General features: G+C 43.7%; 5 protein-coding genes, 1 long non-coding RNA gene and 1 pseudogene across 31 annotated transcripts, besides 39 other annotated features; 5 read left to right on the top strand and 2 right to left on the bottom strand.

Moving 5' to 3' along the window:
* Positions 72053-72352: an enhancer, noted in NCBI's record as "active region_19975". NCBI's record gives its function as "activates an Ori minimal core promoter by ATAC-STARR-seq in GM12878 lymphoblastoid cells {active_cell/tissue: GM12878}" and the evidence as "EXISTENCE:reporter gene assay evidence [ECO:0000049][PMID:35858748]".
* Positions 72053-73143: a biological region, named in NCBI's record as "H3K27ac hESC enhancer GRCh37_chr3:53925074-53925974".
* Positions 72243-73143: an enhancer, noted in NCBI's record as "H3K27ac hESC enhancer chr3:53925074-53925974 (GRCh37/hg19 assembly coordinates)". NCBI's record gives its function as "activates a minimal SCP1, AML or CMV promoter by ChIP-STARR-seq in naive H9 embryonic stem cells {active_cell/tissue: H9 hESC(naive)}" and the evidence as "EXISTENCE:reporter gene assay evidence [ECO:0000049][PMID:30033119]".
* SELENOK (selenoprotein K) lies at positions 72331-79773 on the top strand. Its single transcript, NM_021237.5, has 5 exons — positions 72331-72420; positions 75707-75797; positions 77256-77339; positions 78278-78364; positions 78629-79773. Exons 1-5 carry the CDS (start codon positions 72402-72404, stop codon positions 78630-78632), a joined length of 285 nt encoding a protein of 94 aa, NP_067060.2. The 5' UTR covers positions 72331-72401; the 3' UTR covers positions 78633-79773.
* Positions 81822-81911: a silencer, noted in NCBI's record as "silent region_14469". NCBI's record gives its function as "represses an Ori minimal core promoter by ATAC-STARR-seq in GM12878 lymphoblastoid cells {active_cell/tissue: GM12878}" and the evidence as "EXISTENCE:reporter gene assay evidence [ECO:0000049][PMID:35858748]".
* On the top strand, positions 82038-105198 carry ACTR8 (actin related protein 8). 5 transcript variants are annotated; one of them, XM_005265587.6, is made up of 14 exons: positions 82038-82211; positions 84081-84251; positions 85723-85833; positions 86439-86543; positions 86803-86976; positions 87477-87570; positions 88110-88242; positions 89826-89979; positions 91063-91158; positions 91666-91806; positions 92694-92958; positions 94045-94208; positions 95328-95516; positions 99171-105198. In XM_005265587.6, the coding sequence occupies exons 1-13, from the start codon at positions 82089-82091 to the stop codon at positions 95469-95471; spliced, it is 1875 nt and encodes a 624-aa protein (XP_005265644.1). In that variant the 5' UTR covers positions 82038-82088; the 3' UTR covers positions 95472-95516; positions 99171-105198. The 5 variants fall into 5 exon arrangements, with proteins under 5 accessions (XP_005265644.1, NP_075050.3, XP_047305195.1 ...); NM_022899.5 differs by lacking the exon at positions 99171-105198 and having other exon boundaries at positions 95328-97124; NM_001410774.1 differs by lacking the exons at positions 82038-82211; positions 99171-105198 and adding an exon at positions 82351-82524 and having other exon boundaries at positions 95328-97124.
* Positions 82072-82151: an enhancer, noted in NCBI's record as "active region_19974". NCBI's record gives its function as "activates an Ori minimal core promoter by ATAC-STARR-seq in GM12878 lymphoblastoid cells {active_cell/tissue: GM12878}" and the evidence as "EXISTENCE:reporter gene assay evidence [ECO:0000049][PMID:35858748]".
* Positions 82302-82411: a silencer, noted in NCBI's record as "silent region_14468". NCBI's record gives its function as "represses an Ori minimal core promoter by ATAC-STARR-seq in GM12878 lymphoblastoid cells {active_cell/tissue: GM12878}" and the evidence as "EXISTENCE:reporter gene assay evidence [ECO:0000049][PMID:35858748]".
* On the bottom strand, positions 98396-117622 carry IL17RB (interleukin 17 receptor B). The gene is made up of 11 exons (NM_018725.4): positions 117542-117622; positions 115502-115526; positions 114395-114535; positions 112064-112191; positions 111193-111319; positions 108849-108896; positions 107204-107346; positions 106500-106574; positions 105372-105471; positions 103962-104060; positions 98396-99444 (listed from the first exon to the last, which is right to left on the bottom strand). Exons 1-11 carry the CDS (start codon positions 117599-117601, stop codon positions 98882-98884), a joined length of 1509 nt encoding a protein of 502 aa, NP_061195.2. The 5' UTR covers positions 117602-117622; the 3' UTR covers positions 98396-98881.
* Positions 117574-117868: an enhancer, noted in NCBI's record as "tiled region #239; K562 Activating DNase unmatched - State 4:PromP". NCBI's record gives its function as "activates a minimal TATA promoter and a strong SV40 promoter by Sharpr-MPRA in K562 cells {active_cell/tissue: K562}" and the evidence as "EXISTENCE:reporter gene assay evidence [ECO:0000049][PMID:27701403]".
* Positions 117574-118223: a silencer, noted in NCBI's record as "silent region_14467". NCBI's record gives its function as "represses an Ori minimal core promoter by ATAC-STARR-seq in GM12878 lymphoblastoid cells {active_cell/tissue: GM12878}" and the evidence as "EXISTENCE:reporter gene assay evidence [ECO:0000049][PMID:35858748]".
* Positions 117574-118655: a biological region, named in NCBI's record as "Sharpr-MPRA regulatory region 239".
* CHDH (choline dehydrogenase) lies at positions 117771-151855 on the top strand. Its single transcript, NM_018397.5, has 9 exons — positions 117771-118107; positions 123191-123261; positions 140123-140884; positions 141548-141699; positions 142414-142543; positions 143582-143716; positions 144516-144658; positions 145150-145252; positions 145995-151855. Exons 3-9 carry the CDS (start codon positions 140182-140184, stop codon positions 146411-146413), a joined length of 1785 nt encoding a protein of 594 aa, NP_060867.2. The 5' UTR covers positions 117771-118107; positions 123191-123261; positions 140123-140181; the 3' UTR covers positions 146414-151855.
* Positions 117815-118655: an enhancer, noted in NCBI's record as "H3K27ac-H3K4me1 hESC enhancer chr3:53879562-53880402 (GRCh37/hg19 assembly coordinates)". NCBI's record gives its function as "activates a minimal SCP1, AML or CMV promoter by ChIP-STARR-seq in naive H9 embryonic stem cells {active_cell/tissue: H9 hESC(naive)}" and the evidence as "EXISTENCE:reporter gene assay evidence [ECO:0000049][PMID:30033119]".
* Positions 118656-119496: an enhancer, noted in NCBI's record as "H3K4me1 hESC enhancer chr3:53878721-53879561 (GRCh37/hg19 assembly coordinates)". NCBI's record gives its function as "activates a minimal SCP1, AML or CMV promoter by ChIP-STARR-seq in naive H9 embryonic stem cells {active_cell/tissue: H9 hESC(naive)}" and the evidence as "EXISTENCE:reporter gene assay evidence [ECO:0000049][PMID:30033119]".
* Positions 140294-140893: an enhancer, noted in NCBI's record as "H3K4me1 hESC enhancer chr3:53857324-53857923 (GRCh37/hg19 assembly coordinates)". NCBI's record gives its function as "activates a minimal SCP1, AML or CMV promoter by ChIP-STARR-seq in naive H9 embryonic stem cells {active_cell/tissue: H9 hESC(naive)}" and the evidence as "EXISTENCE:reporter gene assay evidence [ECO:0000049][PMID:30033119]".
* Positions 150457-469579, bottom strand: CACNA1D (calcium voltage-gated channel subunit alpha1 D). Of its 22 annotated transcripts, none has more exons than XM_011534094.3 (50): positions 468183-468375; positions 466729-467038; positions 462470-462575; positions 313272-313411; positions 303915-304057; positions 298378-298530; positions 297655-297851; positions 291064-291167; positions 261380-261549; positions 245802-245889; positions 245449-245508; positions 244409-244435; positions 241716-241876; positions 240531-240756; positions 240191-240398; positions 237191-237311; positions 233634-233748; positions 233044-233113; positions 232108-232174; positions 231228-231375; positions 228687-228816; positions 223851-223910; positions 221073-221179; positions 219363-219450; positions 218459-218566; positions 218315-218367; positions 216742-216888; positions 214721-214922; positions 212283-212441; positions 210508-210618; positions 202109-202192; positions 201556-201639; positions 194173-194217; positions 193638-193766; positions 191292-191357; positions 189512-189603; positions 188145-188304; positions 187460-187587; positions 187234-187330; positions 184062-184164; positions 182523-182624; positions 177238-177368; positions 163825-163941; positions 162765-163132; positions 162017-162043; positions 160618-160767; positions 159044-159207; positions 155420-155541; positions 153892-154212; positions 150457-153077 (listed from the first exon to the last, which is right to left on the bottom strand). In XM_011534094.3, the coding sequence occupies exons 1-50, from the start codon at positions 468358-468360 to the stop codon at positions 152784-152786; spliced, it is 6741 nt and encodes a 2246-aa protein (XP_011532396.1). In that variant the 5' UTR covers positions 468361-468375; the 3' UTR covers positions 150457-152783. The 22 variants fall into 22 exon arrangements, with proteins under 22 accessions (XP_011532396.1, XP_016862626.1, XP_016862627.1 ...); XM_017007137.2 differs by lacking the exon at positions 291064-291167 and adding an exon at positions 290374-290477; XM_017007138.2 differs by lacking the exon at positions 291064-291167 and adding an exon at positions 290374-290477 and having other exon boundaries at positions 231228-231372.
* Positions 156285-156784: an enhancer, noted in NCBI's record as "H3K4me1 hESC enhancer chr3:53841433-53841932 (GRCh37/hg19 assembly coordinates)". NCBI's record gives its function as "activates a minimal SCP1, AML or CMV promoter by ChIP-STARR-seq in naive H9 embryonic stem cells {active_cell/tissue: H9 hESC(naive)}" and the evidence as "EXISTENCE:reporter gene assay evidence [ECO:0000049][PMID:30033119]".
* Positions 156785-157286: an enhancer, noted in NCBI's record as "H3K4me1 hESC enhancer chr3:53840931-53841432 (GRCh37/hg19 assembly coordinates)". NCBI's record gives its function as "activates a minimal SCP1, AML or CMV promoter by ChIP-STARR-seq in naive H9 embryonic stem cells {active_cell/tissue: H9 hESC(naive)}" and the evidence as "EXISTENCE:reporter gene assay evidence [ECO:0000049][PMID:30033119]".
* Positions 158631-158680: a silencer, noted in NCBI's record as "silent region_14466". NCBI's record gives its function as "represses an Ori minimal core promoter by ATAC-STARR-seq in GM12878 lymphoblastoid cells {active_cell/tissue: GM12878}" and the evidence as "EXISTENCE:reporter gene assay evidence [ECO:0000049][PMID:35858748]".
* Positions 158897-159698: an enhancer, noted in NCBI's record as "H3K27ac-H3K4me1 hESC enhancer chr3:53838519-53839320 (GRCh37/hg19 assembly coordinates)". NCBI's record gives its function as "activates a minimal SCP1, AML or CMV promoter by ChIP-STARR-seq in naive H9 embryonic stem cells {active_cell/tissue: H9 hESC(naive)}" and the evidence as "EXISTENCE:reporter gene assay evidence [ECO:0000049][PMID:30033119]".
* Positions 190041-190170: an enhancer, noted in NCBI's record as "active region_19973". NCBI's record gives its function as "activates an Ori minimal core promoter by ATAC-STARR-seq in GM12878 lymphoblastoid cells {active_cell/tissue: GM12878}" and the evidence as "EXISTENCE:reporter gene assay evidence [ECO:0000049][PMID:35858748]".
* Positions 194783-195284: an enhancer, noted in NCBI's record as "H3K4me1 hESC enhancer chr3:53802933-53803434 (GRCh37/hg19 assembly coordinates)". NCBI's record gives its function as "activates a minimal SCP1, AML or CMV promoter by ChIP-STARR-seq in primed H9 embryonic stem cells {active_cell/tissue: H9 hESC(primed)}" and the evidence as "EXISTENCE:reporter gene assay evidence [ECO:0000049][PMID:30033119]".
* Positions 199568-200084: an enhancer, noted in NCBI's record as "H3K4me1 hESC enhancer chr3:53798133-53798649 (GRCh37/hg19 assembly coordinates)". NCBI's record gives its function as "activates a minimal SCP1, AML or CMV promoter by ChIP-STARR-seq in naive H9 embryonic stem cells {active_cell/tissue: H9 hESC(naive)}" and the evidence as "EXISTENCE:reporter gene assay evidence [ECO:0000049][PMID:30033119]".
* Positions 209979-210078: an enhancer, noted in NCBI's record as "active region_19972". NCBI's record gives its function as "activates an Ori minimal core promoter by ATAC-STARR-seq in GM12878 lymphoblastoid cells {active_cell/tissue: GM12878}" and the evidence as "EXISTENCE:reporter gene assay evidence [ECO:0000049][PMID:35858748]".
* Positions 210169-210458: an enhancer, noted in NCBI's record as "active region_19971". NCBI's record gives its function as "activates an Ori minimal core promoter by ATAC-STARR-seq in GM12878 lymphoblastoid cells {active_cell/tissue: GM12878}" and the evidence as "EXISTENCE:reporter gene assay evidence [ECO:0000049][PMID:35858748]".
* Positions 210169-210778: a biological region, named in NCBI's record as "H3K4me1 hESC enhancer GRCh37_chr3:53787515-53788014".
* Positions 210203-210702: an enhancer, noted in NCBI's record as "H3K4me1 hESC enhancer chr3:53787515-53788014 (GRCh37/hg19 assembly coordinates)". NCBI's record gives its function as "activates a minimal SCP1, AML or CMV promoter by ChIP-STARR-seq in primed H9 embryonic stem cells {active_cell/tissue: H9 hESC(primed)}" and the evidence as "EXISTENCE:reporter gene assay evidence [ECO:0000049][PMID:30033119]".
* Positions 210509-210778: an enhancer, noted in NCBI's record as "active region_19970". NCBI's record gives its function as "activates an Ori minimal core promoter by ATAC-STARR-seq in GM12878 lymphoblastoid cells {active_cell/tissue: GM12878}" and the evidence as "EXISTENCE:reporter gene assay evidence [ECO:0000049][PMID:35858748]".
* Positions 214718-214917: an enhancer, noted in NCBI's record as "active region_19969". NCBI's record gives its function as "activates an Ori minimal core promoter by ATAC-STARR-seq in GM12878 lymphoblastoid cells {active_cell/tissue: GM12878}" and the evidence as "EXISTENCE:reporter gene assay evidence [ECO:0000049][PMID:35858748]".
* Positions 231456-231994: an enhancer, noted in NCBI's record as "H3K4me1 hESC enhancer chr3:53766223-53766761 (GRCh37/hg19 assembly coordinates)". NCBI's record gives its function as "activates a minimal SCP1, AML or CMV promoter by ChIP-STARR-seq in naive H9 embryonic stem cells {active_cell/tissue: H9 hESC(naive)}" and the evidence as "EXISTENCE:reporter gene assay evidence [ECO:0000049][PMID:30033119]".
* Positions 231995-232535: an enhancer, noted in NCBI's record as "H3K4me1 hESC enhancer chr3:53765682-53766222 (GRCh37/hg19 assembly coordinates)". NCBI's record gives its function as "activates a minimal SCP1, AML or CMV promoter by ChIP-STARR-seq in naive H9 embryonic stem cells {active_cell/tissue: H9 hESC(naive)}" and the evidence as "EXISTENCE:reporter gene assay evidence [ECO:0000049][PMID:30033119]".
* Positions 244751-245331: an enhancer, noted in NCBI's record as "H3K4me1 hESC enhancer chr3:53752886-53753466 (GRCh37/hg19 assembly coordinates)". NCBI's record gives its function as "activates a minimal SCP1, AML or CMV promoter by ChIP-STARR-seq in naive H9 embryonic stem cells {active_cell/tissue: H9 hESC(naive)}" and the evidence as "EXISTENCE:reporter gene assay evidence [ECO:0000049][PMID:30033119]".
* Positions 245332-245912: an enhancer, noted in NCBI's record as "H3K4me1 hESC enhancer chr3:53752305-53752885 (GRCh37/hg19 assembly coordinates)". NCBI's record gives its function as "activates a minimal SCP1, AML or CMV promoter by ChIP-STARR-seq in naive H9 embryonic stem cells {active_cell/tissue: H9 hESC(naive)}" and the evidence as "EXISTENCE:reporter gene assay evidence [ECO:0000049][PMID:30033119]".
* Positions 246876-248075: an enhancer, noted in NCBI's record as "CDK7 strongly-dependent group 2 enhancer chr3:53750142-53751341 (GRCh37/hg19 assembly coordinates)". NCBI's record gives its function as "activates an origin of replication core promoter dependent on BRD2, BRD4, P300/CBP, MED14 and CDK7 cofactors, with strong dependence on CDK7, by STARR-seq in HCT116 cells {active_cell/tissue: HCT116}" and the evidence as "EXISTENCE:reporter gene assay evidence [ECO:0000049][PMID:35650434]".
* Positions 317359-324793, top strand: LOC124906242 (uncharacterized). Its single transcript, XR_007095913.1, has 3 exons — positions 317359-317474; positions 320235-320395; positions 320542-324793. It is a non-coding gene; the product is annotated as an uncharacterized LOC124906242 (long non-coding RNA).
* Positions 418102-418603: an enhancer, noted in NCBI's record as "NANOG hESC enhancer chr3:53579614-53580115 (GRCh37/hg19 assembly coordinates)". NCBI's record gives its function as "activates a minimal SCP1, AML or CMV promoter by ChIP-STARR-seq in primed H9 embryonic stem cells {active_cell/tissue: H9 hESC(primed)}" and the evidence as "EXISTENCE:reporter gene assay evidence [ECO:0000049][PMID:30033119]".
* Positions 431964-432465: an enhancer, noted in NCBI's record as "NANOG hESC enhancer chr3:53565752-53566253 (GRCh37/hg19 assembly coordinates)". NCBI's record gives its function as "activates a minimal SCP1, AML or CMV promoter by ChIP-STARR-seq in primed H9 embryonic stem cells {active_cell/tissue: H9 hESC(primed)}" and the evidence as "EXISTENCE:reporter gene assay evidence [ECO:0000049][PMID:30033119]".
* Positions 437161-438360: an enhancer, noted in NCBI's record as "BRD4-independent group 4 enhancer chr3:53559857-53561056 (GRCh37/hg19 assembly coordinates)". NCBI's record gives its function as "activates an origin of replication core promoter dependent on BRD2, P300/CBP, MED14 and CDK7 cofactors, and independent of BRD4, by STARR-seq in HCT116 cells {active_cell/tissue: HCT116}" and the evidence as "EXISTENCE:reporter gene assay evidence [ECO:0000049][PMID:35650434]".
* Positions 451846-452347: an enhancer, noted in NCBI's record as "NANOG hESC enhancer chr3:53545870-53546371 (GRCh37/hg19 assembly coordinates)". NCBI's record gives its function as "activates a minimal SCP1, AML or CMV promoter by ChIP-STARR-seq in primed H9 embryonic stem cells {active_cell/tissue: H9 hESC(primed)}" and the evidence as "EXISTENCE:reporter gene assay evidence [ECO:0000049][PMID:30033119]".
* Positions 467730-468514: an enhancer, noted in NCBI's record as "H3K4me1 hESC enhancer chr3:53529703-53530487 (GRCh37/hg19 assembly coordinates)". NCBI's record gives its function as "activates a minimal SCP1, AML or CMV promoter by ChIP-STARR-seq in naive H9 embryonic stem cells {active_cell/tissue: H9 hESC(naive)}" and the evidence as "EXISTENCE:reporter gene assay evidence [ECO:0000049][PMID:30033119]".
* Positions 468515-469300: an enhancer, noted in NCBI's record as "H3K4me1 hESC enhancer chr3:53528917-53529702 (GRCh37/hg19 assembly coordinates)". NCBI's record gives its function as "activates a minimal SCP1, AML or CMV promoter by ChIP-STARR-seq in primed H9 embryonic stem cells {active_cell/tissue: H9 hESC(primed)}" and the evidence as "EXISTENCE:reporter gene assay evidence [ECO:0000049][PMID:30033119]".
* Positions 469631-470130: an enhancer, noted in NCBI's record as "H3K4me1 hESC enhancer chr3:53528087-53528586 (GRCh37/hg19 assembly coordinates)". NCBI's record gives its function as "activates a minimal SCP1, AML or CMV promoter by ChIP-STARR-seq in naive H9 embryonic stem cells {active_cell/tissue: H9 hESC(naive)}" and the evidence as "EXISTENCE:reporter gene assay evidence [ECO:0000049][PMID:30033119]".
* Positions 485074-485368: a silencer, noted in NCBI's record as "tiled region #2578; K562 Repressive non-DNase unmatched - State 24:Quies". NCBI's record gives its function as "represses a minimal TATA promoter and a strong SV40 promoter by Sharpr-MPRA in K562 cells {active_cell/tissue: K562}" and the evidence as "EXISTENCE:reporter gene assay evidence [ECO:0000049][PMID:27701403]".
* Positions 489042-489532, top strand: RPS25P4 (ribosomal protein S25 pseudogene 4; annotated as a pseudogene).
* Positions 490470-490973: an enhancer, noted in NCBI's record as "H3K27ac-H3K4me1 hESC enhancer chr3:53507244-53507747 (GRCh37/hg19 assembly coordinates)". NCBI's record gives its function as "activates a minimal SCP1, AML or CMV promoter by ChIP-STARR-seq in naive H9 embryonic stem cells {active_cell/tissue: H9 hESC(naive)}" and the evidence as "EXISTENCE:reporter gene assay evidence [ECO:0000049][PMID:30033119]".

The following is a 532689-nucleotide window of genomic DNA, read 5'->3' as shown; positions in this document are numbered from 1 at the left end:
TAGGCCGGCCTAATGGATGAAAGGGTAAAAAGCAGTTTTCCAAGAAGAAAGAATAGCCTGTGCCTGGGCCTGGGGAAAGAAAGAGGAAAATGGGAAGCTCAAGAAACTGAAAAGTGTGGCCAGTTGTACAGCCCAGTGGTGAGGGGAATTGAGGGGAGAGAAAGAAGAGAACCAGGGAGGAATGAGGCTGCGGAGATGGCCTAGGGCCTTGTCAACCATGCTACAGCCCTGCAGCTCTACCCTGGGGATCCTGGGAAGCTGCAGATGGGTTTTCATCAGGGAAATGACACAATAAAATTGATGTTTTAGAAAGATCACGGCGACTGCCATGTGGAGAATAAATTGGAATATTCTTGGAAGAAAACATGTTCATTATTTCCTCTTCCTGCCAAAAGTGTAGGAGGACAAGGCCACTGAAACAATGTGAGTGGCCGATTGCTGGAGCCTGGAGGGATTCCCAAACCCCACTGTGGCCTCAGGACTTTGGGGGACAGAGTGCTGGGCTGCTGGAGGGCAGTGTGAGTGATCTTTGTTTACAACATGTCAGGATGCCAGGTGAACATGTGGGGCCTCGAGGGGGCCTGCCCGTGGGAGGGAGCCTGAGATGGAGACCTCCAATCCTCACTGAAGGCTGAAGGACCCCAGCCAACCTAGCTCAAGGGGCCTCCATCAAGATCCTCAGCACACAAAAGGGAAACTCCTCTGCCCACTGACTCACCTGACACCCGCCCCCTTGAAGGCAACAGCACTGAACAACTGCAGTGCTCATGATGCTGGGAGAAGATTTCCCACCCGGCCGCCACCTGAGAACCACAACCACCACCCTGCCATTCCTGGCATATACTCAGGCCCCCTTCCTTCCTCCAGCCTCTTCTGCTGGGCCTGGCACAGTCTCCTTTTAGAGCTCCCAAATCCCAAAAGGGTGAGTGAAGCTCTTTCGCAGACCTGAATCTTAACTGCAAATGTCATCCACCTTTCTAGTACCCTTTCACTAAAGTGTAGAGAAGCACAAACATACAAGTTTAACTTCCGCAGGGGCACAGCTGAGAGGGAAAAATGTATGTGGAGGATTCTTCATCCATCCTTTCCTGTAGAAACTCTTAAGCTATCCCCTAGTTAAACTAGCAACACATAGAGAAACTGAAATGCATCTTTCTGATCCCCTGTAGAGTACCTTAGCTGAATTCCACTGGGAGGTGATGTCACAGGCCTATACTAAAGGATGTGACAAAACATAGCTCTGAGGAATTTGTCATATCTTCGGGGATGCTCTTGAAGCCACTGCTCTCTGAATTACACAGGGGGTCCTCTTTACAGAGACCCATGGGAGAAATTTCTCTCTGGTCTAAATCCCAGAATTTATTGTGCTGCTTCTGACCAACTGCTATGTGACTCATGGGACTGACCACACTACCCCCGACCACACCGTTTTGAGATGGTTTTAGAAAGTGAGGGCCAAGTGTGTGGTCCACCCTGGCTAGGACTCAGAGCCTGGTGGGACACATTTTGTACTCCCAGTTTCTTATTTTTCCCTCCCTCATTCTCCTCTTGTTCTAATTTCCTCACTTGCTGATTTTGGTTTCATCTTGTTGGATTGCATGTTTTTTGCAGCCCACCTTAAATCCTTTTTGGAACAAGGTGGGAGTGAAAATAAATAAATAATAGAACTATTAGCCATCTCTTGCCATCATTATTGTAAAGCAGCTACTAATGATCAAAATACATGACACTCTCAAGCAGAACATGGTTCCTGGTAACGAGGATAGGAAGGGAGAGGAGGATAATGACAAGTGGCATAGGTTAGCCCAAACAGAAAGGATTTTTAGGGATATTTTCTAATTCTGTTCAATGCAGAATTTTAGCAAATAAAACAGAAAAGGATCCTCGTCTATTGGGAATTGGTAAAATATAAATAATTGTTGCCACTAGTCTAGTTGGGTGTCTGCCATTGGTGATCCTTGGGAGCTTTCATTGAACAGAGCCTTCAACACTTCTTTATTCTGAGCCAAATTCTTGCTTCTCTGTATGTGTTACAACTGCTGGTTATTCTAAATAACCATTTTGAGAGAAAGAGATGCATTAATGAAAAGATATTTTTGTAACAGTACACAGTCTTCACTGAAAACTAGAGCTTTGCTATTGGCCTTGGCTACACACTAGATTCAAGACAGACAGGTTGTCCACATTATCCATAATCCTAACCTTTTTTCTAACCAAATAGATCACATACAAAGCCATTTCCTAATATACCAACCCCAGCCCTCACCTGCCCCAAAGCCATTCATAAGTCACTCTTCTGAATACTTGCTGCGTTTTAGCCACAAAGTCTTAGTTCTTTTAATGCCTGAAATTAGAAATTCTAATAAAATTGAATTTCTAATAAAATTCTGATAAAATTGAAACTTTGCATTTTCCTCTTCTTCCATTACTCTGCATAAGTGTCTCAAAAGATTGACAAGCCTACTTATGAGTAGAATTAAAAAGATGCATTTTATAGCTTTCCCAGAAAATTGTGCCTTTCCAGTTTTCTCTCCTTCCTCCAGAAACTTTGCAGGCTGTTTGGAGGGATATTGACAAGAAGAGAATATAATTTCCTATTAGAGAAGTCATGGGAAATGTATCAGTCTCCTACAGCTGCTGAAACACATTACCACAAATTTGCTGGCTTAAAACAACACAAGTTTCTGATCTTACAGTTCTAGAGGTGAGTAACCCTAAATGAGTCCCACTGGGCTAATTCAAGGTGTCAGCAGGGCTGTGTTCCTTCTGGGGGCTCCAGAGGAGAAACCATGTCTTTGTCTTTTCCAGCTTCTAGAGGACTCTCACATTCCTTGGCTTGTGGTCTCTTCCTCCAATTTCAAATCTAGCGATACCAGGCCAAGTATTTCTCATTGCAGTCATATTTCTGCTTTTGATCTCCTCTTCCACTTTCAAAGACCCTTGTGATTATATCAGACCCATCCAGATAATCCAGGATCTTATTTTAAGGTCAGCTGATTCAGTTCTAGCTGCAACCTTAGCTCCTCCTTGCCATGTAAGACAACATATTCACAAGTTTTGGGGATTAGGACTTGGACATCTTCAGGGGGGCCATCATTCTGCCAACTACAGCACATGAGTCCTCAAAGAGGGAGTGCAAAGATAGTCTCCCTTAACCAGGTCATACTTCTGAAGCTACCAAAATATATAGATTATCTTTACTTTTAATTTTTATGGCACAACCTTTTCCATAATCTGGAAGCATTTCCCACATTTATTTAATCACCATCAAACTAAAGAAAATGTCATTCAGAGACATTTATTCATTTTTTTCCAATTCATTAATCAAAGGAGGGACAAACGTTCTCCTGGATTTTCTAATAGTCTGACATAGGCCAACAGACAAGCATCTTGTTCATCAATGCCCAGGTATCCTTTACTTCCAGGTTCATTCATAAGAATGGCATCTTACTCCTTTCAAGTTGAACATAGCCAAGTGACTTGCAGTCCTTCTTGTGAGCTGGAAAGTACACACGTCTCCTCTGCTACATCTCATTATTAGAAGCATTTAACTGTCATTGCCCCACTTTCCAGCCCTGTCTCCCACTGCTGCAGTGATCACAGAAGAGTATGTTAGCATGGATATGGCATATGATTGACACATCCTGGAATGCTGAGTCAGTATATGCAGGGTAGGTGCTTTGGAGAGTTTGTCTGACTTGCAACAGACTTTGTATAAGTGAGAAACTTTTGCTGTACTAAGCCACTAAAATTTGGGGCTATTTGTTATCATAACATAATATTGCCTGCCTTGATTAATACATGGCCCATCTATGAACTAGAATTATCCTCTTCAACACCACCGCCAAAAGAAGGGAAATCATAACTACATCATTTTACTGGCACAAAACCCAAGCTGGAGTTTATCTGACATACTTTCTAAGCCATCACATTCTACTCTTAAAATATTTATGAGGCCGGGAGTGGTGGCTCATGCCTGTAATCCCAGCACTTTGGGAGGCCGAAGTGGGTGGATCACGAGGTCAGGAGATGGAGACCGTCTTGGCTAACACAGTGAGACCCCGTCTCTACTAAAAAAAATACAAAAACTTAGCTGGGTGTGGTGGCAGGGGCCTGTAGTCCCAGCTACTCAGGAGGCTGAGGCAGGAGAATGGCGTGAACCCGGAAGGTGGAGCTTGCAGTGAGCTGAAATCGCGCCACTGCACTCCAGCCTGGGCGACAGAGCGAGACTCTGTCTCAAAAAAAAAATTTATGAAGGTCCACTATAATACGGTAAGTAACAAAGTTAATCTTTGTATTCTGATATTAATAAAAATGAGCTTCGGAACCCATTATATAACAAAATATTCTTTGCTTATTAGCAGAGTATTGATGATGAACTTAATCATAGTTGATGGTGAACCAAAGATTCAGGAAAAAGGCCTTTTGGTTATATGGCTCATGCTGACAAGTGTCAAGCGACCACGGGACTTCAGAGCACTGACATGGTCTGTGCTTGGAATCCAGAGACCAATTCCATACTAAAGCAGAGTTAAATTTCTGTTTTCTTTATTGCATTTCTAATAACCATTATAAGCACCTAACACAGCTGCTCTGGGCACAGTGGTATGTACACAGTAGGAATCTAATAAATATTCATTGAATGATCTTCATGGCATCTGATATTCAAAATAAGTTTGCTATTGCAAAGACACCACCAAAAAAATGGAAATTTTGCTCATGTTGTATGCCTCCAGGACTGGCCATCAGAGCATTAAAGTACTGACACTGACTCAAAAGTATATTCCATTGCAACCCAAACTTCTGCTCAAATCAGCATGCCTCCTCCTGTTGGTTTCGGCCTACATGATCAGACCGACCATATGGAATATTAATTTCATATGCAAATGAGGCATTAGCAATCACCGACTAGTGGATGCAACACTTTTGGTGAGCAGTGAGCCATTCATTATTTATCAAACACAAGATTAAGAGACACTTTAGATCAAAAGTCCTGTTGTAAAAATTTTACTTTAATAAAAACTTCTCTAATATTCAAAATAAAAGAGAATGAATTAGTCAGTCATTACACGACCTCCATTGCCAGAGGAATTGAGCAGTCCTGCAAACTGCAAATTGGGGTGTCTGCTTCAAGCCTCGGGCTGCCAGGGCACTTTATGGGGCAACAAACAAGAGAGAAGGAGCTGGCAGCTCTTGCAGAAGGACACAGACAGCATACTGAGTGTGCTCACACACACCTGCTCATCTGGATTTACACCTGCAATGTGTCTCAAGTTCACAAATAGGCAGGGCATGCACATTCACACAGAAGCCAATCAGAGGCCTAGCCAGGAGCTTACTCAGACGTGCCCAAGCCTGGGGTAGGGCCTGACAGGGCCAGGGCCCTGGTGGTTGGCAAGGCAGCACACATCTAAAACAGAACCCCTTTTTGACATCTCTCTGCACTTCATGCTTGATTTTTTAAAACTTTATTTTTATTTATTTATTTATTTATTTTTGAGACAGGGGCTCACTCTGTCCCTAAGGCTGGAGCACAGTGCTGTGATCATGGCTTACTGCAGCGATCACGGTTCACTGCAGCCTCAACCTCCTGGGCTCAAGCAATCCTCCCACCTCAGCCTCCCAACAAGTGCTGTGATTACAGATGTGAGCTGCCATGCCTGGCCTCCTGTGTTGATTTTATACTATCTCTTTTCATGTGTTTTCCTCATAGTCTAAATAATATCATATCAACAATATTGCAGTGACAACTGTCACCACATTTCAAGTCTTAGAGAACGTGTTTGGGGAAAGGAGTGTCAACCACTGCTCCTCCCAGCTTGTTTCTGTACCTGTTGAAGAAGACTGAGGAGGGATTGGTTAAGGAGAGCCCAAGGGGGACCTGCATCCCTAGGGGTCCAGTCTAGAGGACTGCCAGTTGTTGCAAATTCTGGAAAAATGGCAACAGAGAAGGAAACACATTCCATAGCTCTCCGAGGCCTTTTACCTCGACCACACCGCTAGAGATGGATCGGGGGTATTTTGATGCCTGCGACTGGTATATGACATGAAGGTAAGGTGTAGTTTCTCTTCTGTACTACACGAACCCAAGTCGTGAAACTACTCGGCAGTAGTGAATAGGCGGGGAAGGCCTCCAAAACGATGCCAGCCACAGATCTCTCCATCTGCCACAATGCTGAGATATGGTGATGAATTTTCATGGGGTAGAAAACAACTATACTATATGCAGGGGGGATGGCAAAGAATGAAATGAAGGTCAGGGAGAAATCTGTCTCAAAGCAAGAGAAGTTTTGGGCACATTCACACATAGCTGATATGATCCTGCATTAAGTGTCAGCTATTTCACAAATGAACTTCATGCGATGCTACTTGTACACTGTATTTAATTATGGAGTTAGTTTTTCCAACTTTGCCAACATTATGCTGAAACAATGGTTTGAAAAGTAAAAATCTTTCCCCCAAATTAGCTATTTTTATTTACAGCATATCAAAAGATAATGTGGCTGATTTTTAAAAACTGAACCAACTTATTTGGGAGGTGAATCGCCTACACTGGCTAGATATGTTGTTAATATATTGATAAATTCTAGAATTTTGATAGATTTCTTTCTCTACAGCAGTTAACTGGAAGTAGCTATCTGGAGCTCAGTATTTAAAGGTGTTCTGAGGTCACACTCAGGCTCAGTGACAAAACATTTGCTAAATGATTGGTGATGCTGGTCGGGCATGGTAGTAATCCCAGCACTTTGGGAAACCAAGGCAGGGAGATCACATGAGCCCAGGAGTTTGAGACCAGCCTGGACAACATAGAGAGACCCCATTTCTACACACAAAAAAGATTGTTTTTAAATCAGTACGGTGTGTTGGCACACACCTATGGTCCCAGCTACTCAGAAGGCTGAAGTTGGAGGATCACTTGAGCCTGATAAGTTGAGGCTGCAGTGAGCCATGATCACACTACTGTGTCCCAGCCTGGGTGACAGGGTCTCAAAAAAAAATAATAATAATAATGAATATGACTAGTTGTACTCATCAGGGATGTGGGAGAGGGGAGAGAGAGAGGAAGAGAGCAGGTGGCCAGGAGGAGTAGGGGTTGTGAGGGGGTGAGGAGCACCACTTGTGCCATGTACGGTATCATATTTCCCTCTTATGGGCATGGAACCACTGATAATGCCTCTGAGGCTCATAATATTGTAGAGTGGGTACTGAATTATTCTTGCACTTAAGGGAATCCTTGGTCCTTTGTAAAAAAAAAATTGTTTCAAAAAAGCAAATGTACTATTTACATTTCTCCACTGAAGGACAATTTTTCCTAAGTACATAGTTTCGTCAGTTATTAGACTAAACTATTAAATAAATATGACAAGGAACACAACAGCCTCATTCCTGCTACGCAATGCTAACCATGTGCAAATGCTGCCTGGCCGTCCTGATTGCTACAGCTGAACTGGCGGTTTGTGGAACACGACCTTTTTCTTCCGACAAGCTGGTGAAGCTGAAGCATTAAGAAACTAGCAAAATTCATAAAAATTGCAAGGCAGAATCACTCTTTTTTTTTTGAGAGGGCAACACATTTAAAAAGCATCACTTGTAATTATGAAGCTATTATAAAAACATTTTAAGAATGTGGAAGTACATTAAATTCTAGAGAACAGACACAAGAACATGGCCTAATGTCACCTCTCAGAATAAATCTAATGTACCGAAAGTTGTTTCATTTAAAAATAATAAAAATGTCTAAAAATTATATAAGCCTCTTTAAAATTAAAAGTCTACACTCAGGAAATGAAAAGATACATTTGGGGGGCTGCCTTGATGACTGATATAAAATGCCAGCTAAGTAATTGAGCAGTGGTGAGAGGGAAGTCAAAAATGAACAAAAGATTCTTCTTCACAATAGATTTAGAACACAAGCTGTGATGACATAGCAAGAAATCTTAGGGAACTTTGTCTACTTCCAATTCCATGGATCAAACTGCTTTCTATGCTATAAGGGTTGGAAGCATGAACAAGAAAATGAGGGCCAAGAAAAATGGGAATGTGATCCTGAACTTCTCCAAAAAATTAATAACAATAGTGGCTGCCATTTATGAATCCTACCATGTGCCAGGCACTGGGCTATGTATTTTATACATCTTCCTACACTTAATACTCAAAATAATCCTTTATGGAAAGGAGTATTGTTATCACCAAATTATAGAAGAGGCAGTCTCCTGTCCTTCCAAGGCTCACCCCAAATCCCACAAATGTAATGAAAATTATCTATTAATGTCAAGAATAGAATTACATAGGTCTGAGCTCTGCTGGTGTCTATTAGAAATGGGAAACAGAAAGTCACAGGCTTGACCCAGCCCTAAAGTGAATTTTGTCTGGGCACCTACTAGAACTCAGAGAACAATTCCATCCCAATTGTGAAATTTCTTCTCAATACATTCAAACACATTATTCTCTCATTTTCATCTTCTCAAAAACTAATTAATATCTGTGTAACAATTCAAACTTTCCCATCCAAAACTGTTAAGAGTTTAATATGTACCTATCTGGACTTTTTTCTATATACATACATATACACATATATATACACACATACACTTTCTGTTTTTACAAAATTGAAATCAAATATAATGTTCTGCAACATGCTTTTTTCACTTAATCAAATATATGTATATTTTTCCACATCAGTATGCCTAACTCTACCTTATTCTTTTGTTTCTTGTTTTTTGGTTTTTGGTTTTCTTGAGACAGGGTCTCACTCTGTCACCCAGACTGGAGTGCAGTGGTGCTATCTCAGCTCACCTCAACCTCTGCCTCCCAGGCTCAAGCAATTCTTCTGCCTCAGCCTCTCCAGTAGCTGGGATTACAGGCGCAGGCCACCATCGCCTGGCTAATTTTTGTATTTTTGGTAGAGACGGGGTTTCACCATGTTGGCCAGGCTGGTCTCGAACTCCTAACCTCAAATGATCCACCTGTCTCGGCCTCCCAAAGTGCTGAGATTATGGGTGTCAGCCACTGTGCCTGGCCCTACCTTATTCTTTTGAATGTCTGCCTACAATTCTACTGAATGAATATACTTTTATTCACGTAACCATTTTCCTCCTGTTATTTAAATTGTCTATAGTTTTTTGCTCTTACAAATATGCTGCAGTAAATATCCTTGCATGCCTATGTGACTATTTCTGTAGTAAAGATACCCAGAAGTAATACTGCTGGGTTAAAGAGTTAGGGAACTTGTATTTTTTGATAGATACTATCAAATTGCTAAAACAACTTTCCTAACCAGCCTCTTTTTGTCTTTATGTGTTCCTCTTCCGCTTTGGGGTATAGTCTTTAAACTCTGTCTCCTGCCTCTGGCCTTTCTTATCTGTCTTCTTCACTTTTCCTTTCTCCTTTCAGTTCTGTCTCCTTCCCTCTTCCCTGCCCTTCTCTCCACTTCTGTTTACCTCTACCCCCCATCCCTCTACTGCCCTGTTTACCTGATTATAACATGACACAAAGACATATTTCAAATTTCATTTTATTTATTTATTATTTATTTACTTTGAGACAGGGTCTCACTCCATCACCCAGACTGGAGTGCAGTGTCGTGATCACAGCTCACTGCAGCCTCGACCTCCCCAAACTCAAGTAATCCTCCCACCTCAGCCTCCCAAGTAGTTGGGACTACAGACACGCGCCACCATACCAGGCTAATTTTTGTATTTTTTGTAGAAACAGGGTTTCACCATGTTACCTAGACTGGTCTCGAACTCCTGAGCTCAAGCAATGTGCCTGCCTCAGCCTCCCAAAGTGCCAAGATTACAGGTAGAAGCCACCACACTCAGCCATATTTCAAACTTTAACTTGTTATGAGCAAAGTTTTCTGTTTTTGTCAAATACATAATTAGATAGTTTCATCTTTCATACCTCTCTCTATAAACATACAATAAAACACAGTAATAAGTAACTTTCATGTGGCCCTTAATTCCAATGACCCATGGCAGGAAAAAATGTCCCCCTTCCACCCTAGATACACAAGACTAGTGTCCAAAACATCAAAATCTATCCACAAAAAAAGTAAAAAACTCAGGTCATTACCAGGAATTTTGGGGGGGGTACTGTATGCTGAATCATCTAAATATTTAATCTTTTCCATTTTTAATTAGATATTCAGTGTTAGTAGTTAGAATAAGATGTAGGCAACCATGATCACAGAAAGTACTTGCAAGAATTTTTCCCCCACAAACCTTTTCATAGCAGAACAATGATCATGAAAAATCTGCTTGACTTCAATTTCTGCATAACCAATCACTCCAAGAATAGATCTCTCTCTGGACTTTTATACTAATCTCCCTATAGGAATCAATAAAATGTCCCTAGGCAAACACACAGTGGGTAGTTCATGGGCTTAGAAGACTATGGAAAACAAATTACAGGGGCTTTCAATTTACTTATCCATGTATTTTTTTTCAATGTATTTATCAGCGTATTTTTCTTTTTTATGAAGAAAAAGAAAATGTGATTTTCTATTTCTAAAGTAAACACTTCAAGAAATATGAAGAGCTAACTTTGATGAAGAAACAGGAAAAAAGCATCTATATGCTATGCTAGGAAAACAGCAAAGTGGCCGGGCACAGTGGCTCACGCCTGTAATCCCAGCCTTTGGGAGGCCGAGGTGGGTAGATCACTTGAGGTCAGGAGATCAAGACCATCCTGGCCGACATGGTGAAACCCCGTCTCTACTAAAAATACAAAAATTGGCTGGGTGTGGTGGCACATGCCTGTTATCCCAGCTACTTGGGAGGCTGAGGCAAGAGAATCACTTGGACCCGGGAGGCGGATGTTGCAGTGAGCCAAGATCGCGCCCATGCACTCCAGCCTGGCGATAGAGCAAGACTCTGTCTCAGGAAAAAAAAAAAAAAAGCAAAGTTAAAGGATAAAACCTAATTTAAAAAAAGATGAAATTTCCTTTGAACTATATATGGGAATAAGAGATAAAGAAATTAGATGTGCATGGGTATTGGAGAAGAAGGGAGCCATTTATGTTCATTGAAAAAGTCTAGAAAAATATGTACCCAAATGCTAATATTTGTTATCTCTGGGGATTGGAATTACAGGGACTTATTTTTCTGTTTGTCTGAACTCCTTAATTTTTCTCCAGTGAACACAGATAATGTGTAAAAAGCAATCAAAGTTGAAAACTATAAATGTTTGTAAAAGTGTCAAGACATTTAAAAGTCTTCACAAAATATATCTAGGGCTTTGTCAGACTCTAAATACTTGACATTTGACTTGATAAATTTTGTTGATCCCAAATTTCCCACAATTTCCCTGCTTCAATACATGAAACAAGTTCACAGAGTTGATGCCTAGTACAACAAAACAGAAAGTCCTGAAATACTAATTAAAGATGGTCAAACAATTTGGTAATAGATATTAAACAATTCAATATTTACATAACATAGTTAATAAGAAATGGTATTTACTATCAGGGATTTGTTTCCAAAACATTCTAGTAGCTTAGAAAAATGAATAATTCCAAGGTGATTCAAACCAACAAGTGCTCCAAATGGAATCTCTTCACAAACAGTGCTGCATCAATTATATAAACAGTAGCTAACTTGGCTTACTAAGGAACAAACTTTTTCAGATGCCAAGGAATGTTCATAGTTTGCACCTTAAATTTGCTGCAACTTCAAGGCTATGCATTGCAGCATTACGTATAATAGAGACTGGAAGCAATCCAAATGATCATCACCAAGAATCTAGCTGAATAAACCATGGTGCTGTGCAATGGAGTACTATGTCACTCAAAAAAAGGAATGGGAAAGATCTCTACTGCCATGGCATAATGACTAGGATATATTGTTAAACGAAAAAAGCAAGAAGCATGGGGACAAGGTTGATAGTAAGGTACCTTTCTTTTGGTAAGAAACGGGGAGGGGAGAAACATATCTATGGCTCTGTCAAACTCCAAGTAACCTGGCATTTGACTTGATACACTACATGTTATTAATTAATTGATAAAAATACATGTTTGCCTTTGGGAGGCGAAGGCAGGAGGATTACTTGAGGCCGGGAGTTCAAGATCAGCCTGGGCAATAAAGCAAGACCTTGTCTTTATGAGAAATAAAAAATATAATTAGCCAGGCATGGTGGCATGAGCCTGTAGTCCCAGCTGCTTGGAAGGCTGATGCAGGAAAATCATTTGAGCCCAGGAGTTTGAGGCTGCAGTGAGCCATTACTGCACAATTGCACTACAGCCTGGGCAACAAATCAAGATGCTCTCTCTAAAAATAAATAAATTTATCCTGGTCAACTGGTTGAAAGGCCATATATGTGTGTATATGTTTGCTTTTATTTTCATATATATTTACATATATGTATATATATATACACACACACATATGTATATGTTTGCTTTTATTTTCAAAAAAGTAAAAAGCAAGGGATAATCCAAAAACTTAAAAAAAAAAGTTACCTGTGAGGGAAGAAGGGGACAAGTTAGAAGGAATTGGGAAAGAAGCTAGACTTCTTTATGTATTTTATTGTGTAGTTTTGACTTTGAAACTGTATAAATGTTTTATATACTTAAAATTTTTAAATAAAAAAGAAAAACATTTACTGCATCTTGATTGAAGTTTATTTTGGCTAATAATATCTTTCACTTCTACTAAGTTGGAATTTAATAAGTAGAAATGATAAATCGTTCTAGTTTCATTATCCCTGAAACTTAATTCTTTGTCTATTTGACCTGTTAAGCCAAATTTTATCAGTTTCCCACAAATATTTTTTTCTTTCCTACCAGTTTTTCTATGCCACTGATACAGAGTTTAGTGTCAAATAAGAGGTAAGTGTTTTTTAACATGCTAGTATCTTCCCATAAAAGAAACAAACTTCTTATTCCTTCAAACCTGTGTTCCAATGTTTCAGAATAATCATTCCGAAGTGATTTCAGAATAATCATTTCATTGAGTGACTACTACATGTCAGGCACTCTAATTTTAAACATTATGTATATGCTATCTCACTCACTCTGCCCAATGACCCTATGAGGCGAACACGCTCAGTATCTCTATTGTACAGGTGAAAAAGCTAAAGCAGAGAGAGATTAAGTCACCTGCCCAAAGTCACCTGCTTTTTCTTTATAACAACTTCACAATTTTTTTGCATATCATAAAATTCACCCAGTTCAAGTGTACAATTCATTATTTTTAGTAAGTTTACCAAGTGGTGCAACCATACCATACATCCGTTCCGGAACATTTTCATCCCTCCAATAAGATCCCTCATGCCCATTTACAGTTACTTCTTACTAATACTCTGAGCCCCATGCAACAACTAATCCACCTTGTCTGTATAAATTTGCCTTTTCTGGACATTTCATATATATGGGATCATGTATATATAGTCTCTTGTGTCTTGCTTCTCACACTTAGCATAATATTTTTGAGCTTCATCTGTGATGTGGTGTCAGTAGTTCATTGCTTTTCATTGCTGAATAGTATTCCATTGTATGGTTATACCCCATTTTGTCTATCGGTTCACCAGTTGATGAACATTTGGGTTGTTACAGGTTTGGCCTATATGGATAACACTGTTATGAATAGCTGTATGCAAGCCTTACATGTGGATTTATGTTTTCATTTTTCTTTCATCTCTCTCTACCTAGGAGTAGAATTGTAGTGTCCTATGGTAGTTTTATGTTTAATTTTTTGAGAAACTGCCGAAGTGTTTTCAAAGTGGCAGCATCATTTTACATTCCTACCAGCAGCGTATAAAAATTCCTGTCTCTCCACATCCTAACCAACATTTGTTATTGTCTTATTTATGATAGGCATTCTAGTGAGTGTGAAATGCTGTCTCACTGTGATTTTAATTTGCATTTCAAAATGACTAATAGCATTGAACATCTTTCCATGTACTTATTAGCCATACATACATACACCACACACACATACACACACACACACACACACACATTTTGCTGGTGAAAAGTCTATTTATATCTTCTGCCAATTTTTTAATTGGATTTTTGTCTTCTTATAATTGAATTGTAAGTGTTCTTTGTAAATGGTGGATATAAGTCCTTTATTGGATATATGTTTTGAAAATATTTTCTCCCAGTCTGTTTCCTGTCCTTTCATTTTCTTAATAGTGTTTTTTGAAGTTCAAAAGTTTTGAATTTTGATGAGGCCCAATTTAACAATTTTTTTCTTTTACTGATGTGCTTTTTTTATTGTTGTATCTAATACATTTTTTCTTAACTCATGGTCTAGAAAATTATATGTTTTCTTCTACGAGTTTTACTGTTTTAACTCTTACATTTAAATTATGATTCGTTTTGAGTTAATGTTTGTATATTGTATGAAGCAAGGATGTAAGTTTATCTCTTTACATATAGATATCTAATTATCCCAGCACCATTTGTTGAATAGACTATCCATTCCCCCAGAGAATTGCCTTGGCATCTTGCCAAAAACCAACTGACTACAGAAGCAAGGATTTATTCCTGGACTGTTAATTCTCTTCCTTTGATTTATGTATCTGTCCTTATGCCAGTACCACACTATCTTGATAACTGTAGTTTAACAGTGAATTTTGACATTGGGAGATGAAAATCCTCCAATTTTACTCTTCTTTTTCAAAATTGTTTTGGCTATTTTAGGTGTTTGCATTTTTCTATAAATTTTAGGATCTGCTTTTCAATTTCTGCCAAAAAAAAAATCCCGCCGGAATTTTGATAGGGATTGCGTTTATCTATAGATCAATTTGGGAGGAACTGGCATCTTAATAATACTGGGTCTTTCAAACACTAGACATGGAATGTCTCTCCATTTACTTAAATCCTCTCTAATTTCCCTCAGCAAAGCTTTGAAATTTTCAGTGTATAGCCTTACACTTCTTTTAAAAATTTTATTCCTAAGTATTTTTGATACTACCGTGAACGGAATTATATTCTTTTTTCTTTTTTTTCTTTTCTTTTTTTTTTTTTTTTTGGCAGGGGCTTGCTCTGTCACCCAGGCTGGAGTGCAGTGGTGCAATCACGGCTTACTGCAGCCTTGACCTCCTGAGCTCAAGTGATACCCTTACTTCAGTCTCCCAAGTAGGTGAGACCATACAGGTGCACCATGACACCTGGCTAATTTTTTTTCTACTTTTGGTAAAGACAAGGTCTCCTTCTGTTGTCCAGGCTGGTTTCAAACTCCTGGGCTCAAGTGATCCTCCCACCTTAGCCTCCTAATGTGCTGGAATTACAAGCATAAACCACCATGCCCAGCCTGAAATTATAACCTTAATTTCATTTTTGGACTGTTCATTGCTCATACAAATACAGCTGGTTTCTGTATAGTGATCTTGTATCCTGTGACCTTACTATATTTGTTTATTAGTTCTAACAGGGTGTGTGTGTGTGTATTCCTTATAGTATTCTACATATAGAATCATGAATTCTATATATAGGATCCTCTGTGAACAAAAACAATTTTACTTTTTCCTTTCTAATCTGGATGCCTTTTATTTCTTTTTCATTCCTGATTTCACTGTCTAGAACCACCAGTACAATTCTGAATAAAAGAGGTGGCAGCAAGGACAGCAAGGCAACCAAGTTGCCTTGGTCCTAATGTCAGGGGGAAAGCATTCAGTCTTTTACCATTAAGTATATTGTTCATCATGGGTTTTTTCATAGATGCTGTTTACCAGGTTATGGAAATGTCCTTCTAGTTTAATAACTTTTTTAAAATCATGAATGGGTGTTAGATACTGGTATATGGTTTTTCTCTATCTATTGAGACGATTATGTTGTATTTGGTGTATTACATTAGTTGATATTTGGATGTTAAACCAACCTTGCATTCCTAGGTTAAATCCTACTTGGTCAAGGTGTATAATTTTTGGAGTATATTACTGGATTCAGTTGGCTAATTTTTTTGAGAATTTTTACATCTATATTCATAAGGGATACAGGTCTATAGTTTTCCTTTCTTATGATGTCTTCTCCTGGTTTTGGCATCAGGGTAACACTGGCCTGATAGAATGCATGGGGAAGTATTTCACTCTGTATTTTCAGAAAAAAAAATTTGCAGTACTGGTATAATCTCTTATTTAAATGTTTGATAAAATTCACCAGTGAAATCACCAGACCCTGGGCTTTTCTTTGTGTGAAGATTGTTAAGTATTAATTTATTATCTTTGCTTTTGAAAGGTCTATCAGATTTTTAATTTCTTCTTGAGTAAATTTCAGTTGCTTGTGTCTTTCTAGAAATTTGCCCCTTTCATGTGAGTTATCCAATTTGTTGGCATAAAGTTGTTCATCAAAGTCACAATGCTTTTAAGGAGTGAATCTGTATTTGAACAAAAGGGGGTCTAATTCAAGCTCCCACCCTTTACTGTTATGCATACCACCTTCCATTTATTTTTTACTCAATATACTATTTCAGAAACTAGGCATAAAATGGCAGGCATAGAGAGGATAATTCAGTCCATTCTCAGAAGGAGTAGCAATGACAAAACCCATCAATCAGGGACACAATTTTCAAAATAAACTGGAACATGTACTTTACAACTATATCCTCCTGGCTTTAAAACACCGTAGATGTTTCCAGATGTGACTTCTTGACTGCTTGTATTCTGAGGTCAAGAAGCCCAAACATCATTAGAATCTTTGCAACAGGAGCAGACTGCAAACATAATATGTGCAATAGTGAGCATTCTCTGTATTGGTAGCTTTACAAGCAAAGTAAGTGTTGTTTTTTAGCAATTTTGTTCATTCTCATAAATCTAAATGGAAAATTATGTTTGTGAATAAACAGAAAAATATGAATTCCAGAATTTTATGGCTAAGACTTTAGAGATCACCTAACCTAATCTCTTCCAGGTTTTTTTTGGTGTGTTTGTTTGTTTTTGAAACAGGGTCTCCCTCTGTCACTCAGGCTGCAGTGCAGTGGCATGATCTTGGCTCACTGCAACCTCCGTCTTTGGGGCCCAAGTGATCCTCCCACCTCAACCTCCCAAGGAGCTGGGACCATAGGCATAGACCACCACACTCAGCTAATTTTTGTATTTTTTGTTGAGTCAGGGTTTCACCATGTTGCCTAGGCTGGTCTTGAAGTCCTGGGCTCAAGCAATCCACCAGCCTCAGCCTCCCAAAGTGCTGGGACTATAGGTGTGAGCCACCACACCAGGCCCATCCAATTTTCATAGGTAAAGAAAACACAAACCCTGGCTGGATGTGGTGGCTCATGCCTGCAATCCCAGCACTTTGGGAGGCTGAGGTGGGCGGATCAAGAGGTCAGGAGATCGAGACCATCCTGGCTAACACGGTGAAACCCCTTCTCTACTAAAAAAATTATGAAAAATTAGCTGAGCATGGTGGCAGGCACCTGTAGTCCCAGCTACTCAGGAGGCTGAGACAGGAGAACGGCATGACCCCGGGAGGCGGAGCTTGCAGTGAGCCAAGATGGCGCCACTGCACTCCAGCCTGGGAAACAGAGCGAGGCTCCATCTCAAAAAAGAAAGAAAAGAAAAGAGAGAAGAGAAGAAGAGAAGAGAAGAGAAAAAAAGAAAAGGAAAGAGAAAGAAAGGAAGGCAGGCAAGAAAGCAGAAACCCTAAGAGAGCAACTTTAATTGAATTCACAAGGGCAGTAAGAGAGCAACTTTAATTGAATTCACAGGGGCAGTTGGTGGCAACTGAGATGTAGTCAGGTTGGTTGGGGAGCAAACATATAAAGGAAAAAAGAAAAGATGAGGAAGATTGTCCAGGATAGCATGGTTATTTCTTGGTGCATCAGCATCTTTTAATTCCAGGCTGGTTTAAAAATCAACATAGAAATGTTTAAGAATCTCAAATTATTAGTGAAACACCAGGGGTTTGATCTAGGTCCTGCTGCTCACCACACAGAAAGCCAATCACTGAAACAACAAATATTGCCAGGGAAGAAGGCTTTAATCAGGAGCTGCAGCCAAGGGGATGGGAGATCAGTCTTAAATCTGTCTCCCTGACTGACTAAAATAGCAGGGAGAAAATGTAACCATGTGGGAAAACAGGAATTAGGGAGAGGTAAGGAAGAGGAATTGGTCAACAGGAAGCAGGTGGTGGGCTAGGCAATCATGACAGGTGAGGGGTCTGGCCTCTCATTGTCCAGATGTGGTAATCTGGTAAGTTTCAGTTCCTTGATGTTATCTGGGAGGCCTGATGGTTGGTTTTCTGAGAAAGGAACTCAGATAAGACAAATGTAACTTTTGCAAGTTTCAAAAGTGGGAGGGTCAATTTCTATGTTTATTCAAAAGAAACCACAAACATCAGTTCTATGGGACAATTGGGTGGTTTCAAAATATGTAGCATTAATATTTTCAGGTGAAGAACTCTATGCATGTTTGGTGATGTTTTATGTACTTATATAATGTTTAAGAGAATTGAGCCTAATGGAATAAGAGGTTATTCTTTTGATTCTAATTTTAAATATGTAATTGATGTAGACTTGTGATGTTAAGTTCAGATTTAATAGGTTTATTACAGAATTGAATACGTTAAAAGAACTAAAAGTTTACCATATTTCTAAGTCTAATATATTAGATTTATAAGTTATTTAAGTGTTCGGGAAGGTTTTGTTAAGTCAGACAATTATAGTACCTAAAAGGAAATTGAATATATTAAATTTATAAAAGCAGTTTAAAAGTAGTTTAACCAAGTTTTTAAATGGGACCAAACATTAATCAAAGCCTCCTTAGAAGTGACTTATAACTTGCTAGGCTTATAAATAAAATAATAAGATTTGTAATCTAAACTTAAAAGCTTAAAAATACAAAAGATTTTCTTTAAATTCTAACTAATAAATCAAAGACCAATTTAAAAATCAAAGGTACTTCTGAATAATCTCTCCTGTGCACAAAAACTATCATCAACGACCTTGAAAATCATATTCAACAACTCAGAGAGAATGTGTCTTTGGTAAGATGCTGTCATTAGACAGGCGGAGTGCCAGTGCCAAACACTAAGGGGCCCACAGGCCCCTCATGGTGCCCACACAGGAGTCTAAAACAGCCAACCTGTACAGATATTAGCCAGGCAACCAAAGATATGGAGTTGCTTAGCATTTTCCACAAAATAAAGCCATGCCACGGTGGCAGGATACTATTTTAAAATAGAGCACAATAAATAGAGGGGTCAATGACTAGCTTTTTAATTACAAAAGCTTCTCCTTGCATTAATTAGAAGATTTGCAAGAATGTACAGTAGGGGATAGCTTTCCTGTCCAACAGCTGTCCCTTCTCCATCCCAGGCTAGATAAAAATTTCATGGGCTTCATGGAAAAAAGGCAGTGGGAAACAGGGGGAAAAAAATCATAGATATTGATCCATCCCTGCGAAGGGGCCCTGAACCTTCCCTTTCTGGACCAAATTCCTGGTGAAGGGGAGGATTAACTTCTCACACAGACAATTTTTTGGCATTTGAAAAAGGGAGAGCTATTTCCCTGTTCCTGCCCCCTGCCCCACCCTCCTGGGAGCCCGGTAGGAGCCCAGTACGTGGTAAGACCCAGAGTTCCCAAGGCCCTGTGTGCTGAGGCATGTCTAGAAACAGCTCCAAGGTAGCCTCACCATATGACTTGGGAAAAGCAACATGACTCCATGAGGCCCCAAGAGAACAAACACAGAATTCCCCACAGCCTTGTATGGGGCCAGTGTTAGGCACTGTGCTAAGCAACTTCCGTGCCTATCTCATTGCACCTTGACAACAGTCGTATGAGGGAAGCAGTCTCAGAATCTGTATTTACAGAGGAAGAAACCAAGGCTCTGAATTAAATAATATGCTCAAGGACACACAGCTCAACAATGTTGGAGCCAGGACTTGAACGCATTCTCCTAACCCACATGCTGTATTATGACCCATCAAAATATACACAGCCTCTATCACCTTTTGTGAGAGATAGATGAGGTGGAGACCTGTCTTCATGCCTTGTAGCACACAGAGAATGGCAGCAAGCCAAAGGCAAGAACCCAGGCAGAGAAAAAGATAATTCACGTCCTGACTCAGCATTGTTCTTGATGACAGTTTAGCTAATGGAAGCTACACAACACAGCCAAGAAAATTCTGGTCTTTTTCTCCTTTTGCTGAAGAGGATCTGGCTCTTTGGGGGTCATTTAAAGGCCCTGGCACTTTAAGTATTTTTAACAGTGAGCCCAGGCCGCCTTTGTGTACCTCCTAGCATCTCATCCCTCAGTCTGCCTAGCCCTGCAGGGAGAATGCAGCAACAGGGAACGAAGAGGCTTCCCCTTAAAAATGAAGATAAACTTTAGAGCATATTGTTAAGAGAAAAAAACTACCAAATAGTACAAGTCGTAGAATCCAATTTTTGCTTTCTCCATGCATATGAATGTATTTGCAGAGAGAATGGCCTCTCTCTGAGCAGTATAAGGATGGGTAGTTCTATTTGCATCAGGACTGTTGAGCTAAGTGGTGATGGTGCAAGGTCTTAAGCCAAGGTGGCCTGGGTTTGAATCTTCACTTTGCCACTTACTGGCTTTGGGGCCTTTGGATGAAGTGATCAAACTTCTCAGAGTCTCAGAGTTCTCATGTGTTATTAGTTGTTGGTGTGCTTGACACATGGTAGGCACTCAGTCCTCATATGTGGAGAAGAGCTCCACCTTTGCCAGGGGCCACAATCTAGCTTCGTTGTCTCTGAATGAAGACCCAGTTGTCTTCATTCTACAGATACAGAATCCCAGAGCCAGCAAATGGCCAAACTCAGTCTGGAAATGAGAGGTCCAACCACCCCTCCAAGCTCTCTCCATCCCGTCAGCACCAATAACTCAGATGATAAGGAACTACAGACATAATTGTGTTGTTATAGGAATCATGCCCAAGTGCATATTCTTTTTTTTTTTTTCAAGAGACAGGGCCTCACTATGTTGCCCAGGGTGGTCTCAAACTCCTGGCCTCAAGAGAGCCTCCCTCCTTGGCCTCTCAAAGCATTGGTACTATAGCCATGAGCCACCACACCCCACCCACAAATGCATATTCTAATGAGAAATATTTTATCAGATAGAGAGAAAGTAGATAGAATTTAGATACAGAGAGACAGAGATTTATCTCATCTTAATGTGAAAGTGTTTTTTATTTTGAGTTACATGGGTATTTGACCAGGAGAAACAGAATCCATGAGACCACTTTTGAGGCCCTTGCATAGAACTTCCTTTCAACTCATGCCCCAGCAGGGGGAGTTGAGAAAGAAATAAGAAAAGGTTCTGAAGAGACATTCTTATAGAACTACAGGTCTGAGCCCCACGGAAGTAGACAGACCTGGGCTTAAATGCCTTCTTTCTTCCTCACTTGTTGTGTGACCTTGAGCAAGTTACCTAACTTCTCTGAGTCTTGGTTTCTTACCTGAAGGATGAGGACAATCCCTAACTCAGAGAGTTAATGTAAGAATTATTTTAAGACAATGCTTATAAGGACCCTAACATATATTAACATGAAACAAACTACAGTCGCTTCCTCAATTGGAAAACTGTATCATAAAATCAATTAGCAATTTCTGTTTAAGGCTTATAAATTTGGTTTTGTAATGATCTGCCTCAGAGAAGATGATAGATATATATACAAAACTTGGGGCCTGAAATTATCCAGGTTTGGATTTCAATCCCATCTGTGCCATTTACTACCTTGTAACCTTGGGCAACTTGCCTGCTTCCGTGTGTAAACGGGAGCTGATCATGATAACTCACACAAAGAGTTAAAGCTAAGGCTTGTAAAGTGTTTGGCAAGACCCCTAACATGCTAAAAATGTTGGCAATTAATTTTTTGTTTTGTTTCTGTATTTATAAGAATTATTCATATAATTGCCTCATGCCTTTCCTTAATTTATGCCTGAAGTCATAGCGACAAGTTTCGCATTTCACATCACGATGCATTTCCACTGCAACAATTTAATCCATAAAAAATGTGGACCAAAATATATGAAAATGTTTACTTAGACAAACCTAAGAAACCGACATGAAAATAACGGAGCCAAACAGATTCTTCATTTTAAAAGCACCCTGACCCAGTCTAAGACAGCTCAAAGGGTCCACCTGCAGACTGAAATGTAGAGATCACAAATACACTCAGTAGCAAATTAGTTTCTAGTCTGCTCAGAAAGGGTCTATGAAGCCCTGACAGCCCAATTAAGTATGAGTGGGGAGGGAGTTAATGTTTATTAAGTGCCTACTGTGTGTCAAAGGCTATACTTATATTCTCTTACTTATCAATCATACTGCTGTAGCCCATGTGCACCACAATTAATGCCAGGGCTCAGCGGGGGTTTTGTTCTGTTGTGTTCTTTTTAAACATTTCAACTTAACAGGTACTAACTCATCCAGTCTTGTCAATAACCTTTTGAAGTAGGATTTATCATCATTTACTGAAAAGAGAACTGAGGCACAGAGAAGTTAAGTAAATTTGCCCTAGGTCACACAGCCAATAAGTATGACACTGTCTTAGCCGTAGTGAGCTGATCCTGGTATGTAGCTGCAACACCAAAGGAAATTAGCCATGGGCCAGCTACACCGTGAGTATTTCGTATTTTAGATTGCTACCGTGATTTTCATCTGTTCAGGATGGTTTTTCTTTTTGGTGGGGGGATCTGGTTATTAATTTTTATCATTATTATTATTACAGTAGTCCCTCCTTATCTGAGGTTTCACTTTCCATGGTTTCAGCTATTCATGGTTAACCATGGTCTGAAAATATTAAATGGAAAATTCCAGAAATAATTCATAAGTTTTAAATTGCAGGCCATTCTGAGTAGTGGGATGAAATCCATCTCACTTCCTCCCTCCCAGGATGTGAATCATCGCTTTTTGTCCAGCACATCCTCACTGAATATGTTCCCTGCCCATTAGTCACTTAGTAGCTGCCTCGATTATCAGATTAAAAAAAAAAAAAGTGTAAGTCGGGTTCGGTACTATGCCGGGTCTCGGGCATCCACTGGGGGACTTGAAACATATCCCCCTCAGAGAAGTGGAGACTACCATATTATTATTGTTATTTGGATAGATAATATATTCATGTGATTCAAAATTCAAAAGGTACAAAAGATATCTTATCCAATAAGTGTCCCCTGTCCTTGACCATACCAGTCGGTATCTCGTCCTGGAAGCAAGCAGTGCTATTAGTTTCTTGGGTATCTGTCCAGAGGTTTCTTATGCATTTGCAAACAGATAGATCAATATACACACCACCCCCCTACACATACACTCAAGGTGTGCATATTATTCACACATTTCTGCACCTTGCTCTGTTCATGGAGCCCAGGGTCTGGAGACCATTTCATATTAACAATAGAGAGCTTTCTCTTTCCTATGAGAACTGCCAAGTATTCCATTGTGTAATCTGTCCTCTATCGGACATTTAGGTTGTTTCCAGTATTTTGCTGCACAAACAATGCAGCAATAAATAACTCAGTCTACAGATCATTTTTCATAGTTGAGAATAGATCTGATAACATCATAGAGGTAGAATTGCTGGGTTAAACAGAATGTGCATTTGATAGATATTGCCTTCTTCCCCTCCACAAAGACTATCCCATTTCTAAACTGTGCATTTATGAGTGTCTGGATCTGTTTGATTAAAGTGTTCCTAAGCCAGCCACAGTGGCTCACACCTGTAATCCCAGCACTTTGGGAGGATGAGGCCGGCAGATCACTTGAGCCCAGGAGTTCAAGACCAGCCTGGCCAATATGGTGAAACGCCATCTCTACTAAAAATACAAAAATTAGCCAGGCATGGTGGCGCATGCCTGTAATCCCAGCTATTCGGGGAGTTGAGGCACAAGAATCACTTGAAACCAGGAGGTGGAGGTGGCAGTGAGCTGAAATCACACCTCTGCACTCCAGCCTGGGCAACAGAGCAAGAATCTGTCTCCAGAAAAAAAAAAGAAAAAAGAAAAAAGAGTGTTCCTAAGATTCCACTTGCTTAACTGCATAATCTCAGATGCAAACACTGATAAAAGGGCAACTTTCAACGATAACTCATGATTTCAAATTTTTATTTTCACCAAAAAGGTATTTCCCTTGATTGGCTGTTAAATAAAATTTCAAAATTGGAATGTACATTTTTATGTTAACAGAACGCTGCTTTTATCTGGTTTATATGTTGGAGTGCTACCCAGGCACTGCCTATGGTTCTGTGGGCAATTATATAAATGGCACCTCCTAGTGTTGTACACAACTGTATGCAGCAAGCCTGGTTGATTTCATTTAGAGGTATGTAGGGAGGTGTTCTATGTAGGGTAAAAAAAATGTGAGACCCACCCTGAGTTGGATGCAGAGGATTAATTTATAAATCCTGCTTGATGCTAATGATGGTGGCTAACTTCCAATTCTCTCTCTGAGAGCTTACAAACTCTCAGGACAGTTTTACAGCCATCTCTGCTGACCTATCTGAAATGAAACTTTAAACCTTGCACCAAAAGGAAGGCCAGATGTCAGTGGCATCTTGTCTTTGTCAAAGAACAGAACACAAGAGGGGATCCTGAGCCACCAGCTTCCTGACTCCCAGATGTAACTATTATCCACAGGAAGTTAGACGGTGGCACACTGGGGGTCTGTCATGAAGATGGAAAGGATCAGCGCCGTGGAGCTGCGCATCATTGGATTTAGATACTATCCACAAGTGCACATCACTCACCCTGTGTGATACGTCAGATTAGCTGTGCTTCGCCTTCCACCAAGCATCCCTAAATCCTAAATTAGATTTGAGATGGAGTTGATATACAGAGGCCTGGCCCCCGGAGGCTGGATGTTCAGAGAATAAGGATCTTTTTCACTGCTGATGGGACAGCTTGTCAACTGGGGTGTTGGAAATGAGATGCTGGAAAGGCTGCCACATTCCCTCCTTCGTTATCTCCGGCATCTTATCTTCACCTTCACAGAAGAGTGACCACAAAGGGGCCTGTGGGAGGAAGGATGCTAAAGTGGTGTGGATGGAGGAGGATCATGTCTAATCCTCAGCAGCCGCGAGAGCTCAGCTCTGGTGATAAAGAGATCTAGCAGTAATCCGACCTCTCAACAAAGAGATTTACTATCCTGAGGGGTGAGATCCACTCAGCTGTGCAGGGTCATCAGCTGATTTAATCCAGCCGCGTGTTTTACAGATAGGGCAAATGACTTTAAGCTCCTCTCTGTTTGGGTTCCAGGACTGATAGCATTTTAAGAGAGTGAATGAATGAGGTGATTTACTTTCTAGCCTGATTATATGAGATTTTCATATCTTAAAGATACAGTTTATTAAATAAACTAATTATGCCCAATTTGCTGCTAACCTAAACGCAACCATTTCTCTAGTCTAGAAGCTTTTCAGATGCAGCCTTTCATTTCCCTTCTTTACTGTGTACTGTGGTGACACCTAGTGGGAGAAGAAGCATAGCACCCAGGCAGGCACCTGAAAAAATGGTATGTTGGGTGATTCTACTTCCCTGAAGATAACCTTCACTTTTGAGTGGGTAGAGCCACCAGTTCCAGTGTAAAAGCTCCTTCATGTCTCCACCATTGCTGATAATAAGTTTAGCTTTGTTTCCTTTTAAAACCGTTGTGACCTGAATGTGGCGGAGAGGTAAGAAATTAATAAACCCTGTTCTATCCAAAACACTTCCTCTATATCGATGACATTTGTTTTCAGTCCTGAGAGAAGCCTGAAGATGACCATTCAAGTCTTAAATGACTATGTCCCTTAAGGCAAGTAGTAGCAGGGTTGTCCAGGGTGGCTTAAGGATGTGCAGGATAGGGAACAGCCTAGTCTGACACTAAGGAAAGTGAAAAGACTTTTCTACCCCACAAATGTTTCCTTTCTTGTCTGTATCAATGCCCAGATTTTCGCCATTTTGTAGCTCATTCCTTTGGAACTTGACAACTTTCGGCAACCCTTAATGATATAAACTAAGTGCAAATGACCCTCACCTGGGTAATGTTTAGGCCTTGCTAACATTCTAAGGAAGGAAGGTGAATTAAAGCTGAGATCAACTGACTATTTATTAAGGAATCCAGATGGTGAAGTTGTATACTGGATCAAGTTACATGACTCTAGAGTTTCTTGTATGGCTGCAGCAACTAGCTGAGATCTAGACCCTGATGAAAATGGATCAAACGCAGTTGCAGAGAGAAGATTAGGGCCTGAGAGAAGAGAGATGGGAATTAAATGCAAAGAAAGGTAGGAAGAATTCAAGACACCTTTGTCACCCTTCCAACTGTTTACATTGACAACACTTCTGACACCAAATGCATGATGTCTTTTCCAACACCACTTCTCCAACCTTCCACCATCAGCTGGGTGCCTACAACTCAATTCAATTCTGACACTCTCTACTGGAGTTAGCATCAGATCCCACAAGTTAAGAGCTCCATCCCACAACACTGCCCCCACTTCAAATTCCAGTTGCACTGGTACTTCTGACTGACCGACTATAAATTCAAGGGAATTCTACAACTCCCTCCTTATGTTTGATAATCTGCTACAATGACTCACAGAACTCAAGAGAGTGCTCTACTCACTATTGCTGGCTTATTATAAAGGATACAAACGAACAGCAAGATGAAAAGGTATATAAGGAAAGATTCAGGAGGGTCCCGAGCACAAGAGTTCTGTCTCACAGAGTTGGCGTGTGCCAACCTCCCATACTAGATGTACTCATCAACCTGGAAGCTCTCTGACCCCCATTGTTTAGGGGCTTTATGAAGGTTCCATTATTTGGCATGATTGATTAAGTCATTAGCCATTGGTGATTGAACTCAATCTCCAGCTGCCTTCCCCTGCCTGGAGATCTGGGGCTGGGGCTGAAAAAGTTCCAACCCTCTAATCACACTTTGGTGTTTCTGGTGGCCAGCCTTCGTCCTGCAGTTATCTAGGGACCCCCAGCCACCAGTAATCTCATCACCAAGAAAAATACACTCTTATCACTGCAGAGAGTCCAAGGATTTTAGGAGCTGTGTACCAGGAACCCAGGGACAAAGGCCAAATATTTATTTATTGTTGTGTCACATACCCCTATAGTCTTGCTCAGGTTCTGGCTTTAAGTACGCCGGGGTAATTTTTAAAAAATCTTCCTCAGTACATTTTGCCATGTCCAAACTACTCAACTGAGCCCTTTTTTAATAAAATCAAATCAGAAAAGCCCGCCCCCTCCTACTTTAGGCGACTGAGGAATAGACATGATGGTCTCACAAACAGATGTCTCACAAGTCTTCCTGGAGAAGGTTCCCAGGACATTTGACAAGAAAGCCAGAAAACTCAAGAACTTAAATCATCTGCACTTAGCAACCATTTCATAACATGTTTGAACCCAGACCTAAAAGAGGCAAAATGGGCTGGGTGCGGTGGCTCATACCTATAATCCCAGCACTTTGCGAGGCCAAGACAGGAGGATTACTTGAGCCCAGGAGTTAAGAGACTAGCCTAGGCAACATAGTGAGACTGTGTCGCTACAAAAAAAAAAAAAAAAAAAAAAAAAAAAATTTAAATGAGCTAGGTATGTTGGTGTACACCTATAGTCCAGCTACTTGAGAGGCTGAGATAGGAGAATCACTTGAGCCCAGGAGGTAAAGGCTGCAGTAAGCCATGATTGCACCATTAAACTCCAGCCTGGGTGGAGACCTTGTCTCAATAAATAAATAAATAAAGCAAGTAAAGACTTGAAATATAATTACATGCTTGGGCTTATCCTCTTTTCTCACTGTCATGGGCATGAAAAGAGCTTTCGCTGAGTAGTAACTGCCCCCTTATCCTGGGCCTCAGAATGAACACATATGGAACAGATCTGAGATTAACCCATAGTGAGGAGCTAAGCCCAGCTCAGCCCAGAGCCTGAAAAGAACAATCTTGATGTGACCCAGATATTGGAGTTAGCAGAGAAAGATTTTAAAGCAGCTATTATAACTTCATTCAAGGAAGAAAAAAAATACGCTTCAAATCAAAGATAAATGGAGGATCTCAGCAGAGAAGCAAAAATCATTAAAAAATAATCAAACAGAAATTCTAGAAGTAAAAATATCTGAAGTAAAAAAAAATTCATTGTGTTTAACAGCAGAATGAATTTTTTTATTAATTATTTTTTAGACGGACTCTTGCTCTGTTGCCCAGGCTGGAGTGCAGTGGCACAATCTTGGCTCACTGCAGCCTCCACCTCTCAGGTTCAAGCAATTCTCCCACCTCAGCCTCCTGAGTAGCTAGGACTATAGGCGTGTGCCAACATGCCCAGCTGATTTTTGTATTTTTAGTAGAGACAGGGTTTCACCATGTTACCCAGGCTGGTCTCGAACTCCTGAATTCAAGTGATCTGCCCACCTCAACCTCCCGAAGTGCTGGGATTACAGGCATGAGCCACCATGCCCAGCCACAGAATGAATTTTTTTAAAGTTTAAGTGAAAAGGATGAGAGAATAAAAGAAATATCTAACCTAAATAACAGAGAGATAAAGATTTAAAAAAGTACTCAGAGTCACAAGGAACTGTGTGATAATATCAAAAGGTCTAACATATGTGTAATTGGAGTTTTAGAAGATGAGGAAAGAGAATAGGGCAGAAAAAAAAACATTTGAAGAAGTAACAGTCAAAATTTCCTCAAATTTGGTGAATGAAATAAGTGTATAGGTTCAAGAAGATCCTGCAAACTCCAAGCAGGAACAAATATTTTTTTGAAAACACCACACCTACATACATTTACTCACACTGCTGAAAATCAAGGATACAGAAAATCTTAAAGCAGTAAGACAAAGCAACAATTTATGATCATGGACTTCTCATCACAAATAATGGAGGTTGGAACATGATAGAACATAATTTAAATGCTGTAAGAAAAAACCCTGTCAACCCAGAAATCTATATCCAGTAAAAATATCCTTTAAAAATGAAGGCAAAATAAAGACATTATTAGATAAATGAAACCTGAGACAATTCATTGCTAGTAGACATGTACTTCAAGAAATGCTAAAGGAGGCCAGGCGCAGTGACTCACGCCTGTAATCCCAGCACTTTGGGAGGCCAAGGTGGGCGGATCATGAGGTCAGGAGATCGAGACCATACTGGCTAACACGGTGAGACCCCATCTCTACTAAAAATACAAAAAATTAGCCAGGCGTAGTGGCGGGCACCTGTAGTCCCAGCTGCTCGGGAGGCTGAGGCAGGAGAATGGTGTGAACCTGGGAGGAGGAGCTTGCAGTGAGCTGAGATCACACCACTGCACTCCAGCCTGGGCGACAGAGCAAGACTCCATCTCAAAAAAAAAAAAAAAAAGAAATGCTAAAGGAAATTCTTCAGGCTGAGGGGAAATGATACCATATGAAATGTGAAGTGCAGGAAGAAATAAATGACCAAAAAATGGTAGACATGTAGATGATATAAAAGACTTTTTTCCCTCTTTCTTAAAAGTGACTAAAACAAAAATCATAAAATTTTACAGTGGAATATGTAACATATATAGACTTATACAGTTGCAGGTTTCTATATTTTAAGAGAAGTGGCACAATATTAACTCAAAGTAGACTTCAAAGTTAGGGATGTATACTGTAATCCCTAGAACAAACAGTAAAATATAATAATAATGCAGAGAGATAAAGCTATAAAGCGAATGAAAATTAAATTGGCATTATAAAAAGTATCCAGATAATTTTTAAAAGGTAAGAAAGGGCCAGGCGCGGTGGCTTATACCTGTAATCCCAGCACTTTGGGAGGCCAAGGCAGTTGGATCATCTGAGGTCAGGAGTTCAAGAACAGCCTGCGCAACATGGTGAACCCCCCGCCTCCACCAGTCTCTACTAGAAACACAAAAAACTAGCCAGCATGGTGGTGCATGCCTGTAATCCCAGCTACTCAGGAGGCTGAGGCAGGAGAATTGTTTGAACCCGGGAGGTGGAGGTTGCAGTGAGCTGAGATGGCGCCATTGCACTCCAGCCTGGGCAAAGCAGCGAAACTCCATCTCACAAACAAACAAACAAAAAAGTAAGAAAGGAGAACCAGAGGAATAAAAAACAGGGGGAACCAAAAGAAAACAAATAGCAAAATAGTAGACATACATTCAACCATAATAAAAGTTGCATTAAATGTTAATGACCTAAACCTTCACTATCCAAAATGGTAGCTACTAGCCACTTGTGGCTCCATAAATTTAATTAAAAGTAACTATAATTAAATAAGATTAAGACTTCAGTTCCTCAGTCACACTAGCCACATTCTAATTGTTCAATAGTTACGTGTGACTAATAGCTGCCCTATTGCAGAGTACAGATATAGAATATTTCTATCAGTATAGAAAGTTCTGTTAGTTAGTGCTGGCCTAAACACACCAATTAAAAGGCAGAGATGTCAGAATGCATAAAAATGCAATTCTCAACTATATGCTGTCTACAAGAGAAGCACTTTAAATGTAAAGATGCAGATACATTGAAAGTACAGGAATAGAAAAAGATATACCATGCAATAGTAAGTACAAGAAGGCAAAAAGAAAAAGAAATAAAGAGGGCTACAATAGATACTAGATTAATACTAGATAAAATAGACTTTGAGAAAAAAAGTATTATCAGAGATTAAAAAGTGAACTTTTGTAATGCTAAAAAGGTTAATACATCAGAATGACATAATCATAAATATGTATATGCCTAATAATATATTTTCAAAATACATGAAGCTAAAAATTACAGAATTAAAGGGAGAAATATACAATTCCAGAATCATAGTTCAAGAATTTCCCAGGCTGGTCGTGGTGGCTCATGCCTGTAATCCCAGCACTTTGGGAGGCTGAGGCAGGTGGATCACTTCAGGTCAGGGGTTCGAGACAAGCCTGGCCAACATGGTGAGACCTCATCTCTACTAAAAATACAAAAACTGGCCGTGTGTGGTGGCGCATGCCTGTAATCCCAGCTACTTGGGAGGCTGAGGCAGGAGAATCACTTGAACTTAGAAGACAGAGGTTGCAGTGAGCCAGGAACACACCGCTGCACTCCAACCTGGGTGACAGAGCAAGACTTCATCTCAAAAACAAAACAAAACAAAACAAAAATCAAGAATTTAACAACTCAATCTTAGCAATTTATAGAGTAACGGGACAAAAAAAAATCAGTAAAGGCATAGAAGATTTCACCAACATTCTCTTCTGTTGATATTTAAAAGACACTAAACCCAACAACTACAGAGTACATATTCTTTATAAATGCACCTGATACCTTCATCAAGATAGAACATATATAGGGCCATAAAGAAGTCTCAACACATTTAAAATTATTTAAATCGTACAGAATTTTTTTTTTTTTTAGACAGAGTCTCACTCTGTCACCCAGGCTGGAGTGCAATGGCATGGTCTCAGCTCACTACAACCTCTGCCTCCCGGGTTCAAGCGGTTCTCCCACCTCAGCCTCCTGAGTAGCTGGGACTACAGACGCGCATCACCACACCCAGCTAATTTTTGTATTTTTAGTAGAGATGGGGTTTCACTGTGTTGGCCAGGCTGGTCTCAAACTCCTGACCTTGCGATCTGCCTGCCTCGGCCTCCCAAAGTGCTGGGATTACAGGCGTAAGCCACCGTGCCCAGCCTCAGAATTTACTATTTAATTCCAATGGAATTAATTCAATGCTAGAGGGAAACATAGCTTTAAATGCTTATATTAGAGAGTAATAAAAATCTAAAACTCAAAGTTTCCAACTTAAGAAACTAGGAAAGAAGAGTAAATAGAAAATAACAGAGAGAAAGGCAAATATTGTTGAAACAGAAAACAGATAAACAGTGGAGAAAACTAACAAAGGAGGAATATGGTTCTTTGAGAAGATCAACAAAATGGATAAACCTATAGCCAGACTAATCAAAAGAAAATAAAAAATGCCAAGCACTAATATTAAGAAGACGTTAAAATATGATAAGAAAAAGTTATGAACAAATTTATGCTAATTTGACAACTTAGATGAAATAAAATTCCCTTAAAAATGCAACTTTTCAAAATGGTCAAAAAATATAACAGAAATTATTAAATAGCTTTATGTTTCCTAAAGAAGTTGAGTTTATTTCCAAAAACTTTCCCATAAAGAAAATTCAAGGCTCAGATGGTTTCGCTTGTGAGGTGTATGAAATGTTTAAGTAAGAAATAATATAAATGTTACACAACCTTTTAAAAAAACTAGACAGAGAGGAATAACTTTCCAACTTGTTTTCTGATAACTCCGATTTAATATATACATACTTGCCCCCTCTCATTACATCTTTTCACCAATGTACTGGAGGCCTTAGTCAGTGCAATGAGGCAAAGAAAAAGAAATAGAAAGGCAAAAGCTACAACTGTCTCTATTTAGAGATGACATGCTTGTTTACATAGGAAATCCTATGAAATCTACAGAATGACTGCTAGCACTAAGTGAATTTAGCAAAGTTATAGTATGCAAGGTTAGTATACAAAAATTAATTGTATATATAGAGAGATACATAAACAAACAGGGCAGGGCACGGTGGCTTGCACCTGTGATCCCAACATTTTGGGAGGCAAAGGTGGGAGGATTTCTTGAACCCAGGAGTTCAAGATCAGCCTGGGCAACAAAGTGAGACCCCATCTCTACAAACAATTTTTTTTTTTTAATTAGCCAGGTATGGTGGCATGTGCCTGTAATCCCAGCTAGTTGGGAGGCTGAGGCAGGAGGATTGTTTGAGCCCAGGAAGTTGAGGTTTCAGAGAGCCATGATCACACCACTGTACTTCAGCCAGCCTGGGCGACAGATTGAGACCTTGTCGCAACAAACAAACAAACAAAACAAACAAACAAACAAACAAAAAACACCTTCTTGCTGACAGGTCTGGAAAAAAATTTGAAAAAAAATTAAAAACAATTTCATTTGCAATACTTTTCTAAAAACCAAGATACTTAGGGGTAAAATTAACAAAAAACATGTAAGATCTCTATGCTGAAAACTATAAAACATTCTGAGAGAATTTAAAGACAATCTTAACAAACAAAGATGCATTCATCCAGTAATACTGGATGTCTCTATCTTACTAGCATGTTAATTCTCCCCAAATCGATCTACAGATTTAAAGCCATTTCAATAGAAATTTCAGCAAGCTTTTTGGGTAGAAACTAACAAGCTGATTCTAAAATTTATTTAGAAATGGAAAGGACCTAGATTATCCATAGAAATCTTGAAAAAGAATAAAGTTGGAAAGTTAAAATGAATTTTAAAAATTAAATATTGATGGATGAGTGTAGAGATGTATTGATGGAGATATAAATCAAGTATAATAAAATGTTAACAGTAGAAACTAGAGGGTAGATAAATGGGACTGGCTATAAAATCATTTCAATGTCTCTTATGCTTGAAAAATTACATAATAAAGTGTTGAGGAAAACATATGAATCTTTATTGAAGGTCTTTTGAAAAGGATAGGTTAGATCACAAAACACAAACCAAAACCTCCTGAAAATTCTCTACTCGTCTATGTCCTCAAAGTCCCATATCTAGCTTATCAGTAAGAATATCCATTGTTCTTCTGTTCTAGAACGAAAGGAAATGTACGTAACTGATTGATTGATTGATTGATTATTTTGAGACAGAGTCTCGCTCTGTCGCCCAGGCTGGAGTGCAGTGGTGCGGTCTCCACCCACTGCAGCCTCCACTTCCTGGATTCAAGTGATTCTCCTGCCTCAACCTGCTGAGTAGCTGGGACCACAGGTGCATGCTACCACACCTGGCTAATTTTTTGTATTTTTAGTTGAGATGGGGTTTCACCGTGTTAGCCAGGATAGTCTTAACCTCCTGATCTCGTGATCTGCCCACCTTGGCCTCCCAAAGTGCTGGGATTACAGGTGTGAGCCACCGCGCCCAACCAAATGTACCTAATTTTTTTTTATATGAAGGGACATCTCAAATATAGATATCAAAAGCAGAGCCAAGTGCAAATACAAAAGCCAAGGGCAAGTGATAAATTACTTTCCTTACTTAATAATCACATGTTGTTTCTGATCTCAGATAGTAAGTCCATGGATACCTATGTATCTATATTAGTCTTGGTTCCAAGTAACTACAATGTATTTCCAAAAACCAAATTTACACTAAAAAAATGAGATAGTTTCATCACTAAGGAAATCTGAACTAATATGTCTAAGGCTAAGCAGGACATTTGTAAGGAACAGTTCCAAATATGTTGTACACAGTCACAGCATTTTTAGAATAGCATAAAACCACATAAGACAACTATTTTGAAGAGAACCATTTCCAATAGGAAGTACACTTTAAACGAGCCTTCTAAATCAATCACATTATTTCACATTCTAGCACAAAACAGTAATGGATGTTTGTAATAATAAACCTGTGTTATCAAGGTGAAATTACAAGTAGCATACCATGTATCGTGAGGCATGATGTACAATTTTGAAAGATTTCCAATAGAAAGAGCAAATCTTTAAAAACTCTGATGCTTAGACATCACTTATCTGAAGAATTTGCCATGTGGGAGATAGCTCAGTCTATTTCAGAATACCATATGTTACTAAATTCACTTCTGGATACACCTTGACAGTTTGTTTCTTCTAGCCTGGCATATAATCTTCAAGCCGAGATTCCAAAACTGGCTATCTCTGAAGGTATATTGAGATACATCACAACGTAACCATCAGAGATTTAATTTCTAGCAGTAACAAAATGACTAAAAGAGGTCAATTCTGTTTCTTTCTACTTGAACAGTTCATCATTTTGACGGAAATCTAATGAAAAAAATAGTAACTCCAAGGGGTGTTTTGTGAAGTTCAGAATTTACAATGCATTCCCCACAATAATGTATTTGATACAATAGCTGTAGATGATACCTAGGTGGTTAGCTCCCTAAGATTCACACTTTTTCCCCCTTAACATTGTGGTGAGGATTTAAGATGAAGACAGTGTAACACACTTGACACAGTGCCCGATACATTAGGTAGATGTTCAACAAATGCAGGCTACTTTATTTTTTGTGGATTGTGAAAACAGCTTTTTTTTAAAGTGCCACATGAGGGTCAGAAAGGAAAAAACAAGAAAATTATGTTTTTATTCATCACTGCACTCCCACATAGCATTTTCCAAAAACATCCAAAACATTTGGTGTTAATTACCTAAGTATTTTCAGGTTTGTTTTCACTTTAGTTCAGGGTTTACATTTTTATCTTCACTGATTTTAAATTACATTGCACAAATATTCCGCTTTTCAAAAAAAAGCAAACCACATTGAAGCATATAGGCTAAAATGTGAAGGCTCTCCATTTGCCTCCTAGGCCAGCTCCACATCCTCCTAAGAGATATCAACCTGTATCTGTGTCCCTACAGTCATCCATCCACATGTAAAACAGAATCCACATTTCCTGTTCCTCAGCTGCAATAAAGCCTCCTAGAAACCTCATCCAACGTAAGATTTCATTTTCTTAGTTATTGCATAGAAACTGCAAGTCCTCCCACAAGTTTCCTTTGCACTTTGATAATAATCTCAATAAATTTGAAAGAATTTGACAAGCTCACCCACTCCCATCTCCACAAATACAGAGAGTACCTCTGAGTTAAAGAATGCAAGACACTCAGATATACCAAAAGATTGCACAGCCTAATTCCACTAAAGAACCTGGAAATAGGAGAATTGAAAGCTCACTACAACAGCGGACCATGTGAGCCTTCCAATTAGTGGGAACTGGCTGATTTCTTCTAGGCTGTGTGTCTATTCTGCTCAGATAAATATAATAAAATATGGGCCACAATTTGGTAAAAGTATCATACCACAAGGGTGGCAGGCTTCTCTGTCTATGCAAATTCCCACACAGGCCTTGATGTAAAAAGAGGCTTTCAAAAGCAAGTGATTCCATAGCAAACATGCCAAATAGATTATTAAACTTCAGAGTTACAGGTACTGCCACTCTACAGGTGATTTTCTAGGCAGTCATTATTTTTTTGTGAGCTTTCTATCCTATAGTTCTTAATATTCTAGAAGGATTGATGACATCTATTTCCTTTCAAATGGGGCAGTTTTCAATTTAGCCACATTCAGCAACCTACAAATCAGTCTGCAAGGCACTGTGAGTAAGATGACTTTTAGACCTCGGCTATGTTGTAGGTGGTTCTGCAGAGAATCCTGAAATACAGATGCCCTGAAACCTTTGATGAGTCCTAAGTAGAATAACATCAAAAGTGAGCTTTCTTTTCAACAAGATACATGAAAGTGAAAACCTAGCTGAGAGCATAACATTGCAGGGCTCATTTTAAATAATAGGAAGAAATGAGGCAAGTCCAATATTTATTTCCTCATTCCATGAAATTGGAACTCCATTAATAAAAGATGCATGACATGGACATAATATATAAATTCTTAAGAAATTTAACACTGCTAAAATAAAAAAAAATCACTAGATATTCACATTTCTATACCTTTGTTAAAGAGTTGGTTTACCGATGGAGGGAGGAGCCAAGATGGCCGAATAGGAACAGCTCCAGTCTACAGCTCCCAGCGTGAGCGACGGAGAAGACGGGTGATTTCTGCATTTCCATCTGAGGTACCGGGTTCATCTCACTAGGGAGTGCCAGAGAGTGGGCGCAGGTCAGTGGGTGTGCGCACCGTGCGCAAGCCGAAGCAGGGCGAGGCATTGCCTCACTTGGGAAGCGCAAGGGGTCAGGGAGTTCCCTTTCTGAGTCAAAGAAAGGGGTGACGGACGCTCCTGGAAAATCGGGTCACTCCCACCCAAATACTGCGCTTTTCCGACCGGCTTAAAAAACGGTGCACCACGAGATTATATCCTGCACCTGGCTCGGAGGGTCCTACGCCCACGGAGTCTCGCTGATTGCTAGCACAGCAGTCTGAGATCAAACTGCAAGACGGCAACAAGGCTGGGGGAGGGGCGCCCGCCATTGCCCAGGCTTGCTTAGGTAAACAAAGCAGCCTGGAAGCTCGAACTGGGTGGAGCCCACCACAGCTCAAGGAGGCCTGCCTGCCTCTGTAGGCTCCACCTCTGGGGGCAGGGCACAGACAAACAAAAAGACAGCAGTAACCTCTGCAGACTTAAATGTCCCTGTCTGACAGCTTGCAGACTTAAATGTCCCTGTCTGACAGCTTTGAAGAGAGCAATGGTTCTCCCAGCACGCAGCTGGAGATCTGAGAAGGGGCAGACTGCCTCCTCAAGTGGGTCCCTGACCCCTGACCCCCAAGCAGCCTAACTGGGAGGCACCCCCCAGCAGGGGCACACTGACACCTCACACGGCAGGGTATTCCAACAGACCTACAGCTGAGGGTCCTGTCTGTTAGAAGGAAAACTAACAAACAGAAAGGACATCCACACCAAAAACCCATCTGTACATCACCATCATCAAAGACCAAAAGTAGATAAAACCACAAAGATGGGGAAAAAACAGAACAGAAAAACTGGAAACTCTAAAAAGCAGAGCGCCTCTCCTCCTCCAAAGGAACGCAGTTCCTCACCAGCAATGGAACAAAGCTGGATGGAGAATGACTTTGACGAGCTGAGAGAAGAAGGCTTCAGACAATCAAATTACTCTGAGCTATGGGAGGACATTCAAACCAAAGGCAAAGAAGTTGAAAACTTTGAAAAAAATTTAGAAGAATGTATAACTAGAATAACCAATACAGAGAAGTGCTTAAAGGAGCTGATGGAGCTGAAAACCAAGGCTCGAGAACTATGTGAAGAATGCAGAAGCCTCAGGAGCCGATGCGATCAACTGGAAGAAAGGGTATCAGCAATGGAAGATGAAATGAATGAAATGAAGCAAGAAGGGAAGTTCAGAGAAAAAAGAATAAAAAGAAATGAGCAAAGCCTCCAAGAAATATGGGACTATGTGAAAAGACCAAATCTACATCTGATCGGTGTACCTGAAAGTGATGGGGAGAATGGAACCAAGTTGGAAAACACTCTGCAGGATATTATCCAGGAGAACTTCCCCAATCTAGCAAGGCAGGCCAACGTTCAGATTCAGGAAATACAGAGAACGCCACAAAGATACTCCTCGAGAAGAGCAACTCCAAGACACATAATTGTCAGATTCACCAAAGTTGAAATGAAGGAAAAAATGTTAAGGGCAGCCAGAGAGAAAGGTCGGGTTACCCTCAAAGGGAAGCCCATCAGACTAACAGCGGATCTCTCGGCAGAAACCCTACAAGCCAGAAGAGAGTGGGGGCCAATATTCAACATTCTTAAAGAAAAGAATTTTCAACCCAGAATTTCATATCCAGCCAAACTAAGCTTCATAAGCGAAGGAGAAATAAAATACTTTACAGACAAGCAAATGCTGAGAGATTTTGTCACCACCAGGCCTGCCCCAAAAGAGCTCCTGAAGGAAGCGCTAAACATGGAAAGGAAAAACGGGTACCAGCCACTGCAAAATCATGCTAAAATGTAAAGAACATCGAGACTAGGAAGAAACTGCATCAACTAATGAGCAAAATAACCAGCTAACATCATAATGACAGGATCAAATTCACACATAACAATATTAACTTTAAATGTAAATGGACTAAATGCTCCAATTAAAAGACACAGACTGGCAAATTGGATAAGAGTCAAGACCCATCAATGTGCTGTATTCAGGAAACCCATCTCACGTGCAGAGACACACATAGGCTCAAAATAAAAGGACGGACGAAGATCTACCAAGCAAATGGAAAACAAAAAAAGGCAGGGGTTGCAATCCTAGTCTCTGATAAAACAGACTTTAAACCAACAAAGATCAAAAGAGACAAAGAAGGCCATTACATAATGGTAAAGGGATCAATTCAACAAGAAGAGCTAACTATCCTAAATATATATGCACCCAATACAGGAGCACCCAGATTCATAAAGCAAGTCCTGAGTGACCTACAAAGAGACTTAGACTCCCACACATTAATAATGGGAGACTTTAACACCCCACTGTCAACATTAGACAGATCAACGAGACAGAAAGTCAACAAGGATACCCAGGAATTGAACTCAGCTCTGCACCAAGCAGACCTAATAGACATCTACAGAACTCTCCACCCCAAATCAACAGAATATACATTTTTTTCAGCACCACACCACACCTATTCCAAAATTGACCACATACTTGGAAGTAAAGCTCTCCTCAGCAAATGTAAAAGAACAGAAATTATAACAAACTATCTCTCAGACCACAGTGCAATCAAACTAGAACTCAGGATTAAGAATCTCACTCAGAACCGCTCAACTACATGGAAACTGAACAACCTGCTCCTGAATGACTACTGGGTACAGAACGAAATGAAGGCAGAAATAAAGATGTTCTTTGAAACCAATGAGAACAAAGACACAACATACCAGAATCTCTGGGACGCATTCAAAGCAGTGTGTAGAGGGAAATTTATAGCACTAAATGCCCACAAGAGAAAGCAGGAAAGATCCAAAATTGACACCCTAACATCACAATTAAAAGAACTAGAAAAGCAAGAGGAAACACATTCAAAAGCTAGCAGAAGGCAAGAAATAACTAAGATCAGAGCAGAACTGAAGGAAATAGAGACACAAAAAACCCTTCAAAAAATTAATCAATCCAGGAGCTGGTTTTTTGAAAGGATCAACAAAATTGATAGACCGCTAGCAAGACTAATAAAGAAGAAAAGAGAGAAGAATCAGATAGACGCAATAAAAAATGATAAAGGGGATATCACCACTGATCCCACAGAAATATAAACTACCATCAGAAAATACTACAAACACCTCTACGCAAATAAACTAGAAAATCTAGAAGAAATGGATAAATTCCTCGACACATACACCCTCCCAAGACTAAACCAGGAAGAAGTTGAATCTCTGAATAGACCAATAACAGGATCTGAAATTGTGGCAATAATCAATAGCTTACCAACCAAAAAGAGTCCAGGACCAGATGGATTCACAGCCAAATTCTACCAGAGCTACAAGGAGGAACTGGTACCATTCCTTCTGAAACTATTCCAATCAATAGAAAAAGAGGGAATCCTCCCTAACTCATTTTATGAGGCCAGCATCATTCTGATACCAAAGCCAGGCAGAGACACAACCAAAAAAGAGAATTTTAGACCAATATCCTTGATGAACATTGATGCAAATTCCTCAATCAAATACTGGCAAAACGAATCCAGCAGCACATCAAAAAGCTTATCCACCATGATCAAGTGGGCTTCATCCCTGGGATGCAAGGCTGGTTCAATATACGCAAATCAATAAATGTAATCCAGCATATAAACAGAGCCAAAGACAAAAACCACATGATTATCTCAATAGATGCAGAAAAAGCCTTTGACAAAATTCAACAACCCTTCATGCTAAAAACTCTCAATAAATTAGGTATTGATGGGACATATTTCAAAATAATAAGAGCTATCTATGACAAACCCACAGCCAATATCATACTGAATGGGCAAAAACTGGAAGCATTCCCTTTGAAAACTGGCACAAGACAGGGATGCCCTCTCTCACCACTCCTATTCAACATAGTGTTGGAAGTTCTGGCCAGGGCAATTAGGCAGGAGAAGGAAATAAAGGGTATTCAATTAGGAAAAGAGGAAATCAAATTGTCCCTGTTTGCAGACGACATGATTGTATATCTAGAAAACCCCATTGTCTCAGCCCAAAATCTCCTTCAGCTGATAAGCAACTTCAGCAAAGTCTCAGGATACAAAATCAATGTACAAAAATCACAAGCTTTCTTATACACCAACAACAGACAAACAGAGAGCCAAATCATGAGTGAACTCCCATTCACAATTGCTTCAAAGAGAATAAAATACCTAGGAATCCAACTTACAAGGGATGTGAAGGACCTCTTCAAGGAGAACTACAAACCACTGCTCAAGGAAATAAAGAGGATACAAACAAATGGAAGAACATTCCATGCTCATGGGTAGGAAGAATCAATATCGTGAGAATGGCCATACTGCCCAAGGTAATTTAAAGATTCAATGCCATCCCCATCAAGCTACCAATGCCTTTCTTCACAGAATTGGAAAAAACTACTTTAAAGTTCATATGGAACCAAAAAAGAGCCCGCATCGCCAAGTCAATCCTAAGCCAAAAGAACAAAGCTGGAGGCATCACACTACCTAACTTCAAACTATACCAGAAGGCTACAGTAACCAAAACAGCATGGTACTGGTACCAAAACAGAGATATAGATCAATGGAACAGAACAGAGCCCTCAGAAATAGCGCCGCATATCTACAACTATCTGATCTTTGACAAACCTGAGAAAAACAAGCAATGGGGAAAGGATTCCCTACTTAATAAATGGTGCTGGGAAAACTGGCTAGCCATATGGAGAAAGCTGAAACTGGATCCCTTCCTTACACCTTATACAAAAATCAATTCAAGATGGATTAAAGACTTAAACGTTAGACCTAAAACCATAAAAACCCTAGAAGAAAACCTAGGCATTACCATTCAGGACATAGGCACGGGCAAGGTCTTCATGTCTAAAACACCAAAAGCAATGGCAACAAAAGACAAAATTGACAAATGGGATCTAATTAAACTAAAGAGCTTCTGCACAGCAAAAGAAACTACCATCAGAGTGAACAGGCAACCTACAAAATGGGAGAAAATTTTCGCAACCTACTCATCTGACAAAGGGCTAATATCCAGAATCTACAATGAACTCAAACAAATTTACAAGAGAAAAACAAACAACCCCATCAAAAAGTGGGCGAAGGACATGAACAGACACTTCTCAAAAGAAGACATTTATGCAGCCAAAAAACACATGAAAAAATGCTCATCATCACTGGCCATCAGAGAAATGCAAATCAAAACCACAATGAGATACCACCTCACACTAGTTAGAATGGCAATCATTAAAAAGTCAGGAAACAACAGGTGCTGGTGAGGATGTGGAGAAACAGGAACACTTTGACACTGTTGGTGGGACTGTAAACTAGTTCAACCATCGTGGAAGTCAGTGTGGGGATTCCTCAGGGATCTAGAACTAGAAATACCATTTGACCCAGCCATCCCATTACTGGGTATATACCCAAAGGACTATAAATCATGCTGCTATAAAGACACATGCACACGTATGTTTATTGCGGCATTATTCACAATAGCAAAGACTTGGAACCAACCCAAATGTCCAACAATGATAGACTGGATTAAGAAAATGTGGCACATATACACCATGGAATACTATGCAGCCATAAAAATTGATGAGTTCATGTCCTTTGTAGGGACATGGATGAAATTGGACATCATCATTCTCAGTAAACTATCACAAGAACAAAAAACCAAACACTGCATATTCTCACTCATAGATGGGAATTGAACAATGAGATCACATGGACACAGGAAGGGGAATATCACACTCTGGGGACTGTTGTGGGGTGGGGGGAGGGGGGAGGGATAGCATTGGGAGATATACCTAATGCTAGATGACCAGTTAGTGGGTGCAGCGCACCAGCATGGCACATGTATACATATGTAACTAACCTGCACAATGTGCACATGTACCCTAAAACTTAAAGTATAATAAAAAAAAAAAAGCTATCAAAAAAAAAGAGTTGGTTTACCTAAAAAATTACACAATTAATATATTTTTAAAAAACAAGAAAAATAAATAAATAAAATTATACAATAATATATTAGTTTGCTAGAGCACACATTGGGTGGCTTAAATAACAAAAATTAATTGTCTCAGTTCTAGACAGAGGAAGTCAAAAGTCAAAATATTGGCAGAGTTGGTTCCTTCTAAGGGCTGTGAATGAACAGTCTGTTCCAGGCCTCTCTTCGTTTGGCCTGTAGATGGCTGTCTTCTCCCTGTGTCTCTTCACATCATCTTCTCTTTATTTATGCATGTCTCTGTGCCCAAAATTTCCCTTTTCATCAAGACACCAATTATACTGGGTTAGGGCCCACCCTAATGACTTCACATTAACTAATTAATTTTGTAAAGACCCTCTCTTTTATGTATTTATTTATTTATTTGCTTATTTTTTGAGACAGGGTTTCACTCACTCCTGTCACCCAGGCGGGAGTGCAGTGGCACAATCTCAGCTCACTGCAGCCTCAACCACCTGGGCTCAAGGGATCCTCCTGCCTCAGCCTCCCAAGTAGCTGGCCAGCCACTGCAGGAGCCACTGGGCCTGGCTCATTTTTTGTATTTCTGGTAGAGACAGGGTTCCACCATTTTGCCCAGGCTGGTCTTGAACTCCTGGACTCAAGTGATCTGCTGGCCTTGGCCTCCAAAAGTGCTGGGATTACAGGTGTGAGCCACCATACCCAGCTGTAAAGACCCTCTCATTAAATATGGCAACATTCTGAGGTACTAGGGGTTAGCACTTCAACATATGAATTGAAGGGGACAAGAGGGAAACAGTGGACAGAATTCAACCCATAACAAGTAATTTTAAAACTGTCGAAACTTGATCAGGCATGGTGGCTCATGACTATAATCCTAGTACTTTGGGGGGCCAACATGGGCAGATCACATGAGCCCAGGAGTTCAAGACCAGCCTGGCCAACATGGTGAAACTCTGTCTCTATTGAAAATACAAAAATTAGTTGGGTATGGTGGTGGATGCCTATAATCCCAGCTACTCAGGAGGCTGCGGCAGGAGAATTGCTTCAACCCGGGAGGCAGAGGTTGCAGTGAGCCGAGTGCCACTGCACTCCAGCCTGGGCAACAGAGTGAGACTCTGTCTCAGAAACAACAACAACAAACTATTGAAACTTTCTTTAGTGAAATAATACATTTCAAGATAAGACATTCCAAATTTTTCTTTTACTCTTTTCTCTTTGGCGCCTACTTACAAACATAATTAGGTTCAGCAAAATCAGTTTTGAGCTAGCTATAGTGCCTCACATAACAGTAGATGTGCAATAAATGTGCTAATTTGAATTTTATTCTATCAGAGCCTTAATAATGAATCTGCTCAATAGTGATTACATCCCATGGAATCAAGCAAGTTCCAAATGACTACAAGACACTTTATGTCTCCAACACAACATGAATCATCTGAATGCAATGGCCTATTGAATCTTTATTTTGTAGAGCCTTGAGGGTGAAATATAGCCAAAATATTTTCTACAGGCTATTTAAATGAGACCAGATGACAGATAGATTTCTTCCTTTAATCACCACTTAAGAGGCATGGTGCCACTTAAGCCATGAAACATAAGCTACAAATAAAACAAAAACTTGCAAAAAAAAATTGGTAACAAAGGAGTTTTTGGCCATTGGCCATCAATAAAGGAAAGGAGGGAAGGAAAGAAGAAGGAGAAACTAATTAATTTAGCCACAAACATTTGTGCAGACCAAAAAATTTCCAAATTTGATGAAAGACATGAATGTAAATATCCAAGCTCAATAAACTCCAAATAGGATGAACGCAAAGAGACCCATACCAAGACATATTATAATCAAACTGTCCAAAGCCAAAACAAAAAGAGAATCTTGAAAGCAGTGAGAGAGAAGCAACTTGTCTCATACAAGGGATTCCTAATAAGATTAAAATCAATTTTTTTTTCTTTTTCTGGAGTGCAGTGGCACGATCTTGGCTCACTGCAACTTCTGCTTCCCGGGTTTAAGCAATTTTCCTGCTTCAGCCTCCCAAGTAGCTGGGATTACAGGCATGTGTCACAACACCCGGCTAATTTTTTTTTTTTTTTTTTTTTTTGTATTTTTAGTAGAGACAGGGTTTTGCCATGTTCGCCAGGCTGGTCTCAAACTCCTGACCTCAAGTGATCTGCCCTACTCAGCTACCCAAAGTGCTGGGATTACAGGTGTGAACCATCATGCCCAGCCAACATCAGATTTCTTTTCAGAAGCTTTGGAAGCCAGAAGACAGTGGGTTGATATATTCAAGGGCTATAAGCAAAAATAAACAAAAAACAACAACAAAAACCTGTCAACCAAGAATCCTACATGTGGCAAAACTGTCCTTCAGAAGTAAGGGAGAAATTATGACATTCCCTACAAATAAAAACTGAAGGAGTTTGTTATCACTAAAACTTCCCTGCACGAAATCCTAAAGGTACTGACCTAAGGAGTGAAAAAAAGAAAAGAAAAGAAATGTTAAAGGGTGTTCTGCAGGTTGAAAAGAAAAGGCAGTAACTTAAAGCCATATTGAAAAAAAAAAAAAGATATCAGTAAAGGCAAATAAACAGGCAATTACAAAAGCTAGTATTATTGTAACAATGGTGTGTAACACTACTTTTTGTTTTCCAGGTAATTTATGAGAGTTTTTAAAATACATTTTTAAAAAATTATTAGTCTAAAAGCTAGTATTGTTGTAACTTTAGTTTGTAACTGTACATTTTGTTTTCTATATAATTTAAGATATGAATGCATTAAAAATTATTAGCTGAAGGTTTTCAACACATAAAGTATAAAGATGGATTCCTGTAACATGAACAGCTGAAAATGATGGGAACAGAGCTTCTAAAGGAGCAGAGTTTATATATGTTATTAAATTTAACCAGATGTAAATTCAACTTTTGGATATTAAATGTAATCTCCATGGTAATCACAAAGAAAAAAATAGCTAAAGCATATACACAAAAGGAAATGAAAAAGGAATTTAAACATTTTGCTACAAAAAAAATCAACTAAGCACAAAAGAGAGCAGTAATGCAGGAAATGAGACACAAAAAAACCTATTATATGGCATATGGAAAACAAATAGCAAAATAACAGAAGTAAGTTATTTCTTATCAGTAATTACTTTAAATGTAAATAGATTAAATCTTCCAGTCGAAAGACAGAGATTGACAGAATGGATTAAAAAATGGTTTAACTATATGCTGTCTACAAGAGGCTCATTGGTTCCAAAGACACAATTAGGTTGATGAAAAAGGATATTCCATGCAAATAATAACCTAAAGAAAGTAGATGTGGTGAATATGCTAATATCAGACAAAATAGACTATAAATCAAAAAAAGATTACAAGAGAGATAAAGAAGGATATTATATATTAATAAAAGGCTCAATATGGAAAGAAGATATAACAGTTATAAACTTTTGCAAAACAAATAACAGACCATCAAAATACATAAATTAAAAACTGACCGAATTGAAAGGAGAAATAGACAGTTCTACAATAATAGTTGGAGACTTCAATACCTCACTCTCAATGACGGATAAAACCGACAGAAAATAAGTAATAGAAGACTTGAACAACATAATCAATCAACTATGTCTAACAGACATATACAGAACACTTTATTCAACAACAACAGAATATACATTCTTCTCAAGTGCAAAAACATTTTCCCAAAATACCTTATGTTTGGCCACAAATTAAGTCTCAATAGATTTTAAAACACAGATACCATACAAAGTGTCTTCTCTGAGCACAATGGGATGAAGTTAAAAATCAATAATGGAAGGAAAATTGGAAAACAGACAAATTTGTGGAAATTAAATACCATCATATTGGCGATTAGGATTTCAACATATGAATTTTGGGGGAACTACAAACATTCAGTCTGTAGCACTACTTCAACATGATAAAAACTGTGTATGAAAAACCCACAGCTGGCTGGGCGCAGTGGCTCACGCCTGTAATCCCAGCACTTTGGGAGGCTGAGTTAGGCGGATCACAAGGTCAGGAGATGGAGACCAGCCTGGCTAACATGGTGAAACCCCGTCTCTACTAAAAACACAAAAAAATTAGCTGGGCGTGGTGGCGGGCGCCTGTAGTCCCAGCTACTTGGGAGGCTGAGGCAGGAGAACGGTGTGAACCTGGGAGGTGGAGCTTGCAGTGAGCCAAGATCGTGCCACTGCACTCCAGCCTGGACAACAGAGTGAGACTCTGTCTCAAAAAAGAAAAAAGAAAAACCCACAGCTAACATCATACTAAATGGTGAAAGATTGAAATCTTTTCCTCTAAGATCAAGAACAAGGCAAGATGCTCACTTTTTGCCACTTTTATTTAATATATACTGCAGTACTGGAAATCCTAGCCAATGCAACTAGGAAAAAAATAAGCATGCAATTTGGAAAGGAAGAAGTAAAATTTTATCTGTTTGGAGATGACATGATCTTGTATGTAGAAACCCCTAAAGATTTCACAGTTATACACCAAAAAAAACCCCGTTAGAACTAATAAGTAAATTCAGCAAAGTAGCAGGATACAAAGTCAACACAAATCAGTAATATTTCTATACATTAACAATAAATAATATCAAAAGGAAATTAAGAAAACAACTTCATTTATAATAGCATCAAAAAGGATGAAATACTTAAGAATTAACTGAGGAGGTGAAAGAATTGTACAATGAAAACTACAAAAGATTGCTGAAAGACATTAAAGAAGACATAAAGATATGGAAAGACATCCTATGTTCATAAATTGAAATACTTCATATTGTTAGGATGCCAATACTAGCCAGAGGAATCTGCAGATTCAATGCAATCCCTATCAAAATACCAATTTTTCTGCAGAAATAGAAAAAAATTCTAAAATTTGTATGGAATCGAAAGGGATCATAGATAGCCAAAAATAATCTTGAAAATAGATTCACGAAAGTGGAATACTTACATTTTCTGATTTCAAAACTTAACTACACAAACTGTGCACTTAAAAATGGTTAAGATGGTAAATTTTATGTTACATGTATTTTACCATAACAAAAAAATTGAGAAAAAAACTTACTCCAAATCTAAAGTAATCAAAACAGTGTGGTACTGTCATAAAAACAAATACAGACCAACAGTATAGAATAGAATAGACAGTCCCCAAAAAAACCCTTGCAATATAGTCAAATGATTTTCAACAAGGATGCCAAGACCATTTCGTGGGAAGGGGCAGTCTTTTCAACAAATGTTGCTGGGAAAATTGTTGTATATCCACGTGGAAAAAATTGAAGTTAGACTCTTACCTAATATCATATACAAAAATGAACTCAAAATGAATCAAAGACCTAAACATAAGATCTAAAACTATAAAACTCTTAGAAGAAAATATAGGGGAAAATCTCCATAGAAATGGATTTGGCAATGATTTCTCAGAGATGATATAAAGGCATAGGGAACAAAAGAAAAATAGACAAACTGGACTTCATGAAAATTTAAAACTTTCGTACATTAAAAGACACTATCAGCAGAGTGAGAAAGTATTCTACAGAATGAGATAAAATATTTGTAAGTTATATATCTGATAAGAGATTTATATCCAGAATGTAAAGAGAATTCCTAGAGCTCAACAACAACAAAACAGTCAGGTTCATAAATGGGCAAATGACTTGAATTAGACATTTCGCCAAAGATATGTGACTGGCAATAAGCACATAAAAAGATGCTCAACCTCACTAATCATTAGGGAAATGCAAATCAAAAGAAAAATGAGATATCAATTCACAACCATTAGGATGGCTATTATCAAAAATGTTTAAAGCAGAAATTAAACAAGTGTTGGCAACAATTCAGAGAAATGTGAACATCTGTGCACTGTTGGTAAGATGGTATAGCCACTATAGAAAACAGTATGGTGCAGTTTCTCAAAAAATTAAAATATAATTACTATATGATCCAGCAATTTTGCTTCTGAGTATATACAGTAATTCTCCCTTATCCATGGAGGACACCTTCCAAGACACCCAGTGGATGCCTGAAACTGTGGAGAGTACTGATCCCTGTATGTACTATGTTTTTTTCATATACAAATGTACCTACCATAAAGTTGAATTTCTAAATTAGGCACAGTAATAGATTAACAACAATAACTGACAATAAAATAGAACAAGTATAACATTATACTACGATTAAAGTTATGTGAATGTGGTCTCTTGCTCTCTCTCAAAATATCTTATTGTGCTATACCATAATTAATGGAAACTGTGGAGAGAAAACCATGGATAAAGGGGAACTACTGTACCCAAAAGAACTGAAAACAGGATCTTGAAGACATATTTGCACCTCTACATTTATAGCAGCATTATTCACAATAATGGACAGCATTGGACACTTGGGAAGCAACCCGTGTCCATCAGATGAATGGATAAGCAAAGTGTGATATATACATATAATGGAATCTTATTCAGCTTTAAAAAGGAAGGAAACTCTAACATGTGCTAGTACATGGATGAAATTTGAGGACATTATACTGAAGTAAAATAAGCCAGTCATGAAAATACAAATATTGTATATGATTCCACTTATGTGAAGTACCTAGGGTAGTCCAAATTACAGAGACAGAAAGTAGAATGGTGGTTTGTAGTGGTTGGGGAGAGGGGAGACTGAGTAGTTATTATTTAATGGGTACAGAGTTTAGTTTTGCAAGATGAAAAGAGTTCTGGAGATCAATGGTGGCGATGGCTGTACAACAATATGAATATACTTAATATCAATGAGCTGTATATTTTAAAATGGTTAAGATAGTAAGATTTATGTTTATGTATTTTACCACAATAAAACAAATGAACAAAGTTTATGTAGTGGCTGTCTAGACATGGCCTTAGTAGTAAATGGTAAGTTTGCCCCATGACATATTGTCATGTTATACAATAAGAATACTTCTCACATTTTTCAAAATTTCTCTAGTTGACGTATTACTTTCTTTTCACTTCCCCATCACAGAATCTTTATTTTACACTTTTCCATCACAGCAATAAAATTAATCCCATACATCACCCTGACCTGCATCCCTGACCCATCATGTTTACATCAATATCCTTTAATGATCATTACTGATAAACAACAACAAACTGAAAACTTCTCCTGCCTTCCAATCTAAAATGAAAAGTAAAATAATACTTATGTAAACCAACAGTATCTGAGACAGGTCTCGATCAATTAGAGTTTATTCTGCCAGAGACCTGCATGCCCAGGAGGCAGGTCTGTGCCTCTCTCTAAAGATGATTTTGAGGGTTTCAATATTTAAGAAGGAAAGGGTGGATATTGTGGAAGAGGAAGAAATTGTTTTAATGTGTGGGTAGATAAGAGACAAACAGTTGCATCCTTTTGAGTCTTTGATCAGCCTTTCACTGAATACACAATTTAAATATGGGGGTGGGGGGTAGAAGAACAGTCACTCACGCCTTCACGTTGCTCCCTGAATCTGTATTTTTACATAAGATCATGTAAACAGAGATCATGTAAACAATAGGGCAGAGGAGGCAATCAGACATGCATTTGTCTCAGGTGAGCAGTGATGACTTTGAGTTCTAATCTTTGTCCCATATCTGTGAAGAGAAGCTATTAATTTACATTGCCAGAGTGAAATTAAACAGAACTGTTTTAGGGTAAAGATCTTGGAGCCCACAAGGAATTGCCTTGCGGAAAAATTATGAGAAATGTATTTAGCTTTTCTAATATCTGTAGCTATCTTATTTAGGAATAAAATGGGAGGCAGGTTTGCCTGACACAGTTCCCAGCTTGACTTTTCCCTTTGGCTTAGTGGTTTTGGGGTCCTGAGATTCATTTTCCTTTCACACTTACAAATCTTCAAAATTTCCCCAAATTAAACTTGTTACAGGTAGTTAGGCATGAGCGGGGCAGGAGAGGGCTCTCCCCACCCACTAGGAATGTTGGGTGATGGTTTGGCAATTATCACACTGCCTCTCTGAAAGTGATAAATTGGCAGCCAGTGCCAGGGAGAGGCCATTTCCTGATGATGCACACCTGCTGTGCTCAAGTGTTAATTGAATGCACATGCCAGAGAGAAGCAACTGCCTAGGCATGTGCAGTAAGAGACAAAATGGTGGACTATGACCTTCCAGGACCACGTCACCGGAAAAGGGAAGAAAGCCTCAGACTGGCATGTGTACAACTTCCTAAACACATTGCACGTGCTCACCTCCCAAGGGTATGAAGGGCCCTGCTTGGGAGGCCGAGGCGGGCGGATCACGAGGTCATGAGATTGAGACCATCCTGGCCAACACTGTGAAACCCCATCTCTACTAAAAAAAAAAAAAAAAAAAAAAAACACAAAAAATTATCCAGGCGTGGTGGTGGGCACCTGTAGTCCCAGCTTCTCGGGAGGCTGAAGCAGGAGAATGGCGTGAACCCGGAAGGCGGAGCTTGCAGTGAGCCGAGGTCGTGCCACTGCTCTCCAGCCTGGGCAACAGAGCAAGACTTTCTCAAAAAAAAAAAAAAGGGGGGGGCCCTGCACACGCAGGCAGCCTGCCCTAAGGGAAGAATCATGGGAAAGGGGTGCAAGATGCTAGAAGTGGGCCAGCCTATAAAAATCCTAGGATCACAGTTAAACACCACACTTAACATTCACGTGCCTACTTGGGTGTCTTCCAAATGTACTTTTCCTTTATTTCCTGTTCTAAAGCCTTTTAAAATAAACTTCCACTCCTGCTCTGAAACTTGCCTCGGTCTCTTTTTCTGCCTTATGCCCCTCAGTCAAATTCTTTCTTCTGAGGAGGCAAGAATTGAGGTTGCTGAGACTCGTACAGATTCAACACAGGTAACTCAGATACCTTCCACCGGTAACAAACTTATTTCTAGATTAAATACATCTGACTTTTGAAGTTATATGAATAGGCAAACCCTATTTACAGTCTTCAAAAGCTGCATAAGGGGTCATAAAGAAGCTCCCCTGAGCAGACAAGATTTTTGTATTTTTTTAATAACACTGTCTTTAATGTTTTACATTTTTAAAAAACATATGTCAGGTAGCATAAAAGTAACACTTTAAAGTGTACAATTCAGTGGTTTTTATTACATTCACAAAGGACAACCATCACCACAATGTAATTCTAGAACATTTTTACTGCTCTGAAAAGAAACCCTGTATCAATTTTCACTGCTCCAAAAAGGAGCTCTGAATCAGTCCCTATTTTCTCCTCCCCCAAGCCTTTGGCACTTCGTAATCTACTTTCTGTCACTGTGCATTTGCTTATTCTGGACGTTTCTTGTAGATGTAATCATACAATATTTGGTTCTTTGTGTCTGGCTTCTTTTACTTAACGAAGTTTTTGAGTTCATCCATGTCATAGTATACATATCAGTATTTCATTTCTTTTTATGGATACATAATATTCACTTATATGGCTATACCACATTACTTATCCATTCAGCAGGTGATAGACATTTGGGTTGTTTCTATATTTTGGATATTGTAAATAATGCTGCAATAAACATTAAAGTGCAAGTTTTTGTATGGACACATATTTTCATTTCTCTTGGGTACATACCTAGGAGTGAAATTGCTGGGTCATATGGTAACTATGTTAAACTGTTTGAGAAACTGCCAAACTGTTCTCCAAAGTGAATGCATCATTTTATATTCCTGCTAGCAACATATGAGGGTTCCAATTTCTCCACATCCTTGTCAACACTTGTTATTGTCTTTCTTTATTATAGCCTTCTCATTGTATGAGAAGTGGTATCTTCTTGTTTTGATTTGCATCTCCCTAATGACTAATAATATGCATTCTTTCATGTACTTATTGGCTATTTGCATGTCTTCTTTGAAGAAATGTCTATTTAGATCATTTGCCCATTTTAAATTGGGGTACTTGTCTTTATTGTTGAGTTCTTTACATATTCTGGACACTAGACCCTCATCAAATACATGATTTGCAAAAATTTTCTCCCATTCTGTGGGTTAACTTTTTATTTTCTTCATACTTTCCTTTGATACATGAAAGTTTTTAATTTTTATGAACTCTAATTTACCTTTTTTGTTTACCTGTTCTTTAGGTGTCACAAAGAAACCGTTGCCAAATTCCTGATCGTGAAGATGTACACCTACGTTTTATTCTAAGAGTTTTATAGTTTTAGCTCTTACATTTAGGTCTTTGATTCGAGTTAATTTTTTTATATGACATAAGTTAGGGGTCCAATTTATTCTTTTGCATGTGAATATATAACACCATTATTGAAAAGACAATTCTGTCATTGGATTGTTTGACACGCTTGTCAAAATCAATTGATCACAGATACATGAGTTTATTTTTTACTCTCAATTCGATTCCATTGATCTATATGTTTATCCTTATGCCAGTACTACACTATTTTGATTGCTCTTGCCTTGTAATAAATTTTGAAACTGAGACATGTGAGCCCCCCAACCTTGTTCTTTTTCAAGATTATGTTGGAATGGGTGCAGTGGCTCATGCCTGTAATCCCAACACATTGGGAGGCCAAGGTGGGAAGATCACTTGAGGCCAGGATTTCGAGACCAGCCTGGGTAACAAAGAGCCTGTCTCTCCAAAAAATAGAAAAATATTAGCTGGGCATGATGGTGTATACATATAGTCCCAGCTACTTGAGAGGCCAAGGTGGGAGGATCACTTAAACCAGTGAGGTTGAGACTGCAGTGGGCTGTGATCACACCCTTGCACTCCAGCCTGGGTGACAGAGCAAGACTCTGTCTCAAAAAACAAAGATTATTTTGGGTTCTTTGAATTTCCATATGAAGTTTAAGGATTAGGTTATCAATTTCTGCCAAAAAGCCAACTGAGATTTAATAGGGATTGTGTTGAATCTGCAGATCAATTGGAGAAGTATTGCCAGCTTAATATTAAGTCTTAAAGATACTTATGAACATTGGATGTCTTTCCATTTATTTAGGTTTTCTTTAATTTTTTTCAACAATATCTTAAAGTTTCCAGATTACAAGTCTTACTCTTATTTTGTTAACTATTATTATTATTATTATTATTACTAGATAGGGGCTCACTCTGTCACCCAGACTGGAACACAGTGTCAGGATCTTGATTCACTGCAGCCTTGACCTCCTGGGCTCAAATGATCCTCCCACCTCAGCCTCCTGGGTAGCTGGGACTACAGGCATGCCATGTGCCACCACACCTGGATAATTTTTGTACTTTTTTGTAGAGATGGGGTTTTGCCATGTTGCCATGTTCAGGCTGATCATGAACTCCTAAGCTCATGTGATCCACCCACCTCAGCCTCCCAAAGTGCTGGGATTACAGGCATGAACCACTGTGCCTGGCACCTATTTTATTATTTTTGATACTATTGTAAGTGAAATTGGGTTTTTTTGGTTTTCTGGGTTTGTTTTTTTTTTTTTTTTTTTTTGAGACGGAGTCTCGCTCTGTCGCCAGGCTGGAGTGCAGTGGCGTGATCTCAGCTCACTGCAACTTCTGCCTCCCAGGTTCAGGCAATTCTCCTGCCTCAGCCTCCCGAGTAGCTGGGACTACAGGCATGTGCCACCACGCCCAGCTAATTTTGTATTTTTAGTAGAGATGGGGTTTCTCCGTGTTGGTCAGGCTGGTCTCGAACTCCCGACCTCAGGTGATCCACCTGCCTCAGCCTCTCAAAGTGCTGTGATTACAGGCATGAGCCACCATGCCCGGCCATGAAATTGTTTTAATTTCAATTTTGGGTGGTTAAATGCTAGGGTATAAAAAGTACAGTGAATTTTGTATATTTATCTTGCATTCTGCAACCTTTCTAAACTCATTTACTATCTCTAATAGTGTGTGTTTGTGGTGCTGGGAGAAGGATCTTAGGATTTTCTACATATAAGATGTCATCTGCAAATAGAGGTAGTTTTACTTCTTCCTTTCAGTTCTGGATGCCTTTTATTTATTTATCTTGCCTAATTACCCTGAATAGATCTTCCAGTACAATGTTCAATAGAAGTGGTGGGAATGAACATCTTTGCCTGCTTCTAATCTTAAGGGGAAAGCATTCAGTTTTCTACCCATTAAGTATGATGTTAGCTGTGGGTGTTTTGTAGATGCCCTTTATCAAGTTGAGGAAGTTCACATCTACCCTTCACTTGTTGACTGCTCTATTTTAATTATGAAAGGTGTTAGATTTTGTCAAAAGCATTTTCTGCAATTATTCAGATGATCATGTGGTTTTATCCTTTATACTACATTTATTAACTTTAGATGTTAAATCAAACTTGTATTCCTGGGATAAAATCTGAACTGGTTATGGTGTGTGATCCTTTTTATATGTTCTAGATTCCATTTGCTAGTAATTTTGTTAAAATAAGATTTTTGAATCTGGATTATACTGGTCTCATAGAATGAGCTATGTTTTTTCTCCTATTCTCTTTTCTGAAAGAGTTTGTAAAGAATTGGTATCAATTCTTTAAATGTTTGGCAGAATAGATCAGTGAAGCCATCTAATTCTGAGCTTTTAATTGTAAGAAGATTTTCAACTGCTAATTCAATCTCTTTCCTTTTTATAGATTTATTCCAATTTTCTTCGTCTTGAGTCAGTTTTGGTAGTTTGTATCTTTGTAAGGATTGGTTTATTTCATCTAGGTTATCTAATTTGTTGGCGTAAAGTTGTTCATAGTTTTTTCTTGTAATCCATATTTTCTCGGTAAATTTAACTAAAAGTTTAAGAATTGCATTAATCTTTTCAAAAAACCTAGTTTTAGCTTTATTTTTATTTTTTTGTCCTCTGTTTCGTTTATTTCCATGCTTATCTTTGCTACTTCCTTTTTTCTCCTTGCTTTGGATTTAGTTTGCTCTGCTGCTTTTAGTGTCTCAAGGTGGAAGATTAGGTTATTGATTTGACATTTTTCTTCTTTTTAAGAAGTGGGGTCTCACTGTGTTGCCCAGGCTAGAGTGCAGTGGCTATTCACAGGCATGAAAATAGTGCACTATGGCCTCTCACTCCTGGGCTCAAATGATTCTCTTGCTTCAGCCTCTCAAGTAGCTGGGACTACAGGAATGTACCACTCCCCCTGGCTTCTTCCCTTCTTTTTAAGGCATTTGAAGCTGTAAATCTCCCTCTAAGCATTGCTTTCACTGCATGCCATATGTTTTAATTTGTCATGTTTTGTTTTCATTGATCTTGAATTATTTTCTCATTTTCTCTGTGATTTCTTCTTTGACTCATTGGTACTTGGAAATATGTTGTTTAATTTTGACAAATTTGTGAATTCCCTACATTTCTGTTATTGATTTCTAATTTCATTCCATTGTAGTTACAAAAAATACTTCGAATGATTCCAATCTTTTAAAAGGTATTAATACTTGCTTTATGGCCTAACATATGTCTATACTGGAGAATGTTCCATGTGTGCTTGAAAAGATATGTGCTCTGCTGTTTTGGCATGGTGTATTCTAGAGAGGTTCGTTAGGTCTAGTTGGTTTAGTGCTGTTCAAGTCTTTCATTCTCTTGTTTATCTCTGTGTATGTCTTCTTGCCAGTATTGAAAGTGGGATGTTGAATTATCCAACTATTATTGTTGTTGAAATGTCTATTTCTTTCCTCACTTTTATCAGTATTTGCTTAATACACTTTTAAAGTCTATTTTGGGGTACATATATGTTTATAATTTTTATACCTTTTTGGTGTATTGATTTATAATACTTATCAAATATCCTTGTTTTCTACTGATAATTTTTGTCTTAAGGTTTATTGTATCTGATATTGGTATAGTGGTTCCAGTTTTCTTTTGGTTACTGTTTGCATGGTATATCTTTTTCCATCCTTTTACTGCCAACTTATTTGTGTACTTAAATCTAAATGTGTCTTTTGTAAGAAACACAGAAATCATTTTTAAAAATGTCTTCTGCCAATCTCTGCCTCTTAATTGAAGTGTTTATTTACATTTAATGTAATTACTGATAAGGCAGAGCTTATTTCTACCATTCTGCTATTTGTTTTCTATATGTCTTATGCCTTTTTGATTTCTACTCCTCCATTACTGACTTCTTTTAATTCCCCTGTTGCTTATTTTATCATATTTTAAAACTTATTTTCTTAGTAGTAGCCCTGGGGATTACAATTAACACCTTAACTTTTAAAACTCTAGTTTAAATTAATGCTAACTTAATTCAAAAATATACAAAAACTTTGCTCCTGTATGGTTCCGTTTCTTCTCCCCCCTTGTGCTGTTACTGTCATATAAATTACACCTTTTTTTACATTGTTTGCCTATCATTACAGATTTTATAATTATTGTTTAATGCACTTATCTTTTAAATTAGTTAAGAGGAAAAAGTTACAAAAATATACTTACACTGTGTTTTTTATTTACCTATGTAGTTACCTTTACTGATTGTAGAGGGGCAAATGGTGGCCGCCTACAAATATGTCCATGTCTCAAACCCCAAAACCTATGAAAATGTTACCTTATTTGAAAAAGAAAAAACAAAAGATCTTTGAAGATGTAAGACAGTTAAGGATTTTGAGATGAGATCATCCAGGTGGGCCCTAAATCTAACAAGTGTCCTTATAATACACACACACAGGAGAAGACAGACGCAGAGGAAAGGGTGATGTGAAGACAAGGCAGAGATTGGATTGATGTAACTATAAGCCCAGGAATTCTGGGCAAGCCATAAGAAACTGGAAGAGGCAAGGAATGGGTTCTTCCCTTGAGCCCTGGAAAAAATGTGTCCCTGCCAGATTTTGAATTTCTAGCCTCTAGAACTGTGAGAGAATAAATCTCTGTTGTTTTAAGCCACCCAGTTTGTAGTAATTTGTTACAGCAGCCCTCAGAAACTAACACACCAGTGCTTTTTATTTTTCATGTGGATTTGAGTTATTGCTTACTGTCCTCTCATTTCAGTCTGCATTAATCCCTTTAGTATTTTTTTGTAGGGCAGATTTTAAAGCAATGAATTCTCTCAGGATATGTTTATACAGGAATGTCTTATTTTCTCATTCATTTTTGAAGGATAGTTTTTCTAGATATGGAATTCTTGATTCACAATCTTTTTCTCTCAGCACTTTGAATATATCATCCCACTGCCTTCTGGCCTCCGTGATTTCTGGTGAGAAATCACGTGTTAATCTTATTTAGAATTCCTTGTGTGTGATGAGTCACTTCTCTTTTGCTGCTTTAAAGATTCAACACAGTTTGATTATCATGTATCTAGGTATGGATTTCTTTGGTTTTATTTTATTTGGAGTTATTTTAGGTCTTGGGTGCATAGACAAATATTTTTCATCAAACTTGAACTGTTTTTGGCCATTATTTCTTCAAATATTCTTTATCCCTCTTTCCCACCTCTCTTTTGAGACTCCCATTATGCATATGTTTGTATGACTGATGGTGTCCTACAGGTCTCTAAAAACTGTTCACTTTTCTTCATTCTTTTTTCTTTATGTTCCTTAGATTGGATAATCTCAATCTATCAAGTTCACTGATTGTTTCATCTGCCTGCTCAAGTTTGCTGTTGAGCCACTCTAGTGGATTTTTATTTCAGTTTCTATATTTTCAACTCTAGAATTTCTATTTGGTTCTCTCTTCTTAAACAAAATTTGATCTCTTTATTGATATTTCTATTTGTCAAAACATCAGTCAATCAGTCATACTTTCTTTCTTTTTTTTTTCTTTTTTTTCTTTTTCTTAAACAGCATCTCATTCTGTCGTCAGGCTGGAGTACGGTGGTGTGATCTCAGCTCACTGCAATCTCCACCTCCCAAATTAAAGTGATTCTCCTGCCTCAGCCTCCCAAGTAGCTGGGATTACAGGTGTGCACCACCACACCCAGCTAATTTTTGTATTTTTAGTAGAGACAGGGTTTCACCATATTGGCCCAGATGGTCTCAATCTCCTGACCTCGTGATCCACCTGCCTCAGCCTCCCAAAGTGCTGGGATTACAGACATGAGCCACCATGTCTGGCCTTTTTCATTCTTTAGACATTGCTTGCTTTGCTTCTTTGCTTTGCTTTGCTTCTTTGCCCATAAATCTTTTTTTTCTTTTTTTTTTTTTTTTTTGAGGCAGAGTCTCAATCTGTTATCCAGGCTGGAGTGCAGTGGTACAATCACAGCTCACTGCAGCCTTGACCTCCCAGGCTCAAGTGATCCTCCCACCTTAGCCTCTTGAATAACTGGGACCACAGGCACATACCACCACATCCAGCTAATTAAAACAAATTTTTTTTTGTAGAGATGGGATCTCACTATATTGCTTAGGCTGGTCTCAAACTGGAACTCCAGGGCCCAAGTTATCCTCCTGCCTTGGCCTTCCACATTTCTGGGATTACAGGCATGAGCCACCATGCCCAGTCTTAAAATCTTTATCTACTAAGTCCAACATCCAGGCTTCCTTGGGAACAGTTTCTATTGGAGTTATTTTTATTTTCCTCTCTATGGTCCATGTATTCTTCTTTGCATATCTCATAACTTTTTATTGAAAAATTGACATTTTAAATAATATAATGTGGCAATTCTGAAAATGAGATTCTTCTTCCTTCTCCAAGTTGTTTAGTGACTTTTTAAAACCAATGCTGTAAAGGCTGTATTCTTTGTCATATATAGCTACTGATGTCTCTGCTCAGTTAGCTTAGTAGTCAGCTAATGACTAGACAGAGATTTAAAGCTCTGGAACCAATAAGTCTGCCACTTTTTGCAGAAGGGATCTGGGTGTGTGTTGGGGCATGCCTTCAACATTCAATTGGGTAATTGGCAATTCTGCCTTATCCTTCACTTCCTGCTTGTTCCATCTCAAAACTGGCCAGATGTGAGAGCTTGGGACCTACTCAGTTTGCTTATTATTTTTTTAATCTCACCATCTAGAAGTAATATCAAGTTTTTCTTCAGCATGTACACAGCCCTATTCATGCAGGTGGCCTTGTAGATTCCTAAGAATATGTCAGGGCTTTTCAAAGGCCCTGTGGATATCTCATTGCCCAGTTTTCCTTTTAAGCTTTCTGTTTAGCCTATTGTCTACCCCAACTGTTACTGACTGCCTGAGGCAGTCACAAAGTCAATCAATTGCTTTTAATTGTTTTCAACAAATGCCCCTGTGATAAGTATTTTTCTACACTTGAGTTCCTGATTCAGATTTTAAAAAAGCCATGCAAATAGAAACTTCCAGGGACTCTTCAGACAGGTAAAATAATGACAATTCTCTGTGAAGGGGGCTTTAATAGTTCACCAACCCCCTTCTGCTCTTTTATTGACTGCCAGGCTGCTGGTTTGTATGACTAAGGGCTGATGGTTTTCAAAGCTTCTGCAGAAATGAAGAAGGGGGAATGGGAATAGGGCAAATGAAAATGGCACCATGATTGCTATTTTTACCCGATTCAGCCATCTTTTTAGAATTAATGCTCTCCTTGTGGTAGGCCAGGTCTCACTAATGCAGGCCTCCATAACAACTGTTTCAGTACTGAGTGGTTAAGTTAAATATTAAAAGCTAGTGCCCTTATACAAAGGCTGGGATGTAACAAAAGCCCATCAAGAGTTTTGCCTAGACCTTTCCTGGGCCTTAAAGCATAACAAAATAACAAAGGAATTCTTAACAGGACCCATTTAAGAACAAGTTTTATTGGGGGTCTGAAGAAACTGCCCAGGCCTCCACAAACAAGTTTATTGGGGGTCTGAAGGAATCCCCAAACTTCCATGATTTAGCAGGAGACAAGATAAGGGTAATCACTCCAGTACCTGGACCCATTTAGATTAAGTAAATTTACTGAGGCTCCAGAGGAAGGTATTCAGGACTTAGACCTTAGTTATATGTTAAAAAAGTTAATCACTTAAGTCTTTAGATGAATGCACACTTACACATAGACATATAGCTTAGGAGGTATATAAGCTCTGGAAAACTTTGTAATTTTGGGTTGGTCTGGTGATAATTTCCAGGCCTTCTCCCTATAACCAGTTGCAGAAATAAAAACTCTCTTCCTCCCCCAGTTCATCTGCATCTCGTTATTGGGCCACAAGAAATAGCAGCCTGACCTTCAGTTTGGTCCGAGAACACTCCTGATTGCTGCAAGCCTTTGGTTAATTTCACAGTTCTAAAAAAATTGATTGAGACCATTTTTGCAAATTTGCTCATTGTTTTTATACAGAAGATAATTTTTGGAGATTCTTACTCCATCATTTTTGCTGATGTCTTCCTAATGTATCATTTTTATGATTTTTTTACTTGAAAAATATTACTCCTTAAAGAGTACTCAGATAGGCTGGGTGCAGTGGCTCATGCCTGTAACCCCAGCACTTTGGGAGGCCAAGGCGGGCGGATCACGAGGTCAGGAGATCGAGACCATCCTGGCTAACATGGTGAAACCCTGTCTCTACTAAAAAAAAAAAAAAATACAAAAAATTAGCTGGGTGTGGTGGCAGGCACCTGTAGTCCCAGCTACTCAGGAGGCTGAGGCAGGAAAATGGCATGAACCTGAGAGGTGGAGCATGCGGTGAGCTGAGATTGTGCCACTGCACTCCAGCCTGGGCAACAGAGCGAGACTCCGTCTCAAAAAAAAAAAAAAAAAAAAAAAAAAGAAGAGTACTCAGAGTACTCAGATAATAGGGTAATGGAGTCAGTATCTACATGATATTTGGTACTTACCTAGTTCCTGGAAAACATATCACACTAGTCACCAAATCATCAGAACACTGGGTTTCCTCCTATGGACAGAAGTTTGTTAGTTTTCTCTTCTTTATTAGAAATTTTTATTTTTATTAAAATACATGGTTGTCAGAAGCATTCATTTGAACCAGAGTGACTTCATCTTGAGTGAGGGCTAGAAAAAATGAGGCTAAGACTTGTTGGGCTGCATTCCCCGGAAGTTAGGTATTCCTAGCCTCTAGATGTTTACGGTTAAGGAAACAGATTGATAACGTTTACTAAACAGACCCAGACTCAGGAATGGTCCTAACATCCCGTTATCTCTAGCACAGAAGCATTCCTAATTTTGCTTTAATAATATCGATTCTTGAAAAATATAGTAATTAAGAAAATTAATCCTTTATCACAAACCCTTGTAGTAGAGTGCATCTCCCCATGATTTTGTTGTTGTTGTTGTTATCCTATATATAAACAAGCATTTATATATATATCCTATATATAAACAAGCATTTATATATGTATCCTATATATAAACAAGCATTTATATATATATCCTATATATAAACAAGCATTTATATATATATCCTATATATAAACAAGCATTTATATATATATCCTATATATAAACAAGCATTTATATATATATCCTATATATAAACAAGCATTTATATATATATCCTATATATAAACAAGGTGGGTGCTTTTCTCCTCTTTCAGAAATGCCCTACTCTGTCTATGGAGTAGCTATTCTTTCACCACTTTATTTTCTTAACAAACTTGCTTTCATGTTGCACTGTGGACTTGTTCCAAATTCTTTCTTGCACGAGATCCAAGAACACTCTCTTCAGGTCTGGATCAGGTCCCCTTTCCAGTAACATGGTCATTCACACATGACAAGGGATTTATCAAGACATTTCAACCACTGCAATGTATTTTGATACTTATTAGACAAATGAAAATGGAAAAAAATTGTGATAATTAGCAGGGGGTTTTGGAACATTGAATATTTAATGACATTAAGAAATTATTGTTAATTTTTGTTGGTGGGAAAGTAGCATAGCAATTATATATTTTAAGGAGTCCTTGTGTTTTAGAGATGCATGCTGAAATATTTACAGATGAAACTATATGACATCTAGGATTTGCTTAAAAATAATCTGAGTAAATGGGGGAAGTGGGTGGGATGAAACAAGACTAGCTATGAGTTGATAATTGTCTAAACTGGTTGGTATGTACAAAGGGGTTCATTATAATATTCTAGCTTTTGTCAACCTAAAAGAATCAAAATGGTCAGAATCTAATTTACGGAGAGTGCAAAGCGTGAGGATGGCCCACCTGAAAACACCAACTCCAAAGGAATGGAGTCAGTGTTCTGAAGTAGGGAAGTTAAGGTGTCAGTTATACAGGCAGAGACAGAGGAATTTTTAGCAGGATTACAACATTTTTCATACAAGACTGGCACATAGTTACAGCAATTTGATTGGTTATAGGGAATGTTTCTTTTTGGGAAGGGTACATTTAACACTTTTTACAGAATGTAATAGTCATGGGTTTTCTGTCACCTGATCTAAGCAAAGCAGGACAACAAAGAGGAAGAAGTTAATCTATCATAAGGGTCATTAATTAAGAAGGCAAGAAGTTTTTGTCCTTGACTTGGTTTAATTCTTTCTAGTCATTGTACTGAACAAGAAAATTAAGAAAGCAAGTTAGTCTATAATCTGAAAAACAAGTTGGAACCATATGTGACTCAGATCACAGTCATATGTATCTCAGTCCTTAAAGGGTTTTTTGGGAGATCCAATAGCTTTTAAATTATGTTTATTTTCTTATTTTCAGTGTTTGAAATATTCCATAATAAAAGGTTTAGGGGTATTGTTTGTAATGTTATCTTTCTTTATGCCTGGGCCTGTGAGGAATTTTCGTAATTTCTAGTGAGTATGTCTTAAAGTAAAGGTTGCAAACAGGTGGCTGTTGCACTGTTCATATCCTATAGGCAGGTTTTATTTGACCAGCACCATGTTTTTTGAAAATATGAATTAGTTACCAACATTTAAAAATAGAGAAATTTCAGATAATCATCCAGATTTTACATTTCTCTTAAAACCATTGGAAACTCTGGCTACACTGGCCCCCGATCCCTCATGGTGACAGCTGGCTAGAGCTGAAAAGTTTCTGTCCCCTGCAAAGAAGGAAGGCACTCTCTATTTGCCATAGTTCCCAGCTGCCTAGCCCTCACAGGCACCAAAGCATGCCACTCCTGCTTTATTGCACTTCCAAGGCTTGTTGACAATAGGAGATAACAATGAACAATAATAAAAAAAAGTGTGCCTGACTTTAACCAATGTAAACTATTACTTACATCTGAAGATCAAAAATGATTTAAGAGGTAACATTTCACCCATCTACAAGGCATTCAGAAGTGACAGGAAAATATCTTATGCAAGACTTGATGCTAATTAGAACATTTCTGGGGTGACAGTGAACCAGCTAGGCTTTATTAGGTACACAACAAATCTAAGTCAATGACAAACAATTTTCTTTCATATAAGCTATGGAAATAGAATGCTTTTAAAAAATCAGTCAATTCAAATTAATTCCATCATAAATCGTATTAGGTTTAAGGTATGTGATCATTTGAAAATTCAGGTGAAAGGATTCCTGAAAGACAGATGAAGTCTCATTATAATCCTTCATTTCATTTCTAGCTTCTTAATCCGGTTAAAACAAACAAACAAATAAAAACTTTATCTTACAAGATATACTTCAGCTGTCATTTCTCAGGAATCCTTCTCTGATTCCCTCCAGGTATCACATGCTATCCTTCCTCCTCATTTTGTGTGGGATTCTCTTATGGCACCTGACCTTCTTCTGTCTTATATTAGTCATCTGTGCATTTATCAATCCCCTTCCTTCTTGTGGAGAATGAAATTTCTTAATGGCAGAGAATCTGCAGCCATACTCCCTGGGCCTATATCGCATAACAACCAGGCAAGCTCTTAAGTACACCTCACATCACTCAGATGGTCAAAGGAGGCCATTTCCTTCTCTACTTTTAGATTTCAAAAGCAGTTTATTTATCCCTAAAGCTGAAATACCACTTATTTTGGAGTGAGAGTTAAAGAAAACAAGCTGCTCACAGAGGATATTCCAGAGCATGCTTGGTAGGCACCACGTGGGCAGCCTCCCAAATCCTCTTGACCCTGTAGAGGCTTAGGAAAAATCAGAGTCTCTGCAGCCCTTGTTCACTCTCATACAGAAGGCAGCTCAAGTTTTGTATTTTACTGTATGAGTACTTAAAAGAAATCACTTATTTTCAGCATTGATTCCCTGCCTATTTCCAGAAAGTGCCTTCCAGCTGGAGGGCAAAAATCATTGATTTGGACTCTAATTTCTTTCCCTAAAAATAAGACTCAGTTGCCACAGTGTACTATACTATACCCTCTAAGTTATTTTATAGGGATGCAGATAGAACTCTCACAAAGCAACATCTGGGTTTGTTTGTTTTCAGAATTTAACGGTTTTTGCCATAATATCAAATTCCACAGATTTTTCTGATTCACAGGTCATTTTTTCAGTATGGTCAAAATACTGGTAAGATGATTCTAGTATCTATCAACAATCAGTTTACTACCAAAACGAAAGGCTAAAAACCTAAAAACTCTTTTTTTTAAAAAAATTAATAATATGATAACATGTTAGAACTCAGAAAAAGCATGTGTTTAAAATGAATGTTTTTAATTACTAGCCTTACCAATAGATCATTCACAAAATTTGAATGTATAATGTTTCACTTTAATCAGAAGCAAAGGCTTTTTTGAGCTAACCAGCAAGGAATTTGAAACTGTGCTTCCTTGCTTCTTACTAGAGTCTATTCATACTTAGAAAAAAAAAAACATTGACTTGACTAATTCACTTGAGTGGGGTGCATATATATATATATATATATATATATATATACACACACACACACACAATTAGATATATATATATACACAATTAGGTATATATATATATATATACACACACACACACAATTAGGTATATATATATATATACCTAATTACAATTAGTATACAATTAGGTATATATATATATATATACACACATACACACACAATTAGGTATATATATATATATACCTAATTACAATTAGTATACAATTAGGTATATATATATATACATACACACACAATTAGGCAGAGCTGATGATAATCTTATGAAATAAAATTGGCAAAAGTTAACAACTACCCGAGTAGTTAATTTTCTATCATTTCTATCATATCAAGAAAAAAACTTTTAAATTTTTAAAAGAATTATGCAAACCATTAAACTAGAAATAAACCGCATTTCTAACAAGTATAACTTTTTTTTTTTTTTTTTTTTTTTTGGAGACAGAGTCTTACTCTGTTGCCTAGGCTGAAGTGCAGTGGCGTGATCTCAGCTCCCTGCAACCTCTGCCTCCTGGGTTCAAGCGATCCTCCTGCCTCAGCCTCCTGAGTAGCTGGGACTATAGGCACGTGCCACCATGCCCAGCTAATTTTTTTGTATTTTTAGAAGAGATAGGGTTTCGTCATGTTTGGCCAGGCTGGTCTCCAACTCCTGACCTCGGGTGATCCACCTGCCTCAGCCTCCCAAAGTGCTGGGATTACAGGTGTGAGTCACCATGCCTGGCCCAACTTTTAGAAAGTATTGATATTTATTTATAGTTATAAGAGGAATGCATGTTTATTGTAGAAAATTTGGAAACTATAGAAAAGCTTAAGGGAAAGAAAAAAATTACAGCTCCCATAATGTCATATTAGTATATTTCCATATAAATACATTTCTTTTTTACATTGATATCATAGTGAACATATTGTCTTGTAATCTGGTTTTTCACTTAATATATCATGGTTTCTCATTATTTTAATGTACAGTATGATGTTGTATTCCAACACTTAGCCAGTTCCCCATTGTTGCACAGTTACATGGCTTCCATTCTTTTTCATTCCAAATAACACTGTGATAAATATCCTTTCACATAAATCTGTTTGAACATCTCATTGTTTCTTCAGAATAAATTCTAGAAATGGAAATGCTGGGTTAAGGATATGAACTTTTTTTAAGACTTATGATGGAAAATGTAATTTAGTAGGGTTTCTTTGGAATTTTACGCTTCTAAAAACAGTAACTCTGTTGAAATGACTAGAGTTATATTCTGGGTGGCTTTCCCATGTGGTAACAGTCCCAACACTGAGCTCCTGAGTACCCAGTTAGCCTACTAAATCTGGGTGTGAACTGCTCATGCTGCCACTGCTGCTGCAGCAGTAAGCCTAAGCGATGGCTCTCTGTCGTGTCCTAGCCCTGTTTGCATCCCCTACATCTGCTCCCCACCCTTGCTAGCCAGCTGAGTCCAGTGCAGGAACAGGTCAGCACCCAGGGTGGCTGTATATCCATTTCTACTTGCTTCTCCACTTTTCTGCACATATGGTCTCCACCATACTTGTGAAACATCTCAATCTGAAAAGACTGGGTGCCACTAAGGAGTAGCTAAATACATTCAAAAGGAATGAAAAAATAATATCAAGCAACACGTCTTCAGTTGCCAGGTTCCATTTTCAGAGGCTCTGTTTCATACTTCCCATCAAAAACAAGTTACAGTTTCACAGCGAAGACGTGAATTACTGATAATTGTGAAAGATGATTTTTTGAGATCCATATTTGACCTTGGGTAATATTATCCAAGCTGCTGGTGTTATACAATTAGTAAGAAAAATAAAGTGCTCTTGAACTATTAGCAACAGCTTCCCTAGCCACCAGCTGAGGTCACAGCAACCTCCCTAATAGCATCCTCTCAAGCCTAACTAACAATTTTTCCCACAAACAGTAATCACTGGGCCATAAAGAAAGAACTCTTCCCTAAGAGACTATAAAATAAAACTATTTTCATTGAACCTTCCATTAAAAGGACAGAAAGTGTCAAGCCAAATCAACGTTTTATTCATCTGTTTGGTTTTGGAAAGATTAAAAGTGGGATGTTTATTGGCAAAATAAATGTTTTTAAATCATTCACACATTTCGGATTACTAGTAATGATTCTTCCTGTTTATAAGTAATAATGTGTTTTGACAATACCAGGAAAACAGCAATTGTTCTGGAAAATTTGTACATAAATAACAGAATTTTTACAGTTAAAAGCAAAACAGCATTTAATCTAAGACCTAAATTGTCATGTTGATTTGATTAAATACATGTATGAACTTCCACTTCTGCCGTGAAAGATTAAGTAATTTGTACTAACTTTCCTCCTCAGGAAAACTAAAAAAAAAAAAAAAAAAAAAAAAACCTAGACAAAATAATGAGAAAAAAATAACATTTTAAAGGCATTAAAAGAGCTAAAAATGAGTGAGGAATTGCTTGGCCAAGATTCAGAAGATGGAAATTCAGAGAGGTGAATCTGTCATCAAGGCTTCTATTGCCCAAGAGGAATTTGCCAAGCAGTGCTTATGACAGTATCACTAAGCCAGGGAATCAACACTGAGAATCCTGGGTTACAGGAGAAGAAAGGAGACTTGCTCTTCATGGGATATCCCTTTGCATCTTTTGATTTTAATATTATGTACAGGTACCACATTCAAACAAAGGAAGATTCAAGAATCATCAATAATATGCACCAAACCAGTTAGTGAATAAGAATAATAAATTACACATTCCTTAATGTCACATGGCACATATCTATACTCTATTTTTTCAAAATCTAAAGGCTGATGTTATCTTGAGATCTATAATAATAAAATGCACATACTGTTATACTTTGTATACTCCATATTTAGGAATCTAAAGATAGGGCTTAGAAAGTAACACATATTTTGGTACTATGGAATACAATTCTAAAAATATTAAAAATTTGCTTTTAGTGATCAGTCAATGCCCCTAGAAGGCAACTAACACCTAAATCTCTGATGGTTTAACTTTAAAATTCTGGACCAGTATTCCATTCCATCTACCACTATAATGGTTTACATTACAGTTACCAGGGTTGCCAAAAATGGATTATGAGTTAAAAAGTAAGAAATTATCATTGGAATAGTATTTTTCATCCTGTAATAGAACCACAGGTTGAGTCTAGATATTCCTTATTCATTTAAAAATAGGCTATGTGTGTGTGTGTGTGTGTGTGTGTGTGTGTGTGTGTGTGTGTGTACATATACATATATATATATATAATCATACAGGCTCACTAGTGAAACTGATAATGTAATTAACTCAGTGAAATACTTTAGAGACTACAGAGGAAATTTTTAAACTTTTAAGCCAATCAAATTCTCCAAGGATGACTGCAATGTGAATTTTTATAAACATTTTCTCATTTTGATACAGAAAATAAGTTCAGGTAGTTTAAGAAAGTGACTTGTAGAGTTGTACAACCATCACTTCAGCTGAAGTGATGAGGTGATTACTGGTTCAAAAATTGCTGATTTGCACAGCAGGTCCAGTCTGGCTACACAGTTTTACAAAAATTGAAAATTAAAAAGAAAAAGTTGCTGTGAATAGCAACAATAAAGAGTATAAGGTAGAAAAATGAGGCAATTAAAGAGTTAAGGATTCTGAGTCCAGATGAAATAAAGAATGCAAAGGCAATAACTCTAAGAACAAACACATAAAAGGTCAATAAAGAATATAAATGCCATCTGTTTTCATGTTTCCTAACAGTAATATTGAGGACATCTTATTGTTTCTATGTAACCCAGTGTTCCTTCATTATCTCGTGGTAACCACCACCCCTCTCCAACTCTCAAGCCCTCTAGCTTAAGTGGGATTGAGTCAAGCTCCAGCTCCAGAGGTAGCTGTCATTCAGAATGGCCCATCCCACTGGCCAAGGGTTTAGTGCAGAGATATGAAGGTCATCCACTTAGAGATGCTCAGGGAATTTTGCTGGGGAATCTAGAAAAGAAAAACTGGGCAGCTATTTTGCAACTTTGAGAAAGCTGAGATACAGTCAAACAGTCTCCAGAAATCACCTCTCATTCTATACTACAAATACCGTGGTGGATTGTACACTATTTCAATACTTCTGTTATGTGTGGAGATGCAGCATAGCACAGGGGTTAAGAGCACAAACTATAGAGCCTGGCTCTTGATCTTAACCTCAATTCTGCTTCTTATTAACTGTGTGATCTTGGGCAAGACACTTGAGCTCTCTCTCAGTTTCCTCATCTGTAAAATGGGAATAACAGAACTCAGTAGGGTTGAAGTTTAAATGAATGAATACATGAAAAGCAATCAGAACGTTCCCTGGCACAGGGTAAGCACTATACAAATGTTAGCTATTATTATCGTCGTTGTTATGAGGATTAAATGAATAAATGGAAAGTGTTTAGAACAGTGCCTGACACATAGTAACCCTGTATACATATTATCCATTATTAAAACTACCAATTCTTTCATTCACTCAACAAGTATTTATTGAATACCTCTTCTTTGCCAGGCCAATGTCTTCATTCTAGACAAGCAGTATCCAACAGAAATGTAATGTAAACCATGTATGTGAGCCAAGTATGTAATTTTAAATTTTCTAGTAGTCACATAAAAATAAATGAAATTAACAAATAAAATTACTTTTAGTAACATATGTTCTTTAATCTCCAAAATATCATTTCAACATATCAATATTAAAAACAAGATATTTTACAGTCTTCATTTCATTCTAAATCTTTGTGATCTGGTATTTTGTACAGTACATTTCAATTCAGACTAGCCACATTTCAAATATTCAACAGCTACATGTGGCTAGTGGCTAATGCTTAGTTTCAGACATTAAAGGTTAGGGAAAGAGGGGAAATGCTATCTTTGTCCTCTACCACTAACTATATAATTGTAACTAACTATAATTGTAACTAACTATATAATTTTTTTCAATTTTCAAAGTCCTTTCACCTTTGTTATTCGAGAGGAACATGCCTTGCCTTGAAGGATTGATTAGATTTTAGCAGGTGGAGAAAGTTCCTTTCAAGAGGAAACACATGAGCAGAGGCAACAAGGCAGGAAAACAAAGGGTCTACTAGGGAAGTAGAAATCAGAGAGCAAAATCTAAGATGTATCAGGAAAGCCCTTAATGCCAGACCAGGGAGGCTGAATTATGTTTGTCAGGTGGTGGGAAGAAACGGAAGGTCTGTGAATGGGAGAGGCAAGATTGGATTAAACTAACAGGTGAAGATAGCATGAAATGGAGTACGGAGAAACTAGAGGTAGCTCATTAGGAAATCACTGCATTAAATCTCAGGCAAAAATGATCTAGATAAAGGAATGGAAAGGAAGAGATAGCCTCACAATGTCCGATACTCAGGAGATCCCAATGTTAGTTTCTTTCCTCTTTTGGCAATTGGAGAGATTTTAAGCAATTGTCAAAAAATTGTCTAAAAAAATCTCATTCAACCAACCAACAAATATCTGAGCACCTACTACTTGCCAAGAACTATGACAGACCTTGAAGATATAAAAGACAATAAGGCAGACAGGATTCCTGACCTCTTACGTCTTATATTTTCTTGAAGACAAGAGACAAATCAATTATCAGACAGTTTCACAATGTGAATTACTATGAAGAAAATAAACACGGAGATGAGTGGCCAGGGAAGGGCACCCAGAAGTGGTGACAACTAAGCAGAGGGCTAAAGGATAAAATGAGCTGGATGTGCAAGGAGTCCGAGGAAGAGGGTTCCAGGTAGAGGGACAAGTATGGGCAGAGTCCTGGAGGTATCAGTAAAACCCGGGGTGTTCACAAACTAAAACAACAATGTTGCCAGAGCATAATCTGGGTGGGGGTGTTCATAAACTAAAACAACAATGTTGCCAGAGCATAATCTGGGTGGGGAGATGTGGCTGGAAGTACAGTGAGAGGAGCAATCAAGAGGACAAGTCACCTTGGGCCTGCAGGCCATGACAAGGAACTGGATTTTAAGAGCAATAGGAAGTCACTAAATTTTAGTGTCCAAAAGGTTTTAGGCAAGGGAACGAGATGATCTCCGTTTTAAGATCGATCTTGCTACAGTTTGTAAAACTGCCTAAGGATGGTAAAAGACTGAACCTGAGATTTCATTTAGAAGGAAACTAGCGTAGAGCAGGTGAGAGATGATGGTGGCATGGTCTAGATTAAGAAAGGCCCTTGGGAAAATTAACGGCCCTGCCCTAATATTTTTGCAGAAATGATCCTTTATGATTGTGCTGCACAAATCCCAAATGAGGTGAAGGATGTTGTCTTGTCCTATTATGAACTTTTCTGGGGAAAATGCTCTCTCCAAAATCAACATAAAATTAGATCTTTGTCAGTTCTAAGTATTAGAACATAAAATCTTAACCAAAGTTGTTAAACTCAAAATAGATTTTCAGCATGTAATTTTCATTTTCTGGAAGGTGATTAGGAATCTTTCCAAAGAGATGACACATGGCTTGAGAACTGGGGGCGGGAAGTCAAAGGAAGCAGCCATTAGGTCTCCACGCTGAAAGAATAGCTAAGTGCAGAGGCCTTGAGAAGGGAATGAAATGGCCACGTTCAAGGAACAGAGGCAGCCCACTGGCTGTAGCAGAGTAAATATCCATGGTATGTGGTCCACATTTACTGAATGTCCAAGACATGTCTTCTAATTCGTCTGTCACCAAAGTGGTCATAAGCAGTCGCCATCAATAAGAAACAAGCAGAGAAAGGGCCTACAGTTCAATTTATTTTTCAGTTGCCTCACAAAAGGCTAAGAAAAACTTAGTTTCTGGTGAACCCAGGTAGACATGCTCATTTTAAAGAGAATGAATATATCTAGGAAGAGCCTGGCAGTATATTCCCAAAGGCGTGACAATAAAGTTCCTTAACGTGTAGTCAGCACCCTCAAACGTCAACACGTCTGGAAAATTCGGAAGCGTTTCCTCCTGTCAGCGGCCCTTCAAGCTACCTCATACAGGGCAGCCTCTCCTACCCAGACCCGGAGCCTATCAATCGACGAGAAAACAGCTTCCCCTCACTGGGCGGTGCGAACCAACTCTGCACGATCAAGTCGGATAGAGGACTGGCAACCGCGGGCACTACAGGGCAGTCCTTAACGTCATATCCGGTTGTCAGCTCGGCCGCCTCCGCCTAACCAGAAGTCGCAGATGTGACGATGCAAAAACGCCCGTCGGGGGCGCGTCTCTTTCAGCAGCCAATGGGCTCTGCCCACCTTCGTCCTCGTCAGCATTTTGTCTAATCGCGGCCTGTGACGCTCGAAGGGCGGGGAGCAGAGGGAGATACAGAAACCGACAGGGGCCAGGCGCCCGGTGGCTCCGAAGCGGGGAAGTGGGACAAGATGGTTTACATCTCGAACGGTAAGTTGAGAGCGGGCTGTGGCTTCGACCGGTGACTTGTAAGATCGGACTCCAGGTTCCTTTCATCGTCGCTCGCTGAGTCTTGAGCCCGGTGCGGCTTCCCCGGGCTTAGCGCCCCGCGGCCGGGCGGAGCTGGACCGAAGTCGCCTCGGCTTGCGGCGCGTCAGCCGATGGTCTCTGAGCCGGCAGTCGGGGGCCGAGGTCCCGCCGGCCTCACGTTGAGTACTGGGAGCCCTGCAACCCCGCCTTCGTGCAGCAAGCGCTTGATTGTGGATTTGCGAGGGTGGTCTTTCCTCTCTCGGGTGTCGGTATCCTTAAAACTAGTAAGGACAATGATGCCGACGCTGTACACGTAGCGCTTGTGCCCTGGACAGTGTTTCAGTTATTTGCTTATCGTCACATTCAATCCTGTTTTACGGGTGGAAACTCTGAGGCTCAGATAGATTAAATAGCTTGCCTGGGCTATTTAAGTCACAGAGGTAACTTAATGGCTGAGTCGGGATTCGATCACAGGTAGGCTGACGTCAGCGTCCTTGTTATCTGTTATGCTGCCTCTGTCTACAACGTGTAAAAAGACCGAGCCGACCTAGGATGATAATTAGATGAAAGCTTTGCATAGGCTTTTTCCCCAGGAAAGGGTAGCTAGTCAAACATGGAATTTTTTGCTCGAATTTCAAGGGGCATGGGAAGAAGTACTATCTTCCCCTAGGAGCAAGTTAATTATTACCGGAATGGAGAATCCGAGAGACTTAATTCTGCGAACCCACAAAGAAGATGACCGGAAAGGAAGGACATGACTGTGTCAGATCAGTGCTAGAGCTGCCTGCCCACCTGTTTGACTCAGGTGAAATTCTTTGGTACAGTCTTAACAAGGAGTTGTGGATCATTGGAACTAGGTCTTGGTTCTATTTGAGTCATCTGTTTTTCTCCAGAGACGAGTAAGGTAGTCAGTGAGGAGCCTTCTGGCTGACTGCACTTTTGCATTTCTTGACTTTTAAAAATCTCCCCTTCTCATCTCCCACTTAAAAATCTTTGAAACAAGTAGATTGATGGACACTACAGAAAAGCATCAAAATTTCATCTTAGTTTTGGGCGCTTTCAGACTTTAGTCTGTTTTATAGCCTGTTTTATAGCCTTTGTGATATAAGCTTAAGGCTGGAAGCTTCTGTATGAATTATTGAATAATTCCTTGTATTTGTTGTGTCTTACTGTGTTCGCATTATTTCATTTGGTCCACATAAGTAGCCGATTAGGACTCTTTATCGTACTTTAAAAGTTGAGAAACACAACTGCATTCAAACACCTTACTTCTCTCTGGGGATATTGGTGGAAGGGACATTCTGCCTTAAGAAAGGGAAAGTGGAAAAGCAAGATAGAATCACAGAGGAAGAAATGACAGGTTCCAATTAGATCCACCTTCTTAGGACTGTATTATCAGCACTTGACAAAATCTTTCTCTTGCTGTCAGATGACTTTTTTTTTTCCAAAAATCTTATGTGATGGCTAGCCCTGGAATACTTTTTGTTGGAGAAAGAAAATGTCACATCAGCCAACGAAGCAGAGCTAGTAAGAGGCAGAGAACTAAGCCTGTCACCCACCCTCTAAACTTTTGTAGCCCCTTGCTCTCAGTAGCACAGTGAGAGCTTAGATCCAAGTGGGTATCTGAAATTAAGCTGGTCAAGAAAAGAGGAAAAGTAAACCCTCATGGAGTGGGTAGAGGTGAGTGGGGTTAACTCTTGGGATAATGGAAAGGAGAGGTAGTTGACAGTTACTCTTCCCCGAAAATATTCTGACATCTTGATTTGCAAGGCTGAAATATAGTGTACCAACTTATGTTGTAGCTTCTATTAAAGTGGTTTGAAAAATAGATCCAGTTTTGCTTAAGATAAAGCTAGAGTCTATTAGAATTAAGAGTATGCTGTTATAGAAAACAGTAGTTATTTTAATGAAGAACAAGCCAAATTCTCTTTAGTACTTAGAGCATACACACTCTTTATAAGAATTTTATAAAAATAACTGATTCCAAAGACTTGTAAGAGTATGAATACGCAATCTTTTTATACAGGCAAGAGACTTTGCAAATGAAAAGAAATACTCAGCATGTTTAGGAATATGGAAGTGGTGTGAGCATTCCTTTATATTCACCCGTCCCATTTGTTTCTTCAAAGTACTTGAATAAAGAGGTATTTTTACACCCATGTTGATAGCAGCATTATTCACAGTAGTCAGAAGGTGGAAGCAACTCAAGTGTCCATCAACAGATATGAGTGGGTAAACAAAATGTAGTATATACATACAAGGATATATTATTCAACCTTCAGGAAGGAGATTTTGACACATACTGCAACATGGATGAACTTTGAAGACATGCCAAGTGAAAAGCTGGTCACTAAAGGATAGAAATTGTATTATTCTTCTTTTATGAGGTTCCTAGAGTAGTCAAATTTGTCGGGACAGAAAGTAGAATGGTGGTTGCCAGGGGCTGGGCGGAGAAGGTAATGGGAATCAGGGTTTAATGGGTATAGAGTTTCAGCTGGAGAAGATGAAAAACTTCTAGAGGTGGATGGTGGTGATGGTTGTGCATCAATGTAGAATGTACTTAATATCACAGAACTGTACTCTTTAAAATGGTTAACCATTGGTAACCATTGTTACATTTTTAAACCATGATAAATTTTTGTTTTATATATATGTGTTTTTTTGTTGTTTTTTGTTTTTTTTTTCTTGCTCTGTCGCCCAGGCTGGAGTGCAGTGGCGCCATCTGGGCTCACTGCAACCTCTGCTTCCTGGGTTCAAGCAATTCTCCTGCCTCAGCCTCCTGAGTAGCTGGGACTACAGGTGTGTGCCACCATGCCTAGCTAATTTTTTGTAGTTTTTAGTAGAGACGGGGTTTCACCGTGTTAGCCAGGATGGTCTCAATCTCCTGACCTCATGATCCGCCTGCCTCGGCCTCCCAAAGTGCTGGGATTACAGGCATGAGCCACCGCGCCCAGCCTTTGTTATATATTTATAGAAAGAGAGAAAGTAGTTGAATAGAATGAAGTCACCCACCAAGTTTATAAACCAGTAGGCTTTTGACATACTGGAGGAATGTCCCTAGATAATGGAACATTACTTCTCCGAACCTTTCCTTGGAATGATGCTCACAGATTTCTTCTGGTGTTGGCCATTTGGAATAATGGGCAAGTTAAAACCCCAATCATTGTTACCTCAATAATTAAATGTGATGCCTCTTGGGTTAGGGATTTGTAGCACTCACTAAAGTTTCTTTAATTCTTATCTGTAGGACAAGTGTTGGACAGCCGGAGTCAGTCTCCATGGAGATTATCTTTGATAACAGATTTCTTCTGGGGAATAGCTGAGTTTGTGGTTTTGTTGTAAGTATAGAAGAGCTCTTAATTGCCCTGATATTTAAGTTGACAGGTATACATCATGTGCATTATGTTAGGGATCTTAAATAAGCTCAACTTTCCTGAAACAGTTTTCTATTGCAATTTAAAAAATAGCTTTACACAGGGAAATAGATGTTAGTGATAAAGTTGCTACCACCAGATAGCTTATGATTATGAGTATATGTTAGTTGGATTGGTAAACTTGACCACATCTTAACCTTGGTGGTAACTACTTCAACCTATGGCTGGGTCCGTCAATTCTGATGCTAAATGACTGGACCTCACTTTCTCTCTACTATTCTTGTTTTGTTTTTTTCTTTGTGCATGCAACTTTCATTCCATATTATATAACAAGTAAATAAAAGGTTTTATATCCTGGTTTAAAAAAAATTCCAAAGAAGTAAACTTTTTTATAATGAAGGGTTAGAATTGGTAAAGGAGACAAAAATTTAAATGTCTTCATAATTGTAAGCAGTTACTAGTTAAATGCATGTTTTGGTCTTTTACATGCTGTTTGTTAGAATTGTTCATCAATAATTAAGAAGTCTTACCTATTCCTAAATTTGAATATATATTTGAGTGTCTCATGATCAGGGAACTGTAGGGATGCAAAGATGTGGGAGACCCTTTTTTCATTGAGTTTACTGTCAGTAAATATCTTCATATTGCAAGGGTGGGCATGACTGGGAGGTGAACATCAGAGGAAGTTATCCCAGATAAAGGAAACCACATGAAGGATGGCATAGAAGTTTGAGTATCAGGCTGTGGTCTTTATGCTTAATTTGATCTTAGCTGTGGTTTAGAAAGTTTAATTTTATGGCTATATATAGCATAAACTAGATGGTGTAGAATGTAAAATGGAAGAGATGGTTTCATAGAAAAATACAACAGGGCACAAGAGAGGCCCTAAGTTACCCAATCCAAAACTTAACTCTTTTACAAATTTCACCTACTCCATGTTGTTTATAAAAGTACTTTTTAAACTCAGTTAAATCCTTCCATATAATTTTACATATCATTTTTAAAAATTCCATTTCAATGGATTCCCAGAAGCCCTGTGCCTTTGCCACACCACCCTTGGCCCCTCCTTCCCTAAGATGTTAGGTAGACTTTTGCAGGGGAAATGAGCATGAGACACTGTAAAAACCCGATGGCTGATTTAAAGTGGAGGTCAGGGATGACTCTGGTTTCATGCTCTGTCTAGGGGAGTTATTAGCAAATAAGAAATACAAGGAAGGGTAGATTTGGTGTACAACATAGCACATTCAGTTTAGACACATGCTTAAGTTAGATGGTGGTGTCCAGCTGGCTGCAAGAAATGTGGGTTAGGAGCTAAGTGGGTTTAGTAATCCTCTCACAGAGATGATGGTTAAAAAACATGGAAATATATTTTAGAATGTTGTCAAAAGTGATACCTTTGTTGTTTTCTGCCCCTTGTTTCAGTTTCAAAACTCTGCTTCAGCAAGATGTGAAAAAAAGAAGAAGCTATGGAAACTCATCTGATTCCAGATATGATGATGGAAGAGGGTACAGCTTTTTAAATTGATAATAGTTGTTTTTATGTCTTTGTATACCTTTATTAGATATTTTAGGTAGATAGAGTTAGACTTTTGGAAATTAAAAGTTTAAATCCTATTTTACAAAATTAATGCATTACTGTAAATTAAAAGTCAAATTGCTTCTGATTTGATAATAATCAGTTAATCTGACAAAGCTAAAATATACATGAAATATCCCATGGAAAAAGTCTAAATTAGAGGGTGAAAACTGATGGCCACCATTAAAATCTAAAGATTTCATTTTAACATCTGGATTTCTAGTTGCTAATTAAAAACTTAGAAGATCGCCAGGCACGGTGGCTTGAGCCTGTAATCCCAGCACTTTGGGAGGCTGAGGCGGGTGGATCACGAGGTCAAGAGATCGAGACCATCCTGACCAACATGATGAAACCCCGTCTCTACTAAAATACAAAAATTAGCTGGGTGTGGTGGTATGCGCCTGTAGTCCCAGCTACTCAGGAGGCTGAGGCAGGAGAATTGTTTGAACCCAGGAGGTAGAGGTTGCAGTGAGCTGAGATCGTGCCACTGCACTCCAGCCTGGAGACAGAGTGGGACTCCATCTCAAAAAAAAAGCCGTAAAGATCAAGATCAAGTAGCACTGGGCTAGGCTTATGTTTCTACCTGGCAAAAATCAGCTGGAGCTGGGTTTCAGTGGGGCATTACTGGAGGTGCTATTCAGTTCATCACAGTCCTTTCTTGACTCAGTTCCTTGTGTGCATTATGTGTCTGGTCCCTTTAAGTGTTTTAATTTTTGCCTCCTGACCTAAAATGGTAGTTTCTATTTTAAATTGTGTTTTAGGGTCATGTGGGTGCTGAAAAAGAAAAGGGTCTAGTTGAGTGCTTTTAAAAGGAGACAATTCAAGTTGTGTCTATCAAACAGTAGATACTAACTTTTTATTTTATTAGGCCACCAGGAAACCCTCCCCGAAGAATGGGTAGAATCAATCATCTGCGTGGCCCTAGTCCCCCTCCAATGGCTGGTGGATGAGGAAGGTAACTTCAGATCTGAAATTCTTTTGTAGGATTTTGTTTTGAAAACACTTCTGTAGTAATGTTTTCTTTAAGAAGTTGCCCAGCAGCTTATAATTACTCAGACATTATTTGGAAATATATTTGTTATCTTAACCCTTGAAAAATTCACTGGCCTTGTTATCAAAATGTCTTTTGAGAAAGATTTTATAACATGTAATATGTTGAGGTTTTCACACAGATCCAAATTAATAACCAGTAACTAATTATTGTAACATTTTCTTTCAGGTAAATGTCTGCTCTAAGAAGCAGACAACCGGACATGCGCATTCATAGCAGAAGGAAACCATCAAGAAGTGGAAGGCTGACCATGATGAGCAGTAGATGAATGTGTATGTCTAAACAAGGACTGCTCTGTGTCCTCACAGATGAATGAGGTCATGCTGGGAATTCCCTCTGCAGGGAACTGGCCTGACTGACATGCAGTTCCATAAATGCAGATGTTTGTCTCATTACCTTTTTGTATAGTTTATTAAAGTATTAATATAGTTTTAATAAGTAAATATTTTTAGGTTGCAGAATGGACTCCTCATCTTTATATTCACGAAAAAGCAATCTGAAGAAAACAAATAAAAGCCTGTGTATTTAGCACTGTTAGTGTCACCTTTTCAACTTCTGAAACACTGTTCATTGTTAACTTTTTCTCATTTATAAATCACTGTATTTATTTTAGTAGTATGCATAGCATATCTGTGCTCTTGAATTAATTTTTATCTTTAACATATTTGTCTCATCAATCTTTAATACACTGTGTCTAATTTGCTACCAAATGTAATTATCAGGGTATTTATAAAACCATAGCTAACAAAACTGAGCTACAAAATGAAAATTTACTAAATAGTTTTTAAAATCATGGACTTCAGCCTGGCGCGGTGGCTCATGCCTGTAATCCCAGCACTGTGGGAGGCTGAGGCGGGCAGATCGCCTAAGTTCACGAGTTTGAGACCAGCCTGCAGCATGACGAAACCTAAAATAACAAAAATTAGCCAGGCGTGGTAGAGTGCACCTGTAATCCCTGCTACTCAGGAGGCGGAGGCAGGAGAATCGCTTCAACCCGGGAGGCGGAGGTTGCTGTGAGCATGCCACTGCACTCCTGCCTAGGCAACAGAGTGAGACCCTGTCTCAAAAAAATAAATAAAACCATGGGCTTCCATGCTATCTTGACAAATTTGCACTCTATAGCATCACTCAAAATACTGCCTATTGGCTTTAAACTCCATCTGAATACTGATAACTTTCACATTCTTTCACTAGAGTGGAAGCTCTGAGACTAGGAATTTTGTTGTCTTTACCCCAGTCCTTTGAATAGTGACTACATGTAAGATAGTCATGTAGTATTTATTGGAAATAAATATTTATTGGAAAAACGAAAACAGATAATTCCTCTTCTGGTGTTTAACAGGCTTTGAAACCAAGTGTTCAGGTGAAAGCCTTTTTATATTGATTTATCAGCATTTATTCAACCCCGTTTGTCGGGAAATGGGATGTTGTGGCATAAGATACCAATATTCAGGATAAAGAAGCAATTACAATGCAGGTTTCAGGATAAGGATAACAGTTTGCTGGCCACCTCAATTATGTGTCAGATTTTATTTATTTTTTAATTTTTATTTTATTTTTATTTTTTATTTTTATTTTTGAGACAGGGTCTCACTCTTATCCAGGCTGGAGTACAGTGGCTGCTCACTGCAGCCTTGACCTTTTGGGCTAAAGTGATCTCCCACTATGGCCTCCCTAAACGCTGGGATTACACGTGTGAGCCACAATGCCCAGCCTGTAAATTTTTACACATTTTAAATTCTGACAAAGTGAGGGATATGTATAATGTATACATATATACAAAGTGAGGTAAATGTATAATGACATTTGCATTATACAGATACATGCAAGGGTTCAGTAAAGTTTGGCAGCTTCCTAGATTGTATTGCCAGTGAATGGCAGAGGCATTATTAAACCTCCACCTTACCCTATAGCGGGGAGACCATGGCAGAGTCTCAGTAGGTGGTTGATTGTTGTTACTGATGGCTCTTCCTGAGCATGTGAACCATGGTCCTCTTCTGCCTCCTAGCACTGCTGCTGCAGGACTTGTTCCTCGGGTCTTATCCCAGAGTTCTGGCTGCATTTGACATTCAGGTATTCTTCTTTGCACTTCAGATAGAATGTAAAACACAGGTTCTTGAGTACTTTATGCTTAACTCTTGTCTTTGCTACTCAATAGCTTATGATCTTGAGTGAATTATGCCATTTTATCCCACTTCACTCACCTGTAAAACGGGGATTAAATTTTTACCTCCAAGAGTTCTTTATTTAGTATTTAGTCATCACATGCTTATTGGGCACCTACCATGTGCTGAAGATAACTGGCAAAGTCTCACGGAGCTTACATTCTAGTGTGGGAGACAGTGAGCAGGCATGATAATTACAGACTAATGCTTCATGCTTCAAAGGGAATAGGATGATGAGAGAATAACTGCGGAAGGCCTGAGGTGACATTTGAGTTCAGACGTGAGAATGAGACAGCTGAGGGAAGAGCATCCAAGGCAAAATGAACAGCAAGTGCAACAGCCCGATGACGGGAAGGGCTTGGCATGTCTGAGAAAGATAAAACAGGTGTAGCTGGAAATGCCAAGGAATGGGGAGAGTGTTGTGAGGTGAACTTAGAAATGTAGCAATAACTAGATATGGTCTTTAGGTGGTGGTTAGTTTAGATTCTGTTCTTTGAGCAAAGGGAAACCATTAGAGTTTAAAGCATGAGTGACATCTAATTTTTGAGGTAAGTCTTAGTGGAGTGCTGGGTACATAGTAGTATTAACTACGTAATATTTTAAAACAACGTGGGCAACTATATAAGAACAGATCATAGGGGGACAGGACAAGGAGTTCGAGTTAAGAGGCTGTTGTAGTCATCCAGGTGAGATGATAGTGGCTTGGGCTAGGTAGTGGCATGGGAATGGAGAAGTGGATGAATTCAAGATCTATTTTAGAGACTGCAGGATTTACTGATGGATTGGATGTAGAAGCTGTCAACAAGTGAAGAATCAAAATGACATTTACTGAGATGGTGAAAGTGAGAGGGGAGGGAATCAAGAGTTAAATTTTGGACATATTTAAGTTTGCAGTGCCTTGTAGACAATCCAGATGGAGAGACCAAGTAGGCACTGGTTATCAGTACGGATCTCTCTGAGCGGTTCATCCTGGATATATATATTTGGGAATCGTATTCATTGCTAAAGCCAGGAAACTGGATAGTCACCCAAGGAGTGTGCCTGGAAAAGACCTAACCCCAACATCAGAGGCTGGACTGAACATGAAGACATATGAGAAAAACTAAGAGTACATATGGTATCTGGGAAGCCAGGAGAAGAGATGCCTGTGAGGACGAAATAAGATGCGGGTTATCAGCCGACCCCCACTAGGCGCTCGAAAAGCTATGTGTACTATGTTGCTGGCATCTACACAGTCAGGACTAATCACAGCAACACCCACCCAATCAATCCGCATGCACACCCCGCCCCCAGCCCCTGCGCCGGGCAGCCCCACCCCCGCCTTTTCGGAGCCCTCTGGGGCGACTCCGCGGCGGCCATCTTGACTGTGGGCAGCCGGCCGTGCGCCTGCGCGGTGGCCCTTCCATCCCGGCAGTCGTGGCTGCAGCGCTGAGGCGAGAGGTTGGTGGGTGTCTCCGGCCATAATGACCCAGGCTGAGAAGGGTGATACGGAGAACGGAAAGGAGAAGGGCGGCGAGAAGGAGAAGGAGCAGCGCGGCGTGAAGCGGCCCATCGTGCCCGCGCTGGTGCCGGAGTCGCTGCAAGAGGTGCGGCTCTGGCTGGGTTGGAACTCTTTGCCCTTGCTTGGGTCCTCCGCTGCCAGGCAAGGGGCGGGAGGCGGCGGGAGGCTTCGAGTCCCCCTTGCAGGCCCCAGCCCCTGGTGGGGGGAGTGCGGAAGCGGTCGTTCTTTTCCGGGTGGTGGCGCGCCGGGACGCCGAGGGCTGGGAGGTGCGGAGCGCCAGGAGCCAGGCGGAGCCCCCGCAGGGACACCGCTCCGATCTCCCGCACGCCCCACCGTCTGGTTGTGTGCGCTCCTGCCCGGGCTCTGGCCTCAGCTTCCCCGACCATAAAACGACCACGGTGATAACCAGCCGCCTCGCAAGTTGCCGTGAGGGTTAAATGGTGGCAGATAGAGTTTAGGACCAGGCTGGCTCACTGGGAGCGTCAGCCTGTGCTTGTTAAGGGATAGTTTGGGGTCCAGGCTTTTTCCTTTGTTAAGGAAATCTCAGATAATGGAAGTCATTTCAAGCTTAAAAGCAAGGAAATGGTGGACATTTGTCTAAATATATATTAAGAGCTTGTGTATCAAAAACAACACTATTAGACCAAACTAAACTAACCAGAAAAAATTATTTGCAGTAGCGTGCCTGGCAGAGGACCTTAGATGTATACACATACACAAAACCTTACTGATCAGTAACTAAAACAGCATTCACGTAGGAAAACGGGCACAGGCAGTGTACAATTCACAGAAGAAATGAGGCATAAACTGCTCAGAAATTCATGTAGGACATCTCTGATCCAGCTTCCTTACCGGTAGATGGGTTAAGGATAATACCTAACTAGTAGGGCAGCTACTAGTTAGTTATCACTAGTATGACAGTGCCTGGCACACCGTAAGCCCAGAGTGGCCATTACTGTTGCACAGGCCTGGTTTCTCCATCTGTCTAGTTGAGAAGGCTGACTGGATGGTCTGTAAGGGCCTTGCCAGATCCTTCCCTCTAGGATTCTCCCACTCTGTGGGGGGTGATTAGGAGGAGAGAGGTCACACTTGGAGATAGGACAACAGGTATCAGAGCATGGCATGGAATGGGCTTGTGCAGAGGGCAGTATTGGGCACTCAAGCAAGTACCTCCTCCATCCCCGACAGTCAGGGAGGGTTTCTTCAAAGGAGGTGAGGTGACATCTGTTTAGAGTCCTGAAGGTGATTAGGAGCTAACCAGAGGGAGGAGGGAATCTCAGGGAAGAAGAACAGTGTGGAAGACACTTGTGCCAACAGAGGATGTGAAGTGTTGGAGGCCCAGCCAGTAGATTAGGATGTCTGGAGTTAAGGAAGGGGACTGAAGATCTTAGCAGGGGCCATATCATGAGGGTCGTGTAAGCCACAGAGTCTGACCTCTTGTGAAGGCAGTGGATCACGTTGAAAGGCTTTACTATAGTAAGAGCCAACATTCCTCGAATGCTTCCTGTGGCCCAGCTCTGAGTTACATGTATAACTCATTTAATTCTCACAGTAACTGTGAGTTAGGAGCTTCATTCAGAGCAAGGAAGTGGCAGTCTGAATTTGCAGACAGATCCGTGAATTCAGAGCCTGGGCCCGGATTCTATAGCAACATTTCTTCAGTCACATAAATGCTCAATAACTGTATGTTAATTTGTAGTGGACAATTTTTGTTTCATTTATTTAAACAAATATTTGTTGAGCTATGTACTATAACTCAGGTCAAGGGAACATAATAAACAATGAGTTTGTGTTTAGGTAGAGAGCGGTAATTGGATACTTCTCAAAGAACTTTATTGAATTATTTTGATACCTTTGAGTCAGCTTCTTAGTTTAGCTTGTTATGTGTATGTTGTTTAACTTTGTTACCTGCATATTATTTACAAAGTCACACATCTATGTTTTATATCTGCAGCAAATCCAGAGCAACTTCATCATTGTCATACATCCAGGTTCAACAACTTTAAGGATTGGTCGAGCCACAGACACTCTTCCTGCCAGCATTCCTCACGTCATTGCCCGAAGACACAAACAACAAGGGCAGCCCCTATACAAGGACAGTTGGCTCCTAAGGGAGGGACTAAATGTAAGTCAAAAACGACCTGGAGAGAAAGCCTAAGGTTGTTTCCCTGGGAGGGCTTAGACACAAGTACACCAGAATCTTAAAGAAACATCTTCATAGCTTTGCTGTGTTTTAAAACATTAATAATGTCACTAATTTTTCATCAGAGCTAGTGACTTTAGATGTAAAGAATTAGTTACAACAAAAGTAAGTCTTTCAGGGTGAATTGAGTGTGGATGAAGGTGATCTATAATGGAAGACACAAAATCATCACTCACAGTAATACATTCAGGTCCTTGTTAACAGGCTTAAACTTATGGATTAAGCCATATTTAAACTGTAAATATCTCTTTCAGATACTTACAGTTTAAGTCAATAAGTCAAACTCTTATTTTCAATCCATTAGCAAATTAGATTGTTACAATAAGCACTTATTATGGTCTTAGATTAACCATAATTTCAAGGCAAAAAAAAAATTTTCTTGCAGTAAGCATCTACTTTATCCTATGTTGCAGATGGTAATTATCAGGAAAATTCTTTGTGATCAATGATAAATCTATATATTACATCATAATCCACATTTTACTTTGAAGTTTTAAGTCAAGGATAGTTTTGGGAATGTAAAGTTTCTTTAATTCTGATAGTAGGCCTTAGGGTTCCATTTTTTAGTGTAACAAGCAGACTCTACGTAAGTCTAGTTGTAAGTTTAAATATAACTTGCTGATATAAGAGTCCGCACTTCATTATTTATCTTTGGATCTTATAATTCTACTTTAGGGAGTACGTTTAAGAAATAAAAATCAAAAGAAAACATTTCTGTAAAGATATTTATGGGCATTTTCTTTATACTATAATAACGAGAACCAGTAAGTTTATGGCTTAACCAAAAAGTTTAAGCCTTGCTGATCAACATATGAAGGAATGTGTCATTGTCAAAACTGTAAACATAAGAATTATATAATTGTATGGAAGAGTCTCTGAAATATTTTTTAAACATGAAGTAGGTATGCTTTGATTAGTGCTGTGAGAAATTTTATGAAAAATCACTTGAAAATTTTGCATATAGTTGTTTTATAGTGAGGGCTGCTTTTGACTTATTTATAATAAAAGATTCCTGGGAATTCTTTTTTTCTTTTCTTGAGACAGGGTCTTGCTCTCTTCTTCAGGCTGGAGTACAGTGGTGCGATCTCGGCTCATTGCACCTTCCACCTCCTGGGCTCAAGCAATCTTTCCACCTTAGTCTCCCAAGTAGCTGGGACCACAGGCCTGTGCCACCACACCCAGCTAATTTCTTGTATTTTTTGTAGAGATGGTGTTTTGCCATGTTGCCCAGGCTAGAGGGAATTCTTAAGAGCAGTACATGTGATAAAGATTAAGGAAACGCTACTTGTTGATGAAGGAGCATTTCCAAAGATTGGATTAAATTAGTAGTTTTTGAATTGCTTTGTCTTCTCATTAAATCCTTTGTACTGCTCATCTTTCATTTTTTCCCCAGAAACCAGAAAGTAATGAACAAAGACAAAATGGCCTTAAAATGGTGGATCAAGCAATATGGTCTAAAAAGATGTCCAATGGTACAAGACGCATTCCTGTGTCCCCTGAACAGGTTCGATTAACTCTTCAGATTTATTCTTTTATCACCACTATTGGTATCATAATACCATTCACATGTTCTTCCTATACCACTATGCAAATACAAGATGGGAGTTCCTTAAAAAGGAAGAAAACCCCTCATAACCACTTAAAGAATACCCGAGTCAGTGTTACAAATGCTTAGGCAAGCCACATAATTTATAAGGTGGTGGTAGGCAAGTTGATGGAAGTTTATACTTTACCTGAGAAGGTGTGATTCCAGGATCTTGGTGGGAAACTGTTCTTACTACATTCTTCAATTTCATATGATAAACCAATATGATAGGAATGGACAGGAGTCTGTATTACATATAAATTTGAATTCAGCTTTAAGCAGCGTTTAGTGTTAATTTTGGACTGGCTGTGAATCACAGCCTAGGTGTTAAAATTGGGGGAAAAAGAACCCCAAGATTGTAAAAAGGACAAGAGAATCCTTTTGCAGCCAGTCAATATTTTGCCAAATATTTGTGATTAAAATTTGCCAATGTGTCTAGTATGTGAGAGAGAAGAAAAGGAGACCCTTATGTTGCCCCCGCCTTGAATAAATTGAGATAATTTTCTGATGGTTTTTCTTTTCAGGCACGCTCCTACAATAAGCAGATGCGACCTGCAATTTTAGATCACTGTTCGGGAAATAAGTGGACAAACACATCTCATCACCCTGAGTATTTAGTAGGAGAAGAGGTAAGAAACTTCTTTACAATAGAATGAAAGAAGGGGAAGCTGATCCTCCTCCTAAAATTCATTTACGTTGCCACCCAGTCCTAGTTGTTTCCTAGCGTTCTATAACCCTGCTTTGAGTACCAGATAGTCACACCGACTCCTACTTCACTCTCAACATTTCTCACATTCAGCAAACGTTAGTTAGATTTTTGGATATGAATCCAGAAAACCTTGAGAGAAAAGTTTTAACAAAGTACTCATCTCCCTCCTCCTTTTCTAGGCCTTGTATGTTAATCCACTGGACTGTTACAATATTCACTGGCCTATCAGAAGAGGTCAGTTAAATATTCACCCAGGCCCTGGGGGCTCTCTTACAGCTGTTCTGGCAGATATTGAAGTAATATGGTCTCATGCGATACAAAAATACTTGGAAATCCCACTGAAAGATTTAAAGGTGAGCTAAAATCCTCAGTTATTTGGATTGTTTTTAAGATTCTTGGTCAATGAAAGTACACGTTACCGAGTTGTTTGTAATATAGTGTCCTTCTTGAAACATTCTTGACCTTCAGGGTGAGGATTCTTGGTGGCATGAGGATGTCTTTTCTTCTTCACTTAATTCCCTTCTGGTGCTTTTTTTCTTTCTCTGTTTCTTTGGTGTCTCTATTACTCGAATCAGCAAGCTTGCTCATTTTTGTCTTCTCTTTGGACCTTACTGACACATCAGTTGTCTTATTTTTGATTTTACAAGTTTTTAAAAATTTCAAGGAAAAAAAAACACTTGAGCATTTTTTTTTTCCTTATAAAACCCAAAGGATAGTACAGAGGTTTGAGCTTTAATCTGGGTGTGTAACCGTAGCTGCTACTCCTTTGGAGGGAAGTCTCTCTAAAAAGGAGTGTGAATTTGACCTGACTAGACTTGAGTGCTAACCCTTTTATCTTTGTTCTTCTTTTTAGTATTATAGATGTATCTTGTTAATTCCTGATATCTATAATAAGCAGCATGTGAAAGAACTAGTGAATATGATACTAATGAAGATGGGTTTTTCAGGTATGTCTGATATCCCAGTGAAACCTATTTTAAATGGAATTTTCTTTCTTTAATGACAGAGTTAATCTTATTTACTGACTTATTTATTTATTTATTTATTTGAGACAGAGTCTCTCTCTGTCGCCCAGGCTGGAGTGCAGTGGCGCTATCTCAGCTCACTGCAAGCTCCACCTCCCGGGTTCACGCCACTCTCCTGCCTCAGCCTCCTGATTGGCTGGGACTACAGGCACCCGCCACCATGCCCAGCTAATTTTTTGTATTTTTTAGTAGATACAGGGTTTCACTGTGTTAGCCAGGATCGTCTCCATCTCCTGACCTCGTGATCCTCCCACCTTGGCCTCCCAAAGTGCTGGGATTACAGACGTGAGCCACCGCGCCGGGCCTACTGACTTATTTAAATGCTTATTCTGAAAGGATCAGTGTTCCTCAGATGCCCTGCCCAGAGGTCCCTAGGCTCCCCGCTTCAGCTGATTATCTGTTTTGGGATCTTTACCGTGCTACAGCTAATGACTACTCTGCCTTTTCTTTTCCCCCCCCAGGGATTGTGGTCCATCAGGAGTCTGTGTGTGCCACCTATGGAAGTGGCTTAAGCAGCACGTGTATTGTAGACGTTGGGGACCAGAAGACAAGTGTATGCTGTGTGGAGGATGGGGTGTCTCATCGGAATACTCGGTAAGGAACTTGGAAGGTGGCATTCCCTGTTTCCTCTTCCCTCATAATCTGTTCAACCGTAAATAATAAGAAATCACAGGTTAAAAATTATAAGATAACCATAAATTCAAAAGTCTGCATGGTAAACCAGCAAGATTATGGAAGTGCATATTCTAGCAAGGCTAAAACTAAAACGAATCATTTTACCCTTCCCATTGGAACTTCTTAATAGGAATTTACATCAGCAGCCCCTGAAAGTCCTGGGATGTTTTATGCGCTTTCCCATAGGGGAAACGTAAACAGTAGCTTCGTGTCTTTAGCTGTGGTTTGGCATAGAGCTACTAATCACATCCTTATAGCAGAGCTTTATTTAGGCAAGTCATGTAGGAGAAAATCGACCTTTTCAATCTGAATTCTCTGGCCAGTGTTTTGAATATCTGCATTTTTTGTCATAGTGGTGTTCTGCGGGTGAGTAACTTTATGATGATAGACAGGTAAAGAAAATAACTATCAGGACCAGATTTGCAGCTTGTCCTTCTTCAGGCAAGCCTAACATATGTAAGCACACTCAGGTAATGCAGGTATGGGCTCTCTGAAGCATTTTGTGCTCCAGAGATGGCTTCTTGCTGCCCCTCAGGATGCTTTCATTCTTCCCGTCCTCCACATTAGGTAGTTTGAGTCTTTAAAAGAGGGCTTAAATCGTCCATGAGAAAGGGTCATCTGCTGCCTCCCGCCCCAAGTTCTAGTACATTCTAAAATCCATTTTGAGTTATTTGGCTCATCCATTGTTAGAATATCCAATGCCACTTGTTCTCAAAGTGTGGAGAAAATGCTGGACCCAGGTTTCCTACCAATAAAATAATATAGCAGCTGTCTTCCCAAATTGTAGAAACCTTCAGTTAGTAGACAGCTTTCTCTAAGCTATTCTCCCATAAGTTTGTCTTATATTGTCATTGCTGCCTTACATGCTAGTGAGTGTAGACCACCAAACAACTGTCATATGATAAACACATATTGACTGGGAAGTAAGCTGGATTTAATGGGTGAGTATTGGGTTTCTCAGATACATTTTGCAAACATCATGACTACTGTAGGTGTTCCCCACTGGTTTTTGCTGAAGTTCCTTTTCTCCCTTCTTCCATCCATTCATTCTGGCCTTTCAACATACATTTCTTGAAACTTGCTATATATCACTGTGTTTAATGGACATTTTTGTTTGTTTTTTGTGTTTCTTTTTTTTTTTTAGATAGAATCTTACTCTGTCACCCAGGCTGCAGTGCAGTGGCGTGACCTCTTGGCTCACTGCAACCTCTTCCTCCTGGGTTCAAGCAATTCTCGTGCCTCAGCCTCCCGAGTAGCTGGGATTACAGGTGTGCACCACCATGCCTGGCTAATTTTTGTATTTTTAGTAGAGACAGGGTTTCGCCATATTGGCCAGCTGGTCTTGAACTCCTGGCCTCAAGTGATCTGCTCATCTCAGCCTCCCAAAGTGCTGGGATTACAGGCAGGAACCACCATGCCCAGCCATTAATGGATTTCTTCAAACACCTTTTGCACCTTCTTAACCAACAGATTAACCATCTACCCTTTTCTCTTAACTTTAGGCTTTGTCTGGCATACGGAGGATCTGATGTGTCAAGATGTTTTTACTGGCTAATGCAGCGAGCTGGGTTCCCTTACAGAGAATGCCAGTTAACAAATAAAATGGATTGTCTTCTTCTGCAACACCTTAAAGAAACTTTTTGTCATTTAGATCAGGTGGGAGCAGAATCAATATTGCTGATTATTTTTGTTTCTAGGAAAAATTTAAGAGATTTAAAAGATACTTAAAAATGTAACAGCATTGGCTGGGCACGGTGGCTCATGCCTGTAATCCCAGCACTTTGGGAGGCCGAGGTGGGTGGATCATGAGGTCAGGAGATCAAGACCATCCTGGCTAACACGGTGAAACTCCGTCTCTAATAAAAATACAAAAAATTAGCCGGGCGTGGTGGCGGGCACCTGTAGTCCCAGCTACTCGGGAGGCTGAGGCGGGAGAATGGCGTGAACCTGGAAGGTGGAGCTTGCAGTGAGCCGAGATTGCACCACTGCACTCCAGCCTCGGCGACAAAGCGAGACTCCATCTCAAAATAAATAAATAAATAAATAAAATGAAGTAACAGCATTATAATGCCTTTTTCAACCCACGATAAAGCCTGCAGGTGAAAGCCCTTAAGGAGTGAGAGTTTTTTGCTAAAGTCCGAGCAGTGAGGGTGTGTCTTAGGCTCAGGAAAAGTTTGATTTTTTTAGGGAACAAGTTTAGCAAATTTCTCTGTCTCATCCTGATAAAAGATGAAGATAAACCTTTAGGTGTAAGGAAGATAGTAGGTAAATATGTAAGAACAGACATTTTGTTAAATGTTATAATTTGAAGCACTTTCTTAATATTGCAAACAATCAATGTTTAATCATTGCTATATATGGATTGGTATCCTTTTTTTGTTTGAGACTTGTTTTTACTTTTTTCAGGTAATCTAAATATTAAAAAATTGGGGAAACAAAAATACTGTAAATTTCCCAGTTACTGAGGGAATTTGCTTATTGATTTGGGTCATTGTTGTACTAATGTATGTTGATAATGGAGAAAACAAATAATGCAAACAGTGGAAATTCCAGAAATGTTAAATAGGGGAACAAAGTACAACTTAATTCCTATTTTACTAAATTATAGTGTGAGTGGTACAAAGCTGTAGGTTGGCCTTTTTATAGGTGATATTTAGATGATGGTGAGGCTGAAGCATAATTTGAAGAGTTTACATGCATTCTTACTGATTCACTGACAGCATCTTTTCCTGGAATCAGGACATCTCTGGGCTTCAGGACCATGAGTTTCAGATTCGACATCCTGATTCTCCTGCCCTGCTTTACCAGTTTCGATTAGGAGATGAAAAACTGCAGGTAACTTATAGGTATCTGTTTCCATGGGTAGAAAGAAAGTTATCCAGGTTCAATCAAACTGAGAGAATATGCCCTTGCTGGAAACATTGTGAGATCAGAATGTCAACTGATTGTAGATTATCCACTAAACCAACATTTAAGCCACTGGTATAGACTAGAATGGATCTGAAGAATATCTTTCTATTTAGCCCCTATATGATGAGGTGTTAATTAGAAAGAAAGGTATCATTCTTACTAGGAAATTATGAAGTAGATTTTGAGGTACTTGATATTTGCTTTGAGATTTCTCTCATATGGTGTCATATCACCCATCTGGTTGGATGATGAGTGAGTTTTCTGGCCTATGGTGCACCAGAGAAATAATGCCACTCCCGAAAGAGAACATTGCCCAGTCTAACTTAGGGAATCTGATCTGCCAGTTTTGTTTTTAGAAGAACAGAATTTAGTGGATCAGTTTTTTTCAGGATGCAGTATCTTTTGTTGATCACTCTTTTTCTTCATGTACAGGCTCCAATGGCTTTGTTTTACCCCGCAACTTTTGGAATCGTTGGACAGAAAATGACGACTTTGCAGCACAGATCTCAGGGCGATCCTGAGGATCCTCACGATGAACATTACCTGCTGGCCACACAGAGCAAACAAGAACAGGTCCGTAGCAATTCTGGTAGGAGAAGAGAGAGTTTTGTCCCTGAAGGAGAAATTTGTCCAGAGTTAATAGGCCATTGTAATCAGTTCTATCTTCCAGCATAATAACACTGATATAGCTTTTAGAATTGTAGATGAACTGAAGTCTGAGTTTAAAATCTGGAAGACATATTTCTCTATTCAGCAAACATTAATTTTCTGAATGCTAGTCCATACATTTAAAAGTTAATGACACTTTCCTTTTGGTGTATATCATTTACTTACATTATCTACTTCTGAATATTTTTTCAGTAGTATTTTCATTAAAATCTCACCTGTTACTTAATTTTGTGAAAGATGTGTGGCATAGCCAAAGAGCTGAATTCCTTTGTTGAAAGTGGATCCCCATAATATGATGTCTGGTACAGGGGCACAAATTGAAGGTCTTGTCTGCTAATGAAACAGTACCAGCTCATGATGGAGACTAGATTTTCTAGTCTTTGTTCCTCCCCAGAGGCAGGCATGAGGTGGACTCATAGGATCTGAAAGTAAGAATTCCTTAACAGTCATGGCCCATGAATCCCACTGGAATACTCCATTTAAAAACTCAGGGCACGGGGAAGAAAGTCTGTCTGCACTGGTATTTCACTTTTAAAATCTAACCAGTGATGATAAGGTTCTGAGAGCTACCCTGCCTACCAGCAGCTACCTTGCTTTGGAATGGTCAAAGCATCTTCATCTGTGCACCGTCTCTCATTCCTAAGTTACCTGGGAATGGGTGCTGGGCAGTTGTTGTATTGCTGTGTGGCTTTTGTTTTATAGTAGTAGGGTAGGGAGGGATCTAGCTAGACAACATCAATAGTGTTCTGTTGTTGTAATACCACATACTTGATTGTCCTTTTGATTTAAAGTCTGCAAAAGCTACTGCTGACCGAAAGTCTGCATCCAAACCTATTGGATTTGAAGGGGATCTTCGTGGCCAGTCCTCTGATCTTCCAGAAAGACTCCATTCCCAGGAGGTAGATTTGGGGTCTGCACAGGGAGATGGCCTGATGGCCGGCAACGATTCCGAGGAGGCCCTCACTGCACTGATGTCCAGGAAGACTGCCATCTCGCTGTTTGAAGGAAAAGCCCTGGGCCTGGATAAAGCCATCCTCCATAGCATAGACTGCTGTTGTAAGCACATCTGGGGAGACCGGGAGATAGCAGTGAAACAAGATAGCAGTTAAATAAATTGGTTCAGTCTAGGATATACTTGTGCAGTATAACATATTCATTGAAAAGTGATTAAGCGCCTACTTGGCTTGCATTGCCAGGTGTTGGGAATACATTAACGAAGTAGGATGGGTTTATAGCCTAGTGGAAGAGGCCAAAATAAGTCAGATTATTACACAAATGTGAAATTACCACTGGCAGGCCACTACTAAGCAGTCAGTACCCTTTAGATAAACTTTGTAGCACCTGCCAGTGGTACTTTCACATTTGTGTAATAATTTGAGGAATTTCACATAGAATCTTTACTCACTAGGGGATGGTATGGAAGGTGGGAGGCAGGGAAAGCTTCCTTGAGGAAGGCAGACCTTGAGAGAGATGTAAAGGATGAAAGGGGTCAGTTAGCAGTCACAGATGGGGTAGAGGAAGAAGCCTGTGAAGACCTGTGTGGCTGGGAAGCAGGGTGTGAGGATGAGGCTAGAGAAGCAGGGGACGACCACCCGTAGTGGATCTTGTGGGTCCCTTTAAAGATTTTATTTATTTATTTTTCAGAGTCTCACTCCATTGCCCAGGCTAGAGTGCAATGGCGTGATTGCGGCTCACCACAACCTCTGCCTCCTGGGTTCAAGTGATTCTCCTGCCTCAGCCTCCCGAGTAGCTGGGACTACAGGCGCACGCTACCATGCCCGGCTACTTTTTGTATTTTTAGTAGAGACAGGGTTTCACTATGTTGGCCAGGCTGGTTTCGAACTCCTGACCTCGTGATCTGCCTGCCTTGGCCTCCCAAAGTGCTGGGATTACAGGCGTGAGCCACCATGCTCGGCCTCCTTTAAAGATTTTGATCCTAATCCTGCAAGTAGGATTGCGGTGGCGTGGCAACATGCCTACATTTGTGTTTCGTAGGGTTCCCCTGGCTGCAGTGTGGAGGGTGGGCTGGAGGGAAATCTTTGAGAAGGCTATTGCACTTGCTCAAGCAAGAGGTGTTGGTGGCTTGGCCTAGAATTATGGATGTGGAGAAAAAAGCATGGAGGATGTCAACTGTCTTTTCAGCATCTGACGACACCAAAAAGAAGATGTACAGCTCCATCCTAGTGGTGGGAGGTGGTTTGATGTTTCATAAAGCTCAAGAATTTCTGCAGCACAGAATTCTCAACAAAATGCCACCATCCTTCAGGCGAATTATTGAAAATGTGGATGTGATCACAAGGCCTAAGGTAGGTTGTTTCATTGTGCAAGTTGGACTGTATGCAAATGAAACCAGCCTTGTATGTGGACAGATCAAATCCTGGGAGGCATGGGCTTGTGTCTGAGGAGTTCTTGAGGGCTTAGGGCAAGTGGAAAAGTTAATTTCAGCAAGCCATAGATGTGGTGGAAGGTGCTCTGGCCTAAGGTACTGGATTTCTGCTGCTTTCCCCTGCCGTGCTCCCCAAACTAGCATGACTGAATTCCACCTTTGTTAAAGGATCAGGTGGGGCAAGGGGAGGACCAACTGCTCTCAAGCCCTGCCAGCCAGAACAGCTCCATTTTAATCTCTTTTTTATATTAAGGATCTCCTTCTGCTCCCTGGACCAGATGATCTTTAAGGATCTTTTTGGTTTGAACTATCTTGAAAAGAAAGATAAACCCAGGAATTTAGAAATAGATTTTGTGTGTTTTATTAAATCTCACTGACAATTCCTGGAAATGTTCCTATTTCTTTTTAATCCTGAGGGAGGGATTGTGGGGATCTATTTATTCCACTCAAACTGCGAAATAAGTAAGTCATTTATTTATATATGTTCCTGTGTACAGGGTAAATAGGGTATTTGTGCAATAGTAGTAAATAGTAGCATCTTCAGTTATAAAAATTTAAAAGTTTTCTTGGCTATTGAAACAGAAAGATGCCTGTAGTTCATAAGTCCTACTGTCTTTTTTTGAGACGGAGTCTCACTCTGTCACCCAGGCTGGAGTGCAGTGGCGCGATCTTGGCTCACTGCAACCTCTGCCTCCCGGGTTCACGCCATTCTCCTGCCTCAGCCTCCTGAGTAGCTGGGACTACAGGTGCCTGCCACCACGCCTGGCTAATTTTTTGTATTTTTAGTAGAGGCGGCATTCCACCGTGTTAGCCAGGATGGTCTTGATCTCCTGATCTCGTGATCTGCCCGCCTCGGCCTCCCAAAGTGCTGGGGTTACAGGCGTGAGCCTGTATTTAATCCTGCTGTCTTTAATACAGGGTGAAAGCCTGGCTTACTAGGTATTGACTCAGCAGGGATTTTTCTCGGCCCCATATTCAAGTAAATGATTGAGTATATGTCTTATGTGATTAGGCTGAAATGCCTTCATCCCTTCTGTAGGACATGGACCCCCGGCTGATTGCATGGAAAGGAGGGGCAGTGTTGGCTTGTTTGGATACAACACAGGAACTGTGGATTTATCAGCGAGAGTGGCAGCGCTTTGGTGTCCGCATGTTACGAGAGCGGGCTGCGTTTGTGTGGTGAATGGGGAGGAAATGTCACTGCCGAAGACCAAAAACAAGCTTCTTGGTATAAAAGACTCTTACAGAATATGTGTATTGTAATTTATTGATCTGGATGCTTAAGTGTCATGGACAGTAAATGAATTTGAACTTTATGTTGAGGACATGACATTGGTTTGAAAATATAAACTGCTTTTGAGCAGTTTAGTCAGGGCATTTGAGAATAAATAGGAACTTTCTCTTCAGTTGTAAACTCTCTTGCCCTCTCTCAGGGTCTCATAAACTCCCCAGTGATGTAAACGTTGCTATTGAAGGTTCTCATGTGGTGAAGCCCTTCATTTAAGTTGGCTTGAATCTCATCAGCAGGCAGCCTCATGCAACCATGAGGGATAGTATGTGACGAGGGAGAACTGTCCACTCATGCCATTTTCTCTCTTGTCTAGTATTTCATTAGGATCTAAAGTTGTCTGAGTTAAATGCACTTATGTGACTCATGTGTCCTCTTAGAATCCCAAATAGGGGGAAAAAGTTTTGGTGGTTTTTGTTTTTTTTTTCATTTTCTGTTGGATTACAGAAAAAGAATGGGACCCATTCAGGTCTCGATTTCCAAAGGTAAAGATGGAAGGCTGGGCAGACTGGCTTTTGTTACCTGACATGCCGTAGGGTGAGCTTAGAGGAAGAAAGAAAACAATTTTTATTTGGCCAAAACAGAACAAATGCTGAAAAGGAAATCTTGTTTTTTTCCTAAAGCCAAATAGAAATGATTTGGGTATAATTTAAGAGTCCTTGTGTTGTACAGATATGGTGACTGATGTAGTTATTAATACTACCAACTTAGTCATCAAGCCTCAATTTTCCTTTACCTGAAGGATTAAGTGAAAGCTTTTGGAGTTCATGATGTTCAGTATGATCAGTTAACCTTAACCTCTGAGCATCCTGAAGCAAAATCTAAATAATGCAGCTATTACCACTGGTGGTCCAGGCTCTGGTGAAGCCCTCTGAGCCCAGGAGGAAGAGAAAGCATTGTCCAGAGGTAGGAACACAGTCTGGGAGCCCAGAGCTCTGGGAGGAGTGGGAAAATGCTGCTTCCTGCTGCTTGCTTCTAGGCACCTGCTTCCGCCATCTCACTTACCATGGCTAGAGATGGGGGTGAGACTGGGGAAGGACAAAAGCAGGGAACAGATAAGTGATGGAAATCAGAAGGGAATATAGAAAGAACTCTGGATGTGGAGAAATGCCGGTACCTGAGCATTTTGTATCAATGGGAGTACCCTCTGTAACTGCTCAGTAGGTTACAAATGAAGAGTCCACCAGTATTAGAAACAATTTAAACTTGCCAGTACCAACTGGGATGTGTGCCTTCAATTTGAAAATTGTATGTTTTATTTTTTAAATTTGTTAACAGCATTAATTTATAGAGTATTGATGTCATTTATGTTTCTGAGGTGTTTCAACACAATTTTGGATCAGCTGCCTGTTTGCAAAAACATAATATATTTCTGTTAAACAGTTCTTCACCTAACAGCATATTGCTCTTATAACTGGTAGAGCTGTTTCAAAGGAAGTTGGTTTCTGGTCCAAGTTTTGACCTAAACCATGTCCATCTTCTATTACCAGCACTTACAAGCACTGTGAAAACTGATCATGACAAATAAGTAAAATTTGCTACATTAAACATATTGCCTCAGCCATTACTAAGCGTCCACTTGTAAAGCTGGACACAGTTTTTACTTTATGCTTCATTTTGATTTTTTATCCGTAAGACATAAATTAGAAGGCATGAGGTGGCCCTTTAAGGATAATCTGCAAATATACACATTTTAATAGTCATCCATCTGAAATCGATCCACATTCCAGAGAAGATTCAGTATTGTGCTGTGTGAAATAAGCATTCCCAGAAAAAAAACATTTATGCTAATAATACAACATAACCTCTGCATTAAAGAAAAAGATGCTTTTAGGCCAGGCGCCGTGGCTCACACCTGTAATCCCTGCACTTTGAGAGGCTGAGGTGGGTGGATCATGAGGTCAGGAGATCAAGACCATCCTGGCTAACAGGGTGAAACCCCGTCTCTACTAAAAATATAAAAAGTTAGCTGGGTGTGGTGGTGGGTGCCTGTAGTCCCAGCTACTCAGGAGGCTGAGGCAGGAGAATGGCGTGAACCCGGAAGGCAGAGGTTGTAGTGAGCCGAGGTCACGCCACTGCACTCCAGCCTGGGTGACAGAGTGAAACTCTGTCTCAAAAAAAAAAAATTTAAAAAATTTAAAAAAGATGCTTTTAGAAGAGTAAAAAGTTGGAAGACAAAATGTGCATCTTTTATGTTCTGTCATTCTGTGGGGGTTTTTTCGTTTGTTTGTTTTAGACAGGGTCTGCTCTCACCCAGGATGGAGTGCAGTGGCACAATCACCGTTTACTGCACCCTTGACCTCCAGGGCTCAAGTGATCCTCCCATCTCAGCCTCCCTAGTAGCTGGGACCACAGGCTTACACCATCACACTCAGCTAATTTTTTAAATCTTTTGTAGAGATGGAGGTCTCGCTTTGTGACGTAGCCTGGTCTTGAGCGATCCTTTTGCCTTGGCCTTGCCAAAGTGCTGGGATTGGAGGCATGAGCCACTGCACCCACCCCTGTTTTTTATTTAAGTAAACCATTATAATAACTCATTTATAAAAAGGTTACTTCAAGAGGGCTTTCAACTTAAGAATTATTTTCATTTTGAACATGAAAAGTTAAATAGTAACTAAGAAACTGAGAACTCTGACAGTGACCTCTAATAGGTAACTTTAGGCAAAAGTAGACAAGTTTGTGGGTATTTTGTTGTTCATGTTAAAAGGCACCTGTACAAGAATCAAGATATGAATCTAGTTTGTAGAGGGAAGGTCTTATGCAAATACCAAATCATACAAGTGGTTACACATATAATAGATCATTTGGTCCAGTAAAAGTGGGTTCAGCTTGTTTATTCCCTACTTTTGTTATCTTAAAAACAATGATTTTTTGCATGTAATAGAAGGTTTTTCACTTAAGATGCTATTGAGTGAATCAGTGAGGGGTTCTTAGAGTTAGTATTCATTAATTAAACATAGAATATTAGCTAAACAGTTCTGGGTACACTGCAATGCATGGTCTATGGAAGACTAGATGTTTGGCTGAAGATGCTTTATTGTTGCATTATCAAAATGGTTATAGTTTTCAATTAAAACTGTAATTGATTTCTATGTATAAAACAGCTTTGAAGTTGTAAATGTAGTTTCCAATCGTTAGTTAATGCTACATTAGTTAGCAATATTTGAAAATTTTATTGGTATAAAATGTTTTAATTACTAAGGCTGTTTGTAGGCTGCATAGTAAGCTTCAGGATCATCACACGTTTTTTCCCTGTAATTGGTGGGATAGGAAGCCTTTAAGGTCTCTTGCTTCTCATGGGTGGGCTACAAGGAGCAGCAGCCATCGTGGCAGGCTTGTGATCTTTTTCCTGCTGACACCTGCTGCTTGACATGGAGAAGTTCTGCACAGAAAGCAGTGGCATCCTTCATGAGGTGGTACTTGGGGCAGACACTGAGAGCATTGTAATCGTCTTTTGTATCAATCTCTCTAAAGTAGACCACCACGTATTTGTGCAGATGAATCTGGCTTCTTAGATCACTGCAGAAAAGGTTAAAGGCAAGGGGGAAGAGGTCTTGAGAGTTCTCACTGGGACTGCCCTCGCTCTTGCCACAGGTACCATCGCACACACTGTTGACGTCATTGGAAAGAAGGAAGACGACTTTGTCTGCTGCCTTCTTTTGAGTGGCAAGCCACTGCACTGGACCCATCTCTGCTATTTTCTTTTTCTGCCACTTTTCAAGGATGACCTCACTTCTGCAATGGTTTTGAAGAAATTCAGTGAAGTAACAAATTGTGTGATGGAAACATATTTCAGATGGGTAAACCACAAGAACCTTAATGGGGGGCAGTAGTGTGGTGGTAGAAAAGGAAGTCTTCTTGATCCTTTCTGTGAGAGGAGAAAAGCATTTGTTATCTGTGAACAGCAAACAGCAGGCTTTCACTCTGTAAACCATCCCTGACAAATGATCCCTTGCTAGAGAATGTCAGCTGAGCACCAAGGGCCTTGTTAGTGACAGCAAGGAAAAACATCCTGATGTTCCTTTTGAACACATCACCTGAAACACACTGATGCTTAAACCTTAACTTTTTTTTTTTTGGAGACATAGTCTCACTCTGTCGCCCAGGCTGGAGTGCAGTGGCGTGACCTCGGCTGACTACAACCTCCGCCTCCTGGGTTCACGCCATTCTCCTGCCTCAGCCTCCCGAGTAGCTGGGACTACAGGCGCCCGCCACCACGCCTGGCTAATTTTTGTACTTTTAGTAGAGACGGGGTTTCACCCTGTTAGCCAGGATGGTCTCGATCTCCTGACCTCGTGTTCCGCCCGCCTGGGCCTCCCAGAGTGCTGGGATTACAGGCGTGAGCCACCGCACCCTGCCTTAAACCTTAACTTTTTAAACCTTATTTTAAAAGCAGTATTTTCTAAGTCCCTCTCACTAAAACAATCCTCTCAACCAAGCCTTCTCTTTTCAGATAAATTCATAGAAACTTTAGGTTTAAGATACTTTGTTGGCCAGGTGTGGTGGCTTACACCAGGAATCCCAGCACTTTGGGAGGCCAAGGCTGGTAGATCACTTGAGTCCAGGAGTTCCAGACCAGCCAGGGCAACATGGCGAAACCCCATCTCAACAAAAAGTACAAATATTAGCTGGGCTTGATGGCATGCATCTGTGGTCCCAGCTACTCAGGCGGCTAAGGTGGGAGGTTCACTTGAGCTCAGGAGGCAGAGGTTGCAGTGAGCCAAGATCACACCATTCCACTCCAGCCTGGGCAACAGAGTGAGACCCTGTCTCAAAAAAAAAAAAAAAAAAATACTTTGAGGTGTGTGATTGTAACCTCAGTACTTTTAGTGCTGTATATGAACAGGGACACTTGACCTCTGCACTTCACATTTTGAGTCGGGTCAATTAGGTAGTTGCTTGTACTGTCTTCTACCTGCAGGTGGTAGAGTTTCTTTATAGTTCCCAAAGTTAAGTGGCACCCCTTTTCAGCCCCTGGAACTTAACCTGGAATTCTGCCCTATACGGTGCTGTAAAACAAACCATGTTTGAAACTACTGTAACGAATACAGGTCAGACAGCATCCCTAAATGTAAGAATTCCTGAGGTCCAGGTGCCCCTGTGGCTTTCTTAGCTTAGAACATGGAGTTAATCTCATTTTATTTACAACATCACAAATGACTCAAAGGATGCATTTGTATTTCCTTTCCTACATATGGAGAAGAGGAGTTTTTTTAATAGCTCTGCCTTGAGCTGAGTATGTAAATGCTCTGGTTTCTGTATTCAAATACTCCATGTTTTGAAGTTAGCAAAGCCCTTAGAGAGTACAGCTGACCCTTGAACAACACAGTGGGGAGGGGCACCGGCCCTGCATGCAGTTGAAAATCTCCTATAACCTTTGATTTTCCCACAACTTAACTTCTAATAGCCTACTGTTGACTGGAAGTCTTACCAATAACATAAACAGCCAATTAACACATATTTTGCATGTTATGTGTATTATGTGCTGTATTATAATAAAGTAAGCTAGAGAAAAAAATGTAATTAAAATCATGAGAAAATATATTTACTAATTCATTAAATGGAAGTGGACCATCAGAAAGGTCTTTATTCTTGTCATCATCTTGTTGAGTAGGCTGACGAGGAAGAGGAGGAAGGGGTTAGTCTTGCTGACTTAGGGGTGGCAGAGGCAGAAGCGGTGGAAGAGGAGGCAGGAGAGGTGGGCGCCTCAGTGTAACTTTACAGAAAGACATCATAATTTCTGGCTTTTTTGCTTTTTCATTTTTCTAAAAATATTTGTATATGGTACCAATCCTTCCTCCACCACTTGCTTTAGGTTTAATGCTTGTATCATAGAAGGGTCTGTGTTACAAAAGAAGTGAAAAGCAGTCTTGACTAATCAGAAACCTGCCAGATTGTTTAATGTCGATTTGTTTTCTGATGCTGCTGCTTCTGTGTCGTCTTCATCATCACCTCACACTGATGGGGAAGCACTCGTCTCCAGCAGGTTGTCTTCTCTTTGTTCCTCTAGTGTGGTTATCTGTTAGCTCTTGAATTTCTCCAAGATCCGTATCTTGAAACCCTTCACCCCCCACCTTTTTTGCCACATCTACAATCTCTTTCCTTGATTGGCTCTGTTGTAAATCCTGTGAAGTCATGCACATCATCTGGACAGTTTTCTCCTGCAGGAATTTATTGTTTCAGGCTTGATGGCTTTCATGGCTTGCTCTGTCACAATGATGGCATCTTCAGTGATGTAATTCTTCCAGACTTCCATGTTGTTCTCTCTGTTGGTGTTCTCGTCCATAGTGTTGACAATCCTTTCCATAAAGTACTGTGTGTAATGAGCCTTGAAGGTCCTTATGGCCTCCCAATCTAGAGGCCAAATTATGATGTGTTTGGGGGCAAGGAGACCACTCTGAGGACTTTAGTGTTGAACTCATGGGGCTCTGGGTGGCTGGGGGCATTGTCCAATATCAAAAGAACTTTAAAAGGCAGTCGCTTCCTGGGAAGGTACTTCTGACTTCAGGGACAAAGCATCAGTGGAACCAATCCAGAAAAGTTTTCTCAGTGTCCAGGCCTTCTTATTGTACAACCAAAAGATTGGCAGCTGGTGTTTATCTTTTCCCTTCAAGGCCAGGGGGTTAGCAGCTTTATAGATAAGGCCAGTCCTGATCATAAACCCAATTGCATTTGTACAAAGCAGTCCAGTTAGCCTGTCCCTTCCTGCCTTAAATCCTGATGCATGCTTCTCTTCCTTACTAATCAATGTCCTTTGTAGCATTTTTTTCCCAGAAGAGGACACTTTCATCTGCACTGAAAACCTGTTCAGGCAGGTATCCTTTCTCCTCAGTGATTTTCTTAATGGCATCCGGGAACTCACCTGCTGCCTCTTGGTCAGCAGAAGCTGCTTCTCCTGTTATCTTGACAGTTTTTAAGCCAAACCACTTTTAAAAATTATCAAACCATCCTTTACTGGCATTAAATTCTCCAGCTTTAGATGCTTCACCTTCCTTTTGCTTTAAGTTGTCATATAATGACTTTGCTTTTTCTCAAATCATATTAGAGTCTACAGATATGCCTTTCTTACAGCAATCCTGCACCCACATAAAAGCTACATTTTCAATACAAGATTAAAAGGTATTCTGCAAAATGTGCAAGGTTTTCATGTCTGCTGGTGTAGCTGTAGTGATGGCTTCATGAATTTTTTTCTTTTTTGACTATGGTCCTTACGCTGGATTCATTTATCTTGAAATGGTGAACAATCACAGCTGCAGACCCTCAATTTATGGTACATATCAAGCAATTTGGCTTTTTTTCTTGTAATGAAAAAAAAAAGTTTTTTTTGCTTTTTTTCATGACACTGCTTCTTGGGAGCACTGCCAGCATTACTAGTGGCACTTCGTATGGGTCCTAAGGTGTTATTGAAGGTTTACGATATTGCACTAAACACGAAAAATACCAGAGAACCACTGGAGATACTTTTTACTGTGATATGTAATTTACTGGAGACAGGAACTGCTCGTTTGGAGATGGTTAGCATCACAGGGTGTTTTAAGTCGATACTTGCAACCCTTGAGCTCACCACAGTAGCAACAGGAGGTGGCTAGGAAATTATTCACAGCAGGACAGTACGCACTGCAATTAATTGTATGCAGTTATGATTTAATACCACATCTTTATGCTCACGTTTCTCTCAACTGTGAATGGTGCCATGTACAGTTGGTATGTGTGTGTTTAAGTTTTGATAAATTTTTAACTTTTAATAGTTAAAATAGTTAACTATTGGTATGGTAGGAAATGATAAAGTAGACTAGTATCTGTATACATTTTCTGCATTTATGACATACCTTTTTCTTCATTTTTTTCAATATTTTAATTGAAAAGTTCATCCGAGTTTCATCTAAGTTTTTTCAAAGTGATACAAATCTCCAAAAAATTTTCCAATATATGTATTGAAAAAATCCAGGTGTAAGTGGCTCTGCGCAGTCCAAACCTGTGTTGTTCAAGGGTCAACTGTGTATGAATCCAAGCGAAAGCTTTTCTTAACACCTCATAAGAACTATTTTTTAAAAAACAGGAACTAGCATAGAGTAACCATCACAGGTAAAGTGTAATTTGTTATCAGCCATCTTTTGCCCATTTCAGTACTGGTAGAAGGCTCAATGGTAAAAATAAAAACGGGACAGTCAGAAGATCTGGAAGTCCTGACCCTGCTTTCACCTGGCATGTGTAATCCAGTCATGCTCGTATCAGTCTCTGTAGGAGCACTTGAAGGTATTACATAAATGCTATCTAACTCTGGGAAACGCCAACATGTGATTGCCTCCAGAGGAATCTTCTTTAAAAAAAAATTCAAAATGTTATTTCCTTACTAGGATGTCTTTAAAGAATTATAACCCTTACCGTGCCTCCACATTAGATAGATCCCTGCCACCAGCACCCATGTGGCCACCAGCAGAGACAGCAGGAGGAGAGGCAGCCAGCCTCCCGGCTTGCTTTTGTCTGGAAAAAACAAAGCTTATTCACCTTTGGAAAACAAATCCACACTTATCTCTTAATTTAAAAACTAAGACTTGGTATACTTTATAGAGGTTTATTTATTTTTTATTATTTTTTAGTTTTGAGACAGAGTCTCGCTTTGTTGCCTAGGCTGGAGTGCAGTGGCGCAATCTCGGTTCACTGCAGCCTCCGTCTCCCGGGTTCAAGCAATGCTGCCTCAGCCTCCTGAGTAGCTGGGATTACAGGCATGTGTCACCGCGCCCAGCCACTTTGTAGAGATTTAGATCCCTTTAAAACCATCAGTCAGAAGCTCTTTAGAGAGTCTGCCAATCATATCTTTTTCCCTAGAGTGTGCAGGTCTTGCATTAGATTCTCAAAAGGGATATGGGACCCAGGAAGTTAAGAACAGTCCTAAAATCTCTTTGGCTTCTTTGTCCTGATATGCACCGGCATTTTCACAGTAGGAACTAGGGTTTCTGTCCAGTTTTTTTGGTTCTTTAAGGAATTAATGTTATTCTGGGTACAACTGCTTACATACATAGCACATATAGATGACATTTTTACAGGCCGTCTTGTTAGACTGACATACATGGAGGATAGTGCCACCCGCCTCACAAGAACATCAGGTAAGCTCAGGCACAGAGTGCCCAGGAATCTGTAAGGCTTCGCCCACGCACAAGTCAGGGCTGCCAGTCACCTGGGTTGTCTTCACTTTATTTGGCTGCGTCTAATGACACCTTCCAACTTTTGACCCCACCCCTGGACTGTTGTGTAAACATTGTATTTCTCCATCTGTAATGAAAAAGCTAACACATCTCTAACTCCAGAGACATTTTCCAGAACATGCTGTTCTCAGGCACTAGTGAGGCGGTACCATTATTCCTCATTTGTTATCCAAATGTTGGCCATGTGACCACACCAAAAGCTCATCCTGGGCCACTGAGACTGGTAATTGAATCAGAATATAGTGAAATATTCATTCTCATATATACCCAGCCATCTTACATCTTTGGCTTTTTTCAGCAGATCCTTGTGGCACTCAGAACATCCATTTTGCACTGTGTATTTTTTTCCCTTCTGTGTATCCTGCTTTGTAAAGAGTCACGAGTGGTTTTACAAATAAAGCCTGTTCTTACTCAGATTCTAGGTTCTCTGGGACAGCACTGTTGGCTTTCTCTGCACCCCAGTTCAGTGTACACAGGCAGCGACCCCTTGCACTGCCCACATACACACAACCCTTCCACATACTGAGTGGGGGGCAGTGACTGTGTGTGAGCCACTTTGATCATCTGGTTGAAGTTACTGGGCACTTACTGTTATCCAGAGGGAAAGGGACGCCTGTTTGTGGGCAGAGCACAACTGTTCCTTTATGTCGGATGCAGTCGCTGCCACAAGTAGGAAAATATGGAGTCAGCTGAGGAAAAACAAGAGGCTCAGAAAGTTCACACCATGCATCAGAGCAAAATCTCACCAAGACTCCTACTTCAGCCAAAACTTCCCTTCTTTCTGGCTTCGCCCATACCTCTAGTGTTGTCATGCACATTTTCCCCTTGGTCACACATCTGTAACAAAGCCCTAAAGTCAAAACCAGTGACCCGAGACCCACGTGCCCAAGACTCCCGGGGTCTGAACCTAAACTTTGTACACGTTACTAACATACCAGTTCGCTTACCTAAAAGGGCTAGGTCATATCTTACCACGTAGACAAACATTTCCTCTAGAAAAAAGGAGCAGCAGTGATCCTCTTGGCTTCCTTCAGCCAGTGCTTTAGGACATGCAAGTCCCTGTAGTAAGGGAAGTCTATGGTTCTCCAGAAAAGGGTAGTAGCCATCATACCCTGGCTGGTGCCTGCCCCCTCTGGTGTGTTTGAGCACTTTTTATGCCAGGGAATGAAGCATGGAAGCTCCTTACTCTTTGGGGAGTGGCTGTGTCCCACTGGACCTCCTGTGTCCCCACCTCAAAAACTAGAGTTGAAAGAGACATACTGAGAGGTGAAGGAGCACCTACTGCTCCAACTTCCTGTGTTCCAGCTGGGTCCGCTGCGGCCCAGAGAGGACTGGCAGCCCCTCTCCAGAGTTCATACGCTGCCTGGAACTCAAACCTTCCCATTTCAAACCCTTTGCAGCTTCATCTTGCAGTTAAAGGCTTGCGGAAGTAAAATGGTACTGCTATCCCTGAGTGTCTGTGACAGAAAATGAAAATAAAAAGTGCTTTGGAAGGTCAGCAGCCATTAATACAAGCAAAAGGGACCACAACTGCCACGTCGGCCTCCTGACCTCAGCACGGTGGAGGCTGCAGCGAAAGAGCCCCCATGAACGCCACTTAACTGGTGTCTGCTGGCAGAAGTGCATTTGACAAGAGAGAACTCATCCTTAAAAGCAATGAATGATGGAACAGTCTTCTATGTCCCTTCCCTCCCCAGAGCAGCTCACTGAACTTTACCTGCACCGTAGCACCTTCACTATCCCCAGTCACTGGAATCACCACTGAAGCTCGCGTTTGTTTCTTCTGGTGTGGCTTAAGAGAGAGAGAGTCAAGAATTATGAGGTGCCAGGTGCACTGGCTCACCCCTGTAATCCCAACACTTTGGGAGGCCAAGGCAGGCAGATGGCTTGAGCCCAGTATTTTGAGACCAGCCTGGGCAACATGGCGAAACCGTCTCTACTAAAGATGAAAAAATTAGCTCGGCATGGTGGCACATGCCTGTAATCCCAGCTATCTGGGGAGGCTGAGGTGGGAGGATCACTTGAGCCCGGGAGGTGGAGGCTGCACTAAGCTGTGATTGTGCCACTGCATTCCAGCCTGGATGACAGAGTGAGACCCTGTGTCAACCTCCGCCCCCCAAAAATTATGAGGCACAGGAGTGAGCAGATTTCGAGGCTTCCAGCAAAGCAGCTTTGCTTCCCAAAAGGACTCCTTTCACTAGACCATGTGTAAAGAAGGGCTCATTTCCTGCTTCGGAGACTTCCTTCTTTCTATGGTTTGAGGTTCACAGTGACACCTCTCAGGATGCCCACAGGGACTTGTTTTTATCTGTTGAATTCATCAAAGTAGCCCAGCACGTTTGGACAACACTGTCCCCATTTTCCTTCAACACACTAAGGAAAGCTGGAGGACGAGGTGAAGGGGACGAAGAGAAAAAGTACCTCAAACACCTGAGAAAACCCGATGATAGTGCTGTGTTGGATAAGAGCCATGTATCTGTTTCCCAGGGGAGTGGTTGTGAAGTTCACTTCTACTGTCTCCTCATTCTTCTTACAAGCAGTGATGTTCGGATCCCACAGGCTTCCTGTGAGTTGAGAGAGAACCATGTAGATGAACTTGCTAACTCTTCCCTCATTTAAGTTCCCCACAGGGCTTTATGGAAACAAACCCAAGTTCTCAGGAACAATGTCCAAGAGATAGGGACGCTGCTACATAGTGAACTTTTTATCATTGTTTCCAAAGTCTCAAAGTACTTGCTGCCCAAGACAGTTTGGGGATCCGTACATCGCTGCTTTGCTAAAAACAGCTTCCCTGGGCTGAGTATGGTGGGAGGCACGGATTGGTTCTGCTACTCACTGCTGTTTTCAACCTCTCTTTTGAGTTAAGGGATAGGGTCAGTATTTTCTACTTCCCAGGATGGGGAGAAAGAGCTACAGGTTGGAAAACATGTCTAAGATTATAGAGCAAGTGAACTCACAATCAGGACTACAACCACTAGAATATTTTGTGTTCCAGGAGCTTCATCCATCAGACCATTCTGCCAGCTTCACTAGATGCAAAGAAAGAAGGAAATGGCTCGTAGCTTAGAGGATATACCCTGATAGGTCTGCTCTGGCAGAAAAAGTCAGTCGTTTCATTCATGTGACTTGCAAATAAGGACTGGACTGATTTCCAGGAACAACAATGTATAACAGCAGAAATTATCTTCTCCACCGAGGAGACCATTTGAGGCCCTGGCTCAGAACTGTCTTTAGGAGTTCAGGTTCAGGACTGACTTCAAGGCCCTCTGACCTCCTCACACCTGCAGTGTTCTCTGTACCCTTGGTGGGAAGCTCAGCGTCCAAATCTGCCTTCTAGCAAGGACAGCATGGACGGCTGTCTGAAAGGGTACCAGGGATGCCTTGTGCAGTGAAGGGTGCCTAAGAGTTCTGGGCTGATCCAAATACCACTAGCCTCATTAGCATTCCAACACTATATTACTCAGAAATTTACACAAACCCTTGGAAACTGGGCACTAGGGACTAATAATCCTAAAGGGGATTACTACAAAATTCAAGGGGTAAAATTCACTAGCCTGTGAAAAGTGATCCTCTTTGAGGACACAAATTGAGAGCGTAATTGTGGGCCAGTCCTTTAGCGAACTCACACTCCCACCTCGAATGTTTGCTAATCCAAACAGAAGGTTCTTAGGATCCCCATGGCCACAGGTGGGTGGTGCTAGCATCTGAGCAGGTGGAAGGGCTCGTAGGACTCCCATCAATCAGGAAGAGCCTTTGATTGGCACTGCTGAGCCATTTGGGCTAAAATGTTGTTAACCAAGTGGATGGGGGTGGTTCTTTGTGACTGTTGCTCCACTATATAAATGTACTGAGGGTCTACCCCTTTCTGGACAGGCTGCTGCACTCAGTGGGCAAAGTACTGGCTGGAGATCAGGAGCCATAGGTGCTTCTGCCACCACCATCGGGGGTGCTTGGATATTCAACTCTCCCCTAGGGCTCAGTTCTTCTGTGCAAAGATGAAGAGAGCTATGCTGCCTCAAGTTACAAGTTTCTTCAAATAATAAAAGCAAATGCCGTATTTACTTACCGGCCTTGACACACTTTTTTTTATATTTCATTATGTGGTCTAGGCAGCCTGGAAATTTGAATGAAAGTTTTTACATTTTAGAAAAAGGTATCTCTGCCCCACCCCCTTTGCCAAGTGCACACACACATACGCATACCACACCTGTAACAAATTGCCAAAACATTCCAGATGTAAGATGGCAAATTCAAATGGGGCTCTAATTTTTTTTTTTTTTTTTTTTTTTTTGAGCCGGAGTCTTGCTCTGTCGCCTAGGCTGGAGTGCAGTGGCGCAATCTCAGCTCACTGCTAGCTCTGCCACCCAGGTTCACGCCATTCTCCTGCCTCAGGCTCCTGAGTAGCTGGGACTACAGGCGCCCGCCACCACGCCCGGCTAATTTTTTGTGGGGCTCTAACATTTTACTGCTAAACAGAGAACATCTGCCCATTACGTGATAACCAGAGTCTAATTTAAATACAGCCTTTATCAAAACAGTATCTTTGATCCCTAAGAGAGGACTCGAAAACCATCCATCATTTGAAAAGGACATTTGGTAATATCTGTAGATGCTGCCCCTTCAAGGACATGAAGCCTAACACTCCCCTATCCTCACCCCAGGGTGGGGTAGAATTAGTGACTTGTTTCCAAAAACGAGAGTTGGGAAAAACAGTAGATTTACATGGAGAAGTCTGGCAGTCCCCACATTAATCTAGTGTTGATGGTGACCCCCAGCCTGGTGTCATGTGGGTGCCATGGACCCCTGATGGGATAAGAAGGGCCCGGCACCTCTGTGGTATGAATTCCCTGTCTAATCATGAGACAAACATCAGACAAACCCACACTGGGGGACATTCTACAGGATGCCTGGTCAGAACTCAAGACTGTCAACGTTCTGAAAAACAAAGACTAAGAAACTGTTACAGACCAGAGGAGAGACACACAGGGACTAAATGCAACTGGAACAGAAAGAGGACATTCATGAAAAAGCAGGTGAAGTCCAAATAAAGTCTGGAGTTTAGTTAACAGACACGTACTAATGTTGGTTTCTTAGTTTTGACAAATGTATCATGGTAATACAAGACGTTAATAGGAGAAGCTGGGTGAGAGGTATATGGAAACTGTACTATCTTTGCAACTTTTCTGTAAATCTAAAATTATTCCAAAATAAGGCTGGGTACGGTGGCTCACTCCTGTAATCCCAGCACTTTGGGAGGCCAAGGTAGGCAGATCACCCGAGGTTAGGAGTTTGAGACTAGCCTAGCCATCATAGTGAAACCCCGTCTCTACTAAAAATACAAAAATTAGCTGGGTGTGGTGGCTCATGACTGTAATCCTAGCTTCTTGGGAGGCTGAGGCAGGAGAATCACTTAAATCCAAGAGGCGGAGGTTGCAGTGAGCTGAGATGGTGCCACTGCACTCCAGCCAGGGCAACAAGAGCAAAACCCCGTCTAAAAAATAAATAAATAAATAAATAATAAAATAAAAGAATTCCAAAATAAAAAAGCTTATTTGAAAACAAAATGAGGTTTGCTCTCATCAAGAAAGTTGGAAACCACGTGTAGTAAATGGTGCAGCACCAAAAACACCCTGGACCACAATCTCCAAGACCAGCAGTGAATTGGAAATTACCGTTTGGCTTTGATGCCTTGCCTGTGACAGATGACAGGATGGTGGTATGGGATGGGTGACTCGGCTCAGATAGACCCTTCACACACACCATCCTGTCTCATCCTCATCACAGCCCTGTGTGTGACATTGCAGCTGTGGTACCAGAGAACTGGTCCTGTGTCACAAAGCTGGGGCAAGGGCCCAGCATCCAACTCAGGACCACCCTGCCTCTCATGGACAGCTTGGGGACAAGCCAACTGGAGTCTGTAGATTCTCAGAGGCCCAGCCATATGCAGCCCACTCTAGAAAGCTGAGATAGGAACGAACAAACATTTTGCATCAGTGATATAAAGAGTGGCTCAGGTGCATTGCTCTAGAAGGACCAAAGTGTGAATGTCAGCTTCACTTTTATGTGTGTATAACCCAGGGAAAGTGACTTAACCTCTCAGTTTCTTCATCTGTAAAATGCAGCTATCCCAACCTTGGGGTTGCTGAGATGCTTAAGTGAGATGATGCATATCAAGTATTCAGCACAGTGCCTGGCATACAGGAACAGACTTTTTCCTACATTTTACCTGACTTTATTCTCTCTGCTCTGTGGGTAAAGTATGGTTACTACTGTGTCCATGCTTTAGATAAGGGAACTGAGATTTAGCAAGGCCAAAAGCCTTATCCAGGGTTCCCTGGGCTCTCTCTGTGCATATCGCAAAGCAGGCATCCCAGCAAGACAAAGAATAATAAACAAATGAGGAAGTTTACCTGGTGAGGTGAAATTCACAGACATGGAAGGGCCATCTTCATTCATATTTGCATTAGGAATATTATGGGCCCCAATGAAATAGACTGTGTTCAGCTCTACAGGGAAGCCGATGTAGGAAAATGTCCACTGAAAGGCAAAGCAAGGAACTCTCAATTCCCAAAACACTGCAGTACAGAAACAGTATACCTTAGTGTGTTGCCCTTTTAGTTTGTATTTCATTACTCACTCTGTGAAAACTTAGGTCTCCAACCAATGTCTACTTAGGGAATGGGCACTAAACAATTTACAGAATCAGAGAAGTATAAAGTTTTAAAGCCAGGATATAATTTAAGTCCAATTCTCTTCCATTGGCTGGTAGGGAAAAACTGAGGCCCAGAGATGCTGACTTACAAAAGGCACAAAACAGAGAAGTAGCCGAAAATGGGATTTGAACCAAGGGATCTTGCTCTAAGCTCTGAGTCATAGCTATTTACCAGCCCGTGTGAGCAGCACATCATCCATGCTCCCCAAACAAAGGGCATAGCTTTCAGCAACAATTAGCCAAATACATAAAAGTGTCTATGCCCGGATACAGTGGCTCATACCTGTAATCCCAGCACTTTGGGAAGCTGAGGCAGGCAGATCGCTTGAGCACTGGAATTCAAGACCAGCAACACGGTGAAACCCCCCTCTACAAAAACTACAAAAATTAGCCAGGTCTGGTGGCTCATGCCTGTAGTCCCAGCTGCTTGGGAGGCTGAAGTAGAACGATCGCTTGAGCCCAGAAGATTGAGGTCGCAGTGAGCCATGATCGCACCACTGCACTCCAGCCTGGGTGACAGAACAAGATGCTATCTCAAAAAACAAAACAAAAAACAAAAAAGTGCTTACTTTACCACCAGAGGGTCTGGTCTGAGTCTGGAAGGCCTCTGTGTAATTGCACCTCACACAGCTGTAGGACTGGAAGTTGCTTTTGCCCGTCACACAAATCTTGGTGGCCTTCAACAAGCGGATGCTGGCTGCCGAGATAGGCAAGAGGACATTGGTTTATTTAGCACTTGCTGTGTGGCTGACTTGATGCTAGATGCTTTACTAGCATGCTTTATTTTATGTCTCGGTTCATATTCACAATAGTACTGAAAGGTAGGCACCACTGTCTCCAGTTTACAGATGGGGTTCGTGAGGCTTAGGAAGTTTCAGGGAGCTCTGCTTAAACTTAGAAAACTCATCAGCAAGTAGCAGATACGAATTCAGATTCCAAAGCCCAAGCTCCCTCCTCCTCATAGGTCAGCTTGAATTTCATAGGATGCCTGCAAAGGTGGCTATAGCTCTGCACTATTCTGGGTCTCTTTTAAGAGGAAGAGGCTGGCCTCAGGGAGACCCACAAAGACCCTCCAAGACTGTCATCACCAAACCACACCTGTTCCGATTGCACCTTTATCCATGCTGATTCTTCTCCCTGAAGGTCCTTTCCTCCCATTATCTACCTCTTCAAGTTTCACTCTTTTAAAGCCCAACTCACTCATGCACCACAGCCCATAACCACAGCTGACAAAGAGCTCACTCTGTGCCAGGTAAGGGCCCAAACCCTTATGGCCACATCTCACCTAAAGCAACCTCACCAGAGACCCTTTCCAGCTCCTCTCGCCCTATCCCACTCAGATGAAGCACAGCTCCCTTCTGGGACTCCCCTGACATTGTGCCTGTGTCTGCCTCCCCTACCCCTCTGAATCCTCCTGGGTGGAGACTGTAGGTGACTCCTCTCTCTGTGCCTGGCACTCATGGATTCTTGACCAGGTAGACTTTTTTCCGATCTGAATTTAGCAGATGGAAACCAAAAGGATGGGCATTAGGATCCCAGGAGTAGCTCACTGAAAGAACTCATATGGTGCCTTGCAGCACAATCTTGGGGAAATGCCAAAAGCTTCGTGACGTCATCTGGGAAGTGGAAAAGTAATCTATCTAAGCCAGTGCTTTCCCTAAACTGAAGTGGGGTGGGGAAAATCATCTCTCGCCTTACCTTATCTTCTTCCATGAAGTACATACACAGAAAAGTACACACATAAGTGTACCACTTGATGCATCGGGACACTCATGCAACCAGTATGCAGGTTAAGAAACTCCCTCAGGTGTGCTCCTCATACTTCCTTACAGTTATTCCTACCCCAGCAGGAACCACTACCCTGACTTTTATTTTATTTTATTTTATTTTATTTTGAGACAGTCTCTCTGTCACCCAGGCAGGAGTGCAATGGCACAGTCTCAACTCACTGCAACCTCCACCTCCTGGGTTCAAGTTATTCTCCTGCCTCAGCCTCCCAAGTAGCTGGGATTACAGGCATGTGCCACCATGCCTGGCTAATTTTTTGTATTTTTAGGAGAGATGGAGTTTCACCATGTTGGCCAGGCTGGTCTTGAACTCCTGACCTCAAGTAATCTACCCGCCTTGGCCTCCCAAAGTGCTGGGATTACAGGCATGCGCCACCACGCCTGGTCTTTTGCTTTTTTTTTTTTTTTTGAGACGGAGTTTCACTCTGTTGCCCAGGCTGCTGGAGTGCAGTGGTGCGATCACAGCTCACTGCAAGCTCCGCCTCCTGGGTTCAAGCGATTCTCGTGCCTCAGCCTCCCGAGTAGCTGGGATTACAGGTGTGCAACACCACATCTGGCTAATTTTTGTATTCTTAGTAGAGATGGGGTTTTGCCATGTTGGCCAGGCTGGTCTCGAACTCCTGGCCTCAAGTGATCCACCCACCTCGGCCTCCCAAAGTGCTGGGATTACAGGCGTTAGCCACCGCTCCTGGCTACTATCCTGACTTCTAAACACTAGATTGGTTTTGTTTGCTTGGCACTTTCTGTAAATGGGATCATATGGCATGTATGCCTGCAGGCATGCACACAGATATAAATGTACAAACTCTTTTGAATCTGCCTTATGTTTGTGACATTCATCCATATTGTTGTACGTAGTTACAGATCATTCATTCTTGTTGCTGTGACGGAATTTATCTGGTGATTCCTTTCTACTGTTGGGCATTTGAGTGCTTTCTAATGTTGCCTGTTGTAAGTAGTGCTACTGCGATCACCCTAGTATGTGGCTTTTGGTGCGTGTATGCATGTATTTCTGTTGGTTATGCGTAGAAGGGGAATTAATGGTTCATATAGTCTGCACATTTCTGATTTAGTAGACACTTTGGGCCTTATCTCTGATGGATGCAAACTTACCATCTGCCCGGAGTACCCAGCTTACATTCATCAAAATTGAATAGTCCCCTGTTGCAACACTAGTTGTAACAGGTTCTACTCGGAGGTCCCTCAAGTCTCCGGGGATTAGATCATGTTGTAGCATCCACTCTGGAGATGGCCCTGGGAAAAAGCAAGACTTCCATGACACTGTCTTTCCCAGCCCAGTCTGATGCCATGCCATCTCCTCTCAGTGACTCACACCAAACCTTCCCCCATTCACAATTCCTCACTTCTTTTTTTTTTAATTAAAAAAATGTTTTTTGTAGAGATGGGGTCTCACTCTGTTGCCTAAGATGATCTCAAACTCCTGGCCTCAAATGATCCTCCCACCTCAGCCTCCCAAAGTGCTTGGATTATAGGTATAAGCCACCACGCCTGACCCAATTCCTCAGTTCTTCCTGCTAAGGCCAAATGTTTCTTAGCGCTGGCTGATTTATAGCCCAGATAATTTTGATCTAACAGAAGTACTCTCAACCTCCTGGCTTTCACCTACAGAGCACGTGGGACCACTCCAGGTACCTGTGTATGTACACATGTATATATTTAGTGTATTTGACATGTTTATTAGAGTCAGGCCTGCCTTCCTCAGGCTTTGGCCCTGGATTCCAGCCAGCTGGCCCACACAGCCCCCACTTTCCCACCTCCTAACCTTTGCTGGTGCCATCTCTCCTCCAGCTCACTCTTCCTACCCACATTTTTTGGGCAGAAGCCTACCCATTCTTCAAATGCCACCATCTCAAACACCCGCTCTCCTATGAAACATTTGCTTCTCGGTCCCAACTCTAAGTGACCTTCCTTCCACGGCCTTGATCTCCCTCTGCAGAGTGGCAGGCATCACTTTCCACCTTGTATGGCAAGTCCCATCTTGACTGGCCAAGAGGCTAGCCTGTCTGAAACACGGCCTCATTCCCACAGAGCCCCAGAGTTCTGCTTCGAGCAGACAGAGACTTCATCTGCATCAGCCAATAAAGCAATGGGTCACCCTGTGTCTGGTCTTCGATGACCTATTGCCTATATTAGGCTTCCTAAAAGTCCAACTGTGCTTTCAATGTAAAGCCCCAAATACCCATTCTCTAATGCACCTACCAGTTTCAGAGCCACATTGAACGGTCTGTGGGAGAGAAAAAACCAAGCGTCACGTTGAAGCCGGCAAACCACAAGCTTTCCTTTGCCAAATTAGGCAGAACACCATTTTCCCCTTAAATGCATATACAAGTGACAAACTTTCAAAGAAAAGATGAACTGGTTCTGCTTCACAGCTTAGGGGGGAACTAAGCTGTCCCACTGTAGGCTATGACGGACCATGGATTAGCCATCAGTATACCTGATCCTCAAGCCAGTGCATAACCTCACTTGAAGACCACAGGTGGGTCTCCATCTGTCTCTGGATGTCATCCTTCCCTGCTGCAAGCAGGGGATGACTTGGGACCGATGTGAGGCCCCTTCACACTCTAATGTTTAACTCTAGGTTTTTAGGACGGCCTAGAGTATTTACTGGGCTACCCCAGGTTAAGGAGTAGCTATGCTAAGGAGATAAACAAAAGAAAGCTCTGAATGCAGTCCATGGTACTTTCCTCAGGTTCTTTAAAATGTTCCCCTTCTAACACAAAAGGACTCACTGAGCAATTCACGAAACCATAAGCAATTATTAGTGTTCAAGAAAGGCTGGTACTAAATCGTTTGAAGTTAGCTGCTCGTGTTTTTTCATAAGAAAAAATAATTTGTGCTTTGGTTCTGGAATAAAATACTGAACCTAAAATATTGGGGCTTTAGGCAGCAGCAAGCTCAAATGACAAGACTCAATGTGATACGTCCAGCAGCTCTGGAATATGCTGCTGAGCATCCACATTTCCAAACACCTTCTAAGATCTCCTTTTGATGGTTTGAATGATTTGAGTTTGGGCAAAATTGTCAATCATTTATTTGTCTTTTAAAAAATGAACTCTAAGGGATATCATCAGATTTTTTTTTCCTTTTTCTGAGACAGAGTCTCACTTTGTCACCCAGGCTGGAGTACAGTGGCGCAGATCTCGGCTCACTGCAACCTCTGGCTCCCGGGTTCAAGTGATTCTCCTGCCTCAGCCTCCGGAGTAGCTGGGATTACAGGCGCCTGCCACCATGCCCGGCTACTTTTTGTATTTTTAGTAGAGACGGGGTTTCACCATGTTAGCCAGGCTGTTCCCAAACTCCTGACCTCAGGCAATCCGGCCGCCTCAGCCTCCCAAAGTGCTGGGATTACAGGCGTGAGCCACCGAGCCCGGCCAGACTTGACTTTTTTTTTTTTTTTTTAACAAATGAGCCATCATACCAGGAGCTGAGTTCTTATCAAACGGCCGGTGAGAGGCCAAGCAACAACCCTAAATGCTACCAAGCTCAAATTGTTGGCCTTGCAGCAACTACAGCAAAAGGGATGAATTCTTCCCTTTAGTGCAAAGAGCCAAGAGGGCTTCTGAACTGACACAGAGGGGAAGGATAGGAGCTGAAGACATCAGGAAACAGTGAATGGGGTTTGTCCACCAGCAGGTGACTACGGAGCTTGATGCTATATGCTATTCTAAGAGGGCAGCGGTATCATTTCAAAGGTTATTTGGGGGATGAGCTATTTTCTCTTCAGTGACCCAGAAGATTCCCTCGATCATTCAGGGTACTGGGGAAGAAAGGCAACTGCCTTCACGAGTGAACATGGCAATCAATATGGCCAAAAAGGGAGGGGGTACTAATGGAGAAACAGTTCTTGTGCCCCAACAGGTGAGCAGACCCCAAGTAACAATAACTACGTGCCAGGCCCTTCGCCGCTAATTGCAGGCCATGTCGTTATACCTTAAGAGACCCTGGTGGGTTCGGTACTGCCCTTCGTTTTACCGTTCGGGACTTGGAACTTGGTGAGCATAAATGACAGAACCAACAGTACAGGGTGGCATCTGAGACCGGGTCTGTCTGATTCCCACGCCCCTGACTCAAGCAACCTGACGCCGATGTCCGGGGCTGCCCTGAGGGTGCAGGCATGCCCCTTGAGCCGGCAGTCCGCGCACGCCTTCGGGGCAGCCTGGACTGGCGGATCAGACGACGTCAGGATCTGGGCTCGAGGGCCGGGAGATGAGGGAAGAGGTGCTGGCGGGGGCTTACCGGCTCTCGGGGTACGGCGCTCCTGCACAGCGCGGCCAGGCTTAGCAGCACGAGCGACATCGCCGGGCCACTGCGCGGGATCCAGGCCACCCGCACGCTGCGCTTTTATCCCGGCGCCGCCGGGCCGCCCCTTCTCGGCTCCGCCTCTCGCAGCGCCGACCCATTCCCGCCACCCGAACAGAGGGCGGGCCCGCTGGCCCCCTCCCAGGCTGGGGCAGGTCGCAGCGCCCTCGCCTGCTGGGGCTCGGAGGGATGGGCCGTGTCCGAGCGCTGGCGGAGCACGGGCCGCCGCGGCGCGCGCCTACCCCCGCGCACACGTGCATGCAGTGAGCCAGGTGCATCAGCTGCACCCGCCCTCGGGCTTCGCGCGCCTCCGCTGGAGCCCAGCTAGCCTCGCGGCTCCGGGGCCGACCGGGTCGGAACTGCTGCGTCCCCATTCCGGACGCAGAGAGCGCGCGGGGCGCCGGCGCCGCCGGTTAAAGTGCCGCGGGGCAGGGGCCGGGCCGCGGCCACCCGCTCCTCCCGCTCCGGTCCCGACTGTCGGGCTCTCGGCCGAGTCGCCCCGGGTGAGTAGCCGCGGAGGCGCCCCGACCACCCCGCAGCAGCGCCGCCCGGCCGCTAGCCCGGAGAGGCCTGGGGGCCGGAGGTTTGGGGCCGGGCTGGACGCCGAGACCCGGGCCCGCTTTACACAATCGCCCCGCCGCGCGAAGCGAAACGGGTGGAACGCAGACTGCCGAAGCTCACTGACTCCTTTGAGGGAGCGAATTCTTTCAGCTACGCGGGGTTAGAGCGGTAGGAGTGCCCGCTGCCCGACCCCAGGCTTTCTGGTAAATGTCTGTTTCCACCAAGTGAGTTCGGACAGCAACACCTGGGGCTCCCAAAGCGGAAGCCGTCAGCACTGGCGATTTGGAGCTGCGGTTCTCAAGTTTCCCTGGCCCGGGATCTCTAGCGCCGCCTAAAATGAGATCCAGACGGCAGGTCCGGGTCAGGCCCGGGATCTGCATTTAACGAGCCTCCACCCACGCCCCCGTAATTCGTGGGTGGGTGGCCCAGGGACCATCCTTTGAGACACAGTGGGTTTGGGGGAAAGTTCACAAAAATCAGCTGGGCTAACAGTGGAGTCACAGAGGCTGGAACTGCTGCTTCAGCCCCCTCGGTTTGCAAACGACAGGGTTGTGGTGACCAACTCAGGGCCATTTAAACTTGTAGGCAGAATTAGCTCCATTCTACAGATGAGAAGACGGAGGCCTAGAGAGGGGTATGGAACTTAGGGGTGTGTTGTCAGCTGGTGAGAGGCTGTACTAAGTCAAGCAGCTGTTTTAGCTGAGGCCCTACTTGTGTGCCAGGCCTGGCCCACCTGCCAGCTTGATTAAGGCTTGCATGGACTGGGGATCAGCCAGGGGTTTGGGCTCTGGCATGCATACGTGTGGAGTTGCAGGTAGCATTTTCAGAGAATTGCTCTGTTTCCTGACCAAGGAACTCAGTTGAGGTTGTGGCCGCACCCCTGCCTGGGACTGGGCCACCCTGAGCCCCTCATTCCACCTCTCTGAGTTGCTTTGGGCCCTGTGGCCCTTGAGAACATTTTCAGCTCTAATAGTCATCTTCCTGTTCAGCAAATACCTGCTGGGTGCAAAGGTGAACCACACATGGGTGCTGGCTGATGGGTACTCCTGGAGTGAGGATGAGTGCAGTGAGAATTATTTTCAAGGACACAAGTACCCGCCTTGCTGCGGAAGCCCAGATGAAAACAGCCTCGTCTGCAAGCTCAAGATTGTGAACTTTGTCCCATGGTGCTGAGGAACAATGGTACAGGCTTAAATGGTCATCCATTTTTGGTTTTAGAAAGGCCACCTGGTTGGCTCTGCAGGGCAAAATAGAGGGCTAGTCCCTCTGAGACGAGCGAGCAGGCAGCCATTCACTAACATGCGTTCATTCCGTGAGTATCTGATTCTGTGCTGTGGGCCAGGCTCTGGGCTGTGCTGGCTTTTCAGTTGTGTGCCAGGGCAGGCCCTGCTGTGAGCTTGGTGTTGTTCGGCACACAGGCTTTGAGACAACCAGGGTGCGGAGGTTAGGCCTGGAGACAGGGTTCATGAGTCAGACTTTCTCAGGGGGCAGTGGAGAGGAGAGGAGGATAGAGCCCTGGGGAGGAGAGCTTGCCTGAGGAGGTGGGGAGGTCTAAGGGGCTGCAGCAGGAAAGCCCAGTAGTGAGGGAGGAGCTCATGGGGTCAGATGGGGCAGAGAGACCAAGGGCACTGAGGCTGGTTGGTGGCAGTCACAGGAAGCCTTGGCAAAAGGATAGGGGAGGGGGTTTTGTAAAAAGAGAAGGGCTGAGGTTCTTTCTCCCCCCAGGGGAAGAAGTGTCAGGTGAGGGTGGTCTGGAGGTGGCTGAGCTGTAAGAAGGAGGAGTACTCAGGCAGGGGCTGCCAGGCAGAGACCCAAGACCCAGGCCAAGTGGCTTTCCTGCTGTTCTGGGTTCAGAATGACACTGCCCTGGCCCCCTGGGGCTTAGGGATGGGGTGATACCTGGTTCAGTTTCGTAGTTGGGGCTGTGGAGTGGAGGAGAGGGTGTGAAGGGCCCTGTAGCCACAACTGGAGGTTGAGGTGGGCAAACAGGTGTGTCTGCCTGTCCCCTCGGGGGTTTTCCCCCCTAGCTCAGAAGGCCATGCCTCAAGTGGCCCTGCATGAGAGGTCCCAGGTGGCCTGCCGGAAGGCACACAATTTATTTGGCTGCCTAAGCCTGATGACTTTGTGGCTTTTTGAACTGGAGGCTCTGGCAAGTCACTGCTCTTCTCAGAGCAGTTTCCTTTTCTGTAAAATGGGGTGGTGATAGGGGCGATGAAGTGATTTGAGTCTATGAGAGAAGCGACCTTTGGACATTTTCTGACCTTCTCCCTTCAGTCATAAATTCTGCTAGGTCTGGGTTTCTGAAAGAGCTACCAGCCAGTGTGCCTTCCTGTCCGGGGGGGCTTTGTAGGGGGTGCTCATTAAATGCTTGAATGGATGAATAAATTAACACCTACCTTCATCCAAGGCCAGTGCCTGAGCCTGCCCACCCAGGGGAGCTGGTTTGAACTTCCTCCTCTTTCTTCACAAGCAGAGCAAAGGTCAGGGCCTCTGCCAGAGCCTGGAAGATCACTGGGTCAAGTACCTATGGCCCTGACCCAGACCCTAGGGTCTGCACAGACTCTGTGCAGCCACAGCGCGGTGAGATGCCTGGCTTCCAGACCACCTGGTTCTGCGGCTCATTCACCATCTGTTGGCCTTGAGTGAGGCTCTTAGTCTTTTGGAACCTGTTTCTCCATCTGTAACATGGGGCTGACATCAGTTCTGCCTCCCCAGCAGGGCTGTTAGGAAACGCAGAAGAAACAGCAAAACAGCAGATAGGAAAGCAAGTTGAAGGATTTAAGAGTGCTGTGTAAATTTAGGGGCAGGAGAGGCAGAACCAAAAAAAAAAAAAAAAGGTGGGGGGGGAAATTCCCTAGGACCCAAGAGTCACGGTAATCCCCAGATTCTGTCATTGTTATTCCGACCTTTGCTTCTTTGCCTGATCCATCCCTGGGAGAACAAGGCCATCAGGGTTGTTGACAAGTCCTGCGGGTCCAGCCTCCACCCACACAGGTGGAATTTTCCAGTTCGTTCTTTTGCAAATATTAATCAAGGCCCTGGCTGGTCAACAGTGGATTCATTGTCTCGTGAAGAGTGAGCCGTTTCTGGCACATACTGGCTGTCTCCCAGGGCCCCTGGTGGTGAGCCGGAGCTGGGAGAGGAACTGTTGGGAGCACTCCTGGCCTCGGTGCTCCCTCAACCCCATGTTCTGCTCCAGCTGGTTAAGCTTGGCAGGGTCAATTTTAATGCCTGCTTTGAGGGAAAGACCCTGAAGCCACACTGAGGGCTTGCACCCCACTGTTCCCAGCAGGGCTACAAAACACATTTTCTCTGCTCTAGTAGGAGGGGCTGGCCCAGGAAAGCCCGCAGACTCAGGCTAGGTGTTAACTCAGCGTTAATCCCACTCCTCCTGGTTCCTAGGAGAAACCCCTTGAGGTCACATACATGTGTTCTGTTCATGGCTGTGGTCCCTGTGCCTTGTCTCCTGGGTACTTGCATTGATTTTTACATTGTTGTTATCACACTGGGGTCTCAAAGAAAGCCTCGGATGCAGAGGAGACAGGTACTGTTGTCGTTCTCTCAAAGCTCCATCTGTAAACAGGGGTGATGAAGTTAGCCTCATAGGGCTGCAGGGAGGATCACCCTGTCACCCTACGTTGGGCCGTATGTTGGGCACATGCAACAGGATCGGTGGTATATTTTTTGATCCATGATACTTGAATTTATTTGTTATTAATAATATATGGGTCGTAGATGTAGCATCACATTCCACACTTTATGGAGGAAGAAACAAGATGAGTGAGGCTATGTAAGAAGAGGGAGGATGAAACTCAGGCCAGCTGTGAACTTGATAAAATCACTATGTGGTTTGGTTTTAGCTTTGCGCTTTTCTTTTTTTCTTTTTTCTTTTTTTTTTTTGAGACAGAGTGTTGTCCTGTTGCCAAGGCTGGAGTGCAGTGGTGCAATCCGCTCACTGGGCTCAAGCAACCCTCTGAAGTAGCTGGGACTACAGGTGCACACCACCATGCCTGACTAATTTTTTCTTTCTTTTTTTATTGTTTAGAAATGGGGTCTTGCTATGTTACTGAGGCTGATATTGAACTTCTGGCCTCAAGCAATCCTCCTGCCTTGGCCTCCCAAAGTGCTGGGATTACAGGCGTGAGCCACTGCGCCCAGCCTGTGAGTTTATTTTATAACTTTATATTTGTGATTTGTGTGTGTGTGTGTATCATAGTTAGAACAGCGATACCATTTTCAGGAGCACACTAGAAACCTAGGGCCATGGGTGCAGGTTGATGTCTTACACTAGTCCCAGCTCCTGATTAATTTCAGTACTTTAGTGATAGAGTGATTTCCAGTTGATACAAAGAAGCAGTCAGTTTTTCAAACACTCACCTTGCAATCTTAGGACCCTCTGCGGTTAAACCCACCCAGAAGTCTGAAGAGGAAACAGCAGTGGGCATGTGTGTGAAAATTGGCTGGCTAACCTTGGCTGGCCAAGGTGCTTTGACCAGCAGGGGCACCCAGCACACAACCTGGACCTTGCAGTGAGCTGTGAAGCTGCCACTGCACTCCAGCCTGGGTGACAGAGGTGTCTGCTGGAAGTGGCTCTGCTTGTACTGGTGTGGAAGTGTGCCAATGAGCGCAGAAAATCAAACAGGCTTTGCAGCGCCTGTGATGTGTTTATAGGAAGTACTGGAGTCGGCGCAGCAGACAGTGGGAAGGGAAGATTTGTCCTGGCATCTGTGGCCAACCTCCTAAGCTGGTGGATTTGGGGTCTGCAGGGGTTCCATGTCTGGTCCATAACAGTGCTTCTCAAGCTCTCCATGGTGAAAGACTAGATGACTGTTTTTAAAATTTTAATCTTTCATGGGCCAATTTTTAAAATATGATGAAAATTGTTATAATAAAATGGAAGATATATAAAAAAGATAAGCCCACTATCTGCTTATTAGACTCAACAGACATAGGTTGCTGTGTCAAATGATAAAACTGTAAAAGTTTCTACCCTCTGACTTTTGATTCTGTACTTATCTCTCTCAGACAATCACAAAGAGTGTGTAGGCCAGCCCCGGTCACAGAGTGCACCGTATCCTGTCACTTCTGGATGTGAGGTGGGTATTTTTTAACTGAGATTTCAAAAAGATGGGTTAAAAGTTTACTTGAAAAAGGAAGCTGGCAATGAGCATTTGCAGAACACCCCAAACTTCTGGGGAATCGTTGGAAATCCCTCGCTGTCGGCCAGGCCCTGTGCCACAGAGATGTTCCCACCTTTCTGCTTTCCTTCACTCCTCTGGTGGGATCTGAGATTTCAAACAAACAACAACTACAAAAATCCTTTTTATCATGGAAGATTTGAAACCTGTATAAAATTAGCCAGAAGAGATGATGGAGATGGGAATTTTGTGTTCTCTTCACATAACTTTGTTAGCCTCACCTCGTGGGGGTCCTGTTTTGTATGTCCCCCTAATCCCTAGGGTGATTGTAAGCCAAATCCTAGATAACTTTTTTTTTTTGAGACAAGGTCTTTCTCTGTCATCCAGGCTGGAGTACAGTGGCAAGATCATAGCTCACGTAACCTTGAACTCCTGGGCTCAAGCAATCCTCCCACCTCAGCCTTCTAAGGAGCTGGGACTACAGGTGTCTGCTACCATGTCCAGCTAATAAAAAAATTTTTTTGTAGACATGGGGTTTCACAATGTTTCCCAAGCTGGTCTTGAACTCCTGGCCTCAAGCAGTCCTCCCACCTCCACCTCTGCCTCCCAAGGTGCTGAGATTACAGGTGTGAGCCACCCTTAAATATTTACCGTTAGAAATAGTTGAATTATTCTCTTCTAGTTATTTTGAAATGTATAACAGGTTGTTAACTACAGTCACCATACTGACCTGTCAAATACTAGATCTCATTTCTTCTATCTAACTGTATATTAGATAATTCTTCTATCTAACTGTCTATCTTTAACCCTCCATCCTCCCTTCCCTTCCTGAACTCTGATAACTACCCATCTACTCCCTATCTTCCTGAGATCCACTTTTTTAGCCTCCGCACCATGAGTGAGAATGTGATTTTTGACTTTCTGTGCTTGGCTTATTTCACTTAACATAACGACCTCCATTTCCATCAGTGTTGCTGCAAATGACAGGAACTCATTCTTTGTGATGGTTGAATAGTACTCCATTGTGTATATGGATCACATTTTTAAAAAATCTGTTTGTCCATTAATGGGTACTTAGGTTGATTCCATGTCTTGGCTATTGGGAATAGTGCTGCAGTAAACATGAATGTGCAGATATCTCTTTGATATATTGACTTCCTTTCTTCTATATACCCAGCCCAGTAGTGGGATTGTTGGATTATATGATATTTCTATTTTTAGTGTTTTGAGGCATCTCCATATTGTTTTCCACAGTGGCTGTACTAATTTGCATTCCCACAAACAATGTACAAAGGTTCCTGAAAGGGTGAGTTTAAACAACATAACTGCAGAATCATAGTCATGTCTGACAAATAATGATATCTTGACATCCTCACATACGCACTCAGTGTTCAGATGAGCAGGGTCCAGTGAAGAGCAGCACATTCTCATGGTTGGATCTTGTTCCTCTCACAGCCTGTAGGCTTCCCTTCCTCTCTCTCATCTCTCTCTCATTTATCCATTCTATACTTGGATTTATTGTTGAAGAACTGTGTGGGGTTTCCCTGCACTTGGATTCTGCTGATGATGGACCTTTGCAAGTTGCTCTGACCTTTGCGTTTCTTGTGAGTCGGTGGATTGATCTAGAAGTGTGATCAGATTCAGGTTTGAACTTTTGGGCAAGGATGTTTTATAGGTGGTATTGCATTCTCCCGTTCAGACCCCTGCCTGGACTATACAGAGAAGTCGGTCTTTTAATTGCCTCATGTGTGTGAAGTCACCTTGGTGAGTCCCCAGCTGACCCTCGCCCATATCTTTTTCTCCTTCTGCTGGTCCGGGCTCCCCGCTTGTTCTGACATCACCCTGGCTACTCTGTGGAGAGTTGGTTCTGGGGTAGCCTGAGGAGGCAGCACTAGTAGCAGGGACACTGCTAGTATGTTGTGAGGAGGGTCCCAGTGGAGATGATGGGGCCTGATCCAGGTGGTGTCCAAGGGGTGGACAAAAGTGGGCAGATTCTGCAGCACCAGCCTCATCCTTATGAGAGAAGCTACTACCCCCTAGGCCTCTGCTTCTGTGTCTGCTTTTCCTCCCCGGATAGTGCATTTTTATATACCAGTCACATGACAAGCGTTTATTGAGTGCCTGCTGTGTACGTGGCTCTGGGAGCTTCTAGCTCTCCCCCACTGCTGTCTGTAAGTGAATGCACATGGCAGGAAGAGCAGCTCCATGATGGGCTCTGCCAGGTGGGAGCTTGGTAACTCCTGGCCTCTGAAGCCTGCCCATGAGGAGAGCCTTCATCTCCCCTGGAGAGGGAACAGCAGTTGTCTTTCTTTTGCTGCTATGTGACTGCATAAGAGCTGGGACACCAGCGCCTTCTATCCCCTCGGTCTGCCTCTGGCTGTGCTCCGGGTTACCCATACCCACCTCCCTACTTTCACCCGAGGCCCTCTGTGCTGCAGATGCCACTCACCCAGGCACAGTGCAGCCCAGAGTGCAGGGAGTACACATCTGGAGCACAGTGGCCAGTCTTCCTCAGGGGCCAGCCTGAGGCACTGTATCCCCCATCCCCTAGTCTATCAGGTGCTTGACTCTGGGAGGGGCCCCTAAGGGATTCGGGTCTCCCCAGCAGCGACCTCTGTTGTACCCTGCCTCCTACCCATGGCTGGGCGCCCGCAGCACCTGCACAGACTGGATCCACAGACACGCCTGCAAGGGAGAAGAAATAGTAGGTTACCCTGAGGAGCCATCCGTGGAGGTTGAGCGGCCTGGGCCCCCCACCCTTGCCTGGGTGTTAGAACTCCAGGTTTCCAATCTTACAGTCTCTTTTTTTTTTTTTTTTTTTTTTTTTTTTGAGACAGAGTCTCACTCTGTCGCCCAGGTTGGAGTGCAGTGATACGATCTTGGCTCATGGCAACCTGTGCCTCCCAGGTTCAAGCGATTCTTTTGCCTAAGCCTCGAGTAGCTGGGACTACAAGGCGTGTGCCACCACACCCGGCTAATTTTTGTATTTTTAGTAGAGATGAGGTTTTGCCATGTTGGCCAGGCTGGTCTTGAACTCCTGACCTTAGGTGATCTGCCCACCTCAGCCTCCCAAAGTGCTGGGATTACAGATGTGAGCCACCGCGCCCGGCCTCCCACCTTACATACACTCTGCTTTTGGTATAGACCACCGTGAAGGTTTTAGAAAGTGGTGAAGCAGCTAGAGAGTGGAGGGATGTGTGCAGAGGGCAGAGGCCTGGAATGTGGAGCACAAGGTTCCCAGGCTGAGGAAGCACCCACAGTGGGGCAGCAGAGGGGAGGCAGGAGGGCAGACTTACTTCAGAGGAGCCACAGGCATCGGAGGTGCCCGCAGAGGCCAGCGCCCACGCCTTACCAACAGGAAACCCTGCCCTGGGTCACACGGTGCGGCCTGGCAGAGCTCTGATGCGATGTCAGACTTCAGGGCTCCACCTCGGGTTTTGTTGGCAGCCTGTAGCCTCAGCCCAGTCCCATCTGCCCCTTTTTACCAAGAGGATCCAGAGGGCAGGTGGGCTACGCCCGAGCAGCCAGGGCACAAGGGGCCAAGTGGTATGGCCTCGTCCACACTGTCCAGAATCATCTCCCAGGTAGCAGTTTCCAATTCAGTTGTTAATTATGTATCAATATGTGGGAGATGAGATTCCTGGAAAGAGAAACTTGACACTAAAGAAAATGCCCTTTTTTTTTTTTCTTTTAGAGACAGGGTCTTGCTCTATTGCCCATGCTGGAGTACAGTGGAACAGTGCTAGCTCACTGCAGCCTTGAACTCCTGGGCTGAAGTGATTCTCCTGCCTCAGCCTTCTGAGTAGCTAGGACTATAGGTACACACCACCGTGCCTGGCTAATTAAAAAACAAGTTTTTTTTTAGAAAAAATTTCTGGGTTTTGCTATGTTGCCCAGGCTGGTCTTCAACTCCTCAACTGCATCAAGCAATCCTGCCTCAGCCCAGAAAATGCTTTCAAAAAATTGTTTTAAACATTTTAATTGAGGTGCAACAGACATACGAAGTGTCCATCATGTTGGTTTTGATCTGTGTGTATGCCTGGGTAACCATCACCAGGTCTGGATCTAGAACATTCCCAGGGGGTGCCTTCTGTTGGTCCTGGCACAGGTGTATGAGCTCAGCATCCACATCTCAGACTGCGCAGGTTGGGTTTGCTGTAGGCCACGTGCAGCCTCATCCCCTGCATGTGTCCCCTTGGCCAGCATGACGCAGCGCCAGCCTCAGGCCAAGCTCAGCACATGGTGGGAGGCAAGGGCGTGGAGCCCTCAGCCAGGGATGTGGGCTTTCCACAGCTCATCTCACTATTAGCCTGTTGAGGTCCCAGTAAGTGGCACAGAGAAGTCCCAGGATGGATGTGGTCAGTGGTGAGGAGGGCAATCCATGCCTGAGGGAAGGTGAGGAGTGAGTAGGTGAAAGGAGGTTAGCACCTGTACCTGGAGGAGAGAACAGCATGTGCAAAGGCCCTGGGGAGGAAGGGAAGGTGGACCATGCACCTGGATCCCAGGGAGCGATGCTCACAGTGGGATGATGGCTACAGAGGCCGGGGCCTGGCCTGGTCGGGCTTAGGACAAGAGGGCCTGGGGGGCCATGAGGAAGCTTGTCCCACTGTCTTAGGGAGATGGAGGCCTGGGTTGGGGGTGGCATGAGATTCCTGAGAGAGGAGGAGCAGCTGCCCAGGGTTACTCCCTGGACCACCACCGCCTCTGGGCCCAGCCAGGTCTCATTCTCAAACTGGGATCCTTCCCACCCTGGGCCACTGCACTGCACTCCCCTCAGCCCACCACAGGGCTGGGTATTCAGACGGTTGTGCTCCTGGGAGGCTCTGCTGGGCTGTAGGAAAGCAGCCAAGCCTTCTTGGCTTGAGACCCCTGGCATGGGAACTTGGTGTCTTGCACCTTTTTGCATGCTGACTATGACCTTTTGGCTTCTGTGATGTGGCTTTGTTGGCTGGGCCTGTGGTGGAGGGGGTCCCAGCCTTTGGCTTGACATGGGGCAGGGGCTCGACCTCTTCAGGCTCGTTTCCCTCTCTGTGACATGGGGCTGATGGTGACGGAGTGATGATGAAGACCCTCCACCCCACCCAGCATCTTTGGTGACTTAAATGTGATAACCCATGTGACGTGCTCAGCAGGGGTAGCTGCTCCTGTTAATATAACTCAGTTTGGTCCCATGGTTTAATGGAGCTGTATGATCAGATAAAGGCAGCCACAGAGCAGTGTGTTCTTACCCACACAAAGCCCAGCCTAGCATGTAGGGAATCTTGTTCGAGGTCTCACAGAGATTGCAGGTCAAAGCCAGTACTAGAAGGCCAGATGGAAAAAAGCAGGTGACCTGCCCTGAATCCTCCTTTGGCAAATGACCCCCAGATGGGCACAGGTGGCCATGGCCCTTACCACATGTTTTGCAGTTTCCCCAAAAGACTGTCATCATCAGCCTGGCCTGTGGGCACAGTGACAGGTGTGAAGGTCAAGTGCAAGCCTGGGGCAGTGCTGACTTCAGGGTGCCAAGATTCAGGGCTGTAAAGTAACTTTCTGGGCTTTGAAGCTCATGAGTAGCTGAGCTTTGTGCTAGGCCTACCTGAGCCTTGTCCACAATGGGCTATGGTGGCCACTTTTTAAATGTGTTAACAGGGTCCTTTCATGTGGATGGACTCACTTTTTAATGGGCAGTACCCTATTAGGGGAGTGTTAGGTTGTTTATAATTCTTTGCCACTGTAAACAACACAGGGACAGGGCCCTTGTGCTTGTTTTTCTATGGTTGTGCAGAGCACTCTCTTGATTAAATTCCTGTAAGCAGGATTGCTGAGACAAAGGGCTATACCTTTAAATTGCATCTGTTTTTCTGGAAATGTTGACATGCTCCCAGGTTGTCCCCAAAGTGGAATCATTATTTATCATTGGCCTTGTCCAGCCTGAGCTCCTCAAAGGCTGAGCAAGTTTGAGGCATCATTTTGCATGCAGGACTAGGCTGGTGTGGCTCGGCCTCTCTCCAGAGTTCTGTCTTCTCCTCTTGGGTGACCAGTGAAAGCTAGGACTGTAATGGCCAAAGGATCTAATCCTACAGGGCACAGTACACTGCACTGGCCAAGAGCTAGAAAGAAAACATGTGTGCACACCAAGATGTGGTGAGGAAGAAAGTGCTGCTGGGAGGCCTGTGCGAAGGGCCCTTTCAGGAAGCTTCCTCAGTACTCTAGCTGTGCGACTCTGCAGGCAGACATGTTGCAAGTATGGGTACTCCTGGAATGGTGCGTAAGCATCTTCTTCTGGGCATGATCCTTTTGCAACTTCACTCTACCAAAGTTATAAAATGTCTTGTGCAATTGGCCACATGCTCAAAATTACATGGAAATCTGTCTTGTCGTATAAAGCAATCCGTTTTCTGACCACAAAATGTAGCAAACTTGTCAATAGCAGTCTTTGGCTCCTTTTTTTTGTTTTTTTGAAAGAGTCTCACTGTGTCCCTGCAGGCTGGAGTGCAGTGGTGCAATCTGGGCTCACTGCAACCTCTGCCTCCTGGGTTCAAGAGATTCTTCTGCCTCAGCCTCCAGAGTAGCTGGGATTACAGATGCCTTATTATGCCTGGCTAATTTTTTTGTATTTTTAGTAGAGACAGGGTTCACCATGTTGGCCAGGCTGGTTTTGAACTTCTGACCTCAAGTGATCCACCCACCTCGGCCTCCCAAAGTGCTGGGATTACAGGCCTGAGCCACTGCACCTGGCCAATTTTTGACTACTGATTTGAGAATTTGAAATGAGAATTGTTAGCTGATGCAACAAAGGGCTATGGCAATGAAAGCCACCAGCCATAACCAGTAGGACGTGGTGGCCCCCATGTTTGTTACTCCTCTCTCTGCTTGATCCACCCACTGTGGCCATCACTGGCATTGGGGGTGGGGGTTTCAAGTTGACCAAAGCCTTGCCTCCCACACAGTGGTGCTACAGGGACCAGGTGTCCAGCACCAAGGCCAGCCGGCCAGATGGAAGGTGTGGCTTGGTGGGGCTGCCCAGTGCCGCGGGAGGACTCATGTCACATGAGTCTTTTCCTCTTGACTGGAAGGTAGAGCAGGCAAAAGTCTGTTCTTCCTCGTGCTTGTCAGTTGGCAAAGCCACATCTTCCTCTTCTGGTCCAGGCACTAGACTGGGCCTGGACATGGTTGGTTTCAGGAAACAGAGTGGGCTGGGAGTGCAGGCACCCAGAGTCAAAAGGGAAGCCTTGGATGCTACCTCACCAACTTCAGACCCCACCCATGGCAGGGAGGACTCCGACCCCAACACATGGAAATGAACACGCATGCTATCCTGTTTTTCCCTGCTCCCATTCCTGCCCACCTTCCATCCTGCCAATGCCAGGCAGCTCCTTCCCTGCCCAGGCAGCCCAGGGAAGTGGAAGGGGCTGCTTCCCTGGAACTCCTACCTCACACCAGTCAGTCTGCCCACCCACCCAGCCTGCGGGCCTGAGAGGGCACTACGCTAGCAGCTTAGGAGTCCCTGTCCTCAAGGAGTTCCCTTTGGGTAGCAGGCCCCTCCCTTGTGTGGGGAGGGTGGGAGTATCAAGGGGAGGTGTTGGAGCAGAGTTGTGATACGGGGTGGGGTTTTCAAATGATTGGGACCCGGAAGAGTAAATGACCTGCCGCCACCTCAGGAAGAAGGCGTCTGTCTTCACTCCTGCAGGGTAGGCTTGCTGCCCCCTGGCGAAGCTCCTGTTTTGCCTCTTGATCTTGTCAATTTTAATTATTGTCATTTACTGCAGACCTTCTGTAAAACTACACAACAACAAACACACATGTGCCTGTCATCTAGATCAAGAAATAAAATGTGATTGGTGCAAATGAAAACCCCCAGGAATGCCTCCCTGCTCAGAGGTTACTACTACCCTCAAGTTTCTTTATACCTTTCCCCTTCATAGATTTGATTTACTTAACAAGATCCAGAATTCAGTCGCATGTAGGATTTTGTTGGTGATTTAACCATTGTAAGCGTAATTCAGTGGCATTAAGTATATTCACAATGTTGTACACCCATCACCACTATCCGTTTCCAATTTTTTTTGCATCACCTCAAACAGAAGCTCTGTTCCCCCAAACAATAACTCCTTGTTTCCCTTCCCCTCGTCTCCTAGTAACCTCTAATCTATTTTCTGTTTCTATGGATTTGCCTATTCCATAGAATCATACAATATTTGTCCTTTGGTGTCTGGCTTATTTCACTTAGCATAATGCTTTCAAGGTCCAGCCAAGCTGTAGCATGTGCCAGAATTTCATTCCTTTCTAAGGCTGAATAATATACCATTATATGTACATACCACATTTTATCTACTCACCTGTTTTTTTTTGTTTTATTATTATTATTTTTTTGAGATGGAGTCTCGCTCTGTCGCCCAGGCTGGAGTGCAGTGGTACGATCTCGGCTCACTGCAAGCTCCGCCTCCTGGGTTCACACCATTCTCCTGCCTCAGCCTCCCAAGTAGCTGGGATTATAGGCACCCACCACCATGCCTGGCTAATTTTTTTGTATTTTTAGTAGAGATGGGGTTTCACCATGTTATCCAGGATGGTCTTAATCTCCTGACCTCATGATCCGCCTACCTTGGCCTCCCAAAGTGCTGGGATTACAGGCGTGAGCCACCATGCCCGGCCCTACTCACCTGTTGATAGACATTTGAGTTGTTGCCACCTTTTTGCTGTTGTGAATAATGATGCTGTAAACATTGGTGTAAGAATATCTGTTCAAGTTTCTGCTTTCAGGTTTTTGGAGTATATACCTAGGAGTGGAATTACTGAATCACATGGTCTGTGTTAGCTTTTTGAGGAACTGCTAACCTGTCTTCTACAGAATTTGCAACATTTTACATTCCTACCAGCAATGTGCAAAGGTTCCCATTTCTCCATATCCTCATTAACACTTGTTACTTTTCTTTCTTTTTTTTTTTTTTTGAGATGGAGTCTGGCTCTGTTGCCAGGCTGGAGTGCAGTGGTGCCATCTCGGCTCACTGCAGCCTTTATTATAGCCATCCTGATGGGTGTGATAGCCATCAGGATGGGTGTGAAGTGGCAATTCACTGTGATTTTGATTTATAGTTTCATAATGATTAGTGATGTTGAGCATCTTTTCATGTGTTTATTGGCCATTTGTGTTTCTTTCTTAGAGAAATGTCTATTCAAGTCCTTTGGCCATTTTCTATTTGAGTTGTTTGTTGTTGAGTTATAGTTTTAAACACATTCTAGATATTAACCTCTTATCAGATATATGGTTTGCAAATATTTTCTCCTATGGATTGTCATTTCATTCTTGAGAATGTCCTTTGATGCAGTAAAGTGTTTGATTTTGATGAAATATAACTTTCCTACAGGTAGGGTGACACAAGCACCCCTGTGGCCACCAACACTGGGACTGTGCTGGGTCAGACCTGAAGTCAGCACAGGACTGGGTCTTGCCCAAGGCCTGCTGTAACCACTATGTGGCTACCGCCTGTATTCACACAAGGCCCCAGGGCTCTACAGTTAGCCAGCGGTGAAGCCAGCCAGGCTTGTGGCCTTCCCTTTGGGGCGGCAAGTTTCCCCAGGCCCCGGGCAGATAGAGATGCTTTCCGGGAGCCAGGTACTGGAGTCAAAAACATTAGAAAGCTACCTCGTGTTCTATTCTACTGTAGCTGAGCTGGCACTCACACCATGTGACACAGTCCTTCCCACTTTTCCCTTTTCACAGGCAGAGGAGCCTCACACCATGGCGACCACCACAGGCCCACAGGGAGGACTGCCAGGATACCACCAGCATTCACTTAAGGCCCAAGGGCTCTTCAGTCAGCTTGTGGTGAATGCTGCCAGGCCTGAGACTCACCCTTCAGGGCAGTGGGCTCCCCTCTGGCCCAGGGTTGGTCCGGAAAGGCCACTTAAGAGCCAAGGCCTGGAATCAGGGAACCCAAGAGCCCTCTTGGTGCTCTCCTCCACTGTGGCCAAGCTGGTGCCTGATTTTTGGTTGCTATGAAATTGCTCCCTTTGTGCAGATAGTTGTCAAACTTGGTGTTCCTGTGGGGGTGGGGGGCGAGGGGGATGATTGATGGAGCAAATAGAGATTTGCCATCTTGCTCTTCTCCTCCCTGATTTCAGTCTTTTAAGATGTATTAAGATTTGTTTTGTTGCCTAACATATGGTCTCTCCTGGAGAATGTTCCATGTGCACTTGGAAAAAATGTATATTCTCTTGTTGTAGTGAATGTTTTGTATATATCTGTTAGGTCTCCAACTGGTTTATAGTGTTATTCAAATCCTCTGTTTCCTTACTGATCTTCTGTCTAGCTTCTGTCCATTATTGAAATCTGAGTATTGAAGTCTCCAGTTATTGTTGTAGGACTGTTTATTTCTCCCTTCAAATCTGTCATTGTTTGCTTCATTTTGGGGCCCTGATATTTGGTGCATATATGAATTGCATGTTTTAAAACTTCACATATATACAAATATATGTGAAGATATATATATATATATATAATCTCATTTAGGCCACAGCCTCTTATAATATTCTTTTTGTGTGCTGAATATATTTTTAGGATTCATCCATGTTGATGTGAGGTGCTATGTGTCCTTCATTTTCACTGCTGTCTGGGGTTTCTTTGACCAACTGAACTATACCTTTTTCTATGTCCTTTATATTTCCACATACATTTTGAAATCAGCATTTCAATTTCCACCAAAAAAAAAAATGCCTGCTGGGATTGGCATTGCATCGAATCTATAAATCAATTTGGGGAAAACTGACATCATAAAAATATTGGGTCTTCCTATTCGTAGTATTTATTTAGGTCATCTTTAACTTCTGTCAATGTTTTGTAGTTTTCAGTATATAGGTCCTGTATATATTTTAAGTTTATTACTAAGTATGTCATGTTTCCTGGTGCTCTTGTAAGTGTTATTGTTTTGTCTTGTGGTTGCCCATGGAGGGTGGGATCAACCCCCCACCACCCAAAGTTGGTTTGAATGTTGAGACTAATGACATCACACACACACCAAGTGGCTACCATAAGGTTTATTGCTCACATAATGGAGCTTTATAGGGTGAGGAGGGCAAGCACCCAGGCTTGTCTGTGAAGGAAGAGGTGAGTGTTCCTGGTTATTATTATAGTTAGGGAGTGGAGTCAAGGTGAGAATCCCACACGTGAATTGGATTTGCATGACTTGAACCTCCCTGTTGATACTCCAGGCAGGAATGCCAGAGCTTTTTTATTCACTTGCCCAGGTGTGGGGCAAGAGGGGAAGAGGGAGGGATGGAGCTTGAAAGCTATCGGTAGTCAAACATCAAAAATGGAGTCAGGCTCTATTATAGTTTTAAAATACTGTTTAAAAAGGCAGTTTCAGGCTCACAGCAAAATCGAGAGGAGGGTGAAGAGATTTCCCATATAACCTTTGCCCCTACACGTGCATAATCCTCCCATTAACAACATCCTCGCACTAAAGTGGTACATTTATTACAAATAATAAACCTATATTAGCACATCATTATCACCTAAAGCCCATAGTTTACATTAGGGTTCACTCTTGGTATTGCACATTCTATAGGTTTGGACAAAAATGACCTGTATCCACCACTGTACAGAAAACAGATTAGTTCCCCGCCCTAAAAATCCTTTGTGGCCTGCCTGTTTATCCCTCTCCCAACTCCTGGTAACCACTGATCGTTTTACTGTCTCCATAGTTTTGCCTTTTTCAGGATGTAATATCGTTGAACTCATACGGTTTGTAGCCTTTTCTGATTGGCTTCTTTCGTTTAGTAATTATGCATTTAAGTTTCCTCCTTGTTTTTTCATGGCTTTCTGGCTCATTTCTTTTTAGCACTAAATGATATTCCATTGTCAGGATGTACCACAGTTTATTTATCCATTCACCTACTGAAGGATATCTTGGTTCCTTCCAGCTTTGGGCAGTTATGAATAAAACTGCCATAAATATTTATTTCCTGGTTTTTGTTTGGACATAGTTTTCAGTTCCTTTGGGTAAATACCAAGGAGCACAATTGCTGGATCATGTGGTAAGAGTGTGTTGATTTTTACAAGAAATCACCAAACTGTCTTCCAAAGTGGCTGTACCATTTAGCACTCCCACCAGCTATGAATGAAAGTTCCTGTTGCCTCACATCCTTGTCAGCATGTGATGTTGTCAGTGTCTGGATTTTGGCCATTCTAATATGTGTATAGTAGTGTCTCACTCTTGTTTTAATTTGCATTTTCCTGATGACATATGATGTGGACGATCTTCTCATATGCATCTTTGCCATCTGTCTGTCTTCTTTAGTGAGGTGTCTGTTAAGGTCTTTGGGCCATTCTTTAATCGGGTTATCTGTTATTGAGTTTTAAGAATATATTTATTTGTGTATTTACATAGTAGTCCTTTATAAGGTGTATCTTTTGCAAAGATTTACTTCTCGTCTGTGACTTGTCTATTAATTCTCTTGGTAGTGTCTTTAGCAAAGTAGAAAACTCACATTTGATTGAAGTCCAGCTTATCAATTATTTCTTTCATGGACTGTGCCTTTGGTGTCATAATATATAAAGTCATCGTCAAGCCCAAGGTCATCTAGAGGTTCTTTCTCCTGTGTTATCTTCTAGGAGTTTTATAGTTTTATATTTTACATTTAGGTCTGTGATCCATTTTGAGTTAATTTTTGTGCAGGGTATAAGGTCTTTGTCTATATTTACTCTGTGTGTGTGTGTGTGTGTGTGTGTGTGTGTGTGTGTCTAGTTATTCCAGCTCCCTTTGTTGAAAAGACTTTCTTGCTCTATTGTGCTGCCTTTGATGACTTGTCAAAGATCAGTTGGCTACATTTATATGGGTCTATTTCTGGGCTCTCTGTTCTGTTCCATTGATCTATTCACCAATATGACACTGTTTTGATTACTGTAGCTTTATAGTAAATCTTGAAGTTGGTTAGTGTCAGTCCTCCAATTTTGCGCTTCACTTTCAGTATTTTGTTGGCCATTCTGTGTCTTTTGCCTCTCCATATATACTTTGAACCAGTCTGTTAATATCTACAAAATAACTTGCTGTGGTTTTGACTGGGACTGCATTGAATTTGTAGATGAAGTTGAGAAGAACTGACATCTTGACAATATTGAGCCTTCCAATTTGCGAACATGAAATATCTCTCCATTTATTTAGTTTTTAAATTTCATCAGGGTTTCATAGTTTTCCTCATATAGATCTTGCACATATTTTGTTAGATTTATACCTAAGTATTTCTTTGTGATGCTTATTTATTTATTTAGGGGCAGGGTCTTGCTGTCACTTAGGCTGAGGTGCAGTAGTCCAGGCTGGAGTGCAGTGGCTCAATCATACCTCTCTGCAGCCTCAAGCTAGGACTACAGGTATGCACCACCACACCCAGTTACTTTATTTTTTACTAGTTATTTTTTTTTAGAGATGGTATATTTAGTCTTTTCTCTCATTGCTATAAAGAACTACCTGAGACTAGGTAATTTATAAGAAAAGAGGTTTAATTGGCTCATGGTTCCACAGGCTTTACAGGAAACATGGCTTGGGAGGCCTCAGGAAACTTACAATCATGGCAGAAGGTGAAGGGGAAGCAGGCATGTCTTACATGGCTGGAGCAGTAGGAAGAGAGAGAGGAGGGGAGGTGCCACACGCTTATAAACAACCAGATCTCATAATTCACTATCATGAGAACAGCAAGAGGGAAGCCTGCCCCTATAATCCAGTCACCTCTTCCAACATTGGTGATTACAATTCGACAAGAGATTTGGGTGGAGGCACAAATCCAAACCATATCAGATGGGGTATTTCTATGTTGCCCAGGCTGGTCTCAAACTCCTGGCCTCAAATGATCCTCTGACCTTAGCCTCCCAAAGTGTTGGGGTTATATGGGCCACTGCACCCAGCCTGGGGTGCTAATTTAAATGATATTGTGTTTTTAATTTCAAATTCCACTTGTTTGTTGCTGGTATATAGGCAAGCAATTGGCTTTTATATATTAACCTTATATCCTGAAACCTTGCTATAATTGCTTATTAGTTCCAGGAATTTTTGTTGATTCTTTTAGATTTTCTATATGGACAATCATGTCATTAGCAAACGAAGTTTCATTTCTTCCTTCCCAATCTGTACCTTTTCCTTTTCTTGTCTTACTGCATTAGATAGGACTTCCAGTACAATACTAAAAAGGAGTGGTTCAAAGGGACATCCTTGCTTCGTTCCTGGTTAGTGAGAAAGCTTTGAATTTTTTACCGTCAGGTATGATGTTAGTTGTAGGGTTTTTGTAGATATTCTTTACCAAGTTGGGGAAGTTTCCTTCTACTCTTGGTTTACTGAGAGTTTCTATCATTTAATGGATGTTAAATTTTGTCAAATGCTTTTTCTGCATCTGTTAATATGATCATGTGAGTTTTCTTTTTCAGCCTGTTGATTATTTTTGAATGTTGAACCAGTCTTGCATACTTGAGATAAAGCCCACTTGGTTGTGGTATATAATTCTTTCTATACATACTTTGATTCAATTTTCTAGTATTTTTGTTGAGTGTTTTTATCTATGTTCATGAAAGATATTGGTCTGTAGTGGTTTTTTTTTTTTATTGTAATGTCTTTGTCTGGTTTTGTTATTAGGGTGATGTTAGCCTCACAGAATGAGTCAGGAAGTAATCGTCTGTTTCTATCTTCTAGAAGAGACTGTAGAGTACTGGTATAATTTCTTCCTTAAATGGTTGATAGAAATCACCAGTGAGCTTAGTCAAGCTTGGTGCTGTTTTGGAAGGTTATCAATTATTGATTCAATTTCTTTAATAGATATAGGCTTATCTGGAGTGTCTTTCTGCTTGTGTGAGTTTTGGCAGCTTGTATCTTTCAAGGAATTAGTCCATTTCATCTAAATTATCATCTAATTTATTTTTAAAGATGTATTCCCTGGGTATAATTTTTCAATTTCAGTAAACTAGGACTAGAGGTTTTTTTTTCTTTCAATATTTAAAGTTGTCACTCCATTATCTTCTGGATTGCATGTTTTCTGAGAATTTTACTGTCATTGTTATATTTATTCCTCTGCATATGTTTTTTGTCTGGCTACAGTGATGATTTTCTCTTTATTTTGAAGTTTCAGCAGCTTAACTATGATGTACTTAGATGTGTTTTTCTTTGTACTAATCCTGCTTGGGATGCTCTAAGCTTCTTGAATCCATAGTGTTTTGTCTTGCACTACGTTTGGGAAAGTCTCAGCAATTATCTCTTCAAATATTTCTCCTCCCTTGTTCTCTGTCTCTTCTTTCCGCCTTGCCCTCCTTCCCCACTATTTCCCCCTCAGACTCCAGTTATCTGTACTTTAGTTTGATATTGTCCCAGAGTTGTTGGTTGTTTTTTCTCTCTTCCCCTCTTTATATTTCCAGATTCTTTTCTGTGCTATATCCAATTAAAAATTGTTCTTCTCTAACATTGTATTTTTTTCTTGCATTTATGTTTTTTTCTATAGTTTTCATTGTTTGGCTGAAGTTTCCTATCTGTCCACCTTTTCAACTATATCTTTTATAATGCTCACCTTGGTTAAAGTCCCTGTTTGATGGGTTCTAACATCTGGGTGCATTACTCCTTGGTCTGTTTCTGTTGACTACTTTATCTCTTGATAAGGAGTCATTATTTGCCTTGCTTTTTGGTATGTATCCTAATTTTTTATTGAATGCTAGACCTTGTGTGTAATGGGATAGTGGAGACTGAGGTAAACAGTATACCTAGCAAAGGACCTGTCTTTCATTCTGTTGGGTTGTTAGTGTGGAGTGTTGTCAGTCTGGTGGGGAGTGGTGTGGGGCCTGGAGCTCTGAAGAGTTCTTCTCAGTGTTCCAGCAGCCTCAGACATACCATTCAGGAGGCCCCGCCACCTCTGTCTCCTATGCCTGTGCAACGGTGGACGGGAGGAGGAGAAAGAGCCTCTGCACTCCAGTGGTAGGCTGCTGTTACTTGGTGCAGGGCTTGTGGAAGGGGTGGTGAGATTTATCAGGGTTTCCTTTTGTTTCAGCCTGTCTTGGGCAGGCCTTGTTGGTCTGAGCCTCACGGGTGGGGTGTTCTCAGGTGTTCTTTTCAATGGAGGTTTTCATGACATATCCTGTTTCTTTTCTACCTCTGTGCACTATGCTGGGATTGATTTGAACATTGTTAGGAAAGGGCCCTTTCAAAGCTATTGCCATTTTTCTGTTAAAACGCTAGCATTCTACAGAGTGATCTTTGAAGAGTGTAGCTCTGATCTTGAACCTGCTTCAAATCCCTCTAGTGCTCCCCATGGCCCCTCGGGTCAAAGGCTTTGAGCTCTACAGTCTCGTGCCTCTCATGCTGATCTTCCTTCAGTTATTTAAGTCTTGTCCTTTTCCCAGGCCCTAAACCATCCGTTTTGAGAGCAGATGTCTTTCTGTGTATTGCTGCAGGAACTGGGTGGGGCAGGGAACAGTGCCTAGCACATGGTAGGGGCTGAGCCCACTGTCTTGAAGGGATGAGTACAAATACTCTGTTTTCTTTCTCCCTTGGAAAGCCCTTTGCCCCCCTGCCTTCCAGCAGGCAGACTCCAGCCCAGTCTCCAGGTTCATACACAGGGCACAGGGAAGCATTTTACCCCTCAGTTGGGGGAGGGGCCTTTCTGCTGCCCCATCCCCTGGCCTGTGCCTGTCCATCCTGGCACATACAAAACAGTTCTGAAATTCCTGTGTGTCCCTCACTTCCTCCTCCTAGTTCCTTTGAGCAGCCACATCAGGCTGGGCCTGCTGCACCCTGTCCCGGCAGGCCGTTGGTGAGCATACCCTGGATATGCGGAGTTAAGATTTTTAAAGCCCCTCTTCCTGTTTTAGGGAGAAGTGAGTCATCTCATTCCCCTCCGTGGATCAGAGGACTTGGACTAGATAGAAGCATGTGGTGTCTCCTACGAGGCCTGGGCCGGCCTGGAGCCCTGGCACGGGGAGCCCTGGGGCAGCAGCAATCCCTGGGTGCCCGGGCCCTGGCCAGCGCAGGCTCTGAGAGCCGGGACGAGTACAGCTATGTGGTGGTGGGCGCGGGCTCGGCGGGCTGCGTGCTGGCTGGGAGGCTCACGGAGGACCCCGCCGAGCGCGTGCTGCTGCTGGAGGCCGGGCCCAAGGACGTGCTCGCGGGGAGCAAGCGGCTCTCGTGGAAGATCCACATGCCCGCGGCCCTGGTGGCCAACCTGTGCGACGACAGGTACAACTGGTGCTACCACACAGAGGTGCAGCGGGGCCTGGACGGCCGCGTGCTGTACTGGCCACGCGGCCGCGTCTGGGGTGGCTCCTCATCCCTCAATGCCATGGTCTACGTCCGTGGGCACGCCGAGGACTACGAGCGCTGGCAGCGCCAGGGCGCCCGCGGCTGGGACTACGCGCACTGCCTGCCCTACTTCCGCAAGGCGCAGGGCCACGAGCTGGGCGCCAGCCGGTACCGGGGCGCCGATGGCCCGCTGCGGGTGTCCCGGGGCAAGACCAACCACCCGCTGCACTGCGCATTCCTGGAGGCCACGCAGCAGGCCGGCTACCCGCTCACCGAGGACATGAATGGCTTCCAGCAGGAGGGCTTCGGCTGGATGGACATGACCATCCATGAAGGTAGTGGTCTCCCTTCTCTTTTTAAAAAAGCACTACCCCCTACCCCAGCCCCCACCCATCTTGGCCCGTGGCTCCAGGCTCCTGGCTCCAGCATGGTCAGGAGGCATGGGCAGACTGAGGCTGGCACGACCGGGAAGAGATCTGGCTTAGTATACCCCTCCAAGAGTACAACCCGGAGCCCTGAGAGTGACCCAGGATGGTGACCCTGGGCGTTCTCTGCACCTCTGGCCCCTGTTGGTGTGGATAACAGAGAATCAGCTCTCTGGACAGAGAGCCTAACTCCTCTAGGGACTTGCACATGGGGAAACTGAGGCACAGAGTGGTGAAGGGCCTTGCTCACAGCAGGACAGAGGCGAGCCAGGGCTGACCCGGGGCTTCTGCCTGCCTCTTGAAGGCTCTCACCCCTCTGGCTGTGCTCCTGGTCTCTGTGTCCTCCTGTTTGAGGGTGAAGGGTACTTTTCCACCTGCCTCCAGGGGACCCCAGGCAGATGTGGACTCAGTAGGGCAGGGTCTTGCAGGGTCTTTCCGTCTCAGCTTTACTTTGAAGGCGGGACTTGCAGTCAGAGCTGGGCATATCCACTCTTTCTTTCTCCAGCTCCTTCCTCCTGCCCAGGTGCCAGGGGAGGGCGGAGCCATGCCTGACCACCTCACTCCATCCTGCAGGCAAACGGTGGAGCGCGGCCTGTGCCTACCTGCACCCAGCACTGAGCCGCACCAACCTCAAGGCCGAGGCCGAGACGCTTGTGAGCAGGGTGCTATTTGAGGGCACCCGTGCAGTGGGCGTGGAGTATGTCAAGAATGGCCAGAGCCACAGGGTGAGTGGACTGCAGCTGGGGTCCTGGAAGAAGGGGGTGGGCAGTGACCCTGGTGGTCCAGCTCAGAGTGGGCAGGAGTCACGCCCTCACCCCCAGACCCACGTGCTCATCCCTGTGATGGCGGGGGGAGGGGCGAGTAGCTGATGGCAGTGGGCTGGTGGAGGTGAAGAAGCCCCTAGTCCTGCCACCGAGAAAGGGCCTATGGTGTCAGTGCCCCTGTGTGCCATGCCTAATTCAGAGCTCTCCCCCAGTACCTTCCACACCATTTCAAGGCACCGATGTCACAGAAAGCTATAGGTTTAAAGCTATAGGTTTACACTAGAGGTTTTAAAACCCATAAATGTGATTGTACTCTATTTCTGTGTTGTTGGCAGGGGGTCTGATTGTTTTGCAGCTTCATGTGTAGATCTGGTTCACCGCTTGCTCTCTCTAAACCACCCACTTGAATGCCTGCTTTCATTTATCTCGTGTAAGCCCTCCCCTCCTGTTTCTAAGGCTGTCACTACTGTCCAGCTGTAGTTGCACCTGCTGGTTGCTTTCAAGTAGTGACTCAGTGAGTTTCCTCTCCTTAGCTCTGGGGCCTGTCCCGGGTGTGCCACAGGATTCTACATCCCAAGGCTGTGTTCTCATGGTGCTGGCTAGAGTAGGGCGCTGGTCTGTGAGTCAGGAGAACAGCTGGCTTTTCAGGGAGTGACCTGGCTGGACCTCTTCCAGGCTTATGCCAGCAAGGAGGTGATTCTGAGTGGAGGTGCCATCAACTCTCCACAGCTGCTCATGCTCTCTGGCATCGGGAATGCTGATGACCTCAAGAAACTGGGCATCCCTGTGGTGTGCCACCTACCTGGTGAGTCCCCTTCTTTACTGCTCCCCAGAGGCTGTCTCTGCTCAACAAAAGGCTTAGTGTATGTATCTTATTAGCATGAAGTGGGGAGGTGGTGGCAGTCAGTGATCCTTGGAACTATCACATTGTCCCCGAGAGCCCGAAGGTTTCCCAGGCCTCACTGGACACTGTCATCCCTGGGCCCCGAGTCTTGCATTGTTTTCCTTCTCCCTCCTCCGGCTGCCCTATTTCATTTGGAGAAGGGCACCCTGCAGCAGGGAGTATCTGCCCTGAAGCCCCACTGGGTCGGGCATGGGCGTGTCACCAGGGCAGCTCTATGGCGAGAGGGGTCCAGGCCTCGTCCTTCCATCCACAGGACTCGCTGGCTGCCCTGAGCATGAATGAGGTCAGCTCCGTGCTCCAGAGCCTGCTCTTCATGTTAAGATGTAAACTTTGTTTTATAAACTGTCTCTGATGCTCTTGAGGGTCGGGCTCTGTCTCTTGCCCTCCTTGATAACCCCACTCCGGGAGGGCTAGGCCTTTGTGCCTTTAGGCTTCATCATGAGGGGCCCGGGGAAGTGCTGCTTCATGATGTTGACCTGCCCAGTGTCCCAGTAGGCTTGGATGAATTCATGCAAGGACGGTGTAGCACGACAGGGCTGCTTCCTCCTTCCCCACGCTGGCGTGAGGGTGGGGCTGCTGTCTGCCCCTCTGGCCATCACCATCCAGCAACCGCTCACCAAGCAGTGCCTGCTGAAGGCGTAGGCCCTGCCCTCACAGAGGGGGCTGCTGAGCAGGGCTGACAAGGGGCACCCAGAGGCTGCCGTAGGAGTGAGTGACAAGGACAGGTGGCCTTGGCAGCATCCGAGGCAGGCCAGACTTGGCCAGGAGTGCACACATAGTGTCTCTGGGAGGCAGCCTTTAAGCTGAGACCAGGGAACTGAGCAGGAGCTGGTCCAGAAGATAAGGGAATAGGAAAGAATTTTTCAAAACCGGGGGGATATTGAGAAGCAGCTGAGCCCCCTTGGTAGCCATTTTCTAAACCACTCCTTCCCGTATCAGGGGTTGGCCAGAACCTGCAAGACCACCTGGAGATCTACATTCAGCAGGCATGCACCCGCCCTATCACCCTCCATTCAGCACAGAAGCCCCTGCGGAAGGTCTGCATTGGTCTGGAGTGGCTCTGGAAATTCACAGGTGAGCACGCTTACCAGTAACCTGGGAGGAGACTGCCTATAAGCATTGAGACCTCCTTCCTGAGGAGCTGAACAGGGGTTCTGGCCACTGGGTTTGATGCGGAACTATGCCATTTACCTTAGCCCTGAGCCTCAGTTTTTCCATCTTCAAAATGGGGATGCACAGTTTCAACCTGACAGGTTGAAGCGAGGACCAGAAACAATAGCACATGCCAAGGAGCTTGGCCCAGGGCCTGCTGGAGGTGAGACTCCTCGGGGCTTAGGGGCTGCTCCTCCTTACGGATGAGCAGGGATGGCCTTGTGCTGGACAGCAGGTGAGGTCCAAGGAGCCAGGAGAAAAGGTGGAGAGAGGAGACTTTGGGGCTAGACTGCAGAATCAGCATTCATCTTTCAACCTTTTCCATTTGATTTCTAGCTGTGCCTGGGCCAGGAAATGGTAGTTTAAAATCCTACCCATCCACTCAGTCTGTATTTCTCACACACCTAGTATGTGCTGTGTGCTGTGCTAGGTAGTGGGAAGAGCCGGTAAGGCAGGTGGCATGGGCAGTGGCAGAATTGGCCCTGGTAGAGAGCAGAGCTGATGCCATCCTTTTGGCAAATAGCTGACATTTTATGGTGTGGTGCTGGGTGAGCCCCCTGTGAGGGGTGAACAGATGTGGACAGGACTTGGGTCCAGGCACTAGAGTGGAGTCCGGGAAAAGGAAGAGGAGCGGCCAGGAGAAAGGAGGGAAACCAGGAGCAGCCGGCCCACCTGCCACGGCCTGACTGGCTCTTCTGCCTCATCCTCTTCTGCTTCTCAGGGGAGGGAGCCACTGCCCATCTGGAAACAGGTGGGTTCATCCGCAGCCAGCCTGGGGTCCCCCACCCGGACATCCAGTTCCATTTCCTGCCATCCCAAGTGATTGACCACGGGCGGGTCCCCACCCAGCAGGAGGCTTACCAGGTGAGCAGGTGGAAGAGCCTCGGCTTCCCAGGATGTCTCCTTCCCACCAGGAAGGAAGATGCTCCCATCTTCCAAGGCAGCATTCTCCCTGGTGCCATATGGCTGCAGAGTGGGGGACACAGAGGCCTGTCCCCTGCCTTCCAGCTGCCCAGCGTGTCAGTCTGCGTGGTGCATGCCAATGGTATGACTGTTTCATGCAGGCTAGGTACCGAGCACCAGAAATGGGACAAACAGAGGGGCTGACTTGGCTCTGGGATCACCACCTCTGAAAGCTTTGAGCCATGGAGTATGAGGCCAGGATGAAAGAGTGATTCCTTGAGGTGGTCTGTAATCACTCGTGGAGGTGGGTACCATGCGGGCAAATGCTAACATGCATCTGTTCCCCACTGATTCTGGAAGCAGAGGCCCACCCTACAGGTAAACCAGGGTTGACAGAGGTCACTGTGGATGTCTATGGAGGGACCGTCACTGCTTCCTCTGTGTTCTTCTAGGTACATGTGGGGCCCATGCGGGGCACGAGTGTGGGCTGGCTCAAACTGAGAAGTGCCAATCCCCAAGACCACCCTGTGATCCAGCCCAACTACTTGTCAACAGGTACTTCACCCACCTGTGTCTTCCTGGGCTTGAACAAACGAATGCCTTTGTGGGGTTCCTGTTTATCCCTGAATCATACCCTTGGACTACACTTTCTAGGACACAAGTGACCCTCTGTCGTCCCCCACCGTGTCACTTTAGGCTGTAAACTTGCATAGGCAGCCCCGTAGTGTCCTGGGACACATGAGATAAATGAAGTCCCAGGGTTTAGACAGTAGGGGAGATTTTCAGCTTTCAGAACAATCTGCCATGATGTGCAGGGAGACCACGCCATGCAGGTGCCAGGTCTGTAGGTAGAGCATTTTTCCTGTTGTCACTCTGAGCAGTCTCTAAAAGCAAATTCCATTCCTGGGCCTGCCTCTTTGCATGCAGCAAAAACGAGCACTACCCACTGGGCAGGTTTTGCCCAGCAGTGGCTGCAGGGTGCTCACAGCCCCACTGTAGCAGGGGCAGGGTGTGTGTACTTATCCCTGCCCTACAGATAAGTCAGATCCCTGATTTAAACCTGGGCCTCTGGGTGGGCTGTGTCCGTGTAGGATGCTACCTTTGAGCTACACGGTACAGTCTAACCCGCTGTGGGCAGGGACAAGCAGCCTGCTGGCTCAGTCCCCCATGGCCCTGAACTTTGTCCCCAAACACCATCCCCTCAGACAGCTTACAGAGCCTCTCCATGCCGTGAATCTTCCAGTGAGGCCAGCACGGGCAAAAGGAGGGGTCCTCACCTGTTTCTTCTCCTCGACAGAAACTGATATTGAGGATTTCCGTCTGTGTGTGAAGCTCACCAGAGAAATTTTTGCACAGGAAGCCCTGGCTCCGTTCCGAGGGAAAGAGCTCCAGCCAGGAAGCCACATTCAGTCAGATAAAGAGATAGATGCCTTTGTGCGGGCAAAAGCCGACAGCGCCTACCACCCCTCGTGCACCTGTAAGATGGGCCAGCCCTCCGATCCCACTGCCGTGGTGGATCCGCAGACAAGGGTCCTCGGGGTGGAAAACCTCAGGGTCGTCGATGCCTCCATCATGCCTAGCATGGTCAGCGGCAACCTGAACGCCCCCACAATCATGATCGCAGAGAAGGCAGCTGACATTATCAAGGGGCAGCCTGCACTCTGGGACAAAGATGTCCCTGTCTACAAGCCCAGGACGCTGGCCACCCAGCGCTAAGACAGTTGCTGCTGGAGGATGACCAGGGAAGCCCCCTGATAAGCCAAGAGGGCCAGCACAGCCCTTGCTCCCAGGCTCCTGCCTGAAACTATCTAGCACACTAGGACCCAGGTGGTACCCTACTCAGTGGCTGAGAATTGGATAAAGTCTTGGGAAATGAGACAAGTACTGGGCAGTGAATCCAGCTCCTTTTCCCCAGCCTTTCCCTGTGGGCCATTTGGGGAAGGCCAGCATTCAGCCTGAGATGTTCCTCCCTGCCTCCTGGAGGGACAGAAGGGGAGGATGGTTAACTCCTGCCGCATCCTTTTTCTTGTGTTCACGTGGCATTCTCTAACCCAGGGCAGTGGTTCCTTCCCAGGCCATGCACAGAGGCTGGGTGCCTGCCAGACCCACGGAGGGTTCGCGAAGGAAGGGGCATCCTCCTTCTTGAGCTGCAAGCTTTAGCTGAGGCAGTAAGTCACACAGTAGTTAGTTCAGCCTGGGCTGGCACATAAGTCCCCAGTGTCCCTGTTGAGAGGGGAAAGTTGCCTGCTGGTTGAAAAACTGGCTTTTCCTTTCTCGCTGCCTAATTTCACTCTCAGAGTGAGGCAGGTAACTGGGGCTCCACTGGGTCACTCTGAGAGGGTTGTGGCTCTGGTTCTTATTAAACCAGGGCCAGGTGCAGGGCTCACACCTGTAATCCCAGCACTTTGGGAAGGTCACTTGAGCTCAGGAGTTCAAGACCAGCCTGGGCAACATAGTGAGACCTTGTCTCTGGAAAACAATTAGCTGGGCATGGTGGTACACACCTGTAGTCCCAGCTACTTGGGAGGCTGAGGCGGGAGGATGGCTTTAGCCCAGGAGGTTGAGGCTCCTGTGAACCCTGATGGCACCACTGCACTCCAGCCTGGGTGACAGGGTGAGACCCTGTCTCAAAAAAAAAAAAAAAAAAAAAAACCTGAGATTTTTTTGGACCTTATTCAAGGGGAGAGGAGTCTGGAGGGAATGCCGCTTGGCTTCACTACCAAAGGTTTTATGACTTAGCATTTTAAAAGGTTTTCCTTTTACCAAGAAATGCAGAAACCAAGAGCAAACCCCACGTACCAGATCACTGATTCCTACTGAAGCAGCTAGCCCGAGAAAGGACTCTCTCATACTGGTCTTGGGAAATGACTTGGCAGCCTGAGCCATCCCAGCAGTGGACAAGGATGGTTAATTCTTATTCTGTAGACGTCCACAGGAACAGACTAGGATGGAAAACACAGTTAAGCACAGCCATGCACCCTGTGGCTGTAGAAATGCCCCTGTGTGAAAGAAAAATAAATTCAAGACTGGAGTTTTGGAGGAAAAAAAATACAAGTAGCATTTACAACAGCTCTTTGCTCTTTAAATTTCTTACCATTCAATAAAGTGATCCAGTCACTCACATTTGAACTGAGATGCCTTCTCCAGACTGTTCTGACAAGGTAATGAAAATAAAATGCACTTGGATTTTTCCAGACATCCACATCCACCGTCAAGGGCTGGGAAGAAAAGCATTGTTGCGTGGAAACCTGCAGCTATACTAGGCCCAGAATAAGGACGGGAGGAAATTGGGGGATTCCAGGCTTTGCTCGGATCTGAGAGGATTGGGGCGGCTTACAGACTGGGGCGGGGGGGGGGGGCGTCCGACAGCCACAAGTTAGTTTTCTGAGAAAAACCTTCGAGAGAGGCAGCAGGAAGAAACCCATCACACCTCTCCTTTTAAAAATCTTAAGCAGCTCTTGTTTAATCTTACCTGTATTTTTTAAAATTTTTGTTCGAAGAGAGGGTCAAGAAAGAAAATTCTAAACCGGCCAAGAGACTTATTTCTCCTACGGAGGGTCCCCACCTGCCCCACAGCAGCAGTCCATGGCCATCAGTCACCTGGGTCTCGGGGCTGCCTGCAAGAGTGCAGAAACAGGAGTTCAGGTGCCAGCCCCGTAACTTGGAGGGCCTCGTGCAGCTTTCCTGCTGGAGCGTGTGTGGATTCAGGGGCAGGGGATAGTCCTGGACCAACCATGACTGTGCTGACCCTTCTTCTCTGGAACAGGTATGGATATGGCAGGGTGACAGTCACTTAGTTCTACCATCTCTGTGTCCCATGGGTGTGTCAGTGTCTGAGACCATGGTGGGTTCAGTCTGGTGGCTGTATTTTAAAATAAGCAAAACGTCATATGGTAAGAGGAGCCCATTGGTGATGCTGCTCAATTGCACCCAGGCCCTTCTTTCACTCTCAAATACTTAGCCATGTTCTACACAATCGCACAATTTGGCCATAAACAGGAATGAGGTTTAAAAGAAAAGATGGTAAGTGTCACATGTCCAGAACCTGAGCGTTCCCCTGCCATGAAGGGAGTCTTTCATTCACCCCAGGAGGAGAGGCTGTCACCTGAGGAAGCCAGCATGGGGGAGAAAGGCACTTGCTACAAAGTGGGGTGCACAGAGGGTACCCCCCCATCTTCAGTCTCATAGGGAATTGGGCCCCTTGGCCAAAAGCTTGCAGTACCTAAAAACAGAGAAACGTGCTTTGCAAAAATGGCTCAAAGAGCACAACAGAATGCGCTGTCCATGTGCCCAGTGCTCTCAGGAGCCCTGACCTATTGCAGAAGCCTGTGTTGAAGCCGCTGCACTAGTAGAAGGCAGCTCCTGATGGAATAGGGGATAGGGGTGGGCTGTGTGGGAGCCAAGAGCATCTGGCAGCCTGACTGGAGATGGTGAGTTCCTGAAGCAGGAGTTGTAGGCACCCAAACATCTAGTCTTTCTGCTTGTAGCGAAGGTTGCAGGCATCATCTCCACGAATTCAAATAGATTCTTCTTGGCTAGGCATGGTGGCTCACGCCTGTAATCCCAGCACTTTGCAAGGCTGAGGTGGGTGGATCACTTGAGGCCAGGAGTTTGAGACCAGCCTGGCCAACATGGTGAAACCCCGTCTCTACTAAAAATACAAAAATTAGCTGGGCATGGTGGTGCACGCCTGTAGTCCCAGCTACTTGGGAGGCCGATACAGGAGAATCGCTTGAACCTGGGTGGCGCAGGCTGCAGTGAGCCAAGATTGCACCACTGCACTCCACCCTGGGTGACAGAGTGAGACTGTCTCAAAAAAAAACAACAAAAAAACAGATTCTTCTCCACCCAACCATGTCCCGCCACTCAGAAGTGGTTTCATGCTTCTACTGATAAGCCAACTTAACATCAGATCCAATACAGATTTTTTAAAGATAAAATACCATCTCTACTGGACCTGTTTAGTGGCTCAGGCTGCCCTCACAGGACATCCCTGAGACCACCCTGTCACTCTTGATGTTGGAACCAGGGCCCAGGCCTGCTCCTCATTGTCTCCTGCCCTCCTAGTCCCCAGGAGAGGAAAAGAAATACTGTTTTAGAGAAATAACATTTTCAACAAAACATCCCTGGAGTCAGATTTTGAGTTGGGGTGGGCTAATCAGGGAGTCGGGGCTCTCTGCGTGATGTCAGTTCTATGGCTAACTGGTTTTTCTAAACCAGCCAGCTGCCTATCAAAACAGTACAACTTTTCTAGGAAATGCAATTGGCAAAGACACTTACGATGCTGAGAAGTACACAAGGTGAAACTGCTCCAGTTTTTCTCATAGCAGGGTCAGCAGGAAAGCAAGTGGTGCCCCTGGTCCCATCTCACACAGGTGAGACTGCACCGAGAGGTAACGTGGCCCTCACAGCCCACCACGCCTGGCCTTCGCCCAATTCTGAAACTTCGTAGGATAGAGCTGGAAAGTGCCACATGGTGAAGCGAGATCCAGCTGTCTGGGTGGATGTCGGAGTCCATAGGCTGAGCAGAGATGGTTCTTAGTGAGGTTCTCGCTGCCAGTTGACGGTGAAATCATAGCTGCCATTTACATTTTGTGAGATTATGAAAAACATAAGACTAAAGAAACTAAATGTGTTATTCCTGTGGACACAAAAATGTGTGTTTTTCAGATGGGGAGGGGACCAAAAAGGAAAAACATTTCATCTTAAAACTTTCCTAAGACAAGGGAAAACAAAAAACCATGCTCTACAACTTCAAATTTTTCTTACAAAGAAAAATTTAATATTCGATGAGAGGTTGAACCAGGCTTAAAGCAGACATACTAGGAAATGGTGCAGCCTGTAAGAATGCCAGTTTGTAAGTACTGACTTTGGAAAAGATCATCGCCTCTATCAGACACTTAGGGTCCTGGTCTGGCAATTTTGGCCTGATGTGATGCCACAAGACCCAACAGAGAGAGACACAGAGTCCAGGATAATGTTGACAGTGGTGTAGCCCTTTAGGAGAAATGGCGCTCCCTGCGGCTGGTATTAGGTTACCATTGGCACCGAAGGAACCAGGAGGATAAGAATATCCATAATTTCAGAGCTGCCCTGGCACAGTACCTGCCCTGTCGGAGGCTCTCACTGGCAAATGACAGCTCTGTGCAAGGAGCACTCCCAAGTATAAAAATTATTACACAGTTTTATTCTGAAGAACATTTTGCATTTTAATAAAAAAGGATTTATGTCAGGAAAGAGTCATTTACAAACCTTGAAGTGTTTTTGCCTGGATCAGAGTAAGAATGTCTTAAGAAGAGGTTTGTAAGGTCTTCATAACAAAGTGGTGTTTGTTATTTACAAAAAAAAAAAAAAAAAAAAAAATTAACAGGTTGTCTGTATACTATTAAAAATTTTGGACCAAAATTGCTACCTATCATCTATCTTTTTGATTGCAGGGAATCCCTGCCAAGGTAACCTGACAGTCGGCCTAATTCTGTTGACAGAAAATGAAGCCTTGACGGTTCTAATTATCCAAAAGTGGGTTTTCATCAGGACGTACAGTCAGAGTGTGAGTGCATTCTAATGAAAACTTCAGCCCTCATTCAATTGCATATAAAAGCCCTCAAAGAGAACATACAGTACAGCAGTTTTGTAAAAGGCAACAATACGATTTGTACAGACCCCGACACTCCAATCCTATAGATCACCACGTTGCTCCTCTGTCCCCAGCACCCCTTATTTCTTAAGCAGCACCACCAGTCCCCAGAGGACAAGAGCAGCTATATCTCATCCACCTATGCATTTCTGCACCAGCGATGCAAAAAACACCCTGGGTGGGCCACAGAGAAAACCGTAACTATGGATACCCAAGGGGCAGAGCAGCCAGCTGGACCTGCTCTGTAATTCACTTACTTACTTACCAGAGGGTGGTTCAAGTCAAACAAACAAAACCAAAGACAGTTGCAACCCATGGTGGATCCAAAGGTACAGTATCAAAATCATGGAACTCTTGCCCAAAGAAAAGACTGCAAATAGTCATCTGGTATATCTTGTGGAAAGATGATAGGTTTATAGTGACTCAAAATATTTTAGAAAAATTTCTGTAGTGTCAAGTTCTTTCAAACTTAAAATTTTAACCCCAGAGGATTTTCGCTGAATAAATGAGAATTGGCTCTATTTCTTCTACTTCTGGATAGCCCGAGTAAAAATACTAATAATTTCTAGATTTTAGTGGGGAACTACAATTATTAGGACCCATGGATATTGCTGCAGTTCAAATACAATACAGTAATTACAAAATATAGACCATCTCTTTACAAATACAAATTATAGTATATTACAAGTCATGTACAGTAAATCTATAATTTTAAACAAACTAGTGTATCTAAGTTTACCTGGTTGCGAGTGCATTATTATTCCAGTTTACAGTTGCCCTTAGCGTGACAGTCAGAAACCGACCATCGGAGTGATATTCTCTTATGTAAACTGGCGTCACATCACAGAAAACCTTATTTATGAGGTCCCATTGCCCTCGCAATAATCACTGGTAGCTGGGTTCTGACTTACTTACACACCGTATTTCAGAACAGCTAAACAGGAACCAGGACGCAGTGTATTTGGGGGAAAGGGTTTAAAAATGGATATGTTGGGCCCAGTGACTGATATGCTAGACCGATGGCTGAGGTAACGACACAGGTGTGATGATCGTCATCACCTTTAACTTTCCCCTGCACCCCGCCGCCATGCCTTCAGTTGGGTGGGCCTGGTGCCCTGGTACATGGGAGAAGCAGACTCCACAGCAGTGCCCATCTGGACAATGGGGCAGGGCAGGTCTGGCCTCCTCACCCATCCTCTGTGAGAGGGCGGGGCCTGCTGTTTCCTGCAGCTGGGGCCGAGCGCATGGTACTCTGCCAGGCTCAACCGCTTGGGACCTGTTCCTACCAGGTTTATGGCTTTCTTGAGGCATGACATCTCTTATACAAAAGTCTAATTAATTGAATATTACTCCCAACTAGTGCCTAAACTTTCCTAACTATGAGGCACTTTTCCCCTGGCTCTCCTGCGCCCCACCTGAGGCCAGAGCCAGTCTGCCCCTCGCTGGGGGCTACAAGGTGGTGATGCATATCATTTCATCCGCCAGGTCCTCCTCATCCCTCCCAGGGTCTGGCTCTTCGTCGCTGTAGCCAGGACCAAAGTCCTGTAGCTCATAGTCCTGCCGGTGTGAGAGGGGGCCCACATCCCCGTTGGCTCGGGGACGCACGTTCCCATTAAGCAGGGTGCTGGCTGCACTCTCCATCTCGTCGATGGTGAGGTCACAGGCATCAGCGATTTCGTGTTTTGTTGCTGACACAAATTTTGGGTCCCTTGCATAGCGTCCCAAGCCTTCGGATATCAGGACCTGTACAGAAAAGAGGGATGGATGGCATGGGGGTGTTATAAGGCTTTGCAGGGCAGGGGGACGACAGAAAAATCAACTCCAGTGCTAACTTAACTGCACCGTGTGCTTTGGGGATGCAGCTCAATCATGTTTTCTAGACCTCATACATAATAACTAGTGTAAATGGCTTTGAAAATGTCCTGGAGCTAAAAAACTACACATGGCCCAACAAGAGTGAAACCCACTGGGGAAAGACATTTAGTATAAACTAGAAACATATGCCGGAACAGCACCCATAATGCCAGCACAGCTCATTTATGAGAATTGACGGTGGTGACCAGTTTTTGTTTTTTTTTTTTTTTTTTTTTTTTTTTTGAGACAAGAGTCTCGCTCTGTGGCCCAGGCTGGAGTGCAGTGGTGTGATCTCGGCTCACTGCAGCCTCCACCTCCCGGGTTCAAGCAGTTCTCCTGCTGCAGCCTCCTGAGTAGCTGGGATTACAGGCATACACCACCACGCCCGGCTAATTTTTGTATTTTTAGTAGAGACGGGGTTTCACCATGTTGGCAAGGCTGGTCTTTGAGCCGCTGACCTCAGGTGATCCACCCGCCTCGGCCTCCCAAAGTGCTGAGATTACAGACGTAAGCCACTGCAGCCAGTGGTGGTGACCAGTTTTTACTCATGCTTCAGGTACATTCCTGCTGCTCAGAAGTGTCTGATTGAGGCAGCCTAGCTCACAGCCTGGCCGCCCTCCCACCACTGCCCTTCCTGCTGTTACAGTTGCACCTCTGCTGCTCCTGGTGCTTCCTGCCCACCACGGCCAAGAACCGTACTCACTGCCTCCACCAAGCTGTCCGCACTCCTCTGCTTGTCGCTGTTTTTGTTCCGGAAGCTGCTGGGGACAGTCAGGCTGGCTGGTGTGAAAGTCCGGTAGGAGATGTCGGGCTCGTCTGTGTACCAGGAGCTGCGGTGCAGGGACGGCAGGCTGCCGTTCACCTGGTCCAGGGCCTCTGACTGCTCCACTTGGATCAGGGGGGTGTAGCACGGTGTCCAGTCCCGGTAGGGAGGGGTTGCTGGAGGGGTGGCCCACGACCGGGTCGAGTGACTCGGTGAGTACTTCTGGGCTTTACTTGAATCTAGGCCGGCAACTGCCATGATCTGAGGAAAGAGGGGACTGTTGGGAGACCAGAGGTTCTCAGAGGTCCGGGCCTCAAACCTTCTGCGCACAGACCAAGCACCGGCGCTGCGCTCGCCAGGGGCAGTCCAGGCAAGGACTTGGAAAGGACATGGGCACACTGAAGTACGCTGAATGAATGGGCGGTGATGACTTTGTTTTCTAGCAGACTGTGCTTTCTTTTACCCCGAATCCATAATGCATTTCCTTTGGCTTTTCCCAAGGAGGTATCAGTTGCTAATTCATGAAATTGCTTCAGAATGAAGAATCAGGGAAGCCCAACAAGCTGTGGGTGTGAACACACCACCCAGTTCATGCTGGGTTTAAATACCGAAGTACATTCAGGGGAAACTACCACTTCCCAGCACTTATAGGAAAACAGCTGGTTCTCTTTGCTCTGGAGTAATGCATCCTAGAGCCGGCATTTGGCATGTGCTAAAGCACTGGGTACAAGCCCCGGTCTTACAATCCCACCACGGCAGATGCACCTTGGGGTTCACACTCTGCAGAGAGGGACGGGGAACGCTGTCTGTAAACAGCACAGGTCCATGCCCACCACCCTGTCGTGCACGAATGAATGGCATCTCTGATGTGATATTTTCAGAAAGAAAAAGCGCCATATTGTTATCCTTGAGGGAAAGCCCTAGTGAGTGGGCTCCGGCCCCACCCTCTTGCCTGTGCAGCCGCCCTCAACGTGGGCAAACTGTTCTCCCCAGACTGCTCCCTTTGTAGGCAGGGGAGGTTAACCCTGCATAGTACCCACAGGGCCCTGCCCATGGAGGGACCCATAAACTTAATGAAGGAACCACTTCTTAGAGAAAATGAAGGGCTGCACCGCTTGTTCAGAATCAGCCAAGTGGCCCCCACTCCCTGAGCTCAGATCACATCAGGCTCTGTATTCAATGCCAGGAAGAGGTGGTGGGGATCGCAGGGAGGCACCTGGGCAGTGAGGCCAGCTTTGGCAGCTGGCTCCCTGGATTCAAATGCCAGCAGTCACTTGTGTGAGCTTGGGCAGCATGGGACTCATGGCCATAGCTATTTGACAGGATTGTTACAAAGATTAACTAGACTGTAGGTGAAGATTCTCTCCTTCCCTCCTGGTGCTTAAGGCCAAGGAGAAGGGAGTGACCTGATGGGGGTCCTATGTGGGGTGCCCCTAGGTGTGGGGGCAAGGCCAGGTGGGCCGCTCACCTGTTGCTGCATTAGATGCAGAGGCAGGGCCGTGCGATGGGGGAAGATGGGAGACGACGGGACCTCTTCCTGGCTGCTCTGCCGGCGCAGGCACTCAAAGTTGAAGGAGGATCTCCGGTGGGCTGGGAAAGCAAAGGGCATCACACAGCTGTGAAGCAAGTTCTCTGCCGGGACACCGTCTTTCAGAGTCAGGGTGGCCCCGGATGCTCAGCAACGAGCCCAGGAAGAAGCATGCGGTTTGTCCAAGAGAAAGATTAGGTAGTGAGGTCTCCAAACTTTAGTAGGAGAGGATGAAGGCAGAAGCCCCAGTGAGGGATGTTTTTTAAAGTACAAACTTACTACTTTTTTTTTTTTTTTGAGATGGAGTCTGGCTCTGTCGCCCAGGCTGGAGTGCAGTGGCGCAATCTCAGCTCACTGCAAGCTCCACCTCCCGGGTTCACGCCATTCTCCTGCCTCAGCCTCCCGAGTAGCTGGGACTACAGGCGCCCGCCACCACGCCCGGCTACTATTTTGTATTTTCAGTAGAGACAGGGTTTCACCGTGTTAGCCAGGATGGTCTCGATCTCCTGACCTCGTGATCCACCCGCCTCAGCCTCCCAAAGAGAACTTACTACTTTTAAACGTTCGCCTGTTCTCAGGAGGAGGAGTGAAGGCAGCCCATAGGGCAACTGATCCGAGTCAGAAGCCCTGGCGCTGCATACTGTGGGGAGCGCACAGCACTTCAGTGCAAGAACACAAGTCCTGCCAGAACCCCACGACACTTCCCACTGTCACCTTCCAGATACCCTAAGTGTCCCCAGCAGCTGACATATCTTGCTGGGGCTCCTGTGTTTACACCTGTTTTAAAGGGAGGGACTTTACCTGCACTGATCAGCTTGACCAGGTAATAAGCAAATTATTTTTGTTGGGAAAGATTCAGCTTCTCTAGCACTGAATACAAACAAAGGACACCTCTAATTTTAAGAAAATGCTTGTCCTGCTAACAGCTCTTCCAACAGAGGCTCACACAGAGGTTAACAAGACAATCCACAGCTCCCAGCTTCACAGGGCACCAGGCCCGGGAGATCAGTCTGAATTCTGGGGCCCTAAGACACAGCCAGCAGCCTCCTCCCAGAAACCTCCTACCCCTTGCAGGGGCCTCTGTCGAGAGCACACCTATCGTTTACAAGGCATTTCTATGGCTCCTATCTTGACCGCTGCTTTTCTCGGATCACAGGGCCTCCTTTCTCAGCCCTGGCAAAACTCCACATGCCCCTCATTCCGCTATTGGAAAGCCCAGGGCCTAGCCAGGGGAGGACTCCCAGGCACACTGGGGCTGCACACAAGAGACCGGGCTGAGTCCTTGGCTAGGCACTGCCCAGCAGAGAGGAACGAGACAGCCAGTCCTGGTCTCTCGTGCCCAGTGCGCACTGTGGGGCCTCCTGGTTCAGTTGCCTACATGGGACACACACGGCTGCCTCATCAGAAAGCCTTCCCTCCACGCACCACCCAGGGGCCAACTGTGCTGTGGAGCATAGGTTTCCAGATCGAATGGCCGGGCTGGGGGCTGGGAAAGGAGAGCAGCGGTCCCTCTCCTGTATGTGGTGCTTTTCCATTTCTAAAATGCTCCAGGGATCCCCACCATCTCATGTGCTCTGCACAACACTCTCTGGAGGAGGAGGGAATCCCCCTGCAGCTGAGAACACAGGTGGAGGAGGGAAATGTTCTTCCTGTCCAAGGTCTGAGCTGCGGGGCAGCAAAGCAAAACCACCTTATGAATCAAGAGCACAGCCACTCCTGCCCACTCAGCTCCTCTCTGGCACTGTGGCTGGTGGGATTCATGTGCTTGCTTGCTTGGCCAAGTAGGCAGTAGACAAAGGCCGAGGCCCGAGGAAGGCAGTGGAACTCACAAGGGCGAGGGCCATCACCCGGCCTCACCTGCATCTGCTTCATCTAGTATTTATGGGAAAGGAGTGACTTCATTTAGCTGCATGTGTTCAGGGCTGAGGAATTAAATATTAACCATGGAAATGGGTCTGGTCACACTCCCCAGTGGGGCTGTGACAGTTGGAGTGAGGCAGAGGGCCCTGGGCACCTCCCAGTGGTGCTCTTTATAGTATATGCAGTTGGCAGACTCAGAAGCCGATGTGTCACGGCTATTTTTGGTTACTGATTAGAGTCCTGTTCAAAAATATGCTTCATTCCTCAGAAATTCCAGAAATGGATAGTCCTTAACCATCAGCAAAATGCCCACATGTCCAAAATGAAACTGTTCAGCCAAGGGCTGGAAGGGGCCAGGGCTGCACCTCTTCCCCCAGCTGGAGTTCCTTGCTCAGGATGACCCAGATCCGCCAGCTCCTGCCACCCACCGCTGCAGAGGGAAAGCAGGTGGAAGCAGCCAGCCCCAGCCCCAGCCCCTCTAGGTGGGATGGGTTTCCTGGCCCCAGAGTGAAGGGGACCAACAAGTCCAGAACCTGCCCCGTGAGCAGAGGGCACTGACAGACTTGACAGGAAGATGAGGGAGAAGCAGAGAAAGTGAGGGAGGAGGAGGGAAGGCAAGGGAGAGGAAGGGGGAGGAGGGAAGATGAGGGAGGAGGGAGGAGGGAGGAGGAGGGAGGAGAGGGGGAGGGAAAAGAAGGAGGAGGAGGGTAGATGAGGGAGGAGGAAGATAAAGGAAGATGCTAGAAGACGAAGGAGGAGGAAGATGAGGGAAGATGAGAGAAAATGAGGGAGGAGGAGGAGGGAACATGAGGGAGGAGGAGGAGGGAACATGAGGGAGGAGGAGGGAAGATGAGGGAGGAACGGAGGAGGAGGGAAGATGAGGGAGGGAGGAGGAGGGAAGATGAGGGAGGAGGAGGAGGGAAGATGAGGGAGCAGGAGAAGATGAGGGAGGAGGAGAAGATGCGGGAGGAGGAGGAGGAGGGAAGATGAGGGAGGAGGAGGAAAGATGGAGGAGGAGGGAAGATGGAGGAGGAGGAGGGAAGATAGAGGAGGAGGAGGGAAGATGAGGGAGGAAGAGGGAAGATGAGGGAGGAGGAGGGAAGATGAGGGAGGAGGAGGGAAGATGGAGGAGGAGGAGGGAAGATGAGGGAGGGAGGAGGAGCAGAGATGAGGGAGGAGGATAAGGCTTGGAGGGGCCTGAGGACAGATGGACACCAGAATGCCCAGGTGGCCCTCAGAGGCATGGGGTTTTGCAAGACAGGCCTGCGGCACAGCCAGCTCTGCACTTGAGCCCACTCTTCCCCTTTGGGGGCTCAGTCACCCCATCACAGAGTGCAGCAGGGCTGACAACAGCAAAAGCATGTGTGTGGTTTGCCTCCCTCTCAGGATGGTCCCAGGTTCAAAGACAATGCTATGTATGCAAAACACCCCTTACCAGATGTGTGCGTGCAATCTTAGGGCCCCACAGCCTCTCTCTTCTCAAAGAGAGTCAAGCATAGCACTGAAGAGGCTAGAGCTCTATCACGTGAGATATGGATGAGAAAGGAAGGAAAGCAGACACACTCTCTGGCTGGGGGCTGGTCTTGAGGACTAAGGATCCTGACCTGGCAGCACACATCCATCACCGGCCCCCAGAGCGGGGGTTGGGGGAGAGGTACACTGTTCCCCGGGAGGTTCCACCCAAAACAAAAAATCTGGCCTCACATGCTGGGGTGGGAGGTAGTAGGCGTCTCCTTGGAGATCTCCGTGAATCATAGCAAACGGGCGAGTCATCGTCCTCCAAGAATCCTTGGGGATGATGGTAGCCTCGGGGCCTCTCAGAGTCGATGTTTCTGCCTGGGTATCTGCTGTAGTAGCCATAGTTTTGCCTGGAGGTCAGAGAGGAGGGCAGTAAGGTTCTAGGTAACAAGCTCTGTCACTCAACCCTGCCAGACTGACATCCATACTCCTCTCCCCGCCTCCTCCCTTGGACACAGTAGGATTGGCTGAGAACAAGGCTGGCCTCAGTTTCATGGAAGATTCCAGATGGAGACCAAGGGCCATTACAGGACTGGAGGCCTGTGCTGAGGGATGTGCTGGCAGTTTTGATCCCTCAGCTCCAGGGCAAATGTGGATCGCAGATGTCCTGTGAGCCAGGCTCTCACCCACTCATTTCCTCCGTGAGAGCCCCTCTCCTGAGTGCCTTCCCTCTGCCAGGTGCTGGGCACCAAGGACACCAAGATGCATGAAGCATGAGCCCCACCCTCAATGGGCTTAGAAAATGCCATGAGCACACAGAAATCAAATGCGAGCTGGAAAGGGCCAGTGCTGGAAGAGAGGAACTCATGCGGTTCGTGAGGTTTTCTTTTCTGGGGGTTGGGGGAGGGATTTCAATTCCAGTCATGGAAATAAAAAGCAAGGCCCTAGAGCAGGCCCTCGACAGGGGGGATGAGGCCAGCAGACGGAGTGAGGGCATCCAAGCAGGGGCCACAGTGTGAGCAAAAGCCCTAGAGAAGGGAACACGAGTTCATCTGGCTCAGAGTCAGTGGTTTCAGAAGTCAGGCATTTGAGAGAGGCACGGGGAAGGGCTGCGGGAGCAGAGGGTGAGGGTCAGGCTGTGGCTCAGATGCCAGAAGCCACCTCACTGCCATTCCACTTCCACTTCACTGGGCCCCTGGTCACAGTGAGGTGCGGTTCAGAGAAGAGGGTGGAGGGCGATTTTCATCCGCCTGTGCCGCCTGCTACGCCTCCTAAAGCAGAGTGCCCATTGTACTAACAAACATTCTTTCTGTAGGACAGAAGCAAGATGGACCCCTCTGCTGAGTGACCCCTCATTTCTTCATCTCCCCGAGAGACCCCTTGAAGTGGCAGGAGGCAGGTGCTGTGCATGAGGACCTGGCCCAGCTCCAGGCTGGCCAAGCCGCCGTCCACACAGAGCCCTGGGGCCGCCAGAGCTCCAAGTGTTAATTCAGCAAAAACTGATCTCTCCAAAGACGGGTGGTGGAAAGGCATTAACCCAGCCACGAAGCAGGCCCATCTCCCATTTCCCAAGCCTTCACTAAAAGGCCTCAGAGGCCCCTAGTGGAAATAAGGCAACAGGTCTGAAAGAATAGCCCTCACCCTGCCTCTCTGCGGCTCTCTTTCTCCAGCTCCACTCTCCCTCTGGCCTGGAGTTTCTGCTCCCATTTTGCTTTTTAGGGGAAGCCCAAGTGCAGCTGCCGGTGGCCCTGGCTTCCGGAGTGGGCCGAGCACCAGGGCAGGGCGGCCTCCCGCTCTCCACAGGAGCCAGAGCAGCTCACCTGCTCCAGGTGGGCGAGCTGTCATCCTCGTAGCATTCCTCACTACTGAAATACTCCTGCTCCCCCAAGCAGTGGGGGTCCCTGAAATAGCCATGTATCTCTGGGTCTTCCCGGCAAATAGTTGGGAGCTGTTCATCTCCTGAGTCGGACCTGCAGTTGGGAGAGAGGATCTGAGAACCTGGGCAGGCGGCAGATAATTCCTGCTGCAGCTGCACCTCTGCCTGTGGCCGGCAACCCTGCCCGGGTGCTCCTGGCTTCTCCCAGCGCGCACCTGCCTCAGGCAGCACTGGACTGTTCCGGCTTCTGGCAACAGCACCGTGTGTGTGTCTGTGTGTGTGGTGTGCCTGCGGGCCAGGATAGGGTCTCTCTCAGTGCCCTGCACAATGTTGGTGTCAAACCATTGTGTCCAGAGGCCTTGGAGCCAAAGGAATAGGTGCAATTTGGAGAACAGAACAAAAAAATGGACCTAGGGAAAAAGACCCTGGGTTCCCAGGGCATCTGCTCTGATCCCTCCCTCTCCTTCTAGTCCCCCAGCTCCAGCCCAGTGTGACTTCAGAACCTGGAACAAAGGAGCTTCCTGGCCACTGACCTCCTGCTGTATCAAATCAGGAAGGTCGAGTGAGTTCTGGATACAGTGCCACAGGGGAAACTGTCACAGAACATGTCCACCATGTTTCCAAAGGCTGCCCTGCCCCAGGAATGTGGTAAGTCTCCCTGAAACCCGGCTCATCCTGGCCTCAGTCCTCAGAGAAGGACGTGGTGATGTCAATCCTCTCTCCAAAGGAAGGATGGCACTTCCTCTGACTTCTCCACTTTCTTGCACCCAACTTGGGCCCACATGGCTCCCGACTTCACTTCATAACATGACACAGGAAGACCCATCCTCCCTTGGCCCCCAACAAAATGGGCATTCCGCCCACAATTCAACTCAGGTCAATACATGTGGAGTGGAATATACTACACATATCTTGAGGGCTACAGGGAAAATGACAAGATCCCATTCCTGACCTTCAGGAGGTTTGGGTCATGCTGCAAAGCACCCACAAGAAGCTTGACCCCAGAGAGCAGCCGGAGCTGCCAGCCACACAGGCTGAGGCCCCTGTAAATGCACAATGGATGCTCCTAGTGCCATCGCGAGGCCTGCAGGAGCCAGCCCATGGGGTGCACCTTGTGTGTGGACACCAGTCCTTGGATGGCAACAGAGTCGACAGAGATATGGATCTGAAGGTGCCTTTGCTTAGAAGCAACAACCTCTGACCTCTGAGTCCACAGCCATGAATTATGATAACCTTTAATAGGCTGGCTCAAAGAAGTGTTTCTCATTCTTCAGCACTCAGAGAGGCCAGCTGGTAACATACCATCACAGTATTTAACACAAAAACAGGTAATGAGCACATACCTAATGTAAGTTTCATAATAGCGGGTTCTATCCAGGAAAGGCATAACATGGGAAGGAGGGAGAAGATAAAAGTTAATTTCCAACCAAATTTACAATGCAAACATCAGGCTACCTCCTAGAGTAGGGGTTAGCAAATTATGATTCGCCATCCACATAGGGGCTGCCACCTGGCCTTGTATGACCCATGGGCTATGAACGGGTTTTATTGTTATAAAGGATTGAAAAACATAAAAAAGAATCTGAAGACAAAAAATATCTCATCATATGCAAATATATGAAGTTCAAATTTCAGTGACCATAGGGAAATTTTAATGGGCACAGCCACACACCCATTCACTTACATATTTCACACTGCAACGGCAGAGCTGAGAAGGTGCAAGACTGTATGGTTCTCAAAGCCTAAAATATTGACTCACTGACCCTTTAGAGAAACAATTCACCAACCCCTGTCGCACAGTATGTGAGCACAATTGAGAGGTGGATTTTGTGGCTGCTGCTGTTTTAAGGTCCCTCGGCACCCCACACAGGATGTAGGATGGCACGTGGCCCTTATCCTTTAGGTCCATCACGTGGAGAGTGTCAGAGGCAGCAGTGACCTGGGGGGCACTCACAGATCCTGACACAAATGCCTACGGGGAACCTCCTCCATGCCCCAGAGCACAGAGCACAGACCCGCCTTGCTCCTTGGGACTAGACGCAACACGGGCAGACACCACATGAGCAAGTCCAAACACATTGTCAAGGTTACCTTTTCACACTGGACCTTCTCTGAGGCTCCCGGTCATGCTTGTGGGAAGAATGATGCCCATTTTCAGACACATGCTCAAGGTTCCCAATGCTGGGCCGCTTTCCATGGGCAGCTTTGGACATATTGGCATTATTGAGATTGGCATTTGTTGAGGTGGGAACTTGCTTTCCTATGGAATTATGGTTATGATGGTTATGACACACCGAATTTCCTGCTGGAGGAAACAGCGGTTTCTCAGTATCACTTGCAGGTGGAATTGAAGGCCTTTGGACATGCAGGGGACGGTGGGTGGTATTGGTCTGCTGAAGGGAATCTCTCCTATCACTATTAACATGATTGACATGGTTTCCAAGCAGGGCACCATTTCTCTGCAAAATAATGGGAGACAACACCAGGTAATTTAACAAGTATTTGATGCAGACTAGCTATGTTAGGTAACTTTTTCTACATGAAAAACAAATTCTAGGCAAGCTCCGTAGGATCCCTGTAAAACAATCTGAGTGTCTCAATGATCAGGGTGAATGTGACTGTGTGGCAGTTGGTCCCCCCGAGATGAGGAAGGTTACCGATTTCCTGAGCTGGGGAGCAAGCTGTCGGCTGTCACTCGAGTGTGCTCTTCCAGTTGCTCCAAGTTGGGGTGACTTATACCCAGCTGGGCTGGCTGGTGGCCCCAAGGTTGGGCATGCTCTCTGGGCTGGGGGACTGACAGCCAGCTGGCAGATCAAAGAGCTGGCCCGGGAAGGAGGAGGGTAGCAAAGGCAGCTGCCGGAAGGACTCAGGATGCTCATCCACAGGGCCAGCGGCTGTGGCCGAGCTCCTCAGAAGCAGGCAGTGAGGGGAAGCTGGGTAAGCTCAGGGAAAGAGCTGGCCTGGCCCTAGAAGAGGTGCTGATGCCTGGGGAGGGTCTGTAAGAGGGGGAGGGTGTGGTCTGAAAGCCCCTCTAGGCCCTGGGGATGGGCTGCATTCTCCAGACTCTTCTGTGGATGATTAACTGCCCAAACTGGAGTCCTGCCCTGCTATTTCCAGATGGCCAGTGTGTAGCTAGGCGTGGAATAATTACTTTGAACACATCATCTTCTTCTTCTCGTTTTGTTTCCTCAGGCTCGTCATCTTGCAAATCACACGATATAGCACGCCGGATTTCTGGCCCAATGTCATGCAGTGTCCTTAATCCCGCCTAGATCAATGAAAATGGCAGAACAGGTTAGACCACACATGGGCCCTGGGGCCAGCCTGGGTCCTGGCTTTGCTCCTTCCTGATTCAGCGGTGGGGAGGAAGGCTTCCCCAAAAGCCAATCCAGGGCACTGACTGATGTCACTGAAGGCAGTCTAAGGGTTGTTGGTATGGTCAGGCATCCAGAGGGTCAAGAAGGTCCTAGGTAGGATGCCTGAGGCCTGCAACCCCGTAACCTCCTTTGCAAAACCCCCACTTCCAAGGAACACTGCCTGGTTACTAGTGCTAGGATCTGCCAGGCCAAGAGCTTATGCCCCTGTCTCAGTGACAGTCTTCAGTAGGCTCGCCTACAAGAGCCCTATCTCTCCAAGCCCAGAGCAGGGCAAGGAGCACAGCCTGGCCGATCTAAAGGGAGGCTGATGTGGACTCCCTTGCTGCATCTAGGATGAGGAAGCCTAGGTGTAGGTGCCAGAGGCACAAGCAGACCAAGCAGTCCTCAGGCCACTGGTTCTGCTAAAAAGCCATGGAACGAGTGAGTGACACAACACACTGCAACCACCAGCACACTCGGACCACGACGGAGCAGACTGACACGCACACCGACCCGGCCACCGTGGTCATCAGGATACCCTGGCCTGTAGCCTGTGTGCAGGCTGAGAACTCACCAACAGGGGGTCCGCTTTTTGAAGATCACAACAAACTGAAAGTGGCTTATCAGCCTTTGCAGGCAGTGCAAGACCCACCAGAAGACACCCCTGGTAGATCCCTCTGGGCCCGTCACAGATACTCTGCATCTCCCCTGGCGCCCTCACAGCTGCCTTCCTCACTGTGGTCCCTGCTATGTTGAGACAGGGCCCAGGATAAGCCCTTCCATTGTTCATGACTTCATTAGGGAAGCATTCCAAGATGCTTATGCATGGTGCATGGAGGAAGGTACTGCTCCAGCTCTGAGAGAATGATGATGTTTTGACCACCAGTTTGAAGGAAAACAGTATGCTGAGTTAAAGACTAATAGGGACTGTATGGCAACTTTATTCTTTTCCACAGAAAGTCCTGCATCTGAAGAAGGCATGTCCTCTCTGCCCTGGGTCTACGGTCCTGTATCCAGGCAGCCCCTCCTCACTCACTGGCAGTCTGTCCACAGCTCTGTAGCCCTAAAGGCCTGGAGAACAGCTAAGACAATGGATGTGCAGCAAATGCTTCAACCTCAGGGTGGTTTGCAAAGGAAAACTGGACTAAGTGGTGGGTCCTCGGAGAGGAGACCGCTTCCCTGTCCTTCCTCCACAACACCTCTTAGCATGTGGGCAGCTGTGGCAAGGACAGATAGGCATGATGACCATCCCTGAGACAAGCATGGGGTAGAACAGATGCCCAGAAGTGGTTCAGGGAGGAGGAGGGGATGGTGGCTGCAGTCTGGCCAGATCCATCAGGGCTGGGTCCCACTGGTCTGGGGATGCTCAAAACTGGTCTCCTGCAGTTGCCAATGCCAGTGCTGGTGATGATAATTTAGAATGTAAAGTCACACAGGAACTTCCCAAGAGGCCCTTATAAAAATAGCCTGGTGCACAAAAGCACCAAGCCTTTGAGACAATTCTGCTAAAAATGGTGCCAGGTTGGGTTTGGTTTGAACCATTCTGTGAAGATAGAGCAGCAGATCTTTCCATTTAGTGAATTCTGAAGGTGAAGGAAGAGCTGGGAATGAAAGCTTTAAGCTTCCTGACTAGGAATGCTGAGATCTTATAGGGGACAGACAGTCATGTCCCGGGTCAAACCAAGACAGTTCTTGGGGTGGTCAGGGAGGCTGCTTCTTGCTCTCCTGTCCCTCTGATCACAGGCTCAGGATGCATGTGTGTACACATATGCACATGTGGGTATGCTTGTGCATACACGTGCGTGCACGTGCACACACACACGCACACACACGCACACACACACACACACACGCACACATACACACACTTTCCCTCTCTCAGGATCCACGAGTTCAGCACATCTGAGCCTGGGAAGTCATTTGGTTCTGAGGTGGACCCACCTGCCATTCTCATGGAAACATCAAGAAGGCAACTGTAATGCTATGTTGGTAAAAGCTCTTACACAGCACAGCTGCAGGAACGTGAAGAAAGGTCATACCCGGCAGTACTAAACAGCCGCATTTCATTCATTCAGAGCTTCCTAGGGTACATCATCAAGGGATGGTGAGCTAAGCAAGGGGTTCACTTCTGATTTTGGATCAACTGGGAAGAAAACTCGGTTACATATCTAAGGCTCCCAAACAAAAAGACAAGGTTTAAGACACCTGCTGCTGCTTCCACAAAATAAACATAGGTTATAATGCACTTAAGTCAACACCCCCAAGTAAATTTGGTACATTAATCCATATTACAAGGCAGTAAAGGCCAGAAATGCTCCCAAGTTTAAACAACATATAATCCTATTTACTGTCATTCAACTGATTGGACTAGGTCTGATTAAAAGAAATAGAAAACTATTTATTTGGATAATTTTTAACATCATCCTCTGTTGACGGGTTGACATTTCACTGAAATACACATATAACATAATTGCATAATAGAAACAAAAACTGTCTCCAGCACATCTTCAGTGATACACAAGATTAGGATTTAGTCGACAAGATAGTGCAATGAACAGACATGGGACAGAGAATTTGTTTGCAACATAAATCATGGAGAAGGTTGAAAGGTGGCCCAAGTTGCCACTTCCAAAGACAAATAATGACAACATATTTATTAAAGAGACATTAGAGGAGGAGAGAAGAATCGCTCTTCCCAGACACAGAAGCAGAGAGTCAGAAATCATGATTATATTCTGCTTGTTCCAGGCAGGAAAAAACAGACCTCATAAGAGTCAGGGACTGACTCTACTTTTTCACATGTGTTCTGGGTAGGGCCAGGTCAGGCTGTCCCCCACGACTGGGAGTGAGGGAAACAGATGTTCCCAAACTAGAATTGACATGAAGCTTAAGCACAGCACCCTGAATTTATTACATATCACAAAACATGGTAATGAAGTTTTTCTAGCACACATATCAAGCTAAAAGGTAGCTTAGGCTGCTCCCAAAATTCCATAGGCACAAGTTCCAATCCCCAGAAATACAGAAAACTATCTTAGACTCTTGAAAAAATTACTTTTCCACAGCCCTAAAAAAAAGAACATTTTTTTTCTTGGGATAAACACTTTACAAACAGTAAAATTATCTATTCTTTCATATCTCATATCTGTGTCTACCTCTATCAGCAAAATACTATTTTAATTTGAAAAGTGGTCATTAGCACTTAAACCAACACAATTAAAGCCATATAAAGTCATTCCATTAACATCACAGCAGAAATATGGTTTTGAAGAAACACAGAGTTGCTATAAAATATAAACATTATTGACTTATTTTAAGATGTCCAATCTTATAAAATATTAAACAGAATCAAGCCTAGTTTCTGGTTGATTTTAAAATGCTAGATGTTATCATAAATAATTTTTAGAAAAGAAATGTTGGCGCTTTGCCTGTAGACTGCTGCTTAAAATTTTAGACACCATTTAGTTGGAATTTCATAGATATTCTATTGAATGATTAAGTTACCAAAAAAAACTAAAATGTCTCAAAACACTTCTGAATAGCATAATATGATGACATTTTGACATCAAATATGAACACCCATTTACCTTTCTTTCTCCTGCCCACTTTTAGGGTTAAGTTTCTCCTGCCTAGATGCATTTGCAATGCTTTTGCTGCCTGTGTCCCTAAGCTAGCTCCATCAGACACACCAGCCATCTGCCAGCCCTCACAGCGCCACAGCAAGCATGCACAAGTGCCCAGAGCCCCGCCCTGGACCTACGCTGTAGCAGTGGAGATAAGAGATGCATGTCTCTAGTCGGGACTGGGCCAGGCCATTCATCTTCAGGATACAAGCGCCAGGCTTTGAGACTCCAGCCAAAGAACCCTGCCTGGCAGAGCCTGTTCCCCATCACAGGCAGGCTGCACTCAGCCTAGGCTGGCCCTGCACACAGTCGTCTCGCTGGTGACAAGTTCTGGTTAACCCTTTAGCAGGATTCAGTCTATACCCAATGAGAGGGGACCTTTTTAGACTAGTTCCATTAGAAAACAGAATGAGATTAAGTTCTTATGGAATAAACCTGCTCATCTGCAAGCTGCCGTCCGCCTCCTCAGCACATCACACGTGGGCACACCCCTTATTTTGTCACCACTCTCCTCCAGGGATAATGTGATGGCAGCCTTTGTGTCCATTGTGAATGGTCCTTGTGTCAGATATAAAGGGTTGGGATCCTGGCGCTCTGTTAGTCATCCACAGTGATTCCAACCCTCACTGAAAAGTCAGGGGTAACATGACCCCCACAAGCTCCCCTAGGGGTTGCGCTATTCCCATCACTTGGAAAGATAAAGGAAACTTTAAAGAAATTATCTAAAATATGACCTTTGCCTGCACACAATCTGAGAGCTCTCCGTTTCAGTTCCACCTTGATTCTTGGTGCAATCAGGAATCTGATTCGTTGTAATTTTAACAACCGAATCAAAAAAAGTCTTGCCAGTTTCCTGATAATAGAGCATTCTGTAAAGTTTAGGCTTAGCAGAAGCTGTAAAACACAACTTCTGTTCTGATAGCATCTTTATACCAGTCATTGTGAGCTTACATACAAATATTCCACTAGATTCTGGGAGGAAGGGAGAGCCAAAGTTATTCCCATGTGGTTAAATTATGTGCCCAAATGAGTCAAAGGCTCAGTGAGGACTCTTGGCCCCTAAGCCTGTTCTTCCTGTGACACTGGGCTGCCTTACCTCTCCCAAACTCCCCACCTCAACCACCACCCAGGCAAAGTCACTGCACCTACTGGGAAAGAACGCTGGATTGGAGTCTGAATCACACACTTACTCACCTATAGTCACGACTGTGGGGTGCCACCTGATCAAGGCTAACCCTCTTTTGACTACCCTAGCAGAGCTCTTATATTCCTAAGTCAGCATGGAGATGACAAATGATCAAAAGTTATCCCTGAAACGGATCCTGTTTGGCACACATCCTTGGTCCCAGTTGTGCACTTAGGGGAGCTGATTTTTAAAAACACTTTCTATCCTGCCCTGATTCAGACCATCACACCTGCAGATCAGCACAGGCCGCAAGACTCGGCCATGCTAGACGAATGGGGACACAGGCAGCTCCATGCCTCCGGGGAGTGGGCTGAGACTGGGAAGGGGCTGGAGGGGGAGAAGGGCTCCAGTTAGGGCAGTGCCACTGCACAGGAGCCTCTTTAACAAGGGAGATGATTAAAAGGCTCCAGCACCCTCTGCCTTTAGGGGGACCTAGTAGCATTCCCCCAAAGCAGTTCTCAGGTGTGTTCTGGGGACCTTGGGGCATCCCAAGACACTGTCAGGGGTCCATGAGGTCACTGTGATTTGCATAACATAAGGATGTTCTTTGCCTTCAACACTCTCATCCTCTCATGAGAGCACAGTGAGGTTTTCAAAGGCTGCCTGATGCATGATGTCATCACCCTGGCGTCTTTGTGCTTGCATGTTCTTGTTTTAAAAACTGCTCCGTTTTAATTTCTAAGACAGTAAATATTGACACACAAGGGTCTTCAATAATGTAGAGTATAAAAGGGTCCGAAGACCAAAAAGTTTGATAACTGCTGATCAATCTATCCTCCAACAGGCACTACTACTTTTTCCTCAGGTGTAGACTTTTTTACCCCATCTAGGATTCCCACTCTTCTGTGGACCTTTCTCCACTCTTGGAAGAAATGGCCTTCCTATGGCTTCCCTGAGCCAGCCTTTGGGACGTCTGAATGGGTTGCCTTCACCATGCCTTAGAATTATGTGCCCTTCCAAGATCTCAAACAGCTGTGTCCCTTAGGTCTAAGAGGTGCCAAGGAGAATGAACTCACCTGGGTTTCTACCCACCCTAGAACTGTTAGTAAGTCTTAGCCAGCTCCTTCGCACAGATCATCTAATCATGACACAATTGGGCTGCCAAAGGACACTAGGTGAATGGTACTAAATAACAAGCCACGATAATTACCACCTTTTACTACTACGTCACATCACTTAACTTCTTTGCAGTCTTTCTTCTCAAAGACTCCTGAACATAATTATTATTCTCAAAGGAATGAGATCTCCCCACTTTCAGAAAGAGTATAGAATGTAGTACCCAATAGTCCTGTGGATTAATTTTTAATTGGGTTGTTAAACAGTATAAGCTATTTGAGAAGAGCCTCCCTACAATGTATACTGGCCTGCCTCTCATCTTCTATCCAGGAGCTGAAGAGTTTAGCCTATGGATGCTGGTGTTGGGGGTGCCAAGTTTGCTGTGTGTGTCTGTGAAGATTCTAAATAATGAACTTGAGTCGTCTCTCACAACTTTGACTACACTAGAAGCTACACTTCTCTGCCAAGGCTTTAAGAGAAACGACAGCGGTGTCTCTGCAGTTTGACTGCAAATCAAGTTTCAGGAAGCCTTCTTTCCCTTTTGAGTTGAAGCTGGAAGCAGCTTTCCTGATTCCTGGCTGTCTTTCCTAAGCTGGCCTTGGCTACCAACCTTAGCCAATGCCATTCCCCAGCAACACAGCCAGGCCCAAGTGGAGAAGACTCTCTTGTTCCATTTAAATCACTCCCTAAGTCCCATCTAGAAAGTGGTCACTTGTCAGTTTTTACTTATTTGAGGAGCGTGGAGAAGGCACATGGAAACGCCGCCCACTTGAATCGCTTGGGGCCTTTCTGCCGAGGCCTGAGTGTATGGAATCTTGGATCTAGAAGGTCGGTCACACCGGCCCTCTGAGACAGAGTGACACATACAGGGGGTAGGCACGTGCCATCCTTCAGCACTGAATCAACTCAACGTCGGGTGGGTCAAAGACAGACAGAGGGACTGACGGACCCCCACAGGACTGACGGGCTTCCCTTTCAGGGACGATACATCACATTCTTCATAAATTCTTATAACTTAATATACCCAGGTGCTGCCCAATCAGAGCAGAAGTGGGCCTTTGGATCACAGCAGGGTCCTGGAGGCTCCCTGCAATGCCAGGCACTAGACCTGTAGCTGCTGGGTCACAGAGCAGTCTCAGGAGGGGCTGGGCTGCTGGCAGTGGGGAAGGAGACTCAGGTGCTAGGGTAACAGCGGTTGATACCAGGTGCAGCTGTGCTTCAACATCTTGACAAGTGGCCTGGCCACACTGGAGTGTTCCTGGCTTTCTACCCCATCCCCCACATCACCATGTGGTGCAGCACGAAGCAGTCAAACCTGCCCTTGGGCCCTGTGGACTGTGCTGTGAGAACCCACAACACCTACTGTGAGCTCCTGGATGTTAACTAGTCTGCACACTTATACACATGGGGGCAGAGTCGGGAGCTAGGCCCATTTCCATAATGAGGACAGCAGGTCCACTGAAGTCCAGGTAGGTTAGACCTCTCGGTACAGTGAGGACTGCAGCCAAGGGCAAATGTCATAGGCACAAAAGACACCACTGGAAAAGACCCTGAGGCTGGGACTGACCCTGTCAGTCACACCTAGGACAAGCCTGCAGAAAGCATACTTCCCACTGGTGACATTGCTCCCACCCTCTGCCTAGCCTTTGGGACTCCTGCCCTCCCAGGATGCTTGGAAGGGTGTCCACTTCTACAGGAATAGGGCCCCCCAGAGTTTGCTGGCTCTCTCTTCCCCTGTCTCCGCACACCCCACATACATACACACGCACTCGCACACACACACAGCTTCCAGCCTGTACACATCAGGGCAGGTGAAAGGGGCTCATAAGCCCTTCTTTTCTCTATACACTTCAGATACTTCAATTTTTTTAGATTCTTCTGCATTACCTCTGCACTATGGCTACTTTGAATGTTGATCTTAAAACCCAAACTGGCCACTTTGGGTGTCTTGGGCTCAGCATCAGATGTACAGACTCCAACCACCACTTGGAATCAGCTGAGAATTCAAGATCAGACACCCTTATCGACCAACATCTTGGGCAAAAATCTGCTATTCTTAAGATGTGAAAATGCAACCTGCAGGGTTACCTCTGTTGACATCTTTGTGCATTGCCTAGATTTCTTTAAAAGGGGGGAATTTTCCTTCTCAATGGGTAAGTATGGTACAGAACAGAAAAGAGATCAAAGGAAAACAAGAATTTCTTAAAGTTCTGGTAGTAAACAGGCATATGATATTATTATTGTTGTAGTCTTAATAAGCAATTATACGTTCAAAGTGCTTTACAATCACTTAGCTATTCCTCACAACAGCCCTGTGAGGTAGGTCGACATTATTAACCCCATTTTACAGATGGGGGAAACTGAGGCACAGAGAGGTTAAGTGTCTTGCCCAAGGTCACGCAGCAAGTGAATGCTGAAACTGGGACTAGAACCCAGGTTCCCTGACTCCCAGTGTCCTTGAAACTAGACCACACTGCTTCCAAAGAGGCATCCCCAGACTGGCTCTGAGCACGAATTAAAGACGGACAATGTTAGATGAGGTTTGGGTGTGGTGGTGTTTCCTGTGGACACGTTAAGATGGAACCTGAGGTGTTGCCTGGATTGGTTTTGGCATGCGGGTGTATGTGTTAGTTTCAATGGGTGTATCTGAGCTTCCTGGCCTGTCCACTTCTCACTGTATTCTGGACTGGGTCTCTGCAGAGAGCAGGGCCGGACGCTCAGGAGGTCATGGCGGACTGGCATACAAAAGGAACTCTGTCAGCTCAGCGCCGAGGGGCCTGTCAGTCTTTGGGAGTTCGGGCAAACTAGGGATGCAGGACTTTGGAATGGAGTCAGATACCCACCTTAGGCAGGTCTGCTTAATCTTTTTATTTTTATTTTTAATTTTTTGTTTTACTGGCCAGCATCAGGAAGTTGTGTTCATTTCATTTCTCTGTGGGGCAGCTGCCCCCCTCCTTTGCTCTCTCTCACTCTTTCCCTTTCTCTGAGTCTCTGCTTGGAAGGGAAAACTGTTAAGCTTTGTACGTTCCCTTTCACGAAAAAGAACCACCGTGAGCAACGTCCGCGACAGGCAGCCCTGGCTCCGCAGATGAGCCACGGCCCCGCTTCCACCTTCCGGAGGAGTGCTTTGCTTGGAAGGGGTCTCCCTGGGGCCTTGGGTCTGCTTTTTCCTGCATTTCTTCTGAAATGCTGTTTCAGTAGAAATAAGCCCACTTGAGACTTTTCCCTTTCAAGGCCTTAGCCACAAACGCCTTCCGACTAACCAGCTTGGTGCCGTAGCTCAGGCAGAAAATTCTAAAGCATCCGTTCAAGCATCTGAAACAAACGAATCAGCCAGTGAAATCTCATCTGTTAGCATCTGTTCTCCTCTTAGATTAAAAAAAGAAAAAAATTTAAAAAGAGGCTTTTGATGGCTTCAGGTAGAATCATGCTTTAAAAAAATAACAAAACAAAACTCCACTACTTTTTAGACTAAGGTGACCAGGCAACAGGTGTTTGATCTTCTACAGATTAAATCTCTGTGGAGGATCCCATTTTCTTCTGTCTTTATGCATTGAGCCTCCCTAAGAAGACCACGCGGGGCACATCAGGGGCTGAGAGTCCTTTGCTTCTTATATACCACCCACATCTCCCCTCAACCACCTGCATCGCCAACTGGCGGCTCGGGCACAGGCTTTACAATTATTCAACCTAACAACCTAATTCTTTATAGCTAGAAATAATGGTCTCCTCCTTAAACCAAACTTCCAAACAGGCAAAAGGACTATCCCTCCAAAGCTTTCCTACAATGGAGATGGAAAGGCTCCCATCTGGGATGAGTGGGGGACATAGTGTCCTCGGATTCCACCGGAGTGCATGTCTTTTGCAGAAAGGAAATTCTTGAATGTTAAAAGAAAGAGAAATGAACAAAACTTTTCCCACTTTGGGGTCTTTTTCTTATCCACAAGACACTGGACTAATGAGTGTCTGTAACTTGCACAGATGTCCTCATCTAGAAGGTCTGATGGGACATTCAGCATGCATTGCTGTCTGCTGGGAGGAGGACTGAGAATTTTCATGGCTGCATGGCTGTGTTCCTTTATTTATTTGCCCCTCGTGGAAACTCGTGGGTCACTCGGATGTAGCAACAATGGATGACGAGCAAATGCTGAGTCAACCCAAAGTGAACATGGCATGTAGGAGATGCGCAAGAGGAAATTAAAAAAGGCCTGATGCAGCTTCTCTCTGGTTCCCTCTGTAGAGGGGCTGGAGAGAAGGTTGGTTTTAATGATGAAGATGGATGGAAGGATGGAAACTGCACACTCATTCAGACCACAGAGGCCAGAAGACACCGGATGCCGAGCTCCTTCCCACACATGGATCCAGGAGCTCAAGCCATTCCCCTTCATGTGGGAGGCAGCATTGCAGTTGGTCTGAACACAGGGAGATCAGATGGAGCCCACAGGGTTCAAAACCACAGTGCGTATATGTGTCCTTGAAAAAACATTCCCTGGGGGTGGGGGCGCAGAGGTCTTGGGCCCATCCTGGAAGCTGTTCAGACAGACTGCACCCTACGCAGCACAAGCACGCACATGCCTAGGTCCGCACTTCTGCGCTCACACTGCGACGGCCATGCTCCACTTTCCATTAGCACGCAGTCTGCCAGCCATGGGGCACCCTGCTGTGGGAGGAGGCAAGCCATCCTCCATCTCAACAGGCCACGCCCACTCTCAGGGGCTTCCCGAGGCTGTGTCCTTGTCCTAGTTACACTGGTGGTATATCTCTCCCACTGCCGTCCCACCAAATTTTCCTAACTGCTACATCGTCACCCGGTATTTCATCACGCAGAAACGAAAGCCTACTCATGCTAATTAAACATGGAGTAACAAATCACACTCACAGCCATTTCTACAGCACAGGAAGCCAAAATGCAATTAGAATTATCCTTCAAGGAGACAAAAAAAATGTCTATGTTTAATGTTTCAGAATCAAGTACATTTTCAGTTTCTCTATTAAGATTATGAACACAACTTAATTTTCCAGGCTGCATTCTCAACATAAATTACAGACGATGCTTCAGCTCCCAATGGAGCCATGCGAAAATATGTTGGTATCATCTAACTGGAAATGTTTGCATTTCATCAATAAAATGAAACTCTATAAACAATAAAATGAAAAACGTTTAGGAGAAACCCTCAACATTATTGCAACACAAAAAGAGTCTTTTAACCCACAACCTGCCGCTGTATCATTCATGCCATTTGACCCTTCAACTTAAGACTCAGTAAACCCCATACGTGAAACCTGGTAATGACTTAGCTGTGTGTTGTTTGTGCATATCTTAAAACATCAAAACACTATTTCCAGCCACTAGAGAAAGTGCTGAAATTGTCTAATTGGGAAGTCTTGGGGGTTCAGAAAAAGTATAAATGACCCTGCATCCAAGTGGCCGCCATGCCTCTCACAGAAAATGCAAGATTCTCATGGTACCTAGCTAACCTGCTGGCTGTAAATTAGGACATCAACCATCGATGACAGACTATGTTCCTCCCTCCAGAAAAGTTATCAAGTTCTGGTCCCAATTAGGCTCCCAGAACAATAAGCAGTTCCCTACAAGCAGAGGGCACTGGGAAATGGAACTAAACCATCTAACCAGCCTCATCTTCTGGGCAGGGGACTCCTTTAAGGACAAGCCTGCAGAAGCATGTTCATCACTCCCTCTCCTGGCACCCAACCTGGCCACGCTGCCCTCAAGGATGGATGGACCAGAGACTTCTTCTAATCTGCAAACATATCTCTGCAGTTTGCTTTGTCTTTCGGAGGCTAGCTGTGAACTGCAATCCAGGAGGGGGGCTGTCACTTTTACAAACTGGATTGGTTGGAAGTGAGAAAGCTTCATTTGCAAATCCTACCACCTGAGATGCCAATGGGCTGTGTGACTGAGCCTGTGATTCCCTCAGCTACCTTTAGGATACGTGATGAGAGGCAGGAAGATCACTGTCTTCAGTCGGATTCATGGTCCACCTGCCAACCCGCATATGCCTCTTTCCCCAGCCCCTGTAGCTGTCTGGGTAGAGCAGAGGTTGCACCATGAATCAGCAGGTCACTGTTACACAAGGCCATCTACTAACCCACGAGATACACACACACAGCTCATGTTTGTCATTCACTCATTCACTGTCATTCATATTCATATTCATATTCATATTCTCTCTCTCAGCAAGATCAAAGATAAGCCCTCATTTGGGCTGTTACCATCACTTTGAACACACAACGCTGCGCATTTTTCCCTGGATAAGAGTGAAGGACTCTTCCATGTTGAACCTTATCAATATCTACAAGGCCAAATTTAACATGTACTGAGAACAGGGGCATAAAATTGTGGCGTAAATAGATTTTAAAAAATTCTTTATCCTATCCATGATGGATTATGAGCACTCTGGGCAGCAGAGGTCAGTTGTTTCAGATGATTTGCCAGCCTCTGTGGTTCCCTCTTCCCTGTCCTTAGCATCTTCTCCCTCTTTGCCCTGCCTCCTTCATCCACGGCACTCACAGACCACCTTCCTAGCCCCTCTTCCTGCTGGTCCTCATGGTGCCTTCCTTGCCCCTCCACATACCTGCTTCCCATCCCAGAGCTTTGGGCTTTCCTAGGTTTCTACATTCCTCGCATGCAAGGACCCTGGCTGGTACCAGAGGTTCCTGAAAGCCACATCCACACTCTAGGAGCCTGCAGCAGGGCCCAGGTGGAGGAGGGAGAGGGACCAGAGGCTGGCTGGGGCATGAGAGCATAGCATGTGCACAGCTGGCCTCCTGGCCATCAGGAGACAACATACAGAGACAGACACACCACACATACATACATACACACACACACACACACACACACACACAGAATACATACTAGGAGGTGATGGATGTTACTGAAATGGACCAAAAACCAACAAGCAGTGGGGTAAGAAACAAACGGAAACAAAACAAAGCACTTGCGTTCAGATGGAAAGCTGTTCATTCACTGGGCAGCCAGAACCCTGGAGCCCAGGGCTGTGGGGAAGGTGGGTGCCTGCTTGGAGGATGCTGCCTGGAGGGGCTGGGGTGCGAGGGTAGCGCTCGCTCCTCTCCGTCCTGGCAGCCCTGCCGCGTGGGTAGTGGCAGGTGCAGGGCTCTATGGGGTAGGCATCGGGGAGGGAAGCACTTACCTTGTGGCCCAGAAATGGCTAGTCCACATTTGGGGGAGTGTGTAGTATCTCAGTTTAAACAAAATCCTTGTGGTACTGCTCAACCATGAATAGGCAGCTCTCTAGTATTTCAAATAAGCTTGTAAAATCGTTAGTCAAAAGAGAAAACAAAATGAGACAACAATTCACCTGTAGGGCAATTGTGGTGTTCTTCGCAGGGTACTTTCCCACCAGTCCTTGTTCTTTCCGTTTCTTGAATTTCCTAAAGTAGTCCTGTATCAGGAAAGTGGCATAGAACTTCCCCACGGTTACCTCATCATCTAAACGGAGAGACCAGACAGAGCTCTCCCGAATCAGCACATTAGACCAAGAGCCTAAACACTTGCTTCTGGCTGGGGCAGGGGCAGGGGCAGAGTGGGGCGGGTGGGCGGTCCGGCGCAGAAGGCACCGAGGTCTCAGCATATAACACAGGGGTCTCAAACCAGCAAAAAGCAAGGTTTTGCAAAGCAACTAAGGCTCAAAATTAGTGTCAGTTAAATGAACTGATACTCTAGGTTGCAGAAAATAATATATTTGTTATGAGTTTAATAGAGCAGCATATTAGTAACACTATGAAATGCTGTCTTGGTTATTTACTTAAAATAAAAATTACAAAACAAAAAGAGGCTTCACGGGCCACATTTCACCCCTGTGCATAGGGATTTGCATGTATAACTACCATAAACTTATCAAGGGCAATTAACCGTCCAAATCCCGATGTCTCAAGATAGAGACCTAGAAAGGTGACATACATGCTCAGAAGGAGAGGAAGGTTTAGAAAAGTGACTGCAAATTCAGATTTTCATGAGCTCCCCGCCCCCTATTCTCCACCAATAAGCTCCATATACCATTTCTTGGTTTGTAATTCTGAACAGCTCATTTTCTGCACTGTAGTGACAGCTCCAACCAACCTCATAGTTGAGCTGGGCTTATTTTTGCTTTGTTCAGAAACAACCTCCAACGTGTATGGTTGGGGAATCAGAACTCTGCTGATGACTTTAAAGGTGATGCATGAGGCAGAATAGAGGCTCTGGCTGTCTCATGGTAAACCACTTTGGACGTGTAAATGTGCCCCATGGCTCTCCCACGGCTGCTTGCTACCAAATCTTCAGTGTGCTGTGTCTCTTGGGGGTAAAGCTTGTGACCACTTTAGTACTCCGTCCCATGTGTGTGGGGCCATGTGGGGCCCTGGGGGCCACTGACCACAACTTGCAGAGGCTGGAAGGAGGAATGGTTGCTGGTCCAAAGGCTACAGAGCAGCTGGCTTTTAGGCCAGGCCACCCTTGCAAGATCTACATGCTGATGTGGGGGCAAGGGGCTCAACCTCTCTGAGCTTGTATTCTCATCTGTAAAGTGGGGATAAGCCTCTCAGAGGAGCCGTGAGGATGATGTGGGAGGAAGCAGGTAAAGCACTCAGCCACCTGGCTCAGGCTGTCTTAAGTGCTGGGCACTTGATGTTGATCATGAGCCCTCAGAGTCACCCTTATTTTAAAATGTGCTGACGGTGGCATCCATTGACATGGATCCTGAAGCTTGATGGGCTGGGGGACATGGAGAACCATCATCCTTCACTAATGTACCCGGGGTGGGCTTCACTTAGTGCCCATCCAGGAGGTGCTGCCAACATCTTGTGGTCCCCACTGGAGATGCCCGGGCCTCCTTGGGCTGCCTCTCCAGGCCTCCCTGTCAGAAGCCACTCAGTGTTACTGTGTGAGAAGGCTGTCTCAGGTGGTCTGGCCTGGAGAAGTGTTCTGTTCCTTCTAAACCTAAGCTAAGATAGTCCTGGAGTGGTGTAGGGGCCACCCAGGTATAAGCCAAAGACTCTGAGTAGCATGTAAAACATGGTTCCTAATCTGTCTCGGCTTGTCTAATGATGCAAGGTCCATAGGCAAGAAGGCAGGAGGTGAGCAGAGACCACTCAGGTCCTGGTATTTCACCCCTCGCTGTACTCTCCAGCCTCCCCATTTGCTCAGGGTATGTTTGGAATATCAGCTCTGGCTCTAGCCAGCCCCTACTGTTGGACATCTATAGATGCCAAGCCCTGTGTCAGAAGAATTCCATGTGGGTCTCATGGCCTCTTCACAACTCTGACATGGTGGATCTGCTCACCACCACCCCCTCCAACAGATGGAGAGGGCTAAATGACTTGCCCAGCTCAGTCAAGCCGGGACCTTACCACAGGACAGTGTGCTCCTTGAGTCTGGGATCCTATCCTTCATACCACCTCTCCAGAGATGGCCGTCTCCAGCCACACTGGCTGCTGGGCTTCTTCAGAGCTGCCTCTCACACCATGCAAGTGTATCCCTTTCCCAGGCTGCACACAAAAAGTGGACACGCTGTTGTCTGGCTAATGACTCCAGGGACCCCAGGGAGAGTCTCTGGTGGCCTGCCATGCCACAGCCTTCCTCTATATTCCAGGGCTCTGTGTCTTCTCTGTGGGGCCCAGAAAACGCCCTGGCTCTACCTGAAGAAGACCCACACCCCATTCCACCCTGATGCTTCTAGCAAATACAGGCCTAACTCTGATCTCCCTTCAGCCTCCAGAGTAGAGGCAGACCCACCCAGAGCTCTGCAGGAGAGAACTCAAGGGTCACTTCGTCTTCTCCATTGAGACACTGTGCTAATTAGGAGACTGGGCCCAAGGAAGAGTTCCTAAGAACAAGAAAAGTCAAAGCTACAGCAGGACAGAACAGGAAGGAAGAGAAGGAATGAATACAAGGAGGCCATCTGGGCTCCGGACTGAAAAGAAGGCAATGGAGGCAGCTCAGTGTGCTCTTCAGGGCAAAGGAGCAAAGGATCCAGGTCATGGATGGAGGAGAGTCCTGGGGAGGAGAGAGAGCTTCTGAAATGAAGGGAAAGGACCCACAAGATGGCACGGGAAGGCTGAAGAGCAGAGGTGAGAACCTGAGCTGAGAGGCAGAGATGAGGCGGCTCAGCACTGATGGTGAGGGGGCAGCGGAGACCCCCGGGCCACTGGGAGTGAAGCAAGCCTGACATGTATCCACAGATCCACAGCTCATTCCTGATCTCATCATCAGGCTCATGAGGAGCCAGGCCACACCTCACAGCACACTAGCGAAGCCACCCAAGACAAGCATCTGACTCAGTTCTATCACCAGGGCTAAAAGGGGCTTCCTGAGCACCCCACATCTGCCAGTCCCAGCCACTTGGAGTGGAGGCTGGCCTTACTCAGTCTCCTGCTTCTTGACCAGGTGATGGTGTAGGGGATGCTGAGGCCCTCAGCCTCAAGAACTCCACATCTGTTCCCAGAGGGGTATGCAAATATCCTTTTCTAAGTATGCTGTGATGCAGGAAAGGTTGGGGACATGGGCCTACTGAAGGATAAAAGAGGAAAGACAGACAAATGATGAATGTGGAGAACCAAGCCCTGTCCGGCAACTCTTCCAGAGTCTATGCACCAAAGCCTGATGGCCACTGCCTTCGGAACTTCCTTCGTGGCCACAGCACTCACATGAGATTCAGCCCGGATAAGCCCTGCACTGGGCACATCACTCAACACAGGCAGGGAGCTTGCAAAGCCTTGCATCCCTCCTAAGGCCCCACTTCTCTCTTCTTGTGCCTCACACTGCCTCTCGCTGCCGTTGTGGAATAGATTAAAACCTGTCATCCTAAACTCCAATCCATTTTAAGAAATAGAGAGAAAAGGCGAGGTCCAGTTATTGGACCAAGAAAGAAGAAGATTTCTACTCTACTAGAAGTCTGATAAAGCTAAAAGTTGATCAGCTTTTCAAAGGAAGGGAGCTTCGATGGCGAGCTAAATTCTGGACTTTTCTTTTGGTAAAATGAAAAGAAATGAAGTTTCACACTAATGCAAATGACACCCTCCGAGGGCATTTCACGAGGATGGGCATCAATGTGGGAGTCTGGCTGGTTGTGATGAAGGTGGCGTTCCAAGAGAGATGTGAGGTGGAGCGAGGGAGGAGCGGGGTCCTCAGCTCGCAGGGGGAAGGTTTACATAGACAGACATAGCCCACTATTCTGAAGCATGCATCTGTATTTAAAGAAACAACGTAGGGGAATACAGTTGGCAAGAGATAACTCTGATTCCATGCCACCACCCTAAAACAGAATTGCTTCAGAATATTCTGAAAGACTGAGAGGTGAAAGGAATGGAGGCTGCAGGAAAAGCTCAAGCACATTGTTACAATTTTTCCAAAGCATTTCATGTAAGCCATGCAAGCTCTTAGGTGTGCAGCTAAAAAGAAAAGAATGAAAACCAAGGAGTTGTTTTAAATGTGCAGTATCGGTTCTCCTGTGGGAAGCCAGGGCCCTCCAGGTGGGAGGACTTTTGTTTTGTTTTGTTGTTGTTGTTGGTTTGTCTTCCTTTTATCATTTCTTTCTGGGCCATCTTCCCCAGCTTTGAGCCTGTGGCTGTGCCAGCTACGGGTAACCCCTTCAGCAACAAAAGCTCACGTTGCTTCTCGCTTCATGCTAAGGAGCAGAGCTGGCTGGCATGCTGCTCTGTCTGCGCCCCAAGAGCCAGAGCTCATCACCTTCTCAGGGGCAGGGCCTCGGTCACCGTCCTGGCCTGGGTCCTGAAGTCAGCTACCAGACCTGAGCCAGACCAGTCTCGAAAGCCGTGGCGGCAGCGACGCTATAAAAGTTCGCTGGTCACGAAACACACCAAAGGCTCATCACGTGCCCGGCCCAAGGATGCTAGAATGCTGGTGTGGTGGCACTGGGTGAACAGATCCTGCACCTTTAAAACTTGGAAACAGAACAGTCAAAAACAACCATCTCAACGTCTAAGTCCACATGTACTTAAATAAAAATGCAAAGCCAGTATGCATATATATATATATATATATATATATATACACACACACACACACACACACACACTGTATGTGTGTATATATATAGATGTTTTTTATATATATAAAAATTTAAAGAAGGTTAGTTATTTTGTGATAAATAACAAAAGGAAATAAGCATGCCTGTTAGTTAAAAGGACATTTTTGGTAATTACGGTAGTAAATTCAGTCTTGATAAGAACATTTCAAAAATACAATTTCCTGAAAGCTGTCTATTTTTCATGGGACATTTTCAACAATATACTGAAGGGTAATTGGAAACTAGTTTTGAATATTTCATTTTGGACAAAAAATATAGGCTTTTCACTTTGAGATCACAATCTTGTCCTCAAACATTAATTCCTCCACCAAAAAGAAAATCCCTGCTCCAGCCATGTGAGTTTTGGTTTTTCACTGAAGCCTCTCCTTTGTCTGGAATGTTCTTCATATCACCCCCAAAATAATCACACCAAATGGCCAAAGGGCTTTCTTTATCAGTTGGCCTTAATGCTCTAAATGATACATAAAGCATTTTGCAAACACTCTCTGGACTTTCTGGAGACACTAGCATTAAAACCAAAGCACTGGCCAAGGACTACTTAGGAAATAGACTGCACTGACCACCAGCTGGAGGGACAACTTGGTCAAGTAATTTCATGCTGGTTTTCTTCCAAATTTTCTTTATCACAGCCCGAAGTTCTTCATTAGCTTGCTCCAGGTTCCCTGGATTCAAAAAACAAAAGGGGAAAAGCAAGCCTCATTTCTGTTCCCCAGCTCCTCCTCTGCTTGCACAGCCTTGTCCCAGCCTGACCTGGATGAACATGCTGCCCTCTGATGGGGCTCCACTCCCACCAGGCTCTCCCCAGTCAGGGGCAAACACACTTCCTATATTCAGCAATAGCGATCATGCCTTCCCAGTGGGAAGTCCCTCCACCATGGGAACAAACACGGTTCACCCTGGGATTCAAGGCCTGTCCCACTCTGATTCCATCCTGCCCTCCCACAGCTGAGACCTACTACTTGCTTTCCATTGTTCCCAACCCAGAATGTCTTTGCCTTCTGCTCTTTCATGGGTTGTTCCAAATCGTACCTCCTTCCTTGAAGATCCAGCCTAAATTTCACCCAAATAAGACTCTCAATTCCTACTATATGTACTCATCCATACAACATAACCTTGGCCTTTTATTATATGAGCTGACACTTGTCTTTTCAACTAACATGTCAGTATAGAGGACCATTCTGCCTTCTGGAGCCCTTAACAATGCTGGCCTGGGGCCAGGTACAGACAAGCATGCTACAAGGCGCCCCTGTTAGTTAGGCTGGAAGAGGCTGGCTTTGCTGGATCAAGTCTCCCTGGGCTCTAGGGTTGTAAGAAGTCACCTGCCTGCACTCAGCATGAGTCCCTTGCTGCCTCCTCTTCCCTCTCCTCCACCAGTGCCTCAGAGAGTCAGCTCTCCTTGAGGTCTCCACCTCCCACCTCCCCCCACCTCCTGGTCACTCCTCAGCCTGTTGCAATCTGCTCTCCATTCCACCTCTGAAGTCACCACTGAGCCAGCTCCAATGGCCACACTCTAGTGCCTGTTTTACCAGGATTTGACCAGGGCTGAGCATGGCTGTGAAGGCCATTCTGGTTTGGTCTCTCAGCTGGGAAGATGCTGATCCCACTATATTTCTCAAGTGCTGACTGTGTGCTAGGCACTGCAAAGGAGCTTTTGCAGACATCACCTCATTTCATCCTCAGGACCTCCTAGACATCCCCGTATTTCCTTTTCATAGGGAAAGAAACTACAGCTCAGACCAGTGAAATCCCTCACTGCAGGTCATACAACTAGTTAGGGATGGTTGGAGTGAGTTCATTTGTGATGGCTTCGTCTCTGCTCCGATACCCTGCCTGTTTCCCTTGCTATGTAGTAAGCAGTAGTATGAGTCAACTCAAAACATTCTGGGACAAAGTGAAGCATAAAGGAAGGAGATAAAGGATGAGGAAACAGGAGGCAGGGGCCAGCCGGCAAGCCCAGCATGGACATCTTCATTCTACTTGCCAGCCCCTTCCCCAGGGCCTCCCCTTGGCCAAGAAAAGGCCCAGATGAGGAAGGCAAGATGGGATGTGATGTCTCTCTCCTTTCCTGCCATCTTGTCTTGCTGGCAGGGAATGCTCACCTTCGGTCTTGATCTTAAGAGCCGTTCGAACCAAAGCAAACAGGGTTGCATTAAACATGACTGTCCCGTCACTGTTGAGAGGCATGTTCATGGCAACTAATCTCTGTAAACAGAAAGGAAGGTTTCTTTGTAGAATGCAAATGAGTGACCACGACCATATCCTTTTGGATGTTTATTTTCCGTTTATCACTCATCTCTTTTCTAGTCAACCCTCAATTCCATTCAACAGCCATTTGGGGGTACGCATATGATGGTTAATTTAGGTGTCAAGTTGACTGGGCCACGAGATGCCAATTTGGTTAAACATGATTTCTGGGTGTGTCTGCGAGGGTTTTTCCAGATGAGATTAGCATGTGAATTGGTAGAGTGGGTAGAGTGAGTAAAGCAATGCCCTCCCCAATGTGGGTGGGCCTCATTCTGTTGATGAGGGCCCACAGAGAACAAAAAGGTGGGGGAAGATTTAATTCTCTCTCTATAGGCCTGATTAAGCTGGGACATCAATTGTCTCCTGCCCTTTGACTGAGGCTTACACCATGGGCTCCCCTGGTTCTCAGGACTTTACTCAGAGTGGACACCAACACCAGGTCCAGCTTGCAGATGGCAGACCATGGGGCTTCCCAGCCTCCATGATCACGTGAGCCAATTCCCCATGATAAACCTCTGTGTGTGTGTATATACATATACACATATATACACACAAATACACACACACACACACACATACATACATATACACCTCCATATCCATCCTATTGGCTCTGTTTCTCTGGAGAACCCTGATTAATACAACCTACCACTTAGGGGACTCTGGGATGACAAAGATCAAAGGTTTAGTCATGAAATATAAATGTTAACACGCAGATGATGTTTTGTTTTTTAAACCGTGAAACTTCACTGTTCAAACAGTCTTCTCCTTTTTTTCACTAATCTCAATGGAGATCTTAGGGTCAGACCTCCATTCCAGGCACATTGTTTTTGTTTTGTTATGTTTTTTTAGAGATGAGGTCTCGCTTTGTTGCCCAGGTTGGTCTTGAACTTCTGGCCTCAAGGGATCCTCCTGCTTTGGCCTCCCAAAATGTTGGGATTACAGGTGTGAGCCACCGTGCCCGGCTCCAAGCATGTTTTTAAAGCTGTTGTGAGGGTTAAAGGAAGTAAAAGACAATGGGCCAGGCACAGGGCCTGGGACTTAGGTTCTCAACCGACGGGATCCATTACTATTCCCAACTCAGGGAATGTCCTTCAGACCTTGCCTAGTTAGACCATCATGTACATCTTGTGGCATTTTGCATGAGCCTATGTGGCTTCTCCCAGGCTTTGGTCTTTCAGAGCAGGATCCATGCTCCCCACTCCTCTTCTATATCCTGATCCCTTTAACACCAGCAATGAGAGTTGGAGGGGGTTTGGGTGAGGTACACCCTCTCTGGACCCCAGTCACTTCAACCTGTAAATGCAGATGACATGCCCAATGGATGGGAACTTGCAAGGATTAAAGGACTCACGGACACAAAGAGTTTTGTGTGAGGCAAATGGCAAGCACTAAATTAATGGTGATGTTGATAATATTTAAAAACTTCTTATTTTTCATTAACAGCATGTTCCAAAAGAAAAGATTTTCTTTCTCTTCCATATTGATGATTTGGAATCTTGTGTCTGCATAAGTCCATCCCACCCAAATTCCTAGTCCTCCTACCAACCCCGGCACCCTCTTCAAAACCAGCACAGGCAGCCAGGGAACCCTGGACATTTGTTCACTTTTCCTGGTAAGTTCCTGAGTCAGCAAAATGGATGACTGTGCCTCAAGGACATTTGAAAGCTTTATGTAAAAGGGTCTGGAAATTTAAACACAAGAAGACATCAGTGAACGGGATCCCACACTGTTCTTGGAAAGCAGAAAAGAGGCCAGTACTGGGAAGTTTATGGAAAAAAAAAAGTCAAGCTCTGTTTCAATATCCAGAGTCCGGCCTGAAGAGAGGCAAGGACCCTAAGGCCTTGCCTAGAAGGCTTTCTGGATTTTCAGGGCAGGGAACATGAGTCTGGCTCAAGGGATTTCTTTGAGAGTCTGAAACATATTTTAGACTCTGTTCTGCTACCTTGGTTTCTGTCTAGAGCTGGCTCAGCATCCTGGAGTGGTAAAAACGCCTGACCCCAGGATCTCCTTGGATCCATGAGGAGCAAGAACTAGTTGCTATGCAGACTGTATGAATTTCTAGAAGGCAGAGTTTCAAGAGGCAAACCTTGCGTTTTCCTTGAAAAAGGAAAATCTTTTTTGTCGCTGCAACAAATGTAAGGTGCTACACCGTGAGTTCTGTGGAAGGAAAAGTCTCACTGAGGGTTCCTGAGAGCGTGCTCTGGCATGGAAACACAGAACTGCGTTGCACTGGGAGATCTGCATCCATCCCTGAGAGACTAGAGCCTAGTGTGCCAGCAAAGGGGCCCCATTTCCTGTGGTGGCCACAAAGCTCTGTAGCAGAGGGGACGTGTGGAACACAGAGCACCATGTCCCCCAATGCCGAGGCTGGGAGATGTGCTCTCCTAGCACTCCCCCTCCCCTCACCCAGGCCACCAAGTCCTCCCCACTCCACATCCTAAGTGGATCTCCAAGCGACTGCTCCTATCTCTTCCCACTTCTGCTGCCTTCGTTCTGGCTCTCCTGGTTGATCCCCCTGCCTCAGGTCTACTTCTCCATTGCCAACAGCCAACTTCCTAACATGGGAACCTGAAATTCACGTTTCCTCCCCATTCTCCTGGACCTCAGCAGGACAGAGAAGGCTCAGCTTGTACCTGGGGCCTTCTGACTTCCTCTTATGTCCTAGCCAAAGGATGACCCAATGGCTCACCCTTTGCCATTACGATGTCCATTCTCCTGCCTCCTTCTGAGCCCTCCCTGCCTCTGACAAACTCCTGTGTTCCTTCTGGACCGGACTGAAATGTCGCCTTCTCTACCATCCACCCAATGACAAATTACAGAATTCCCTTCCTCTTCTGATGGTTCCTGAGAGGGTGTCCAAAGAGTTACAAATCTGAGATTTCCCCAGAGGTAGGAACCACATATTATTCATTGCTGCATCCCTAGCAACTGACAGAAGGCCTGGCTGTGTCACTTAACAAGTGTTTGTTAAATGAAGCAAGCTTCTACAAGACAGGCTGTCAGACACGCACACAGGACACTCACCTTGCACGCTACCCTGTGTGGACATAACTTCCCAAACCCCAGGGGAGGCTGGATGCGTCGAAGCAGAGTGACCACATCAAGGTGTTTTATCCTTCCCCTGGAAGTAAAATACAATCTAAGGTCCAGGAACAGTACCAGCTGGCCCGAACTTTCAGTCCACTCCACAAAAAAAGCTGACATTCCAAAATCCACCCACACACGCCAAATCAAATATTTTTCAACCTACTTTGCCTCAGGGTCATATTCTGACCATATTCTTTTGAATTCATCTAAATGGTGAGGCCCCAAAATAGACCAGTCCCGGGTCAGATAGTCGAAATTATCCATGATGACAGCCACAAACAGATTGATGATCTGAAAAAGCAAATAGGAAAGGAAGAACTTCAGCTGCAGCTGGATTGCGTTAGAACTGAGCACAGGCTTTCTAATGACATGGACATGAAACATGGGAACCCATGTCTCCAAGAGAAGTTGTAAAAACTTTCTATTTGGAGAATGTTTAAGAAAAGAGTGTGATTCTAGCTTTCTGGAATGGCTTTAATTAAGTCCTGGGGAAGGAAGGCCTTCTGAAACACATTGCAGTTTTATAATTTCATTATCACCAAATAATTCACACTCTTAGGTCACCACCATATGCACTGGCTTTGAAATTTTAGAAAGGAACCCTAAGAAGCTAAGGTGATTGGTAATTGCTCCAAGCCGATTAGTGAGCACCAAATCTCTGCTTACAAAGGTGGCGGCAGTGACACACGCCTGGTTAAACAAAAGCCCTCAACTGCCAAGTGGAGTCCAGAGTGCTCATCCACATCAATTGTCCTCAGGCGATGGGACAGGGCAAGGCCATTTGTGTGAACGCTGACTGCTACATAAGCATCTGTAAATTGAGAGGGGGAGCTGTGTTGCTCACTTACCAGAAATGCACAGAGCATGTAAAAACTGATGAAATAGACAATGGCAAAGTTGCTCCCACATGTATACTCCTCCCCGGGGTTGTAATCTGACTCAGGGTCACAGAGCTTCCCTGGGAGACAGGCCAGCATGATCTCCTGCCAGGCCTCACCTGTTGCACACCTTTTTCAGATGAAGAACAAAGGGGCTTTAGTGGGGGAAAGAAGGAATTTGAAGCTTAGATCTTAGGGGAGAAAAACTCATAATTAGAGCAAAACCTAAGTCATTTGAAGAAAATCCAATTTGAATTAATGGAAATGTGAAATTCCTACTGATTTTCACGTGCAACTTATCACAGTAACTGGAGGTCCTGCTGCAATTCCCTTGGATTTACAGCCATCATCTGATGCAAGCGCGCTAACTGTCTGCATATAAATGGATGCTTGTTTTTGTGTCTTCTCTACTTTAAACATTTGTATAATTAACAGTAATTAATTATTATTATTATTTGAGACAAGGTTTTGCTCTGTTGCCCAGGCTGGAGTGCAGTGGTGTGATCTTGGCTCACTGCAGCCTCGACCTCCTGGGCTCAGCCTCCCCAGTAGCTAGGACTACAGGCAGTTGCCACCACACCTGGCTAATTTTTGTATTTTTAGTAGAGTCAAGGTTTTGCCATGTTGCCTGGGCTGGTCTCGAACTCCTGGGCTCAAGCGATCCACCCACCTCAGCTTCCCAAAGTGCTGGGATTACAGGCGTGAGCCACTGCACCTGGCCTATTGATTATTTTTAATGACCAAAATACTTAACAACTTAAGTCTCTGTTCAATTTTGTTGAAGGCAGAGCTGGAAACCACCTAACTTGCAAATGACTTGTCAGTCACTAGAGTCATTAGAAATACTTCATGATCTCTAGAAAGTTTTCTCACTATGAGGGCAGCTTGTTTTACAAAGTTAATTAACTGACGTTAAAAGCAATCCCAAAAAATTTGAAATCATACATCTTAGGATGTTCCCCACTGGCTGTGCAAAAGGCCTTGACGTTTTTGCTAAGTTTCTGTCTTCCTGGTCGTGTTCAAGTGCATGCCTCCATGCATAAACGTACATCCTACAATTTTTCAGGTGGCCTAAGTAGCCCTACTAACTCCCAAATGAATAAACCTTATGCCAGCCACAATCGGGATTACCACAGCAGTTTTAACAATCCAGCAAAATTCCTGTGTTTGAAATGCTAGGGTCTGTGTTTAAGAATACAGAACAAACAAAAACAAAAAGCCATCACAATCAACTGAGAAAGGCACACTGCTTTAATAACCTGTGTCCTCCGTCCCTCTGGACCCACGCCTAGCGGACCCCCCTGCCCAGGAGCACCGCCCAAGCCAGTTGCAGTCACCTGAAGAGCAGCAGCACCGCCTGGGGAAACGTCTGGAAGTTATTGTTCCTATTGATCTGGTTGTTATCTCTCATGGCAACTTTCCCAAACATCTAGGTGGAGAAGTTGTCAGGAAAAAGAGAATAGATTTCGTCATGCAAAAAAAATCCGTATGTGAATTTAGAACTAACTCAGGTTTGATCTTTACCAGCTAGGGTTTTCTCATGGTACCTGGCACTTCACTCATTCAAAAAAGATCTGCCAGGCACAACCATGTGCCAGGCAGCAGGTTACACACTGGGAACGTGGTGCTCCAGAGGGGCACGGTCTCACATTCGCGGATCTCCCCTGGGGGAGACACAAAGGTAGCCAGGCAACATCAAACCCCAGTGATGATGCTGGGGTGGTCCAGACACACAGGGAAGCGTGAGACAGGCTCATCTACTGAAGGCTGGGGGGCTGGGTCAGGGAAGGCCTCTAGGGGGAAGTGACATGTAAACTCAGAACTGAAAGATACATCAGGTGATAGGAAAGGCGAAGAGTGTTTCGGGTGGAGGGAGCACCATGTGCATAGGAGCAGGGTGACAGCATAGATACCGAGGGAATGAAAATAACGTGTGATGAGCAGACAGATAAAAGACCAGGCTGGAGACAAGGGCAGGAGGCAACAGGCAGGGGCTGTGAGCCCCGGGCAGAAGAGTGGGCTTTATCTTCAGGGCAATGGGAAGGTACTAAAGAGTTTTACTTGTGAGATTTAGGGAGCAGACTGACATTCTAGAGAAACCTGCAGATGCTTACAAACGCCTGCTGGGTGAATCTGGGGTTGTGTGTGCCATGCAGCTTGCAGTTCTGAGATGGCTTTTTTTTATGAGAACATATGTGATAAAAGACCTTCCAGGGCACATAGCACCACGTGCTGCTGAATCACAGAGGCTCAAGTATGCTGACTTTTGTTTCATAACTCCTGGTAAGATTCCCAGAGATCTGCAAATGCTTCTATGCTTTCAGGATTTTAAAAAAAAAAAAGAAAAAAGAAAAAAGCACTACCATTTCTCTGCCCCAAAAATCATAGAATCACTTTACTTCTTTCTGACTTACATCCCTCCTTTACCTGAAAGACAGCACCTGCACACGTGGAGAATCTGCAAGGAGCCTGCCAGCAGAGATCTACAGCCACCTGGGCTCTTCGACTGCCTCCATTCTTAGACTAGGCTGCCTCCCTCCACCCACAACCCATCCCACTGCCCACTTGATGTTAGGGCTCCTCTGTTAGGCAGGCCCAGTCCCTTTCCCATGCCCAGGAGGAACTGGGAAACAGGGTGCAGCCCCTCTGCTTGGGTCACAGAAGAGCCCAGTTTCATGCCTCTTTTTAAAGGTGAGCTACTAAAGCACAACAATGGTCACAAAAGGCACTTGGCTCAGCACCAGCCTTCTGTTCCCGCGACGGCTCGGCACAGACTGAAAAGACCCACGAGGGGCTACTTGCTTCTCTCTTCAGTCTTGGCATCTGGAAATAGTTAGTTTCAAGTGAATTTCACTTTGTTATGATAAAGCATAATTCTTCTGCCATGACATGCAGTTTTTCCTGGTGCATTCTAACCTCTCCACATTCATCTGAGCCTGGGCCTCCCCTGGAGCTCTCTACTAAGCAGCTTTGTCTTTCTCATCTTCCTAGGCTTCAGCAGAGGCATTTGGCTGAAAAATCACAATGCTTCTACTTCACTTGGTCAGGGTACATCTTGCCACAGATTTGGGGCTACCCAGTGAAAGGGCCCCTGAGGGCGAGATGGCTGGAGCTTACCTGCATGCCAATGACCGCATAGATGAAGAACAGCATGGCTATGAGGAGGGCCACATACGGGAGCGCCTGGGAGAGAAAAGGCACTTGGCTCAGCACCAGCCGGCTGTCCCCGTGACGGCCCGCCACAGCCTGAGAAGACCCATGAGTGGCCACATGCTTCCTTTCTATTCCACGTGTTACCGTGAAAGAATATCGACAGTGAGGAAGAACCGTTTAAATCCCAGCCCTGCCCAACTACTTTAGTCCTGAAGACACCATCCACATGCACGCCCAGTGTTACAATATTACAGGCAGGATGTGCTTTCCACGGTCATTAACCCTGTAGCCTAACCCTAAACATTTTCAACACAGACACGTAACTCTCATAATCCTTAAATTCATTACTGGATTTTTGGGGTGAAATTATAATTGATCAAACCATTCCAGAACACTGGACATTTAGAGTACTTCCACTTTCTTTTGTGGGTATGTTTTGGGGGGCGGTATTGTAGATAATGTCGCAAAGGAATATCTTTATGCAAAACCACCTTGCTTCTGCTGAAGTATTTCCTTAAGGTGAAGTCTTAGGAGTGGAATTACTGGGTCAGAGGGGAAGAACCACTTTCTGGCTGTGGCTGTAGGATGCAAAATACCTCTCTTAAGATGTACACCTTCTGAAAGAACTGCTAAGTTGGGGGGCTGGGCCAGGGAAGAAAAGGAGTGAGCTGGGGGGTCGCCAAGTGTGGCTCCCTTCATAAACACCAAATACAAGTACGAGTGTCTGACAGATCCCCCGTCCTTTCACTGAATGTCAACTGCTGTCTTACCTCATCACATGTGACCAACACGTCTACCTGCACAGGGTGCCCAGAGTGTTAGGCTTAATTCTGGGAACACATGCTTAAAGCACCCGCTTTCTCTACTATCCGAGAGAGCTTGTCAGAAAGTCAGTGGCTCACAGGTGCTCAGCCACCTTCAGACCTGTGCCAGCTGTTGACCTGTGCCTGCCAGCCTGGCCCTCCCTGCAGCTGGACTGCTCAGCAGGGTCCCACAGAGTTCGTTTCAGGCTTTCCTCAACATACCTACGTGCATTTTCTTCCTAGATTGCCAAATGTTTACGATTTTTGTTTGCACAGTTTCTCTGCTTTTATGAACTGCTGCTCTGGAACATGACTTTCTTATCTGTGGCAAATTGAATCTTTAAGAATTTCTTTAAAAAGTGAGATAACATTACCTCTGAATTATCTATTTTTATAGCAGTTTGTTCCCAAGTTTTGGTACTTTAAATGAATAATAACTGTCGAGGATTCTGTGCCTTAGCAAGTTCAAGGCTCACCTGCCTGAGGCCCCCACTTTACCTTCCTCCAACCTCATTCTCCCCAGCAGGATCTGTGACTTCCCTTGTGAGTGCCTGCACCACCCCGCTTGCTGTCCCTTCTCCCTTTTACCTGTGAAAATCCCATCTACTAGGGACAAATGCTTACTGGGAGGGTAACACTGGTTACCCCAGGGGTGGGTGAGGGCCAAGTTTGAAATTTCTCTTTATATACCTTTGGACAGCTTCATTTGTTATTGTAAACATTTATAACTTTTGAATGAAAAATAGTCAAATAATTTAAAAAATGAAGATGCAGGATTCACTTTCTAATGCTTGTAGATATCCACAAATTCCCTACATGGGTCCACCTTTTACTAAGAATCTATATTTCCCACACCTTCTCTTCCAAATGGAATCAGTCCAGAAGGCTAGAATGTCTGGGGCAGGGTACTGGCAGGTACGGGAAAAGCTGGTTCTACTTGGGAAAGTCTAGAACCGAGCTGTGCCAGCCTGGAGAATCAGAGGTGACAAATGAGACATGGTGTATGCCCAAACATCCCGAACTCTGTGACCCTTCCAGGTGCAGGATAACCCAGTGATAGTGCACTGGCCCAGGTGGTGGTTTCTGATTTGTATCTAGACTAGCCAACAGACACAGCACTGTTGTAGCCTTATGAGGAAAAGGTGTCAGAGAGAGGCTGTTGGGCTTCCAGGCAGTCTGCTGGGACCTGGCACTCACCACCACCACCAGGCATCCCGGGGGCACTGCAGGGCTGCAGGCCCCACACCTCTCTCAGTCTTGGAAATGCTACAGATCTCTCAGCTACGGATCCTTCCTGCTTTCTCTTCTGTTTCCTTTAGGCAAGTAATCCCATGTGATTGACCCAAGAAATGCTGATTTGGGTCTCTCCAGCATTCCATGTTTTCTATTGATTTAGGTCCACAGAGTGGCCACACAGGGGGAGCCTGGGTCCTCTAGGATGGGGACAATCACTGACTTACATATGATCTTCAAAGACAAAGAGAGAAGTCCTTGGCATGGCTCTTACCTGAAAGGACTTAATAAAAGTCCACAGCAATGTCCGGATGCCTTCCCCCCTGCTGAGAAGCTTCACCAATCGCATCACTCGGAAAAGACGGAAAAAGGTGATGGAGATTCTATTGCTCTCTTCAGAGTTCTGAAGGGTTATCATGGAGAGGTCAAACCCAATGGAAAGTAGAACATGCAACACTTTCAGAAAAACAGCAACAGATGCAAAGGTGACAGAGGTAAGAACTGAAGATGTGATTCTAGGGCCTTTTCATCTTAAAAAGCATGATATGAAAGGAAGAGTTACATGCTAACAACACAGAGCTCGGAAAACTGCGTCCACACAGCACATGCATGTCCACGTATTCTACTGTGTTAGAGGAGAACGCTGGGCTGGTCAAGAGTACTGGACACTGATGATGAATGCAAACCACTGCAGACACTGTTCTGGAAGGACAATCATGGAGAATACAGAAAAACCAGTGGAAAACTCGACATGGTCAAATAAACTTAAGGAAAAGGCCCAGCCCCTGGGGACTAGTCACTGATCTTACCCCAGGTGTAGCAGTTGGGACAGGGACATTTTCACTTTCAGTTGGCTTTAAGAAATCAAAGATTGAAAATGGATTAATGAACCAGGAAGGAGTCAATGGTTCCAGAGAGCATTTCCCCCTTTAAAAAAATGTGTGGTTCCCATCTTTAGACACCACACCTGCTCCCTCCCTGAGAAAATACCAGTGGCTCTCCTTGGAGGTGGACTTGAGGGCAGGCAGCCATGGACATGGGCATGGACACAGTACCACTTTCTAATTCACATCTGGGGACATGCTGTGCCCAGGCTGACAGGCATCCAGTAAAGGCAGTGCTGCAAGACCTCAACAGATGCAGAGTGTGCCCCCGCTTCTCGCGAGGAGGCTAGTTCTCTTGGCTTAGTCAGGGCTGTGGGTCTCAGGAACTAACCGCTCTGCAGCAGGCCTCCTAGCCCCGAGGAACAGAATGTCTCTAGCAGAGGGGCAAGCAGTGGTGCCTGCCTGCGGGCCACAAACCCCCTTGGACCACACTCTGTTCCTATGAGACTAAACGCCTGGGTGGTGTATGTCTGACAACAGCCTCTTAGGCAGGGCTGCTGAAAAGCTGGACAGACTGAGTCAGGGCGAGGAGGAGAGAGGCAGGCTTCCCTACAGAAACCCTCGCTGCCTGCCCCACAGCTCAGACAGCTTTCACATAAGAGGGAGTGCAGGTCCGTATGAGTCTTTGGAAGAAACAGTGGAGGACCAGCTCCCCTGTGGTTCAGCAGCTCCACCTCCTCCAGGGTCTGGCTGTGCTCCTGTCCCTCGGCCCCAGGATGCAGAATCTGTAATGACTGGTGCTTACCTGCCCCCCAACCCCCACCCCAGGGAGGGCAGGGGCCTTGCCTCACTCCACTCCGTGCCCAGCATGGTGCCTAGCACTACCTGAGTGTTCAGAAAGTGTCTGAGAGAACACAGAGGAGTTGGAAGCAAACTCCAGCCAGCACCAGGAGGCATCTTTACATTAAACAGCAACAGTCAGCGGAACCAGAGCCAGCATGTGCCAGCCTCTCTTTTCCCCTCAGTGGTGTCACCAGGAGCCGACAGAGAGAAATGAGGCTCTTCCGGTTAGGGGCTTCAAGGACGCTTTCTGTACAGTGTGTCTGCAAAGTTAAGGGACATGTGTGCACGTCTGGATGTGCTCACTTCTCGAGGGCCTCCTCCCTGGGGATCTGGGGAAAGGTAGAGCTCAGTTCTGAAGCCTCTCTAGCATCAAGGGCTACCTCCTGAGACCAAAGGGAAATTCTACAAAGTTCACAGAAAATAAGGGGTTTCAGCATATCACAGAAAAACTGAAATTCAGTAATGTGACAATGAACCCAAGAGGAACAGGTTCTGACAGAGTTTAAAAGGGGTCCTTGCTTCTCCTGGGATGCTCAGAATGGGAACTCTGCCACAGGTTTATCAAAAACCCAGGATTGCTATTTTTATTTCCCTCTTCTATTAGTTCGTCTCAAAAGAAATATCAGCTCCTTAAAGGGACAGACAATGTTTTTCAACTTAAGACCTTAACAAATGAAGGAACTAATTTTTTAAAGTTCTCATCATTTTCCACATCATTCTCACTAAGGCTGTGCACAGGAAGGTTCCACTCTTCCCTCTCTGGCTGGAGTGTGGGGTGTGAGTGTGCATGCTAAGTGTGCCCGCATGTGCACCTCTGCTTGCCTGTGTTCAGGGGACCAGGCAGTGTGCACGAGAGAGACGGCTCTACAGTTATCCTTCTGAAATGTGCACAACTTATGTATCAGACCTGCAAGACAGTAAGGGGCCTGTTGGTCAGGGAAGACACTCCTGGCCACAGTCTGGCCTAAGACCCTCCTGCGGGCCTCTCCCTATTCTGCTTCAAGTCTGATACGCCATCCACGGCCCCCTTCCTTAGAGTTTGTGAAAGTCAGCAACCGAACTGAATTTCGAAGTGTACATCTCTTCAACTGATATCTTTGAAACTGACAACCTATGGACTATGAACTTCAAACCATGAATATTCTGTTTAAAAGAACAAAAGGGAAGAGGAGACAGCATTTGTAAAGGGAGAGGGCAGCACAACATGCGAGGGAGGGAGGAAGGAAAGAGCAAACAGCACACCAGGCTTCATGCACCCTCAGTGCGCCTGCGACACCTCCCCTCCCACCACACACCACTGGGCATGGGGGGCTGCTTCAGGGGAGGATGTGACTGGCAGCCCCGGGGGGACAGTGCAAGTTGCCAAAATATCTTACAAATTTAAAGAACCCTGAGGATGGCTTTTCCCAAATGACAAATGTCAGCCCAATGAAAAGGGGAGGCCAGCTCTCATACTAGCCTGAACACTAAAACCACCTGGGGATCTTTAACAAAATCTCTGAAGCCCAGGTCCCACCCCAGGGATTCTTACTTAATGGATCTGGGGCGTATCTGCATGTTGGGAATTTTATTTTGTTGTTTTTTTTTTTTTTTTGAGATAGAGTCTCCCTCTGTCACCCAGGCTGGAGTGCAGTGGCATGATCTTGGCTCACTGCAACCTCTGCCTACAGGATATCAGCAATTCTTCTGCCTCAGCCTCCTGAGTAGCTGGGATAACAGGCGCCCGCCACCATGCCTGCCGAATTTTTTGTATTTTCAGTAGAGATGAGGTTTCACCATGTTGGCCAGACTGGTCTCCAACTCCTGACCTCAGGTGATCTGCCTATCTCGGCCTCCCAAAGTGCTGGGATTACAGGCATGAGCCACTGCGCCAGACCTCCATGTTGGGAATTTTAAAAGCTCCTTGGTGATTCAAATATGCTGCCAGAGCTGAGAACTCCAGTCCTGGGCCAGGGTAAAGCTGGCCCGAGTAGTTAACAGGTGGCCTATACCAGCTAATGCCCTTTAGATCTCGAGCGGCCATACAGAGTGGGGTCACTAGAAAAGCCCACTCAGGCTGCTGTGGCTGAACAGTGGGTTCTTTCTGGGTTGACGAGGGAACAGTACACGGATGAAGAGAGAGCGATTAGACTCCATCCCCATCTCCCCTACAAGGGATGGAGGAGGTTTCAACATGAAGGGAACTGGTGGAGCTGGAACGCAAGTGGGCTACGCTATGCTGGACACCCCTAGAGGACACCAGACTGGGGAAGGACTCTTCACTAGGTAGCTTTCCAAACATGGCCACAAGGGGCTACTAATCAGTTTTCAATAAGCGGAATTCCAGTGTCACCTCAGGGCTTGGACAAGACAAACTTGGCAGTTCCTTCCCACCCTAAGATGTCACATTCTTCAGCTGGGAACCCTACAGGAGACAGCCCCTTAGCCTCAGGAGGCCGGACTACATGTCAGGGTCCAGAAAGCTCCTTAGATTCCTGGGGCTCTGCTGATGTTCCCTCGAGCCTCTTCCCACAGGGCTCTCAAGCAGGCTCTTACCACATAGGCTCTGGGGCAGCCCCCTGCAACCGTGGAAGTCAAAAAGACCCTGAGGTTCCCAAGTGAAATCAATGAAATCAGTCCATTTCATTTTCTGTTTTAATTTCTATCTGTGCTTGGAAGAGCTGAGAGGATGCAGCTTTCTAATTCAGATAGGAAGCAAACCAGCATCCCAGAACAGCTGGGCCAGGTAACCCGAGGCATTGCGGAGAAGCCAGTCTTCCCTCTGACTATTTCTGAGCTCACAGGTAACACCTCTGGGAGGAGGGCTTCTTTATTTGGGGTTGCTGGGTCTGTGTCCACAACCCAGTGCCCAGCTGAGCTGGCTCCTGGGAAAGGGTTCACATATGAAATGGGGGACTACACAACCTTACTGTGGGGTCAGAAAAAGAAGATGAGTGAGACTGTCAGCCACCTGGTCCAAACAGCATACCTTAAAAGGCAGGGACCATTCCTGGATCTCTGAGAGTGAGCTCCCTAATGACTTTTTACCTGCTCCTTCAAAGTAAGTAATAATAAGGCAGATACAGCTTCTAAACAAGTGTTTTGCCTCCCAGACACTAATGATAATGAGAAGAGACAAATGTCAGTGACAGCCATCCATGGGTTAGGGACAGTATGTTGCTGGGTCATTTCATCATTCAAGGAACAAACAGGCATCAAAGAGGGACGGAGCAAGAGGGAGCCCAGCAGTCACAGTGTGTCATTTTAGCAGCCTGGTGAGGTTAGGACCAAATGTGATGGAGATAAGTCCATGAGTGCTGCCAAACCAGGAACTGAGCGGGGTGTGGGGACATGGGAGGGGGACAGTAGGATGAAGCAGGCTGGTGCGTGCGCAGGCAGGACCATGCAAAGGACTACCCAAAACGTTTTTGCAAAGAATACAAACGCAGGCTGAATTCAATCATTTCTCAGCCAGATCATTCATTCTGGAAGACTATGTTGGCAAGTCACAGAGCCAAGTGTGACTGACCAAGATGGCCCCAGGCTGGAGATGACAATCTATGGGATGGGGAACAATTTAGATGATTGCAACCAATCCTTAGCACGTCCTGTGGAGCGCAGTGAAAACCAAAGGTGGAGAGGCCAAAAACAAGCACACATTCTTTAGAAGTGCTTTGCTTTAAGGACTTCACCGTATATATGCTTATATATACTTGCCGCTACAATTTTCTAAAAATAAAACCAACATGAAAATCAATTAGGCAACAGAAAAGAAAGATCAACAGAGTTTGGGGAAGAGAGCATGGCAGGTTAAACATTGCAAACAATGATGACTTATGGCAGCTACAACCAGCCAATGATGAACCAAAGGTGTTCACACCCAGCTGACAGCTGACCCCTCAGCTCAGGGGACAAGGCCACCAAGGATGTGATGTGCACTGCTCCCCAGGGGAACTACATGTGGAGGGGAGTGGGGTGTCAGAACCAACAGTCCCACTGTCATGTATTTACACCAGAGGTTAAGGACACCCAGTCCTTTTTTATCTTTGTGCCTCCCCACAGCCTAGCCCAGAGCCTGTAAGTGATAGATGCCCAGTGAATGTGTGTTGAAAGATGGAATAAATGTGAAGGTGGCCTTGAGCATCCCCTCTGTTCCAAGGCCCAGCAAGGAGACACTGAGATTTCTGAAGGTGGTGTTCTGCTGGCCTGGGGTAGGGAACTGGCATTGCCATGGCTGAGGAATATATCTGGTCTCAGGCCACAGCTGACCAGGAAAAAGGTCACTGACTGAAAGCACACTATGGGAGTGTCTGCCTAGGTGATTTTGAAAGTTTAATTGCATGCCAAGAAGGGGCCCCCTGAAAGCCTGTGTTGCACAGATACCCCAATGTCAAATGCTAACTAGAAACTTCAGCGTAGACCTGCCCCTTTCCTGACTGGTGCAAGGTGAACACAGCAACACTGATACACTGATGAGCAAAGCTGGGCCACAGGGGACAGGGGCAGCGGGAGGAGCAGGGCCAGCCTGCAGCACACGTGAGGCAGCCAGGAAGCCGGGCGCGTGCTGTCCCTGAGTACATGGGTGCTACACCCCTGCCAGCCAGCAGGCAGGTCAGGCGTGAGAAAGCTGGGTGTCCCCAGGTGGACAGACCTTGGCCACATCCTGGTGCCCGGAAGCTAAGTGTTTACACCCACCACCTGCACAGCACTTGAAGTGCTGAGCAGTCCAGGGAGATCTGCCCTGCTGCTGGTTTATTGTATTTTCGCTTCCATTATAGGCCATCTCTGGCTCACAGAAGGGTATGTTCCAGAATTTTCATGTAAATATACCTCCGAGTAGATTGTAAGCACTTTGCGTTGTGAGATGATTAAGGTGGCAGATGTCTAGCCATAAACTTCGGAGAGAGCTCAGGGCAGCCCAGTTAGGGACCTGCTGTTCTCCCATTAGCACCAGCTTATTTTACAACCAAGCATCATTTACATATCTGAATGGCAATTTTATAGCTGACACATGGAACATTTCACATGAAGTAGAATTTACATGTCTGGGCTTTAGAAGTTGGAATATGTGTATACCTAGGTCTAGCAAAATACCATCTGAGTGCCTGGTCATAGCGTGGCATGACGAGGCTTAAATCACACCCTCATGGGCACAGTCACGTCTGACAGTCTGTTTTACTTATTACAGGGAAAATCTACACTTAGAATAATACAAAACTTGTATCTCCCTAAAACTTTGGGGTTTTTAGCAAGCATTTTCCCGAATATTCCGATCATTTTATCACTATAACATATCTGCAGCAAGGGGGCAGATGTTATTCACCCCACTTGGCCCATGAGGGAGCTGGAATCCAAGTCAGTTTGGAACTAGGGCTGCAACTGCCAGGTCTTAGGACTGCCAGGCTGGTGGCTGTCTTACTATTCACACGCCAGGATCAGCATGGACCCAGATAGGTGGCATACAGGGATTTCACAGTCCTTGTGTGATGCAGGCTGTCTGGGCACCAGGATGGACCTTATAATCCTCAATCCTGCAGATGTCACCAGGCAGAGCATCAGGGGCAGGGGGTGGGCTGGACATTGTGGAGCAAAAGCCAATACCACACAACAGTCCCTCCCCGTGCTCCGCCCACTCTCTCGAAAGGCTCTGCACAGGCTCGGCACACACACTGGACGCCCACTAAGACTTGCTGATGAACTGGGAACAGATCAGGTAGACAGGGCCCTTTCTGCCTGCCTGAGGCCTTCCGGTCTAGCATGGGTCAGACCCAAGGGGAGCCAGGCAGAAGGAGGGGCTCCCTTTCTCACGCTTCTTAATTTTGCAGGGGGAGAGGTGCTCAGAGTGCTTCTAGGGAGAGTGGTTCACTCCATCTACAATGCCACTACTGCACTTGTTCCCCCTCAAGTGAATCTACTGGATGTAACAAAGGCGGACTGACACCCTCTCCCTGGTTTGCACTCGGCCCTCTTTTCCCTGGCCCCAAGCAGCCTTCCACTGGCTGGCATCACCCTTTGGGTGTGGGACGTTCACCAGTGTCACCAGTCAGACTCAGAGCAGACACGGTACAGGTGAGGGCACCAGCAGCAGCCACCACAGGCTCAGGGCATAGCTGGCTGTGGGGTCTCCTGCCTGTGCCCTCACAGAACCATTGCGGGGACGAGGGTGCACATCAGTAACTCCATGTACAGCTGGAAAGACTGAGGCACATAGCACTCGGATGACTTCCACGGTCACACGACTGGTGAGTGACAACATTCACACGGACACACAATTAACTCCCAGCCCTTATAACTTTAATTAGATCTTTTGAAATACTATTCTAGTTCCAAAAGGCAATTCTACATAGACTTCCCCACTCTTTTTCAGGGGAAGGAGATAGAGATGGGGTGAGATAGAGGAAACTACAAATTATCCTTAGTCTTTCAAAATAAATTTGTGTCTGGATTTCTAAAGTGTGTGGAGATTTAAGGGCAGGGCCTCTAGTCTCTTCTATGTCAGACTTAATGAAAACAACCATGATATAGGACACAAAGTTTGCTACTTACATTCACTTCAGTTATAGCAATATCAACGACGCTACCAACAACAATTAAGGCATCAAAAGTGTTCCATGCATCAGTGAAATAGTGCTGTTAGGGCAAGCATTCAGAAGCCACAGAGGAGAGGAAGCACCACAGGAAAAAAGAAGAAAAGGACAGTGTTACAAAAGGGGAACATTCTAGCATCGCGCCACACGGCGACTTGAAACATCCCCCTAAAATAAACATGTTATAGATACGCCACTGTGGGTATCACTTCTGACACAGCAAATGAAAACAATTAGAGACATCCTATCTTACCTTGCCTACTAGTGACCAGGGTAAATGCTGCAAAAAGGCCTGTCCTCCAAAAGGTGATTTGTGTCTACAAAAGGCCCTGGGATAAGGCTCTACCCTGAAACACGTCTTGCCTACAGCTCTCATTAGGAAATCCTAGTTTCAGATCAAGTGACTGGGATCTGTGACTTGTCCAGGTGATGCCACTGCAGGGCAGGGAGCGGAGTATGCACAGACAGAGGAGAGAGGACACAGGTGGCGGCCACGCCAGGTGCATACTCACGTCTGCTTCGCTGAGGGCCACGTCTATAATGCTGCCGATTACGATGAGGGAGTCAAACGTGTTCCAGGCGTCACTAAAATACCCCTGGACAGAGCAGGCGAGGGCAGATGTTTATGAGCATGTATGAATGACCCACCACACGGACCGTATAGGGGCGAATCCGAGTCCCTGCCGCACCCATGGCACCCAGGTAGGGTGGGAAAGCCAAAGGGGAAGTAACAATACTGTCCACTGGTGGAAAGGGGCACAGCAGGGTGGTTGTGCACCTTTATGTGTGAGAGAAGGTGCACGCCCACGCACACACGCACGTGTGCATACACACACACACACACACACTCACGGTCCTGAGTGGCACCAAACCAAGCAGGATATCTACAGGGCAGAGGAAGGCATTTTGGCAACCTTGTCCTGGTACCCAGAGGGATGATCCCAAACCCTCACGATCTGATGGACTCCTTCCTTAGAATCTCCATTCACCCCACTTAAAGAGCACTGTCACCAGGTATTGCACACATTTCCATTTCTGTGCTCCTTCAAATGGGCCAGCAATGCTCTCCAGTCCTCGCAAGTCCAGCCTGTATTACAAAGGCCATGCCTTGTGGCAGGATGACTGAGACAAGTCCCTGTCTTCAAAGAACTCTCAGTGTAGACGACACAGACGGGTAGATAATGGCTTACGGGGACACAGGCACCGTGAGGCACAGCGTCGTGGCAGAGACACTGGCTCCTTGTCATGGGGGTGGTGCTTAGTGTGGGGAAGTCAAGGCAGGCTCTATAGTAGAAAAGAGTATGGAATGAAGAGGATGTTCCAGGGCTCCCTCTGTCCTTCAAAGAAGCCAATAGGCTCCTTCTTCCATCTCAGCTTTTGCTTTCTTTCCCTCCCACTTTTCACCCTCTAGGCTGAGAGGAGTCCTTCCCATCCTTCGAAAATAGCACCAGGTTCCTCCCCACCTCCTGATGTCTCTGCAATCCTAATTGCCTAACCCCAACTCCATCTGTTCAACTTCACCCTTCTTCAAGGTCAGATAAATGTTCCCTGATGGAACCTTCGCAGTCCCGGCTGTCTGCACTCCCTCAGGCTGACGCTGAATCTCTTACGTACTGATGGCTGAATGTGGGGTCTTTGTCTGCAGCTCTACCAATCAAAAGCCCTGAAGGATGATGACTGTGCTGCATATTCAGTCCCCCAACTTCCCTAACCCCATTATCTAGCCAGAGCCTTGAACCCAGTCAGTGCTTGACATGGGCAATGTCCCCTTTGTCCACCAACTTGCACCCTGCCTGTCATCCAGCTTTGTCTGGTTGTTTGTTCAGGTCCTGCTATCTTGCAACAATTTTGAGGGTACAACATCCCCACAATTGTAACTTAAAATCTATATGTATGTGCCGGACATTTTACATCTTCTTCCAGCATCAGCACAGCAGGTGCTAAATGAGTGCCTGTGGTCTCTCGACACCCCTGGGAAGCTCCCGGTTGGAGAGGGTGGTGGGGAGATACTGCACAGACAGCCAAAGAGGCAACGGACTGACTGTCAAGATCAACAGCTCTGTCTATAAACCAACTGTGTTTTTCCAAAGAGTCTGGACGCTTTTTGGAAATGAAAATTCAGGTACATATTATATAAAATGGGGCCCAGCCTGTTTACAACGGGGTACATTTAGTGCTGCATTAAGAAAACCAGAACAAAAAGTACTTTGAGGTGTCAGGTCCCAGAAACTTGTGATCAAACACAGACCCAGAAGAAGCCACTGCAGAACCACAGCCTTTTGCGACAGTATAGAAGATGTGGACGTACTGACTGTCCTAACAGCTGGAGTAGGGATGTTTATTCTAGTCACCATCCATCAGTCTAGGTGCATTTATGGGGGAGCTACGACACTGACTTCGGGTTTGCTTCTTAAATTTAATCTTAATAATGTAAGATTCCCCCACCCAACCGCCGTGGTTTCTAACCAACTCTCCACCTCTCTCCCCGCCCTATGATCACAGTGCCTCTCTCCCATTTTACCCTCACTGACTGCTACCCTCCCTGGCCCATCTATCAGCAGACAAAAGGAATTTGTGAGCCCCAAATCTGATGATCTATGTATAAAAGTCTAATGGGAAGGGCTATTTTAAAAACAGCACAGCTTATGCTTTCTAGCTTTCCTTTGCATGAATTCATGATTCTTGGCTGGCAAAACTGAGCAGAGATGGGCTGCCTTTGAGGTCTAGACTAGCAGTCAGAGGTGAGATCAAGAGCTAGCCTCAGGTTGTAAGGGAACACAGCAGTTTCCTTCGTCCAAGAAGTCTCCTAACAAGAAAGCCAGCTGAATCAATGTGCTTAGTGTTAGAGCTGACAGCTCTTGTTGCGAATGGATAACAAGCAGTTCTCTGACTGGTGGCAGTGCCACAGACCACACTTGGAGGGGCAGAGCCTGCCCTTTTCTTCATGGAGTTAAGAGTAACTCAAAAGCTAAAGAAAGCACAGTGATCCTTCCCCTCCCCTCTAGGAAGGAATTTACACCTTGATCAAAAACTTGGTCACAAGTAGCAACTAGACCTCCAGAGTACTGACAAGGCGGAGGAGACCCAGCGTTCGCCCTTCGCACCTGCTGTGGTGCGTGCCCCAGCCCCGCCTGCATTTGTACCGTGTGCGCCGCTTCTCTCCATTATTTATGTCATTTCCCAAAGGCCAAACCCACCACATGGGTGCTGGAGGCCAGCCTCTGACTTTGAGATTTTATTCCTGAACAGCTCCTCTCTCCCTCTCTCCAGAATTATCAGTGTTCTCCCCTTCAGGCCATTTCCATCAGCCTATAAGATATTCTCAATGCTGGTGCACTGTGATGGATAAAATCCGTTTAAATCAACACAATAGGGGCTTAATATTTCCTTGGGGTCTTGGAATTTTTTGGCAATTTCATTGACTCTCTCTCCAGAAACCCCTCACACTCATAAAACTGTGCCCAAATTGGAATGATTGATGGACTGAAGGTTGACACCCTTAATCTAGGAAGCAGAAGGCAGGTGGCTGAAATCACAGGCTCTGACCAGGTGGCTCTGACAGGAGTCCAGGGGAGGGAGAAAATGTCAGCCCTCCCATTCTTCCCACATACTGTTTCCCTATTTAGTAGCCTCTTGTTTAATAAAATCACCGTCAAGTGGCATGACTCAGTTCCCCCACCCTTCTCCCACCAAAGGCACCATATTGCCTTTGTAACCAGAAGATAAGATACAAGAAATGACACGGCTCCTAACAGAGGGCCCCTCTCCCTGCTCTCTCCTCTTGGCCTATGATGATGTGTTCTCCTACAACTGAATTCTGAGGCCAGAACCTCTCAAGTGGAACCAGCAGTCAAATCTATATTATTTTTGTGTCCAGCTCTACCTGTCTGAAAAGACCAAACAAGTCAGCCACATGCAATATGTATTGCGCAGAAACATTTCTGACTCTGGAAATTTAAAATCATAAACCAGACTAATGTGGGCCTCAGGGTCAGGAAGCACCACTATGTCTAAGAACCCTATTGTCACCATCCATCAATGTTTGTCTCCTGCTGGACAGTGGGCTCCTGGAAGGCACATCTCTTATTCCTGGCCCTCTTGCCAGGATATGGCACAGGCGTTGCACATGGTAAGGGGGCAATGTTTGTGGAACGGTTGCAAATGGGAAACAAGAAAAGTGACCCAAGTTCAGATTCCTTTTGCTGCCTGGATTCACTCCCATCTGCAGATCGGTAGAAGCCTATATAAATAATGTGCCTTTTGTCATTGATCATGGCAGCCAGATCTCTTACCCATGCTGGCAGGGATTATTTGGGTAGCATTTGACCCAAGTGATAACCCAAAGTGCCAACTTTTGGTAGAAACTATGCCTGACAGCTTTCTAACTAGCAAAAGCCTTTCCAAAGGTAAGCGGGGAATTAAGGGAAGATGTGCTCCACTCTGCTCTACCCAGATACCCTGCGACAGAAAAGCAGGTATCGTCTCATGCCCAGAGGCTGCACTTCCAGGATCATCCCTTTATTCCTTTCTTCATTCCACCAATCTTACTGAGCTACCACCAGGAAGCTACCACCAGGCATCATGTGAGGTACCACAGAGCCAGAAGCAGAAGACTCAGCCTGAGACCTCAAGCAGCTGCTCACCAACAAACAGAGAGGCAGACATGGAGTAGTGTTGGTAACGATGGTGCATAGTAGGCCCCCAACGGATGCATGAGCAGAGGACAGGGCTGGCTCTGGCTGGGGTGAGGATGCTGTCTCAGAGAAGATAACATTTCCCACAGGCCTTCAAGGATAACAAAGAGGAAGCAGGGTATCTAGACAGAGGCGCATGGGCAGGGAAAGGTCTAGCATGCCAACACCTGGGGATGGGGTGGGGACGAAGAAATAGCAGGGAGGGAATGGCAGGAAATGAGGCAGAAATATACAGGGGCCAGTGCTTCATGGAGGACTTTGAATATTCGACTAAGAAAATTGTATATGCTTTCTCAAGCAATAGGTGGCCAGTGCCAAAATATCACTGCAAGAGTGGTCTGGTCAGCTTTGGGCTTACAAAGGGAGTAGGTAGAAGGGCTGAGGCCAGAGGCAGGGAGATCATTTTGAAGGCAGGGAGGCATAGAAGCTCAGGAGAGAGAAGGGCAGTGCAGGTCTGCATGCCACAGAGGCGGCCACTGACGCTCTGGCATGTATGCATCTTACCAGGCAAGAAGGGGACCAGGAGAGGGCTCTGGGAAACCTCAATGTCAAAAGGACAGGATGGAGCCCAACAAGAAGCCCAATGTAAAGTTCTAAGGACAGTAATACTTGGTTTCAAGTATTATTTGCCATTAAAAGTAAATCTAGAACAGATGGGGTCATGAAGAACTGAAAAAAAAACAGTGTCAAATTTTCTCTCCAGCAGGTGGAAAAGGTACTCTAGGAAGATCATGAAGAAGCTCTACTCTTGCAAGGGACCCTGGAGCAGCGAACAGAGCCCTTGAAGGCAGATGAGGACTCAGTGCCCATTCTGCATCAGCTCTGCACAGCAGCATGAGGACAGCACCAAAACACTTTCTTCTTTCCCCAAACCTAATTTCTCCTTACTTTTTCCAGCCCAAGTAGCTAGGAGTATAAATTAGTATATTTTCAGGGTAGAATCAAGATCAAAACACTTTAAAGGACTAAGATGGGAACGAAGTATGGCTCACTGGAGAAGGCCAGTAACCGCAGCAAACAACATGGCCTAGAATGCAGCCTGGACAAAACGCCAGATGGGTAACATCCCACAAAGAGAATCCCAGACAGACCAGGCTCTTCTTACTCCACAGAAGTGCTCTCTATACCTGCTGCAGCCAGCACTTTGAAAAAGGCCCTTCTTAATCAATCTTCCTCCTTGGAGCAAGAGAACTTGTTGGAGAATTCTAGCAGCTGGAGGGAAAGGCTTGGAGAATGGGGCTTGTGTCACCTAAACTAGGGCCTGCTTTTGAAAACCCTACAGAGGTCTAGTTGACCCCAAGTTGAAAGCAGGACCTAGGCTGCACCAGGTCAACACCCAGCTGGTGAACTTTCCCTTCGGGAACCCACAATCGGCTAAATCACCTGCTTGCTTTTCCCGGATGCTTTTGCGCTTCGGCTCCTAACTACCTTCCACTCTTGCCTGACCAGTGCTCCAAAATGCCTCCTCCCCTGAGGTGAGATGGCCTCTTCCATCATGGAGGCTTCCAGCTCGGAGTTTTCTCCCTCTGTCTACTTCCCACCTCCCTCTGGGTTGGCAGAGGCTGGGTCATCTCATCTCCCATGACCTTGGGCCATTTCCCTCTAAATATACTCTCTTAGGAGGCCCAGTTTCTCCATCAAGCTCCCTTACATAAAATAAGTCCTTAAGGTCAGATTTCTCAACTTTCTTTAACCGTTCCCTCTTGAAATGCCTTCTCACCTACCAGTAAGAATTTTGTCTTACCTCACTTTCTATACTTATTTTATGAAGCAACTGAAACTCTGCCAGCCTGTGTCCCCTAACAGAGATACTGACGAGTCCTGCTAGAAGGTGTACCTGACTCAGTGGAGAACTCTGCCATGAGGGACCCTTTTACAAAGCTCCTCCCATGAGACAAAGGCTCTCCTGAGAGGAGGCTGAGGTCCCATGTGGCCATCTCCTCAGAATATTCCTCCTTCTGCAGCCTTGACAACCTTGTTCTTCAGCCCGACTACCCCACCGACCAGGAGGGAGGAGGCCTCCCTGGCTTCTTTGTGAAAGACCACTTGCTCGGGCTGGGCTTGTGAACACCAAAGAGAAGAGCAAGAAAAAAAGGGCAGGAAAAATTTTAAGGAGGGCATTGCTTCTTGGTGAACCGATACTCTCCCACTCATCCCGGCACACGATATAAACTCAACCTCCCCTGGCCGGGGGGAACGCAGTGACAGTGCTCTTCAAGTGTGGAGATGCTGCTGCTACTGTCTTAAAAGTTCTCCCAATTGTAACGTGAGGTTGTCTAATGCTATGAAGATATCTTGCTGAGTGAAACTACAAGCAGTACAATTTCCAGCAAAAATCAACCATTTAAAAACTCCGATCTATCAGTACTGATTATAGCTTAGCTACTCACTTCCCTTTGGTATCGCCTATCTGTTCACGCGCTACTGAACTCTCCTCCCAGGTTTGGAGATCTTCTGGGCAACTGTCAGCCTACTGGGCAGTGCACTACTGGGCTGTCAATGCACTGGCCGGCTGAAGGGAGCAAGCACACACATGAACACACACGCATGTGCACACACACACACTGACACACACACATACACACCATGGGTGAGTGTGCTTTCTCTTCAGCCTAGAGCAAGCTTTCAAAAACTTCAGAGCTTAATCATCTGGCAAGGGAAGACATGGCCCAGGTATCTGGGAAATGTTCCACAGAGAGGTTCCATGTTGCATTTCTCAAGTACCTTCGATGTTCTTACTTTGCAACCTTTTCCATCAGTCCAGACAAATATTGTTCAAAGAAGTAAAGGTGAGAGGGAAGCAAACCAAAATCTCAAAGGAAATTAAGATGAATTTGGAAAAGGAGGAAATGTTTATGTATGTAGATATGGACAAGTCACAGTAGATAATAACATCTGGCCATGCATTAGGTGCCAAATTTGACCCCACTGCAATCACCCCAATTAATCACTTACAAATGTCCTTTCTTTTTGGTCCACAAAGATCTGATAAAGATTGCATAGAGATTAATTCAAATTAAAGAAAGGAACAGTTTGGAATTAGAATTTCATGTAACTATGGAGTATGTGAAACCATCCATTTCATAATCCATGCCTAACTTAATTAAATCAGTGTCGTCAGATACCTTACACAGAGATAACTAACTGGGTCACTGAACTCTGTCATCTCTAACTCTGAGAGTTTTTGGCTGTACTGGGAAAGAAAATGAGGGCCAAATATCCCACATTTCAGCTTGGTGTGGCTCTTCTGTCTAGGCTTTTAGAATGAGGGAACATCCTTGCTTGATGATGATGAGGGTGGTGGTGCGGGTAGGAACAGCAGTGGCCGACAGTCCGCAGCGTGGCGCTACATGCCAGGCACTCTGTTAAGCAGTGCGTATATGGGAACTCTTTACTCCTCATGACAACCCCATGAAACAGCACTATTAGCGTCCTCATTTTATGGGTGAGGAAGTCGAGGCGCAGGGAAGAAAGGAACTTGTTTCAGCTGTAAGTGCCAGAGTAGAGATTTGAATCCAGTCCAGTTCCACAACTATGCAATTTGACACTGAACTACACTGCCCCTCATCTGGCAGCCACTGACAAGTGGGGAACTGAATTCACTCCCTCCCAAAGGGGTACAACACGCTGAGTCGTCGAGCACAGTTGAACACATTTCATGTCTCATTTTGTGTTAAAGTCAAGTGAAATTTTTCTAAATTAAGCAAACAAAAGATGGTATGGCTGTGAGAGGTCTGCAGCTGGTATCAGCACTTCCCTTAAAGGGTAAAAAGGATGCTGCAGACCAAGAACAAACAAAACAAAGTCTTTAGACTAGATATCTGAAAGTATAATCAGGGTCAAATTCTTTCTGATGGGTTATGTTCAAACATTTTCTCTAGTGCTCAAGTAATGAGGCAGGTTTCCCTGACACAGCATGATATGTACTATTCTAGAAACAGAAAACTGGCTTTCAAAATAATCTGCAGTTTACAAATTCCCAATTCTAATCTCCCTGCTTCTGTTTCTCAGAATTGTTTTCATGAGGTTTTGTTCTTGCAGATTCATTTTCCCATATATACACACATGCTCTAATCAGATTTTAATGTTCTCAGGTGGTAACCCAGTTAGCGGCCAGAACACTTTAGCATAATTCAGTAACACAAGACTAACAGGAAGCGGGTACTTCTCTAGGGTGACTCAGCAACAACCTTTGAAAAGTGGGTTCTGCAACTCACCTTAGGCTTAAATGCGATGACTTTCAAAACCATCTCGACGGTGAACACCCCGGTGAAGACCATGTTCAGAATGTCCATGGCATCATTGAACATCTTGGACTGCTCGTAGTGCTATGGATGAAGACAGAGGGACCGTTCTCAGAGCCTCAGCCACGATCTCACATGCTTGCACATGGAGGCTCCCAGCCCTCTGTGCCCCTGTGGGCATCCTCCACAGCCCAGCACCCTCGCTGGGCAATTCCACCGGCATTGCAAGGTCATGTGGTGAACTCCCACAAAGTGCAGGAGGGTCTGTGACAAGATGAGGATGATTGAATGATGAAGGGGGAAAACATATCCATTTCCTCTGCTCAGGATAAAGGGAATTCACCCTTTCTTCTGGCAGGGCTTTATGTTGAGGGCCTTGACCAGAGCACAATGCAGATACCACCAAAATGTCTATGAATAGAGGTAGAATTTGGTTAGGGATAAATTTTATGCCATGTAAGTTTATGTTGAATAAAAGGCAGTGTTTTCTTGATTTTACACTTTCTTCTACGTCAGCACACAGTCCTTTTCATTCAAAAAGAACTCTTAGGTTAAGAAAAATGCCAGAAAATTTATCCCTATCTTTAGACCTACTGTCCAGACAGCACTGAGAGCTGGTTTGATGTGCTGGAGTTCTTAAAGTCAGTGCAAAAGCTGGCTCTAGACCTTGGTCTTTGCTTCCTGTCCTCGTAGAGTATCTACTAGGCAATGTAACTTTTGAAAACATTCGCTGTTAATACCATACTATAATCTGACTTGGCCAATTAAACTCAATTGCATTTCTTGCCCCCACTGGAATAAGAAGTAGCTGTAACTCAGGTCAAACTCAACACTTCATCAACTGGAAAATTCCCTACTGCCATGCTGAGAGCCACCTGAGGACAGGAGTGTGACTTATGTTTTGTTTTCCAACATTGAGTGTTACTCTGTGACAGGCCCAGATCAAAGTGTCCAAAGGTGCCGGGCGCGGTGGCTCACGCCTGTAATACCAGCACTTTGGGAGGCTGAGGCAACGGATCACCTGAGGTCACGAGTTCGGGACCAGCCTGGCCAACGTGGTGAAACCCTGTCTCTACTAAAAATACAAAATTAGCTGGGCATGGTGGCATATGCCTGTAATCGTAGCTACTCAGAATGCTGAGGCATGAGAATCACTTGAACCCAGGAGGCGGAGGTTGCAGTGAGCCGAGATCGCGCTACTGCACTCCAGCCTGGGCTACAGAGTGAGACTGCCTCAAAAACAAAAGGCAAAAAATAAAAAACAAAGTGTCTGAGGGGAATTATCTACAGCATAAACCTTATCTCTAACGTAGGTGTGACAGATTTCCCCATTTTACTGATAAAGAAATCAAGCCTCGGGGAATTTAAACAACTTTCCCCAAGTCACAAAAAATTCAGAGTAAAATCAGGATTGAAACAGCTGTGTATCTCCAGAGCTGTAGTTCTCAACCACTAGCTGGCCACAGGAGGCCCATGGTAAATGTTTACAGAATTGAGCACCAATGCCAGGCTCCATGGAAATGTTACCTACCATCATGCTGTACGGATAATTTCTTCAACAAAAGAACTATCTTAAACTCCTACCGTGACAACTGTCAGCCAGAACAGAACTCTGGCCAACCTATAGCCCAGACTCATCAGAAAAATCAAACCCCTCCTGTGAGGGGCAGCATTCCACCCTCAGCATTTGGGGCACGGGGCTGTGCGGAATGCCCGGACCTGATCCCCACGGCTGTCTCCATTTTTACCTGCATGGCCAAGCAGAGTGTGTTGAGCATGATGAGGACAAACATCATGTATTCGAAAGGCGAAGAGTTCACCACGTACCAGAACTTGTACTGGTAGGGGTTTTTGGGGATGTATCTCCGCAAGGGACGTGCTTTCAAGGCGTATTCAACACACTGACGCTGCAACAGCAGAAAAGGGCAGAAACGGGGTTCTGAGCACTTGCAGGGAAGGAGGACCCCGTGGTCATCTGCTCTGAAAGAGCTCACCCTACAGCTCCCGGGAAGGGGCCGTGGACGATGGTGAAAATGATTACGAGTGACCCCCTTCCTGCTGCTGGCACCACTCTTGAGTCACCGAGGGCCCTGCCTCCATTACCTTCGCTGACCCTCCCAGCAAGCTCCGGGTAAGCTGGGTGCCTACCCATGTGGCTTCCATTTTGCTTACTAAAAACTGAGGCTCAGAGCTTTTAGCTGTCTTTCCTGAGGCCCTGCAGTGTATACACAAGCAGGAGTGAGGACTGGGTCCAGGCCTTATCACTGCCTTTCCTCTTTATCACACATACGGGGGATCTATAGGTGGATCACACCTATAGTTCCCCTGCCTGTGCTGTCCTCCAGGAAAGGAGGCCAAGTAACCACAGAAACTCACAAGAACGAGAGGGGCTGGCTCATTCCCCAAGACTAGTAGCCTCCTGGATGCTCCCAGTTGGAACCACATGAGATACCCTTCAGGAGCCAGAGTGTGTTAACAATACACATCTTATGGGGAGCTATCCACATGTCCATCGGGGAGCTTCTGGGCTGGGGAGCTTGTTGTGTTCATTTCAGAATCCCTAGGATGTGGTCAGTAGTGACAGCTGGATTGAACACAGGTTGGGGCCCAGCTGGAGCACTGTAGCGACAGCTGGATTGATTGGACGCAGTTTAGGGCCCAGCTGGAGCACTGTAGTGACAATTGGATTGAACACAGGTTGGGACCCAGCTGGAGCACTTTCTCACTTACTCTGGGTAGTGGGGCTGGTCCACCCTCTGCAGCAGGCCCAGAGGGAACCTCTAGCCCCAAGAGCCCTCAGCTCAGCATTGAGAGCCTAGACCTACCCCCGCTCTCCTGCTTTGACTCTGGGTGCAGGCTTCGGACAGGTTCCCAGTGTCTGGGACCCGGCGCTGCTCTGACCTCACATGCTCACTCCAGGGACCCCCAATTCAAGCCTGTGCTGGACCTCAGAGGCTGACACACTTTCAGCGCTGGCTCTGCGTGGCTGGCCTGGCCTTGCTCTGACACTCCTCTTCCTTGGGTGAGCAAATTGCTGGGCCAGACCTCTCCCTGACAATCACTGGTGGAGTCTACAGGGACACCCTGACAACTCAAAGGAAAATCTTCCTGCAAACACAAACCGGCATGTTCTCACATTTCCCAGTGGGTACAGCCAGCTATGGTTGGCTTGCCGTGCCTGGGCCACTTCCTCTGAGGAAGCCTAGGCTACCAGATCATTCTTGCTTGCGACGTCGTCATCAAAACAGAGATGCTACTGATAGAGGACCCGGGGAAACTCCCAGAAAAGAATCTCGATCTTGTAGACTCTTTCAGGGCTGCAAGGAATCTCTAAAGAGCAGCTCCTTAATGCCCTCGATTTAGAGATGAGGGATCAAGCCCCAGCAGGGATCAGAGGGCACCTAGGGTCACAGTGCAGGTGTAGGAAGATAGCCCAGAGCACAGGGCTCCCTCTCCTCACCACGTCACCCGAGCAAAAGGCTCCTACTTCTACCAGACTGGCTAAAACACGGTGTCAGATCAAGAATGATGCCAATACAATCTTAGTCCCAAATTCAAAGTTACTGACTTCCCTGGGGTGATGCAGGGTATTCCCCCCTCGGTCAGCAGTTCTCAACAAGGGGCAGCTTTGCCCCCCAAAGGACACTTGGCAATGTCTGGAGACATTTTGGTTACTGCTACCAGGGGAAGACGAACCATTGGCATCTAACAGCTGGAAGCCACGGATGCTGCTAAACAGCCTAAAAAGCCCAGGAAACACAACCAAGAATCATCCCAGACTGAAATGCTAATAGCACCAAGGGTAAGAAACTGCCCTAAGTGGCTTTAAAGACCATCTCCCAGTAGGGACTGTGAATGTCTGTGTGAGTGGCCACAGCACCCCAACTAAGATTCTGATACATCACTAGTGGGTCATGACCATGGCAGGTGGCGTAAGCACTCTCTGATTTCATACCACCAGGTCTGGCGATGGATTTCATAATTACAAAGTCTCATATGTATCGGGAAACCTAACGCTCAGCAGTGATGACTCAAATGGGCTGAGGGTGTGCTTAGAACAGGGCCCTAGCCCCAGGGACAGACAGTATGTGGGTGCCCTTCTCTGGGTATGGGGGAAATCAGTCAATAAAGAAGGCACTCCGCTCCTGACCAAGGGACAGAAGCCAAAACAGTGTGTGACTTTAACCTGATTTTTGTCCAGCTCACAGTTCTTATACTCTTTTTCTCCTTGTTCCTGAAATGTAACGATGACAAAGCCCACAAAGATGTTCATCATGAAGAAAGCTACAATGATGATGTAGATGATGAAGAAGATGGAGATCTCCACGCGGTGGTTGTAGATTGGGCCGATGTTCTCTCCATTCGAGTCGATGGCTTTATACAGCAACCTAGAGAGAGAAAAACCAAGTGAGGACCTGCCAAGCCCCCCAGCCCACACGGCCCAGCCCGCTGCCTTCCCAGGTCCTCCCTCTCCAGAACTCCTCTCATGAGCACTCGCTGGGAACCCACCCCAAGGCTGCTGGACACAACCAGGTCTCTCCCATCAGCCTCAGGCCCAAACAGCCAGCACTAAGAGGAGGGGGCACCCAGGATATCATCATCGAGGGACTGTTCTGAGGAACTGAAAATCAAAAGATTTCACAAATATCCTAAAACACTCCTTTCTATTCAGAGAGGAAGAATATCACGTGTAAGACACTGGAGGAAGTGAAAACTATGCACACTGGCAAGACAGTAAGTGACCAACCAGAGTAGTTCCAAAGAACTAAGGGTGCTTCCCCAAACAGAGATATGCACTAAAATTAAAGCTATGCCTAGCGGAACTCTTAACAGGAAGAGGGGGATTACTGTAACACCCTTGGGGTCCATTGATCCCCATTCTGATGCAGATTCAACACTTCTGGGGCACCCAGCCCATGCATAGGCTTCCCGAGACACTTTCACAGCCTCTCCCTTAATCCTCACATCCATCTGGGAAGGCAGACATTACTATCATCCCCATCATAGGAATATTCAGGGAGGTATCAAAGTGCCACAGTCACACTCCTTGGGGGCAGAGCCAGGAGTTGAGCCAGTTCCTCCAAGCCCCGAGTCCCAGGTTTGCTCCTTTCTCCTCAGCTGCCACCATGATTTGCTCAAGTACAGTGTTCAAAGCCTGACACTATAGCCTGTGCCTGCACACAGTGAAGGGCCTTACTCCATGCCTCTGTTCTCCCAGGATTAAATCCCTAATGAACAAGCCCCACCTGACTGTCTCTTTATCCTACAGGAGCTCCTGAAAATATCTGACTCTTACACACACCCCAAGAACTCTGCTGGCCTGCGAGCCCCAGCCTGCCCACCTCCTGCAGCTCATCTATGCATGGGGACCGGGTATCCAGGACTCTAGGTGTGTTTGCACACTGATGGCAGGAGCTGGGGGTGGGAGCTCCAGAAGCAAAGAGCAACACGAAAGCACAGAGGATTCTCCCTTTCAAATTCTAACTTCTCCTTACCTGCTCTTCTTACTTTACCCATCAACATCTTAGCCATTCTTCAGGACCCTGTTCTGCACATCTAGGACACACCAGACCACCTGCCTGGTTTGACCACTTGACACTGATTTGATTTGGGCTTGAGGAGAGGAAGCATGTTTAGACACTGTTTCCTCCACAGTGCCTAACATGCCATGTTGCACAGAGCTGGTATCTAAGCACGCAGTCAGCCAGAGCCCAGTTAGACATTTTTAACGGGTGGGGAGACACAAGCCTCTGCACAGCATGGTCTGTAAATGAGCGAGCAGGTGCTCAGTAAAAGAGATGGCATAACAGCAACTGTCCGCAACTGGGAATATATTAGAATGAATGAATGAATGAATGAATGAATGAATGAATGGTTTGGGACACCATTCAGACCCTCTTTGGGAGCAGCGGATGGCAGCTTTCCTGACATCCAATGGGAGTTCATGGGACTGAGGCATCTCAGGCCTCCCTGCTTCCACCCAGAGATGCTGCCAGGCACCTCTACCAACCCTGCTTCACAAATCATCCACCTACACAGAAAGAGGCCCTGTGGGTCAAGAAGTGACTGAGAAGTGGCCCAAGGTTAAAAAGCCACAGGGCAATCCTGCGACACTGGAGAACAGAAATGGGACTGACTCCAGGAGGGAGGGCTCAGCCCTGGGCACGCAGGTGCCTCTCCAGAAGACTGTGTGCTCCCTGTACTTACGCAGGCCAGCCCTCAAACGTGGAGACTGTGAAGAGCGCCATCATAGCAGAGAGGACGTTGTCGAAGTTGAAATCACTGTTTTGCCAGATCCGTTCACGGACCACAGGACTGTCAACATCCCCATCCTTGTAGAGGATGAAAAGTCCCCTGGAGAGGAAAACAGGTGTGGGTCGTCTGGCTTCACACATGACAGGTGGAAGCAGCGTAAAGTTGGACACACTGCCCCAATCCAACCTCCAGGCAGGTCACACTCAGTCCGCCCGCCTGTCACACAGCTGAGCATAACACCGGCGCCGTTTCTCCTCTCCTCGCCCTCCATTTAATCTACTTCGCGGCTCAAATAACCATTGAATAACTACCAGTGCAACGTGTATTCTCCAGAGCAGCCACCCAGACACCGGGCATACGTCGTTGGCCGATAAAAACCACAGCATGGTGAGAGCATCTCTTACACAATGGGCTTGAGGCGCGCTCTGAAGGATCAAAGCTCAGCCATAGAGAACTCTGTAGGCTCTAGGAAACGAACCCACGTATACTCTTCCTGCATTTTAGTTTTAATCAAATCCCTTTCTCTTCTTACTAATGACATTCCCAATTTTCTTTCCGAAAGAATTGCATTATTTCTGGCAAATTATTTCTCCCAGAACTTCATTTCTGGAAGGAACCCAAGAGATAAAGCGCAATATCTTTATTTTACAAATGAAGACACAGAGGCTTCAAGAGGGAAGAAACAGTGTCCTCACGCCAATGCCAGGCTGCTCACCTCCAGGGACGCCATGAACGGTGTGTGAACGGTGCCTCTGGAGGTGCAGAGACACAGCCAAATTGCAATTGGTGCTCTCTGACTGCACCTTCTGCTTAAAATAAACCCCAAACCAATGTACAGGCACAGTCAGCCAGAGCCCAGTCAGTTATGTCTCTCGCGGGTGGGGAGACACAGGCCTCTGCACAGTCTGAAACTTTAGGCAATGGCTTCCATGACTGCCTTCATGGTCACTGGACATCCTGGAATGGGAGGCATGAATATCTCCCACCTTGTCTCTCCTCTGCCAGTTCTTGTCTATGGAAATATGGCCAAGATGTAGGTAATAGGAGCCAGGAGAGAGGAAGTCTAGAAAGTGTATAAGAAGAGGGAGCCAGTTCCCAAACACCAGGGAGTTGAGTTCCAAATTCTGATTTGGGGAAATCATCCACATGGCTGTCATGGAAGCTATTTGGGGCATTTCATAATTGTTATTTCAGGGTTCCCCCAACTCCCATCATTTATAGATTCTCCACCACAAAAGCCATCTAGCCATTCTTTTGGGATGACAAAAAGTTTGCAACTAGATAGAGATGTTGGTTGCACAACAATGCCATGGATACTATATGCTAAGGAACTGTATACTGAAAATGGTTGATGTTACGTGAATTTCACCTCAATGAAAAACAAACACCATCTATCTACCCACAAGCTGAGCACACAGGCCTATTTTATTTCACGACCAAAACTTCTGACGTGCCAACATGTGTGAATCCTTGAAGTCTGCTATTTGCTCTTCTAAGTCCCCTACTCCACTCTCAGGACGCTCACCTGCATTCTTCAGGGTTACTTTTGGCTTCATCCGTACAGCGATAGAACTTCCCCTGGGTATAAAATAGACAGGCAGTTAAGTAAATGCAGGCTTCTCCTTAAAGAAATCCACCTGAGTTTTATGCTTGGAGGCAGTTCCTCTACCTTGAACAACTGGACCCCGATACAGGCAAACATGAACTGCAGGAGGGTGGTGACGATCATGATGTTGCCGATGGTCCGGATGGCCACGAAGACGCACTGGACCACGTGCTGCGGAGAGGGCAGAGGGGCGTGACTCTTCTTTGTGATTTTGGCCTTGAGGTGAGCTAACATCAGCCGACAGTTTCTGTGTTGGCCAGGCACAGTGGCTCACACCTCTAATCCCAGCACTTTGGGAGGCAGAAGTGGGCAGATCACTTGAGGTCAGGAGTTTGAGACCAGCCTGGCCAACATGGTGAAACCCCATCTGTACTAAAAATACAAAAATTAGCTGGGCGTGGTGGTGTGCACCTGTAATCCCAGCTACTGAGGAGGCTGAGGCAGGGGAATTGCTTGACCCCAGGAGGCAGAGGTTGTAGTGAGCCGAGATCACACCACTGCACTCTAGCCTGGGCAACAGAGCAAGACTCCGTTTCAAAGAAAAAAAAAAAAAGAAGAAATGCTACAGGTGCAGTGCTGCCTGGCACATGGGCCCAAAGGGTCCCCACCCCATAAATGACTCAGGAAAACAGAAACCCAGTAGCCTTTTATACAGTCTACATGAAAACTGAAAGACTAAATAAACTAAATAAAAGACTAAAATAAACACAAAGAACTACTAATAAAAAGGTAATAAATGAACAATAATTACAAAGAAAAATATCTTCAATTACCAAAAATAAAGACAATAAATAATAATTTTTAAAATGCCATTAGCACTTGGCACAGGTGGCTGAATTGGTTAGAAAGGTCCTTATAACTCACTTTAAAAATCCATCAGGCCTCAGCTCAGCTCTGCCCAGAAGAGCCAGTAATTACAGCCAACCCCAACCCAAGCCAGCCCAGCCGGGAGGAGAGGAATCAAAACCTTAAGTCCTTTTGCTCTGTTGATGGCCCTGAGGGGACGCAGGACCCTTAAGACCCTCAGAATCTTCACAACGGAGATGGCACTGGATCTAGGGAAGGAGCAGAAAGACGGCAGGCAGAGCGTGTTATAAATGGACAGGATGCTTTGAGATTCACCCTTTCACTGGATCTTCACTTTAGTATCCCTGCACAGTTAGCGTGGGATCCATGTGGTGCTGAGCTGATCTCTCTTCACGACTCAGAGGCGACTTCTCCTCCCCGCCCACACGAGGCAGCACCTCCCAAGCCCAGCCCATGGCACTCACAGAGGCTGACAGGTGCACAGCTAACCTTGGCAGAGACACAACTCACGAACTCTCTTTGTTCTTTCCACTCACTGTAAATACTAGGTAGTAGCTGGCTTTTAGGCTTCATATATCATTTGTTTTTGTTTAAGGTTGGAGGTCTGCTGTAGCACTTTGGTACCAGGGCTTCTCTGGCCTTCAAGGAGCTCACAGTCTGGTGGAGAGATGGGCAATCCCAACCCAGTGTGGCACATGACAGGGGTAAATGTGGTGTGCTCAGCCAGGGGAGCACAACCTGTGGGGGTGGGGCAGGGGGAGCCTGGGAAGGACTCTGGGGTGGGGGTGGTGATAGCCAGGTGAGTCCCAAAGGAGGAGTAGGGGTTAGCGAGGACAATAGGGAGGGGGGCTCCAGTGTGAGGGAGCAGCATGTACAAAGATGCGACACAAGAGAATGCAGCTTTCTGCTTTACCCTAGGTGGCTGAGTGTGGCCAGAACACATGCTCAGGAGGAAGTGGGCAAGGCTGCAGCTTGGACATGAACAGCCTGGGAGTTAATAGGAGCTGCAAAGATGTTAATGCAAATGGCCTTCCAAGCTATGATCACAGGGTTCCCTCAGTGGCAGGCGAGAAGGATAACACAAAGGGCTGTTCCAAGCAGAGGTTTTTGGTCTTCCTAGGAGGGCAGGTCCTTTCCACTTCTCTTTAGCTTAGAGGGCAGGTGTGTGCATGTGTGCTCATACAGGGGAGATTCTATGCTCAGCACCTGAACAGAAGTGCTCACAGGCCAGCAAGAAAGCAAGGCCACACCTGATGCTCTACTGGAGCCTCTGCCCCACACCCCTGGGGATGGTAAGCAGTACTCAGCAATGGCTGTTCCCACCAGAAATCGCTAAATGCCATGGAAAAGACCTGGGGCCCTGACTTTCAGCCTTGGCTCCCTCCTAGCTGAAAAATTTTGAGGCCAAAGAAAAAGTCCTAGCAGGTTCTATATCCTGAAAATCAAAGGAAGTTCTCAATATCTAAGCTGGAAAAACTGAAAGGCCACCTGGTCCCAGCCCCTCCTATATAAAAGGGGCACAGGGTTCCTGAGAGAGGATGCCCTCAAGGCCCTGGAATCAGCCTTTGGAGGAACCAGGACTAGAACCTAGATTCCCTCCCTCCTAGTCAACACTTCTTTCACCTCAGTTGAAAGCAAATTTCACAGACAGTAATAAGCTCAACTTAGCAGCAGGCACAAAAAGAAAAAAACACACACACACAAGAAAACATGAATTGTTTAAATCTTTCTGGAATGGGAGCAAATTAAATAAACCTATATAACTAAATATAATCATGAAAATGATGCCCAGCCTTTATCAATTATGTTAAAATCCCTTACATAAACCATTCAGCCCAACAATTCTGGGCACACACCCCAGAATACTTACTGAATCCCAAATGACACCAGAGACACCCCAACCACCAGCATATCCAGCAAATTGAAGTAGTTCCTGCAGAAGGCCCCTTTGTGGAGGAAAGCTCCAAAAGTTGTCATCTAGAAGCAGAATCATGGATGATTTACCATTTTTTGTCTCCAAAGGAAAAGAAACCTGGGCTCTTTGCAAAATCTTGAGGAAAGTATAACTTCATTAACAAGTGTGCATTAAGAAGTCAGAAATGTAAACCAACGGGGTTGAGCCACAGGATAATTTCTTCAAACAAAAATCAAAAAGGGGCAGCTTATTTTGGATACATTTTAAAAGAAGAAACCAATTTAGGCTTTATTACAGTGATCACAGGTTTCAAGTATGAATACACTGTTGGCATGTCCAAAGAGCCTGTCTAAGAGAGGCTCCACAGGACTACATTCGTCAAAAGGTAAGTGCTGTCCGGAGAGCCCACTTCCCCACAAAGTGCTGGTTCTGGCCCCTCTGAGGCCCTGGTAGAGCCTACCTTGTTTCAATTAAGCCTTTCCAGTGGGGGCTTGAATTCAGGGCTCCCAGGCTCTATGGACCTACATCACTTTTCCACAGAGGCCCCTTATTGTTCCTAATGGTCTTTAATGACGCATCCATCTTAAGCAATTCCTCCAAGTCTGATGACACGTGCCAGGCATGGCTAGGAAGCCAGGTGGCATCTCACCTGAGCCAGTCTCAACGGCTCTGTGCTCACCTGCCACATGTACCTGGAGCACCTATTATGGGTGCTTCAGTGAGATTTCTATTGGTGATGGAAAAAGAGTTTAGTTCCCCAAAGTAAAAATAGCAAAATATATACAGCTCACTATTTATTTTAAAACAAAAAAGGTTGGAGAAGGCTCAGGTAAGTACAGTATAAGAGAGGTAGAGGTGGGAAATATTACATTGAACCTTATGAAATCGCCAGTGTTCAACCCTTTTTGACCTACAAAAATGGCAATTTCATAGGGCTTAAGCAAATAACCAAAGAGCCTTCCAAATGTCCCCAAGGCCACCAGGAACCATCGTCTCAGATATTAGACACTTCTTGGTGAGTCTCCATTTTCTGAATCCTTCTTGTTTTAGCTTATTTTCCATTCTCTAAAATACCTTCAAAATGAAGAATGACTCAGAAGATTTAAGTCGGTGAAGCAATTCTACCGAAATTAAAAAGTAACAATCATTTTTTTCCTTTTAAATAATCCTGTGTCTAATTTTCCCCAAAGCCCAAGGGTAACTATATTCATTTAACAACTAAAAAATGTGGAGAGTAAAATAAAACCTCAATTAACCAGGCTAACAGACTAAGTAGAACAGCTCCCCATTCACTTTGAAAAGAAGTCAAATTCTAAAACCAAGAAGCTGAGGCAGAAGCTGAGCCGGTGAGTGTTCTGGCGGCATCCCTCCGACCCCCACCACTGTGCATTCTGCATCCACAGGCCCTCCCACAGAGGCCTCATCAACAAGAGCTGGTCACCATCCCACTGCACACCTCTGACTTAGGAGAAGTGTCAACCAAATTCATCGGCTTAAAGGCAGGAAAATGAACTCACATTTTTAGAAGACTTTTAAGAAAGGGGTAAACAGTTGTTGGTTGGCTTTATGCTGTTTCATGAACCAAAAAATAAAAAAATAAAAAAACCAACCTCAAAAAACTAACCACCTCATTCCCTGACCATATTAATTGAGGTTTCATTTTATATAAGATTTTGTAAAGAGCCCAAGTTCCACAGTAGTCCGATGCAAAATACATTTTGCCTGAATTGCACACACAAAAATTCCCCAATGGCTTAAAGAAAACCATGGTTAAAAGTCTTCATTTCCCAGCTTGTCTTCCTGCTAGGAGATGGTTGCCCTGACAGTTCTGATGGGCCACGTTCTCCCAGAACCACAATGACCCACGCCCTGTGGTTCTTGGCCAGTTTTGGATAGGTTCTTGGAGCTCTGCTGTGGTCTCCAGCACTCTAAGCACATAAGGAATGGGCTCCCCATGGGGCAGACTTCACAGTCAGTCCACAAACCACAAGCAGCAATGGCAGCCATTAGCTCATGCATGGGCAGTACATTTAGGTCACCCCGGCCAAAGGGCGCTCCTTTTGTGTAAATGTAAGCCCATCCATTAAAACAGACAGAAAATACCTTAACACAAATAGACCCAAGTCATCTTGCAAATCCTATTGCAAGAAAATAGTGTGTTACTATTTTAGGTCCCCAAAAGCATAATGCAGTCAGAGAAACAAAAAGAGAGACATCCTCTTCATAGGATAAATGCTTTTCCTCTGACTTTGATGTCAGAAAGGGTGGAAAAAAGTTCACACATAGAGATATATGTGTTATCAGTTGACAAATTACAGAGGGTATTTTTTTTAAATGAGCAAAATGTAATTCTCAACCACTATCATGAAGCCAGAGTGGCTCCTACATGCATTCAAAGGTTAAAAAGAGCAAAAACAAGTTGGAATGGTCACAGGAAAAAAAAATCCTTCGGTTTAAAAAACAAAAAAAAAAAACTTAGCTCAACCACGAAAGACAAAAAAAAAACCCATAAAAAATCAAAAGCACTCCACGCTTCTTTCCTGTGTGTCACACGCAGGAGCAGCCCTTAAACACACTGCCGGGTAACCTGTTACCTTTAAAATGATCTCAAATGCAAAAGTACCAGTGAAGACATAGTCTGCGTAACCTAGCATCTGGAAGGCAAACAAAGAAGTGCAACTATTATTGCTCCAGCTGCTGTGGAGTATGTGAAGATCAAGGAAAATTCATTACCTTCAACAGGATCTCAACAGTAAAGATGGCTGTGAAGGCATAGTCAAAGTAACCCAGTATCTGCAAGGCACAACATGTGGGAGTGAGAAAAGGAATTCAGACAAACTCTGACATCTGCATGCTTACAGGCAGAAACCCCCGATCCAGTCAGAGACCCATCCCTCCAGGAAAACCCTGCCATTCTGAAGGTAAGTGCAGAGCCACGGGTGAATGCCCACTTTGGTCAATTACATCATTCCCAAAGAGCGTTTGAGAATCCTGACCTCCTTTAACCACTCACCGACTTGCTTCCCAGTCTTGTGTCTTGGACAGGCAGAGAGGCTCATTTCTAAGAGTGCTTTGTTAACAAGCTTTTCTCATCAGAGAGTGCTACATCTACAAACGACTTGTGGCACCAAATAAATTAGAGGCTTATACACATTTTCGATTTTTAACCGCGTTTCTGGCTGAATGAAGTATGTTGCCCTCCATCTGAGCATCAGATTGGTGGAGAAGCATAAATGAAGATGGCAGCGGCATCTGTCGGAGCCAGTAGCTTCCATATGCCCCCTCGCATTCCAGCCTGTGTAATCAGGGCGTCAGCACCCTTCCCTGCTCATGCGCTGGGCTGGCTAAGTCTGCAAGGGATGGTTTTACAGACTCCTGCATTGGTGGTCTCCAGCACTCCTGCCCGTTGTTCTGCATCTCACACTGCTCTCTCTAAACTCAGGGTTTTTTTTAAAAAACCTTGCTGGGCCCACTCAAATAACAGACTGACTTGGTCTTTGAATTTTCAGTCCAGGCAACTCTATCCTCATTGGTGACAATACCATCTATTATCCCATCAGCAGAGTCCTGCTAGCCCTTTCTGGGGTCCCTGCTTCTCCTCGGAGCCATGGAGGCAAGTGGGCCAGCAGCAAGAAGTCTGACCACCAGGAAAGCTGCTCACCAGGAGCTTCTGACCGTAGCACCCTTATCTGCAAAGGCGAGTTGGTCTTGGCCACTGATCTTCATGACAACTATGATCTATGGTTTTGAAAGAACTGAAGAGACCAGAGCTAGAAGGGACTGTGGAGACCACCCAGGCCTAATCCTTTAACAGATGTGGCTGCTGGGAGCAGGGAGTGGACACACGCATAGGCCACGCAGCTAGTCACAGGCACTGCAGAGCAAGGAGTAGGCCTGGCGTATGCCAGCGAAGAGTCACAGGGGTGAGCTGTTGTAGGTAGAGGAGTCGCCTGGGGGCTGTGTCACAATAATGCGAGGACCTCTGTTTCAAGCCCAGTCTCTCTCTTCAGAGGGTATTCACTTTCCAAACTGTTTCTGGTTTTGGACTTATGAATTCTGTGGGACCACTTCTGTGTAATGGAGTTTCTTGGCCAGGCTATGGAAGGTGTCTTCCCGTGCACTGCCAGGCCTCAGCCAACTTTTCCTTACTCCTTCCTAGGTCACAGTGGGAATATTAACATGGAAAGCATCTAGTAGCCCAGAAAGACACTGCAGCCCACAAGTCTACAAGGCAACCTGGCGCCAGGGCTGAAGTTGAAATTTAAGCTGTTTTTTTCCCTCACTCTGCTTGCATTCTCTCGCTCTCTTTTTTAAACTAAGAATTCGGCTAAGGTTAAAAAACATACAAAACACTGCAGAATCTAAAAAGCAATACTCATACACATATGTACATCTATTTAAGCAGAACGGTAACATTTTTGGGTAAGGCAGCAGGGAAATAAACTTATGGAGAAGCAGTTATAATTAAAAATAAGACATGAAACCCCCATGTAAATTAATCCCTTGTCAATGCGAATCCTAGACTAGCTCCTGGCCTAGTTTGTCACCTAATGCTGTTTTTTTCCAAACACTGCCCTTGTGTCCTTTTTTTATGATGGAATGAAATGACACAGAGGTCTTTCTTCTATTGGGGCATCTAGAGCAACTAAACCCTCTCTAACAAAAACCCTAATCTGTGAGGACAAATCAAGACAGGCCCAGTGCCTTCCTCTTTATATTGACACTAACACGCACCATGGGGAAAGCACTTTTTCTCTTCATATCGGAGTGCGTGTTTCATAAATCTGATAGGTAGGGCTTGCCAGGCTCCAGAAATGGGAAGCAACAGCATGAGGCTTGGTTGTCCCAACAGAGTCCTGGAGGCACAGATCTGCAGGTGTGTCTTAACCCTAAAATCTCTAACAACCTGGTGCTCAGAAAAAGGTGCCCACCAGCAAGCCAGGGACACCTGATGCTTGCACACTCGCCAGCCTCCCTCTGCTGGTCGGGTTTCTTGGTAATAACCTGAAACTGCACGATAATATCTAGGCCTGAGAGTCAACAGGCTGCTGCTTCTAGCCGTCTTGCCTTTGAATGGTCCTCAGTGCCGAGTAAGCTGCACAGCTAAGGTGGGGCTGCTGAGGCAAGAGCCAATTTAGGTGCAAGTTTCCTTACAACACAGACACAGTCAGCGGGCACCATCTCTAAGTTACAAAACTAACTAATAGAAAACCCTTGACTTGCTTGTATTTTTGTTTGTATGTTTTTTTGAGACAGAGTTTTGCTCTTGTCGCAGAGGCTGGAATGCAATGGCATGATCTCAGTTCACTGCAACCTCCGCCTCCTGGGTTCAAGCGATTCTCCTGCCTCAGCCTCCTGCATAGCTGGGATTACAGGTGCAGACCACCACACCCAGCTAATTTTTGTATTTTTAGTAGAGATGGGGTTTCGCCATGTTGGCCAGGCAGGTCTTGAACTCCTGACCTCAAGTGATCTGCCTGTCTTGGCCTCCCAAAGTACTGGGATTACAGGCATGAGCCACTGCTCCCGGTCCCTTGACTTGTTTTCTTAGTACAGTCAGTATCCATAAGGGATTGGTTGCAGGACTCTCTCAGACCCCAAAATCTCAAGTCTCTGATATAAAATGGTGTAGTGTTTGCATATAATCTATGCACATCCTCCTGTAGACTTTAGATCATCTCTAGATTTCCCAAGATACCCAAGGTCAAGTAAATGCCATGTAAATTATTTAGGAAATGACAAGAAAAAAATCTGCACAAATTCAGTACATTTTTTCCCCCAAAATATTTTTTCTTTTTGAGACAGAGTCTCACTTACTCTGTTGCCCAGGCTGGAGTGCAGTGGTGCGATCTCAGCTCACTGCTCATACCTCAGCCTCCCGAGTAGTCGGGACTACAGGCGTGCACCACCACACCTGGCTAATTTTTGGTATTTTTAGTAGAGACGGGGTTCCACCATGTTGGCCAGGCTGGTCTCAAACTCCTGACCTCAAGCGATCCACCCACTTCGGCCTCCCAAAGTGCTGGGATTACAGGTGAGCCACCACGCCTGGCCACCCCCAAACATTTTCTATCTGTGGTTGGTTGAATCCATGGATGCCAAACCCATGGATACAGAGGGCTAACTGGATAGCCACCTCTGCCACACCAAAATCTAGAGTTCTTTTTGTTTTTTTTTTTTTTTTAGAGACAGGGTCTTGCTCTGTCACCCAGGCTGGAATACAGTGGTGTGAACACAGCTGACTTCAGGCTCAGCCTCCTGTGCTCAGGCAATCCTCCCACCTCAGCCTCCCAAGTAGCTGGGACAGGCATGTGCCAATACGTGTGGCTAATTTTTAAATTTTTATATAGATGGGGTCTCACTATGTTGCCTAGACTAGTCTTGAACTCCTGGGCTCAAGCGATTCTACTGTCTTGGCCTCCCAAAATGCTGGGATTATACGTATAAGCCACCACGCCCAGCCAATTAATAACTCTTTGTATATTCCTAATTCTACCAATGAAAAGTAATATTGTAAACCGCTAAGTTAACATGCTTAAGGGTCCAAGTGGCTCTGCCTGGTGCACTCTGCTTCATGAAGTTACTCAAACTTAATATTGGCTATCTGGGGCCAAGGTCAGCACTTTCTTTGGAGATACTTGTGAAATATATAACATAATCACATATTTTATAATAAATCTTCCCAGAGAAGAAATTTTTTAACATTCATTATATATTCTTTTTTTTTTCTTTGAGACAAGGTCTCACTGTATCACTGAGGCTGGAGTGCAGTGGTGCAAACATTGCTTGCTGCAGCTTTGACCTCCTGGGCCCAAGCGATCCTCCTCCCTCAGTCTCCTGAGTAGCTGGGACTGCAGGTATGTGACACCACGCTCAGCTAATTTTTTTTATTTTTTGTACAGATTAGGTCTCATTATGTTGCCCAGGCTAGTCTTGAACTCCTGTCCTTCAGTGATCCTCCCCCTCTATCCCCCAAAGCACTGGAATTACAGGTGTGAGCCAGTGCACCTGGCCTAATGTTCTTCTCCACTGAACACCTCAACTTGACATCCTATCATCTCCCTAACTTGTATTTCTCCTGAGTCGTGGAGCCTAGCAGCTTGGTGTATTTAAGTCTACACGACATAGGCATCTTGCCTCCAACCCTGAACAAGACAGCCTGGGCATGTGGTGTGCCTGGTTTGAATTCTGCTTCCTCCCTGCTGTGTGCTTCCACGAGGCATGAATCTCAAAACAGGGGTGAGTGTAAACCTGAGCAGGGAGGGAAAGGAGGACCTAAATATCAGCAGCAGGGAGCAAAGAGGCGGAGAAGCAGGCTCCCTGAATTCACTGACCGTTCCTGCAGAGTATTTAAGATGAAGTTCTAAGTTAATGATTCCATTCAGATTTACCCAGCTAAAACACAAGCTCTCTGGCACTTACAAACCGGAAACAGCCAACGTCCCCAGCTGAAGGAAAGACCTACTCTAGCTGTCACCTTGAGGGCCTCCACAGCTCCCATCTCTACAGTGGCCTCTGCCCGAGAGAGGCCAGGGCTATCCCAGAGCGAGCCCCACCCTGGGGACTTACCGTGTTCCGGAAGGAGTGGCTGCGGATGGGGTCCTCTGCGGCCAGGGCAGCGCTGCTCAGCATGATGAAGACAAGGATGAGGTTGGTGAAGATGTGGTGGTTGATGAGCTTGTGGCAGCCTACGCGGATCCTGCAGGGAAAAGCCGCTGCTTGGAAACAGTCCCAGATAGGGTGGAACACACTGGGTCCTTAAGAGTGTGGGGCCACTGCAGCAAGAGGCCAGGCAGAGGGCAGCTGTCTGCTGTGCTGCCCATGCACCCTGCCCGGCACACCTGAGCAACCTGTCCGTCAGCCTCTCGAAGCCCACCAAAGGCAACCTGTGGACTGTGGGTGGTGTGTCACCTCTGTGCTGGGGGTGCCACACAGACCACTCTGCCAAGTCCTTGGAAGTGGGGCTTGTTGTCTTCCTCAAGATGGGGAAACTGAGGCTTAATAAGAGAATTCTAAAGTGACACTAGTAAGGACCAGGGGCAGAATCGATCCAGGTCTACATCACTGAAGTTTTTCCACTATGACAAGAAACTCATCTGTTTATCTTCCCTGACTGAGAGAGGAAACTGAGGCCAGGCCTGCCCTCAACAGTTCACACAGAATGAGATGAATCCCAGGCTTGTCTTGCAGGTGCAAGGTCATACTATTTATAGTGACCTGCAGTAACTGAGACTTCAGGACATCTCTGGCTGTCTGCAGATTTTGTAATAGATGTTATTATTATTTTTTTAAATTTTGGAGTTGACCCACAAGCAGTCCTCAGAAAGTGAAGGTTGGAGCATCATTTGCTAACATGCAAGGATCTCATGGCCCGGCATGAGAGTTCTCACCAAGTCCTGTGGTCTCGTGAAGCAATGGAGGGTGGCTCATGCCTGACACCTGGGCTCAAACGATGGCTCTCTGGGCCATCAGAACCTCGCTGCTGTCCTCAATGTGCCCTGCGCCTGGTTAGCAACTGGTTATCCATACCCTCAATGTTTGACTTTAGAATTTAAACATATACATATACACATGTATGTATTTATGTATGTATATGTACATATATGTATACACATAAAACATATATATAAAACATACACATAAATATATGTATACACATATATTTAAATTGTAAAGTATATGTGTGTATATATGTATATCTAAAATATGTATGTATATGTTTAAATTCTAAAGTATATACGTGTGTATATGTATATATACCTATCTGTATTCCTGTATTCTATAAGACTATTATAGATAGATAGCTTTTCCTTGGAAAAGATTTTTTCCACTTTCAAACTGGAGTCAACTTTATGTAAGGCGACCCCTCACTTCAAGTCCTCCCTTTTGGGCCTATTTAATGCTGGGCGTACCCCCCTGAGGACCTGAAGGTGGTTAGCAGTTGAGTCTGGGAAAGAACTTCCAAGCTAGTGAGGGCAGGAGTGCTTTGTAGCTTTAGGTGAAAATAAATGCATTCCCTCAACATATATATATATATATATATATATATATATATACACACACATATATATATGTATATGTATATGTATATATATATACATATACATACATACATACATACACACACACACACACACACACAAACACACACACACACACAAAGGGCTGTAGGTGTCAGCAATATCAGTTTAATAACCTTTTTTTTTTAAAGAACACCCAAACAGTGGTGAGCTGTAAAAGCTACCATCACATCTTCATATCTCTGAGGATGCCAGCAGGCCTTGCTTCCCACCTGTGTCTCCCTAGGGCCAATGAATTATAAAGAGTTGTTCTCTGACAGCCAAGAACTACTTCTGCAATTCTAGAAACCTTTCCAGGAGCCATTTATTTCCCCTGGCATTCCACTCAGTCCCAGATGATTTAAAACCTAGAAACTAGCTAGTAAATAAACGTCTTCCTCTTATAGTACTTGTGAGTCATTACCCTGTTCCTTGTGAGCACCTTATCATTTTAACATGAGAAATGCTATTTTAAGTAGACTATCATAGAGCTGAACTGAATACTTACAACCCATAAAATATCACTGTGCAATATGACTTTACAAAGATAAAACTCAATTGGGAAAACTGATCAATCAAGTGGGGGATCTATGAGGATGAGGATGCTATGCGGACCTTGGTCACAAAAATTCTCATCCCACAAGGCATCCTAACAGAAGATCCACTCATTAGGAAAAATTTCCACGGCTGGCCGAAGCATGGAACACCAGAGCAGTGAGCTCCAGCTGGAATATGCTGGGGTGGACAAGGCTTTCCCCATTGCTGTCCCCATGCAGGGGTGAAGGCAGGGAGGAGAACCTAGAATGGAGCTCCTCCCAGGACCTGGCCACACCCCTGTGGGAAGGAGGCAGCTAGGAAGAGATGAGCTGAGGGCAAGAGCAACAGTGGAGGAGAGAGGGGTTGGAGGGGACTTGGGTGAGGGCGCCAGGGACACTCAGGTTCAGAAAGGGCTGTGAACCACTTCCCCTCACCCCCACCCGAGCCACCCTCAAGCAACCTGTAGGGTCACTGGCAAGAGGCAGCCGTGAGAGACTAGAAGGGGAGTATTTACGGGTTGGTCTTGCTAAGAATGAAGAAAGCGCTCCCTTCAGGGATGGGGGCAATTTTTTCCTTCATGTTCAACTCCGAGATCCTTCGAGGACGGGGTCCGGCAGGAACCTCAGGTTCATCCTCCTCCTCTTCCTCTTCCTCTTCCCCTACTTTAAATGAAATACTTTTTTTATAGGCATGAAATAAAGACTACATATGGGTTTGAATTATTCTTAATTTCACATGCAAATTTGGCTTAAACTTTAACAACATCTACCTGCTTACATGAATCAAAACCCTCCTGCTCCTTCAGAACATGGACTGAGTGTGTGTTGCAGGGGTGGGGGGTGCTGAGAAGTGTCCCCGTCTGGTGAGCATGTTTAGTTTGCGGGAATGATGAGATTCCCACCAGCGTAAGATCTGACCACAGATGAAAGGTGGCAGTGCTGAGATTCTCACTGCCAACCTCCCAACACCTGGCTGTTTCCCCAGTAACCTCCTCGCTCAGACTAGCCTGAGAAACTGTGTGGGACTTTCAGTCTCAATCAGCTCCTAGGCTCCCAACTCCACAGTCCCACCCACATCAGCCAATAAATGTGCCAGTCAAATATAAAAGTGTCAGGTGAGCGCTAACACCGGGGGGCCTCCTGGACCAGTCTCCCAGCAGAAGCTGGGACTGCCCTGACCCACCTGCACTTTCCCTCCCCATCACCTGGAATTTGAGTGACACATTCTGCCTGTGACCATGGGAAAAAGGCGAGCTAACTGGTCCCACGGCCTTGGTGGCCTCAGCAGCTCATGTGCACGCTGCTGGGCTGGCTGGCCGCAGACTCGGCAGGTGGTCACAGAGCAGTAGCAAAGACACACAGCAAAGCCAGCGTCTCCGGCCTCCGCCACCATACCTGGCACATCGCAAGGCGGATAGGGGTCCTTGTCTTCATCCTCTTCTCTATAGTCATCAATTGTAACCTAGGATGACAAAGACATCTTGGGAGGAGGGGAGACTGACTTAAAATCACTTCAGAGAGGAAAAGTCACCCTGGTGGTCCAGCATAGGGCATGGATTCCTCCCCAAAGCTGCATCTGTATTTGAGTGTGCAGGGACAGGCAGATGTCCCCAGATGGTGATTCTGCTTCAGACAGAAGGCCTGAGGGCAGGTGAGAAGAAGGCTGAACCCTGACCCAGTCGTGGTTAGCCAGCACCATTCAGGGCTCTGTCCTTGCCCTGTGCCAGCACATTCACTCATACCATGTGATAATGCATCTCATACTCCTGTCTTCCTGCCAGACTGTGAGCCCCATGAAGGCAGGGACCTGTCTTCTTCATTCCTGAATCCTCAGTGTCTGATACATGATAGCCACTCAGTAAGCATTTATCAACTCGATGAACAGAGAAAGAACAAAACAACCAGGGCTGTCATAAATGGGATTCAGTTTTACAGTATAGCCCTGAGGCCACCTGATCCTGGGATTACCTCTGGAAACAGACATCTATTAAAAATCCGCGATTTTCATACCCACTCAGAAGATGCTAACGTGATCCTGACCACGGGTCAGGGCTGATTGCACAATTCCAATAAAGAAAACATAAGTGGTCAAACTAGTCAATTCTTTATCATATTGGTTTTCTGGTGAAATATCAGTAAACACAACTAACTGCCTAAATTCAACCAGAATCCCCCCTGGGAAGCCAGGGTCTATATGGTGTGCCATATTCTTCACACCAAAATATTACAAGAATGATACACAAGACACTTCCACAGTGTAAATGGTACATGTATGGAGATCAACAGGATCATTTTGAAACAAAAAGGGGAGAAGCATCTTAGAATACATACCTTGTTGTCACTGTTGGCTATCTGGTTGACTTCTGGTTTGTTGTTCTTTTTATTTTCTAGGCTCTCTTTTCTAAAGAGAAGAGAAAAGAGCACAAGAAACCAAATAACCATGTTACTCTGTATAAAAATGCTAATCAGGATTCTGAATCAATAATGCTCCAATGAAGGACAGAATTTAATTAGAAACAACACTAACCACAAGAGCCTAGCACAACCCAAACTCAGAGCTTCCTGGTAATCTCAATGCGATGGATTCATTACACAGACCATCTTATTAAAATTCTCATCTGAGAGCTAATCAGCATTGAATGCATCATTTATTTTATGACACCAAAATTAACTGCAGTGATTCTTTAAGCATGGGGACACGTGACTCCCACTCTCAGCCCCGAGGGATGACAGCCAAGAGCCTGGCTTCTGCCCAAGATTCCATCCGTTTTGGTCTGCAGTGCATGGTCAACCATGATCCACAAAGCAGCAACCCGGGGGCTGCAGCTGCCGTGATGCGGGGGTAAGCCTGGCAGGCTGCAACTGTTGCAGGGCTCCCAACACAGCCCCTGGACAAACACGTCAGGGGAAAATAGGGTTACCTGGCAATCTTTTTCCTCTCCTTTTCTTCCGCTTCTTCTTTCTGAGCAGTGTTCAGACTTTCAGCATCAGCCAAATTGTCTACAGCGATGGCCAAGAAGACATTCAGTAGAATATCTAATTTCAACTTTTTAAGGGCACAACACACTACTAAATGCAACTACGTGCGGCCAACAATGGCAACGCCACACACCTCTGCATCCCGGGAAGCTGGTAGTAAGTGACCGTCCCAAGTGTTATACTCACACAGCAAAACTAGAGTACCAGAGCCCTGCTTTTCAAACAAAACAAAACAAAACAAAACAAAACAAAAGTAAAAACCTGTAAAAGGACAGTCTACAGAAGTAAAATTAAGATTCACTAAAACCCATGAAAACCCACTAATTTCAACCTTTCTCTGTGTGTGTGTGTGTCCAAACATCTACGTATCTATAGCTATGTTATACATTTTATAAAACAATCTATAACATAAACATGGTATAATTAAAAAGTAGTTTGGGTTTTTTTTTTAAACACATACTACAACTACAACATATATATTCAGGGGAGTGCTTTCCAAAACAGACCACTTCAAAGGTTGCAAGTTATTCAAATGATGATGCCCTTGCACAAGACAGTATGAGACTTTCTCCTTTGAAATAACCTTCAGAGTCTACAGATAACTCATTCATTCCTTCACTCCACAAACACTGACTGACTATAATGTGTCTGACTTACTGCCACCTGGTGCTGGACTGTTGTGAATAGTCTCACTGCAGCTCGATCTTTGATCACTGTACCTGAACTTGATTTTTGCCCTCTCCAGCCCAGGACAAATTGCTTCCCGAGGCTCATTGCAGTTCCAGTTAAAAAACACAATAAAAGGTTAGGTGACTGAACAAATTATCATATTTTTTCACTCTTACTCTAATGTTGTATACATGGCTTTCTTGAATGTTTTTGTTTTTAACAAGTATTCTGAACAAGACTCCTAAATCAGAAGATGCCTGTTTCTTACCCACTAGCAGTGAAGCATGTTTTTGAGAAGCACAGGGATGAGAGGGCAATAAGTGAGAAGGCCCCCTTCTGTGACAAATGCTTCTCTCTGCCTGATGCCCGGCCATCTGCAGGCAAAACTGCAGGAGCCCAGAGACCCCGAGACAGGAGCAGCATAGCACTGTCCCATACGCCCTGTGCAATTTGTTGTCTTGGATGGGTTGCTGAACACGTAAACCAACATAACCTAACAAGGAACAGATGATGAAATCTCTGTGAGGGAATAGCACGCCTGACTAATCTATTCAAGGTTTTAAAGAGGAGAGAAACGTAAGTGAATTACATTAAGACTCAAAAAGCCTTTGACATGCTGGCCTATTTTTTAACTGGAGCTGCAATGAGCCTCAGGAAGCAATTAGTCCTGGGCTGGAGATGGCTTGGTAACATGAGCATTCCTCTGCTAGGCCTGGGGTAATGGTAACTCGGACAGGGGCTAGTGATGAGACTAGCTGTACTGAGTATTCCCTCCATGATCTCAGTGAAGAAACAATAATCTCTCTAGTCTTGCCATGACACTCAACTCCTTTGGGTAGTGGAAAGCAAATCCAGAGTGATGAGCCACAGGAAGATCTTACAAGCTTGTAACAACTTTCCAGAGCAAAATCCATCATCTGTATTGAGAGGCATTACTCAGACCCTCCTAAAGAGTGGCATGCTCTGGAATTCATCCAGAAAGATCTACCAAGTACCTCCAATGTGTCAGGCACTGTTGTGGGTGCTGAGGGCACAGGAAGAAACACCACACACTGGAATGTCTACTCTAGTTGGGGAAGACAGAGCATAAGCAGCTCCCTAAGCACCTCTGATACAGTGGCATGTGCTATAAAGAAAACAACATGCAACCACAGACAAGCACCAGGGAATACTTCTCTGCAGATTCAAGTCCAGGATGTTGCTGTGGCCTAAAGAGTCAACCATAGGACAGCAGAAAAAGAAAATAATGACCTTTCATTTACCAAGGGCCAACTATGTGCAAGATCCCGTACTCTATTGAGAGATGTGAATACAAAAAGATTCCTGACTCAAGAAGCTTATCCATCTAGTTAGGGAGATGGAGGAATGCCCACTCAAAATTCCAGTAGACAGGCCGGGCGCAGTGGCTCACACCTGTAATCCCAGCACTTTGGGAGGCCAAGGCGGGCGGATCACCTGAGGTCAGGAGTTTTAGACCGGCCTGGTTAACATGGAGAAACCCCATCTCTACTAAAAATGCAAAAATTAGCTGGGCATGGTGGTGCACACATGTAATCCCAGCTACTCAGGAGGCTGAGGCAGGAGAATCACTTGAACCCAGGAGGCGGAGGTTGCAGTGAGCCGAGATTGCACCACTGCACTCCATCCAGCCTGCGTGACAGAGTGAGACTCCTTCTATAAAATAATAATAATAAATAAATAAAAATCCAGTAGACAGAAGAACCTACAGGCAGTAAGAGACGTGGATAAAATCTGAGGGGGAGCTCAGAGGTAGAAGAACCTTCTCTGGGTGGGAGACAGGGCAGGGGTGGCTCTTGTGGAGGGGGCCTTAGAGCCGAGTCAAGGGACTACAAGGATGTATATGTGTTGAGATGGGGTTTTTATAAAATACCTTATAGCACAAAGCATTGTCCTTGTAGAAAAGGGGGCAGGTTTGCACTGAGGTTACCACACTGAAGAAAATTTATCAGTGAGCCAGACAAGATAAAGAAGAAAACACCTACAGAGATCTGGGCCACCTTAGAAGCAGAATCCAGATTAGGACCTTTTAAAATGGAAGGGTGAAAACCCAGATGTAGTATCATGAGTGTGTACGTCGTTCATGCATCAAACATTCATTAAAGGCCTCTGTGTACCAGGTCTGGTGCTAGGCATGGAGGACCTGGAGATAAAACACCGAGAACCAAAGGCTATAGGATCAGGAAGGGTCTGAATGAGGTAAATACAGATCTAAGGGCCAATTCCAGAAGTCTAGGATTAGAGGGTGCCTCTCGACAGGGAAAAGGGGTAAAGTAAGGCAGAGAGAAGTTATGCAGCATGATTTAGCAGCTAGCCAATGGACACTTGATCCGCAAAGATGGACAGATCAGCAAAGTGAAATTAGCCCAGGGGAGCACAGATCAGTCCACAAAGATGGCTCTCATCAGTCACGAAGGGTCTTAGGAAGTCACAGATGGACGCCTAAGCTCCCAATAATGATAACATAAAGAACCACCTGGCCTTGCGCTCAGCCATCCCTCGGGACCTGTACAGGAGACATGATGCCAAACTGAGTGACCTCTGGGACCAGTATGTGTGCTGTCTCACGCTCCTTCCCTGGGCTTGCTTCTCTTAGCCAGAGCGCATCCCTCAAAGCCTCTCTGGAATTCTGCTTACAGGACGCTGTCCCCCAGCAGCATGGAAGAAAAGCAGATATTGAGCTAATAAGGTAAAGGCATTTACCTCCCTGCCACAACTACTACCACCACCATCACCACAGAGAAATGCAGAGGAAGAAAAACAAAACCAGATAACGACGGCAACAACAAAGCCTGGTCGGCTTGAAGGATACAGTTACCACAAATGAAGAGGATGATGAAGTAGATGCAGACGATCATTCCTGAAGAGGATGGGCCCCCGTAAGCCATGATGCCATCGTACATCACAGCATTCCAGTCTTCGCCTGTCAGGATCTGAGAAGCCAAACTGGTATCAGCCAGCAGGTGGATTCACAAATTGCAGCCGCTCTCTTAGAGCCCCTCGGTGGCTGCCTAGATCTGGTTTAAGCTGCCTTTCACAGTCCAGTTTGCACTGAACAAATCCATCTGTTATCCCATGGAATTTCTAAAACACTGTTTTTTAATTACACAAATAGATAATTCTTTGAGTGAAAAAAAATAACCTTATTATTAAGACTTAAGTGTTTGTTTGTTTTTGAGATGGAGTCTCGCTCTATTGCCAGGCTGGAGTGCAGTGGCTTGATCTCAGCTCACTGCAACCTCCACCTCCCCGGTTCAAGCAACTCTCCTGCCTCAGCCTTTCAAGTAGCTGGGATTACAGGTGACCACCACCACACTCGGCTAATTTTTATATTTTTAGTAGAGAGAGTGTTACAGCAGTTGGCCAGGCTGGTCTCGAACTCCTGACCTCAAGTGTTCCGCCCACTTCAGCCTCCCAAAGTGCTGGGATTACAGGCATGAGCCACCTCACCCAGCCAAGATTTATGTGCTTTTTGATTACACCCCAGCCCAGTTTTAGTCCCTTCCCCAGAAAGCATGCTCTTTCTGTGTCTCTCTGGAACCTTCAACTACAGATTTAAACACGTTTACACACAAAGAAAACAAGCACTAGGTGTCTTCTCTGAGTTTTCAGACATAAAGGATATCATGCTATGCAAAGTTTTCTGCAACTGGCTTGTTTTTTCATTCAACAACATACTCTGGAGACCCTCTGTGTCAGAAGGTGCATCTCATTCTTTTAACTGCTGCATAGCATTCCACATAGTCCATCAACTGTGGAAATGGATAATTATACCTATGAAATTACAAAAGCAGGAAATTCTAAATGTCTCATGTAAATTTACAAAACTACCTCAAGAGTAGATATCACCAATGACCTGAAATTTAATCTTCTCTACTGATCATACTTGATAATTCAATCCATGATGAAATAGAATCAGATGAATAAGAACAGTAATGAAAAAAATGCTATCTTCCGACGACAGACAGAGCTCCTTTATCTTCAATCTGAACTAGATATTTTTAAAATTTAAACTGTTATGGATCACAACCAAACAAAAATGGGCAAATGATTTGAAAAGATAAAGTAATTCACAGAAAAGGCACTACTGATGGCTCTGAGTCATAGGAAAAGACGTTCAACCTCACTCCTGATAAGAACAGTATCTTTTAAAAGTACAATGAAATGCCATTTTCACCTAACTGATGGGCATCCCAAAGCATGCTCTCCACTGAGGGGAGAGGCAGTGAGGCAATGGGCAGTGTGAAGACAATGAGCTAATACAACCATAAGGAGAGCACTTGGGCACGTGTGTCAACATTTAAAATGGACACACCCTCTAAAGCAGCAATTCCATCTCTGGGAGTTTATCCCACAGATCTACAGCCAACACATGTGCCCTCTGATGCGTGTTCAGGGTCACCTACTGGAGCCCTGTGTATGTGGGCTAAGACCAGACAGAACTCAATGCTTGTCAGCAAGGGACTGGTCATATGAACAACGGCACATCTACCACCGCATGGACGCAGCGTTTCAAAGGAGGGGCAGCCTTTTATGGACCAAGCAGGAAGGCTCTTGAGGACACTCAAAGTGATAAAAGCAAGATGCAAAACAGCACGTACAGTGAGCTCCTGTCTGTGGAAAGTCTCCTATAGGTAGCTTAACTGAGTTGTAGCTATCAGAAAATGCAGATCTAAGAATTCACAAGAAACTGTTTAATGGTGGTTGCTTCCTAGAAGAGGAAATTTGTGGCTGGCTGGGAGAATTATTATTCATTTGTAACATTAGAATTTTGTGCCATATGCATGCATTACCAAAAAAAAAAAAAGACACCAGTTTCTCTGAAAGAAATTTTTTTTTAAAAAAGAATCACTGATCAGCAGCCAAAATTTAAGTATAATTCAAACAACAATACTATGGCTTACAGCAGATTATATATACCTGAAAATGACCAAGTGGGAGAGAATTGTCCAGATCATTCCCTTTGGTCTCTGGATTTCTTCAGAAATGGGTAAGTGACTCATCCACAGCAGAGAGCTGGGCATGGAAAGGGCCACCACAGGACCCAGCTGTCTGCTGCCTTTCCTCTCTGGCAGGGCTCTGCAGCTCACATCACACAGGAAAAGCAATGAGGACAGGTGGGTCTTTTAAACTTCCCCATCAGACCCTGTCCAAGGAGGAGGGTTTTGAGCACCTCAGCGTAGAGTCAGGGGAGCATGTGCTGCTGCTCTGAGCAGCAGAGCCATCGGTGCCTCTCTGCAACCACCGCTCCCTTCTCAGCTACTGCCTGCAGAGGCCCCACAGGACAGGCACCCTCAGAATCTTTGTGTCCTCACTGCATCCCAGGAGGAGGACAGAAGGGACCAATGGCTGCCACAGTTCCTACCACTCTGATTCCTCCAACTACACACCAAAGCATGGAGGCATGAGAATTCACTTCTTGTGTAAATCTATTATAACTAGGATTATGAACTGGCCTGCCATCAAAAAGTACCAAAGAGAAAAGAATTTTAGAGTCTATTTCAAAGAAACCTCATAAAATCAATCAAAAAGTTTTCTTGGAAGAGCTTGAGTGTGAAAAACGGTTTTTTTGGTTTATTATTTTGTAATGTAGCTAGAAGTCTTTAAAAAAATTACATCACTTAAGATAGACAGCTGGAGGATGATGCAGAACGAATAACTTAAATGGCACAAAATTTACCAGGCTATGATTAGGGCAGAGATGAACAAAAATGGAGTCCTTTTGTCTTCCTGAGTGTGAGCAGACAAGAAGGCAGAGGAGTTTTAGCTGCTGCTCACGAAGTGCTTTTCGGGGAATGGAGGGAGGACTCACCTGGAACACTGTGAGAAGTGCTTGAGGGAAATTGTCAAAGGTGCTCCGCTTGGTTTGCGTTTCATCAAAATTAAACTTGCCGCCAAACAGCTGCATCCCAAGCAAGGAAAAGATGATAATGAAGAGAAAAAGCAGAAGCAACAGCGAAGCGATGGACTTCATGGAGTTTAATAAGGATGCCACTAAGTTGCTCAGGGAAGTCCAGTGCCTATAAGTCAAGATGAGGGTGTCAGCTCAGAACACCCATGCAGGACAGAGCAGAACATCACCTGCCCGGGGATGTGACTGGTTGCCGCCTCATGTTCATAAAACATTTGCAGTGGGACCCACATTTCCTTACCTGGTCACTTTGAAGATTCTTAAGAGGCGCACACACCGAAACACAGAGATCCCCAGGGGAGACATGATTTCCAGTTCCACCAAGATCGTCTCAGTGATTCCACCACACACCACGAAGCAATCAAACCGGTTGAAAAGAGAGACGAAATATGCTTGGAGGCCCAAGCTGTACATTTTTACCAGCATCTCGCAGGTGAACAGAGCCAAGAGGACTTTGTTGGCAATATCTGGAAAGACAAAGGGGCACCCATCCTCAGGGTCTCCTGCAAGACACTCAGACTGCTCGTGCCCCTCACACCTCCCTCCCTATCAGGCCCCACAGGAAATACGCCAATACCTTGTCTCTCTCTTCACTACCTCACTCAGGACAGAAACGTGGCCTTCGCGTGGACAGTCTGTCCACCAGGTTCTGGTCCTGCTTCTGCTACTAGCTATGTGTGTGACTCTGGAGAAGTTACTTGATTTCTCCAGGTCTCAGTGTCACTGATGACAAAATGGGAAGGGGCAGCTCATCACATAATCTCTGACTCCTTCCAGCCCTAAAAGCCTACGATTCTGCGTTGACACCATCAGGTTATACATATTTTTTCATTCAATCACACAGAAAAGATCTGTCTGAATTCATTTATGGCATGACGATATCAGAAGCAGTCACCTATCAATGTCATTTCTAACAGCTGAAAATATCACCAAGCAGGCTGGAGAGGTAGAGGGAAACGGGTTTGACTGGATGAAAGGAAGGACTTTTCAAAGGCTCAAAACTGTCAAACCCAGAATGGGCTGTCTCTAGGGATGAGTGTCCCACACCCCAGTGCTGGAGCATTCAAAGCAGGGGAACCAAAACCATTTGCCAGAAGTACTATAGGGGAAAATGAAGCTTCCCCGATGAGGGCAGGGAGCAGGGATTACGAGGTCCCTTCCAGCTTCAAGAATTCTTGGTCCTAGGTTGGCTCAGGGTTAGGACAATTAGATGCTTGGCATTAAGTGGCTCCAAGGTGCTTCACCACGCGGCACAGATGGCACCCTCGCTCTGGTAGTTGCTGTGTCTGGATGGTTCTACCAAGTTTGTCCTCACTAGAAATGTTGCGATACTTCATCATGCAGCGATCAGATAAGACCAAATGGCAGTTGGACAGCCACAGAAATCTCTAGTTCAGAACAAAAAAGGAATGGCCTCTGCTTGTACCTTGAATCTGTGTCAACCAATCTGGCTGATTGTAGTGCTCAGAGGAAATGGTTAAGGTGTTCAGAAACACCAGGACGATAACCAGCCAGTAAAACGTGACAGACTTCACGGCGGCCCTACATCTTCTGCGATTGAATCGGTTCCAGCGACGCCAGCGTCGGCTAAAAGACAAGCAAACATTACTACGTAGATGACAGATACAGCATCTGAGTATCCAATAAATATGATTGAGAGATAATTTGGCTTTCACTCTGGAGGTCTAGATTGGGGTGGGAGTGCAGGAAAGAAAGATGAGCACAAATGGCACAGAAATTAACAGACTTCATCATAAAAATTATGTTGGTCTTAAAATGCGACTTTTAAAAGTATAATCTTGACTTGATCATGCTATCAGTCCTTCCTTATGGCTTATAGATAACTCCAGAATCTGTCATATGCAGCCCTTAAGTGGGTTAGAAAATCTAGATATTCATAGATTCACGTGCAGATGCAAAACTACACTTGCACACATATGCAGTTCCTATATCCACCATATGGGACGTGGATCTGCTCATGCAATCAGTGCAGAGAGCCACTTCGCTTATTATACACATCTCTTGCAGCATCTCAATCACCATACAGAATTTACCAGGCAGCAAAGTGCTACAAAGCTAGTTTTTTTTTTTTTAAAGGGAACCTTTTCAATCCTTTCTTAAATCTCTGAGGTTCCTCCAGAGCCTGGCAGAGTTGTCAAAGCTGAGTAGGACATGAATCTTCATACTGAGTCATCAGGTGCCCTTTCTAACTAGTGATGCTCAAAATATACCTTTAGGAGAAGAGCCAATATTGAATCGTGTTTTCATAAAAATAAAATGAGCTCAGCCAAACAGACAAGTAGCATGTCCTCCACCTACCTTCAGTTCCTGATTGTGATTAGAGAAAATATTCTCTCCCTTAGCCTGTCTCCTTCTAGAAAACCTTCCCTGCCACAAGGGGATGCTTTGGTAAAGTGTGCCATGAGCTGCAGCTCAGTGACCCAGATCCCGTGGAAAGGTCAGCCAATTGGTAAAGTCAGTCCTCTCCAGGCTGTGCTGCCTCACTAACGACAATGGGGTACTTCCTCTGGGGGCCTGAGTCAAGAGGAATCTCCAGGCTACCCAAGCTGCAGCCCTGGCTGACTCAGCTGTGTTGCTAGGCAAAAAGAAAATCTGTAACCCAGGAAGTGAGCAGAGAAAGAGTTGTGCCAACTCTTTACCAAAACCTGGATCAAGTAAGGTGTATTTTATTATTACTCTTGCTGTGCAGGTTCCAATGGAAAGAGCAGCTTCTAACATGTTGGCCAGCGTGGAAAAACTCTACTAAGGACACTAAAGACTGTCCCGCTCACAGCTGGGTTTCTCCTAGGATGCATAACTCAGCAGACATGAACTAGTACTCCATCATACTGGTGAACCACAGTGTGTCTACCCATTCACATTTGATGGACCTTTGGGTTACTTCCAGCTTGGGGTAAGCATGAATAAAACTGGTACAAACATTCATGTTACAACTTTGTATGTAGGCATATATCTTCATTTCTCTTATACAAACACCTTAGAAGTGGGATGGCTGGGCCAAATATAAACGTGGTAAATATATGTTTAAACTTTATGAGGAACTACCAAACTATTTTTTTAACGGCTGTGTCATTTGACATGTCCATCAACACTGTATGAAAGTTCCCACCAATCAGCATCCTTGTCAGAACTTGTCATTGTCAGATATTTAAATCTGATTCACTCTAATAGATGTGTAGTGGTATCTAACTGTGATTTTAATGTGCATTTTTGTAACAACTGATGGTCATTTCATGTGCTTATCTGCCATCCACATCTCTTCTCTGGTGAAATGCCTATTAAAAATTTTGCCCATTTTTTATTGGGTTTTTCTATTATTGACACTCTCCTTTATGCATTAATCTTTATATATATGGGATACCAGTCCTTTATCAAATATGCTTTGCAAATATTTTTCTCCAAGTCTGAAGCTAACCTTTTTCTTTTCTTTTGAAGAACAGAAGTTTAATTTTGACAAAGACCAATTTATCTGTTTGTTTTCTGTTACAGAAAGTATACTGGGTGTTGTATCTTAAGAAACCTTTGCATAACTCAAGATCACAAAGACTTTCTCCTGTTTTCTTTCTGGAATGTTCATGATTTTATATTTTATATTTAGGTCTTTGCCTATTTTAAGTTAGTGTTTATATATAGTAGGAAAATGTTTTTGTTGAAAAATGACACTCAGATGAAAAAGTACACTAATCATAGGTATATGGTTCAATGAGTTTTACCAACTGAACACGTAACCCGCATGCACATCAAGAAATGCTAGTACCTTGGAAGACTTCTTGAACTCCCTTTCTATGGAAAGCTTTCGAGCAGAAAAGTGACAAGCAGCAGCTCTCTTAGGAAAATGACTCAGAGGATAAGGAGGATTAATGGGGAGGCAAAACTCGTTACTGAGTCTTATTGGTTTACTTTGAGGGAGATCTTTGGCACCTAAGATCTCCCCCTAAGCCAGGCTCATAGGATTCAATTGACTGACTGCAATTCAGTATCAATGTTATAATCCACAGAGGAAAACTCAAGTCCAGAGCAATACTACGTAAAATTCAGAAGTGAGAACATACAAAGGCAACACACAGGCTGACGAAGAAACAGAAAGAAGATACTGACCTGAGTTTGGATTTTGAGATGGCTTGACTGAAAGAAAGACAAAAAGTGTTAAGATTCTGGTTCCGAGGGCTTGAGCACACACTCCCCATCATTTCAGCTGAGATATCATAAAAGCCATGCATACAGCCTGGACTTAGCACCCCTGGTTACCACAGCAGGCCAGCAGGGGCAAGGCCAGAGCAGAAATTAGGATGCTGCCAGGGCCAGAGGAGCAGACTGAGCACCCTCGAGGCCCAGGTCAGGGAAGACTCGGCCAGATTCCCTGCAGGCCCTGGCAGCAGGCAGTGATGCAGGGGCCAAAATGAAGGCAGCAGAGTCTCTCCTGCCACTCATCTCGACAGCAGCATTTGCTGCTACTACCGCAGAGGGAGCACTGCACTAGGAGTCCCAGCACTGCCATTCTCCCACTGGGTGAGTATGGGAAAGCAGCAGGTCTTGGGCCTCAGCATTCTCATCTGTAAAGTGGGGATGACAAACCCATTCTCTGTCTGCTTCATGATGTCTCAGAGAGGGCAGAGCAAGAGAATGGAGGCAAAATCACTTCACAAATGGTTGCATATTCTGCCCATAACACATCATTTTTATGAAACTCTGCCAAGAGTAAGATTGAGTTCTCTTAAAAATGACACCTGCACTTTACAGAGATAAGACCTGAAGGATACCAGCAAGAAGCAAACAAAACCAAACCGCACAGGGCTCCCCCACGGCAGACAGTGCCCAGCACATTCTGCACTGCTGGTCCCCCCCAGCCCCCCCGCCAGCTGCCACAGCCCAAATCATCTAGAAAAAAGCCAGTGAGTGTTAATGCAATGGTGCCTTCCATCATGAGGAGAGGCTGGTGCAGGGCTCCAGGGAAAAAGTGCCAGGCACCAAGAAGGCAGGGCCTCGTCATCCAACCGCCAGGCCTGAGGTTAGGAAGGTCCCATGAGCAAAGGAAAACTTAAATACGTAGCACATTCTAGTCAGCAACTCTGCCACAGAAGCTCTTCTTCAAAAGCACAAATGCCAAACCCAGGCTGGAAGGAGAATCAGGCCTTTACCCCCACCGCCGACACCCAGAGGGCCCCGCCTTGGCCGCGCCTCTCCGTCTCCACCAGCACCTAATGGACACAGCAGGTGGCCAGGTTAACCACCACATTCTTCACGGGCTCTACTTACAGGAAGAGGCATGTGAAATGCTGGGCCGGGGGGCGGGGGGGCGGGGGGTGGGGAGGTGTGCAGGAGGGATAGCCCTGGCACAGGAGGAAGCGTGGCGTGGGGTACGAGGAGCCTTCCCACCCGCCACACCCAAGGCGATGGCCCGGGGCTCTGCTGCAGCCTGGGCGGTCTTCCTCACCACCTGCTTCTCTGAGACAACAGGAGGGGAAAGAGGGCAAGTGCTCCCCACACTCACCAGAGACTTCCACAGCAGCCTCGGTTCTCGCCTTCACCGCTGACGTTCTCTGTGTTCACAGACTCAGTCTCGCTGGTGGGCATGCTAGCTGTGGGGAGAAGACGGGCTTCAGAGAGCATGCGGGGCACACTGCACGCCTGGGAGGCAGGCCAGGTGGGAGCCTCTGCCACCAGGCAGACCTCCGGAACCCAGGAGGAGGGTGAAAAGGGCCCTCAGGGCCTCAGCTGGGCTAAGGGAGTGCCAAGGAGCCAGGCATCTCCACTGCAGGCGAGTCTCTGCACCCATGGCCTGTAGGAAACACAGTCCCCCTCGAGGAGGACATTCTATCCCCCTAGACATTTCCAAGAAAGGAAGCTAAGGGATCAAAGTGAATCCTGTGGCTGGGTATAGCACCACTTTATCCTCCTCATCTCTGGGATCACACTGAGAAGCCACCAAAATGTACTTTACAGGTACATCTTTGCTTGCCCCAAAAGGTGCATATAGAACATCTGTGAATAACCCTAACATTTCATGAGTCAATCATCTTAAATATACTGAGGGAGAAGAGCTATTGTGAATGGGGAAGGCAGTGCATGAAGGTACCATGCACAACATTTTTTAGAGTTAAGAACTCTATTTTTTTGCTATTTTACCTGATGCTGAAGTTCTGCTGAGCTTGTGAAGCCAATACACAGAAAGTTCTTACCCAGTAAGCTGGGTAAGAACAACTAGAGCACCAAGGAATTATAGTGTTACGAGTGGAAGAAGAAGATCATTATCAACCAGTGAGCAGAGGGCAAGGTTGACTCTGGTCTCAGTATGACTAGGGTCTCTGGGCCCATCCCACTTCTCCATGGTAGGATCCTGAGCGGAAGTAGAGGAAATGTGGAAACACGCCCACTAGTGTGTGGAGGTCCAGGGTCCACCCAGGGCCACCATCTGGTGCACGAGCGTCTTTTCTCATCCACTTGATTCAACCCCATAAACATCACGAACACGTGCTGGAGCCCAGGCAGTGGAGGAGGGCAGGGGCAAAAAGAGGGCACACAGCACTGCACCCACCTGGAATAGGGGTGAGGGACAGGCAGCCCCCAGCTCACTTCCATCAGCTGTGAAGAGAGCTACCTCAGGGGTCTGTGCAGGAGGTTCCAGAGTAAAGAAGGATTAATTCTGCCGGGGTGCAGAGGTAAAAGAGGAAGTCACGGAAGAGAATCCACGTGTACTTCCTTTTTCCTGAGGCATGGCTTTGAACTGTAGTGACTGTTTTTACAGACCTTACGATGTCTTCAGGAAAGCTTGGCCCATGGGCTCTGCCCGTGTGGCTCCCCTTAGCAAGGATGCCTCAAGTTTCATCTGCAAATACTGGTAGTGGGCTGGAAGCGCTATGGCGAAGATTCTGAGGCCCAGCCCAGGCTCAGGGGGAAAGGAGCTGGATCAGGCAGCTCGCGTAGGGGGCTGTGTTCGGCCCGCCTTGCTCATAGCAGACTTCATAAAGGTAACAGCAGGGATAGAGGTGGAACCTGGCTCAAGGAACCCAGTGGTCTGAGAAGTTTCTTGAGGATACCAAAGAAGATCCCTGATCCGTTCCGCTTGTGAGTGCCCGAGAAACTGAGCCTGCCTGCATGGGAGCCTCCACGCCATGCCCAGGAACACTGAGGCAAGGGTGTCAAAAGTTAAGACCAAGTGAGTAAAATTATAGACTCATGTTACATTGCTGGTACTCTCATAGAATAATTTTCTTCTTTCCTAAGTGAGAAGAAACCAATTACAAACCTTGATTTACTTTTTCATTATTTCATGCAGAAACAAACAAACAAAAAAAACTGGACAAAAACAAACAAAAAATACGACTCTAATCATGGAAAAACCTTAAAAAAAAAAACTCCATTAACACACACAGACACACAAGAAGCTACTCATGCAATTCTCCTCGACTGTTCCTCACTCTGATTCAGCAGAAAGGTGAGGAGGTTGTTAAATCCAACAAAGAAAATCACAGTGGGAGACCCTTTTCACATCTGATCATGAGTTAACTCTGTGCGGCATTTTCCGTGGTGGTTACTGCAGTGACTGAGGGGACCAGGAGTTGAGGGCAGTATGATGTGGGGAACCCACAGGCCTGGTCCTGTTTTCTGAGTCTCCTGGGCAATGGATCACCTCTCTCCAGGCTTCACTTTCCTGTCTCTAAAATGGTGGTGTGAACTCCACAATCTTGAGGGTCATTTCCATCTTTAACAGTTTGCTATCTCATAGTTCTAATATTGATCATGTAGGAACATTAGTCATTATTTTCAAAAGAGCAAACTTCTGAAAAGACTAAGTCTTTGTGGCTTTTTAATCTCTGGAGTCATGTCTCATGCTGATATCGGTACAGTTGCAGCATTTCAATTCTAAAGCTTCATTTTAAAAACAATCTGATTGAAACAGATAAATTACATATTTTCTATGGGAATGGGGTCATCAGTTAGCATTTCTGGCCCCCTGCCAACTATTAGTGTATGAAATGTTCTAGTTGCTCCCTAGACTAACTGTGGGGAAAGACAAGAAGTAAAATCGAACTCCCCAAACAGCAACAAAGAGGGGAAGATAGTCTCACAGCACTGTGCCAGGGCTCCACTGAGGGTGAGGCAGGGTCCTCCTGCTCTCTGAGCTGATTCTGTCCTTCAGCTGGGTTGGGATAGTGGCTGAGAGCAGGTGCACAGGTTGGCCAGATCTAAGTTTAACCCCGCGTTTGTGACCTGACTTCTGTACATCTCCATTGCCTCACCTGTAAAAGGGTAAGAATGAGATGAGGCATGCGGAGTGCTGGGTCCCCAGGGCTGGATGATCAGTGAGGCCCACACATGTTAACTCCATCATCTCAGAAAAGCTCTCCTGGAGCTCCCTGGAAGCAAAGCGACCAATCCAGTGTCATTTTGCCCTGGCCACTTTCATCATTGCACAGACGCATCTAGTGTGAGCCATCTTCCATACCTCTGAATCAGCTTTGGCCATCATTCTTGGTTTGTATTTTCTCTGTCTTTAGCTGAGTTATTGTCTAACTTTGCCTACTGTAGGCATAGCAACTTCTCCTGTCATAGTTGTTTGACACCTAAAGAGCCACAGGCACATAATAAATAAATATATCCCAAAAAGATGTTGCCAGGGCTGAGGATGAGCAGAGGCAGACGGAAAGAAAGAGGACAGTGCCTACGCTAGAAATTGGAGACCTCATTTGGTCCTGGAAACAGCCCTTGATCCAGCCCCTAAATCTGGGCAGAGGAAACGCACTCTGACCAGGGCCCTGGCAGCCTACCTTCTCCAGCCACTTACTCCCTATCACAGGATCCTTTTCCAAAATATTTCCAGAAGAAATATCACACTTATCCTTTTCCAAAAATATTTGAAAAGATCAGGCTCAGTGGGTATAACAAAGACCTCATTTATTAAAAATAAAGCATTTTACCCTTCACTTGCATTAGGCATTCATTTTTTTAATGTTAAAAAATTAATATGACTTTCCCTTCCTTTAGCCCCAATAGGATCTCATCTATGTTTTTAAAAAATAAAGAAAAGAATCATAGACTGTTAGAACCAGAAGGGGCTTCTGAGAATACGTGAGCAAACTCTTGATTTCTCAGAGGACAGAACTCGCCAAAATGCCTTGGGACACACAGCTGACACTGAGAAATCTCTCCTAACTTCCACTCACCATTCTTTTCAAGTATGTACTGTGGTTTCACTGGTATACATTTTGGTGTTATGTACTTAAAATTCCACAAATCAACAAGTTCCAAAAAGCCAAACGAGTCTATTATCTACCAGTGCTGGTTTACTATTCTGATGACCTTTATTAACCACTCAAAATCTGGCATATAACCAGATCACTTACAGGATATCAGCTCAGTGACCGACGACAGCACAAAAATCAGGCTGCAATGGTGACGACTGGGCTTTTATAAAAATCCAGACAGAAAGAGTCATACAAACTCATGAAGGTAAAGCCATGGGCAAATTACCCGAATACATGGGCTTCTCCTAACTGGCTTCCATAGCATTGTGACTGCCCCATTTAGGTGATGGCCTTGTCCCCTTCAGCAGGGATTCAGTGTTAATTGCTGACAAGTGGCTAGGCCTTATTAGAGGTGCAGGCAGACCCCTCAGACCTCCCCACATTGCCGACAAGTGCCAGTCCCCTACTGTAGAAATAAGCACCAGGGGCCATCTGCACATGAACAAGCTGTGAAGCCTCTTCCCTGACACATTTCAGGAAACTGGAATGTTAGAGCTTTGTTAGAGAAGTTTATTTTTTATATAAATTTAAAAACTACTTTCAGTGAGTCTGGGAAAAACCAAGCATTAGGAAAGCCTGTGACCTGTGAGAGGATGCTGGCACTGCAATTTGCCTGCTGAAAATCTGGAGAAGCTCAAGGCCTATATTTTGCAATCTATTCCAGGCATTGGGATCTCTGGGAAGAGCTCCAGGGCAGACCCTTAGGCTTACAGTGTGGTGCACTGAGATTGGTGGCGGGGGGCCTGGGTGCCACTGGGGGTGAGAGGATGGTGGCAGACAGCAGCCCTGCATGTCCCAGACTGTAATTAGAGTTTCCAAGGCCTTTGCAGCATGGGCAGCCGGGCCAGGCCCCTACTTGGAGCACTCTGTGGATGTGGGTCATGGTGCTTCTCTTTAAGATCTTGCACTGGGCCAGATGTTATCATGGGCAATGCCACACACAGTAAACCAGGGAAATCTGCTGCTTCTCAGGTAAGCACAACTAGCATTTTCACCAAGGTGTAGACATTTATCCATCTACTCTCATGCTGAAGGACGACATTCGTCTCAGCCAAATGTGTCAGGCTTGTGAATTTGGAGGCAAATCTCTCACACACACACACACACACACACACACACACACACACACACATACACACAGAGCAAATGAGTCTATGTGTGGGTCCTAAGCAGGCAGCCTCAAAATTATGTTCACCATTAACAGGTATAGCAAAATCTCAGATCAACCTTCAGTGATGGAGGCTGATGAGGTCAAAAATGATGGAAGAAATGTCAGGAAAGCCTGGTGCTTATCATCAGGTGACAATGGGACAAGTGCCTCTTTTCCCCTATGCTTGGCTACCAGATCTGTAAGATGAGTTGTAGGACAGTATCATCTCTAAGATCCATTTACCTCTGACCTGCTATAACTGCAGGAAGGCAGAAACGCCCACATGCTGGCTGGTTTTACTACCAACAACCAGGGGGTTTCCCTTGCATTCCCCCAGCTCTGCAAGGAGGGGAGGGCACAAGAAGTGAGCCCCTGCCCACCACCCTCAGGAGGGAAGCCAGGGGTCCAGCCAGCAGCCTGCACTGGAGAACTGAGTCCAAGTGCTCTGCATGTAGAATGTCCCAGAGAATGGGGTGCAGCACAGGAAGCAGTAGCTCCCCAGAGGCCTCAGGGCGTCACAGGAGAGCCTCAGTCCTCCAGTCAAGGCACCCCGAAGGGAAGGCTTGCCACACATCAAACTGAGCCCAGAGCCCTCCAGCCTCGTCTAGAACCTGTCCCATTAGTAGCCTCATTCACAGATGTCTTTGGCCTCAGAGCCTCACTCCTCTGTTCTCCACAGGACAGACTTTTTTGCACACTCAGGAATTTATTTTAGCATTTCCTTCCACCTCCAAGCAGCCTAAAGCTTCTCATTCTTTTCAAAGGTAAGGGTAGGGGGTGAGGCTGGACAACTGAGCAGTGGCTGAGTTGTGGCTGCCTTCCTAGGGGACAGGGTACCTGACACCTAGACCTCATGTTTTCATCTTATTTTCATGACAAACATGAGCAGTACCATGACGTACAGGCCTGCCAAATCCAGAAGAAGCCCACACACCCCCTAAAGGCACATGCACATGCTAGTAGAGACACATTAGGCCACCACAGAGTAACAGCCTCTTGCTGCTGTAAAGAAGCCAGGCTCTTCTTGGAGAATGGAGGTCAAGGCCAGACCAAGGTTTCCATGTCTCAAGCAAGAATTATGCCCAGACAATAACTATCTCCGCGTGTTCAGGGACAGGGGCAGCCCAGCATCCATATGAGGGCTCGTGCCCCACCTGGTGCCAGCAGGGTCGGAGTCCTTCCTGAGTCCCCAGGTATTTCAGTCAATAAAAAGCCATTCCCACTCAAAATAAAGTTCCTTAAATGTGTCAGCCTGCTTCCTCTCCCTGCAGATCTCAGAAAGACAATGGAGAAGGCACAAGAATCCTTAAAGAATCACAAGGCCCAAGCCTGCATTCAGCAAGGCAGAACCAAGGAGGGGTGTTTTCTTTTCTGGGGACAGAAATCATTTATCTCCTTTTGGTAACCTCTCCAGAGCTATATTCCTATGTCAGTCTTTAAAGATGTTTTTTCTTATGTCCATGACACTATTTCCTGCTTAGCTGAAGGCCATTCTTCTTGCAGACACCTTCAGGTGCTGCATCAAGCCCAGCCTCCTGTTCATAAACCTTCCGTGAATGCTACAGATAAAAAAGGCAGCCCCAACTCTGCCCCTAACTCACTGTCCCACCTCAGGCAAGTTCCACCTCCTCTTCTCCCTCCTTTGGGGTCCACAACGTGCTGAATGACAAGGGCTTATATCTGATAATCTCTTAATTCCTTTTCACTTTTAGGCCTTCTGATGAGACCTAGACTCTAATATAACCCTCTTCAGATATCCACGGGTTGTTCCCATCTGCGTCCCATAACCTCTCAGCTCAGCATTCCCATGGGGCCAGAGGCCACTTCAAAGAAAAGAGTACAGTGTGTCCCCTCTGTTCCCTTAGTTGTTGGCTTCACGTCCCTGCTGTCTGAATCTCCTTAAACAGACTTTCCCCAGAGTCAGGTGACCAGGGCCGATCCTGGTGGCAGAACTGGGTCGACTGTGCTGGTGTGCATAGGCAAAGCTTTGTGCTGCTGTCGAACCACTGCCATGACTTGGGCAGAGCAAGGCAGGGAGCCAGCTGCTCACCTAACTGTCTGCCTGGGGATGGGCCTGACAGCTACTCCAGGGATTCTGAGGAAGGGTATGTTTAGCATCATTTTAGGACATATCTGGAAATATAACTTTCCCACACGAGCCCATTCTCACTTTCAAAGGCAAGTGCCCCCAAATCTTTGCATCCCTGAAGTCTATTTTTATTTATTTTGATTTTTTAAGAGACAGAGATCGCACTCTGTTACCCAGGCTGGAGTGTAATGGCGCAATATCGCTGACTGCAGCCTCGAACTCCTGGGCTTATGCAATCCTCTTGCCTCAGCCTCCCAAGTAGCTGGGGACTATAGGCATGCACCACCACACCTGATTTTTTTGTTTGCTTCTTTGTTTACAATTTTTGGTAGACACAGGGTCTCACTTTGTTGCCCAGGCTAGTCTCAAACTCCTGGCTTCAAGTGATCCTCCTGCCTCGGCTTCCTAAAGTGCTGGAATTACAGGTGTGAGCCACTGCATCCAGCTAATTTCATTCTTAAAGCTGCCACTACTAGCTTTGGCATAGTCCTGGGCAAAGTAGCCAGAGACTAAAAGACAGAGAAGCAATTTGAAACATGTAGCCTGGAGAAAAAAAAATCAATCAAATAACATTATTGGAATTTCTAAACGGTTTAAATTTAAAAAAATCATTTGGGGAAAAGTATTTTAAAAGTCTGCCTTCCAGTCTAAGAATATTCATGCCGAATCAAGTACATTTTTTGAGTTGGTTCAGCTGCTTCTTTATAAGGTACAGTTCAAACAAAAAGAAAACTGCAATGCTATCTTGGTAAGGGCACATTATTTTGGAAAAAGACAAGAAGAAAGAAATCAAGCAATTAAAATATAGGCATCTTCTGAACACACCACACGGCACATGCACTTCACACAATGCCTATGTGCAAGGAAAAGGTATCAGAGATGTTGCGGAAAAAGAAAGCTCAGTCTCAGCAATTTACCATGATCTTTAGCCCTGCGTTGCCGAAAGCAGCAAAACTTCTTTTTCTTCTTATCCTCTTTAAGCAAGTCGGCCACTGTGACCCCTTCAGGTTGAACACAGGCAATTTCATTATGAAGCAGCAGAGGGCAGCAACAGCAGCCAAACCAGGGCCCCACGCGGCCAGCCCTGCCAGCCAGGTTGCCTCACGCAATGGACGCCCGCCTGCCCCAGACCCCTCCTGCTAGGAATCCAGCTCAGCATCAGAACAGCGGAGAGGAAGTGCCCTTTCCACAGCTATTACACAAACACCTGTCTTTAAGAACCTGTTCTAAATCAACAACCAGCTAACCCATGCTAGATAAAGGTTTCCAGGGTTTGGCTTCCCATCTAAGTAGGGTATTAAGGAAAAGGCACTTTAGGGGGAGTCAGGAGCCCTGTACAGACTGGATATGTGATTCCAAACAGCACTACCATATGGGACAGGACAGGTGGGAGTTCAAAAGGTGGGCTCTGGACTCTGACAGGCCAGGTCTAACCCCAGCCCTGTCACTTCCATGTCAGAAGACTGTGGACAGGTTACCTGATACTGTGAAGCCTTAGTTTCCTCCACACCTGTAAGATGTCAATAATAATTGGACCTGTACTGCGTAAGGTTGTTGTAAGAGGTGAACAGTGGAGACAGTAATAAAAGCAATGTGCCCAGCTTTGGCAAGGCACAATCAACCACCACTACTGTCATCACTACGACTCTCCCATGACCACCAGGTCACGAGAGAAATGACTCTAGGATCTTTAACCCCTTGCAGCCCCATGATTCCATGATCACTCTAAGCCAGCTAGTCTTTAGAGTACGGACCCTGTGCTCTAGGGGAGGGTTGTGCGAAGCAGTGTGAGACAGCAGCAGGAATGCTGGAGTAAGCAAGGGCATGGGCAGCACAGACACCTGCACACTATGGGTAGGCAGAATACTCACGTTCCTAAAATGTGCATCCTTTCTGACACAGCAGACCCTTTTCTTGTATCCTCTCCCACAAAACCATGAACACGAGCACGCAGACACAGGGGCATGTGTTTGCAGGGGTTAATGATAGTTAGCCTGCAGACTGTGGCAGAGCTTGGGTTCAAATCCCAGCTTTGCCACGTAAGTCACATGGCCTTGGGAAGCTACTGAACTGCTTTGTGCTTTAGTTTCCCCATCTGTCAAGTTCCTGTCTCACAGAGTTGTGTGAAGAAGAATGAATGTATTCACCCACAGCCTTTGGAACAGTGTCTCACACACAGAAAGCACCTGACAAATGCTAGTTATTATTACTCTATGTTCTTTCATTCAAGAAGGAAGTAATGGCATGCTCATGTATGGGACAAGCACTGTGCTGGGTGCAGCCACACAACAGAGGGCAGAAACAGACCCTATTCCTGCTGCACCCATGGAGCTGATGGTCTCATGGTGGAGAGACCTCTATAAAGTAGAGGTCCACGTGCTGTAGAGTGCATAGTCCATTGTAGCAGTTTTTATAATGGCAATTTATTGAAAAGAGCCAACATTTTGCTTTAAAAACATGGGAAATATCTGTGGTACATGGTTCAGTGAAAAATACCTGTGTTGGGCATCTTAGGGTGGAAGCTATATGCATGCGGTCTGTGTCATGTATTATGTGCAGTGAGGTGGGGAAGTAGAGGCCCCAAACTTCTAAGTCTGCCTCTCTTTAAGGAGAAGGAAGAGAGAATTTTTTTCTTACTTTATATACTTTGAAATTACATGAATTTTTTATGTAGGCAAATATTACTTCCATAATTAAAATGTATTAAAAACAAATAAAACAACCCTGATTTGAGACTGCAAACTTGGCTGGAGTACCCACTCCTTGTCTCCACAGTGGGGCAACAGTCCCTGAGTCCAGCTCCCATCAGCTCTTAGGAGGCTGAAGGTGATGGCAGACATGCAGGCACTTTTAGAAATTACCACTGCTTTCTATCACCCCTGTGGAGAGAGTCTGCCTGTCCAGACAACTACTCCCAGTGCCACCCCAATGGAGACAGTGTCCAGCCACTGACCCTAGGGCCAGCCCCTGAGTCAGCCCTCCCACTTCCCAGTGAAAGCACTTCCAGCTGCCTCTCCAGTGAGGGCTCTTGACCTGGACGCATATTTACCGTATGCCACTCTAACTGCTGCTGTTTGCTTTACAGCTTTTACTTGAGTATCTTCCATTTTGAACTTGTGCCTTGAGGTAGTTCAATGGTGATGAAAGCAGTTTTGTAAATCAAAATTTCAAAACACAGTCTTTCAAAACAGGACCAGCAAATTGCTATGCCTTATGCTTGCAACCAGCTATAACGTCCTGGTTTTCTGTCCACCCCCAAAGCAAACATTGCAGTAAGAGGCAACTAGGTAGCACATGCAAAAGAGAGGCAGCTAGGGCAACCTGCTCCACCAAGCCCCAGGGTGGCAGAGTCCCCGGGCAGGCAGGGGCAGTGCCCATAGCCTCCAGGACCACTGAAGAAGCAGAAGACAGAGAGGCTGCCCTTGTGGTCAGAGATGAAGTTTCAGGTATGCCCCTCCCTTTCTTTGGGCATCAAATATCTTTACTTAGAGGAATTATTAATCATTAATAGTTCCTACAATAAAATTGCCCTGCTTTTCTGGCCAGAATTTTAGAATGAGCTCCCTTTAAAATGATTTCATTTTTAATGCTTTTTTTTTTTAAGACTAATCACTGACAATGAGAAGAGTTTAAAATAGAATTTTAGGCTTCCAGATTTTAATGGTCCTAGCAAAACTCCATTGTTAACTCAGAAGCAGCTGCATATGTCTAAAAAAATCACTTTGAGATTTGGCAGGGTTTCTTAAGAAACTTGAAGCTCAGCAAAAAGTTAAATAAATTATCCTTGAAAATTTACCAAATGCTCAGGAACTCACTTCAAAGGGAATTTTGTCCATTCAGTTAATTGTGTAACACCAGCTTTCTAATAGCAAATTTATGAAATTGACATTTTAAATATTCTATGAATGCACAAAGCTGGAGCTACCTGTCACCAGTCACCAGACAGCTCAGTTAGAGGCCTGATTGCCTCTCCTCTTCTTTCAAGTGAATGCCTGGAACAGTGTGATATTCAGCCACTGATAGCATCCTGGACTCAGGAGTTCTGAACCCTAGCTTCACATTAGAATCCCCAGGGAACCTTAATGAAAAAGAGCCACCCCTGGCTCCCACCCCAAGATTAATCAAGAGTCTTAGAGGGTGGAGTATGGCATCAAGAAGCATCCAAGCTCCCCAGGTGATTATAACGTACAGCCAGTGTTGGGCATCGCAGACGCATGCAGTGACATTTAGCAGATCAGAGAGAAAAGATAATGTGAGCGCATCTCCAAGTACTTGATTTGACATCTGTTCCCTGACAGCAAGCACCGCCAAACTAGAAATGGACTTCAAGAGCCTGAAAGCTGTGCTGCCCTATCTCGAAAGTGACCTAGTTAACAGATTTGTTTTCCATCAATACTTCAGAACTTTATAGTTTCTGAACAGAAAAGCACAGGGCAATGGTCCTAAGAGGGAGGCCCCACCCTGAGGCTGGTTAGCGGTCTAGGAGAACCTTCAAAAATATTATGTTTAGGAAAGTCAAATACTGCATATTCTCACTGATAAGCAGAAGCTAAATAATGTGTACACATGGACATAGGGTGTGGATGGAATAATAGGCATTGGAGACACAGAAGGGTGGGAGGGTGGAAGAGGCATGAGGGATGAGAAATTACTTACTGGGTATAATGTACACTTTTCGGGTGATGGTTACACTAAAAGCCCAGACTTCACCGCTATGTAATATGTCCATGTCACAGAACGGTATTTGTACCCCCTAAATTTATACCCCTAAAATTCTGTTGAGGTCAACTTTTACTGGTGTCTGATGAAAACAGCAGCAGCACATACTACAACTATGACTACTCCTAGCAGTCACAGAACGTTCAATTGTCACAACAGCCCCATGGGGAGATATATCTTTATCCCCTTCTTGCAGACAAGGAAAGTGGGGTCCAGAGAGGTTGAGTAATTTGCCTAATACTAAAGTCCAAATTCCAAGTCACAAAACTCCATTGCAGCCACATCCGGAGAAGGGGCATCAAGATGCCCTCCAGCCCAAGCCTTTGCCTCCTGTGAGCTCACAGACATCTGCTGTTATTAATGACTTCCTACACCCACTTCTGCTCATCTAGGCTGAGGCTCGGCTATCAGGAAGCATTTCTTCTCACACTGTCACTTCAATCCTCAAGGTCTGGGAGGAAACTGCTCAACTCACATCCAGGACCCAGCTGAAAAGGGCTCTCAGTTGAATTAGCATCCTTAGCCATTATGGACAAAGTCAGGAGCCCGGGCCCTGCGCCATCCTCCTCTCAAGAGGTAACAGAGGAGCAGGGTTGGAGTGGAAGGCACGTGGGGTGATCTCACACCCCCAGGGAGGATGCAGACACCGTAACACTGGCAACACCCACATTTCTACTGCCTGCTAATCAGATGCACAGAGACAGCCCCAGACCTGGCATGTGCATGTGGTGAATCCAGGACTGTTTATTTGGTGAGGAGGACCATGTGGGCCTCACTGAAACCCTCTCCTTGTGTGGTTTTCTGGCTGTGACAGGAAGAAAATGGCTGGCAGCCACAGGAGGCCCCAGGGAAACCTCAACAGTGCTGTCTCCTCCAGAGGGTCTGGGCTGCTGAGGTCTGTGATCAGAGAGGTTCTCTCCTCAGAGGAGGAGGAGACTTGGTGCTCTCAAGTCAGCTAAATCCCATCATGGCCTCCACAGCCAAGATTTCTGTCTTTATTTAAAACCCTCATCAGCAAGGCTCTGGAAATCTGATGACTCGGGAAGCACTGTGAGCCTCACTCCACAGGAAACCCCAGCACCTGGCAAAACGAGCTCCATAAAGAACAAGGGCGCACCACAGAAATATTTGCTATTCTGGATCAAACGTTAAGCTAGTTAATCATTTTGAGTCACACATCACGGTGCATAGCAGAAACAATACTGCTGATGTTCCCAAGACACATTGCAGCTTTATGGGCTTGGGAGCCCCAGTGAGAGTGAATTCTGAAGATCTACAAGGCTTTTAAACAGGTTTTGTTTCTTTCCTAGATTATATTACTGAGCAATGCACTTAAGGGCCCTGAATATTTGTCACTTCGCACACCTTGTTTGTGCCATTTCCCCAGCTTGAAAAAGCCCCCACCCCCAACCTCTGCCGCCCAGGGCTGCTCCTCCCACGGAGCCTTCCTCACATCGCCCCAGCCTGCCCACTCCCACCAGCCAGAATCATCGCGCCCTCCTGGGCTCACACAGCAGAGTGCTGGGCCTTAACAATGGGATCAGCTTCTCACACTAAGCCACTCCTTCTCCATCTTCCCCTCATGGCAAGTTCTCTGAAAGGCAGAGTCATTGATTTCTGTCATCATCAGGTTTTTACAGTGATAGGTCATAGGAAATGCTGGGCTGAGATAAAATGGTTAACCCTCAAGATATCACCTTAAATCCAATGAAAACCCTTAATCCTCAAATCATAGGCCCTATAAACAACTCTACCACGACTAATGTTAGCAACACTAGAACACGAAACCTTGTCTACTTCTAGAGGAGGAGAAATAAACAGAGGAAAGGCCACTGGCCTGTAAGAAGGCCTCACTCAGCTCCCTGGGGGACACAGCTAAACTAGCAAAGAAAGACACTCTGCTGAGAAAAAGGGGCCATACCTCCTCTCGTTTACAAATAACATGTTGGGTTTAGGGGAGATGGGGCAGGTCAGCATCTGAGTTACAGTTTGCAAGTGAAGGGGAAAAGAGCGGTGCAGGCATCTCCAAGCTGCACCTACATGGCCTGTTGCCATACTGCAGGTGCAGAAGCTCCACGAAAGCCATGGGGTTCACGTTGGCTCAACTGCCAAGGGGAGAGCTGTGCAGAGGACAGGCAGACACTCTTACATCTGATCACTTCATAGGCACATCGCTGAGTCTGAGACTCACATGAATGTCTATTTATAAACTCTGAACTTGCATTCAGCAAACAGTTAGCTCTAGAAACCCTCCCTCAGTCTTCTGATCCTCAGGTGCTAAAGTCCTGGCCCCTTCCTGAGCCTGGCAAGAAGCAGGGAGGGAGAGAAGAGAGGCCTGACCCTGCCCACTCCCAGTCAGCACACTGGTTTGCACCAGCCAGGGCATCTGAGATCACGGAACACACTCCCTCCCCATGGAGGCACAGAGCCCAGGCTTGAAGAAAGGTAAGGGCCCTCTCAGTCAAGAAGCCTCTCCACCAGGGGTCTCTCAGCCCCCACTTACACACTCCACAACCTCCAGAAGAGGCACAATTGCACCTCACCCACCCTTCCTATGGCAGCTCACCCCGACCTTCATACCCTCTGTGCTCCAGCTGAAGGGCCCACTGCTTCCTCCCTGAAACCTGGCCTTTGTCCACCTCCACGCCTCCCTCACGCTAGTCCCCTGGGTCAGGGTGCTTCTTCTGACACTGAATGGTCACACCTGCAATCCATCCATCCTTCAGGGCCCAGGCCAAATGCTCCCTCCAGCCCTGTCCTCGATCCCTCGTCGGCGGTGCCTGCCCTCTATGTGTGCCCTGCAGCTCTGCTCCCCAGGGCTGCATTTAGTGTGACAGGCCTGTCTCTCCCTAGGAGGCAGCACTCCACATCCTCTCCAGCTCTGGGTTTCCCCTGTACCCAGCAACAGGCCTTGCTGAGAGCAAAACATCCAAGGCGCTCTGCTCAAGCAGGGACTTGCTCGGCCATCTTCTACAACGTAGGGCCGGCCTCGGGTCCCCAGGCCTCTCAATGGACATGTGCACTTGAAGTACGTTCTTGGTCCTTCCTATCCAACTCTTCTAGATTTGAAGCAAGTCACAGACATCTCAGTCAAATGCATTGCTGGATTCCAGTTTCCACTCTGACCCGAGGCACAAAGGGCCCCAGAGAGAATAAGAGCGCATCTGTGGGAAAAGTATGCAGTGAAAGAGACACCGTGGTTGACAATGGCAATTAATGTCAGTGATGGACTGAGTTCTCAGGCCTTGCCTCCTGCAGAAGGTGCTCTAGGGTGCTTAGTGTCACAGTGTGGGGTGTCGATGGGTGACAGCAAAGCAGCTGTCACTGACTCACGTGCCCCTTAACACCTGCCTAGAATGGTGAGCCGGTTTCCTCCCAGCCCCTGATGGGCTAAGCATATGGCTTCATATGAATAGCACATGTAGGAGCCATGTCAGGTGGCCTAAGAGTAAGAGTCAAGAGGAACCCTGCACTTCAAATTCTTGTCCAATAACACTGTTCACTCTGAGGTGAGGGAAACCACAGCTTCTTCTCCTGTGGTACAAGAATATGTGTCTCATCACCCCTGTGCCCGCACAGAAATGCGCTTACTGAATTTCCCAGGCCAACAGTGGGTCCGTTTGACCTTCCTTGGCTATAAAGCCACCTTACCAAATACAACTCTAAACCCCAAACCTCAGGCAGAAATCCAGAGTCAGCACCAATGCACCTGTTCTCTCCGTGATGTGTGCAGGCAGAAGGGACCAGATGGCTGGGAGGAGGCTGTCCCACTCACAGCCTGGGTCAGAGTCGAGGAAGGCCTACTGCTAGGCGTCTGAACCGCACACTGGGTCTGTCTAGCCAGGGGCAGGAAAGGCGCTACATACTATTTCGTTTGCCTTCCTCTCCTCCTTCTTCCTCATTCTCCGGATCGATGTCCTCAGCTTGGGTGATCCAATCCAAGTAGCCCTTTAGATCCTCCTCCAGCTGCTGCTTCTCCCGGAGCTTCTGGAAATCTCCCCGTGCTTTTGCCTTCTCTCTTTCCTTTGAGAATTCTCTGAAGGAGGCAAAGAGGACAAGCACATATCAGGACATCCTTGGGGACCTGCATCCTGAGCCACTGCCCTACTGCACAACAGTCTTGTGGGCAGGACACACAGCACTGAGTATAGTCACATGAGCACAGCAATGGAGCCACACACTTGGACAGGACAGAAGACAGTGTCTTCCAAAGCAAGACTATGGGGGTCAGAGTCGCAGAGCCCACACCAACACACATGCATCATTTCTTAGAAAATGAACTCCCCTCGATGACAGCGATCTCAAGGGGCCTAGGCCCAAAACACCATGTGCTGTCATGGCAGGCCTCTGACACCCCCCAACAAGGGGCCTGAACTCAGAGACGCCCCACTTTCCCCAGAGCCTCCTCAAAGAGGAGGGACCCAAATGGGCCAAGCTGTGGTCAAAGAGTACCAAGTTTAGAACTTCTTCAATGCTTTTGGACAAACTTTGCATTAATATTGTGTGCTACCCCTTTTGTCCAAACCAAGAGCTCTGAGCAGGCAGCAGTCCTTGCTGGTGCCCACACTAGGCTCCTCTACCCATCACCTGCAGGTTCGGGCCAGAGCAGTGCATGGAGTCAGGGCAGTCCCCACCCCCTCCACAACCCAGTTCTCCCTTCCCAGATGGGAACTCGAGCACTGATGAAGCATTACTGTTTTTCTTAACCCCTGCTACTTGTCATGGTCTTCCCCAAAAGTCTTCCCTGCAGGAGGGGAAGAGGCATATGATTTTCTGCCCATTTATAGGAACACCTGCCCTGGAAAAGATCTGGCAGACAGGTAAATGTTCCCAATTGTGGGGTGTTTATGCTACTTTCCACCATGTGTGCAAGCCTCTGACTATGCATATATACAAAACCCCACATACTCAGGCAAGCCTGAGAGTCAGGTGGACGATTACCCAATTTTTATATATGAGGAACCATCTGCATCTCCAACCGTGAGTTGTTATAGGAGCCAAGATATGTGAGTTAGAGACTTAGTAAAAAGCTGCCAAGGAAGCAGGTGAGGTTACAGCAATGCAGTTTCTGCACACAGACCTTGAGATTCTGACACAGGTTACTTCTGTCTGCCTTCTTGCCTTTGTTCCGAGTCAAAGCCAGCATGTCTCTTTCAGGGTCCTACCTCGATAAGCCAACCCAACCCAACTCAACCCAACCCAACCCACGAATGGGGAAGTGACCTGCTTTCATAAAGCTAACCCCAGCCAGGCACGGTGGCTCACGCCTGTAATCCCAGCACTTTGGGAAGCCAAGGTGGGTGGATCATGAGGTCAGGAGTTTGAGACCAGCCTGGTCAACATGGTGAAACCCCATCTCTACTAAAATAAAAAGAATTAGCTGGGCATGGTGGTGCAGTCCCAGTTACTCAGGAGGCTGAGGCAAGAGAATTGCTTGAACCTGGGAGGCAGAGGTTGCAGTGAGCCAAGTTCATGCCACTGCATTCCAGCCTGGGCAACAGAGCAAGACGCTGTCTCCAAAATAATAATAATAATAATAACAACAACAACAAAACTAACCCCATATTCACACCCGTCTCTTAACTCTAGGCTGTCGAGGGGCTGAACAGATGCTTGCACACCCAGTGACACTAATACTTCAGATAAGAAACTGGAATCCTCACCAAGTGCCACCCTCTGCCCACAATTAGAAAGAATCCCACTCAGACAGAGGTTGCGGCGGGCTGAGATTGCACCATTGCACTCCAGCCTGGGCAACGGAGCAAGACTCCATCTCAAAAAAAATAAAAATAAAAATAAAAAAGAAAGAAAGAAAGGAAAAAAAAAAGAAAAGAAAAAGAAAGGATCCCTCTCATAGCTTCTAAATCACCCCACTTTCCAGACTCCCTGGAACCTATCCTTGGTCCTGTTAGGGCTGTCAGTCTCCACTCCACCCCCTGTGAATAAGGAAGGAGGCCAGGCTTTGTGGATCTAGAGAGTGAGCAGGAGCCGATCTGAGCCCAGACACGTGCTCTGACCTCCCAGCCCAAAGAACACCTGCTGTCTCAAAGAAGTAAGGACTCCAGTGTCTCGCCATTCACATGTACCACACCCTGAGAATGGTTTGGGGTTTCTAGGCCTCCGGGGTTTCCTGACACATGGGAAATACATAACTCAGCTCTAGGTAAATTCACCAAATGATTCTCTGAACTCTGAAAAAATCACAACTCAATCCAGAATCACATCCCTGAGCAACAGTAAGAGGGCTTGGCATGTCATGTATCTGCAGGAAAATGAATTATATAATCTGTTTTCTTAAATACATCTCAAAGAAAAGTGGACCTTCAGTTCTATTATTCACCAGAAAAGTATCCTAGTACAAATCTGTTTGCATGTTTTGATTCCGAACTTAGAATACTAAATTCAGATGGTTACATACAAACAAGGTATTCTTACTTTGGGTCCATATCATATATGGGTTCTTGGGAAAAAAATTATGAAGATAGTAAAAGAGTTACCCTGAGAAGCTTAAGGACATTCATTTTATAATGCATAATTACATACATTATATACATTTTATAATGTATTATAATTATATAATTATATTTTATTTTTAAATTATATAATTATATACATTTTATAATGTATAATTACATACATTATAAAATGAACGTCCTTAAGCTTCTCAGGGTAACTCTTTTACTATCTTCCTAATTTTCTTTTGTAATATTTTATGCCTTTTTAACATTACAAATATAAAAATCCCATTTCTAACAAGCTGCATCACTGTTGTACATTTTCCACTGCTGGGACACAGGTAAGCAGGCATAAGTAAAACTCTACTCTGACTAAAATTCCTAGGAGTAAAAAACCCTGCCAAGTCCTGGTTTATGGCCCACTCACAATGATGGTCACTATCACAAAAGCTCATATAACAAAGCTGCTGATATAGACCCTCTGAACTGATTTTAGACAGTTCTGAATGGCTGAATATTTAGCAGGAAGGTATTATTTATTGATGTGGACAGAGGTGAGGTTTATACAGTAGAAATCTGTTGGCCACAGGGCAGGATGGAGGAAGGGGGCAGGGAGGTAGAGTCCCTGTGATAAACCCAGATAAATCCTTGGCCCTCCTACACCACTCTGGGCTCTTCGTCTGAAGACCTGGCTTCTAGTCCTAGCTCTGTCACTGCTGTGTTCTGAGCTTCAGTTTCCTCACTTCCAAACAGACACAACAATACCTGTTCCGCTGTTTCACAGGAATTAAGCAAGACATTCAGTAAGGCTTTGAAAACACAAAGAGTGGTATCAACGTGAAGTTCAAATGTATAATAGTTGTTGAATCCAGACATAAGAGAGACATTCAAAAGGCAAATGGAAGAGCTTTCTCAAATTATCAAAGGGAGAAAAATTAGCACTAGCTGTGAATGGGCTCTAAGCTGCCACAAACCCGTTAGGATTGGGAGACACATAGAAGGACACATGGGTCCCAAGGCTCAGAGTGATCGCAATGAGCTGGCAAACCCACTGCCAATCCTGTACACTATCTGCTCAGTTGAGAATAACCCATTCCCATCACAACTGACCCTCTGATCCTGAAAATCACACCTCAAGTCCGAGGCACCTTCTATCAAACTTTGCAATGATGGGAAAAAAGTTACTCCACTTTGCATAAGAATTCATCATATTCTAAGAATCCTATTACTAAGAGATTGTTTTACAAAGCTTATTTAATAAAGCTATTGGTAGAAACCAACAGACTTTTGCAAGTGACTAAAAATCCAACAACTGTTATATGCTAGGAGTCTTCTTGTTCCAAACCAGAATTTTGGTTATGGTGTGTCTGATCAAAAGATAAATAAGAAGTGCCTGGATGAAAAAAAAAAAAAAAGCAATAAAGTGTGCTACCCTTTACACACGAAAAACTGGGAAATAAAAGGAGCATATTTCTCTCAGGTGTATCTAAAAGAAAGAGCAGAAAACAAGGGATGGGAATGAATTAGGCCAAAGGAATCAAGGTTGGAGTGACACTCTTAAGTATACCTTTTTCTATAGTTTTGACTTTGGGAACCATGTTAATGTTCTTCACCTTAAATTTTTAAAAATTAAGTCAGTAAGGATGAGATGAAGGGAAAATACCCCTAAACTGAAAGTGATTTGAAACAAACAAATCTGTAATTCAAATGAATACCATAACCAGACTGAAGGAGAAAGACAAAACTAATTCAAATAGCTCATGAATATTTGACGACATACTCTCAGTCTTGGGTAGGATTGGAGTGAGGGATGAACTACAAACAAATGCTGAACTCTTTTCAGTAGCTTTGTTTTTTGCAGTGATGTGGATGAGACCATTCTGAAACTATCTTAGACATATTACAGGATTTAGCCAGTGAGTACATGTGCTAATGCTGCTGGGAGCCAGAGTTCTCGCTGTGGAAGGAGGGACACAGAAACACGGAACAGAGAAGAACCCTCTGGGGACAGGCTGGAATTGAAGGTATAGGTGTGAACTGATGATTTCTAAAAGATGTTTATTTTAAAGTCTGATTTCCAATGTCTGATTTTTAAAAGAGGCTGATATGTGAGTATGTGTATGTATCAATGTAAGTATGTGTATGAATATGTGTACGGAAATGCATATATTTCCTAGGTCTGCCTGTTGAAAGGACTTAGAAGCAAAGATGCTCTGGCAGGTACAAGCACACCTGGTACCCACATCTTGGTCTCTAATAACATTCCCCATTAAAAGGAACCAGGGGACTTTGGAGAACTGGGTGATTCCAGGGCAAGGGTAGGGTAGGTACAAGATGAAGAAAATAAGGAAGTGCTCAAAAAACAAAAACAAACCAAAACACATTATGGAGATATGTCATAAGGATACAGGAGCTAGAGAAGTAGCTCCTACTAGCCAAATCTTAGGAAATTTGAGCACTGAAATAACTAAGGACAGTAATAAATTATAAAATATTTTTAAAAATCAGTCCACATGTCTTATGGATAGATAACAAATGAAAAAGTAAATGAGGTAAAATTTAATATTAGGTGAACTGGGGTAAGGGGTACATGGATTATTCACTGTGCTATTTCTATTCTTGGGGTTGTTCTATATATTTGAAATTATTTCCAAATAGAAAAAAATTTGAATGCTTAGAAGATATAACTCCACTACTAACCAAATTCAAATTCATGCTATTACATATTCATTTCAGCTTACCAGCTAGACTGTAAGCTCCTTGCAGGCAGGAACGGACAATGTTGTCTGTCCATTTCTCATGTATTTCTTCCCATGTCTCTATTTCCCCTTGGCGCCACTTCATATAGGCATGCAGGAAGGCTATGTACAAAAAATTGTATCCAACAAAACAAGCCCTACTCCTACTCCTTCAGGAGGCCAGAAAATGTCCCTATAGGACAGAAAGCCCACAATTGCTGGGATCGCCCAGAAGCATGAAATGAGTGTGCCCAAAACTAGACATATCATCTGGAGCAGCCTCCACGGCCAGCTCGCCATTTTCCCTTATTGTGTTCAGGCCTCATGTGGTAGATCTTCTGTCTCTAGGTCATTAAGATATTCCCTTTTATCTCCTGGTTGAGAAGCAATTACTCAGTAAGGAATCTCCCTAACAGCCTAACAGGACAGCTGTGAAGTGTCTTATGCAGGCCTGTCTGCACACACCCATTCCCTGGGCAGCCACAGGAGCTGCGGCCAGAGCATTTCATCAGAGCTTGCTTCCCTCTCTGCTCCAGGTCGCTGCAGACCCAGACTTCCCCCTGGTGGCATCCTACTCAGAATGTCTCACAGCTCCTTGTTGCCTCCCTCAAGGATGAAGGTCAGATGCTTCTGCCTGCCACTCAAGGCCTTCCAGCCTTCTCCCAAGTGCTATTCCAGCCTTATTCACCCATCCTATAAATGCACACCTTATACTCTGGCCACACTCTTCTCAATTCCGCAACCCTGTGAGCTTTTGTCTACAGAATTCCATCCACCTGGGCAGCCTTCTCCCATCTTTGAATCCAGTGCACCTTTCAAGACCAAGCTCAAGTCTCATGCTTTTGGTGACACATTCTCTGGCTTACCCCATCCAAATGCATTCTGCCTGCCTCTAATTCACCAGAAAACTCTACTCATTGAGCACCAAAACATGAATACATGTGTCCCCTACCCTGGGTGGCCCCCTCAGCCTTGCAACCTAACCAGAGCCCAGAGCAACACCTTACCCCATCCCCGCTGGTGAGTGACTATGGGGAGGCAGGGGCTGCTATCACCCTCTTGTATAGACACTGAGGCTCACAGCACGTGGGCACACAAGGCCATGCAGCTGCTGAATCTACCCTAAGCACCTCAACACGATGCCTGGAAGGAAAAGCAGGAGCAGAGGAAGGAGAAGGTAGACACCAGGAGGATGAGGATCAAAACCAGGCTACAAGGCCAGACACAGAGGCTCACGCCTGAAATACCAACATTTTGGGAGGTGATGGTGGGAGGATTGCTTGAGGCCAGGAGTTCGAGACCAGCATGGGCAACAGAGTGAGACCCCATCTCTACAAAATAATTTTTTTTAAGTTAGCCAAGTGCAATGGCATGCACCTGTGGTCTCAGCTACTCAGGAGGCTGAGGCAGGAGGATCACCCGAGCCTGGGAGGTTGAGGTTGCAGTGAGCTGTGACTGTACCACTGCACTGCAGCCTGGGTGACAGACAGAGACCTTGTCTCAAAAACAATCAAACAAACAAAAAAACTAACGAAAACAGGCTTCCTGTCAGTCCAGAAAGGGGCTTAAATACAAAACTAAGGAACCTGGATTGCTTCTCTGTAGGCAAGGAGGAACAGACAGAAATTTGATAGGACTCCTATCAGCTTTCACAGGTGTTATGCGTGAACAGAAAATGAAAATAAGAAGAAAATGGTGCTGAGGAAGACCAGAGACATTCAGTAAGCACTGGGTGATGGGTTGGATTTAACATCAATACCAATGTGGTCAAAAACACACTTCTCATGAAGCCCCAACTTTCTTACACGACTATTTGGAAAAACACCTATGACGCCTGTCACTGACCCCCAACCACCACCATGCTACGGTCACTGTCACCTCTGCCCTTTCCACACCAGTCCCCTGGGTCTAGCACACCAGTGTAATCATCTCCCCTCATGTGGACCTTCCTTGTCAGGGCCCCGTGACACCCCATCTGCCACATGAACATTTCTTGTCCACCTGTTCAGGGAAGAAGGACGGGCTGGGCGGGGCAGGAGGAGGGATGGAGAAGAGAGGCTGGTCCCCAGTATCTGAAGGGCTGCCATATGAAGGAAGAAGGATGCCTGCTGAGGGTCTCGGGGCACAGGCACAAGTTTTGAAATAAGACAACTGATTTCAGCACAGTTGCCCTGGGATGCAGCAACTTCCCCAGACAGGGATCCTCAGTAGAGATGGACTAATGACTCGGCAGCGACACCAGATCACAGCACGTTCTAAAGACCTTTCAGCTGCTGCTGCGACTCCAGCCTCCCCAGCACCTCCTCCACGGGGACCTGACTGCTGTGACTTAGTCCATTTTTTGTTGCCCATTTCTTTCCCTGGGCAACAGCCTGGCACGCTCTTGGACCTGGCAGCCAAGTAGTTTGGTGGCATTGACACCCAAGAAGCATAAGTGCTGAGTGAGTTCACGAGAAATGGCTGCAGGGCGCTCTGACGACAGAACAATGGTATGCGCCCCATACTCATCCAGCCCCCAAAAGACCTTTAGATGGAATAGACAAACACAGCAGAACAAGCCAAAATCGTCTCTGAAACAAGCACAGCCTGAGCCCACCCCACTGTGACTGCATCGCCCAGGGTCCTTCACCTGTGACTGCATCGCCCAGGGTCCCAGGAATAACCAACAGCAGCTTCAGCAGAATACGAGCCTGCACAGCTGGGGAAAGCGACCTGGGTTTTGGCAAAACAGCCTGAGTCTCTGCCATGTCCCCTTCTCTAACAATAACAGAAAAAAGCCCCTCATTTATTTAGATTGTTCCTAGAGTCCTCCAAATGTCTTTACATTCACTGCCCCCTGGGCTGCTCACAACCTCAGTGGAAGAGGCAGGAGGAGGATTTTCACATCCATTTCACAAAGGCCAACACGGAGGCTCAACGAGGCATTGTTGCTGGCCCACATCATATGCCCAGTCAACAGAACAACAGCGTTACTAACCAGGCTCCAAATCCTACGTCCCTTCCGTGGGGCTGTGGCTCACGGGGAGGTCATGAATCAGGACCAGGGAGGGAGGACAGGGCATAAAGCCCAGCTCTGCTCACTACTGCACTCTGATTTTCCCCAAGAGCCCCAACTCAGGACAGAGAAAGGTGACAGCCCCCTTTCCGCTCATCTCTCCACCTGCTGTCCCTCACTCCCACTCAGTAAGCACCACTCCAGGGAGAGAACCCCTTGCCCCAGACCCAGCCAGCCTCCATCTAAGGAGCCCCAGTGGAGCCCCCACGGGCTGGGCACACGCCTCATGTTCTGCAGAGAGGCCACCAGACACTCACATGCCCCAGGATTTACAGGCCCTGACATCCTGATCTCCTGGACCCCTGGCTCAGCCAACACTACTGGAGACAGCACGCCCAGGCTGCAGCCAGCCATCACACACAAACAGAGGTGCAGGTGGAATGGGACTGCCGCAGATGCAAGAGGACACGCAGTTTGCTGTGGGAACTTTTATTTCTTAAACGTCCCATAAAATAAATGGGCCACTGGAAGTCATCTTGATTTAGATACAGGATTTTTTTTTCTTGTGTTGCAATGCTATCTGTTTTAATTAGACCCACATAAAATTTAAACAAACAAAACACTTTGATATTTACATACACATGCAAAAAACAAAACAAAACAAAAAACCCTCGAAACAAAGCAAAAAACAACATAACCTCCATTGAAAACTGCCACGAAAATCACTAGGGACTCAGATTTTTAGTAAAACAGAAGGCTCAGAAATTCAGAAAAAAACAAAGGCAACACTTATAAAGGCAAAGAGAAGGGGGAAGTTGAAGAAGTAACCCACTGATTTTTATCAGGGGAGTCCAGCCTTCTTTAGACCTAAATTATTTCCTCTACATAGACATGAAGGAAATGAAACAGAATGCAAATGTAGTTTGATTCAAAGAACTTTTTTGTTTAAATATAACTTCTTGGAAAGCATAAAGGTTCAGTTTCTGTTCAAGGAAACTAGGAATTTTGTAAAAAAAAAAAAAAAAAATAACAGCAATGTGTGATGTTTCACAATTTAAAAAATTTTTAATCATTGGCACTGGCTCAGCTCATAGTTCATCAAAAGCATTGTATTTGTTCCATTTTTCCCTCAACCATGAAAAGCTGGTGATAGCCAAAGGATGTTCTCTCTGCATGAGACCAATAGGCAGAGTGGGGTGGGGAGGGATTAGGAATACAGCACCCCATAAATAAGACCTGCTCCTTTGCAGGTAATGTCTGTGGGGGGAAGACAGCTGGCCTGGGACAGCATTCTCCAGCAGCAGTCATGAAACACAGCTGCCAAGAAATGCATGGGAACCGCTGGTGGGCAAAAAGGACGAGAAAATGGGGGTCCCTTGTTTACACAGTAAAATATGTTGAAGAAAAACATTTGACAATCACATTTCTATTTTTACTTTTAGTTTTGAGACAGGGTCTGGGCTCGGCTGCCCAGGCTGGAGTGCAGTGGCATGCCCTCCACCTCCTGGGTTCAAGCAATTCTTGTGCCTCAGCCTCCCAAGCAGCTGGAATTACAGGTGTGCGCCACCATGTCCAGCTAATTTTTTAATATTTTTAGTAGACAGGGTTTCTCTATGCTGGCCAGGGCAGTCTCAAACTTCTGGCCTCAAGGGATCCACCCGCCTCAGCCTCCCATAGTGCTGGGAAAACAGGCGTGAGCCACTGTGCCCAGCCAGGGTTGTTGATGCTTTCATTGACATAAAAGACGGTGATGATGTTTAAAACAGTTTTCATCTTTTGGGAAGATGAATCATTTTCAGAGTCGGTGTTTCCTAGCTTTTAATGACTAGGTTGAGTTATCCACCATGAACAGAACACAGGAATTAGCAGCTGGGCCACCCTGCACAGACCAAACCTAACTGTTTACATGTGGCACTTACCCTGAGCAGGAGAGTGCGGTAGGGATGGAGTGAAGGAATGCACCACCTATCTGGTCATGTCAGATCTCTCCTGCCTCCTTTCTGACCTCTTCCCCCTTGAACTGTGTACTCTAGACATCCTAAAGTTCACTCAGTTCCTCCAAGGCATGGAGCTCTTTCAACACCAGGCCACTGTGCATGCTGTTGCCTGCATAACCCCTCCTGCTCTTCCAGATACTATCCCACTCGGCTGGCTCAAGACATAAAGACTTTTCTCTACCTTAGAGTCCTCCAGATTAGAACTCCGCTTTTGCAGAATTTACTTCACAGTCCTGCAATTGGTTTTTCACTATTTTCTTTAACTTACCAGACTGTAAACTCTGTTAAGGAGGGGCTGTGTCTGTCTTATCTTTGTATACTGGTTCCTTATCACAAACCCCGGCCATTAGTAGTTGCTCGATAAAAATCACCTAAATAATTGCTTTCACAAACATGGACTTTACACTAATGAGGATCAAAGACATGCAACTTTGGGCTTTGTACTGGGTGTATTTGGCCACAGTGCATATGTAACTTCAATCACCTAAAACTACACCCATCGTGCCATTGATAAACAAAAACAAGCAGGAGTCTTGTATAAGCCTTAAAATATATATATAATATATATAATATATATTATATATAATATATGTAATATATATAATATATATTATATGTAATATATATAATATATATTATATATTATATATGTAATATATATTATAGATATAATATATAATATATATTATATATGTAATATATATATTATAGATATAATATATATATTATATGTAATATATATTATATATGTAATATATATATTATATATGTAATATATATATTATATATGTAATATATATCTGCAATATATATATTACATATATACACACACACACACTCACACAGAAATAAAGTATTTCAGGCATCTGAGTATGAAATATGCCTTCCTTTCACTGTATCTCCTTGTTTGAGGATAGAAGAGCTTCTCTCTCTTTGAAGGGTTAGTTTCCATGGCTACAAAAGACATGCCAATGCTTCCAGTAGAAAATTTTTCCCAATGATGAGAATCCATGAAGGTTGCATGCTAAAAGTTACAGACTTTGTTTCAATCTTTTTAAAACTTAAACATGTTTTAAGAGGTATTCTTCAATTGGGAGGCCGAGACGGGCAGATCACCTGAGGTCAGGAGCTCAACACCAGCCTGGCCAACATAGGGAAACCCCATTTCTACTAAAAATACAAAAATTAGCCAGGCGTAGTGGTGTGCACCTGTAATCCCAACTACTTGGGAGGCTGAGGCAGGAGAATCTCTTGAACCCAGGAGGCGGAAGTTGCAGTGAGCTGAGATCGCGCCATTGTACTCCAAGAGCAAGACTCCATCTCCCCCCCAAAAAAAAAAAAAGAGGTATTCTTCAAAACCATGGGCTCTCTTTTCTGCCATCACTCTCTCTGAACGAAACAGATCACTTAATCACATGAGCCAAACCAATATCATCACATATCTTCATGACAGGTTTCAAATACTGCTACTTAAGAAGTCACTTCATAAACACACTCTGCTAGACTTGTCAGATTCCAGTTTTTCAAGAAAAAATAAGGAAGATGTGCACATGAAGTCTGGCTTGGGAGGGTGGCAGAACCACCTAAAATGAACACTTTTGAAGGCACCAGCAACCGCAGGGCATGTGCTACTGACATGTCACTACAGTTTGCTGTGTGAAGGGCCTGGTTACACTGCCAGAATAAGCTCGAGGCTGGATCTGCTGTTCAGAGCTGCTAGGGGTTCCCACTGTGGAGGAGCACTGTGGACCCAAGGAAGGGGCTGAAATTGAACCCCCTACTGGCATATCCCTAAAGCAGTCACTGTAGGAAATTCAGCCCAAATCCCACTCGCAGGCCACGGAAACCACCCTGTGAGCTGCATCTAGAGAGGAGAGGGATAGAGAAGATCCCCCCGCAGGGGGAGTGCCCACTGAAAGGCACGGTGGGTGGGAAGTACCTTCCCAGAGCACCCAGACTTGGCTGACGGAGAACAAGGGGCAGAGCACCACACCCCAGGGCTGGGCTCAGAGACTGAGAGATCCACCCTCCAGCAACAGGACCCAAAAGGACCACCTGAGCTCAAATGAGACTTGTCCAAAAGCAGATTCAAGAGGAAAACTAAACCAATTTCTCTGAAGCCTCTGTATCCCATTGTTCCACTCAGCATTGGGTAATTAATTTCAGGAAGAGAAAACAAAAACAAAAACGACAAAGCATAGAGCTTTGAGAATACAGCAGCTGAGGATGTACGAGCACAGACCCAGGCTGGGAAGACAGGGTCCCACAGCGGGTTTCCTCTCACCAGACTTAGAACCAGCTTCCAACTGACGAGAAAAGCAGCTTGGGCTCTGGAGACAGACAGATCTAGATTTAATTCCTAGTTTAACTACTTACTAGCTGTGTAAATTTTGAGAAAATTGATAAACCTCCCTGAGTCTTGATTTCCTCATCTGTAAACTGAGGCAAAGAACACTTACCTCATCAAAGTAGTGGAGATGATTAAAATAAACTGAATAAAGCACAGGATTATAAGCAATTAAAAAAAAATCTAGCCGGGTGCAGTGGCTCATACCTGTAATTCCAGGGCTTTGAGAAGCCAAGGCAGGAGGATAGCTTGAGGCCAGAACCTGAGACCAGCCAGGCAACATAGAGAGATCCTGTTTCTACAAAAAATAGTTTTAAAATTAGCTGGGCATGGTGGCATATGCCTGTAGTCCCAGCTACTTGGGAGGGTGAAGTGGGAGGATTGCTTGAGCCCAGAAATTTGAGGCTGCAATGAGCTACAATCGCACCATTGCACTGCTGCCTGGGTGACAGAGCAAGACCTGTCTCTATAAAAAATATTTTTAAAAAGAAAAGAAAAAAGAAAAATTCTCTCATACAATCCACATCCCCAGACTTGACAATCAAAATCCAGAGACCTCTTCTTATCTGAGAGGCACGAGCCACAACAAACTCCCACATCTATACCTTCACTTCCATCTCCACCTCTGCACCTCCATGCAGACCCCATCCCTGCAGCCCCCAGCCCCCAGCCCCCAGGCTCTCCTAACTCCACTGCACTCTGGGAGGTGGCAGCTTTACCTTCCAGGCACAGCTGTCAACCATCACCTTATTTCAAACACTCTGACAGCTCCCGCAGCTTAAAGAAAAAAAAAAAAACCCTGCCTCTCTCAGTGGGTATTCCCAACTGCACATCTGCTCTGCCCACTGCTCACCAGCCAGCACGGAGCACCCTGGCAGCCTCACCATTGCACTCACTGGTTCCGACAGGCAGGAGGCACCAGGTCCCACTCTCCTGACAACTTGCTTCCTTTCTTTACCATCCTAACGAATCCTGTCCATCCTTCAATGCCCAACTGGAGCCCAGCTTCCTTGGGTGAGGCCCTCTGACTTGCCAACCCTCTGCTGTGCTCCTAGGGCATACTGATAGGTACAGGTTTGACGCTGAAACATCCTTGACTGATAGCCAAAGGGGGACAGAGTGCAGCTGCTGGAATCTACACTGGGCCCTGGAATTCTTGGCATGTGTCTGTGGGCCTGTTTGTAAGTAATAGTCCATGATTTAAGGACAGGTGGGCCTCTGGGGACAGTACACCTCTCAGCAGGTGGTGTACTCTCACCCACTGACTTAAAATCCTTCAGACACAGCAAGGGTCTCCAAGACTCAGAGGCCCAAAACTGCCAGCAGGCAACTTAAACCAAGATTTATTTTAAAGCAGAAATTCGAAGGAATGATGGGTTCACTGTGGATTAATGTTTTATCCCTGAACCCAAAACCAAACTCATGACAGTCAGACTTAGAGAAATCAGGCTAATGCGCCAAGTGCCGCTCCAGGTCTTGGAAGGATGTGAGGCCCTGGAGAGAAGTGCAGATAAACATCCAGACTGCAAATGAGATGACTTTTCCAGCTCACAGAAATGACCTCCGAGGAGGAGGACACAACCAGGCCAGTGTGGAGCTCCCACATACTTGGAAAGGTCTTCCCGTTTATCCAGGCCCTTCCCATCCATTTCTCTCCTTGGTTATTAGGATGGCTCTGTGAGAAAAGTCAGAGATGGGGCGCTCCAATTTTAGGAAGAAAAAGCCTTGATTTGGAAACGTGAAGTATACTGACCAAAGAAGTCATGCCTCTGTAAGTACAGAGCAAGCACACGGGCCAGCACTTCTGACCCCTGCCTTTGTGCTCCCCTCACTACAACAGAGAAACCAGTAATCCCTCAGCCAGCAGAGACCCCACAGGCCAGGGTGGCACAGCTCGCAGCCAGATCACTGCCTCACCCCAGCTGGGCGGACCTCCACCCAAGGCCGAGTCTGTGGAGACTGAAGCTTCCAACAGCCCCACAGGGGCTACTATGAATAAGGCTCTATGAGTGCTCATGTACTAGTCATTTTGTAGACATAGATTTTCATTTCTCTTGGGCAAATACTAGAAATGGAATTGCTTGGCCATATGGTGAGTATATGTTTAACTTTATGAGATACTGACAAACTTTGCTAAAGTAGTTGTATCATTTTATGTTTCTATAAACAATGTATGAGCATATCAGTTGCTCTGTACTCTTGGTGACACTTGGAAATAGTCTTTTTGATTTTAGCTATTGTACTATCTATGTAGCAGTTTCTTAACTTGTACTTCCCTGATGGTTTATGACATAGAACATCTTTAATGTGTACTTACTGGCTACTCATATACATTCTTGTGTAAAGTATGTTTTGCCAATTTTTGAGTTGCTCATCTATTATCTAGTTGTTAAGAGTTCTTCACATATTCTAGATACACAGATGTAAGTGTTGTATTTTCTCCCAGTGTGGTTTCCCTTTAAATTTCTAGTCTTTGAAGAGCAGAAATCTATTTAGAAAATATTTATATGTTTAGCTTTTTAATTAGATCTATGATCGATTTCAAGTTTAATGTTTGTGTCTGGTATGACCTGAGCATCACACTTTTTGCAGATACCCAGTTTCTCCAGCTTATTTTTTTTTTTTTAACTAAAAAGAGTATCCTTTCTCCACTGAATTATCTAGCACCTTTATCAAAAAGCAATTGAACATATAAAGGAATTTCTGAATTTGTTATTCCATTCAGTTATTCTAGTCATCTATCTTTATGTCAAACATTGTATTTATTACAGCTTTACAGTAAATTTTGAAATCAGCAGTATAAGCCCTCCTTCTTTATTTTTTATGATTGTTTTCATTAGAGGTCATTTGCAATTATATATTAGTTTTAGAATAAGCTTGTCAGTTTCTAAAAGAAAGGCTATTGAGATTTATAAATGGGACAACATTCAATGCATAGAGAAAAATGGACATCTTAACAATATTGAGTCTTTCAATCCATGGGCATGGTATATCTTCATTTATTTAGATCATTGTAATTTTACTAATCAGTGTTTTGTAGTTTTCAGTGTAGAGGTCTTCCATATCTTTTCTTATATTCATTCCTATTAGGAATGCTATTGTAAATAATTTTTGATGGTAATTTTTTAAAATTTCATTTTCAACACCTGCAGCTTGTATACAGGAATAAAATGGAATTTTGTATACTGACTTTGTATCCTGTCACCCTGCTATACTCATTTATTAATTCTAGCAGGTTTTTGGTTCAATTATTGGGACTTTCTATGTAGACAATTATGTCTGTAAATAGAAATAGTTTTTTCTTTCTTTCCAATCTTTCTGCCTTTTATCTCTTTGTCTTACCTTCAGACTTTCAATAAAACATTGAATAAAAGAAGATAGAAAAATGGTTACTTTGTTCCTAATCTTAAGAAGAAAAGATTGAGTCTTTCACCAATAAGTATGTTGTCAGCTATAGTTTTTTTTTCAGGCTGAGGAAGTTTTTGCATATTCTTAGTTTGCTGAGAGTTATTAGAAATCATTATAGAATATTGTTAGTAATGTCTGCATTTACTGAGGTGATCGTATGATTTCCTCTTTCATTCTATTAATATGGTAAATTATTTGATTTTCCAATGGTGAATCAACTTATTTCTGGCATAAATCCCACTTGGCCATGAGATATTATTCCTTTCATCCTGCTATATTCTATTTGCTAATATTTGAGAATTTTTGTGTCCAAATTAATGAAGGACACTGTGCTTATTATGTCTTTGTAAAGTTTTGGTATTGAGATTTTGGCCTCATGAGTTGGGAAATGCTCCCTCCAACTTTACTACCTGAAAGAATTTCTAGGGATGGTATAATTTTTTTCTAAATCGGCTGACATAATTCACTTTTGACCTCATCTAGGCTTCTAATTTTCTTTGAGAGAAGATTGAGAGAAGATTCTGTTTGCGATTCTGTTTGCGATTCTGAATTCCATTTAAAAAGGCAAATATAGGACTCTCCCAATTTATTTCTTGGTAGGCTGTGTATTTCAAGGAATTTGCCTGTTTCTCCTAAGTTACCAAGTTTATTCTCTTATTATTTTAATGTCTGTAATATCTGTGGTATCTCCTCTTTCATTTATAAAACTGGTAATTTGCTCTTTTTCCTTTTTTGATTAGTTTTGTTAGAGATTTATCAATTTTTATTACGCTTTCTAAATAACTTTATAATTTGTGTTTTCTATTTTATTTACTTCTGTTATTCTTTTTTCTACTTACCTTGGACTTATTTGGTCTTCTTTTTCTAGATTAGTAGATGGAAATGTAGAACTACTGAGTTTAAACCTTTCTTCCTTACTGATATAGCTATAAATGTCCCTCCAAGCACTGCATTCAACGGATCATACAATTTCCCAGTTGGATTTTATCAGTTTCAAAGTATTTTCTAATTTTTATTATTTTTTGAGTTATAGGTTATTTAATTTCCAAACATTTGGGAAGGTTTATAAACAGCCTGTTATTGGCTTCTGTTTTAAATCTACTGCCATTAGAACAAAGATACTTTGTAAAATTTCAATCGAGAGGTAATGAGACTTTCATGGCCAAGATATGGTCTATGTCGGTGAATGTTCCACGTGCTCTGAAAAGAATGTGTATTCCGCAATTATTGAACACAGTATTTTATAAATATCAATTAGGTCAAGTTGGCTGAATTTATTAACCAATCTAAATATAATCTAGATATTATCTATATTTGCTGTTTTTAACCTAGTAATTATTGAGAAGGAATGATACAAATTTTCATCTATGTTTCTAGATTTATCAATTTCTCCACTTAATTTTAACAACTTTTGCTTCATGTACTCTCAAGCTGTATTTAGGTGCCAACACATTTAGGATCATTGTGTCTTCTCAGTGAATTGACCTTTTTATGAGAATAAAATGTCTATTTCTGAAATGTCCCTATTTCTGGAAATGTTCCTTATACTAAAGTCCAACTTGTGTGGATTAGTACAGTTCATCCATTTTTTATTTTTAATCCATGTCTTTATAGCATCTTAAATTTTTATTTAGTCTGACAATTTCTATCTTTTAACTAAAATGTTGTGTACATTTTCGTCCAATGCAATTATTGATATTACTGGGTTTGTCTACCATCTCGTTGTTGGTACTATATGTTCTTTGTTCCTTTTTCTTCCTTTTCTGACTTATTTTGGATAATTTAGTACTATTTAATATTCCATTTTATCTCTTCTTTTAGCTTTTTAGTACCCCTTTTAAGTCATTACTCTGGAGATTATCATATGCATCCTTAAGTTCTCAGTCTACCATGAATTCATATTATTTCAAAATGTAGTAACTTTATCACAGTGAAGCTCCATTTAACTTCCTTCTATCTTCTGTGTATGGTTATCCTATAATTTACTTTGACCTGTTACAGTTCCCATAATACCTTGTGCTTACTTTAAATTATCTTTTAGAAAATTTAGAAATGAGAAAAAATCTTTTATCTTTGTTTGCCATTTTGATGCTTTTTTTTTTTTTTTTTTTTTTTGACAGAGTTTCACTCTTGTTGCCCAGGCTGGAGTGCAGTGGCGTGACCTCAGCTCACCACGACCTCCACCTCCCAGGTTCAAGCGATTCTCCTGCCTCAGCCTCCAGAGTAGCTGGGACCACAGGCATGCGCCACCACTCTCAGCTAATTTTTTGTATTTTTAGTAGAGACGGGGTTTCTCCATGTTGGTCAGGCTAGTCTCAAACTCCCCACCTCAGGTGATCTGCCTGCCTCAGCCTCCCAAAGTGCTGGGATTAGAGGTGTAAGCCACCGTGCCCGGCCATGCTCCTCGTTTTTAAAGCGGACATTTAACGTTTCTATCTGGTATTATTTTCTTCTAGCCTGAAGAACCTCCTTTAACATTTCTTAGAGTGCAAATTTGTTGGTGACCAATTCTTAGATTTTGTTTACCTGAAAGTTTTTCTACTTCCTTCTTTTGTGAAGGGTATTCTTGCTTCATACAGAATCGTTTTTCCTTTTACCTCTTTGAAGATGTCACCCATTGCCCTACAACTTGCACTATATCTGCAAACAAGTAAATGCATATTCTTATTATTTTCTCCTAGTATGTAATGTGCCCTTTCCCATTTGCTTTCTGTTAAAATTCTCTGGATCTTTTACTTTCAGCCATCTAAATTTGATGTGCTTAGCAGTGGTTCCCTTTGTGTTTCCCCTGCTTGAGGTTTGTTGGGCCTTTTGGATCTGTTAACTTAGTTTTCAATACTTGCAACATGTTCAGCTTTATTTATCTTAAAATTTTTCTTCCTCAATCTCTTTATTCTCCTGTGACTCCAATTTCATATACACCAGATTGCTTATTGTTGTTTTAGAGATCACTAAGCCCTCATCAACTTTTTCTGCAATGTCCAGTCTACTTTTTTCAGATATTGTACTGTTTCTATTTACCTACTGAGATTTACCTATTCTTTTATTATGTCCATCTTTTCCTTCAGTTCCTTAAACAGGCTCATAGTAGTGACTTCAAAGTCTTTGATTATTAATTGCAACATCTGTCATCTTTTGTTTCTATCGACTTTTCCCTCCTTGATCGTGAATATTTTCCTGCTTCTTTTCATGTCTTATAGTTTTGGGTCATGAGGAAAAACATTCTGGGAACATCTGAGTTTTGGTCTCTTCCTTTAACGAGTGTTGATTTTTGTCTTTTTGACAGGTGTTTAATTTATTGGCCATTTCCCTGATCCTTTTGAAGCTTGTTTCTATGCTTTTTAAGTCAGGTCTACAGTAGGCTTACTCAAGGGCTAAAGTAGCTCCAACCCTAAAGCCTGGCGTTTCTGAAGTCTCAGTACCCAATGTATTCAATTAGGTCCTTCCACTACAGCTGAGCAGAACCATATACCTCCCAGCACGGAGAGATTTCCAACCACTTACAGCATTCTACTAGCTGTTCTCTGCCTGGCTTCAATAAGTATCACCTGGCACAGAAGCAGCTTAGTATATGGTCAGATTTCAAAGAACCTCCACTCTGAGTACTGGAGCCCCTTCTCTGCATACTTCTCACCCATACTCTGCCCTGAAAATCCCAGCTATCTTAGCAGCCCTGAACACTGTTCTTTGACCCCTCAGCAAATAGACCATCGTTCTCTGCTGGGCTCTCCCTCTCTGCCATAATTCTAAAACTGTCTCCAGGCAGAAAGCCAGGACAACTGCGGAGTTTACCTCATGTGTTTCCCTTCTCGTAGGGATTGCAATCCTGTATATCCTATTTCCATTTTCTGAAAATAGTTGCTTCCTATTTTTTGCCCAGTCTTTTGTAGTTGTTTATGGTGAAAGGTCCAGTCTGGTAGCACTAGTATGTTGTGGCTGGAAGCAGATTATATGAGCCTTAAGTTGGTCTCTCTACATCCATTTGTGTATCCATCCAATCTATTCATATTACTGCAGCCACAGTGATTTTCATATGCAGATTTTCCCAACATTTTATTAGGAAGAATTTCAAACATCCATAAAAGTAGAAACAATTATACAATGAACACCCATATGCCTACCTCACCTAGATTCCATAATTAACACCTGCTACCTTTTCTTCTTCTTCTTTTTTTTTTTTAAGACAGGGTCTCACTCTGCTCCCCAGGCTGGAGTGCAGAAGCATGATCATAGCTCACTGCAACCTCAAACTCCTAGGCTCAAGCGATCCTCCTGTCTCAGCCTCCTGAGTAGCTGGGACTATAGGCACACACCACATTGCCCAGCTAAAAAGACTTCTGTTTTTTTTTTTTTTTTTTTTTTTTTTTTTTTACCAGAGACAAAGCCTCGCTATGTCGCCCAGGCTGGTTTCAAACTCCCGGCCTCAAGCAACCCTTCCACCTCACCCTTCTGAATTGCTCGGATTACAGGTGCAAGCCACAGCACCCAGCTGCTACATTTTCTTTATCACCTATCTCTGCATCCCCCTATCCATCTATTAATCATCTTATCTTTTTGAAGCATTTTAAGGTAAGTTGAGGATATGAGAATACAGCATAATTTTTAGAAAATGTAAATTTGAATATCACTCCCTGCTTAAAATTCATCCATGCATTCTCTTACCCTTCAGCTAATGACCAAAACCTGTGACATAGTCTAAAGGTCCTACGTGACCTGGATTCTGCCGGCCAGTCTCTTTCCTTTCATCTGACTTCATCTCCAGCTCTCCCAGTTCCTGTCACCCTAGCTTCATTCAGTTCCTCCAGCATCCTCTGCTCCTTCCTACTGTACCTCCTTTCTGTGGGTTTTCCCTTGACTAGAATACCCTTGCCCTAGCTTCTTGTCCCACCTTGCCTGGATATGTGGACTACTCATTCTTCACTTCCAGGATGCTCCTACCCAATAAACTGACAGCAGTTGTGCCTGTTAAACCCTCTCACAGCACATGAACCTTTCTTTCAAAGCATTTATACGAGTTTGTAATTGTCATTTTGGCCTCCATCATTAGATATAAGCTTCACGAAGAAAGAAACCATTTCATTCCACACTGTCACTGCAGTGCCTACACGGTGCCTACATCCCACCACCGTAACCCTGGTGCCTACATCCCACCACTGTAATCCTGGTGCCTACCCAGTGCCTACATTCCACCACTGTAACCCCAGTGCCTAGCAGGGCACTTGGCATACATCTACCACTGTGTAGGAACTGAAAAAAAATTCATTAAATGAATAAGTCATTCTTAGGAAGTTAAGAGAGAGGGAGAAAAAAGGATCCAGCAGGATTTTCTGCTTCTTATTCGTCTGTTATATCAAATTCAACTGCCTGCAGGCCAAGCACAGTTGCCCTATTTCCAGAGAGCTGTGGAACAATGTCATCCGGAAAGCCCTCCAAAGACAAAACTCCATGGTTCTCCAATGCTCTTCTAGCAGCCGATCTAAGTTCTCATAAGACCGTGGATCTTTATGTTCATTTGAGTCTCAAAAATACAGCTCTGAATATCAAAGCTGTTTTGTTTTTTCCAGAGAAAATCTCTTTAATAAATGGTATCAGTAAGGGCTTAAAACCAACACCTCATTCCATGCCTCTCATCTCACACACCAGGGCAGGAACAGTGGCTCTCCTTTGCTCTGTGGCACCATCAATGCTGTCTCATATGGGTGGAGAATACTTAGGGCTAGGGCTTGGGTGCATCCATCTGTTGAAACATTAAAATGAAATCCAGAAAAGGAGCTGTTGAACTTTAACAAGGAAGAGTTCCCTACACTATAGATCTACTGGTCTTTGTATACCAAGCTGCCCTGCAATACCAATATTTGATCTCTGTAAAAGCAATTTTACCATCCTGTAAAAGAATATTACACAAAAGAGAAAAAAAGCATAATGTTGACAGTAGCATCTTAGAGACAATCATCAATTTGTTTCTCACAAGCCAAATTATTAAACTCCTAAATATCCTTTTCATTGTAAAAGTAATGGCAATTGTTAATGCCTCCAATTGAATAGGGACCACAGGAAAATTATGGCTTTAATTTCAACTATTAAGGTAGCAACAGCTTTATAAAGAGCTGGGTCTGTGCATGAAAGCACTGTAATGAATTCTCTTCCCCTAGGATTTGGGATCAACAGATTCAACAGCCTCCCCTGCAACACTAATACCCTCAACAACCTCCCTCTTCTAACCTGCACATCAACAACCCAGAGCACAGGTGGAGGGGGAACTGCGGACAGAGAAGTCAACTCAGCACACAGCTCTCCATCTGCAAAACGAGCATCCAGGAGGGCACATGTGGCCAGAGGTGCCTCCTGGGTCCTCAGAGGTCTTTCTGTACATTATTAAAAAAAAAAAAAGAACTTGGTCAGGAACAGATGATAGCCACAGCTGACAAGTGAGAGCTCTACTGAATCTGTTGCTAGCGCCTGGCTGCTGTCCACTGCTGTTGCCAGGGAAACAGACGTCAGCTTGATGGAAACAAGGATCAGCGAAAACTTTCACTTACCTCGTTTCCACTGATCCCGACAGCCATTTCTATGGAAACAGTAGCTGTAAGCCAGCGGCAGAGAGGTTACCACTCACTTGTTAATGTCAGGTGTGGCTACCAGCCTGTGCACTTCAGGTACCATGGTACCAACAGCACCAGGATCCAGCTGTCAGCTACCCCCAACAGCTGTTAACTCTGCAACAAGAAAGTTCAGTGTTCAAAAGTATATATAAATGTTTAGCTAGGTTCTTTATTAGAAAAAGGAAATTTAGCACTCTCATTTAAAGCCAAATCAGAGCTTAGTTTCTTGTTCTACCAAAGCCAAGCCATGTGAGGGTACCGAAGGACCCTGAATCTTTCCGGCACCCTAACCTCAGCATTCAACTCCATTCACAATATTACTTCATGGTTCAGAAAAGGGGACATCCAACTGTGAACAAATCTTTCACGTATTAGCCTCTTCAAACCAAAGACAAATCCAGCTAAATGTGGGGAAGTACTTTGCTACAAGTAATCATTAAGGGTGTCTTTAGCATTCTGTCAGCTTAATCATCACTACAACACATAGGAAGTTATTTTTTAATCATAAGAACTATCTACAAAGAGTCCTCCCCTGTCCCTTTTAGACTGGACTTCCGTGTGCCTTAGTAGCCACTGGCCAAAAATTCTCTGTTGGCCAAGATATGGAATTAACTCACTATTGCAGTACAGTTTTATTCTGAATATGGTGACAAATCATGCCGATATCCTGGCTACCCCAGGACCCCAATAACAACCTTTTCAATGTTGTAAGCAATTACACTACTCTTTTACAAAGCAGACATATCAGAGGTATATATATTGGAGGAAATTCAATTGTCCATTTTCTGTCAGTAGATGCTGGTAAAGTGTTGAATGAGAGAAAAGTCTTTTTTTTTTTTTTTTTTTTTTTTTTTTTTTTTTTTTGAGATGGAGTTTTGCTCTTGTCACCCAGGCTGGAATGCAATGGTGCAGTCTTGGCTCACTGCAATCTCCACCTCCCTGGTTCAAGTGATTCTCCTGCCTCAGCCTCCCAAGTAGCTGGGATTACAGGCATGCGCCACCATGCCTGGCTAATTTTTGTATTTTTAGTAGAGACAGGGTTTCACTGCCTTAGTCAGGCTGGTCTCAAACTCCTGATCTCGGGTGGTCCAGCTGCCTCGGCCTCCGAAAGTGCTGGGATTATAGGCGTGAGCCACTGTGCCTGGCCAAATGAGAGAAAAATCTAATCTCAGTCATGAAAAATGTATAAGAATGCCTATTCCCAGAGGATATGTCTCCACTTAGAAAATATTCACAAGTAATACAACTACTATCTATTGGTGTGTTTTGCCTCTTGAGCCACCATTCAAGTAGAAGAAATCAGAGATTGTCTGGCTATTACTAGTATGAATTTAAATGGACCAAACCTGATTCCACTATGTAAAATTCTGGTATAGTCAGTCCACAGTACACCGGCACCAGCACCACCTTCCCTCTTCACATTCTCCATCCCATGAATCTTTGCCTTAGGAAACCAAAGCTTCCTAAAAGTAGCCATGCCTGAGTCTTTGTCTAGGCCCCTGGTATCCAATTAGCCAGAATGGGATGTAGGAGGCGAGATTCAAAAACATAAACTAGTTTGAAAATTGCCTTCAGTTTTCTATAATGCTTCGCTTCATCCATGTTCCCTTAAACTTCTAAAGATAAATAGGCCTATAGTAATACAAAATTGGATTGATTTAAAATGATACCTGTGATCTGGTAGGATCTGGAACTTACTAGAACACCAAGAATACAAATTAATTGGTATGATTTTGAATTTATAGACCTGGGCTGGGTTTACATTCAATTTTATGTCATAAGAGTGGGTTTAATAACAATATTTATTGTCTAACAACATACAAGATCTACTTAACAAAGTATTTCAAATATTTTTCATAAGTTGTTGCCAAAACCAAAGGTTTGAATTCATAAGCGAATTATAAATGATTTTGATCTATTCTTTAAAGCAAGCCCAGGAGGGGGTTTATGTAGTAATATCCTTTAGTCAGCAGTAGCTTATGTCATTATATATATAATAAAACATTTTAAAAATATAACTTGGGCTTTTCACTAACACAGACCTATCTTGGCCAGCTATTATTAATTAGTTTGAAAGGACTGAATTGATTCGATTCTTTTCTTGCATCAAATCCAGGAAGAGATGCACCCTTCCTGAACTGTCATAATTTCAATAGGCCAAGCCCTCTACATTCTTCAGCTCACTGAGTCCTCACTGAACTTCACGAAGCTGCTACTGTGATGAGCTCCATTTCACAGATGAGGAAAGTAAGGCTCAAAGAGGTAAGTAACTTGCCCCAAATCTCACAACTGGAAAAGGTAGAACAAACATTCAAGACTTGGTTGTCTGATTCTAAAGCTGGTGTGCTTAACCACTATGTAATAGAAATGCCGTTCCCCTCAATTTGTGCAAAAAAACATTGTCAAATATATAATAACAATGACTTAGACCTGCGTAATACTTTGCAGCTGACACAGTGCTTCCACATTCTCCAGAGCCACCTCTTGGGTGACATTGAGTACAACGTTGATGTGTGTGTAAAGTGTGGCCACCTGCTGGGAAATCCAGAAAATGCTACACTCCAGAATTTCCAAAGAGTACCCTGCACCCTTCCCACCTAACCCAGTGAGGGGAGTGGGGGATATCCACGGATTTAAGATAAGGATATGTTAAATTAGAAAAACCCTTTATGTATTTTTAGAAGCACTTCTACAGTCATTAGCTGATTGAAAACCACCCTGTGTGGGAGACGGCAAGACAGGATGTCGCTGATATCCTGAAGGACAAAGAGACCGAGGCTCAGGGTAACTCAGTGAAGTCCCAGAGTGAACGCGGGACTCCAGCAGGACGGAACCCAAGTCTTCCAGCCCCCTTCCTGGGGGTTGGAGCCACATCCTGGGAGCCTAGGGCGTCCCCCATCTTGCAAGCTCAGACACTGCCACCATAGGGATGGCTGGTGGCAGGTGGGCCCTGAAATGGAGAAGGAGGCAGAGCCAACCAGCCTACCACCCATGACCCCCATGGTCCCCCTGGGAATCTAGCATGATTCTAAAGATGAAAACCTCAAAAGGGAGTTCAATTAACAATTTGAAAAGTGAAAAATTGCCAAACTTCTAGAAGACCACGTGTAATATGTCTGAATTGCAGACTTAAAGAAGACATTCTTTCCAATTCCTGGTCATAATGGGAGCATATCCTCAATGACAACTTAAGGTTAAATTGCAACATTAGACATAGACATTCTCAGCCCCTCCCACAGAGCACTGTGATCAGAGATGGAAGTATTCATCTATATTCATGCATGGCTGCATAGGGTTTACAGTTCATAAACTTCATACTTACCTTGAGGGAAAAAAGACTGTTATAAAACCAAAGATTTTCCCAAAGCATCAGTGTTACAACACTTTACAAATAAACACCAAATCCAATGTGCAGATTAAAGTCTGTTCAAGAATACAATAGGATGGCATGGCCACACACATGACGGAGCCAAGGAGCAAAAACAGATACAGGTATTTCCAAATGGCTGACAGACTTGAAGACATACAGCACCATCTAACATTTCCTCGTGAGAAGGCAATCACATGGTCTCGACCAGCCTTTCTAAAATGAGGGCGTTTTAATTCAGTGCTTAGCGGATTACATTTGTGTTGGTCTGACAGTCCCTCAGGGTCTATGCAACACAAATTGTCTTCCTCTCAACATTTATATCCTTCTGGTTTTGCAGTACCTCTAGTGTTCCCTTAAAAAATTATGAAGACTCTTGAGGCTAAAATTTAAAAAAATAATAATAATTTGCTTAAACAACAACAAAAATATCAATGGGAAAGTAAGAGGGGAGTAGCAGGCAGAGAGGGAAGGTGGTGGTTGGGAGGGCGAGGGGGCGGAGGGGCGGAGGTGGAGGCATGCCAGCCCATCGTCAGTCGCCGGGGGAGATGCCTCCTCATCTCTCTAGTGCAGCTCACAGAGCCTCTGGGTCTGCACCTCTACTGAATATGTGCCCTTCTGCACTGCTTCAAAATGGGCTACCCCATGAGATAATGAACGCCTAAGCACAAGGCCGCTGTCTGTGTCTGAGACATCCTGGCACCCCTCGCCTCTGGACCAGAGCCGGGCACTCTACAGGATCTCAGGAAATACTGGCCAAATCAGGAACAAAGCTGCGAGGCTGTGCTTTGCAGACATGGTTCTGCCTTTACCCAAACCAGCCCTACCGGAGGCCTTCTGGGGGAGTAGAGAGGAGGTCATGTGCAGCCTCTAGGGGTTTGAGCACAGCCCGCACTGACAGTTAAAAATCGCAGAGAAGTCTCGGGTTTTCTTTTATAATTTCATGTGTCATTTCCAGTCTCCTCCATCAGGGATCTAAGTTTTGTTTTGATGAAAAAATATTTTTTAAAAAAATTATTTCCCCCCAAAATATATTTCAGTAAACTGGTTGTTCCATGAAGGAGTGTACCTTTTTTATCCTCCAGCTTTGGGTACCTCCCACGGAGTTGCAGGTTTAATCCCCATTTGTGATAGTGGGAAGCCCCCCCGCCCATCTTTTTCTCTTTTCTTTTTTTAAGCACCTCACGATCTGGCTCCTGCCTCTACTTCATCATGTCTGCTGGGGCAACGGTTCCTGCCTGGGAAAGCTAAAAGATAAGGGATGTCACCGGCACTGTTAAAATTAGTGGTTTCCATGGCCTCCGTCAGTTTAGCTGGGTTTAGGAGACATGAGGCGCCAAGGAATTCACAACAGGATTGCTGTTAACCTTGTATAGAAAGCTCCTGTGGCAAAATCAAATGCGATGTTATTTCTCCAGGAATAGACACCACCCTCACATGTCCAACCCTAGCCTAAGGCCACTGAGGTTTACTAGGAGAGAGACACTTCTCACGTTGAGGTGGAAGGGCCGGAGGCTTGAGGAGCCACTCATCTACAGGAGGCGGCTCAGGCAGGGGAGGGTTATGTGGCCCCATCCCAGGCTCAGCCCCCACTCCTCTCTCTGGCGGGCACTGGCCCCTGGGCCAACTCTACATAGGGACTTCCTGTGACAGTATGCGTCCCTGGTGTGGAACTGACTACATTCAATCCAGGGCAGGTTTAGGGGAAGATGCAGAAAGGAAGCCGAGATGGATAAACGCACTCTGCTTTCTGCTCTGGAAAAGGCAGTGTTTCCAAAAATGCGATTAAAGCCTTTCACTAACTCAGCATACATGAAGACATCACTTCCCCGAGATACAGCCTCGGAAAGAGCAAGATAAAGTGAGTGAGGAGGAGATAAACTTGCCTGGAATCAAATCCATCAACACTACTTCCTGAGGGTGCCTGGGCGCAGCGCAGTGACAGAGGCTCCTCTGGGAGACGTGGGCCCCTCTTGGCCTCCTGGTATCCTGCCTGCCCCCCACAACCCGGCAATGGCTGTATGAAGGAGCTGATTGTGAGAGAGCCATACAGCCCCCAGCTCCCTTCTCTGTAGCACCCCACCTTCTGGGGGTGTCTGAGAGGCGGTGTGGATGCAGGGCTGCCCACAAGGGTTCTGGGATGGCATCTCCAGCTACGGGCAAGGCAGAGCCTGCAACATAAGGAGTTCCCTTTCCAGGCCAGAATCTGTTGCACCCTCTTTATGGAGAGTCAATCCATAGAGAGGAAGTGATAAACAAGCAAACTTCAAAAATCGTGACTGAATGACGGGGTCTCTGTAAGGCCATGGGAAATGTGTGCACAAAAGTCGATCATCACTCTGCATTAAGAGAAGGATTCTGTAAGTTTCGGTTAAAACTGAATCACAGGGACAGTTCTCACAATGACAGCACTAGAACACCAAGCTAATAAAGAATCCCAATCTAAGGAAGATTTTGAAACTGTCCAGTATTTATGTGCTTGAGGCTTATTTCTCCTTCACAGTAAAATCTAAAACTCCCCTGGAAGTATTTATAATGCACTGTGGTGACCTAAAGGGGCCAGGTTATGTACTAATAGACACAAAACGACAAGGAGTTATGTACTAATAGACACAAAATGACAAGGGACAAAAGCCTCTTTCCTGGGGGAGACCAAGGCTGGAATTCCTTTAACTCACTTGTAATCCACCTCTACACGTTCACATACTAACACAACTGGCTTTGGGGGAACGTTTTCATTAAATTAACAGTGTTTGGCAAGCATTGGAAACACGGAATCTCACAGACAGATACAGGCAGAAAGAATCACAGTTCAATCCAAAAGCAACACACTGAGAGGACATCAGAGTCCAAACACATGCAGAGAAGCTGTCAGGGAGCAGCTAGGAGACACGCAGAGTTGCCTCACACGTGGCAGCAGGAGAAGGTGCAACACGGATCCGACTGCTTACCCACTAAGGACACCAAGAACCAGGTTAAGGACGAAAAATGAGCCAAGGATGATCAGACTAACAAAATACACCCATGGCCATTCCCATCCTATCGCATCATTTACCTGTAAAATGTAAGGAGATCAGTTATCAGTTATCCATTTACTAAAGAGCAGAGCCCCAGTTGCAGCTGCCAAACCTCTCAGTGCTTTGCTGAAGGTTAGTGCTCCTAGGACAGGGACTGGGCCTAGGTCCTTCCCTTTTTTTTTTTTTTTCTGCAAATAAGGACAAGCTCAGCGGCTGAAATCTACAAATGGGGACTACCAAAAGCCCACCCAATCCAGCTCATTTTGCTATCGTTTTATAACAATTAATCTGCATTATATTTGGATCCAGACAAATAAAGCAATTATAAATGTATCTCACTTTAGAACAGACAAAAAAAGGGCATGCTATGGAAATTGTTTAAATCTCAAGCAACAATGCTGATTAATTTCTGGTCAATAATCGTTCTATAGTTCTCCTTCATGAAGCCTGGTGAGGTTCCAGGAAACAGCTTGATTTGGGAAGCCTCAGCAGAAAAGAAAGCATCTCAGAGGACACATAAAATGTCTGGCAACCCCTCTTGGCGGCCCTCATCCAGCAAAGCTTGTGTGGTCTTGGCAACTGTCCTCAGGACTCTGCTTTCAAGATGAAAGAGGTGTAGCTTACCCGCTCAATACACCAAGTACAAGATTTAGTACGAAAAATGACCCAAAGATGACGAGACTGACAAAATACACCCAGGGCAATTCAAATCCCATAGCATCATTCATCTGCAAGAAATAAGATGGTCTCATAGGAGTGGGTTAATAAGAGGATTTAATAAGGAGAGAGGGTCACATTAGAGACAGCATTCTATACATTTAATTAAACATTTACTTAGATTTAAATCAGAAACAACAGTAGCCAAATCAGAGACAACAGCAGCCAACACACATTAATCACATATTCCCCATACACACACACAAGCATCCATACACACACACACACACACACACACACACACACACACACACACACACACACACACACACACAGAGTCATCAAGGCTTTCAGGCCGAATAATAGCAGATTTTGGCCCCAGGAAGGAAAATCAGCTGGGATATGGCTTTTTCTTACAGGAAACTGTCTTGATAAGTGATTTTCAGGAAAGGTCTTGGTAGAGGACAAAACTCCTGCTTAGCTAGAACCTATTTTCTATGCTGCCCAAGATTTTAGACTTTGTGTTTAAAGTTTGTGATGGTGGAAAAGTCTTAATTATAGAGACAAACTTGTACCATCTGACTCTATAAACTCTTTTTAAAAACTCCTAAAATAATCTTCTACTGGAAACCAACCTACCCAAGGAAACCAAACCCACCTTAGATCTGGATTATCTGCAACCTGTGAGTGCAAACAAAATGAATGCAGCAAAATGAATGTGAAAAAGAAATTTTTTCAAGGTCAACTAGCTGACACAAGCCACGGGCTCTTTGGGGAATGGGCTTTTTCTTAGCTGCACCCACAGAAAGGAGAAGCAGCCCTTATTCTCCACACTTAGCTTTGATCTAGATGACCCCCCTGGGAGACTGGCTCCAGCTGTGAGCTGACTGGGTTTAGAGGTGAAAGGGTGTGGCCTGAGGAACCCCATTCCCCTATTCCCGGACAAGCTCATGCTGCACATTCAGACACAGTCTCCCTGGCAGACCTGGCCAAAGGAAGCTAGAGCAAACAGGGCTTTAAGGATCACAGCTGGATGGAACTTTCCAGCAGCACAGGTCAATGTTAAATTCAGCAAAACACCTTTCCCAGGAAGGAGGTGTTAAGAACCAGTCAGGGGACAGAATGGATGGCCCAAGGTATGACCCTGCCACAACACCCAGAATTTTCAGCCAATGAGAACTGCAAACAGTCTGGATAGAGCCATCGCTCTTGCCTTGCAGGTGCAAGCCCTTAGGGTGTTAAGCATGTGCTTTCCTGCATATGATCTGGCTCCAGGTTTTAACTTTACAGAATGAGGCTCGTGCATTTCACAATGTTTGCCTCGAGAAGCCAAATAGGGAAAGTGAACATTAAAAAAAATTACCTAACATCTGTTGCTGAAGTCTAGGGAGAGGGCATTAAATCCCTTATGAAACACCTGTTTGGCCACATGAAAATTGATGTGCTTAATAGAACTCATATCAGTCTGCACATCTTACATTGGCAATTAGAGTAATGAATGAGCCTGGGCTGTGGCTGCAATTGTTGATCTAATTAAGTTGGATAAACTAATTTCAGCAGGAAGGCAGAGGGTAATTCATCCAGAGCAACTATACCACTAAACTTACTGAAAAACCCATATATGAAGAAGGAACTGGCTGCCTGGTGTGGTGGCCTGTGCCTGGCCTGGGTCAGCACCTGAGACAGAGCCCCACCTGGGCTTGTTTCCCTCTGTGTTGGAACAGAGGTGCATGCAGCAGGGGAGAAGGTGCCCAACAAGGTGACGGGAGGGCAGACAGGTCCAGGGCTCCCATCAGGAAACCTCACTCTTCCATGACCCTAGCAACCGTCATCTGCTGAGCCATCTGCTTCACCAACCCTCCTTCAGGCCTCAGTCTGGTGTTCCAGAGAATGGCTCTAGTAACAGCTGTCTTCTCTACTTGGGAGGGAAAATTTTCCTTTAAAAAATTTAAAACCCTTTTAATTTCTTGGGAGTAGGTGTTCATCAGATTCACATTTGCTCAAATCAGAAGTATCACTTGGAATGACAGTTGAGGCCTGGAGGGGAAGGCTGGAGATGAATACAGTCCACTGGAGATTCCAAATCTCTAAGTCAGAAGGTGGGGCAAGAGAGACAAGCTTCGGCTCTGAGAACGGTCTTGCTCCCATTGAACCCTTCTCAATCCAAGTCCCTTTTCAGAGCCAAGCATTTCTTGGATCTTACCATATACAAAAGAAAAATCAGAACATGCAAGCTGTTCCCAAAAATACCCACGTGAAAATAGAGACTGCTTGGGATTTTGCCTGTATGGTCTTTATCAACAATGAAGAAACTGGCTTCCACTGAAGGACTTCAATTTAGACTAATTTTTAAAAAACTTATATCAAAGTCATCAAGGGGTGTCATCTGGTGCCCAGGAAATAATTTTCTTTTTAGCTTCAGTTTTCCTTCTTTTAGAAGGCTGAAATGGGCCGGGTGCAGCAGCTCACGCCTGCAATCCCAACACTTTGGGAGGCCAAGGCAGGTGGATCACCCTGAGTTTGGGAGTTCGAGACCAGCCTGGCCAACATGGTGAAACCCGTCTCTACTAAAAATACAAAAATTAGCTGGGCGTGGTAGCAAGGACCTGTAATCCCAGCTACTTGGGAGGCTGAGGCACGAGAATCGCTTGAACCCCGGAGGCAGAGGTTGCAGTGAGCCAAGATCACGCCATTGCACTCCAGCCTGGGCAACAGAGCAAAACTCCGTCTCAAAAAAATGTAAAAAATAAAAATAAAAGGTTGAAATGCATATTCATGTCTCAAGTTATAGACCAATGCAAGGCTGTTTTTCTAGCTGCTGAAAACACTTCTGGAAACTTGGTATACTGGTTTTAACACCCCAGAGCATGCAATAAGAAAAAGGCAAGCCCTCGGCTGGTTACAGAGAGATTTCCTAGGTGCCCTGAATGAAGGAGACTGTCAGCTTGACCATGAGTACTTCCCGTGAAGGTCTGACAGCCAGCACCTCCGTAGGAGTGTGCACTGAGAAAAGAGCTTGGTGCTAAGACAAGACACCGAAATTATTTATCTGGATAGCTGTCTCCTGAAACCAATACTTTTTATTTCCTGCATTTAAAAACAATTTCTTTGAATTGAAGGAAAAAAAATTTCCTCTAAGTTGAAGGGAAAAATTAAATCATGTAAGTTTATTTCTGCATCTTGAGAAGCCCAGAGAGGTTCCATGAACTACTCAAGGTCACACAACCAGGCTAAATAAACACTCTTTCCCTGCCCTACACCCTACTGCCTCTGTGAGCAACAAACACTCACATGTGAGTCAAACAACAGCTCAATTATATTTATGGAACTCACTTTATCAAAGAACTCTACCATAGGTTTCTTTCCACCAGAACTTAATGATCCCACTTCCCACACATCCAAATAGTCCTGTTCTAAGTGTGCCTTTCTACATATTGGACCCACCTTTACTTCCCTTCTCAAGACCCTGCCAGACATTTTCCAGACACTAGTGAGAAGCAAGGCATAAATGAGCTTGAGAACGCTGACTGAATATAAACTTGACTAGATGCAAAACAATGACCCGCAAAGACTTTGTCCACCATATGTAAGTGCCTAAAGGATTCAGAAATGTGCTTGTAGTCAATATTTAAAATCTAATCTCTTTTTATCTCCCAAGATGTCCCCTTTATGCCCTAGTTGTGGATAAAAATAGATATTCAAACATGGCACATCTACACTAATGAGGCAATATGCCTGGTACACTTGAAGGATGATGACCATCCCTTGTGTTTATTGAGTGCCTGCTCGGTGCCAGGCACCATGCTGGGCAGGGATGTTCTGCTGTGTATCACAGCGGTGTGGCTTCCAGCTGACTGTGGCCCATGAAATATTAGGAAGGCTTGGTTCCTTGGCCCCTGCCTATCTCTATGATGAGCTAATAAATGCAATCAACAGGTAATTAAAAACAATCCTGATGTGTTTCAGAGAGTAAAATCTTAGAGAACAGTCGGGAAGACATTACTTAGCTGCCCCCTAGTGTTCTGGAAGGATTCATCAACTGCTGACAGGTGGAAGAATGCCAAGGAAAGAGTGCTGGGTTCTAGTCTAGGCCAGGGGGTCCCACAGCATGACCTGCAGACCAAATCTAGCTTGCTGTATGCTTTTATATGGCCTCAAGCTAAAAATGATTTTTACAATTTGAAATAGTTGGTGGGGGAAAAAATCAAAAGCAAAATATTTCATGACACAGAAAAATCATACAAAATTCAAATTCCAGGGTCCATAAATGAAGTCTGATTAGAATAAAGCCACATCCATTTGCTTATGTATTGCCCATGGCTGCTTCCTAGCTATAGTGGAAGGGCTGAACAGTTGCTGAGGTGACCATGTAGCCTGCAAGGCCAAATACATTTTCTATTTGCCCCCTTATGAAAAGGTTTATAGACCACTGTTCTAGATCAAGGACCACAACCATTTGCTGTAGAACTCGGGGAATGTTCCATGGTCTCTACGCCACTGTCTCCATCTTCAAGATCCCAGACCTTCTATAAAGGGATACAGACTGGGATAAAGTTTATGAATGGCTTGAGATCCCCACCAGAATAAAGATGCTGTGTAATTTATGGAGAGTGCAATTATACTGTCAAAGTATTAACCACGTGATTGTCATATTAATAATAAAAATAGTAATTATATCATCCTAGATGATATTTAAACCTTCTCAGGAAAGTAAGCGGAAACTTTTGCTTCTAGGAGCCTGAAGTTCCCTCTCCTTTAATCATCTACTCCCAGGTTTTACACTTGCTTGGCAACAGGAAAATTCTGAGAATCGATGTGAAGGAATATAACATAAAGTATAAAATTTTTCATCAGTCAAGGCATGTTGGCTCTGCAGCTGACAATTCACCATGTCAATAGAGAGAAAAACAAAGCTGAGAAGAGTCACAGATTTTGATTTTTAAAAAAATCAAAATGTTGTTTTATGTACTGTTTGGGGAGGGGAAGTATCAGTTTGGGCTATTTTGATGATGCTTTTTCTATTTATGAAAAACTTCAAGGGAAGACTGGAATTGAGATCTCAACTAATCTGACTAGAAGTTGCAATTTAGGAAATAATAGCAAAAATGAATGCTTCACCTAACCTGAGGGCCCTCCTGCATACAGAAGCCATGCCCCTGGCTCAGCCAATATCATCTCCTTCCTCCTTCCTCTTTATGAAAAGACGTTTTATGAATATAAATAACAGATGTGCATACACACACACACACACATGCATACACACACACACACACTCACACTCCTATGACAATCAGAAAAAGAAAGGGAAGTAGGAAAAACAAGATATAACATGTTGGTGATGCTTAAACCTGATCAAACTAGACTGACTTTGGGGATTAAAGATAAAAATATAACTTCTTTGCCTCATATTAAATATATAGGGACATCTACAATCCTGTGAGCTGCTGAAGGGCAGCAAAAACCTATTTATAACCATTATATGTTACATTCTTTGAAGTTATGGAGTATAGGAAATCCTGAAAAGTATCTAAAATTTAGAAACTACCAGAAGCTACTTATCAATTTACAGGCCTTCTGTCTAAAAGCTGCTGATTTCAGAACTACTTTATTACTAATTTCCTTTTAACAACTCATGATTGGAATCCTGGTTACTCCCCTTTGGACTTGGATTTAGGCTCAAAATCTACATGTTAGCTGTCTTTACCAGCAACTCTTATACCGTGAAAAACAATTTCTAAACTTCTGTGAGCTTTATTTGCATTCTAACAAACTCAGCCCTGGGAAATGGCTGTTAAAATGCTATAGCACTTATTTTTATACAGCAAATCTTTCTGGCTCTATCAGGAACAAGAGGAATCAGACCCTCGCCTTGAAAGAGTGTCCAACTGTTTTCATGGCAGGCTGGATGGGTCCACCAGCCCTGGAAGTCTACGTGCCATTCCTACCCTTTCTGCCAGAGGTCTGTAGCTTCAAATAGAAAGGAAGACAGCTAAGGTTTTGTGCTGGGATGATTTATAGTAATACTAAAGAATGGGAAATATTATCATGGGAGAAACTCACACTGGGTTTAAGGTTATACTGAGTTATGAAAAGCATGAAAGGGATCCGATTTACATTCCCTTTCTTCCCTTTAGGATCTAGTAGAGCAACCTGCCTTGATGTATAAATGATTAACCTTAGCCTGTGGCAGTCCAGGAGCCTCCTTACCTGGAAAGTGACCCTTTGGCTCTCTTAAGAGTTGAATCAGGATAGCCCTGGCTTCCTGGAGTTCCTCCAAAGGGGACCACTGGGCACCCTTGGCACCAGGTCTTCAGGCAGCACTGGGAAGTAGAGGACTAAAGCCAGAAGCCAACATCGCGCAGCAGCTTCCTGCAACTGAAACTAAGGCCCTCGAGGAGCAGGATGATGAAGACTGCTGGTAAAGACAGCATCTGCTTCCCTTCCCAAATAACTGACTTCAGGGTTTCTTTTCCAGCCACCTCTCCAGTGGCTCTAGCTCACAAAACCCACTTATCCAAGCAAAGAACACTCCATAAACTCTCTCCCCAGGGTACTTACCCAGTAGAGCACATCTGTCCAGCCCTCCATGGTGATGCACTGAAACACAGTAAGCATGGCAAAGGCAAAGTTATCAAAGTTGGTGATGCCTCCGTTCGGGCCAACCCAGCCACTCCTACATTCCGTGCCATTGGCAGTACACTGGCGTCCATTCCCTGAGAACGCACATGGAGCTGGGTCCTCTTCAGCTACGATATCTGCAAACAGAGCAAACAGGCTGTACCGCTCAGGACAGAAACATCAGGAAATCCAAGCCAGCGGAAGGTGAGAACCCTTGCCAGAGCCCGGGACACCCTACCGCCCCATCTGCGTTGCCTCAGGATCCTGCTTGTCCTTCAAGGTTCCCTTCAAATGCTCCCTCCTTAGCGGAATCTGCCATTTCCTCTTGTCAGCATCCATGGTTCTTTTCCTCTGCACCTGCGCTTACAGCATCCTCCTTAGGCTTAGATAGCACAATGCTGTTGGTTTGCCTCATGTTTTTACTTTGGAGGTCTCTTATCTTGTTTGCCAGGACACATTACACAGGAAATCGGGGTGGAAAGGGAGACTGAATTCTCATCTATTCTGAACATAGCTCACACTGAGAACTGGCTCAGTAAATGTGCTGGTATATTGGGCATTTTTTTTCCTATTTTGTTTTAGATTTTCCCCAAACCATGAAAGTTGCTTTGGGGAAAACAAAAAAATTTTAAAGTTAAGTTAGCTACAATTCTCATTACTCACCTGAGTCAGCAAAAAAACATGTTTTGTGCATTTTTCCAATAAAAAGTTCCAATCCTATAATAGCATAGATTATGATTACAAATAATACCAAAAGGGCTATGTGAAGGAGGGGAACCATGGCTTTTATAATGGAGTTCAGGACAACTTGTAAACCTAGGAAAGACAAAAAAAAATAAGTTTGTGAGCCAGGAAGGCACTCCAATGAATCATATATATAATTCCTAACCATGCCTCCTTTACTTAGAACACATAGTAATAAAATTCAAAGAGGTATTTCAAAGCTTTTCATTAATATTAAGCCTGGATGTGAGATAGACTGAAAAGGAACCTTAAGGATCATCTAGTCAAACTCCCTCACTAGACAGAGGGAAAAACTAAGGCCTAGGGAGGGGACTGCCCAATGTCAAAGTTCATCATTCATTTATGCATTTCTTCATCCATCTGACAAAATCTCTTAAACATCTACCATGTGGAAATCATAAGGTTTGGTGCTTTGGAGCAATATGAAGACGGTTTATGTAAAATGTTTTCCCTCAAAAAATTATATTCTAGGAGACATAGAATTAAACACAAATAACTCTACCCTGGGGTAGCACATAGATGCTATATAAATATCCCAATAGTTAAAATTAATAGGTGTTGGGAGTTGAAAAGGCCAAAGGGATTGTGACCAACTCAGCATTCCACTGGAGGCTATATGATCAAACAGCAAACTGTTTATCATGAATGCAGGATGTGGGCAAACTCACGACTGTGCCTACCGCCAGGTTTGCTGAGGGCAATCACTCCCTGGCACCGTGCTCATTGAGGTTATCTACTGGGACATCTAGAGCCTGTTGTTAGAAGAATGCAGTCTTGCAAGTCTGCTGTAAATCAAGCTGCTGACCGACAACAACTCCCCTCTCTCCCTATCTCCTTTACCCAGTAAAATGTGAAAGGCTCTGAAGCTCAGGGCTCTTGTTCACTAGAAGCAAGGAGCCCCCTGACCCCTTCTTCCAAATATACTCTTTTGTCTTTGTCTTTATTCCCATGTTCATCATCCTTTGTTCAGTCCCCCAAGGTCCATGCAGGTGACAAGTAGGGATGAATGGGGTGAAGAAAGGGTCCTGAGGCAGCTTCTCTCTGGGCACAGCCCAAAGGCCAGGTGGGGTGGATTTCCACAGGTGGGCATGGGAGAGAGGCAACTTCAGGGAAGAAGAACAGAGTACCAAAAGCACAGAGGAGAGTAGCACAGTATGGGCTTGAGGGTGGTGAGTCTTGATTGGTGGTTAGTGGAAAAGAAAATCACGAAAGAAAAGTAGATTGCAGCCAGGGTTGTGGGTGTTGAATCCAGGTCATGAAGCCAAACTTTAGATCACTAGCAAAAGGCAGCTGCTTTAGAAAGACCAACAGGACAGCAGCAGGCCAGACACACAGAGAGGTAGTTCAAGAATGCTGGGGTAGGTGAGGGTGAAGATCAGGATGAGACCAGAACTCAGCAACTGAGTCAGAATGAGAGGAAGGTACCTATGGAGCACACCAGTTATTTGAGCCAGGGTCTTGAGGCAAAATCCCAGTGTCCCCAACAAAACTAAGCATTCCAAAGGGAGGTTCTCCAGGAATGAGGGAGGTGGGAGGGGAAGGGGGAGGTTGAGACTGACTTGAGCCTTGTTAAGTATGATGTTGGTATTATGTAACATTAAGGTAGACGTGTCCTGAAGCTGAAATGTGGTCTTGAGAGACAGGCACATGAGAAATGATTACTTCTGCCCTTGTGAGGTAGCTCACGCCTGTAATCCCAGCACTTTGGGAGGCCGAGGCAGATGGATCACTTGAGGTCAGGAGTTCGAGACCAGCCTGGCCAACATGATGAAACCCCATCTCTACCAAAAATACAAAAATTAGTTGGGTGTGGCGGTGTGCGCCTGTAGTCCCAGCTACTCGGGAGACTGAGGTGGGGGAATCACTTGAACCTGGGAGGTGGAGGTTGCAACTCCAGTCTGGGTGACAGAGCAAGACTTCGTCTCCAAAAAAAAGAGAGAGAGAGAGAGAGAGACGATTATTTCCTACATTTAAAACTTTTGCTGCCATGGAGGTCTTAGGAAGACAGGGTCTTGCTGAGTCTGAAATCCTCAGACTCAGACCCATTACTTTCAATGGCAAAAACCGCAATTACGTTCACACCAACCTAATAGAAGCTACCCATGGAGTCATACTCAGTGCCAGAGTGTGGGTAAGGCTACCCGCCAAGGGACAGAAAAAGAGGTCATGAAAAGAAGGATGGGGGCAGCACTCAGGATTAGGATTGGTTGTGAGGAACCAAGAGACTGAGGGAGAATGGGCAGGAATCCAGAACCTGCCCTGGAGACCAGGCCTCCTGACCTTGCATTGGCATCCCCCATCCTCTCCATGGCCCCACGACCTCAGCACGACTGTGCTGCTCACTCTTTTCCTTCTTACCTTCTCCTTCCCTGTCCTTCCCTGTTGTCTCTCCACCTTCAAACTTTCCATCTTCTGCTATCATCTCACTTTCCCAATACATAGTCAGGAAAGAAAGAATGCAAGAAGCTGAGATGCTTACATCGGAAACCAGAATACAGCAAGCAAAGAGAAGACTTAGCAATAATGACAAATCTTTACCGTGATAAGCAGCACAGGAGGAGGCAGGGGAGAGGATGGTGAGGGAAGAGCAGTAAGAGGATTTCAGACTCAGCACGACCCTGCCTTGCTACAACCTCTATTACAACTAAAACTCTGGGTGCTACATCTTTGGATATGTAAATGTCCACATGGTTTTTTCAAAAATGATCAATTAGGATGATTTTCAATATTTTTACCTCCTACAAGGAACACATGGAAAGGAAAAGACGACACCCGTTCCAATCCCCATGGCCAGGTTTCTATCATTGTTTTGGTTTTCTTGAGACACCAATGGGCCATGCAAAACTAACCCCCAGCAGTTAGCTCTTCTAAATTCCATGGCAGTAAGCTTTGTGAATATTTTTTACATTTAGAGTAACTACTGTATTTCAGATTTGTCACATTTATGAGATGATAAAGTTGTATCCGACTGTGAACATGTATACTTTATTGCATTCCGCTCCTTTGTACATAATCAACATGTACGGTAGATCTCAGTGGATCTCATGGGACTCTAGTCAAGGAGGCAGAAGTGGGAAGAACACCGGGTCAGAAATGTGGAGATCGTGGGTCTGGTTCTGTCTGGCTACTCACTAGCTGTGAGAACTTACACTAGTCACTACCTCCAACAGGCCTCAGTTTCCTTGTCTAAAAGATGCAGGTAGACCAGATGATCTTTAGGATTCTTTTCCACTTTGATGGTCTTGAACTTTGATAAATGTTTCCCTGTCCAACACGGAAGGACAGGGAAAGAGAAGGTAAGAAGTTAAACAGTGAGCAGCACAGTAGTGCTGAGGTCGCGGGGCTGTGGAGAGAATGGGGGACGTCAACACAGGGGTCAGAAGGCCTGGTCTCCAGGGTGGGTTCTCGGTTCCTGCCCATTCTCCCTCAGTCTCTTAATGTGGGTGCTTAAGAACTCCACAAATGCCTGATTCACCACCTTGTGAAATAAATTTACCTTTCACTGAATGAATATATATTTCCATACACACATGCACACAAAATTATGTCTTACAGAACAGTCTGGATTCTCTTTAGCAGGGACTAAACAATTCCAAGATAAGTGTAAACAGTCAAACATTCCTGGACATTTTTAACAACTTCAAGTACTAGAGAAGAAATCAGCAGGCCACGGCTGCCAACCAGCACTAGAAACAGCACATCCGACAACCTCTGATCCTTTTCTTCAAAAGCCTATTTGAGTTTGATGAGAGACTGGGATGTTCCCTACCTAGGTGGTTAAAAATATAAGCTCAAAAGTCCTCATACAAGACTCAGACTCACATTTTTCCCTGCTGACCTGGGGGAGAGTTACATACAAATCTCCCTATCAAATTTCAAACAGTGATGTCTGTTGGGGAAAGGAAGAAATACAGTTTAAAACTAATTCTCAATATCTAGGAGCACTGCACTAGTTTAGTAAAAACCTCATTAGCCAAGGAAGCAGACACAATGCTATGTGAGTTCTTGGATTTTTCACTGGCCAGAAGCTCGCACGCACACACGCACACAGCCACAGCCCCCAAAGTCTGCACACAACACATACCATAGACAGGCTGTCCTGTTATTTGCTCTTTGGGGGAAAAAGCTGTCGTGGTTACTTTGAAATTAGATTAAGCTATAACAACTAAATCTGGAAGAACATGTTTGCTCACTGAACTTCTCATTTAATCGTGTTACACTTAACAGAGCCAGTCATTTCCAAGGTATTTCTGTTTTTCTCAATTGATTCCACACAGTTCTGTGGTTTTGACTTGTGCTGATCTTTTTCAATGAAAATAAATGAACCATCTGGAAAAACAAGTACACATAAAACACCACTTCCTACATTTTAAAATGTTAAATTTGGAAATTTTTTTTTCCAGAGGATTTTTGGTGCATTCTAAGTGCCAACAAATTTAATAAAAATTTCATGAAGAACTTCTGGAGAGGCAAAAAATGTGATCTGTGTTCTTCTGATGGCTTTATGAGTTGTGAAAAACAGGCACACCCTGCAATCCCATATTCTTGCTCAGACGCACCAGCCCTCAGAAAGGTGTTAGGACTTCTACCCATGGAAGTCCCCAACACAGGAGTCCTATCAGGGGCAGAGCCCAGTGAGGCAACCCCAAACACCTTATGGAAGGATAAGAGGCTGCAGCTGTTGGCCAGGGCACAGACAGGGCATCTATTCCAACTCAGGTATGATTTAACCTGGCCTGGGGGCCTGGAGCCAGAAGCACACTGGGGCCTGGCACTGAGTGGTATGGTAGGGCCTAACGGCTAAAACTCTCTCTCTCACCCACTGAGAGCCTCTGTGCTCCAGACATCCTGTTAGGGGCTCTCCCTCCATTATCTCACTCAGTTCTCACAACAGCCTTCAAGGCAGGTACTCCTGTGCCCTGTCACCAGGTAAGAAGCATTCATCCCTTCCCCCAGAGCTGGGTAGCACAGTTCCTGATAGTAGAGGATCTAATCAGAGTTTCCAGGAGTCCATCCCTCTGATGCTCCCCATTTGGGGAAAAAAAAAAAGGCACGCAGCTAAGTACTCCAACACCCTCATCCACAAACCCACCACTTTCAGAGGGGCAGGCCTGGGAGTGGAGGCGTGGATGGCAGCATGTTGCCAGAGAGGAAAAATAGACTGGAATTAAAGGCCTGAACCCAAGGTCTCACCCCAACACCTCACCTTGTCTTTCTGCAAGAGAAGATTCTTTCGTCCACAAAATCAGAATGACAATAACTGCCTGTCATTCTGTCATGGGGATCCAACGTGACAGTGCAAGCCAAAGTGTCCTGTCAACTGTGAAGGAGGCCATGGTCATCTGCTGACCCCTGGCTGGCACAGAGCAACTCACCTCAAAGCACCAGTGATTCTGAAACCCACCTGGAAGAAAAAACCAGCACACTCCTGACTCTAGGAAACAATAAGTGCTTACTGGGCACTCCTGACACTAGTCGAAGTGGTCGCAACACTCGAAAGGCACGGAGGGCTTTGACATCAAAGCCTCCAGATTTGCCGCTTGAGTGGTTCCCGCCTTCTGTTTCTTTGGTTAATTGTTCCAAAATTACACTAAACAATCTGAAAGAAGAGAAAGAGAAAGAAATGTTAGAGTCTGTTACCCCAGGGACGCAAAACAGGATGATAATCTTATTTATTTTTGAAAAGGGCTAATTCTGTGTGGCTGCTGCTTAAATAAAAGGAAGACAAAGACAAGAACTGGGCTGTGGAATTGGAATACAAACGACGCCATCTCCAAAATGATTGGGACAGGGATTAACCTCATCTGTTTTTACCGCAATGGAGCAACAGAGAGCAAGTCTGTTCCCAAAGAAGAGGGGACTCCCTGGGAACTCAATGATGACAAGTGGAACTGCTGCAAACTAAAATGACAACAGCCATCTTGGTGGCTACCATTCATGAGCACTTGCTATGTGCTAAGCACTGCACATACATTGTCACATTAATTCTCACAAAATGTTATGCAGCAGCAATTATGAACACCATGTTACACACGAGAAAACAAACTCGATAGGAATAAGTAGCTTGCCCAAGGTCACACAACTAGCAGCAACACATGTAAACACAGGCATGTGGACCCCACTAGAACACAGGTTCTGTAACAGCAAGGAGTTTTAGTCTGTTCTGCTCATTTGTGCATGTGGTCTGTTCTAGTCTAGTGCCTATTACAGTATCTGACACATAGGAAGTACTCCAAAAATATCTGATGAATCAATCAATGAATGACTTCAAAGTCTCACATCTTAATATGTTATATGTAGTCAATGTAGTCACTAACACACACACCCCAACCTTCACCTTCATAGGGATATTTGGAGGATGTAAATCACAGATACTAAGGAGCTGTGCAAAGGCTAAAGGCAGTTACCTAAGGTAAGGTATTAATATCATCATTCTCTCTCTTGAAATGTGAATAATATTGTACCTGGCAGCCACAATAAATTTTTTCCTAGTCTCAGAACGTTCAGATAAATCTATTTTCAGGCAATCTGCTCATTTAACAGTGACTTTTGCTCTTTTAAACAAATACTCTTTGGAATTATTGCTCGTTTTTCAGAGTAAGTATAAAATTTGCCCATTTCAAACAGCATCAACTCTGGCCAATCAGATTGTGGGAATGACTGGCCCAGCAACAAAGAAAAGGTGTCCAAAGTTTAATGAGCAGACAAAGCAGAAACTGCCCCCACTGGCGTGCCTCTGGATTGCCAAGACACCGAGTCCATAAAACATCGGGTGGTCTGATTACAGCCCTGATTGGGTATAGTTGTGTAGTTCTGGGGCATTTATAGATCAGCCCTTTGTTTTAATAACAGTACAGCAATTAGCAACGAACCCAGCCAGGAGGGAAAACAAGCCCGGTCTCTACCTTTACAAAGCTTCAGATGGTGAGCTCTCCCTAGTTATGACTGAGGAAATAGATCAAATTTATGACAGGCTTCTCTCTCTTCAGCATAGTTTTTAAAAGATTACTGTAAATCCCTGCAGCAAGGCTAAAGTGAAAAGTCTCTCCTCCAAAACAAATTCATAGCTTCAGAAAAACAAAGAAAAAGAAAGAAAGAAAACCTCAAACTCTTCTGAAATGTGCAAGCCACAGGAATTTTCACCCCAAAGGGTTAGCAAAGTAATTTATGCAGGTAGTGACTGAAGACTGCTTTCAAGTATCCATGTTTTGCAACATATACATCATGGTCCCTTTATTCCTTGTTCTTCAGCAATGTCCTTGAAAACACATGAAAAATGTCTCTCTCTTGCCACCAAAGAGGCCAAGTCAGAGAGAGAAGCAGGCTGTGTTCCCACACAGTGCAGGGCTGCAAGGGGCCGGGGCTGGTTTCCACTCCTAAGAGTTATGAGATATTAGGAAAGTCCCTCTCCTTCTCTGGGCCTCAGTTCTCCTCTCTATAAAATGACAAAACTGGATTTAACGACTCAGAGAATGACCTTTCCACTCTAATATTCCGTGATTCTGTTCCTCACCACCACGCCTCTCAAAAAAAAAAAAAGTGCCACGGGCCTGAAGAGATAAGGACAGGATGAGAAAGGAGTAACTGACTCTAGATTGTTATTAAAAGTTTACCCCAAGGTGGGAGAAAAAAGACAAGGAGCTGTCTAAACTGACTAAAGTCAGAAGCACCAGAATGAGGAGTCACATACAAGCCTTCACGTTCTTCAAAAAAAGCTTAAGTAATAGAGCCTGAATGCTTGAAATATATCTTTATTGAAATTTGGAGGCATGGGATAAGAGTTGGCTTAGATCAAACTTTTCTCTAAAGGAATAACTTCAGCTCTGGCAGACACACTGAGTCCTCTTGTGGTCACATTAACAGTTAACATTTTAGAAATATCAATTACTTTCTTAATGTCTTGACTATTGGGAATCTTGACAAAAGCAATAGGTCACTGTTGGAATGGAAAAATCCAGTGGATTGAGATACAGACTGTAGTTGGAAACTGTAGTGAGTAGGAATTTGATTCAAATGAAGACATCATAATTCTTCCTTTTCTTTTTTAAAACCTTTCTTCTGTTCTTTGACTCCAATTTCATACATATTTTAGATAAAAAATAATCTGATGTTCTGAAGTTTTTCTTAGAGTCCAGTTCTACTTCAGTTTCCTTTTTTTTGCATTTTAAATCACTTTATATTGCAGTTTAATTTATCTATAATAAAACACACTCATTTAAAGTGTACAATGGGTTTTGAAAAATGCATAAGCCTAAGCAACAAACACCATGATCAAGATAGGGAAGGTTTCAACATTTTAAATGATTCTCTTGTGCCCCTTTTGCACAGCCTTGTACAGAGCTTCCCTTGAAGCTCAGCCTTGAGTATCCAGTGATTGGCTGTTTATCGGTAGAGTTTTTTTTTTTCTTTTTCTAGAACTCATATAAATGGAATCACATAGTATGTTCTCCTGGCTCATCTTCTTTTGCTCACCATAATGTTTCTGACACTCATCCACGTTGTTTTATCAGCAGTTCATTTCTTTTTGTTGTTCTGTAATATCCCATTACACAAATACATCACAATGAGTTTATCCATTCGCCCGTTGAGGGATATATGGGTTGCTTCCAGTTTTTCTCTATTATGAATAAAGTTTTTTTGGGGACATGTGTTTTCATTTTTCTTGGATAAACACCTAAGAGTAGAACTGGTAATATGGTCATATGGTAAGTCTATGTTTAACACTGTAAGAAATGGGCGCATTTTTTCCAAAGTGATTATACCATTTTCCATTTCTACAAGTGGTGTATGAGAGTTCCAGTTGTTCCATATTTTGGTTAAGACTTGGTATGTTCAGTCTTTTTACATTTAGTAATACTAGTGGGTATGCAGTACTGTCACTGTAGTTTTAATTTGCATTTCTCTAATTACTAACAATGTTGAGCATCTTTTCAGATGTTTGTTGATGATTCACATATCTTCTTTTGTGAAGATCTGTTCAAATCTTTTACCTATTTGTTTATTGGGTTGTCTTCTTACTATTGGGTTGTAAGAGTTCTTTATATATTCTGAATACAAGTGTATGTATTGTGAATATTTTTCACAATCTGTGCCTTGCTTTTTCATTGTCTTCACACTGTCTTTTGAAGAAAAGTTTTAAATTTTGATAAAGTCAACATTTTCAATTACTGTTTCATGGCTGGAGCTTTTTGTGTCCCGAGACATCTCTGGCTACACTGAGGTCATAAAGATTTTATCCAATATTTTCTACTATAAATTTCATGGTTTTACACTGCTCAAAGAAATCAGACATGACACAAACAAATGGAAAAACATACCATGCTCACAAATAGGAAGACTCAATATCAATTAATTAGCCATACTGCCCAAAGCAATTTACAGATTCAATGTTATTCCTATCAAACCACCAATGACATTCTTCACATAACTAGAAAAAAAATTTTTTTAATTCATATGGAACAAAAAAGGAGCCTGGATGGCCAAGGCAATCCTAAGCAAAACAACAAAGCTGGAAGTGTCACACTACTTGACTTCAAATTATAATACAGGGCTGCAGTAACCAAAACAGCATGGTGCTCATACAAAAACAGACACACAGACCAACAGAACATAGCAGAGAGCCCAGAAATAAGGCCACACACCTACGACCATCTGATCTTCGACAAAGGTGACAAAAACAAGCAATGGGGAAAGGACTCCCTATTCAATAAACCATGCTGGGATAACTGGCAAGCCATATGCACAAGATTGAAACTGGACCCTTTTCTTATACTATATACAAAAATCAACTCAAGATGGATTAAAGACTTAAATGTAAAACCCAAAACTATAAAAAACCCTGGAAGACAACCTAGGCAATACCATTCTGGACATAGGAATGAGCAAGGATTTCATGACTAAGATGCCAAAAGCAATCACAACAAAAGCAAAACCTGACATATGGGCCTAATTAAACTTAAGAGCTTCTGCACAACAAAAGAAACAGGGTAAAAAGACAACCTACAGAATGAGAGACAAAGGTCTAATATCCAACATCTATAAGGAACTCAAACAACTTCTCAAGAAAAAAAGAAAAATCCCATTAAAAAGTCAGCAAAGGACATGAAGAGATACTATTCAAAAGACATACATGTGGTCAAGAAGCATATTTTAAAAAGTTCATATTACTGATCGTTAGAGAAGTGCAAATCAAAACCACGAGATACCATTTCACACCAGTTAAAATGGCTACTCTTAAAAAGTCAAAAAATAACAGATGCTGACGAGGTTGCAGAGAAAAGGGAATGCTTATACACTGTTGGTGGGAGTGTGAACTAGTTCATCCATTGTGGAAAGCAGTGTATCAATTCCTCAAAGAGCTAACAACAGAACTACCACTTGACCCAGAAATCCCATTACTGGGTACACACCCAGAGAAAAATAAACCATTCTACCATAAAGACACATGCATGTTAATGTTCACTGTGGCACTATTCACAATAGCAAAGACATGGAATCAACCTACATGCCCATCAATACAGATTGGATAAAGAAAATGTGATACACATACACCAAGGAATACTATGCAGTCATAAAAAAGGACAAGATCATTTCTTTTGTGGGCACGTGGATGGAGCTGGAGGCCATTATCCTTAGCAAACTAACGCAGGAACAAAAAACCAAATACCACACGTTCTCACTTATAAGTAGGAGCTAAATGATGAGAACACATGGACACAAAGAAAGGCCATTATCCTTTCTTCATGATAATGATTTTAATAAGGATTTACCTAGGTTTAAATCTAGCAACTTGCCGTTTGTTTTCTATTTGTCCTGTCCTTTGTTCCTTTTTTCTTCTTCCTTGCCTGTTTTGGATTTAGGGGTTTTTTTTAAATTCCATTTAATCTCTACAATAGGCTTATTAGATAGACCTGGGATTTTCTTTTTTAGTGGCTTCTCTAAGGCAAGTGTCAGTAAACATTTTCTATAAAGTGCCGAATAGTAAATATTTTAGAATCTGCAGGCCATAGGGTTTGTCACAACTACCCAACTTTGCCATTATAATACCAAATAGCCATAGGCATGACTGAATGTGGCTGAATTACAATGAAGCTTTATTTGCCAAAGTAGGCAGTAAATAAAATACTTTGTCAATGGTGGGGGAAAAAAAGGCTCAAACTAGATTTGGTCTACAGGTTGTAGCTCACCAATCCATACTCTAGGGTTTACAATATACATCTTAAAGGTATCACAGTCTATCTTCAGATAATATTTAATCATTCCAACTACTGTATAAGTACATCACAAGACCATATGGCTATTTCCCTGTTCCTATTCTTCATGCTACCATTGTCATGTACTTTATTTCTATAGAAGCTATAGACACCACAATACACTGTTATTATTTTTGCTTTAAATAATTACCTTTAAAGAAATTTTTAAACGAGGGGAGAAATATCTGTATATGTACCCACGTATTTACCCTTTCTGGTACTCTTCATTCTTTTTTGTGTAGAGCCACTTTCTGGTACTCTTCATTTCTTTCTGTGTAGATCCACTTTTCTACCTCGTGTCATTTTCCTTCAGCCCTGAGGAACTGTCTTTAACACTGATTGAGGTACAGGTCTATTAGTCATGAATTCTGAAACTCTAGAATGTCTGAAAAAATTTTGATTTTGACTTTAACTCTGAAAGATATTTTACTGAGTGAGAATCCTAGGTTGACATTTTTCCCCAGTACTTTAAAGATGTCTCTCTATTGTCTTCTGGCTTGCATAGTTGTTGACAAATAGTCTGAGATTTTCTTTTCTCTGTTTTAAGGTTTTCTCCTTATCTTTGGTTTTTAACAATTTGATTACAATTATGATGTGCTTGATGTGGCTTTTTTCATGTTTATTTTGCTCAGGCTTTGCTGAGCTTCTTGTGAGTTTCATTTTTCATCACATTTGGAAAATCTGGAGCTGTTTCTTCAAAATTTTTTTTCTGTCTCCTCTTTCTCTCCTCTCCTTCTGAGGCTCCAAATATATATATATGTTAGACCACTTGTTATTCCCCCACAGGCCACAGAGGCAGTATTCATTTTCTCCTCAATCATTATTCTTCATGTTATTGCCATATGTTCAAATTCCCTGATATTTTTTCCTTCTATAGTGTTTAAGCTGAGGTTAAGCCAAACCAGAGAATTTTTCATTTTGGATATATTTTTCATCTCTTAAAGTTCCATTTGTTTTTTTTTATATTGTCCCATCTTTCCTTACTATAATCAGGTATCCCTTTAAGTCCATAAATTTATAACAGCAGTTTTTAAAGCTTTGTGAAGTCCTTCTCTAATTCCATCATCTCTGTCATTTCAGGATCTGTTTCTACTGACGGAGTTTCCTCCTGGTTATGGGTCACATTTCTTCATATGTTCAGTGTCTGGATTTTGTTGTCTTCCTTTAAAGAATGTTGAGTTATGTTCTGGCAGGCAGTTCAGTTAGCATATCAGTTTGCTTTTTTTTTTGAAATGGAGTCTCACTCTGTCACCCAGGTTGGAGTGCAGTGGCATGGTTTTGGCTCACTGCAACCCCTGCCTCCCAGGTTCAAGCGATTCTCTTGCCTCAGCCTCCCATGTAGCCGGGATTACAGGCATGCGCCACCACACCCAGATAATATTTGCATTTTTAGTAGACAGGGGGTTTCACCATGTTGGCCATGCTGGTCTTGAACTCCCGACCTCAGGTGATCCACCCACCTCGGCCTCCCAAAGTGCTGGGATTATAGGCATGAGCCACCATGCCCAGCCTAGTTTGCTTCTTTTCAGACTTCTTTTCAAACATTGTAAGCAAGGATTTCAGGTAGTCTCTGTACTCTAGAGCAGCAATTGGCAAACTTTTTCTGTAAAAGGCCAAATAGTAAATATTTAAATATTTTAGGTTTTGTAGACCTAAACTACTCAAACTGAACTATGTAAACAAATGAGTGTGGCCATGTTACAATAAAACTTTATTTATAAAAATAGGTGGCAGGCTAGATGGGCTAGGACTTAGCCCATTGGCCACAGTTTGCCAGCCCCTGCTCTAGAGCCAGTTTAGCACTACTACCAGTGGCCCTGTGGGGTCTCTACTGACAGTCCAGGGTGTTCAATGAGGTCTTTCCACCCTAATTAGTCAGAATTTGAATGCCTTCCAGTCCTTTGTGAGCCCTGGTTATTATTCATTTTACAGCTCCCTGATCTTTCTCTTTTCCCTAGTAGTGGTCTTTCCTGGCCTCATGGACTCACAACTCCGTGTAGGCGTAGCTTAGCCCTCAGCCAAAACTGAAGAGTACTCTAAGGCATATTTATGAAGCTCTTTCTCTAAATAGCTCCCTCCCCTCCCCTATTCTGCCTCCCCAAACTCTTGTCTGTCTCCTTAACTCAATAAGACCACCATGCTCCACTTGGTTCCCTGTCCTTGTGCTGTGCTGTAGTGTGAAAAATGTCTCCAGGCAGAAATATGAGGTGATCATAGCACGGTGACGCAAGAAATGGGGCTAAGCATCTCCATTCCTAGCTGAACAAAAAGTCCAGTGGCAGAAGAGGCACAGCCAGATTATCCCAGAACCAACATACCTGCAAGGCTTCGGCTTGCCATTCCTCGACAGAGTCCACCAAATACAGGAAAGTACGGCACATATCTGCTACCTGTTCATTTTGGTACACTTCTTTTGCAATGATGCCTTAAATGACAATGTATTGGCGGCGGGGGCGGTTTGAAAAGCTAACTTGTTTCCCACAAGTCTAATTGTCCCACTGGGCAATTAGGATCTCATATTAACTTCCTAGGTTGAAAGGACCTAGGAAGGCCCACAACCAATTCCACTCTCCCAATACCCAGCAGAATTAGTCTCCAATGAAAAGGCAAAAGATTCATGATAAAAGGATAATCCACAAGAAAAATCACCTTGCTCAACTGCAAAAGGCAGTTCACTGAAGTCATGAAGATGAAAACAGAGAGGCTATTTACAGAAACATAATTTGAGGAGCAACTCACTTTACAGCTAGCATAACTAAGACTGGGAAAAAGGATATATCTTATCTTCCTACATGGGTATTTGGTCCAAAGACCCAGCATTCCTGTAACATGGATTCATTTTTCTCTTCCTGGCAACATTTCCAGGTGTGGAAGGACTAAAATAACACAGGCCACTATTTTTTATTTTAACATTCTCCTTTCACTAAAACTACTGATGTCTTCTTCCTGCAACAGGATTTTGGTGGAACACCTGCTTCTCTGCATTTTCTAGCTTATTTCATTTTATGCCAGATACGTGACATTATCCAGACACTTGTTTCATTATTTAAAATGGAACAGTAGTATGCCAGAGTTTCTCCCGCAAGTCAGCAAAAAAAAAAAAAAAAAAAAAAGAAAATTAATAGCTTTGCTCAAGGGATGTTAAATAGCAGAGTACCTTACTGCTATGAAGGTTTTATTACTTTTTACTTTTTTTAACTTAACATTGGCACTAAGTATTAAAAGCTCTACTCATTTGACTCTAATCACCAACAGGGTTGGTCTATTTCTGGAGATCCAAGACCGTGTTAGGTAAAGCCTCTCATATTAGGAGTTCAGACTCCCTTCTATAACATGTTACTAAAAACGGGAGTAACAACGAGAGAATTTCAAACTAGTATCTGCCCAGAGACTGACAGCAGCATCACCAGCCTTAAAAGAACTCCTGAGAGGTTCTGGTGCAACAGCTGGCATAAAAGAGCAACCACATTCCCTAAAAAGACTGTTTTGTTACCACCACCCCCCCCAACCTCCACCTCCCATTTTCCAAATCAACATTTCCCCAAAGTAAAAGAGACTTACCCTACTATTACTATAACAAAATCCAGTAAATTCCATCCATTCCTAACATAAGCATTAGGATGTAGCAATAATCCATACGCTATAATCTTCAAAAATGTCTCGACTGTAAAAATAATCAGGAAGGCATATTCTACTTTTTCCTGTGAAGAAAAACAAAGAAACATACCAAAAAAGCAGGGGCAGGGGAGGAAGAGGAGACAGAAAAAGGAACAGAGATTAGAATCAACACCTTAGACATATAAGCATTTCCCTCCAAACAAAGTTTCATTATGAGAAATGGAACAATTACACTGCCCCTGGGCCAGGAAGGCATTTACATTCTAACACTGAATTTCTCATAAGCAACTACGTGTGCAACACTTTTCGTTCCAGGCTGCATGACTGCATTTTGCCAACTGCCCCAATGCGTGTGATGAGTCTGCCTAGGACATAACAGGCATGTTTGTTATTTGCACACATTTGCAAAACGCAGCATGCTTTCCTCCTGAGGTTGCCAAATCAGGCCCAGAAAAGCACAAGGGTACAACAAAGATTCCAATGGTGTCTTTGAACAGAAGAAATTCATCCTCTGGAAAAAATGAAGATGCATCTGTTTTGACCCTCTCTTCCTCTTGGGTTTATGTCTGAGTTCGAAGTCACAGTCAGCTTTGTCACTGAGTAGCAAGGTAACCTTGGACAAGTCCTTCTCCTCCTCTGGATATAAGTTTTTGCATCCACACAATAAGGGAAGTAAATTCAGGATGGCAAACACCCTGCCTGCTTATTGGCATGCCGCCTCTCCCGGCTGAACTTGTGACAGGTCATCATGCACTTTCCCAGGAAACCTAGGCAGAGCCTCTGACCTTTCCTCTAGTATCCATCCCAGCAGCCATGCCCATCTGACTGCCACAGACCTCACAGGTGCTGCTCACGGGCTAAATGACTCGTAGAACCTTTCCAGTTCCAACCCATGCAACTCCATGAGCTGTGGAAAACATACCAATCAGCAAGTCTAAAAACTTTGACTCCTTCCTCTTTTACAAATGTTTTCTTTATACAGCTTCAGTTTCAATAGAAACATGGACCAACAGAGATGTGTGTAATTAACTTTGCAAGAGGCATTCCTCGGCATGAAGCTACTTAAATAACAAAGTATCATCAGCAACTGTAACTTTCCAATATGAACTATAGAGTCCTATACTAATATCAGTGGGACCCGAAAAGTTACCAATACCTTAGAGAAATGGAGGTCATGAAATTCACTCATTAAAATGCCTAGGGCAAGAGGTCAAAATAAAATAGGCTCAGGAAACACGTGAACACCACTTCTAAATGACAGGCACTGTACCAGGAGCCAGAAAAATGTCCCCACTATGGTACCTGTCATTTAGTCTGTTGGTGTGGGGGGGAGGTGTGTGGAGGGGGAAGTTTTGAATGTACACACAGAGAATTTCTCAAGAGTCACAAAAGTAGTAACTGACAAGAGCGATTCTCTATCTTCAGCCCTCCCATCAGGCCACCCCTGCCTTTTCACAACGGATTCCAGGGGGAAAAAAAGCACTTTGCTATATATTATCACTATTATATATTTTTATGCAATAGGCAAATGTGTATTTGAAAATAAATTTTATGTTTCTGAAGAGAACACTTTATATTCAGAAACATTTTTAAAAACACAAATTTTAGGATGATTCCCATAAGCCTGACCCTTTGAGGAACCGTCACCTATTAAATGTTTGCTTGCAGTATCCCCAACACCCTTGTGCATTTAAATGGAAGCCTTGCCTGTGCTGCCCCTGGGCTCCGGCTGTCTGCTGCCAGAATCGCTTCCCCTCTGTCACCGGCCGTGCCAGGCAGAACATCCCTTTGTCGTGCCACAGGTATCCTCCCTCTTGACCACCATGCAGCCATGGCCATGCATCCCAGTCTTTGCCCCCATTCTCCACTCTTCACTGGTCATATAACAGGGCTTCCTTCCAAGGACAGGGCTGTTGTGGTTCCTGTCATTTCTAAACACTTGCCCTCCAAAGCTCCCTTTGCTCCTCAGAACACCATTATAACAGTCTAGTGAACGAATTGTGTGTGTGTGTGTGTGTGTGTGTGTGTGTGTTTTGAGAGTTAGCCAGCATCAGTGTGTTTATAATTTAATTTAGAAAGCCTAGCTCATCTCCAACCTCTATACTCATGCCCCCTCTAGACTTCAGACCAGTCCTGTTCTTAGCCAGGCTCATCCCATGCCCCCATGCCTTCTTCCCCCATGCCCTTCATACAGCTACATGAAATGCCACGCTCAGAGCTACGAGGATGCCCTTCCTTGCTTACTGTCCAGATTCCCCGTTGCCCCATTCCCTGCCATATCCCCCAGAGGAGTGCTTGCTCGGGAGGCATGCGAGGCGTGGCTGCTGGAGGAACGATCACACACTCAGGCCACTGCGGTATTCTGAGGAGCAGGGACCAGCATTGCCACTGGATAGAGGGAAAGATACAGGAAGGCCTCAATGAAGCCATAACATTAACTCTGAAAGCTCAAAGAAAAAGGAACTCTGTTACTTCAACCAGAGGCAAAAATCCCTGAAAATGCCAACCCACAGTGCTCACATCAGACCCTGACCACCAAAGGCAGATTGTCAATATGTTTGAGACTTAAGAGTTCTAAGGGAACCAGAGAAGCTAAAAACAGCACACTGATTTTACAATTCATCCCTTTTTATCCTTGCTGCTTTATTTACTAGGCCAGAGAGAAAAAAAAAAGCTTTTGCTGCCATCAATATTCATAGCAGTTACATACCTACGTCAAGACAGCACACTATACTTCAGAGCAGAAAAACAAGGCAGAGAACAGACAGTACACCTCCCAAACAAAGCTTGTTTTTCCTCTCTGACTTTTATTTAGAAGAAATTTTGCCACAATAACACAAGGGCCATTAGTATAAATGAACTGTTTAACGTTCTTTTTCCTTCTCCTTTGCCCTCTCCCTGCTTTTTAAAGAATTTGGTTTCTCTTTCCAAAATCCTTAGTGAATTATTTGATGGGATTCTTCATAAGAAATACAAACTTCCTTTAATGCAATTCTTTATTACAGAGATTCTACCATGATGCCAACTGAACAATCACAGCCTGGAGAGCAGGCAGACCAGTTTGTCTAGAAGCCAATGTCATCCCGGTCCTCAATCCTGCCACTAAAAAGGAATCCTATGAAACAGGTATCCCTCCACATTCAACAAATGAAGTATTATTTTTAAATCTTGCAAAACGTCGTTCAGGAGAAGTGGGATAATTATTCGCCTTACAAAAGGATTGTTCATTTGAGAAAAGAATGTTGAATTAACAATTTGAAAAGGAAGCCAACAAGAAAGTCAGGTTCCTAACAGGCAAGGTGGGACTGTGGGCCCAGCCAAAACAGCTAGGTGAGAGGTGACACATAGAGGACACTGAGGTCTGTGGCCACGACTGATGGAAGCACAGAGGAAGAAGCACTGTCAAGGATGAAAGACTGGGATGGCAGAAGAAGGGGCCAGCAGGAACCCTCTAGAACCATACATGAAATGAGGCGTCCCTGGTATAAAAGGCCTGAGCAGGAGCTGTACCTTAACAGCCCTTCCCCAGGTACAGGGAAAGAGTAAATGATTCTTGCATCTCATCCCCCTCTGTGTGCCAGGCAGAGTCACACCTGTGGCACTCAGTCACCCACCAGCAGGGATTTCTTCTCCCTGGCAGGAGATCCTGAGTAGGCAGGGCCAGTCAAACCTTCCTTTAGAAAACAACGTCCAGAAACTACCCTGTATATGGACGGATGTCCCCCCACTCCCTCCCCCTACCCCGCCCACGAGAACTCAAGCCACTAGAGAAACAAAGGCTGAAATCTAATTCTAAAACCTGATGTGTCTTCTTTAAACAGTGAAATTTCACCAACAGGAGAGGCTCTAAATCAGTAGTCTCTAAACTAGTTAATAATCTCCAAACCAGTTAATGCTGTACAGAATCTTGAGAAACAGAAACTGTCAACTAGCAGGAGGTGGGAGATGCCAAAATCCTTCATTAGACTTGGTACTTTCCTTTCCTATTTTAAGAATCCTCTTATTAGTGCTGTGGCATGAATACTTGTCCATCTGTCTATCCATCTATCCCCGAGCACCTGCATCCTTCTCAGCAAAGCCAGAACCCTGTCCTCACAGAGCTCCCAAGCTGCTGTCAAAAGGTGAACAGAGGCTTGATGCAGCCAGGTAAGAGTCACTTCTCTGTTTTGCTCTTCCACCCATGTGCCCCAAGGCTTTGGGAAGGCTTTCTGGCTTATACTCTGCCAGAAGTCCCCCTCTCCCACTGACACCTTCCATTCCTTCTGTGCCCTGCAGTCCTGGATTCTCTATTGAAAGGGGCCCTCTCTTTGTGTCTTTAACTGTAGCATCAGACATATGTAAGGCACTCATAGGTGCTACTAGAAAGCAGAGAAGAAAAAAACCGAAAGGAATAAAGCTATAGATCTAGACATGTAGAGGCTATTACAGCATGAGGTTTTATGATCCTAGCATATGTATTTAAAAAACAAAAACAAAAAACAGGATACATATGTATGTATCTAAGTTACCATAAACCCTTTTTAGAACAAGCCTGAAATAAAGAGTCAAACTGCTAGGACAACAGCTGATCTCAATATCTCACCTGGCCTCCCCTGCTATCCCAACCTGCAGCTTCTTGGTTAAGGATCTCATCCTTTCATCCTTGCCTAGATTCCTCTTCCAACTTTCCCACCTCTCCTCTGTCAGAGTGCTTCACTCCAAGTCATGGGCCAACCTGCTCCCTCCCACACATGCCAGCCACCTTCCCACCTCCATGTCTTTGCCGTCCCTGCTTTATCCACCAAGGGTGCCTGCCCCATGGACATGAACTTCCCTCTTTAGATGAATAAGCATAGAGCTCTGTGATACAGGGCCAAAAACGCACCCAGCGGGGTTGAATGCAAGGAACACAGGGCTTGGAGCCATAGATCTGATTTCTGCTAGTCCCAACTCAGCCACTGATTCATGCTGTGGCCCTGGGCCACAGTGGAACCATTCCACATCCTGTTCCCTTCTTTCTAAAACAGTCTCCCCAACCCTCTTTCTCATCAGACTACACTCTGCTTGCCCTTCAAGGCTCAGCTTAAATGACACTTTCTCAGCAAAACCTTTACTGACCTCCCAGACAAAATTAGAGCCTGCTGTTACATGCTGTCAAAGCCCATTATACTTTTCCACAGCCGTAATTCACAATAGAAATTTAAATTTTAAAAAATTACCTCTTTAACAGAAAGCCAAGAAATAAATCCAGGCATTTATGGTCAACTGATCTTTGACAGAGGTGCCAAGAATACAGAGTGGGGAAAGGACAGTCTCTTCAATAAGGGGTACGGTAAAACTGGACATCCACATGCAGAGGAATGAAATCAGACCCTTCTCTCACCCCATATACAAAAATCAGCTCAAAATGGATCAAAGACTTAAACATTAAGACCTAAAACAGTGAAAGTACTACAGAAAAACAGAGTAAAAGCTTCTTGACATTAGACAGGGCAAAGATTTTTGAGATATGAGTCTGTAAGCACAGGCAACATAAGCCAAAATAAACATATGGGATGGCATCTAACTAAAACGCTTACACACAACAAAGGGAAAACCACCAGAATAAAGAGACAACCTATGAAATGGGAGAAAATATTTTTAAACCATTCATCTGATAAAGGGTTAATATCAAAAATAGATAAGGAACTCAAACAACTCAATAGCAAGAAAACAATCTGACTTTAAAATGGGCAAAGGACCTGAACGGACATTTCTCAAAAGAAGACATACAAATAGCCAAAAGATACATGAAAAAGTGCTCAACATCACTAATCATCAAGGAAATATAAATTAAAACCACAATGAGCCATCACCTCACATTCATTGGAATGGCTATTGTCAAAAAGACAAGTGATAAGTGTTGGCAAAGATATGGAGAAGAGGGAAGCTTTGTACACTGTTGATAGGAGTGTAAATTAGTACTGCCACTATGGAAAACAGTTACAGAGGGTCCTCAAAAAATTAAGAGTGGAACTACCATATAATGCAGTGATCCCACTTCTGGGAATGTATATACAAAGGAAATGAAATCAGTATGTCAAAGAAATGTCTGCCACGCCCATGTTCTTCATAACATTATTCACAATAGCTAAGACATGGAATTAACCTCCATGTTCATCAATGGATGAATGGGTAAAGAAAATGTGGTATAGATACACAATGAAATACTATTTAGCCTTTAAAAAGAAGGAAATCCTGTCATTTGCAATAACATGGGTGAACCTAGAGGACACTATGCTAAGCTAAATAAGCCAGGCACAGAAAGGCAAATACTGCATGATCTCACTTATATGAGGAGTCTAAAAACACTGAACGCACAGAAGCAGAGAGAAGAATGATGATTACCAGAGGTGGGGGTCAGGAAGATTGGGGAGATGTTGATCAACATATAAAAAATTTCAAAGTATACAAAAGCTAGAAAGAGTAAGTTCAGGAGATCTATTGTACAACATAGTGGCTATAGTTACAACAATGTATTGCATACTTGAAAATTGCTAAGACTGCATTTTAAATTTTCTCACCACAAAAAAATAAGCATGTGAGGTAATAGATATGTTAATTAGTTTAATTTAGCCATTCCGCAGTGTATGCATATATCAAAACATCATGTTGTACACCCTAATTATGTAGCTATTTGTCAATTTTTAAAAATTGCCTCTTTAATATTTGTCTCCCCTAATAAATTATCATTCCTTTAAAGCCAGAGATCATTTCTATTTCATGCATCATTGCATTCCCAAGGCCTGTCACAAAAATAGATATTCCGCATTTATAAATGAATAAATAAATGGGCAAAATGAGAGGTTTTGACCAACTATTATTAAATGTCCCTTCCCACTAAGAAGTTCTATGATACCAGCGCCCCCTGGTTTTGCTCTGTTCCAGGAAAACATCCATGAGTGCATGTCAGGGAAAGGCTCAGCACAGCCACCTGCTCCCTCATCATGGCCCTCCCTGCTCCAGGCAGGGTGTTCCATCCAGAAGAGGAGCCTGCACGAAGGCAAGCTGTTCAGGGCGAAGAGCAGTCCACATGGCTGAAGCACAAGGTATGAGGACAGGTGGGAAGGGAAGGGACAGGCTGCAGGGACACAGTGGAGGGCAGACACAAAGGGCCCCAGGTGCCACGGTACGGGGTTTGGTCTTCGTTTCTCATGTGTGAAATGAACAGACTAAATCAGATGATCTCTTCCAGTTGGAAAACAACAATTGTCTATGACCTGGTGAGCAAAGTCTCCAAGGACAGGCTTCACAGGGAGGCTCTGTGAGGGCGCAGAGACCCCAGGGAAGAGCTGACCAAGCAAGAACAGCAAGAACCGAGAGCAGCGGCTGCTTTTTCAAGTGGCTGGGTCGATTGAGGCCATCGTGCACATTCAGGCTGGGCTTGCTGAGACACCCTCCCACTCACGACCCTACACGTTTCAGGAGGTGACCCAGGGGAGCCGCAGCGCTATCACACAGCTTCTACAAGCCGATTCAACCTCTAGTAAAATTTTGGTGGGTAAACCACAGGAGGCTGGTGGGCAGGCAGGCGTCGGCTCAGAGATGCTTGGCTGTAAATAGAGGTCATTTTTTCCCCTGCAGGTATTAATGAAGTATGCACTTAGAGGAACAACAATGGGTAATTTAACACCACATTTACATGAAGAAACTGGCTACAGTAGTCTGTTTGCCCTCATCTTTCTTCACCTTCGGTTTAAAAGTACACATTTTATGTGACATTTGTGTCCCCCAAGTCTAATGCTAGTCTCGACAGCTGTGTTGCCCCGTTTGAGACATTTACCCCTCCTGATTCCCAGTTCTTTCATCCATAAAACAGGGACAATCATTCTTGCTTTGCCTTGCCCACCAGTGTTATGGTAAAAGCCAGATTAAGTAACAAGTTGGATAGAGCTGTGCAAACTATAAAGCACCTCACAATGGAAGGCTCGCCCTGACTAAGGATAGGTGAGACAGCTCCCCAGCCTGTGGGAAGTGTGAATACACTTCTCCCTGTGGATGCAGACTCTCTGAAGAGGTTTCTCCTGAGATCCCACGACAGTTCAGTGACCCCACAATCACCCAGGTGGGGCAAGGCCCTGGCCCAAGATGCTGTCTAGAATGTGCCCAGGGATGACAAATGGAGGTGGCCAGCAGGGTGACCTGGTGGACCACTCTACGGAGCCCAGCTTCAAGGACATGCGGTCTGTGGGAAGAGGGCAGCAGCATGCCTGGGGCGGCAGAGGCTGGCAGGGAGCTCTCCTCCTCACCGGCAGAGCAAAGGCAGCTTCTGCTTTGCTGCCAAGACTACAACAGTTAGCCTGGATGGGGCAGTAATGATGGCCTTGCCACCCAGCAAAACTCCAAGGGTAACAGCACCCTGACCTTCCCCCAGGAACTGCTCCATTCCTGCTCTCATCCCAGGGGCAATAAGAGTTGGCATGCAGCCAAGGTTATTGGTTCGGGGATAGGCATAAGCTCCAACCCACACCAACCGGGTCCGAAGAGAGCAAGTCTGGGAGCTTTCCCTGGGGTAACTAGGTAAGAAGTTCTTTTGTTGGCTGGATTCAGCCCTGAGAGACCACAAGCCTAGAGTTGCCAGGGGGACATAGAGATGAAGAGCTAACACCCACCAAGGGAAGCCAAGCCAAAAAATGAAGAGAAAGTGTGCCAGTCAGCCAGCCAGCCAGCGAAACTCAGAAGCAGGCACCTGGCCCTGAGGCCACTGTATGCATCCCTGGATCAAGTTGAGCCTGAAGTCAAAAATTCCCTTCTCTCCCCTCCCCTCCCCATTTGGGCTTTTCAGTTATAAAAGCCACCAAATTAAGCTAGTTTGGGTTCAGTTTTTGTCACCTGCAAATGAAGGAGTCCCACCTAAATATTAATACAATGGGCTGTAGGATCACTCCATGTCTCTAAAATGTTGAGGTATCTGAGAGAGAGAATCTTCAGTAGCTCCTCATTTCTCAAGAGACAACATCTTTGATGACTCCCTCTGACCCACAGGTTCAGCGGTGGTTCCCTATACACAGGGCCTCCGAGCCCTATAAGTCACTGCCTCTGGGAATTCATCTAGGCTCAGCTTTCCAAATTCCCTCCTTCAATCTTTTCCGTTCTCTGTTGCCATCTTCAATTTCAACTGGTTTCCTGTGCTGTGCACACTCTTGTAAACTTGACGCTTCAGACTTGCCTTCCTTCCCATCCCGTGCATCCCAGGGACATGGACTCTGAGCTCCCTTGGCAGAGGGTACATTCTATGCTTGGCAGCCTCCCACTTCCGCACCCAGCTTCACCTCTAAGGCACTGCCCACTTCCATCCCATCTCGCCTGGCAGTTCAGGGACCCTATTTCAGCTCAATTCAACACCACTCACTGGTTATCTGCTCCATACCAGGCATGATCCTGAGCACTGGGGATTCAAAGATGGCTACAACACTGTTCATATCCTCAAGGAGGATGGCAGATAATATATAAACATTTCAGGACAGCAGACAAGAATCCAAGCTCAAGCAGAGTACTAGGAGTCTCCTTTGGGGCGGAGAGGATGGAGCAGCTAATCGTGTCCGGAGCATCTGGGAAGGCTTCTTGAGAAGCACAGGACTGCATCACATCTAAATTCCTCCATCTGGCATCCCCGAGGACCTCTGCAATCTGTCTACACTCAACCTACCAACAACCAACTGACGTCTGTCATGGGTCCAGCGAGGACAGTGCCCCTGCCCCTCCTGATGCCCCTTCCTCCTCCACGTGCCTCCAGTCCCTCAGCTCCCACAGCCTCCCACATATCTGCATACTCACTGGAAGGTACGGTCTTCACGTCTGCTCTTTTCCAAGACTGAAAGCACTCCTGTTTGTCTAAATCCTGCTTCACCCTTTAAGGGAAGACTAAGGAGTTTCATTTCCTCTGAGCATCATTTTTCCCCTTTTGAAAGCCTAATGTACTTAGGATGAACCAATGACCACCACATGCCTGCTGCTTCTAACCCCCATCCCCCGGCCATAACAGACATTCCCACTGGTCATCAGACGGCACTCTTTCTCCTGGCACCCTGAGGCAGTGTCACATGTTTTGCCATTCAGGCAGCACCCACTGGGTAGAGTTGGCATCCAAGTTGAAACTGTTTGCCATCCAGAGCTAAAAATTATATCACATGTTTTGACATGTCATCATGAAGGTAAATCATATCAACAAACAATTGAGCACCAACCAAGTACAAGAGCAGAGAAGGGTTGGGAAGGTGAACCTATTGATACACTGTCTCGTATCATTTGCAGCTTGTCAGTGCCTTGAGGACAAAAACCATATTCCATCTACCTCTGCAGAATCCCCTCACAGTACCAAAGCAGAGAGCTGGGTACTTCACCTCACTAGATTCCAAGATCCCATCTCTACACAAAAGGAGAAACAGAACCATTATCTCGGGCTACATTTCTCAGCACCTGGGCCAGCAATCTTGTCTTAGTTGTCACCCAGGCCAGAATCCCATTTACCCCATCCTAGTTGGCACTGCAGAGTTATGCTTTATTTCTAAACCATGTCAGGCCTTTGCATCCCATCCCAATGGCTCAGGTAAAATTGGATGGCAATGGGAATGTGCCCTACATGGGCTGATCAAAGTCATACACTGTCTCCCTGGGAATCTATGGAGTTCAGGTCAACCCTCCAATATGTCTACTTCCTTTGCCAAAAAGTAAGAAATGGTGGCTGGGCACAGTGGCTCACGGCTGTAAACCCAGCACTTTGGGAGGCCGAAGCAGGTGGATCACCTGAGATCATGAGTTCAAGACCAGCCTGGCCAAACACGGTGAAACCTATCTCTACTAAAAATACAAAAATTAGCTGAGTATGGTGGCACGAGTCTGTAATCCCAGCTACTTGGGAGGCTGAGGCATGAGAATTGTTTGAACCCGGGAGGCAGAGGTTGCAGTGAGCCGAGATAGCACTGCTGCACTCCAACCTGGGTGAGAGCGAGACTCTGTGTCAAAAAAAAAAAAAAAAAAAAAAGTAAGAAATGAGTGAACATTTCAAAATGGCAGGAACTGGTTAAGTTTAAAACTGAACACTTTCATTTTGACAAGAAAGCAGTCATTCTTTTTCTCCATTAACAGAGATAAAGAAAAGCTTTTCAAATCTGTATATGGCTACGTTGATTGACGTCTGAGTTAAAAATGAAATCTCAGCCGGGCGCGGTGGCTCACACCTGTAATCCCAGCACTTTGGGAGGCTGAGGTGGGTGGATCATGAGGTCAGGAGATGGAGGCCATCCTAGCTAACATGGTGAAACCCCATCTCTACTAAAAATACAAAAAATTAGCTGGGCATGGTGGCATGCACCTGTAGTCCCATCTACTCAGGAGGCTGACACAGGAGAATCACTTGAACCCAGGAGGCGGAAGTTGCAGTGAGCCGAGATTGTGCCACTGCACTGTAGCCTGGTTGACAGAGCGAGACTCCATCTCCAAAAAAAAAAAAAGAGAGAGAGAGAGAAATCTCATTTCCCTGTTGCTCAGTCATGTTCCTATAAACATACTACTTGCATGCCTGGACAGTTATCACTTTCCAACCTCTTATCTCGGTGATTTCCCAAGCTACAGAGTAAGATAGGTGGAGAATTTTTGTATTTTTAGTAGAGACAGGGTTTCACCATGTTGGTCAGGCTGGTCTTGAACTCTGGCCTACACAACAGAGCAAGACTCCGTCTCAAAAAACAAATAGGCAGAGAAGGGGTTATTTACATTTCACAGATGAGGTTCACAGGCACTGAGTTATTTTTGCTACAGTCAACGTGAACAATACAAACAGCAATTGTGCCCTCTGGTTTGAAGAGACCTGGCTCCACCCACCTGGTGGGGAAAACTACAACTCCACCCTGGTCCCATGCCTGCCAGCTCTCACCTGGACTCCTCTGTTGTCTCACGTAAGTCACATCTAAGTATGACCTCAGCTGCTCAAAGGACTGCTGAGAAAGTTAGTCAAGTTATCCAACCAACACTCAGCAAACCGAGGACCCATCTGGGAGGTGGAGCCACCCTACCCAATCACAGCTGTTGGGAGTGTATCTGTCCCAGTGGGTGGCACAGCTGAGCTCCTACCTAGAGGTGGCCACCATGCTAGGAAGCACCTTCACCTTGGACAGTGGGCTCAGGTTCTGGCTCTGCCACTTATTAGCTATGCAGACTTGGGCAAGTGACTTTACCCCTCCTCACTGCAGCTTCTTCACTGTAAAATGAGAATACAGACACCAGAAGCTACCCAGGTTTGTTGGTAAGTGCAAATGAGGCAGCCTATGTAAACAAGAGCCAGTGTCTTCGTGTGGCAAACCCCATGGCAAGTTCTCATGGAACATTGGCTATTACTGCTGTGTCTAGTCTATGTAACACTCACTGCCCTGCCCCAGCCACCAGCCACCACCCAGGAACAGCATGGTGCCCGGTGCAGAGTAACTGCTAAATACTAAGTTAGTATACTCACAATGTACCTAACTCACTGATGACCCTGAAGGAGGTGCACAATTCTTCCCGGAGGAGGCCCTGCCCTGGCTTAGGGCTGGCTCTGCTATGAGGGAGACAGCTGCCTCATCTAAAGCTGCTCTTACACCTTCCTGGACTGTCCAGAAAAACTCTCTATGGTTTGCTATAGACAGAACAGTCAGAAGGTGAAAGAGGGCCCAGATCCCCAGGCCCAATCTTACCCCAACTCCATTCATTGCTAAGGCTAAGAATGTCTGTGGGTCAGTGGAGAACAGGCAGCACTCATCTCATCAGAGAAACTACTCTTTCATACGAACGTCTCCAATGTATGGACACCATTTTCCCACTGAGTGTGCCGACACCATAGAAACACGGATCATACCTTTCTAAGTAAATATATGAATAGAAGCTTTAAAATATTTTAAGTATGGAGTCTATAATTAAGACACAGCGTTTGAGATATTTACACAGAAGATTAATGACTCCATGCACATAATTCATCATTGCTTTAGTATTACCAAGTAATATTAAGTTAATTAAGAGACATTGGGAGGCCAAAAAACCAGGCATGACCCAACTGCAGCCCTGCAATGGAAATGAATGAGCAAGTCAGCAGGCAGAACTGAGTCTCGGGAGACCCACACTGAGCTGAGGAGTATCTAAGAAACCCATGTCACTTGCACTGACCTGCTCTTGCCAGTCCAAGGTCACTCTCATCCATTATTTGACACCTCCCAGAGGCTAGAGAGAGGGCTCCGTCACCATTTCCCAAGCTCAGAACCCACACAGGCCTTTCCACAGGCAATTCCACTCCCAGGGAACCTGGTGGCTCCAAGAGGAGTTACTAGGGGATTATATTGAGTTAGGTGGCAAGGGCTGGTTAATTATCTCTACTCTTCTTTTGAAAGTAAATTTTATGTTTTAAATTGCTTTCCTTGCTCCAAAAAAAAAACCTTAGAGCAGCAAGAATATAAAAATTCAAAGTAGGTGAGAAAGGGAACGTTACATGGCTGTTTAAAAGGAGAAGGCAGATCCACATGTGAGGGCAAGAAAGAGTGCCTACGATCTTATTATTCCAGATTATTACAGTGTGTAATACGAATACTGCAGTGGTATGAACATTACAGGCCCCTGGAATCTGAAAAGATGGTGACCTCTTCATAAGCCAGTCTGCAGGGCAAGCACCCAGAAGCAAAGAGGCTTGCCTCAGAGAAAAAGATCCTTGGGACTTTCCAACTCTACTTTTAGGTAGCTCTGATTTGTGTGAGCTTTTCCCATTGAGCATCTTTTACTTTAAAATCAGCTGAAACTTTAAATATTTAGGACAGAAGAATAAGGTAAAATGAAAAAAAAAGAGCGAGGAAAATAAAATAAAAATAAGACCATTGTAAAGATGTATCCTGTGAAGACATGTCTTTATTAATAAGTCTGAGATTTTTGATAGTTAATGTAAAAGAAGGAAATCAGATCAGTGACACAAGTCACCTTAACCGTTGAATGAAACTGTTTCTTGGCACAGAACAAAATATTTCTCCAGAGGATCTGCACAGAGAAAAGAATCAGTTGACAATAGGTATTAAGCATCAATTATAGGAAGTAGAATAACATGGAATTCCTGTCTCCATGAAATGTATACTGTAATGGAGGAGAGAGGATTGTTTAAATAAAATACATATGAAATTAATTCAGTGCTTTGTATCCAGCAATTTTTGAAAAATGAAATAAAATTGTATGGAAAATATCACATTGCACAGGAAATATCAGAATATAAGAGTATATAGTTTTCGGCCAGGCGCAGTGGCTAATGCCTGTAATCCCAGCACTTCGTGGGGGCCAAGGCAGGCCGGACTGCTTGAGGTCAGGAGTTTGAGACCAGCTTGGCCAACAGGGTGAAACCCCTTCTCTACTAAAAATACAAAAAAATTAGCCGGGCGTGGTGGCGCACACCTGTAGTCCCAACTACTCAGGAGGCTGAGGCAGGAGAATTGTTTGAACCCAGGAGGCCGTGGTTGCAGTGAGCCGAGATTGCACCACTGCACTGCACCCTGGGTGACAGCACAAGACTCCATCTCAAAAAACAAATAAATCGCATATATTTTTCAAACGTGTTTCAGATGACATTTATGTGTGCTTGAGAGTTACAATGTATTTATTACTGCTCACTAAGATTTAAAAAAAAAGTTGAAAAACACAACTCTAGAAGTCGATAATCTTTAGCCACCCCTGGACACCAGTTGTGATAAATAGTAACTCTTGCTCTCATGCTCACTGGTATACACTCTCTCCCTCCACCATATACACATCCACAAAAACCCTGAAGTTAAAAGGTATTTAAAGAGCTTCTAACTGTATGCAGAGCCAGACACCCAAGAAGCAAACCCAATGGTCAGAAAGAACTACCCCAGGAAGTGATAGGGATGGAGGTGAATTTCCGGTGGTTGGTTTCTAGAGCAAGGACAGTCTCTCCAGCTAAGGAAACGGAGACTCAGGCAGGGTCGGGCAGCGAGTTTCCTGCCTGTCCTAAGGAATCAAATGGGGCTATTTTGGGAGGCAGCGATCTCTACGACTATCTGGAGAAGAAGAGAGGAGAATGGGTGGAACCAGGTTGCAAGTTTATACGGGAAGGAAGAATGCCTGTTCTTGCAATGGGGCATGAATAGCAGAAGGCAGGATGGAGTAGGAAAAAGCACCAAACTGAAGACTATGACTCACAAATCCCAGAGTGGCCAAACCAAGAGGCACTACAGAGATCCAACAGCACTGTCTTGCAGGAGCTGGAGAGGCTGAAACCCAGATAGAGAAAGGGCAGCCCCCACATTTGGAGCACCTGGAGGCAGGAAAAAGCCTCAAACACCTGGGAGCTGGACAGAGAAAAAAGGGAAGATGCCCAGCAAACTAACTCATAACCCACCCATCTTCCCTGATCCCCCCCAAATCCAGATGGGAAATGGCTCATTGAGAAACAATACAAAATACCTGACTGGGACAGGAAAATGACAACCCACCCACCAGCATCCCCTCCCCACCCTAAGCCTGGGGCATCAGGTCAGACAGAAGAGAAGCAGGGCAGGGCAGTGTGAGGAATGTGAAGTCCTGGGCCATGGGTACCCACCCGAGACTGCAGTCTGTAGGCCCAGGAGGGTCCCCAGAAACTGTGTGTCACATGTGTCCTCCAGCAGGCATGGCGGCTGTTTGCAGTCAGGTGCACACACACTTCTTAGCTAAGAACAGGGCTGTCAGACACCTGTAACTCACAAGGTGAAATCGGGGGAGGGTTCCTCCTCTAGCTTCTTTGTGGCAAAGGTGCTCAATATAGGAGAAAAGCCCTCTGGCACCTGAACAGGGTCCACAGAGCCCGAGGCTGTAATTTTTAACATATGTTTTTGTATCCTCATCCACTAAATGAGACGAATTCTTCCCTCAGCTTTCTTGAGACAGTGAAGAGCCCTCCCAAAACAAAAATCTTTTAAGGAAGCCCAAGACTGCCTGCCCTCCAGGCAGCCATGAGGATGGTGAAGAGCAGTCCAATTCCTGGTTCTGCTCTTTTCCATCGTGTGGCCCTAGGCAAGGCACTGAAAGTCTCCAAGCAACGGTCTCCTCATCCTCTCAATGGTCACAACAGTACCAACTTTCTGGAATTGAGGATTGATACTGATGGTGGGAAATGCCTGGCACACGGTTTGCACTCAGCACCTGCTGTCACTGAATGTGGTGGTTGTGTTGTGAATGTTACACAGAAGGGCCTCCACGAGCTCTCGCACAGGGGTACCTCTTAAAAACCAAAGGCTGGAGGATTCTAGGACATTGAGACATCCTACTCAGCTTCACTTTACATTCCCACAATGCTAAGGACCAAGGGGACATACTAGCAAGCACACACACACCCATTCACACCCTATTACAAGAAATGGTATTGAAGACTCAGAAAATACCAGCAAAACCATATACATAAACAAGCACCTTGAAATCACAACCATGGAAGTCCTGTTGGCCAGGTGAAAGCTGAAAACCACATCTGTCCCGTTAATTCAGGCATAGGTAGATGCTTTTTTAATGCTTTCATAACTATGGAGGACAATCATCATTTTAATAATGATTCATGTTAGAAAAGGCAACAAGCTTGATCACAATTGCCTCAATTCAAAATTCATTAATACTCTGTAACCAACTGAAATCATTACATTTGAGCTCTATACTTCATAAACATATGTTCTAAGGGAATTGTCAAGCCACTTGATTTCTGTAGTCTGTATTTTAAAGCTGCCTTTATATGTCAATATAGTTCACCATCCATAGTCACTCCCTATAAATTGAGGCACACTCATATCACCTTGAGACATCTGAACATGAAGGGCCACGAAAGCTTAACCAGCTGAATAGATGCTATTTTCTAAATGTCTAGGTTTATTATTTATAAAACATCCTAGTGAGACAAAACGGAGCAAACAAATATAGGTTTTTCTTTAATTACAGTAATGTTGGTGAATCAGATCTCAAATGTCTGGAAATTACTACTTTCTACAACTTGTGATTCTGCTCAAATGCCAAACTTAAAAAACCCAAATCCAGAACAAATAGCTTAACTGTACCATCCAGTCTTACACTTTTTACAACCCAGACATATCAGGGTACAGATATGGGACAGGATTACCCCTGATTACCAGTAAAGGGCAAATAGGTGGGTTCTGAAAAGCACGTCTGTGGAGCCAACACTATACTAGTTTGCTATTAACTTTTTAAAAACCAGACATCCAGGAAATCAGGAGGAGGCAAGCTGAAATTGAGCTGGATGACTTCCCGGCTACCAGTTTGCCCTAAGCTGGAGAGCACAGTAAATATGGAGTCAAGCAGTCTGAGTTCAAAATCCCCACTCGGTCTAAGCTATATAACCTTGGGCAAGCACTTTGCTCTTCTCTAACTCAGCCTTTTTGTTTTTGTTTTTTAAGACAGAGTCTCTGTTCCCCAGGGTGGAGTGTAATGGTGCAATCTCAGCTCATTACAACCTCCGCCTCCCGAGCAGCCGGGACCGTAAGTACATGCCACCACACAGGCTAATATTTTTTTAAGAAATGTGGTTACGCCACATTGCCTAGGCTGGTCTTGAACTCCTGAGCTCAAAGCAATCTGCCCACCTTAGCCTCCCAAAGTGTTGGGATCACAGGCGTGAGCCACCACACCCAGCCCTTGCCTTGGTTTTCTAATCAGTGAAAGCACGGTTAAAAGGAGTACATGAGATAATGTGCAATGGTCAGCACATAGTATGCACACAATAGTTATTATTATACAGGAATATCTCATTTTATTGTACTTCACACTTTATTGAGCTTCACAGACAATGCAATTTTTTGTAAACTGAACATCCGTGGCAATGCTGCAACAAGCGGGTCTATTGGTACCATTTTTCCAGCAGTTAAGTGCTCACTTTGTGTCTCTGTGTCACATTTTGGTAATTCTTGTGATATTTCAAACTGTTTCATTTTTATCGTATCTGGTACGGTGATCTATGATCACTTATCCTCGATGTTACTATTGTAATTGTTTGGAGACATCACAAACTGCGCCCATAGAAGACTGTGAACAAAATTGATAAATGTGTGTGTTCTGACTGCTCCACCAACCAGCTGTTCTCCATCTCTCTCTCTCTGTCCTTGGGCTTCCATATTCCCTGAGACGCAATAACATTGAAATTAGACCAATTAATAACCCTACAACAGCCTCTCAGTATTCAAGTGAAAGGAAGACTCATATGTCTCACTTTAAATCACAAGCTAGAAATGATTAAGCTTAGTGAGGGAGGCATGTTCAAAGCAGAGACAGGCTGAAAGCCAGGCCTTTCGTACCAAACCATTAGCCAAGTTGTGAATGCAAAGCAAAAGTTCTTGAAGGAAATTAGAAGTGTTACTCCAATGAACAAATGATGATAAGAAAGTGAAACACCCTTATTGCTGATACAGAAAATGTTTTAAGGGTCTGGACAGAAGATCAAACCAGCCCATTCTCTTGTGCCAAAGTCTAATCCAGAGCAAGGCCCTAACTCTCTTAAATTCTATAAAGGCTGAAGAAGCTGCAGAGAAAGTTGGAAGCTAGCAGGGCTTAGTTCATAAGTTTTAAGAAAAGCAGCCATCTCCATAACATAAAAGTACAAGGTGAAGCAGTAAGTGCTGATGAGGATGCTGCAGCAAGTTCTCCAGACGATCTAAGATCACTGATGAAGGTGGTGACACTAAACAGATTTTCATGTAGACAAAACAGCCTTCTATTGTAAGGAGATCCCATCGACGATTTTTCTAGCTAGAGAGGGGAATGCCTGGCTTCAAAGCTTCAAAGGACAGGCTGACTCTCTTGTTAGGGGCTAATGCAGCTGGTGACTAAGTTGAAGCCAATGCTCCTTTATCATTCTGAAAATCCCAGGGCCCTTAAGAATGATGCTCAATCTACTCTATGCTCTATAAATGGAAAACAAAGCCTGAGTGACAGCACATCTGTTTATAGCACAGCTGACTGAATATTTCAAGCCCACTGTTGAGACCTACTGCTCAGAAAAAAGCTCCTTTCAAAATATTACTGCTCACTAACAATGCACCTGATCTGATGGAGATGCACAAGGAGATGAAGGTTTTCATGCCTGCTAATATCCATTCTGCAGCCCATGAATCAAAGAGTAATTTTGACTCTGAAAAGCCTTATGATTTAATAAATATATTTCATAAGTCTCCAGCTCCCATAGATAGCAATTCCTCTTACAGATCTGGGCAAAGTAAATTGAAAACCTCTGGGAGGAATTCACCATTCTGGATGTCATTAAGAACATTTGTGATTCATTAAAGAAAGTCAACATTTCAACATTAACAGGAGTTTGGAAGAAGTTGATTCCAACCCTCATGGATGACTTTGAGGGGTTCAAGACCTCAGTAGAGGAAGCAACTGTAGACATGGTGGAAATAGCAAAGAATAAGTATTAGAAGTGAAGATTGAAGGTAGAACTGAATTGCTGCAATCTCAAGATAAAACTTGAATAAATGAGGGGTTGCTTCTTATGGATGAGCAAAGAAAGTGGTTTCCTGATATGGAATCTACTCCTGGTGAACACTGTTGAAATGAAACAGAGGGTTTAGAATATCACATAAACATAGTTGATAAAGCAGTGGCAGGGTTTGAGAGGATTGACTCCAATTTTGAGAGAAGTTCTACTGTGGGTAAAATGCGGTCAAACAGCATCCCATGCTACAGAGAAATCTTTCATGAAAGGAAGAATCTATCATGTGGCAAACTTCCTTGTTTTAAGAAATTGCCACGGCCACCCCAGCCTTCTTCGGCAACCACTACTGTGATCGGTCAGCAGCCATCAACATCAAGGCAAAGCCCCTCACCACCAAAAAGATTATGACCTGCTGAAGGCTCAGATGATCATTAGCATTTTTAGTAATAAAGTATTTTTAATTAAGGTATGTGCATTTTTTAGACATAATGCTATTGGACACTTAACAGACTACAGTATAGTATAGACATAACTTTCATATGCACCGGGAAACAAAAACATTTGTGTGACTCACTTTACTGCAAATATTTGCTTTATTGTGGTAGTCTGGAACCAAACCAACCATATCTCCAAGGTATGCCTGTTTGAGCCATTGAGGGTAGAAGCTCAGGTCTTGACCTCTTTTCCAACACTCTAGAAGCTGTCAGATTTCCTTTTAACCAACTTGTCATTTGAACTGGCATTCTTTGTTCCCTCTGGCTAAAAGGTAATGACTAACGCCCAAGCCATACTGAACTCTCATGACTTGTTAATTTCTAAAGAGCTTACACGTTTTTGTTCCCCAAGAGTTGAGCTGTTTGCTTATCAGGAGTTGGTGGTTGGTTCCCAAGTTTATGTCAGTTGGATTAGTAACTACCTAAATTAATTAAGTACTGTCTCAAATAATGAGATACGAGTGCAAAAGAAAGAGTTGTTTCTTCCAAAACACCAGGCTGAATCCATTGGAAGTACTGGATAAGCAATGTTACATGTTTTATTGTTGAATCAGATATGGATGTATAACAACAAGAGATAAAGAAAAAACCATAGACATTTAGAATTGCTCTCAGCTTTCCTCTGTATCTTTATGTTCTTGTTCTATTGTTACATAAGAGGCAACTGGAAGTTGTGGACATTATAGGTGTAGCCTGTGCAAGCAAGTGGATATGCTGATCAGTAGATACAGAATAATGAAAACAAAACCTGTGGCCCTACTTCATCAGATTGGCAAATAATTGTCCAGTCATATATTCCACGTTAAAATAATCTTTCACAGGTGTTATGTCTTTTTAAATGAGCCTCCCCGTAACTGGCTTTTTAAAGTAACCAACCTAACAGGTCAAATATAAGGACAGGTGCAGCAGGAGGCCAGTGAGAGTCATCAGGGCTTACTTTGTCCTCAGTTCCCTCCTGAGGTCCAGCTTTTTACCATGCTTGCCATGAACTTGTCTCTAGAAATGGATAATGACTGCAAATACACTGTCAGTCAGCAATGCAATATGTATTTAAATAAATATCACATTGTCCTTATGATGACTTTTGAACGCACTGGCAGAGTTAGTACCAACTGCTACCATTTATACATCGGGGCTCAAAGTGGTGAACTTTCTGAAGTTGCATGCTATGTCATCAACCTCTGTCTTCTTTGTGGGCCAGCATGGGGTGAAATGGTGTGTGGCAGCAGCAGCATTGTGTGCTGGGGGGAGAAAAACGAAAGAAGGGAGGGAATGTGTGTGAGCAAAGAAAGCATCTGCGCCAGGAAGACCTGCAATGTATGCCACATGAGGAATGAGGAGGGGATGCTGCTGCTAGCAGAAACACATGACTGATTAGAGCTCCCCAGAAAGTCACCCCAGTGACAGACTGCTAACTCCTCCCCTTCACCACAACCTCATCTCAATGTTAAAGGATGCTTTCATTCTGTATTTTATCCTATGTTGGATACTCAGTTCCTGAACATCTGCTGTGGGTGAGGTAAAGTGCATACAATCCCATAAACTGATCACTTTCTTAAGAGAAAATGGAAGACCAGCCTAGGCTTCTGTCCTGGTTAGTGTCAGCCAGAGAAAATGTGGGTTGGCATGAAGGTAATCAGACAAGCAAAGCTACCATCTTGGGCTAAATTCAACCATCGGTGACAACTCGAAACTTGTTCTTTTCACTAAACCAGGGGTTGGCAAATTATGGCCTCTGGTCCACCAGCCAGGTTTTCGTAAATAAAGCTTTACTGCCACACAACCACGCTCGTTTGTTTTCTTGTCTAAGGCTGCTTTTGCTCTGTGGCAGCAGACCTGAGTAGCCGTGACAGAAACCACACGGCCCACAAAGCCTAGAATATTTACTATTCAATTCTTTACAGAAAAGGTTTGCTCACCCCTGCCCTAGACCTGTAGTGCTCATGAGATAGAATGCTCTTGGCTTTCAGTTCTCTGCCAGAAAAAGAAAAGAGAATGCTAGTGATTACCTAGCCTTGTTCCTTCTTCTAAGATGAATGGTATAATATTTTTGCTTAATAGCTAAGATATGCATGGAATACTAGCAAAAATCTTTGCAAACACAAACATTTTTACAAACAGGTTCTGACAGTCTTTTACCACTGCTTCCTGTCAAGACTTGCAGGCACTGAAATGGCAGTGACCGCTGAGGCTTTCGAAAACACAAACAGGCACAGTCACATATGGCGCTCAGCTTTGTCTGGAGGGACACACTGCAATTCAGAATTGCAGGCACAAAAGAAACTGCTACTTAGAGATTTTTTTTAAGACCTTGAAGGACCTGATCCCTCATTATTCCCATAGCAGCTTCAGTTTTTACTCTGTATTTAACCAAAGTTCCTACAAGACTATAAAAAACCCATAGCCACTGTGAAAATAAGTTAAAATAATAGTTTCTGCAAAATACTTTAAGTGCCATGGCATTCATCCTTTAGAATTGGGTTAGGGAGTACTATAATTTGGTCTGTCAGCACTGATGTAAGCACACAGCAGACTCAGAACAGTGTGTGTTGACTCTCTAAGGTTTGGAAGATGGGGAGCTTACAATGGCCTTAAAGAATACTTAACATCTGTCCTTCCACAAGAAGTTACCCTCATACTTTGACAAATAACCACAGAGAGAACAGCAAAAGCACAGAAAGACAACACAAATAAAAGGCACAGGGTCTGCATCTGACACTTGTGCTTATGTGTGTATCTAAGGTATAGTAGTGTGGGTTATGATAAAATTCTTCATTCTGTACATAAAGGAGAGTTGGGTGACTGCTTCCTGTTACCCAGGTATTAGAGAAGACAGGGCTCCCTGCTGAAAACAAGAACTGAATACCTCATTTTATTTTATTTTATTTATTTATTTTTTTTGAGATGGAGTCTCGCTCTGTCACCCAGGCTGGAATGCAATGGTGTGATCTCAGGGCCACCACAACCTCCGCCTCCCAGGTTCAAGCGATTCTCCTACCTCAGCCTCTGCCTCCTGAGTAGCTGGGATTACAGATGCCTACCACCACACTGGGCTAATTTTTGTATTTTTAGTAGAGATGGGGTTTCACCATGTTGGCCAGGCTGGTCTCGAACTCCTGACCTCAGGTGATCTGCCCACCTCGGCCTCCCAAAGTGCTGGGATTACAGACATGAGTCACCACACCCGGCCTGAATACCTCATTTTCTAAGAAACCAACAGATGGAACTAGACATCTCCCCAGCCCAGGGCTCACTAAGCCAGCCCTTTATAATCAACCATCCCTTTTCCACCATCCCCCACCCCCCACCCATCCACAGCCACAGGCTAGTGAGGCTTGAGAGGGAACACAGCATCAGCATGTTGGCAGCCTTGTGGAAGAGGATAACAGCTAGAGGGAGGTCCCCTTCCTAGATCTAAGAAACGGGGACTTAAGAGAATCATCAAGACAATCACGTTTGCAAGATGGATAAACTAGCACCTCAGACCCCAGGGAACTCTCAGCTTTGGCTACAGTCCTGAACCGCTGCTCCGCTCGCCTGTGCTAGGACAGTCGCCATGCTACCTTTTGACCTGGCAGAGACCCATGAGCTTCCTGCAAGTTAAGTGGGCCCCACAGGGTGGCTAGGCTTGAGCTCTCTCTGGGATCTCACCCAGGGGAACTGGCCACCATGCAAGGTTACTCTAGCAACCAGAGGCTGTGCAGCAGGGATCAGAGTGGCTGAACCAGAGCCACAAATCCCTATTGGGACCTGTGAGGTGGAGAGGTCTCCACAGAATTTCAGCAGGAATCTGCACGTAGATGCCTGTCAGACCAAGGGTGCTGCTGCCTGGCCAGTTTCAGCTAGAGAAGCTGCAAAAACCAACCAGGAAGAAAACATCTCTTGTGCCCAGTTAAGCATAAAGGTACTTGCTCCTATCCCTCTGCCTCCTTCTCACTAATGGAGGAGTCAGAGCTGAGAGGTAGGGAGAGCAGCCCACGCCCCCTTACTACAGTGGCAAGGCAGGAGCAAGAAGGAGTCTTAAATCAGATGAAAACACTGACGTTTCGTTAACTGAAAATGGGAAGTCTGCCCAAGAGGTCATCTAGGAAGGGGAGAGGGAGATCCAACAAGGCACAGGTAAAAGCAGAGATTGGAAACATACAACCATTTCATGTTACAATTCAGGATTCCTCAACTAATAAAATATAGATAGGTAAATTGAGGCTCAGAGAGAGGCAAGAACTGATCTAACATCATAAGCCAAGATGGTGGCTAAAGCTGAAACTGAAACCACAGTCACTTTTCTCCACCTTTCCCCTCACAGTGACACCTGAGTGTGACTTTATCCATGTTTGACTTTAAAAAAAAAATCAGAGGAACTGGCTCAGGGCCTCGGCTCAGGTTAGAAGTCTTCCCTCCTCCAGGGATTTTCCTAAGAGCCTCCTTTCTCTCTCCATTTCCCCTCGCAGCCTTTCCCTCTCTCCCCTCTTGCCCTCCTGTGTGCCAATGCACACGGCACCTGTTATCCCTATCCCACAGGTCCCCTCCATCTGGTAGGTCCTGACTGCTACAACCATATATAAAGCTAGCTTTGGGGGCAAAACTTGGGTCTCAATCACAGTTCTCAGCTATTTCCAGATCAGCATGACCAGGAAATGACTTTAGAGCAGGCTTTTCTGGAACCTGACATTCACCCCCTCCTCTTCATCCCTCTGACCATGAGGGGATGTGCCCGGGGCGGCAAACTCAACCTGCCACACTACACCAGTGGGAGTCCAGAATCGGAATCACCTCTGAGGGGTCCCCCTTTTAATTAGAAAGTACAGAGTAAGGTGCAAACTCTTCTCCAGAATTCCAGCAATTCTGTGCATTTCGTTGGCCAGTTTCCAGCTTCTAAGCTAATCTAAAGAAACCCAAAGCAGCAGACCTACAGATAAGACTCTCCTTTATCCCCACCCCAGCCTAGTCTGTAAATTTTCTCAGATGTGCACCCCACACACACTCCTCCTCTGAAGGCAGAAAGTTGGACCACATGACCTCCATGGATCTTCAGGTCCTTTCTGCATTGAATACCCTGAACCTCTGTATACCCAGCTGGCCCACTCACCCAACCATACATTAACAGGGAACCAGTCACCCAACAATTGGTAACTGATTAAGAAAATTAAGTCCTATCTGTAAATGAACATGAAGGTCTAATAGAAATCTGGGTGGTTATGGATTATAGTTTCGGCAAATTCCTTGTCTATTCCCAACACAGCAAGGGCACTTAATAATTAATAAAACAATAAATGAACACATGTCCCCCTCCCTAAAAGTTGACTATATTACAAACCTGGTAGGGAAAGGGATGCTTGTAGGGTGGTACAGAGAACGATGTCATGAATGCTCCCAAATCCCAGAAGAGCACATCTTCCTAGGGGAGGGAACAGCACCGCTTGGGTCCTAAAGCAACCACACAGCTGAGAGTACTCAGTAGAGCAAGAACACAGTGAGGGAAGTGCTGGAGACAAGAGGCATGATGCAGGCTGCTGGGAAGTCAGAACGCGACATATCTGAACCCTCGAGAGAAGGTGTGGGAGACACAGTGGGAATACCTCCACCAACTCAGTTTTAATTGGGTAGCTCTTCCAAAGGTAGTGGGGACAGACTCTGTAGTCCATCCCACCAGCATCAGCACCAGTGCTCAGACGCAGCTGCCCTCACTAACCTTCGGTGCTCTTTCCAGGGCACACTCTCAATGTCAGGACCTCAAGACCCGGATGTGAGTGAGATATGGTCTTTGCCTCATAGATGCCCTATACCCAATATAGCCTACTGTACTGAGCTCTGCCTGCTACCAGGGATTTGGAGACAGGTGGGCCCTCTTTATCCAGGGCTGAAAACAATGGAAGAAACACACAAACTATCGTGGTACTCCTTAGCGTGCATGCACACACACACGTTCTTCCCCCTTCATCCCCTCTCCAACCCTTTATCAAATGTGGCAATTAATCAGCCTTCTTACATCCCTATTCTATCAATGCAATGTTCGCTGTCACTGGAATGCTTTGGATTTCTTAGCATCTCTCAGTATATCAACAGGGTATCCATCGCTGTTTGCCCCTACACAATCCCACGGATACCACCTGGACAAGTCCACTCCCAGGCCTAATACTTGGGGGAACTCAGTGACTATCACAGAAATTCTATTTCCAATTACTGATTCTGTCACAGCCACAGCTCAAGAATTTGGGGGTGCGTCATATAAACAGAATTACGGTAATGCCATTGAGGGCTTCTTGGGATACAGCAGAGTGCCTCTGTTGGAGCACTTCCCAAGTGAAGTGCCATATAATGGGAGGTAAATGCCAGGAAAACACGCCTTCCAGATGGGTGATTACAGCTAGGCTGGGGCTGGCAGGGAGAGGGGTAGTAAAGGCCCCTCAAAACACTGTCTGGCTGGGAAAGGCTCAGCACGGGAGAAGGTGGTGGGATGGGCAAAGGCAGGCAGAGCCAACCTCACTAGCCAGGAGGGCTCAGGCTTGTGTTGTCTTCGTTATCACGCAAGACCTCACTAGCTAATGTGCTGAATCTCCTTTCTTCCACTTTTCCTTTCCTGTGCTTATTACTACATAGATCAGTTCAAAAATTAGGTTCACTGCAAACAAAAATGAAAACAATGTTGCTCTGACTTCATTCCAAGAAAACAGAAAAGGAATGGAGTGTTGATCCAATCTCTGTCCTCGGTTCACTCTGTGATTCTCTACAGTGGTTTATAACTTCCCCTCCCCACTCAAAGGCTCGCCTGATATTGCTATCTAGAAGGATGTATCTGGCATTTTTGTCCAAAGCTCTCAAAGTTAACAGGAACCACCATTTCAGCTCTTGTACACAGCATCCGCCATGGCACTACAGATGGGTAACTTTCATCAGAAGGAAGAAGATGACCTTGTTCATCTTTTATTAAAATCTCTGTTGAAAAGCCAGAACTCTGTATATTTTAAATTATTTATGAACTCTGCACCGTCCCCGATCACTAATTTCCCAATCTCCTTCTACTTATTGATTCTTTGTTCTCCAAATTAACAGAGAGTGAAAGCAATTCTAAAGCGGCTCCAAGCACTCAGCATTGAGGGAAACACCTTCAGGATGATCACAGTCAAAAGGGGAGAATCAGAGCTGTGGCTGGAAGATTAACTCAAAGGTATCCAGGTGATCAAATGAGTCAGAGACGCTGGAAGTATTCTTCTGAATTTGATAAATCAGCTACATTGCAAAGGCTCCTGTGGTGGGTTTTAATGGAATTTTAAAGAAGATAAACAAAATAGCACTGTGTAACAAAGGGTGATAAATCATAATTATCTTCCCTTCATGCTACTGCAACTTGCATCCTCCACTTGAGCATATTTATTCCAACCTGTATTACAAACATCTTCAAATACACAGAGAAGCTACAAGAATTGTACAGTGAATACCCACAATTCCACTACCTAAATTGTGCAACTAGGATTTTCCTAGCTTTATCACACACCTTGTCATCCCTCAACCCATCCATCAATCTATCTTATTTTTAGATACATTTCAAAAGAAGGTGCAGACCTCTGTACACTCAACCCCTAAACCCTGACACATGTATATCACCATCTAGAGTTTAATATTTGGTTATGAGTATTTTAAAGTAAAATATACACATTGAGAAATGCATAAATCTTAGATGTGGCATTTAGTGAGTTTTGATACACCGCGCTTTCTCTTTTAAGGCTTCTTTCGGCCGGGCGCGGTGGCTCACGCCTGTAATCCCAGCACTTCGGAAGGCCAAGACCGGCTGATCACGAGGTCAGATCCAGACCATCCTGGTTAACACGGTGAAACCCCGTCCCTAGTAAAAATACAAAAAATTAGCCAAACGTGTTGGCGAGCGCCTGTAGTGCCAGCTATGCAGGAGGCTGAGGCAGGAGAATGGCTTGAACCCGGGAGGCAGAGAGCTTGCAGTGAGCGGAGATCGAGCCATTGCACTGCAGCCTGGGTGACAGAGCAAGACTCCGTCTCAAAAAAAAAAAAAGGCTTCTTTCATTGAACATAATTATGTTACCTCCCTCTATCACAGTTCATGCCTTTTTCTTGCTGAGTAGCATTCCATTGTATGAATATATCATAATTTGTTTATCCATTCTCCCGACGGACATCTATGCTGTTTCTACCTTTTTTTAAGTTCAGGGGTACGAGTGCAGATTTGTTACAGGTAAACTTGTACAGATTATTTCATCACCCAGGTATCAAGCCTAGTACACATTAGTTGTTTTTCCTGATCCTCTCCCGCCCCCTACCCTCCAACCTCCAAAAGGACCCAGTGTGTGTTGTTGCCCTCTGTGTCCATGTGTTCTCATCATTTAGCTCCCACTTATAAGTGAGAACATGCAGTATTTGGTTTTCTGTTCCTGGGTTAGTTTGCTAAGGATAATGGCCTCTAGCTCCATCCATGTCCCTGCAAAGGGCATGATCTTGTTCTTTTTAATGGCCGCATTATTTTTCTTATTATGAATAAAGTTGCTATAATAATTTGTGTATAAATATTTTTGTGGACATGTTTTTATTTCCCTTGGGCAAATACCTACGAATAAAATTGCTGGGTCACAGGCCTTATAAGAAACTGCCTAACGGGCATATCATTTGAGGTCAGGAGTTCAAGATCAGCCTGGCCAACATGGTGAAACCCTGTCTCTATTAAAAATACATAAATTAGTTAGGCATGGTGGCTTACGCCTGTGATCCCAGCTACTGCTGAGGCTGAGGCAGGAGATTCACCTGAACCCAGGAGATAGAGGTTGCCGTGAGCTGAGATTATCGTGTCACTGCACTCCAGCCTGGGTGACAGAGTGAGACTCTGTCTCAAAAAAAGAAAAAAAAAAAAAGTTTACCCAAAGTGTCTGGACCATTGTACAGCCCCTCCGATGATGCGTTAAGAGTCTCCAGTTGTTCTACATCCTCACCAACATTAGTTTTATTAGCTTTTTCATTTTAGTCACTTTGGTAGGTGTGTAGTAGCATGTCCTATGGTTTTAACTTGCATTTTTCTGAAAACAATAATGTTGAACATCTTTTTATGAGCCTCTTGGCCATTATATCTTCTATTAAAAATATCTGTTAAATTTTCTGCCCATTTAAAAAAATCGCTCGCTTGTTTATTATTGTGTTGCATGGATGCTTTATTTGTCCTGCGTACAAATGTTTCATCAGATAGATGTTTTGCAAATATTTTCTCCCAATTAGTGGCTTACTTACTTTTTCTTAACAGCATCTTTTGATGAACACAAGTTTTGATTTTGATGAAGTTACTGTATCAGACTTTTATGATGATTGCTTTTTGTGCCCTGTCTTAGAAACATTTGTTTATACCTAAGTCCTTTGTTTTCTTCATGCAAGTATGTTTAAGCCTATGTTACACTTATTGCCTTGATTCCTTTCACCTCACTCCTCTCCCAAGGCAACTTTTGAGAAACACACACTTGACTCTCTCGCCACCACTGTCCCCAGCCCTAATCTTACTATTGGCATAAGGAAAAGCTGGAAAAACAGCCAGGGCTGGCTCTGGACACACAGGTTAGCTCTGTGGAGCTCGCCCAGGCTTAGCACTGGGACAGAAATTTTGAAAAGTGCCTCAGAAAAAGAGTGAGACACTGTATCAAAAACACAGGGCCTCCTAGATTCAGCCTCAAATAGGGGCCATGGAGAGAGAAGCTGAGGGAGCTGCATCCCCAGTCCCGTCCATATTGATTTCTGGGAATTCACAGCTCTGGCTTAGTCGGTTCTTTTCCCTCACTTGCATTCATAGGTGTCATCTGTAATAAAAAGCTCTTCTCCAAGCTGCTACTCAATGGGGTAAGGAAGGGGCTGCACAAAAGGACACAGAGCTTCAGGCTGTGTCTGAGGTTTTGTTTGCAGCTGGGTATTCTCGCCACTTAGGAAGTGCTCTTCTTGCTCCCTTCTCAGTGCTCCTCTGGCAGTGTCATGGCTAGCCACTGAGGACAGGCACATCCCTTCTTCCTCTGGCCTCAGTGCCTGCACGCTCCTTCCTCTCTGTTTCCCCCAGGTCTCAACTGATGCTAAAAGTTCCTGGAGGCTTTCACATAGCAGATCTGTCATAAGTCACCCCAAAATAGTCCTTTCTGTTATGCAAATCCAGGTATATCTGCTTATGTAATAAATACATCCCAAAATTTAGGGTGCAAATCAAGTTCTTACACAAATCTATGATTGCAAATGCTTTAGAGAGTTCTCAACTGGAAGAGATGTTCCCACATCATGAAAGTACAAATTTTGTTCCTTTGGGCTTTCTTCTGTGAGTTCTGCTTTAACAGAGGGACCAGGTGGGGAATCATGGCTCACGCCTGTAATCCCAGCACTTTGGGAAGCCAAGAGGGGAAATCCTTTGAGCGCAAGAGTTTGAGACCAGTCTGGGCAACACTGTGAGACCCCATCTCTACAAAAACAGAAAAAATATATAGCCAGGTGTGTTGGTGTGCCTGTAGTCCTAGCTACTGGGCAGGCTGAGGCAGGAGGATTACTTGAGCCCAGGAATTCAAGGCTGCAATAAGCTATGATCACACCACTGCACTCCAGCCTGGACAGAGTAAGACCCTGTCTCAAAAACAAAGAAGAAGAAAAGAGAGATGGACGAGAACTGGGTTCTAACGGTAGAAATTAATCTCAACACCCTTCTAAAATGGCCACTCCCACACCTCCAGGCCCCTCCATACACACTGCCCATGGAAAGGCCGCTCACTAGACACCTGTCCTGGCTCTGTCGCACCCCTGAGAGCCTGGACTTCTCTGCTTTAAAGAGAGGGAGGCAGCCAGAGCTGATACATGATACTTAGTGTATTATTTTAGTGTGTCCTACTTACATTGCTATTTAATTTTTCATAAATTTTCTTCATAGCACTTGTAACAATCTGTAACTTGATTATCCTTGTTAACTGTCTGTGCCCATGGCCAGAAGCCTAAGAGGTATCTTTTCTATTTTGCCACCATATTACCAATGCTTAGCACAGGGCCAGGCACCAAGCGGACATTCAATAACTATTTGTTCAATAAAGACGCATGTGTCCTAGGCACTGCAGCGAGTTTATACATTTCTGGTTGGAAGAGACCATGTCTTCCCTTCTTTTACACTTGCCCAGTATTCTTCACACTTAAAGAAAGGGATTAAAATTTTAAACAAGCAGCAGCCTTCCACTCTGGACTGGTGGCCAGTTAAGTTCTGCTGAGGGATCTTCTACTGGCCCTCCTACCCAGGGTCCCAATGCCGAGGAAGGAGAAGGTCAGACATGTTAGGGAAAGGACATTCACCTTAGAGCCACAAGATGAGGGCTTGAGTCCCAGTCCTCTAAAGTAAGGATGGTAATAGCCACAGCACCCGCTTAGCCATCTCCCAGCACTGTGAGGACAAACCCATCAGCACCATGAAGGTGCTTGGTTGCTGCATATCCATTTAGGAGCACTGGTTATAATTTCCAGCACCTCACAGTGCCAGGTAAATTACCCATGTTTCACTGAGGCTTAGCCAATTAATTCAAAGAAATAACCTGAACCTATGATCTTCACAGAGGAATGAAAGGAAAGAAAATGGGGATTTTTCCATGACTAATTCCAATGCTGGATTTTAATTTTCTGAGGGCCAGGAGACAGGAGGCATGAGAAAATTCAAAATCTAATTCAACCTCTTTCTACTGAGGCTCAGTCCATGGAAAGCCCTGGGCAAGGCTTGGGAGTGCGGGGTTGGGAAGGGTGTGGAAATCAGAGCCACTGTGGGGTGTGCCCGTTTTATTGGTGTGGTTTCTGCCCAATGGACCTACTGTTATGCTAATACTTTACAGCGTTGTTTCTGCATGGAGGGAGGTTACACTGGCTCATGAAACAGACTTGAACACAACAGAGACGTTGGCAGTGGGGGCTGCCGGGTAAGGGCTGCCTGCAAAGGGGTACAAGTGCATCATCCCACAAAACCCTAGGACCTAAGAGTTATTAACCCCATTTCACCAATAATGATATTGAGGTCAAAGAGGTGAAGTGACTTGCCCGAGGTCACACAGCTAGGGAGCAGCAGGGCCAGAATTTCAATCTCAGTCTGTGCAACAGCAAAGCCAGCCCGTCAACTACTGTAGTGCCCTGCCTTACAGATGATAAAGCGCCAGACAGAAGCAAGTACACTCTAGTGCACTCTTGGAGGAAAACAGTCAGTCTGACCAACGAGCAGAGATTCCTTAAGGAGCACAACATCTGAGCAGGACCGGGTGGAGCCCAAAGTGCAGTGCTATGCCTAGAGGAGGGGCAGGTGCAATAAATGGTCCACATGGAAAACCAGAAGCGGGTGGGTTCTGGCTGTATTTGGGGAGGCTGCAGTGTGAGTGTGGGGCTCTCAGGATCTAAAGGGCCTCAGAGGCAGTCTCAGAAGTTTTCTTGTGTGAGGTTTCTGAGCAGTGGACAGACCGCGAGCTGTGGTGGCTGTTGTCAGAGCCCTCAACTCTGACCAGGCAGCAGCAACAGCAGCAACTGTGGCTGCCAGGGAAGTCTCCGCATCAGCACAAATCCAGGCTGCCCATGAGCTGAAGTGTTCCTGCAGAGCCCAGCCAGACCTGGGCCATCTGAGGACAGCTACATGCTGTCTGCAGCACTGCCAGCACCTGGGCGACCTTGGTGCCCGTCAGCCCAGCCCTTCATGCCCTCACCTCTCCAACTGCTTCTCCAAAAGCACAACTGAGGTAAAGACACACACTGGGTACTGTGCAGCTGCTAGGAGCTGTCGAGTCTACCAAGTGGGACCACAAGAGCTGGCGGGTCCCTACAGGTCCAACCCCTCCCTGTACTGAGGAGGTCCCTGTGACTTGGTGGATGCAAAGAGCTGTTCAAGGTTCCCCAGGTCAGAGGCCCAGCCAGAGCTGTGGCTCGGGGCTCCTCTTCATTCCTTCAGCAGAGACTGATGGAGCACCTAAAACATACCTGGGCTTGGCCTGGGTGCTGGGGACAAAAGGGTGGAAATGATAGACAAGTGACTCTCCTTACAGGGCTTCTGTTTGGTCTCCAAGTCCAGGGCTCTTTCCACTGCACACATGCCTCCATTCCATCTCCCCCAGTACATTTGAGGCTCACATGTAAATATCTACCTCCCCAGCTGCGTCCCTAGCTGAGTGCCTGAGTCACTGTTCCAGTACAGCATCTAGCACTTGGTTGGGCTTAGAGCCAGCCCTGAATAATCCTGTTAGTTGACCACCCATAGTCCTTGCTGGGTAGTCAATTACTGTACAAGTGAACTAAGTCGCCCATGCTCCCCACACTTCCTTTTCCTCAGCTGTAAAGTGGGATGGTGATAATTACAATGTCATACCTCATGTTTGTTGAGCATTGCCTAGGAGCCAGTCATTATGCTAAGTACTTTACAGGCAATGCGTCACTTAATTGTCATAACACCCCTAAACCCTAGGGTTTATGAAACTGAAAATACTACTTTCAGTGCTTCACAGATGAGGAAACTGAGGCTTAGAAGGTAAAGAATTTAACAGAGGTTACATGGAAGTAGCAAATCTGTCACTCCAAGACCTGTGCTCTTAGCCTAAACACTAAACTACCTACCTCCTCCTGCCTCCCCTCACTACCTCCACCCCACCCACTGACATCGGAGGGCTTTGGAGAGAATTGGGGGAGACAGTGGAGAGGAGAGCACACAGTGACTCTGGAAACACAAGCCCTACACAGAGGTATGGGAGCTGGATGCTTCTGCTATCAACAGTGAGTATCGTGAGACAACAGCCGCTATGAATGGTTGGTCCTGCTGACAACATAGAGGGCTAGACCTCAGGGGATCGGCAGGACTTGGAAAAGCAGAGAGGAGGAGAGAGAACATTCCAGGCAGGTGTGCTGGGGGAGGGAGGCAGCATCTGGAAGCAAGGCCCAGAGGAGGGAATAGAGGTTCAAGAGGCATAAGTCAAACTGCCTCAACTACGTGCAAAACTCCTACTGTGACACCAACCATTCTTTCCCCTCAACCCACCAGGGAGACATACCATCAGTGTCCTGCACCTGCCTCCATGGAAACCCACCCAGCATATCCTCCTATCTCAACCCTCAAACCCAGATCCCAAGGGAGCACATTTAAAAAAAAAAAGAAAAAAAGGCAAGGCAAAGCTGGCATGCTTCTGAGTTTCAGGCTCCTGCCTCATTTCCTATAGGCTCTGGCACAGTGATTATTCGCATGGCTGATTGGATAACCGATTATACAGCAGAATATTTTTAGGTCTGCATCTCAAAACACACACAAAACAAAAACAGGGAAGGCATAGTGCATTTCCTCCTAGGCCTGCTGTAACAGGCAAGCACAGCATTAGGTCAGGGGGTGGGTAGGAAGAAGACGGAAGAAAGCAGAAGAGTTGTCTCCTCGTTAAGTCTGGTTGACTCCAGAGCAGCTGCATCTGTTTGGATGGCAGAGAGACAGAATGTGCGTGTGAGCCTCTGTGAGGGAGAGCAGAGAAAGAGGGGACAGGAAGACACAGACTGGGAATGTCAACCTCTTCCTCATTCCTTTTCTAGCCTTCTCTCCACAATGTTGTCCCTTCCCCCACCTCCACAGAATGAGCACTGCCTCTAGGGGTCCTGAAACAGAGACATGATGATATGAACCGGGGGGCCGGTACCCTTTCTTCAGCTCCAGGTAGGTTCAAAGTCGAACGCTGATCACAACCACTGATAGTGAGAAGAACACATCATACCTCAACCCTGCTACGTGCACAGCCCTTAGCATTCACAATTCACTTCACCTGCACCATCCCAACTGAGCTCACCCTCACCCTGCAGGGTCACTGGAGCAAGAATGCTTTAGAAGGGGAAAGTTTCCCAAGGATCATCAAGTCTAAACCTCCCACTCTTCCGTGGAGACTCAAAGGTCCACAGAGAGGAAAGGATTTACCTGATGTCACACATCAAGTCATACTGGAAAGCAGGTAAGTATGAGAACTGACAGGCCAGCTGTAACAAAAATACAGAAACTGCAGCAAACCTGCTATCGATACAGTGTCAAAAAAGAACTGCCAAGGAGGAGTTTGACATTTCCTTGTCACCCAGAAGTGGCTGCCCTAACTGAAAAGTAGAAAGGCTTCCAAAAGACCCAAGTTACAGCGCCAGTTGGAACAAAATAACCTGAAGAGTAGAATTCTGTTTCATAGAATGCAGCATATGCTTTGGACCAGAAACCCATATATGGTGCAGCCTCTCTCACAGCTACAATATGTGGGTCCAGAATTCAAAGGGTGAAAGTGAGGGTGGCTCCTCTCGCTAATAAACAATGCACAGAATATTTCATTCCTGTCTCAGCAACTTTAAGCCCACTGGTTTGGAGATCTTGGTCCCCAAGGGAGGAAATGGGGATTCTTCCACCAGGCTATAAAGCAGTGGTTCCACCGAATTTAAACACGGGATGAGCACCTGGACACTTTGGTCCCATTATGTCACCAAACCAACAGGCAGGAAAGGGTGGGTTAATCTACTGTCTGTTGTGATTGCTTATGATTAGCACAGGGCAACCGGGTTGCTTCTACCCAATCTAGGCAAAGAGGCCAGGTCTGGAACCCGGGTGATCCTCTGGTGCATCTCTTATTATTTCCATGGCTTCTAGTAAAGGTTAATAGAGAATTACAGCAACCAAAACCAGGCAGGAGAACTGAAGATTTGAACCCCTGAGGAAGGAAGGTTTGGGTCCCTCTACCAGGTGAAGAAGCCTGAACAGCAGGTGATGGGGCTGAGAGCAGGGGACACATAAAATAGATAGTGGAAAAAATGAAGCCACGGATGTCAATGATGGTCTGGTGACCAATTTAAAAAATGAAGGCTGCAGCAACTTTGCATATTTTCTATTTGCCTGTTATCTTTGCATCTTATTTAAATGTGTTAGTCATTTTCTTCTCTCTCCTTCCCATTTTGATCTTCTACACAAGTTGTGGGAAATTAACATAGTTAACTTACTGAAGTACAATTTAGTGTGTAGATAACAGACTATTCCACAGGAGTGTGATGAATTTGAGGAGTAATTAAGATAGCCAGCAAGGAGTATGGTGACTCTTGGCACTGTGTGTCTCCTCATTTTGGGGAATGGTGATAACTTCTTCACTTGTAACCAAGTTAGCTGCATCTTGCTAGGTAGAGACAGTTGTTATGACACACAGGAGTTCACACAAAAGGGACGTATGGAAGCTGAGTAGCCATGAGGTGTACCAGTTATACACTGATTACCTCTCCATTCCAAGTACACCCTGTTTGCTTGTTCTGTGAAACGAATGTGGGCCTTATAAATATTCTTCCTTTGTCAACTGGCAAAGTGTGACGCTTTAACAGGAAGAAAGCATTTTGTTCCTGGTTGTACTGTGCTCACTCAGCACACTCCTGCAGTGTACCTGCCTTCTCCAGGGCCAGCTCCTACAGTGCCTGTGGACAACAGCACCCACTGGCCAGCACTTTCTCCAGCATCCCCACCTCCTACACCTCGGGGAGTTTCTAAATGGAGCGCCTCCAGTGAGATATCTCCCACATCTTCCCTTGGCACCCTAGAGGGCGGATTTCTGGCAAATTCCAGAGGATAGGTTTCCAGCAAGTTCTACCAGCACAGGACCAGAGAGACTTCCCCACCATCCTCATGACACAAAAACAATTTCTATGCCATTCAGTGAACCACAGTCAAGCTCTGTGCAACAAGATCTGGATCTCAGCCCCGGGACGATGTCTTCCTCAAGTGCTCTATCTCAGCCCTAAGGGTACTTTCTTGTCTCTCTTTTTTTTTTTTTTTTTGAGTTGGGGGCTTCACTATGTTGCCTAGGCTGGTCTTGAACTCCTAGGCTCAAGTGACCCTCCCACCTTGGCCTCCTAGTAGCTGGCACTACAGGTATGCGCCAGCACACCTAGCTGTATCTTATTATCTATTCCTATCTTCTTTAGAGTTCTACTTCTTACTAGCCAATCCTTCATTACTCCAATTCCACTATGGTTAATAATTTCTTATATTGAACTTTAGTTATTCAAATTACTACGTGATTTCTGTCTCCTGGTTACAGATACAGATTGATAGAGCAAGTGTGAGATCCAACAGCACAGCTATCACAAAAAGCAGAAACTGCCCGAAACCTTGTATCAATACAATATAAGGAAGAAGTGTCAGAAAGTGACAGTTCTCAATCCAAGCAGAAGCTGGGTATTTCTGCAGGAGCGTTTAGTGGGACAAGAAGACATTTCCATTGTTAGGTTGAGTCTCAGTGAGGAAATTCACAGTGACCTCAAAAACACCTTACACTCACAGCATGTATTATGGTTTCCAAAGAGTTCTCACATCCTTTTTAAAATATTTGAATCCATACACACACACACACACACACAGATGGCCGTGCCAATTATATAAATAAGGAATATGAAGCAGATGCTGAGGGCTGGAGTGTCTCATCCCAAGTCACAGAGTCAGATGTGGCTCCAGAATTACAACGTCTGGTTTCTTATTCAGATACTACGCTCTTTCCACTCTACTAGATCACAAGAACAACTATCATTACTGAGAAGCAGGAAGTACAGGAAGAAGAGGGAAGAGGGAGGGATAACAAACTGAGGCATTATGAACGAGGAAGTCTTGAATAGGGCCATCTTCTTTGTGGTCAAAAGGGAAATGAAACTTAATTTGCAGAAGCCAATGCAAAGCATAGAAAAACCATAATAGCTCTGTCCTGGCACTTGATAAATACATTATAGAGAATTTAATTTATAAGCTTAAATTCACAAATTTAGGGTTAATCAGAGCAACTCAGCAGCATACTCTGTGGTGTTTGCACAGAAGCAAAGTGCCCTCTTACCTACATAACCTATTAACTGTCTCACTTTTAAAAACTCAAACTGAAATTTCCCTTTAATCCTACAGAACTGCATTTTTCGGCCTGTTTATAAATGATCACCTTTAAAAAGGTGACGACTGCCTTCTACTTCTGGCAATGATGAAATAAAATGGACCAAATTTATCCTCCTGCCTTAAACAACTTGAAAACTGGGGAAAAATATAAAACAAATATTTCTAGTATTCAACGACAGACAGTGAAGACTGTAATGCCTGAGAGATGGGCTCCCTTCTCTCAAACCAAGTGAGCTTCACGACTGCCCCAGCTTTCTGCCTGGAGGTTCATTCTGAAACGTGAAGCAGAGAGTGGGGGCGCCAAGCAGAACACAAAGGTCTCACTGAGCTGAGGAAACAGTCTGGAATGTAGGGAGTCTGAGGTGGCTAGACACTGCAGGGCAAAGAATCCAGAAATCTGAAGAGGGAAACCCTCCAGTCTTTGCTGAATACTAAGTCATAGATGTGAGGACAAAACTCCATGAGGCTAAGCAAAAAGCAACTCTGAAACTGTGAGCTGAACAGATCCCAGCATTCGCATAGGGTTAGCATTCATTTGATTTTCCAACTATCAGAGTCAAAAGATGTTGTTGATCCCTTGGGGTTTAGGCAGAGACCCTAAAAGGTGATCCTAAACCCACCCTAACAACGCTTAAAGACAGTCTTTGAAAGGATCACTATGAGCAACAAGTAACTTGACTGTCAACCGTAACAAATTACACATTCTTTAAAGGAAGAAAATTCAGATGCTCCACAATATAATTTTTACAATACCCAGCATTCAATCAAAAATTACTAGAATTGTCATGAAAAAGGAAAATAGGACCCATAAGCAGTTTTTGGAAAATTACTAAACAGAAACAGACTTAGAAATGAGGAGGTAATAGAATTAGCAATCAAGGATTTTCAATCAGCTATCATAATTTTATTCAAGTATTTTTAAAAACATGCATAATGAAAGAGGAAATATCAAATATTTTTTTAAATCAAATGAAATTTCTAGAAATGAAGATGTTTAAAATTAAAAATTCACATGTGATGGAATTAACAGTGGACTAGACCAGAGTTCAGCAAACTATGGCCGATAGACCTAATCCCAGACCGTAGCTTGTTGTCATAAATAAAGTTTTACTGGCACACTCATTTTTTGGTGTATTGTCTATGCATGTGTTTGTGATACATTAGGAGAGTTGTGTGATTGTAACAGACCATCTGGTCCACAAAGCATAAAATATTTACTATCTGATCTTTTATAGAAAAAAATTTGCTTATCCTTGAACTAGACACTACAGAAGAAAAGATTAATGAACATGGCTACATTTACATTATCCAAAATTAATTAAAGATTGGTTTTTAAAATGATGAACAGAAACTCAATGACTTATGAACAAGATCAACTGGGTTAATACATGTAATCGAAGTTCTGGGCAGAGGGGTAGAAGCAAAAAATAATAATGATTGAAAAATTAATAAATATAAAGACTATAACCCACATAACCAAGAAGCTCAATAAATCCAGAGGTGAATAAACAAAGAAAACCTCTCACTAAAATCAAGTACCCAAAAACTGATATCAAGAAAAAATCTTGAAATCAAATGAAGAAAAAAACCTTATGTGTACATTATGTACACAGAATCAAAGAAAAGTTTTGTTTTGTTTTGAGACAAGGTCTCAATCTCTGTTGCCCAGGCTGGAGTGCAGTGGTGCAATCATGACTCAACTGCAGCCTCCAACTCCTGGACTTAAGCAATCCTCCTGCTTCAGCCTCCAGAGCATCTGGTATTACAGGCACATGCCACCATCCCCAGCCAATTTTTTAAACTTTTTGTTGAGATGGGGTCTTGCTACGTTGCCTGTGCTAGGCTGGTCTTGAGCTCCTAGCCTCAAGCAATCCTCCTACCTCAGCCTCCTAAAGTGCTGGGATTGCAGGCATGAGCCACAGTTCCTGGCCAAAAGAAAGTTCTGACTTTGCAAGCCAGAAGACGATAGAATGGCATCTTTAAAGTGCTGCAAGAAAAACTGTCAATCCAAAATTCTATATCCAGTGAAAATATCTTCCCAAATGAGAGTAAAATGAAGTTTATTCAACAAACAAAAGCTGAGAGGATTCACTGCCAACAGAAATACACTACAGAAAAGTTAAAGCAAAGTCCTCAAATGGAAGGAAAATGACACCAAATGGAAATGTGAATCTATGCAAAGAAATGAAGAGCCCTATAAATGGTAAATACACGTATACAGAGAAGACACATATAAAATAGATATAGCTTATGTGGCAAGAGTAGAAATAAAATGGAATGTCAAAGAATATTCAATTATACTAAAAGAAGGCAGAAAAAGGGGAAAAGGAACAACAAATAGATGGAAAAAATAGAAAATAAGTACCAAGATGGTAGACTTAAAACCCAAACATAAATGACACAAACACTTCAACTGGAAGACAGAGTTGTCATAGTGAACAATAAAGCCCAACTAAAACTGGTCTTTCCAAGGTAGGTGTACCTTAATATTGGACAAAATAAATTTCAGAACAAAGAACATCAACAGGGAGAAAGAGGAACATTTCATAATGATAAAGTCATCAGTTCATCAAGGAAACATAACAACCCTAAATGTGAATTCATCCAGGAGCAAAGCTTCAAAATATATGAGGCAAAAACTGACACAACTGAAAAGATAAATCAATCCACAAGTATAGTTGGGAACTTCAACATTCCTCTCTCATAACTGATAAAACAAGTAGAAAGAAAATCAGTATGTATACAAAAGAATAGCACTATCAATCAGCTTGGTTAAATTTATAGAACCTGGCATTTATAAAACATTCTACCCATTAACAGCCCAATAAACATGATTTTCCAGTTAATATGGAATATCTACCAAGATAGACAATATGCTGGGCCACAAAACAAGCATTAATACATTGAAAATGTTTAAAAGAATACAAAGAACATTCCCTGATCATAATGGAATTAAAAGTCAATGATTGACCTTTTGATGTTGGTCAAAACCCAAATATGTAGAAATTTACAAACACATTTCTAAATAATCCAAGGGTCAAAGAAGATAAATAAAATATTTTCAACATTTGAGTGAAATAATATGCAACATACCAAAAAAACTGAGCATAGGTAACTCAGTACTTAGAGGGAAATGTATAGCCAATATTCCGATATTAGAAAAGATCTAGAATCAATTGTGCAACCTTCTACCACAGAAAAGATTACCAAATTAAATCCAAAATAGTAGAAAGAAGGAAAAAACAACGGCAAGCGCAAAAGTAAATGAAACTGAAAATAGGCAAACAATAGAGAAAAATCAAGGGAAGAAAAAGGTGGTTTTTTCAACATCAACGACTCTTAGAAATTTCCAGCTAGACTGATCGCAGAAAAGGAGGAAATGAATTACTGGTATCAGAAATAAAAGAAAGACAATTACTAGAATACCTATAGACTTTGAAAATATAATCAGGAAATATTATGAATAATTTTATGCCAATAAATTTGATGCCTTAGATGAAATTGGAAAATTCCTTCCAAGATACAAGCTACCAAAGCTCAGATGAAGAGAAACAGAAAATCTGAGTAGTCCTATATCTATTTAATAACTTGAAGTTTTTTTTTTTTTTTTTTTTTTTTGAGGTAGAGTCTTGCTCTGTCATCCAGGCTGGAGTGCAGTGGCGCAATCTCGGCTCACTGCAAGCTCTGCCTCCCAGGATCACGCCATTCTTCTGCCTCAGTCTCCCAAGTAGCTGGGACTACAGGTGCCCACCACCGTGCCCAGCTAATTTTTTGTATTTTTAGTAGAGATGGGGTTTCACCATGTTAGCCAGGATGGTCTTTATCTCCTGACCTCATGATCTGCCTGCCTTGGCCTCCCAAAGTGTTGGGATTACAGGCGTGAGCCACAGCGCCCGGCCTAATAACTTGAATTCTTAACTTGAAATCTTTCCACAAAGAGAACTCCAGACTCCATTTCACTGGTAAATTCTGTCAAACATTTAAGGGATAATACTAATCCTACACAAAGTCTCTTAGAAAGCAGAGGAAGAAGGCACACTTTTCAGCTTATTTTATGAAGCCAACAATACCAGACATTTAAAGAAAGAAAACTATAAACCAATATCCCTCATGTACACAGACATAAAAATTCTTACAAAATAACAGCAAATTAAATTCAATAATATATCAAAAGGATAAGGCACCATCACCACAATCAAGTGATGTTTATCCTAAGAAAGCAAGGTGGTTTTAGCATTTAAAAATCAATTAATGCTATTTACTATATTAGTGGAATAAAAAAGAAAACCATATGACCATTCTAATAGATACGTTAAAAGAGTGTTATAAAATTCCATAACTACTCATGGTAAAAGCTCCTGAGAAATAGAAATAGAAAGAAACTTCTTCAACCTAATAAAGGACATCAGCAACAAACCCACAGCTAGCATCATACTTAACGGTGAAGAAATGAGTGCTTTCCCCTAAGATCACAAACAAGACAAGGATTCCATTGTCACTACTCCTATTCCACATCGTAATAGAGGTTTCAAATAATGTAATAAGGCAGGAAAAAGAAATTAAAGGCTTACCGATTATAACGGGAGAAGGAAAACTATCTTTGTTCACAAATGACATGATCTATATGTCTAAAATCCTAATGAATTCACCGAAAAAGTAACTAAGAAATGAGTTTACAAGGTTATGGGATACAGAGTCAATATACAAAAGCTGCTTTTAATTCTATATCCTAGCAATAAACAAATGAAAATTGAAATAAATACCATTTACAATAACATCAGAAACAAATGATATAGGGATGCATTTAGAAAATTATGCAAAACATTTGAAACTGAAAACCACAAAACATTATTGAAAAAAATTAAATCAAATCTAAATAAATTATGAGAAATATACATGTTCATGGACAGAAGACTTGATATTAAAATGTCAATTCTCCCTACATTGAGATATAGATTCAGTGTAATCCCAATCAAAATCTAAACAGGGCTATTTTTATAGAAATTGACAAGCCAATTATTAAATTTATATGGAAATACAAAGAACCTAATGTAAAACTGGAGAACTTATACTACCTGATTTCCAGATACACCATAAAGCTACATTAATCAAGACATAGTGGGATTGGTGTATGAAGAGACATACAGTCCAATAGGAAAGAATAGAAAGTTCCGAAATAAACACACATACATAATTTATTTCACAAAGGAGCCAAAGTTATTCAACAAGCATAGTTTTTCAACAAATGATGCTAGAACAACTGGATATTCAGGTTAAGGAGTGAACTTCAACTCTTACTTCACAGATACCTTATATAAAATTATCTCAAAATGAATCATAGAGCTACATGCAAAAGCTAAAACTATAAGTCTGGACTCTTATTCTCTGGGGGAGAATCCACTTTCAGACTAATTCGGGTTGCTGGCAGAATTTAGTTACATAAGACAGGTCCCCACTCTTGCTGTCACAGCTGGGGGTCCTTCTCACCTTCTAGAAGACATCAGCAATGCCTGGCTCATGGCCTCCTTTCCCTGTCTTCAAAGTCAGCAGGTTGAGTTCTCACTCTTTAAGTCTGACCTCTCCTTCTACCATGTCTCTCTGATTGGCTTATGCCCTCCCTTTCTGATTTTAAGGGTCCATGTGATAACCCTGGGCTTGCCCACTTCCAGGGTAATTTTCCTATCTTAAAGTCAGTTGATCAGCAAGCTTAATTCCATCTGCACAGTCAGTCCCTTTTGCCCTGTAACATAATACGTTCACAGGTGTATCACCAGGGAGCATCAAAAATAATGAGGGCCAAAACCCCACCTACATACAATATGGCCCAGCAACTGCAGTCTTTGCTATTTTTCCCAAGGGTAATAAAAGCATATATGTGTGTACACAAACACCTATATAAAATGTTCATAGCCACTTTATTTGTAATAGCCAAAACCTGGTTATTTTTCATAGCCAAAACAATGTTTCCAATGTTTAGACTCTAATGTCCAACAGCAGGTACAGGGATAAACAAATTGTGGTATATCCATACAATGGACTACTATACAGCCATAAAAAGGACAAACTTGTGATGCACACAGAAGATTACATTCTATATCATTTCACTTATGAAACGTGAATATAACTTGTAATAGTAAAAAGATGAATCTAATCTATAGTAGTAAAAAGCAGATCAGTGTTTGCCTGGGTCAGGAATTGGGGGTGAGGACTGACTAGATAGGGCACAAGGGACCCTTATGGTGATAGCAGTGTTCTGCATCTTGAGTGGGTTGGTAGTTACAGAGTGTATATACTTATCAAAACATCCATCTGTAAAATATATACTTAAAGGCATATGTTTTAAGTAAATTTTAGCTCAATAAAGTGGGTAACTATCCCTTTCTCAAGCACTGGTGGGAATCAAAGCCCAAACCACATATCACATTTACTGATAATACAGAAAGCCCACAGCCCTTGGCCTGCCACTGTACCCTTGACTCAGATTCTAGGTGCCTGTCATTTCCAAGTCTTTTCTACTGTCTTTTTCTTCCATGGTCAAGGCTATCAAAGCAGCCAGTTCCCACCAAGGTGTGGAGGCAATCATGTAGTTAAACGTAGTTCACCATAATTGAAGGTAATTCATGTTGTCACATTTGCTGTAACCAGAGGTCACATTTCTGGAATGAGAGAAGCTGCTCACATTAATCGTAACTGACATGGCCTCCCTCCTTCAGGGGCATCCAGCCACAGTGCAGGGGTTTCTGTACTTTGGCTCAAGGGTTCAAGGGACTCCATCTGGATCTCTGCATTTCTCTTTTTCTTTCAGTGAAAAATGACATGGATGGTTAAAAGATAAAAAAGAGACAGTTGAGAAATCACAGGTCAGCCAACTAAATGTGACTGCAAAGCTGATTTCAGCACTTTGTTCCTATTATTGGGTCCAGTCTGTTGACACAGTTGATGGTTTTCTTCAATTCCCACACCAGCCTTCTTGGTGTTTCCTAGTCTTTGCCTCCTGGGCCCATTTAAGTCACGGGGTAACAGTAGAAACAAACAGGTCCAGAGGCCCATCTCCCCAGAGCTGTGCTCAGAGAATAACTAGGGAAGCTCTGGGGAGAGGGCAGACACTTCAGGAAAGCATGATACCTTCTTTCCCCAAGGGCTTGGTCCTGGGACCCAGGGCCTCTAGGGAAAGCATCTCACAGCTCTGAGCACTGGCATTGCAGTCTCCAGGTCACATGCTATCTCCACCTTTACTGATCTTGGTAAGTGTTCTTATCTCTGGAAGGGGAGAACAGACCTGCATCATAGGATGCTGTGAACATGAAACAGGACATTCGTAAAAGTTCTTTGAAAATCAGAAGTGCTGTGCTATGCTTCTGTTTTAAATTTTGGATCGCCATGTCTTAAAGGTGGGCCACACGCATTCTGGTTCACCACAATACTAACCATCCAAGTGTAGTCTTCCTAACTGCTTCCCTGATTTTTGTTACCTATCTGGCTTCTGAAGGCATCAGAATTCATTATCCTTATAGAAATGCTGTAAAATGTCAAATGCACTGCACAGAAGTTATAATTACAGATTTGACAGCTAGCTTTCAGTGTGCTGCTCATTCAATCACTTCAATTAGTTCGAGTCCCTTCTTTCTCTGAACAACTACAGAACCTAGGAGCCTTCCACTCATTTGGGCACATAATTACACATTCCTGGAAAGATGAAAGTACTTTGAGGGGCCAGAAAATGATACCTCATTTGTCCCCCTAAGAACTTCCCACGGTGCCAGACACACAAAGGAGCCCTCCACGGTGGTCTCACACTACATGGGAATTGCTGATGTCTGGAGGATCTCCCTACCCACAGTCGCGGTTCTCACCTTCACAACTGCTATGCAGTGTGTGAATGTCATTTATTTCTAACAGTACAGTATGGAAATCTGAATAACCTATTGAATTTATTGTGCTTTTAATTAGGTAGATTCAGGTTACCTTTTTAATAATGTCCCTGTTTCATACACACATAAGTGCACCTTCTTGAGTAGAGGAGAAAGGAATGGAGTTACATGTGAGCTCTGGGAAGCAGGCATAACCAGTGGCCTAAATGCAACAGCCCACAGTGAGAACCCACTACGGATACTGTCACCATCAGGGGTGAGCATGCTACTCTGCCCACAATAAATCTTAGGAATGTCCATCCTCTTACATATCAGACCTTGAAATGAAGGTGCTAATGTTTCTAGATCTTTAGATTTGGGGCTTTACCCCTGGTAGAGGGTCAGAGTCTGTCCCCTCCTACTAATACCAAGGGGCACGCCATCTCCACATGGTAGCCAATGCTTCTGTAAGTATGTACAGCACTTTACAGTTAAGGCACTTTCATATCCACCATTTCATCCAACTCCACAGCAGGTCTGTAAAGCAGGGATATGTATCCCCATTTTAAAGCAAGGACCAGCAAAACCAAGCCAGCTGCTAGATGTTGGTCCCATGGCTATTAAAAGGTTTCTGAGCTACAGGGAGAAGTGCAGGGCAGGGGTGGGTGGGGAGGTGTTCAATGCCTTCTTCAAAAAGCCCTCCATTTGAAATCCTCCTTCTCCTCCTCAACAATGTGCCAGCCCCATCTCTTTATTGAACACATGGCCCCAGGTTGTTCTTCTCTCCTGAAGAGTGCAGAATGGCTATCTACTGAGCTCCACTCCCCATCTGCTGGCCAGTCATCCAAATGCCTGCTCAGTGAGTCTTCTGCACTGTTTCCTCCATCTGCAGCTTCCATCCAGTATGCAGCAGGCAAGCCAGGATTCAAAACTGCCTACTTCCAACTCCCTTTGCAACTATTCCCACTTCCCACTTTTCACACAATTAAGAGTACCCATCAACCTTGTGCTTCATGGTAAGGGAATCAGTCAGCCAGTGAAAACTGACCTCAATAAGAAATAGAGCCATACTCTCAGCCCCAGGATTTAGGTGTCTTTAGATGTCTAGAATTTCCTCCAGACAAATCTGCCTGTGTTGCTCCATCCGCATTACCTAATGAAAATTTATGTAAATGTAGATACCTGCTGTCAGGCCCTCTACTAAATCTTCCTGCATCCCATTAAATATAACCAACTGTTAGAGCATCCAGGTCAGAAGTTACCAAACACCAGTCCATACATCAGCTGCATTAGGATTACCTGGAAATCTTTCTGTAAAAAATAAACAAAACCTTCCTGAGTACCCCGTATCCCTGCAAAATTCTAATTCAGTGAATCTGGAAATCAACCATAGGATATGGATTTTGAAGTTCCCCAGGGGTATTCATGCACAGATGAGGCATCATTGTTCTGGGGAGCCTGTCATGTTTGTGGGCTCCCCATCAATAACTTGCCAGTTTTATTGCTGCCACATGAAGTGGGATTATAAACTATAGCTTCCAACACAATATTCCATTTTTTCTCCCTCTGTCGCTAAGAGTACTGAGTGGTATTTTGCAATTTATGAAGCATTCTCATTTGATTTAGAGAATCAAATGATTTCACAGTGTAATACCATCTATATATACTAGGTCCCAGGAACTGTTCTACGTGCTTTAAAGGTAGAAAGTCATTTCATTCTCACAACAACCCCAAGGGGTACATTTCTTATTATGTCTCATTTTACAGATGAGAAATCCGAGGCACAAAGAGGTTACAAAACTTGCCCAAGGTAAAGCAGTTAATATCCGAGGTGCGATTCAAACCCCAGCAGTCTGGCTTCAAAGCTCAGGCTTTCAATCACTCTGTGCCACTGCTGTTCAAGGCAAGCATGAGCATTATTCCCACTCTAAAGAGTTTCAGTGACTGGCTGAAGTACATCAAAATATTTGGAACAATTTCTCAAGGGAGAACCATATCTGTTCCATGTGTCAGCTCAGGTCTCTCAGAAAGCCGCAGATGCAAAACCAAAATGAAGAGCACAGTTTCATGCTATGTAGGTCTATGCTTCCCAACCAGCCCTCCTGGCCTTCACGGCTCTAGGGACCTCACCTGTGCCACATGCCCAGCATATGACAACATCCTGTGACGCAACTGCATCTCACTCTCCAAGAGGGACAACTTCGTCCGCTGGAGAGAAATAGCTCAGCAAAGCTGCACCACTGCACGGCAAAGGAAACAGTCAACAAAGTGAATAGGTAATGCACAGAATGGGAGAAAACATTTGCAAAGTATCCATCTGACAAGGGATTAATAACCAGAATATATAAGGAGCTCAGACAACTCAATAGGGGGAAAAAAAAGCCCAATTTAAAAAATGGGCAAAAGATCTGTATAGATGTTTCTCAAAAGAAGACAAACGGCCAACAGGTTATATGAAGAAATGCTCAGCATCACTAATCATCAGAGAAATGCAAATCAAAACCATGAGATACCACCTCACCCCAGTTAAAATGACTTTTATCAAAAATACAGGGAATAACAGATGCTGGTAAGGATATGGAGAAAGGGGAACCCTCACACACTGTTAGTGGGCATATAAATTAATACAGCACTATGGAAAACTGTATGGGGGTTCCCCAAAAAACTAAAAATAGAACTATCATATGATCCAGCAATTCCACAACTGAGTATACAGCCAACAGAAAGGAAATCAATATATCAAAGAGATATCTAAATTCCCATGTTTATTGCAGCATTATTCACAAGAGTCAAATACAGAATCAAGTTAAGTGCCCATCAATGGATGAAGAGATAATGAAAGTGTGGCATATATACACAATGGAATATTATGCTGCCATAAAAAGAATGAAACCCTGTCACTTGCAGCCACTTGGATGGAACCAGGGTCATTATGTTAACTGAAATAAGCCAAGCACAGAATGACAAATATCACATTCTCACTTATATGTAGGAGCTAAAAAAGTGGCTCTCATGAAGATAGAGAGTAGAATGGTAGTTATCAGAGACCAGGAAGGGTGAGGAGAGGGGAGAATGAGGAAAGGCTTCTTAATGGGTACAAATAGATTGAAGAAATAAGACCTAGTGTTGACAGATCAATAAGGTGACTCTAACACTAATCTAACACAGGCTGGGTGTGGTGGCTCGTGCCTGTAATCCCAGCACTTTGGGAGGCTGAGGCGGGCCGATTACCTGAGGTCAGGAGTTCAAGACCAGCCTGGCCAACCTGGTGAAACCCCGTCCCTACTAAAAATACAAAAACTAGCCAGACATGGTAGCGGGCACCTGTAATCCCAGCTACTCTAGAAGCTGAGGCAGGGGAATCGCTTGGACCCAGGAGGTGGAGGTTGCAGTGAGCCAAGACAAGCTGAGATCGTGCCTCTGCACTCTAGCCTGGGTGACAGAGTGAGACTCCGTCTCAAAAAATAAAAAATAAAAAAAGGGGAGCTACTGCCATGATTATTATCATTATTGTTGTTACTACTACTGCTGCTACCACCACCATGATTTACATACGTTTTCTACATGGGGTCAGAAAAATTAGTGATCAAGCTAAAACAGAATGGTATTATCCAGGATGGCTAAAGTTGGCAGGCTCTTTTCCGCTACTCAAAATCTTCCCAGCTAATTTTAGAATCCCAGGAATTATAAAATCCCAGGACTTTTAGAATCCCAGGGTCTGTTTTAAATCATCTCCTGCCTTCTCCCTTGCTACTAAACCAGCTGTTCTTAACCAGGGAGCACAGCCCCAAGAGGGGTAGATCTTGGTAAAGTGGATTGGTTCTCAGAGAGGAGTGTGGATTAAAGGAGCCTATTTAGTATGAGAATGTAATTTCATATTTTCACATTGAAAACCTTAGTACATATGACAGGAAGCAAAGCTTGAGTAAGCCATGCTGATGGGATGTACAGAGAAACAGTACAACCCTCTGTGCACATCGATGGTTCTCAAGGAGGATGGAGGGGCAGTGAGCATGCACACAGCCTGAAAGTGGCACCGGTCTCCGAAGGGGGCACAGGCATTCTTATATTCATGACAAGAGGGCATGACCTTAAAAGGCAGGGAACAGAAAAAGAGTGTGCTGTGCAGGCCTGAGATCATTTCTCTCCTAACACCAAACTTACAACGTACTGTGGAGTTAGAGAGGGTGCCCCAACACGTTAGGGTTGCCAATAAAGGAAAAACACAATGGACTCACCGCTGGAGTGGGAGGTGGGCACAGAGGACATGTACGGGAATCACGGAGGATTATCTGTTTCAATCATTCAGAACCAAGTCCTTCAGCGAACAGGGGGGTTAAAGCTATCTAACAAAGAGGGGAGGTATTTTTATATTATGATCTATAGTTATCTTGTTGCTTCTCCTGTTAATACCTTATGAAAATTCCCTAAGAACAAGGACCACATTGCCATATCTTTTTCTCTTTGTATCCTTCCATGCAATAATTGTGTAACTGATGAATGAATGATCAATACCACAGCATAGAAAGTTATGAAATACATTATAATAAGCAGATTAAAAGGTGGTATTGAGTAATAGTTGAAATGGAACCATAGTCAGCAAGAATTCAAATCCCAGTTCTGCCATTTACTAGCTGCACGTCTTTGGGCACATTACTTTTGGTATCTCAGTTTCCCTGTCTGTTCCTATCTCATGGGTTGTGAATATTAACTACAAGAGATATTATACACTCTGAAATCTGGAGTCCCAAAATTCACCTCGTCTTTTTGCACTACAGTCTAATGACAGCCCAAATACCAGATCAGCAAGGTTTTACCAGAAAGCAACTATATGAATGCCTCTGGGCCTCTGATTCAGGAAAGAGAAACAGATTCAGCAAATACTTCATCCGTATCAATTGAGGAGGAAGCTGAAAAGAGAAAACACAAAAGCTCTGAGCAGCTGAGAGTCCCCCAAAGGGTGAAATAAGAAGTAACTTCATGATACATGCTGGCCAAATGAAAAGCTGAGGCTTATGTTGGGGCCCAGGTGGAACCACCAGTTCCCAAGGACAGAGGCCCTGACAAAGGGCCAAACTCAGGCCCCTTGTTTCTGGTTTTACCAAGCTGGCCCTGGTGCCATCTGTACTTCAGTATCTGCAGAATATCTCAAGGCTGAGAAACCAATTTCTTCCATGCTTGGGTAATTCCAAAGCAACTAAATGGATTGCTTCATCTAGCTGCAAATAAGCATGAGAAATTTCAGCCTGATTAGTTTGTCTGAACATATAAATGTCTGAAGGCAGGCTTTCAAAATTAGGACAGACACCTCAACCCTGGTTACAGTGCACCAAGACGGTGGTGGGTTTCCTTGGGCCTACAGTGACTGCTAGAAAGCCGTGGGTGGAGCAGAGAGGAAACTAAGTTTTCACACTCTTCTAGTGAATAAGGAGAGGTTCAGGTACAAATTAGTAAGAATTCCCATATAGAGAATTCATGTACGGTATGGTGTTTTACTTATATCGTGTCATTCAATTAATGCTCACAGTGAGTTTAAGGATATTATGCCCATTTTATAAATGAGAAAACTGAGGCTTAGAGATGGGAAGTAAATTGTCAGGGTCTCACAGCTTGTTATGGTGGAGCCAGGACTCAAATTCAGGTATGTCTGACTTTAAAGTCTGGGCTATTAACCCTTTTGTTTTTTTTAATGTCAAGATGTCTAAGCTTTTATCTCTTTCAAAAAGCAAAAGCAAAGCAAATAACTTTGCGACTCATATAAAAAAAATCCTGTATATGCTTCAATGCAGCAATTTCAAGGCTAAGAGTTTATTCTAAAGAAATAATCAGGAATCTGTGATTTTGCTACCCCAAGATGCTCAATGCAACATGGTTTATAGTGGTTAAAAGAGGAAAACAGCCAAAAGTCCAATGATAGGATATGATTCCATTTTATAAAAAACATATTGCCTTTATCTGGTTCCTATATGTTTCAAAATTAACATGTTTTACTTTAAAATATTTTTAAGCTAATGTGAAAAATGAAATTCAGGCAAAGCTGTCACTGCAGAAGACCCTGATATATTAACATGTGAAAGATTCCGTTCATTGGAAAACTATTTTAAATTCCATTTATTCACACCCTTTTCATCAGGAACACACCTATGGTATTAAAAAAAAAAAAGGCACACCAATAACATACAAACTTGTTCCACCAAAACTTACTTATTTACTTCCTTGACTGGTTAATTTGCTCATGACCTCAAGAAAACTGTCAAATGGCATGAAGTTTCTCAGCTGTCCCAACTCAGAAAGATCTTCCAAGATGACATGGACAGTTGCAGAGCCATGTCAAGACCCAGTCTCTCAACACCCAGGCATGGGCACATCCCGCTTTGCCAGCTATGGCCCAGCCTCCATTAATTAACCAAAAGTTCAAGTTCTTCTGCAGCTAGCTAGCCCCAGGGGTTGACTATGTAATTCTTCTGAAGCCAGGCTTTCTCTTGACCTTGTGTAGAAGTAGCAGTAAGCAGAAACTAAAGGGAATGGCAGTTTCAAACCAAGCACAACAGGACAAGGCTTTGCTTTGGTTTTCTTTTTTTTTTTTTTTCTGGAGATGAGATTCTCACTCTGTTGCCCAGGTTGGAGTGCAGTGGTGCAATCTCAGTTCACTACGACCTCTGCCTCCTGGGTTCAAGCGATTCTCCTGCCTCAGCCTCCCGAGTAGCTGGGATTTCAGGCATGAGCCACCATGCCCAAACTAATTTTTGGGTTTTTTTTTTTTTAGTAGAGACGGTGTTGTGCCATGTTGGTTAGGCTGGTCTCAAGCTCCTGGCCTCAAGTGATCTGCCCTCCTGGGCCTCCTAAAGTGCTGGGATTACAAGCCTGAGCCACCATGCCCAGCCAGAACAAGGCATTTCTTTAAGCCCTCATCAATAGAACACAACCCAAAAATATTCTCTGAAATCTGAGATGGGAAGAACCCATAAAAGTTATTAGTTATGACTTGTTAATGTATAATATTGAAAATTTACTTCCACTATTCTTACTGCCAAGCACCCTTCATTTTCAAATCAGAATCTGACTGATGAGCCAACCTAATGGAGAGAGAAGCACATTTTAGAGCTTCCCTCTAAAGATCCTGAAAGCCTTCATACTGTCCTAGAAAAACACATTCCTCAATGACAGGAAATGATAAACATCAAACTGCCAGGAAAAGGCCATGCAACATAAAAATATCAGGTAGGCGCAAAAGTAATTGCAGTTTTTACAGTTACTTGTAGTGGCAAAATCTGCAGTTACTTTTGCACCAACCTAATAGTAATTGTTGATAACTGAACACCCTTTTCCCCAGAGTTACAAATGCACATTCAGGCCTCAGCTGCAGCAAAAGCAACTTGAGTTGTGAGATGAAAGGCTGGAGTTGCAGCTCCCTCAGAGAGACAGGAAACAGTGGCCGGCCCATGTGTCTCCTGTACAAGCCTCTGGAACTCATGAAGCGACCTGTGCCGTCTGTGTTCCTCGTCTCATTCCCAGCATCAGCCTAGCCCTAGCCCTCTGGCATTTACTTATTAGAGAGATGGGAAAGGAGCTAAAAATATGAAACCCAGGATGATAGCAATTGTCCTAACAACAGCTGGCAGTGGGGACTCCTCTCCCTCAGTAAAGTGGGGGAATCCAAATAGGCAAAGTCAGGCAGAGCCTTCTACTAGCCTGAGAAAAGGATCAGACCAGGCCTCTGGATTCCAACAGATTTTGGGTTTCATCCCCACTCCACTACCTCCTGGTGCTGTGGTCTTGAGCAAACTGCTCACCCTCTGAGCTCCTGCAATCCTAGTCAGTAACATGCTCCCATCAACCTGCTCTAATTTTCTTCCATCCCAGCTATCAATTGCCAACCTAGCTGATGATTCACTTAGCAATTATGCTTATGGTTTCTCATCTGTCTCCCTAAAGATAAGCTTCAAAAAGACAGGAGATTTTTATTGGTCTTGTTCACTGCTTTATTTCTAACACCTAGAACACCATCTGGCACATATAGGCACTCAAATACTTGAATGACTAAAAGAAAATAATAATTATAAAATCTCTCTCAGGTGGTTGTAAGAATTAAATGACATACACAGACATTAAATAATTGTATATTTCTTTCTTCCCTATGTTTTTAAACATTTAATGCATTTTCAGGTCGATTTTCTCTCTCATGAAATCTAGAACTTGAAGGAATGCCAAAAGTCACATGGTCCAGTTCTCAGCCTTCAGGCAGAAAACATTTTGTGTCCCCATTTTAGAGCTGAAGCAACTAATATCCAGAGGAATAATTGATGTATGTTTCCCATTGCTTCTATAACAAGTTACTATAATTTAGTAGCTTAAAACAACACAAACTTAGTATCTTACAGTTCTGAAGGTCAGATGGCAGAAATGGGTCTTGCTGAACTAAAATTAGGATGTCAGCAGGACTGTGCTCCTCTGGAGGCTCTAGGGCTGAACCTGTTTCCTTGCCTTTTCCAGCTTCTAAGGCTGCCCACATTCCTTGGCTCGTGGTTACATCACTCTTGACTTCTGCGCTTCCATCACTGCAGCTCCTTCTCCGGCTAACTCTTGCCTCCCTCTTGTAAGGATTGGGTAGGCCCATCTAAATCCAGAGTAATCTTTCCATCTCAAGATTCTGAAGTTAATCACATCTGCAACATCCCTTTTGCCATGTAAGGTAACATACTCACAGGTTCAAGAGATTAGGATGTGGAAATCTTTTGGGGGGGGCCATTTTCCAAAATGACACAGTCGGTAAGTGCCCAAGAGAAGACCACTACTCAGGGCACCTATCTCCTGGCAGACTCTCCCCCAACACTGGAGTTATCCTTCCTCACACTCATGGGTACACATGCACATGCACACACATGCAGAGTAAGAAGGCAGGGGCACTCAAAGGGTACAGGGAGTGGGGGGAGGGGGGATGAAGGTCACACAGTGAGCCTAGGGATGTCCAGAATTCGAATCCAGACTCCCTAGTACAGCTGTCCGTCCCCAGCATTGCATGGCCCTCTCCAGTATCAGCCAGAAGAGAACTGTGATACAGCACACACGCTACTAGGTTCTCAAAGCCCCATGGATCCCAATCTTATTCGCCATCTCTTTTTGGTATTTAAAGCAGTAAGTGGCTAAGCCTTGTTTCTGTAATGATGACAGAATTCTGTAACTGAAAAGAAACCCCAGGAGATCAAGAAGGTCTAAACCGGTTGTTGACAACAGATGCCATAATTTAATAACACATTTTGCTATACACACCCCAGCATTCCCTCCTGCCCTGCCCATCTGTCTGAATCACCTCCAGGCACATGTCACAAAATGCCTTATGATCAAATGAGCACATGTCCTCATGAAGACTAGACTGTAAACTCATCGAGGGTAGGAACCATGAAAAACCTTTGTAATTTTTTTCACCAATTCTTACCCTTCCTCATCTCCCTTGCTGCAACTTCAACTGCATTCTAGACAAACCGAGTTAGGTCAGGCAGGTGTCAGTAGAAACCAGGGTCATCCTGGAGTGGGTAAAAGAGTCAGGCAGGGGCCCAGGACAACAGTGGGTCTAGAGTCGGTAGACTCTGGTGAGTTGGGTCAGGGGGCACCGCAGGAAGCAATCCCAGATGTTGAATAGTTCCCGGGGCCAGCTGGAGACAGAGGACAAATGGATGTCTCCTCCTACTCATTGAAAGCTCCATGGTAATCCAGAGCTTCAAGGCAACCCTATACTGTGGGTGAAAGTTCCAGGGGTGGGATGGGGGAAAGGTGCCATGTTTTCCTCTACTCCTTGGTTTGGCCTCTGGTGTCCATCCTGTTCTTCCAAATGAAAATATTCTTAGATCCACCCAAATCCTCCAAATGCTGTCCACCTGGTCCTCCCGTGACTGCATCCTTGCATTCTCCAGTGGGAAACAGGGCACTGTGAAAACAAGCCGGCTGAGCTGGCTGTCAAAAACCTAATTATTAACCCTAAGGGGGACTACAGATACAAAGATTATACTCCTTACTACACAGCTGTTTATAAGAGTTGTGTGGGACTAATGCACCATTTTAATAGCTAAACAATTAGCATCACTAAAATAGATGACCAATGTATAGACAACATGGAAAAAATACCAATTGAAACCTGAGGAAAGAAATCAATAGCAAAACAACAGGACATTAAAGCTGAAACGGACTGAACTCCCACCATGCCTAATGCCTGATCAATAGACGAATTCAAGATCTGATTTTCATATCTGGGTGACTCCTGTCATTTTTTCCTCAATCTGCAAGTCTCAAGGGACTTTATTTCTGATGCTCTGATCACAAATCTTCACATCTTGGTCAAGGGGAAGAAAAGCAGGATCCCTGATGCCTATGACAGTGGCTGCCACATACACACAAGGGTGTGGAATTGTACTAACGTGAGAAAGGTAAGAAGGCTTCAAGAAGGCTGCTGCTCTTTTCTGCATGCAGAGAGTGGGATCAGCCACCTGCCATTACTCCACAATGATGTTTCTTTCTGCCTTGAAGCCTCTGTATCTTCCTTCCGCCTGGAAAATTCTGTCCCAGAGCCCCACATGGCCTTCCCTGACCACCCTTACCAGGTGCTGTTGCATAACCTCCCTTTCTTTCCTACAGGAGGCAGGTGCTCTCTAAATCACCTCCTGTATTTACTCATTTGTCTCCTGAGTAGAATGGAAGCTCCAGGCTGACCTTTTCACCAAATATCTCTAGTGCCAAGAGCAGTACCTGCTATCTAGTAAGTGCTCGACAAACACTTGCTGAAGGGACTGAATTGGCTAGTGGAAAAGCATGGCCTGAGGAACCTGGGATCGAGCTTATCCTGACTCTAGTCTCAGTAATCCCAAAGCATTTGAGCAACTCTGTCCCCATCCTCAGGTAAGGCCTGAGGGAGCCACCTTTGAGACCAACTCAGGTTGCTTCGAATGCTGTAAAATAATACAATTATTGTCTGAAAGTGGTTTTCTAACTTTTGTCGCTAAGACGAACCAGACTTCACACTTATGGGTGAAAGCCTTTCTGTTCAAGGGCGTCTCCCATTCCATTAGCCTTTACACACACGGACACACGTGCACACTCCCTACCTCACAGACTCCTTGTCAGACTCTGCCAGGCCTGGTGGGCTGTCACTGAACTTGGTTTCTGTTGTTCCTTCTTCTAAGACTTCACCTTACTCACTTCTTTCTCTTTTTCCACCTTCTAAGAAAAGCTGCAGCTCCCTGAAGAATGCATCCTAACATCAGCGTTTCTGACTGAAGCTCCTGCAGAGCTGGCTGGGACTGCAGCCATCTCCGCTGGTGACCCAAGCACTGAGGCAGTACACGGGCCACATTTCCCAGCCCTGTAGCAGGCAGATAAAGCACTTCCTTCTGCCCACGTGCTAGTTGGGAGTGGGGAGAAAGGGAAAACCAGCTTAGAAGGAAAAAATCCCAGCTCCTTGGGTGGCCTTGGAGCACTGCTCTTCCCACACTTTGAGGGGGAAGAATACCCACTGCCCTTTCCTTTCACCTCTCCTGCACCTGCTCATGACTTCAACACCAAGAGGGATTTCCTGATAATTTTACAATCCTCAGACACCCTCATATACAGAGCTACAATCAACCAACACTCCCATCACCACCAACTGCCCAAGCACCTTTGGGAGCAGAGTGAACACACCAGGCTTGGGGTGTATTTCTTCCAAAGTATTTACCACTCACACATCTGAGGAGAGAAAGTAGGAGGTGCTGGGGGGAGTTATTTAATTCCACTTACACCATATTCCTTTTGCTTACCATTTGGGCCTAAAACAATTCCCAGGGAAGAAACTCAAGAAACTCAGAAACAAGACAAGCTGGCTAAAACTGGAAGACATACAGATCTGTATTTATCAGCCTCCCTCATTCCTTTTATCATTACACTGTCTCATAAAATTAGATTCGTGGCCATCAGATTTTATAATCTCTTGCCCTTATCTACCTATAGGTAGGAATGACAGTTTCAAAACAGTAGCTATCAAGTTTGGTTCAAATTACTGATTTTGGTCCTAGCTGGTTCAGTTCCTTCATTTATCCTGCACCTGCTTTAGCTCCCCCAGACCGTGAAAAAGGCGTGAATATGTTAATTATTGTAACTTTTGAAACTTCCTACTCCTACTTACAGGCTGAGCAAAAGCAAGAGAGTAAAAGAACTAGGATTGGCCAGGCGCAGTGGCTCACACCTGTAATCCCAGCACTTTGAGAGGCTGAGGCGGACAGATCACCTGAGGTCAGGAGTTCAAGACCAACCGGGCCAACATGGCAAAACCCCGTCTCTACTAAAAATACAAAAAATTAGCTGGGCGTGGTGGCAGGCACCTGGGAGGCTGAGGCAGGAGAATCGCTTGAACCCAGGAGGCGGAGGTTGCAGTGAGCTGAGGTTGTGCCATTGCACTCCAGCCTGGGCAACAAGAGCAAAACTCCATCTAAAAAAAAAAAAACAGAACTAGGGTCAGGCCCTGGGATGCTACAGTTCAGAACACAGTCCAACCACGACTCTGACAGATTAGGCCTTACTCAAAGAGGAATTAGGCAAGTGTCCCTCCTTAAAACAGAAGTTACTTCCCTCCTCCTATGAATGAGTTAATATTTCCTTAAGCTCATGAGAGACCTAAGGTGACATTAGACAAATCAGATAATGTCCCCTGCTCCCAAAAACCTTCAAACAGCTCTCCATCTAATTCGGAGTAACATCCAAGGCCCTTTTAGGGGGTTCCTAGAAGGCCTTCTATGTTCTGATGCCTCCAGCTCCTCCTTTCACCCCTACTCCATTCCAATTAAAAACATCTCCTTCCCCCACACACACACACTCTCAGCCAGGCTGGGTGCCCATCCCCTCTGCCCTGGCTATCCTCACAGCTTGCTCCCTTCACTTCTTTCAGATCCCTGCCTACATGGCACCTCATTAAAGACGTCTTTCCTGGCCAATCAACATAAGTCTTCCCTGCTAGAATCGAAGCACCACCTATGTCGTGGACATATTCCTTTATCACCTCTCTTCCCACTAGAACATAGCTCCACCAGAACAGGAGCCCTGCCTATTTGGTTCACTGCTGCTCCTCACGCTCAGATGAGCACCTGTCACACTGTAGGCAGTGCTCAGGAACTCTCATTGAACTGCTGAAGGAACGAGAGAAATGACACCCTAGCGTACAGAAGAATCAAGGTGTTCCTGGAAAAGCAGGGAAAGAAAAGAAAGGGGCAGAGAAGGTGGAGAGCCTGTCACCCAGTTTTGCCCAACACTGGTGACAAAACAAGCTGAGTAACATGAGATTTAACAAGGATCCCAGGGTACACCTCATATCCACGCAAAAATAAACGGACACCAAAACCAGGTCAACTGGTTATTTCTTTTAGTCAACAAGCTTTTCCTGAAGGCCTAGGAAATACTGAGTTCTTCTACGCTTTGTGTAGTTCCTGGGAGAGGAAACATTGCTCTTACCTTTGATACTGTAGTTTATAATCTTAGAATTATAATTGCCAATTACTAGGGCAAATCGACACAGCATTGAGTGGACAGAGAGCAACACACAGGCTCAGAGTCCGGAGACATATCCTGAAGGATGTTTGTGAAGCTGGTATTAAAAGAGGAGGTGGGCTGGGTGTGGTGGCTCACCCCTGTAATCCCAGCACTTTGGGACACCAAGGTGGGCGAATTGCCTGAGCTCAGGAGTTCAAGACCAGCCTGGGCAACATGGCAAAACTCCGTCTCTACTAAAAATTCAAAAAATTAGCGGGGCGTGGTGGTGCATGCCTGTAGTCCCAGCTACTCGGGAGGCTGAAGCAGGAGAATCACTTGAACCCAGGAGGCGGAGGTCACAGTGAGCCAAGGTCATGCCACTGCATTCCAGCCTTGGCAACAGAGTGAGACTCTGTCTCAAAACTAAATAAATAAATAAAACAAAAAATTAAAAATATAAAGGAGGAGGTGAACAGAACATTGGATTCAAGGAAAGAATTAGAGTATTCCAGACAGAGAGAATAAGAGAAAAATACATGGGGCCCTTGCTTATGTGAAAGCGCCAACAGTGATGATGAAGGAAGGTGACAGTGTAGTGTCGCTTAGAGGCAGGACTGAGTGATGTGGGAAGTGAGCTGCAACTGCACAGGAGGAAAGGGTTTGGAATCACAGGCTCAAAGGTCTGGGTCCAGTGCCTCCTCAAATGTGTATTTCAATCCAAACATGTTTACTGAAAGCCCATACATAAGAGAAAAATGCAGGACAGGCAGTAGGGCCTTCTGTAGCCCACAGCGGACAGAGCTCAGCCCACACTAACAGCAGCAGATGTTTCCGGATGCTCACCAAGTGCTCAGTGCTTCTCAGTGTAGAGAAGTACCTATGCCCGCTCACTCGATCCTCTCGGCAATGCCAGGATGTGGGCACCATGATCACCTTCTACATGAGGAAACGAGAGGGTGCCCGGCCGCCCAGGCTCACCTAGTTATAAGTGGCAAGGATTTAACTCAAGGAATCTGGCCCAAAGCTAATACTCTGTACTGACTCTCCAACCAACCAACAGGAATTAGAACTGTGATGACCACAGTTGTTTTGTGAACCAAAAACTAGGACACTCATGCTGATAAAAGCTTTCTGAGCTGTTTCTGACTATAGGAGACAGTCTGGGCAATGGCATTTGGATGCCAAGGCAATAGGATTTCTGGGACATTTCATGGGCATGAAGGAACAGAAGGTCTGAAACTAGGTCTGCCCTATACAACCCTGGGCCAGGTGTTGAACAGATAAGCACACAAACAGTAAGTGACAATCCTAAGTATAGGCTGGACGACAAGCCTGACCTCAACCAGGCAGTCAGAGGAGGCTCCCCTAGGAAACAAATGATGATGTGGAGCTTAAAGTAATAGACGAAGTGAGGGAGGAGCCATCTGGGGAGAGGACACGGTCTAGAAGCTCCAAGGTGGGAAGGAGTTGACTCCTTAGAGCAACAGAAGGCAGCTCATGAAGCAGAACAGTAGTGGATGCAGGGGCAGTGGCATGAGCTGAGGCTGGATGGCCAGGCAGGGCCAGGACCACTAGCTGGATCCATCCAGGGCTGGGATGTCCTGCACAGAAGTGATGAAAAGGACCAAAGGGATTTGAGGAGGTGAGGTGAAAGGTCTAGCATCTAAGTTGGCCAAGGAGGAGAGCCCAGGTCTGCAGGGAAAACAGGCCCTGGGTGATGCTGAGCAGGCAGGCCAGAGAGAAGGGCAAGGCTGGTGAGGAGCACACTAAGTTAGAGGTTCAGGAGCTGAAACAGCCACCCAAACCATGAGGCCCAGGGTATGCAAGTGGAAGTGGATGGCCAAAGGGGAAAAGGGCCCTTGAAATGAGAGGCTGGAGTGTTAGATGGGACATCCATATGGTTTTGCCAAAACAAGGCCAGGCACAATGGCACATGCCTGTAATCCCAGTGCTTTGGGAGGTTGAGAAGGGAGGATCACTCGAGGCCAGGAGTTCAAGGCTGCAGTAAGCCATGACTGCACCACTGCACTCCAGCCTGGGCAACAGAAGGAGACGTTGTCTCTAAAAGAAAAGCACATAGAGGAAAATGACACATTAGTTATCGGGGTCATCAGTGAACCAGGGGACATCTGGGTGGCGGGAAGATCAAAATGACCCTGAAGAGTCGGCAAGGGGTTTGGCTTATGTCACCCAGCTAGGACAAGGCCGACCTTGATTCATACACTCAGTCCTGCCTCACAGCACCCCCATGCCCAGGCTTCCTCTTGGCGGGAGTTCGTCCAAATGCTGCAGGGACAGCCACACACTCGGGACGGCTGAGAGCTCACAGAACATGAACACCCCATCTGTCACCCCAGGCGAGACACATACTCAGCATCCCAGCTTTTCCTGCAGGCTCGCTAAAGGCCCACATTTGACACGTGTAGAAGGATGCGCAACTATTCTCTCACCAACCACTGTCCTAAAATATCATTCTTCCTCTTAGTTTGTAAGTTATGCTAATGAGGATAGGGTCTCATAAACAACATTAATAATGAAATACAAGACATGAAGTTCATTTGATGAAATATTCATTAAAGGTTTAAATACATTGGAAGAGAAGACACTAACTTCTGTATAAGGGAAAACTACAGATCTAAAGAATGAAAGAATCACACATCTGCCGTGATGCGTAAGTTTTAGGAGTTACAACAGTGGTGCTGTGCAAAATGAAGACGAGCACGGTGTGGCCAAGAAATTAAAGGTGTTCTCCAAAAAAGGTGAACAGGACAAAATGGTAATCAAGACCCTTTCTCTCATTCTTGTACTTGAGAAGACAGTTACTTTTTTTTTCCACAAAGGAGATCGGAATCTGTTACAGTTATTGATAGTTCAACTCAATGAATCACAAATAAATTTCCTAACTTTCAGAATGATTCCTTGGGAGTACCAAATCACTTTAAGGTTAGAAAGTATCTGGTTAAAAATTCATACCTTGAAAACTGAAAGGTAAAAAAGAAAGCAGCTAGCCAGTCCTGTAGTGCTGGACACATCCTCACCAGGGCCTTTGCTGCTCTCAGGGAAAACAAGGGTCGCCTGCTGACCCATGTGTCTGTCGCAGCTAGAGACACTGACACAAGGGGCACAGATCTGTCAGTCACCTCCACAAATCCAATTTCCTTCCATAACCTCTGGGAAGCATTTCTCTACTCCCCCAGGCAGAAGGAGCATCTCCCGTCTCCAAACTCCCCCAGACTTCATCCAGAACTCACACAAAGCAGAGCTCATCCTCAGCCGTGATTACCTGCATGAGATCTACCAGCCCCAGGCCACAAGCAGGGCTGGGTCTGAGTCCTGTGCATGTTCCAGGGGCAAGCAAGAAAGAAGGCATGAGACACACTCAGCAAACACTGGTGAGTGAGTCAGTGAAAAAGAGCTTGCCCCTGAGACTCCAGTGTGCCTCACAGAGCGGGTCCCTTGAAATCCGAGGAGGACAACCCTCTGAGGGCTTCAGGGAGAAACACCACATAGCTCTTGCCCCAACAACTCCAGAGTTCTTTTACACAGTCTGTTGCCTTCATAACAAGGAGTCATAAAAGTGTGTGTTCTCTACAACCAAGGAAATACCCCTAGGTCTTAATCCAAAGAATTCATCTAAAATTTGAAACCATTATGAGTGTATTTCAGAATTATTTCTTATTGTGAAATGCACCACCAAGATCTAATTGAGTAAATTTGGGCAGAACCACTTGATGGAATGTGCAGCCATAAGGAAGCAATTCTACAGAGACCAGGAACCAGCATTCGTACAACCAACCGTGAGTTCTGAGATCACCATCACTGGGATATAACATTAAGTATATTTGTTGGTTCCAATTACCTACCAGATTCTCCTTTTACATTACAGGGTCTTCTCTGGGACCCGCAGAACAGCCTTTGTTAAACCAACTCCAAACGTGGCTATATCTCTCTTAAAGCTCAGGTTCCTATTTTGAGCTTGAGTTTATAAATCCCCTCAAGAAGTACGGGAAAGACGAAAGAATCACAGAATTTGGTGGTCTAATTCCTGTCCACTATTCCAGTTATTCACTTTGTGGCAATGAATCTGGAATTTGCACCTCCAGCCCACTTCTCTCTTTGGAGCTCCAGAACCACCTGTCCCCATTCCTGCCTGAAGTTTCCACATAACATACTTTAAAAGCATTTCAAACTCAGCATGTCCCAAAATGAGTCCATGCTCCTGCCCTCCTGCCCAAAACAGGCCCCCGCAGGTCCCAGAGAAGACCCTGTAATGTAAAAAGTTACCTAACTCAGAAAATGGCCCCATTACATCCAGGCCAAAATCCTGAGTCTCTATTACCTGTTGTCCTCTACCACAACCAAATAATCCCTAGCTGCTGTCCCTTCTACACCCCAATAGTTCTCGAATCTTCCCACTTCAGTCACCCCAGAGTCTACAGCACGAACATTTCCCTGAATAACTCTAACAGCTGCCTGCTCTGGCTCTCCAGTTTTGTTCTTGCCCCTCCCCACATGTTTCTGCCTAATAGCCACAGCAGTCTTTCTAAAACCCACATCAGTCCTCTGCTTAAAACCCTTTAGTGGCTTCTCACAGCTTTAAAAACAAACCAAAGCACTCATCCTGGCTTGCAAGGCCCACTGAGATGGGGCCCCACGGTTCCAGGAACACATCACGCCCTGGACAATCTTCCTGACTCTCTTCACCCAGCAAAGGCCAACTCAGCATCCATGTCTCACCTACACACTGCCTTTACCCTCAGACAAGGTTAGGTTTCTCCCACATTACCCCCCCAGCGTCTCTTATTTGTCCTTGTATTTGATGTATTTTCAATTATTAGATTATCTTCTTCATGAAGTTCAACACGATGCCTGTCTTGTTCAGAAATAAAGGACCTAGGTTCAGTGCAGTTGTTTTCCAGGGGGCTAGTACCTTATCGTCTCTAAGTCTGAATTTGCTCATCTGTAAGATGGAAATATTTAATATCATCTTGTCTAATCTGGAGAGGTACTAGGAATAACAGGAAAACAGAAGTAAAGATAGTCTAAAATGTTTGAAGCTCTCTATAAAAATGTAAAGAATCGTTGTTACTGTTAGTTTTAGAATACTAGCAGATAATCTCCAGTCCCTGTAAATATTTTTGTGGACCATGGGGACTTTAAAAAACCAAAGTAGATTAATTTGGCTTTGATTTTTTAAAGATACCTGCTCTTATCACTGCAGACACTGTAGGGTGCCACAAAAAAAAAAATAGGTGAGGACTTGTTACCTCGAAGAGAATGAGGAAAACCAAGAGAGTAGATGAGGAGGCTGCTGAGAAACAGGGCATGGCCCCTTGAGACCAGAAGCTCTCATCTTCCAAGGAGGAATGCACACACACACACACACACACACACACACACACACACACACACAGAATAGAGGCAAGGAAACGTCAGTGGAAAAGCCCTCTCCTCTCCTCTGCATGAATTCCTTCAGCTAGTGCCCTTGCCATGGGTTTGTCCCCCAGCCCCTTCTCTCATATCTCAACAGGGCATCCAGCCATGTCACTGGGATGCTCAGGAGAGGTCACTTTCCAACATTTTCCAGAGGAGTGAGCTTTCTGGCCCATTACCCACATATCCTATACACAGTTTGGGGCCTGCTTTGTTCCTGAACCATATTTGGATCTACTTAAATCAAATAAGAGAGCAGAAGATCTGGAAAGAAGTCGAAGTTCTCGGAGGCAGGGACTCCAGGCAGGTGCTCTCACAAATCCCCGTGGTATGCCAGTGTTGAAAGTTCTCTCCCAGGCCTTCCCCCTGCCTGCCTGTGTGAGCTTCAGTTTCCTCCCCTGTGGACCAAGGATAACACTGCAGGCACTGCCTCCCTTACTGGGAAGTTGTCAAGGTCAAACAGGGGATGTGAAAGCACTTCGTGAAAGGTACAGCCCTGTCTGCGTGGACCAGCCCCTCCCAATAGCCCCTCCCCAGGTGGAGCACAGTCATTAGCAGGTGAGCTCTGGGAGGCATTACTCAAAGAGGTTCAGACCACAGCACAGTGGGAAACAGGGCCGCCCCAGACAAGGACAAGGTCTTCACTCTCTCTCTCCTGCTTGAATCAGGTGTTCAATTCATGTGACACCAGGAAAAGCATGTTAGGGAGGTAGAATCACAAGTTTTGATAATGCTGTAATGAAAATAGGTCAACCTGCTTTGAGATTCAAACCTGGCCTCAACTCAAGAGTCTGGGTTTTTTGTTGGTGGTTATTTTATTTTTTGGTCAAAAAAAGTTTTCTAAAACAATGACAATTCTTCTAACTGTAAATAGGCCAGCCACATCTGCTAAGAAGCAAATCTATGCTATGCATTGTTGATGAATGCCCCAGCCTGACTCCCAGTATCCTGGCTCCCTAAGTAAGAATCTGCCTCTGACAACAGGCTCGGGAGGAATCTGACCCAGGGACCTCTCTGGGCAGGCACCAAGTCATGTCTCCCCAGATTCATCAGCCCTGTGTTCACTTCCCTATTTCTATTAATTAAACTTCATTTGTGAAGCAAGCATTTCAACAGAAGCCTAGGTGTGATGAGACAAAGCGTGTGAATATGGCAGCTCTGACCCATATTAAAAATGAATTAGGCAACTGAAATTGACACATCTTTTCCTTAAAAAAAAAAAAAAAGACAAAAGAACAAGTAGCATAAAGAAAAGGCACGAATTAAGCTTTTCATTCTTCAGGAAAGCCTCAAGTGCAGATACACTTTTGGGAACTTGGTCTATTGAGACATTGTATTTTTCCCCACCTCCCTTCCCACCCTCCCACCACTCTAGATTTCCAAATCAGAACCAAAAGACTCTAATAGAGTCATCTGTGCAGCACTGCAAACAGCAAGGCTGGTGTGCCCTGCAGACACACACTCTTAAGCCTTTTGTTAAGCACATACACCCAAGACGACAGCTGCAGCAATCCACTGACCAAACAGATTTTTCAACTTCCAAGAACACTGAAGAAGACAGTCTTTGACCTTCAAGGAACTTACAGTTAAGCTGGGGAACAAAACCCCCAACACAAATGGGACCATAAGGAAGCAATCAAAGGTGAGCTCCCTGAGAGCAGGCACTGAGTCTTCCTTCCTTCTGCATCCTGTCTTAGGATGGTAAATGTTAGATGGTGAATGGATGGAGGGATGGATGGACAGACAGATGAACAGAGAGGCTATAAATGCAATAAGATGTTAAAGGTAGAAACAAGTGGTAAAGGTTCTGCAGGTTTTAGATAAAATAAATAAAACACGAGCATCCCAGAAGGGAGGAATCAGGAACATCAATCCAACCACCTCTGACCCCAGCCCCATGCCAGCGCACATCTCCAAGTTTCTTACAATGCTTCATGCTACCTTGTGCTAATTACAGCTGTTTGTGTCCACTGCCTCCTGTTCAGAAAGCTTGCTGAGGGTAGGATCCATGTGCATCTATTCCCTCTCTCCTCAGCACATATTAGACAATCCATCAGCTACTGAATGAATGAGAATGGCCCAGATAGACAGACAATCCATGAGCTACTGAATGAAAGAGAACGGCCCAGATAGAGAGACAATCCATGAGCTACTGAATGAATGAGAATGGCCCAGATAGAGGAGTGGTAGATGAGAATGATCACTCAGGATGTCCAGACCCCACCTATATCAGGACTTGTCTGACTTGGCTCATCACCTTAAAATACTACATGCCACAGCTGCTGTCTCTCCAAGACAGGCTGATGCTTGTGACTGTAGAAAGTCAATGTCCTCTTTGAACTTTTCTAAAAAAGGAAAAAAGGACTTTGAAAAACTATGAAGGGGCCCACTCTTCTCCCTTGATCTCACCCACCACGTTATAAAACAGACCATGTCACAAGGGAAAACAAATGGCTCTGTCATTCCAGCACCTTACAGCTCTCTGATGGGCCAGCAACTTGCATACCTACTTAACAAAATGCCAAGGCAGCTGCCAGTGTTCCTACCCTCTGCTGGGCACCTCACGTCCATCTGGCAGAGCTTTTGATTATAAATAGAGTGCAGATTCACCAAGAAGCAGCCCCTGAGGAGAGTCCCACCTCGTGGTTCTGCAGCCACAGGAGTCCTTATACTGCCTAAGATGAGCATGGGCTGCTGCTGCAGACCCCTCAGGTCAAGGAGGGGCTGGATGAGGTTCCCAAGCATGCCCACCTTGGAACATGTGAAGAGGCACATTTGGGTCTGGCTCTATACTTGGGGGTCATGGGGCTGAAGAGTCCTTTAGAGAGAAGACAGCTCAGACTACATTTGGCAAGTACAGGCCAGACAGCCCCAGCCCTCAGCTTGCTGGCAGGACATGCCAAGGCTTATCCCTGTGCTTAATAAGGAGGGTCAGGTAGGGACCAGGCAGGAAGACGGACATTGGAAATGTCTCCTCCACATAAAGTCAGCCTTAGGATCCTAGAGGTAGCAATTAAAAAAAAAATCCACTCTATTGCAAGTCAGCACACATGCAAATTTATATCCACATCAAAGCTATTTTATTCCCTGAACAAACATCACAAATAAGATTCTGAGGCCAAGTTCTGGGCAGGGATGAGACATAATCTTGCCCATCAGGGGTGCACAGACTAAGGAGATCAGTGAGCTGTGCCTGAGAATGGTGAAGGCTTTCAAACTGAATGGAGCTTTCCACTACAAACTTCACATGATTTGAGAGTTTTTTAAATATGGTTTTAAAATTAATCCACATGCCGACCCTCTTCCTCCTACACTTTCAAGGGTAACAGAGATCTTTGAAAGTTGTGGGGGAAAGGTGCACATGTACACAAAATCATCTGTGCAATTTTAGGAAGTTCCCAAATCACCTGGAATCCACTGGAAGGCTCTTAGGAGTCCACAGATCCCCTCACCAAGTCCCTTGTCCCAAAGGAAAACTGGTTGTATCAACTTGCCAGGCTACTTGCACCAATAGCATTGGACAAGTAAAGGCAGTGGGGGGCTTGGGAGGTGATGTTTTCCCAGGTCATGGCCTGCAGAGGTGCAGAACTCAACTTGCTGCTATTGAGCAACCAGATCCTGAGAATCCTTAGCTACCCCCACCTAGGGATCCACCTGTGACCCTTCTCATCTACTACTTGTTGCTCTGCCAGGAATGCTTTCTCCTGCAATCTCCAAATGTTCACATCCCAGTCCCCCTTTCCAAGTCAAGCTCTAATGCCCCTCTTTTCAAATCCCTGCCTGCCCAGCTCCCTATACCCCCAATAACCATGACAAAGGCCTCCTGCCACCCAGGATCCACAGCCTGTGCTCTGCCGCTCTCCTGGGTCACTGGCCACTTTATAAACTGAGCTATAATTTCTCTATATAATGTCCCCTCTCTCTCTCGACTCAGATCCTGAAAGGCTGGGCTTGCACATCTGCTGAATCTTCCACAGTATAGCCTAGTTGAGGACTGTAAACATGAAATGTTTGCTGGGGAATGAACAACTGGCTCAGTAAGACACCACAAAAAGGGAGGGTGAGAGCATGAGGCAAGAACCACCAAGAGAAAGAAGGACTTCTTTTCACGATGCTCGAAAGGCAGGGCAGGGCAATACAGGGTTGGTATATTCCAACAAAAACACAGGAGAATATACTTCCACCAAGGCTGGATTATTAAGTAAGGGCGTGGGATCTGTGCATACAGTACAAACAATGATAACCAGGAGAAGGACCCCAGATGTAGGCTGATGTAGAAATCAGCATAACTTTGTGAGATCAGTCCAAAGCCTCCACTGGAGACAGCAGCTTCGAGATACCCAGATGCTATCCTGATTCTGAGCAGTAACCACAAACCTAGAGATGTGGTCAAAATTAAGCATGAATCAGCTTCTCTGCTAGAAGCACCAACCAGATGGGCCTTCTTGCATGTGCCTCTTAACTTATTAGTAGAGAGTAGACGTGGGCAAGACAACAGCACATTTCTGAGTTCTAGCTCAGCTACATCCAGCCCTAGGACCCTGGGCCTGCTTCTCTCCATAGGCCTTCATTCTCCTGCACTTCAGCTGAGAACATTAGATTATAACTCAGAATCTTGTCAGCCCTGATGTTCCAGAAAGCCATTAAGTATTTAACAAATACCTGCTCGGTCTCATAGTGCACTAGGCCCTGAGAAAGTAACAGAACAACAAAGTTAAGTCTCTTTCTTTTCCTGGAATGGGTTATCTACTTGGGTAAATTTGATACAAAAATAATGGTTATGTGACTGAAGTAATACCGTGTCTTTGTGTGTGTGTGATGTGAATGTACCTGCCTAGGAGAGGTACAAAAAGAAACATCCCACAAGATTAACAGTGGTTATCTCTGGGCTACAGTCTGCAGGTAATTGTTGTTACTTACAATTTTCTGTGAATTCTAAATTTTCTACATTAACAATGTATTTCTTTATTTAGGTAAAATGACACCCTCAGCTCTCAGGGTGGACTAGGGAGAAGGTGCATACACATTAGCCACACATCAAACATGGGGATCCGAGCATATATCGGTGACAAGAACAAAGTCCTCACACATGTACAAGGCTTAACTTTGACAAGCGCTGCACATCAATTCTTTCTTGTGAGCTGGATAAACCACCTTCAAGATATGCAGTGATTAGCCCCATTTAGACAGCAAGATTCTGACTGGGCGAGACAGGATACCCAGCCCCTTAACAAGGTCTCCAGATTGCTTAGGTGGCCAAACCTGGACTTGGGTCCAGATCTTTCACCTCCCAGTCAGTGCCCTTTTCTTTACCTACTGCCACTTACTAACTTCTTTTGCAAAACAAATACCAAATGGCCATTGTATGCCAACTGCTGGGTTGAGTGAGTGTGTGTATGCACAGACATATATGAGAAGATTTTGAGAACTGAAGAAACTTTGATGAAGACATACATGGCTACTTTAAGCAATGAACTTCTGCAATTTAAGAAAGACAGGTGTATCCCATTTGTTTATTCATTCAACAAATACTGAGTATTTGCACTGGGAAATAAATGCTGAGCAAAATAGGTCATGGTCTCCGCCTTCACAGGTCTTTGTGCCAAAAAGGGCCAAGTGAGGTTATGAGGATGCTTTATTACAAAACTGTCCCTGCATCTAGAGGAAGTCACAATTCCCACTCTACAGATGGTGAATGTCTCTTACTTCAGGCAGAGAAACAGGATTACTTCAACTGCAAATGTATCTATTTGCCCCACAGACAAGCACCTACTGTGCACAAGGCAAGATACTTGGTACGATGGGAGATGCAGAGGAGATGGCCAAGCATCTGCCAGGCACTTTCTCTATTCGCTGTGCTAAACATTGTAAAAGACACACCTAACTACCTGGCGGCGAGCACTGGCTGAGCAGTACTCACTGTCAGTGGAACACGAGCATCCAGATGAAATCAAATCTCTCCATCACTATGGGTGAATGAGCAGAGCAAGAAAAACTCTTGATTCTTTTTTTTACCTCACTAACCTTATGGGCCTCCCATATAGGACATCATGTATTCCTCCACAACTCCCTCAAAAGAAAGCACTCTCATTTTTTCAGCATGGCACATCTGAATGGTACCAAGTTACCCATTCCTAAAAGGATGCAGGAGCAGAGAAGGTCATTTTAGGTGGCCAGTTGTAGGGCAATGCCATGAGGACAGGAAAGGCTGCAGTGGTCTTTGTACCTGCCTGCAGCCCTTTTTGATAAGAATGTGAAAAGCAGTACCAGTCTGTCCATGTGACTGGAATGAAGCCTTGAATCTTTTCGCAAGCCCTGCCCTGGCCCCACTGGCCATCAGCGGCTTCCTCAGTTCCAAGACACTCAGCACAGCATCCGGGGCCTGCATGGCACTGCCTTCACCTTGAGTCTTTCTGTCCTTTCAGCAAAAGTGCTTTGCCTGTGTCTGTGCCAGACAGGAAACAGTGCACAGTAGGAGGGGATCACACCTGATAGGTCAGAGCCACACACTCTGCCCACTGCACCACTCAAAGCCCTGCTTGCTAAGATGTAACTGGTCTGCAGCTGGTTGAGACCCTAAGTTCAGTTCAGAGCAACCTTGATTTACTGGGAGTATGTTTTTGAAAATCACTGGGTAAATGCAGTTTTGTTCATTTCTATGTGAACAAGAATTGCTCACTAGTCCCTCAACAATTCCCTCAGTAAATTCCCTACAAATCTTTGTAAGAGACAAAATAGCCACTTCTCAAACCTCAGAAAGGATATCATGTCCTAAATGATAAGGTTTTTTGGTTCAGATGTCATATATGAGGCATCTTTAACTGGGGTGCCCTATAATAACAAGGTCTCTTAAGTAAAAGCAACCAAAATAAAAAACTACTTAGGAAGATGTTTCAAAATTAAATAAGGAAAGAGAAATGCAATTATGATTAGCTGAAGTTCAAGTTGTGATTTACTGTTTTTAACATGTTTGCTCCGTCCATCTGTTTGATTCCAGAACGCCTTGGAATGTCTTTTCTGGTTATTTCACATTCGTTGAATGAGACTGCCAATGTCAGCTTTAGCTTACTGTTGAGAGTAAAAATATTAAGACAGTCTTCTCAATTGCCGTTTGGAACACCAACGCTATCCCTGGAAGTCACCTGCAGGCCTGACTTAGAGGACAGCTCCAAGAATGTCCCCCAGTCAAGAGCTGATGGCGGCTCCTCCTCCGCCTGCTGCTCGGGCCTGGCCACAGGCTGTCAGAGGAATTCCCTCCATCCCCAGCATACCCATCCTCGTCTGGGCCCTTTACTCCCCCTTCCTCAAAAGGATGCAAACAGCCTCCCAACTATGGCCCAACCTCTTCTCTAAAGCACAGCTCTGTTCTAAAGTACATCATCCCCCAAGCATGCTTTGATTTGCAAGTCCAGTGCAAAATGAAAATGCAGGACCCCTTGTTTCAAAAGTATTAAGAATTTCAAGAAGACAATACCATAGCATTAAGCTGAGCATGGGGCCCTGGGCAACTGCACAGAACACACACCCATGAGGCCTTCCCTGAAGAACTAGTGCCTCAACAATCTCCACCAAACTCCTTACTCTGGCATTCAAGGTCTTCCACCACCTGGCTCCATTGCACCACCCTCCTTGTAGACCTCCGCCTCCAGAAACCCAGGAATCATCATCATTTCACAGATTCATCCTCACCATCCCATCTCTGTGCCTTTCAGGAAAGATGAAGGCTGCCTCCTCCACGCCCTCACTCGACCCCTTAAAGACTTTCGGCTGGGCACCCATGACTTGATGGGGTTCTTCCTTGAATAGAGCAATGAACTGTTACTTGTCCAAATGCCCAGAGCCTGGCATAAAGTGAGCATCAAGAATGAAGCTGTCAGCTCCCTCTCCCTCACCTCTGCTGGGCCACTCCTCCTTCCACCCCACTCTGCCCCCAACAGCTATGCCTATAAAACCACACCCCTCCTCAGGCCTGGCTCAGATACCACCCCCTCCATCTAGTCCTCCTGTATTGTCCCAGCTGGATGGGGCTCTGCTCCACTCTGGGCTCCCTCCAGCTTCCCACCTCCCTAACAGCACTTGCCCATATTCCACCTTATACCACAGAATCTACACACTTGACCCACCACACATTCCAACGGGCCACAGACACCCCAGGAAAGGGGCTTCTCATGGTTCCTTTCCATCCCCCACAGACTTTGGGGTGTTCTGTATGCAGCAGAGGCTCCATACGTAATTTTTGACTGAATGACAAAAAGCAGATTAAGTGAAATTTCCCCCTGCCATACCAACCCCCCTCTTAAAATAAATCTTTCCAAAACACATCCAGGTTGAGAGGACATAGAATTAAAAGTTTATAAAAGTATTAAAGGTAGAATCAACTTAATGTTTGAAGGAAGTGCCTTTAGAAGCAATCTAAAGAAGCTGCATTCCTTAAGCAGTAAAGGGAAGGAAAAAAGAGGCTGGATTCCATCTACTGGGAATTCTGCATGACAGAATTCTGCCTGAGGAGCTCTGCCTGCATTGCCTCACAGCCCTCACATCTCCAGGGCGGCCACTGTTGTAATCTCACACTGTTGTAAATGCCTCCCTCCACTTCCCCTGGTGAGAACCTCCGTTTCTGTGGGGAATCCTTTCCCCATGTGGTTTGGGTAAAAGTGACTCCATCTTCTGGCCACTGCAGGGCCAGAAAACTCTCCTCCCTTGGCCGCAACAGGAAAGAACAGACTGTGCCCCATGCCAAGCACTTAGATACCTCCATGGGATTTCTCTAATTTTTCTATTAGAAAAATGCTGTCTCTTTTGGCTGGGTTGCCACACTGGTAAGATATAAATCCAGGGCTGCCAGTGGCTATTTCGCCACCACATCCTAGGAGAAAGCCAAACAGAGACAACCCCTGCTGAGAGATGAAGAAAGAGACAGCTCCTCCCCAGCACCCCCTGGAATCGAGCACCACCTGAGGTCAGCTGCACCTTTCACAGAAGTCCACTGAAATTGGGCTATCACTTGCAACTGAGGGAGTCTGAGTGAGTCCAATTTTATGAGAAGCCACCTATTACCCCCACCTCGCAGATGAGGAAGCCAAGCCCAGGGAGATGCAGCAAAGCACTCCAGACCACATGGCCAGTAAACAATGGGGCCAGCGATAATCTCAGTCTCTCTGAGGCCCACACCCCACTATTCTACAATGGGTGTTACCAACCAGAGGCTCTACAGCTCCGATTGCCCCTGTAGAAAATGAAAGAGAAAATATGGTGAGTTGTGCCTTTGGAACCAATATGAAGAAGCTGCACTTCTTACATATTAAGAGGAAGAATAAGAACTGACTGGTAACATGATTTAAAGCAATGCCCTTACAAAGAGCCAAAAATCAACACATAGGTGAACAATGTAGGCATTTATCAATTCTACTTAGTGAATCAAATGAATCAGCATGAAAATTGAATGGATAAAGGAATGAGATCCTTTGGTGGGGATATGGGGTAAATCCTGACTGGCTGCTGTTCAGACTGCCCGCCACGTTCCACCAGATGGTAACAGCCCAAAATAAAAACTGCTGCAAATGCAATTTAGACAAATTCAAGAATCATATGAATAAGGGCTCCATAATAGCTTATTAAGGGGAGTTACACATATTTAAAGCACACTCCTACGTTTTTGAGGTGATGGCTGGAAGGGTTATGGGGTCTTCCCACAGCAACTCCCTTAATTCCATTCTCAGTGGCAAAATGCTGGACTGGAAAAACTATTAGTCTGATGGAGGATGGAGATTCTTGTGTTCTTATGGGAAAACATTACAGAAAGCAATGACTCTGCTCAATGGCCTCGAGTAATTCTGCACACTGAAAATTTCACTGAGAATCCTCTCATCCACGGACTGAACTTTATTTAAATCCACTTAAAATTTCGGAGGATAACACTCACCAGAAAACTTTCATTGGTTGCCATTTTGTTTTAAGAAAGCAAACTGACCTATGAGTCAAACTTTAGGAGATTCTTGGCATTTTTATAATATAACAAATGTCAGAGGCATCTTTCAACTTCGTCATGGGCCACTGTGATGGAAACAGACGGTAACGTTTCCCAGTTGAAAAGCAGCAGCATGCTCCCACTGTGGGTTAAGTGTCTTATCTGAGGCCAAGACATCCAGGACAGCCGATAAGGCAAAGCTGCCACCAACACCATCAGCGTCTTGTAGCTTTCTCAAGCATCAACGGAGAGAGGGAACGTTCCCACCAGACACAAAAATCTCTTCCCAACTAAAGCCTGGAAAAAATAACTAATTTTTCCAGCCATTTATAAGCTTAATTTTAAGAACAGAAAAAAAATTTGCCAGTCAAGGAATATTCTTCCCATTTCTAACAAGATGTTTTGAGGATTCTCTTAGTGACTTTTGCCAGTATCATCAAATACTGCAATTAACAAAACACCAGATCTCAGCACATGCTCAACTACAGGTGTCTAATACCTTTTCCGATAAAGAGAACTGACTGGTGATTTTTTTAAACGGACACGACTAGTAGAAAATCTACCCGAATACATTAAACCAATTGGTGTATGTCTTTACTCTCACAAAGTAACAACCGCATGAAGGGACACTGCTATTTGTCTACTGGGCTGTTAGTTTATGCCTTCCTTACCAGCAAAATGACGACTGACCCTGGACCTTGCAATGTTGTGCACCATGGCCACACCTGTGGTGTGGGAATTCAGAAATCTCTTGCCATGTACTCGTATCTCTAGTGGGAAAGCAGGAAGTCAAACAACAAATGATCAGAGCTAACAATAGAAGTGAGCATAATCCCGATTCAATCCAGTTCCTATCTACTGCTGACAAGACAAAATAGGAAGCTTCCTGGAACCATGCCCCCACCCCACACCCTGACTTCTCTGCCCCACCACTCCCCTTCCTGCCCATGCACGGCAGCATCTCCACACCTTCAGGTTGGCAAGTGCCTCTCTGAACTCTCCCCTGACCTTGACCTGCATTCTCATCCCACAGAGCAAGGTTCTCTTTTCCTCCAAGCTCCCGCAGCTTCCTGTGCACAGATCGGGTATCACGCTCGCAACATCATGCAGGACGCAGGTATGGGCACCTCTGCCGCCAGCACTGTCCTATAAGCTCCTCTAGGGTCCGGCCTACACCCAGTCCTCTCCAAACACCCCAGGCCAACCATGTGCCAGGCACATCCTGGAGGCACACATAATGCTGTGGAATTCAACAAAGAAGACCTCGAACACTTAGATGTGCCTGGCCTGCGCCCCTGTCTCAAGACCTCAATGAGGTTTTGTTGAGAAGACACCATTGCAACGTCATCGAGGAATCCAGGGCAACTCACGTGATGAGCAGGAGCCTGTCACGTTGGTCTGAGCAGGGGTCTTACCCTGTGGGCTTCACAGGGGTTAAAGTCATCTCAAGGCTTACTTTGGGCTCTCTGGCTGCTCCCATGTAATTCCTGGCGTGTCAAAAGCAAACCTGCAGGTTGGGTGTGTGTGTGTAATTAGTGCATATGAGTGAGAACACGTGGGACAGCACACACGTGAGTGACAGTGAGCATGAGAATGTTCCCGTCTGCTGGGGGGTGTGAGTGTGCTGGGGGTGGGGGAGATGCCACAGCTCCCCAAGGGAAGGGCCTGTGATGGCGAAGTGCTCGCAAGGATGGACTTCTCGTAGAATTTAACCAGCTTGTGAGAAGAAGTGGTTAAGGGCTGAAAACAAGCCCCCGCCTTTCATCCATCTGGGAGAATTTCATAGTCAATGGTTTTGATCCAACACAACATTTTGTGTTCTATGTAATCTGATTTACTTTAGAATTAAAAATAAACACTTCCCTGCCATCAATGGAATACTCACCTGACGAGGTGCTGATGAGAACACCAAGGGAGGCAGAGAGAGTCCCCTCATGATGGAGATCCGGTGAGAAGGGTTCAAAGGAGAATGAGCATATCCCTTTCACACCATCCCATGAGCTGGAAATATTGCAAAGGTGCTTCCTCCAGTGCAGAGGAAGGGATGTGTACACATGGTGCCTGTGTGAGCAGGTGTGTGCACGGCAGAAGGAAGGGGAGACAGGGCAGCACCCTCGTCATTTAGAACAGAGGCAACCTGAAACGTGTGGAAACACTGAGCTTCCTTGCTGCATGCATCGAGCACCCTGAGATGGGGCTCAGACTCATCTTCTTGCCCTTCCTCCTCCAGAGCACAGTGCAATGGAAAGGACCCCCTGGGCCTCCAAGTCAAGAGATCGACACTGTACAACTGCTTTGCCAAGAGTCCCTCACTCAATTACTTGCTTATTCCTCGACTCCTTCATTTCAGAAAAGTGTAGGGAGCAGACAGTGGTGATGGTTACACAACAATACAAATGTAATGTCATTGAACTGTGCTCTTAAAATTTGTTAAAATGATACACTGTATCTCACCACAATAAAAAGGATAAGGAGAGCCCACTATGTGCCAGTGACTGGACACACTTTGTTCATGAAATCATTCATTCATTCATTCATTCAACCATGTATAGAGTGCCTGTGTGCCCAGAGCTATTCGAGATACTGGACATACAACAGTGAAAGAACAGAAGAAACTCCTTGCCCTCATGGAGATGTCATTCTAGCTGGGGAGACAGACAATAAATGGCATAAGTAAAATGTGCCATATGGTGGATAGGGAGAAGCACAAAGGAGAAAAATAAAGCCAAGAAGTTCAGTATGGAGTGTCAGGGGCAGGTGCAGTTTTAGACACTGGGACCAGAGCTAGCGTCACTGAAAAGGTGACTCTGAGTAAAGATCTAAAGAAAATGAGAGTCAGCCACATAGATACCAGTATTTAAAAAAAGTTCTTAAAAGAAGGCCGAGCAAGTACAAAGGCCCCAGGGCACAGCAAGCCTGGCACGGCTGAGGAACAGCAAGGAGACAAGTGTGGAGGAGTGAGGGGAAGGTACAGTAATAGGAAGCCAGCTGGGAATAAAAGGACGCTCCTACGGGGGTGCAAAACAAATGTCAGCCCTTTCCTGCCAGCAGTTGGCACAGAGAATAACCAGATCAATTAATAAACAATCATAAATGATGCTGTCAAGAAAACAAGCTGGCCATAATGATAGAGAAAAATATGGGAGGACTTTTTAGATGGAGGAATCCATGAAGGCCTAACAGAGGCGACATCTAAGCTACAAACTAATGGATAAAAAGAAGTTTTCAGGTGGAAAACTATGTTTGAAAGCTCTGTGGCAACAAATATTTATCATTCAAAGGACACTGAAATGATGCTGATATGGCCAGTGTGCCATGGGCAAGAGGGAAGATGGACAGGGTTGCAGGAGAGAGACAGGGACCACACACAGCCTGTGGACGCCAGCACAAAGCCTGAGTTCTGTTCATATAAAGATGGTCTATAAACGGGTGTTGAGACGGGGAACATGCTCAGCTTTGTTTTTAAAAGGCCACTCTGGAGACTGTGTGGAGAAGAGACTGGAGGCACAAAGGATGGTGGTGGTTTAGATCAGGGAGGTGGTAGCAGAGACAAAGAGAAATAAGTGGAGAGGTTCAAAATAAATCCAGAAGGCTGGGCACTGTGGCTCACGCCTGTAATCCCAGCACTTTGAGAGGCCAATGCGGGTGGATCACTTCAGCTTATGAGTTCGAGACCAGCCTGGGCAACACGGTGAAGCCTTGTCTCTATAAAAAATACAAAAATTAGCTGGGCATGGTGGCACATGCCTGTAGTCCCAGCTACTCAGGAGGCTGAGGTGGGAGAATCGCTTGAGCCTAGGAGGTCGAGACTGCAGTGAGCCAAGATCGTGCCACTGCATTCCAGCCTGGGTGACAGAATGAGACCCAATCTCTAAAACATAAATAAATAAATAAATAAATAAATAAATAAATAAACAAACAAACAAACAAACCAGAGGCAGAGAGGGCCAAAAAAGTTGATGATTTCGATGGTAGAGGGATAAAAAGAAATCCAAGACATTCTCAGGCTCAACTTGTGGGGTCAGCACCCTAGGTGGACTTGACACCATCCACTGGGACTGGAAGGGCTGGGAGTGGCCAGGCTTGGAGAAAGAGCTGGATTCCATTTTGCACATGGCAAGCTTGAGATGCTTTTGAAACATACAAGTCTAGAATAGCAACAGGTCAGGGGAAGAGATGTAAATCTGGCAGTCCACAACAAATTAACAGCATGTAAAGAGAGAAAGAGACAGGCAAGAAGAGTTTGGTAACCTCAAACAAATCAGTCCATGGACAGAGTGGTAGTTTTCTCATTTGTAAAACCAGGGTAATGTCTAAGGCACTTCCAGAGAATGTTTTGAGTCCAATCGCTGAGGGTCAGAAGTTTCCTACCACCTGTTCCTTTAGAGAGGATTTGTCAAGCAAGCCTGGTCCTGGTTCTGGTTTGGACTGTCCTACCGAAGCAGAACAGCTTGGGACAGTCACAGTCATCGTCACACAGGACACGCTTTTTTGTAACTAGGCCTTTGCAATAAAACTCATTGTCTTATGCAGAGACACAAATTGCGGAGGTCTAAAAAAGGCGATATTATTTTCCTGCTTAGGGTTCATGGTTAACTGACACACCTGCAGGTTTGGTTCCTATGGAGAACTGTGGCTGTCACCCTATGGACAGGACAGAGGTGGCCCATCCTTTTCCAGCTCCCCCACCTCTATCCCAGCCTCCCTGACCACAGAGAACCTGTCATGACTATTATGAAAGGCCTAAGTGAGACTACGGGATCCTGGCCAAACACACCCCATTCGTATAACCAACTATCGACAGCTATGGCTGCCAAGTAAACAATCCATGGAGCTGGGCAAGTGAGTGCATGTGACAGCTCTCTCCAGCCACCCTACTGCCCCTGCCACAAGGCACAGTCTAAGTATTTGGGTTTCTGTGGGTGGAGAAAAGTGTTTGTGAATCGTTTGTCAGGTTTTTCTGTGTCTGAATCCTGAATCTCCTTTTCCTTCTCTTCCATAATTATCCATCAAATCAAATCACATCACCAGAGAGAAATCCACAGCCAAAGCTTGCCCTCATCAACTCATCTCCAAAGAAAGATTCAGACACGCACAGCAAATGAATCATTCAGATACTTCCCCACAACAAACGTGATCCTAAACTCCCTTTCCTGCCCTCCCCACTTAAGAACCCCCTGCCTTGACCCAAAGCCCACGAAGCACCCAAAATCACCAATGGCAGACAAGGATGTGATTCAGGAATAATGGGCTGCATTCACAGGGAAGGACTGAGGCAGCCAGCAGACTTGCCCTAGTTCCCCCAGAGGAGGGTGTGGACTGGCCTGAGAGCCATCCACTTGACCCTGGCTGGACCAGTTCTGCACACTGCATCATGAGGCACAGTGTGACTCATCTGTCAATGCCCAGCTCCAAGCTCACTTTTTCCAGGAAGCCTTCCTTGACCATTTTTAGCCTTTGCTAATGACTCGTTCTTTGAAATTACAGTACTTAAATTTATCCTGTTCATTTGGCACTTACCACATACTGCAGAGTGATATGCGTTAGACTGTACCTTGCACTTAATATTTTGCTCATGCATTATTTAACAGTGTGAGAGAGTCCGTATGTTTGGGCACACACGGATGTGTATGTTTGCATGTGCTATCTTAACTTCTTTGTTCAATTTCCTTTGAGCTAGGACCATTGACAATCCTTTCCCTAAGAAGATACAATCAAGATATAATTATCATGAATATAGCTCCGTTGACGTTTACAGTTCAAAGCCAGAAAAGCTCCTCTAAGATATTTGTAAGCCTATGTTGAATTTGTATTTAGTAGCATCACCTCTACTTTCCATAGCTATACCTCAGGGCAATCAATAGAGGAGTTCAGTTAAGTATCTCTGGAGCAAAAACAAGTAACCAAGTATTCATGGAGTGTTTACTGTATAACTTTGGAATTATGCTCAGTGCACATATAAAGGCATTTTAGAACCTCCCCCACAAAATAAGCTCCTTTCTCATTAATTAGAAGACAATCCTTCCAGAGCATTCCATTCCTAAGCACTGTCGTTAAGTTTCACTGAAAGGAAGTCCTTGATCTTTGAAGCAGAATAAATTCCTGAAAAAGGCTCTGTAAGTTGAAATGTAAATCAAATCTAACTTTTACCACAGAAACAATGTTAAATTAGACAATTATGTTCTGAACCAAAGACCAACGGCCAGTATTTAAAAGGAATAATTACATTTTTTTTTCCAAAAAGTTTTGAATTGCAAGCAATCCTAAGATTATCCGTATAGCTAAGGACCATAATCATCATAGTTACCACTATAGAATGCCTGTTATATGCCAGAGATTATGCTAGATGCATTTCATATATTCAGCATGTAATTTCTCCCAAGAGCCCTATGAACCAAATCTTTCACTTTACAAATGAGAAAACTAAGGCCTAAGACTGTATGTTTCCACTAAGGCTCTGTAGCTATTTAGCAGCAGAGCAAGAATTTAAACTCAGAAGTATCTGGCTCTAAAGTCAAAGATCTTTCTACTATCCCAAATAGCCTCCCCAAATCAATGATAAAGAATACATTTAATACTGCATAGTTGAATGCCTGGTATCAATTCAACAGAGTTCTAGAGAAACAATCATATTTTATCAAATAGATTTAGTAAGAGTTCCAAGACAAAGACCATCTCTGAAAGGCTAGGGCACCCTAATACTAGTAGGGAGAGTTGAGACAGGACCTGAGACAGCGAATTACTAGAATCTCCACTGTATATGGAGACCTAACACATTCACTCCTTTAACAAAATATTGAATAAGTACCTACTATGTGCCAGGCACTCTTCTAAGTGCTATGGATACAACAGTAAACGGAGTCCTCCATTGTGGAGCCCACATTCTAGTGGAGAGCACAGAGATGACAACCCCTGGCCAACACGTACGCCTAAGCCAGTGAGCAGTGGTAAGCACTTGGGAGGGTAAGTAGGACAGGGCGTGCCTCTCCAAGGGCAGAGGGATGTGAGAACTTGCAGTGTGGAAGGGAGGCCTCAACTGGAGATGCATGAGATGTTAGCTTCTGGATGGATTTGAAACTCCAGACTGGGTAAGATCATTGAGGGAGCGAGTGCTGATAGAAATAGGAGGAGAAGGCCTAAAGACTCCTCCAGGCACTCCAACAAGACAACAAATGGCCAGGAAGAATCAGGAAAGAAGACTGAAAGGAAGCAACAGTGAGGTGGGGGGAACACCAGGAAAGTGTGGTATCCTGGGAGCCATGAGAAGATGAGAAGAAAGTGCATTAACGAGGGAGGATGCTAGATGTGGAATCAAGTACAGTGAGGGATGGAAACTGACCACTGGATTTAACAGCAGGAAGACCAGTTGTGATCTTGATGACAGCAGATTTGGTAGGCTGGAGGGAGCAAAAGCCTGATGACGATGAGTTTCAAGAGGAATATGAGAGGAGGAATAGGCAGCAGGGAATATGGAAAATAATTTAAAGTATTTAGCCATACAGGAAAAGAGAAATGGGGTAGTAGCTAATGACTGAAAAGGAATCAATAAAGGGTTATCTAAGTGGGAGATATTAACAAGAGTATGTTTGTGTGTATTGACTGGGAAGATCCAGTCTAGAAGAAAAAGCTGACAGCAGGAGAGAGGCAGGAGAACGGCACTGCCATGGACTTCAACAGGCAAGGCTGGATGCAACCTGGTGTGCGAGTAAAGAAGCTGGCCTTAGCAAGGAGTGTGTATGGTCACCCATGCTAACAGGGGAGGCAGCAGTATCTGTGGACAGAAGAGTAGGCAGGGGGATGTGGCAGTGGGCGCTTTTGAGAAGTTCTCTCCTGGCGGCTTGAATTTTCTCAGGGAAATGGGAAGTAAAGCCATCGGCCGAGAGTGAGGCTGGAAGGTGCTGGAGGTTTCGGGAGAGAGGAAAATATATGAAATCACTGTCTAGAAATGAGAAAGAATGGTCCTGAATGTAGCATCAATGCCAGTGGTGTGAAGTTCTTGCTTGAAGTCAGTGGTCATTTTAAAGAATACCAGTCATCGTAGCTGAATGACATTTCCAATCACGCTTAGCTGCTCAGCTGCAGGTCCGTAAGAGGGTGAAGAGCTGCAGCTAAGCAAGTCTGAGGTCTTACCAAGACAGTATGCAATGCTACCCTCCCATCTTCTTTCCACAGAACTTCATTATCCACAAACAGTCACATGATCTCATTTGATCCAAACAGCCCCTTGATGTGTCCGTCTCCATTAGGGGAGGACCCTGAGGCTCAATTAGGTTAAACGACTTATTTAGAGTCGTGAGGCAAGGTCTTCTAACCCCCGCAGCCTAGTGCTCTGCCCGCACCATGCTTCTTTCAGTCAGAAAGAAACCTACAATGAGAACTCCTCAGTCTCTAGGAATTCCTGATGCAAGCCTGCCTTGCAAGACTGGCAAAAGCCTTGACCCTTGCTTCTGCCTAAGCCCATCCAGCCAGCAGTGTACACAGTGTATACAGCCCAGGCAGTGTATACAAGACATGTCCATAACTACACAGAGATTAAGCAATTAAGCTGTTCATTGCAATAAAGTATTTATTAATGAAAATATTCTGAAATCCAGACTTTGGGCTTGGCTTATTTTTTATGAATACATGGTTTTCGGTGAGTGGCTATGTTGTCTGCTCTTCATCTCTTATTACATTAATCCTAGAGAGTAAGTTCTCGCTCCTCTGTAATCAAACACTTGAGGCTCACCCTCTGGTGAGGTGGGAGTAGAAATACAGCTCTATTTTGAAAGGTGGCTGAATTCTTTAAGGTCACAAGGGCACCTTTAAATGAAGCAAAGGCAGTAATTTACTCAGAAGAGACTTTGAGGTCTGACATTTGTGAATACCCCAAGTAGGGAATGGGTGTGTGTCTAACACCTTTTGTTCAACAGCACAGGAGCTGAGATGAGCAACGAAGCCTCTTTCATAATGAAAAACTGTGTGCTCCCTACAGATCCTGTACAGAGATTGTACATAAATTCTTATAATTTTAGTGTAATGTTGGACATCAACAATAATAAATTTCACATAGGCCAAAGTGAACTTTAGCGATGAATTATTAGTGAGTGTGTGCTGAGTTGGGGTACCATGCCTCTGGCACCATGCTATGCATCCACGGGAGATCCTGCAGTGAATATGGCTGGTCCCTTTTCTCACCAAGATTATCGTCTCCATAAGACTCAAAGACAGTACATAGAGGAATTCAGAATGGAAATGCTAGTTGGGCCAGGAGTTTGCTTAAGGAATTACAGTGCTGCCTAATCTGCTGCTCCCCTTGGGGAGGATGACTGCTACCCGCATGCCTTCTTAACAGATAGCTGAAGACAAATAGCATGAGCAAATAGCGTGCCAGGCTCAGTCCGAGCCCTGAAGGAAAACAGCAGGGGTGACAGTAGGGAAAGAACTTAAGACAGACCTTTGTCTCAAGGTGCTTAGCATGTAATGGAAGAATACTCATGGAAGAGCTGCCTAAATGGTGCAAGTTTCCGACAGAGAGGCAAGCAAGCTGCCGCAGGAGCTCTCGGGGAGGGCTGGTGGGGCACGGGCCTGCTCCAGAGGCCCTCTCTGCCCTCCTTTCAGCCAACAGCTTCCTTCACTCAGCAAACAGCTCTCAAGCGGCTCCCATGTGCCACGCTGTGGCACATGTGTGGAAGAAACAGCAGTTAAAAAGACAAAGTCCCTGGTCCTCTAGGAAGTGACTTCCTAGTGTGTGGGGAGGGGAAGCGAGGGAGGGCAGACAGTGAATATGTGTCAGGTGCCATGTAGGAACTCAGGGAGGGCTGGCAGAGATGAATGTGGGTGCTATTATGGGAGAGGGTGGTCAGGGAGGACCTCTCTGAGAAGATGACATTCGAGCAGAGACCCAGGTAATCAGGAGTAAACCAAACACCCATCCAGGGAAGCACATACAGGCAGAAGGAAGAGGAGAGCAAATGCTTGGGGTGAAAGGGTGCCTGGCATTCTGAAGAACAGCAAGGCAGTCACTCTTGCAGAGAGAAGGGGGATGTCAGTAAGAGGTGAAGGGGCAGCAGGCACTGGCAGATCACATATTCTCCAGGCTATGGTAAGAACTTGCTATGCTCTGAAAGCTGGGAAGACTTCAGACTGACAGGTTTCCTTAGGGAGGTGTCTTCCCATTGTCTAGAAATTCTCAGACACGGCATTTATAAATTTTCAGTACCTAATCATTCTTCACTTTGGCCACCCAGATTGGAAAAGGCTAAGATGTAGAGAACTGATGTTACTTGAAATTTGACTGCTATTTACAGTATAAGTAATACTTTCTACAGAGAAAGGGTCATGGGAGAGGGCAGTTTGTGCCTCAATAGGTGGGTGTACTCCACATTCTACTTGATATTACTCTGATATCACATTTGGGGAGCAGAAGTATTCCCAGTGGAGACTCTGGGTATCTCTGGGTATTCTATTTCAATTCCTCCAATAGACAGTATTAAGTACCAAACCACATATCAGCTATTTAAGACCAACGGGGTACAGTTACCTCTTACTTGATAAATAAGGCAACTTAATCATAGAAGATGCATTATCTTGTTTTTCACCTTATACAATCATACACACATACTATGATTAGTATAAATCATACTACACAAGGTTCCACATGCCTTTTGAAGTTCCTCAGTATATTTTCTGGAATTATCAGCGCAACTGAACTTAAACAGAAGACACTAGTAATCTACCAGACTGATTTTCCTTTCCTTTCTCCCTCCTCTCCATTTAACAAGAATCAAAAGCTTTCTACAAGCCACTACATCATGTGTGTTTGAGATTTTGGCCATGCAGATAAATAGAGCTCAAGCCACTCAAATGAAATTATATCTGCTAAATTTTCAGGAAACAAGTCAATACAATAGCAATGACAAATCATCTTCCAAAGCCCCAATGTGTGTATGCATGTGTGTACGTGTGTGTGTGTGTGTGTTACAGTCAAAAATTATCCTGCAATCTTGCTTTTAAAGAGTAGGAAACTTTCCAAGAATCTGCTGATAAAGTAGAACAAGATGGAAGGACTTGACTTACTGATATCAAGAATTATTATAAAGGCATACTAATTAATACAGTACAGTGCTGACACAGAGACAAATTCACCACTAAAACAATGAACCCAGAAATAGATATGAGCATATAAGGAAATTTGATTTGTTATAAGGCATGTATTATAGAGGTGGGGAAAGGGTTAGACTTTAAGTAATCTGTGCTGAAACACTGATAATCCACATGGAAAAAAATTAAACTGGGCCCCTACCTCATACCACACACAAAAATCTATTAGAGAGCAACTGAAGACCTACATGCTAAAGGCAAAAAACAAAAACAAACAAACAAAAAAGTTTCAGAGGACATATAAGAATATCTGCACATCTTATCATGGTAGAAAAGGTTTTCTTAAGAATTCCTTAAACAGCTTTGGTTCAAGTCCTGGCTCTACCATTTACTACCTGAGTGACCTTGAAAAAGTCACTTAACATTCTGTGCCTCAGTTTCCTTACCTATAAAATGGAAATAGCAACAGTACTTGCCTCTAATGTTATAAGGATTAATGGATATTTATAAGGTGCTTAGAAAGGTGTCTAGGATATACAAAGTACTCCATAAACGCTAATTTAAAAACTAAAGAAAAAAACTCCTAATGGAAAATGATAAATTAGCTACATTAAAATTAAGAACTTCTGTTTATCCAAAGACACCAAAAAGAGATCAAAAGGACAAGCCACAAAGAAGGAAAAAACATTTCTATCATGTATAAACAACAAAGGATCAGTATCCAGAGCACATAAAGAAGTTTAATAAATGAGTATTCAAAAGACAACCCAGCAAATCCCAGCACTTTGGGAGGCCGGGGTGGGCAGATCACTTGAGGTCAGGAGTTCGAGACCAGCCTGGCCAACATGGGGAAACCCTGTATCTACTAAAAATACAAAAATTAGCCAGGTATGGTGGCAACTACCTGTAATCCCAGCTACTCAGGAGGCTGAGGCAGGAGAATCATTTGAACCCAGGAGGCAGTGGTTGAAATGAGCTGAGATTATGCCATTGCACTCCAGCCTCGGCAACAGAGCAAGACTGTCTCAAAAAAAAAGACAAACCAGTAGAAAAATGGACATAAGACTCAACGGACACTTCACAAAAAGGGAAAACTAAATGGCTATATTAAAAGATGCTCAATCTCATTAGTCATCACAGAAATACATATTCAAGTCAGAATGATATATCATTTTAGAACCATTAGATTGGAAAAATTTTAGCATCTATAAATTATTGGAGGGAGTATAAATTTATATAACCCCTTGGAAAACAACTAGGCATCATCCAATAAAGCTGAAGATGTACCCACAATAGGACCCTGAAATTTCATGCCTACATAATCCTTAGCACATATGTATCAAGAAAAATTCAGGAGGACTATTCAATATAGCACCATTTGAATTATCTCTTTTTAGAAAAAAAGAAAACATCACAAATGTCCACCAACAGTCAAAGTATAGATAGATCATGGTATATTCTACAAAAGAACAATGAAAACTAATGAATTACCGATAAATCTAAGAAGTATTATTGAGGGAAAACTAAGTTACAGAAGAATATACTCAGTATAATTCCATTTATATAAACTTCAAAAATATGCAAAATTAAAGTGTTGCTGAGGAATTAAAACATATGTGGTAAAACTAAAGAGAATCAAAGAAAGATAAGCACTTTTTTTTTTTTTTTTTTTTTGAGACAGAGTCTCGCCCTCACCCAGGCTGTCACCCAGGCTGGAGTGCAGTGGTGCAATCTCAGCTCACTTCAACCTCTGCCTCCCGGGTTCAAGTGATTCTCCTGCCTCAGCCTCCCAAGTAGCTGGGACTACAGGCGCCCACGACCACGCCTGGTTACTTTCTGTATTTTTAGTAGAGATGGGGTTTCATCATGTCAGCCAGGTTGGTCTTGAACTCCTGACCTCAGGTGATCCATCCGCCTTGGCCTCCCACAGTGCTGGCATTACGGGTGTGAGCCACCGTGCCTGGCCTGATAAGCACAAATTTTAGACAGTGGTCATCCCTGTGGGAGGGGGACAGAGGATAAGGATGGACACCCAAAGGAGTGAAAGGTGTGGTGAGTTATAGACTAGGTAGTGAGGGTCCACACATATCCACTGGATCTTGAGTTAAACTTTAAATACTTTATGCATATCCTTTAGTATCAACTAAAAAAACAAAACAAAACAAAAAGATTATTTCCTCCATCTTTAAATATAGGCAAATTCGGTTACAGGCCAAGTGGTCACAGATTTTCTCTTCTGGACCCCCACTGGACTTTCTTGTGACATTCCATTCAGCCTTGTATAAAGGCTATGCCTCAGTTTCCTGAACTGCAAAACAAGGAACAATAATAGCATCTACTTTCCAGGGTTATTGTGGGGATGGGATGTGTTCATACAGTCCACAATCTCTTACAAGAAACTTCTGCAGCCGGGTATATTTGGAATTCAAAATGAATGAATACCTAGCATTCAGGAAGGATCTGGAGCAGCACTCCATAATCAAACACTTCCATATTTCTTCAGTGAAACATCTGGAAATCATCTCACACAGGTTCAAGAGAATTTGGGGGGGGAGGCATTTATGAAAATGTTATAAAACTGGATTGTGGTAAGAGTTACATATAGCTTTTTAAATTTACTAAAAATCACCAAATTGTACACTTAAAACAGGTGAATTTTTTGATATGTAAACTATACTTCAATACAGCTATAAAAAATACAGTTCTCAGCTTTAAAAAAATAAAAGTTCTCACATCAATTCAGGTCACATTTTACCAAATGGATTAATAAAAAACCCACTTCAATTTTAGAGATTTCTGAATTTAGAGCTACATATCAGAGAATATGGACTGTATCTGTAGAGTTCTCTGAACACAATGGCAGTGCTCAATATGCAAGTGTTTTTATTATCATTACTACTATTTTACTCAGCACAGTGTTTCCCAAAAGGAGATCTATAAACATTTTTGGTGGGATAATTCTTCATTGTGATAAAATCCCACACACTAAATTCCAACAGCATCCCTCAATATTTGTGACAATTGCAGCTGCTCCACAGATTTCTAAATACTCTCAAGAGAGGGTAATGCCAGTTGAGAACCACTAAGCCTATCAAACTCTAAGTTCCTTAAAGGTAGAGACCAGGGGCTTACTCACTGTGGTAAAAATGAGACCACTACTTTGTACAAGGATATGTACAAAACTATCTGGCACGAAGCAGCACACAAAATGTGTCTTCATTCCTCTGCTTTTTAATTTTGTGTTTACATTTTCTTTTCCATCACATTTCAGAGAATATCAAATCAACTATGTAATCAAGACATGCAATGTAAAAGGGATAAAAAAATTATAGAATGAACAAAAAAAGCAATGAACATTTTCATATTATAACAAAGCCTTTAAGAAATGCTTTACCATTTTCAGAACAAATTCCAAACGAGGTATACCAGTACTTCATCAAGGCCCAGTTTCTCAAGCATTTATCACCGACTTATACCAATAAGGGTTCAAAGAAAGTGGCAATAATTTATAAGGCTATCACTAAATCAAGAGAAGTATGATCTAGGAGCATACTGCGAAAAACTGAAGATCAAAAGGAAGTAGTGTGTTTACTCTATTTTCCTTGACAGCTACAAAGCTCTATGTCAACAGCCATCACACATGGTCCCAGGATGAAGCTTGTTCTCTACAACTCCCCACAGCCCTCCAATGACAAGGTGTACCATCTCTTTCCAAAGTCGCTGTCTGTGATTAGGATGCTCACTGACAAAACTCTCACAGCTACCATGACAGAGAAATAAACGTAAAATAGGGATCCAATCCCCTATTTTATAGGCATGGAGACTAAGACCTTGAGAAATGAAGAGGTTTGCCCAGAGTTATGCAATAATTCATGAGTAAGTCCAGACCAGAGCGCAGCAGTCTTAAAGTATAAGGCTTTCAATGACCTATACCATTATTGACATGGCTTTTTTGTACAGAGACAAGATAAAACAGAAAAAAAGGAGATTTGTGCCATCCTAGAGTGTGAAGAGCAACAGCTTTGGTGCTGGACAGGCCTGGATACAAATCCCAGTTTAGTCATGACTTGAGACATGCTAGCAGTCCTCTCTGTGCCTCAGTTTCTTGATCCATAAAATGAAGATGAAAGCATTTACCTTACAAAGTAATATGGAGATGAATTAAGATAAAACATCTATGAGCTCTCTCTGTGCCCTACCTAAGGAGTTCAAAAGAAGACTGAGAAGCTACTTTGGCTTACAGGTTGTATCCATAAGCATTCCATAGGATTTCTAGAACTTCTCTTGCTTTCCTATCTTTGTTTCTCCAGAACAGACAGAAAATTTCAATCAAGAGGAGTTGTTGATCAGGGCCATAGAGCCATCCATGACATAAATTAGTGGTCAGTAAATTTTGGCCCATGGGCGAAATCTGGCCCACTACCTACTAAACGGTTGTAAGAAATCAAAAAAATAATAATTCATGACACATGAAAAGTATAAGAAATTCAAATTTCAGTGTCAATCAATAGTTTAATTGGACCATAGCTATCTTTACTAGTTATGTATTGTTCGTGGTTGCTTTTACACTATGACAGCAGAGTTAAGAAGTTATGACAGAGACTATGAGACCACAAGACTAAAATATTTACTATTTGGTCCTGTGCAGAAAACATTTGCCAGCCTCTGCTTTAAAGTAAGGAAAATTTAAGCTTATTTTATCATAAGCATTATTTGAGAATTCCATGATACATATTATGAATACATCCTAGGATCTCAAGAAACCAGGCTTGGTAAATCCCACTCTATGCAGGATTTGATTAATAAATAAACAGACTAATATAGAGGCTCCAGTTCCAGGCAAGATGGAGTAAGAACTCCCACCCTATCTTTCCTACCAAATGCAAATATATAAGCTAGACAGAAAACATGAAGAATCAGAGGACTCTGAAAAGTAAATAACAACAAATAGATTGAGAAATGAGACTAGAACTCAGAGTATCACCAAACCAGCAGAGAATTTTCCACTGTTTTCCCCCTCCAGTATCACCCAGTCTGGATTCAAAGGCAGCTCACCATCCAAAAGTGCTAGCTGGGTATGGACAGAAATAACCTGAAGAGAACCCTCATTTTCTGGCCAACAAAGGAAAAAAAAAAAAAAAAAAAAGGAACTCCTAATGTTCAGAGAAATTATCTGTATTGCTTTGTTTTTTTCCAATCCCTCCCACCCCAGCCCCCAGACAATCCCTCAGTACCAAGAAGCAGCAGCACAGGCGGAGCAGGTACCTAAAACTCTGAGAAAGAAGAATGATTCTCACAAGAGTTGTAGTCCCAGAATAAGGGGCGAATTTCCATTGCTTCTTTTTCTCCCTGACCTTCAAGCGCTTGGCCTTGGACACAGTCACGTAAAGTAATGCAGGAGAACAGAGGAACTAAATTCCTCGCTTTCTAGCTGGAGGACAGCAAAAAGAGGACATCAGGGAACCAAGGAAGCTCAAGAGAGTTACATCACAAAGGGGCATATTAACATGTGGGCTCACATTTAAGCTCTTCGTTGTGGATCCGACCCTAAAAGTATGCCAGTGGCCTTCAGATTTTCACTTTAGGATATCATTGCCCAGGTCCCAGACTGAACAATAGATTGCACACAAAAGAAACAGACTAAAATGACACTGTAAAGGCTTTGAAAACTGAACCAAAGTCAGAAACATAGCCCAGAGAAGTCAGGTCAGAATTTGCAACCAGGTCGATTATCTGCTTAAGGAAATAAACAGTCTCCATAATAAATAAGACTCAGAATAAAAATATTCAAGATGTCTAGAACATACTCCAAAATTACTCAACATACGAAAAACTGGAAAACTCTCAATTTGCAAGGAAAAAGACAATCAAAAGACACCAACCCCAAGATAGCATAGATACCAGAATTATCAAACAAATAATTTAAAGTACCTATTTTAACCATGCTCCAAGAAGTAAGGCTAAATACTCTTAAAATAAATGGAATGATAGCAAAAACAAAAATTTTGAAAATAAAGATACAATAAAACTTAAAATGTCACTGGATAGCTTCAATTGCAGACTGGAGGTAATAGCAGGAATAGTGAGTGAATGTGAATTTAGATTAATAGAGATTATCTAATGTAAAACATGAAGAGAAAAAAAGATTATAAAAATAAGCAGAGGCTCAGGGATCTGTAAGAAAATACTAAAAAGAAAATACTAAAATACTGGAACTAGAGTTCCAGAAGAAGAGAAGAAACGGTGTTGTGTAGGAAAAATACTTGAAGAAATACTGGCTGAAAACTTCCTATATTTAGCAAAAGACCTAAACTTACCACTGCAAGAAGCTCAGCAGACTGCCAGCAGGATTATCTCAAAGAAATCAATACCTAGAAAGATCATAAACAAATTGCTAAAAACTAAAGACAATGAAAAAAATCTTGAAAATAGCCAGAGGAAAACAACATACAGCATAGAGAAGAATGATTTGAATTATTACAGATTTCTCAGAAGAAACCATGGAGGTCAGAAAGAAGAGGAACAATTCTGATAAAGTGCTGAAAGAAAAGAGCTGTCAATCTATAATCCTTTACCTAGCAAGAAGCATCCTTTTGAAATGCAGGTGAAAGAACAATCTCAGAGGGATGAAAACTAAGAGAATTCATTCTAAAAGAAATGCAGTCAACAAATTAGATAGCCTACATGAAATGGACAAGTTCTCAGGAAAAATAAATAAATAACTACTACTGAAACTGACTCTAGAAGAAATGGAAAATTGGAACAGGCCTATAATAACTGAAGAGATTGAATTAGTAATCAAAAAACTTCTCACAAAGAAAAGGCCAAACCCATATGGCTTAACTGGTGAATTCTACCAAATGTTCAAAAAAAGAATTCACATCAATCCTTCATAAACACTTCTACAAAAACCAGGAGAGGAGGGAATACTATAAGGCCAGTATTACCTGATACCAAAAACCACACAAAGATATCACAAAGAAAACTACATACCAACATCTCTTATGAATATAGACATAAAAATCATCAACAAAATGCTAGCAAACTGAATGCAGTATATAAACATATAAACATTTTGACCATGACTAAGTGGGATTTATATGAAGAACGTGAGATTGTGTTCAAACAAAAATCAGTGTAATACATCATATTAATAGAATAAAGGTCAAAAGCACATGATCAACTCAACAGAAGCTGACCTTAATAAATAGAGAAGGATATCATGTTCAGGAATTAGAAAACAATATGATTGAAATATCAATTCTCCCCAAATCGATCTATAGATTCAGTGCAATCAAAATCACAGCAGGCTTTTTTGGTAGAAGTCAGCAAGCTGAATCTGAAATTTATGTGAAAAGACAAAGGAATTAAAATGAACGACAAAAATTTGAGAAATAAGAAACTGGAGAATTCAAGTCACCCCGCTTTATGACTTACAATAAATCTGTAGTAATCAAAACAGTATAGTGCTGGTGAAGGGACAGACACAAAGACCAACAGAATAGAGTCTGGAAATAGAGTCAAGTATGGCCAAGTGATTTTTGACAAATGTACAGATAATTCAGTTGAGAAAGGATAGGCTTTTCAACAAATAGAGTTGAAACACTGAACATTCATATGCAAAAGAAAACGCACTTCAACCTAAACTTCATACTTTTTCTACAAAAATTAAATCTAAGTAGAACACAGATCTTTCTTTTTTTCTTTTTTTTTGAGACAGAGTTTCGCTCTTGTCGCCCAGGCTGGAGTGCAATGGCGCAATCTCGGCTCACTGCAACCTCCACCTCCCGGGTTCAAGCAATTCTCCTGCCCCAGCCTCCCAAGTAGCTGGGATTACAAGCATGCACCACCACACCCGGCTAATTTTGTATTTTTTGTAGAGATGGGGTTTCTCCATGTTGGTCAGGCTGGTCTCAAACTCCCGACCTCAGGTGACCCGCCCTCCTCGGACTCCCAAGTGCTGGGATTACAGCGGTGAGCCACCACGCCTGGCCATAGACCACAGATCTTAATGTAAAACTATAAAACTTCTAGGAAAAAAACTGGAGAAAATCTTTATGATCTGTAGTTGGGCGAAGATTTCTTAGATACGACATCAAAAGTATAACTCATAAAAGGAAAAACCAAGTAACTGGATGTCATCAAAATTTAAAACTTTTGCTCTGCAAAACACACTTAGAGAACAGAAAGACAGCTGGGCATGGTGGCTCATGCCTGTAATCCCAGCACTTTGGGAGGCCAAGGTGAGCTGATCACTTAAGGTCAGGAGTTCAAGACCAGCTTGGCCAACATGGTAAAACCCCATCTCTACTAAAAATACAAAAATTAGCCAGACATGGTGGTACATGCCTGTAGCCCCAGCTACTCAGGAGGCTGAGGCAGGAGAATCACTTGAACCCAGGAGGCAGAAGTTGCAGTGAGCCAAGATCACATCGCTGCACTCCAGCCTGGCAACAGAGCAAGACTCTGTCTCAAAAAAAAATTAAAAAAAAAAAAGAGAGCAAGAGAGATAATAGAAAGACAAGCTATAGACTGAGAGAAAATATTTGCAAATCACATATCTGATAAAAGACCTGGATCCAGGATATATGGGGCACTTTTCAAATTGAACAGTAAAAAGAAACCCAAAAGACAGAAATAGTCACTTCACCAAGTCACCAAAATAATAATAAACAGGTGGCAAATAAGCGCATGAAATAACATAACATTATTATCCATTAGGAAATAAAAATTAAAACCAAAATGAGATACTACTACGCACCTATTACAGAAGCTAAAATAAAAAGTACTGACACGATTAAGTGTTGGCAAGAATGTGAAGCAACTATAGCTCTCATACACTTCTGGTGGGAATACAAAATGGTACAGCCATTTTAGAAAGCAGTTAGCTTCTTATAATGTTAAATATACAATTCCACTCCTAGGTATTTACGCTAGTGAACATCTATATTCATACAAAAACCTGTACGTTTCTAGCACCTTTTTATAATCACCAGAAACTGGAAATAACCCAAATTTCCTTCAACAGATAAATGGATAAACTGTACTATATCCATAAATGTAATATTACTCAGCAATAAAAAAGAACGATTTCTCCACACTCCTAAACATGGATGAATATCAAAGGCATTATGCTGAGTGATTCCATTTACATGACATTCTGGAAATGACAAAACTATAGCAATAGAGAACAGATCAGTGGTTGCCATGGGCTGGGGTAAAGGAAGAATAGGACTACAAGAGGCAGGATAAGTTTTGCGGGGGACAAAACTGTTCTGTTATCTTAATTGTGGTAAGAGATACAACAATTTATATGTTAAAGCTCACAGAACTGTATACACGTGCACACACCCCGATTTTTACTGTATGTTAATTTTTAAATTAATAAATAATCTGAGCAGTGTGTATCAAGAATAAAAAAGAATTTCTAAAGGCAGAGAAAGGAGCCCTAGATGAGAAGTAGGCAGGCATTCCCGTCTGCTGAGATGCAAACAGGGTTTAAAGATTCTTCCTTCCCAAAAGGTCAGGCGCAACTGATAACAAGTTGGGAGGAGGGGGTGGTGAGAAATGGACCATGATTGAGAATGATTTGAAGAGAAAAAAGACATGTGCCAATATAGCATTAAATGAAAGGGCTGTGGGCCTCAGGTTTAGAAAGTCCTAGATCTCTCTTTTATATGTGCCTTTTGTCAACTTATTTCTCTGTTCCCTGGGAAGTACCTCAGAAAAAAAAAAAAAAAAAAAAAACACACACACACACACACACACACCCACCAGAAAAAGCAGCCAGAGAGCAATAGGGGAAAGGGCAGAAGGTCCACCAACCACAGCCACTTTCACACTGAACTCCACGGGCAAAGCCCTATCCTGCATCTTGTTATACGACTGTGACTGAGAGCCTTGTTCAAATGCTCAATATTTTCCACAGCTTTGTAAAATACAGGGCCATAAAAAACATAGCTGGAAATCCCAGCATTGATTCATCTCACAAGCCCGTGACACTAAATGTTTGATAAGTCTTTCTCAGTTTCTAGTTCAATCATTTGGTTATGGCATCCTCATGGGACCACGCCAGATACACTACATAGAAATAGTAGGATATAAGCTATGGGAAACATAGTTTTGCTCTAATATAATTACAAGTTTTCACCTTCATTCTATTTCATTATATTCTCTTTAAAATGTCATAATCCTACATATTTGAAAATGATATTATCATTCACAATGCAAATTTGAAAAGGGGAAGTTGTTGTTTCTGATTAAGTCAATGTATGAGAGTCAGGGGTATTTACTATCTCCCTGGCTGCCAACAGAACCTTTTCCTGTTTATGACTAGAATGCAAATAGTCATTGAGCTCAGAAGAATGTTGAGTCCAAGAACTTAACCAGCTTTAGGCATCATTAATCAACAAAATATTGATTGTTTACTGGGTACAAGGCCATGTGCTGGTCCCTGGGTGGTTACAAATGGATAAGATGTAAGCCACCAATGTGCTTTAACCTCACGCAGCAAAAGCCACATAAACTGTGCTATGGGAGAGGGAACAAAGAAGAATCTAATCCCTACCCTTGAGGGAGACTAAAAAGTAACTAAAGAGAGAAGCGGAATGTATTTGAAAAAGACCTAGGAAACGGTAACGAAATCTAAGTGCATGTTCAATTCAACAGCCATCCTGTTGTGGACTCAAAGGTGGTGGCACGAAGAAGGGAGCCCCTTGAACTCATCAGGGCATGCTCACAGAGAAGCTGAGTTTGGCAGAAAGGCCTGGAGAGTGAGGGGGCTGTGAGGCTAGACACAGCATGACTTGTAGGAATTGCATATGATTGTTCATAGCAGTAAAAGCAAATTACTGACACAATTTCTATTTTTGTAACGTCTTTTTTCTGTGGTACAATACTAGACATTCTGGTTTTAAAACACACATATAGGCACACTTACAGTTTAGGACACCCTCACAAAGATTGACACAAATATGATTTGTATGATAATTTTCCACCTTTTTTTTTTTTTTGAGACAGAGTCTCACTCTGTTGCCCAGGCTGGAGTGCAATGGTGCCATCTTGGCTCACTGCAAGCTCCGCCTCCCGGGTTCACGCCATTCTCCTCCCTCAGCCTCCCAAGTAGCTGGGACTATAGGCACCCACCACCACGCCCAGCTAATTTTTTGTATTTTTAGTAGAGACAGGGTTTCACTGTGTTAGCCAGGATGGTCTCCATCTCCTGACCTCATGATCTGCCCGCCTTGGCCTCCCAAAGTGCTGAGATTACAGGTGTGAGCCACCATGCCCAGCCCATGATTTTCCACTTTAACACAAGTCTCTAGGTAACATATCTAGTATGGAAAGCTCCTACTGCAAAGGCTTAGGCCTTAGAAGAACCTTTGAACTCACCAGTCCTAATTTTTACTCTCTCTTCCAATGCAAAGACTGACTGCCAGGGAATCAAATCTGTTGACTGTATAGGGCTAAATATTACAGAATCTGGAGCCTATGTCTGGCGTGTGTACATGTGACTTGTCATAGGGTTGGATAAAGACCCTACTTATCATTACACTGTTACAACTGCATTGGAAAGAAAATGGTTCTGGTTACAAATTGCAAATGTAACAACTATTTCTTTTTCTAATCAAAAAACATTCCCGTAGAAATGGTGGAAGTCATACACACACACATACCCATACACACACATTACATTTTAAAAAGATACCTGGCAGTGGTGGCAGCAGTGCTGTGACATTTCCCCTGCCACCACCAGCAAATGCCTTTGATGAATGGTAGGGATTTGTGCTTGAAATGCGTGAGGAACAGGAGGAGAGCAACAGTGCTCTTAAAGACTGTGCAGGCAGGCAGGGAGGCAGACAGACGGGCAGCGGCAGCAACAGCATAAACACATTTTTTTATAACTTCATAACTGAGAGCAGGGATTGTGTTGAACACAAGTAAAGCTTCATTAGTCACGGAAATTAGGACTTTATTACAAACTTCACTAACATGCTCCACTAATTGGCAGTAAGGCCATTCTGAATAAGTGTGTCAACTAGAATTGGTTAAACATAAGTAAAACAGCATTACTTTAAAGTAACCTTTTGTTTCCTAAGCTGAAGTCACTGTCTGAAAGTGGCTCTAGTTCCCTGCTTTCATGCACGTGCAGGTAGCTGGATTTGTTATCTATGAGTAATTTTTGAATGCTCCCGCCCAGGAGTTTTTAACATAACTTGAAAGCAACTGCTCTCCTATACAGGCTCAGCCTGCCTTCAATTCTGTCCTGGGTTTATTAAGCACTCAGCAGGTGAAGGTACAGTGGGAATACACAAAATAAAATGTAGTTCCTGACCTGAAAAAGTTTGTAGTTTAGGATGGAAGGAAATCCTTAAGAATAGTAAATCCTTTTAGTGTATGGCAGCAGTTCCAAGTTCAGACTGGAGGGTAAAGTGGTAACATGTTATCTTTCTACTACAATGCCAAGCAAAATAAATATGAGATAGGAAAGAAAGTCCAAAGAGAAAGAAAGAAGATACCAGGAGAAATCAAACAAGAAAGGGAAATGTCCTGTAACCCCAGCACTTTGGGAGGCCGAGGCGGGCAGATCACTTGAGGTCAGGAGTTTGAGACCAGCCTGGCCATCATGGTAAAACCCTGTCTCTACTAAAATTACAAAGATTAGCCAGGCATGGTGGTGCATGTCTTTAATCCCAGCTACTTGGGAGGTTGAGGCAGGAGAATTGCCTGAACCTGGAAGGCAGAGGTTGCAGTGAGCTGAGATTGTGCAATTGCAGTCCAGCCTGGGCAACAGAGCGAGACTCTGTCTCAAAAAAAGAAAAAGAAAGAAAGGGAATTGGTCTATGTCGAGAAGAGAAACAGAAGTATCTGGTGGAAAGGGCAGCATGGCTTCTGGTGGCATAGCTTCCGACCCAGCCCTTACACCTCTGGGACAATGAAGAGGTGTCAACCAAGCCCTGAGCATTCTCACCCAAGCTCCAAGTTGGAGAAAACACCAAGGAGGTAAGCCACAGTAAAATAATGCCTCAAGCATACAGCCCCTCCACACACACTGGGAGACAGTGGCAGAGACCAGAGATACCCCAGGTCTGCCATTTTCCAGGGTACTGCACTGAGTTGCCCGTACAAGTGGGATCCACCCCCAGAGGGAAGAGGGGGCCTGGGCATAGGTCAGGAGTGGGATAGCCATAGAGTACTTCTGCATCCTCAGGGCAAAGACAAGACTGAAAATACCACCTAGTACTCAAACTATAGCCCCAGGGGAAGACAAACGGTCACAGATGAGGCAGGAAGAGTGCCTGGGAGAATTTCCCCATTCACCATGGAGCCAAGTGAAAGACCTCACCATCAGCTGCTGCACAGAAATGACACAGCCACCCACACAAGTGGGAGATCGAGGAGGAGGCACGGCCAGTTTGTTTGGAATGGACAGGTGTGTTAGGTAGGAGTCCAGCCTTCACACCCTGTGTTTCCTTTCTTTTGCTTTGGACCTTCTTTCCTAACTAAAAAGAGAGCCAGTGAAGGTTCTTGAGAAGGGGATGGCAAAGAGCCATGAGATTTTATCTTTGTAAACCTCGAAGTGTGGGTTTAGGAAAATGCATGGTTCATCCTTCCCAGCATCCACCACGGTAGGTAGCACATACTCGATACCTCATAGTTCATTTACAGGCATGTAGATGTGTGAGCTGGTGACTCACAAAAGGAAGGAGACAGTGGGTACAAGACGAAGGTCGGGTCATACCCGGCAGCAACCCAGGCTTCTGTACCCACTCCCTGTGGCTCAAGTCAGTCTGACCCAGACAAAACAGGCTCATGATCTGGGTAACTTCTTCCCTTACAGGGAGCCTGAGAGTCCTGGCTCCTCTGGGTGGAGGGCAAGCCGGGGAACCTGACCTTAAACCTGCCAACCCCATAACCAATCAGCCCTTGGGAAAGTCATGTGTGACCGTGGCCAGGGAAAAGCACTCACACCTGTGCTATTTAAGTGCACATTAGCACTAAACAGAGAGAACATTTTTTTCTGGGATTGAAATCTGGCACCCTGGGGCTTAGGCCCAACCTAAATGTATTTCTTCCACTATTAAAACAGTCATCTAATTAAAAACCAGCCAATACAAGTGCGGAGAACTATATGTTCATCAGTTTAAGATGTTTTTTGGCATAGAAATACCCCAAAAATGGAGCTTTAAAGAAAATTTGGCAAACAGTTAGGCCTTAATCACTTTGTCTTGATACCTTTTCAAACATTTTAAACAAGAATGATATCATCACTGTAATTTTATTTATTTCAGAGGGAGCTGACTAAACAAATTTCACAACATATTTCCATCCCCAAGTTAAAGATATAATTGCTCATTTAAGTGAAAAACAATTCTGGGTCTCTCTTTTTTTAATTAAAATACCCGTAACTCTAAAATCTGTTTTGTCCCCCAAGCATTCCCTGCCACCACTTCTCAGGGCTCCTATGTGTCTAGGGATTTTTCACATGGTTTTCCTCAGATATGGAGCAATAAAATGAAGACAGCAAGAGAGAAACTCAAGTCTACAGTGGCTGACTGCAAAGACGACTGAGAAGCCATCCATCTCAAAGAACACATGAGAAATTACCCAACATTCTAAAACCATGTTGCACACCCACGGAGAATCTTCAAAATGATCCATGAAATAAACATCTATTCAAAGAAGAAACTGGCAGTGAGCAGGTCACATGGTGCCTGACCCACTTACACAGGAAGGCCGACAGTTCATGAAGAGTCAAGGAATGCAGGGTGAGAGGTTCACAGAGCCTCCAGGGGTGCTAGAAGCTGCGAGATGGTGCTGAGGGAGTGAGACCTAGACCTGGGTTGATGGGAGGGATCAGTGCTGTTGAACCCTGCTTGGTGGTTCCAGGGTAATTTCACACCACAGAGGAGAACCACACTGCTCCTCTGCGCTGCCTGATCCAGGTGCTGTATCTCACTGGTTCAGCTCCCATGTGCAGAAAGGGATCTTGAAGGCCAGCCAGCACCACTGCTCCCACGTGCCCTGGTCAGCATTCTGGAAGGGCATCCCCAGCTCTCCTCACTCTCTCTCCCATCAGTCCTTTCCATGGGAGCCAACGTGGGGAGAGCCAATTCGCTTTCTATGAGGGGCAATCAGGGACAGGTCAGCACCACACACCATCTCTTCCTCCCAGCAGCTCAGCAGCCGACTGAAATCTTTCACTTTAAATCCTTATTCTCCTGTTGTCCTATATGGATTTGCAGAACTGCTCAAGAGAACACATGATCCTTTGAGTATTTGAAGGGAAAAAGATCTTTCCCCTACACTCTCTAATCTACTCAAAGCTAAAGGGTCAAGGTGAACAGGCAGTATAAGAACATCATTAAGAGAACACCTATCAACTTAGATTTTATGATAAATTGATCTGAAACGATCTGCACACCACTTCTGTGCATGCTTGAAAAGCCAATGGTGAATATGAAGGAAAAAAATTTTAATTGTTTTTAAATATTTAAAATATGAGCAAGTGTAATACCCTTAAGAGTCAACTTTTAAAGAAACTTGTAAGTTAGGGTTTACATTATTATGCTTTATGCTTATCACAGTCCTCTCTAGAGTGAGCACCTAAAGACTGTGTCTCTGAACAGTCATTTGAGATACAATATGGAATCTTCTAGAATGTCCCCAACTAGAAATCACATCAGATTTCCTACCTCATTTTACAGCTGAGGAGTGTTAAGTCCAGAAAAGTAATCATTTCTGTTCAAGGCCCTTCAGCAAGTCAACAAGTCAGTGGCTGAGGCAAAAATAGAGCCCAAGTCTACCAAGAGTTGGGTTCACTATATCCACACGGTCTCAAGGGCCTATGAGTATGTAAATTCAAATTCATATGGAAATCATTCCCATTTGACAAAAGCAACATAAATGGATTTAAATGAAAGCACATTCAAGTTTGAAGCAATTAGACCACATAAAAGAACACAAAGTATTGTGACATCAGTACGTGACAAAAAGAAAATGCCTACTATACTCAGCCATCCTCTGATCTGTAGAGCTAAACCCCACAGTAGCAGTGAGAAGATGGCATCTGCATTGTGATTTAATTTGCAGACTGTTTCTCTCATTCTTAAGGCCCGCTAAGTGCTGTAAAACAACACAAAGATTTGTGAAGCCCTGTACATAACCAGACTATGAGAATATTCTATTTTTTAACTCTTCTGTTACTGCTCAACACCCCCAACATCAATTATTTTTAACTAATGATATCTAACAAGTACAATAGAAGTCCCCAATGAATGAATGTTGAATTCATTTCCTGTATTCCAGGCAAGGAGAATATGTGGTCATCTTCTCTACCACTCAGCGTCTGCCTCTGTAAAATAAGGATCACAATGCTGCTCACCTCACAGATCTGTGTGGACGTTAAATGGGAACGTTTATGCAAACTATTGCAGTATCTACAATAAGAACCACTACATGGCAGATGCTGTTCTTATATTTCTAAATAAATTGCTGTCTTGTTTCTTAACACACAAATCAGAAAGGGAGAGATAATACAAGCAGAAATAATACCTAACAGTCTGAGGGGTCAGGGTTTGGGGGATCCAGATGGGACAGGAAAAGAAAGAAGAACCAGAGAAGTCTAAGACTCTGGAGCCACCACCTGCAGGGGCAAGCAACCTGAAGGCACCATCACTCGAGCACAGCAGAATCTTGGATGTTCCTAACAGTGACCCGGCATGATGGAGAGAATGTCGGGTTAAGTTCTCAGCCGGCTGCTTCTGAAGGTAGTTAAATGTGTAATGTATTTTCAGAGAATTTCCTTTTAAAATGGATTCTTTAAAGATAATTTTTAAAAAAAAAAAAAAAAAAAGCTTTGTTGCTTACAATGGATACAATTCAGCTTTAGCACTCTGGAAAATTCAGCTCTCCAGAAGGATACAATCTGCAAAGCCAAGGTATGTTTTCTTCTTCAGTTATTTTGTGCACCATCAACTAAGCCACAAAGGTAGTACTTTCTAACCATTCTGCCAAGTGATCTTTCAGGGGAGAAAGGTGCAAAGAGAAAGAAAAAGGAAAGACGAAGGCGGAAAGAATCAAAGGACCAAGAGAAAGAAGTAAACCAAACCACAGAGAAATTTGCAAATCACCTCTACTCCTTGATGGAAGTGGGGACAAGCCAGACCTGCCTTCCACCTACCCAGCTGTAAAATCTGGGATAATCCTCCCTGGCCTGATGTGCCACTCTTCTGGAGCTGTCCCCATTGCTCACGCTGGAAAGGCTATCCAGCAATTCCAAGGAAGTAGTCGGCATTTAATACATCCTCAGGAGAAAACTTCTGGTGGGGAAACGATGTTAGAGGGGCATAGGCAGGACCTCATAGCCTTGTCATTCCCAGTTCTACTCAGATAATGTAAACCTGAACTAAAACATCACAAACAGAAGGTGCAGTCTCAGTGAAAATTGCCATGGTTGGGTCATGACAGTCAGCAAGAGAGGCAGCTGCCTCCAAAGGGCCACTGCCATAATCGTTAACAGCGGGTTCAAAATGTGCCTCCTCGGAGAAACTTCCCTGCCTCGTTTCTTCCTTAATTCTCTTCAGCCCACACAAATGCAACGTCCATCATCTCCAACTACCAAGTACACAAAGCCTCAAATACAGGAAGGCAGAACCCTGACGCACCCATCTAAAGAACTGACTCACAACTTTCTAGAAGGAAAGAGAAAGTAAGACAAAGCCCAAGATGAGGGGACCAAGTCTCTCTCCACTCTGGGCCCTTGTGCATTCACAGGATGCAGAAAATAAAGAGAATCAATTGACGCCATAATATTTTTTTAAGTCTGTCTCCCCTACTAGACAATAGGCTCCAAGAGAGCAAGAGCCCTGTTGCCCTCGTTAGCAGCATTCCTAACACAGGGCCTGGCTTACAGCTGCTCTCATAATAGCCAATGAACAAATGAATGGGGGGCAAGCAGGCAAAGGCAGGGGAGCACTTAGGACCACAACCAGTGAGCCTTAATGCCTTGCACCCAGCACACAATGACAGGTGCACTGGACTAAGATTCCAGACACCTAGTTGTACTGCTGATTTTGACATTTATTCAGCAAATAATCCTGGACACGTCACTCAACATACATGAGCCTCCATTTCCCTCTTTTCTAAAATGCCTCTTTTTTTGCATGGCATGGTTGATGAGATCAAAAAGAAGTAACAAAATAAAACTCTTTGGGCCAATGTTTGGTACTATATAAGTATAGTATGTAATAATACAATTTACTACAAACAACTTTCCAACAGCACCTCACTTTACAAAGCCCATGTTGTATACTAGGCTGTTTTACATCCAGCCAATGTTATACTGGGCTGGATATTTTACAACTCCCATGGTAAAAGTAAAAACACTGAGATTCAGGAGAGTCGAGTCTCTTGCCCACTGCTAGGACGCAGGTCTATTTTCCAACCACTTGCTCTGTGTATGATGCAATGCAGTTAGTAATAATCACAGAAATGGAACCATGCTGGTAAGTTGAGCCTGGCAACCCAAAACTTTCAACATTCAAGCACATGGGGGTGGCTTGGAGTAGGAGACAAGGGGCAAAAGTAAATGCAGAGGAAATGCCCAATTATAAATGCAGCAGGATCTCTGTGGAGATTCCTGTTAGACAAATTCTGACTCTTATGGCCTTTCAGAAGCTAAATTATGGTTGTGACCAGTTGGTCACCAGAACCCTAAGCCAAAAGCTACTCTAAAATAAGGACACAGATTAATCGGAACCCTGATCACTAATGACTATAGACTCAATGTCAATACAGAAAAGTCTGGACAGTTTGGTTTGGGGAACCCTACCCCAAATTCAGACCCACAGAGGTGAGGAGGGCCCTAGTGCAGCTCTGTTGGGTTCCTGGAATCGGTCACACTCTAAATCCAGCTGCCGGTTCCCCCAGGGCCCACACCTCCCTCCCAGCACTAGGACAAAGCTGCTGATCCTGACTTTTCATAGTTGAGCAGTGGTAACATCTAAATTACAAGCTCAGCTGACACGGCGACGGCCACAGCCACAGCCCTCATGCAGCCAGTAAGCAGCATAGAAGGGCCTCGGGGACTGGAGGGCCTGGCCAAAGAGGCCCAATATACAATATCTGTGATCCCTTGTCACTTCTCCTTCCCCCATCCACGAGCCTTAGACATTCCTCAACCCTCTGCAAACTGAAGCCCAGTTTGTATCAGTTCTCCATTCCAAAAGGCACTGATTCACACTGCTACTGCCTATTTTCCCGTGATTCTGTAATTGCTTTATAAGAAGGGTGCATGAAGGCAAAGTGATAAACCACAGAGGGCTTGCAGAAAAAGAATTACATCAGCACGCACAATAGAAACAATCTGGACTTCCCACTGTTGCCAGAGCGCCTCCTCCCTGCCCCCTGCCCCAACTCTGTTTTATCCTGTGCCCTGAATCCCAATTGCTTTGAGAAGGAGAAGAAAGTGTCCAGGTTTGGCTAATTGCATCAAACAAATCGAATTTTTACATGATAACCACCAGGGATTTTGAGGTCAGTCTGCACAAGCCCTTTCGTCTTTCCCTGACCCCCAAATTACTTTGTTTTCATTTATAAGTAAAGAAGAACACCATGACCTTTTCAAGCTGTCAGAAGCCCATAAATTACTGCTCTACTATGACAGTCCTGGCCTGAAGCTCCCCTGGGAATCACCTCTCCTGAAATCCTCACCCCGCTCCTCTAAGAACCTCCTTCGGGCTCAGTTCCATGACAAGGGCAAAAGCCCAATCGAGGTACATCCGTTTTACACACCACATGTGTGTAAAGGGAACCTGGCCTTATGCTCTCTCACGAGCTCCATGGCCTTGTGAGGGAGAGTCATTAAATGTCTGCCAGCTCTGCTGCCTGGTCTGGGAAAATGGCAGGAATCATCATCGGCCCATTACTGTTGTGGGGAGAATCAAAAAAGAAAATATTCTGGCAAGTACTTTGTATTCATTAAGATGCTCTTTAAAACTGCAGAATCATAGGATTATAGTCATGGGCAGAATTTGAAAGATCATTTAGAACCACCCAGCATCTCACTGTTAAGAAAACCTAGGCCCAAAAAGTTAAAGTGACTTGCCAAAAAAGCCTCATGGCATGGTTTTCTTTGTGAATACAATGGGAAGGATCCATAGTTCTCCAACCTTAATATCCATCTTTCCTCCCCTTTAGAATTATAAAACATTAGCTAATCCCTATGGAGCACTTATTCTATGCCAGGCACTGTACTAAATGCTGCATGTGCTCATCTCATTTAATCCTCCCAACCACCTGTAAGCCTATGAGGTAGACGCTCCAGTGGCCCCACTTCCTCGAATGAGGGATGAAGCAACTTGCCAGGTGACAGCGCTTGAGAGTAGCACAGCTAAGATTCAAACCCAAGTCTGTAGAACATCAGGGCCTTTAACCCAGATGCCCCACTACCCTCAAACCATCCGATTCGCCATGCCAACCTCTGCATCTAAATATGCCATCCCCTTGTGAGAAGCATATTGATTTGTAAAGACAGCTCTTCTTTTGATATTAATTCAGAGATGAAGCTCTAACCTCCCACTGGGAACAGGCACAACACACAGGTGACTCCCACCAATCACCAGGCAAATGATTGATGACTCAATGGGGAAAGTCCCATTTGATTTTTCCCTTGCCTGCATCATCCCAGGACTGGAGGTTCTTGTGACCTTTTCATAGTGCATGAAGCTTTCTCCCTGAGATTTGCAGGTTTTCATCTGGGTGGGAGCCAGCCCCAGTCCCCTCTGTCTCAGGAAGCCTTCTCTTTGCCTCCAGCCGGTCCCTACCCCCAACCTTGCCCATCTGTGAAAGCCCTAAGAATTACTGTTAGCCCTGCATTTGTCCATATTGTACTATATAATTTCTATAATTATATGTGCTGCAAAATTTGCCCCTTTATAGATATTTTTAATTATTTCACAAGACAGTCTTAATTGGGGAAGGAGAGAAAGACTGAGGGGACACTTTGGGACAAGATGACCCTCTCTGAGTTAGACCACAGCATGAATTTGTCAGATCTGCATCCTTCCCCCACCCACAATCCCCAGTCCATGAAATATCCTGATTATGATTTGTATGTCCTCAGTCCCAAGGTCTTTAATGAATTAGCAATGGCCTTCACTGATGGGCTGACAGAGATTGACTGGATATAAAAATAAATCAGAAGGCATAAAAACACAAACGAAGGAAACACACAGAAACATTAAAGATGAGCAAATCTGTGTGTAGAAATATGGATGATTCTTATTTTCTTCTTTGTGCTTTTCTTGCCTAATTTGCATTATTTGTGCAATGAAAATGTTAAAAATTCCATTGCCCCTCTCCCCCAACAAGAAAAAGTTCAGATCTGTTAGGCTGATCTGGGTATGAATCTACCATTTACCAGCCATGTGACCCTGGACGAGATATCTAAGCCCTCTGAATCTCAGTTTCCTCACCTGTAAAATAATGAGAGTGCCTCTACCACTGTGATTCTGAGAGCTAAATAAGACAATGGTACATGTCACAGGCTTTGTTCCTGCTTTTACAACAACTTTAAAATTTAGAGGCTTAGCACATAGTAAGCAATCAATAAATGTTAGCTATTATTAGGACAATAATTATTCTTCATGTTTGTCTCAGCTGGTTGATGTATTCCTGGGTACTGCCAGAGTGTCTTACACAAGGACAGGCAGGCATTAAGAACCCAATAAATACCAATAGATTCCCACACACCTACCAAAGAGAGGGCCCTGAATCCTGCACATTTGGAGAACAACAAATACTAACTCAACTGTAAATGCTGAAGTCCTTTACCCACTTTCTCCTCACCCTGACAGAAAAGGTTTACTCCCGAAATGGGTTGGGGGATGGGGCATGAGAAACAGTGCTCTTTAAAATCGTAATTATAAATTCAGAGACATTACGAAGCTTTGAGTTAAAAGGGTTAGGGGAGGCTGGTTTGTGGGGAGTTTTTGGTTTTGCTTTGGGTTTGTTTTGGTTTTTGTCCTTTCTTATGGTACCGATTGACTTCTTCATTTATTTATTTATTTCTTTCTTTATTTATTTTTTACTGCTGCTGTTCTTTTTTTTTTTTTTAATTTTATTATTATTATACTTTAAGTTTTAGGGTACATGTAGTCGGAGTTTCGCTCTTGTTGCCCAGGCTGGAGTGCAATGGCACAATCTCGGCTCACTACAACCTCCGCCTCCCGGGTTCAAGCGATTCTCCTGCCTCAGCCTCCCAAGTAGCTGGGATTACAGGCATGCGCCACCACGCCCAGCTGATTTTGTATTTTTAGAGACAGGGTTTCTCCATGTTGGTCAGGAATGGTCTCGAACTCCTGACCTCAGGTGATCCACCCGCCTCAACCTCCCAAAGTGCTAAGATTACAGGCGTGAGTCACCACACCTGGCCAACTCCTTCTTTAAAGAGCCCCTGAGTAGCACTGATTTGTATTTAGTGGAGAAGGGAATCACAAAAGACTACTTTCCTGTCTATTGGTAAGTAAACCGGCTATTTCACTTATATCTAACTTGCATCTAACCCTACATCCAGACCTGAGAATTCTTGAATATTTATTTGTTTATTTATTTATTTATTTATTTAAGCAACAGGGTCTTGCTCTGTTGCCCAGGCTGGAATGTAGTGGCACAGTCAAACCTCACTGCAGCCTTGAACTCCTGGGCTCAAGTGATCATCCCACCTCAGCCTCTTGAGTAGCTAGTGCTACAGCCACACCACCACCATGCTCTGCTAATTATTTTATTTTTGTAGAGACAAAGTCTCCATATGTTGCCCAGGCTGGTCACAAACTCCTGGGCTCAAGCAATCCACCTTCCTTGGCCTGTCAAAGTGCTGGGATTACAGGCACGAGCCACTGCATCTAGCCCAGACCAGACAACTCTTTACCATCCATTCAATTAAAGTAACTATGAAACCTACAGGGAAAACTTCACTGAGACAACTGAGAAAAAAAAAAAACCTGCATTTTTTGCTTGTTTTTAATGTTTTTTAATAGCTTCATTGAAACATAATTCACATACCATGCAATTCATTTAAGTACACAATTTAATGGCTTTTAATATATTCACAGATATATGCAACCAGCACCATGGTCAATCTTAGAACATTTTGATTACCTCAAAAAGAAACCCTGTATCTTTTAGCTATCACCTCCCTATCACCCCACTCTCTCCTGCCTGAAACAATCACTGATCTTACTTTCTGCCTCTATAGAGTTCCCTATTTGGGATGTTCATATTAATGGAATCATAAAATACGTGGTCTTTTGTGATTGTCTCAGCTGCCTTGACTTAAATGATGTCCTGGAGGGAGTAATACCCACTTATGGTAAAAGACCGTTATACAAATACACTACATCACAACTCCCCTACGCGACAGTAATCTGCTTGAAGACAAACAGTGGATGGCATAGTCAACACTCCACCTTCCTCACGGTGTTCACTATTCCCCAGAACACAGGTGCTCACGAAACATCTGAAGAAAAACAGATATACTCAAAGAATTACTGGAATGGGAGAGAAAAACATTTCCGCTTTAACAAAATCAGAGATCCAAAAGACTGGTCAGTCCCCCATTTGGGGAGGAGGATGACTCAGGAGCCGGAGAGCCCTCACGTTAGCTGTCACAAAGAGCATCGACAGTCACTAGAACAGGCTTCTCCGCGCCCATTTCACAACACGACAGGGGATTTGCTCCACACAAGCGCAGGCTCTCCCACAAAATTTGCTCCAAACTATTATTTGGCTAAATTAGCATTTATTCCTTTGAAACATGGAGAATGGCTAAGTGTCAATCTTTTGAAAATACTGTAATCATATTGTCATTAATACAGGTTAGACCTAACAAAAAATTACTTCATATCCAGATAATTTCTCTGAATATGGCCAGTTAGACCTCCTAATTTAGGCTGTATGAACTGCTATTTTACATGAATTAACTGGGAGTAAATATTGTCTATTAATATTTAAAACAATCAAATTGTTTGACCCAGAAGTTCCCATGTTTAGAATTTGCTTTATAGATGTACTCGCAAAATTATGTCAAGATTATGTACCAGAGTTTTTTGCAGCACAATTTTAAACAAGAAAAACAACCTTAATTCTGTCAATGAAATACCATGCCGGCCGCGCACAGTGGCTCACGCCTGCAATCTCAGCACTTTGGGAGGCCGAGGCAAATGGATCAGCTAAGGTCAGGAATTCAAGACCAGCCGGGCCAACATGGTGAAACCCTGTCTCTACTAAAAATACACAAATTAGCCAGGCATGGTGGTGTGCACTTGTAATCCCAAATACTTGGGAGGCTGAGGCCAGAGAATCGCTTGAACCCAGGAGGCGGAGGTAGCAGTGAGCCGAGATCACGCCATTGCACTCCAGCATGGGTGACAAAAGCAAAACTCCATCTCAAAAAAATATATACATATATCATGCCACCATGACAAAGAATGAAGCCGACTGGCATATGGATAATGTAGAAAGAGCTCCAGAATAAAATTGTATGTGAAAAAGTAAGGTGCAAACAATGTGACACTATTATTTCTTTGGTGTCAATTTTTTTTAAAGGAAATTTAAATAGAAAGGCAAAGATATAAGACTTTTTTTAAAAGATCATATATAAGTTGCATATAATACTAAATAGTATATAATAATAATTACTATATTTGAAATCTTTACTATATACCACATATCCCAACAAAGTGGAGGAAGACGTCCTACAATAAAATTTTAAAAGTACTTGTGGCCAGGCGTGGTGGCTCACGCCTGTAATCCCAGCACTTTGGGAGGCCAAGGTGGGCAGATTGCTTGAGGTCAGGAGTTCGAGACCAGGCTGGCCAACATGGTGAAACCCTGTCTCTACCATTAGAAAAAAAAAAAAAAATTAGCCGGGCATGGTGGCACATGTCTGTAATCCCCACTACTCAGGAGGCTGAGGCAGGAGAATCGCTTGAACCTGGGAGGTAGAGGTTACAGTGAGCTCAGATCATGCCACTGCACTCTAGCCTGGGTGACAGAGTGAGACTCCGTCTCAAAAATAAATAAACAAACAAACAAATAAATAGCATTTGTGTTTAAAAAAAAAAAAAAGAATGTGTTCATCAAAAGACACCATAAAGAAAGTGAAGATAAGCCAGAGTGGAAGAAGAAATTCGCAACACACCCAACCAATCAAAACCTGTACCCAATACATATAAAAATGCCTATGAATCAATAAAAGATAACTCAATGGGAAAATGAACCAAAGACTTACTGAAACAACTTGAATAGAAATGTCATAAAGGAGAAAAGTCCAATACTCAAACATATGGAGAAGTGTTTAACCTCACTGGTAATCAGAGAAACACCAAACCAAAGTCACAGTCAGATATCACTTTCCATCAACAAACTAACAGAAATGTTAAAGTCTGACAATTCCAGGTGTGGGCAAGAATGTGAAGCAACAGGAATGCTCACACGCTGTTGGTGAGCATATCAGCTGGCATGACACATTGGAAAGAAGACATGCATAGCATCTAACCCAGCAATTCGACTTCTATGTATATACCCTTCAAAAACATATGCACATGTGCAACCAGAGACAGATACAAGGTTAGCAGCAATTCTTTAACAGCACAAAACTAGAAACAACTTGACTGTACATCAATAGCAGAATGGATAGATTGTGGTCTACTCATCCAATGGAGTATCATATTGCAAAGAAAATGAAAACAAATGAATCTCATGTTGAATGAAAGAAGCAAGATATAAAAGAATCCAGGAGGCTTGGCACGGTGGCTCATGCTGGTAATCCCAGCACTTTGGGAGGCGGAGGCGGGCAGATCACGAGGTCAGGAGTTCAAGGCCAGCCTGGCTAACATGGTGAAAACCTGTCTCTACTAAAAATACAAAAATTAGTCAGGCATGGTGTTGGGCATCTGTAATCCCAGCTACTAGGGAGGCTGAGGCAGAAGAAGTGCTTGAACCCGGGAGGCGGAGGTTGCAGTGAGCTGAAATCACGCCACTGCACTCCAGCCTGGGCGACAGAGCAGGACTCTGTCTCGAACAACAACAACAAAAAAAAAAATTCAGGAAGCATGATCCATTTAAATAAAATTCAAAACAGACAAAACCAAGTGATACTGCTTAGGGACGTATTTTGTCTTAAATGATCAAACAGGAAAGAAAATCGAGGAAGTCATTACCATAAACACTGAGTGGTGACTGAGGGAAGTGGGAGAAGACTGTGTTCAGAAAGGGATCCCCTGCGGTGCTCTGCTGTGTTCTTTTTTGAGGCTACATTGGTGTTGTACTGTATGCATTTTCTCTATGTGTTTTTACTATAAAAAGCTGTTTGTTTATGGATATGTACCTCTGAACCCAAAATTTAGTTCTGAAATACTATCTCCCACTAAAAAGCAGCAGGACTGACTCCTTGAAGAAAATGGCTGATTCCAGATCCAGGGCAAGAAATGTGTAAGATGAATCCAAAACATCTTGTTGTACCAGAAAGAGAGAAAGCTATCAGAGACTACTAGGTCATGCCAAACAGACACAGGGACCAATGTGAGAAGGTTCACACTACCACAAGGGGGATGATCTGAGGGTCAGTAACTTCAGCAGAACACAGTAAATATGCTAAAATATATCATACTTTTAAAAATTACAAAAACCAAAAAACAAACCAGTCACTGTTAAAGGGTACTAATAAGTTAAGTCAAAACTTCAAAAACAGGCCAGGCGCTGTGGCTCACGCCTGTAATCCCAGCACTTTGGGAGGCCGATGGGGACGGATCACTTGAGGTGAGGAGTTTGAGACCAGCCTGGGCAACACAGTGAAACCCCATCTCTATTAAAAATACAAAAATTAGCCAGACATGGCACGCATGGTGGCGTGCGCCTGTAGTCCCAGGTACTCAGTAAGCTAAGGCACGAGAAACGCTTGAACTGTGGAGGCAGAGGTTGCAGTGAGCCAAGATCACCCCACTGCACTCCAGCCTGGGAGATAGAACGAGACTCTGTCAAAAAAAAAAAAAAAAAAAAAAAAAACTTCAAAAACTGGTAAATATGGAGAAAAATCAAACATTTAAGCCAATAAATGTCACAGAAATCATAGAACTAAGAGTATCCAGCATTTTACAACCCATAAGGAATGACTTGATCTACACATTAAACATCAATGAGTACTAACATCACAAAAAAGGACAATCAGATACTAAGTGCCTCCTCTTGGAAGGACTCAATGTCACCAGTGAAGTAGCCTAGCTAAAAAATAGTAATAAAATAAAACAAAACTTGAATGTTATGAGCCTGTAGGTCCAACTACCAAATTCACAGGAAATTCAGAGGAGAGAGGAACATATTAAACAATACTATGGGGATGTAAAACCTCTAACAAGTAACCTCATTTCTTTAAAAAATAAGTAGCAAGGAGGATAAAAGAGTGTGTACAGAGGGAACAGACAGATTAAAATAGACTTAAAGGACAACAACCAAGTCACACTGTGTGAAACCTACCTGTATCCTAATTCAAAGAGAGTAAAATAAACTATGACATTTAAAAGACAACTGTGGGTGTGGGGAGACAATTATAGGTAATACTCAGTGCTCAAATATACACTAAGGAATTATTATTTTTTTCTCATGTGTTAGCAGACTGTGGTTATGTTTTTTAAAAGTTATTATATTTTAGAGATACATACTGAAATATCTACAGATAAAATGATATACCTGAGATTTGCTGATATACCTGAGAAAAAAATGATATACCTGAGATTTGCTTCAAAATAATACAGGAAATGGATTCCACAAATTAAATAAGATTGGCTATAAGACGAAGAGTTATGAAAGCTGAATGATGGGTACACAGGGTTCATTACACTTTTCTGTCTTGTGCTGTACATATTTGAATTTTTTTCATAGTAAAAGGTTAAGAGTATTTTTACTAGTAAACTAAGCTTAAGAAAAGCTTTTGAAAAGAATATATATTCTAGTATAAACAAAACATTTTTTGGAATGTTAACTATTAAATGTTAACACTGGGTAAAGGAATTGGAATAAAGGACAATGTAGGAGAGAGATTTTGCTTTCTTATACTGTTTGAAATAAAATTAGCATGTGCATTTTAACTTTTATTATCAAAAACATTAGAAGGCATAGTCTGAGCAGTGAGACTAACCAGCCATGGTTTTCTTCTGTCTTTATTAGTAAAAAATAAAAGTAGAAAGAAAAATAACCGAAAGTTAAAAGCTGAACTTCAAAACGAAATCATGTATCAGTTAACACATAGGAGAACTAAAATTCCTCACCATCTAGACCAAAGATTGGCAAACTTTTTCTGTAAAGGACCAGACAGCAAATATCTTAGGCAACTACTCATTTCTGCCATTGTAGCAGGAAAATACCCATAGATAATACGTAAATGGATGAGTGGGGCTGTGTTCCAATAAAACTTTACTTATGGTAACTGAAATGTGAATTTTGTACCATTTTTATATGTCACAAGATATTACTATTCTTCAGCTATTTGTTCAAACATTAAAAAATGTAAAACACCATTCTTAGTTCACAGGCCATACAAAAAGAGGCATAAGGCCGTGTTGGCCCGGGGGCCGTGTTTGCCACTCCTGCTCTAGACAGTTTCTCATGCCACTTGGATCCCCTAGTTTGGAGATACCATCTGGACTATATAGATTGTCTATTTTTATGTCTTTTAACCTGGTAGTTCCCATGCATTTCAACAATGCTTCTGTGAAAAAATCAGTACCATATGTTAACAAGGCTGTTTACAATTACTTCATTAGAGATAGAATCTATTTTCTCAGTTAAAAAAAAAAGTAAATGGTCAAGAAGACACAAATTTGCTTCAACCCATGCCAAGTGCAGCTTCGAAAATGACCAGGGTAAGAGAAAAATCTTTGACTCTTAACCTCCCCTGTTATTAATTACATGACTTAAGCTGTAAAATCTTTTGCAAAGAAAGAAAAAAGGAAATTCAAAACTTTTCAGCCCCTTTTGGAGCCATGAGTCCTTTCAAAGTTTCCATGAAAACAATATAGTTAAGACCCTGAAAGCACCAGTGTCCACAGAAGCACAAACATGGGTTATCTTAGGTCCAACCATATACATTATAATGAAACCAACCAACAAGCCCAGAAGAGCCACCCAGGCCTTCAGCCGTCATATCCACTGAATCTGTCACTAATATCTACTGAACACATATTAAGTATGCTGGCATCCACAGCTCGTTTGATCTTCCCCACCACCTAGAAGGCAGGAATTTTCACTCGGGAAGGTTAAGTGATGCTATCTCTGTGCTAAAATTCAAGACTCTAGAAACTTAATCTTTGCATTTGATAGCCTAAAAAATTTGACCAAATTATCTAAACCTAAAATGCAGTTTTTCTCTTCCAGAAAAGGAATAGAAATTTGTGGTCTAGGATATATCAGGATCTTCATAACTGCCCCAGCTTTCATCTCAGTTTTATGGCTGATAAAACAGGATTTCAAGTAATTAGTCTACTTCCCACTAGTCTGGGAGGAAAGGGATCCTTGTTTGCTTTTTGCAACCTCAAAAGAAACAACATGTTCTAATTCCACTCCACAGAAAACATTAAGAAGATCCATCCAATGCAGAGCTCTAATTTATAACCCTGGCACGCAACTCTTTTCTACATGGGAGGTAAAGCCTGCCAGTCAATATTCACCCCCCAGGTCAGGAGGCTAGAATTCTAAGCCAAAGACAGATTTGTATTTACCTTTAAACGGAAGTGACAAGCACATACCATGTAATCTATTCCAATAATACTGGATCCTCTGCTTCCTGTCACTCCACTCCAGATACCTTGCAGATGGACTGGCTTCCCTACATCCCTTTGGGGAGGGGGCTCACTTGGGACACACAGGCGACGGGAGGCTGTGATTGCTCCTGCCTGCCTGCCTTTACGTCACCGATGCACTCAGGGGAGAGTGCCCAGGCTCAAATTCCAAACTGTCACAGTGCTGCTGTACCAGAGGAGCTAGCAGCAAGGATAATAAAGACGTGGCATGCAGCTCTAGGTCTCTGCTGGTCCTTGTGTGAGCAAGTGTGAACAAGCGCTCTTTGGTTTCTCTACCCTTGCCTGGGTGCCTGTGTGTACCTACAAACTGGGGTTTACGGAGAGGAAAAGGTGCCGGCCTATTGGAGCAATTTGTGTTAGAGAGGAAGCCAGGGACATACAGAGAGATGTACACAGAACAAAGAGACACAGAGACAGAAAGAGAGACAAGGAGAAAGAGAACTGATGAGGTGCATAAGAAACGTTCCGTGGGGGAGCTGGCGTGAGTGGACATCTGCAAATGGTGATCTGGCCCGGCGCTGACAGCCAAGTCTCTTACTAATATGTGTATGAAAAGACATATTGATATTAAAATAAACACATTACATATTTAATTATGCCAACTACAGTTCATGATTTAGAGGAACAGATGCTTGGAGTAAAAAGAAATAGTGAGCATGTGAATGTGACAGAAGGTAAGAAAAGCAAGTGAGGAAAAGGGGCAGAATGGGGTGGGAAGGGCGTGGGTCACAGAAACCAGTGGGCAGAGAGAGACGGGGACAGAGAAAGCAGGGCCAGGTCCTGAAACGCCAGTATGTCCATGAGGTTGAGGGGCACACAGAATGGAGAGGTTCCAGAGGCTGCAGGCACCACCCTAGCCGCCCTCCCAGGCAGGAAGATGCGGAGGTTATGCAGACTCCGTCTTTCTATCCCCTCAGGACGTGGAGGGAGACCAAGAGAAGTGGGAGGGACAGAATGGGCACAGGCCCTAATGATGCTCTGGACGTACAAGGCTGGAGGAGATAAAATTAGATAAGATAAAGCTTAAGCCAGCAATTTGGAAGGAAAAGCAATCAGTTGAATTACAGAAAGGAAAAGCCACACAGGGGAGAGGGGCAGGGAGGCGAGGCCTGCCCTCACACTCTACCCACCACGCCACTTCTGGAAATAACTCAGGCGTCCCTGGGAGCCACACCAAAGGGCTGAGGGCCCCAGACACTTTCTTTGTGAGCTCAAGTACCTGGAATTACTGTCGAGAGGTATCCAAGGAGGCCTTCCCACTCAAGAACACAACCTACAGATGGGAATGCTGCTCCCCATCTTGAACCCCGGGGTAACTCAGTGGCTTCAGCTCCTCTACTACAGCTGCATACACCCACTACTATGAGTCTTTTTAATAATATTCTTCTGAAATGTATTGCCTATATGATGGATCGATCATATTTGTAATTATTAACGATGATGCTATTATCCCCGTTAAATGCCTAAAAATGCAGTAACCATCTCAGTACCCAGCGTATTGAAGGAAATGCCAAATAAGTGTTTGTCAAGTAAATTACAACTACTTGTAAAAGCCAGGCTGAAAAAAGGAGACAGTGACACCTAGTAACTATGCCCAAAATCTATCCTTCCCTGTCCAGGAGCATCAGGCAGCAGCTGCACGTGCTCAGCGCCCACGGCCATAGCAGCCGTGGAGGAGGCAGGCTGGGGACCCCAGGGAAGCTGCCTCAGGCCTGTCACAAAGAAGAGTGAGTGCTGCGGTCCCTGCACCCTCTGGGAATCCCAGGTCTGCCTACAAGGTCAGAACTGAATGTTACCCACCAGCACTGTTCTATCAGGAAAACAAATCATTTTTATAAAGAAAAACTCTCCCCTGATTCTGACCACACAGAAGAAGACAGAAAAATGAGCTGCAAAGACCATCTGATAGGGAATAACATAATACAAGAGAATACAAAAATCTATCCCAAACTTTTTTGGCCAAAGTCACCCCAATCTCTTTCCCATTTGCCGAATGGCCCTCTCCTCCCACATACGCGATTTTTAAACGTAGACCCGATCTACTTCTCAAAGTATTTAAGGTGATATACAATAAACAATAAGACTATCAAAATGAAAATGGGGAGGGAATCACATAAAAAAGTTAAAAACATAAATTTTAAACCTTGGCCAATCCAGCAACTATAATCAAGCAATAAATTTAGCTCTGAGCTTCTTTGAAGCCAAGACAAAAGGGGAAACATGATGGGAAACACAGATATATTAATAACTTGGAGAGAGATATCTCAGAGGGATCATGGCTAAGACATCAAAAGAAGTTTGATCTAGCAAAGAGCCTAGGTCGAAGTGCAAAATTCTCAGTTTGTATCTCAGCATCCTCACCCACTGGCTGTGCAGTTGTGGCCAATGTTACAGGAACAAAAACCTCCTCATGACCCTAGGCATGTTCAGTCAGGGGTCCCGGAGCCTGACAGAGCACCAGCACCTCTGCTGCCAAGATGTCATGCATCAGGCTCAACGTCACACCGCTGGATAAAAGGAGAGCGGGGGCTGGAGTCTGAGGTTGCTGTGTTCTGTTAACACACTCACTGCCTCTCTATTCCTCCCAGCTAAAAAAGTGTCTACCTCATCAAACTTAAGAACAACATAAAATCCAACTAATTTAAAGGGTTTTGAAAAAACGCATCAAAAACATAAAAGCAATATACATGCAAAAGCCAACTGAACAATATAATGAAAGTCTCAAATTCTAGTCAATAGGCCACTTTTCTTAAAAATCAAGAGACATGATAAAGTTCCAGTACCACCAAAAAGTGCTTAACACTTATCTTTATCCATCTCTTCATTCTCTTCACCTGTTGTGAAGTGCCCACTTGGTACTTCTCTCCAAATTTTGCTCACGCACCTCCAGATGCAACCTCTTGGGGCCTCTGTTTACACCTCAGTGGGATAGAAAAAACATCAGCCCTATGGTGTGATTGTGACTATTGGAGACAATGCCTGGAACAAAGCCATTGCTCCATAACTGAGAATAATCATGTGGTTAAAGTCTCACCTCCAGGCAGCATCCTCTGCACTCCACATTTTCTCTCTCCCTTATTCATTTCCAGATCCCCCTGCAGGACACAGAGTAAGATACCCACTGACTTCTTGTGGTCTACTTCCTGGGTGTTGTTTCAATGGGCTTTGTTATAACAGGACTAGTCTTCTGTAAATACAACTTGGTAAATAGGATGAAACATAACTTTGCGACAATTCAGTAGAAATAGGCATACAAACCTGGGCCTGATGACACTCACCTCCCCTTGGCTATAAACATTACCCTACCTGTTAAGTCAGTAATCCTTTGGGAGAGCGCTTACTGAGTATCTATGATATGCAAAGACCAAAGACCGAGGGGATCCCTGGTGTAGAGCAAGCACACACCTGTTATTAGCTACCTGCCACCTGCTGGGCATGCAACATACATTGTCTCAAATTCTAACCACCCTGCAAGGCAAGCTTCCTTGTTCTTTTAAGAAAAAAAGTAGACCAGCAAGATTGATTTGCTCAAGATTACACAGCCTGGAATCTTGTCATGGGCATGTCTGACTCTGATAGCAATACCCTCAAAGAAACTGTCAGAGAAGACTCAATAAGAAGAAAGTTGAGATACAGAAACCAAAAGGAGAAGGTAATTCAGAAATTCAAACAGAGTGGGTGTGATGGGAAGAATTCATTAATAAGAAGGTACCTCTGTAGAAAAATCTTACCAGACAGTCTGGAAGTGAAGGAAACAGCCAATAGTCCAGGGGGGTCAATCCAGAGAAATCAAGCCCCCACCAAATCATTTAACTTTGTTTCTTTTAGCCTAAATTATCTGCTCTGACACTTTATAACCTAAATGTTCTGGTTGTTGCAAACACTTCACTTCCCATTGTGTGGTTTAAAGACATGTTTTTCCTCCTATCTCCAAATATCCAAAACCTATGTGAGAATGTCATTTTTTTTAAGTCTCTATTCTATATCACTTTTCTAAAAATCAGAGTTAGACTATAATCTGCTAACGTAAACCTTGTCTTCTCAATTACAATTCCAAACGCATTATTCTTAAGGGTATATTAAACCATACACATCCAAAAAATAGATCCTAAAGGAAAGAAACACGGGGAGCTTGATTAGTTAGTTAGGGAAGGCTTCCTGAAGGAGGCCAGACTTGATATGTCTACAAAAATGAGGAGGAGGCTGGGCACAGTGGCTCATGCCTATAATCCCAGTGGGAGGCTGAGGCAAGAGGACTGCTTGAGGCCAGGAGTTCAAGACCAGCCTAAGCAACATACTGAGACCCTCACCTCTACAAAAAAAAAAAAAAAAAATTAAAATTAGCTGGGCATGGTGGGACTCTTATAGTCCCAGCTACTCGGGAGGCTGAGGTAGGAGGATTGCTTGAGCCCAGGAGTCAAGGCTGCAGTGAGCACTGATTGTGCCACTGCACTCCAGCCTGGGCAACAGAGCAAGACCTTGTCTCAGAAAAAAAAAAAGAAAAGGAGGATGTGCACGGGTGCAGAGCAAGTGTGGGGGACATTTCATGCTGGGGAACATTTTAGGCAAATGGTCCCCAAGACCTTTTCGATAAGGATACTCCAGCGAAACAAATGAGACTGTTACAGGAGGCAGCACTGAGGCAGGGCAGGTGGCATTGGAGAACATGCACACCACCCCATGGGCACCGTGCAACACCACCCACCACCCATGGAAGTGGTGACAACAGTGGGGAGGGGAAGCCTGTCAAGCAGATGTCACCAGGTGCTTCAAGCAGTGTTGTAGGTCCCTGCTTATAGGTGCCAGGCCAACTCACCCACCTTCCTTCGACTCTTGGAAAGAAAATAGTGGAGGTCTTTCTAAATCATGTGAGACAATAACTCCCCCAGAGGTGCCATCCTCTAGATTCCAGGGGATAAAGACGAGCACAAGAAGTACTGCTGAGCACTTTGTGTGGGATGTGTGTCTAAACACGACAATCTGAAGACAGAGGTGTAGAAATTGGCAAGTTTCCTAAAGCATGACAACACACACCCAAAACTCTTCCATAATGATTCCCTTTTTCCCTGTATTTTTCCTGGATGCACCATCACTATGGGAACCAGGATGGTTACTCCCAATTCCCTGTCACCCACCGCTTATTTAATAAACGATTTCTACTTTACTGAAATTGATGCTTCGTTTTCTTCTAATTCCATTCTATACTTTACCTCTGCTCTGAGTTACACTGAATTTATAACCCTTCTTTTAAACAGAAGTCTTGCAAGAACAAACTACAGCAGTATCAGCAACCAACAATGCCACCAATACAGATTAAAAAAACATTCTTATCTGAGGCCAGGTAACCAAATTTATGCAAAATAACTCAACAGATGCTGGTCAGTACTAGCTGACCCATGAATTTAAGCTCTTACTTGGAAGAAATACAACCCAAAGAGGAGAGAAAGGAAAAAAATGAGTCTCATATTAACATACAATAAAACCTTATTAACTGATAACTCCATAAATTATGAGTGGCAATCAGATAGATAATTCATTCTCTCAGTGATAAAAGAAATTTTGCTAATAAAATATAAGTACAATTTTAGCATAAGGAATGGTATGAGTTGCTCAACCCACTTAAAGTATTTCCCAGCCTCTCTGATGCACTGCTTCATACACAACAGTTATGTATGCCATTTCACAGATACCTCATGTTACTTAGCAGAGACTCTTGGCTGATCATTAAAATAATTCTAACTCTTTACCTAACAGTCATCACTCTACACACTTAAAGAAAACTAGACTTCTGCTGCTGGTCATGACAGAGCAACTGGTACCACACTATTTCTCACATTATGAGTCCAGCACAACCCAGACACCAAAGCCAGACAGGGACATTACAAAGAAAATGTACAGACCCAATATCCCTCAAGAACATACATGTAAAAAGCCTATGCTAAAATACTAGAAAATCAAATCCCTCAATATATAAAAAGGATAATATATCAGGACCAAGTGAGGTGCGTCCTGGGAATGCAAAATTGGTTTAACATGCAAAATTCAATGGAATTTACCACAATAAAATAAAGGAGAAAAACCATATGATTATCTCAATACATGTAGAAAAGACATTTGACAAAATTCAACATCCTTTCATAATAAAAACTCTCAGGAAAATAGAAACAGAAGGAAACTTCCTCAACCAATAAAGGACACCTATGCAGAACCTCCAACTAACACTGTACTCAGTGATGAAAGAATAAACACTTTCTGAGTTCAAGAAGAAGGCAAGAATGTCTACACTCTTACCATTTCTATTCTATACCATATGGAAGGTCTTAGCCAATGTTACAAGGCAAGAAAAATACATACATACATATATACATAAATAAGTATTAGAATGGAAGAAACAAAACTATCTTTATTCACAAAATAATTGTGTTCATAGAAAATTCTAAAGAATCTTCAAAAACTACTGGAAGTAATAAGTAAATGTGACAAGGCGGCATGTACAAGGCAACATATACAAAAATCAAGCATGTTTCCATATACTAGTAATAAACAACTAGAAGATTCTTTTTAAAATTCTATGTGCAATAAAATCAAAAATAATATAAAAATTAGGGATAAATAAAATACATGTAAGACCTCTATACTAATAACATTGCTGAGAAAAATTAGAGAAGATCTAAAGAGATACATCACACTCAGTGATTAGAAGACTCAATGTTCTTAAGCTATCCTTCTCCCCAAATTGACCTATAGATTCGACGTCATCTCAATCAAAACCCCAGAAGGCTGTTTTATAGAAATTGACAAGTTAATTCTAAAATTTAGATAGAAATGCAAAGGACCTAGAATAGCCAATACAATCTTGTAGTGAGGGGTGGAGAACAAAAATGGAAGAACTTATATAATCCAATGTTTAGACTTAAAACAAAGCATCAGTAATAATAACAGTACAGAGATAGCATAAAGACAAATGTGTCAATGGAACAGAACAGAGACCCTAGAAACAGAACCAAATTTATGTGATCCATTGATTTTCAATAAAGGTACCAAAGCAATTAAATGAGGACAGGAAAGCATTTTCAACATATGTTGCTGGAGCAACTGGATACCCACAAGGGAGGTGGCTGGAATTAACCTCTTAACCCCAACCTCATACCATAGAAAAGAAATTAATTTGAAATGGACCACAGACCTAAATGCAAAAGCTAACATCATATAAAGCTTCTACAAGAAAAAAGGTAAGAAAACATGTTTGCAATCTTTCTTAGGACCCAGGTAATATTAACCATAAAAGAAAAATCAAAATTTGACTTCAATATTAAAAGTAATAAACTAGATTTCTCTCCAACATTCTATAACTCAAACTCAAGTCTTTCCTTTTAATTGGTATGACTTAGTATTATCTAGCTGGGTATATTTCAGAATGATTCCAGAAGTTCTAATGAGAGCCTACACTCATGGACAGATCATGTACAATGCTTTTGACTAATCTGGTCTACATTTTCAAATGTCTTGAAATAGAATGCTATCCAAAAGACCTATAAAAATACTAATAATACTCTAACAATAGTCTATTGGCTACTGGGCACACTCCATTTATCTCAAATAATTAATGCCATAATTATCATCCAGTACTGTAAATACTACCAGCGCACAAAGCTTTATGGAGGGGCATGGATAGGAAGAAATGGGCCACATGTTAACAGACCAAGAACTGAGGGTCTAGCTGTCATACACAGCAGCCCAACCTCCCTGAGAAGTCTTTACCTTTTCCAAGATCAACGACTTAAACCTCAGCTAGGTAAGCTTTTTAGGTTCTAATTGGAATGCTACTGACCATAACTTTGAAATGTTGTAAACTTGACTTAATGCTATTTCATGCAACACAAACTAAGGTCATTTCCTTTAATAGCAGGAAAGGTTTGAGAATACAATCCTAATAAATCAAGCCAATGAACAAAGGGAAAAGGTGATCTTATTTTTCACTATATGAACTCAAGGCTTCTTATTTTGATGAACTACCCAATACAGTTCTCCAGTCAAAGCCATCAGAAAGGCAAATCCACACTGGAGTAGAAGAATGCTCCAACAGACATGGGATATCTGAGAAGATTCTGGCAATAGGCCTTGCCCTGCAACCTTCCAGCCACTATGCCCTTGGGTAAGTCATTTGATCTCTCTAAGCCCTAAGTTTTCTGATCTATAAAACAGGAATTGTGATACCTGCTTTGTTTCATCATAGATTGTTCTAGGATTGAATGAGAGAATGGACACGAAAGTACTTGGTGAATTATGAAGTACTATACATTCTGTGAGGGCTATAATGTTTGAGAGCTTTCTAACACGTTACCCTCAATGAAGATGCAGTTCTCAAAATCCAAGTGTGGGTGGGCAGTGGAGGAAAGATTTTCCTAGATTTATAGAATGTGAACATTAAAACTTTAAAGAGCTTATCTGGCAATACGCCCTGCTCATTTGACAAATTAGGAGATAATAACAATAGCTGCTTCTTATGCACGATGTACTATGTTCCAGGTGCCATGCCTTACTCAAATCACTTCATTTATTTCTCATAGCAACTCTGAGGGGATACTATTTTACAGATGAGGAATCCAGGCTTGGTGACAAAGTGAAGATGTACAACCGGGGGGAGAAAAGTTGGTACAATTCTCCACTCTTCTATACAAAACCTCAGAAAGATTAAGAATGTTTATCTGTGTAACGTAGCCAATTGGAGGGCGTGCCATTGCACCAGCTGTCCTTATTCACTATGTGTTTGAAAAACCTCGAACAGTAATCACCATTAAGGTTAGGGTCAAGGTCCGAATGCTTACCTGAAATAAGTTTTCCACCCCACCTCTAGGAAGGACAATGTTCTCAGGGAAGACAAGATTTGGTGTCTAAATCCACAGTGCAGCTAAAACCACATGGTAACAAGATGCTGTACTCATACTGGAATAAATTCTGACTTAAGGCTATGTCAGGTGGGAATACAGCCCCAAGTTCAGGCTGTCCTGACAATGGGTCAGGCCAGAGTTCAAGCCTACATCATTACCTTTCCCCAATAACCAATACTTGACTCTCTTTCCATTCTTAGCCCAGGAACTTAGGGTAGAGTTGGCTCCTCCCCAGGTCGAGGGGTGACGCACATGACCTGGCCCCACGTCAGCAGTGCTGCACACGTCCCTGGCCTTGCAACTGGTTCCGGATGTGCGCGTGACCCAATCTGAGACAATGGGAAGAAACAAGACTCCATCTGGAAGGACTGGGACAAAGACTCTCACACTCTCTTTTGCTGGAAGGTGGAAAGGCGTAGGCCTAGAAACTGTTGGCAGCCATCCTGCAATTACAAGGGGAGGTCGTGTCTGAGAATTCTTGAGAATGGAATCAACATACAGGAAGTGGAGCCAGGCTGGAGAGAGAGAAACCAGATCCTGGTGACATCATTTGAGCGCCTGAGCTGACTCCAGTTTATCCCTGGACTGGCCAGCAATGTGAGCCAATAAATTCCTCTTTGGCTTAATCTAGTCTGTGCTGGGTTTGAGCTCACTACCTGGGACCAGAGCTCTAAAACACAAGCTCAAGGCCATCTATCCCCAACTGAACTGTGAGCTTCTTGAGGTCAGGAAGGACTCCTGACTCCCTCAGTTAACGTTCAGAGAATTGGGCTGATCCTTGGCACATCCTGAGAGCTCCAAATATATGGGAATTATATAGGTCACCTTCAGACTTTGCAAAGCAAAACCTACACCCAAGCAGAAAATAACAAAAACCTGCAAGGCCCCATATGATCACTGAATTATTAGTTCTAGCTTATTCCCACTGTACTGCCCACCTCCCCTACTGCAAAGCTACCAGGTTTGACATGCTGCTACCTACTCTTCACCACTGGGTCATCTCCTCCTTAGTAAAATAGCTCTGGAAGACAACAGGAATGAGTTCATGTCCTGATCTAGCCCTTTATTTCATATTTAAAAAATGGAGGTAACACTTAATATTTTTCAAGCTACCAATAATACACAGAAATCACTTATTACAGGGATTGTGCTCATTTACGATACCAGGATTTTTACTTCTACTGCTCCTAAGAGCTAAGCAATAACTATGAGTTAAAGGCAAGTGAGATCTCACTGCATAATCCACCTAGGTAGAGGGAGCAAGAGCCAAGCCCTAAATATTCGGCCCAGAGTCCTTGCCAACTCGAGTAAGGATAAGACATACACCAATCTCTCCTCTATTGCCTACAAAATAAGTTTTCAGAAAACTTATTTTCCCCAAATAAAGTGCTAAGCAGAACCTCAAACACACATACATGAAGGAGAGAGTGAGGGAGGAGGCTGCTGTGTGGGTAGCACGAGTGGGAGGGCACAGTTCCACTCTCCCGAGCCTCTCCCCACTGCTCCAGGCCACGCAGAACCTCCAAAGCACCCTAGTGGCCTGCCCCTGTGTCATTTCATTGCTTCTCAGAAGATTTGAAAATCCAAAAATAAGCAAAATTAATATATGGTTGAAATTCATGGCTCAAGTGAGTGAGTGTTTAAAACCATTTCCATTTTCTTTCCTTGGCTGAAAAGGCCAGACATCCACAGGCTATGTGAAAAAGAAAACAAAGGCAATGATCCAAGAAATTCAGCCTGAAAACTTACTCTGCTCCAACCAGAGAAACTTAGGCCCATGGTAAAAGCTGAACAAGAAATTAATTAAAATGAACCCCAAAAGAGGCTTCAAAGGCCAGGTACACATGTACCCCTGACCTATGTCACATCCCTGCTCCATCATCTCATCCCTAGAGCCCTGTTCCTACTAACTTAAAAGTGCACTAGCTGAGCCTAGGACATTTTCAACCTGTTTTTAAGATTTTCATGCAAATCTTCTGTAAACTGCATTTCTGGTGCTAAACTGATGCTTAAATGTATCTTGTAGTTTTGTGTGTTGGCACAGCAGTCATTAAGCTTGTCTTTGGAAAGAACTGTTTTCCACCTCTAAAGAAGACAGCAAAAAAGTTCCACTGTTAAATAAGATATTCTGTGTTTATGGCACGGAATTCCTTCCACAATTCTGTGCTTGCCCTCTCCCTGCTCTGGGAATCCTTCCCAGGATGTCCTGTTGGGCTCCATCCACCCACTGCCCAATTCAGGAAAAAGTAACCCTTACATTCTCAGCACAAACCTGACTGTTCTCTGCTCTTATCAAGTTCAAAGGCAAAATGAGCACCTTCCCCCCATCCTCCCCTCACCATGGACAGAAGAATTATTCCATTTCCTCAGGTCGCTACTTCTAAACTGGAATTGATAAAGTTTCAGGACCATATGGAAAAGGGACCTCATACCTGAGAAGCCCAGCAAAAGGGAGTTCTCCTAAAAATGAGAATTTCACAGATATTCACCAAATGAACACTCTGCACCAGTCCTTGAGTAGTGATAAGAGACAACACTGTCCTTGCCCTCAAGGCTCTCAGAGTCTGGTGGAGGAGGCTGACCTCAAAAATAACAAGTCTCTTTGTTTCTGAATGCTTTCTTTAAAGTCAAGGACAGTCCTCCCTGCAAAAAATAGATTCTAGAGATAGGCTGGAGATAAGAAAAAGAAATGAGAACCCTGGTGATCTTGCCGTAATTGAAAGGTTTCTTAATACCTTCTAATTATGAGAGTGGCAAAGGGGGGCCTGAAGGCAGGACTGAGTGCCTAACGTGGGTTAAATAAATTAAAATCTAAGCCTGGGCAATGTCTCCAAGAAGTTGCTTTGCTTGTTTGTGTGTATGAAGTACCTGTCCTTGTGTAAATGAAGACATACACCATGGCACTTGGAATGTGCCTATGGCGAAGCGCCAGAGGCCCTGGATGCCAGTCTCAGTTGTGCCACTGTGAATTTGCTATGATTCTTGGTCAATCCTTTCTCATGTCTGAGATAGTCCCCAGACTCATTTCTGGTCTATAATATCCTAGCTTGGTCCAAACTACAGTATCTCCCATCACTAAGATGTGGGTAAAACATCCTTTTACATAGAGCAGTTTTGAGATTTTTTCCATAGCCTGTTGACCTTGGATTGATGGCTCAGATGGCCCTCAGGGTTACAGGAACCTGAAATAAAGGAAACCTCTACACAGGGCACCCAGCAGGACTACACCCATCTCCCTCATGTCACTGTCTCAGAACACCCAGTGTTCCAACTCCTGCCTCTTGCCCCACTTCACTCAGCATCTTGCAAATTCTTGGAACTGACTGCCTCTAAAATGAAGTACCCACCCAAAACACCACCAACCAATGCAGCCAAAAGAACTAAACTCGAGAGTACTCCAACTTCCATCACGGTAAGTGAAATAAGCCAGGCACAGAAAGAAAAATATCGCATGTTCTCACTCTTATGTGGGAACTAAAAAAGCTGATCTCATGGAGACAGGGAGTAGAATAATAGTTATCAGAGGCTGAGAAGAGGGGCTGGAGGGGGATGAAGAGAGGTTGGTTAATGGGTCAAACACACAGTTAGATGGAAGAAATAAGCTCTAGTGTTTGATAGCACAGTAGGGTGACTAATAGTTAATAATTTATTGTATATTTCAAAATAGAAGATTTGAAATGTTCCCAACACAAAGAAATAGTGTTTGAGGTGGCGGATACCCTAATTACCCACTATGATCATTACACCTTACAGGCATGTATCAAAATAGCACATGTACCCCATACATATGTACAATTATTACATATCAATAAAATTTTCGATAAAAAATTCTTCAACATCTTCCCCTAGTCCAAAGAGTAGATCAATTCATCCACTCATTCAGCATTCACTTTTAGGAGCTAACCTCTCCAAGAAAGAACACACTTCTTGCAAGCATCTTTCAGCTCTATTTCTGCAAGTCACACCTATTGGCTGAGGTGAGGAAAGGCACTAGCCTTTATACTGGCAACCACATCCAAAAACTATGCAGAAGAAGTGTCTCTGCCTGCAGGGCCCACAGACCATCTAGTCTGGGTAGGGGGCTTGCTAGGAAGCCCAGAGGCAACTACATAAAGAAGAAGCCTGAGCAGCAGGTAGATGAGGGACCCACAGAAGACAGATCACAGCTGGGTGTCTAGGGCACCACTGGGTCAGGAGTGGACAGAATGCCAGTGGGTATAGCCAGTGCTGCCCAACAGGACTGGCTGCAATCATGGAAACAACCCATATGTCGTCTAATACGGTGGCCATATATAAATAAGGAACAATGGAAATGTGGTTTTTTTTCCCCCAGCTTCTCGCTCTGTCACTCAGGCTAGAGTGCAGTGGCATGATCACAAATCACTGCAACTTTGAACTCCTGGGCTGAAGCAATCCTCCTACCTCAGCCTCCTGGGTAGCTAGCTAGGACTACAAGCACACACCACCATGCCTGGCTAATTTCTTTTTTTTTTTTTTTTGGTAGAGATGGGGTCTCACTATGTTTTCCAGGCTGTTCTCCAACTCATGGCCTCAAGCAATCCTGCCTCAGCCTCTCAAAATACTGGGATTATGGGCATAAGTCACAATGCTTAGCCAAAATACAGCTTTATGACTGAGAATCTTAAATTTCATTTAATTTTAATTAGTTTAAGTTCTTATAATGACATGTGGCCAGTGACTACCATTTTGGACAGTGTGGCTCCAGGCTATATAGTGTACCTTCTGGAAGAAAGGACAAAATTTCTAACATGACTCTTCCTTATTGAAAAACAAATGAACTGTGTGCTTCAGAGCCTACCAATTATCTTTCCCTACATATACACCCAAACCTTTCGACCCTCAGAAACAGTGGGGTGGAAACTGAGAATGTCCCAAGGTGAAAGTCCAGAGACTTATACTCCAGTCCTGGTTTTGTGGGTCTGTGACCCTCAGAAAGGCCCCTCCTCTCTGATCACAGTGCCTCCCGTTACTCCGACAAGGGAGTTGGAACAGGCAACCTTGAAGACTCAATCCAGCTATGGCCTTCTAACAATGTATATTACGCGTCATCAAAAGTAAAAACTTTTGTGCTTGAAGGATACCATCAAGAAATTGAAGAGGCCAGCAGTGAGTAGCTCATGCCTGGAACACCAATGCTTTAGGAAGCTGAGGCAGGGAATCGCTTGAGGCCAGGATTTCAAGACCAGTTTGGGCAACGTAGCAGGACCCCCATCTCTACAAAAATTTTTAAAAATTAGCACAGGTTGGGTGGCACACACCTGTAATCCTAGCTACTCAGGAAGCTGAGGCAGGAGGATTGCTTGAGCCCAGGAGTTCAAAGTTGCAGTGAGCTATGATGATACCACTGTACTCCAGTATGGCCAGCAGGGCAAAAGCCTGAAGAAAAGAGAAAGAAATAGGGAAAGAGAGAGAGGAAAAAAGGAAAGAAAGAAAAAAAGAAGAAAGAAAGAAAAGGAAAAGAAAGAGAAAGGGAGAGAGGAAAGGACAGGAGGAAAGGAAAGGAGAAAGAAAGAAAAGAAAGAAAAAGAAAAGAAAAGAAAAGAAAAGAAAGAAAGAAAGAAAGAAAGAAAGAAAGAAAGAAAGAAAGAAAGGAGTTTGCAAATCATAAATCCAAAAAGGAACTGGTATACAGAATATATGAAGAAGTCTTATAAACCAATAATTTTTTTTTTTTTGAGATTGAGTCTCACTCTGTTGCCCAGGCTGGAGTGCAGTGGCATGATCTAGGCTCACTGCAACCTCCACCTCCTGGGTTCAAGCGATTCTCCGGCTTGAACCTCCCAAGTAGCTGGGACTACAGATGCCTGTGACCATGTCTGACTATTTTTTGTATTTTTAGTAGAGACAGGGTTTCACCATGCTGGCCAGGCTGGTCTCGAACTCCTGGCCTCAGGTGACCGACCCGCCTTGGCCTCCCAAAGTGCTGGGATTACAGGCATGAGCCACCATGCCCTGCCACAAACCAATAATTTTAAAAATTCAATTTAAAAATGAGCAAAGGATTTGATACAAACGGCTAATAAGCACATGAAAAGATGCTCACTATTATTAGTCATCAGAGAAATGCAAATCAAAACTACAATGAGATACCACTTCATATGCACTATGATGGCTATAATTAAAAAGATAGACAATAACAAGTGTTAGCAAAGACGTACAGAAATTGGAACCTCCACATGTTGCTGGTGGTAATGTAAAATGGCGCAGCTGCTTTGGCAAGCAGCTTGGCAGTCCCTCAAAATGGGAAAGTTACCATATGACCTAGCAATTCCACTCCCAGGAATATAGCCAAGAGAATTGAAAACTTAAGTTCACAAAATACTTGCACATGAATGTTCACAGCAACATTATTCATAATAGCCAAAAAGGGGAAAACACTCAAATGTTCATCAGTTGATGAAGAGATAAATAAATGTGGTATGTCCCTTTAGTGGACGATTATTCTACCATAAAAAGGAATGAAGTAGTGATACACACGATAGTATGAATCAACCTTGAAAACATTATGCTAAGCCAGGCAAAAAGGACACATATTGTATGATCCCGTTTATATGAAATATTCAGAATAGGTAAATCCACAGACAGAAAGCAGATTAGCAATTGCCTAGGGCTGGGGCTAGGGAGGGGGAATAGAATGGAAAATGGGGTGACAGCTAATAGGTATGGGGTTTCTTTGGGTGATGAAAATGTTCTAAAGTTGATTTTGATGATGGTTGCTTAACAGTGAATATAGTAAAAAACACTGAATTGTATGATTTAAATTAGTTAAGTATAGGGTGTGTGAATTATATCTCAATCTCAATAAGGCTTCTTTTAAAAAGTATGAACATGCCATGATCCCTGCTACTTACTGGAAACCAATTAATTCTGTTATTCTTTGCCTCCAGGTCCCAATGCCAGGTGCCAGTGACCAGTGCTGATTATCTGATCCTGGCTGCAGAACACTGACTCAGGTCAAAGATGCTTCAATTATAAGCAAGAGGCCTCTTTCTACAACAGTCTTTGTCGTCTCGCACAGCTTCACACAGCAAGGATGAAGCTCCCTCTGCTACAGATAAGATTAAATTGTCTAACTTTCCTGGTATCAAAAATGCGTTTTTGAAACAGGCAAGAAAAAAAAAGCAGAAACTTACATATCCTTCTGAGTCAAGCTCAAGACGCCCTGCTGGCAAGTGAAGCAATTCTGTCTACTTCTGTAAATAACCTGAATGACAGCTGTGACTTCTACGATTGCATCAGTTCCCAAGGACCCTCAAACCCTAGCAAGGGTCAGGCATGTAGCATCACTATGCAGAACCCCAGAACCGAGTCTCTTTACTCTGAGGTAACAGGAAAATGTGCCTTGCCAGGGAGTGAGGAAGGCTTCTAAAAATCAGGCATTGGCCAGGAGTAAAATATCTTACTTTCCCATTTTCCTGGGGCCAAAGGCTAAAGAGAAAAGGTGAAGGAATTCTTGGCACAAGGAGAAAGTCAGGCCAGACGAGACTGCAGACTTAGAGAAGCGTGACTGCGAAGTGGTAAAGCTGTTTGTTTAATAAACACATCAGAATTGTGTAAATATGTGTTCCTTCAAAGTAGTAAGCTTGGGAAGCTGGACACGTAATTCTGATAATATTGCCATTCCTCAACGTAAGACCTTCAGAGCCCATGACACATTGCACTCAAGATTCTCAAAGATAAGAAAACTTGGTTATTTGAAGATAGATTTGATTTTCTTACAAATACTCAAGAGTTTCTTAAAGAAAAGACGGGGAGTAAGGTCAGTGACAACAGGATCCCATTTTTAGCCAGAAGCAAAGGAAAATGAAAAGCAGAAACTGGCTCTGAAGACAAGTGTTGCAACATCTTTGGGAAGAGGTTGCAGCCCTAGAACTACTGCTTTGATGGGAGCCCTATGTGTGGGTTGTGCAAGTTCTGATATCTTCATTAAGCAATCACAGTCTCTACCTCCAGCACTCTGTTCCTGCATTGGAAAGAGAGACCACCGGACACCTATTAGGAAAACAGGCAAAGCAATCAAAGCAACTTCAAGGTGCCTGGTACAGACAGAGTGATGCTTCATTAAATGGTCTATTATTTACCAAACATCCCATGCCAGCAGCTGTAGAGGATTTAAGAGAAATGGGACACTGGGTCCCTGCTCACAAGGAGTTCACATTCTTATCAGAAATAGTAAGAAAACAGCATAAGATCAAACACAAGCAAGTCTGTGGTTCAGAAGGCAGGGCTGCTTCCACCCCAGGGTGCTAGTCCTCTCAGTTCTACAGAGAACACACCAGCTGATTCCAGCTCCCCAGCTTCAGCACCCGACGTGCAAAGCCACAGTGCAGAGAAAGCAGGCAAGACCCACATATCAGAACTCCAGCCTCAGGTGGCTACCCAGCTAGTGGTGTGACCAAATCCATTACTTCAGTTATTCATCAGACAAAACAAAGACAGATTTAGGAAGAGGATGAAGATGTGAAATTAATTCACATATTAAGCTCACACTTAAAACTAGGAAATAACATTTGCTTGCCTAGAGGGCTGGCTGGGTTACAGGCCTATCCATTATGAGGCAAGAATTATTTGCAGTTTGCATGTCACAAGCACAGTAAATACCTATCTCAAGGAGTTCAAGGAACAGTCAGGAAGCTGGCCTTTGAAAATCGTGATGCATGGCCGGGCACGGTGGCTCATGCCTGTAATCCCAGCACTTTGGGAGGCTGAGATGGGTGGATCACAAGGTCAGGAGTTTGAGACCAGCCTGGCCAATATGGTGAAACCCCGTCTCTACTAAAAATACAAAAATTAGCTGGGTGTGGTGGCGCACGCCTGTAGCCCCAGCTACTCAGGAGGCTGAGGCAGAAGAATCGCTTGAACCTGGGAGGCAGAGGTTGCAGTGAGCCAAGATACTGCCACTGCACTCCAGCCTGGGTGACAGAGTGAGACTCTGTCTAAAAAAAAAAAAAAAGAAAGAAAGAAAAGGAAAAGAAAATGGTGATGCAGCTCCTGTCTGAAGGGTAGGGAAGGAGGGAGGGTCCTGTCGAGCTCTGGCCTGGTTGGCTCTTTCAGTCCCTCTCTACCACCTTCCTTCTGCAACTTCAACTTCTTCCCAAGCACAATCACCATAGCTGTGCTGGCAGGTATGACTCTTCTGCGTAGGTCCCAGATGTGGCACTGGCATCATGGAGAGATGGAGTGGAATTAGGATTCAGGGCCTTGCAGTGAGGGATTAGGATTCAGGGCCTTGCAGTGAGGGATTAGAAGGCAAGATGAAGCCAAGTCCTCTCCTCGAGGCCCTCTCTCAACAGACAGCCATAAGGATGATGCCGCCCATGTGTATATAGCTTCGTAGATTATAAAACGCTTTCACACAGATCTCATTTAAATTTTTACCTCCTGCTTTATGACCAATGAAGAAAGTGAGGGTCACAACGAAGTAAAGTTACAGAGCAGGGACTCAAAGCCAGGCCACCGGACTCCAAATTCAGCATTCTCTCCATGACATCCCTCACACTCAGTGCTGGGCACAGCACTGCAACAGTGAAGAAAGTGACCACAGACCTCATTTGTCATCTTATGGGTTTATTCCCTCAGCAAAGAGTCATTTAAGTTAACGCCTCCTAGCTTCATCTGCCTCACCTGCAAAATGGGGACGCTAGTAACTACCGTATGGCTTGTCGTCCAGATAGGCAACACAGAAAAAATGCTGGGCCTGGTGCCTGCAATCAAAAGGTGCAGGCCCCAAGACACAGGCCCTACTAGTTCATTGCACAGAGGGGAACATACTTCCATGAAGCCATCAATGTGGCCACAAACACCAACCCGAGTCCTCACACTGTACTTGGTCTTTCTGCTTTCAGTCACAGGGCTCCCTGCCGCTGAAAATGCTGACCTCAGCGTCTCAGCAGGAGGCCTTTCTGCTGCAGCACCACTCACCCAGTGCCCCCACCAGGCTTCCACACAGCGCTATGCTGTGGGTGAGCCCTGAGCTATGAGTAGAAACTAGCCCCTTGCTGAGGAAAGGGAAGGGAAGGGAAGGGCACACTCCTCTTTCCAACCTCCGTGGACTAGGCCACAATAAGGGAAAAAATCATAAGGCAAAGAAAGGCAGCAATCATGGAAGAACACAGGGATTTAACAGGTGTGCCGTGTGACTGATTCTCAAAACCCTATGGCACTTCAAGGGGGGTATAGGAAAAGATTCCCCCAGTGCTCAGATACTGCCAAACCTTAAACTTCACTGGGAGGTAAGACTCTCTTGAACTATTCTTGACCAGTTAACTAATGCCTTCTGGTAAATGAGAGCTCCCTCGCACATTATTTGTATTGACTCCTCACAAAGATCCCACATGAAAAGTGAGATGAGAATTATTATCTCTGTTTTACAGATGAGGAAGCCAGACCAAGGGAGGTGAGATCATTTGTTCATTCCCAAACCCAGTCAGTCAGCATCAAACCTAGAAACCAAACCAAGATCTGTCTTCCTCCAGAGTCTCCACTCTCCTGATACGGTGGAAGGCTGAAGAGAGAGAGAGCCAGAGCAGGGCAGAGCCTAAATGCCTGAGAAAGTGGGACTAGATGCACAAGGAAATCAATGGGCCAGCATCTGTTGTTCACAGAGGGTTCCCTTGCAAAATCGCCTTTAATCCTCTCAACAACATGACTATTAATAATGCTATGATCCCCATCTTACAGGTGAGAAAACAGAGGTCAGGGACCACATGTCAGAGAAGCAAGCCCATCACCTGGGTCCTGAGGAGCCCTAGCTCTGGCAAGCCAGCTCCCATCTGTGAGCCTTGGTCTCTTACCCGAGTGACCTGCAGGGAGGACTCCATGACACGAGGAACACAGTGTGGCAGAAAGGGCAGGAGAGGTCCACATCCTAATTCTGCTGCTTACTTGCTGTTTGCTCTTGGGCAAGTCATTCAACTGCCCCACACCTTGGCTGCCTGGTGTGTCAAATATCAGCAATGTTCACAAGGCTGCTGTGAGGATAAAAATCAGACCCTATGATGAAGTGCCGTATAGGCCGTCCCTGACCACGCAGGTGTTAGTGATTGTTTTCACGACTCCAAATCTAGGAACTGCACGACCATCGGGCCAGAATCCCCCTGACATCGTTGTGCTCCTTAGCTCCTGCTTTATTTCCTCTTCTGAGCAACATTTAAGTCAAGAGACAATCAGGGGCTCCCACCTGGGCCAAGCAGAGAACAAGAGACACCTGGTGGATTTCAAGTCGGCTGAGAAAGTCACACGTAAAGAAACCACCAAGCCTTGTGGGTAGTGTGCTGAGCTTTGAACTTTTTACCCCGGACCACCATGTAGAGGCAGGCTTCAGTCTTCTAGCTGCAGCAGAATCAGATCCTGACCATTAAACTAGCCCCCTCTCTGTCCTTGGTGTTCCAAGGGAATTAACCACCCTTTATTGTCTAAATGATGATGGGGTATGGTCCAGGTCTAGGCCCTCCTATGGCCAGCAGGCTCATTTTCAGTTCATTTCTTCACCAGATCCGCTGCAAAACCCTCTATGACCACTAAAGTCTTAGGCTATTCGGTGGGACAGATGCACTAGCTCAGTCTGGTAAGAACACCTAAAAAAATGGCTTTAGAAATTAAACTCCAATCCAAGCAAACTGTCCAGGAAGCTCTTCTAGTATGGCAGGAGGGACCCATCACTATCCAATCCTCCATCCAGCCAGCTCTTCACCAGGTGCCCCAGAGCAAGCCGGCTGGTCTTCCCAAGCCTCAGTTTCTTCATCTACAGCTAAGGCTAACGACACCTACCTCACAGGACTGCTGTGAGGCTGAAGCCCATCTTAAACCTCTGGCTCACAGCACAGTGCTTTCTAGGAGCCAGGGCCTGTGATAACACCTTTAGCCATTTTATTTCCTCTTCCACAGAGAAAGAGCAGATGCAGAAAGGGCTTGACCCAGTCACAGAGCCAGTGAAAGGCAAAGCTGGGACTGAATCCTAACCTGGAAAGTTTCTATGCCAGTCCCCAGACCTTGGTTCCAATCACTAATCAAAAGCATGAATGTGAAGCCTAGCCAGAGAGACCCCCACCCCCCACGCCCCCAAAAGGTTCTGCCGTCAGCTCCCCCATGGTCTCCTCTCTGGCTCTGCCCTTTGGTCATACCCTCCTCCGCTTGGTGTTTAGGCATCATCAGCCTGTGAGCCTGGACTCCCTTTCATGGCCTAGTACTTGAGCGTGGGCGCTTGAGTCAGAAGTCCGGGTGTGAATCCTGGCCCTGCCAATTACCAGGAGCACGGCCTCGTGCAAGCAATATAACCATTTCTAGCCTTGTTTCCTCACCTGTAAAATGAGGATTTTTTTAACAGTATCTCCCTTGTGGGTTTATGGTAAAGATTAAATGGGAATTAGAGGAGATTACAGTCATGCATAGCTTAACAACAGGTATAAACAACAGGGTCCTGAAAAGTGCATTGTTAGGCAATTTCATCACTGTGTGAACACGGAGTGTACTTACACAGACCTAGATGGTACCACCTACTACATACCTAGGTTATATGGGATCGCCTGTTGCTGCTAGGCCACAAACCTGTACAGCATGTGACTGTGCTGAATACTATAGGCAATTATAACACCAGTTGTATCTAAATATACAAAAGGTACAGTAAAAATACTGTATAAAAGCCAAAATACAGTACACCTGTAGAGGGCACTCACCATGAATGGAGCTTGCAGGACTGGAAGTTGCTCTGAGTGAGTCAGTAGTGATGAGTGAATGTGAAAGCCTACACTACCATACACTTTATAAATACCGTACACTCAGACTACATTGAATTTACTTATTTTTATTTTTTCAGACGGGGTCTCAGTCACCTAGGATGGAATAAAGTGGCACAATCTCGGCTTACTGCAATCTCCATCACCCAGGCTCAAGTGATTCTCCCACCTCAGCCTCCTGAGTAGCTGCAATCACAGGCGTGTGCCACCACGCCCAGCTAATTTTTTTGTATTTTTGGTAGAGACGAGGTTTCACCAGCTGGTCTCGAACTCCTGAACTCAAGCAATCTGCCCACCTCGTCCTCCCAAAGTGCTAGGATTACAGGTGTGAGGCACGCCTGGCTACCAAATTTATTTTTAAAATAAAGTAATTGTGCTACAATGTTACAAAGGCACAATGACTACGATGTCACTAGGCAACAAGAATTTTTTAGCTCCATTATAATCTTATGGGACCACCGACTTTGATCTTGGCTGATGAACTGAAACACTGTTATTCAGCACAGGACCCTATATAGAAAGCCCACCTAGCTCAGCAATGTCAGCCAATGTCAGCTAGTAACAAAGGCAATAACCACTGTGCCTCCAGTTATAGTCAGAAAGACAGGGCAAGCTAACCACACAAAAACAAGAAACTGAGGAAAGACCCACTGCATTTGTTAGCCAGCTCTGCTGATTCTCTCCTGCCCTACTACATCCGCTGGCCTGTGCCCTGGCTATTTCCATAAAATAAATGTGGCAATCTATGGTCAAATGATTTCTACAGGTTGGTATGTATGAAGAAAGCAATAAAGTATTTTATGAAATTAAGCAGGGGAGGGAGAGGTGATGGAAACTATCTTTCGGAAGATGTATTATGGCAAAAACCGTCATTAGGTTTGCACCGACCTAATACTACACAAAGAAAATAATTGAAGAGATAATGAAAAGTTGACTCAATGCCCAGCTTGCTTTAAAGAGACAATCTTTTGTCATCACTGCCCCTGCTGTTCTTAGACCCTGTCCCTTGGTCAGATAGGAGATGCCCAACTTCAACCTGGAGTCATAGTTGTAACTGAGGTGGGTAGGAAGAAAACAGATTGGGAGACAGATGCTCTGCCCTACATCCCCATGCGGTTCGTCTCTCACTGTGTAACCCAGGGCAGGTCATGCTGGCGGGTCTGAAAAAGGAACAGACCCATATGGAGGTTTCTGATGTCCTCTCCAATCCCAACCTCATCATGTCTGTGATTCCTCATTCAGGGTCAATCAAAACCAGGCGGTCTAACCTACTATTGTCCCACCTGGCTTTAATAACATCAATTAACTGATTCATTTGGCCAACCTAAAACACGCCAAAGCTTTCTCTACCCCACCACACTAGTACCAACCCATGGATGTCTAGGAAAAGATTTATTAAACACCTGTCTTTTACCAAATTCTAGCTGGCTGTCTCTACTTTGCCACATTCTAATTTAGAATTTTGGATGTTTTAATTTCACTCCCACCAGATAAAAATTCTGAAAAGAGCTTTAGAAAGATTCACCATTAATTTATATTTCAATAATTCAGAATTTGTGTAAGCCTACAGAGAAGTACAATTTTGCATTATCGTGAAAAAAGACCAAGGGGCTAATTACTGACATAAAAGGGCAGCATTTTACCCATTTAAGCTGCTTTCACACCGTTTCAAAGCAGTCATTTAAATATAAACAGTGTTTCATTATACCCTGTTGTTATCTATTTACTGAAGAATATTCAAGGATTTCTTATTTTTAAAAATATTGGTCATTTATTTAAATTACATTAGAGTAAAATAATAAAACCACATATATTCAAATATGGTTTTACGGGGGCAGGGGAGGATGTTCTTTGCATAAATTCCTGTATCCCTTTGTATTTTGAGTTAAACCAAGTTAGCACAAAGAGGGAATGTGTCTAATGGGACTATATTTTACCCGTAATAAATGCTTTAAAAAGTACTTTATGAATGATTAAATAATGGCTATGTTAAACTACTCTTTTTTCATCTTCCCAGCTTTCATCCTATACTAATTTATATAATCAAAAAGCAGCGTTTTTATAGAAATGAGAAGTACTTCCATTTTCATTATACCACAGTTTAATGTCGTACCCTGACCCCTGAAAAACATGAATGCAGGGACCATCTGCTTGCGCGGCATTTCTGACCCCGACAAAAGCACGGCGAAGACATGGCTCATTGTGCTCCAACAATGTACCTTACACAAGGACCTGCGCTGGAGATTCCTCCTTGGATGTGCTTCCTAGAAAGTGCTGCTCTGAATGAGCGTGGCTGCTTCCCTTTGTCGAAAGGATAAAAACCCTGTGTGTCAGGATGTACTCTTTTTCGCCGCCGCTGCTGGGAAACCTTGAGGCCAATTCCATGTCCAGGTGTCAGCAATCAGTTCCCCTCGAGCACCCTGGCAAGTAGACTTTGCTTCCATTCCCCATTGTCCCACTTTCATCAAATTCTATTTTCTAAACCACCTCAGAGATTTCGGAAATAAGAAGGGCACAAACCCTAAACACCATAATAATAGCGAGATTTTACTGTGTGTGAAAATAAAACAGATAATAAGAACACGGGACATCAGAGACATACCGGATTGGATATTCTTCTTCCCCAACTAACAGGGACATAAAGGCAGTATTTGTCATGAAACCAGTCCGTAGCAAGCAAACGTTCCAAAATAAGACTCAGTTTTTGTATTAGGAACTTATTTACCTATTAGCTACCTGGAATGAATATTTCACTCAAAAGAAACAATAGTATCTAAGCACCTGGGACTGAAAGCAAGGGAGACAAGAATAAGTTTTGGTGCCTTTTATCTGGTCACTGGTGCAAAATAGATTCCTAAAATCTAGGGCTCAGGTTTGTGGACTTTCTACTCTAACCAGATGCTCCAGATGCTACTAACATCCCAGAGAGAGGCCAGACCCAACCCCCAAGACTTCCTTTTGTACAGCCTAAGATACAGAACACATGAGGTCACTCTGCAGAGTGAAATGACTGCTGAGGCAGTGAGATGTGGTGTGAGGTAAAAGAGTACAGGCTTAGTGAAGAATGATGTGGCAATAAACATGGATATTAAAAACGCACATACCCTCCAACCCGGAGAGTTTACTTCTGAGTTGTCATCCCAGACAAACGTTTTCTTGCATGCACAAAGAAGCATACAAAAGGATATTCAATGCAGCATGATTTGAAACAGTAAAACTTTTGGAATTACCCTAAATGTTCATCACAAAGAAAACAAATAAACTGTGGTACATTCATACATGGAATATTTTACACCAACTATGAAGTTGTTAGATTTCTGCATACAGATATGGAAAGGTCTGTAAGGTCTATTGAGTGGGAAAAAGGAAGCCATAGAATGCATGTTCCCACTTGCACGAAATTTAAAATACTCAAACTGTATTTATGTTTCAAAATGCACAGGTGATATATACATACGTACACACACGCTGTGAAAAACAATTCGGAAGGGACACACGGAACTGATCATTGTAATTAGAAGGAGTTGGGTAGGTAAAGGGGTTTGTTACTTTATCTGTATTGTTTTAATTATTTGAAACAATGTATTCATGTATTACTTGTGTCAATTTTGAGTGATGATTTATAGTAAGAATGCAAAATATGAAAACAAATCTGGCTGTTTTCCAACCCCACACTGTAGGTTTTCCTTCACAACAAGGCATGGGGAGCCACAGCAGCGGGCTGGAAGGCAGAAACACAGGGCTGCTGTGCTCTGCACAGGAGGTCTCAATCAATATTTGTTGAATAAAGCTGCCTCAATTTCCTTTCTTATAAATACGTCCTCTTATAGCTGTAAAAAAGTATCTGTGAGTCTATGTTATGCAGGAATCCCTGACGGACACAGGAAAAGGATTCAGCGTCAGCCCTCAGAAGATGAGCATGGCAGGGAAAGGGAAGGAGAAAGAGCATGAGCCTCTCGCCTGGCCCCTTTGAATCCCCAGGCAAAGCTAACCTAGGCCACCTCTTCCTGCCTTCCCTGGCTGGGCTCCTACAGGGCCAGCCAAGACCGGGATCCCACCACACTCACTGAGCAGTCTGCACCTGCCTCCCCGCCCTCCCTCGGGTCAGCCCCTGATTCCCTCCAGCCTCACCTCGCGTTCACTCATTCAATAATTTCAACAGATGTCCTGTGATTTCTAAAACTACCACTCACCTAACAGGGAGGAAGGAAAAAATTAGCAAAAATAATTGCTTTGAAGTTCTGGAGAAGAAAGTCATTTTCTCCAGCCCAGGCAGTGTCTGGGGCCCTGCTTAATTAAAGCCACCAAAGGAAGGCTTCGTCCTGCAAGGCCTGTGTCAACAATGCCCACCTCCACCTTTCCCCTAACTCACACACTCATGAGCATGAGCTCTCTCTTACTCTCTCAAACACACACACACACACACAGAGGGGGCTGTGGAGCTCACTGATCAGTTCAGGCAGTTCCTCCTTCATCCCATCTTCAGCTATTCTGTTTCTTCCTCCATACCACCCATTTCCGGCTTTGCCTGCCCAGCCAAACACCCTTACAGCCCACAGGAACCCCAGCTGGGAGAATACCAATCTCACCTGAATTAAAAAAGGAAGGCCCCCGCCTCCACCACTCTCCTTATTTCCATCACATGAGCAGACAGGACTTGAGGACCACATCCTGTAGCTGCATGGTGGGGATGCTAACATCTACTCCTGGATCAACTGCTAACCAGCCCTCTACCCTTGCTGGGGCAGGGACACCCGCCGACACCCCTCCCTTCTGCACATCTGTCCACTCAACAGTAACAGTGCACATGGTCCCTCCCTGTACACCCCACCTCCAGAATTCTAGAACCTCTTCCATTCCTTTAGGAACTTTCTTTGGTGAGAAGCTGTTGGGGTCTGTTGGGGCGTGTCCCCACCGCCACTGGTATTTAACACCCAAGTGTCTCTACTGCTGGGCATGCTGTCACCCTGTATTGGGTACTTTTCACATTTGTCAGACAGTTAAAAAGTAAACAAACACCAATGAGGAAGGTTAAAAAAAAAGAAAACTACCCACCAATCTGCTACAGAGGTCTCTGTTTCTGATGCAATCATTGTTAAAATGCCGAACTTAAGCTGAGATTAAGAAAGAAATGCCTTGCTCTCACTTATAAGCGGGAGCTAAATGATAAGAACTTACGAACACAGAGGGAAACAACAGACACTGGGTCTACTTGAGTTGCGGGGTGGTGGGGGAAGAGAGAGGAACAGAAAAGATAACTATTGGGTACTAGGCTTAATACCTGGGTGATGAAATAATATGTACAACAAACCTGTGCGACTTGTGTTTACCTATGTAACAAACCTTCACATGTACCCCCAAACCTAAAATAAATGCTAAAAACAAAAAAAAAGAAATGTGGGAGGAAGAGCATCAGGATAAATAGCTAATGCATGCAGGGCTTAATACCTAGGTGATGGGTTGATAGGTGCGGCAAACCACCGTGGCATGCATTTACCTATGTAACAAACCTGCACATCCTGCACATGTATCCCGGAACTTAAAATAAAATAAAATTTGAAAAAAAGAAAGAAATGCACGTCCCCACATGCCCTCCTCAAAATGAGCTGAGGAAGATGTACACATAGGCAACGTGAGGCTGACCTACTAGAGGTCAGTCAGACTCTGGCTCAGAAACCCGAGGGTGCAGGGCAGGGATAGAATGCTGGTGACATCTTTTCAGCCCCCCCTTTCCAGCTGTGTCTGATGCCATTTCTACCCAGTGGACTCTTTGGTTAACTGAGTTTATAAATTGTACATACATACGCACTTTTTTTTCAGCTAAGCCAATTTGAGTGAGTTGTATTCCCACAATCTGTAACCCAAAGAGTTCTGGCTAATACTCTAATATACCCAAATATCCTCACCCTAAGGTAGTCTCACTAGTGAAGGGTCTAGATGGGGAGGTTCGTTGTATAAGGTATGACTATAAAATAATGATATTCACATTGTAAAAAAACAAACCAAATGAGCAAGGACCCCCACTGGAATTCCTCTTATGGAATTTTAATAGTAAAAAACCTAAATTCTTCTTTTTTTCCTTTATTTTTGAGACAGGGTCTCATTCTGTCACCCAGGCTAGAGTACAGTAACATAATCACAGCTCACTATAGTCTTGACCTCCCAGGCACAAGCAATCCCCCCACCTCAGCCTCCTGAGTAGCTGGGACCACAGGTGCACGCCACCACACCCAGCTAATTTTTTTTTTTTTTTTGGCGGGGGGAGACATGGAATCTCACTATGTTGCCCATTCTGGTTTTGAACTCCTGGCCTCCAGCAATCCTCCCTGCTAAGTGTCCCAAAGTGCTGGGATTACAAGCATGAGCTACTATGCCCAGCCACAAATCTCAATTAAGAGCTGGATTTTATTTTGGAAAAGCCGTCAATACTCAATCAAGTAAAGCCTTTGTCAAAATGACGTAAGGCTTAACAAAAGAGATATAATTATTTGTATAGCACATAGACTGTTTCACATTATATCATTAGGAAACCAACTTTGGGTAAAGTTTTACTACACGAGTCCATCTACTCTGGTCATTTTGAGGCTCTCTCCCCTTCTACCACATTTTTTTGTTTTTTTTTTTTTTTTTTTTTGAGATAGAGTCTTGCTCTGTCACCCAGGCTAGAGTGCAGTGGCTCACTCATAGTCCCCTACAGTCTCAAACTCCTGGGCTCAACCAAGACTCCTGCCTCAGCCTCCCACATAGCTGGGACTACAGGCACATACCACTATGACTGGCTCAATCAATTTTTATGTGAAAGGTGACAGTCACACATCCATCCAAATAGAATCATCTGCAATGTGGCTAATATACAACATTGAATACAGAAGACAGGTTTATAACTTACAGATTCAAAAAGTATCAAGTACTTGTCTTTCTTCTCTCTTTAATAGTTAAATTTGCCAAGAAAGAAAGATATACTCCTGAAATTAAAGACGAACTCTGCCAGGTGTTTCCTGGGATGTCATTACTAATGGACAAAAAGTCAGCCTCTCAGGCAAACATTAATCATTAGCCAATTGTTGATAATTAACTAATGATCTACAAGAATATACCATGGAGTCCTTGTATGGTCATTCATTTATTTATTCACTCATTTGACGTGCATTTCCTGATGTGCTTCCTGTGTGCCAGGCACAGGATTAAGTTCACAAGGCTATACACCCAAATCAGACTGCAGTCTCAGCCTCTAGGAACTCATATTCTAGTTCCATCCAAAGTCACTCAGCTAATCAGCCAAAGAGTCAGGCTGTCAGACCCCACAGCCCATGAGCAGACCATCACACTCCACGCCACTTCCCACAACAGTTATAAACCAGGGGAAAGGGGCTGGTGTCTGTACAGGAGAGTTGGACTGGGCACAGGGGTGTCCAGAGGGAAAGCAAGTACTCAGATGTAGGCAGGCGGGGAGTGGACAAGTATCAGAGAAGGCTGAAGGGAAGAAGCAGCATATGAGCTGTCTGAGAAGAATAGACAGAACCTAGGCCTACAGAAATAAGAAAGTTCAATTCCAACAGAATGACAACCATGCAAAGACACAGTCTTGATGATATACAGACCTAACCTCCACCATATAGGCTAAGCCCAAGGAGCCAGGTTATGAAATTGTGTTTCAGGTATTATGGTTCACACCTCTAGGTGCAAAAGCCATGAGATGCCGAACTACGTGACCATGCAGATACAACGGACTTGATTTTTAAGCCCAGTTAACACTACACTCAGATCTCAGCCATGGAGGAAAGAAAGCAATCAAAGTAGACTGTCCCGCAGCATTCCTGGCCACTGTAAGGCATCTGGTGCCACAGGCAAGCATCCACAGCCCAGCACTGCTTCTCAGACAGGTCCCAGCACTCTTGCTACTCTGAGCCCTGGAACCAGAGTACAAAATTTCCTAGACTGCTCTGCTATGAAAGCCAACACTGTGGGCTCTTTTAAGCAGAGGTGCACAAGAAGGGCCGCAGACCCTAAGCTTTTCAGGAATAACACGTACACCTTCCCACTCATTCCCAGCTAAGGACCTGCAAGAAATCCACAAAGGGACCTGCCACCCAAGAAAATCTGAAACATGGCTCAGAGGAAGGAATGATGGTGGCGCTTCTCCTGGGAAAGTCATTCGCTTGGTGCACATCAGCAATACTTATTTACTGAACATCTACTGTATACCCCTACCACTGCATCAGGCATGGCTGGGGATTCAGAATGCTTCACTATTAACTGTATTTTGAAGACGCTCCAGAGGATAAAGATGTGCATATAGGCCAGGCGCGGTGGCTCAAGCCTGTAATTCCAGCACTTTGGGAGGCCGAGGCGGGCAGATCACAAGGTCAGGAGATTGAGACCATCCTGGCTAACACGGTGAAACCCCATCTCTACTAAAAATACAAAAATATTAGCCAGGCATGTTGGCGCTCGTCTGTAGTCCCAGCTACTCAGGAGGCTGAGGCAGGAGAGAGGTATGAACCCCAGAGGCGGAGCTTGCAGTGAGCCGAAATTGCACCACAGCACTCCAGCCTGGGCAACAGAGCCTCAAAAAAAAAAAAAAAAAAAAACAAATAAACAAATAAAAAGCACCTGGTACATCAGGCACTTTGCTAGATAAGGGGATAGAGAGACATGGGCCATGGGCCTTTGCCTCCGGGCGCTTAGTGCTGGTTCAGAGATGGCTTAGAGGTGAGTGCAGCCATCAGTAGGGATCAAAGAAGGTCTGACTTGGCAGATGAAGATCTCCATTCTGGACATTTTTAATTTCAAGCAGTTCCACACTCCAGAGAAGTAAGAGGTAGCACCGGGAGGAAGAGTACCAGGAACAGATTACACAGACTCAAAACTGTTCAACCATGTCGGTTTGCTTATAAGAAACTGAATGATATGAAATAAAGCATTTTTCATCACAGTGAAGTATGATATTGTAATCATCCCCACTCTGACACTTGATACAGAGGCATTCCCCTCCTCTGTGCTAAAAAAAAAATAATAATAAAATCAATGGTATTTGCTTTCAGTAAGTGGAACTGAGGAAATACTGCTATTGACTGAACTAGGAGGGCTATTACTGTGGGAACTGAGTTGCACCGTTTCCATGACTCCAGCCTCCACTAGCCCTGCAAGTCCATAAACGAAAGCTGCAGAGAAACTTGAGAGTGTTTATATTTTTAAAAAAATAAAGAACAAAAACTATCCCTGGGAAAACTTCTGCCCCCCAAGGTAGTCTCCAAATCCCAAAACTAGCTGAGTTACATACTATCTAGAACAAAGACACATTGGATCAATGGGGATGGCCACGTTTCTTCCCCAAAAAAAGTCATAATTTTACTAGGTAACTGGTAACAGGCAGAAACATCATACATAAAGCTGGCCCTGGATCTCACTCTATCGCTCAACTGCATCTTTCCCATGGAGCTATCAGGCAAAGAAAACCAGCAGCTTCCAGATACATGCAGCCTTGCAACTCATTTCAGCGTCTGCCCTTTGATTTTACCATTCACATTAAATGAAAGGTATTTACTACAGATGAAAAATAAGTTTCGTTCAGCTGCCTCTAAACCAATCCCAAAAATAGAGCAATCACTCTAGTACAAATTGGGTCAAATGTATTTAAAAAAAAAAAAACAAAAAACCAGCTCCCTCATGGGAGGACCAACATGGCATGGGACCTTGCTTAGAGTCAGAAGGAAATCCACAAAGATCTTCCCTTCCCACAGTGGGAAAGGAAGTATTTAAAGAGTCAAGCAGAGTAAAAATTCATCTGGCCATGTGACCACCCAAGTGAAAGCAAGACACAAAGTTGAATGCCATGAGTTTCAGAATACTATATGAAGAGGTCAAAGGAATATACGTTGGCTTTTAGAAAGGCCCACCAAATTAACACACTGCCAAATCCCCCCCCACAAAAAAAAAAAAAAGTTCAAAGCTTAAGAATAGTCAAGAAAAGATTCACTGGAGAAGGGGTGCAAAAGGGAAAGATTAATCCATTTCCTGTATTTTATTTCCTGACTTCTTAGCTGAGAAATCCAAATGGTCTGACAGTGCCTATATCAGTGCCCTGAATTTCCCTGGGAAAAATTCAGAATATTAATTGGCTTACACATGCAGCTACATTAATTATTCCACTGATCTGAATTAATCTGCCTTTCTGAAAGGTATTTATTTTCTAAGTTTGTTTAATCATGTTCTCTTGAGCTACGAAAAGTAACAATCTGGGTCACCATCCACGTCGTTAAATTTGGTAACAAGGCTAACACCATCTGTGGCCTAGACTACGATGATCTATCTCCATTGATGGGAGGCTTTCCACCACTTCTGCTTTTTCTTTAAAACAATCATCTAATGTCACATGTCTACAAAGAAATCAAAAGCTACATAAAATGTCCAAAGTTACACAAATGATCTCTGGCATTGTCCAAATATATACTACCAGTGTTTATGTGGTTATCCGACTCCCATTTATAGTTGTATTTTCAGCATCAATTCCCAAAATTTTTAGAAAATTCTCTAGATATCAAACTACTAAAGCCCACATACAAATAGACATCACATTACATCTGAAATGTGCCACAACATTTTAAATGTAACATGAAATCCTGTACATAAATCGTTAAGGCTTATTCACAAGAGCATAATTTCACTATCTTCAGAAGCCAGCAGAGCTCTCCCACACAAGGGAGAGCCTAGTGTGTTTGCCTTTACAACGCTCGCTCAGTTAGGAACATCCAGCCCTGCTAAAATAGAGCTTCAACATGAGAAGCCAAAAACAAACGGAACCAGCTAAGAGAAGAGAAGAAAAACAATAGAGTTTCCTGTTATCCAGAATGGGCTCCCCTTCATCTCCCATTCTGCATGGCTTCTGATTGCAAAGAACCAATCCTTGCAAGAAGGATGCTGCAGCACCAGAAAAATCCTGAAATGGCTTCTGAATCATCAAAGAAAGATTGCAGAATGTCAGAGGTAAAAACGATACTAGCAATCTTCTTACCCAATCCTCCTAATTGCCAGGTGGCTGCACAGCAATGCAGAAAGGTATGAGAAATGACCCCAAATACAGCTAGTTGACAGGTGAGTGGGACAAGATCCTAGTCCCAGTCTAGTACTCTTTAGTGCTTTTTTTTTAAAAAAAAAACTATATCAACCTTTCCCAAAGGAAGTTCCATGGACCACTGGTTCCATGATGTTAAAGTCTTTTGCCAAAAAAAAAAAAAATGTTTAAAGAATTCATGACTGATTACTTTTAGGGACTAGCTGAGTTAAATAAAAGGAAACCTGTTTTTTAACTGCAGAACTTCCCAAAGCTTTTACTAAGCTAATGTGCACTATAAATCTTTAAGAAGGCAGCAAAGTATATGGAAGCATCCTGATTTATTTAACCATACAATCATTTTCTCTTGGAGCATTTCATAGGACGTGGAGTAGAAACTTTAATATTATATCATGTATTCAATAATATCATGTATTATTCTCCAAATTATGCTCTATGTAGATTTATTAGTTTTGTTATATTCTACTTCTCTAAAAATAGTTCATGTACAAAGTCTACGATAATTCTCTACTTACCAGAACAACTGACCAAAGTACCCACCACTCCCAAGAACACTAGATTAAAAACAAAAAAAAAAAAAGAAAAGAAAAAAGCTAATATTATCAGGAAAAGAATGGTAGCAAAAACTTATGTGGAGATAACAGTTATTTTAAAATCTGCTCCAAATCTCTTCCATAAAAATTCCATATCTATTTATAAAAGATTCATGACTTTAAATACTTTCAGTCAGTATAAATTTGAGAATACAGGTTAAAACAAACAAACAAACAAAAAACCACTGTTGCAAAGCTCCAAGAAACACGACATGCATAGCTATAAACTTCAACCACCCAGAAGGCCAGCTGCCAGTTTAAGTATAGAAGCAAATGATAACCATATACCAGGACCAGCAGGAACTCTAAGGACACTTACCAAGTTATGATTTGTTGAATTAGAATCATCTTCAGGGAATGGGATGTAAATAGCTAAGGCCACACAATTGGCAAAAATAGCCAATAATATAAATATGTCAAATGGTCTGAAAAAATGTGTTAAGGTATATATGTGTTATGGAAACATAAACCATGTCCCTCATCACACTCCCGATCACACCACTTTCAAAGCACTTTTAAAAGGAAAATGACATACACAAATCCTATTTCGGCTGACTGCTGTGACTGCTAGGTTTTCGGCAGAAGTAATCATCGGTGGTCATCTCACAGTGGAGCCTCCTACCAAATGACCTCTCCGTGTCCTTTTCTTCTGTTGCAAGGATCATGTTACACTCATTCTTCGGCTGCACACTGCATATTAAAACCTAAAAGTACATCCAATTAGGGCACTGTGTGAACTAGGTTTCTGCTTCTTACAGGTTTAAAAGTGACAAGAGCCTTACTAAGTTCCCGGCTGTGGTAGACACAGAGAAATCATCATGGGATAAATGTCTTCCGCAGATCCTTGCCTCCATGTGTTAGAGCCATTTTCTCAGGGGCTATTCTTGGCAGGGTCAGCCTAAATCGCCTGTCTGGACTGGGCCAGGCCAAGCCACCAGGACCTTCTCATTCTACCTATAACTTTCTCATGGCATATTCCAATACCTCAGATGTGATCAGCAGCGAGCCAGGCTTCAGCTCCCGCCTCTGCTTTCTCTGCTAGAGGAATCGATGGCTATAACTGTTTCAGATTAGAGCCGGACTGGAGCTCAGTTTATAATATGCTGTTACTGTGCTCAATTTGTAAACAAATTAAATTAAAAAGCCATAAGAAATCAGCACCAGACACGTTCAAAGTAGGCTTTAACATTTCTCAATCTTGGTGGTCTGTCTGGAAGAATCACTTTGAGATCAGCCTTCAAGAGATACTTACCTAAACATTCTGGTGTTATTAAGAGACATTGTCAAAACTGGCAACACAAAATTTGACATCTGCCAAAATGATTGTTTTTCTTCTTTGGGTTTTCAGCCTTTCCAAATACAAGGTTTTGTGAGCACCAGCCTCATCTGCAATTCCTGGGCTTGATTTTACCACAGTGCTTCGCCTATACACTCACCCACAAGAGGCAAGGCCATGGTTTAACTAAACACTTCAAGGTACTTAAAACTGGAGCATACGAACAGACTATTCTCCATTCATCCTGACATACTTCTGGGAAATCCAAAAATGCCACAGGAAACAAATACTCTTTACCTCTCTAGAGATATCATTTTTTTTTTTTTTTTTTGAGATGGGGTCTCACTGTCACCAAGGCTGGAGTGCACTGGCGCAATCTCAACTTGCTGCAACCTCCGCCTCCCAGGCTCAAGCCAGCCATCCTCCCACCTCAGTCTCCCAGGTAGCTGGAACTACAGTCATGTGCCACCACGCCGGCTAATTTTTTTTTTTTTTTTTTTTTTTTTTTTTAGTAGAGACAGGGGTTTTGCCATGTTGCCCAGGCTGGTCTTGAACTCCTGGACTCAAGCAATCTGCTCACTTCTGGACTCGCAATCTGCTCACCTCAGCCTCCCAAAGTGCTGGAATTACAGGCGTGAGCCACTGTGCCCGGCCTCTGGAGAGATCTTGAGTTTCATAAAACCTTCATCTTCGAAGAGCTTTCATAACTCAACGAAAAAAAGGCAATGAATAACATTATTCCCTTACTAATTTTGATGGGTTTATTTTTTTTAAGCCAGTCAGCTTTAATTCACATTGGTTCTCTCAACTCATCTAATATTATAAAATCTTTTTCACCCAGGGATCCAACTTTCAGATAGCCCACCTTAAGACTTCAGAATTCCCTTTCCATTTTTCCTTTTTGTAGGTCCCCACTGAAATCTAAAGTCAAGGGCCCCAATGTTGTTCTCCATAGAAACACAATAGTCTCTTCCCTCCCTCTTTCTTCCATTCTTCATTTTCAATTTCCCAATACCTAAGTAATAGGTATTCTTCCTTTTCAATTTCCCAATACCTAAATGATAAACCAGCACATCTGAGAAATACTAACACTGTTCAGGAAGACTAAATATAAGTTGTATTTTTTTTTCTTTATGTTGGTCCAGTTTTGGTCTCCAGGTACAAGTGGATACCATCTCACTGCCATAAGATTTTCACAAGTGAAGCAGAACAGAGCAATAGAGAAATAGATGGGTCTGATCCTAACAATTCCTTCTGATAAGGAGAACATCCCTCACTCCTCCAGGGGGCAGGACACTCTGTCATGCCTGTCTGTAAAAACAAATGACCCTTGACCCTTGCTCTCCCACTGCGGATGGGGCCTTGACAGAGCTGCCCGGGGTGGAAAGGATTTCTATAGCCTGCTCCCTGAATTAGAAGGAAACTGTCATTAAAAAAAGAGAAAAAAAAATCATATATTGCTTAAGGGTCTATCTATTTTACAAACTGTCCCATTTGTAAACAGGCTTCTCCCTGAATTGGCAGCCACGTCCCCTAATTCCTGTACACATGTGTCTGGCAACTGGAAAAGGGAGACAGCAGCGTGATCCAGGAATTCACTCTGCATGCAAAAATTGCTATGTACACATTACCGTGCACAAAGAGAAACAGCATCAGGCCTCCCACCTACTCCACACAAAAGTAGTGACCCCACAAAGAGGTCTCTGCTTACTCAGAGTCGTGTCAAGCCAGTCTGAGGTCTTCCTGGCAAGGTACAGCCATTGTCATGAATCTAGCAATGCCACTGGGCCACATGCTGGCTTACCGAGCTCCCTCCTCGTTCTCAGACTAGAGAACTTCAAAAGAAAATGCACACACACAACCCCAGCTATGTGAGAGACACCATAACTCACTCTAGAGAAGGGACATCTGCTGCAAAATGAAAAAGCACATGAGAACCCCTCAAATCCTACCCTAGCATTTGGCTGCTCTCTCCAAAATCTTTCTAGACAGTTACCTCATTTTAACTCCTGTCCATTAGCACAGAAAATAGCCAGCTAAAGACAGAGGGCATGCAAATAGCTGCCGAGCTAGATCCTCAAATTATAAGGGGATTTCAGCTCCACTTTCTAGCTGGCTGCCAACATCCTCCCTTTTTGGTGTGGCCCCTCCATCCTTCTGGGCCTGGTGGAGGGAATTCCTACATTCACACCCCTTCCTATAGTTAGGAACTGTTCTAAGGCCCCTGACAGTTCCAAACACACTTCTGGGGAAAGGAAATGCTTTACTTTACCCAGACCAATGAATCATCTGCCTAATTAAAAAGCCATTTGCTCAGAAAGAAGGCCTCAGTCAACCTTCTCTGAAGAGTGGCAGTAACTGGAGGTTGGCCTCCAGATTTAGGGAAGGGGTTAAGCAGGCTGAAGCACAATCGTTTTCCAAGATCTGGGACATGACAGCCATTCTGGGGCATTTGGAGTTCAATTTTAAAAATACAAAGGAGACACCCAGAAATGTACCTCCAGTCCAAGGACATAGACAGAATTTTTTATAAAGGCAGCAACTGCAAATTCCTCCACTGAAAAGGCTGTTCTATAACTCATAAGGGCCCAGGAGGAAGAGGCACACACGAGCCTCTCCCTTCACTGGCTCCCTCATGCTCACGTTCCAAATGCTTCTTTGGAACTTGTCAAAAGGAAATTCCAGGAAGTTATAGCACTGATCAGAGAAAAAAAATCAAAAGTAATCTCTCCCTAGGAAGCATGTGCTCATATCTGCAGCTACCTGAATAATTAGAATCACCAAATGTCAGACTAGAAGCAACCTTAGCATTAATTGTAGTTGCAGAAGCAAATTTCAAACATCAGAATGAGAAGATTCTACTAAAGGTCAAAAATGTATTCCCTTCAAACAGAGTCTTATACAGTCTTTTTTTCTAATCTGTATACCTTGTTTGCAATAGGTTCAATGCATGCTATTGCCCAAAGACAACACTGAATTTAAAACTAACCATCTAATGTCCAATAACCAAAGGTTGGTTTCACATTTTAATTATCTGCCCCTGTGAAGTTTCAGGCTGTCACTCCCTCCCCCTACTACTACTACTATACACACATCCAGACAGTGGGCTAAATATACCCGTACAGCCACCCCTCTGCAACCCGAAGAGACAGGAAGGTATATACAATGAAACCCCTTATATACAACTTCTGTTACTCGCATTCCAGACTGCTACAGCTTTGTGTCACTTCAGAAAGCAAATCCTTTTAAAAAACAGATGGTAAAAGAGAAAATGAGAAAGACTTCCCCCAAAAAAAGGATACTTCCATTCCACTATACTAATGCAGGCTCTTCGGATGGGGTTATTGAGTGATAAACAGAAAAGGGCGCGGGCAGGTCGGCTGTTGGACGAGTTACCCTGTTTTTTGCTCTTGGCGTATTGCTGACGTTTTCTTTGGGAGAGAGATCCTACAGGTGGGGGTGCAGAGGTGCTCATAGTTTGGGCAGCCTTGGCCTGTCTAGCAGCATCGATTGCAGCTTGCCAAGACAGGACAGTTTGCTTGGAGCTATTCGGCTGAGAAGTTGGTCCTTCACCAGAAAGAGGAAGTCTGGTGCCTCTTGCATAGTTTGCCTCTGGGGAGAAGGAGAAAAACAAAGATTTTTTTTTTTAAATGAGGATCCAGTGGGTAGGAGAAAAAAATCAAAGGTTGTCTCCCATCAATAACAGGGGAATCATTCACTCCTATGTTTCCATTTTGAATCTCATGTGCTATTTTTCACAAGCTGGGCTTTAGTCAGCTGGAGAGTCAAGAAAAGTCCACGAGCTCTGGTCTCAGTGTCAATCACACAGGATCACCGCTGCATCACACCCAGTGGGGTTAGTACTCCTTCACATCATGTCTTCACAAAGGGTCTTTTAGTGCATTTCTTCTGACAAAACTGAGGTCATTCCCACATTTACTCCGCATCTCTGATTTGTAAAACCCATCTATCTCTAATGAGTAACAGATACATACAACAGCTTTTCTCTAACATAACTACCACCATCACCAAGGGGAAAAAAAAAGGCAGTACCAATAATTCAATAGTCTTAATCATTTTCAGAGTGTTACTCCAACATCTTTCCACAGCCACAAATGCATTTTTTTCAGTACCGAAAAAAAATCTTCCATAGGCACCCAGGCAATACCAAAAACCCCATAACAAATATCTAGATTATGCACTGACACTTCCTGCAAATGAAAATTCATGATGCTTGGGACTCATTTCCTCCACAGGCTTCCGAAAACAGAAAACATCTTTAGGGCTTTTTTGCATTTTAAATTGCAGCAGCATCAGCCAAGCCAGCATCCAGAGAGACAGACAAGGCAGTCAGCCTGCACCCCTACACCTAGGATAGACTGACTGGATTATGCCAGGGGCCTCCAGGCCTAAGAGGGAATTATCTCCGTGTAGGTTGGTATCCAGGTGCACACAAGGCAGAAACTCAAGGAGGCTCCCTATGCGAAGCCCCCGCCAGCTTTGGGTCAGGCCATCTCCCAGGCAGATCTCCCAGGCACCTGCCGCCTTCCGCCACAGTCTCCTCACTGAAGCAGAAGTGAGAGAGGTGACAGCAAGGTAGAGAGATGGGCGTTTGCAAAGCCAATTATTGCTAAGTAAAGAGTCAAAGCAAGCACGGGTCTGAAAGCCTGAGAAGAGGGCAAAGCGGGCGAGCGGCGGGCAATCGGAGCGGGGACGAGTCGAGTCATGTCAAGCTTCTCCCTAGGGGAGCGCTCACCCGGAAAGGCTTCCAGCCGACAGGGGTTGGGGGGCACTGGCGGTCTCCAAAGGGGAGGGCTGGCCAGGAGCTGCTCCATCCTCCCTCGACCCAGCCCCGGCCGGCGTGGAAGCTGCACGTGGTGCCCGGGCCAGAGCTGGGGAGGGGAGCCCCACAGCGGCAGCGGCTCCCCGGGCATTGCTAGGTTACCGACGTGTGCACAGCCGGCGACGGGAGCGGGAACGCACGCTCCACCCGAACCCCTTTCCCCGATACCGAGGCCGGGCCTCCCCCGCGAGGGGATGGGTGTGCTTCACCCACCGGCGCGGAGGGCGAAACCGGGCAATCCTAGAATTTTCCGGATGCCACCAGGGACCTTCTTCCTAGTCAACGAGGGGGCGGGGGAGGAGTGGAAGGCGAGAAGAGGCTGGCAAGGGGGCTCCGGCTGAAGACTTGCGGCCCTCCTGCCATCGCTCGGGGGCGTTGAAGGAAAGTTGAGCCCGAGGACACTGAACCCGAATCACCCCGACTCGCCGCCCCTCCGGCTGCACCGCGCTCCACACACTCCACGGCCGCCCCCACCCCACAAATGCAGAATTAACTCTGACATTCAGGGCCTGGAGGGGAGCGCGGAGTGGCTGTCACGCATGTCCCCTCTCTGTGTAGACGACACCGAGCTGGCAGCACCCTCTCCAACCCCCTCAACCCATCCAGCGCCGCGGGGAAGGGGGAGGGGGCTGGAGGACCATGACAGGATCGGATTTGGCAGCGGGTGCCCGGGCTCTGGCTGCTCACCGTTCGCGTGGTCCGCTTGCTGCTGCCGTTGATGCTGCATTTTTTTCATCATCATCATCATCATCATCCACGAACATTTATTGAGCGACTACTGTGTGCAGGGCACTGTGCTGGGCGTTGAGGCGGGGGCGGAATGGGGAAGGGGATCACCAAGAGGTAGGAGCCGCGGTCCCTGCCCTTATTCTCGCTTCAGCAGGGGGGTGGGGAGGGACGGGGACAAATAACAGAAAATAAGGATAATTGATTTAAAAAAAAAACCGCTCGCCACCCAAGCTCTCTCTTTTTCAAAAATGGAGCAAAATAAACTTTTTAAAAAAATAAAATCCAATGTATATATTATCTTAATAATATATACATGTAATTTTTTGCTGCAAAGGAGAACTGGCTTGTCCCCTCCTCTAGCGGAGAGACGCCGCGGTGATGCCGGCCCGGCCGCCGGGGCCGCTCGGCGCTCCCCCCATGCCCGCCCGTCTGCCCGCCCGCCGCGGTGCCCGGTGCCCGCCGCCGCCGCCCGCGCCGCCGCTGGCTCGGGACCGCGGGCAGCCGGAGCTCACATCCGGGGACGGAGGCGCTCGCCCGCCCGCTCGCTCCGCGCCCGCCGCGCCGCGCCGCACGCCGGCTTCGCCCTGGCGACGCTGCGCGCCCGCCGCCGTCCCCCGCCCTCCGCCCGCCCCGAGCCGCCCACGGCCCGCGCCGCGCCGCGCCCCGGCGGGTCTGCAGCCCGGCGCGCGGTTCTGCCCGGCACCACTTGCGCGCTCGGGGTGGCCGTCGCGTGGGACTCGGGGTGCCGCCACCCCAGCCTGGCCCGGCTGACCTGCGGGCTCCAAAGGGTTAAGCGCGCTCCAGCGGCGGGCTGCCCGGTTAACCCCCTCCGCGCCGCACGGTGCGCTCTCCCCCCGGGACCCGGAGGAGGCAGGCGGCGCCAGTGTCTCCCGCGGCGCTGGGGTGCGGATGAACCGCTCCTCCCCGCGCATTTCTGGGCTGGGGGACAGCTCGGGCTCCCGCGCCGGCCCCGACTCCGCGCCGGCCTCCTCTGCGCACACCTGGAGGAGGCCCCGCCCCCTGGGAGCTCAGGTGCTAGCGGGCGGTAGCTGCTGCGGTCTCCGAGCTCATCCTCGTCAAGGCTCGGCCGGGCTCCCTGGCTGCTCCGGAGCGGGGCAGGCGCCCCCTGCTTTTCTCCGGCCCTTTCTGGAATCGGGGGGGTTGGGGTAGCCCGGGTCTGTAGAGAGCACTCACTACCCCAGGTAACTGCCTGCAGCTGGAACCGCGAATCCAGGGCGCCCCCCATCTTCTCCCCTGCCCTGCGCCTGGCCTGGCGTCGCGGAAGGCAACGGGGATGGGGGGCAATATCTCCCCCCACCCCACCCCGCCCCCACGTGTGTTTGGAGGCAGGTACAGGGAAGTCAAAGCCAAGGTCTTTCAAACCGCTCGTGTTGTTCAAGGAAATAGACGGTGCTGCTGAAACTGTTGCCTCCAGTCTGGGAGCTGAAGGGAGTAGTTTATTTTTTGATACCTTCGCTGGCTTGGATTTAGGGTGGGGGAGATTTGCAAACGGCAGCTCCTGTCTAAAGGGGAAAATACTTTATCTAGTGGATGACTGATATTTTTCATTTAGCTTTGTGCTGCCTGTTAGGAGAAGGGCGTCTGCTTTGTTACTTCACAGGATTCGATTTATTTGCTTTTGTTCCTATCTGCATGTTCCTACGGCGTTTTAGAACGTTTCAGAACAGTGACTTTAAAGCGAAAATAAAGTAAAAGCTCAGCGTGAATTAAGAAAAATAAGTGTTTATGGGAAGGTGCTCCTTACCCAAAGAGAACACACTAGTCATCCTCAATTGTTGGGGGGCACCTGGGCAGAGAGACTGGGGACCAGACAGAAGACTCTCCAGAGGCCTTCCTGAGGGGGTGTCTGGTCCGTGAGGATGAAAACAACCAGGCTCTTGTCCTTTTTTGTGCTTTGTTTTTGGAGACTGGAGAGGCGAGAAATCGCCCTACGGTCTAGTAACAATATAAAGCTGGCCTGGGCCACCTCTCCTATGGCTGCTTCTGATCCAAAATCTGAAGGGAATAGAAGACGGTTCCCTCCAAAGAAACTAGCCCATCCAAGGAGCATGTATGAAATTCACAAGTACACATGTCACTTTCAGAACTCCTGGTCTAAAGCCTTGCCTCTTGAGGCCTTTTCTACAAAATTCCCTGAGCAAGTTTGTTTTATGATACCTTTGCTGGCTCAGATTTGGAATGGGGGAGATTTGCAAACAGCAGCTCCTGTCTAGAGGGAAAAATACTGTATCTAGTGGATGACTGAGCCGAACCATATTTGCTCATTGTTCAGTTCAGTGCAGCCAGCATTCATAAGGCACCGGTTAAGAATAAGGGTCTGGTCTAGATGTCAGGACAAATCTATGGCACAGTTCCTTCCTCAAGGACAACCTAATGACAGAAGAAAAGTTTGTATACTTTTTTTTTTTTTGAGACGGAGTCTTGCTCACTCTGTTGTCCAGGCTGGAATGCAGTGATGCAGTTTCAGCTCACTGTAACCTCTGCCTGTTGAGTTCAAGAGAGATTCTCCTGCCTCAGCCTCCTGAATAGGTGGGACTACAGGCGCGCGCCACCACCCTCAGGTAATTTTTGTATTTTTAGTAGAGACGGGGTTTCACCGTGTTGGCCAGGCTGGTCTCAAACTCCTGACCTCAGGTGATACACCTGCCTCGGCCTCCCAAAGTGCTGGGATTACAGCCGTGAGCCACCGCGCGCCCGGCCGTGTATACTTCTTTCATACCATGCAAACATAGCAGCTATAACAAGTATGAAAAAGCGCTATACAAGCATCAGACAGATTAATTGTAACTGAGGGAACTGAGATGTTTTCACAGAAGAGAGGGCATTTGAACTGATTCTTAAAAACTGACCGGGAGAAAGAGGGATGAATAGGTGGCATACAGGGAATTCTAGGGCAGTGAAGCTATTCTTTATGATACTGCCATGATGGACGTAGGACATTATGCGTTTGTCAAAAACCCGTTGGACTGTACACCACAAAGCATAAACCCTAATGCAAACTATAGACTTTTGTTAATAGTAGTACCACAATATTGGTTCATCAATTATAACACTGGGGTGTACCAGTGTTATAACTGTGTATATAGTGTAGCTCACTAATGCAAGATGTTAATAGGAGAAACTGTTGGGGGAGAGAATATATGGGAATTCTGTCCTTGCTGCAAAATTTTTCTGTAAACCTAAAACTGCTCTTAAAAAAAATAAAGTCTATTAAAAACAGGTGACTACTTTTACAGGGCATAAATGATGTATGAGGAATGAGCTTTGGGGGTAAGAGCAAAGGCACAGGGGAGACTGAAGTGCAAGGTGGGTGTGTTTAAAAATGAGCAGGAGCACAGTGTGGCTGAGGCAAAGACCCCCTGGGCTAGAGGAGGAGGAGGCTGGAAAGGCCAACCCAAATCTGTGGAGGAAGGCTGGCTGGCTAAGAAGACCAGATTCAATTTCTTGGCAGTGAGAGCCAGTGAAGTTGTTTTAGCTCAAAAGTGACATGATTAAATTGTGGTTTCGGTCTCCAGGTTTTGTGCGTTAGATCTTAACAAGTTTATGGTATTGCAGGAGGGTTTGGGGTTTTTTTTTTAAATAATTATTTTTAGAAACAGGGTCTCACTATGTTGCCCAGATTGGAGTGCAGTGGTGTGATCATAGTTCACTGTAAGCTGCAAGCCCTGGCTTCAAGCAGTTCTGCCTCAGCCTCCCAGCGTGCTGGGATTACGGGCATGAGCCACTGCTCAGCCTTGAATTGGAGTTTTTGACATTCCATCCCAGTTTCTGAATGAGTCTCATCTTGGCGATGTCTCCAGCAAGCATTTTTTTTTTTTGAGGGCCTTGATTCAGCACAGCTCTAGATGCGTTGGCCCATTGGGTAATTTAAATATTTATATTCCCATGATAATGCAAACTACTGAATAAATAAATAATAAGATCTTTTAAAGGCTTCCTGTGTGCCAGGTTCTAGGGTAGGCACTTTATATGTACTAACTCATTTAATTCTCGTAACAAGCCTACGAGGTACTATAAAACCCTCATTTTGGCCAGGCTCAGTGGCTCATGCCTATAATCCCAGCACTTTGGAAGGCCAAGGCGGGCTTGAGTCCATGAATTTGAGACCAGCCTGGCCAACATGGTGAAACCCCATCTCTACTAAAATTACAAAAATTAGCTGGGGATGGTGGCGTGCGCCTTAAGTCCCAGCTACGTGGGTGGCTGAGGCAGAAGAATCACTTCAACCTGGGAGGTGGAGGTTGCAGTGAGCAGAGATTGTGCCACTGCACTCCAGCTTGGGCAACGGAGCAAAACTCTAAAAAAAAAAAAAAACAAAACTCATTTTACAGACAACAAAACCAAGACACTGAGGAGTTAAGTAGCTCGCCCAAAACCACACACAATTACTTAGTAGCTGAGCCAACAAGACATGAGGAAAGGCTAAAACAAAAGATTTCAGCTCTAAATCAGCTACATGTGCTACAACCCAATTATGTTGCTAACACACTATTGTGGGGTCTTAATCTCCATGACCTTATTTATAAAGCACTCCCACTTGAACGCACTGAGCTGGCATGCCAGACATGATTACCTGCGTGCACTGCATTTCAAAAAACCTTGCTGATGGCCCAGTCCAGAACCTCACCATCTCACACCCCAGGTCATGCACAAGATGCCCATTCTCCATTTTTCCTCCCACAAATAATCCATCTTGTTCAAAACACACCATGTCACTTCCCTGACCAAAAAATGTTTTCTTCCTCCTTCCTTCCACATTCAACCTAAACTCCTCTGACTAGCGTTCAACCTTATCATCTCGCACCATTCACTTTAAACTGTGGTCAGCAGTCTCATTAGACTGTGAACATGCTGTGCTCATTTCTGACTCTCTGCTTTGGCTCCTGTTTATTCGCTGACCAGGAATCCCTACCTTGTTGACTTGCTGACCTCTCACTAACCCCTCTCCATTGAAAAAGCCTCGGTCAAGTCTCTGCCTCCTCCAGAAGACTTCTCTGATTGCTACTGCTGCTATGGACACTCGTGTGCCCCCACCCCCACCTCCCCTTCCCTAAAGGCCTGCAGCACCTGGCTTCCCCTTTGATGACATACATTCTTGTGTCTTGTGTGATTGCTTCTTGGCTATAAATCCTGTCTCTCCAACCACCGTGTGGGTCCTTAAGCAAGGATCACCTCCTTAACCCCCTCTCCCTGCTGCTAAGTGTTATGCTCACAGCGGGCACTAAATACTCTGATTAGTCTGCACAGGATCATAAAAGCCCACATAGATCACCAGAAATTGTCAGCTGATATTTACAAAAATCCCATAAAGTTTATGGTAGCACACTTGGCCCTTAGATGGTAAAAATATAAAACAGAGGGAAAATTGGGTCCTTTGCACACCAGGAATTCTAATTAAGGAAGATAAACAGATCCTGAAGGCTATATGCAGAACATATCCTTAAACAAACTGTGTAGTTGGGTTTGAATGAGTTCCTCCATCCACAGGCCCTGGTGCTAAGAGGGGATAGCCCTGACCCACTAACCACCAGAACAGGCGGATTAAGCGGGTGGGGACATGTGTTCCAGGTAGAGGAATGAATGGGATGCACAAAGTCAGGCTGAGAAGTCCAGAGTACATGCAGAAATTAATAAGTAAATGGTTAGGCTGGGACCTAGGGGGACTTAAGAGATAGTGGTGATAAGGAAGATTGCAAAGGCAGCACAGAGTAAGTAGTGTCAGGTCCCTAGTGTCTGGCTCAGCAGTCTAGGTGTTACCCTGCCCCAGCAGTTCTGATTTTTTTTTTTTTTAAATCTCAGACCTCTTTAGACTCCTAACAATTATAAAGAGCTTTTTGTTTCTGTTTTTGTTTTTCAGAGACAGGGTCTCACTGTCACCCAGGCTGGAGTGTAGTGGCACAGTCACAGCTCACTGCAACCTTTTTTAAAATTTTTTTGTAGAGATGGGGGTCTCGCTTTGTCAAATGATTCTCCTGCCTCAGCCTCCCAAAGTGCTGGGGTTACAGGGATGAGCCACTGCACTCGGCTTAGAACATTTTTTAAATCATTTATAATTCACTTGAAAATAGTCACAAGCCCATTACGTGTTCTAACATACTTTTAAAAATGAAAAGTAACTGTTTTCCAGAACAAAATGGTGAGAAGAGTGGTGTTCTTATTGTTTGCAAATCTCTTCACTGTCTGGCTGAAGACAGCTGGATTCTCCTTTGTGCTCCTGCATTCAATCAGTAGTGATAGAATGTTTGGACTGAAGTATGTGAAGAGTATTCAGCCTCACACAGGTATATAGCTGGAAATAGGAGGACTGTTTTAATCGCCTTTTCAGATAATCGTGGATATTATTCTTTGCCATGACACCAAAACTTGACTTTTAAAAGTTAGTTGAAATGTGTTATTTCAAACCATGTCAGTGAAACTTTCTACAATGTTACATTAAATTCTATCAGTCTATTTCACAGTTTGAATGGATCTTTTACCCATGCATGATTTGGTAACATTATGCATTGGTCATTTGGAAAATCCTGGTTCACTGAGTTACACAGGTTTTCCAAATGTTGACACGTTTCATTATACAATATCAAAAAGCCACATTCATTGTTATCACCACCAATCTCATCAGAAAGTCTTTAAGTATTGGGAAACTGTCAAGCTCCCTGTGGTAGACAGAAGTTTTTCAAAATTCTAATTTTCACTTGAAAGCTGAAATTTTGTAATTGGCACAAATACTGTCAAGATTTTCTTTAAAGTAACAGGCTTACTTCATTCATTTTCAAGAAAATAACTGCCAAATACTTAGGTCTGAATAAACATAGTTTTTCAGTAAAAATGGTGTTCCATGAAAAAGCCATTCAGCTTCCTACCTCAAACCATCACACAAGTGAGGAAATCATATACAGCAGAAATGTTTTATGCATTTGTCCTAATTTGTTACTCAGAATATTAAAAAGACATCTACCCAAGGATTAAGATTTAATAAAGTTAATTATTTTTACTGCTTCATCAAGGAGATTATTAAGTAAAACTGGCTTTTTTTTTTTTTTTACAGTGAGTGCATGACAGAATAAGGCAGCATCCACCAGTACACTTTGGTGTCACTGCCCTGATTCATGCTAAGACACCAGCAGTTTTAAACACTGTTGATTTTGTACCATCAGTGCAATGTCAACACATTAGGGAAGACAAATAAGTCTTAATGTTACCGTGAAAATAGTCTTGACCTCAAAGAGAGGGCCTTTTGGTCCCCCAGGTAGGGTTACCAGATAAAATACAGGATGTCCAAATATTGCATGGGGCATACTTACACTAAAAAAAAAAAAAAAAAAAAAAAAAAAAAAAAAAAAAAGCTGTTTATTTGAAACTGAAATTTCCTTGGGCTTTCTGTATTTTTATTTGCCACAATTGGCCACCTTACCTCTGGGGGTCCATAGACCACACTTTGAAAACAGCTGCTCAGGCTGCTTTGGTTCATTTTTGAGCAGAGGAATGGAATCAGTCGTACTTCATGAAAATAGCTCTAACCTTAGTGGGCAAGGTAGATCAGAGGATGAAAAGATTTGTAGAGCACAGAAAGGTCTGATGGATCCATTAAGAAGATGTCACTTTTTGTCTTAATCAATACAAGATTTGTTGATGAATTTCTTTAGTTACTGTGAGGGGCGGCGCTACTCTGAGATTGGGCAGGGAAAACAGGAAGCCAGCAGAGGGCAGCTTACTGTCTAGTGAGGTCCCCTACCCCATGGTGCTAACTCGCTACTCTCCCCATCCACCGCCATACCCCACCACCATCAGGACTTCTCCATTACAACTGACTTAGGCCTCACCCAGCAAAATTTAAAGTCCTTTCTTCTTGCTTTGGCCTCATTGCATGGAGTCCAGCTGGTCTTTATCCTTCATCAAGTGACTGTTCACTCGAAGAATAGGATTTACATTTCACATCAGACAAAGTAATTCCAATTCCTTTAACTGGTTCATTCCCATCCCCTTTGACCCAATTCTTAAATCTTATCCATCACTCTCTGATGCACCAAGTACTCTCCACTTCCAGAGTTGGGAAATCCTGGCAGAGTCTAGAATATGCAGTCAACACCCCATTATCCATGCTGACTGAAAGGAGGGAATAAGTCTGAAGTTTCCCATCTGTGAAATAAACTGGTTATATAACATGATCCCTAAGAGTTCTTCACATTCTAGGATGGCGTACTGGAGAGCCTAGACTTTGGAGACACATAGAACTGGGCCCAAATCCTGGCTCTGCCAGCTACTAGCTATGTTGTTTGGGGGATGTCACTTACCCTCTTAGGGCCTCAGTTTCCTCACCTTTAAAACAGGGATAATATCACCCATCTTGTTTATGTATTGCAAACATTTAAAATACTGTTTCAGAGCTTCTGACACATACCATCAAGTTAAATCATATAACTCATGTGAATTTAAATATACTCAGTTACAGAGGGACGGAGGGAGCCACTTAAGTGGTGCTGGCAGGAGTCTGTCCTTCCTTTGATTGGTCTTAGTTTTTACCTTTATGTCCTGACTTTAGAACTTAACTCACCACCTCAATTAAAATATTAGGTCGGTGCAATTACTTTTGCACCGACCTAATACAATCCACTGTAATGGCTCTCCTTTTTCTTAAGTGCATTCTGTCGTTCAAATACAGTCCCAAAGCAACTGAACACAGTGGTTTTTTTTAATAGTCTTTGAATTTTGCTTAATTTTAATTTCTGTTATTTAGTATTTAAGATTCAGTAATCAATGCTGACAACCCCAAAGCAGGACAGAGATCATAGTGAAATAGCTATTTACACACATGCACATAAATGCAGCCCCATGGCTCATGCTGAATGTAATTATAGGCATACACACACCCCACACAACACTGGTTTCAGTCAACACCACTACACAGCTATCTCCAGGTTAAAAGCATAAGCTAGCTACCGGAAATAAAACTGGTATAGTCACACACTGCAATGAAAAAATCACACAGATCTGCATCCAATCAACCACAGGAGCAAATTTATGAGGACAGGAAGTTGTTAGGGAGATCCAGAAAGTCAATAAACGTCAGAAATTTTATAGTTCAAACATTACAGTTACATTTTTGTTTCTTCAGAGCAGTTGTTTAAATATTTAATTCACAAAACAAAACTGAAGTTTAAATGGCACCAGTGTCTCTCCGACTTGGCACCTACCATGTATGTGGACCTGTTTACCTTTCTTACTACTTAAAAAAAAAAAAACACTAAGTCACAAATCCTTAATACTGACATAAGCTTGTTAAACAGGACTTTGGAGGATCATTAAATAGGAAATCATTAAAAATATTGACCTTTTGTAATCCCAGTTTTCTAATAAGACCCTTTGAAATAAGCACCACCCCTCTATTCCCTTTGATTAACACAGTAGAGAGGACTTAGCCACTTCAGTAGTTCTCTTTCTGTTTGACAAAAATGCAATATGAAAATGCAGTGACCTCTTGCAGCTTCATGCTTATGGTTTAAAATGGATGCTAAAAATTGGAATTGGACTGTGGGTTTGAAAGTTTGGTAAAATAGCCAAACTTTATATTTCCTAGGTTATTGGAACAAACACACAGAGGAAAAAGTACTTTTTAAAAGGTTCTAATTCGAGAAATTTTTGAAGAGGAAGGTTATGGGATCCAAAACTACTTATTTGAAGAAGAATCATTATACAAACTTAGATAACTCACTAAAAATTATCTGTTTCGTGTCCTAATAACCAGGTTGGCATGGTATTGCATCCAGAAATATGGAACTTTCCATTTTTCTGTTTTATCTTTTTTATGTTCCTATTTTTAATGTGTGTTTATAATACACTGAAAAATCTCAGTCAATCACATATTGAGCAAAATAATCACCATGGCAGGGAGACACACATGGTAGACTTTATTGTCAACATGTCTATAAAACTGAATAAATATTTGTTAGTGTTCCATTGTGATAAATACAAGGAACACGTGAGGCTGAAAGGGAACAGTGTCAAGAACACCATAATTTTTCAAAACCTGACATGACTTTAATGGCAATTAACAAAGAATGCCAGGGTGTATGGGAGAGTTTTTGCAAACACACTACATCACAAACAGACTAGACTTTTAATGATGTGACAGAATAGCCAAAAGATAGAAGATTGGACATCTTGTCCCAGGAAGCTAAATATCTAAGTGGTATAAAAAGGTCTTTCAGGATTCTGAACTTTCTACCCATAGCTTGCCTCCCTTCCCTTCAGCAGGCCACTTCTTGGCTTCCTTTCCCAGCTCCTTGGGCCTAACTGGGTTCCTTTCATCACCCATAGACCTTTCTTCTTGGAAGTTTCTTCCCTCTAGTCCCTTTACTTCCTCCTCTAAATACTTCTTCATGAATCTCCAAAGTGCCCCAATTATTATAGCTCACCAGAGACAGCTAAAGGCAAGGTCATCATCCTGAGGAAGATTTAACAAGACGAGGCAGAAGATCAAGGTTCTCTTCCTGGCCACACTTAGTTGACATCCTAGAACTCTGCAGTGGTACAATTTAGAACTAGAATAATGGCCAGGTGTGGTGGTTCACTCGTGCAATCCTAGTACTTGGGGAGGCCAAGGTGGGAGGATCACTTGAGGCTAGGAGTTCAAAACCAGCCTGGGCAATATAGTGAGACTCTGTCTCTATGAGAGACACCTGTCTCTCTCTAGAGAGAGAGCAAGGTGTGGAGGCATGGTGGTGCATGCCTCTAGTCCCAGCTACTCAGGAAGCTGAGGCAAGAGGATTGCTTGAGCCCAGGAGGTCAAGGCTGCAGTGAGCTATGATCACGCCACTGCACTCTAGCCTGGGAAACAGAGCAAGACTCTATTTCCAAATCCATAATAAACCACAAGACCCATGGTTTTCAGTGTAGTTGCCCCGACAGCAGCAGCTGCATCATCTGAGAACTTGATAGAAATCCAGATTCTCCAACTCACCTCAGACCTACTGAATCAGAAACTCTAGAGGTGGGGCCCAGTAATCTGTCTCAGCAAACCCTCCAAGTGATTCTGATTCATTCTAAAGTTTGAAGACATTGCACTGTACAGATGAATTGCTTTTTGTAAGATTTCTTCTGGTTGTAGCTTTCTGTGATTCTGAATAGATTCTGGCAGCATAAGGAATGTTAATGCCCTTGTGTTTCAATAGTACTTATGTGAAAAGCACAATAGCTTATTCTCTTCTGTTCTTTTCTTGATTCTCATAAAATCCCTGCAAAGTAATGCAACTGGATCTGTTTCACAGAATCTCATAGGACTTATCACGTAAATAATACAATTTATGACAGCTTTGAGGGCTGGAAAATATTCCGCCTCAAAGCTAGCCCAATGACCTGATGGAAGACTGTGTATTATGGTTTCAAGGATGCCAGAAAGATCAAATTCTACACTTTTCCACCCAGTTCACTGATGCCAGAAATTCCAACGTCATAGCTTAAAGCTCCAGTCCTCCATCTGAAATGCAAATATCCCTGGAATATCATAACAAGCCCTTTACTTCTCAGGTAAGAGATGGAAGAAAGAGGATATGAGCACCTTGTTCTCAGGAAGTGGAATGTCTACACCTGCTTTCAGAAGACTACTCCAAAGGGAATATCTAGGGTCACTATATGCAACTTTGCTTTCTGCATAATTTTGCCAAGGGCCAGGTGTGCACACATAACCAGGTGTACAATATAGGTGCATAAAAACCTTAAGGATTGACTGTGGAGGCTGAAGGAGGAAGAATGAGTAGACCTTAACAGAGATAGAAGTAAATGGGCAGATTCCTGCCTTTTGGTACACTAGGAAAGATAAAAACCCTCACCCCCAATCCCCACCCTCCTAACCATACCCCCACCACCAAATTAACATGGAAATAGATCAATAGATCTTCCAATTGTATTTGGTTCTCTTCTTCCTCACCTGTCTATACATCCTTTCTTTAAAAAGTATTATATTTGTATTGTACCTTATAGTTTGCAAAGCACTCTCACATACAATATTCATTTGCTCACTACAGCCCTGTGAAAAAGACAAAATTCTTCATTTACTAAGGAGGAAACCTGGGCTTGGCTACTGCCAATACATGGCAGAACTAAGATTTGAATCCTGGTTTTCCAATTCCAAGCCTACTTCTTTCATCTGTGTGCATTTTCATTTTTAATTTAATTTTTTTTTTTAGAGACAGTGTCTCACTCTATCACCTAGGCTATTGTGCAAAGGCATGATCCTGGCTCACTTCAGCCTCAACCTCCTGGGCTCAAGCAATCCTCCTGCCTCAGCCTCCTGCGTAGGTAGGACAATAGGAGCATGCCACCACACTCAGCTAATTTTTTAATTTTTATTTTTGTAGAGACAGGGTCTCACTATGTTTCACAGACTTGTCTTGAACTCCTGGTCTCAAGCGATCCTCCCACCTTGTCCTCTCAAAGTGCTGGGATTACAGGCATAAGCCACTGCACCTGGCCCCAGTGTGTATTTTCAATCTGGTTTGCACCCAACTGCAGGGATGAACCATGCATTAATGCTCAACTCCCATACTCCCTTAAAAAGAAGGTTATCAGGGATCCAGAGCCCCGGCATAGAGTGTGAATCCCAGGCTCCCATCATTCAAGCAGGTTCCCAATTTGCTGCCACTGTTTACCTCCTCCCTGCTTTTAGAGCACAAGAGCTTAATGACTTCACAGATGGGCAACATTGTCAGCCATGGAAAAGACATTCTGCTACACATAATTGTACTTTGAAAATATCACTGTGGAAGTGTGTGGATGAGTCACAGTGTTGGCAGGGGAACTTCACATAGGCCAGGCCCTCTGGTAATGAGCCCCACAGGGCTCTGAAGGTGGCCCAGGCCATGGTCCTTCACAGACTCTAAGCAGAGGATTGCTATGGCCAAGGTGAAAAGACATCCCTTGCTCTATCACTAAGGCCAGTACACTTGGTTCATGCATAGACATTTAGCCTAAAGTTATCTAAAATTCCTTCCAAGCCTACGATTCTAATTTATACACAACAAAAGCCTTTATTCTGTTATCCGGTTGTCTTGTACCATTTATATGACTCCAGCTTCCACCTTGGTGATAATAAATTACAAGTTCAAATTTCCAGTCCTGCCCTTTAACCAAAGCTCAGTGCCACATCAACTAATTCCTGGTAGATGTTGCCACCATCAAATTTCAGTGAAAATGTCTAAAACCAAATTCACTTCTCATTATCCTCTACAAACCAGCTCCCCATAGCAACTTCTAGCACAGCCATTTTCTCAACTCTCAGGACTCAACATGATGGAGCTGTCTTCTTCACTATGCACATTTGGTTCGTTGCTATTAATTTCTGTTTCCTGAGTACACTCTTCATACTGCTGCCTATCTGATCTTTATTAAATGTTCTTCTGTGAACCGACATTGTCATTCTTGCTTTATAACCATGAGAACAGTAGTTCTCAGCCCTGGCTACAGGTTAGAGCTTCTTAAAACTTCCAGTGCCCAAGCCCCATCCCTAGAAAATTCTGATTCAGGGGGCCTGGGGTGGGGCCCAGTGATCAGTACCACTGAGAACAAATGTCCTGAACTATAGCACTTTTCAGACTTCAAGGGGTATGAAGTCACCTTTGGATCTTGTTAAAATGCAGATGTGGATTCAGCAGGGCTGAGCTGGGCCTGAGATTCAGCATTTCTTTTTGTTTGTTTGTTTTTAGACGGAGTCTCGCTCTGTCACCCAGGCTGGAGTGCAGTGGCGTGATCTCGGCTCACTGCAAGCTCTGCCTGCGGGGTTCACGCCATTCTCCTGCCTCAGCCTCCTGAGTAGCTGGGACTACAGGCGCCCGCCACCACGCCCAGCTAATTTTTTGTAATTTTTTTTAGTAGAGACAGGGTTTCGCCGTGTTAGCCAGGATGGTCTCGATCTCCTGACCTCGTGATCCACTCACCTCGGCCTCCCAAAGTGCTGGGATTACAGGCGTGAGGCACCGCACCCGGCCCAGCATTTCTTTTTTGTTTGTTTTTATTTTTTATTTTTGAGACAGGGTCTTGCTCTGTCCCTCAGGCTGGAATGCAGTGGTGCGATCTCGGCTCACTGCAACCTTCGCCTCCCAGATTCAAGCGATTCTCCTGCCTCAGCCTCCCGAGCAGCTGGGATTACAGGTGTGTGCCACCACACCTGGCTAATTTTTGTACTTTTAGTAGAAGTGGGGTTTCATCATGTTGGCCAGTCTGGCCTTGAACTCCTGACCTCAAGTGATACACCTGCCTCGGCCTCCCAAAGTGCTGGGATTACAGGCGTGAGCCACCGCGTCCGGCTAAGATTCTGCATTTCTAACATGCTCCCAGGTGATGTTGATGTTTCTAGTTCCCACGCCACACTTTGGGTATCAGGGTCCTAGAGCATCAAGTCTAATCTCCCATTCTGCCTGGTTTTAAGGCCCTGGCCTCATTTCCTGGTGCTTCCTTCTCTCACCAGGCCAGCTCCTGACACATCCAGACACAGACCCTTCCTCTCCATCCTGGTTTACTTGGAATGCCTGACTCCCTTCTCTCTGCCTGGTGAGAATTCTCTGCATCCTCACCCCTCCATCAGGACCCAAAGGGCCCAAGCCTTTATCTACCATTTAGTCTTCCCCAACCACTCCATGGTTTATTAATCCCTTTTTCCTCTAATCTCCCAGCGCTATAGAAAGTACAGTGATCCTCCCATCATGTACTAAGCTCTGCAGCTGACAGCAGAAAGAAAACTGGACCAAAAGAGATAGGGAAACTGGGCACATCTTGTAACTGCTAGCAAGTCATTTTCCCTTTCTAAAAAATAAAATAAAATAAAATAAAATAAAATAAAATAAAAAGCTCCTCAGAAACTTGGTCCAGCAGAATGATCCTAGGGACATGGGAGGCAAATCGTAATAAACAAATTGCAGACATGTCAGCAACTGAAGCTATTCCTAAGAACATTCAAGTGAAGAGAAACTTAAGAGATCACTTGGTCTCACCATCCCTCTCTCCCTAGATTTTTCTGGTAGAAGCTGAAGCCCTGACAAGAGAAAGAGCTTCCTCAGATACCCAATTAATCAATAGCAGGTTCAGGACCAAAGTCCATATTTCTCAGTTTTTGTTTTGTTTGGTTTTGTTTTCTTTTGAGACAGAGTCTCGCTCTGTCACCTAGGCTGGAGTGCAGTGGCATGAATTCAGCTCACTGCAACCTCTGCCTCCGAGTTAAGCAATTCTCGTGCCTCAGCCTCCCGAGTAGCTGGGATTACAGGTGCACACCACCATGCCCAGCTAATTTTTTGTATTTTTAGTAGAGACGGGGTTTCGCCATGTTGCCTAGGCTGGTCTCGAACTCCTGAGCTCAGGCAATCTGCCCACCTCTGCCTCCCAAAGTGCTAGGATTACAGGCATGAGCTACCGTGCCAGGCCATATTTCTGAGTTTTTTATCCTTCCAGATGTAGCAACTTCCTAAATGTTTAAGGGGAGCCACCACTGCATCAAGCAGACAATGTGCTGATGCACTATGATTAGTAGGGCTGGATATAAACCTCAGGAAACATTTAATGGCAAGATGTTATAAGAGGGCAATCTACAAGGCAGGACACCCTGTCCATAGCAGAATCTTCTTGCCTTCCACCAGAGACCAGGCCCTACAATCCCATGTAAGACTCCTGATTATCCTGCTGAAGCAAAGTTCACCTTTTTACCCCTGGCATCAAGGTCCTCTGCAATCTGGCCCTAACCTAGCCTTCCAGCATCCCTCCCTGCTGGAACTTTCCACTCAGACTCACTGTTTCTCACACATACCTTATGCCATTGCTAATTCTTAAGCCACCAGATTGCTTCTTGGGCACATGAGTCCATGTGGACACGGTTAAATCTCCTGCATGCCTTTTGATATCTTGACGTTTGGAATTGAGCTGGGCAATTGCTCAATGTGAACAATGATTCTACACTTTAAGGAACTGGGGACATGATCTTTCCAAGATAAAAGGGCTTTTCTTTCTTTTCTGGTCTCCTAATGCCACCTCAGGTCACGTTCCACTGTGTGGAGCCCAGACAATTATCATGCTGTGGCCAGAGATGTTTAATTGGACTTTAAAAGATGAGAAAGCAGCAGGGAGCTGATTGTCAGCTCTCTGACAAGACTGTGCCGCATAGGTGGCCAGCAGCACAGAGGAGGGCTGGCCTGCCCAGTGTCATGACTGTCTCCACCCCTGGGGCAGTGAGGTTAGGAGAGAAGGGCAAGATGTAGCAGTGGCAGGACAGCCTTCAGCAGACTCAGTGCCAGATTGTCCTATATCCCGTTTCTACCCCAAGAACTGTGCTCACTCAGGGGGCAACAAAGACTTCTTTTTTAAAATTACCCTTCTTCTTAAGACAAACTTCTCTAACCCTTCATAGTAATAATTTATTTTTATAATGGGTTTTCATCTCCATGCAACCCTTTAAGCCTCTGAGGTAGGTCAGGGAAAATATTAACACTTCCAGTTCATAAAGGAGTAAACTAGATTCATTATGCTGGGATGTGAGTTTGCCAAGGTTATGCAACTAGTAAATGGTTAAGCCAGAACTGCAGATCAGCTGTCAAAGATCACTGATGCAACAGCAGATAAAAGCCATTTCAAACAGGACAAGTATACTACTCCACCTCCTGCTTCTTAATGCTATTCCCTGAAGAAAAAAGATCCCTTTGTTCTGACAAGTGTGTGGAGAGCAGACTATGCCCTAAAGGCTAATTAAAAAACAGAGGTTCCCACATCCACCCTCCATCCTGGGATTGGACTGGCAGAGACTACACAGAAACACAGACATTTCCAGACAACACAAGGCTATCTATGTGCTCCACTGCATCTAGGCACTGGGGAGTTCCTAGGTCCATGAGAAAGCTGAGAAAGCTACTGGCTAAGGAAGAGAACCCCTGGGTGCTGCTCTGAACAGACGTCATGCAGTGTGGCCATGAACCCAGATCACCTGACTCATTGTCAAGATGAACAGGGCTCTGGCAGGTCAGATCTGCCACTGGATATGTGAAGGGATTCTTTCCCATTATTTTTCTTTTTTCTTTTCTTTTCTTTTTTTTTTTTTTTTTTTTTTTTTTGAGACAGGGTCTCATTCTGTTGCCCAGGCTGGAGTGCAGTGGCAAAATCATAGCTCACTGCAACCTCAAACTCCCAGGCTCAAGTGATCCTCCCACCTCAGCCTCCCATGTAGCTAGGACTCCAGCCACACACTACCACTCCCAGTATTTTTTGTGTGTGTTTTTTTTTTTGTAGAGACAGGGTCTCCTTATATTGCCCAGGCTGGTCTTGGACTCCTGGCCTCAAGTGGTCCTCCTGCCTGGGCCTCCCAAAGTATTAGGATTACAGGTATAAGCCACCACACCTGGCCTCACATTATTTTCCTCAGAAAGATCTGAAATAGGAGAAAACTTTGAAAATTAACGTATTTTCCTTCTCTTGAACTTTAAAGCTGCCACAGCCCTCACCCTCAATTGTAAAGGCTTGAGGATGTTTTCCGGAAACTATGGAGAGTAGTTTAAATTTTCAACCCTTTAAAAAGTTGAAAGCTATCCTTTCAACACTGCCTGTGAACAAGTTTTCATTTTTCTTTCAGTAGAATCTACAAATCACTAAAAAAAATATAGAGGGCATTTCCCCAAGCAATATAGAGGGCAATAAAAAGGATTCCCTATTTAATAAATGGTGTTGGGAAAACTGGCTAGCCATATGCAGAAAGCTGACACTGGACCCCTTCCTTACACCTTATAAAAAAATTAACTCAAGATGGATTAAAGACTTAAACATAAGACCTAAAACCATAAAAACCCTAGAAGAAAACCTAGACAATACCATTCAGGACATAGGCATGGGCAAAGACTTCATGACTAAAACAACAAAAGCAATGGCAACAAAAGCCAAAATTGACAAATGGGATCTAATCAAACTCAAGAGCTTCTGCACAGCAAAAGAAACTGTCATCAGAGTAAACAGGTAACCTACAGAATGGGAGAAAATTTTTGCAATCTACCCATCTGACAAAGGGCTAACATCCAGAATCTATAAAGAACTTAAACAAATTTAAAAGACAAAAACAAACAACCCCATCAAAAAGTGGGTGAAGGATATGAACAGACACTTCTCAAAAGAAGACATTTATGCAGCCAACAAACATATGGAAAAAAGCTCATCATCACTGGTCATTAGAGAAATGCAAATCAAAACCACAATGAGATACCATCTCACGGCCAGTTACAATGGCGATCATTAAAAAGTCAGGAAGCAACAGGTGCTGGAGAGGATGTGGAGAAATACGAATGCTTTTACACTGTTGGTGGGAGTGAAAATTAGTTCAACCATTGTGGAAGACAGTGTGGTGATTCCTCAAGGATCTAGAACTAGAAATACCATTTGACCCAGCAATCCCATTACCGGGTATATATCCAAAGGATTATAAATTATTCTACTACAAATACACATGCACACATGTTTATTGCAGCACTGTTCATAATAGAACATAAAGACTTGGAACCAACCCAAATCCCCATCAATGATAAACTGGATAAAGAAAATGTGGCACATATACACCATGGAATACTATGCAGCCATAAAAAAGGATGTCCTTTGCAGGGACATGGATGGAGCTGGAAACCATCATTCTCAGCAAACTAACACAGGAACAGAAAACCAAACACCGCATGTTCTCACTCATAAGTGGGAGTTGAACAATGAGAACACATGGACACAGGGGGAAGGGGATCACATACCGGGGCCTGCCAGGGAGTGGGGGGCTCAGGGAGGGATAGCATTAGGAGAAATACCTAATGTAGATGACAGGTTGATGGGTGCAGCAAACCAACATGGCATGTGTATACCTATGTAACAAACCTGCACGTTCTGCACATGTACCCTAGAACTTAAAATATTAAAAAAAATTATTTTAACCCCAAAAGTAACCACTAAAAATATGCAAAGAGCTATAGCTAAAAATTAAAATGAAATACTAAACCATATTAATTCCCAAAAAAGGCAAGAAAAGTGGAACCAAGAAACAAGTCATATCAGAAAAATAGAAAACAAATAAAAGTGAGAGAACTAAATCCAACCATATCAATAATTATCTTAAATGTAGATTGACTAAATGCTATAAGAAAAAGAAATAGATTGTTTATAGTAGATAAAAGTTATGATCCAACTATATGTTATCTACAAGAGATACATTAAATACAAAGACACATATAGGTTTAAAACTTAAAAATTTTAAAAGAAATATCATGCAAGCACTAATCATAGGAAATATGGAATGGCTAGATTAATATCAGTCAAAATAGACTTCAGGATAAGAAAGATTACCAAAAATAAAGAACAATATTTCGTAATGATAAAAGGGTCATTTCATCAAAAGGCATAGCAATTATAAATGTGTGTTTAATAACAGCTTCAAAATGCATAAAGCAAAAACTGAAAGAGCTAAAGGGAGAAATAAACAAATCCACAATCATAGTTAGAGATGTTAACACCCCTCTCTCAGTAATTGACAAAACAACTAGATTATTAAAAATCAAAAATGATGTAGAATATCTCAACAATGCTATCAATCACCTTAACCTAATTGACATTTATAGAACACTAGGCCAGATGTGGTGGCTCATGCCTATAATCCCAGAGTTTTCAGAGGCCAAGGTAGGAGGATCACTTAAGGCCAGGAGCTGGAGACCAGCATGGGCAACATATCAAGACCCCATCTCTATTAAAAAATTAGCTGGGCATAGTGGAACATACCTGTAGTCCCATCTATTTGGGAGGCTGAGCACACCACTGCACTCCAGCCTGAGTGACAGAGCAAGACTGTCTCTAAAAAAACTAGAACAAATAAATAAATAAAATAGAACACTAAACTCAACAACCACAGAATATACATTGTTTTCTAACCACGCTGAAATTAAATTAGAAATCAATAACAAAAAGATATCTATTACAGCCCCCCAAATATTTGAAAATTAAACAACACATTTTCAAATAACCTGTGCATCAAAGAAATCACTTTTCGTCTGACATCTCAGCAAGGCTGCAGCGATTGCCGCTGCTCTGCAAGCTTCACAATGCCATCCGAGGACAACAAGAGGAAAGACCCCGGGAAGTTGGCCAAAAAAGACAAAAACCCAGTGAACAAATCCAGGGGCAAAGCCAAAAAGGAGTGGTCCAAAGGCAAAATTTGGGATAAGCTCAATAACCAAGTCTTGTTTGACAATGCTACTGTAAGGAAGCTTTGTATGACAAACTCTGTAAGGAAGTTTCCAGCTATAGGTTTATAACCCCAGCTGTGGTCTCTCAGAGATTGGAGATTCGAGGCTCCCTGGCCAGGGCAGCCCTACAGGAGCTCCTTGGCAAAGGACTTATCAAACTGGTTTCAAAACACAGAGCTCGAGTCATTTACACCAGAAATACCAAAAGTGGAGATGCCACAACTGCTGGTGAAGATGCATGAACAGGTCCAACTGACTGTACATTTGGAAAAACAAAACTTTATTAAATAAAAAAAAGAAATCACAGGGAAATTAGAAAATATTTTTGAACTGAATGAAATTAAAACATATCAAATTTTATGGGATGCAGCACTGCAGTGCCTAGAGGGAAATTTTTAGTGTCTATTGCTTATATTAGGAAAGAAGAAAGATTTAAAATCAATTATTTTAAGTTTCTATTTTAAGAAGTTAAAAAAAGAAGAGCAAATTAAACCCAAAATCTGTGAACGGAGAGAAATCATAAATATAAAGCAGAAATCAAGAAACTAGAAAACAAAGAGTATACAAAAATAACAAATCCAAACGTTGGTTTTTGAAACATTTAATGGAATCAGTAAACTCCTGGTTAGGATGATCAAGAAGAAAGGAAAACAAAAGCTGTTACTACTACAAATGAAAGAAAGGATAGATCCTACAAATATTAAAAGGCTAACACTGAAATAGTATGAAGTGTATTATGGCAAAAAATTAACACCTTAGATTAAAGGAAACAAATTTCTAAAAGAACAAACTTACTAAAACTGACCTAAAATCATATTGAAATTTTTAATACCCTGTATGTTTTTTAAAAATGAAAGTATTATGAGACTTTCCAAGATGGCCGAATAGGAACAGCTTCAGTCTGCAACTCCCAGCGTGATCGACACAGAAGATGGGTGATTTCTACGTTTCCAACTGAGGTACCTGGTTCATCTCATTGGGACTGGTTGGACAGTGGGTGCAGCCCATGGAGGACAAGCTGAAGCAGGGCAGGCATCGCCTCACCTGGGAAGCACAAGGGGTCAGGGATTTCCCTTTCCTAGCCAAGAGACGCTGTGACACACTACTTGGAAAAATGGGACACTCCCACCCAAAGACTGTGGACTTTTCCCAAGGTCTTAGGAACCAGCAGACAAGGTGATTCTCTTCCTTGCCTGGCTCGGTGGCTGCCACCCATGGAGCCTTGCTCACTGCTAGCCCAGCAATCTGAGATCAAACTGTGAGGCAGCAGCCTGGCTGGGGGAGGGGCGTCTGCCATTGCTGAGGCCAGTAGGTAAACAAAGTGGCCAGGAAGCTTGAACTGAGTGGGGTCCACCACAGCTCAATCAGGCCTACTGGCTCTAGACTCCACCTCTGTGGGCAGGGCATAGCTGAACAAAAGGCAGCAGACAACTTCTGCAGACTTAAATATCCCTGTCTGACAGCTCAGAAGAGAGCAGTGGTTCTCTCTCACCAGCACAGTGTTTTAGCTCTGAGAACAGACAGACTGCCTCCTCAAGTGGGTCCCTGACCCCTGTGTAGCCTAACTGGGAGACACCTCCCAGTAGGGGCCAACAGACACCTCATATAGGTGGCTGTCCCTCTGGGATGAAGCTTCCAGAGGAAGGATCAGGCAGCAATATTTGCTGTTCTGCAGCCTCCACTGGTGATACCCAGGCATGCAGGGTCTGGAGTGGAACTCCAGCAAACTCCAACAGACCTGCAGCTGAGGGACCTGACTGTTAGAAGGAAAACTAACCAACAGAAAGAAACAGCATCAACATCAACAAAAAGGACATCTATACCAAAACCCCATCTGTAGGTCACCAACATCAAAGACCAACGGTAGATAAAACCACAAAGATGGGGAGAAACTGGAGCAGAAAAGCTGAAAATTCTAAAAACCAGAGTGCCTGTTCTCCTCCAAAGGACTGCAGCTCCTCACCAGCAATGGAACAAAGCTGGATAAAGAATGACTTTGACGAGTTGACAGAAGTAGGCTTCAGCAAGTCAGTAGTAACAAACTTCTCCAAGCTGAAGGAGGAGGTTTGAACCCATCACAAGGGAGCTAAAAACCTTGAAAAACAATTAGATGAATGGCTAACTAGAAAAAGGGTGTAGAGAAGACCTTAAATGACTTGATGGAGCTGAAAACCATGGCACAAGAACTTTGTGACACATGCACAAGCTTCAATAGCCGATTCGATCAAGTGGAAGAAAGGGTATCAGTGATTGAAGATCAAATGAATGAAATGAAGCAAGAAGAGAAGTTTAGAGAAAAAAGAGTAAAAAGAAACGAACAAAGCCTCCAAGAAATATGGGACTATGTGAAAAGACCAAGTCTATGTTTGATTGGTGTACCTGAAAGTGATGGGGAGAAGGGACCCAAGTTGGAAAACATTCAGGATATTATCCAGGAGAACTTCCCCAACATAGTAAGGCAGGTAAACATTCAAATTCAGGAAATACAGAGAACACCACAAAGATACTCCTCCAGAAGAACAACCCCAAGACACATAATTGTCAGATTCGCCAAGGTTGAAATGAAGGAAAAAGTGTTAAGGGCAGCCAGAGAGAAAGGTCGAGTTACCCACAAAGGGAAGCCCATCAGACTAACAGCAGATCTCTCAGCAGAAACCCTACAGCCAGGAGAGAGTGGGGGCCAATATTCAGCATTCTTAAAGAAAAGAATTTTCAACCCAGAATTTCATATCCAGCCAAACTAAGCTTCATAAGTGAAGGAGAAATAAAATCCTTTACAGACAAGCAAATGCTGAGAGATTTTGTCACCACCAGGCCTGCCTTACAAGAGCTCCTGAAGGAAGCACTAAACATGGAAAGGAACAACCAGTACCAGCCACTGCAAAAACATGCCAAATTGTAAACACCATCGATGCTACGAAGAAACCTCATCAATTAATGGGCAAAATAACCAGCAAACATCATAATGACAGGATCAAATTCACACACAACAATATTAACCTTAAATGTAAATGGGCTAAATGCCCCAATTAAAAGACACAGACCGGCAAATTGGATGAGGAGTCAAGACCCATCAGTGTGCTGTATTCAGGAGACCCATCTCACATGCAAAGATGCACATAGGCTCAAAATAAAGGGATGGAGGAAGAACTACCAAGCAAATGGAAAGCAAAAAAAAGCAGGGGTTGTAATCCTAGTCTCTGATAAAACAGACTTTAAACCAACAAAAATGAAAAGAGACAAAGAAGGCCATTACATAACGGTAAAGGGATCAATTCAACAAGAAGAGCTAACTATCCTAAATACATATGCACCCAATACAGGAGCACCCAGATTCATAAAGCAAGTCCTTAGAGACCTACAAAGAGACTTAGACTCCCACACAATAATAACAGGAGACTTTAACACCCCTCTGTCAATATTAGACAGATCAATGAGACAGAAGGTTAACAGGGATATCCAAGACCTGAACTCAGCTCTGCAACAAACAGACCTAATAGACATCTACAGAACTCTTCACCCCAAATCAACAGAATACACTTTCTTCTCAGCACCACATCGCACTTATTCTAAAATTGACCACATAATTGGAAGTAAAGCACTCCTCAGCAAATGTAAAAGAACGGAAATCACAACAAACTCTCTCTCAGACCACAGTGCAATCAAATTAGAACTCAGGATTAAGAAACTCACTCAAAAATGCACATCTACATGGAAACTGAACAACTTGCTCCTGAATGACTACTGGGTAAATAATGAAATAAAGGCAGAAATAAAGATGTTCTTTGAAACCAATGAGAACAAAGACACAACATACCAAAATCTCTGGGACACATTTAAAGCAGTGTGTACAGGGAAATTTATAGCACTAAATGCTCACAAGAGAGGGCAGGAAAGATCTAAAATCAACACCCTAACATCACAATTAAAAGAACTAGAGAAGCAAGAGCAATCAAATTCAAAAGCTAGCAGAAGACAAGAAATAACTAAGATCAGAGCAGAACTGAAAGAGATAGAGACACAATCAATTGATTCAAAAAATCAATGAATCTAGGAGCTGGCTTTTTGCAAAGATCAACAGAATTGATAGACCGCTAGCAAGACTAATAAAGAAGAAAAGAGAGAAGAATCAAACAGAGGCAATAAAAAATGATAAAGGGGACATCACCACCGATCCCAAAGAAATACAAACTACCATCAGAGAATAATATAAACACCTCTACGCAAATAAACTAGAAAATCTAGAAGAAATGGATAAATTCCTCGACACATACACCCTCCCCAGACTAAACCAGGAAGAAGTGGAATCTCTGAATAGACCAATAACAGGCTCTGAAATTGAGGCAATAATTAATAGCCTACCAACCAAAAAAACTCCAGGACCAGACAGATTCACAGCCAAATTCTACCAGCTGAAACTATTCCAATCAATAGAAAAAGAGGGAATCCTCCCTAACTCATTTTATGAGGCCAACATCATCCTGATACTAAAGCCTGGCAAAGACACAACAAAAAAAGAGAATTTTAGACCAATATCCCTGATGAACATCAATGCAAAAATCCTCAATAAAATACCGGCAAGCCGAATCCAGCTGCATGTCAAAAGGCTTATCCACCACGATCAAGTCTGCTTCATCCCTGGGATGCAAGGCTGGTTCAACATACACAAATCAATAAACGTTATCCATCACATAAACAGAACCAAAGACAGAATCCACATGGTTATCTGAATAGATGCAGAAAAGGCCTTTGACAAAATTCAACAACACTTCATGCTAAAAACTCTCAATAAATTAGGTACTGATGGAACGTATCTCAAAATAATAAGAGCTATTTATGACAAACCCACAGCCGATATCATACTGAATGGGCAAAAACAGGAAGCATTCCCTTTGAAAATCGGCACAAGACAAGGACGCCCTCTCTCACCACTCCTATTCAACATAGTGTTGGAAGTTCCGGCCACGGCAATCAGGCAGGAGAAAGAAATAAAGGGTATTCAAATAGGAAAAGAGGAAGTGAAATTGTCCCTGTTTGCAGATGACATGATTGTATATTTAGAAAACCCCATCGTCTCAGCCCAAAACCTCCTTAAGCTGATAAGCAACTTCAGCAAAGTCTCAGGATACAAAATCAATATGCAAAAATCACAAGCATTCCTATACACCATTAACAGACAAACAGAGAGCCAAATCATGAGTGAACTCCCATTCACAATTGCTACAAAGAGAATAAAATACCTAGGAATCCAACTTACAAGGGATGTGAAGGACCTCTTCAAGGAGAACTACCAACCACTGCTCAAGGAAATAAAAGATGACACAAACAAATGGAAGAATATTCTATGCTCATGGATAGGAAGAATGAATCAATATCATGAAAATGGCCATACTGCCCAAGGTAATTTATAGATTCAATGCCATCCCCTTCAAGCTACCAATGACTTTCTTCACAGAATTGGAGAAAACTACTTTAAAGTTCATATGGAACCAAAAAAGAGCCCACATTGCCAAGACAATCTTAAGCCAAAAGAACAAAGCTGGAGGCATCACGCTACCTGACTTCAAACTATACTACAAGGCTACAGTAGTCAAAACAGCATGGTACTGGTACCAAAACAGATATATAGATCAATGGAACAGAACAGAGGCCTCAGAAATAACAACACACATCTACAACCATCTGATCTTTGACAAACCTGACAGAAACAAGAAATGGAGAAAGGATTCCCTATTTAATAAATGGTGCTGGGAAAACTGGCTAGCCATATGTAGAAAGTTGAAACTGGATCCCTTCCTTACACCTTATACAAAAATTAATTCAAATGGATTAAAGACTCAAATGTTAGACCTAAAACCATAAAAACCCTAGAAGAAAACCTAGGCAATACCATTCAGGACATAGGCATGGGCAAGGACTTCATGACTAAAACAACAAAAGCAACGGCAACAAAAGCCAAAATTGACAAATGGGATCTAATTAAACTAAAGAGCTTCTGCACAGCAAAAGAAACTACCATCAGAGTGAACAGGTAACCTACAGAATGGGAGTAAAATTTTGCAATCTACCCATCTGACAAAGGTCTAATATCCAGAATCTGCAATGAACTCAAACAAATTTACAAGAAAAAAACAAACAACCCCATCAAAAAGTGGGCAAAGGATATGAACAGACACTTCTCAAAAGAAGACATCTATGCAACCAACAGACACATGAAAAAATGTTCATCATCACTGGCCATCAGAGAAATGCAAATCAAAACCACAATGAGATACCATCTCACACCAGTTAGAATGGCGATCATTAAAAAGTCAGGAAACAACAGGTGCTGGAGAGGGTGTGGAGAAATAGGAACACTTTTACACTGTTGCTGGGAGTGTAAATTATTTCAACCATTGTGGAAGATGGTGTGGTGATTCCTCAAGGATCTAGAACTAGAAATACCATTTGACCCAGCCATCCCATTACTGGGTATATACCCAAAGGATTATAAATCATGCTTCTATAAAGACACATACACACATATGTTTATTGTGGCACTATTCACAAGAGCAAAGACTTGGAACCAACCTAAATATCCAACAATGATAGACTGGATTAAGAAAATGTGGCACATATACACCATGGAATACTATGCAGCCATAAAAAAGAATGAGTTCATGTCCTTTGTAGGGACATGGATGAAGCTGGAAACCATCATTCTGAGGAAACTATCACAAGGATAGGAAACCAAACACTGTATGTTCTCACTTATAGGTGGGAATTGAACAATGAGAACACTTGGACACAGGAAGGGGAACATCACACATCAGGGCCTGTCGTGGGGTGGGAGGAGGGGGGAAGGATAGCATTAGGAGAAATACCTAATGTAAATGATGAGTTGGTGGGTGCAGCAAACCAACATGGCACATGTATACCTATGTATCAAACCTGCACGCTGTGCACATGTACCCTAGAACTTAAAGCATAATAAAAAAAAGAATGTATTATAAAAACCTCCACACACAAAAGAAAACCCAAGACCAGGTTGTTCTTCATTGATGAATTCTATCAAACATCCAAGAAGGAATTGATGCCAGTTTTATACAAACCCCTTCAAAAAAACAGGAGGAAATACTTCGCAACTAATTATAAGGTCAACAAAATGCTTATACTAAGAACTGACAAAAGCATGACAAGAAAAGAAAATTGTATACCTGTATTCCTCATGAATATAGCCACAAAAATTCTTACTCTGTTTTTTTTAAGAGTGAGGGTCTTGCACTCTCACCCAGGTTGGAGTGCAGTGGTCCAAACATAGCTCACTGCAGCCTTGATCTCTTGGGCCCAAGGGATCCTCCTACTTCACTCTCCCAAGTAGCTGGGACAACAGACACACACCACCATGCCCAGCTAATTTTTTTTTTTTTTTTTTTTTTTTTTTTGAGACGGAGTCTCACTCTGTCACCCAGGCTGGAGTGTAGTGGTGCGATCTCGGCTCACTGCAAGCTCCGCCTCCTGGGTTCACGCCATTCTCCTGCCTCAGCCTCCCGAGTAGCTGAGACTACAGGTGCCCACCACCATGCCCGGCTAATTTTTGTATTTTGAGTAAAGACAGGGTTTCACCATGTTAGCCAGGATAGTCTCGATCTCCTGACCTCATGATCCACCCACCTCGGCCTCCCAAAGTGCTGGGATTACAGGCGTGAGCCACTGTACCCAGCCCCAGCTAATTTTTTATGGAGATAGGATCTTGCTGTGTTGCGCAGCCTGGCCTTGAACTCCTGGGCTCAAGTGATCCTCTCATTTCAGCCTCTCAAAACTCTGGGATTATAGGTGTGAGCCAAGCCCCTGCACCTGGCCACACACAAAAAAATTATTAATACAAAATTAGAAAATGGAATACAGCAATATATAAATGGATAATATATTATGACCAAGAATGTATACCCCAGAATGCAAAATGAGTGTAACTCAAAAAGTCAATGTAATTCAGTATTTTTTAACAGACTAAATGAGAAAAACATGATGTAGAAAAAGAATTTGACAAAATTCAATACACATTCATAATCACAACTCTCAGAAAACCAGCAATGGAAGAGAAGTTATTATGGAAATGCAGATTAAAAGCATAAAGACACACCACACCCACTAGAATGGTTAAATTTAAGACTATCAACATCAAATGTTGGCAAGGATTTAGATTACCAGAACTTCCATAAAATACTGGCAGGGATGTAAAATGGTACGATCACTTTGGAAAAGCTTTGGCAGTTTCTTATGAAGATATCCATGTACCTACTCTTTAACCCAGCAATTCTACTTCTACATATTTACTCAAGAGAAATGAAAATGTATTTCCAAAAAAAGCCTTGTAGATGAATATTGATAGTGGCTTTATTCATGATAGCCTGAAACAAGAAATAACCCAATGTCCATCAATAGGAGAATGAATAAACAAATTGTGGCTGCGTGCAGTGGCTCACGCCTGTAATCCCAGCACTTTGGGAGGCCAAGGTGGGTGGACTGCTTGAACTCAGGAGTTGGAGACCAGCCTGGACAACATGGTGGAACACCTTCTCTACTAAAAAAATAAAATAAATTAGCCAGGCATGGTGATGCACACCCACCCATAGTCCCAGCTACTCAAGAGGCTGAGTCAGGAGGATCACTTGAGCCCGGGAGGTCGAGGCTGCAATGAGCCATGATTGTGGCACTGTACTCCAGCCTGGGCATCAGAGTAAGACCCTGTCTCAAAAAAAGAAAAAAACTGGGGTATACTCACACAATGAAATAAATATTACTCATCAATAAAAATTCTCACTTTCAGTACACAGACTTCTCCTTCATTTCTCAGTTTTTACCTTCATGCCTCATCGTTTCCATTCTTGAATTACAGTCCTCTGATTGGGGGATGGTTCCCACTTCTTCAGAGACTACACCCTTTGACTCTTTCATGGGTGGCAGGGGAAGCAGTTAAAAAGGAGCTAAACTGATGCACACAATGACATAGATGAGCCTCACAGACACTGTGTTGAGCCATAAGACACAAAACAGTACATTTGTATGATTTCATTTATATGAATATGTTGACAAACGACTAAGTTATGGTGAAAAAAACACATAATAGAGGATGCCTCTGGAGGGGATGAGAAGGAATGTGAAGAAACTTTCTGGGGTGATGGAAATGTTCTATATCTTGCTACGAGTGTGAATTACCTGGGTATAACTCACTTCCCAAAACTCACTGGATTTTATCCTTCATATTTATACATCTTTATATGTATACATTTTATATTTAAAAAAGGAAAGAAGAACAAGAGCAGGAGAAGGACCAAGAAGAGGAAAAAAGAAAGGAAGCTGTGGTGAGGGTACAGGACTGAGATTGAGACTTGTTTGAAAGTCTATATAAAGACCAGTGGCACCTCCCAGCTTCCCATCCCCATCCCACCCAGCATAATCAACGGCTGCCACTGCTACCCATGGAGGAGTCAAAAGGTGTAGTCTCTGAAGAAATGGCAACAATACCACAATTAGAGGACTTAGTTCAAGAATGGAATTGACAAGGTATGAAAGTAAAAACTGAGAAATTAAGGGAAAGTCTGTGTGCTGAAAGTGAGACTCCCTAAGCAGTTTCAGAGTAACAGCAACCAGACGTATTTGTACCCTTAAGGCTGGAGTCTGAAGCATTACTTTTTGAAGAAGCTGAGTTACCCGAGTAAAGACCCACAGATACTGATATTTCAGGTTCTCCAGTGAAAAGGGTCATCCTGTTTTTCTACTGAGAAGCCCATCATTAACAAGCCACACACAACAACTGAGTTTCCCATTAGTTTCCCAGTGCTTCATCCTTAAGTATAAACAGATATTTGAAGAAAGCACTCTAGAAAAGCAAGAGAGAAGAAATGAAACAGACACCCTGCTGGAAAAGGAAATCTCGTTAAGAATCAGAGAACGATAATGAGATATTGTACTAATGAAACATGAGTGGAAGGATATAGTAAAAATAAAAAAGAGTCATCATAGAATGATCACTCATCAAAATAAAAAATAGTATAGGTGAAATTAAAATTTTGGTTGAAAAAATTTTGGTATGAGAATTGAACTTGAGAAATTTCCCAGAAACTAGAATAAAAGAACCAGGAGATGAACAACAAGAGAGGAAAGACAAGAAACTCAGTCAGTAGATCCAACATCTGAGAAATAGGATTCTAAAAACAGATGACAGGAAACAGTAAGAAGAGATTTACTGAAGAAATAATACAGGAAAATTCCCAGGTATGGAATAGAGTGAGTCTCCAGATTGGAATGCCCACTGGCCAAGTGCCTAACTGCAAGGTCAATGTGCAGTGCAGTCATGCAAAGTGTGCCTGACACAAAGATCCCTAGCCAACAGAGGGGAAGTGGGGGCTGAAATGCGCCCAGGCTCTGCTTACCATGCCCCGTACCTTGCGGCACTAGCCAAGAGGAAGGGGAACATATTTCTAACTGGTCTACCCAGAGGGAACACCCTTCTCTAATTGATCTCCCCAAGAAAATTCCTTTTGTAACTTGGCCCTAGAAGAGAATAACTTTTTCTAATTCATGTAAAGATGTCTTTTATGTGAACTATTAATTTCCAGAACAATGAATGAAAAAAAATGTTTATAGCAGCACAATTTGCCATTGGAAAAATGTGGAACCAACCCAAATGCCCATCAGTCAATGAGTGGGTAAAGAAATTGTGGTATATATATATATATATATATATATATATATGATAGAATACTACTCAGACATAAAAAAGGAATGAATTAATGGCATTTGCAGCAACCTGGATGAGACTGGAGACTATTAGAAGTAACTCAGGAATGGAAAACCAAACATCATATGTTCTCACTCGTAAGTGAGAGCTAAGCTTATGAGGATGCAAAGGCATAAGAATGACACAATGGACTCTGGGGACTCAACAGGAAAGCGTGGGAAAGTGGTGAGGGATAAAAGACTACAAATTGGGTGCAGTGTATACTGCTTGGGTGATGGGTGCACCAAAATCTCACAAATCACCACTAAAGAACATACTCATGTAATGAAACACCACTTGTTCCCCACTAACCTATGGAAATAAATTTTTTTAAATAGTGATAATAAAATTTCAAAAGAAAAAAAGATTCAGATCCAAGGCATGAACACCAAGGGTAAGGAGAAAATATTAAAAACTTCCAGGGGAAAAGAAGCAGTTTACATAGAAAGGATCAAGAATCAAATGACATTTGACTTGTCATCAGCATATCAGAAGGCAGAATGCAAAGGAGCAGCACCTTCGAAATTCAGAGAGAATGCTTGCAACCTAGAATTCTGCACACAGACAAAAGTAAAAGGGTAGAAAAAAGATGTCTTCGGGTATGCACAGTCTCTAAAAGCTTACCTCCCATGCATCCTTTCTCAAGAAAGATGTTAATGGAGGCGTGTTTCACCAAAACATGAGTAAGCCAAAAAAGAAGACATAAGATCCAGGAATCAAGGATTTAACCCAAGAAGAGATGAAGGAGATTCTCATGATGATAGTGAAGAGAACTCCTAGGACAATGGCTATGCAGCCGACCTAGAAAGCAGCTATTCTAGATCAGAGGAGAGCAGCAGAATCCAGCAGGAACATCTGTAGGGAAAGAAATAAGTGTTACTGACAGATTATCTGGCAGGTTTGACCATGTGGAAAACTACAGAGCTATTTGGTGGATGTGAAAAAAAAACACAGCCAGAGATTTTAAGACAACAAAGCAAATGGCAAACTAAGACACATGTCTCCAGGAAAAACAGAAAGTTATACAAGAAAGGTAATGCATCTGCAGTACACTACGTGGCTCAGGAATAGACCATATTTCTTTGGTCATAATGAAAACATCAATTGTTGCAGTTTAAAGAAATGGCCCCAAGTTCTTTGACACCCCTCTCATCAAATGGCAAGTTCTATGTCCCCTCTCCTTGAATCTGAGAAAGGCTTTGGTAAATAGTGGAGTATGGGAGAGGAGATGCTATATGACTTCTGAGGCAATATCTTCAGAGGCAATTCTGCTTCTGCCTTGCTCACTGGAACCCTCACGTGTTATGAGGCCTCCGTGTTATGAGGCCTCCATGTTATGAGGAAGCCCAATCTAGCCCACAGGGAGAGACCACATGGAAAAGCCCTGAGATTACATGAACAGACATGGAGAGATGGCCTGGCCAGCTCCATCCATTGCCTGACTGCAAGTACATGACACCACCACCCAATTGAGCCTTTCTCAGTGCCTGCCCATAGGTAATGTGAGAAAGAATAAAAAGATGGTAGGTGTTTTAAGACACAAGTTTTGTAATGATTTGTTCAGCCACAATAAATAACAGGAACACTGACAAGAGAGTTAACCAAATATAACTATATAACTATATATAGTTATATATGTAAATATACATATAATAACCATGTAACTATATTGGGACTATATCACTATATTGGGATATAATTATATTGGGACTGTAGGAAGAGGAGAGGGGAGTGAAAGATAGTTAAAATTTTTCATTTGCCAGTCTTTAAAGTTAGTAGATAATGTGTAAAATCAGTGAACCAGGAGATAATTATATATACATACATATAAGACAGTGCAAAGAAGAGGAAGAACAGGTAACAGTTAAGAGTGGTTACTTGGCCAGGCACAGTGGCTCACACCTGTAATCTCAGCACTTTGGGAGGCCGAGGCTGGAGAATCACTTGTGCCCATGAGTTCAAGACCAACCCCCCAATCTCTAAAAAAAAAAAAAAGTGGTTACTTCTAGGGAACAGACTAGAATGTGTGGTTGGCAGAGACTACTGTTTTTATAAGCCTGTGACCATTACTTAACTTTTTAATGGATGTTCATTTATGATTTTGTTAAAAAATTTTTTTAAGAATAACAGAACACATACAGAAAACTTTTTTTCCCAACCTTCAACAGAGAAAAACATGGCCTACAAAGCTTTTCATAAACACCACACATTTCTTGTGCCTACCTGGTATAAATCACTGTGATGTGCTATCACCATGAGATAAGAAACATTCATATACATGGTCCTAGACCTTGAGACACTTGTAATCTTGTAGGGGAAAAAGAATACAGAAATTCAAAAGAAAAATGGCAAAGATTACCCTGCTTTATTCAGGTAAGTGGTATGGATAGCCAGTGCAATAGGCATTGAAAAACTGATAGTGAGCTCTAAAGACAAGAGAGACCAGAGAAGGCACTGCAGAGGAGGACAGAGGCCCTTATCTTGGGACTAAAGATAGGACTTAGTGTCCACATCTTACTTATTAACACAGTCACATTCTTTGGAACCTCAGGTATCTCAGCTCCACTCTGTGACTCTGCCCACTCTCCAATATTCTCACATACCCTTTCCTGTGTTCCAGGGGGCCAGTCAGTCCCACAGCCCCATCACTGGCAATATTAATGATACATTCCTGGAAGACCAGCCACAATAACAAGAAAGATCATTTACATGTATACAGCCCTTTACAGATCACATTTCATCCTCATAACTGTGTAGTAGGCAATAAATCATTTACTCATTGTACAGATAAGGAATCAGGAGTCTCAGATGTTAAGTGAATCCCCTAAGAGCCCATGGCAGGTAAATGGCAAATTGGGATAAAAATATGTACCTTGTGCCTCCAGGGTTGGTAGAAAAACTCAACCCATCCAAAACATAAATTGGTATAATCCTATGAGTGCTCTCAGACCCTGTGGTCAAGCCAGAGTCATAGGGTTAGAGATGGAAAGAAAGGGGGAAAGGTAACTCCTAAATTTTCACTTCATCAACAGTGTGTGAACTGAAGTAGAGGAGTTAGGATATAACTAGCACACTTTGGAAGAACCACAGTGTCCACTATTCATTGGCTCCAGTGAAAAGCAAACAGGGTTCTTGATGCAGGCAGCAATGGTTAGAAAATAGACTAACAGGCCAGGCACAGTGACACATGCCTGTAATCCCAGCACTTTGGGAGACCAAGGCGGGAGGATTTCTTGAGGCCAGGAGTTTGAAATCAGCCTGGCAACCTAGTGAAACTCCATCTCTACAAAAAATACAAAAATTAGCTGGGTGTGGGAGCTCACAACTCTAGTCCCAGCTACTTAGGAGGCTGAGGTGGGAGGATAGCTCCAACCCAGAAAGGTGAGCCATGGTCATGCCACTGCACTCCAGTCTGGGTGACAGAGTGAGACCCTGTCTCAAAAATCAGTCAATCAATCAATACACTAACAGAGGGGGAAAAAAAAAACTGCAGAAAGTGGAAGCCAAGTAGTAGGCTCAACTCTGATAACATAAGGGATAGAATATCTAGGAATGAGCAAGAGGTTCCTCACAGATCCTGTAGAAAAAACAGAACTCAAGTTCACTCCCAGCTGGAGACAGGGAATTAAATAAGTTCTTTAACTTAACAGGCCTCAAGGGAGAGAAGAAATAAAAAGCCAGAAACATCAACACTACTTCTAGGAGAGAAAAGGCAAGCAGAGTTGACTCCGCAATAACTTTGAAGCCTGGGGATTAGCTTTCAAGAGGATAGGATCACCAGAAATGATTCTAATATTACCCTCAACAGCCCAAAAAAGATGCAAAATCCAAACAAACAAAAGCTGAAAAAGCTTAACCAAATTCCCAAAGCAGTTGCAGTATTATATTTACCAAGATTCAAACCACATTAGTAATAGCATCAAAGAGTCATATGGCTATTCAGAGTTTACCCAGCATTTTCTCATGCATTAATTGCATTGCATTTAATTGCATGTAGTCTTCCTCCTGTTTGATGAGGAAACCGAAGCCCCGCAAAAGTAGAACACCTCATGCAAGGTCATACAGCTACTGGGTGATAGAACTAGAAATAAAATTGTGGTCTTTGGAATCTTGACCGACTTTTGTTTGAAAAAAGTTTTTTTCTAAAAATATTTTACTTGTTTTAAACTCAGAATTCAGCTTTTTAAAGCATTGAGACAGGTCCTATTTTAATTTGATGACTGTGAAACCTCATTTCTATGGGGAAAGAATTCCCTATTTAACAAATGGTGCTGGGAAAACTGGCTAGCCATTTGTAGAAAGCTGAAACTGGATCCCTTCCTTACACCTTATACAAAACTTAATTCAAGATGGATTAAAGACTTAAATGTTAGACCTAAAACCATAAAAACCCTAGAAGAAAACCTAGGCAATACCATTCAGGACATAGGCATGGGCAAGGACTTCATGTCTAAAACACCAAAAGCAATGGCAACAAAAGCCAAAATTGACAAATGGCATCTAATTAAACTAAAGAGCTTCTGCACAGCAAAAGAAGCTACCATCAGAGTGAACAGGCAACCTATAGAATGGGAGAAAAATTTTGCAACCTACTCATCTGACAAAGGGCTGATATCCAGAATCTACAAAGAACTCAAACAAATTTACAAGAAAAAACAAACAACCTCATCAAAAAGTGGGCAAAGGATATGAACAGACACTTCTCAAAAGAAGACATTTATGCAGCCAACAGACACATGAAAAAATGCTCATCATCACTGGCTATCAGAGAAATGCAAATCAAAACCACAACGAGATACCATCTCACACCAGTTAGAATGACGATCATTAAAAAGGTCAGTAAACAACAGGTGCTGGAGACAATGTGGAGAAATAGGAACACTTTTACACTGTTGCTGGGACTGTAAACTAGTTGAACCATTGTGGAAGTCAGTGTGGCGATTCCTCAGGGATCTAGAACTAGAAATACCATTTGACCCAGCCATCCCATTACTGGGTGTATACCCAAAGGATCATAAATCATGCTGCTATAAAGACACAAGTACACATATGTTTATTGTGGCACTATTCACAATAGCAAAGACTTGGAACCAAGCCAAATGTCCAACAATGATAGACCAGATTAAGAAAATGTGGCACATATACACCATGGAATACTATGCAGCTATAAAAAATGATGAGTTCATGTCCTTTGTAGGGACATGGATGAAGCTGGAAACCACCATTCTGAGCAAACTATCGCAAGGACAAAAAAACAAACACCGCATGTTCTCACTCATAGATGGGAATTGAACAATGAGAACACTTGGACACAGGAAGGGGAACATCACACACTGGGGCCTGTTGTGGGGTGGGGGGGGGGAGGGATAGCATTAGGAGATATACCTAATGTAAATGATGAGTTAATGGGTGCAGCACACCAACATGGCACATGTATACATATGTAACAAAACTGCACGTTGTGGACATGTACCCTAGAACTTAAAGTATAATTTAAAAAAAACCTCATTTCTACATACATGGGCCATATGAAACAGTTGGAAGAATGAATTGGAACACATAGAGAGGAAAACTAGGTAGGATTCTCATGCATTTGAGGAAATGTAAATTTGATAAGCCAGATGAGTTCCTAAAGGACCAAGAAAGTGAGCACAGTCCTGTATTTCCTCTTGAAGTCTGAAGCACTGCCATGACTTTGGCTCTCACAAGTGATATTCGCCATGAAACCCTGCAACCCAGAGGCTCCCTGGTGGCAGAGCCAGCACTGGGCAAAAAGCTTCCTTTTTCCATCACTGTAGAGCAATTTCTCTCCACTCCACCCATCACTGTCTTCTGGCCCCGTTCCTCAGTATACTTTTCTCTCCAAAAAGACTCCAGTCTTAGTGATTTGCAACCTTGCACGTATGTAAGGCTTTATGTTATCTTCCCGCCAGGAGTTTGCATTTTAAGGTTTTTCTTTAATGGAAGAAATACACTAAATTAGTGAAAGAAATTTTCAGCATTAGCCAGTCACTCTAAGGAAAGTTTGATTCCCTCAAAAGAAACATATCCCAGCTAAAAAAGCTTCTAAATGTCCCTAAAATCAAAGCCATCTCATTTTCTTCGGAAGAAGAGAGAAAAAGTAACACAACTTCATAACATAAGGGAAAAAGAGGTATCTATACAGGCCCCCCTCATCATTAAAAATAATGAACCAGACAATGATATACAAGAAAAGAAATAAGTTTGGAAATAATACACAACAAAATCTCAGAAATGATTCTGTGTTCTGGTCATTCCCACTGTTCCCCAGTCACCCTGCTAAATGCAAACATCAAAAATAGGCAAATATAGGCCAAGGTGAGTAAATCACTTGAGGTCAGGAGTTTGAGGCCAGGTGAAACCCCATCTCTACTAAAAATACAAAAATTAGCCAGGCACGGTGCCATGCACCTATAATCCCAGCTACTTGGAAGGCAGAGGCACGAGAATTACTTGAACCCAGGAGGAGGGGTTTGCAGTGAGCTGAGATCACACTGCTGCACTCCACCCTGGGCAACAGAGTAAGACTCCATCTCAAAAAAAAAAAATGCAAATCTATTCTCCATTACTGATTCTCTGGCTTCCTCATAACATTATATCAGCTCACAGGTATAAAGGTATACATGGCTCTAGCTCTTCAGTCTGGAACTTCACATTTTTCTTTCCATATGTTACATCATAAGGCTCTTCCTCTCATGTATATATTGAATCTCCACTACCAGCTTAGCACTGTATCAGATGCCAAATACTATAAGAGATTTGAGTCTTGTTGGGAAGACATACACTTTCATGAAACAAACCACAAACAATACAGAAGACTGGACTGAACTCTCCTCCTTCTAATTTCAGATATCTCTTTCCCCCACTCTATTGCAGCAACCTACCAACCCTCATGATGACACTGTGGACCTTATCTCACACACACACATAGAGACACAGACACCACTTCTCTTTTTTTTTTTTTCAGTTTCAAACTCCAGCTCCAGCCTCCTATTTGTTTGCTCTGTGGCTCAAGAATCCCAACTACAGCAATTCTTCAATATCACTTTGGAACTACAATGCACTTCCTCACATCTATCAACATCTCTATCTCCTTCCTCCCTTATTCTCTTTGGAGTCCATGTTCCGTTTTTATAACTACCTCTTTACAAAGCCTCACAATTCTTGCCCCTCCTTCCTTCCATTCTTGTATTCCCCTTATAAAACATCAACCCTGTTAAGATATATTTAGGCATCTTCCTTCATCAGGTCTTCCCGAGTAACTGAAGGTTACTAAAGAAACTCCACAAACATGCAGGCTGGTTTCAATTTAAATTAACGATCTCAGTCCTTAAATGGGCTCTCAATACTGTGGAAATCCTATTACATTTTTGCATTAATACTGACCTTACGTTCTGTAAGAGGAATATTTCATACCATCTCCTGCCCTCACACCATCTCTTGTCCCTCTTCCTCACTCTCACCCCTCCTGCCTTCTAAGTTGAGAAACCAAAGGCCATCTGATGAGAGTTCTTTCATCACTCCACGACCAAATCCACTAGCTTCTCCACAGCTGAACCCATATTTTCCTAATTTTTATAGTTAGAGTGGAGGAAGTATCTTTTCTAATTGACCCATCACATAAGTTCCATTGGTTACCTCCCATTCTCCATCACTGGGCTCTCCTTTGTTAGTGGATTATTCCAGCAGCATTTTAAAAAAAACTGTAGTACTGACATTCTAAAACCAAACAAACAAACAAACACCTTCAAGCAAAAAAAAAATTTTTCCTTGAAACCACATTCTAATTTAATACCATCCTATTTCTCTGCCCTCTTTCACAGACGAACCTACAAAAACTGGTCTACACATCCTGTTTTCACTTTCTCCCATTTACCCATCATCCCACTCCAAAGTAATTCTTTTCCCAACACCGAGCCTGCTCAAAGGCTTGCACAGAGGTAAGCCCCGTGATACTTTCCTGTCCTCATCTTAGTCAACATCCAAGCAGCAGTTGATGCAGGTGATCAAAATGCTCTTCTTTCTTGACTTCAAGATAACATTCTCAGCTTGTTTACCATCTCTCTTTTTGCCTGTTCCATTTAACCCTCATTTATTTTCCTCCTCTTCTACCTGATCTCTGAATCTTGGTTTGTCTCAAGACTCAGTCCTGGATCTTTTTTCTTCCTCAGTTCTACTTTCTAGGTGTTCTCAATCTATCTATAGCTGAAAACTGCTAGGTGACTCCCAATATCTATTCTGTCTCCTTCTACAATAAGAGAACTTCGCATTTGCAGCTAGTTGCATTGTTATCTGAAAAAAAAATTGTGCATCTCCCAGCCTTGTTTTCAGTTAGATGTGGCCAGGTGATTAAGCTCTGACAGCAAGAAATAAATGGAAGTGGTGTCTGAAACTCCTGGGAATCGCCTTTAAATGAAGGTGGGGACGTGGTCTTCTTTTCTTTTCTTTTCTCCATTCTGCTGCATGGAGAAGCAGGTATGTTGAAGATACAATGGAGGAGCCAGAGCTGGAGTTGGAGTGGCCCTCCAGAACCATGAAGTGGAGCTGCATAATGAGGATGGTTATGTGCCCAGACAACAAGGTGGAAGAAGCCTGATTTCCTGATGATTGAGAAGCTACCATATTAGCACTGGACTATCCACCCAGACTCTTACAGTAGAGAGGGAAAAAATTATATCTTGTTTAAACCACTGCTATTTTTGGTTTTCTGAAACATGCAATCAGTTATAATCCAAACTAATATACTTCTCTATTGCTTTAAATATCATTAATCTACTGGCAACTCACAAATTTACATCTATAGTCCAGACCTCCCTTCTGACTCTAACAATGTATGTCAACTGCCCACTTGATAGTTCCATTTAGAGAAGGAAGCATAAGAGCTAGTGGAGATCTTTGAGCTCTGGATGCAGAATATTCTATATCTGAGAATACTGTTCAAACTCATTTATTAAGTGGCATTAAAGGATGCAAGTTTTAAGTGGGTCCAGAGTAGGAAAGGGCTCTATACCAAGTCCGAGCAATGATGTATTCAACTCTGTAACTTGTATTATCTGACCTAGCAGAATGTATGATTCTCAAGGTATATTTGTTGGGGGGAAAATGCTATGGGGAGTTTATGTTAAACTCCTGCAAGAGAATGACAACATAAATTCCACGGGTTCCAGAAAAAGACCATGACATCTGCAGCAGATAGTTATTTCATTTTAAAAACACATCTTCTAGTGTGCTACTGGGTTGTGAGAGAGATGGAATGTCTGATCACAAGGCATCAAGTGACCACGTGGCCAAAGTTGTGCATCATGAACTGGGTTCTCTCAGACCCAGCAAGTCATAAAATAGGATGGGCCCAACAGCTCCATCATGAGACTGAAATAGTACATCTAGGACAGAGCATGAGTAGGGACAGAGGGCACAAAGAAGCTGCATGAAGCAGACCTCCACGTCCTCCATGGTGTCACAGACACTTTTCCCTCAATTCACGCATCTGGCCAGCTGGGTAGAACTCTGTGAACAGCTGACAGAAGAGGAAAAAAGGCAGAACGTGGTTCATGGATAGAGTGACTTCATATGCAGGTACAAGCCAATAATACACCGCTGCTGCACTCTGGGGTGACACTGAACAACAGCAGCTATGTGTTTTGCACTTGGTCCTCCACTTTATGTGGAAGAAGTGGCCTGAAGTAAGACTATACATAGACTCATGGGCACAAGTGAATGGCTTGACTGGTTGACCAGGGGCATGGAAGGAAAAAGTTTGGATGATCAAGGACAAGGAGGTTTCGGGAAGAGGCCTACGGATAGATCTATGGGAAGAAACACAAGATGTGGGCCAGGCACAATGGCTCACGCCTGTAATCCCAGCACTTTGGGAGGCCGAGGCGGGCAGATCACCTGAGGTCAGGAGTTCAAGACCAGCCTGGGCAACATGGTGAAACCCCATCTCTACTAAAAATACAAAAACTAGCCAGGTGTGGTGGCCGGCACCTGCAATCCCTGCTACTCAGGAGGTTGAGGCAGGAGAATTGCTTGAACCTGGGGGGTGGAGGTTGCAGTGAGCTGAGATCATACCACTGCACTCCAGCTTGGGCAACAGAGCAAGACTCCATTAAAAAAAAAAAAAAAAAAAAAAAAAAAAAACAAGATGTGAAGATTTTTCTATCATATATTAATGTTCACCAGATAGCATCCACCACAGAAAAGGTATTTAAAAACCAAGCAGACACCATGATGTGGCCAGTCGACATCAGCCAGCCTCTGCCACTGGCTACCCTAGTGCTAGCACAATAGGCTCATGAACGGAGTAGCCACGGTGCAGGGCTGGAGGATACGCATGGGTCCAATGGCATGGGCTCTCATTCACTGAGGCTGATCTTTCTGCTGCCACTGGCAAAGAGCTAACCTGCCAGCAACAGAGACCATATCCGAGGGCCCAACACAGCATTTTTCTTGGGGAGACCAAACACTAAGTTGATTACATTGGACCCCTTCCGCCTGAAAGGAGCAGCAATTCACCTGTTGGGATTTGACAGTTTACCTTTGTCTTTCATGCCTACAAGGCCTTTGCCAGTACCATTATCCAAGATGTTATCCACGGAGCGTTCAGTCCACCAGCACAGGATCCTGCACAACACTGTACTAGAGAAAGGGACCCATTTACAGCAAAGGAGGAGAAGCAGGGTGGCACACGGCCATGAGATCCATTGGTCATTTCATATTCTGCATCTCTCCAGAAGATGCTACATTGATAGAGTGATAGAACAGCCTGTTGCAGGTGCAGCTTAGATGTCACCTTAGAGATGATACTCACAGGATATACACACGGTTTACACCTAAATCAATAACCATTATGTTGTATTGTGCCCCTAGTAGGTAGAATGCATAGGCCTGGGAAACAAAGGGTGAAAAAACAGGAGTGCCTTCACTTTACTATCACCCCCAGTGACCCACCAGGGGAATCTGTGCTTCTTTTCCCTGAAACTTCAGACTCTGCATGTCTTGAGATCCTATTTCTCACAGGAGTAGCAGTTCTATCAGAGGATGCATGAGTCCCATTATACTTTAAGTAAGTTACTTTGAGCTCCTTGTTCCAAAAGCCAAGCAAGCAAAGAAAGGCACTACCATACTGGCAGAGGTCACTGGTCTTGTTCATCAGCAGAAGGTAGGGCTGCACTACACAAGAGACAGGGAAGAATGTGTGTGGCACCCGGGTGACCTACTGGCACTTCTCTTGGTATTCCCCTGCCTGATTTGATGATACAAGGACACGTACAGTAGACTTGGATCTTGGATATCTCAGGAATGACCAGGGGTTTAGTCCTCACCACATAAGGTTAACACCTAAGCCAGTAGATATACTAGCCAAGAGTGACAGGAATTTAGAGGGAGTATAAAGAAAAAATGCTGAGTACCACTTGTAGCCTTGAGACTAACTGCAGCTGAGATGCATCTCTTCCCACAAACTTTTATCTTATATGTTTTCCCGGGAAAAAGAGAATGACCAGAATCCTTGAGGATATCTCTGCAGATTAGGTGAACAGAAGTTCAGCACGTAGTGAGGAAGGGGTTCACTTTGAATCAGACGTCAGGGTGAATTTTAAGCTTGTCTGTACTGTATTTTAATCACTCAAATTGACTGGAAAGTTATATTAATAGATCTGCCAAACATTCACTAAGAGATGAGAAATTGGGTGAACAGGGTTGAAAGCAGTCACTGGGAAAAAATAAAAGCTGTTGCAAGTTTATATGCAATGCACTGGAGAATACTCAATGCACTGTTTATTGTTACTTGTTTATCTCCTCTCCTATGGCTTTGTAACATCCAGGAGGGCAGAAACCACTGCCTGCTTCGCTCACCTAGTACCTAGTACAGAGCCTGGCATGAAGCAGTTACCAAAACATAGCTGTAGCAGTTGTTGGTATGAATGGAGTGAACAGTTGTGTGCAGAGGCTGTAAGATCTGAAAGCCAAGGGAAGGCAATGAGTAGTCCAGTAGACAGACAAAGCTTCATGGGATTAAGCTGGATTCTGAAATATGTCTAGATATCCTTTCTTTTCCCTTGTAGAGTGGGGTACATAGGCCCTCTTTGCTTTTAGCTGTAGCTTATTGGTCCTGTGTAGCTGCACAAACAAATTGTTAAAAAAGATCACTGCTTTACATGATATACATGAAAAATGTTAAAATATATAACAGGGATGGGTGTGGTGGCTCACACCTGTAATCCCAGCACTTGGGGAGGCTGAGGTGAGAGGATCACTTGAGGCCACAAGTTCAAGGTTGCAGTGAGCTATGATTGTGCCACTGCACTCCAGCCTGGGTGACAGAGTGAGATCCTGTATCTGTAAAAATAAGTTAATAGAATAAAATATATAACAGCATTGCTCCCAAAAGATTTGTGAGTTGAGGAATCACTATGTATTAATATTAAACTCTTTATCGGCTTAGTGTTGAGTAAAGTGTCTTTCAATGATTAAATCCCCTTGTGAAGGTCCCAGACAGACTAATTCATCAATACTGAATTCATCACCACAACTCTGAGTGTTGCAGTAGGGTGCTAGGATGATTTGTTTCATATTTAAAGACTAGTGAATAAGATTTAATAATGGAACTACAGAAATGCTACTGTCATCCCAGACCTCTCTCTTCAATAAACAGAAAACACTACAACTTCTGCCACATGGATCTAAGACTATTAAGGAGATATCAGATCCACCAAAGCAAGTCATAGAATTAAAAGGTCTAAAATATGGAAGCTCTAAAGCAGGGCTGTCCAATCTTTTGGCTTCTCGGGGCCACTTTGGAAGAAGAAGAATTGTCTTGAGCCACACATAAAATACATTAACATGAATGACAGGTGATGAGCCAAAAAAAAATCACAAAAAACCTCATAATGTTGTAAGAAAGTTTATAAATTTGTGTTGGGCCACATTCAAAGCTGTCCTAGGCTGCATGCAGCCCACAGGCCATGGTTTGGACAAGCTTGCTCTAAAGTGACTGAATCAGGCTGGGCACAGTGGCTCATGCCTATAATCCCAACACTTTGAGAGGCCAACACTTGTGGATCGCTTGAGTCCAGGAGTTTGAGACCAGCCTGGCAACATGACAAAACCCCGTCTCTACAGAAAATTAGCCAGGCTTGGTGGTGCACGCCTGTATTCTCAGCTATTCATGAGGCTGAAGTGGGAGGATCACCTGAACCTAGGAGGTCAAGGCTGCAGTGAGCCATAATTGAACCACTGAACTCTAGTTTGGGTGACAGAGCAAGACCCTGTTTCAAAAAATAAATAAATATAAAATAAAATAAAGTTACTGATTCAGAAATTTGACTCTGCTCAGTAAAATTTTCTCAACAAAAACACCTAAAGTTTTTGAAATATGTAAAAACTGAGAATATTAGCCTATTTTTAACTAGTCCAGCTTCTTTATTTTTAGTTCAGGTATCTGTGTCTAACATTTCTACCAAACAAATCCTCTCATTCTGTAGAAATCCAGGGAAAGTTCACCTCTTTAAATTTGCAACCGTCAACTCCAAACTTTCTTGGGCAGAGAAGGCTATTTCCTAAGCCTGTGTCCAATATACACAGCTTCAGGGTATATATAAAAATGCCTAGCTGTAACAATGAAATTCAAACTATCGCAAGAGAAAAAGCCCCCATTCCAGAAAGCTAAATGCCTAGAACAAAAGCTATTCCCTATGACACCTGCCCACAATGATTTCCTTCCTGTCTACCCATACCATACATGGTATAGACTGAACTACCTTGAATCATTAGCTCAATCATAAATTCCTTAAGGCCACATGTCTCACATAATGCCTTACAGAATAAAATGCTCAGTAAATGCATATGAGAAATGAAGGGTAGAAATGCATAATTGTGTAGTCAGTATCAGTTTGTGAGTGTTTGTGAGTGTGGAACAGCAAATATAAATACTTATCCTCTCCATTTCCAATGGAAATTGGGGGTGGGGCAGGGAGGAGAGAAAGAACACAAAGAATAAGAGCAAGGAAAACAGATAAGGACACATACCCTCATTTAACTTTTGCTCATCATCCTAACTCTTGCTTTGCCCAAAGGCTAGATGTACCCTCCTAGAAGCTATACAGTTTCTGTCCCTGTGAATCGAGTAAATGAATGCAGGCTAAGCACAAAGGTTCACGGTGATGCTTATCTCCTGAGCCATGACATTTCCCAACATCCATTTTATGTAGTGAAGGGGTTAGGTACAAAAACTGACATCTTCACTAAGGAAATCATTTTTCCCTAAATAAAATGCTTTCAGTATCAATAACTAATATTAGAGCACAGGCCATGTGCATGCTCTAAAATGTCTTACATACTGAGGAATTTTCTATGAAATGAACACACTGGTTTTATGTGGAGTGAACACTTACGCACTTTTCCAAACTTGGTCAAGAGTAGTTCTTTTTTTAAAAGCTTGGCAGACTATTGGGAAAAGCTGTTCTTTTAAAGTACATTCAAAGATTATTTTGGAAAGCTGGAAAGCGAAGGCTTATAAGTTTACCAAACAGTCTGAAGGAAAGGTAATTGGTTTCCTTGAAAAGGAGTATGACTGCTTTATTCCCTTTCATGCCTATCCATAGGAGAAAAGGGTACCTCAGAAAGGAAACCAATGCTTTCTTTTAAACTAATTTATAAACCATAATTTGGTATGATTTGGTACTTCTGGTTTATACAACACTCACTTTGTGTACCTTTTAGGAATCTTTTTAAATGGTTGAAAATAAATTAAATGGCACCCTAATTTAGTTGTGCCTTTAAAAAGCTTTCTTACAATAAAAGTAATATGTACTTATCTTGTTTTATCATTTAATATATTTAATAGATTGTGAACACTTTCTCATGTCATTAAACAGTCAAAAAGTACCTTTTTTAACTTTTAAAAAATACCTTTAAAAATATCTTTTAATGTCTATATTAGGCCGGGCGCAGTGGCTCACGCCTGTAATCCCAGCACTTTGGGAGGCCGAGGCAGGCGGATCACGAGGTCAGGAGATCAAGACCATCCTGGCTAACAGGGTGAAACCCCGTCTCTACTAATAATACAAAAAATTAGCCGGGCGTGGTGGTGGGCACCTGTAGTCTCAGCTACTCGGGAGGCTGAGGCAGGAGAATGGTGTGAACCCGGGAAGTGGAGCTTGCAGTGAGCCGAGATTATGCCACTGCACTCCAGCCTGGGGGACAGAGCGAGACTCCGTCGCAAAAAAAAAAAAAAAAAGTCTATATTAATATATCAATGAGTATATCATATTTTATTTTGCCATGGCTTCACTAATTTAGACCATATGTCTAGTAACAATGAACACAATTGCACATTTATTAGCCCAAGTTTCTGGTTATTCCTTAAGACATAGTCATAGAGCGGCAATTACAGGGCCAAAAGGTATGAACTATCAGAATCATTGACTGTAGATGGTACCTCTCACCTCGTCCTCCTCCAATCCTATTTAACACTTGAGTTGTCTAGAAGCCTTTTCCTAATGTTCCCCATTAGTACAGAATTAAGCTTCCTCTGATAAGACTTTCCATTTGTCATCAATATTGTTACACTTTAAGCTTATCCCCAAAGAGAGGTTACACATCTGGATGAATTTTTTTTTTTTTTTTTTTTGGATTTTCAGTATCAACATGGCATTCTTTTCCTCTCAAAACTCTCTCCAAGATGAGGAAGAAAACAAAGAGAAACTCCATATAAAGTCAGAAAATGGATAGAGAAAGGATAAATGACTTAACAGAACAGAGAAAGGTTAAACCTGAGCACACACAAAAGAAGATATCAGTGAAAGAAAAGCTAATTCATCCTCAAGAATTCTAGAAGAATCAGCCAGGCATGGTGGGACATGCCTGTAATCCCAGATACTTGAGAGGCTGAGGCAGGAGGATAGATTCAGCCCAGGAATATGAGGCTGTGGTGAGCTATGATCACACCACTGCACTCCAGCCTGGACAACAGAGCAAAACCCTGTCTCTCCAAAAAACAACAAAAAAAAATCTGGAAGAATCAAACCAAGAAATGTAAGTACCAGACGGATGCCAGTGGCAGCAGGTAAGTCCCCCAGGATCCGAACCCCTGGCATATTCAACTGACTCCCCTTCTCACAGGAGACAGAAATTGAATCAGAAAAGACCAAATCAGAGGACAATAAGCCTAGGGACTAGAGAGTTGTTGAGGAAAAGAACTGAAAACTGGGAGATAAGGGAAAATCTGCAGACTGAATATGAGAACCTCAGTCCTTTCCACTGCATAGCTATAAGATGATGGCAGTTGGCTTCTTAGACACCTCAAGTGGGAGATTGCATGAATGGGCTGTAATATGGATGTAATGTGGATGAATAGACTGGAGAATATTCTGTAAGTTTCTTTCTTGGAGAAACTGAATGGCAGATGGGCAAAGACCTAAAGATGCTGATATTTGGGGATCTCAAACAAAAAAAGCCAACCATCCACCAATCCAGTTGTCCTGTTGTTAAGCCTATCAGAGAACAAGTCCTGCACATACACATTCATTCATTTAAAATATATTTATGGACCGGGCATGGTGGCTCACACCTGTAATCCCAGCACTTTGGCAGGCCAAGGCAGGCAGATCACGTGAAGTCAGGAGTACAAGACCAGCTTAGCCAACGTGGCAAAACCCCGTCTCCACTAAAATACAAAAATTAGCTGGGTGTGCTGGCCTGTGCCTGGAATCCCAGCTACTTGGGAGGCTGAGGCAGAAGAATCGCTTGAACCTGGGAGGCAGAGGTTGCAGTGAGCTGAGATCACCCCACTGCACTCCAGCCTGGGCCACAGAACGAGACTTTGTCTCAAAAAAAAAAAAAAGTGATGTAATATGACTTACATTTTAGCTTCTATTGAGAATAGTCTGTAACGCATAGGTATGGAAGTAGGGAGATCAATTAGGAGATTATTGCAATATATAGGCAAGAGTTGATGGTGGTTGTGACCAAGATAGTACAGATGAAGGTGGTGAGAAGTGGAAGAATTCTAGATGTATTTTAGATACACAAACAGCTCTTTAGACTTTATCCTTAAATATGAATAGACAACCTAAGACCATCAGACATTTGACAAATATTAGAAATGTGAGACATTTGAGAAATATTAGAAATATTTCTAATATAGTGGGATAAAATAAATGAAACAAAACAAAACAAAACAAACACTCAGAGAAAACAGATACAACCCAAGGAGCAGAAGAAAAGTCACTCAGAACTCAGAGAAATGGAGCTTTGGAGAAACATGGCCAAATAGGAACACCTCCAGTCTACAGCTCCCAGCGTGAGTGATGCAGAAGATGGGTGATTTCTGCATTTCCAGCTGAGGTACCAGGTTAATCTCACTGGGGCTTGTCCGACAGCATTGGGGCTTGTCGGACAGTGGGTGCAGTCCACAGAGTGTGAGCTGAAGCAGGGTGAGGCATCACCTCACCCGGGAAGTGCAAGGGGTCGGGGAATTCCCTTTTCTACATTTTCTAGCCAAGGGAAGCCGTGACAGACGGTTTCTGGAAAATCGGGACACTCCCACCCCCTAATACTGCGCTTTTCCAATGGTCTTAGCAAACAGCACACCAGGAGATTATATCCCGCACATGGCTCAGAGGGTCCCACCCCCACGGAGCCTCGCTCACTGCTAGCACAGCAGTCTGAGATCGAACTGCAAGGCAGCAGTGAGGCTGGGGGAAGGGCGTCCACTATTGCTGAGGCTTGAGTAGGTAAACAAAGTGGCCAGGAAGCTCGAACTGGGTGGAGCCCACTGCAGCTCAAGGAGGCCTGCCTGCCTCTGTAGACTCCACCTCTGGGGGCAGGGCATAGCTGAACAAAAGGCAGCAGAAACTTCTGCAGACTTAAACGTCCCCGTCTGACAGCTTTGAAGAGAGTAGTGGTTCTCCCAGCACAGATTTTGAGATCTGAGAACAGACAGACTGCCTCGTCAAGTGGGTCCCTGACCCCAAGGTAGCCTAACTGAGAGACACCTCCCAGTAAGGGCTGACAGACACCTCATACAGCCAGGTGCCCCTCTGAGACGAAGCTTCCAGAGGAAGGATCAGGCAGCAACATTTGCTGTTCTGCAATAGTTGCTGTTCTGCAGCCTCTGCTGGTGATACCCAGGCAAACAGGGTCTGGAATGGACCTCCAGCAAACTCCAGCAGACCTGCAGCTGAGGGTCCTGACTGTTAGAAGGAAAACTAACAAACAGAAAGGACATCCACACCAAAACCCCATCTGTACGTCACCAACATCAAAGACCAAAGGTAGATAAAACCACAAAGATGGGGAGAAACCAGAGCAGAAAAGCTGAAAATTCTAAAAATCAGAGTGCCTCTTCTCCTCCAAAGGAACGCAGCTCCTCTCCAGCAACAGAAAAAAGCTGGACGGAGAATGACTTTGACGAGTTGAGAGAAGAAGGCTTCAGACAATCAGCAATAACAAACTTCTCCAAGCTAAAGGAGGATGTTCAAACCCATTGCAAAGAAGCTAAAAACCTTGAAAAAAGATTAGACGAATGGCTGACTAGAATAAACAGCATAGAGAAGACCTTAAATGACCTCATGGAGCTGAAAACCACGGCACGAGAACTACGTGACACATGCACAAGCTTCAGTAGCCGATTCGATCAAGTGGAAGAAAGGGTATCAGTGACTGAATATCAAATGAATGAAATGAAGCGAGAAGAGAAGTTTAGAGAAAAAAGAGTAAAAAGAAATGAACAAAGCCTTCAAGAAATATGGGACTATGTGAAAAGACCAAATCTAAGTCTAATTAGTGTACCTGAAAGTGACAGGGAGAAGGGACCCAAGTTGGAAAACACTCTTCAGGATATTATCCAGGAGAACTTCCCCAACCTAGCAAGGCAGGTAAACATTCAAATTCAGGAAATACAGAGAACGCCACAAAGATACTCCTTGAGAAGAGCAACCCCAAGACACATAATTATCAGATTCACCAAAGTTGAAATGAAGGAAAAAATATTAAGGGCAGCCAGAGAGGAGGGTCGGGTTACCCACAAAGGGAAGCCCATCAGACTAACAGTGGATCTCTCGGCAGAAACTCTACAAGCCAGAAGAGAGTGGGGGCCAATATTCAGCATTCTTAAAGAAAAGAATTTTCAACCCAGAATTTCATATCCAGCCAAACTAAGCTTCATAAGTGAAGGAGAAATAAAATCCTTAACAGACAAGCAAATGCTGAGAGATTTTGTCACCACCAGGCCTGCCTTACAAGAGCTCCTGAAGGAAGCACTAAACATGGAAAGGAACAACCTGTACAAGCCACTGCAAAAACATGCCAAATTGTAAAGACCATCAATTCTAGGAAGAAACTGCATCAACTAACAAGCAAAATAACCAACTAATATCATAATGACAGGATCAAATTCAGACATCACAATATTAACCTTAAATATAAATGGGCTAAATGCCCCAATTAAAAGACACAGACTGGCAAATTGGATAAAGAGTCAAGACCCATCAGTGTGCTGTATTCAGGAGACCCATCTCACATGCAAAGATGCACATAGGCTCAAAATAAAGGGATGGAGGAAGAACTACCAAGCAAATGGAAAGCAAAAAAAAGCAGGGGTTGCAATCCTAGTCTCTGATAAAACAGACTTTAAACCAACAAAAATGAAAAGAGACAAAGATGGCCATTACATAACGGTAAAGGGATCAATTCAACAAGAAGAGCTAACTATCCTAAATACATATGCACCCAATACAGGAGCACCCAGATTCATAAAGCAAGTCCTTAGAGACCTACAAAGAGATTTAGACTCCCACACAATAATTACAGGAGACCTTAACACCCCACTGTCCATATTAGACAGATCAATGAGACAGAAGGTTAACAAGGGTATCCAAGACCTGAACTCAGCTCTGCAACAAGCAGACCTAATAGACATCAACAGAACTCTCCACCCCAAATCAACAGAATATACATTCTTCTCAGCACCACATCACACTTATTCCAAAATTGACCACATAGTTGGAAGTAAAGCACTCCTCAGCAAATGTAAAAGAACAGAAATTATAACAAACTGTCTCTCAGACCACAGTGCAATCAAACTACAACTCAGGATTAAGAAACTCACTCAAAACCACTCAACTACATGGAAACCGAACAACCTGCTCCTGAATGACTCCTGGGTACATACCAAAATGAAGGCAGATATAAAGATGTTCTTTGAAACCAGGAGAACAAAGACACAACATAACAGAATCTCTGGGACACATTTAAAGCAGTGTATAGAGAGAAATTTAGAGCACTAAATGCTCACAAGAGAGAGCAGGAAAGATCTAAAATTGACACCCTAACATCACAATTAAAAGTACTAGAGAAGCGAGAGCAAACACATTCAAAAGCTAGCAGAAGGCAAGAAATAACTAAGATCAGAGCAGAACTGAAGGAGATAGAGACACAAAAAACCCTTCAAAAAATCAGTTAATCCAGGAGTTGGTTTTTTGAAAAGATCAACAAAATTGATAGACTGTTAGCAAGACTAATAAAGAAGAAAAGAGAGCAGAATCAAATAGACGCAATAAAAAATGATAAAGGGGATATTACCACCGATTCCACAGAAATACAAACTACCATCAGAGAATACTATAAACACCTCTATGCAAATAAACTAGCATATCTAGAAGAAATGGATAAATTCCTGGACACATACACCCTCCCAAGACTAAACCGGGAAGAAGTTGAATCCCTGAATAGACCAATAACAGACTCTGAAATTGAGGCAATAATTAATGGCCTACCAACCAAAAAAAGTCCAGGATCAGACAGATTCACAGCCGAATTCTACCAGAGGTACAAAAAGCAGCTGGTACCATTCCTTCTGAAACTATTCCAATCAATAGAAAAAGAGTGAATCCTCCCTAACTCATTTTATGAGGCCAGCATCATCCTGATACCAAAGCCTGGCAAAGACACAACAAAAAAAAGAGAATTTTAGACCAATATCCCTGATGAACATCGATGCAAAAATCCTCAATAAAATACTGGCAAACTGAATCCAGCGCACATCAAAAAGCTTATCCACCACGATCAAATTGGCTTCTTCCCCAGGATGCAAGGCTGGTTCAACATATGCAAATCATTAAATGTAATCCATGATATAAACAGAACCAAAGATAAAAAACCACATGATTATCTCAATAGATGCAGAAAAGGCTTTCAACAAAATTCAACACACTTCATGCTAAAAACTCTCAATAAACTAGGTATTGATGGGATGTATCTCAAAATAATAAGAGCTATTTATGACAAACCCACAGCCAATATCATATTGAATGGACAAAAACTGGAAGCATTCCCTTAGAAAACTGGCACAAGACAGGGATGCCCTCTCTCACCACTCCTATTCAACATAGTGTTGGAAGTTCTGGTCGGGGCAATCAGGCAGGAGAAAGAAATAAAGGGTATTCAATTAGGAAAAGAGGAAGTGAAATTGTCCCTGTTTGCAGGTGACGTGATTGTATATTTAGAAAACCCCATCGTCTCAGCCCAAAATCTCCTTAAGCTGATAAGCAACTTCAGCAAAGTCTCAGGATACAAAATCAATGTGCAAAAATCACAAGCATTCCTATACGCCAATAACAGACAAACAGAGAGCCAAATCATGAGTGAACTCCCACTCACAATTGCTTCAAAGAGAATAAAATACCTAGGAATCCAACTTACAAGGGATGTGAAGGACCTCTTCAAGGAGAACTACAAACCACTGCTCAACACAATAAAAGAGGACACAAACAAATGGATGAACATTCCATGCTCTTGGATAGGAAGAATCAATTCGTGAAAATGGCCATACTCCCCAAGGTAATTTATAGATTCAATGCCATCCCCATCAAGCTACCAATGACTTTCTTCAGAGAATTGGAAAAAACTACTTTAAAGTTCATATGGAACCAAAAAAGAGACCACATTGCCAAGACAATCCTAAGCCAAAAGAACAAAGCTGGAGGCATCACGCTACCTGACTTCAGACTATACTACAATGCTACAGTAACCAAGACAGCATGGTACTGGTACCAAAACAGAGATATAGACCAAGAGAATAGAACAGAGCCCTCAGAAATAATACCACACATCTACAACCATTTGATCTTTGACAAACCTGACAGAAACAAGAAATGGGGAAAGGATTACCTATTTAATAAATGGTGTTGGGAAAACTGGCTAGCAACATATAGAAAGCTGAAACTGGATCCCTTCCTTATACCTTATACAAAAATTAATTCAAATGGATTAAAGACTTAAATGTTAGACCTAAAAACCATAAAAACCCTACAAGAAAAACCTAGGCAATACCATTCAGGACATAGGCGTGGGCAAGGACTTCATGACTAAAACACCAAAGCAATGGCAACAAAAGCCAAAATTGACAAATGGGATCTAATTAAACTAAAGAGCTTCTGCACAGCAAAAGAAACTACCATCAGAGTGAACAGGCAACCTACAGAATGGGAGAAAATTTTTACAATCTACCCATCTGACAAAGGGCTAACATCCAGAATCTAAAAAGAACTTAAACAAATTTACAAGAAAAAATCAAACAACCCCATCAAAAAGTGAGCGAAGGATATGAACAGACACTTCTCAAAAGAAGACATCCATGCAACCAACAGACACATGAAAAAATGCTCATCATCACTGGCCATCAGAGAAATGCAAATCAAAACCACAGTGAGATACCATCTCACACCAGTTAGAATGGCGATCATTAAAAAGTCAGGAAACAACAGGTGCTGGAGACGATGTGGAGAAATAGGAACACTTTTACACGGTTGGTGGGAGTGTAAATTAGTTCAACCATTGTGGAAGACAGTGTGGCAATTCCTCAAGGATCTAGAACTAGAAATACCATTTGATCCAGCCATCCCATTACTGGGTATATACCCAAAGGATTATAAATCATGCTACTATAAAGACACATGCACTTGTATGTTTATTGCAGCACTATTCACAATAGCAGACTTGGAACCATCCCAAATGTCCAACAGTGATAGACTGGATTAAGAAAATGTGGCATATATACACTGTGGAATACTATGCAGCCATAAAAATGGATGAGTTCATGTCCTTTGCAGGGACATGGGTGAAGCTGGAAACCATCATTCTGAGCAAACTATTGCAAGGACAGAAAACCAAACACCACATGTTCTCACTCATAGATGGGAATGAACAATGAGAACACTTGGACACAGGGCAGGGAACATCACCCACCGGGTCCTGTTGTAGGGTGGGGAGAGTGGGGAGGGATAGCATTAGGAGATATACCTAATGTAAATGATGAGTTAATGGGTGCAGCACACCAACATGGCACATGTATACATATGTAACAAACCTGCACGTTGTGCACATGTACCCTAGAACCTAAAGTATAATAATAATAATAATAATAATAATAATAATAATAATAATAAAGAACTCAGAGAAATGGCCAGGCACAGTGGCTCATGCCTGTAATCCCAGCACTCTGGGAGGCTGAGGTGGGCAGATCACCTGAGACCGGAAGTTCGAGACCAGTTTGGCCAACATGGTGAAACCCCGTCTCTACTAAAAATACAAAAATTAGCCGGGCATGGTGGTGCACACCTGTGGTCCCAGCTACTCGGGGGGCTGAGGCAGGAGAATTGCTTGAACCCAGGAGGTTGCAGTGAGCCGAGATCCCACCACTGCACTCCAGCCTGGGCCACAGAGTAAGACTCTGTCTCAAAAAAAAAAGAACTCAGAGAAATAATAAAGATATTTCATCCTTGAAATAATAGCAGGATACTATATAAAAGTTTTAGAGTAATAATCTAAGAAGAAAAAAAGTTCTTCAAAATTAAAAATACATAAAAATTTTAAATCCATGAAAATTTCCTAAAAGGTAGAAGTAGAACAAAAAAAGACCAAAAAATTGACAATAATAATAAAAAGAAACAGAAATTAGAAACATTCCAGGAAATCCAATTTCTAAATAATAGTTCCAGAACACAAAAACAAAGCAAACAGTAGGGAGAATATTATTTTTTAAACTTAAAAAAATGGACGAAAATTTCCCAAATCCAAGGGACATGATCCTCCAGACTAAAAAAGTCCACCCACCAAGTGTCCAACCCAGTGACTAAAAAACAACACACACTGGGCAAATTATTATAAATTTTCAGAATACCAGGGTTAAATGAAAGATCCTAAAAACATCCAGGCCAGGTGCAGTGGCTCATGCCTGTATTCCCAGCACTTTGGGAGGCCAAGACTGGCAGATCGCTTGAGGCCAGGAGTTCAAGACCAGACTGGGCAATATGGCAAAACCCTGTCTCTACTAAAAAAATTTAAAAATTAGGTGGGCATGGTGGTACACACCTGTAATCTCAGCTGCTCAGAGGCTGAGGCATGAGAATTATTTCAACGGAGAGGTAGAGGTTGCAGTGAGCGGAGGTCACGCCACTGCACTCCAGCTTGGGTGACAGAGTGAGACTCTGTCTCAAAAAAAAAAAAAATGCTGAAAACACCCAAAGAGAAGAAACAGGTTACCTACAAAGAAGTGGAAGTCAAATTGTATTTGACTTATCAGCAAGACTGAAGATGGAAAACATTGGAACAATGCCTTCGGAATTCTGATGTGATGGGAAATTACTTTTGACCTAAGAGTGAAAAATATATAGGTTTTTTTTAAATTTGCAGTTTCTAAAGACTTGCCTCCTATATATTCTTTTTCAGAAAGCTACTGTAAGATATATTTCATCAAAATAGAAGAGTAAACCAAGAAAAAAAGAAGAATATGAGAGCCAGGAATCAGAAATACTACACAGGACAGAGATGAAAGGACTTTCTCAATACCTCAGGGTGCTGGCAAAGGGAAGCCCTAGGAAAACAACCATACGAGAGTCCTGGAGAATGATGGGTCCAGATCCGAAGGGAGCAGTAGGAGGCTCCAGAAGGGATGGCTCCAGGAAAGAAAACAATAAAGCTGAAAGCTAAATTTTGCATAGGTTATGATAGAGGCAATAATGTCTAAAATAATGACCTGAGAGACCATAGTATATAAATAATTTTTAAAATATTTTTAAAACCTGAAATAATCTTAAAAAGTTGGATGAAAGTGGTTGACTGTTGGATTGGGAGAGGCCATGGGACTGCTGATTTTTATCAGCCTTACTTGAATCTCTAAAATATGTGAATTTATTATTTTTCCAGTAGTAAAAATTTGTTTACAATTTTTAAGTGGCTTATCACCCAGAATTTGGCATCACAAGAAAAAAAAATGCAACAGGACATATAATTAGAGGAGAAAATCCTGCCTTATTAGAAATAGAGGAAGTGCTATGTGTTATATAATGTTAGAGGATTTGGGAAGGCTCCCACCCCAACTCCTCTCATCCTCAACATTAGGGATTAATTCATAGAATTATAGAGTATTAGACAGTGTCCAATTCACCATGAAGCTATTGGAACTTAAGCTTGCACAGGCCCCTTTCAAAGCCCTGGAAGGGTCTCTCCTCTCCACAATGTATTCATATAGAAATACACTTATACTCACAATTCCAACACACAGACACACACACACACACTCACACACACACATTAAAACAGGTAATTTGCAAACATAAAGTGTTTTCAACCAACATTGTTAAGAATTTTGTCTTTCCACTCTGACTTCCCTTCCATCACACATCTAGGGTTGAGTACCATTAGAATAGAAGTCATTTTTGGAATCTGGATAAGAGGAAGTCGAATTGTAGATACATTTAGTTTTGCTTCAGTGGGAAATATTTATATAGCTCACAGTCACTTTTGTATAGAGTTAAGTTTTTGTTTTCACTTCTTTATTTTTTTTTTAATTTTTGTTTTTATTCTATTTATTTATTTTTTCTGAGATAGGGTCTCACTCTGTCACCCAGGCTGGAATGCAGTGGTGCAATTACAGCTCACTGCAGCCTCAACCTCCCAGGCTCAAGCAATCCTCCCGCCTTAGCCTCTCAAGTAGCTGGGACAACAGACGCATACCACCATGCCTGGTTAATTTTTTTATTTTTTGTAGAGACAGGGTCTCACTATGTTGCCTAGGCTGGTCTCTAACTCCTGGGCTCAAGCAATTCTCCTGCCTCAGCCTCCCAAAGTGCTGAGACTATAGATGTGAGCCACCATGCCTGGCCCAAGTCAACTGATTTTTTTATTTTATTTTTTATTTTTTTTGAGACAGAGTCTCACTCTGTCACCCAGGCTGGAGTGCAGAGGCACGATCTCGGCTCACTGCAAACTCCGCCTCCCGGGTTCACGCCATTCTCCTGCCCCAGCCTCCAGAGTAGCTGGGACTACAGGTGCCCACCACCATGCCCGGCTAATTTTTTGTATTTTTAGTAGAGATGGGGTTTCACCGTGTTAGCCAGGATGGTCTCGATCTCCTGACCTCGTGATCCACCCGCCTCGGCCTCCCAAGTCAACTGATTTTTTAAAATACTAGGTCAAGTTTGTCCAATTGTGGCCCACGGGCTGCATGTGGCCCAGGACAGGTTTGAATACAGCCCAATACAAATTGACAGACTTTCTTAAAACGTTATGAGATTTTTTTGTGATTTTTTTTTTATCTCATCAGCTATCAGTAGTGTTAGTGTATTTTATGTGTGGCCCAAGATAATTCTTGTTCTTCCAATGTGGCCCAGGGAAGCCAAAAGATTGGACACCCCTGTAGTAGGTGTTTGTGATGTTTATGGTATTCATCAGTTTTTTAAGATTGTGTATTTTGTTGCAATTTCTGTTCCCATTATAGATAAATGCTCATGTTCATACCTAATACTGTATTTATAATTTTGATTCTTTGTTTAAAGAGAGGGCTCCCAAACGGAATAAGCTTTGGAGCCCACAATAACTGGATCTGCCCTTGGCAGTGCCTCTACAGACTTAAAATATCATTTAATTCCGTAATTCTCGAGGGAAATAGTAGTGCCTCCCTCCCATGGAACATTTTATAAATTGTGGTGGGAGTTTTTGTTGCACTCCCAATAATTTGGAGAGAATCTCCTAGCATTTAGTGGAGGTGACGAGGGATGCTGGACACTGCAATGTGGAGAAGAGTCCCGCCCACATTGAACAATCTCACTTCCACTTTGACTTTCCAAATGCCAGTCTGTCAATCACATGGGTGATAAACATATTTGCAATTACCTGAGCCTAGAACATATAAGCATGTGATTTGTTTTTGTTTGTTTGGTTTTTGGGGGGTTTTTTTGCACAGTTTTTTTTTTTTTTAGGAGAGCAACAAAGAAGGGAAGATTATACTTTATTTTGTTTGGAACCTTACCGAGAATTGTTCATCATTTTGGAAAATCACATCACTGACAGCAATGCTACTATAGTTGTATTTGATGGTCAATAAAAATAATAAACGAAGGCTAATATTACACACTCATGGGGGTAGCATTTGTAGCTATCACAGTCATGGTGATTCCACATACAGCTGCAAGCATCCAACTATTTTAGTATATCTTTGGTGTAGGTGGGCCTTAGCATTTGCATACTGGAATACATACTGTTTTATAGAAAATCCACTTATTTCTTTTTATGTTACAGTTAAGATACTATATTGATTTTTTAATTATTTATATAAGTAACATATCATCTCTGAATTTCATTTCAGGATAGTAACAAGGGAGTTTCAAATAAAAGAGATGACCCTGAGTCAGATATAGCTGAAAACCACTGATTAAGTTTAACCGCCTGTTTCATAGACAAAGAAACTGAGGCTGTGTTCATTCAGTTTGTCCAAGTACAATGTCTGTCCATAATAGTACAAGGAGCAGACCCCCGGGCTTCTCCCTTTGCCTTCAGAAGCCATACCATGGGGCCAACAAATTTTCCAGCATCCTCAGATATTACAAAGAAACTTATCCTTATTAAAATAGGAATACCACTGCCCACAGTGGCTTGTGCCTGTAATCCCAACTACTTGGGAAGCTGAGACAGGAGGATCGTTTGATCCCAGGAGTTCAAGCCTCCAGTGAGCTATGATCATGCCACTACACCCCAGCCTGGGTGACAGGGTGAGAACCTGTCTCTAAGAAAAAAAAAAAAATAGGTCTACCACAGATAACTAAGTAAAATAAATTAGGTTTAACATTAATACCTAAGTTTTTTGTGTTTTTTTTTCTTGAGACAGTCTTGCTCTGTCACCCAGGCTGGAGCTCAGTGGCGCAATCTCAGCTCACTGCAACCTCCACCTCCTAGGTTCAAGTGATTCTCCTGCCTTAGTCCCCTGAGTAGCTGGGATTACAGACATGCACCACCACACCCGGCTAATTTTTGTATTTTTAGTAGAGGCGGGGTTTCACCATGTTGGCCAGGCTGGTCTCAAACTCCTGAACTCAAGCAATCTGCCCACCTTGGCCTCCCAAAGTGCTAGGATTATAGGCGTGAGCCACTGTGCCCAGCCTAACACCTAAGTTTGAATGGCATTATCTTATTCTTTTCAAATGGCCCAGGATGTCAAGGGAAGATTCCTGCCTAGATCAGACACTGGGAAGAGTGTAAAGTGGGGAGGGTCTAGTAAAAAAGGATGAGAAGAGCAGCAACAAACAAAAATGCCAAAGACAAACTTCCTCTGCGTCACTCTTTTCTTATGTTAACCCTGAGAGTAACCTTATGAGAGGACATTTCTTTTGCCATCTGACCTGGCAGTGGCTTTGCCATGACCAAAGCATTCCACCTTTGCAGAGTCAGTGCATGTGTGACCCACGATGCAAGCAGAGAAGGTAGTATCATGAGTTATAGGGACTGTCCTAGATTACTTTCCCTTGCCGTGGCATTTGAGAGGAATCTCACGGAAATGGGCTCAAAACATTAATTTCCTGGGCATACAAGATCTTGCCTGAATTGAAGTGCAAAAAAACAGCTGACTTTCCCAAGCAAGCCAGATATCCACATTAAGGAAAGAAGGTAGGATCTTTCAAACAATCCAAGGATTAACAGTGAGGATGAAAAAGAGGCCAGATCTGCCATTCAAACATGAGTAACTCAATTCTGATACATTTTCATGAATCAGGAAAATGAACCATAAAATTATCTTTAGTAGATGATATTAAACATGCATGACTCTGGTATCCTGTAGCATCCTAAAAAAACATGTCTAAAGCCAAACTCATTTCCCCCTACCACTAACCACCCCAAACCTTCTCGTTCTGACTTCCCTGTTTCCATGCACCTTGCCACCATTCTTATAAACTCAAAACCTCCATGTTTAGACCATTCCTCATTCCTCACTCTGTATATTCAATCAGTCACTAAATTTCCTCATATTTTGTCTGAGCCCTGTTTGTACTCTTTCTGTTACCTGGTTTAAGCCCCTTCCTATTTTACCTGGATTACTATCAGAACCACCACCTACTCTCTCTCTCTCTCTTTCCAGTTATATTCCTAAAGAGCAGCACCAATTACTTCATTCCACCCATGCATTTATTTGCTCATTATTTCCTTTATTCATGCATCAAATACTCATGCCATTGTGTGCCAGGCAATGGGAATACAGTGGTGAACATGTCAGAGTCCCTTCCCAAGGAGCTTACTATCTGGAGATGGATACAGACATTTCAGCAAGCAATCAGAACTCAGAGTGATAGGTGGTATGACAGGGTCACCAAGGGGAAGGAGTGAGCAGGACCAGTGTCCAACTCAGTTGGTGGGGGACAGGAAAGGCTCCTGGTAGAAATGATATGTGAAACCTTAAGAGTAAGTTAGAGTTCAATGTTTCATTTATGAAATGTGTTATAGAATTGTGACTCAGATTATTCAGACCCCTTAGATGTCATCTAGCCAAATCCCTTACCCACTACACCAAAAACTCCCTCTTCATTCCAAGTGTACATTCATTTCTTATTTTAATAAGAAGTAATACTGCTGGGTGCATCGAAATCTCAGAAATAACTGCTAAAGAACTTATCTATGTAACCAAAAACCACCTGTTCCCCAAAAGCCATTGAAATAAAATTTTAAAAAGAGGCTGGGTGCAGTGGCTCACACCTATAATCCCACTTCTTTGGGAGGCTGAGACAAGTGGATCACTTGAGATCAGGAGTTTGAGACCAGCCTGACCAATATGGTGAAACCCATCTCTACTAAAAATGCAAAAATTAGCTGGGTGTGGTAGGAGGTGCCTGTGGTCCCAGCTACTAGGGAGGTTGAGGCAGGAGAATTTCTTAAACCCAGGAGGCAGAGGTTGCAGTGAGCTGAAATCACGCCATTGCACTCCAGCCTGGGCAACAGAGCAAAACTCCAACTCAAAAAAAGAAAAGAAGAAGAAGAAGTAATACTTATGTACACATTTATTTAAGCCAAAGTCAAATTTTTATTTGGGAAGATTTTGTTTATTACTAAATTTCCTTAAGTCATGTACACCACACACTGCACATAGTCAGCACTCAAATGATTTGCTAAATGAATGAATAAATGCAGGATGACAATGTTTACAAATACAAATGAGTTAGAGTTCACCATCAATACAGAGCTATGAGGGGAGGTGAAGATCCAGAGGCAATAGAACAAGGAGTGCTCAGTAAACTAGAAGAAGCTCATCATTTCAGTTGGTGGATATATAAGGAATGAGGCCAGAATGACAAGTCAAGGGCAGATCAAGAAGAACGTGAAAAGCTCTGCTAAAAACCCTTCAAAGGGGGAATTTTCAACGTATTGGGTAAGGAATTTGGCTAGATTATAGCTAAGAGGTTTGAATGAATCAAATCTTCAAAGATGTACCAAGTTAAATGCAGTTTCCCCATCCTGACACTCAAGACTGTACAACACATCTCAGTCTCTCAGTCTACCCCCTAGTCTTTTCTCACTTGCTAGTCTTTTTTCTCTCTCTCTCTCTCTCTCTCTCTCTCTCTTTTGAGTCAGGGTCTCACTCTGTTGCCCAGGCTGAGTGCATTCGTGTGATCATGGTTCACTGCAGCCTCGACCTCCCAGGCTCAAGCTATCCTCCAGCCTCAGCCTCCTGAGTAGCTGGAACTACAGGCGCACACCACCATGCCTGACTGATTTATTTTCCATTTTTTGTAGAGACGGGGTTTCATCAGGTTGCTCAGACTGATCTCAAAATCCTGGGCTCAAGCCACCCACCCATCTTGGCCTCCCAAAGTGCTGGGATTACAGGCATGAGCCACCGTGCCCAGCCTCACTTGCTAGTCTTTTACAACACTGACTGTTCTATGATGTTGCTTATGCTTTGTCCTCACTCTAGGACCACTCCAAACTTGGTTTCGGTTCTTAACATTCCAACATGGAATGAGAAAAATCAACATGTGAAATCCAGGAGTGGTAAGTAGATCTATAATAGGTTGAGGAAACAGACAGAATAAACTATTCTTCAATATACGAAAAGTTAATCACAGTGAGCTTAAATAGTTGTTCCTTTAGTATACTCGAGTGTCGGTTTACACACTATGAACTGCTTTACAAAGTCCCTGAACGGGGGAAGAAACATAAAGCATAAAATGCAAGGAACTACTGCCAATCAAAGGCAAATCCAAAATAAATATAGTCATCTTTTCTGAATGGGAAAAAAAAAAGAAGAAAGTCATATTCTATTTACTAACATTCATTTCACACATCACTCTTTAGAAATGGATTTCTTGCAAAAGTAAGATGCACTTAAATTATTCACTAATAATGCCATCATTCAACCAAAATTTACTGGGTGCACCAATGTGCCAGGCAGTACAGTATACAGCAGGGACAGGGCCATAAGCAGGTGGGCTTTCAGAGCTTAGTATTTGCTGGGGAAATAGTCCCACAGCAGAGAATACAATAAGCTCTAATATCCGCCTTGGCAGCCTGTAAGGGTCAAAGAAAGCCATTCCAGATTAGATGGAACGAAATAATGAAATTATAGCTGGGGGTGGAGGGGAGTATCAGCAGTCTAGGCTTTAGTCCTGATTTTGCGAACAAGTTACTATATTGTATTCGGGCATGACATTCCCAACTGTAGCTCACTGCAGCCTCGACTTGCAGCCTGGGAGGTCTAGGCTGCAGTGAGCTACGATCAGATATGTCATGCCCAAATACGATTACAGTAACTTATTGGCCTCTATATTTTTGGCCTTGATTTCTCCACCTGTAATGTGAGGTCATGGATTAGGTGATTCTAAAGTCCCTTTAATTCAATATGAATCAAAACTGAGAATAATTATTAGAGGCTTGGTTTCGAACAATTGAAAGACCAGAAAATTATGCAAGTAACTAAGTGTGATCGTTGGAGTGTGGGAGGGGGTAATATTGTTTTTGATGTGATTCTGTACTTATGCATCAGGGAACATGAGCATGAAGATTCTCTTCAAGAAGCAGCACTGCCTATAGCCATGATGTGGTGCAGCTTCCCAGTAGCTGGGTTGATGGTTTGGGGAACCAGTAACATGATAGACAATTTAGAAATGAAGAAACTGAAGCATCGCAAAGTTAAGCACCCGAGATGATACCATAGATCAACTGTAAAGTGCACAAATAATTTGCACGAGGTTGTTAATTATATTATTCTCTAATTAGTCTGCACTTGTTCTCCAAACAGTGATTTCTTAAGATAAGAATGTACATGTATTCAAGACTGTGCTCATCACTTACCAGTCTCTGGTATTAGATCATCTATTTGTTTGGTCTGTTTATTGTCTGC

Source organism: Homo sapiens, chromosome 3 (genome assembly GCF_000001405.40).
Source record: "Homo sapiens chromosome 3, GRCh38.p14 Primary Assembly".
NCBI lineage: Eukaryota > Metazoa > Chordata > Mammalia > Primates > Hominidae > Homo > Homo sapiens.
This window is presented reverse-complemented; position numbering and strand designations above follow the sequence as displayed.

Bases quoted from the DNA above. Each gene is read 5' to 3' on its own strand.
- CHDH (NM_018397.5), top strand. From the start codon at position 140,182: ATGTGGTGTCTCCTACGAGGCCTGGGCCGGCCTGGAGCCCTGGCACGG. The intron at 140,885-141,547 runs GTAGTGGTCTCC...TCCATCCTGCAG, and splicing joins GGACATGACCATCCATGAAG to GCAAACGGTGGAGCGCGGCC. The intron at 142,544-143,581 runs GTGAGTCCCCTT...TTCCCGTATCAG, and splicing joins TGTGGTGTGCCACCTACCTG to GGGTTGGCCAGAACCTGCAA.
- IL17RB (NM_018725.4), bottom strand. From the start codon at position 117,601: ATGTCGCTCGTGCTGCTAAGCCTGGCCGCGCTGTGCAGGAGCGCCGTA. The intron at 111,320-112,063 runs GTAAGCACTTTT...TTTGCCTTTCAG, and splicing joins CCAGACCCTCTGGTGGTAAA to TGGACATTTTCCTACATCGG. The intron at 104,061-105,371 runs GTAAGTGCCCAG...TGTTTTTTCCAG, and splicing joins CCCTTTCCCTCTGGATAACA to ACAAAAGCAAGCCGGGAGGC.
- CACNA1D (XM_011534094.3), bottom strand. From the start codon at position 468,360: ATGCCCGGGGAGCCGCTGCCGCTGTGGGGCTCCCCTCCCCAGCTCTGG. The intron at 462,576-466,728 runs GTATCCTTTTTT...ACATTTTTTCAG, and splicing joins ATTAGTATAGTGGAATGGAA to ACCATTTGACATATTTATAT. The intron at 160,768-162,016 runs GTATGTGCTCAT...TCCCAACTGCAG, and splicing joins TATTATGAAACTTACATTAG to GTCCGACTCAGGAGATGAAC.
- ACTR8 (XM_005265587.6), top strand. From the start codon at position 82,089: ATGACCCAGGCTGAGAAGGGTGATACGGAGAACGGAAAGGAGAAGGGC. The intron at 84,252-85,722 runs GTAAGTCAAAAA...TTTTTTCCCCAG, and splicing joins TCCTAAGGGAGGGACTAAAT to AAACCAGAAAGTAATGAACA. The intron at 86,977-87,476 runs GTGAGCTAAAAT...TCTTCTTTTTAG, and splicing joins TCCCACTGAAAGATTTAAAG to TATTATAGATGTATCTTGTT.